Source organism: Carettochelys insculpta, chromosome 2 (genome assembly GCF_033958435.1).
Source record: "Carettochelys insculpta isolate YL-2023 chromosome 2, ASM3395843v1, whole genome shotgun sequence".
Taxonomy (NCBI): Eukaryota; Metazoa; Chordata; order Testudines; family Carettochelyidae; genus Carettochelys; species Carettochelys insculpta.
Window position 1 is genome coordinate 55,527,166 of NC_134138.1, and position 576,716 is coordinate 56,103,881.

Genomic DNA, 576,716 nt, shown 5'->3' on the forward strand with positions numbered 1-576,716 from the left:
TCAAGAAAGAGATTGTGGAGTCATTAGGTATTTCCTCAATCTGTAGCCATATTCAAAAAAAACAAAGTCAACAGAATGTTAGGCACCATTAGGAAGGGAAGAGGTAATATGACATAAACTATCATAATGCCACACCTTGAATACTGTATTTTGTTCTAATAACCCCACCTGAAAACATATAGTTTAAAAAGAATAAAAGTACGGAGATAGGCAACAAAAATTATTAGGGGCACCAACTGCTTCCATGTGAGGAGAACCGAACAAGACTGGGACCATTTGCTCCTAGAAAACAGATGGTTGAGATTGAATAGGATAGAGGTCTATAAAATCATGAATGCCAGAGAGAAGGGGAATAGGTGAACAGAGTACAGAGTACCACAGGGGGTACTTCTCCATGGTGTTGCAGGCACGAGGGCTGTTTCACTGACATCAATATGGGACATTTGGGAAAGGGGCATGAGGTGAATAACTTTAGGAACTCTGGTCTGTTCAGAAAGCTGCAGAATGGAACTTTCTTCCCAGACCATAAAGTCACCATTGGAGACATGGAAATGCCAGTTGTGATCCTGGGAGATCCAACTTGGCCCTTGCTCCTTTGGCTCATGAAGCAATACACAGGCAGGCTGGACTGCAGTCTGGAGCAGTTCAGCTACAGTCTGAGCAAGTGCAAAATAGTAGTAGAATGGGCATTTGGTCATTTAAAAGCCTTGTACAGCACCTTCTGACTCAGTTAGACCTCAGTGAAGGCAATATTCCCCTCATGGTGCCAGCCTGATGTTTGCTCCATAACTTATGTGAGAATAAGAGAGAAATTTTCATGCGAGGCTGGAGGGCTGAGGCAGATCACCTGGCCACTAATTTTGAGGAACCAGACACCAGGGCAATAAGGAGAACACAGAGTTGGGAGGCTAATCAGGGAGGCTTTGAAAAGGCTTTATGAATCACCAAATAATGACACGACAGCTGTGGATGTTGCTCTTAAAGATGTGTTCACTTTATGATGAGTGCTGGTCTTTAAAACCTGTAAAACCTTCCTCCCCACCCTGGGCAACAGAAGTAATGAAGACACTGTTTTAGCAAGTTTATTTGTTTTTTATTTCATAAAGGAGTTCATGGCAGGGGCTTTGGGGGTTGAATAAGGCAGGGCAAGAGGCAGTCTGCCATCGCAGTGGGCCTCTGTGCTCCTGTACCAGGCACATCAGGAGTTCCATTTGCTGCCTTATCAGCTGCAACTTCTCCTCCTGGGGCTAGACTTCGTGCTCTCCAAGAATTTGCCTCCAATCCACTCACCTGTCATCCCAATCCTCTCTCCTCTCCTCCAGCATGGTTCTCAACCATGCATTTAATTGTGCCTTGTCCTGGTGGGTAGCTTGCATGTTCTCTAGGAACACATCTTCCCACTTTTGTTTTCTCCTTCCTATATGTGCCAGTCTAATAGCTGGCGATAGGGAAGGAGAGGGGGAGAGGTGATCAATGAGCCCACTGTTGAGCACACTGCCACAAATCATAAGTGAAGGCCAAACATTAGGGGACATATACTGTAGATGAGTTTTGCAACACACAAACAAATTTCAGGAGAGAGCTGCTGTGGCAAAAAATAGGGATGTATTATGTGCAAGTATATTTTTTTGGCTTTTAAGCATCCCCTGCATAGCAAGTACTACACAGAGATCTTGAAAGGCCTTCTTGACTTGGTTTGCTTCTAGTCATCTTAAGGCACACATTGGGGCATGTTTTCAAGCTTGCTGTTCCAAAAGCAGTTTCTGCAGCTGTGCACACTGCAGCTGGGGGGTGGGGGCAGGAACTGGAGGCTGTGTCAGTGGCAGTCACTGCATGTTTCCCCTTCCCACTTTGCTGTGTCACTGAGCTTTTCCCTTCCCCATAGAGGCCCAAGGAAAGGAAGGGAGGAAAGGACTGCAGGCAAGGTAGTGCAGCTTCCACTAGAGGGTATGTTTAGCTCTCATGGTAGCTGCAAGCTCCCACCCTTTGGCTAGGACAGTAAGTTTCCCTTCCTTCCGGAGACAGGGGAAAGTAGAGGAGGGAGTTGGTCCAGGCATCGCAGACCAGATTGTGCTATCATAGCTTAATGCTCCTTCCCTTCCTTCCTCTATGCTTACAAAGAGAGATATTAGCCTCCTTAGAATAATACACATTGGTAAGGAATGGGTACTGACTGAATGTGGGCAAAAGGCTAGTCAGTTTGCTGAATTGCTTTGTAGTGCAATGACATCAGATTACTTACTGGTGGCTTGGCAAGGAAAGGTGTCCTATAGTGTAGGTTGGCATAGGACAGGCCTCCCCAAAAACCTCAAGGGAAGAATTAAAGACTACTTGTCTGAGAGCTTTACGGAGCTGTGCAGGGAGGATCTGTGTTCCATCCCCAGACACATTAACAAGTTTTTCTGGGGGCCCTGGGAGCGCCTAGGTGCCGCCACAGGTCACCCAATTGCCTTAACCCACTTGTAGAATGCTTAAAAAATGAAAACTTACCAGAGGTGCCCTCACTGCCGTCAGGGTCCATCTGTGAAGCATCGGAGGGGGAGGGGTTGAGATACAAAGTTAAAAAAAAAAGTTCCTGGTTGTCAGTGAGACCAGCGACTCTCTTCACCTGCTGACCTTTGTCATCCTCTTCCTCTTCCGTGACTTCCTTGCAGTTGTCAGAAGCAGCCTGAGGAATCTCCTAGGAGGTATCCATGGACCGTTTGTGGTCAGTGTTAGGTTTCCTATCCCCCCACCCCCCACAGAATCCCATGCAGCTGCTCACAGAAGCAGTAGGTTTGGAGAAATGAACCAAGACATCCACTTGTTTCCTTTGTCCTCTGGTACCCCTGCTTGTGCTCCTTTATTTTCACAGGGCACTGCTGAGTGTCCCTGGTGTACCCTTTTTCTACCATGCCCTGTGAGATCTTGGCATAGACATCTACTTTTCTTTTGATGCTTTGTAGTTCTGCCAGCACTTCATCTCCCCCTTCCGCCCAGCAATGAGGTCCAAGATCTCCTGCACACTCCAGGCTGGACCTCATCTGCTACTCTGGAAATTCATGGCCAGATGTTCTGCTGGGATGTGCTGCCTGCTCTGCTCACCACGCTGGCTGAACAGGCAATGAAACTCAAACTTTCCTTGGATGTTTCCTGCACACCTGGGCTACGTCTATACGTGAAGCCTACATCGAAGTAGTCTATTTCGATGTTGCGACATCAAAATAGGCTATTTCGATGAATAGCGTCTACACGTCCTCCAGGGCCGGCAACTTTGACGTTGCACAGCCCAACATCGAAATAGGCGCTGCGGGGGAACGTCTACACGCCAAAGTAGCACACATCGAAATAGGGCTGCCAGGCACAGCTGCACACAGGGTCACAGGGCGGACTAGCGCTTCCGGGGCAACAGCTAGCCGCTCCCTTAAAGGGCCCCTCCCACATACACTCAGCCTGCACAGCACGCGGTCTGAGGAGCCATAGGCACACAGACCCCGGGCGCTGCAGTCATGGACCCCCAGCAGCAGCAGCAGCAGCAGCAGCAGCAGCTAGAGGTCCACCCAGCCCTCCCGGCAGGAGCAGGTCTTGCCCTGACCCATGCCATGCGGGAGGCAGCTGAGCACCTCCTTGCCCCAGGGGAGGAGATGCCCCCAGGGCAGCAGGGCTCAACCCCTACCCCTGCAGCACCCCGCTCCACCCCCCGCCTCACACGCCGGCGGCTGTGGAGCTACCCCACCAGCACCGACTGGTGGGAGCGGCTGGTGCTTGGGGAGTGGGACGACGACCACTGGCTCAGGAACTTCAGGATGAGCCGGCAGACATTCCTGGAGCTGTGCCAGTGGCTCACCCCCACACTCAGGCACCAGGACACTGCCATGCAGCGTGCCCTCACAGTGCAGAAACGGGTCGGCATCGCTGTCTGGAAGCTGGCCACTCCGGACAGCTACCGATCCGTGGGACAGCAGTTTGGTGTCGGCAAGGCCACCGTCGGGGCTGTCTTCATGGAGGTAAGCGAACCCACGGGGGGAGGGCAGGGCAGGGCAGGGGGGCCAGAGCAGGGCAGGGGGGCCAGGGCAGGGGGCCCAGAGCAGGGCAGGGCAGGGCAGGGGGGCCAGAGCAGGGGGGCCAGAGCAGGGCAGGGAGGCCAGGGCAGGGGGCCAGAGCAGGGCAGGGGGGCCAGGGCAGGGGGGCCAGAGCAGGGCAGGACAGGGCAGGGCAGGGCAGGGCAGGGCAGGGCAGGGCAGGGGGGCCAGAGCAGGGCAGGGGGGCCAGGGCAGGGGGGCCAGAGCAGGGCAGGGCAGGGCAGGGCAGGGCCACGCACACCCTGCTCACCCCTCATTGGGGCTGTCCCATGTGCTTTCTCTGCAGGTTGTGCGTGCCATCAACGCCATGCTCCTGCACAGGCTCGTGAGGCTGGGGGACCCAGATGCCACCATCGCCGCCTTTGCCACCCTGGGCTTCCCCAACTGCTTCGGGGCTCTGGATGGGACTCACATCCCCATCCGTGCCCCGCATCACAGTGGCGGACGATACCTCAATCGCAAGGGCTACTATTCTGTCGTCCTGCAGGCCTTGGTGGACAGCCGGGGACGTTTCCAGGACATTTACGTGGGCTGGCCTGGCAGCACCCACGACGCCTGGGTTTTCCGGAACTTGGGCCTGTGCCGCCGGCTGGAGGCGGGGACCTACATCCCCCAGTGGGAGATCCCTCTGGGGGACACCACCATGCCCTTCTGCGTCATCGCAGATGCGGCCTACCCCCTCCTGCCCTGGCTCATGCACCCCTACACGGGCCATCTCTCCGCTAGCCAGGAGCGCTTCAACGAGCGCCTGAACCACGCGCGCCAGGTGGTGGAGCGCTTATTTGGCCGCCTGAAGGGATGCTGGAGATGTCTCCTGACCCGCCTGGATGCGGGCCCCAACAACATCCCCCAGATTGTGGGTGCCTGCTGCGCCCTGCACAATTTGGTCGAGAGCAAGGGGGAGACCTTTCTGCAGGGCTGGGCTGCGGAGGCTGGCAGGGCACACGTCCAGCCACCTGCTGCCCCCAGTCGGCAGGTGGACCCCGAGGGGACCCAGTTCCGGGAGGCCCTGCGGGCCCACTTCGACCAACAGGCCGCGGGGTGAACTCTGCCCAGGCCCCCTACTGCCCGCCCCTTCCTCCCCCACACTCCTGCCCCAACGCCCACACCATGGAGCACCCCACCGCCCCCCCCGTCCCACTTGTCCTGGACAAATGACAGCACGCACTTGTGGCTGAACGTAAATTTTTTTTTTCTTTCCGAACCTTTTTTTTTTTGGATGTAAATAAATATGTGAACCACAAACAGAAAACTAGGTACAAACGTTCAACAAAAGCAATATGTACAAAAATAAAACAATCCAAAGAAACAACTGTGTGCCATAAATAATAAAAAGAAAACCAGGGAGGAGAAAGGGGAGAACTATTTACATGGGGGGGACGGGGCAAACGAGGGGACCAAAAAAACAGGGTCCAACTATATACAAGGGGGGGGGCCACGTCCCGGGCCCCTCGCCCCTATAGCCCGGCACTGGGCGTGGCCGGCCGGGAGCCCCGCCGCGCTCGCAGCCTGGTCCGTGGCTGGGTGGGAGCGGGCTGGACCGGAAGGTATGGGGGCCAGCGAGTGTCAGGTGGCTCCAGGGGTCCCTCGGCGCTCTGGCCCTCGCGGGTGGGTGGCGGGGCGATGGCGGATGGGCCGGCGATGGGCGGAGCAGCTGGTGGTGGGGCTGCAGGAGCGGGCAGGGCGGGCGATGGGTCGGCCGGCGCGGCATGGGGGGCCAGGTAGTCCACCAGGCGGTTAAATGTCTGCATATAGGCCCCCCATGCCTCCTGGCACCAGGCCAGCGCCCGCTCCTGCAGCTGGAGGTGCTGCTCCGCGACCTCCAGCTGCCGACGGAGGATGGCCAGCAGCTGGGGGTCCGTCGCCGTCGGCGGTTGGAGGCGCGGGGGTCCGCCGTCTAGCCCACCGCTGGGCCGTTCAGTCCTTGGCCGAGGGGCTGCCCTGGAGCGATGGTCCCGGAGGGCTCTCCGGGACAACTGACGCCTCGCCGGCGCTCTCTTCCGGTCCTTCTGATGGTGCAGGTGCAGGACACAGGAGAGGAGCGGGGGAAGAAGAATGGAGACAGGCGTTAGTGTGGGCCCCGAGCCGTGGCCTTTGTCCCCCCAGCCCTGTGCTGCAGGTTCCCCATCCCTGTCCCCGGGAGATGCTGCTGTGATGGATGGGGTTCAGGGGTCCCCCTGCCCTGCACCCCGTTCCCTGGTGGGAGCGACTCTCACTTCACCCCACAGGGTCTGAGAGCAGGAGAGGTTTCTTAGGCCACAGATGGCCAGTTTCTGGCAGGAGTGACAGCACCAGCTGTCGGAAGAGACAGTCCTTCCAACCCGTCGTGGGGAGAAGACCCTAAGGGGGGCCCCTCTGGGATGCAGCTTTCCCCCTCCTCAGGCTGGCTGCCTACAAGCTCTCCCTTCCCCTAGCCTCTACCTGTGGCCCCCGCCCTCGCCCCTCAATTCCAAGCCACCTCGGCTCCTCCCTCCTGTTTGTTCAGGGCAGAGGTGTCACCTGCCAGCTGTAGCGCCAGGATCCTCCTTTGGCCCTGAGAGCTCTTCGGCTCTTGTGGCTCATATGTATCCTGAGTCTCCCTTTGGCACTCCCCCCACTCCATCACATGCTGCTGCTGCGGGGTGTCCCACCCTCTCCTCCCGGGGGCCCCTCGAGGTTCTGCTCCCCTCTGGCCCAGGGATGGGGCATGGCACTGTCATGCGGGGGGGGGTGGGCATGGGCTGATGGCTGCAGTGCTGTGAGGGCCATGGCCCTGGTGTCCTTGGGGCCATGGCCATGTGAGCATGTGGGGGGCCCTGGACACATATCTCTTACCCCCGCCCCTCAAGCCCAGGGGTGTCCACCAGAGAGGGGTAGCTACCTGTCGGTCCACTCCCACGGTCCGGAGATCCCCGGGGGTCGGAGGCCCTGCTGCTGCTCCGGGATGGCAGGAGGAGGATCTGCAAGCTGGATTCTCCGGAGGAGGAGCCCCCCTCCTCCTCCTCCTCCTCCTCCTCCTGCTGTGATGTCCCGGGGATGGCCTCCGGGGGGGGTCCCCGGGGTGCGGGGCTTGCCTCCGGGGCGGACTCCGGCTGCAGGGCCTGCTGGGGCTCGTCAGCCGAGGTGTCAAGGGTGGCCGGAGGGGAGGAGGTGTGCCGGGAGCCCAGGATGTCCCTGAGCTCCCTGTAAAAGGGGCAAGTGACGGGGGCGGCCCCAGATCGGCTGGCCGCATCCCGGGCCCGGGCGTAACCCTGCCGCAGCTCCTTCATCTTACTCCTAATGTGGTCAGGAGTGCGGGCAGGGTGACCCCAGGCAGCCAGGCCATCGGCCAGCCGAGCGAACGCATCCGCGTTCCGCCTCTTGCTCCCCATTTCCTGGAGCACCTCCTCCTCGCTCCAGAGCCCCAGCAGGTCCTGCAGCTCAGCCTCCGTCGAGGAGGGGCCCCGCTGCCGCTTCCCAGCCTGGCTGGCCCTCTGGCTGGGCTGGCTGCCCTGGCTCCCCTTGGGGGGGGTCCCCTGGGGGCGCTGGGGGGGCTGCCGGGCGGCCATCGCAGTTCTCAGGGGCTGAGGGTGGTGCAGGCTGGCCGCGTGTGCAGGCTGCAGCCTGCACGTTCCCTCAGCTTCCTGCAGAGGCAGGGAGGGGGAGGGGACCTTTAAGGGGCCGCTCCACGCGGCCACCAGTGAGCTGAGGGGCTGGAGAGAGCGTCTCTCAACCCCCCAGCTGATGGCCGCCATGGAGGACCCGGCAATTTCGACGTTGCGGCACGCGGATCGTCTACACTGTCCCTACTTCGACGTTGAACGTCGAAGTAGGGCGCTATTCATATTCCCTCATGGGGTTAGCGACTTCGACGTCTCGCCGCCTAACGTCGAAGTTAACTTCGAAATAGCGCCCGACGCGTGTAGCCACGACGGGCGCTATTTCGAAGTTAGTGCCGTTACTTCGAAGTAGCATGCACGTGTAGACACAGCTCTGGAGAGCAGTGGAGCTGCAAGTGGCCATACTGGCCACATTGGGGCACTCTGGGAGACCTCCAGGAGATGAAAAACATTGAATTTCACAATTGCTCAGCTGTATTACCCTAAAATTGACCATGCAAGATTGACTTTAGCATTAGTTCTGTGAAAATCAGTACAAAAGTTGACCTTGGAAGCCCTTAAAGTTAATGGAATGGACCCTGTAGTGTGGACTGACTGTTTAGAAAATGACCTAAGAAACATAAATTCAACCTAATCTCCTAGGCTGTGGCTACACTAGCACTCTCCTTTCAAAAGGAGGATGCTAATGAACCACTTCAGCAGATGCTAATGAGGCACTGCATACGCATGGAAGCACCTCATTAGCATCTGCTGAAGTGGCTCATGAGCATCCCTCTTTTGAAAGGGGTGCTAGTGTAACCATGGCCCTAGTGTAGACCAGGCCTTATACTAAAATTATCCCCAAACTGAGATGCCTCTCAAAGAGCTTAATCTGCTACAGTTTATCTTCTGCAAGTGTTCAGATGGCCAAAAGTTAATGTATTCTTCCATTGGAGTGGCAGCAATTCCAGAGAGATTGTAGAATGGCAAAAGTTGAAGTTGCCATGAGGGAGCAGCCAGGCAGATAAAAACTCTTTGCAAGCACAGCTCCTTTCCCGATTATGTGTTTAGGAATAGAATTACCAATCTCATCCTGCCATGCCAGCTGCAAAACCAATAATCCTAGTGTTTGCCAAGGTCACATATGCAATGCAGAAATGGGTGCAATCCACTTTTGTCTTTACAAGCCTCTTTTCCTGCCCTGAGTACAACTGACCTTTTTCATGGGGCAATATCAAGTGGGGGCTGCCCTTGCTAGGAATCCCACTCTTGTCTTGAAGTGGATGCCCCTCCCAGGGCCCGTGTTTGTACTGCTGGTGTCTCCACTCTTAGGTTCACTTCTTGAGAGACTTCAATATGGGAAGCTGGTGCAGGGTTTCCTGCTAACTCTCCGCCAAGCTGCTGGTTGCCTCGTACCCGTGAGAATTAGTACTTGAGTCCAGATATGTTTTCACAGTGCTACTGAACTGGGGCATCATCCCTGTTCAGCACCAAAAAATAAGTGTAGTTCTCAAGTAGAAGATGAGGGCTTATTTAATAGGTCTTAAGTAAAAATAAATTGTTCACCTTCTAGATGTTCTATGTAAAAGTCTTGCAACTGAAGGGTAGCAAGACAAGGGAAAGGGAGAATGTTGTCTGGAAGGGAGGAGTTTGATGCTAATTAAGAGGTCTACTTTATAATGTGAGACCCATTCATCCATATTAGACTTTTAGGGATGCACACTTTATTTCCAGGCCATTCTCTTACAGTTAGATGGCTACGTGATAACTACCATCTGGACTAACAACAGCTTGGGCCAGAGATTTCTAGAGATGAAAACATACATTTCAACAGCTTGAGCTAAAGATCCATGATCTGGACATGGGGATTGAAGATAATCTCATCCTTTGTGGGTGGAGAATGGGATAGACACCACACAATGGCCACTGGGTTACAAGTACATTAGACATGACTGAAGGGATAGTCCTAACTCTGCTACTGATTAGCAAAGTGTCACTGGGCAATTAATTTAATTTCTTTGTAACTCAATTTACTGTACATGTAAAATAGATACAATGCTTAAAATGCCTTACAGGTAGACTTTATTAGCAGATACTTAAAAGTACTTTGAAATACTTAGATGAGAGGTATTATGGAAAGGCAACGTTTTAAATGATCATTGAACGTTATCACTATAAGCAAACCATCAAAAGGGTCCCAAGTGATCCACTGTATCATGAATACACAACTGTTGAACAATGACTTACATGGCTATCTTTATGCAGAATGATCTTTGAGTGGTTTAGAAACCTCAGAGAGTTGTTTAAACTATACTTATGTGACTCACTTCATCCAAACACGGGAATGTAGTGAAATGGAGTGAAACATGGTAATTGCTTAATGATGCACACTGACAATGCAAGGTGGTTTAGGATGAAAAATGAGTGAACATTACCTAAAGCAATACCTTACACGAATGTGATTTTGGTGTCTAAATTAAGCTGGGTCAGATGATTTTGCAAGGGTGTTTAAAGCTGAGTCAGCTCATTCTGCTAAAGTTAATGGGGCCTTTGAAACTGATTTCAGTGAAACTGAGATCTGGTCTTATCAGGATAACCAGCTATAGGCAAGTGATTTTGGATCAGCATTGGGCTGGTCCCCAGCCAAGCACCACTTTAAAAACATCATATCCATTCTGTCCCTTCCAAATTGTAAGGAAAATGAGAACAACCAAAAAACCAAAACCAGGTCTCTGCTTTTTAACTTCTAGACAGGAGAGTGTCTTGCGAAGTCTGCTTCTTCTGGCTGCCTCCCTTGGATTGTGCTGTTGCTGAAGACCTTTCTGGAAAACATTGTAGGTGTCATTACCCTGAAAGGGAGACGAGGTACAGCAGCTCACTTCACTAGGTCTGTTCCATTGTGAGAGAAAAGCCTCCTCAAGCAAGGAGAATGCCACATTATCATACCCCACAACACTCTGCAGTTGATAGTGGGGTTTTATGCAAGAAGCATAATAGAGGGAAGCAAGAAGAGGCTCCACTGCTGCCCATAGTCATGGTCCCAGAATGCAGACAGAGCTATAGATGACAAGTCTTCACACCCAGTCCTGAAGGAGGGGAGTAACAGCTCTTTGATAGCCACACTGCCACTCCTCCCATACTGAAACCATAATGTAGGATGAAATCAGTAGGAATTGACTTGAACATTCACAGAAAATTTGACTCATGCTACAATCTCTGCAATGTGCAGTAATTCAGCAAATGGGCTTTGCCCAGGGGAGGATGGACTTCCCTCATGCCACACAATGACAGTGGTATTGCTCCTCTGAAGGTTACAGTAGCACCCAGGACTCTCCTGGACAGAGGTTGGAGATGTCTAATCTGAAGAGAGAGGGAAAGAACTAGACTGGCCTAGTTTTAGAGATTACAGTACACAGGAAATTCATGAAGTCCCTTTCCATTATCTCCTCCATAAGACTAAGACCTTTGTGTGAGCCTGAGGTGATTAATCTTAGGAAGGAGTTTCCAGGTCATATACATCTTCAAACCAGTTTTTTTTGGTTGGTTTCTAGGAAAGGACAAAGGTCTTGTTTATTTCCTGTTTATTTTAAACTACACCTGTTAAGTGATTCTGCGAGAGAAGAGTTTTCTGTCAGAAAATGCCTGTTCAGTGAATTAGAAACATTTTGATAACATTATCGATTCCTTCAAAACTTCCAGAGGAAACCTGATTGTTCTGCTGGTTTACCAATCTGCTTGACCAGCTCCTGGATCTCCAACTCTTTATCAGTCTCCCTGGTCTTTTCAGACTGCTGGTTCCCCAGCTAGCTGCCTTCCTGGGCTCCTGGGAAGCCCGTGAAATTGGATAGCAGGGGAGCTGGCCAGTTCAGCATATGGCTAGTTAAGATGTAGCAAAATGAAAAACTTACTTTCTTTTCTCTTAAAATGTGATTTTTTCTAGAAATCCCTTCACACACACAGGTGCACACATGTTAAAAAAAGTGTGACTTTTTAATCTCAATTCTGGAAATTTTTTTTTTCAAAAACACAAGGACAAAATTTGGGGGAAGGGATTTCCATTTTTCAGACAGCACTAGTCTGAACTAGTTCATTCAGGTAATTCATTCAGCTGTCTTTGGGAAAAAATGGCATTCATGAGCACGAGTGTGATAAACTCTTGGAGCATGACATATTAACCTGGAAGTAATTAAGGTACCTGAGCACAAATGATGATATAACAAGGCCCTATGCACTTTTGCATTTTCAGCCATTGAAGGAAATAAAGGCTTTTATGTGTGTCAGTACTAATATGGCCTTCAGGACCTGAGTACTTGAGCACGTCACAAGCATGAATCAATTTATTCTCACTTTGCACATTCCATCAGATTGGAAAGTATAATTATCCCCATTTTACAGTGGAGCAATTAAGGCACAGAAGACTTGACCAAACCTTATTGAAGACTTTCATTGACTTTGCTGGGCTTTTGATCATGTCCAAAGAGATTAAGTAATTTGTCCAAGGTCAGACAAGACTTTTGTGACAGTGCCAGAAACTGGAACCTAGATGTCCTCAGGCCCAGTCCCAGCTTTTCCTTCTAGTACAACAGTTCTTAGAGGGCCTGAAAAAGTAAATCTTACTCAGGATACATTTCTCTTTAAAAGCCAGTGTGAAAGTTTGCCTGAGTAAGAAGTTCATGATTTGGCCCAGTGTGTATTATTTCTCATATACTTGGCTTTTCCTAAAATTGGCTAATAATTCCTGATACACATTACATTACTAAATCTGAGCATACATCAGTTAACGAGTTTTAAAGCATCATTTAGTCAGGTATGCAAGTATATTGATTTTGAAATGGTCAAAGTGTGGAGCAATAAACTAGAAGCAATTTTTCATGGAGTTTGGATTGCATATAAAATAAATATATGCAAATAAAACCCTGTATGTCTGTCACTGTGCTTAAGATCCCAGTAAATGTGAAAGACTAAACAACTATTTTTGTAAAACATCTTTGTCTGTTGAAAATATAATAGCTATGATTCATGACAAGAAACTTGTTGTTTATGACTTGGCTATACAGCTACTTTTTTAATAACGTGTTTACCTCATCAGTTCTTCTGACAGTACAATAACTAATGCGTATATTTCATCATCTCTTAATCATGACAATAAATAAACTACTATTTTGGTTTACTTTGAAAGTGGGCCACAACACAGAGTCTGAGTGACTAATGGCAAAATGTGGATGTGATGGACATTTGTCAAATTTTACTTTTTTGCAACAAACTTCAAATCGTACTCTTTAATTTGCTATTACCCTCAATGTCTGCCTGAAGATTTATTCCAAATCACCATTGACTTCTACAGAACCAATACACTAATGGTGTATTTAGCCTAGTTTTGACATATAATTTACAATGAGGGCAAAAATTCTAAAGTTGCAACTTTATCCATAGATTTTCTTCATGCTTACTTTATTGCAAGTGCATTTTTAGCACATCTTTTGAAGTAGCTGAGAAACAGTTCTATTGTTTCCTGATTTGGGCTATTGACTAGAGTCGGAGATAGGAGAACATCTTCCTTCTCTAATGTGTTCAGCTGAATTTAGATATTAGGATCAGGCAGCTAACTCCCCCATGAAACCTCTGAGGGTTCCATGCCAGTCCCATGCCTGGACAAAGGGGGACGGTTGGTCAGATGAGTGTCAATGTGCTGATCACAAAACAACAATACAAATGATGTCTGATGCCAGTACACAGTTAAAGAAACAAAGAGACGTGGTGAGTCTAGGTGAGAAAGAAATAGGGAAAGTGTACGGAGCAATGCTCAAAGAGAAGATCAGGAATGTGGGCACAGAGAAAGACCTAGATAAGAGAGTCAAGGGCTTACCATGGTGGTAGAAGAGGCAACTGAGCAGATGGCTCCTGAAGAAGAGATCAGTAAGAAGTGGATTACGTAGTAGATGCTGAAGTTGGTCCAAGAAAAGAGAGTGTTGAAGATCAGAAGGGATATTTCCAAGACAGTGGAACAGCAATATAGCTTGAAATGCAACGAGGTAAGCAAAGCAGCAGGAATGGATAAGATGAAATGATTAGAGAAGCAGTGTGAAGCTATAGAGAGGTATTACAGCCAGTGTAAGATCAGAGAGGTATATAAGCTGATCAGAAATATTAATAGGAAGTGGCAGATGACGCAGATGGTGATCAAAGATGAGAATTACGAGGTGCTCATGAACAAAGAGAGGGTTGTGCAACGATGGATGAGATATTGCATTGTTCTGCACAAAGCACAGTTGGACCTGAGTGACTCAGAGAGACTGATCGAAGAACTGAAAGATATATCACCACTGAGCATCAAGACAGGGACTGACGTTTTGAATGAGGAAGTAAAAGAGCAGTGAAATGACTAAAGAACAATAAGAGCCCTGGAAAGGATAAGATAATGGGAGAGATGATCAAATACAGTGGAGAAAGCATGATTCAGGAAATACACTGAGTATGTAATATAGTGTGGAAAGAAGGGAAGGCACCTGGGGAAGGGACAAGATCTGTGCTAGTGACAATATACAAGAAAGAAAGTGTGTTTGGAGTGCAAGAACTACAGAATGATTGCCCTAATGAGTTATCTAGGCAAAGTACTTATGGTGATACTTATGGAGAGACTGAGATCACAGATAGGAGAACATCTTGCAGATGACCAAGAGGGATTCAGGAAAGACAGAAGTACCATACAGCAGATATTAGCACTCAGATTGATAGTGGAGAAAGCTCAATGAAAGAACGAGTGCATCTACAATTGCTTCATTAATTTTCAGAAGGCATTTGACAGTGTAGATCAGAAAGTAACTTGGGCAGTGTTGGAGTCCTATGGAGTGGATAGCAGAGTGATACAGTTGTTGAAGGATATCATCAAAAATGTGGAGGCAGTGGTGAGAATGTGCAGAGGGTTGGGAAGTTGGTTTAGAACAAGTAGAGGTGTAAGACAAGGAGATCCGATATCAACGAGTATCTTCATCATGCACCTAAAGAGAGAGATGGACAAGTTCAAGGAAGAGGTCGGAGGGATATCAGTGCATGGGATGAGCATTAACAACTGGAGGTTTGCGGATGATATAGTTATAATTGAGGAAGATGAAGGGTATCTAGTGAAAAAGGTGCAAATGTTAAATGAGGAAGAGATGTGGTAAGGACTGATTATGAACATTGACAATACAAAGACAATGGTATTTGGCAACAAGGAAATAGAAAGGAAGATCAGTGTAGATGGAATCGAATTAGGGAATGTAGAGATGTTCACTTATTTAGGGAGTAACATGACACATGGTCTAGATTATAAGAAGGATATAGTGACTAGAATAATGAAAGCAAGAGTGAGTTTGAAGGTGATGGATAAGACCTGGAAAAGCAAAGTGATTAGCTTAGGATGAAGCTGAGCATCTTGAAAATGTGTGTATTCCTCATTATGTTGTACAGATGTGAGACATGGGTGATAATGAAAGATTTGAAGAGAAGGATATTGGCATTTGAAAGGAGTTGTTATAGAAAGATCCTGAGAATAGGATGAATGCAGAAGGTCACCAGTGAGGAATTATATATATAAGATATAGCTGAAAGGGAACCTACTGCAGAAAGTTATACAACAGAACTACAGCTATTCGGGCATTTCTGCAGAACGAATGACAAACAAAAAGTCAAGGCCCTGGTCAGAAGGAATTCATTGACAGCTTGCATAGGGAGGCCTTCAAGATTGAGGAAGAAATTCAGTTAGATAGGAGTGTAATATTCCCATTAAAGGTGAAGGAAACAGTTCCTTCACAGACTGCTAGTTACTTATGGCAAATGACTCTGGTTCAATACTGCTCCCTACTCACCATCTATAGAGATAAAGATGGTATGCTGACCTGCCAGTGTTGGATGAAGAACCTCTCCAAATGTGGAAGTAGATAAACCATGTAGCCCCAAGGCTAGAATGATTGCAGATCCTTCTCCTAAGAGGAAACTAAGGGTAGCTCTGCTCAGTGACTTCCTTCGCAAGGAGACAGAAGCACCATCTGGAGGACTGATCCTGGCATGCTGGACTGTGTGTTGCCTTTCAAGGGCTATGTTTGAAACATTATGGAAGTATTGCTGAGGGTCATCTGGCACTCTGACTACTACTCCATACTTTGCATCAACAAGGACACTAATTATACTGCAAAGTATGATCCCGGGAAAGTCAGAATTGACTACAGGGATGCAAATGGGGGCAAAGGAACTGGGGGCACAGGTAGTGTTCTCATTCATCTTTCTGATCAATGGAATCATAAAGAGCAAAGCAAATAATAAGGTAGAAAATATTGCATTGGCTCTATATAAGTCCCTGGCATGCTCACATCTTGAATACTATGTGCAGACGTGGTCACCTCATTTCAAAAAAGATACATTGGAACCGGAAAATGTTCAGAAAACAGCAAGAGATGATTAGGAGTATGGAACAGCTTCTATTTCAGAGGAGATTAATAAAACAAGAACTTTTTCAGCTTGGAAAAGAGATAACTTAAGGGGTATATGATAAAGGTCTACAAAATCATGACCTCAATCATCTGGAGAAAGTAAAAAAAGGAAGTGTTATTTACTCCTTCTCATAACACAAGAACTAGAAGTCACCACATGAAATTAGTAGGCAGCAGGTTTAATACAAACAAAAGGAAGTATTTCTTCAGGTAACACAGTCAACCCTGTGGAACTATTTGCCATAGGCTGTTGTGATGGCCAAGACCATAACAAGGGTAAAAAAGTGAAGGATAGATCCATCAATGGGCAAGGATGGTATACCAGAAGTTGGGAATGGATGACAGGGATGGATCAGTCAGTTGGCTGTTTTGGTTATTCTCTCTGCAGCACTTGGAATTGTCTATTGTCAGAAGACAGGATATTCAGCTAGATGGACCTTTGGTCTTACCCTGTATGACCATTTTTATTTTATTATTTAGGGGTAAGGGCCAGGCAGACGTGGACACATCCTGGGGTGAATGAATAGCTGTGCAGATGGCATCATCAGAAAGGTTTTGGCTTCTATGACCACAGGTTCCTATTCCAAGAAGGGGCCGTCTTTCAAGAAGGCAGTAGAATATCTTCAGATACAGACTGGCTAATGTAGTGATGTGGGCTTTAGATTAGATTTCATGGGCGGTATGATATAAAAGCTCACAGGAAAATCCAAAATGTAGAGACCTGGTTAAGGGATAGAACTGGGGCTGGGGGAGGGTGGGGGACATGGGCAATGACATGATCAGAGGATTGATGCGAGTAACAGAGAAGAAATCTCATAAACATCATAGATCTTTGTGTACTAATGCAAGAAGAAAGTGAAATAGACAGGAATAATTAGAATTACTAATAAATAACCACAATTACAATACAATTCACATCACAGAAACATAGTAGGGTAATATACATGCTGGGAATATTGGTCTAGAAGTCCATGGCTTGTTGAGGAAGAACAAACAGAGACAAAATGGAGGACATATTACCTTGCATGTTAATTTGTTTACATTTTGCACAGAGGTTGAGACAGAAGTGGGAGGCAGAGCTGTTGAAAGTCTCTGGTTACAGACAGAAAGGGTAAAAAACATACATGATGTCATAGTAGGTGTCTATCCTAAACTACCTAATGAGGAATAAGAGATGGATGAGGTTTTTTTTTAAAAATAGCAGAATCATTCAGAATAAAGGACTTGGTGATGATGGGGGACTACAGCTATCCAGACATCCATTGAGGAAATGATTCATCAAAGCACAGATTTGAAGTTTTCAGAAATAGTGGGGACAGCTTTTAATTACAGAAGGTGGAGAAAGTGATCAAGAGATATGCTTTCTGGACTGTATTCTGAAAAACAGGGTAGGAGTTAGTGCCAAATCTGAAGATGCAAGGCAGCTTGGGAGAAGTGATGATGAAATCATAGGGTAAATGATTCTAAGAAATGGAGAGAGGGAAAACATGAGAATAAAAGCAATGGAGATCAAGAAGGCCAAGTTTAGTAAAGTTAGAGATTTAGAAAGTAGGATATTGTGAGAATTAAGTCTAAAGGAAGAAAAAAGAGTTCAAAAGAGTTGGACATTTTTAAAGATACAATATTAACAGCACAAATGCAAACTATTTCAAGCAAGACATAAGTTATTCTTCCCCTCTATTCAGCACTGACAAGGCCATTGCTGAATTAGTTCTCTGGCCAATACATTTTGGCTACCACTACACTAACAAGCTTTTTCAACAAAACCAGAGTTTTGTTGACAAAGCCACCACATGCCCACAAACAAAGTGCATTTTGTTACAGTCTGCAGACAAAACTCGGCACTTCTGCCAACAACCTTCTGCCACGCCCAGACGAGGAAGAATGCCTTTGTTGACAGATTCTGTGAACAAAAAAGCTCCGGGGGAATGCTCTGGGAGGGCCTTCTGGCAACAGGTGGGGCTTCCAGGACACTGGGAAGCCCTGTCTGCTGTTCTTCTGGATGGCTGTTTTGTTGAGAGAGTGTCTGGGCAGTCCAGCAACTCTGTTGACAGCGCGGATCACTCTTTTGATCCTCTGTAGTGCATGGCAGTATTTTGTCAATAGACCTTTTGTTAGACAATCTCTTCTAACAGAAACATCTGTTGACAGACGCTTCTAGTGTAGCCATAACCCATGAGAATTATGAGGACAAACTGCAGAAAGTCTAGAAGAAAGAAATAAAATTGATTAAAGGGCTAGAAATTATGGCCTATTGGGAAGTACTGAAAAATTGGGTTTGTTTAATCTGAAGAATAGAAGACTGAGGAAGGACATGATAAGAAGATGGTGGCCAATTGTTCTTCTTGTCCACTGAGGACAGAACAAGAGTAATGGGCTTAAATTGCAGCAAGGCAGATTTAGATGAGACATTATGTAACTACAGAATAGGTGAATTTGAACCTGGGACCTCTGGAGCTTAGTGTATGAGCTTCTATAGCTCAAGCTAAAAGCCAGCTGCTGCTCAGCTAAGGCTGCAGAGTAGACTCACTCTTGCTCTCTCTAAGTTGTTTAAGTACCACTACATGGGACAGTGAACCACACACAGTGGGTGTATGAGTTACAATTTAATAAAACCGCCTTACTTTCAGTGAAGTTTAAATGAGGGGGTTCTGGAATCAACATCAGTGTAGGGTTTTTAAAGAACAGATTAGACAAACACCTACCAGTGTGAGATAGATAACACTTAGCTTTGCCTAATTCAGAGGACTGGGCTAGATGACATACTGAGGTTCCTCAATGCTATGATTACATGAATTTCATTAACGTAAGTGATGCAGTGCAATCCAAATCTGATGGATAAGCTCTCCTATGTTCTGCTCTTAATGTCTATTAAGGATTTAGTGTCAGGACTGACACTATCACACTGTTAAGTTTGCATCTTGGTCCCTAATCTTCTTGTTCACAACACATTTTATGAGCTATTGATACGTGTTCGCATGTCATAAATTTTAAGTTGGGTTGATCTTGAGGTTGGCAAGCTAAAGAATGCCATTTGAACTACATCCTAGTGAAGATGTTACAGAAGGACAAATGATGCACAACTCAGATTGGACCAGAAGCAAAATTCATCACATTTTATTACCCATTTTAAAACACACTGAAGTATTTATAACATTCCACTTGGCTTGGAGACTAACCAAAAATTAAGGAAAAGGAAAAATAATAATTCTGGCCATTCTTCAAGTCAAACTGCTTTAGTAGAATGCTGTAAATATTTCAGCGTACTTTAAAAGAAATATTTAAAATGTTAAGACATTAGTATATGCACTTTTCTGACCTATGCACCCTTGGCTCTTTTGTAGCATCATGGTTAAGATGTACTGTAACTGCTCACTTTTGGCATGCTAACCTCAAGGTCAGCTCAAGTCATAAGTTCAGATGAGAATAAGGAGTTTCCAGCAAGTGCTAAGAGGTGATAAAATGTGTTATTAAAGGAATAATCTATGAACAATGTAGCTTAACTATATATGTTAGTCCTCTTGTTGGAATCCTCTGTGACATCACTTCTCTACCAGTGGAGTGCAACCTGAAATGGAATGTGAGGGATATTGCTACAGCTTGAAAAATAAAACAAATGCTTTTGATTGCAAAAACCCATCAGGAACTGAGGATGGGAGAGCCAACGTTAATGTATCCTTCCTCGTATTTCTGCTATGTCTGCTACCACTCCAGAAACAACTCAGTCCCTTTTATGTGTAAATAATCAGCCCTCCCATGTGGTCTGCATAGGGTGGAAAGATGGGAAAGAGCTCCAATCAAATGAAGGAGAATTCAGCATGCTCACTTTGAGCCATAAAGCCTTTCAAAAATTGGATTCTTTATATTACAGAGATCATGGGTCTTGTCCGACTCCCCAGAGAAATCTGCGGCAGAAGACCTGTTATTTTAAGTGGGAGAGCATCAGGTTCCCATGCATGGTGTAATTTGTTAGTTGAAAGGAATCAGGATGCTTGCGGTGGAAGTCTCTGAACCATTCCTTGAGAGTGAGACAGGGAAGGCATTCTTAGTGGGGGCTTTCAGCTCTGAAGTTTGATTTCTACATGTCTTTGGCACAGAGAGCTTTGCTGAACTTCAGAAAATGTAAGGCCTATCCATTTATTATACTTAGGACTACTTTCAGTGGGTGGTTTCGGATTGGGAATCATTATTTCTTAGCATTTTATCATTTGATTAACGTATACATGTAGCTTTTCATAGAATCATAGAATCGTAGGGCTGGAAGGGACCTCAGGAGGTCATCTAGTCCAGCCCCCTGCTTCAAGCAGGATCAACCCCCACTAAGTCATCCCAGCCAGAACCTTGTCAAGCCAGGACTTAAAAACCTTGAGGGATGGAGAATCCACCACCTGTCTAGGCAACGCATTCCAGTGCTTCACCACCCTCCTGGTGAAGTAGTTTTTCCTAATATCTAACCTACACTTCTCCCTCTTCAAATTCACATCATTACTCCTTGTTCTGCCGTCTGACACCACTGAGAACAGTTTCTCACCCTCCTTTTTAGAGCTCCCCTTCAGGAAGTTGAATGCTGCTACTAAATCAGCCCCAGGTCTTCTCTTCTGTAAACTAAACAAGCCCAAATCCCTCAGCCTATCCTCATAGGTCTTGTGCTCCAGCCCCTTAATCATTTTTATTGCCTTTCTTAGAACCTGCTCCAGCACATCCACATCCTTTTTATATTGGGGGGCCCAAAACTGGACACAATATTCCAGATGTGGCCTCACCAGTGCCGAATAGAAGGGAACAACTACTTCTCTAGATCTGCTCAAAATGCTCCTCATAATGCACCCTAGTATGCCATTAGCCTTCTTTGCTACAAGGGCACACTGTGTACTCATATCCAGTCTTTCATCCACCAAAACCCATAGGTGCCTTTCCGTCATAGTGCTGCTGAGCCAGTAGATCCCCAGCCTATAACAATGCCTGGGATTCTTCTGCCACAGGTGCAGGACTCTATACTTCTCCTTGTTGAACCGCATCAGATTTCTTTCGGCCCAGTCCTCCAATTTATCCAGGTCCCTCTGGATTCTCTTTCTACCCTCCAATGTATCTACATCTCCCCCTAGTTTTGTGTCATTTGCAAACTTGCTGAGGGTGCAATCCAGTCCCTCATCCAGGTCATTAATAAAGATATTGAACAACACTGGCCTCAGAACCTAGCTTTGCAGCTCTCTGCTTGAAACTGACTGCCATCAAGATACTGAGCCATTGACCACTATCCGCTGGCCCAACTGTCAAGCCAGCTTTCCATCCATCTTATAGTCCAAGGATTCAATCCATATTTCCTTAACTTATGGACAAGAATGTTGTGGGAGACCATATCAAAAGCTTTGCTGAAGTCAAGGTGTATCACATCCACTGGCTTCCCCATGTCCACAGAGCCTGTTACCTTGTCATAGAAGCTAATCAGACTGGTCAGGCAGGACCTGTCCCTGGTGAATCCATGTTGGGTATTTTTGATCACTTTCCCCTCTTCCAAGTGCTCCAAAATGGATTCCTTGAGGATGTCCTCCATTATTTTCCCAGGGATTGAGGTAAGACTGACTGGTCTATCATTTCCTGGATTGTTGTTCTTTCCTTTTTCAAAGATGGGCACTATGTTTGCCTTTTTCCAGTCATCTGGTATCTCCCGTGATCTCCTAGAGTCTTCAAAGATAATGGTTCGGCAATGACATCTGCCAATTCCCTCAGTATCCTTGGATACATTAAATCCAGACCCATGGATTTGTGTACACCTAGTTTTTCTAGATAGCTCAGAACGTGTTCCTTCCTCACACTTGGCTGCCTTCCACCTTCCCCTACTGCATTGTCTAGGAACGTTGTGTGGGAGTTGACTTTGTTCGTGAAGACTGAGGCAAAAAAAGCATTGAGTACTTCAGCTTTTCCTACATAATCTGTCACTAAGTTATCTCTCTCATCCAGTAGCAGGCTCACACCTTCTTTGATAACCTGTTTATTAACATTCCTGTAGAAACCCTTCTTGTTACTCTTCACATCCCTTGCCAGCTGCAGTTCCAATCATGGTTTCGCTTTCCTGATGACTACCTGGCATTCTCCAGCCATATGTTTATACTCCTCCTTAGTCAACTGTCCGTGTTTCCATTTCTTGTATATATCCTTTTTTAATTTAAGCTGACTAAGGATTTCCCTGTTAATCCAAGGTGGTTGCCTACCATGTTTGCATTTCTTACTATGCAGTGGGATGGTTTGTTCCTGTGCCTTCAGTAAGACTTCTTTAAAATACTGCCAGTTCTCTTGAACTCCTTTCCCCTTCATCTTCGTTTCCCAAGGGATCCTGCTCATCAGTTCTCTCAGGGAGTCAAAGTCTGCTCTTTTGAAATCAAGGGTCTGTATGTTACTGCTCACCCTTCTTCCTTTTGTCCAGGTCCTGAAATCTACAATCTCACGGTCGTTGCAGCCCATGTTTCCACCCACTTCTCTTTCTCCTACTATTTCTTCCCTGTTTGTAAACAGCAGGTCAAGTTGCGCATGGCCCCTGGTTTGTTCCTTCAGCACTTGTACCAAGAAGTTATCTCCAAAAACATTCTCCAGAAACTTCCTGGATTGTCTGTGTGCTGCTGTATTGGTATCTCAAAAAATGTCCGAATGATTTATTTCTCCCATGAGAACCAGGGCCTGTGATTTGGAAGTTTCACTTAGCTGCCTGAAGAAAGCCTCATCCACCTCATCTCCCTGATCTGGCGGTCTATAGCAGACATCAACTACAACACCATCTCTGTTACTTCCACCTCTAAGCTTAACCCAGAGACACTTAACTGGATTTACTCCCTCCTTATACTGGAGCTCTGAGTAATCATACTGCTCCCTCATATAGAGTGCAGCTCCTCCTTTTCTCCCCTGTCTGTCATTCCTAAACAGTTATAACCTTCCATGACCATGCTGCAGTTATGCAAATTGTCCTACCAAGTCTCAATTATTCCAATCACCTCATACTTCTTTGACTGTGCCAGGGCCTCTAATTCTTCCTGTTTGTTCCCTTGGCTTCTGGCATTATTGCATAAGCATCTTAGAGAAGTGGCTGATTGGCCACTTTCTCCTCTTCACACAGAAAACCTGCTTAATTGCTCCCTCCTCCTTCCCCACTTACCTCAGGTCTTGTGTCATCTTTCCCCCACAAACTTAGACACACTTCTGTTTTTAAGAGAGATTTATCAATGGTACTCTTGCAATACAGGTATTTCCTCTGACAGATGGTTATGGTCAAAAGCAAATCAGAGATGTTGTTACAGACAGAAAATACAGATCAGATCTGCAGCTGATGTAATTCAATGCAAATCCAGTTATTTCAGTGTCGCTAGGTCAGTTTACTCCAGCTGAAGTTCTGGTCTATCTGTCCGTGTGTGTGTTATGTATGCACACACGCACAAACACACACACACACAAACACACACACATGCAGGGCAGGGGAGCTCACAATTTTCCTCGTTTTCAAAAATCTCTGAAAGAAATTAATTGGAAAGCAAGAGGACTGCATCAGAATGACCTGTAATCTAATACTACCTTAAATCATCTTCCACCCAGAAAATTAGTGTGGTTCAATGAATATTAATAACATATCCTTCTTTTTAGAATGTGACCTAAATATAGCAAGTATTTCCTCTGGGTTTGTACTAAACACAAGAACTAGTTAAAAAGGAACAAAAACAACAACAAAAAAGCGCTCAGACAGTGCAAGCAAGAGCAGTAATAATTAGTTACTTGTTGTCAATGAAAAACTGCATTGTTTTTATGGAACTGTTATACAGAAGGAAGTAGTACAATAATAATAATAATAATAATAATAATAATAATAAAAATAATAATGTATTAATGTAAGACTAATGCATGTACACTCTCTCTCTCTCTCTCTCTCTCTCTCTATATATATATATATACATATATAAAAATCCCAGTGCAGCCTTAGTGTGGTATGATTTTATTTTAAATTTCCATTTTTTGATTAAAAATGTTGATGTTAGTATCTTTTCTTTCTCTCCTAAAAGCGAGTTTACAATCTCTACGCCTCTAAGCGTGCTCCGGGAAGCACTACATACGACATAAACGCGTTTGCAATCTCTACGCCTCTAAGCGTGCTCCGGGAAGCACTACATACGACATAAACGCGTTTGCAATCTCTACGCCTCTAAGCGTGCTCCGGGAAGCACTACATACGACATAAACGCGTTTGCAATCTCTACGCCTCTAAGGGTGCTCCGGGAAGCACTACATACGACATAAACGCGTTTGCAATCTCTACGCCTCTAAGCGTGCTCCGGGAAGCACTACATACGACATAAACAAGTTTGCAATCTCTACGCCTCTAAGCGTGCTCCGGGAAGCACTACATACGACATAAACACGTTTGCAATCTCTACGCCTCTAAGCGTGCTCCGGGAAGCACTACATACGACATAAACGCGTTTGCAATCTCTACGCCTCTAAGGGTGCTCCGGGAAGCACTACATACGACATAAACGCGTTTGCAATCTCTACGCCTCTAAGCGTGCTCCGGGAAGCACTACATACGACATAAACGCGTTTGCAATCTCTACGCCTCTAAGCGTGCTCCGGGAAGCACTACATACGACATAAACAAGTTTGCAATCTCTACGCCTCTAAGCGTGCTCCGGGAAGCACTACATACGACATAAACGAGTTTGCAATCTCTACGCCTCTAAGCGTGCTCCGGGAAGCACTACATACGACATAAACGAGTTTGCAATCTCTACGCCTCTAAGCGTGCTCTGGGAAGCACTACATACGACATAAACGTGTTTGCAATCTCTACACCTCTAAGTGTGCTCTGGGAAGCACTACATACGACATAAACGCGTTTGCAATCTCTACGCCTCTAAGCATGCTCTGGGAAGCACTACATACGACATAAACGATACAGCCTGAAAATTCTGAGTAATTAATGTTCCAAAGTTTCATTGAACAAGAGCCAGTTTCTTGATTTTAAGAACTCTGTTGGCAAATAAAAATGTGGATTCAATAATGCAGTGGAAAAATAATTAAAATGTCTGACCTTTATAGACTGCCTTTCATACAAAGATCACCTTTGCTTTGTTCGTTGTTTCTGCTCTGCTAGAAGAAAGAAGCTCCCAAATGCCAGTTCTGGTAGAGCTGGGTGCAGTCCTTCTGGGTGAGAAGCCCGCTACAGTGCCCATTGCAATGAATGGAAAGATCCCTACTGATTTCATGGGGTGTGGGACCAAGCCCCCATATTGCCTGTTTGGAACTGACATTCTTCTATACAATTGTATATGGACACCCTTCTTAGAGAATAATCCCTTATAGTACTGGAAGGGATCTTCAGAGGTTATCTAGTTCAGTCCCCTGCATTCATGGCAGGGCTAAATATTATTTAGACTGTTCCAGACAGGTGTGTCTAACCTGCTCTTAAAATTGTGAGCTCACAAGGCCAAGGACGGACAGGATTATGGAATTAATTTCAACACAGAGGCCATCAAGGATCACTGTACTTTATTAAGCTTACCTACTCCAAGATACTACAGATTATTCACAAGGTGCACTTTGGCAATCAAAGCAAAACAGGAATGTGTATGACTGGAGAAGAAGCGTTTTGGTATGCCTATGTCCCTTCTTCTGTGGGGAGTTCCAGTCTCAAAGTGCCTCACATCAGGAGTGTGGCGGACATGACTCCGGCTGGGGGCAAAGTCTGAGGCCCCCCCCGGAGGCCAAGAATCCCCAGTGAAACTCATCTAGGGACAGGATCCTAAAGTAATTTTATCCCTTGGCTGTTTACTGCATGTGCTCATACTGGCTATACTCCACTTTTAAAATTCTCATGGGGCCGAAACCAAGGTTTCCCTGGTTACAGGTTTCTCTAGGCTCCCATGTCTAAATGCAGGTGTCAGTGCTTATAAGGCTATCTGATGTTTACGTCTGCAGGGTATAAGGCTGTAACATAGGGATGGGAACATAGTTGTATTATAGGAATGGAAGTTCCCACTCCTGCTCTCTGAGGCCTTCTGGCATGTTACATGACAAAAATCTCCAATGATGGAGGTTCCAAATCTCCCTAGGCAATATATTTCATTGCTTAACCACCTGGATAGGTAGTTTTATCTAATGTCCAATCTATATCTTCCGTGCTTCAATTTTAGCCTATTGCTTCCTGACCTATCGTCAGAGGTAAAGGAGAATCATTTTTCTATCATCTTATCGCAACAACCTTTTATAACCTTTTAAACAGTTATCATGACCCCTCTCAGTCTTCTCTTTTCCAGAATAAACACACCAATTTTTTTTCAGTCTTCCCTTATAGGTCAAGTTTGACAGACATTTTATCATTTTTGTTACTCTTCTCTGGACTTTCTCTCATTTGTCCATATCTTTCCTGAAATGTAGTGCCCAGAACTGGACACAAAACTCTAGCTGAAATAAAATCAGCACAGAGTAGAGAAGGCACATACAGCCATTTTATTAGGTTTGAAATGATTTTTCAAATTGTTCCACCATTTGAAGATATTTTTCCGTGTAAGATTTTTTTCCTGGATAGGCTACGTCTACACGTGCACGCTACATCGAAATAGCTTATTTTGATGTAGCGACATCGAAATAAGCTATTTCGATGAATAGTGTCTACACGTCCTCCAGGGCTGGCAACGTCGATGTTGAACGTTGACGTTGGACAGCACCACATCGAAATAGGTGCTGCGAGGGAACGTCTACATGCCAAAGTAGCACATATCGAAATAAGGGTGCCAGGAACAGCTGCAGACAGGGTCACAGGGCGGACTCAACAGCAAGCCACTCCCTTAAAGGGCCCCTCCCAGACACAGTTGCACTAAACAACACAAGATCCACAGAGCCGACAACTAGTTGCAGACCCTGTGCATGCAGCATGGATCCCCAGCTGCAGCAGCAGCAGCCAGAAGCCCTGGGCTAAGGGCTGCTGCACGCGATTACCATAGAGCCCAGCAGGGGCTGGAGAGAGAGCGTCTCTCAACCCCTCAGCTGATGGCCGCCATGGAGCACCCCGCTATTTCAATGTTGCAGGACATGGATCGTCTACACGTTCCCTACTTCGACGTTGAACGTCGAAGTAGGGCGCTATTCCCATAGGGTTAACCCTCATGGGGTTAGCGACTTCGACGTCTCGCCGCCTAACGTTGATGTTAACATCGAAATAGCGCCCAACTCGTGTAGCCGTGACGGGCGCTATTTCGAAGTTGGCACCGCTACTTCGAAGTAGCGTGCACGTGTAGATGCGGCTATAGTCTCCTATGTTTAAACTTCAAACAAGCCTACTATTGTGTCTGATTTTCACACAGGGAATCAAGGAAAAACTCTTTGGCCACATTTACACCAGCAAGATTTTCTAAAAGAGCCAGGGCTCTTTGGAACAAATCCCACTATGCTTCTGCACATAAAGGCTGTGTCTACACTAGTAAGTTCTTTCAAAAGATTTTGAAAGAAGAGGTTTCATTTGAAAAAGCCCATGGAGCATCTACACACAAAAAACATTTTTTCAAAATTAAATCGAAAGAATGTGACTCTCCTTTCAAAATCAGGCATAGTGAGCTCCAGAAACCCATTGGCAGGAAGCTGAGAGTGTGACTGGAGTGCAGGCAATACATGCACCCTCCACACCCTCATGGCCACACCCAGGCCGTTTCTACATAGGCCACTTTTGAAAGTGGCATGGTAATACATGGCCTGAAATATGCTAATGAGGCATGGATGCAAATTCCCCATGCCTCATTAGCATACGGTCATGTGATTTGGAGTCCGGAAGACCGTTCTTCCAGACTCCAAAATGCTATTTAGAAGCGCAGCCCCTGGGGGAGCTTCCAGAAGGAAGTCTTTCTTCCGGAGGCCCCTTCTTCCCAAAAAAATTCAGGAAGAAGGGGCCTCCAGAAGAAGGACTTCCTTCCAGAAGCTCCCCCGGGGGCCACGCTTGTCAACGGCATTTTGGAGTCTGGAAGAACGGTCTTCTGGACTCCAAATCACATGACATTATACTAATTTGCACAGGGAATTTGCTTCCGTGCCTCATTAGCATATTTCGGGGCATGTATTACTATGCCACTTTCGAAGAAAATGGCCTGTGTAGAAACGACCCCAGTGAGCAGAGAGCCAGCATGGCTGACCACAAGCACTACTGTGATCCTCCAGGGAGCTGCCAGCAGCCCCCTACCAGGTACAAAATGCAGGGCCCCATCTTGGACTGATCCTGAGCTGTGGAACCTCATGAGCTTCTGGGGAGATGAGGTCATCTTGAAGGAGAGCACCTGCAAAAGATTGAATGCTCCCGCCTTTGCTCACCTTGACACTGGCTTGGCAACATGTGGACACCCTGCCCAGACACTGAAGCAGGTCCACTCCAAAGTTAAAGAACTGTAGGAAGCGTACGTCAGTGCCAGGGGTGTGAGCAGGAAGTCAAAGGCAGGACCCTTCACCTGTTCCAATCATTAGGAGCTCCACAGCCTCCTGGAGGGTGAGGACTGATCTCCCCAGCTCCAGCTCTCTCCTGGACAAAGCAGTGGAGGTCCCCCTCATTGATGAGGCCAGATCCCAAGGCAGAGGAAGAGCAGCCAGGCATATCCAGCCAGACCAACCTGGTGGAGCTAGAGCTGGAGCTGGAGCCAGAGCTGCCCTCAGACCCAGAGTCCAGTAATGACCCTTGTAATCATCATGGCCTCAGCTTCCTTCAGCTAGGCCACATCAAGCAGGGCATCCCCACACAGGAAGTACCCCATGTGTTGCTCACCACTGGACATGGGGACGGGCTTGCCTGATTCTGCCATGGCTGGAAGCAGGCCAGCCAAACAGCCACTGGCCCCAGCCCAGCCACACCCCAGAAGGCCATGGCTTCCAGCTTGTGGACATGCCCACTGGTGACAGTCAGCACCCATTTCCACAGATATCTCCACGAACCGTGCACACAGGGAAGGGGTGGGAGGGAAGCCCAGACTGTGCCCCATGAATGCCTCACCTATGAGGGGACCCCTTAGTGCCTGGGATCCCCCAGGACCACTGGACAGGGTGCTGCTGCCCACTTGGGTCAGAGGGTGCAAACCTAGGGGCTATGGTGCAGGACTAATTTACTGTCACTCTCTCCTCTTCCATCCTTACAGATGCACCATCCAAGAGCCAGGAAAACCCCACCACACCACTGCAGCAGGCCAGCCCCATCCAGCTTTTGGCACTGCAAAGTCCAGGAACCGTGGAGGAGAGGGTCAGGGCACCACCACCACCAGTGCTTAGGTGGTCCTGCACCTGGAGGGCCCATTGGCATGTCTAGGACTATACCTCAGACTACATGGCTGCCCTCAGGTGCCAGAATGAGTTGGGGGAGTGGTGGCTGTGGGTGGAGGAGGTGGACCAGATGTGGCAGAAGGAGGTTTGGGCTGAGCTGATATCTCACCTGCAGACAATCACCATTCTCAGAGACCTGTTGGCCCACCCACCTGCTGCTGCTCTCCCTGCTGAACCTTGAGGCCCTTCTTCCACCTGAACTCCCCCAGGGCTTCATGATGGGCTTTATCTGCTGGCTGATGGCCATGGAGGGCCCTGCCATGCCAGCCCCATGCTTTCCAGTCTCCCTCCACCCCCATCCTCCTTCTCTCCCTGCCCCTGAGCCCAAGCCTGCTGCATCTCTTCCAATGCCCATGCCCCACATGCTCCAGGCCTCATCACAGCCTTGACAGGGACCTCAAACCTGGGGCAGAAGGGGATCCTGTAGCCACCTCCTCTGAGAATCGATGCCCCAAACCCTGTCCCAAGCCTTCCCCTTCCAAGTTGAGGTGACCCCCTGTCCAGAGCTCCCCCACCACTGTAAATAGTTGGTCTTGGACACTGTATACTGAGGGTGGTGAATGCAGAGATGGCCGCCCCCAGGTCCCTGATGCAGATGACCATCCAGAGCAGCAGAATGTTGATTGCCCTCACGACCTCACAGGATGGAGAGGGAACACACTCATGAGTGCATGAAGGGGTGTCCCTGTGCCCCATCAGGCTCCCTTGCCACCTCCTGGCACCCTTCTCTGCCTCTGAGCCCTCCAGGCACCTCCCCACTGCAAGGCCACCCCTCCAGCAGCAGGCCTGTGTGGGTGTGGGGTGGCACCTTTCCCTGGGCATAGGCCTCCCTGACCCCTGACCCAACCCCTTGCACCCCGACCCTCATTTCTGAGGGTCTCCCTTGCCTGGGAGCCCCCTCCCCTCTCCCTGTGGCAGGTCTGCAACCCAAGCTTGCCTTACTTCCATGAGGACAGCCCCAATGGTTGACTGGCTCACCCTAAAATGGTGTTCCATGGACCAGTAGCTGTTTAGGGTGGCCATCGTGCACAACTTGACGGTGATCCACTTCTTGAGGGGGAAAACGGGATGCATGCAGGTGTCCTAGTGTCAGAGGGTGAGGGTGAGTCAGGTGCAGAGCTCCAGAAACATCTCCTTACTCATGCAGGCATTCTGGAGCCACTGCACATCATCCCACCCACCCAACACCAGCCAATCCCTCCCCCAGTCTGAACTGGTAGGGTAGCTCCAAACCCATCCGATCACCCGGGGCGGGGGATTCGTGGCTGGAACCATGCGGGGGTTGGGCTCCTCAGCCCCAGTGGGAGGTCTCTCCCACCGGAGGAGATGCAGGGTGGCCAAAGTCACTGTGGCTAGCAGCCCAACCACAGCGTGGATCCAGTGCCAGCCTGGGAACTGCTGTGGGTCAGTAGATATCAGCTGTCAGCTTCTGGTCACTGCACTGGCGTGGCTGTGCTTTGCACAGCAAGGAAGGCTTCAGCATGTGCGGGGCTGTGTGTGTTTGGGAGGGGTCCTTTAAGTGAGAGCCAGGCTGGAGCTCTTGGAAGGGCTTGCCAGCCACGAAACCCCATCTGTTGTGTTTTCTGTCCTGTTCTTTCGAAAAAGCAGCCAGGGTTGTGTGGCCACTCTCTATCGATACAGCAGATTGATTTTTTCAGTCCACTTCGTGTGTGGCAGTAATATTTTGATAGAATTTTTTTTTTTTGGTAAGAGATCTCCCAGAAGAACTTCTTTTGAAGGATCGCTGTAGTATAGACATAACCTTTGCCAATGAAGTCACTCAGAAGATTTCAGTCTAAAGGCCAGATCCTCAGCTAGCATATTTCATAGGAAATTAATAGAGCTATGTTGACTTATATCACCTGAATCCCTACCCTGGGAACAATCCTTATTTCTAGAATACATTTCACGCTTTTCCCTTCCAAGAACCTCTTCCCTCTACATAAATAGATATATATTTGACAGACTACAGCTCTGTGACATATTAAAAAGACGAATTGTTAATTTTGACAGAAAGCTTGCTCTCTATTATTCTGTTATCAGAACTATTTTAGATATTTTCTTATTAAGCATAGCAAAACTAATAAAAATGCAATGTATGTAAATAAAGTGCTATAAATATTAACAATAATTATGTACCACATACAGTGTCAGCTGTTCAGATTAATGGTTTAACATTATCCTTCATATAAATAGAGTGCTTAGCTATACCCTAACTTCCTAACAAGAAGGGTTGGAAGTCAGTAGGTTAGATGCCATATAATATCAACTTTCATCATGATCTCACAGCTGCTGAAAATTTATAGTGTGAGCAGATAATGATTCTAGCTAATCAGAATGACAAAGACAACCTTTGCTGTCAGTCTCAGGAACAAGGATCTCTTGTCTGTGCACTTAAAAGTAACCTCTTCCCCATGCTTTGTAAATAACTTGGTAACACTCCATGACACTTCTGAGCATTTCTTTTAAAATGACAATAGGCGGAAGAAAAAAGTGTCTATCATGATTCAAAGCCGTTACTTAAGTACATTAGAAGATGCCAAGGAATGAGTAATTAAAAAGTTAAAACACAGACCCCTCTGTAATATGCTTACCTTTTAGTTCCACTTTTAGCATATTTGAAATATCTCCATGGTGACTGATCACTTTCAGAAAAGATTCCCTGTTGCTAATAGCTCAGCTATGCTATAGCCATTTCAGAAACCAGAAGTGAAAACCTGCTAATACAACATTTCTGTCTTCTACAAACAAGTACATGATAAAATCCCTGGGAGATTATGGCTTCTTATGTGACCTGTGGCACGTTTTAGTCTATGAAAATTAGGCCTAACAAAAGTGTGTCAAAGATTGGAGCATGCACATATTTTGGTCTTATATAATTTTCAGTAAATATGTGCTACTTAGTCACATACACAAGGATGCATGGGTAGGTCCCAAATGTTACAATAATGTATAAAAAGGAACCAACAATTTATGCAAGTGACTTCTGCATATCCAACAATGGCCAGTTCAAAAATATTCTGGATGATGGATGAATCTATCAGTTTTCCCAATGATCCTCTCATCTTTTACCCCAGTTCTCTTACTAGTAGCAGAGCAAACACATACACTTACTTTTGTTTCTTGTCGCCTCTTCCTAGACCCACTCTTTCACCCTACTCTTATTCCCCAAGACGTGTGTGACACTGTGACAGTGGTGGGCAATCTGCAGCCCATGGGCCACTTGTGGCCCACTCAGTCTCCACTAGCAGCCCAGAGACCTGCTGACTGCTACCCTCCCTCACATACCTGTTGCACCCAGACCACCAGAGCCTGCATTTTGCCTTCACTCCCAGTGGTTTTGGAGGAACTGTGAATCACCTGCTTTTTGCTCTATCCCCCTCCCCGTCCTTCCAGAGCTGGAAGGCTGTGAATCAACTGTTCATGGCATTCCAGCTGCGGGAGGGAGGGGAAGATCTGGGATCAACACTCTGAAAGTACTGGAAGGGAGTCGGGGAGCAGATAAGTGCAGGACTCCAGTACCCCAGTGTGAGAGATGAGTGGGGAAGGGGAGTAGACAGGAGGGACGCAGGGAGAACCACTGTGGGCTGCAGGCTGCTGCAGCCCACCGAGATGAAGGAGGGCCACTCATGTGGCCCATCCACTACTGGTGGTTGCCCATCTCTGCTCTATGACCTAACCAGGGAGGGGCTTAGTCTTCAACGGCTCCAATATTCTGCTCAACCCAGTTCAGAGAAGAAGTGGCAAAGTCTGACATCTTGCCATTTCACCTAAGCCCGAAGCCAAACTGATACAAGTTTGAAGAGACGAAGTGCGTCAGCATTCGGGCTTAATAGCATTTTTTTCCATCCCAGAAGCATAAGGAAACCTTATCAGTGGCATAGACCTAGTCACAAAGCTTGCAGTTTCCCCAGACTATCACAAATGAAGGCTCAGCTGGTGTGAGTTTTGTGTCAGAGTGATTGACTCATGCAGCAGGTAGTGCAGCAGTCAGTGACAACTTTTCTTTCCCTTTGCCTCTGGCTCCCACCTGCCAAAGCTACTCTTAAGTTAAACTGGTCCATGAAGACGCACTTTCCCATTTGCAAGCAGTAATATGGCCCTGCCCTTTGGAACACACATGCTCATGCATCATCTGCTTCTGCCACAGGATATACCTATGAAGGAGTGTGGTCTTATACAGATACAATCAAACCTTACCTTGGAAGTCAAACTGTCCACAGTAATAATGCTATAGCAAGATTTTTTGAAAACAGAAAATTCAAACTGATACCATATTTTAATAAAATTTTATGAAAGGTCAGGTGGGTAGCTATGGGCCTCCTCTCCACCTGCTTTTACCAAAAAACAACAAACAATATCCCTCCCCAAAACACCTGCCCAAAGCTTTACAATATACGAGTGCACTTCCTCTGAAAGGCTCATGTATTGTGCCTGCTAAGTCTGCCTCCTGTTTTGTCTGTATTCCTTCCCTCTCTTTGAATTCATACACTCCTTTTTTCCAGTTAAAAAAATTTGGGAAAAGCTGAATGTCATGGTTCAGAGCAGCATGAGGATTGCAATGAATTCAACTGCAAGAAGTGGTTGGCCAGAAGACGTGTGCTACTGGAACTCCTCCGCGGAGTTTAAGTTAAGTAGGCATAGATTCTATGTTTTCTGGGACCAACACTAGTGGAAGGTCATACAGAAGATTCTATGCCTGAAGAGGTGAAATCCTGTTGAAGTCAATTATAAAATGTCCAGTCACTTCAGTAGGGCAAAGATTTCACCTCAAGACTGCTTTCAGGAACACCATCGGTAGGCAGAGGATGAGTAATGGACAAACTCCATGTTTCAGCAAAGGGAAAGGAAAGACAAATAGGAAGTCCTGTAAAAAGGGGATAGCGTGCGATGAAAGAGAAGGAATAAAATAAATTGGAATGGATAGGAGTTATTTTTTCCCACTTACAGTGAACTCCACAAATATTCCTATGTGGCCACTGATTACCTTTTCTGCCCTGCCAAGTGCTTTTCATGTTTTGAGTCTTCCTAGAATAAGTTTCAGAAAAAGCTTTTTAACTGTTTAAATCTTCATTTGTGTCTTTGATGTTTGCATCTTTATGTTTCAGTTGTTTCATGGTGAGTTGTATGTTGCTGAATTGTTTTTAGGAAATCTCATCTTTTATTTGTGCATATAATATTTGCAACGGTTAGTGGAATTCCTAAAAGTGTCTTAATAGTCATATTGAATACTCCATTGGCCTGATAAAAAGTTAGAGACTTACAAAATTGGCAAGGTTGAACTTAAATGTGATTCCCCCAGGAAAACATATAGTTTGGAGGGTTTTAGCCTTGGGCGCAGTTGTCTGAGTCTTGTGTAGCTTGTGTGAAACAGATGAAGTAGTAATAAATAATTCTGCAGAAGTTGTCTCCATGGAATTTCGAAATACTGCATTCTCCGAAGACATCACAAATATTTAAAGCTTCTTATTTAGCCATTAGGCAACCTGATATGTTTTTCTTTATAAAAGGAAACTTCTATCAGTTTTCAGTGGAATTAATAAACACTTCAGGCACAGGAACAACTGTGGCATACAAATATTGCTATTTTGGATGCTAAAGAGTTCAGGCAGACTAACAAAATGCTAAATCTCTAGTCAAAACATGTTCCTTCAACAAATGGAATTTTGTTGAACACAGCAAGATAACTGAGAGAAATGTAATCACACATTTGATAAAGATTAATCATTTTGATCATCAGCCATAAGAATTTTGTATTTCACACAAATATCTGCTATGTGAATTTGATACCACGTCCACCAAACAGTATAGACGTTGGAATAAACGCTAGACGTCAGACATTGACTGCTAGAGCACTTACATGTGACAAATCCTCAGCTGCTTATGCTTGGTACGGGTAAGGAGATAGCACAGAGGTAAAATGGCTTCACACATTGGCTTTCTTCTTCTCTCCATCCTGAAGTTGACTTGGGACAAGATGAGTGCATCTACACTAGGAACTAACTTTGAAGTAGCCAACAGAGAGTCTACACACATTTTTCATTTACTTTGAAGTTAACTTCGAATTAGGGAGTCCAACTCTGCAGTCCTTACTCCATTCCTGGGAATACAGTACTGCCCTACTTTGAAGTTTAAGTTTGAAGTAGGTTGTGTGTAGATGCTCAACATTGAAGTTGCTTACTTCAAAGTCGTACTTTGAAGTAAGCAACTTTGAAATTATTTTTGTAGTGTAGACACAGCCAGTGTCTCCCAAAACACATGAGAGAAACCTAAATACTGAACTTGCAAACCAAATTGAGAATAGCATTGTGTATGAAATGAGGTTAAAAGAATTTGCCCTACTCCAATCTGAAGTGTAAACTTTGTGATTTTGTAGTCTTATATATTATTCAAAATGTTGTACTCTATTCCTTTTTACAATAGTCTGGAAGAATTCGGTGTGATCCAGTCAGACAACAGCAATACTGGTATGAATGAAAAAGAAAGGAAACATGAATTATCCCTAGGCCTGCTGTCGATGTTACATGTGGTTTTCACAAAAGTGCTGCTGACCAGACTGCACAGGACTTCTGGACTTTGATGAGCCCTTACTACAGGAAGAATTCATAAGAAATTTCTCAAAAGTGGACCACCTGCTGACAGTCAGTAGTGTACCTCCAAGAATAACAAAGAAGAGAAGAACAAAACGGATCAGAGAGAAAATTGTGGTAAATTATCTTGCAGAATGTGAAGAACGTAAGGTGGCAAGTGCCTGCTTATATTCCAAGATAAGCTTCAAAAAACTGTATTGAGCTAGAGGGATCTATTCTTGAAACTCAAGTTTTGAAGGCTGATCAGAAGAAAATTATCTTCTGAAAAGTGATGAGGATCCAGACAAATAAAAAACTGGGGCAAGGTTACACCCAGCACCAGAATTATAAAGATCCTGATGTGAAAGCACCATTTTGAGAATAATTTTAGTTCTACTGGAGTCATCATGATTGTCCAATTGCCTAAGACTTACACTGTCTACATGCTGACATGGCTGTTGTGACTGCTCAGTACCTATCGAGACCTGGGCTGGTGACCATCTGTCCCATTTTCACTGGGACAGTTCTGTGTTTTAGGCAGGCACACCCCACTTTTTTAAATAAAAAAGCTAATTGTCCCATATATTCACTGCCCTGTTTAACTGCCCTGTCTCCAAGTCAGTGCAGCTGCAGGTAAAATCAACCAGAAGCTGTCCGGACAGCATGTACTGACTGGCCAGTCCAGGCAGCAACCAGAGAGGGAGCCAGGACCCTGCCACAGGGGTAAGGCAGGGTGTGTTGAGAGGTAGGGTAGTGTGGTTTGTCACCACTCTAAGATTTTAAGGGGGACTGGGTGACCCAGCAGTGCTGGGCAGCCCCTCTGGGAAGCAGCTGCCCCCTGCAGCTGAGGAGACCACTGCCAGAAGGCAGCCTGTTCCCTGCCACAGGGCAGCCCCACATATAACCGCCCCCCCAGCCCCAGCGAAGCCACCTCTGCATCTAGGAAGCCCCTGCAGCTGGAGAACTCTCCTGCGGGGCAGCAGCCCCATCACCATCACCCAGAGGCATGGGGCACACAGGGAGATCCCCAGCAGGCAGTAGTGCCATTGCTAGTGCCTGGAGGCGTGGGGCAGCTGGGAGTCACAGATGCCCCCTGCAACCAGGGACTGTCCTCTGACACGTGGTTGCAGCCCACTCAGGGCAGCCACTGCTGGAGCTAGGAAGCATCCCTGCAGCATTCCCCAATCCTGGCAGTGTGGAGCAGCCAGTGAACCGCCCACCTTCCACAGGGTAACTGTCCCTGCAACTGGGGAGCTCCCCTGTGGGATGGCAGCCCTGTCTGACACCCTGTGTCATGGGGCAACCAGGGAACTGCACCTGTTTGGAAGCTGCAGCGAGGGAGCCACCCCCGCTCCCCACCCCAGAGTGTCCCATGTTTGGCCTAGGGAAATATGGTCACCCTAGACAGGTATGTCTGCAGTTAATGAAAAGATTACTGATATTCTTAGAAATGAACATTGACTGGCACATGTTGCGCACTACGAAAAGCCTGGGCAGCCTTTTCTCACACAGCTGGTGTAAATGGAAGCACTACATCATCACTGTTGCACCACTGCATCCTCCCCACTGTAGCGCCTCGGGTGAAGATGCTCTGTATTGACATAGCTCTCTCCGTGGCATAACCACCCAACATCTGCAAGAGGCAGAAGATGAGGCATTGGGAAGGTGCCTGCCACTGATAGCACCAGTGTGGGCAGCACTCGGGTCATTATAACTTGTGATACTCAAGGGATGGTGTTTTCACACCCCTGAGTGATGTAAATTATATCATCCTAAGCAGTAGTCCAGACCTGTCCTATGGACACAACACCACTGTAAGAAACTCTTATACAATCAGGCTGTTCATCAGCTCAGGTTCTAGGACCTGGAACACAATGGCAAGATTTTAAAAAATAAGGATCAGACTCTTCTGGTGCAGCCTTTCTTTCTTCTGCGGCACTGCTGCAGTCTACACCACCAGGGACTTTACCTCTACTAATCTCCTGTTAACTCCATAAAATCATAGCTACTCTCCTAAATAAGTGGTCTGATTTTCCAAAGGACCAATGAGGTCAGTGGGAGCTTCAGGGTGCTCCAAGCTTTCAAATGTCAAACGTTATTTAACGACTGAACATACATTTAAGAAACTTATTTTAAGCTCCTATTTTTGAAAATCTTGGCTTTTTTGTTCCTTTCTAAAAATATAGATTTGGGTGGGATTAATAGTTGTTTTCAATATTGATTGAACGGAGAGCACTCACATGAGTAAAGACTCCTCAAGAACAGGAAAGTTAGCAGAATTGTGCTGGAAAGAACAATATGTAAGACTAATGCAATAGCAGGCTTCAGAGTCGACTTAGAGGAAAACATGAAACCAGAGAAGGGAGAAATGATGTACAAACAAAGGCAGGTTTTGAAAATGGGTTATTAATAAGTGATTCAGTTTTAGGGAATACATTTTTGGTGTACTATTAATTTGCTATTTTTGGATGATGTTCTCTATGATTGTATCCGGAGTTAGCCGTGGAGAGCTTTACATTACTGATGTTAAATACTCCAGACTTATGTGAACTAATTCAGATTTTCTGGCCCTATACTCACATGTGACTGGTATAACAGCTTTTTATTGCATGCCTAAAAGACTGTTACTTATTCTCATGTTAGTGGGGTATGTGTTTTGCCCCTTTTTTATACACCTTGGCTGTGGCCACACTTGGCCAAACCTTCAAAATGGCCATGCTAATGACCTAATTGAAGAATACTAATGAGGCCCTGAATTGAATATTCAGCACCTCATTAGCATTCGCACATTTCCAGCCACAGCGCTTCGAAAGCACCACTTTCAACTGCTCACAGCTCGGCACAGCTACACGGGGGTCCTTTTCGAAAGGCCCCCCCACATTTTGAAATCCCCTTATTCCTATCAGCTGAGAGGAATAAGGGGATTTTGAAATGTGCGGGGTCCTTTCGAAAAGGGCCCCCTTGAAGCTGTACTGAGCCACGCTTGTTCAAAAGCAGTGCTTTTGAAGTGCCGCAAATGGAAGCATGTGAATGCTAATGAGACTCTGAATATTCCATTCAGGGCCTCATTAGTGATCTTCGATTTGTCCATTAGCATGGCCATTTCGAAGGTTTGGCCAAGTGTGGCCACAGCCCTTAAGTGCACCCCTCTAGTAAAAAGGCCTGGCTTCCTGCATCTTACCTTGGCTGGAGGGATCTCCATCCCTAGCTAGCAGAAGGAGGCTCTTCTGCTTGCTGTGTGTTTTCATTGAGTATATCTACTCTTCAGGTCAGGTCAGGTAGACAGACTTGCACTAGTGGGGCTTGGGCTTGTGTGCTAAAAATATCTCTGTGGATGTTGTGGCAGTGCCTCGGGCTAGACACCCCATAATCAGACCAAGGGGTATTATGCACTTGAACTCAGGTAACTAGCCTCTACCTGAGCCATAACATCCACGCTACTGTTGTTAGTAAGCTAGCACAAATCCTGTTAGCTCTTGCTTGCGCCTAGGCATAATTGAGACATATCTGTTTCTCTTTGGATGCCTCTCACTTCCTGAGCAGTCCTCCCATCTTCCTGAGAATTTTGTCTTTAAAGCTTAGGACCACCTTTGATATTAGATTGAACCTTGGAAAGCATTAGCAATCCTTACCCAGTATGGAAATAATTAAGGGCTGCTCCGAAATAATCACTTTCTCCGTTGTCTTCTGAAGACTCTGTGGCTGTGCCTACACTGAGCCCTAGTACCAGCAGTTTGATGCAAATAAGCAGCCTCAAAAATGCAAAAGTATGGCTCATTTGCATACTTGCATGGTTAATATGCACATTCATGAGGCTAATTTGCATATTCACAGCTGAAATCAAGCATAAAGGGCTGTTGATAAAGAGTTGTTCTTTTTCCAGCAGAACCATGTATACACTTCTTGATTTCTGCCATGAATATGAAAATTAGCATCATGACTATGCACATTTGTAATGCAAATATGCAAACAAGCCTCCAGTTTGCATTTTTGAGACTTCTTATTTGCATCGAACTGCTGACATTAGGGCTCAGTGTAGACATAGTCTGTCTGTGTCAGCATTTTGTCTTTCATGTGAGTTCTATGAACAAATCCTTTGATTTAACCTGTGAGGCACCTTTTTTAGCAGGGAGTACTGCATGCAAGTTCCTCAACCTGCACACCAATACGTGCTATTTTATTTTGTTTTTAAATTGGCTTTTCTAGGTTCATCCTTGGCTGGAAAGTGTTGAGATTCTTCTTACGAGAGAGGCTAATCCTCTGAGATTTCCAAATCCAGTTTTGCATAGCCAAGAGATTTAGATTTATCAGCTAAAATGTGAATATGTTTTACAGTTGTGGGAGTATTACACGCACCAAATTACTCTTACAAGCATTTCTGAGTTCTGCACATTACCATTTATTTTTAAATTCACTTAGTTAGGAGTACATGCTGCAATCAGTCTTCTCCTGTTAGTAAAAATACCCATAATTAAAAAGCGACAGATATTTGCCAGCTGCCAGATGTGGTATTTGCCTTATGCAATATATAGAGTTCCACTGGGATGAGAAGGACAAAGCTTTTTTTTCTTTTTCTGAGCATCTATTCTTTAGACCTTTGAAAACAGTTGTCTTCATGATGATGATCATCCCAGGGGCTGCAGGAATATACACTATTTTTTTGTCCCTTTATTCACTGAATTCAGCTGAAAGAGCTATTCAAAATCTTTTTTGGTGTTGTTACCAAAGCAGTGGCAGAAAGAACTGGGCCCATGAAGGATTAGCAATAGTGGGCTGTGGCTGTTCCTACACTACAAGATAAATTTGAATTTATTTATATCGATTTTCTAATTTTTGAATTTATAAGTTTGATTTTCACCATCCTCACTTCACACCATGCTCCCAACAGAGTTGAGTCATTGCTGCCACACACACATTGGCTAACATTGACTGTTGCAGTAATGCATTGTGGGAAGCTATCCTACAGTTCCCTCATCCCCGTAGCATTCTGGGTGTGCTCGCTGGTATTGACATCATCTTCCCCCATTGCATTTTCATTATTCCCCTCCCAAACCCTGAAAATATGTCGATCCACTGGAAATAATGCAGAAGACATTCAAAATTAGAAGAAAGAATTTTTGGTTTCCCCACACATTACATTGCCACCATGGGTGCAGCAACTGTATTCTCAACTGGCCATCCAGCCCACCTCCCATCACCATAGAAAAAAGAATGATTGGTTTACCCCCTGTGGCAGCAAACCCAGGTATGGGCCAAGGTTGGGGGTGTCACTGGATGACCAGTTGAAGTATTTGCCCCCCTCAGCAGAAATCTCCTTACCCGCAGTGGGAGACTTTTCCTTGGCAGAAGCAGCAGGCCCAAGTATGGGCCATGTGGAGTGGTAGTGTCACTGGAAGACCAGTTGAGCTCTTCCTTCCCCATGGTGACAGCAAATCAACCTGTACCTTAACCACTGGGGGGAGACTTCCCCCCAGCAGCAGAAAAGCCCCTAGTATCTTAACCGCCGGGGCGAGACTTTTATTGGGTTAGACTGGGGGCTACCCACATACTGTGCCTGAGCACGTGAAAGACTCAGAATGCATGGCACTTGTGGGGGAGGAAAGGGGGTTCGCACACAAATGTAAACCACTGAGAAGAAATTTACCGGTGTGTTATGCAAGCACGACCCCCAGCATAGCCTTGCTAACATGTGGCACAGTGGGAAGGGGCTGGCACCAGACAGCACAGAAAAAAATGGTAAGTGTACAGACAGAGTTGTGAACTCCCTGCAGGAGTTATTTGAATGGGTAGATGTGTGCACCTCACTAACAGCACAGAAAGAAAGAAGCCATTTCTCAATGTCAAAAACTAACATGAGCCCACAGCTAAAGGCTCACTGCTCCCACTTGGAAAATCAGGCTGTTCCTGTGACTGGAGAGCAGCAGCCAGAGCATAGCAGTGAGATGGGCATCATGGGTTACATACGAGACACCTCTGAAGGCTAATAAATTCGATTTTAAGACATGGCACTTCCACACTTGCATTTAATCCAACTTCTGAATTCCAAGTTGATGCTATACCCATCAGGTAACTGCGATTTTGTAATCTTGAGATTAGTGCACCCAAAATCCAGCTAATGGTCTTTACAGTGAAGACAGTCAACTGAAGCTAACTGAATTACATTCAAATTTATCTCATAGTGTAGATGCAGCCTGTGAAAAATTGCATTGCTTTGCATGCCGCCTTGACCAAGGAAAAGCAAGGAATGCAACCGGAAGAGAGACAAAACAGTTGGCCATGTCATCAGCAGCGAAAGCCATACTCCTTTCAACTGTAAAATTGGTTAAAAATGGGAGATATCAATTAGGCACCACATTTTAAAACATTTTCTTCTGAACTGAAATTCAGTGTTTCCCTCTACTACTGACCGGCTTGTTTTGATTATGGATACACCACTTGCAAAGTCAGGATTGTGGGGAGTGAATCTCAGAAAACAAAACTGCTTCTTCCTACATCACTTGAGATCACCTTCAAATCTTCTGCTTTTGCTGTTCCAGCATTGTGCACTCCTTTGCAGAGTCTTCCTTGCGTGCTTTCTGAGGGAACATGATCATGTGTGAAAAATAAAGCTTTGCAATATTTTAAAGAGACATCTCTCTAGCTGTGTGCTTTCTTCAATCTTTACTTAAAAGCCCTCCAGTCTGGCTCTCATGGTCTCTGATTCCTGCAGGCAAAGTCCATGATGGCTCTGCAGCTCAAGCCTCTGTCCAAGGTCCTTCCCCTCTGGCAGTCAGCCCTGCATTAGTTGATCTTCTCCCTTTTATATCTAATCTCCAGTGGAAACATGCCCAGCAGGGCCACGGGAGGCAATGCCTCTTCAGCCCAAACAATGGTGTTAGCTCTCGCTGTACTCATGAGTGGCCGATGCATGCCATCACATATGCCTAATATACTAGATGGGATTTGAATCAGCAGTGTATCACCCTGACTGATGATACAAGCTGTTGATAGGGGTCCAGTTCCCTCCTTCCTTTCAGTTCCCAGACACTGGTCACCAGAAAATAACAGTTCAGAATCCAATCTGCAGGCGGTGTGATGGGTTTATTGGAGCTGAACAAGCAGGCATATTCCAAGGCCTATTGTTTCCCCTAATAGCCCATTACCTCAAATAGACTCTTCATAATCAGCTGTCCAGACTGTAAGCATTTTGCCTAATGAGCATCATCAAGGTGTCATTTGAAACACAGATACATAGTCAATATTTATAACTTCAGGTACAAAAATGATAATTGCATACAAAAAAGACAATGACATTCAACAAATCATAACTTTTCCATAGGTATCTCAACTAACATGCTTTGTACTAGATGTATTATAACTATGTCATAACCATACACTAATAACAGTATGATGAATATGGGATGCAATATCACAACAGGCATCACAGAAACCTGGTGGAATGTTGATAATGAATGAGACTCAGAATTAGGTGCATACAAAATATATAAAAATGACAAAATAGGTCATGCTGGTGGTGGAGTGGCATTATGTGAAAAATTATAGGGTAAAATATAATAAAAATCTTAAGCGAATCAAAGAGTACCGTAGAATCTTTGCAGACAGAAGTTCCATGTGTTTACAAAAAATAGCAGTGGGGATATACTGCCAACACAGGACAAGATTGGTGAGGGTGAAGCTCTCAGTGAAGTTAGAGAGGCTATAAATATAGAAAAGCCAATAATTATGGGGAATTTTAACTATCCCCTTATTGACTGGGAATATGTCATCCAGGTTTGGATGGAGGGCACCGTAAATGACTACTTCCTGGAGCAGCGTGGAACCCGCAAGATAAAAGGAAATTCTTCATTTAGCCTTAAGTGGAATGTAGGAACTGTTCATGCTATTTATCTCAGACTATTTCTCCCCTTTACCAGATAACAGTTTATTAGCATCCAATCTTCCAAAGAATGTGCAACCCCTCCCAGCTTGGAACCATCTGCACACTTATAAGTGAACTCTATGCCATTGTCTAAATCATTGATGAAGATACCGACTAGACCTGGACCCAGAACTGATCCCTGTGTAACACCACTCATGCCCTTTTAGCATGACTGTGAATCACTGATAACCACCCTCTGGATGTGATTATCCAGACAGTTATTCACCCACCTTATAACAGACCCATCTATCTTGTATGTCCCTAGTTTGTTAATGAAATAGTTGTGCAAAACTATATCAAAAGCTATAGTAAAGTCTATGAAAGAAAGTTATCAAGTTATTTTGACATGATTTGTTCTTGACAAGTCCTTGCTGACTATTACTTATCACCTTATTATTTTCTATATGTTTGCAAATGAGTTCCTTAATTATTTTCTCCTTTTTTTTCCTGGCACAGAATTTAACCTGAATGCTCTGTAGTTCTCTGAGTTGTCCTTATTTCCCTTTCAATGGATCAGCACTATATTTGCCCTCTTCCTTTCTTCTGGAATCTACCCCACCTTCTATGACTCTTCAAAGATAATTCCTAATGGCTCAGATACCCCCTTGGTTAACTCTTTGAGTATTCTATAAAGTTCTTCATCAGGCTCTAGCGACTTGAGGATATCTAACATATCTAACCAAATTTTTAATTTATTCTTTCCCTATTTTAGCCTGAGAGCCTACCTCACTTTCACCTGAAATCATTATATTAGACATCCATATGACACCAAACTTCTTGGAGAAAACTAAAACAGAGGCATCATTTAGTATTTCTGCCATTTTCTTATTTTCTCTTATTGTTCCCCTCCCAGCACCATTGAGAGATGGGTCCTCTCTTAGTCTTGATCTTGCTTCTAATGTATTTGTATAATGTTTTCTCATTGCCTTTTTTATCTCTAGCTAGTTTGATCTCATTATGTGCCTTTGCCTGTCTAATTATGTTTCTACTTACTTGGTTCTGTTCATCCTTTGTCAGTTGACCTAGTTTCCACTTTTGTGGGATTCTTATGATGTTTAGATGGTGATTGCTTAAGCCAGGATGGTCTATCATCATATTTCTTATCTTTCTTGTGCTGTGTGACAGTTTGTTCTTGTGCTTTTAATAATGCCTATTTGAAAAGAAAACTGCCAACTGTCTTCATTTGTTCTTCCTTTTAGATTTGCTTCCCATGGACTCTTACTTACAATCTCCCTGAGTTTGCTAATATCTGACGTCTTGAAATTCATTGTCTCTATTTTGCTCATACCATTCCTTAGAATTATGAACTTTACCATTTCACAATCATTTTCATCCATGCTGCCTACTAGTTTCAAATGCCCATAATATGCTGAGATATTTAGCTGAATATGGAAGGATAGACAGCTGAGTCAGCATCTTACCTACTTTCTGGCTTAAAATACCATTTATAAATAATCAGTTTGGAAGGTATAGAACTTTACGCTGTGGATTAGTTAACATTTCAAATAAGGGTGACCTTTAATACAGTTTTAACTGGATATCACTTAGGAAGTTTCTTCCAGAATGGTTTAGCTAGAAATAATTTCAGTACATGTTGATGCTTCAAAGTAAAGGGTTGAAAAATATATGCTTTGGTGACATGATAATAGGATTTTACAGTTGTCTATATTATTTTATCCTGTGGGGGATTAATGCATTAAAGTATTTATATTTAACCCATAACAATAATAGGTTTTATAGTAAAATATGGATAAATAATAATACATAAATATATGGATCTTTTTATAAAGTATTCATTTTTGGTTGCTCCATGTCCATAAGTTATTTTACCTTTTCAATAAATTAAAAGCCTATAATTTTAATTTGTTCATGTGCTTATTCTCAGTAAATCAGGATTTTATCCCAATTCAAAACTTAAAAAAAAAATGCCTTAGGTTCACATTTCTTCCTCATGTATCAGAGTTTAATATACTGTTAAGGACAAATATAACAGGGAACAGGAAAAATAAACAGACTGTGCACAGCTCACAGAACAAACCAGAATCTTCATCCTGTGGAAACTTCTGATGCATATGTTTAATTTTATTCACTGAGAATAGTCCCAGTGAAATCACTGGAACTACTCACAGTATGTAAAATAAAGGACAGTCATAAATCTTTGTAGGATCTGGGCCCCCTATTCTATCAGTTCTGGAATGCCAAATTAACAGGTGCTGTTTCGTGATCATTTTAAAGACATATTTTTGAAGAGAAAACTAGAGCATTGTAGTTAAAATATAATTTCATTTTCTAAGCTATTTTAATATCTTTTTCCCAATAAGTATGGAAAAATCAGTTAAAGAGTATAGCCACCACATGCCCCAGGGCAAATTAGAAGAGGGAACTAGTTCCATGCCCTGAAAAGGCATGGCCAATGATGAAAGGAATGGGGCCAAGGGCTGTCAGCCCTTAGCACCACCCAGACCATTGCACTGGGTCTCCCACAGCTTTGCAGGGAAGCACGGATGCATCACTTCAGAGGGGTCCACAGCTCTGGCTGCCCCCACTGCTGAACTAGCAGAGCCCTCAGACAGAGCTCTGGGACCATTTGAAATGCCAGGTCCTTGTGCACTTGCCACCTTGCCTGCCATTGATGGACCTTACTGTAGCTTCCTTGAAACAAAGATATTCATATCCTTGTTTCAGGGACTGAAGAGGGAAAAGTAAAGGGTGAGGATTCCTCTCTCTTTCTCCTGCTCTTCTTTGCTGATTGCTACTTCATATTCGCCATTACTAGTGGTTTGCTATCAGTTCTGGGGTTAGAGCTGAATTGTGGGAAGCAATTAAGGAAAGAGAAATATCTGGCTGGGGAAAGAATCAGGAAAATGTTCATAATGGCGTGAATCTTCCTAATGTGCTGAGTAATAGTACAGAAAGCAGTGGTAACCTCAGGTTGCAATAAAATGGACTGAATTATTCCCTGGAGAAAATACTCTAGGGAACAGCAACACGTGGATATATTACCTAATAAGTATTTTTCCTCTTTAGCATCTTTGATATCCAGCTACATTATTCTGCTAAAATGATCAACTATTTCAGACAAACAGATTGCTGGTTTCTTCCAATATTCATTTTTGATGTTTTTGGCAAATTTAATTGTCCTAGAACATTTCAAGTTTGCATATCTACTGCAAGCTCCTTTTCTGTCTGTGGTTAACAAAAAAAAACATGTTTCATGGAAAATGGGTTATAAATATAAATATGAATAATTTGGGAATGCTTTGGAGAAAATAAACCTTGCATCCTATCATTTTAATGTCACAAACTGCTGAATCAGTATATCATATGTTTGTGCATGTACCATTCTTCAATGCAAAGCCATTACTGGTGCTCCTGGAACGTCCCCAATGAATGGATTATCATTCCTAATGACTGAGTTATCACCTTAATGACTTGTAAATAACCTTGCATGTCCTGTAATTTTAAGAGGTGGCTTGCGCTAGAAAGCCATGTGACCATGTCATCTGGTACAGGCTGACATCTTGTAATTCAGTCATTTTCCATCAGGGTCATATGTTGAAAAAAAAGATTTCCCACCCAAGGAGGAAGCCCTATTTAATCAAAGGGAATTTTTAAGCTTCTTTGTCTTCAGCCTCATTTAGAACCTGCCTGACATACCCTGAGAAGAAATAGAGAACTTTACAGTGAACTGGACACCCAGGTCAGGATAAGATCATTTCTGATTTGAAGCTTTCTCCTGATTTAAGAGCAGCTGCTTAGGGTAAGGACTCATCTGTAACTGGATTCTTAGTGGAATAGAAGTAGCTAGGCATTTTCTTTATTTTAATTTGCTTTCCCACTTTTATCTCCCTGTTATTACTTATAACCATTTAAATCCTACTATGCTGCTTAATTAAAACTCTTTTGTTTGTAATCAAGCCCAATATAAGCAATTCTTACCTGGGGAGGGCTACCATGGTGCAAATCTTCCTTTCATTGATAAAGAGGCTTACCTGATGAACTCAGTGAAAATCTTTTACACACAGAGAGATGGATTTAGTTGGGGTTTTGACCCTGTTTGGGGGTTGCTTTCCCAGGTTCTGTGCCTTGCCACTGCATACTGTGGTAATCAGTGTCTTCATTACTCTGCAGGAGGGTGCTAACCCCAATTCTGTGCCTTGGCTGCAGGACACCAGAGGATCTGGCCCAGCAGCTCTGGGTGATGGGTAGCCCAAGAGAGGATGGTGTCAGTGGCATAATCAGCACACTGGGAAATCTGAAATGATAATCCTGGTCTACCCTAGCAGAATAAGTCGATTTCGGATTTTCAATTCTCACTATAGCAATTTCATAGGTAGAATTGACATACTGGAAATTGACCTACCTGACTGTCTTCACTGAGGGAGGTCAATGGGAGCATTTCCTCTCTTGACCTCCCTTACCCCTTGCAATAGTGATAGTGATAGTGAGAAACATGGTGTCAGCTGCTGACCCCAGACAGGTCAATTTTGCCTCTCTACTAGAAGTGTGAAATTGAACTCCAGAAGTTTGACCCTGACTAGGTCAATCTTCTGTGTAGTATAGGCAAGCCCTTAGTTAACAACTATGCCTAATATACATGTAGATACATTTTTCATAAAACTTCAGGATCAGAGTAAAGAGATAGCCTTCTCTTACCCACATTAACCAGTTATTACATATTCTTCTCTGTTGTGGAAGTTCGACTGTATTTTCTTGAGGGTTAAATACTACAGATATTCTTAGCTGTAGCATTCTCCACTTTGGGCATGTCTACACAGAGCTGTTCTCCTGGCAGCCCCATGCTAATAAGCAGTCTTGCATTTGCAAATGGTTGCTCATTAGCAAACCCCACTTCTGTTGCCAGCGCCTTATGCCGGAATTTTTTCAGGCAAAAGGGTCTGGCGACGGACGGGGTTTTAGCTGGTAGAGGCACATCCACATGGCCTGTTTAGTGCAGGCAGCAGCTTCTGTCAGCAGTGACATCTTGTGCAGCTATGCTAATTAGATGAATGATTATGCCAATGAGCAGCCATTTGCAATTGTGAGACTGCTCATTACCGTGTACCTGCCAGGAGAAAAGTTCTATGCAGACAAGCCCTTTCAGAGCAGGCAAATAGCTTTAAATATATCAATGGAGACTTACAGATAAGTAGGTCCAACAGTAGTAATAGAATTCATCTGGTAGTTTGGTAGTTGCAAAATAAGCAAAGTGCTCTTTTTGCTGATAGTTGTTATGGCACATTGTTTTGGTGAGAGCACAAAATTTGTTACATACAAATCCATTTTATTTATCCATGCTGACATTAGATTTAAACTTCTATTAAACTATTACATTAACATTTTGTTGATCATATTTATAAAAAATATATAATGCACATAAAAGTGAAATCAAAGGAATTTATTGCAGTGAATCTCAGCAGTCATTTGTAAATTATACAAATAAATAGAATACTATTTGTATAACCGTGATTTCTAAATCAATGTATATGTAACAATACAATCTGTCCATACTAGTGTAATTTCTGCTTTCACGAAGACTTTAAAATTTGGATTAGTGTACTAGAGCAAAACATACTTAGATTATATAATCTCAACAATGGACTCAACATATAGCATATTATGAAACAGACAAAGAGTCCGTGAGTGTAATCTCTGGGATCCAAAAGGACTTGTATTAGGTAGGAAGTTTCTTTTCTCCAGCATAGTTTATTTAAATTACTCTTAATGAAAAGCTATAACAAATAAACTAGCCCATTCTGTCCTTAAAAATTAGGGCCCCTGGCTTCTTCAGAATGTATTTTCAAAGACAGTGAACATTGGATAAAATTTTCATAAGCACCTAACGCCTAGTGAAATTCAGTGGGGTTTAAGTTCTTGAATTGCTTTTTGTACTTTTGAAAATTTTAACAATAACCTCAAAAATCTAAAAGCATGATCCATGAACACACACCACTGTTTTCCCTTCCAGAATCCCACTGCAAGTAATCAAGCATCAATATTAGTGGATTGTATTTTATGATATATTATAACTGAGTTCATAATTCCACTTACTTACAACATCCATTCACTTCATAGCTTTTGTTATAAACAAGTTTAAATGTTTTATCAATTACAGTGATTAATTTTAAAGTTAAATGACTCTACAATGTCATATTAATTAAAACCTAAATAATAATAGCAACTATTTAAGACCCATTGGACAATGACTAGAGCTGGTCAGGGATTTTCCAGAGTATCTGATGGAAAATTAGTTTCAGCAAAACCAAAACTTTACATATTTCCATATTCCATTCTGAAAATTAGAAAAGTATATATTGTGTTAGCTGTACTCATACCAAAATATTTTCATTGTTGAATTAACACAACACAATTGTATTAAGTCAGAGCAATATTAAACCTCAATTTCCTAATGTGACACATTGCCGCAAGGGAGTTGTAGTTTATGCTTCCATTGTCTACTGTAGGTTGGTCAAGATATATATCCCTTGGTGCAATGCAGATTTTTGTCTGACTGAGTAGTGTGGTTGATTGAAGAATGTTGAAAATAACTGTTTTATAATTTCTTAATACAATTTTTCAGAATGTTTCGCTCTGAGAAGTAAATCAGCATCTGCTCCCTAAATTGGGATGAAATCAAATGTGTGTATCTCAGTATTTTCTGCAGAATGGTCATTCAATTGTTGCTGGTCCTACTAACAACATATTTAAGTCACCCACTCTTGCATTAAAGCTATTAATTTAATGTGTATGCATTTATTAACAATATACATGCAAATAGTGATTAGATTGTATGATAGGCATATAGAACATACAGAACTTTGGGAACGTTCCAGAGGGCTTGGAGAAAGCCAATGTTGTGACAGTATTTTAAAAGGATAAATGGCATACCCAGGGTAAGTATAGGTCTGTCAATCTGACGTCCAACTCAGGCAACATAATGAGTGGCTCATACCAGACTGGATTAAGAAAAAAATAAGGAAAGTAATACATTTAATATTAATCTTCATAGGTTTATAAAAACAGATCCTTTCTAACTGGCTGGATATTTTTTCTAACATATTTCAAGTTTGATTGTAATTTTTTCTAACATATTACAATGTTGATGTAATATATTTAACATTCTTCAAGGAATTTGCTGTGGTATTGCATTATATTTTGATTTGAAATTTAAAAGAGATGAAATTAACATAACATACATTAAATGAATTAAAATTTGGCCAATCGCTGGGACACAGAATGTTATAATAAATGGGAAACCGTGATAGGGGTTGTAGGGTGCGAGAAGACATTGTAATGGTCGAGAGTGCACTCCGACCCCTCTGTGAATCCTCAGGAGAATCTAAACAGACCAGTCTGTACAAGGTAAAAAGCTGCAAAATAACTAACCCTGCCATGGGAACTACTGCAAAACAAGGCGAACTTGCCAAGACTTCAAGGCTACGCTGGCAGTAGGCCACAAGAAATAGTGATAAGGAATGCATAGGCAATCTTATGTTAATGAGTTGAGCTTTATCAGCCAGTGTTAGGAGGCCTGTTACAGAGCCTCTCCCTGAGCAAAGCTCCAACGTGTCGGGTTTTCCCCCACTGGTGACTGCGGCGTCTCCGGGGCTCCCATTGTGGGTGTCACGTGCTTTCAATAAACCAAATATAGCACTAGCCTTCTGGGTGCAGCCTCGTTTCTGGGGAACCCGAGCCTGGTTGGCTACAGGGGTATGTTTTGAATGGGGTTCTGCAAGGACTGGTTGTGGACTATATGCTAATTCAAAGTTTGAAGATGACACCAAAATTGGAGGGGTGGTAAATAATCAAGAAGACAGGTCACCAATACAGATTGATCTGGATTATATGGTAAACTAGGTGCAAGAAAATAATATTATGTTTTAACAAAGCTAAGTGCAAGTATATCAATCTACAAACAAAAAAATGAAGGTAATAATTTACAGGATAGCAGACTTTTTCCTTGGAGACAGTGACTCTGAAAAGGATTTGAGGGTCATGGTGGACCTTCAGTGGGCCATGAGCACCCATCATGATGCTGTGTCCAGAAAGGCTAATGCAATAAGCAGGGGATGGGTAAACAGGGGAATCTCTGGTAGAAGTAGAGAAATTGTTTTGTCTTTTTTTCCCTCTGGTATGACTTTTGCTGGAATTCTATGTCTAGTGACAGTGTTCACAATTCAAGAAGGATGTTGCTATATTGGAGAGGTTCAGAGAAGAGCCACAAAAATGGTGAATAGAAAAATGTCTGAAGATGACAGACTCAAGCACCTCAGTCTTTATTTACGTTAACAGAGAGAAGATCAGAGATGACTTGATTGCAGCCTGAAAGAAACCACCTGGGGAAGAAATTTTTAAAAAATAGCTCTTCAGTTTAGCAGAGAAAGGCATAGCCCAGTCTTGTGATTGGGATTCATATGACTGATGGGAAATGAGGAATACATTTTTAACAGGGTGAAGAGTTAATTGTTCAAACAGGTTACGAGTCATGGTGGATTCTCCATCCATGACCATTCTCAGTTGAGATTCAGTGCTGTTTTCCAAAAGATCTGCTGTAGGATTTATTTTGAGGAAGTTCTATGGCTTGCGGTTTACAAGAGATCAGACTATACAATCACAAGGGGCCCTTCTAGCCTCAAAATCTATCAATTAGCATAACTCTTCAAGCTCAGGCTCTTACATCACAGCAATACCTAGAATAATGTGGGTGTACCTGCAGCCCACAGACACCATGTATGCTCCCCAGTGCTTCTTGCACAGCAGGGCACCAGAGCCCAGAACTTCCTACTCCTTCCTACCCCTCTCACCAATTTCAGAGCACCACAATTTGCCTGATTAGCACTTCACCCCTGCTCCTCCCTTCCAGAGCTGGAAAGCTGCAAATCAGCTGCTTTGCTGAGGTGAAATAGGACCATTCATGAGGTCCAATCTCTATTTTTGGTTGCGCAGTTCTGGCCTAGAGTCTTCCAATTAAAATTGGAACCCACTGTGCTCAACATATATATCCATATAAAAATGAAAATCCCTGTCTCAAGAATGGTTAGGATCCAAAAAGGTAAGATAGACAAAGTGAGAAAGGAGGTAACATCACTGCCATTTTTATAGATGGAAAACTAAGTCATGGGGAGTAAAAATTTCAAAAATGCCTTAGTGACAAGAGTCTAAGTCCCATTTTAAGATAGTGCCTAAGACAAAAATCCTCTAAAACTATTTAAGGTCCTAATGCTATGCATCTAAATATGACTGAGGATCTGGATCCACTTTAAAATTTCCTTCACAGGCATCAGAATAAAAAAATCACACTAACGTATAGTTAAAAGTCCCTTAATTTAAAAGCACTTTAAAATAAATTGCTGGCAAAATATCCTAGTATAGCAAGTAGACATTTCTGAACGCTTCAGACTTCTTTGACTCTCTGTAAAACCAATGTTGGATGGGAATGAAATGAATTCACATAAATAGATAAGCTTGTATGGACCTGAAATCATTTGAACAGCTCCTTCAACAATGCAGCATTCAAAGATGGGATTTTCATAGTGCCCTTCAATGCTAACAGAAATACAGTGATCTATGTCCAACTGTGAAAACAAATTGCAAATACTCAAAAAAGCAGGCAGAGCTAAAAGCCAAATTGCTATTCTCTATGTAGCTCTAATTGTACAGGAATAGGCAAGTCACAGCACATAAAGAAAAATAAAAAACAGAATTTCAAAGAATAGATGACTTCTAAGCAGATGTCTTGTATATTGTGAGTGCCTTCACTCCCTTTCCACCAAGAGGCAAATTTCTGTTGAACATAATCACGTCTTTGCATATCTAGTAATCAGCAATATAATGAACACAATTTAGTTCAATATCAGCTAGAGGGGGGTGGGCAAATAGGTCACCACAGACATCATTTGCTTGTGTTAGTTTTATAGATCCAGCATGCTGGTCTCAAAAATATTTAAATTATGGGAAACCTTTGGAATACATTTAGAACAAATTAATAAACTAAGCAGTAATAAGTCTTGCACCCAAGAGTTCTGAAGGGAGTCAAACATGAAATTTCAGAACTACTTATTTCAGTATAGCTGTGTCTACACGTGCACGCTACTTCGAAGTTAACTTCGATGTTAGGCGGCGAGACGTCGAAGTCGCTAACCCCATGAGGGGATAGGAATAGCGCCCTACTTCGACGTTCAACGTCGAAGTAGGGACAGTGTAGACGATCCGCGTCCCGCAACGTCAAAATTGCCGGGTCCTCCATGGCGGCCATCAGCTGGGGGGTTGAGAGACGCTATCTCCAGCACCTCAGCTCACTGGTGGCCGCGTGGAGCGGCCCCTTAAAGGTCCCCTCCCCTGCCCTGACTCTGCAGGAAGCTGAGGCAACGTGCAGGCTGCAGCCTGCACAGCCCTCAGCCCACCACACAGCGGCGATGGCTGCCCAGCAGCCCCCCCAGCACCCCCAGGGGACCCCCCCAAGGGGAGCCAGGGCAGCCAGCCCAGCCAGAGGGCCAGCCAGTCTGGGAAGCGGCAGCGGGGCCCCTCCTGGATGGAGGTCGAGCTGCGGGACCTGCTGGGGCTCTGGAGCGAGGAGGAGGTGCTCCAGATAATGGGGAGCAAGAGGCGGAACGCGGATGCGTTCACTCGGCTGGCCGACGGCCTGGCTGCCCGGGGTCACCCTGCCCGCACTCCGGACCATGTCCGGAGTAAAGTCAAGGAGCTGCGGCAGGGTTACGCCCGGGCCCGGGATGCGGCCAGCCGATCTGGGGCCGCCCCCGTCACTTGCCCCTTTTACAGGGAGCTCAGGGACATCCTGGGCTCCCGGCACACCTCCTCCCCTCCGGCCACCCTTGACACCTCGGCTGACGAGGCCCAGCAGGCCCTGCAGACGGAGTCTGCCCCGGAGGCAAGCCCCGCACCCCGGGGGCCCCCCCCGGAGGCCATCCCCGGGACATCATGGCAGAAGGAGGAGGAGGAGGAGGAGGGGGGCTCCTCCTCCGCAGAATCCAGCCTGCAGATCCTCCTCCTGCCATCCCGGAGCAGCAGCAGGGCCTCCGACCCCCGGGTATCTCCGGACTGGTGGAGCGGACCCACAGGTCCCTCTCTGGTGGACCCACACCCCTCTCTGGTGGACACCCCGGGGCTTGAGGGGCGGGGGTAACAGAGATGTGTCCAGGGCCCCCCACACGCTCACATGGCCATGGCCCCAAGGACACCAGGGCCATGGCCCTCACAGCACTGCAGCCATCAGCCCGTGCCCCCCCGCACCCTGCATGACAGTGCCATGCCCCATCCCTGGGGCAGGGGGGAGCGGAACCTCGAGGGGCCCCCGGCCGGAGGGGGTGGGACGCCCCGCAGCAGCAGCATGTGATGGAGTCGGGGGAGTGCCAAAGGGAGACTCAGGCTACATATGAGCAACAAGAGCCGAAGAGCTCCCTGGGCCAAAGGAGGATCCTGGCGCTACAGCTGGCAGGTGACACCTCTGCCCTGAACCAACAGGAGGGAGGAGCCGAGCTGGCTTGGAATTGGGGGGCGAGGGCGGGGGCCACAGGAAGAGGCTAGGGAAAGGGAGAGCTGGTAGGCAGCCAGCCTGAGGAGGGGGAAAGCTGCATCCCAGAGGGGTCCCCCTTGGGGTTTTCTCCCCACGACGGGTTGGAAGGACTGTCTCTTCCGACAGCTGGTGCTGTCACTCCTGGCAGAAACTGGCCATCTGTGGCCTAAGAAACCTCTCCTGCTCTCAGACCCTGCGGGCTGAAGTGAGAGTCACTCCCACCAGGGGACGGGGTGCAGGGCAGGGGGACCCCTGAACCCCGTCCATCACAGCAGCATCTCCCGGGGACGGGGATGGGGAACCTGCAGCACAGGGCTGGGGGGACAGAGGCCATGGCTCGGGGCCCACACCAACGCCTGTCTCCATTCTTCTTTCCCCCCTCCTCTCCTGTGTCCTGCACCTGCACCTGCACCATCAGAAGGACCGGAAGAGAGCGCCGGCGATGCCTCAGTTGTCCCGGAGAGCCCTCCGGGACCATCGTTCCAGGGCAGCCCCTCGGCCGAGGAACCACCGGCCCCGCGGAGGGCAAGACGGCGGACCCCGCGCCTACTACCGGTGACGGCCACGGACCCCCAGATGCTGGCCATCCTCCGCCGGCAGCTGGAGGTGTCGGAGCAGCACCTCCAGCTGCAGGAGCGGGCCCTGGCCTGGCGCCAGGAGGCATGGGGGGCCTATATCCAGACATTTAACCGCCTGGTTGAATACCTGACCCCCCATGCCGTGCCGGCCCAGCCATCGCCCGCCCCGCCCGCTCCTGCAGCCCCACCACCAGCTGCTCCGGCCGTCGCCGGGCCGTCCGCCGTCACCCCACCACCCACCCGCAAGGGCCACAGCGCCGAGGGACCCCTGGAGCCACCTGAGACTCGCCGGCACCGATACCTTCCGGTCCAGCCCGCTCCCACCCAGCCGCGGACCAGACTGCAGGCACGGCGGGGCTCCCGGCCGGGCATGCCCAGTGCTGTGCTCTAGGGGCGAGGGGCCCGGGACGTGGCCCCCCCCTTGTTGTTGTGTATATAGTTGGACTGTTTTTTTTTGTGCCCCCGTTTGCCCCGTCCCCCCCACGTAAATAGTTCTCCCCGTTCTCCTCCCTGGATTTCTTTTTGGTTGATGGTGCACACTTGTTTGCTTTGTTGTTGTATTGTTTTATTTGTGCACATCTTGCTTTGGTTGAACTTTTGTCCCTACTTTTTGGTTTGTGTTTGACATATTTATTGAAAAAAAAAAAAAGTTTCTGAAAGACAAAAAAAAAGTTTACGTTCAGCCACAAGTTCATGCTGTCATTTGTCCAGGACAAGTGGGGGGGGGCGGTGGGGTGCTCCATGGTGTGGGCGTTGGGGCAGGAGTGTGGGGGAGGAAGGGGCGGGCAGTAGGGGGCCTGGGCAGAGTTCACCCCGCGGCCTGTTGGTCGAAGTGGGCCCGCAGGGCCTCCCGGACCCGGGTCCCCTCGGGGTCCACCTGCCGACTGGGGGCAGCAGGTGGCTGCACGTGTGCCCTGCCGGCCTCGGCGGCCCAGCCCTGCAGAAAGCTCTCCCCCTTGCTCTCGACCAAATTGTGCAGGGCGCAGCAGGCACCCACAATCTGGGGGATGTTGTTGGGGCCCGCATCCAGGCGGGTCAGGAGACATCGCCAGCGTCCCTTGAGACGGCCAAATGAGCGCTCCACCACCTGGCGCGCACGGTTCAGGCGCTCGTTGAAGCGCTCCTGGCTAGCGGAGAGATGGCCCGTGTAGGGGTGCATGAGCCACGGCCGGAGGGGGCAGGCCGCATCTGTGATGACGCAGAAGGGCATAGTGGTGTCCCCCAGAGGGATCTCCCGCTGGGGGATGTAGGTCCCCGCCTCCAGCCGGCGGCACAGGCCCGAGTTCCGAAAAACCCGGGCGTCGTGGGTGCTGCCAGTCCAGCCCACGTAAATGTCCTGGAAACGTCCCCGGCTGTCCACCAAGGCCTGCAGGACGACTGAATGGTAGCCCTTTCGATTGAGGTATCGTCCTCCATTGTGGTGCGGGGCGCGGATGGGGATGTGAGTCCCATCCAGAGCCCCGAAGCAGTTGGGGAAGCCCAGGGTGGCAAAGGCGGCGACAGTGGCATGTGGGTCCCCCAGCCTCATGAGCCTGTGCAGGAGCATGGCGTTGATGGCACGCACAACCTGCAGAGAAAGCACATGGGACAGCCCCAATGAGGGGTGAGCAGGGTGTGCGTGGCCCTGCCCTGCCCTGCCCTGGCCCCCCTGCTCTGCCCTGGCCCCCCTGCCCTGGCCTGGCCTCCCCCTGTGGGTTCTCTTACCTCCATTAAGACAGCCCCGACGGTGGCCTTTCCGACACCAAACTGCTGCCCCATGGATCGGTAGCTGTCCGGGGTGGCCAGCTTCCAGACAGCGATGCCGACCCGTTTCTCCACAGGGAGGGCACGCCGCATGGCGGTGGCCCGGTGCCTGAGTGCAGGGTTGAGCCACTGGCACAGCTCCAGGAATGTCTGCCGGCTCATCCTGAAGTTCCTGAGCCAGTGGTCGTCGTCCCACTCCCCAAGCACCAGCCGCTCCCACCAGTCGATGCTGGTGGGGTAGCTCCACAGCCGCCGGCGTGTGAGGCGGGGGGTGGAGCGGGATGCTGCAGGGGTAGGGGTTGAGCCCTGCTGCCCTGGGGGCATCTCCTCCCCTGGGGCAAGAAGGTACTCAGCTGCCTCCCACATGGCATGGGCCAGGGCAAGCCCTGCTTCTGCCGGGAGGGCTGGGTGGACCTCTAGCTGCTGCTGCTGCTGCTGGGGGTCCATGACTGCGGCGCCCGGGGTCTGTGTGCCTATGGCTCCTCAGACCGCGTGCTGTGCAGGCTGAGTGTATGTGGGAGGGGCCCTTTAAGGGAGCGGCTAGCTGTTGCCCCGGAAGCGCTAGTCCGCCCGTTGACCCTCTCTGCAGCTGTGCCTGGCATCCCTATTTCGATGTGTGCTACTTGGGCGTGTAGACGTTCCCTCGCTGCGCCTATTTCGATGTTGGGCTGAGCAACGTCGAAGTTGAACATCGACATTGCCGGCCCTGGAGGACGTGTAGACGTTATTCATCGAAATAGCCTATTTCGATGTCGCAACATCAAAATAAGCTATTTCGATGTTGGCTTCACATGTAGACGTAGCCTATGTAACCTATCACTGTAGTCAGCCTCTGTGGCAGATCACTGAAAGGTAATAAAACACCCGATTTTAGAAAGGACTCCAGAGCAGATCTTCAGTACCAGGCAAATTGGTAGAAACTATAGTAAGGAAAAGAAAGAAAGAAAACATGGTTAGTTGAGGGAAGTGTCAACATGATTTTTGTAGAGTGAAGTCATGTCTTTCCTATCTATTAGAATTTGCTGAGGGAGTTAAGAGCCACTCAGAAAAGGCTGATTTGTTCACTAATATTGTAATCAGATTTTCAGAATGTTTTTGACAAGGTTCCTCACCAAAAGCTGCTAAAGATACTAAATAGCCCTGGGATAAAAGGAAAGTGCTTCTCATGGATAAGTCGCTGACTGAAAAACAAGAAACAAAAGGTAGGAATAAAAGGTCAGTTTTCACAGTGGAGAGGTGAACAACAAGATCTGCCAAAGGTCAGTAGTGGGACCTGTGCTATTCAACATAGAAACCATGTCTACACGTGCACGCTACTTCGAAGTAGCGGCACTAACTTCGAAATAGCGCCCGTCATGGCTACACGTGTTGGGCGCTAATTCAATGTTAACATCAACGTTAGGCGGCGAGACGTCGAAGTCGCTAACCCCATGAGGGGATGGGAATAGCGCCCTACTTCGACGTTCAACGTCGAAGTAGGGAACGTGTAGTCGTTGCGCGTACCACAACTTCGAAATTGCTGGGTCCGCCATGGCGGCCATCAGCTGAGGGGTTGAGAGACGCTCTCTCTCCAGCCCCTGCAGGGATCTATGGTCACCGTGGGCAGCAGCCCTTAGCCCAGGGCTTCTGGCTGCTGCTGCTGAAGCTGGGGATCCATGCTGCATGCACAGGGTCTGCAACCAGTTGTCGGCTCTGTGGATCTTGTGTTGTTTAGTGCAAGTGTGTCTGGGAGGGGCCCTTTAAGGGAGCGGCTTGCTGTTGAGTCCGCCCTGTGACCCTGTCTGCAGCTGTTCCTGGCACCCTTATTTCGATGTGTGCTACTTGGGCGTGTAGACATTCCCTCGCAGCACCTATTTCGATGTGGTGCTGCCCAACGTCGACGTTGCCAGCCCTGGAGGACGTGTAGACGTTATTCATCGAAATAGCTATTTCGATGTAGCGTTCACATGTAGACGTAGCCAGAGAGAGCTCACTATACTGGATAAATGGGCCACAAAGTAGTAGATGAAATTCAATGTTAATACATTCAAATTAGTGTATACATGTAGCTGAGATTCTTATTTCTAATGGATGGTACTAAATGAGCTATTACCACCAAGAAATAGATCTTGAGGTCACCATGGATATATCTCTAACAACTTCTACTAAAGGCACAGCAGTGGCCAAAAATGCTAGCAGTATGGTAGGGCCTACTAGGAATGGAGGGAAAATATGAAAAAATATCATAATGCTACTCTATAAATTAATAATATATACACACCTTAAATACAGACTAACATGATAGTTCACCTCAGAAAAGAGATGATGACAGGACAGAGGACTATAAAATCATGAATGCTGTGGAAAAACGAATAGAGAAGCCCCATGTACTTTTTCACCAACTACAAAAAATGCCAGGGAATAACCCAATGAAATTAATAAACAGGTGTGCTACAAACAGAGGGAGTACTTTTCACACAATTCACAGCTGATCTGTGCAATTCATTATCATTGGATGTTGTGATGGGCAAAAGTATAACTTGTTCAAAAGGACTGGATAAGTTCATGGAGAAGAGGATCATCAATGGCCAATAACAGTTCCATGCTCTGAATGATCCTATACTTCTGACTACCAGAAGCTGAGAGTGGAAAAGAGAAGCAGATCACCCCAAAATCTCCCAGTTCTGTACTTTCATCTTGCAGTTCTAGTATGGGCCACTGTTGTAAACAGGATATTGGGCAAGCTGGACTATGGTGTGACCCAATATGGCATCTGACATTTTTTCCATCTTCAACCCCTCCACTCAAACAAATGTACAAACAAAAACATTTTGTTCTGTCTTAGTGACAAGTGAAGGGAGAAAAAGCATCACTAGCCCATACTCAGCTGAAAAGTATATAACGTAGCTTAAAAAAAAAAAAGCAAGACAGTGCAAGACATCAAGGGATGAGACAGATCACAGTTTTGATTAGCTAGCCCCAAACCAGTCTGAAGCTCATTGAACAAAGACAAACAGTGACCTCAAGCTTAAAATACATTCTTCAATGTATAATATAGTAGTATTTCTAGTAAGATGTCGCTTTCTGTATAAGTAACTTGAAAATCTATGAATATAAAGATTCTCTTCCAAAACTACAAAACAAAATTACTCATGAATCATCCCTTGGTCATCTTTGCTCACAGGTGATATTTTGAAAGTGGATTTTTCTCTATTCTCTTGGAAGTACCTCATCCTTGTTTCTTAGCATCCTAAAAAAATTGATGTAGTGTGGGACTCACCTACGTGGAAGGTACTTTACAAGTTGAGGAAGTAGTATTAGCAGCAGGGAAGGAAAGGTATTTAGTTGTGAAACACCATAACTTACGAGTTGGCCACCAATTCATTTTTTATATTTAGCACAGTCATTTTTTAATTTGCCAGCTCCCAATACCACGTGCCAGGACAACGACCATTTCAAATGTTATATTAGAGAAACAGTAGCTGTCTCTTTCTTTTTAATAATAATGAACACAGGAATGCTGATAATTTGCTGCTTCTGGGTCATATAATGATTTCAATATTACATTCAGATGCAGATTTTATTGAAACTGAGTAAAGTCTCAGATATCACACAGGTTCCAAAGAAAGATAGGATTCAGTTTCCCATGACCAATTCAATGCCATAAGCTAGATAGGAAATTCTCTGTGTGAAAATCTTGTTGCCTACAACATTCAAGCCTTCTGGAATGCCACAGTTGTTGAGCTGTGAAAATCCTCAACTACTTTGCTCAAGTCTGATGTGTAGTATATCTGTATCTTGGATCAGAAATGGGTCTGATAACTTCTTTATATGCAACTCAAAGGTGTATTAAATCAAAAACAAGAAAACCCCTTACATCAGACATTCCCACTATTGTTATAAAGAATTGTGGCTCATCTCAAGATTTTCATTTAATTAAAAGCAAGAATATATTTACATTTTGAGAGCAATCTTATTAACACTTTGGAGACTGCAGACAGATACTCTGCACCCTAAACAGATTTACTTTTCAGTCATTCTAGTAAAAGGTAGTATGGAAAACGTTAATAAAGCTTGCATATCACAGTATAACTGTTACTGGGTTTAACTGTTCCATTAGATGAGCTGGATAAGACTGACAATGGTAATTGTTCCTTAAGGAGTTTTCCCTAAGATTAGTTAAATTCTGCAAGCAGATAATGACAATTCAGATACACACTACCATGTACCTCTATGGCTAAAAGTATCCAGACATGGATGGATTTCTGTTGCAAGACAAATATAAAATACAATTAAACTGAGAATTAGATTGAATTCATTTGCCTTCAACAGATTTTGAAAGAAAATACAGTTTAATAAATTATCCAAAAACATTCTTGGTCCAAACTGAAACCTTGGACACTGCAAAAGACAAAGTCCTAACTAAGTTTATAACAATTAGGGGTCCATGAAAATCTATAAAAACAATATTTTAGAATTTAGTTTTCTAATTTTAAAATCACATTTTGCTGACAGCTGTTTCAGTTACCAAACCTTTTTTTTTTTATTATTATTATTCTACTGGATTAGGACTCAATGTTCTCATTTCTAAAGCCTAATGTCTTGTTCAAGACATTTTTCACATACTTCCTGAGCCTTGGTAAGAGGAAATTGTCTCATTGGCTTTCATTCAGCTTGGTGCTAACCATTGTTTCAGTGGTCTCCTAAAGTATGGAGGTTCTTTTTAGGAAGATCCAGTGCAAGACTCCCATTAATTTTGATGGGCTGTTCAGTATATTCCTCCTCTTTCCACAGACTATACTCAGTTTAATAGAGAGAACGTACTTTAGACAGTATTGACTGAGCCAGTGTTGACTTCTGTTGGCTGTGTGGCTCCTATTGCAGATTCTGGAAGTCAGATAATGGCCACCAGGCAATAAACCAGCTGTGCTTTTATTGCTGGAGAGGATCCTGAAAAGTTCCTGTGGAAAGAGATAGGGAGCCATAGAACTGGTACTGGTATTTTCTGACATTTCCTCCACCATCTCAGATTTTGCTGACTCATTTCTTGTCGGATCTGCACAGTAGGTTGAAATATTAAGGTGGCCCAATGCTTGCCCCTCCCAACACATAAGGTTAATACAATATTTTGTTCAGTTCTGTTTATGGATGGATAACAGACAACATATCACTTTCATTACTGTTATTACGTTATCTCATAAAATTGTAAATCTTATAAACTTGAACTGAGATTTTGAAACCTAGGGAATTTATATCAATAATTGCCATACATTTTAATGGAAATATTGTGTCTAAATCCCAATATGAGCTTGAAAATATATAAATCTACCATATGCCTATGTTACATTTATCTATGATCACTGTTCTCTATTTTAGAAATCTCATACATAATTCTTCAATTAAATCACCTTCTTCCATTATTATTAGGTAATTAAAAATATAATCCCCAGATCTTTTTCCCCTAAATACATTTCCTGCAAATAAGCAACAATTATTGAGAGTATACACACCTCCTGGCTTGCAAATTATGGATGTCAATATGCATACTAAATATGCTTATCTTTACACAACTCTGGGCACCAGATGGTAAATATCCACTTCATAAAACAAATACAGATTCATTTCAGTGAGAGGGAAACAGACGGATTCCCTGTTAAATTTTAGGAATGTTTTGCTATTCATGAATATAATAAAAACAGGGAAATATTTAAGATATGTATAAAAAATTATGTGACTGGTTACTGTATCCAATGGATGTTGGATTTTTTGTAATTTTCACAATCTGAAGCTTGACATATTTTTTTTTTGTTACCACCTAGACTTAAAACTTAACTTTTAAGACTTTGCAAGGATTGACTTCCATACTGGACAAGTTCTCCTTTTAGTTTCACTGGCTTTAATGAAGAATAGAATCTGGTCCCTTTTTCAGGACAACAAACAAACAAACAAACAAACAAACAAAGAAAAACAAGTGACGATTCTTTGAAACAAAATAATGCTCTTTGGTTCTTCTCTGTGGTCTCTGCAAAATGTATGCATGTGAGTGAGAATATGTGGTACACTGGCTTGTTACAAAGATTTATGGGGATGATTTTTGGATCATCAGTAGTTGTGGATAGTGAATTAAGCAAGTCATTCTACAGAAACGCCAATAAATAGTACTAGCTGCAGAATGACAATTCCATGTAAGAACAACTTTTGAGGGCTTAAAGTTTTGTTTGCTTTTTGTTTTCAAATTGAAAATAAATTATTTTTAATTTGGTGTTCTTTGTGAGTGTGTCTTCAGAATCTACCCTACACCACAGAAAAATTCTTGCTTTTAAAGAGGTTTAGAAACTGATACATCTCCACAAAATATTTTAGCTTTCATGGAATAGAATATTATGACAAAAAAATAGTTAGTCAAAAATGTTCCAACTACCTACATCTATAAATATTCATGCCTTAGCACTCTATCATGTGTTTTGCTGTTGCGGATATTTAGGTAAGTGCCTTATTTTTTAGACTTCTCTCTAAATTCAGGATGAGGTAACCTTGACAAAAAGTGAAAGAAAAGAGAAATGCTAGCATAAATATGAAATAAGTTTAAATTCTGTGTTTGATTCCTGCCTTCATGGAATAATGGGCATTTCACTTTTGACTTCAAAGCAGTCAAGATTTCGCCAAGGTCTAATACATATCTCAGCATCAGAATTACACTGTGCCAAAGTTTCTTTGTTTTAAGAGAGTTTCAGGCTAACTGCTCATAGCCATTAACTATCAGTCAGTAGTTTAAAAAACGACCTGCTTAACATATAAGGTAGCAGTATTACAAAATATTTAAGTTTGCAAGAACATGTAAGAAACTGCTAAAGTTTTGAATGTATACATGTAAGAAATATCAGTCATAGTACCTATACTGGGTGGTACATGCTTAGGCCTTCATGGAAAGCTCTTGCTCCAAATAGCTCATACCTTGGGTGTGTTTTACAGCCTGAACAGAGTCCACCTATATGAATCTTTCATATGCCCTCACACATATCTACTATAAAAAACACTCCCAGTGCACCAAGCTGCCTGAGTAATAACAAGCATTCCTGTGGCGCCTTATGCTATGTATACATGGTAGGCGCTATTTCTGGATATGGCAGGATCCCAAAATAGCTGTTTGCTTGGAAGAAATGTGCCTGTTGTCTCAAAACAGTTTTTGAGATAATGGGCCCGCTACTCCAGCATCCCTGTACCACTCCTTGCAAGGATGAATACAGGGATGCTTTGAAATAGAACTTTAATTTGGCATTTCAGAACTTTATTTCAGCATGTGCCACTAGTTATGTAGTGTAGCCTAATTCAAAATTGACTTGAAAAAAGTTATGCAATTTGCATAGTGCACAATGTGTAGATTATTTTGAGGTTAGGCTGTCATGTAGACAGAGCCTTAGAGACTAACAAATTTATTAGGTCATGAACTTCTGTGGGCAATACCCACTACCCTCATGTAGGAAGTGGATTTTACTTACAAAAGCTCCTGGCCTAATAAATGTGTTAATCTCTAAGGTGCTGCAGAATTTCTTGTTATTTGTGAAGATACAGTCTAACACAGCTACCTCTTGAGATTATTCACTTCAGTGGTAGTCATACATACATCTAAGATGTTAGTTCATGTGATCCCTAACTACATGCAAACATGTCTCAAAAGCTAACCCTTAATGTAAACTTCTGGTGGTTAAATGTAATAAATACAAGTATCAGAGAGGTAGCCATGTTAGTCTGTAGCTTCGAGAACAACAAGAAGTCTTGTGGATCCTTATAGACTAACAGATATTTTGGAGCATAGGCTTTCGTGGGCAAAGACCCGCTTCATCAGATGCATGAATGTGGGGCGGGGTGGTTTCAGAGGGATATTTAAAGAGTGGGGTCCCAGTAAGAGGGAGGCCAGAGCTGACAAGGTCTATTCAGCAAGGTGGAAATGGCCCAGTATCAACAGTACTTAGCAAAAGAGGAAAAAACAAGTCAGATCAGACAGGGGTGTGTGAGCCTTGGTGAGCCCCATTAGACTCTGAAAAATAGACCTTGTCAGCTCTGGCCCTCCCTCTTACTGGGACCCCACTGTTTAAATACCCCTCTGAAACCACCCCCCACTCATGCATCTGATGAAGCAGGTCTTTGCCCACAAAAGCTTATGCTCCAAAATATCTGTTAGTCTATAAGGTACCACAAGACTTCTTGTTGTTCTCAATAATAAATGCAGACCTCTATGGTTCAGTTGTCTTTAGCACAGCAGCACTGTTGTTAGCATATATATGAAACAGTTTTTCTTTTATGTTTCTTATTTGTAGCACTGCAAGCCATACAGCAGCAAACTAAAATTTTAAATGGTCCTTTTGTTTTATGGAGCCACACAATGAAACAGAAGCACCTGGTATGAATGCTCAGGAACAGTGCGCTAGCTCAGATACAAGCATTTCAGAAGTAAGGTTCGCTGGAGCTCAGCTTCCAATCTGCAGTGGATCTGTGAGGCACTGAAAGGTGACAGGTAAAATCATTTGCCTCGTAGATCTTTCACAGAGCTGCAGGAAGAGTAATTGTATGCAAAACAGCAGGCATAAAATAAAAATCAACAATATACGATATACTGAAGAAATGAGAACCCGGCAGAACTTCAAGAGTATGAGAGTCATGGGAAATATAAAAAAGGCAGTTCTGATAAAGATGTACAATAGACATTTACGTGATAAATTAGGCTCAGAGTCCAATTAAATAAGTTAAGCCTATGGTGCTTGGATAGGGGAGAGTTTGCTTATCACTTAGAGCAGAAATAAGAACAGATCAGTAATAGTTAAAGGCATTCCTTTCAAAACATTTGCATGGTGTCATTTACGTGAGACTGTCTGACATACATTAAGCAAAGTTCTCTATCTGCTGAAGATGGACTTAAGGGACAGGAAAATTGTTGCTGAAAACTAAAACACCCACAGCTCTGGCAACAAAGTTCAGAAGAAAATATTAGGCCCTTGTCCAGCAAAGGGCTTAAACATGTGTTTCAATGGGACTTCTCAGATCCCTAAGTTATTATCATTAGTAAATACTCATATAAAGATTCCAGTGTCTTGTCAGGATTGGGCAACCAGTGGGCTGGGCACTGTAAAGCCAGGGTAAAAAGACAATACCTGAATTCAATCAAAAGTTAAGCGTAAGCTTCAGTTTTGCTGTACTGTGACATGAGCCAACTATTTATGGCTAATTAGAAGGGTCGATGGGGACAGTTGACAGTTATATACAGTTTTGATTGTTTATATTCCTGCTGCAGGTTTTATAATTGTTTATTTTGCATGCTCTAAGAGAACGCGTTGGTCATATTTCTATGGATAAGTTGGCCCATATTTTCTGAAGAGATTGGGCTCACAGAAGCCATGCATCATTAGTATGTGTGCAACATATCACGTTTCTAAAGCCTAACTTCCTTTTGAGAAAAATCAAGTGCATACACATTTCAAAATTTGGCCCATGATTTAGGGTTCTATTTTGGGTGACCTCGTTGAAATGTCTGGGTGTAACTGCCGCCCTTCACTCAGAATACATGGAAAAACACACTTTGGCTGTGTCTACGCTACCCAAAAACTTTGAAATGGCCATGCAAATGGCCAATTTGAAATATATTAATGAAGCACTGAAATACATATTCAGCACCTCATTAGCATGCGGGTGGCCACGGCACTTCGAAATTGACGTGGCTCATCCAGACATGGCTCTTTTTCAAAAGGACCCCGGCTACTTAGAAGTCCCCTTATTCCTACGAGCAGATGGGAATAAGGGGACTTCGAAGTAGCCAGGGTCGTTTCGAAAAGGAGCCCCGTCTGGACAAGCTGTGCGGCGGCAAGTCGTGTCAATTTCAAAGTGATGTGGCCGCCCGCATGCTAATGAGGCGCTGAATATGTATTTCAGCGCTTCATTAGTATATTTCAAAATGGCCATTTGCATGGCCATTTCGAAGTTTTTGGCTAGTGTAGACATAGCTTTAAGTTCTTTTATTGTACAGGTAGTTGAAATACTTGGAGCAGCCATCCAAAACAATGGCCGTAAACAAGGCCAGACAGGGAATCTGAACTACATGGGATTAGGGCAGAGGTGGACAATAAGTTGCTTTTGGGCTGGATGCAGTTCACCAAGGTTAGTTCCTGGCAAGCTGCTGGACACTTTATTTACCTGTGCATCGGACACTTCTATCTCCCAATAGCCACAGTTTTACATTCATGGCCAAAAGGAGCTGTGGGAAGTGGTGTCCCAGACTATGCCACTTCATGAAGTACTGATTGGCTGGGAAAGGCAAGCTGCAGCCAGTGGGAGCTGCAAGCTGTTGTACCTGTAGCATGGGTAAATAAAGCATCTAGTGGCCTACCAGGGGCTCTCTGGTGAATTGCATTTGTCCCACAGGCTGCTTATTGTTCACTCCCAGAGTAGGGGTATGAAAAGGGGCTTAGTGCAAACACAAGAAGGTTGGGATAATGTTTAAGGACAGAATGGGCAACAAGGAAGCCCCTGGGACAGATAGAGAAATACCTGTAGTATGACAGTGATGAAAAGATACAAGAAATTTTGGGCAAAGCGATGAACAGAAAGAGGCTTGGAACAGTGAACAACAAAACTGCCTCCTGTTTGATTCCTGCTGTGTTCAGGGAAACAAAACTTTCTGTACTTTCTTTATAAATAAATATACTGTAATGGAAACATCTCATATGATCCCTAACCTTAGCTAATGACTTGCGTCAAAGGGGATAGCAGACTTATGTTTGGAGGTAGTAGAAGGAAGGCACCTTTGTCATAAAATAGAGCAATAATAATTAATACACAATGGTAGTTTTTAACCAAGTAGTAAATTCATTTTGATGATTTCCTACACCAAATCCTCCACTGTGTAGACATACACAGGATATATTGCTTTTTGTCCTGTATCTCCTTTCCAGTCTGTTTCTGTACATCAGGAGTAACTCCATGGAAGGCTAAGATTAGAATTCTGTTTTAGTTCTGAAATCTTTGGACTTATTGTGAAGGAACGAACATCTTTTCCCCTGGATAATTTCAGCTTTGATTAAGCAACCCAAATGAGATGATCCAAATTTTGCTGTAGCACTGTGAGAAGGTTAAAATCTCAATTTTCATTAATAACCTGCAAGTTAGACGCTTAAACTTATTTTTATAAAGAAATCAGTAAAGACAGAGCTTCCAAGATTTTTAGATTAAAGAAAGACTCTGGAAATTTAAACATGGAGATAAAGAGAACACTAAATTGCGGTGCCTCACCTTGAAGGTTGTACAGAACGTCACTCATATTGCTAAAATGGATGGTTGAGGTCATGATGTTCATCCACAAGTCCTCATGAAATCATTATTCTGTATTATATTTAAATTGCTTAAACACATTTCTAAAAGTGAAGTAATTCAGAATGGACAGTTTGAAAGACTTAAAAATAATTCTCTGTCAAGGAGATTTTATGACAGAAATAGACCTGAGCTGTGTCAGTTTTTTGAGTATATCGATAAATTATTCGTATCAGAAGTTTCACTAGGAAATCACTTTCATGAAAAATAATCTAATGATACTTGGCCTCTCAACTATCCCAAGGACATTTAGAGAAGTATATCACTCTGTATCTGCTCATGAAATTTTCACAGAGATCAATGGGATTCACACACAGGTATAAAAGGACATATATTACGTTTTAGATGATCAAAAGCTAGTAGTGGGACTTAAAGTAGGGTAAATGCCTTGCACTTAAATAACAGATAGTATTTACATAAGTCTTCCATGTTACAGGACACACAGTCTTCTTTTGATTCTGAGTTTTGTGATAAAAACTTGTCTGTTGCATTAGTGTCAGTGAAAGTTTGCAGGTCCGAAAAGAATGTCTGAAACTAGTTCATTTCTGTGTCTTCAGATGTTTCTTAGGATATGAACATGATTCTGCTATTACTGCCTCGCATACTGTTTCCTGGAACTAAAACTTCTGCTTGCCTACCTCCCAGAGTAGTTGGAACACCCAAGCCACATCAAGACTCAGTCCATGGGGAAGAGAAACTTGACTATAGCTTATATTAAATATGAGGAGCTCAGTTAAACCTCCCAACATCTTTCTCTCCATCTGGTGGCGAAGTGCAAACTGAATCACAGACTCATCTCTTACTAGTAGGAGTTGAAATCGTCCCCAAACATTCCTGACTCCACACATTTCTGGGGACATGATGAAGTTTCACAGTGATGAGATAGGTGGTACTTGGATAAAGAGTGCATTCCAGAAAGTTACTTTCCTCTTTACATGGCCCTATCTCAGCTCTGCCCTCCTCTGAGCTGCACAGCCTGGGAGTACATTGACCTACATTTTACTGGCAATTCATCCATTGCTCAAAATCCCCAGGGGTATAATATCACAGAGAAAGACTACATAACATATAGGAAGATGAATTAAGTGGATTACCCTGTGCAGTTGAAACTACAGAGAGAAATGAGGTAAGTTGAATCCAGTAGCTAACATCCAATAACTAAAAATTGCTGCCTTTGCAATAAGTTCCATATGACCACCAGTAGTGTAATTGAATAGGTAGATCCATCCTGTCAGACCTGAAGAGTGGAAGCACTATCTCCGCCTAATTTCCCCCATCCACAGGGTCATGTGATATAGAAGTTTGGTAACAGTAGCAGCGTGTCACAAAGGCAGTGGACTGGTGCCATCAGCAAAAGTCATCTTCACATAAGACTATGAGTACAGCTGCATTAGGTCAGGCCACTGGGCCATCTATCCTAATGTGCCATCTTCTGACAATGCCCAGTCCCAGATTCTTGAGAGGGAATCAAGAAAACAAGGTAATTTTGAGTGATCACTCCCCAGTTGCCCAGTCCCAGCTTCTCAATTTGAGAGGTGTAGGACACTTGAATCATAGGGATGTATTCCTGAGCATCTTGGCTAGCAGCCCTTTTAAATCCACAGCCCCAATGTAGCTGCCTCTTTTGCTCCTGCCTGTTGGAAGCACTGCTGATAGGGTCCAGAACTGCTGCCATAGTAGTGCTTTAATTTTGTTGCTGCAGAAGAGCTTCTGGACCATACTGGCAAGGCCACCAACAGGCGGGAGCAAAAAAGTCAGGTGTATTCTGGCTGGCCCAGCAGCACAATCTTACCGGTGTCCTTTACTCCACTTCCTGCAGGACTCAGATTCTCTCTAGCTGCTAGGCTGTAAATTCAGGGAACAGTAAGTAATGTTCCCTCGTCACTCCCTGTTCCTTTCTTTCGACTGTTCTAAAAAAAGGGGTTTCCATTTCTGCTTAATTACATGCAGCCATTAATGGAGAGGAAGTGACTAGAGTCATTACAGATCAGAAATGATGCTCTATACAGAAATGCTAAAAAAATTAATAGGAATGAAACCAAAAGGGTCCTATGGACCTCAAGAGAGGGTTTTACAGAAGTTAATGCAAAATCCTATATATTAATCTCATTTTTTAATTTTTTGGACCAAACAGGATTTTTTAATAATGTCAAATACTATAAAATAGTTCTAAGAGTACTACAGTCTTGGACATTGAATGAAATTCTGAAAAACTTTTCTAGAAGGTATCACCTGGAATTAGCCCATTAGAAGGCATTGGCCATGTCCTAGGATTAGTAGGGATGGAAATGGAATAGAACAGCACAATGGATCTTCTGTGAACAAAGGCCAGGAACAACAGTAGTCCTTATGATTAAGTGAGCAGCAAGAAAGGGTGAGGATATGGTTCTTTCCATGCTGACATACTAGCTAAGGAACAAGCTGTATCAAACAAAGAATATGGACATTTCCTCTATGAGTGACCATATTGTTTCTGCACAGAGGTACACCATCCAAATATTAACCAGGCCACATCCTTACATTGTGAGAGCATCATTACACAATGTTCCTATAGTCAATTTATTAAGAGCTAAAATGTTTCCCAATCACTTGCACTTTGGTTTTGTCTCAACTGTCTTTAAAAAAACAAAACAAACAAACAAACAAAAAAATCCCTCTCCATTGTCTTACCACTGGCATATCTCTACCTGTCCTGGCAATGGTGAGATAGCTAATGTTGACAAGGTGGCAGTAGCTGGTGTTTTAATCATTATGGCTGTGGCCACAATAGCCCCTCCTTTCAGAGGGGCTATTGTAATATGGCACTTCAGGATATGCTAATGAAGGTCTGCCATGAATATTCAGCACCTTATTAGCATAATGGCAGCCACACATACTTCAACACTGCCAGTCTCGAAACGCAGCTGCCCGTGTAATCAGGGAGTCTTTTGAAACAGACTCCTGAGTTTGAAAGCCTCTTATTCCCAAAACCAGAGGGGTGCAAGGGGTTTTCAAAATCAGGGGTCCATGAAAGAAAGAACCCAAATGGGAAATTGCACCACTATTAGCATAGTTTGTAACCTGTGCTTTGGATCAGCTTCTGTACCTAATGACTGGAAGACAGCTAATGTGACATCAATATTAAAAAGGTCTCTAGAGGTGACCATGGCAGTTACAGACTGGTAAGTCTAACGTCGGTTCTGGGCAAATTAGTTGAAACAATAGTAAAGAATAAAATTGTCGGGCACGTGGAAGAACATAATTTGATGGAAAAAAGTCAACATGGTTTCTGCAGAGGGAAATCATCTCTTACTAATCTGTTAGCTTTCTTTGAAGGGGTTAACTAACATTCAGACAGTGGAGATCCAGTGGATATAGTATACTTAGATTTCCAGAAAGCCTTTGACAAGTTACCTCATCAAAGGCTCTTATGTAAATTAAGTTGTCATGGGATAAGAGGGAAGGTCATTTCATGCACTGAGAACTGCTTAAAAGACAGGAAACAGAGGGTGGGCATAAATGGTAAATTTTCCTAAAGGAGAGGGGTAACTAGTGGTGTCCCCCAAGGGTCATTCCTAGGACAAATCCTTTTCAACTTATTCTTGAATGATCTGGAGAAGGGAGTGAGCAGTGAGGTGCCAAAGTTTGCAGATGACACTAAACTGTTCAAGATAGTCAAGACAAAGGCAGACTATGAAGAACTTCAGAAACATCTCGTCAAACTGAGTGATTGGGCAACAAAATGCCAAATGAAATTTAATGTGGATAAGTGTAAGGTAATGCACATTGGAAAAAATAACCCCAACTATACTTACAATACGGTGGAGGCTAAGTTAGCTAAAACTAATCAGGAAAGAGATCTTGGAGTTATTGTGGATAGTTCCTTGAAAACATCCATGCAGTGTGCAGAGGCAGTCAAAAAGGCAAATAGGACGTTAGGTATTATTAAAAAAGGGATAAAAAAATAAGACAAGGAGTATCTTACTGCCCCTATATAAATCTAAGGTACACCCACATTTTGAATACTGTGTACAGATGTGGTCTCCTCACCTAAAAAAAGATATCCTGGCACTGGAAAAGGTTCAGAAAAGGGCAACTAAAATGATTAGGGGCTTGGAACAGGCTCCATATGATCAGAGGCTAAAAAGATTGGGGACTTTTCAGTTTAGATAAGTGGAAACTGAGGGGGGACATGATAGATGTATATAAAATTATGACAGGTGTGGAGAGGGTGACTAAGGAGAAGTTATTTACTTGTGCCCACAATACAAGAACTAGAGGACACCAGATGAAATTAACAGGTAGCAGGTTAAAATTAGTAAAAAAAGTTCTTCTTCACTCAGCGCATAACCTGTGGAACTCCTTGCCAGAGGAGACTGTGAAGGTAGGACTATAAGAGAATTTAAGAAAGAGCTAGATAAATTCGTGGAGGTTAGGTCCATAGAAGGCTATTAGCCAAGGGTAAGAATGGTGTCCCTGGCCTCTGATTGTCAGAAGCTGGAGATGGATGGCAGGAGACAAATCTCTTGATCATTGTCTTCAGTCCACCCCATCTGGGGCACCTGGCATTGGCTACTGTCGGCAGACAGGCTACTGGGCTGGATGGACCTTTGGGCTGACCCAGTATGGCCATTCTTATGTTCTTATTTCAAAAGAACCCCTGGCTACATGCATGGCTGCATTTTGAAACCAGCAGTTTCAAAGCATGCAAGGCCACCATTATGCTAACAAGGTGCTGCATATTCATGGAAGCACCTCATTAGCATATCCTGAAGTGCCACATTACCATAACCCCTCCGAAAGGAAGGGCTAGTGTGGCCACAGCCTATGTGAGGAAGACCCCTTCAGAGTAGAGTTATCTACCATGCTTGTTCTAATGATGGTGCTTGACTCATACCAGACCTCCAACCATTACAACTACTGATAGAACTACACTGGAGCTAGAGCTGCAGTGAGACATATTGAGAAAACAAAGCTAGGTTATATAAAGTCTTTGTGACTGGTTAAGTGCACAAAGTAAAGTGCCTGGACTCATCTCAGGCGAGTGCCTCAATGCACGAGGATTATCTAAATGATGTTAATACAATCTGTTCTCTTTAGGATCCCTTCTTTATCGCATTATTCCAAGTTCCTTGTATATCATACAAGCTTAGCTGTAATTCCAACACTCAGCTTTTGCCAACCAGTCATTAATAGCTAAGAATGCCTAGTGACAGTCATTATTCCTTACTTAAATACAGAGAGATATCTTTAAATAATGTTAACAATGTGACATAAACCAATAAAAAGCAGCAAAATTGAAGTTAAAGTGAATTAAGGGCAAAGTGTCACGGGAAAAAAACCTTTGACCACATGAGTTGAAGTGATAGCTTTAACGTTCTTTCCCTCAGGCTTAAATACTTTCCTCATGCTTTTGTCAAGTCCAGTGTTTTCATGGGAAGAAATAAAATATACATTACCTAATAATAGAAATGGCAGACTTGATCACTTTTAATTTTTAACATTTCAGGTTAGGACATTTTTTTCAGTTAGACTATGGCTAAACTGTAGCCACAACTAGAAAGAACTTAACGCAATTTGCGCAACACAAATGAAGTACATTATTTTGAGTTAACTTATTTTGAACTTGATGCCATCCAAATGGCACTGAAGTTTAAATAAATGGCTATTTTGAAATTTCTGATATCTCTCTCATGACAAAGGGTAGAAAAAATGAAATATCATGCTTGAAAAGTGCTGCTAGTTCCAGAGCAGGGTTCAGTCACATGGTTGCTATTTCGGGATACATTTGTATCACGAAATAGCAACCACAGTCTTGATATGGCCTTAATTATGGCTGAATAGAAGATCCCTGCTGAAATAAGCATTCCAAAATAAGAGATTAATTTTAAATAGAAAATGTGTTTTGCTTAAGAAAAAGAGAAAATAATATTATATATATGATTAAGAATCCTTATACAAATGAATTTTCTCTACTTGCATGAATTCATTCCTTTAGTGAGAGAACAAAGCAAGACAATGAAAAATGATAAATCAATTCACTCTTCCTTGCAAACCCTGTATTAACTCAATATGAATTATATCAAATTCTCTTTTTTAAACACAGTTAGCTAGAATATCGCTGTCTACATACTGCCTCTGGAAATGAGCACAGGTCCTACAGAAAAAGTAACTAGCTCATGGATTTGGTAATGGGATCTGGAGCCACTTCAATTGACTTCAGTGAATTTTGGATTAAGATTGTGGACATTTTTTCACAGCTCTTCAGTTGAAGATGATTCAAATGATCATTGTCTGAGAGCTAAGTATTTATTATTATTACTGTTTGCAATAATACAGGCTGTACCTCTCTAAAGCAGAACTCTTTTATCCAGCAACATCTGTAATCCAGCATGATTTTAGTCAGCTGGACAGCCACTTATCACGGATGTGGCCAACTTTTCTGTGGTCCTGTAAATTGTGTTTACAGCCAACAGACCTGGCTCTCAGTGTTCTGTGCTGTTATTTAGTTATAATTTACCCCTGCGTGTCTTCTAAGAGCCCAGTAAGCAGTGAAAGTGTTGGTAATGTGCTAGATGATATTGACCTTCCATGGTTCAGCAAATTTTCTCATTTGGCACCAGTCAGGTCCCGAGGGTGCCAGACAAGAGAGGTTCAATCTGTATTAAACAGAGTTAGATAAATTCATGAAGGACAGGTCCATCAATGGCTATTAGCCAAGATGTGTAGGAAATGACCCTAGCCTCCACTTGTCAGAGGTTTGGAATATGTGACAGGGGAGAGATCCACTTGATGATCACCTCTTCTGTTCTTTCTGCTGGATACAGGATACTGGACTAGATGGACCTTTTTTCTGACTCAGTATGGCTGGTCTGATGTTAAGTCATGAGGGCTGTTGTTTCCTGAACTCTAAAATTCAGGAAAAAAAATTCTAGAAAACTAAAACTTACTCATCACTAACATTGCTTACCAATTTATTATAAATGGTCCTCTTCACTCTGTCTGTTGCTCACTTGAGGATTAATTGCAGTTGATTCCTTGTTCTTTCATTATATTTACACTATAAGCAAATGTGGGTTGAGTTATATAATTATTTTATGCCTTTTTTTTCTAGGGAACGAGTCTAGGTCAAATATTAATTGAAAAATTGTACAGGATACTGGAGTTAAACTTGACATACATGACTCAGACTTCACAGAACATTACAAATTAATTGTATCTCTATAGCAGGGAAAAAACTTGAAAACCCTCAATAATATTTTTGTTGTTGAAGCAGAATGAAATTATACATAATAATGGTAGTCCATCCATCCAAAGATGACATATCTGTGCAGATCATCTGTTATTGGTCTTATGGTGTGCCCTCTGGTGACTGTATAAGCCAATTCTAGAGGTGCATGTAGTTGTGACTTCATAATCATCGTTTTGATGCTTGTCATCTGGGCTCTCTCGAGGACCTCAAGATTGGGCACTTTGTCTTTCCAGCGGATCTTCATGATGTTACAGAGGCAGCACATGTGGAATACTTCGAGCTGCTTGATGTGACGCCTATATAGTGTCCATGTTTCACACCCGTACAACAGAGATGAGAGAACAACAGCTCTGTACACAAGCAGTTTTGTTGACATTCGGATGTTATAGCGGTTTAGAACTTTGACACGCAGACAACCAAGTTACTGGCTCACTTTGGATATTTGCGCATTGATCTCATTATCCAGTGATCCATCACTGGATATGACACTACCCAGCTATTTAAAGTTCTCCACTACTTTAAGATGAGTGCCATCAATGGAGATACTTGGGACAGGAGCATTTGATACAGGTGCAGGTTGATGGAGAACTTCTGTCTTTCCAAGGCTGATAGATAGTCCAAAAAGTTGTGAGGCCTCAGCAAACTTGTTGACAATGTGCTGAAGATTGTTCTCAGTGTGAGCCATAAGGGCACAGTCATCAGCAAAGAGTGCCTCAGAAAGGAATTTCAGCACTGTCTTAGTCTTTGCGTTAAGGCGACAGAGGTCAAAAGGTGAACCATCATGTCGGTATTTCAAGTATATACCTCAGTCCAGATCTTTCATTGCATGGTTAAGGACGCATGCAAAGAACAGGTTAAATAAGACAGGAGCAAGAACACATCCTTGTTTCACGCCGTTGGTGATGTTGAAGGGGGCTGATGTGGCTCCATCAGACAGTACTTCGCCTGTCATGTCGTCATGGAAAAGGCGTATAATCTGGACAAATTTTCTTGGGCAGCCAAGTCGTATTACAATGGTCCAAAGGGCTTCCCTGTTGACAGTATCAAATACCTTTGTCAGATCTATGAAGACAGCATACAGGTGCATGTTCTGTTCAATGCACTTTTCTTGTATTTGTCTGACAGCAAACACCATATTGGCTGTGCTCCGGCCAGGTCGAAAACCACATTGACTTTCAGGTAGATTTGCCTTGGAAATACTGGCTATTAGGCGGTTCAAGATGATGCAGGCGATGATCTTCCCTCCAACGGAGGGGACGGATATGCCTCTGTAGTTTCCACATTCTGCTTTGCTGCCTTTATTCTTGAAAAGGGAGACAATAATAGTATCGCGGAGGTCCTGTGGTATGTTTTCGTCCTCCCAGATGCTGATGATCACGCTATGGAACGCTGCTAGTGCTGCTGGACTTGCTGCTTTATAAATCTCTGCTGGAATCCCATCTTTTCCAGGAGCTTTTCCTGAACTCATTTGGCTAACAGCTTTCTTAATCTCATCTATAGTGTGCAGAAAGTCAAGATCTGTCAGGATGGGTTGTTGCGGAATTTCATTGAGGATGTTGTTATTCACGGTCGATGGTCTGTTAAGGAAGTTGCTAAAGCGTTCTCACCATCGTTCATTGTCCTTGGTTTAGAAGGTCCATAGACAGTCTTAATAGCACTAAAGAATATCTTTGAGTTTTGGGTCTCAGGATAGTGCTCAATTTCTTTGGCTTTGCTCTCCCACCAGCTGTCTTGTATCTGACGGAGGTCTTTCTGTGTTTTGCAGTTGGCTCCCCCCACCAACTGGGGGCCTTCTGCAGCCTCTTGCAGCCACATTCCGGTCACCTGTCCTGTGTGAAGTGCTCGCTGCCTGCCTCCTGCCTCCTGCCCTCTACCAGCAGAGAGATGGCTTCATTTCTAGTACCCTCTCTGCCCACAGACGCCATCCTTTGCCTCCTGAAAGCTTGTCATGGGTCAGTGGCCTTGTGAAGATCCCTTTCTACTGTCCCTGAGCCAATCAGAATGTGCAGAAACCCTGAGAAAAGTGACAGGATCAGCTGGTGAGTTACTGGCTTGATAAGGTATTCTTCTGAGATCCCTCCTTGGTACACTCCTGGGGTCCTCCCCATAAGCATCCCCAGGGCACCCCTTGGATCTTCACTGCAACCCCTTCCTAATAGTCCCACCCCTTTCCTGAGTGCCCCCACCCCCATAAAAAAGGGATTTTTGTGGTCCTCCCACAGGTGGGAGAGGGCCCAGCTGATTGTAGGGCTGAAAAGGGAGGCCTGGCATAAAACGTTTGCTGACCCCTGCACTAGGTTACAGGAGAACATCCTTATATTATATTTTAGTTAAACCTTATTAATGATAAAAGAAATACCATCTGTAAGTTCCACAATCAGAAGAGGCTCATCTGTCTTCTTCAATGAAATAATGATCTCAGAATGTTATAAATAGTGTGAGAGCCATGCCATTGTCAGTTAATCTGCAGCACTGAAGAGTAACAGAATTGAAGTAGTCTTAAATTCTACATGGAAACATTTTGGACACTTTTTAGCTGTTTAAGCATTTTAAAACTTCTTTTGAAAAATGTCTCTCTTTTTCCTATTGGGAATTGTTCAGAATAGCAACTATGTATTTTCTAGTTACATAGTTTTGTTTTCTTCTTATGTTGGTAAAAACATAAATAAAAACGAGAAAGTCAGGTAGAATTGCTGAAAAAATTCATAAAAAATCATCATAACTATTCCATTAAACATCCACTAGAATTTTACTATGTATGTTATTTCAGTCTTATGCAAGTATTTATATATGGTTTTTTGTATGTTATATTTTCTGTAAAAACAACAACAAAAGCTTTAAAGATGCCCTTTGGTTTCATTATTTTAGTTTTAGCCTTGGCTATTATGGAATAAAACCATTGCTGTGTTATTTTTATCCACATAGACACATACATATTCACTCATACACACACACTGGTCAACTTTCGAGGATCTACATTTAATGTTAGTTACTGCATTGCAGTAAACAAAAATCACCACCCTATTCCTCTTCTAGGTGGTGTGTGGTAATATCTCAGATATCACACTGAGGTAAGTGTTTATATCTACTTACAACACTACTCAGAAGTAAAAGAGAGAAATTAAAAAATGTCAGACAAAAATGAAAGGGGCAGACATATTGCATGATCTAGAATTGGCCCACCACTGGAATTACTGCACCTAGTGTTTCGAAAAGTACTGTGGATTCTAAGACCACGTGCGATCAAGAATTTCCTTTTATATTTCAGACAACAGACAGTGACTGAGATTCTGATTTAAGTTACACTATCTTGAAACTAGAATAACCCCAATTCAGTCAGTGCCATTAAACGGGCTTACACCAATTAGAAGTCAAATTGGAATGTGGACCATAATCTCCAAGAGCAGAAATTATTACGGGTATTTCTGAGATCGGAATTTGGGCTCCGCTGCTATTCCTGCTAGTGGGAGTTTTGCCTTCAAGCACTCAAACACAGGATCAGGCTCCTGTAAGTAAAACTACTCCTAGGCCTCTTGTCCCAAATAGATAGTCAAAAAGCAAGGAATCGGAAGGAAAAATTGCTACATAAAGGTTGCGTCTACACTTGCCCCCTTCTTTGAAGGGGGCATGGTAATTAGGGTGATGGGAGATTACTAATGAAGTTCTGCAATGCATATGCAGTATTTCATTAGGCAAATTCTCCCCCACTGCTACTTCAAAGTGTCAAACTTCAAAGTGCTGTCATGCTGCGTACTGCGGACATTTCGAAGTGCCTGAGGCTACACGGCATGTTGGCATTTCGAAGTTTGACACTTGGAAGCTGCTGTACAGGGGAATTAGCCTAATGAAAAGCTGCATATTTATTCCAGCATTTCATTAGTAATCTCCCATCACCTGATTACCAAGCCCACTTCGAAGACGGGAGCAAGCATAGACGTAGCCAAACTAATTCTAAGAAACCCTCTTATTTTAGGCAGGATCCAATGCCGCAACTGTAGTAACCCCAGTCCGTCCACAAGCTGATAATTATAAGATCATCAACAAAAATGTGCAACTTAAAATGCAGATGAAAATAAAACAATAACAGAATTGTAATGTTAGCTGCATAGGAAATACTTTGCTGCTACTTTTTATATAATTTACAATTTAAAAGTCATCAACTGAAAAGATTCAGAATGTATTATGATGTGAAAGGTATATCAAAATGTATTTTCTCCTCATGGCCATATTAAATACGCATGTGTATTTCACTCATTTATACTCTGCCCAGTCAAGGGAACATTTCTTCTTAATTAGGACTTTGTTTATTTTGAATCAGACATACAATTTTAGGCCCTGAATAATTATTAAAAGTCACAGACTTACAGCATTCAACCGTGGAAAGATTTTGTTTCTCTTCAACCACAGACCTTAAAATTAGAGTTCACTGGTTAATTTTCATGTTTATAAATTATTCATAATTTATTCTTTAAAAACCACATACAGACAACACTGAATCCAGACCACTATTATTGAACTCATTAACTGATTCAGCAGTGCAATACAAATCCAAAGTTAGATGTTCTAAGTAGCAGAATGAGCAGTGTCCTTGTTCTTATCTGGGTTTCTTATTTTGCTGATACATTTGAATCATCCAAACAAACAGAAAGATTATATTGGTTCTTATTTCAATAATGTAAAATACATTTAAAATGTCATGTTTCAAACTTCAGTGGACACAGCTGCCGTGTGCACACATGCCGCTCCCTTTTGGAAGGGGCATGTTAGTGAGGCACTTCGGAACAGGTTAAGGAGGCACTGGCATGCATATTCAGCACCTCATTAGCATAAGGGCAGCCAGTTGTGCTTCGAAATCCTGCTTTCAACACACAAACTGGCTGTATAGACATGGGTGCTTCAAAACAAGTGCTATACTTCAAAATTCCCTTATTCCAAAAGGAATTGGGACAAACTCATGAGCTGCGTCTACACGTGCACGCTACTTTGAAGTAGCGGCACTAACTTCGAAATAGCGCCCGTCACGTCTACACGCGTCGGGCGCTATTTCGAAGTTAACTTCGACGTTAGGCGGCGAGACGTCGAAGTCGCTAACCTCATGAGGAGATAGGAATAGCGCCCTACTTCGACGTTCAACGTCGAAGTAGGGACACTGTAGACGATCCGCGTCCCGCAACGTCGAAATTGACGGGTCCTCCATGGCGGCCATCAGCTGGAGGGTTGAGAGAGGCTCTCTCCAGACCCGCAGCTCACTGGTGGCCGCGTGGAGCGGCCCCTTAAAGGTCCCCTCCCCCGTCCTGACTGCAGGAGGCTGAGGCAACGTGCAGGCTCCTGCCTGCACACGCGGCGGTGAGCCTGCACAGCCCTCAGCCCCTGACAGCAGCCATGGCTGCCCAGCAGCCCCCCCAGCGCCCCCAGGGGACACCCCCCAAGGGGAGCCAGGGCAGCCAGCCCAGCCAGAGGGCCAGGCAGTCTGGGAAGCGGCAGTGGGGCCCCTCCTGGACGGAGGCCAAGCTGCGGGACCTGCTGGGGCTCTGGAGCGAGGAGGAGGTGCTCCAGGTAATGGGGAGCAAGAGGCGGAACGCGGATGCGTTCGCTCGGCTGGCCGACGGCCTGGCTGCCCGGGGTCACCCTGCCCGCACTCCGGACCATGTCCGGAGTAAGGTCAAGGAGCTGCGGCAGGGTTACGCCCGGGCCCGGGATGCGGCCAGCCGATCTGGGGCCGCCCCCGTCACTTGCCCCTTTTACAGGGAGCTCAGGGACATCCTGGGCTCCCGGCACACCTCCTCCCCTCCGGCCACCCTTGACACCTCGGCTGACGAGCCTGAGCAGGCCCTGCAGCCGGGCTCCGCCCCGGAGGTAAGCCCCGCACCCCGGGGGCCCCCCCCGGAGGCCATCCCTGGGACATCGTGGCAGGAGGAGGAGGAGGAGGAGGAGGGGGGCTCCTCCTCCACTGATTCCAGCCTGCAGATCCTCCTCCTGCCATCCCGGAGCAGCAGCAGGGCCTCCGACCCCCAGGGATCTCCGGACCATGGGAGCGGACCCACAGGTAGGTACCCCTCTCTGGTGGACACCCCGGGGCTTGAGGGGCGGGGGTAACAGAGATGTGTCCAGGGCCCCCCACACGCTCACATGGCCATGGCCCCAAGGACACCAGGGCCATGGCCCTCACAGCACTGCAGCCATCAGCCCCTGCCCCCCGCCACCCTGCATGACAGTGCCATGCCCCATCCCCGGGCCAGTGGGGAGTGGAACCTCGAGGGGCCCCCGGGTGGAGGGGGTGGGACACCCCGCAGCAGCAGCATGCGATGGAGTGGGGGGAGTGCCAAAGGGAGACTCAGGCTACACATGAGCCACCCGAGCCGAGGAGCTCCCAGGGCCAAAGGAGGATCCTGGCGCTACAGCTGGCAGGTGACACCTCTGCCCTGAACAAACAGGAGGGAGGAGCCGAGCTGGCTTGGAATTGGGGGGCGAGGGTGGGGGCCACAGGTAGAGGCTAGGGGAAGGGAGAGCTGGTAGGCAGCCAGCCTGAGGAGGGGGAAAGCTGCATCCCAGAGGGGCCCCCCTTGGGGTCTTCTCCCCACGACGGGTTGGAAGGACTATCTCTTCCGACAGCTGGTGCTGTCACTCCTGCCAGAAACTGGCCATCTGTGGCCTAAGAAACCTCTCCTGCTCTCAGACCCTGCGGGGTGAAGTGAGAGTCGCTCCCACCAGGGGACGGGGTGCAGGGCAGGGGGACCCCTGAACCCCATCCATCACAGCAGCATCTCCCGGGGACGGGGATGGGGAACCTGCAGCACAGGGCGGGGGGGACAAAGGCCACGGCTCGGGGCCCAGACTAACGCCTGTCTCCATTCTTCTTTCCCCCCTCCTCTCCTGTGTCCTGCACCTGCACCTGCACCATCCGAAGGACCGGAAGAGAGCGCCGGCGAGGCATCGGTCGTCCCAGAGACCCCTCCGGGACCCTCGCTCCAGGGCAGCCCCTCGGCTGAGGAACGACCAGCCCCGCAGAGGGCCAGACAGCGGACCCCGCGCCTGCTACCGGCGGAGGCCACAGACCCCCAGCTGCTGGCCATCCTCCGCCGGCAGCTGGAGGTCTCGGAGCAGCACCTCCGGCTGCAGGAGCAGGCGCTGGCCTGGTGCAGAGAGGCATGGGGCGCCTTTCTGGATACCATCAATCGAATGATTTATTCCCTGGCCCCCCATGCCGTGCCAGCCGCGCCACCGCCCGCCATACCCGCTCCTGCAGCCCCACAACCGGCTGCTCCAGCCGTCGCCGGGCCGTCCGCCGTCGCCCCACCACCTCCCCGCGAGGGCCACCACGCCGAGGGACCCCTGGAGCCACCTGCGACTCGCCGGCGCCGCTACCTTCCGGTGGAGCCCGCTCCCACCCAGCCGCGCACCAAACTGCAGGCCCGGCGGAGCTCCCAGCCGGGCACGCCCACTGCTGGGCTGTAGGGGCGAGGGGCCCGGGACGTGCCCCCCCCCCTTGTTGGACAGACTTTGGGGACTGGGTGGGTGGTGTGGGTGTTTCCCCTGTTTGCCCCGTCCCCCCCTGTACATAGTTCTCCCCGTTCTCCTCCCTGCTTTTTGTTTTTCTTTTGATGGCGCACAGTGCTTTCATTTTTATTGTTGTACATAGTTTTATTTGTGCCCATCTTGGTTTTGTTGAATGTTTGTCCCTCCTTTTTGGTTTCTGTTTCACATATATATATTTTTTTATTTAAAAAAAAAAAAAATTTGTGAGGACCAAAAAAAACGTTTACGTTCACCCACAAGTTCGTGCTGTCATTTCTCCTGGACAAGTGGGGGGGGGGCGGTGGGGTGCTCCATGGTGGTGTGGGCGTTGGGGCAGGAGTGTGGGGGAGGAAGGGGCGGGCAGTAGGGGGCCTGGGCAGAGTTCACCCCGCGGCCTGTTGGTCGAAGTGGGCCCGCAGGGCCTCCCGGACCCGGGTCCCCTTGGGGTCCACCTGCCGACTGGGGGCAGCAGGTGGCTGGAGGTGTGCCCTGCCGGCCTCGGCGGCCCAGCCCTGAAGAAAGCTCTCCCCCTTGCTCTCCACGAGGTTGTGCAGGGCGCAGCAGGCACCCACAATCTGGGGGATGTTGTTGGGGCTGGCATCCAGGCGGGTGAGGAGACATCGCCATCGTCCCTTGAGGCGGCCAAATGAGCGCTCCACCACCTGGTGCGCACGGTTCAGGGGCTCGTTGAAGCGCTCCTGGCTGGCGGAGAGGTGGCCCGTGTAGGGGCGCATGAGCCACGGCCGGAGGGGGTAGGCCGCATCCGCGATGATGCAGAAGGGCATGGTGGTGTCCCCCAGAGGGATCTCCCGCTGGGGGATGTAGGTCCCCGCCTCCAGCCGGCGGCACAGGCCCAAGTTCCGGAACACTCGGGCGTCGTGGGTGCTGCCAGGCCAGCCCACGTAAATGTCCTGGAACCGTCCCCGGCTGTCCACCAAGGCCTGCAGGACAACTGAATGGTAGCCCTTCTGGTTGAGGTATCGGCCTCCACTGTGGTCCGGGGCGCGGATGGGGATGTGAGTCCCATCCAGAGCCCCGAAGCAGTTGGGGAAGCCCAGGGTGGCAAAGGCGGCGACAGTGGCATGTGGGTCCCCCAGCCTCACGAGCCTGTGCAGGAGCATGGAGTTGATGGCACGCATGACCTGCAGAGAAAGCACATGGGACAGCCCCAATGAGGGGTGAGCAGGGTGTGCGTGGCCCTGCCCTGCCCTGGCCCCCCTGCCCTGCTCTGCCCTGGCCCCCCTGGCCTGCCCTGCCCTGGCCCCCCTGCCCTGGCTCCCCTGCCCTGGCCTCCCTGCCCTGCTCTGCCCTGGCCCCCCTGCCCTGGTCTGCCCTGCCCTGCCCTGCCCTGGCCCCCCTGGCCTGCCCTGCCCTGGCCCCCCTGCTCTGCTCTGCCCTGCCCTGCCCTGCCCTGGCCCCTCTGCCCTGGCTCCCCTGCCCTGGCCCCCCTGCCCTGCCCTGCCCTGCCCTGCCCTGCCCTGCCCTGGCTCCCCTACCCTGCCCTGCCCTGCCCTGGCCCCCCTGCCTTGCTCTGCCCTGGCCCCCCTGGCCTGCCCTGCCCTGGCTCCCCTACCCTGCCCTGCTCTGCCCTGGCCCCCCTGGCCTGCCCTGCCCTGGCCCCCCTGCCCTGGCTCCCCTACCCTGCCCTGCCCTGCCCTGGCCCCCCTGCCCTGCTCTGCCCTGCCCTGCCCTGCCCTGGCCTGCCCTGCCCTGCCCTGCCCTGGCCCCCCTGCTCTGCCCTGGTCCCCCTGGCCTGCCCTGGCCTCCCCCTGTGGGTTCTCTTACCTCCATGAAGACAGCCCCGACGGTGGCCTTTCCGACGCCAAACTGCTGCCCCACGGATCGGTAGCTGTCCGGAGTGGCCAGCTTCCAGACAGCGATGCCGACCCGTTTCTCCACAGGGAGGGCACGCCGCATGGCAGTGTCCCGGTGCCTGAGTGCGGGGCTGAGCCACTGGCACAGCTCCAGGAATGTCTGTCGGGTCATCCTGAAGTGGCGGACCCAGTGGTCGTCGTCCCACTCCCCAAGCACCAGCCGCTCCCACCAGTCGGTGCTGGTGGGGTAGCTCCACAGCCGCCAGCGTGTGAGGCGGCGGGTGGAGCGGGGTGGTGCAGGGGGAGGGGCTGAGCCCTGCTGCCCTGGGGGCATGTCCTCCCCTGGGGCAAGAAGGTGCTCAGCTGCCCCCAACATGACAAGAGCCAGGGCAAGCCCTGTTCCTGCCGGGAGGGCTGGGTGGACCTCTAGCTGCTGCTGCTGCTGCTGCTGCTGGGGGTCCATGACTGCGGCGCTCGGGGTCTGTGTGCCTATATGGCTCGTCAGACCGCGTGCTGTGCAGGCTGAGTGTATGTGGGAGGGGCCCTTTAAGGGAGCGGCTAGCTGTTGCCCCGGAAGCGCTAGTCCGCCCGTTGACCCTGTCTGCAGCTGTGCCTGGCATCCCTATTTCGATGTGTGCTACTTTGACATGTAGACGTTCCCTCGCTGCGCCTGTTTCGATGTCGGGCTGCGCAATGTCGAAGTTGAACATCGACGTTGCCGGCCCTGGAGGACGTGTAGACGTTATTCATCGAAATAGCCTATTTCGATGTCGCAACATCAAAATAAGCTACTTTGATGTAGGGTGCACGTGTAGACGTAGCCATGGATTGTTTACACATAAAATGCATTTTGTCGACAGAAACTGTTGACAAAAAAGCTGTGTAGACACACTGGGGGGCATTTTTGTTGACAAAGTGTATCAAAATACCAATCTGCTTTTATGCACAGAAATGATCTGTCGACAGAAGTTTTGTTGGAACATCTCTTCTGACAGTAACTTCTGTAGACAGATGATTCTCGTGTAGACATAGCCAACATGCTTAGAGTGCTTCTCATAAAACCAAACAGAAAAAGAGACAGAATAGTCAAACCGAGTTCCGTCCTCAAACCTGACATACTTGAGAGAATGTTGAAAGAAACTGAGACAAGATGAGCCAGAAAAACCAGATGAACCTGGAAAAAATTGCTTCTAAATAAGCCTCACACACAAAAAAAAAAGAGCTAAAGCAGGGAAATTTGGAGTGCTCTGTTTTGCACAGCTAAAATAATGCTTAAGTTTTGAAAAGTAAAAGAAAATGTTACTGGAACCAAATTGTTTATCACTGTTCTTGTTAAAATATAGCAAATGATAGAATTTATAGGGATGAAAAACTATAGTTGATGGAATTTCCATTTAAAAAGTAATTTAAAAAATTAAATGGAAAAAAACTTCCTAAAAACATACTATTTTTGAAAAATAAAACCATTTAAAGAAAGCATGTACATTTTCCTTTTATTTAAAAAAAAACAACTTAATTGAGTTAAGGATCCAAGCAACACGTGGTAAATCTGCTAGTTTAAAGAAAATGGAAAAGTTTGGTGAGCATTTTATCCTTAGACACTTTAAAAAAACTGCTGTGAGATACACATGTATCCTATAATAGAAGATTAGGGCTCCCAGATGGCTGCAATCAAAATCTTCCAGCTAAATTATAGAATCTATTTACCATCAAATATACATAGTCTCTCTGTCTCTGATTCCGTCTCCATCTCTCTCTCTCTCTCTCTCTCTGCTTATTATTCAGTATTTCTCTTTAATGGCATAAAGAATAAACAGGGTATGGGTCTGGCCTTAGCTCTCTTTAATAGTCAATAAAAAACAACAATTTATTTATGTCTGTTATGAATACTACTTCCCCACAATTCAGAGAAACTATTTCTTGCAGCACCATCTGAGAACACTAGCCATGGACAAAGCCATTGTTCAAAGCCCTGTTTGAATACAAATCAAAGAGACGTCAACCCCAAAAGTGAATACCATCTTAGTCCACATAAGGAAACAATATTGGTCAACATGATATGCGTTGATTTCAGCGCCTAAGTGTTGTACGGTATTGGGGTAGGTTTAGGTACCATGGCAAAGGAGAGATTTGTTGTAGTCAAAAGTTATCTCAGGTTCGATACTGGGTTCTCTGAGTACAAAACACACTGACAAGATGCCTGTTACCCACAAGCAGTTCATTGCCCTGAATGGCTTTAGCAATAAATCCTTAATTAAAAGGCAAAAGCATGATAGGAAAGAGGCATCTCTTGTCCCTTTGGCAAGCTGAAGACCCTGGTCAGCTGTGGCTGAGTGGGAGTTCTCTAGTCTTCGAGGCACTGGTGCCATGGTCCACCAGTGAGGTCCAAATTGCATTAGTTTCTGTGTTGGTTATATGCAGTTTGTCTGTCCCATTATACAGTTCCATTAGGTCACTCATTACCATTTTTGGTATTTCCTTAGCTGTCAGTTATTGATCTGTTATTAGTTCTGTTATTTCTTGCTCTTTAACCCTGCTTACTTGTTTATCACATCTCATCAAACAAGATTGTTGCATGTCTGTGCCCTTCCTCTTATCTCTATCTACAAACTGTTCTGCTACAATGCCACTACTTGTCTTGTGTGGTAGTTTTCCCCTGCGGCTTGTTCCTGACTCATTAGACTTGGTGCGGGGGGGGTGGTGCCTCATCACCCTTAAGGTTTCACATACAAAGTTCTTCCACAACTGACCACTGCATTCCACCCTTGTGTGATGTGGTGACGTATCTCACCCATTGTACTCTGACTGGGGTGCCAGTCATCCTAAGATGACCTGGCATTGCACCTGTTGAGCCAGGAGTGCCATGCGGTGGGCCAGACAATGTACTTTCCATGTTAGCACAATGTTTACAAAGCAAACTAATACAAAACCTACTAGTACAATAACACTTGGATGAAGGACCAGGTTAAATATGCCCATCCAGGAGGGGTTGTACCCAGACAAATATTGTAGCAGTGGTAGCCTGACACTGATTCTAGTTCTGCTGTGAGTTTAAGGAGTTTTCCATTTTGGTGTATTATATGGAGGCTGGATGCTTTTTTATTTTTGCAAGGGCTCCCTTATAATTCTGTATCATTTTGTTAAGGGTTTGGATTTGGTCCCACACAGTTTCCCACTTTGGCCCCAGAGGCAGAGTACAATTTAGGGGGAACATTTTGGCCAGAGCCTGAGATTGCTGGTATACCGGTCTGGCATAAATGTGACCTCCCAACCTCTTGGGCAGAGACTTTACTTCTGCATTCATGGACAGGGGGTTGACTGGGTGTTGGATCACTCCAGATAACAGTGATAGCAGAGACTATACATAGGCGCCCCACATGGTTAGTGAGCACTACAGTGGTCTGATTAAATACACCAACCATAACACATTCTCCCACAGTGACGGTCTCTAATCTGTGGGGGTCCAAAATTTGGTGTTTAAAAGGACACATTCACTCATTTTGAGCCCAGTGTTCTCAGCCTTGGTGGTCTAATAATTGCCCTTCCTGGGCAATCCAGCAAGCTGGGCTTCAGGGCATCCAAACCAGGTGTTCTAGTATAACAGGGATTGAGGTGTAGTCATACACAGGGAGGACAGCTTAATTACAGGAAACATTTCTAAGATGGACATACCCCCTCAAGGGTCATATGATTCCTGAGGAGATTATTTTAACAAAGTGAGGTTTACACTATGGGCACCATTCATTTTATGCTGTGGAGATTACCTCAGGGCTACCTGACCTTACCCAAAATGACTCATATTCATTTTGGGTTATAACAAATATTTGAATAGTGGTACAAGTGACGTCTGAGGCTGTTTCATGTTAGATTAACTGCTCCCTGTACTAATGCCTCCAAAATCTGTGACACTTGGAGCAGAGGCATTTTAGCTATTTCAAGGGTGCAGACTCAGGCTTCCTGGTAAAGAGGATTACCCTGTACCTGGCCCTGTGTGGCCTGGGTCATAAGTTGTCCCATCATGGCCAGCTTATTGCAAACCACTTCAAGGTCCATGGCATTATGACAAGCCACCTGCAGTCCCTAGTGGGCCTAAAACAGTCCCTACATCCTGCTTCTGCCTAGCACCCTGGGGAACACCTAGCCGGGCAGACAAAATGGGGAGGGCCTGTCATTTACACCATGGGTATAAAAGTGTGATGTTTGTTTCCCTTCTATGTAGGTGTGTCATTCAAAGAAGGTGCTAGGGAAAACAACAAAGATTTTGGTGTTCTAGCCCCTACAACTGAGGGTAAGGGATGCATGGTGGTCTGGCCAATAGATACCCAGAAGGTGAGGCTTTCCCCTGATTTATATACCAGCCTCTGTCCCTGATTAGGCTTGGGGATGTCAGTGTGGTCCTAATAGGAGGTTTCACCCCAAACTTTCCCAGGTGCTAACTGGATGTGGTTGCCTCCGTGAGTCACAATCATTAGTGCTCACCACCCCTATAAGTATTAACACAAATGTTACCCGCAGTCTGTCTGTGGCACTGAGGATGTAGAAACCACCTTGGCTGGTTACCTCATTTCCATGCATCTCATCTCACTGTTGGCTGCTACTACACTACCATTCTTCTGTTGGAGGTGCCGTTGTAAGGAGGCAATTCAAAGCAGGCTAATGAGGTGCTAACATGCATATTCAGCACCTCATTAGCATAATAGCAGCCGCACAAACAGGCTCTGATCCAGTTATGTGGGAGTAAGGGAATTTCAAAGTGAGGCACTTATTTCGAAGCTGCCCCCCAACTTCACTGTCAATCTGCAATGTGAAGTCTGTTCATGTGGCTCTTGTTATGCTAATGAGGTGCTGAATATGCACATTAGTGCCTCATTAGCTTGCTTTGAATTGCTTCATTACCATGGCACTCATACTGGCATTCCAGGACTGGAGAATTAGGTATTCAGGTACAAATCACACTTGAGTGAACAAGGGGCATTACCCACTTGGCCAGGTCTGGGAGGACTTTTCCAGCTGGACTGTTGATTTCCACCATCCTCAGGGGTAGGCTGACAGCAAACTGGGAAGCAGGAGTGCCCACCATGACAACCGCATGCTTGTGGCTTATTCTAGCATGTGCAAACATGCCTGAGGAAGAATTTGTAAAGCAACAGCATTAGCAGGGAGCACCCATCATATAGTCCCTGGGCCTTGGGGCTTGGTTTCTGCAGCCTCCAAAGGAGTGGAGTCTCCAGGTCGGGACAGTATCCAGACCGACTAACAGAACCCCTCTAGCTCCTTAGGTGCATCTCCAGCAGGGAGTGGAGCACTATGGCCACCTTGTCCTTTGGAGCACTTATGAAGGGTACTACCTTGCATTAAATGCGAGTTCAGGTTACAGCAGGCTTGCCCCAGTACTGGCTTCCACCTCTGCATGTCCTGACTGCTGAGGTGCCCAGGTGGCCAGGAGGGATAGTTTAGTTTGATTGGATGCAGCTGTTACTGAAAACACAGCTGCTAGAACATCCACAGCTTCATTTAGCTTTGCTTCCTGTCCTGGTTTTCATGTGTGGGCACGTATATGGGCTGCCTGTGTCTCTATGTGATGGCAGAGGTCCCACAATTCCTGCCAGATGGTGGCACCCCAGACTGGATGTCCATGGATTTTCCAATTGTTCTGAACCCAGTGACCTGACCAAATGGCCAGACCATTAGCTACTGCCCAGGAGTCAGTTAAAGGAGGCACTTTTTGTCCCCTTCTCTATGGCTTGTTTACATGCAAAATGTATGACTACTAGCGCAGCTAGATGACTAGATCCCCCTGTGCCTTCTTTTGTTATCTGTATGCTCCGAGTCTGCTGTAAAGCAGCAGCTCACCACTTCTGGGCACCCTCCACACATCAGGCAGATCCATCAGTGTACTAGGCGGCAAACTGTTTTTGGTCATGGGTCAGAGTAGCGTAAAGGGGGGTCCATATTGCTATCTCTCACAGTGGAAGTAGCTGCTGCTGGCTGTGTTGGTCAACCTTATGTCCCTCTGGGAGCTGTGCTACCAGCTCATGCAAATGAGAAACCCACACGGTCCAGGCTTCACTCTCTCCCGAATACACCATTTCCACTTTAAGAGAATGCTGGGCACAGCTCATCCCAGCTGTAGAGTTGCTGTATCTCACACCCAGCTCATGATAGGGAGCTCAGTGTGCAGCAACACCTGCCATTTCTGAGTGACATGTTCAGTATCCAGCAATGCCACATAACAAGCCAGCACCTGTTTCTCAATGGGAGTAGAGTTAACTCTGCCCCCCTTCAGGTCTTACTCCAGAATCCCAGAGGTTTCCCTGCCTGGAGACCTGCAATTCTACACAACCTGGTTCCCATGGTCCCATGTGTAGAACAGTAGCTACTGCTGCCTTCGCTTGCTGAAACACATTTTTTCCTGCTGACTTCTTAGATCTTTGCTAATCATGCATACTTTTTGAGCTGCACATTTAACCATTTGAGCACATTATTATTCAGATTCAGAGTATGGCTGATGAGTCCAATAAAGTCCGTGTAACATTGGTTCCTGGGCAGTATTAACTTCTAATGCCTTTAATAGTTGTGCACATTCATGCAAGCATGCCAAAACTCATTAAAATCTTACAGGGAGGGGAACCAACATTGCTTAATTTGTTACTTTTAAACATTTTATCCTTGAAGACTCTTGGAGCTCAGGGGAGATACCAGATGACTGGAGGAAGGCAAACGTAGTGCCTGTCTTTAAAAAAGGAAAGAAGGACAATCCAGGGAACTATAGACCCGTCAGCCTTACCTCAGTCCCTGGGAAAATAATGGAGGGAATCCTCAAGGAATCCATTTTGGAGCACTTGGAAGAGGGGAAAGTGATCAAAAGTAGCCAACATGGATTCACCAGGGGCAAGTCCTGCCTCACCAATCTGATTAGCTTCTATGACAAGGTAACAAGCTCTGTGGACATGGGGAAGTCAGTGGATGTGATATACCTTGACTTCAGCAAGGCTTTTGATACGGTCTCCCACAACATTCTTGTGCATAAGTTAAGGAAATATGGATTGGATCCTTGGACTAGAAGATGGATAGAAAGCTGGCTTGATGGTCGGGCCCAACGGGTACTGTTCAATTGCTCAATATCTGGATGGTGGTCTGTTTCAAGTGGAGTGCCACAAGGCTCGGTTCTGGGGCCGGTGTTATTCAACATCTTTATTAATGACCTGGATGAGGGACTGGATTGCACGCTCAGCAAGTTTGCGGATGACACAAAACTAGGCAGAGCGGTAGATACATTGGAGGGTATAGAGAGAATCCAGAGGGACCTGGATAAAGGAGGACTGGGCCAAAAGAAATCTGATGTGGTTCAGTAAGGACAAGTGTAGAGTCCTGCACCTGGGGCAGAAGAATCCCAAACATCGTTACAGGCTGGGGACCGACTGACTCAGCAGCAGTATGATGGAAAGGGACCTAGGGGTTATGGTGGATGAAAGGCTGGATATAAATAAACAGTGCGCCCTTGTAGCCGAGAAGGCTAACGGCATAGTAGGGTGCCTTAGGAGGAGCATTTTGAGCAGATCTAGAGAAGTAGTTATTCCTCTTTATTCGGCACTGGTGAGGCCACATCTGGAATATTGTGTCCAGTTTTGGGCCCCCCAGTATAAAAAGGATGTGGATTTGCTGGAGCAGGTTCAGTGAAGGGCAACAAAAATGATTAAGGGTCTGGAGCACAAGACTTATGAGGATAGGCTGAGGGATTTGGGTTTGTATAGTTTACAGAAGAGTAGACTTAGAGGTGATTTAATAGCAGCCTTCAACTTCCTGAAGGGGAGCTCTAAAAAGGAGGGTGAGAAACTGTTGTCAGTGGTGTCAGATGGCAGAACAAGGAGTAATGGTCAGAAGTTGAAGAGGGAAAGGTGTAGGTTAGATATTAGGAAAAACTACTTCACCAGGCGGGTGGTGAAGCATTGGAATACGTTGCCTAGAGAGGTGGTGGATTCTCCATCTCTTGAGGTTTTTAAGTCCCGGCTGGACAAGGTCCTGGCTCGGATGACTTAATGGGGGTTGAAGCAGGGGGCTGGACTACATGACCTCCTGAGGTCCCTTCCAGCCCTGTGATTCTGTGATTGAGTCTGTCTGTTAGCCCTCTTGCTCGAGGTGCTCTTGACTTATTTTCAAACATTTTGTTACTGTATTCCCTCTTTGAAATCAGTTCTTTGAAGACATCCCGTTTCTCCTGGGCAGTATGCTACATATTTTTCATAGTCAATTTATGTGGGAGCCTTCAGGAGTAAGTTGGGGTGGTAACTGTGAGGAGGCTGACTCTCTCCTTCACCAGACATGCTTCCTATTTTACCAGGAATTGGGCTAGGTTTTGGAAGATATTTTTCCAAATCCTGGTTTTTATCTTAAGGTGACAACTGTCATGCAGCAACGAAGGGTCCTGTGGCACCTTATAGACTAACAGAAAAATTTTGAGCATGAGCTTTCGTGAGCACAGACTCACTTCATCAGATGCTGGTCTTGGAAATGATTTCCAAGACCAGCATCTGATGAAGTGAGTCTGTGCTCACGAAAGCTCATGCTCAAAACTTTTCTGTTAGTCTATAAGGTGCCACAAGACCCTTCGTTGCTGTTACAGATCCAGACTAACACGGCTACCTCTCTGATAATTGTCATGCAGTTACCCGTGGGTCAGTGGAGGAGACTTTACCTGGGTCATTTCATATACCCTCCATGTACCACCCCGCAGCTCTGTTATGGCTACCGTTTCTGTATCTATCTAATTTCTCCCCGCATTATCACAATGGCAGTCTGTTGCTTTGCAACAAGGGATGGCATGCACATTTTTTCTCTTCTTTGCAAGTTTGTAACAGCTGTTTTCAATCAGTTAAAGAAGAAATGTTATCTGTTTAGCTTGTTTGCTGCCCTGCACACAGGATTAGCACTTTCCAGTGAATTATTGACTGTTACCTCCTTAAGCTGTGCCACTTCCTGCTGTAACCCCTCCTTTTCTTCACATACATAACGGAGTGTGCTTAGGAGTATCCATCCAACTGATGCACCCCTTTATCCTTCTTTTGCATTTCCAATGCCTCCAGCCCCTTTTAGGTACCAGTAGGACTGACCCCATCAGTTAGCAAACTGCATGACAGGAGTTACATCATACCAAAACTCAGCAACCAAATCCCAGGCTGATGTTCATGGCCAGCTTGAAATTCATCATTCTACCTTATCTTCTCCCTTGCCATTCTGCTTTCCTTTTTTCCACATGCTGAGCAAGATGTACTAAGAGAACCCTACTCACTGTGCCAATTGTTGCAGTAAAAGGTTATCTCAGGTTCAACACTGGTTTCTCTGAGTACAAAACATGCTGGCAAGATATCTGTTAACCACAAGCAGTTTATTGCCCTGACCGGCTTCAGCAATAAACCCTTAACTAAAAAGCAAAAGCATGACAGGCAAGTGGCATCTCACATCCTTTCAGCAAGCTGGGGACACCAGTCAGCTGCGGACGAGCGGGAGTTCTCTAATCTTCTGAGGCACTGGCACCATGGCCCATTGGTGAGGTCCAAATTGCATTGTTTTCTGTGTTGGTTATATACAATTTTCCTACCTCATTATACAGTTCCATTAGGTCATTCATTACCATTTATGGTTTTTCCTTGGCTGTCAGTTATTGATCTGTTATTGGTTTTGCTTACATGTTTACCACACAAGATTGTTGCATATTTGTGCACTTCCTCTCATCTTTATCTACATATTGTTCTGCTTCAATGCCACTACTTATCTTGTTTGGTAGTTTTTCCCTGACAGTTGTTCCTGGGTTATTAGATATGTGGGGTGGTGTGCATGCCTCATCATCCTAAGGCTTTCATGTACAAAGTTATTTCACAATTGACCACTACAAGATATACGATTGTATTGGAAGTAGGACAAAGAGATGCTTTATGGGTGACTACAGGGAATTTCTTGCATGTGTGCAGGGGGTATGGGCAAAATTAAAAGCCTGTTCATGCTTGGGAATGTGAAAGAGGACAATGAAGGATGGCATCAGATGGTATATAGATGTATGAATAGCATCCAGGAGATAAAAAGCTGGGGATAGTGGCCTTGAAAGTGAAAGTAGCTTGTGGATGGTATAATGAAGAAGAGAGTACTAGTGAAGGGATGCAAAGAGATGGCTAACATGGGCAAAGTGATGAATTAGGAAAATGTCTTGATTACCTTTACATTTCCTATAACATCACTACTTATTATTACAAGGTATATCCTTATTAATATAATTTTTGGAATACTTATTTTCCTGATTTAGAGCTTGTGTATACTTTATATTTATTGCAGGTTGAATTAATTCATGTTAAAGTGCCTTGCATCCACAAAAATGTTGTGAATCATCTGGATTTTAATGCATGTTATTAAGACATCTAGGATTAGGTCCAGTGGCTCACTGCTTAAAGTCTCACAGCTCTGCCTCATTCCACTCCATAAAACAGCAGATAAGTCCTTCAGATGGCCTAAACTGATTGCAAGAGAAGCAGCCAAGCAGAGATGCTCTTGGACCAGGGAATCAGGAGCCAGAAGGACCATATAAAGGGAAACAGCTGAGACAAAGCAGTCAGTTACTGCCTGAAGCTTGGAGATGAAATACTTGGTTCCCAGAGCAGGACCATGGACAGCTCATTTCAAGCATCATATAGTTCAGGAAAATCAGTGTGTCAAGACTTGGGGTAAAAAGTAGTGTTTCTGCCTGGCTGAAAGGGCTAAGGCAAGTTGTTGCTGACAGGGACTGGGGAAACTTGAGGCTAGCTTCTGACTGGCTACCAGGGCTCAGTTTAGATGGACTATGGGGAAATTGTCCCAGGAAATGAAGGTACTTAAAGCAGCATAGAACATGACTACTACTTACAGCATCACAAATCTGGAACTTGGAGTATTGGGTCCAGATCCTCCCCTGTCCCCCTAGTACAACACAAACAGCCACTGGAAAATAGGTTGTGCCCTGGAGAAGGGAGTTTACATTGGCCTATGGAAAAGACTGTACATAGGCCTGTTGCCACCCCACAGATGGGACTGAACTGAGAAAGACAGAGTTTAAGAACTGGAGATTGGGTGACTAAACGTGAAGAGTTTCCAGGGAGGAACCTTTGCACATAAACTGGTCAAATAAGATACTGAAACAGGGCAGGAAGCAGGAGACATTTCCAACAGAGGGGTGCATTGATGAGCACAGTTGTACTGTTTAAAGGACTGAACCTGTGGACAGCTACAGGACATTTTAAACTTATATCCCAGAAGGGGTTTGCTTGCTTGCACAAGGGCTGTGCATGACTTGGATGGAGGGATGAGTCATCAAAGACCCACCTGCAGGTCTGCCAATAAGAGGGAACAAAGGGGACAGTTTCCCAGGAACCAAGAAATTCGAGAGGGCCCAGGGCTTTTGGCTGCTGCCACCACTATCCCAGGAGAATTGGCATCCAGCGACCTGGGCCCTTTAAATCACTGCCAGAGCAGGGTACAGCTTGCTGAGGGCAGCTCTGAGAATATGACTACCCCTAGTGCCCCCAGTCTCCCTGAAGGCCTGCCCCTTTCAGCAACATGGAACCTTTCCACACTGCCAGAGGGCCCAGAAAGTCTGTCCTCCCCCCCTCCACACTTGACAAGTGCAGCTTATGAAAGGAGGTACCATGAGCCGAGAAAAATGAGAAGACTGTGGGCAGGCGTATGCTGAACCATGGGGTGCTTGTAAGATGTCAATCACACCCTCTTTCAAAGCATGCAGAAACTAAATTCTACTGTACACAGCTTTGCCAAAAGTGTTACCTAAATAACTCTGAGGAAAGTATCACCATGATGTGGAAAATGCAAGTTCCTGCTTCTGATCACAAAATGGTTCTTGTTTATTCTAATATTTCCCCACCTTTGTCACCCTGATTTCTGAACACTTGGCCAAAGCCAATAGTATAATGTCTTTCTACCACCGATTGCTGATAATAATAGAAATGACCTGCCAACTTGCATAACTCAAAGCCAGGGTAGAATGAAAGACTATAACACGTATGTATTATTTACTGATTGTTTTAAGTAGGGTGAAATAATGTTGGCCAAAATACTATTTGTAATCATAACTGATTATTTGAATCAACTGACATTTTGTAAAGTCACATCCATTTCACCAAATTCTTCTGTGAAGAGGGTAAATTAAAAATGCTATAAAAATAAAACTCTTTCTTTCTGGTATTTTCAAAATGAAATGACTCTATTTTTCAGTTTGAAGTGACTATTTTGAAATTTCCTTCAACATTTTAACTTATACATGCCTCAAAATGGAAATAAAACAGGGCTACCCAGTGAACTAGAAGCTCTGTTTGTTGAGAGGGCCGGGTTTTCCTGGAAAAACTGGGCTTTTGTAGGGGAAATCTGTGGAGTTTCTACATCCAAAATGCGCTTTGTTGACAGTTTGTCATCAAAACCCGACACCTCCTCCAGCAGTGTTATACCTCTCCCCTATCAGGTATAATGCCTCTCTTGACAGTTTTCTATCAACAAAACAGTCTCGTAGGTGTTCTGGGGCCCTTTCATGAACAGACATAGCTTCCAGTTCACTGGGAAGCCCTGTTTGTAGAACTTCTGGTCAGCCGTTTTGTTGAGAGATGGCCAAGCAGTCTGGCTGCTCTCTGTTGACAGAAAGGATTGCTCTTTTGATCTGCTTTTATGTGTAGATGCCATCTGTTGACAGAAGTTTTGCCAGGAAATCTCTTCCTACAGTGACTTCTGTCAAGAGAGGCTTCTGGTGTAGACGTAGTCCATAAGAAAGGATCCAGTTGTCTTCTCCACACACATATCCTTCCTACTTCTGTATGTTCTTTCTCCCCCAATGTCAATGCAGAAGGCTGCTCCTCTTTTAATTTCTTCAGACAACAAGGATTTTGTAGGGATCAAAGACTTGAATTTAATTTCAGCTTCTATATAACTGTATGTAATATTACTCCTGGACTCATGAGCTCTTTTCCCCAGCCTTACACAAATACTTTGGTAAAGGTATGTTTAGAGCTTCTAAATAGTATACATTGTGATCCATTCATAAATTAAATAAATCAGCTTTCTTTGTCCTTTTTTTCTCATTTAGTAATTTTGCTATATAGCTTGAAAAGAACAATGATTTCTATAACTGTCTGACGTCAGTTTCCAAGAAGGGTGAGGAGCACTGTTTGAAGTAACCAGAGCTATCTGGATTTGTGAAGGAGCAGAGACACTGCTGCCTGGCACAACAGAGTTTAAAGAAAACATGTGGGCTCAACCAGTTCTGCTCAGCCAGGCTGAGAGGGGGCTGAAGAAAAGGGAGCCTGGGCCAGTTGAGGGCTGATTGGTAAGGCAGCAGGAGCTCTTTGTTTGCCTTCCCGAAGGGATGGCCCAGCCATGTGCCAGCCAGGGCAGCTACTAGATGTAAGTGAGCCTTTCACTGACAGGGGAACTTGCAGTTAAACCCCACCAATGTGGTAACGGAACTATTGGAGCCAGCCCCAGATTAAAGAGACTTTAATAGGAAGTAGCCCACAGAAATGGGTCTTGACCCGTCCCCTCCTGCAGAGAGACAGACCCATCAACCCCTGTGTAATAGTCAAAGTACGTGTCGTCAAAGCACGTGCTACACTCTGAAGGATTCAGGATTCTTGGATTGTGACTTACAACTCAGAAATCTATACACTCTTTTTCCTGTGCTCAAATCCAGGAGAGTCATCCCTCACATTCTCTGTCCTGCTACTAAATCTGTTTTTGAGACATTCTTCTGTCTGTGATATGTGGAAGTTCAAGGTGATGGATGGTAGCACAAAGACGTTGGGGCTCTTTCATTCACTTGCTGAAATCATCTCAACAACGAGTCAGGAGAAACTTACTGAAATGGCAACTAAAATATGACTAGAAAGAAGTCTGTGCACTGCAATATAGGACAGAGTGTTATGGATGACATTTCTTTGGAACCCCTAGCAGTGAATGCTTATGAAATACTACTGTGCCCAATGGAAAAATCCTCAAAGAAGATGGATAAGAAACATTCAGAAGCCAGTTTTCATTGAAAGACATATAACACCTCTTTCTTTCCTTAAGTGATGGGGTGGCAGAGGCGGGAGGATGGTACAGTAAAGCAATCTGAGCCCATCTACATGAAAAAGGTTGTAATATTTGTGTTAAAATGATGCAGGTTGAGTTACATCTGAAACTCTGTAAAGCAAACCTGAAGAGATCTGAGTATAGTGAGGGACACGTTTGACTTCCTGATGCTCTGATTATTTCCTTAATTTACTTTAAGTTAATTTACCATGGTATGGTACTTCTAGCTGAAGGGAGGCATAAAACTGCCATTAAACAATCAAAAAAACATCAAGAGGGAAATAAAGGATTGGTGTCACATTAAGTGGCAGAGGTATGGTCAACCTCTTACTACATTGCTCAGACTGGTGGCAAAGATACTTGCTGCAATAAACAAGCCTCATCTTGAGGGCTCAGTGCTATAACTTTTCATCACATAATAATCCTATTGAAACTAAAGGGACAGATCTCACAACTGTGCTATTATGATTGGTTGGAAACTAGGTCTGTCTGCAAACTGCCCATGGGACCTGCGGACAGCTCCCTTTGGTCCAGAATAAGTGAGGTTACTGGTACAGACGTATCTTATTCCAGTTTCCCTGTGGAGAGGAAGGCACAGTCGATCGGTTCCATGTGGGTAACAAAAGGGCAGTCTGTGTACCAATGTAGTTAAAAGGTTTAAACCCCACACTTGCAGAGCAATGATGTCCATTTCTACAAATACCAGGCTTATCTAAACGTATTTTTTGAGGAACACCAATTATGCATGTACTCTGGGTAAGAGATATCTTGAATATATTAACTGCTGATGGATTTGATTCCAAAGTCTCCACCTCAATGTCTAATTTTCATGACTCTTTTTCCACTAATCCTCATGAAACAATACTCTATAACGAGGGTTAAGTAATTCTTGTCTTCTGGAGAATTGTGCCTGACAACCATCCTTCTTTAGGAAGGAGAGTGGTACAGGGACAACAATTCTTCACTTTAAATTACTACAAAAAAGTAAAAATTTTATTAGCCTAAAATATTGCTTGGTAGTTTCCTTTAATGCAACTGACAGCTGACTATTAGAACCAGCTTCTAATCTGTCACCACATCACAGTAGACTTCAGATAACAGGAGATATGGATGATGATGGAATGTGACATACTCTGTCAGGAACTGGTGTTGAGTCTGGGGTTTTCTGTTTGTTTGTAGTGAATTTAGTGCTGGTAAAGGTAGAGAATATTCTTCATTCAGTGCTTCACCTTAATACTATTTTAAATGAACAACAAATCAGTCCAGTATAATTTGTTGGTCTTTGTGGGCATTCACACCAGTGCTAGTCCCTGAAGAGAAACATTTTAGACTCACTTTGTAACAGGCATAAATGACTAGCAAGGCAGTACAAAAATCAGGTCTTTCTTTCTTTCTTTCTTTCTTTCTTTCTTTCTTTTTCTTCCCTTTCAAAATCATGTTCATCTCTTGTTTTGCTATCTCTGTTGATATTTTCTCTGTTATCTTTTTCATTATATTTTGGTTTTTATTCCTCTGCCTTCTCCCGTTAAATGCCACTGTCTGTGAGCTAAGTGTAAACCAACCTGTTTACAACAGCTCAGACTTGGTGTCCTTCAACAAGATTCCCCAGAGAAAATGTTCAAGATAAATAACCAGAAAAAGTGTCAGTGCTGTTTAGCTGTTCCCAGCTTTAAGATCCAATGGTTATTTTGTAAAGTTACAAATGATTCTGAGAGGAAAGTCCTTTATGGAAAATTATTTTTCATTAAAAGAATGAAAATATTATGGAATTTTGTTTATTCTCATTTATTATTTGTATACTCGGTTCACTCTATTGACTTCACCAGAGTTATTGCTGATTTATAGCATTCTACAGAAAACTAAATCAGTTGCACTAGATCTGAAAAAGTTACTGGGAAAGGAAAGAAAAACAATAAGGTTGTTTGTTAGAAGAATGGGTCAGTGGTTAGGACATGAGCCTGAGCCTTCAAACATCCACCTTCAATTCTCAGGTCTGTCACAGATTTCCTTTGTGTGACCATGGTCCAGGACCTTAGGAACATAAGAAAGGCCATACTGGGTCAGACCAAAGGTCCATCTAACCCAGTATCCTTTCTTCTGACAGTGGCCAATACCAGATGACCCAGAAGGAGTGAACAGAACAGTTAATCATCAAGTGATCTTGCTCCTGTCACACATTTCCTGAGTCTGACAAACAGAGACTAGGGACACCATTCCTACCCATCTTGGATAATAGCCATTGATGGACCCAACCTCCATGAACTTGACTATTTCTTTGTTGAACCCTGGTAAAGTCCTGGTCCTCACAACATCCTCTGGCAAGGGATGTTAGTGTTAGGCCTGGTCTCCAGTAGGGAACAAAACTGAGCCCAGATATACAATTCTAGCTACACCATTAGCATAGATGTATCAGGATCACCTTTTTTCCCTGGCATAAATAGGGGGTCTTTGGGCTCACACTAATATCTCTTATGCCACACAGGTACCAGGTTCAACAGCTGAGCCCAGAGAGATCAATTTTGCCATGTCTTCACAGAGTGAAGGGACCCAGGCACCCCTGGCAGCCAAGCAGGGGCCAAAAAGAGGTGGGGCCCCTCCTGGTTGGAGGCCAAGCTTCAAGACCTGCTGGGGCTCTGGGGTGAGGAGGAGGTGCTTCATGTGATGGGGAGCAAGCGGCGGAATGCAGAAGTGTTCGTCTGACTGGCTGAGGGCCTGGCCGCCTGCGATCACCCTGCCCACACTCCGGATCATGTTCAGAGCAAAGTGAAGGAGTTGTGGCAGGGTTATGCCCGGGCCCAGGACTCGGCCAGCCTCTCGCCCCCACTGCTTGCCCCTATTACAGGGAGCTCAGGGCCATCCTGGGTCCCCTGGACACCTCCTCCCCCCTGGCCACCCTTGACACCATGGCCGATGAGCCCCAGCAGGACTCAAAGCTGGATCCCTCAGGACAGCGGAGGAGGGATCCAGCAGAGAGGAGTGGGGGCTGCTCACAGACCTCCCCTCCCGGAGCACCAGCCAGGCCTCCACCCACCGGGGTTACCATGACCGCGGCAATGGATGGTTAGGTATGTACCCCACAAGGCACACACCCCCGGGCCACGGGGGGGCACCATACACTATTGGGAGCCTCACACACCCCCAGTGGACCCCAAACCGCAACTGCCCAGCCGCAGCATGGTTCCAGGACAGTGGCATGGCCATAAGTACCTATCAGCACCCACACCCATGGACAGCACTGTGCCCTAACCCCAGGGATGGGCAGACCATGCAATGGGGATGCCCAACAGGGACATCACACCCACCGATGGGGACGGAGACCCAGAACCCAAGGAGGAGTGGGGGGAACGAGCCATGGGTCAGGGCACAGTACTAACAGCCATCGCCACCCTCTCTCCCTCCTCTGCAGCTGCACCATCCGACACCCCAGGCAGCCAGGCACCCTCCATTGTCCCTGACAGCCCACCAGAGGTCAGCCACCACCAGCACCCGGGGACACCCCCAAGGACAGCGGGACGGTCACGACACTGCCAGACCCGGGGGATGGCCCCCATGGACCTCAGCTCCTGGCGGCTCTCCGGGAGCAGACGGAGGTGGCCAAGGAGAGACTCCAGTTTGACCGGGAGGAGTCCACCCAGCACTGGGTGGCATGGCAGAAATTCATGGGGGTATTCTGGGACATGGCCGAGTCGATCTGGGAGGCTGTCGCCTGGCTCCCGCCCCCCACTGCCCCCCCGCCACACTCCCTGCTGCTCCACCCAATGCTCCCCCGCCACCCAAACTGTCTTGCCCCCTGCCACGCTGCCTACCATGCCCCCTTCCACCCCACCTGCCATGCCGCCTGCCACCCCACCTGCTGTGCCTCCTGCCTCGCTACCTGGCGCCCCACCTGCTGTGCTGCCTCCCATGCTGCCTGCCAGCCCTCCAAGACCAGAGCCCACTGGGGCTGAAGACTGTCCGGTGGAGTCATCTTGGATGTACCTGTCAGTCCTCCCGGCCCCCAGCAAACTGTGCCAGGGACCGCCGACAATGGGGGGGTCGTGACCCGTACCCACCAGGGGTTGCGCCCCTCTATACCCACCACAGACTGATGGGCTGATGGCCAAACCATTCTCTGAGCCCCCATTTGTGTATAGTTGTCCCCCTTGTGTATAGTTGTCCTCCTTTGTATATTGGTTGCAGTTTTGGTTGTGCACATAACACAGTTACCAGTTTTCAATAATTCACAATTGTATTTTCCAAAGAACCTGAAATGTGTGCTTGTTGGGGGGGATGGTGTGTGAGCAGTGCGGAAGGTGTGTGTGGGACCCTCCAGGGAAGGCCAGGGAGGTGCTTAGCAGTCTCCCTGATCAAAATGGGCCTGCAGGGCCTCGCAGACCTGTACCCCCTCGTGATGGGCCTGGCGACTGGGTGCGGCAGTCGGCTGGGGGAAGCCCGTGCCGGCGTCGACTGCCCGCCCCTGGATGAAGGTCTCCCCCATGCTCTCCACAATGTTGTGCAGTGTGAAGCATGCATCCACAAACTGGGGGATGTTCTGGAGGCCGATATCCAGGCAGGCAAGGAGGCACTGCCAGCAGCCCTTCAGGTAGCTGAAGGTTCTCTCCACCACCTGGCGGGCATGTTTCAGGCAGGCGTTGAACTGCTTCTGGCTGGCATTGAGGCAGCTGGTATACGGGCACATGAGCCAGGGCTGGAGGGGGTAGGCCACGTCTGCCATGAGGCAGAGGGGCACAGTGGCGTCCCCCAGAGAGATTTCCCTCTGGGGGATGTAGGTCCCTGCCTCCAGCCAGCGGCACAGGCCTGAGTTCCGGAAGACACGGGCATCATATGTGCAGCTGGGCCAGCCCATGGAGACATCCTGGAAGTGGCCCTGGCTGTCCACCATAGCTTGGAGGACCACGGAGTGGTAGCCCCTGTGGTTGATGTATCTTCCCCCACTGTGGTCCGGGGCAGGGATGGGGATGTGGGACCCGAAGCAGGTCGGGAACCCCATGGCAGCAAATCCGGTGATGGCTGCATCCAGGTCACCGAGTCAGACGACCCTCTGGAGCAGCATGGCATTGAACACATGGACCACCTGTGGGGAGGGAACACAAGTGCCTATGAGGGCGTGCAGGGTGCCCCAGGCCCCTTCCCCCAGGCCCCGCTCCCAGGCACCTCCCCGGGTATCCCTCTGCCCAGCCCCTCTCTCCCCGGCACCCCTACCTCTTCAGCCCCACACCCAGCCCCTCCCTCCTCAGCCCCACACCCAGCTCCTTCCTCCCCAGCACCCCTCCCTCCCCATCCCCACACCCGGGCCCCCAGCCCCCTACCCCCCCCAGTGGGTGCGTGCCCGGGCCTCCTTACATCCATGATGACAGCCCCAACTGTGGCCTTTCCCGTTCCAAACTGGTGTCCCGCAGAGTGATAGCTGTCTGGAGTGGCCAGTTTCCAGATGGCTATTGTGACCCTCTTCTCACTGGAGAGGGTGCACCACATCCGTGTGTCCTGGTGCCTCAGTGTGGGGGTGAGCCACTGGCAGCGCTCCAGGAAGGTCTGCTGGCGCATACAGAAGTTCTGCTGCCACTGGTCTTCATCCCACTCCCCCATGACCAGCTGCTCCCACCACTCAGAGCTGGTGGGGTATGTCCAGAGGCAGTGGAGCAACCAGAGGGGGAGGAAGCGGAGAGCCCGGTGGTCAGGGGCATCCTCGTCTGCCCCATGGGAAGGTTCCTCTGCCAGGAGCTGCTGGGCGGCCTCCCATGCAGCACCTAGCAGGGCACCTGCTCCCTGGGTGACTATGTAGAGGGCTTCCAGCTGCTGCGCCTGCTGCTGCTGCTGCTGCGAGTCCATAGCTGCTGTGCATCGGTCTGCGAGAATGTGGCTAGCACTCTGCAGACCTTGTGCTGTGCAGGCTGGTAGTGTCTGGGAGGGACCCTTTAAGGGAGTGGCTTGCTGTTGTCCTGGAAGGGCTAGTCCAGCCTGTGACCCCGTCCGCGGGCTTTCCTGGCCCCTTATTTCGATGGGGAGCGCTTGTGTGTGTGGATGCTCCACATTTCCTTCCAGGGCAGCTCCTTTCGACATTCCCCATTGCTACTTCGACGTTGAACATCAAAGGCACCAGCCCTGGAGGACGTGTAGATGATATGCATTGAAGTAGCCTATTTCAATGTTCTTACTTCAAAGTAGGCTACTTCGACGTACTGTGCTAGTGTAGACGTAGCCAATATGTTGAATTTGAATACAAAAGAGAGTAACAGATGTTTGGAAAGAGAGGCTGTTGAGAAGTTCATTAACAGAATGGCCCACTCCATTAAAGTGCTGGCTGACAGGTTTGTGAATCAGGAGTGTTTTTATGTCTGTTTGATGCCCATTAATCCTTTGCCTAAGAGAGTTTGAAGTCTGTCCAATATACAAAGCATCTGGGCATTGTTGGCACATGATGGCATGTATGATATTAGTTGAGGAACATGAGAATGTGCCCGTGATTCTGTGAATAACCTAGTGAGGTCCAGTGATGGTATCTCCAGAATAGGTATGTGGACAAAGTTGACAAGAAAAGGAGAAGTGAGTAGAGAGCAAATTCTCCTGTGAAACAGAGCATGCAATTGAGCTAATTCTAGGGATATATCTGATGCACAGTTATGAAGCTCAAAACTTGGTCTTGGCACAAGATAATGGATAAGAAAGGGCATTTAAAAATTAAGACAACATAAATAAAAAGCGGGAACATGATTTTCATGTTTTTAAATTTCAATATAAATGGTTTCTTAAAGGTATGTAATCCTATATTGTAGTTTTTCAATTCCAGTTGCTTGAATACACACAGTATGGAAAAAAATATACACATTTGTCTTCATTGTAATGAATACCAACCTCCAGTTCAGGAAATCCCTGATATAGATGCTTTCTAATACCCTCCCTCCTTTGGACAGCACTTAAGCTTGTTCTTGAGTACTTTCTTCACCAGGGACGCCTTCCTGGACTGGGGTCTCCCAGTACCAAAAATTAAACAAAGTTTTGCTTGGTGCAGGCTTTAGGCTTCAAGACTGAGGCAAGGTCTGCGCAGACATACTCCCCAAAACCCACTTGAAATGACATTGACTTCAGAAAGTCTCTGTGAAGCTATAGAAGTCATCCTGGGAATCAATGGCCAGGGCAGCCCCAGGGAGTAATGTAAAAAGTAAAACAAAATAGCATAAATGGCAAAAAGCAAATTACATATTTTCTACCTTTCAGTTTTCATTCTGTCTATTGTTAGGTACAAAGATAAGTTTGGACACACTATATTTTAATCTTAGCAAGATGACTTTTGAGATCTAGTTTCTTTTAATTGACTAATTTGTGTCTAATCTATATTGATCTCTAGTTTAAGGCCTTAGGAAATTCATTACATAAACTTGGAACCTGCTGTGGCAACTGTGAGTTAATAACAAAGGTTGACGTTTATATTAACAAAAGAAAAACTCAGGTTCAGCTGTAATTTATAGCTTCATTGTGGTTGCAAGCTGTTATCTTGCAAAGTCCTTCTGTCACAGGGTCTAAATAATGTGCAGTGATGCATATTTGGGCAATGAAAACTGTAAAAGAGTATTGACTTTTTAAGAGCATGCATGGTAATATTAAACAAACCACTGCTGTCCCTAGGGATATTGCCCAGAATTACCTCTTCTTTTTCCTTCATTCATATGAATTTCCCTGGCACTGCTTTTGTCCTCCTGGTGAAGAGGTGGGATTACTAGACTTTCCAGGACATTTCCACTAATTGCCATCTACTCCCCCACATCAACTCACCCCATGATGCACAGCCCAGCAGCATGTTGATAGGTTTTATGGTCATGGTCACAGTGTATAATTTCCTATCTACTTTTTTTTCCTGATGTTCCTTTCTCAACGGAATGGTTTATCATCCTGAAGAGTAATTTGCAGACACAAATGAGCCAAAAACCTATAAATATGTGCATATTGTAGCATTCACCAGACTTTATCATGGAGGGTAGCAGTCATCAGAACTCAGTCAGATCATATATAGTCCTAAGGTGGTACTCTTTATGTCACAACATGATGACATTGTCTCCTGACATAACAACCTAGGGGTCTGAGATTTTAGTCCAAGCATTAGAAAGTCAGGGTGGGTGAGTTATTTTGCCATGAAAATGATTAAAAGTAGCCCTTCTAAAACCTAAAAGAGGCAGTATGATGGTTTAGAAAAAACTGTTCCCAACCTTGCTGCAAATCTCAGATGAAAAGCTAAATTAAAACAAAAGGTAATTAGCAGCCGCATCTCCAAAGAGAGTAGTGTACATCACTGATGCTTAAAGTGCATAAATCCAATATTTAGAACCCCAAAACCCCTGCTCAGCAACTCTTTAATTCTGTTGGCACCTTAATTATTATGGCATTTAAGTTTATGCGAACAAAGTCCCCTAGGTATCTACATTTCTGCCAGTGAACCTGCACAAAGCTGCCTCGGTCTTGCTCCTTTCCAAGCTCATTCAAATGGGATTCACATGAAGGCATTTCCCAACTTATCCTGAAGTATGTATGTATGTATGTACGTATATATAATTCAGCATGTCTAAAAACCCTTTGTCACTACCAACCTTACATAAAAATACCAGAAACTGAAGTTACCATACTTTTTCCAATACTATTAATTTTTTTTCAAGTCTTAAGGAGGAGTGCCACTAAGTAGATACTGTTGAACAGTCCTCAAAACTACAACAAAAACTTCATTTCCACATTAACAAAGGATGGGAGCAATAGGGCAAGCATCCCCAGTGGCGTAATAAGAAATATAGTGACATAGGGCATAATTATTTAAATAGATGCTTCTTACTGTGCTTTGCAACACTGTCTACCTACCAGAAGATCTACAGGAAAGGTAGTCAGACTTTGAAAATCCGGTTGTTAACTAATATAGTAGGGTTTTTTTTTTGTAATCTTCTGTTTGTTTTGTGTAATTTTTCCACTGCTGAAGAGGCAAAAAGTTCATCCACCCGAACTAGAAAATCATCCCAGTTCCATGGAGGTCCTAGGTCCCAGGCTAGCTTCCGCTTCCCCACAAGCTATTCCATTGTCCTCTGTTCTCCCTTCAGCAGCTCTCTTCAAGCTTTACAGTTGACTTAAGGGACTAATTGAAAGCCTAGTGAAGTCAAAGGAAAGACACAACTGAGTTGGTATTCAGCCAAGCTTTAAGAACCCAGCGGTGAGACATGGACCACCCACAGCCATCAAGGCCAAGTATTTCTGTGGATTTCACTGTTCCTTACTTTCCAGTGTACAGGGGGAAGGTGTGTTGGGGGGGGGGGGGCGACAGCACAAAATAAAACGGTGACATTCCTCATATTTCCAGTCCACCACTTCCAAAGTTGTAGATCCTGAGCCCTCACCCAGGTTTTCCATCTAACAGTCAAAGGGATCAGTTCATATTTACACTGATGTAGTGGGAAACAGCATTAAGCCCAAGATAACATATAAGTCTTTGGAAAATATGTCTATACTTCTGCAAAATCAATGCCTCCTAAAATGTAATTGATATATCATAAACTAGACTGTAAGGTGGTGGGGGGATCTATTATAATTTATTAAAGTGTTAGTAACAGGTAGAAAAACTTTTTTATTCAAATGCTTTTGGATTAAAAGTGCTTCCTTAACCACAGTGTTTCATATTTGCTGAAAGTTCCCAGTTTTCCAACAAATAAAATCAAAACATTTTCCCCCTCCTATTCCTCCAATGTAAAAAAATATCATTTTTGGTTTTCAAAAAGTGCATTTTTTTAACCCAACAAGAAGTAATTGCTAACATTTTACTGTAAGTTGTTAGTTATAGTCTTTAATTGAAAAAAAAATAGATATTTGAAAAACATTTTGTAAAATGTTCCCTCTGAAAAACTAAGTGGCAAATTGAAATAATCTCAATGTGTATCATAATAGATACTGCAGTTATAAATGCACTTAAGTAACAAAAACAGCAACAATAAGAAAGACAAAACATAAGTTAAATGCAAACTATTTGGCAGCTCAGCATAAAATTTCACATGATAAGAAGCTCTTGAATAAACTAGGAAATGTATTTTTAATAAAGCCATAAATATGACCTGGTCTTTCACAGCCCAGCCTTCTGGTGTAGATAGCCATCTGGCTGAAAATTTACGTCTAGAACTGGTTGAAAAAACCAGGAAAAATATTAAAGTTTGTAAATTTTTTAACAACATTCAAAATTTGATACTTGGATTGAAGTTTTCATCAAAATTTGAATTAATTTTAGACAGCTCTGATTATGCTATTTGGGGCATTGCAGATGGAGAACCATTTGGAAGTAACTGGGTATTTTTGTTGTTGTTATTTTGTTTTGTTTATAATCCCTGATTTGCTTGAATATTAAGAAGACACTTTCAATCTAACAGCTATTCAATTTTAATAAGCAGTTTGAGGTATTCCAGCTGCCTGCCAGTTTTCTTGCTAATTTCACCAGCTTTATAGTCTCATTTTCCTATTATTGCAATAATTGTTTTATATCTGTCACTGCAAGAACAAATATGCACAAAAGAGATTTGGGATCCTGAATATCCAAAAATATTTAAAGGTATTTAGTTACCTAAAGGTGCTTTTGAAAATCCCACTAGTCACCTATCTTCATGTTTAGTGCTTGAGTAGCTATTGTAAGTGGGATTTAGGAGCTTAAATCACTTCAGGTATCTCCACTCTGGAACTAGTGACCTAATGTCTCTAAAGGACCTTGCATAGGTTTGAATAGAGCACTAAAAAGAACTGAATTTTCTGATCTAGGTATACCATTAAGGTTTTAGCTTATGCCAAAATAAGATTAAAAGAATTCACAAACAGCAGGGCTAGAACAGTTTGATTAATGCCAAGAACAAATCCAAGAAGAACACTATAATTAGTCTCACATGTACATGAGTTGGAAGAAAAAAATGAACTTTTATGCAAGTCAAGCAGGGAAAATTCTTCTTTTCTCCTCCCCTTTTACTCTTTTAAGTTTAAAACCGAAAAAGACAAAGCAAAATGGTGCATGTCTGTGCCATTGATGTGTTTTTCTATTAAAGCTTCATAAATATGACAAAACTTAGAGGCTACACACAGACAGATTTATTTGCTTATGCATGTTGCATAGTGATTTTTATCTTACCTATAATTTAAAATACGAGCTGCTGACAACAGGGGCTGGCTGGAATGCGTGAATAAAATTTGTTTACCTTTGAGGCCTAGTATATGTTAAGTGATGATCCTTTTCCTCAAGACTTACACACACGTGGTGCAAAGCAGAGTCTGAAGCACAATTTGGGCTTCAGATGCTAGGTCTACACTAGGAGATAAAATCAATTTTATAACGCTGTATTTTATAAATTCAAATTTTACTATGCTCACCGCCTCATGTGCTCCTCACAAAGTTGATTTATGGCTGCCACGCTCAAATAGTAAACATCAACTGTTGCATCAGTGCATTGTGGGAACCTATCCTGCAGTTCCTTCATCCCTGTAGTATTCTGGGTATGTTTGCTGGTCTTTGACATCATCTTCCCACATTGAATTGCCCTCATCTCCTTCCCATGTTAAGCAGACATCCATTTTTCCAGCTGGAAGGAAGGAAAAGTAGGGGGTCAACAAATATAGCAAATCTCTTTCTTGTGTAAATGAATTATCAAGGATTTAATAAAAATCAGCAAGGATGTGTCTTCTCAACTTGCCATCCACAGAGTGTCCCCCATCCAGTGATTGCATCTGATCCCTGAAAATGACACAAGGACAAGGAAAAGCATGAAGAAAGAGATGAGAGTAGTTATTGAAAGAAACAGGGCTGCCGAGCGGAGGGCATTTGGCTTCTCTGTTAGAAGAAAGAGAATAGTAAAGTCTAGAAAAAAAAGATTTTTGTCTTCCCTCTTCACTACGCAGAAACATGGAGGATGGCAGCAAGCCCCTGAAAATCTTGGAAGTGGAATGTTGTGAATGCAGGGGACTGGACTTGGTGATCTATCAAGGTCCCTTACAGTTCTATGACACAGGTATATTTCTATATAAAATTTCTATATTGTCTTTCCAAAACATGATGGCAGTGAAATCTCATACACTGATCTTATAACAGAAACAGGAATCTCAACTGGTTCTCCACCCACTATTCCTGTGTTTTCTGGGGGGCAAAGCATGTAGAAAGAGGATAGGAAAGGTTAGGAAAAAGATTTTATAAATGAAATGTCAAAGATTTTGCAAAAAGCAGCAGATGTTTGCAATGGGCAGCAAGCCCCAAAAATATTTTTGGCAGAGGGATTCTGTGGTCTGTGGCTGCAGAGCCGGTTGAAATGTTCCCCAGCCCTTGAAAATCTTGGCCACTGGGGGAGAATCTCCCCCGGTGGCAGCAAACCATGGAATATCGTAGCCCCTAGGTGACACTTCCCCGCCAGTGGCAGCAAGCCCCCCACCCGGTCCTTGCTGGGAAGTGGGGCAAAGGGGGATTTCAGTAGGGGGGCAGTTGAAATACTCAGTCCATGCAGCAGAAAGGGTCTGAAAACCTTTGCCGCTGGTGGAGACTTCACCCAGCAGCACCAAGCCTCCACGTGTACATTTAGGGGAGGGGGCCAGTTGAAGCAGTCGCCCTGTGTGGCAGGAAACCCCTAAAAATCTTAGCTGCTGGGGGAGACCTCCCCCCCAGTGGCTGCAAGCCCCCCAAATTCTTTCCAACCCTTGGAGCCCTAACAGTGCCCAAGCCAGGACATGGTGATGCCTGGCAGCATGGTCTGCACTGAATGGCAGGCACGCCTTTTTATTGGGTTGGAGGTACCCATGTGATGTGCCTGAGCACAGGAAAGACCTGGACTGCGTGATGCCTGTGGGGGTGGGAGGGAGGTTCGTGCACAAATGTAAACTGCTGAGAAGAAGTTTTTCATCCTCTTATGCAAGAACGACCCCCACAACAGCCTTGTTGCCACGTGGTGCAGCGGGGCAGTGGCTGGTGCCAGTCAGCAGCGAAAAAAGAATACCAAGTGTAGAGACAGAACCACAAACTCTGTGCTCGGCCTATTTGTAGTGGGTAGGTGCACTCACAGCGCTAATAGCAAAGAAAGAAAGATAGTTCTCAGCCTCTCGCACAAACAGTAGCCCACAGCCACAGGCTTTCTGGTCTAGATTTGAAATTCATGATCTTCTTGTTACCTGACTCCTGCATACCTGGAGAGAAGCAGCCAGAGCCGAGCACTGTGGGGGCCATTGTGGGTTACATATGGGATACCTCTGGAAGCTAATAAATTTAATTTTAACATGTGGTGCTTCCACGCTGGCCTTTAATCAAACTTTTGAATTCAAGCTTGTCACTACATCCAGCAGGTACTGACAATATTATGATATCGTTATTAGTGCTCCTTGAATCGAGCCAAGGGTATTTACAGTGAAGACAGTCACGTGGTAATATCTAGCCAACTGCCTTAAATTTGAATTTATCTCATAGTGTAGAGGCAGCCACAGTGGTAGTTCTCACTTGTGGTATGATGGGCTTTGAAAGATACCCTAAAAGGGTGCATTCTCTATTTCCATTCATTTTATCCAAGATCATTAGATAAGATTGTAATCCGCTCTTCTTCATTATTTAACCATCCACCCTCAGATTATACTAGAGCAGTGTTAGGATTACAAATCAAAATAAATATTTTTAATATATCCACTTTTAAATAAAGGGGCCTGCAGCACTGATCTATGGATTCCTGGAATTCTGTTAGCCCTTTTCCTCTCGCTAATTATTTTATAAGGTAGGTGTTCAGGTAATATTGTGTTGAGTTGCAATATAAACAGTAATCATTGCTGGATTGGGGTTTATATAAGAAAGCTGCACCTCTAATCATTTTTAAGTGGGTTAAAAACTGAATTTACAGTCTTTTAGCCACTGGCACATATCACAAATGGCATTGCTGTTCAAAAAGATAACTGCATATAGCCACAGGTTCAGCAACCCAACAACAAATCAAATATTCATATGAGTTTATTTATACTGAACTTTTCTTTCAGATGAAACATATTTTGACCCTTCAAAAAGTTTAGGTCACTTTTGGTACATCCATTCTTTTCATACCACCATGCGGCTCATGAGCAATTGTTATTACAAGCTGCCCAGTCTGCCAAAATTAACAAAAACAGAAAGTTTGTAAGAAAAAGCTGACATAACCAAATTTCTTGACTAACAATGTCTTCATAGAATCTGACCTTTTGGCAGTCTTTGGAGAGTTTTCAGTCCTTATGCTTCTCATATGCCATATCTTTTGAAATTGATCAGATTAAACACATAAGGGCCGTGTCTACACGTGCCCCAAACTTCGAAATGGCCATGCAAATGGCCATTTCGAAGTTTACTAATGAAGCACTGAAATGCATATTCAGTGCTTCATTAGCATGCGGGCGGCAGCCGCGCTTCGAAATTGACGCTCCTTGCCGCCGCGCGTCGCGTCCAGACGGGGCTCCTTTTCGAAAGGAAGCCTCCTACTTCGAAGTCCCCTTATTCCCATGAGCTCATTGGAATAAGGGGACTTCGAAGTAGGCGGCGTCCTTTCGAAAAGGAGCCCTGTCTGGACGCGCCGTGCGGCGGCAAGGAGCGTCAATTTAGAAGTGCGGCTGCCGCCCGCATGCTAATGAAGCGCTGAATATGCATTTCAGCGCTTCATTAGTAAACTTCGAAATGGCCATTTGCATGGCCATTTTGAAGTTTGGGGCACGTGTAGACGTAGCCAAGGTGTGTCTACCCTAGCATGCAACGTTGAAGTAGCAAGCCCAAATTCAAAATAACTCGATGTAGGAGGCATTCCGCATCCTGTTACTTCGAAATAGTGGGGTCCACCATGGTGGCAATCAGCTGTTAGGCAGAGACGTGATGTCCAGCTCCTGTAGTGCTCTATGATCTCTGCACCCAGCGGTTCTTAAAACCGCATGGACCTGGAAACCCATAGCATGAAGCTGAGACCATGCAGGCAGCAGCCATGCCATGAGGCACCCCTGCACGGCCCAGAGACAGCAATGGGAGCAAGCCAGCCCCCCGAGCTCCCCCAGGGCTCCCCCCCAGGCCATCACAGGGCTCCCAGGCCTCCAGACACTGGGGCAGGAAGCAGGGCCTGCCCTGAACCAACTCTGAGCTCCGTAACCTGCTGGAGCACTGGGGTGAGGAGGAGGTGCTCCACATAATGGGGAGCAAGTGGTAGAACACGGAGGCATTTGTCCAGCTGGCCAAGGGCCTCACCGCTGGGGGTTACCCTGCCCGCACTCCTGACCTTATCAGGAGTAAGGTCAAGGAGTTGCAGTAGGGTTATGCCCGGGCACGGGACTCGGCCAGCCAGTCTGGGGCTGCCCCCTCAACTTGTCCCTATTACCAGGATCTCAGGGTTATCTTGGGCCCCCAGGACACCTCATTCCCCATGGCCACCCTAGACACCATGGTTGAGGAGCCCCAGCAGGCCTTGGAGCCAGAGTTGGGTCCGGAGCCCAACCCTGCACCCCCAGAACCAGAACCAGGACCATCTACCTGGGCCATGGAGTGGTCCAGCGAGGAGGGGGAGCTGGTGCTGGACATCGCCTCCAGCAGCTTCAGCCACGACTCCACCTGACGGGCTTCCCCGACCATGGTGGTGGAGTGCTGGGTACTTACCCCACAGGGCACACAGCCCCAGGGCATGGGGTAGGGGCATCACATGACTGGGAGCTCCCCCGCATCCTGAGCAGATTGCAGCCTGCCAGGGTCTGGGCAGACCATGGCTCAGGGATGGTGCAATGGCCACCAGTGCCCATCAGCACCCTTACCCATGAACAGTCCTGTGCCCCACCCCTCGTGGGAGGAGGTGGACCACTGGAAGGGGCCACCCACAGGGCCACTGCATGCACCAATGGGGGATGGAGGATGGGGACCAGACACCCATAGGGGGATGGGCGTGGGTGGGCCACAGGTCAGGGGTTGGTACTCACGGCCTCCCTCCCTCCTTCCCCCCTGTTTCCGCAGTTGCATCATCAGAGAGCCAGGACAGAATTGCACCATCTGTGGTCCTGGACAGCCCCCCAAGATCCCCAGACTATCATCGCCTGACAGCACTGCTGGCACTGGGCCTGGCCCACCCCTGCCAGGGCCAGAGGTTTACCACCACGACCCTGAGGTGGCCTCTGCCTTCCAGCACCAGGCAGACATCATGGAGCAGAGGCTTCACTTTGAGGAGCGGGAGGCCACCTGGCATCGGGAGGCCTGGGGGGACTTTATGGCAACCTTCAATCGCATGGCCTCTACCTTTGAGGAACTGGTGGCCTGGCTGCCCCTCTTTGCCCTCTGTAATGCCCTTCATGCCACCCTGCCTGAAGTCCCACCTGTTGCCCCACCTGATGTCCCACTTGCTGCCCTGCCTGACATCCCGCCTGTTGCCCCACCTACCAGCTCCACAGGGCAAGAGCCCACTGGGGCCAACGACCGGGCCAAGGACCTGCCCCAGCCTTACCTTCCCATTCTCCTTGCCCCCAGCCAACCTCGCTGGGGACCCCGGCTGAGGTGGGGACCAGCCACCCAGGCATGGTGGGGGTCGCACCCATCCACCTCCACCCTGGAATGATGGGCCGATGGCTGGCCTTCCCACATCTCCCCTGTGGTGTAAAGTGGTCCCCCTCATATATAGTTATTTTTATGATGCTGTTTGTTATTAGTTTTATTTGCTCAGAGGCAAGGTTTTTGGTTATTTAGCAATGAAGCAGTTTTATTTTTCATAAACCCCATGTCCCATGTGCTTTCGGTGGGGGTGGTGTACAGGTGCTAAGAGCAGTGTACAGGGGATCCACCAGGGATGCCCTGGGTGACACTCACTTGGCCCCCTGGCCAAAGTACTTCTGCAGGGCCTTCCAGACCCGAACCCCATCCTGGTTGGCCTGGCGGTTAGGGGCAGCGGCTGGCTGGGGGTAGCTTGTTCCGGCTTCCAGCACCCAGCCCTGCACAAAGTCCTCCCCCTTGCTTTCCGCCAGGTTGTGGAGCATGTAGCAGACACCTACAACGTGGGGGATGTTTGGGAGGCCCACAGCCAGGTGGGCCAGGAGGCAATGCCACCAGCCCCTCAGGCACGCTAAGGCCCACTCAACCACTTGGCGGGTGTGGTTCAGTTGGGTCTTGTAGCGCTCCTGGCTGGCATTGAGGTGGACTGTGTAGGATCGCATAAGACAGGACTGGAGGGAGTAGGCTGCATCCACCATAAGGCAGAGGGGTGTGGTGGTGTTCTACAGAGGGATCTCCCTCTGGGGGATGTAGGTCCCCGCCTCCAGCCGGCGGCATAGTCCCAAATTGTGGAACACACGAGCATCATGGGTACAGCCAGGCCAGCCCACGTATGCATCCTGGAAGCAACTACGGCTGTCCACCATGGACTGCAGGACCATGGAGTGATAGCCCTTCCTGTTGATATAGTGCCTGCCAGTGTGGTCTGGGGTGCAGATGCGGATGTGGGTCTCATCACAGGCCCCCAAGCAGTAAGAGAATTCCATGGCGGCAAATCCTGTGATGGCCACATCCAGGTCCCCAACTCACATGACCCTCTGCAGCAGCAGGGCACTGAGCGCACACACCACCTGCTGGGAGGGGACATGGGAGCCTGTGAGGGTATGCAGAGTGTGCCCTCCCCCAACCCGGCCCCCCACCTGGGCCCCTCACACCCCAGTGGGTGCAGGTCCAGGCCTCCTTCTTACCTCCATCATGACAGCCCCGACTGTGGCCTTGACAACGCCAAACTGATGGCCCATGGGGCGGTAGCTGTCTGAAGTGGCCAGCTTCCAGGCAGCTATTGTGACCCTTTTCTCGAGGGTGAGAACACACCACATCTGGGTGTCCTGGTGCCTCAAGGCAGGGTGAGCCACTGGCAGAGCTCCATGAAGGTCTGCTGGCTCATGCAGAAGTTCCGCAGCCAGCGGTCATCATCCCATTCCCCCATGACTAGGTGCTCCCACCACTCAGTCCTGATGGGGTAGCTCCAGAGCCGGTGGGGCACCTGGTGGGCGATGAGCAGGAGGGCCTGATGGTCTGGGGCATCACCTTGTGCCCCTGGGGAGGGCTCCCCTGCCAGGAGCTGCTGGGCTGCTGCCCATGCAACATCTAGCAGGGCGCCTGCCCCGCATGAGGTGCCTTGGAGGGCTTCCAGCTGCTGCTGGATGTCCATGTCTGTCGGCTTGAGGTCTACGAGGCTTGTATCACCAACACAGGGCTCGTGCAATGCAGGCCAAGTTTGTCTGGGAGGGGCCCTCTCAGGGAGCAGCACACTGTTGCCCTGAAAGGGCTAGTCTGTCCTGTGGCCCTGTTTGTGGGCCCTTTATTTCGAAGGGGGGTGCTTGTGTGTGTGGACGCTCTGCTTTTCCTTCTGGGGCGGCCCCTTTTAACATTCCGCGTCACTACTTTGATGTTGAACATAGACAGCACCAGCCCTGGAGGATGTGTGGATGATACAAGTCAAAGTAGCCTATTTCAATGTCGTTATTTTGAAGTAGCCTACTTCGACGTTGCGTCCTAGTGTAGACGTAGCCATAGAGACTCATCCTTCCCAGTAACAGACTGTATCTAGAGGTGGTCAGAAACATTTTGACAGAGCAGTTTGATAAATTGGAATTTGTAGGTTTTCATAAGAAACTTTCCTGGTTTCACACCAATCCACCTGCTTGTTCTCTAGCAGTCTGCTGTGTCAGAAGCCTTGGAGCTCAGGAGCTGGCAATTCCAGATCTTCCAGGATTCAGATTCTGCCCCCACCCCCGACTTCAGCCTATCAGACAGGCAACAGGGAACCTAGGTACTTCAGGATCCCTGCATTCTTTGCAGCCAGACAGATGGGCTGCCATGGAGCCTGGGACAACAGAAATCATGGCAGCTACAGGCTTAAATAGTCATATTGTTAACAGTTTCGTTGATTCCCCGCTACTGAATCACAGCAGAAAAGTGGTCAAACTTTTGTTAACTGGACAACAGAGGAAGTATTGCAAGAGTTTAGTTCCACAAACATTTTCAAAGTGGCCCTTTCAGTCCCAAATTAGGAAGGGATATTTTATCTCAAAAACATTTCCAGGATGGGAAAAAATTGTTTCATTCCCAGCTCTAGTTACTTCTAGTAAGTGGGAGAGGAAACACCCCAAGCTTCAGCTCATGGAACATTCACGGATTTCATTCATTGGGATATAGGTTTTTCCTTGCAAGAGGGTAAGGATTCAGCACCTTAAATTTGCACAGCTCGGGGGTTTTACCCAAGGGAGAGAAGCCATAATTGCTGAAGTGTTTTGCTAGCAGAGTGTTTCCAGTTCCTCTGAATGCCTCCTGTCCCTGGAACTACCCACAGCAGGAATCCATTTGAAAGCATAGAGCAGGAAGCTGCATATGGTACTGAGGTCTCAGCAGAGGTTTAGCAGACCTCTATGCATTTATCATGTAAACTGAAAGTTGAGCCCTGAATGGATGTCAATATTTAGTAATTGTTTAAGCACATTAATCCACAATAAAAACCTCAGAATATTCTCAAGATGATGTAAATATAAACTTCATTCATGATAGCTGACTTATTCCAGAGCAATGCTAATAAAAGTGAGGCTGTGTCTACACTAGCAAGTTCTTTCAAAAGATTTTTTGAAAGAAGGGGGCCCTTTTGAAAGAGCTCATAGGGCGTCTACCCTTACAAGAGTTCTTTCTAAAGTAAATTGAAAGAATGTGGCTCTCCTTTTGAAATTGCTCTTCCTTTCCAGTTTCAGGAAGAACACCTCCTTTTGAAAGCTTCTTTCAAAAGAAAATGTGTATAGATGCTCCACAGGACCTTTCTTTTGAAAAACCAGTCTTCGTTTTCGATCCCTGGCCCATTCTTTCAAAAGAGTGGGCACTATGTGGCTGTTTCTACACATGCCACTTTCTAAACAGCCCCAACTATGCTAATGAGGCACTTATGTTAATTCCCAACACCTCATTAGCATACAGTCACGTCTTCTTCACGTCCTCATTAGCATACAGACACTCCCCCCAACTCCAGATCACGTGACCTTATGCTAATGAGGTGCCGGGCATTTACATATACATCTTAGCATATTTTGGGCTGTTTATTAGCATGCTTCTTTCGGAGAAAGTGGCATGTGTAGAAAGAGCCTGTGAGTGCTCTTTTGAAAGAGAAGATCACGCTTTTGATCCGCTCTTTTGTGTGTGTGGACACACTCTTTTGAAAGAAGTTCTTTCAGAGCTTCTTACAAAAGATCTCTGTAGTGTAGATGTAGCCTGAGAGTGGAATTTGGCCCTTTATTTTGAATAAAAATGTAAGAAATGGAAATTACTGGATGAGAACTGCAGGCCATTTAGTACAGCATCCTCTTTCCACCATTGGCTAGAGGGAAGGTGAAAGAACCCCCAGAATGTACAATTATGAAATCAACCTGCCCATAAGGGAAGTTTCTTCATCATGTGCTCTAACATTCCAATTTTTATAACCCTATCCATTGTCACTGTGAATATTCTCATTATCCACGTGTGTCCAATTAAAAACAAATCTTAATGAATCTCACAGGATAACTGTAAAAAAGTATTTCCTTTCATAGCGTTCAGTTTGCTACCATTCATTGACTGTGTCCTTTTATTATGGTTAAAGGAAACTAAAAGCACCCTATTTATTTTTCTCTTTATTTTTCATTATTTTCTATACTTTTTTTTTGGCTGCTATTATTCTTATTAATTTGTATGACTGTCACATTTAGATCTCAATCAACATCAAGCTCCACTGTGCAAGATGATGTGTAAATATTTAGTAAGAGACAATCCTTGAAGAAGTTATGACCAACTAGGGAAGAAGAACAGTGGAAAGAAAAATAGTAAAAAGAAGAATATTCCATCCTCCTTCCACATATAAGCAACCAAGATACAGAGAGTGTAAAATAAATTAATCAAGCTCATGCAGAATATCTGTGGCACAGCCAGCAATTGAATCTGGATTTTTTTGAGTCCACAAGATGATTCTTTCTTGTTTATGGATTACCTCTGGAAACTAATAATTTTCTATTTATCATTGCCTGCCTTTGCACCCTCCTTATTTTCTTTCTCATTTGAGCACATTATACTCTGGACTTCTCAGATGCAATAAGTGGAATAATTGCCATTACCTGTTTTGTGAAAACACCTGAATGATTTACACATGCAAATCAGCTGCGTGTTTGTGGGTTGCTCACATTTCTGACACCTTTGCAATGCCTTGGTAGCAGTGGGTAAGCAAATTTATATATAAGCCTCAAATGATCCATAAAAATGAAAGCAAGAGAAAAGTAATGAAAAACATTATTGAATCCATTCATTCATTCTAAATTTTAGTCATGTTTCATCAGCAATGCACACTGAAAACAAATAATTCAGATCTCCTTCAGGGATAATAGTAGCCTTTTTATTGGACAGGCATGTTTATTGAATAATGTAAAATTGACCAATTTGTATTATTATAGTGATGTAGAGAAACTTATGACCTATATCTGAAAAGCATAACCAGAAAGAATAACATCTCAAAACACACATATTTTTAAAAGTCATTCTTTTCTTTCAATATCGCTTTCTTTAACATTGATGCCTATAACATTAGTTATGTATAAACTATTTTATTTGAGACCTGGTCTGTTTTTTTTTTTTATACCTGATGAACATGGTTATGGCATAACTAACTCCACCATGGCTGTGTCTACACTATAAATTAAATTTGAAGTTAATTTCGAAGTAAGGGGCTACTCCAAAGTAGCCTGCAGAGTGTCTACGGCTACGTCTACACGTGCCCCAAACTTCGAGTTCGAAGTTTACTAATGAAGCGCTGAAATGCATATTCAGCGCTTCATTAGCATGCGGGCAGCAGCGGCGCTTCGAAATTGACGCGCCTTGCCGCCACGCGGCGCGTCCAGACGGGGCTCCTTTTCGAAAGGGCCCCGCCTACTTCGAAGTCCCCTTATTCCCATGAGCTCATGGGAATAAGGGGACTTCGAAGAAGGTGGCGTCCTTTCGAAAAGGAGCCCCGTCTGGACGCGCCACGCGGCGGCAAGGCGCGTCAATTTCGAAGTGCCGCTGCCGCTTGCATGCTAATGAAGCGCTGAATATGCATTTCAGCGCTTCATTAGTAAACTTTGAAATGGCCATTTGCATGGTCATTTCGAAGTTTGGGGCACGTGTAGACACGGCCTACATGTGCTTTTCCTTACTTCGAAGTTAACATCGAAGTAAGGGAGGCTAACTTCGAAGTCACTACTCCATTCCTGGGAATGGAGCAGTGGCTTACTTCAACCTGTCACTGTGAAGTTAATGTGTGTAGATGCTCTGCACTCCTTACTTCGAAGTAAGGAGTCCTCCAAGGAGGGGTCCCCTCGGAGGATGGAGACAGTCTGGCCAACCCAGGCAGGATTCTGTGGTCCCTGATGGCTGCCTTAAAGGAAGCAGCTCCCTGGCAACGCCAGGCAGGAAGCTGACAGCGTGCCACAAGCAGGGGCAGAACAAGCTCTGCCCTGGACTGCCCCTGCTAGAAGCACCCACCAGCCTCCGTAGCTCCTACCCACCATGGCTGCAAGACAAGACCCGCCTCCCCCTCGAGGGGCTCCACAGGAGGGGTCCCAGGAATCACAGGGAACAGGCAAGGGTATCACCAGGAGATGACCCCCCTGGACAGAGGCAGAGCTTACGGACTTCCTTGCTCTGTGGGGGCAGGAGGAGGTCCTGCGGCAAGTCGGAACCTGCCAGCACAATGCTGAGGCATTTGACTGGCTGGCCAGTGGTCTCGCCACCTGTGGACACCCCGACCAGCCTGGTAGCAGCATCCGAATTAAAGTAAAGGAGCTGCGCCAGGCATATATCAAGGCCTGTGATGCTGTCAGCCAGTTGGGGACACAGCCCATCCACTGTCCCCACTATCAGGAGCTGCACAGGCTCCTGGGCCCAAGGGAGGTGGCCAGCCCAGAGCACATGGTGGACACCTCTGTTCCGCCCCACCCCCCCACCCCATGGACAGCAGCGAGGAGGCAGGCCCCTCCGGCACCACCAGCCCCCTCATGTGGAGACCAGCCCACTGAGACTGAGGGCCATGATGGGGGCTCTGGTGATAGGACCCTCACCATCACCCTCCCCTCCGGAACACTGAGCTGGGTATCATCGCGCTGGGCCTCGCCTAAGCCCCAGGAGGTCACAGCCGGTATGTTTGGGGTGAGTGGGACATCGCAAGGGATGGGGATGGGGCCCCTCCAAGAATAGCTCCACAGTCCACACACCTGAGGATGGGGGCTGGGGGAAAACAGGCTGATCCTTGCCAAGCAGGAACCCCTGGGCATCTGGGATCCTACGGGCCATCAGGCGGCAGGGAGACAGGGCAGGGGGCAAGGGAACAGGAAATCCAGCCCCCACTGTGGGGAGCCAGCACTCACGGTCCGTCCACTTGTCCCTTCCTGTCGCCAAAGGTCCTTCACCAGCCAGCCATCCCTGCAGTCCTGAGTGGACCACGGTTGTGGAAGGCCAGGAGACCACCCGATCGCCCCAGCCCACATCCTCCCATGGCACTGGATGGGCCCCTCGGAGACAGTGGATGAGGAGGCAGCCGCCCACTGGGCAGTCATGCGAGAGCTGACCGGCATGCTGCGGGAATGGCTGGAGGTGGAGTGGGACGTGGGGGTGGGGCTGGCCAAAATCATGGATGCCATGCTCCAGGCCTTGGCTGGCTGCCTCGCCCAGTCTCCCCTCACCAGCCTGTCCCATGGCCACCCCTCCAACTATGGCCGCCCCTCCAGCCGCAGCCACCCTTCCAGCTGCTGAACAGTGTGTGGCAGACCTGTTGCCAGCTGAGCAGCTTGAGCTGGCCCGGTGGCTGTTGATGGAGGCGGCACTCCTGGCCCAGCCCCAGTGCCCCCTCCTGTCTACCCCATGGGGACAGAGCCCACAGCACCCCCCCACCTCAGTCCTACCTCCCCATGATCCCAGCCCTGTCACAACCCTGCAGGGGAGCCTGGTCCCGGAGCGGTAGGAGTGGCCGTGGCTGACATGGCTCCCAGCCTCCCATGCCTCAAACCAACTGACCCAACACCCGTCTTAGCCCCGCTCTCCAGTCCTGTCCCCCACCCAAGCCCCTGCCTGTCCCTGACAACCAGTTCCCCCATGCGCACAAAAGTTTTCACATTCCTTTCAGTGTTGTATGTTAGTTTATTTCCCCCATTAAAGCTTCCTGTTCCCACGCTAGCCCGTGTCCCTGGTGCTTCCTTGGAGGGGTGGGGGTGGGGTGTATGTGAGGGGTGCAGGATAGTGTCATGTGTGGCTGGGGAAGTCAGGGCTGGCCCTGTGTGAAGGCCCAGCACAGAGCATCCTGGACCCTGACCCCATCCCGCTGTGCCTCATGGCACAGGGCAGCAGGCAGCTGCTCATAGCCAGCCCCCTGGTCCGTGGCCCAGCCCTGCATGAAGGGTGCCCAGCGGCCTTCCATAATGTTGTGGAGGGTACAGCAGGCAGCAATGACTGCGGGGGTGTTCGGGAGGTTGACAGCAAAACCTCCCCTTCAGCCTCCTGAATGCCCGCTCAACTGTGCCCCTGGCATGGTTGAGGCAACCATTAAGATGCCCTGGGCTGGTGTGGTGTGGCTGGTATAGGGTCACATGAGCTGTGGGTGCAACAGGTACATACATACGTGCCCTCCTGCATCCAGCATCCCAGCCATGAATTCCGGAACACCCAGGCATCGTGGGCCCTGCCCAGCCATTGCACACACATGTCTAGAAAATTGCCCCTTGCATTCACCAGGGCCTGGAGTACCACGAGCGGTACCCCTTCCTGTTTATGTAGGTGCCCCCACTGTGGTCCGGAGCCCAGATAGCAATATGTGTCCCGTCCAGGGCTCCAAAACAGATGGGGAAGCCCAGGTCTGCGAACCCAGCAGGAGCACTGTGTTGATGACTTGGACAACATGTGGGGGGAAGGAAGGGATGTCCGTGACCACTGGACTGGGGGCCCCCCACCCTCCACCAGGAGCCCCGACCCCGTGCCCCCCACTGGGAGCCCCCTGCCTGGTCACCCACTCCCTGGGGTGGGTTCATGGTGAGGGCTGGCCATACCTCCTTCAGCATTGCTCTGATGGTGGCCTTGCCTATGCCAAATTGGTGGCTGAGGGATTTGTGTCCGTCGGGAGTGGCCAGCTGCCATAGTGCAATGGCCACCCTCTTCTGCACTGGGAGCGCTGGCCACATACAGGTGTCCCGGTGCTGGAGGACTGGGGCGAGCCAATGGCAGAGGTCCTCGAATGTCTGCTGGGTCATCCTGAAATTCCTGAGCCACCGCTCATCATCGCAGTCCTCCAGCACCAGCTGGTCCCACCATTCAGTGCTGGTGGCATATGCCCCCTGGCTTTGGATGGAGGGGAATGGGGAAGGGGCAGCATGAGGGTGGTAAGGGCCTTAAGGCCGGGTCCCATGAGAGCGAGCCGTTTGTGGTGCTGATGCTGCATGGTGAGCAGCACGGCCAGCAGGCTGAGCAGGACTGTGATGGCATCATCCTTGCCAAGGGGGGCAGCTGGCATGGTCTCTGGCTGTTTCCCTGTGTACTTGATGCTGCTGTCTTCGTCTGTCAACCTTGAGCACATGCGGGCTGTGGGTGCTGCGAGGGGCCATGCGACCCCATGCCTTCATCATTTCCTGTCTCCTTACTTCGAAGTAGGGAGTAGTTGTGTGTGGATGTTTAACTTCGAAGTAGGGGAAAGCCGACTTTGAAGTAAGGGAGTGTGCATTTTGTGTGTGGACGCTCTGCTTCGAAGTTGCTTACTTCAAAGTTGTTCTTCGAAGTAAGCAACTTTGAAGTTATTTTGTAGTGTACACACAGCCCATGAAGCCTCCAGCAGTTCCATGCCAGTCCCAAGCCTGGAGAAAGGAGGAGGGTTGGTCAAATGAGTGACGATGTGCTGACCATGAACCAATGATATTAATGAAATCTGATGCCAGTGCGACTAAATTATAAAAGATGCTGGCTTGGACCTTGCCCGGATAAACAAAGACCGCAACACCAATCGAGTGATCGGGTTTGGGTTGAAAAGTTGGCTACTGAAAGAAAATTATAGCTTACACATATGCTATTTATTGGAACATGGGACGTCCAAACACGGTGGGCAACTGGAAAATTGGAGCTGTTTTGAAAGGAGATGGAGAGATACTGATGCGATATACTTGGACTGGTTGAGATGCACTGGAGAACATTGGGACAGATGTGTGGTTGCAAAATCATTTGGCCAGGGAATGAAATGAAGCATGAGGCAGGAGTCAGATTCCTTCCTAGCAAAAGAACTAGAGGAGCATTATTAGGATACAAACCGGTGAGTGCAAGAATGATGGTAGCGAGATTCGAAGCAAAACCATTCAACATCTTGGTCATTCAGCTGTATGTACCCTCATCTAACTGCATGGAGGAAGCGATTGAGCCACCCTATAAAGACTTGAAAAGCTGCTGGAGGAGATACCAAAGAGATGTGTTGATCATTGAAGGAAATTGAAATGTGAAGGTTGGAACACATAACGAAGGTTGGGAGAGAGTCATGGGAAGGTTTGGATACGGAGAAAGAAACAAATGAGTTGAGAAACTACTAGAGTTTGCTACGGAGCATGAGATGGTGACCTGCAACACAAGATTCCAATAAAAGGACTGTAGGAAGTGGACATGGTGATCGAATGACAGGAAGTCCAAGAACATGATAGATATGATTTTAGTAAGGACATGGGTAACATCAGTACATCAGTGCTGAACTTTCGAAGGAGCACATAAAGACTCGGACCACAGTATCAGAGAGACTGATCAAGAACTAAAAGAAATATCTCCACAGAGCATCCAGAGCAAGACTAATATTTCGAAGGAGAAAGTAGAAAAAGTAGTGAAATGACTAAAGAACAACAAGAGTCTTGGAAATGATAAGATCATGGGAGAGAAGATCAAATATGGTAGAGAGTACAATTCAGGAAATATACCAACTATGTAATACTACATGGAAGGAAGGGAAGGCACCTAACGAATGGACATGACCCATGCTGGTGACAATACCCAAGAAAGGAAGTACATTGGGTACAAGAACTACAGAACAATTGCCCTAACACGTCATCTAGGCAAGGTGCCAGTGATGATACTAACGGAGAGACTAAGATTGCAAATAGAAGATCATCTAGCAGATAAGTAAGCGGGGTTCAGGAAAGATAGAAGTACTGTACAGCAGATTTTGGCCCTAAGATTGACAATGGAGAAAGCTTGTTGAAAGAACAAGAACATCTACACTTGCTTCATCAATTTTCAGAAGGCATTTGACAGTATAGATCAGAAAGTGACCAGGGCCGTGTTGGAGTTGTATGGAGTGGATAGCAGACTGATATGTATGTTGAATGATATCAGTGACAATGTGGATATTATACAGGGTGATAACCTGGTGGTAACATGCAGGGAGTTGAGAAGTTGGTTTAGAATAAGTAGAGGTATGAGATAAGGAGATCCGATATTGCTGAGTATCGTCATCACGCCCCTAGAGAGAGTGATAGACAAGATAAAGGAAGAGGTAGAAGGGTATCTGTGCATTGGAAAAGAAGTAACAACTTGAGATTCACAGATGATACAGTTATCACTGAGGAAGATGAGGAGAAGCTAGAGAAAATGGTGCTGGGGCTAAATGAGTAAGGTAAGCAGTACGGACTGATTACGAACATTGATAAAACAAAAATAATGGTATTTGGAGATAAGGAAATAGGAAGGAAGACCAGTGTAGATGGGATTGAACTAGAGAATGGAGATAAGTCCACATATTTGAGGAGCAACATAACATATGATCTAGACTGTAAGAAGAAAATGGTGACTCAAATAGCAAAAGTAAGAGCAAGTTTGAAGGTGATGGATAAAATCTGGAAAGGCAAAGCAATTAGCTTAGGAATGAAGCTGAACATCTTGAAAACATGTATTCAGCAGCATGTTGTATGGATGTGAGACATGGGTGATAACACAAGATTCGAAGAGAAGAATATTAATGTTGAAGAGCAGCTGTTATAGAAAGATCCTGAGGATAGGATGGATGCAGAATGTCACCAACGAGGAATTATATAGGAAGCTGCAGCCAAAAGAGAATCTACTGAAGAAGGTTATACAACAGAAGTTACAGCTATATGGGCATATCTGCAGAATGAACGATGAATGAAAAATCAAGACCTTGGTATCTGGCATAACGGATGGTTCAAAAAGGAGAGGCACACCCAACAGAGAATAGGTAGATTATACAATAGATTGGTGCAGGGCCAGTCTATGGAAACTATGCCTCTCTGCACTGGACAGGGAAAGATGGAAGGAAATAGTGAGAGACACATCAGACACCAACAGACACTGAGCTAATGACTGTTGAGGATCATGATGATGATGATGATGTGGCATAACACATATCACATTATTCAACAACACAATAAGGCAGCAGCCCACTGAGAAACTGAAAGTATTTCATCAAGTATTAGCGTTTTGCTATTTTGAACTTCACAATGCAAGAAGTTAATAGAAAAAAAATGGACACGCTTCTTGAATATGAATGAAAAAATCCTAACAGCAGACTTCCCATTAAAACTTCAGCAATCAAGTAAACAAGTCCAGTCTTTATTTTGAAAATCCATAGTATGATTCCACAGGGCAGGAAAAGATTTTTTGGAAATCAGTGTGTTCCTTCAGCCTAATTTCATATCGAAAACAGAGGATCAAAAATCAGTCCATGAATTTCTGAAACTCTTGGAAGAGAGGAAAGGGATGAGGAATAGTCAACCTAGATTCATCAGGAGCAAATCATGCCTGACCAACCTGAATGCCTTCTATGATGAGCTAACTGGCTCTGTGCCCATATAGAAGTCAGTGGATGTGATAAACCTTGACTTTAGGAAAGCTTTTGATATGATCTCCCACATAATTCTTGCCTGTAAGTTATGCAAGTATGGACTACATAAATGGATTGTAAGTTGGGTGGAAAGCTAGTTATATTGTCAGACTCCATGAGGAGTGACCCATATCTCAATGACTGGTTGGCAGTCAGTTTTAAGTTGAGTGCCCCAAGGATCAGTTCTAAGGCTCGTTTTCTTCAACAGCTTTATTAATGACTGGGATGAGGGGGTAGACTGCACCCTCAGCACCCTCCGCAACTTTGTGTATAACACTAAGCTGGGGCAGAGGTAGATACATTGGAGGGTAGGGATAGGGTCCAGAAGGACCATGACAAATTGAAAGATCTGGTCAAAGGAAATCTGATGAGGTTCAAAAAGGACAAGTACAGAGTCCTGCACAGGGGGCCAGAAGAATCCCAATCATTGTTACAGGTTAAGCCAAAGTTCTGCAGAAAAGGACCTGGGGATTACAGTGGATAAGAACCCAAGATCAATAAACAGTATGTCCTTTTAGTTAAGAAGGCTAATGGCAGGCATTTGTGAGGCCACATTTGGAGTATTGCTTCCAGTTCTAGGCCCCACACTAAAAAAAGGATATGGATGCATTGGAGAGGCTTGTTTAGTCTGCAGAAGTGGGGATGGCTTGGCCACATGCTGGAAAACTATCATCCAGCATAGTCCTTCAAACTCTCAGATTGAACCCACAAGGAAAATGCATAGAGGAAGACCTCGGAGAACAAGGAGAAGATCTACTGAGATTGAAGGATAACAACTGGGATACTCCTGGAGTCAACTGGAAGTTTTGTCCCAAGACAGAGAGAAGTGGAGACTTGTTGATGACCTATGTGCCACTCGGAGTACAAGGGCTTAAGTAAGTAGGTCTGCAGAAGAGAAGAGTGAGGAAGGACTTCATAGCAGCCAAACCCACCAAATTATGCCTTTTCATGGATTATTTCTTGTTCACTCTGAACTAGTACCAGTTTTACTACAGGTTTTCAATTTTTTATGAAGGTGATCTGAGTTTTGGGCTGTTACAGTTTTTCACCAAACTGATTAATAGCTAATGCTAAGATTTTCAAAAGTGACTAGTAAATGTTTAGTATCGGAGGGGTAGCCGTGTTAGTATGGATCTGTAACAGCAATGAAGGGTCCTGTGGCACCTTATAGACTAACCGAAAAGTTTTGAGCATGAGCTTTCGTGAGCACAGACTCACTTCATCAGATGCATCTGATGAAGTGAGTCTGTGCTCACGAAAGCTCATGCTCAAAACTTTTCGGTTATTCTATAAGGTGCCACAGGACCCTTCGTTGCTGTTAGTAAATGTTTGATACCCCACTTAGTGAGTATACAGATTAAGACTCCCTAGATGGGTCTAATTCTTCTGAAATGCTGAGCACATAGCTGAAAATTGGATTCCTTTAATACAGGGCAGTCAAGTAGCACTTTAAAGACTAGCAAGATAGTTTATTAGGTGAGCTTTCGTGGGACAGACCCACTTCTTCAGACCATAGCCAGACCAGAACAGACTCAATATTTAAGGCACAGAGAACCAAAAACAGTAAGCAAGGAGGACAAATCAGAAAAAGATAATCGAGGTGAGCAAATCAGAGAGTGGAGGGGTGGGGGGGAAGGTCAAGAATTAGATTGAGCCAAGTATGCAGACGAGCCCCTATAGTGACTCAGAAAGTTCCCATCACGATTTAAACCATGTGTTAATGTGTCAAATTTGAATATAAAAGCCAGCTTGGCTGCTTCACTTTCCAGAACGGTGCAATAATTCTTCTTCAGTAACACACATACCTTTAGGTCATTGACAGAATGCCCCATTCCATTAAAATGTTGAACCTGGAACAACGATTCCTCAGTTCTCATCCCCTATTGCCACTCCTCTACTTAAGATACATTGATGACATCTTTATGATTTGGACCCATGGTACCGAGGCTCTAGAAGAATTCCACAGAGACTTTAACAATCTACACCCCACCATCAACTTATGCCTTGATTACAACATGCAAGAGATACATTTCCTGGACACTACAGTACTAATCAAGGATGGCCTGATCAGTACCACACTGTACCGAAAACCTACTGATCACTATATTTATCTACACCCTTCCAGTTTCCATCCTACACAAGTGACTAGATCCATTGTTTACAGTCAAGCTCTTAGGTACAATCACATTTGCTCTGATCCAACTGACAGAGACCAAAAACTACAAGAACTTTACCAAATATTCATAAACCTGAATTACCCACCAGGAGAAGCAAAAAAAAACAAATGGACAGGGCCAGACGAATACCCAGAGACCAGCTACTCCAAGATCGGCCCAAAAAAGCCAAGAACAGAACACCACTGGTCATCACGTACAGCCCCCAACTCAGACCACTGCAACAAATTATTAAAGACCTACAACCTATCCTTAATCAGGATGCTACACTCCAGAAGGCCCTGTGTGACATGCCTGTTCTCTCCTACAGACAACCTCCCAACCTCATGAGGATCCTCACTAACAGCCACAGTCTATACCTCAGGAACACCACTCCCTGGAACCTTTCCCTGTAACAAAGCCTGCTGCCAGCTTTGTCCACATATCGTCTCTGGAAATACCATCACTGAACCTAACCAGGTTACTCACAGAATCACGGGCACTTTCTCATGCTCCTCTACTAACATCATATATGCCATCATGTGCCAACAATGCCCAGATGCTTTGTATATTGGACAGACTTCTAACTCCCTTAGACAAAGGGTCAATGGGCACAAAACAGACATCAAAACACTCCAGATCCACAAACCAGTTAGTCAACATTTTAATGGAATGGGGCATTCTGTCAATGACCTAAAGGTATGTTTGTTACTGAAGAAGAATTATTGCACCGTTCTGGAAAGTGAAGCAGCCAAGCTGGCTTTTATATTCAAATTTGACGCATTAACACATGGTTTAAATCGTGATGGGAACTTTCTGAGTCACTATAGGGGCTCGTCTGCATACTTGGCTCAATCTAATTCTTGACCTTCCCCCCCACCCCTCCACTCTCTGATTTGCTCACCTCGATTATCTTTTTCTGATTTGTCCTCCTTGCTTACTGTTTTTGGTTCTCTGTGCCTTAAATATTGAGTCTGTTCTGGTCTGGCTATGGTCTGAAGAAGTGGGTCTGTCCCACGAAAGCTCACCTAATAAACTATCTTGCTAGTCTTTAAAGTGCTACTTGACTGCTTTTTGTTTTGATAGTGTATAGACTAGCACGGCTTCCTCTCTGTTACTATTTAATACAGGGATGAGGAACCTACAGTCTGTGGAGTGGAGCTGCTCCATGTCTTGCCTTGATCTGGTCCATGAGACTCAGGATTCTCCCTGCCCATCACTGCTCTCCCACCCCAACCCACTCTTGCTCCCTCTCCCCTGCTCAGGCCTCACACCCTCATGCTTAGCGCACTCCTACACCCTTCCTCCCACACCTTGACCACTACCCTGTTCCAGTACCCTACTTCCTGCTCATACCACCCACCCCCAGCCCATTCCTGCACAGTAACTCTTGCATAGAATTCATACCCCAACCTCGATCCAGCTCCTACACATTATACACCTCATTTTTCGGCCCCCTCCAGATCCTAGGTGGTCCCATAAAATCTAGTAGCCCTGGGCCCCCAGAAGAGTTAATTTGGACCTTGTGATAAGCCTGAGCCTCAGAGCCCTTCCTCCCCTACTCTTGGAGCTGTAACTTGAGGGGAATGATGTGTCTTTTATTTTCCTGTCTGTCAGTTGGGGACCTCATCTGTGAGCATTTTTTTCTTTACTTCTCACTTGGGGGCTAGGTCAGTGAGGCTTTTTTTTTTCTCATTTGTGTGTGGCCCCATTTTAATATATCTCAAGATGTGCACCCATAAATGGAAGCACACCATTCTTTTGAGCATTGGTAAGCTAATATGTTTGTGGACTAGCCGTCTAGGCTACGTCCACACTACAGTGTAATTTTGAAATAACAGCCATTATTTAGAAATAAATTTGCTGTCATCTACACTATGCACAAGCTCTTCCAAAATAAATTCAAAATAGTGGATGCATTATATTGAAATTGGTAAACCTCATTGCAGGAGAAATAACACCTATTTTGAAATAGGCTATAAGGTCAAAATAGAATGAAACAGTGCTATTTCAAAATAAGCCATAATGGCATCCAATGGCACTATTTTGAACGATGCACTATAGCTACATCTACACTAGGGTGTGATTTTGAAAGGTGCCTTTTTGAAAACAATGAATCAAAATTTGTCTTTTGAAGTACAATGTCCATGCATAAGCACAAGCTGGCACTTCTGATCCATCTTTTTGAAAGGGTGAGGTGCTCTTTCCAAAGAGAGTATTTACACTGTCTCAAGGGCCCTTTTGAAAGAAAGGGCCAGGAAATGCTGCGGATGGAATTGCATGGCAGATAAGCCCTTCTAGGCCTGCAGTGGTCACCCTCTTAAATGGCCCTTCCCGCACAGCCTCGCCCTTCACAGCATGAGGCCTGCGGAGCTGCCAAGAGCCTAGAAGATGCTAGTGCAGACAAGGCACAAAGGTCTTAAGCTGCTTCCGGCCATTGACAGTGGTGTAACCGCCCTTCTGTCCTCACCAGTGGTGGCTGCCCTCCATCTCCTGCTGGGGGTCATGTCCCCATCACAGCCATGGAACCCCTGGACCTGTGACTCCTCTGGTGACCACCCTCCTGGGTTCTACACTGAGTCTGAAGCTACACCAGTAGCTCTGAGTGGTGGGAGTGGCTGGTCATGGGGGAATGGGATGACAACAGGTGGCTCCAGAATTTTCGGATGAAGCAACAGATGTTCCTGGAGCTTTGTCAGTGGCTAGCCCCTGTGCTGTGGCATCAGGACACAAAGATGCAGCACACCCTTCCTGTCAAAAAGAGGGTCTCAATAGCTGTCTGGAAACTGGTCACTCTGGATAGCTACCACTCCATCAGCCACAAGTTTGGTGTGGGCAAGGCCACAGCTGGGGCCATCATCATGCCGATAAGGCAACTTTAGCCTACACACCCGCCAGGAGGAGGGGGAACCCAGGAAAGGGACTAGGAGGCAGGGACCCTGGGAGTCCCCGCATGCCCTCATGGGGGCATGTGTCCTCCCTCTCATACAGGTGGTCTGTGCACAGAACATGCCATGCCATGCCATGATACTGCAAAGGGTAATCCGTGTGGAGGACCTGGATGTGGCCATCACTGGCTTTGCAGCACTCAGGTTCCTGAACTCTTTCAGCACCCTGGACGGGACCCATATTCCAGAACACAGCAGGAGCAACTACATAAACAGAACAAGGTACCACTCTGTGGTGCTCCAGGCCCTAGTGGATAGCAGGGGTGAGTTCCAGGAATTTATGTAGGCTGGCCTGGCCGCACCCATGATGTGCAGGTGCGTAGAAGCTCTGGGCTGTGCCACCGCATGAAGGCAGGGACTTACAAACCCCAGAGGGAGGTACCACTCAGGGACACAAAGGTGCCCTTGTACATAGTGGCAGATACCACCGATTCCCTCATGGTCTGGCTCATGCGGCCCTATATGCGCCACCCAACCCTAGCTAGGAGCTCTTCAAAGCCCGGCTAAACCATGCCCAAATCTTGGTGGAGCATACATTTGGATGGTTGAAGGGCCAGTGGTACAGTATCCTGGCTTGCCTGGAGGTGGGCCTTCTGAACATTCCCCATGTGGTGGGAGCCTGCTGCACTCTCCACAATATTGTGGAGAGTAAGGGGGAGGCATTCATTCAGGGATGGGCAGCCAGTTCTGGGTCAGGCTACCAATAGGTGGCCACTGCCCCTAGCCACCAGTTCCACCAAAACAGCGTCCACATACAGGAGGCCCTTCATGAGCACTTTGCTCAGGAACCCCACTGATATCACACTGCCTTAGCCACCCCCAGCAGGTAACCTGCACACTCCCCTTCATCACCCCCCACGCTCCCCTCCACCACCCCTCCATCCTCCCAAGCACACAGAACACAGGAGATGTGGAGAAAATAAAGTATATTCTGTTTAACAAAACTCTGCAGTTACTAACAACAACATAAAACAGAATCATATAAGTATATACACATGGGGAAGGGGGACATACTATTTACATTAGGGCAGGGGACATGGGTGCACCTCATGGGGGGCCTTATTGCAGGGAAGGGGTGGAGGGCCTTGAGCCACGCCATCCCTGGGATCTACAGCCTTGCCTGGTTTGGGGTCCCTAGTGGGGCTGGGATGGGATGGGGGAGGTAGGGTCAGGGCTCCACATTGGCAAGGGGCTCAGACTTTAATGGGGACCTCTTCATGTGGGCTAGCAGGAGGAGCTGCAGTGGGAGGAGCAGCAGGAGGGGCAGCGGGGAGAGCAGCTGGGCCAGGAGCTCCCAGAAGGTGCCCACAATGTCCCTGAAGGTCTTCATCAGAGCCCCCAGGCCACCTGCTGTCGGGTCGCCTCGGTCTCCTTCAGGTGGAGAAGCTGCTCCACAACCTTGACCTGGTGCCAGAGGGATACAGCAAGGTGGATGTTGTCCGTGCTCTGCCTCTGGCCTCTCATGGAGTGGGGATGCCCTGGTGCCAGTGGTGGGGCTGCCCAGTCCCTATCCCTTGCCTCCAGGGGGCTGTCCAGGACCATGGAGGGTGCATGTCTCTCTTGGCCCTCTGATAGCACAGAGGCAGGAATGGAAGAGAAGAGAGGGACAGGCCATGAGTCCCAAACCCCAGCCCTGTGGGACACACCCCACTTCTCCCCACAGGCAGCAGGTCCCCAACCCCTGTCTGATGGCAGGGTGGCCCTTGGGGGTCTGGTCTTGGCTACTGTCTGCCCCCAGGAGCCAGCAACAGTGCTATCCATGAGAACAGGTGCTGAAGGCCATGGCAGCCATGACACCATCCCGAGGGCCACATCCAGCTGGACTGTGGCCAGCCAGGGTGTGTAGGTGGTGGTGGTGGGCTCTCTGGTGGGTATTGAGCCCCTGCCACATGATCCACAGCTTGCACCCTGTTGTATATTTACCAGAGGGTCCACCGCCCAGGTCAGGGGATGCCAAACTGGCAGAGGAACAGATGGAGGACTGGGAGGGGAGATCAATGGGTACGTCCCCATCATTACTGAACTGCTCTGGAGCTGACTATGGCTCTGGTGCCAGTGTGGTGGGGCTGGCTGTGGGTCTTGGCTCCTGGTCATCCCTGGGGCAGATTCATCAGCAGTGGTATCCAGGATGGCGGGTGGGGAGTTGATGTTCCTGGAGCTGAGGAGGCTCTGTAGTTCCTTATAAAAAAGGCAGGATGTGGGCCCTGCCCCTGACCAACTGGCCAAGTCCCTGGCCCAGGCATATCCCTGCTGCAGCTCTTTGACCTTATTGAAGACCTGGTCAGGAGTGTGGACAGGGTGGCCCCAGGAGAACAGACCCTTGGCCATCAGGGCAAAAGTGGTCACATTATGCCACTTTTTGTCAATTTTCTGGAGGATCTCTTCCTCCTGCCACAGGCCCAGGAGGTCCCTGAATTCATTCTTAGTCCAGGAGGGGCCTGCTTTTTGCCAGGCTGACTGCATTCCTACAAGCCCTGGGCATGCTTAGAGGGGGGGCCCTAGGCTCCTCATGTGTCTGGCTGCTGGCCATGGTGCTCCAGGAGCTACTGGGGGTCTCACTGGGGTCTGCAGAGGCAGAATGGGCAATGGCTGCTGCCTGCACACTCTCAGCTTCCTGCAACAGGGTTTCTGGGGCCATGTGTCTTTAAGGACTGCTGCATGCAGGGACCATAGAGCCCTGCAGGTGCTGGGCAGCATCTCTCTGCGTCACATCTGGCCAGCACCATGGCAGACCCACTTTTTCGAAAGGGTGGATTGCGGAGCATCTACATGTTTTCTTTTGAAAGAGTGGGGGCTTTTCCTATTTCCATTTAGGAAGAGTGATATCAGAAGCTGGGGCTCATTCCTTAGATTTTCTTTCGAAAGAGAGCGCTGTGTGTGTAGATGCTCCGTGCCGTCTTTTGAAAGCAGCTACGAAATTTCAAAAATACTCTCTAGTGTAGATGCAGCTTGTGTGTCTGGAAAGCTATTTTGAAATAGCTTGGTGCCATTTCAAAATGCATAATTGCCACTTCTACACTAGGAAGTTCTTTTGGAAAGTCAGGCCCTTTTTCAAAGAACACATGGAGCATTCACACACAAAATACTCTTTCAATCGAAAATTGAAAAAAGTGGCTCTTCGTCCAGAAGCCCTCTTCTGCTTCCAGATCAGGAAGAACATCTCCTTTTGAAAGCTTCTTCTTTAAAATAGAAAAACAACCAAAAAAACAACCAAAAAAACCTTATGTAGATGCTCTGCAGCCCCCTTTTTCTAAAGAGCAGTTCTCATGGCAGCAGATTTTTTGATCCCTGGTCCATTCTTTTGAAAGAATGGATTTATCTTTTGATCTGCTTTTACGAGTGTGGATATGCTCTTTTGAAAGGAGATCTTATGGAAGATAGCTTTCAGAAGATCATTTTTTGAAAGATTGCTTTAGTGTAGACATAGCCTTTATGGCTTTGTCTACACCAGCACTCCCTTTTTGAAAGGGGGATACTAACGAGACAGTTTGGGATATGCTAATGAGGCACTGCAATGAATATGCAGTGCCTCATTAGCATAATGGAAACCGCGGCACTTCGAAAGTGCCACTTTTGATCGTGCACGGCTCGTCTTCAAGGGCTCCTTTTGGAAAGTACCCTGCACATTTCGAAATTCCATTATTTCTATAACTGAGTGCCAAGGTCACCATTATACTAATGAAGTGCTGTATAGTCATTGCTGCGCCTCATTAGCATATCCCAAAGTGTCTCATTAGCATCCCCGTTTGAAAGGGGGGTGCTAGTGTAAACACAGCTTATGCGTAGAAGCTTTAATTTGAAATAAGACATTTCAAAATAGCTTCTTTGAAGTATTTTATTTCAAAATAACTTCCTAGTGCAGATGTAGCCCTAGAGAGCATCAAACATCAGTGTTCATAGAACATGGAATACTCCCCTTTTATATGTGTCAATTAGATGTCCGTTGTTTGGTAGCAGTCTTCAAAAAGTCTCCCTCAAGCAATAAAAGCTTGATTATATTTAGAAGATTGGTTGCCTATCTTGCCCTTGCTTCTGTAGACGTTAATGACAAAATTCCCATTGACTCCAGTGGTATAGTGGTAGGCATCTTGAATATAATATCATCATTGCCATTGAACTTTATAATAAATGCCTTTTAATTTAACAGGAATGGAATCTAGTCCACTGTGGGACTAATCATTCAATGAACAAGATGGCTGCCAGAAAGGAGGAGGAAGAACAAGCAATAACTCAAAATTCTCTTTCAACAAAAGTAACTCTACATAGAGCTTTGTAAGTGAAGCGGGGACAAGAAAGGCGGCTAACTCTAGATTTGGACATGAAAGAAACCATGTAAAATACTAAAAAAATTAAACTATATTTTTTTTAAAAAAAGAACCAAATTTGGTATCAGACTAGCTGAGTAAATCAACAAATGTGCACAAAATAGTGTTCAGATTCATTTGCCAAATCTTGCATTAGGGAAAATGCTTAGAAGTTGCAGTGATGAGTACTGTAGAATATCCTATGATAAGCAGAAGAGATCAAAACCACATTCACCAGCTGGGAACAGTTAATAAGAGAACAAAAAGTAATCTGCTGCCTCAACAAAGTGGATGATTTAGAAAACAGGTCACAGAAAAATAATCTCAGCTGGGTGGGACTCCTTAAAGGGTGTGCAAAAATGCAAAATAGAAAATTGTTTTAAACACCTATCATGAGATTTTGTTCAAGAGAAAAATGAAGGGAAATACAGTGAGAAAGCTCTATGCCTACCATATGGCACTTTGCTAAGGACTTTGTTGTTCAGATGCCTGAATTTAAGAGCGAGAGCGAGAGAGAGCATGCATATGAGCATATTTTAACTGGTAAGAAAGCAACTAGATCTGCATTACAATTCATCTATATCGTCCTATTACCCTGCTTACACCTTAGGCATACAAAGGAAAAGAGAATTCATAAAAGTAAAGAAGAAGAAAGCTATGGGCATATAAGATGAAGTAGGCTATGGGGTTTCCATTAAAACCAAACAAAAAAAACCCCTGAGATTGAATTAGGTATCAAATTAGAATCTTTATCAGACCTGAAAAAGAATCATCTTGGTCAAAAATCTCAGGAGCAAAAAACATTTTGATTTTTTGATGGCTTCCTTGTCCCTTAATGTCTATAGAAACAGACAATCTCAAGTGAGAAAAGGCTACCTATAATTACCTGTGAAGTGTCACATATGAGGTTTATACTGTGCAAAACAAATACGATAATTAAGATACCATCCCTGCCACAAGGAGCTTAGTATTCAAGACACAAAGATCAAACAAAAACGCATTGAACAACTCTGAGGACAGAAACAAGAAAACAAAAGAGTCTGGATTCTGTGGTCCAGCTGAACTGGTCTAAGCATGGGAGTAGCAGTCATAGGTAAGGTGACTTTCTGTCCAGGGCCTGGCAAGAAGGTAGATTGGCTTTTAGGAAAATCAGAAGGACCCTGGGATGCTTTACACTGAACCTCAATGTTTATGGCTCTGTGGTGAGGTGTACTCCCATCACTGGGCCTGATACATTAAGGTTGGCCCAATTAATTGTCCAGGCTGCAACTGCAGGAGGAGTGATAGAACAGGATTTGATTGATTAAACATGAGACTCGGCTGAGCAGGGAAAGGTGGGGCCTATATAAGCCAGGATCCTGGCAACAGAAGGCAGGAAAACAGGCTGTACTCAACCCCTGGGAGAAGGCAGGTGTGTTTGGACTACAGAAAATAGTCCATAATTGTTTCCTATGATTAGGTAGTTGGAAGGCTGGTAAGCCCAAAAATTTTGGAAAGTAAGAGAAGACTTAGGGAAGAATAACTCAGAAATAAGGAAGAATAACTTAGAAATATTATAATAAAATGCTGTTGGTTCTCCTTAGGAGAGACAAGACACGGTGTGGAAAGCGATAAAAAAGAGAAGAATATTTTCTTAAAATTAAGTCAAAATAAAACCTCTAATATTTGACTTCAATGCATTTTCATTAAAAAAAGGCAAAAATGTAGAACTGTAGTTGTACATGCTTAAATCCTACTGGACAAGAGTCTAGTTTCAGTGATACTGAACTCAGTAGAGCCACTTGGATTTTACTCCAGTCCAATTGAGATTAGATTCTCCCCATTGTGCATATTGTATACTATCTCAAGTACAATTAAACTGCTCTGAATAACTACGTAACTGATGGCTAGTGCAATGATTAAAAATTGTTTAAACGTTTTTTGAAAACATGACCGTATAACAGAAAAAAAATTAAAAAATTGTATTTTGAAGTGCCTGTTGCTTATCTCTCTCAAGTGAATGGAAATTTTGAATCCAATTGTCAGAATTAGGCCTGATGTATCAAGCAGCAAAGATGTGCCACTCTCTGAATCTTCAAGGCAGAAAATATATTTAGATGAAGCAAAGTTAGAGCTGTTATTTCTTGCAAATATAGTTACGGGAATTTTGAAAAGGGTAAAATAATATGGATCAAGATGGTACTGGAAAGGAAGATGGAAGTGTTTGTGTATTGGCTTGAATGACTATGTTGGAATCATTAGAAAGCAGAGACAGTCAGCCCAGATCTTTGTCCCTACTCTCTTTGTATCAGCTCTCACAGGTCCCTCAGAACAACCATATCAACCAAAAGCTCTTTCTTTGTCACAACAGGATAGAGTGTAGTCATGGGCAGTTTAACTTACTTCTTAACTTCTACTCTCGTGGAACTCAAGAATAAAGAACATTCTACCTTATTATGGAATGCTCTCTTTGTCATCTTGATGTTGGATTGATGCATTTGGCAACTATAGATGCTGCTCTTGTGGAAGACTGGCTACATCACTTATCCAAAATCTAATTCAGTGTTTGTGTCACCAGAATCCATGTGCAAGATAGAGCAAAAAGCATTAAAAAAGCATAAACTGAAACAGAACTCACAAATGACTCACAGATGATAGATTTCTGCAGTCTATTACCTTTATCAGAATAATGTATCCCATGACCTATATAAATTAGTAATTATCTGGTGAAATTGGAAATTTCTAGACTTAATGGAGAAATCAGAGCATGACTAGAAGCAGAGATAATTGGTGAAGCACGGTTGGAGGTAATGTCCTCACTGAAGAATATGAGAGTCACAAGTTGGCCAGATATCCCAATAACATCTTCAACTTATTTGTAAATGATATTCACAGATTGGTGACAAAAAGGGTACTCAATTATGCTCTCATTTCAGTGTCCCTCCTGCCAGGACTTGATCTTTCCCATATATCCTCCTTTTGCGAGCTAGGCAAAGATCCTTCTCACTGCAAATGACAGAGAAACCTAGTTTCTCTGGTTCTTGTTAGAGAGATCAAAATACTAAAATCTCTAACAATTCATTCTGATTGGTTTATAAGAGACTAGTACACCTAATACACAGTAGTATTACACTATTTTGGACAGTTTGGGTGTCACATTCTTGTCAGAGGAAGAAGGGTAGCCATACTCATACATCTAGTAAAAAAAATGGTTGTATTGTATAATCCCATGGCTTTACTTTCATTGAAAAAAAGTAGAAATGAGCTATAAATATCTGGGTTAGTGCAAACTTCTTTTAAAAAGCCCTAAAATATTACCCATGAAATACAGTGAACCACAGAGGAATTTCAAAAGATAAATTATGTCTATCTAGAAGTTTACATTGTTCCCTTTGTATTATTGCCTGAGCATCCACCATAGACTTAATCTTTCATTTCCTTCTGAGCTTAATGACTTGATTTACCCCTTCAAACCAAAAGAAGTTGTATAAAACACTTAGCAAGTCCAGAGCTTCTATGCCTCTGAAGTCAATGGAACTATTCAGATGTAGAGAGTTAAAGTATCTTGAAGGGCTGGGGCCAAAATCATCTTTGAATGTATTTACTCAGTTAAATGAATCAACTTGGAAACGGATGACAGTGAGTTAGGGTGATTTAGGTTTACATATTAGGTATTCTATTGGACCAGTATATACAAGTTCTAAGCTGCGTCTACACGAGCCGGCTACTTCAAAGTAGCCATGCCAACTTCGAAACAGCGTTATTTCAAAGTTGAAATCGACATAAGGTGGCGAGACGTCGAAGTCGCGATCCCCATCAGGAGATGGGAGTAGTGCCCTATTTCAACATTGAAGGTCAAAGTAGGGCACGTGTAGACGATCCGCATCCCGCAACATCGAAATAGCAGGGTCCTCCATGGCGGCCATCAGCTGAGGGGTTAAGAGACGCCCTCTCCATCCCCTGAGCTCTATGGTCGCCACGTGCAGCAGCCCCTTAAAGCTCCCAGCCTCCTTATTTCCTGTGCAGGAAGCTGAGAGCTCGTGCAGGCAGCAGCACAGCCACATGCTCAGCCTGCACATCCCTCGCCAGCCGCAGCCCATCACCCTGCACCCCATGGCATCCATCCAGCCCCCCAAGCGCCCCCAGGGCACCCCCTCCAAGGGGACCCATGGCTCCCAGGCTGGCAGCCAGCCGGGGAAGACGCAGTGGGGCCCCTCCTGGATAAGGCCAAGATCCGGAACCTGCTGGGGCTCTGGAGTGAGGAGAAGGTGCTCCAGGTAATGGGGAGCAAGAGGCAGAACGTGGATGCGTTCGCTCGGCTGGCCGAGGGCCTGGCTGTCCGTGGTCACCCTGCCCGCACTCCTGACCACGTCAGGAGTAAGGTCAAGGAGCTGCAGCAGGGTTAGGCCCGGGCCAGGGATGCGGCCAGCCGATCTGGAGCCGCCCCCGCCACTTGCCCCTTTTACAGGGAGCTCAGGGCCATCCTGGGCCCCCAGTACACCTTCTGCCCCCGGCCACTCTTGACACCTCGGCCGACGAGCCCCAGCAGGCCCCGGAGATGGAGTCTGCCCCGGAGGCAAGCCCTGCACCCCAGGGACCCCCCCAGGAGCCCACACCTGGGACACCAGAGGAGGAGGAGGGGGAGTCCTCCAGTGACAGGGGCTCTGCATTGCCCTCCCGTCCTGCAGCTCCAGCAGGGCGTCCGCCCAATGGGTGTCCCCCGAACGTGGGAGAGGACCATCAGGTATGTACCCCCCTGGTGCACATCCCCGTGGTTAAGGGGTGGGGACAAGAGACATGACCAGGGCCCTCCACACACCCAGATGACCATGGCCCCAAGGACAGCAGCGGCATGTCCCTCAGAAGAGTGCATCAGCCCCTGCCCCCAAGCAGGACAGCGCCATGCCCCATCCCTGGGGATGGGGGGAGCGGAACCTAGGGTCCCCTGGGGGGGGTGGGACACCCATCAGCAGCAGCAGCATCTCTGGGGGACGGGGATGGGGAACCAGCAGCATAGGGGTGGGGGGACAAGGGCCATGGGTCACGGCCCACACTAACAGCTGTCTCCACTCTTCTTCCACCGTGTTCCGCAGCTGCACCATCAGAGTGCCCGGAGAGCGCCAGTGAGGTGTCTGTGGTCCTGGAGAGCCCACCAGGGCCATCCCAGCAGGCCAGCCCCTCGGCGGAGCACCAACCAGCCCCAGGACAAGGCCGACAGAGGAGCCACCTGTGGACTGCCATGGACCCCCAGCTGCTCGCGACCCTCTGCCATCAGCTGGAGGTGTCGGAGCAGCACCTGTGGGTGCAGAAGCGGCAGCTAGAGCTTCAGGAGCGAGTGCTGGCCTGGCACCAGGAGGCTTGGGGGGCCTTCATGCACACTTTCGACCGCATTGCGCAGCACCTGGCCCCCCCTGCTTCACTGCCCGCCGCTCTGCCCGCCGTCCCTCCACCATCTGCCACCCTGGGGCCTGCCACCGCGGGGGACCATGGACCTGCGGACACCGGCCGGCCGTATTTGCTGGTTCTTCCGGCTCCCACCCAGCCTCGACCAGGGCTCCAGCTGAGACGTGGGTCGCGCCCCCCAACACCGGGCGCTGGACATTAGGGTGCGGGGCTGAGGACATGGCCCCCCCTTTGTACATATTTCCCCATTTGTAAATAGTTTTTGTTGGACCCCTGTTTTAGTAGCTGCCCCCCATGTATATAGTTCCCCCCTTTTCTTCTGTTAATAATAAGGTTGCACTGTTTTGTTTGAAACAACATTTCCATTTATTTCAAAGAAAAGTGTGGGGGTGTGTGCTCTTGGGTGCTCTGTAGTGTGGGCGTGGGGGCAGGGAGTGTTGTGGAGGATGGGGGGTGCAGTGGGTGGCTCATCCACAGCTGGCCCTGCCAGCGTTCACCCCGCAGCCTGGTCAAAATGGGCCCACAGGGCCTCCTGGACCCGGATCCCCTCAGGGTCAACCTGGAGACTGGGGGCAGCGGGTGGCTGGACATCGGCCCTGCCAGCCTCCACAGCCCAGCCCAGGAAGAAGGCCTCTCCCTTGCTCTCCACCAGGTTGTGGAGTGCGCTGCGTGTACCTACAACCTGGGGGATGTTGGTGAGGCCTTTATCCAGGCAGGTGAGGAGACATCTCCAGCGCCCTTTGAGGCGGCCAAAAGTGCGCTCGACCACCTGGCGCGCATGGTTCAAGCACGTGTTGAACCGGTCCTGGCTGGCTGTGACATGGCCCGTGTAGGGGTGCGTGAGCCAGGGCCGGAGGGGGTACGCTGCGTCTGCGACGATGCAGAGGGGCATGGTAGTGTCCCCCACAGGGATCTCCTGCTGGGGGATGTAGGTACCCGCCTCCAGCCGGCGGTACAGGCCTGAATTTCTGAACATCCGGGCATTGTGGGTGCTGCCAGGCCAGCCAACATAAATGTCCAGGAAGCGGCCCCGGCTGTCCACCAAGGCCTGGAGGACCATGGAATGGTATCCCTTCCTATTGAGGAAGCGTCCTCCACTGTGCTCTGGGGCATTGTTAGCTGATGGCCAAGGATGTTTGGTGAGGTGCCAGCTATGCCCGTTTCACACCATCCGTGACTTCAGCCGCTAGGACTCACTATCCTTTCACGGCAGGCAGTCAGGATTGACTGACAGGCACCCCAAGAGTTTGCCCCATGGAGGCAGCACAACTCAACGCTAGGCTCTTAGTACTCTCACCTAATGGCCAGGCTTTATAGCCAAAAACGGCTGAGGTTCTTTGATTGTGTTGGCTGCTTTACAGTAACCCAGGGAAACAACAGTCAGGCTTGTGCATAAACGGTCACCAACATTTATTAAACTAGATTCTAATCATGCGGTTACAAAATTGCTAGTGCCTACTTATTTAAATGTATAGATGTTACACACACAATCAAGTTACAAAACTGAAGCCACGATCCCAAAGAAGAGGGGGGAAAAAAAACAAAGTACAGAGCTCTATTTCAAAATATGTGTACACTAAAGATAGGAGATCAGGTGTGGGCGCTTCTTACCCTCCTTGCATCTCTCGATTCCAGCGTTGCTAAGCCAGGATCGGTCACTCAATTCCGCGGAAAGACGAATAAGGGACAAGGCTTAGGGACCCCTTTTGCTGCATAAGCCTTGGGAGGCTGTCACTTATCTGACCAGCAGATAGATAGTGAAAAGCACTCAAAAATTATGGTGCTGTTGGTCCCATACTTATACCTCTGTAGTCCTGTATTCTCTTTCTCCTTTCTTATGCCAAATTGGGGCTGGTCTGTCTGGGTGACGCCAGCTCTTGCAAGAGTAGTGTGAACTTAATTTACCCTTGCAAGGGAGAGGAACAATAAGTTTCGACTACTGGACATTCCTTTTTATTAGGGTAAATATTTCCCACCTGGGATGTTAGTGTGTGTGCATCAAGTTATTAGTAGGGGCTAAGAGCCATGTCTGTCACAGCTCCTCTGTCTGTTGTGAGCCTAATCGTTGTATATGTTCCCAGAGGCACATTGTAGCAGCACCTGTGCTTTCTCACAGCCTCAAAGGCTGTGCTGGAATTTACATTAAGTGCCCTGTTGTCTTGGCTCCCTTGTTTTCCCAGCAATGCTGCTCTGAGAGGGGGCTGGCTGTCTGGCTACAGGCATGGATGGGGATATGGGTCCCATCCAGAGCCCCAAAGCAATTTGGGAAGCCCAGACTGGCAAACCCCGCAATGGCAGCATCCGGGTCCCCAGGCCACACGAGCCTGTGGAGGAACAAGGCATTGATTGCGCGGACGACCTGCAGGGGAAGGACATGACGGAGCACTGGTGAGGGGTGTGCAGGGTGTGTCTGGCCCTCCACCCCTGGGCTCCTCCACCTCCCCCTGAGGGCTCCACCCCACAGGGCTCCCCCCCCCCCGGCTCCCCCCCTCCCAGGTCCTCTTACCTCTATGAGGACAGCCCCGATGGTGGCCTTGCCCACGCCTAACTGCTGCCCTATGGATCGGTAGCTGTCTGGAGTGGCCAGCTTCCAGACAGCGATGCCCACCCGTTTCTTGATGGTGAGGGCTCATCGTATGGAGGTGTCCTGGTGCCGTAAGGCAGGGGTGAGCCACTTGCAGAGCTTCAGGAATGTCTGCCGGCTCATCCAGAAATTCCAGAGCCAGCGGTCGTTGTCCCACTCGCCGAGCACCAGCCGCTCCCACCAGTCCGTGCTCGTGGGGTAGCTCCACAGCTGGCGGTGTGTGTGGCTGGGGGGCAGGGGAGGCTGGGAGGGCAGCAAGGTCTGAGGCTGTTTCCTCATCCCCTGGGGGCAGCTCATCTTCCTCAAATAAAAGATGGTCAGCTGCATCCTGCATGGCACTAAGCAGGGCAAACACTGCTCCTCCAGGGGCGGGTGTGTGGACCTCTGGCTGCTGCTGCTGCTGGAGGTCCATGCTGCTTCCACGGGGTGTGCGTGCTTGTGGCTCTGCAGACCGCATGCTGTGCAGGCTGCATGTGTCTGGAAGGGGCCTTTTAAGGGAGCGGCTTGCTGTTGCCCTGGAAGTGCTAGTCTGCCCTGTGACCCTGTCTGCAGCTGTTCCTGGCACCCTTATTTCAATTTGGGCCACTTAGGTTTGTAGACGCTCCCCTGCAGTGCCTACTTCGATGTAGTGCTGCCCAACGTCGACATTGAACGTTGACAGCACCAGCCCTGGAGGACTTGTAGACGCTATTCATCAAAATAGCTTATTTCGATTTCACTGCATCAAAATAAGCTATTGCAATGTAGCATCCCCGTATAGACGTAGCCCTAAACAATTATATATATATGGTAGGAACCCAGGCTGTTTCTCTAGAAGTGAATGGCATAACTTGTGTTTATTCCATTAGAAATAGGATCAGGTTCAACATTTTACCTGTGGTTGGACTCAGAGAACAACAATGTTAATGAAATCACATGATTGCAAGACAGATACCTCTAAGGGCCATTTGACATATGCAACCTAAAATTGGATGCACACGCACACGTAATTAAAATATTGAATGAGGTTTGTGAGATGGAGGATATAATTCAGGGAAATTCCATCTATCTAACATACCACTGCATTCAGACATAGCCACCAGGTGTTAAACCTGTGATATTTAAACCATGGGGTGGGGGAGAAATTGAACTGTTTAATAAAGATTTATTCATAGAAAAATATAACTTTTCAGCAGTACAAAAATTAACTATTGTATAGCTACAAACCCACAAATGGCTAAAACTAAGGCTAGGATTTTGTCATGCCAAAACTTATAGAAGACTGTAACGTAGCCATGAGTTTTACTAAAAATGTGCAGGGCAAAGTGGGGAGATGCAGGATCCCACCTGGGGCCCAGCTGGTCATTGTGGAGTACCCCCTGTGTCTGTGGCTCTGAGCTGTGGGTCATTGCCATGGCCTGTGGTAGTCAGGGCACCCTTGCCACCCACAGTGGTCAGGAACTCCTGGATCACTCCCTTCTCTGCCTGAAGCAGGTAGTGCTCAGGGTCTCAGACTTTCCAGCCACCACAGGCAGTAGGGGGTCTTTGCAGCTCCCAGCTGCTGTGGGCTCAATCGTGGATTCTTTGACTTGTAAGACCTCCATGACACAATCCTAGCCCTAGTTATAACTAGAGACAAATTCAGGAAGGGGATTTGATTCGCATCAGCATTAACCCAGTTTTACAACAGTGCAACTTCCCTGCAGTCCATGGAATAAACATCAACATAAAGAGTAGCTTAATGCCAAGAGAGTACTCAGCCTATGGCATCCATCACAATACGGATTTGGAGGTCTCCACTGAAAACTCCAAGTAGACATTCAAAGAGAGTGTTTTCTGTCTCCATACATTATAAGTAAAAATAACCTTTGTTTACAGACAAATTACGTGCAACATTGAACACAAAGTAGCGGGGAGTCAAATGGAATACAAATCAAGGGGAAATTCTGGAAAACCCTCAAAGTAATCTCAAATGTAAAACATGGGCTACTATTGGAAACATGGGTCACCTGTTTGCATACAGCATTTTAGAGCACCCAGTGTGTTGAATAGTCCTCTTAAAAATACGGTTACTTGTTTAAGTACATTATCTCCTTGAAGAGCTGCACAGTACTTCTCAGCCCAATAGCTCCCCAACTGACAAATATGCTGTGCAGAGACAGGTGATCCATTCAACTTCTCTAGATATCTGGAAAGTGAACATTTAACTTTTTGAATTATTTTTAAATAAAATTAAAGGAAATTGTGAAAAAAAATCATTGTGAAAAATAATACTAAAAAATGCCATAGGCTGTGTCTACACGTGCCCCTTCGTTTTCAAAGGGGCATGTTAATGAGTGGGTTTGACAGATGCTAATGAGGCGCTGCAATAAATATGCAGCACCTCATTAGCATAACGGCGGCTGTGGTTATTCGAAAATGATAGGAAGAAGGGCTTTCGAAAACTGGGAGGGTCCTTTCGGAAGGTCCTGTCCTCTATGGGCGGTACGCGATTCAAAAAGTCGCACTTTTGAATCACTGTGGCCACCTTTATGCTAATGAGGCGCTGCATATTCACTGCAGTGCCTCATTAGCATCTTTCGAACCCGCTCATTAACATGCCCCTTTCGAAAGGAAGGGTCATGTGTAGACACAACCATAGTGTTTCTTTTCAAAAATGTATCTTGATTTATTTCAAAACCAGGACAACCACCCCCCAACCACCAGCTGAAACAACTTTCTGAAACTAACCATGAATTTACAAAAAGTTTTAATGACCATCAAATGTGCATTTTGGTAAAAAAACTTCATACAGCTCTACTCCTAATGGCTGGTACAGAGAGGAAACAGTCCCTTTCCTTTCCTCAGCCCCTTAACTCTCATGCAAGGGTAGGCCAGTGTGGTCCTATCAGTAGGCTGGGACAAAATTTGAGGTGGTGGATTCTCCATCCCTTGAGGTTTTTAAGTCCCGGCTGGACAAGGTCCTGGCTGGGATGACTTAGTAGGGGTTGATCCTGCTTGAAGCAGGGGGCTGGACTAGATGACCTCCTGAGGTCCCTTCCAGCCCTGTGATTCTGTGATTTGAGGGGCAGCCTTCTCCAAACAGCTGGAGATCAGTGAGGAAAAAATCAGAAGAAGCTGGTTCTGTGTGTGAGTTATTGCCTGACAGTTCCCAGATTATTTAAATTGTGGCCTGATTACATCACACCCCCTGCTTTTTGTCATGCTTCCTGCATACCTGGGACAACTTACTTTGAATGCTTGAAACTTAGGAAGAGCAACTGAAAATACATAACAAAACTCAAAAACCCTTTTACTTGCTAAGCAATTCTTTCATCTAAAATGAAATGAACAATATTATTAAACTGTGGTGTTTCATTATTAAAAATAACCATGGCAATTTGCTTTCCTTGGACTAAAGGATTAATATTTTTGAGACTAAAGCTCAAATCTAAAGAGACAAGATTGTAAGCGAAAGTTAATCAAAGCATTCTTAGCAGGGAGTTTCTCTTCTGCCAATCACAAACATATCGGTATAGTTTATACCATCCATCAACTTGCACTGCAGAGAATGAGAACAATAAATAACATACCTTAAAAAGCAATGAAGAGATAAAGTAAATCATTTTTCATAGAAACACAAGTTATGGATAATCAACATTTTACCTGGCTTGCAGTTAAGGAGATTTGTTGGGTCAGGGGGTTATATAGAGAATGGGATGATATTGTACAGAATTTACCTTGCAAAGCAGCAAATCACATTTATGAATGCTGGAATTTTTAGTCTGCAGGACAGTAGCACGTCACAAAGTATATTGTTATTCATGTGACTATTTTTATAAATAGCTAGAAAAATACAAACTTGGTCCTAATATGTCATAAAAACCAATGCACAGGACAGGAAATGATCCAGGGAGCTAGAATGAGATATGTTTTCTTCTGCGGAACAATTCAAAGGTTTGCTTCCCAAATACAGGAGAACCAGGATCTGTTAGAATCCATGTCTGTCAGCTGAAATCCTGTGCCTCTGCAGTAACTCTAGGTCACCTCTCTTCTCCTTAACTCTCCTGCTGGCTGGTCCTCATGGCACTCCCCTGGATCACTCATGATCATCATCATCAATAATTGTGGGCTCAGCACCCGTTGGTGTCTGATGCCTCTCTCACTATTTCCTTCCATCTTCCCCTATCCAGTGCAGAGTGGCTTAGTTTCTGTAGACTAGCTCTGCACCAATCCACTACATCATCTATCCATTCTCTGTGGAGTCTGCCTCTCCTGTTCAAACCATCCATTATGCTGAATACTAGGGTCTTAATTTTTCATTCATCGTTCATTCTGCAGATATCTCCAAATAGTTGTAGCTTCCATTTTGTAACCTTCTGCAGCAGGTTCTCTTTCAGCTGTATCTTCCTATATAATTCTTCACTGGTGACCTTCTGCATCCATCCTATTCTCAGAATCTTTCTATAACAACTCCTTTCGAACGCCAATATTCTTCTTTTCGAATCTTTCGTTATCACCCATATCTCACATCCGTACAACATGCTGCTGAATACACACATTTTCAAGACACCCAGCTTCGTTCTTAAGCTAATTGCTTTGCTTTTCCAGATCTTATCCATCACCTTCAAACTCGCTCTTGCTTTCGCTATTCTAGTCGCTATTTCCTTCTTACAGCCTAGATCATACGTTATGTTGCTCCCCAGATATGTGAACTTCTCTACATTTTCTAGTCCAATACTATCCACGCTGATCTTCCTTCCTATTTCCTTATCTCCAAATACCATTGTTTTTGTTTTATCCCTAATCAGTCCGTACCGCTTCCCTTCTTCATTTAACACGTGCACCATTTTCGCTAGCTTCTCCTCATCTTCCTCATTGATAACTATATCATCCGCGACCCTCAAGTTGTTAATTCTTTTCCCATGCATAGATATCCCTTCTACCTCTTCCTTGATCTTGTCCATCGCTCTCTCCAGATGTACGACGAAGATGCTTGGCAATATTGGATCTCCTTGTCTCATACCTCTACTTGTTTTAAATCAACTTCCCAACTCCCCGCATGTTCTCACCACTGCCTCTGCATTATCATTGATATCTTTCAACAACCATGTTAGTCTGCTATTCACTCCGTATGACTCCAAAACCACCCAGGTCACTTTCTGATCTATACTGTCAAATGCCTTTTGAAAATCGACGAAGCAAGTGTGTACATTCGTGTTCTTTCATCGAGCTTTCTCCACTAACAGTCTTAGTGCCAATATCTGCTGTATGGTACTTCTGTCTTTTCTGAACCCTGCTTGCTCATCTCCTATATGTTCTTCTATCTCTGATCTTAATCTCTCTGTCAGTATCATCATCAGCACCTTACCTAGATGACTTGTTAGGGCAATCGTTCTGTAGTTCTTGCACTCCAATGTACTTCCTTTCTAGGGTATTGTCACTAGCACAGATCTTGTCCATTCATTAGGTGCCTTCCCTTCTTTCCATGCTCTATTACATAGTCGGTATATTTCCCGAATCACGCTTTCTCCACCATAGTCGATCATCTCTCCCTTGATCTTATCATTTCCAGGGCTCTGGTTGTTCTTTAGTTGTTTCACTACTTTTTCTACTTCCTCCTTTGAAATATCGGTCTCGCTCTCGATGCTCGGGGGAGATATCTCTTTCAATTCTTCAATCAGTCTCTCTGAGACACTCAGGTCCAACTGTGCTTTGTATAGATCAGTGCAATATCTCATCCATCGCTGCACAATCTTCTCCCAGTTCATGAGCACTTCTTCGTTCTCATCTTTGATCGTCATCTTATTCGGTTGACATTTCCTTTTAATATTCCTAACTCTCTTATACACCTCCCTGGCCTTATGTTCACTGTAATACCTCTCAATATCTTCACATTGCTCCTCTAACCATTTCTCCTTATCCTTTCTGGCCGCTTTCTTTACCCCATTGCATTTCATCCTATATTGGTGTTCTGCCATCTCAGAAACATCTCTTCTGATCTTCAACACTCTTTTCTCTTGAACCAACTTCAGTGTCTTCTGGGTAATCCACTTCTTATTGATCTTTTCTTCTTCTGGAACAGTCTGTTCATTTGCCTCTTCTATAGTGATGGCTATCCCTGCCACTCTCTTATATAGGTCTTTCTCTGTGGTGATATTCTTAAACTTCTCTTCGAGCGCTGTTCTGTATGCATTTCCTGTTTCTTCCTCACATAGCCTCACCACATCTCTTCTTTTCTTAAACTCTGTCTTACATTTTCTTTTGAGTTTTATCTTGATGTTTGCGATCACTAGACTGTGGTCTGAGTCTACATCCGCTCCTTGGAAAGTTCGGCACTGCTGTACTGATGTTATCCATCTTGTTCTTATCAAAATCATATCCATCATGTTCTTGGACTTCCTGTCATTCGATCTCCATGTCCACTTCCTACAGTCCTTTTGTTGGAATCTCGTGTTGCAAATCACCATCTCATGCTCTGCAGCCAACTCTAACAGTTTCTCACCTCGTTCATGTCTTTCTCCATATCCAAACCTTCCCATGACTGTCTCCCAACCTTCATTATCTGTTCCAACCTTCGCATTCCAATCTCCTCCGATGATCAACACATCTTTCTTCAGTATCTCCTCCACCGTCTTTGTCAAGTTTTTATAAAATAGCTCAGTCTCTTCCTCCATACCGTCTGACGTGGGTTCATACACCTGAATGACTGAGATGTTGAACAGTTTTGCTTCAAATTGCGAGATCATCATTCTTGCACTCACTGGTTTGTATCCTAATAATGCTCTTCTAGCTGTTTTGCTAAGAAGGAATCCAACTCCTGCTTCATGCTTCATTTCGTTTCCTGACAAATGACTTCGCAACTGCATATCTCTCCTGATCCTATCCAACGCATCTCTTCCAGTCCAAGAATATCACATCGATATCTCTCCATTTCCTTCCGAAGCAGCTCTAATTTTCCAGTTGCCCACAGTGTTCAGACGTTCCATGTTCCAGTGGATAGCATATGTGTTATGTGTAATTTTCTTTTGGTAGCCAACTTATTGACCCAATCCTGATCACTCAATTGGTATCACAGACCTTGTTTATCCAGGTGACGTCCTAGCCAGCATCTTTTAATGTTTGGTTGTACTGGCATCAGATTTCATTCGTATTGTTATTTGACAGTCAGCGCATTGACACACATCTGACCAACCCTCCTCCTTCATCCAGGCTTGGGACTGGCTTGGAGCTTTCAGTGGCTTCATGGTGGAGTTATCACTCATAAGCTGCATGCAAATTCAGTGTTTTTGTTTTTTTGTTTTTTTTTTTAAAGAGGAGCTGGTATTCATCCAGCTCTCTGCCCCGACTCCTCAGCTCGTTATCAGCAAGTACTGGCACAAAAAAAGCACTGTGCAAATGTTATCATTGACCTTTTCTATATTAGTTTTTGTTGGGAATCCATCTGAACCTGGTGGGGGACAATGTGGATCTCCCAGTTCTGTCCCCCATTCTCTGATAAGGTCCCTGGCTCCCAGCCTTCTAATCTGGGATTCACTGGGGTTTCATCCCGTTTGTCTGTGAATCTAGAATGGACAATTTGAGCCATAGAAATTCCAGCAGTTCATTGTCGCTATCTGAAGTTACATTACATAAACCTTGCAAAAGGTTATATTTTCCATCACGACACAGATGTGAGATTATTCACACATTGAGCCAACCCTGTTAATACGTTCCATAAGTAGAATATTATTTTCTTCATTACAGTCAATCCTTTGCTGATTATTTTTGCCTTCTCTCTGCACTTTGCTGTTAGTTTGACCAAGAGTGATAGAAAACACCTTTCTTCAAGTAGGCACAGTCACTATATTTCAATAATGGCTTTTGGTTTTGTTGTTTTGCTTTGGTTTTCTTGGCTAATGAGCACATTTTGTTTTAAAGTCATTTACATTTCTTTCTATGTAAGTGAAAAAAAAGTTTTCTGAAAATAATTTGACATTTAAAACAATTCCTGTTGTATTGGTAACCTTTGAATTCTGTGAGAGAGTTCCCACATTTCAGTGAGTGAGGATGATTTCTTCAGCATACTGGAAATTTGATGGGCATGTGAGATGGGGAGGAAGACGTTAGAACAGTAGGATTTTTATTGAATTGCATATTGCAGCATAAATTCTTACTCATTTTAGTAACACTTCCCTTTTATGATTTTTTCCGCTGCATTTCAGGATGTTATTTTCCAGTTTGATGAAGGATACAGGAAGGGTATGGCAAAAGAAAAAACAAAACCAAAAAAAACCCAGTGACTTAGCTGAAGAATTTAGGGTCATTATGATTTAGAAGATACACCCTTATTTGTCTTATATTTGGGTTTCAAAAGGATTCAGATTCTATTTGGAAATCTAAATGAAGTGACCTAACTTTCAGAAGTGTTCAGCAAACAGCAGCTCTTAATGGGAGCTGCTGGTTGTTGAGCTCTTTTGAAAGCTTGCTCCTATTGTGGGTGTGATGCCATCCTGAAAATTCTATCCTAAGAGGCCACATTGGAACAATGCCCACTGAACTAGTTGCTTGTATGCTCATGGTTTTTCTTTTCTTTATCTTTTTCACAGTGTAATCCCTGACCTAAATAGCTTCCGGTCTTAGCATATGACGAGAAGCAATTGCTACAACAGAGAGACGGGTGAAGAAGACAGGAATAAATTGACAGTGAAATGATCTTATTTAATAGAATAAGCAGGAATCACAGGACTTCTAGTGGACACAAGGGATACGGGTGGAACATGGCAACAGGATGGGTGTGATAAGGCAAGTAGCAGATGGAACTGAAAGAAGAGATTATATTACCAAGGAGCTCCCACTTACCTGGTGATATGCTCACCTGCAACCATCTGCACTGCAGTGCATTTACTTACAGAGAGAAGGCTTCTCCTTCCTCCTTCATTATTTTCACTTATCTAGCACCTAACATTATGCTATGTTTTACATAAGAGAAAATAAGTTCCTTATTCCCCAAAGAATTAAAAGGTTAAGGACCATACTGTGGGCTGGCTGGTGCAGTGGCCTAAGGGCATAAGAAGGCACATCATAGGTAGCTGCATAGCAAATGAATCAGACTCAGTAGAGCTCCCATTTCCTCATTTCATACCATGTGGAGGGATCACATGTGACTGGATCAGAACTGGAGGAACCTTGGTTCTGCACTACCATGTGCCAGTCACATAACTCTATCAGTGCACCCGTGAATGGGCAGTACTCTGTGTATAGAGTGAGTCACCTTCTCCCACCTAGGCTGCTTGTACAGTGCACCATCTAGGCTCCTGAGAAAACATTGGCTGAGCTCAAACAGACATGACAGACACAGGCTTTGGTTGAGAAATACCTGTACAGGATTGCTTTCATTGTACAAACATTTCATCAGTTCAAAAACATGTTGACTTCTCAGAACAGCTTTCTTGGAAAATATTCATGCTTCTCTTACCTAAACAACGCTGTTCCTGTGGACTAGTGGGTACTGAGTTCTTATAAATCATCATTCTGTAAGTGTCATAAACTATAGTTGCCTTCTTGGGTGTAATGTTTACTTTCTCCACACTTCTCCTTCATCTTAGTTTAAATGTTTTGGGTCTGATTCTATCACTCTCAGTCATGTACAGATAGGATGACCAGATGTCCCACTTTTAAAGGGTCATTTCCATATTTAAGCCTTCCTGCAGGTGTCCCTATTTTCGGACCCATGTTCTCTATCTCTCCCGTCCCATCAGTACTGGTGGGTCCTGCATCTAGCTGGATCCTTGCTCACCAGCTGCCCACACACCAGTAATGCCTACTAAGATCCAATGGCTGGTGATGGGGTGCGTGTGCAAGGCCGGTGGTGCATCAGTGTAGTCCCTGGTATGGGGTGATGTGGGTTCGGCTACAGATGGTGGAGAGAGTGTAGCAGAGTAACAGTGGGTGAGACATTGACCAGAAGGCAGCACGCTCCAACAGACAGAACTAATTACAAGTGTGATCAGCTGGAGGCACTACCCGGTGGGTCAACATCACTACACTGAATATGGGCAGAATCAGAAAACGGACTCTGCATCTCCCTCATCCGGCACCCTGGGGACCTGACTGGTCCCGGACGAGGGAATTTGCCATATGAAGGGAGCTTGCCTGCCTACAGCCACCAGTCTGCTGCTCCTCCCTGCTGCCAGTTCCACTTTTGCCCTCTCCCTCCTGTATCCAGCCCCATGGCTCCTTTACCTCCTGCCCACACCTCGGGTTGACACTGACCACCATGCTCAGGCTGTTGGATGTGGAGGCTGGTTCCTGACAAGCTACTGGACATGCCCCTGCAGGTGTTGCTGCTGGCTCTAGCCCTGGACCCACTAGTACAGGTGGTGGCTCTGGCCCTGGACCCATGGGTGCTGGATATGGCTGGCCCTGAATGGACTGCCAGCTGGCTCCAGCCCTGACCAGGGTTCTGGCTCTGGTCTGGGCCCAGTCACCAGGGCTAGCTGTGGCCCTGTGACAGCCACAGCCCAGCAGGTGCCAGGGTAAGCCCTGGCCATGCTGCTGGTTTGGCCCCAGCCCTGTGGAGGCTGGCTCTGGCTGGGGACATAAGCTCTGCTGGGCTTTCTGTCCCCATGAGTGCTGGCTCTGGATCTGGAGGCTTTCTTCTGGAGAGTGCCGGTGTGACCCTGGGCCTGCAGATGGTGGACATGTCCATGGCCATAGCCATGCACTGACGGTGCAGTCCCTGTCCCAGCTCGGTGGAGGCTGGCTCCAGTCCTTGCCAGGGCACCAGCTCCAGCCCCAGCCTTACATCTAGGGCTTCCTGTGACACCAGCTGGACTGCTGATACAGCTGTGGCCCAGCAGGCACAAAGATCAACCCTGGCCACATTGCTGGTGTGCCCCCCCTCCCCTGGTGACAGGCTCCAGATGGCGATACAAACCCTGCTGGATCCTTTGCTCAGGGTGGCCAAGTTCCCTGTATCATCGAGCTCTGGCTTGCCCTCCCTCTAATAGCCTGCCAGTCTGGGTCTTTGGTCCAGTAACATCCGTGGTCATGCTGGATGATGGATGACGCCTGCTGAAAGAATTCTGGTTTTGGGAGGTTGAACCTGTATTACTGCATTTCCCTTTTGTTTAGTTAATTTCCAAAATGTTTTATTTATGGTGTTCTTTTTTTTTCATGGTACATCCAGGCTTGCTTTCATTTACAGTGACAGAGGGCATCTTGCTGCACACAAGATCTGATGGGAAACTGTTTAACCTTGCAAGGCTGAAAGCTAAGTTTAAGGTGAGGGAAGTCCTCATCAGAGACATGCTGTTCGCAGACGATGCTGCTGTCGTGTCTCACACAGAAGACTAGCTTCAAAAACTGCTGGATCAGTTCTCCAAAGAGTGCAAGGACTTTGGGCTTACCATCAGCCTAAAGAAGACAAACGTACTCGGTCAGGATGTTGCTAAATCCCCATCAATCAGCATTAACAACTATACGCTAGAGGTCGTCCACGAGTTCGTTTACCTCGGGTCCACCACCACTGACACCCTGTCATTGGACACTGAGCTAAATAGGAGGATCGGAAAAGCAGCCACAACTCTGTCCAGACTCAGCAAGAGAGTGTGGAATAACAACAAGCTGTACACTCACACCAAAATGCAAGTCTACAGAGCCTGCATCCTCAGCACCCTCCTTTATGGCAGCGAGACTTGGACCCTGCATGCCCACCAGGAAAAGAGGCTGAACATCTTCCACTTGCGCTGCCTCAGGCGCATCCTTGGAATATCGTGGAAGGACAGAGTGACCAACACCGCCATCCTCGAGCAAGCTGGAATCCCAACCATGCACACCCTCCTCAGGCAGCGTCGGCTCCGCTGGCTTGGCCATGTCCACAGGATGAACGACGGAAGGATTCCAAAAGACATCCTGTATGGTGAGCTAGCCTCTGGCAAAAGACCTCCTGGACGCCCCCAGTTGCGCTACAAAGATGTCTGCAAGAAAGACCTCAGAGAGGTAGACATCAAGCTGGACAACTGGGAAGATCTAGCAGACGACCGCAGCAGATGGAGGCAGGGGTTACACAAGAGCCTTCAGAAGGGCGAGATGAAGATCAGACAGCTAGCAGAGGAGAAGCGAGTGCACAGAAAGCACAATAAGGACTTGCCAGGCACCCACCACATCTGCAACAGATGCAGCAAGGACTGTCACTCTCGTGTGGGCCTTCATAGTCACAGTAGACGCTGTAAATGGAGTCCTCAATTGAAACTATAAAGGGCGTGTTCCATAGTCTATGCAGACTGAAGGATGCCTACTGGAAGTAACACAGGAGCTATGGAATGATAGCTAGAAAGTGTATATGTGCAACATTTTGCCATGTAGTTATAACATACCCTAAAGCTACTGAGGTGATGATTTACAGTAAAGCGAAGTACTGGAGAAATACTCTAACTTTTTAAAATTAAAGAAAATTACTTGTCAAGTGAGTCTGTGATGTATCTCACGGCACAGAACTTTAGAGAAAAGAGACATAGTAATCAATGTATTTCAGTTCTTATTGCCTTTTTCCTTCCCTTAGCTGGTTCTTACAACAAAAATTGGCAATATAAGCAGGACAGTGGCAGGGATTAAGTCCAAGGATTTAAATGGAGAACACAGTCCACTATACTACATTTCCATATGGAAGGCATTTAGCATCAAGAAGTACTCTAAATCTGTTCCATCACAAAAAGACAGGAGGATTGCAGTGTTAGTGTTTACTCCATAAATAATGAGAAATTACAAGAATTGATTTTTTAATTTCCTTTTAAAGAATTAGACTGCAGGTTTTCAGCTGACTTTGCTCCTGTGTCTGATATAGCATCACTCTCAAACAAACTTCTGGAGGAAGATTGATGCTTTTAGCTGTGTGCTTTTAGGTGAGTCAGCACAAATAGTGCTGAGCTGGTAATAGCTGCTATAGGTAGAAATACTGAATGTAATGAAGTCTTCCCAATTCTCTTGGCAAGGGGAAGCATAGCCAGTTATTATCATAGGAAATATGCTGCTTTTAAATGGTTGAGTACAGAAGAAATTGTGTTAACTACCTAGAGGGGTTTCCCATGCTCATATTGCTCAGAAAAGACTTAGATGAATTAAAAATTGATGAATAAGTTCAACAAGCATTCAGTTCAGATAGGCTGTGACCATGCTTGGACAAAACTTTGAAATGGCCATGCTAATGACCAAATTGAAGATTACTAATGAGATGCTGAACTGAATATTCAGCACCTCATTAATATTAGCATGTGGGTGGCTGTGGCACTTCGAAAGTGCTGTTTTCCAAGGCATGCAGCTTGGCGTGGCTACAGGGGGTCCTTTTTGAAAGGACCCCGCACATTTCAAATTCCCTTTATTCCTGTCAGCTTATTCTGCTGCTGTTTGTAAAATTTTTATTAATTCAGTTACAATTACAGTTATAAAAAACAATTCAATTATAGAAGCATGAGATTTCAGTTAATTTGGCGATCTTTGTTGATGCCCTACTTTTCCTTCCTTCCTCCAGGAAAAAAACAGCTGTTTGCTTTACTTGGGAGAGGAATGAGAACAATGCAATGTGGGAAGATAACATCACATATCCACAAACACTTGTGAGGCTTTTTTCCCAATGCAGCACCGGTGAAAATACCCATAATGCTATGGGGCTGAAGGAACTGTAGGGTAGGTTCCCACAATGCATTCCTGCAGCAATTAATGCTTGGCGATTGAGTGTGGCATCAACAAGTTGACTTTGTGGGGCACCTGTGGGAAGGTGAGGATACTCAAATTTGAATTTATAAAACACAGTGTTAAATGAAACAATTTTAATACATTCAAATTTTTCTTGTAATGTAGATGTAGCCTAAATCCCAGATTGCGTGTGCACTTTATCAAGGATCTTCACTGTGCTGTTTATTTGTGCAATACTTAGTAATATGGGAACCTGCTTAGACACAACTGCAACAAAAATACTCCAAATTATTAAAATAATAGCACTCAGTTATTTGTAAGTGTTCCTCCTCCCATCAGATATGAACTTTGCAGTGGCATTTACTGTCAGTGCCATCAGCCTCCTATTATTTACATTTGGTATGTAGTGTTTGTCTTCACGTTGGGCCAGGACTCTTCTACAATATAGCTGTCATCTGAGCTCTCAGCTATGACAGAAGAACTTTCAGAGCCAGATGGAGAGTGCCTCAATCCTGCAAGACCTGCTGTCTTCCCAGTCACTGTCTGCCACCTCAGGAACATTAGAAAAGTGAAGTACAGGAGAGAAGAAGGGGACAAAACATTTCCATAGAACTGGTTGAAATTTTGATTCCAAAACGTTTTTCAGCTGAAAGTGCAAGGTATTTAACACTGAAACATTTAGCAAATTTATGTCATTTTTGCTGATTTAGAGTGCTTGTGGGGGTCAGAAGAGATGATGAAAAGTTGATATGCTTTATTTTTACTATTTCAGAATGAAATCTCGTGATTAGGATTTTAAACAGATTTTTGTTCCAAGATTTCCTTCAGTTTTATTTAAAATGTTAAAAAGTGGTTGAAATCACATTAAAACTTCAAATGTCTTGTGGAAAAGGGTGACTTTTTGATTTGTCAAAAAATTCTGTTGTTCTGGTCTCATCCAAAATACATATATGCATATCTCATAGAGCTGGAAGGGACCTCAAGAGGTCATCAAGTCCAGTCCGCTGTCCTCTTGGCCAGACCAAGCACCATCCCTGACAGATGTTTTTTTAACTTATTTGCCCATGACTGCTACATGGCCTCCTCAATAACTGAACTCACAAACCTGGGTTTAGCAGGCCAATGCTCAAACCAAAAATATTCTTCTATTCCCTCTTCTCCAGTCACCAATTTTTAAAAATTGCCAACAACCTCTCCCTGCTCCTGAAAATCCATCATTCCCACTGCTGTACTAAAATCCATTGTTCTGACAGCTCTCCTGGAATGCACTCTGCCTTCTGTGGGAGCTTTTTATTCACAAAATGAATGAGGCCTGAAGATTAAAAATACTGACTTGCTGCCTATGTTAATATTTCTCCTCATCTACCCTGCTTAGTCATGACACTAAGCAGCACTTTCCCCAGGACGTCACCCTTGAACCTCTCGTGGAGAAATCTGAAGGGTTCTTCATCAACTACAGCCACCTCTGTACAGCCTACTAAGTGGTGGGTGGTTGAGACCTCCTCTATGCCTAACCTCATTGGCAAAATGAAAACCATCAGCTTTCTATCTTGAGAGCATAGCATCTCCTTCAAACAGGACTTACTTTGGCAAAGGAAACGCTGATCATTTTTACAGCATTGAAGGTGAAGAATCTTGTGTAATGAAGGGTCCCCTGCCCATTATCTTTGGAAATCAGATTGAATCATAGAATCGTAGTATTGGAAAGAATCTCAAGAGGTCATTAAATCCAGTCCCCTGAACTCATGGCAGGAGCAAACACTATCTAGACCATCCCTGAATGGTGGTTTTTTTTATCCTACTCTCAAAAATCTCCAGTGATAGAGATGCCATAACCTCCCTAGGCAATTTATTTCAGTGGTTAACCATCTTGATAGTTAGAAAGCCTTCCTATTATCCATCCTGACATTCATTGTTGCAGTTTACGCCCATTGCTTCCTGTCTTATCATCATAGGTTAAAAAGAATAAGTTTTCTCCCTCCTTGTAACAACATTTTAGATAGTTGAAAGTTATTATCCTGTTCCCTCTCAGTCTTGTCTTTTTCAGACTAAACAAACCCAGTTATTTCACTCTTCCCTCATAGGTCATATTTTCTAGATCTTTAAGAATTTCTGTTGTTCTTTTCTGGAGTTCTTTTGATACTACTCCTTGCTAAGCAGTTATTTTCCATTTTGTATGTTTGCAACTACTCCTACTTGGAATAGTTTGCATTTGGCTTTCTTCAATTTCATCATATTTACCTGAGACCATTTCTCCAGTTTGTCCAGATAATTCTGAATTATAATCCTGTCCTCCCAAGAACTTGTGACCCTTCCCAGATAGGTATCATCAATCAAATTTTGTAAGGCTATGGCTACACTACAGAGGTATTTTGAAACAAGATATTTTGAAAGAGCTATTTTGAAATAACACAGCTGTACGCTTTGGTTATGTCTACACCAGCATTGCACTTTCAAAAGAGGCATACAAATGAGAAAATCAAAAATGCAACTGAGGTACAGATTTACATATGTGGCACCTCATTTGCATATTCTCATTTCAAAAGAAAAAAAGCAGTGTAGGTGCTGTTCTTTCAAAAGTAAATGCCATTTTCGAAAGAACCTTACTTCTATTTTTTTTAGTAATAAGTTTCTTTTGAAAATGGGTTTTACTTTCAAAAGAGCCATGTTTACACTGCTTATTCCTTTTGAAAGAAGCTCTTTTGAAAGGAGAATATGCAAATAAGGCACCAGAAATGTAAATCTGCACCTCATTTGTATTTTCAATTTCCTTATATGCATGCTTCTTTTGAAAGTGCAGTGCTAGTATAGACAAAGCCAAAATGCATTTCCAAATAGCAAGCAGATATATTGAAATAGTATTTCCAGACTTTTAGCATGATTTAGAAATAGCGTCATTGGCTGCTATTATGGTTTATTTTGAAATGGTGCTATTCTGTGTCTTAATAGCACCTATTCTGAAGTATCTATGTTGACATCGGTTTTTTTCCACTGTCAATGAAGGTTATTAATTTTGCAATAACAGATCTGCTATTTTGAATTTATTTCAAAATACTCCATGTGCGGCTTAGATGCTAGCAAATGTATTTCAAAATAATACCTGTTATCTCAAAATAATTCTGCAGTAGAAATGTAGCCTAAGTGATACTAGAACAACAGGACAAACAACAGGACAAAAAATATGACAGAAAGACCTGCATGTCATTGTGAACACCTCGGTAAAAATTTCTGTTCAATAATCATCAGAAATTAAAAAGTAAATCAATGTTATGGAATAGATAGAAAATAATACTGTAAACATGATCATGCTATTTTTTTCAAAAGGCTTGATAAACTGCAGTTAGCTACCTTCTCAGCTTCTCCTATACATTAACTACAGGTTGAACCTCTCTAATCCAGAATTCTCTCATTCGGCAACATTCACAATCCGGCATGATTTTAGTTAACTGGACAACCACTTATCATGGGTGGGGCCAAGCAAAGGACCCACAGAAAACAGCTCATGGATTTGGTAATGGGATTTGAAGCCACTTCCGCTGACTTCAATGGGTTTCAGATTAAGATTACGGACACTCTTTCACAGCTTTTCAGTTGAAGATGATTCAAATGATCACTCACTGAGACCTGAGTATTATTATTATTACTCTTTGCAATAATACAGGTTGAAGTTCTTTAAACCACAAACTCTCTTTTCTGGCAACATCTGTAATCCAGCATGATTTTAGTCACCTGGACAACCACGTATCATAGGTGTGGCCAACTTTCCCATGGTCCCATAAAGTTTGTTTACAGCCAACAGTCCTGGTTCTCAGTGTTCTGTGCTGTTATTTAGTTATAATTTACCCCTACATGTCTTCTAAGAGCCCAGTAAACAATGGAAGTGTTGGTAATGTGTTAGATGATATTGACCTCCCCATGGCCTGGCAAATTCTCTCATCTGACACAAGTCATTTCCCAAGGGTACTGGACTAGAGAGGTTCGACCTAAATTAGAACTCCAAATTTACAACTGGGTTACTGGGTTAGAAGGCCTAGATGATTTGCCAAGAGTGAGTCAAATCCAGGTAGACCTGATAAAATACTGCAAATCCTAATTCCCTGATTTCCTCTCAGACCCACAACTCAGTTGTCCCTCATACAGCGATTCTTTTTAAAACAATTAAGCATTATGAGCATACAGCTTCTTCTCCCATTGCATTATGCCATGCTATGTCACTGGAGCAGGGTGGTCACTGCACTCCAGGAGGATAAAGGGTTAAACCCAGTCCTGGGAGAGGACTGAGGCTGTGGAGTCAGCAGCTGAGGCAATTAACTGTCAATTAGGGCTCACCAGGAGCTGTATAAATAGGGGCTCTGGGAGAGGAGGTGAGCAGACTGTTTCTCCAGATGTGGAGCAGGAGGGACCTGGCTGTCAGGGAAATTACAGAGGCTTCCTGTGGCAGAGTACTGCTGGAGAAATGTAGGCAGAGTTGGCGAGCTCTGGCCAGGCAAGGGCCTGAGACAAGACTCAAGGAGGCTAGGGCTGCAGAGAAGCAGCCAGGGTAGGGAAGGCAAAAAGTCCAAACCCCTTGCAGTCATTTCAGGCTGCAGTTACCTCCTAAGATAAGAGGCTAGATGATGACTAGCAGTGGGTTATAGAGGCAAGGTGGTATAGGGGGTTGGAGTTCCCTGGGAAAGGAGGACCCCAGAGAGTGTGAGGCGTATCCTGAGGGAAGGACACTGTGGTCTGGGAGGGATGTGGGTCCTGATAATGGGTAGCGGAGAACAAATAGGTAACAGCGAGCGAGATGTTGCCCAGAAGAGAGGACTCTGGAACTTGGATTGAACTAATTCCTGAGGGATCAGAGGCAATGCTGTGGTGGTGAGTCATGCATGGTTACAATCACCATCTTGGCTTTAATTAAACCTGTGTAGATGTTTTTTTTTTAATTCATATGGTGGTTGGGGAGGATTTAATCATTTAGTTAAATGATTTTAAACTTCTTCATTTTAGCCGTTCCATTTCAAATCATTTTTGGAAAATAAAGCATTGTTTAATCCTATTCCCACTGCACGAGCATGTAAAGATGGTAGCAAATACTGTTCTCTACTATACTGTTACTTTTACCTCCTTTGTAAATGAAACTGAGCAGTGTTAATTGCAGAGATGTGGAAGTATTAAAATGCCTGTAGCTTGTATGAGAAATTAGAGTTTAAATATTGTGTGGAATAGCAGAGAGAAGTTAAAAATAATGGTCAAATCCATTTTAAAACTAGGTTCTCCTAACCTTTTTCCTAAATACAAAATCACATGTTTAAATTGTAAAGCATTGATCATACATTCATTTAGTAAATGCTGTTTCTGGAAAATTTACATTCTTAGGACAGTCATATTTATGATAGCACAGAAATTTGTGAACAAGTCCAGGGGGCTGGACTCAGTGATTTCCTGAGGTTCCTTGCAGCCCTATGATTCCATGATTCTATGACATGAAGCTGCTGTGTAATACTTTACCAATCCTGGACGTTGACTAGGCTTTGGGATGTTTACAGCTCAGTGGTTAGAGCATTGGCTTTGTAAATCCTGAGTTAAGAACTCAGTCCTTGAGGGGGCCTTTCAAGGGACCTGGGTAGGTTAGATTTAAAAAAAAATCTGTCAGGGATGGTGATAGGTCCTGCTGTGAAAGCAGGAGACTGAACTTGATGACTTCACAGAATCACAAAATCATAGGGCTGGAAGGGATTGTAGGAGGTCATCTAGTCCAGACCCCTGCTTCAAGCAGGATCAAACCCCACTAAGTCATCCCAGCCAGGACCTTGTCAAGCCAGGACTTAAAAACCTCGAGGGATGGAGAATCCACCACCTCTCTAGGCAATGTGGTCCAATGCCTCACCACCCTCCAGGTGAGGTAGTTTTTCCTAATATCTAACCTACACCTCTCCCTCTTCAATTTCAGGCCATTAATCCTTGTTCTACCATCTGACACCACCAAGAACAGTTTGTCACCCTCCTCTTTAGAGCTCCCCTTTAGTAAGTTGAAGGCTGTTATTAAATCACCTCTACGTCTTCCCTTTTGTAAACTAAATAAGCCCAGATCCCTCAGCCTCTCCTCATAGGTCTTGTGCTCCAGCACATTAACCATTTTTGTTACCCTTTGCTGAACCTGCTCCAGCAAATCCACATCCTTTTTATACTGAGCGGGTGGGCCCCAAAACTGGACACAATGTTCCAGGTGTGGCGTCACCACTGCCAAATAGAGAGAAATAACTACTTCTCTAGATCTGCTCAAAATGCTCCTCCTAATGAGCCCTAGTATGCCATTAACCTTCTTGATTACAAGGGCGCACTGTTTACTCATATCCAGGCTTTCATCCACCATAACTCCTAGGTCCTTTTCCATCGTACTGCTGCTGAGCCAGTTGGTCCACAGCCTATAACAATGCTTGGAATTCTTCTGCCCCAGGTGCAAGACTCTACACTTCTCCTTGTTGAACCGCAACAGATTTCTTTTGGCCCAATCCTCCAATTTATCCAGGTCACTCTGTATTCTCTCTGTGCCCTCCAATGTACCTACCTCTCCCCCTAGTTTTGTGTCATCCACAAGCTTACTGAGGGTGCAATCCCATCCCTCATCCAGGTCATTAATAAAGATGTTGAATAACACCTGCCCCAGAACCGAGCTTTGGGACACTCCGCTTGAAACCGACCACCATCCAGATATTGAGCCATTGACCACTACCCATTGGGCCTGACCATCAAGCCAGCTTTCTATCCATTTTATTGTCCAAGGATCCAATCCAAATTTCCCTAACTTATGGACAAGAATGTTGTGGGAGACGGTATTAAAAGCTTGCTGAAGTCAAGGTATATCACATCCATTGACTTTCCCATGTCCACAGAGCCAGTTAGCTCATCATAGAAGCCAATCAGATTGGTCAGGCAGGACTTGCCCCTCGTGAATCCATGTAAGCTACTTTAGACCACTTTCCCCTCTTCCAAGTTCTCCAAAATGGATTCCTTGAGAATGCCCTCCATTATTTTCCCAGGGATTGAGGTAAGGCTGACCAGTCTATAGCTCTCTGGATTATCCTTCTTTCCCTTTTTAAAGATGGGCACTATGTTTCCCTTTTTCCAGTCATCCAGTATCTCCCCTGATCTCCAAGAATCTTCTAAGATAATGGCCAAAGATTCAACAATGACCTCTGCTAATTCTCTCAGTACCCTTGGGTGCATCAAATCCAGACCCATGGATTTGTGCACATCTAGTTTTTCTAGATAGCTCAGAACTTATTCCTTCCCCAGAGATGGCTGCCCTCCACGTTCCCATACTGCATGGTCTAGGACCATCATGTGGAAGTTCAATTTGTCCGTGAAAACTGAGGCAAAAAAAGCATTCAGTACTTCAGCTTTTCCTACATCATCTGCCAGTAGGTTACCTCCCTCATCCAGTAATGGCCCCCCACCTTCTCTGATAACCTGTTTATTGTTAATATGCCTGTAGCAACCCTTCTCGTTACTCTTCACATACCTTGCCAGCTACAGTTCCAATTGTGCTTTCACTTTCTTGATTACTTACCAGCATTCTCCAGCCGTATGTTTATACTCCTCCTTAGTCAACTGTCTACATTTCCATTTCTTGTATGCATCCTTTTTGAGTTTAAGCTGACTAAAGATGGCCCTGAGCTCCCTGTAATAGGGACAAGCAGTGGGGGTGGCCCTGGACTGGGTGGCTGAGTCTTCCTCTTCCTCCTTTTCCTGCTGCTGCTGCTGGGGGGTCCATAGCTGCTGTGACTTGGTCTGCAAGAGTGTGGAGAGTACTCTGCGGACCTCGTACTGTGCAGGCCAGTGTGTCTTGGAGGGGGCCTTTAAAGGAGAAGCTTGTTTTTGACCCGGAAGGGCTAGTCCAGCCTGTGACCCAGTCCACGGGCTTTCCTAGCCCCATATTTTGACAGGGAGCACTTATGTGTGTGGACGCTCCATGTTTCCTTCCGGGGTGGCTCCTTTCGATGTTCCCCATTGCTACTTCGACATTGAACGTCGACAGCACCAGCCCTGGAGGACGTGTAGGTGATATGCATCGAAGTAGCCTATTACAATGTCCTTTCTTCAAAATCAAAACAAAAAGCAGTCAAGTAGCACTTTAAAGACTAGCAAAATAGTTTATTAGGTGAGCTTTCGTGGGACAGACCCACTTCTTCAGACCATAGCCAGACCAGAACAGACTCAGTCTTTAAAGTGCTACTTGACTGCTTTTTGTTTTGATAGTGTATAGACTAGCACGGCTTACTCTCTGTTACTTCAAAATAGGCTACTTTGACTTAGTGTGCTAGTGTAGAAGCAGCCTGAGTGAGAACAGTGCAGATGCTAAATGAGGAAGGGAAGTGGTACGGGCTGATTATGAACATTGATAAAATAAAAGCAATGGTATTTGAAGGTAAGGAATTGGGAAGGAAGATCAGTGTAGATGGGATTTAACTACAGAACATAGAGAAGTTCATGTATCTGGGGAGCAGCATAATATACGATCCAGACTGTAAGAAGGAAATCGTGACTAGAATAGAGAAAGCAAGAGTGAGTTTGAAGGTGATGGATAAGATCTGGGTAAGCAAAACAATTAGCTTAGGAGCAAAGCTGAGCATCTTGAAAACGTATTCAGCAGCATGTTGTATGGTCATGAGACATGGATGATAACAAAAGATTTGAAGAGAAGGATGTTGGCATTCAAAAGGAATTATTATAGAAAGATCCTGAGAATAGGATGGATGCAAAAGGTCACCAACAAGGAAATGTATAGAAGATACAACTGAAAGAGAACCTCCTGCAGAAGGTTATACAATGGAAGCTACAGCTATTCAGGTATACCTGCAAAGCGAACTATGAGTGAATATTTAAGATCCTGGTATTTGGCATAATGGACAGTTCAAATAGGACAGGCAGACCCCACAGAGAATGAGAAGATGATATTGTAGATTGGTGTGGAACTAGTCTATGGAAACTATGCCACTCTGCACTGGACAGGGAAAGATGGAAGGAAATAGTAAGGGAGGCATTGGACACCAACAGGTGCTAAGCCCATGGTGGTTGATGATGATGATTATGAAGGAAAACAACCAGGGAAATAGCAAGATCCAAGTGAGTACAGTGAGTTAAATGTACTTTTCACACAGATGCATTAACAAGCTAGGCCTGTCTTGGGTACCATCAAGCAGAAATACATGTACAGGGGAATCATTTGCAGGGCTGAAGAGGCTCTAACCCCGCTTTCTACATCCACCCTGAATTCTCTTACTGGTGATCTAATCACGTGAGCCCCAGATAGATTTCTTACTTGCAATACAGCCTAGGTGTGATATATGATGAATTCAGAAACAGGGATCAGCACATCCTTCCAGGCAGGGAGTTTGTTTATAAACAGAGACAGGGTGATAAGATAACAAAAGGCTTGTCATTCAAGTGAACTAAAAATCATTAGATGAGCCTGAAGGCATTGTCAGTTACTCCAGTCAAAAGATAGGAAAGAAAGGATAGGAATAAGTGGTGAAAATGGAGAGAAGCAAATAGTGGTGTGATATTGCATTGCTTATTCTTTATGAAAATATGCTTATGCATAACTGGAAAATGTTTTATGCAATATACAATAATTTAAAATTATAATCTGCTGAATGGTTAATTCTATTTGTGTGCATGTATCATTTTTCTATCTGAAATTAGAAATATGAAGTGTAAACCAGTTTACGAATCTAGACATGCTAAGTGAAGGCCATTAGTAGTACTCAATGAACTTCATGATCCAGTACTCCGGACAGTGATCTTGTAGTACTCTTGTTTTTCTGTAAGCCTGGACTATGGTTGGTCCTCCCAAGACAAATGGCCAGGTCACCTGATGCTGGGATCTATTTTGGATGCTGTACTCCTCCACTGGAAGTGTGAAAAAAATGTAAACTGAATGGTAAGGATTCCTGCCTTTGGTAAATGAGATTTAAAATAGGAAACCAAACAGTAGATCTCACAACACCCCTATTTGCCCCAAGATAGCTACTGAAAATCCATGGTATGAACAGAGACATGAACTACCTCACTCATTACAAGGACTACTTCCCTTCCTTTGATGCTCATATTTGTCTCAGACAGGACAATTAACATCCCCTCACCCCCTTCCTTCAATCCTATTTGATTTGTCAGTTTTTACTGCATTTTTTATTGCTGTTCTTTGTACTTATGAATGTCAGTCTGTATTGGAAATGAAATTGATCTGAAGTGAGTCTGGCCCATGAAAGCTCATCACAGAATAAATTATTTTGCTAGTCTTGAAAGTTCTATATTTCTGCTTCTTTGTTTTACTGAAAATACCTAAGACTGGATTGAGGAAGGGTCAGGCCCAAGCTGGCAGGCTTCCCAGCTTGTGAGAAAAGATTTTTAGAACTACTGATGAGGTAAGAAATTGTGTGTAACAAATTTCTTAGAGCGTTAGGCTTAGCTGGCATGTTTTATTTTGTTTAATACCTTACTTTGTTTTGTCATTGAAAAAGGGATAGATAAGACGGAGAATACCAAGGGAGGATAAAATCATGACTGATGTGGAGAAAATGAATAAAAAAGTGTTATTTACTCTTTTCCATAACACAAGAACCAGGATTCACCAAATTCATATAAAAAGGTAGCAGATTTAAACAAACAAAAGAGAGCACTTTTTTACACAATGCATGGTCAACCTGTGGAACTCCACGCCAGAGGAGTTTGTGAAGGCCAAGACTAGAACAGGTTCAAAAAAGCCAGGATGGGCAGAGATGGTGTTCCTGTCCTCCATTTGTTAGAAGCTGGGAATGGGTGGCAAAGACTGATCACTTAATGATTACCTCTTCTGTTCGTTCCTTCTGGGGCACCAGATGCTGGCTGCTGTCAGAAGACGCTGGCTGCTGCTGGGATAGATGGATCTTTAGTCTGACTCAGTATGGCCATTCTTCTGACTTGCCAAAGGATAGCAGAACATGTTATAATAAATTATTACTATATAGTAAATTATTAGAGCTGAATGGGTCTAATTGTTTTTCTCCTATACAGGAATTAGATACAGGGCTCCTGTCAGCCAACTGCTAAATTATCTGTCAGAAAACCAGAATTTTCAAGTGCCTAAATAGACCCTGGGGAATCATGGTTAGAGGTGCACTGTTACCCAAAATTTGAAATGGTGCTCCTGCAGCTATAATGAATGTTTGCCTTGTTTTGTTTTTTAATACGTTGTTCTCACTATCCGCACATGCACACTGCAGCTAGACAGGTGCTTCTTGGCGCACATAGACACATGCTAATTCTTCTTGAGCTAGCATGCTAAAAATAACAGAGGGATATATTGAGCAGCAGCTTGGGTAGCTGCCCAGCTCCCCTGTCTACATGGTTGGGTGGTTAGCCTGAGCCATCTGGGGCACCTGGCATTGGCTGCTGTTGGAACACAGGATGCTGGGCTAGATGGACCTTTGGTCTGACCATTCTTCTGACTTGCAAAACATGTCAGAACATGTTGTTATTATTATTAGAACTGAGTAGGTCAGCTATGTGCAATGTGCACTGACACTGCTATTTTCAGCATTCTAGACTGAGCAGAGCTAGCGCATATCTGTCTAACTGAGCTGGTGAGTGTGCAATGTAGGCACTATTTTTTATTGTTTCTATTAGAAGCTGCCTAATCACTTCATTTACTACTAGTCACAGGTACTCAGAGCAGGACTGCCACTTTCAAAGCACTAAAAGAAGGGGATGGGGGAGGACAATTAGGACCAACAAGAGGAGCATGACCTTGCACACGGAGAAGCATGAGGAGAGGGTGCCAAGACAAATATAAGGCCCTCATACCAGGCCCAGGCCCCACTTCCCTTCTGCAAAGCCTTTAATCATCCTTGTGTCTCTCTCCGCAACTCTCACCCAAGGAGAATGCCCAGCCTTCTACAGCTCTGGCCTCTACCCCAGGCAATGTCAAACCTAACCCTCCAAGGTGAACCATTCTCCCTGTCATTCTGGGGCAGCGACTCAGCAGGACCAAGAGCAGCCCCGTGTATGGAGAGGAAACCAAGAGGTAAACGCAGGCTGAGGAACAGGTGGTGACAAAAACTGGGATTTTAAATGTCCTAGGAAGACTTACCGACTTTCTGTAACAGCTACCTTGGAAGAGACAACCATGGAAAACCTGGCCACACGGTGACTCTATCCCCTATGTTCCTGAATCCGGCTGGATTTGTTGGGTATGCATGATTGCTACACATACTACTGTAACCCCGAGCCTTGTCTAAGAGTGGGGGAATTATGGAATTCCACTGCACCAGACCTGAAAGGTGCACTCAGAGCTCAGGACGGAGACAGACACATAGCTTGCTGTGACAGCATGATGTAATTAACTTTTCTCATTATGAATAGTCCCAATGGAATTGCAGTGTGTAAGACTAAGCATGTTGCATGCACTTGTGCAAGATGGGACTCAGTTTGTAAAAATAGTGTTAGAAGTTCTTGATTAGTAACTACACATTTTTAATACAAATTACTGTACTCCTCCTCTTCCAAATGTCTTTATTGTTACCTGTCAGAATTTTTGACAGATTTTGACAATATATTAAAAGCAATGTGTGTGTGGGGAGGGGGGGTAGAGAAATGGCTCAACTCATCATCAATGAATTCATCATCAGTTCTCCCCATTCCCAAAACAGCATTAACATATTACAGAAAAATGTAGAACAGTTTATGTAAAATCAGAAGACTTTACAGCCATACATCTGATTTCCATGCACATTACTGTTTGTACAAATAAGCATCCTTGTGCATTTATTCTGAAAACGTAGGTCATAAGTTTGGAATATATATAGACAACATCTGTATATAATACTCTGGTGAAATTTTAGTCCTGTTGAAGTTAATAGCAAAATTTCTGTTGATGTCAATGGAGTAATTGTATCCTTTGGTTCAGAGGACTCTCAATATAGCTATGGTGGAAGGATCTGTAAGTCTGGTGTACTATTCTGGCTAGTTTCTTCCATGAAAGGTTTGATTCACCATCTGAGGTTCTGTTCTTTTGTGGTGTGCAGTTGTAGTCATGTTAAGGTGACCATCCACTCCATTTTGGGTGGGACAGCCCCACATTTCAGGTGCCATTCTGGCATCCCAATTTATTTTGCCAAAGGTGTACTCCACTCTTTTAGGAGTGTAGGTGGCTGCCCCCAGTTCTGGCTTCCACAGCTTGGGGAACTGGGAGCTGAAACTGCACCACGGTGCAGCTGCTCCCTAGATTCCCCCACCTGGGAGGAACCAGACCAATGCAGCTGCCCCCTGGCTTTTCCTGCCTGAGGGAACTGGGAGCCAGACCCAAATGGCTGCTCCCTGACTTCCCCCCTGGCTGTGGGGAGCCAGTAGCCAGACCTGTGTAGCTGCCACCTGGCTGTTACCCATCTTCCCCCTGTCGGGGGAGGTGGGAGCTGGATACGTGAGGCTGCCACCCAGCTTCCCCCAGCTGGTGGGAGCCTGGAGTTGGATCAGTGTGGCTTCCACCCAGCTTTTCGCAGTTGATGGAAGCCAGAAGCTTTTCTGGTAGGACGGCAGCCCTGTTTCCGGTGCCCCAAGTCATGGGGAAGCTGAGAACTGCAGCTCCACCCATCCCCACAGAACCCACAGCAGGATGGCAGCCCCCAGAGGGCAGCCACCCCCTGACTCCCATGTAGGGTAACCATCCATCCCATTTTGGCTGGGATGGCATCATTCCCCCGTATCCCATATTTGGCCCAATGAGATATTGTCATACTAGTTCATGTGTACATGATTTATGGCTTCTAAAGCTAAACAACTTCTTTGAGGTGGCTGAACTGTTATCCAATCAATGTCAAGTTTCTTTTTTACTGAATTTACACTCTTCTGCTATCCATTCCTACCCACCAAGATTCACCACAAGGAGTAGGGTGGTTTTGCCCCACCCCTACAAACTGTCACCGTCCCTGTGCAATTGTGCAGGATGTTGCTTGCTAGCTGAGGACCAAGAATCCATACACAGAGAAACAAGGCTAAGTGCAGCTATCTATCAATTACTGTTAACCTCACTGGGAATGGGAAGTTAAAAGGGAAGTTAGAACTGAACTCAAACCACAACCTGACTCCTTCTTTCTGCAATAGTAATTAACAAAAAAAAATCTTCCAAGGAGAGAGGGAATTGTGGACCACACTTCCTGTCTAGCTGTACCAATCAAACTCTGAAGAGCAAAATGCTGATTGACTGCAAATGAATATTGTGCACATCCTTGGGCCTCTGTACAGCTTTTCTCTTACTCATCTTCACTCCTGTGCTGTGCAGCAGGGTGAGGGACTCTACAGGTCTGCTTCTCAGAAGGAGGCCGGAGGGCATATTTTGCTGAAGTGTCCTGATAGTATCAAACGTACATTGATTTCTAGTAACTATGCAAGGGTTTGTTCTTGACAGCTGGGAGATAATTGAAATCAACTGGAACAACATACGAAATTTTTGGGAGACAGGACTTGCTCACTGCAGCAGAGCTGAAACACAGATGAAGTGTAGGTGTGAATGCTGGCCTCAGAGTACATGAGTTATTTATTCAGTGAGTTTTTACCCATCTGTACATATGATATCATAAACCAAACTCCCAGGCAGCAGAAATTAACCTCTTTATTGACTTCAGCGAAACACCAATTTACATGAGCTAAAATCTTTCTCAGGATCTTTCTTAAGCACATTTCTCATTCAAAATTATTGACAGCTTCATTGAGTACTTGCTTGATACTGTCAGTGTAACCTACACATCTATTTTTGACTAACTGTTCCATGTCATGGTACCTAGACCACAACATGTAAAAAGAATATGTAACCTCTATAGTTTAAGCTGAGCAACAGCTGGTATTTAGCTTAAACTGCAGAGGAGCCTGCATTAAGCTGGTAGGGTCTCAAGTTCAAGTCTGCCTGGGGCAGCTACATCAGTATGAGGGATATATAGTTGCCCTGTTGTGGGAGGAGCCTGAGGAATATATTAGCACAGAGAAAAAGTAAGCAAGGGTTAAAATGACTTTGATATGTGAATGACTTACCAAGAAAGCTCTGTGTGTCCTGAAACAAAAAAGCAGTCCTGTAGCATCTTAAAGGCTAGCAAAGTTATTTATTAGGTGATGAGCTTTCATGGGAAAGACCCACTTCTTCAGATCTGGATGAAAATAGTAATAATAAATTTGTTATTGTGAAAATGTGGGTCTTTCCCAAGAAAGCTCATCACCTAATAAATAATATTATTAGTCTTCAAAGTGCTACAGGACTGGTTTTTATTTGTTTGTTTTTTTGTGAAGATACAGACTAACACGGCTACTTCTCTGAGACTTATATGTCCTGATATTTTAACAGGGAACTGATGAATATCAAGAGGGGAGTAATAAGAGCATTTGCTTCAACCAACCTAAATATGTGAGACAGGCCTTGAAGGTCTGGTACCATATCTTCTAAGATTAAGGTGACCATGGAGTTTCTATTTCATAGAGGGAAGTTACGGGTTAGTCTGGGATTAAAGACTAGAAAAAAATCTGTATGGTCAGTTAAATTTTCCATATCTACCTTAAAAAAGGCATTTTGTTATATCACCACACCATCTTCTCTACAGCTGTTTTCCTCTGTGGTATTACAAAAGAAAAATACCAAGAAAATTAGATCAACTGAGACTTCATGCCAATGATCTCCTTAATGTGAATTTACAAGTTATGAGATGGACCAGCTGTTCTCCTGAATGTGTCGTTACCCCTGCAGACATAAAGGGACACCACTATTATCTATATATTCACTAATTTCGGATGTCATGTTTCTGATAACTCACACTTTAAATTTCGTATGCTGATCATATAAAAAATCATTTTTGAACTTTTTCATGGAGGTATTTCTGCACCCCTCCTTATGTTTATAAGAAACTAGGGAGGGAAAAGTGGGTAAATCCATTAGCAACAACAGCAAACATGTTTGGACCTAACAGTCCTTCTCTCTTTTCAACCTTTCTAAGTGCACATATGTCCGATTATTGCCTGCCGTCTTTCCATTTTCATTTCTGCTGCTTCTGTTACAGATAAACATCAAGTAGGGCTTGGGGATGAGAGTGCATGTGTACTCTTTTCAGAACTGTCTGAGTGCAATATTGTCATAATTGTACATGAGAGGAAAAGTACTACTAGCCATTGCCATTATTTATATTACAGCACAGGACCAGGCTCCATTTTTGGGGTAATACACTAATCCCCAGATCTCTTTGTTCACTGCACCAAAGAACACAGGTTCTATCTGCATCAACAAAACCAGGGGGAATGACTATATGTGAAGTAGTATTAAATGCAGAAAGAAAACAAAAGGAAGAACAGAGTCATTTTTCCCTATGGCTTGCAAATTACAGTAATCAGATATTATATGTAGTGGCAGAATTTATAGATGGAAAAGGTCAATTTATGAGCTGACCTAAACCCTGTGTGGCCTTGCAGACCTCAGTAGAATTGCAATAGGTTTTATGCTTAAAAGAAGCATATAGGATCTTTTTCAGGGGGGTAAGGCACCATGCCACATTTATTAAAAATACAGGCAAAGCAGAATTTACTTTCAGACACATACACACACATCCTTCTGATGTTATACTTACCAGTCTGTTGCCCATCCTGACCTACTGGCCAGATAGATCAGGAATGTGGGCGGTGAGCCGAGTTCTTTCTGTCTTGACTGGTGCTCCACATTGCAGCAGGACAGAAACCAAAGATTAAGACAAAACACCCCATTCTTTATGGGGTTTTCCCTCATACAAGTGCATGTGTTTCACTTTATCAGGACTTACTCAATTGCTCAGCATTTCAAACAGTCCAACGGTTCCCAGCATTTCCAGCAGACCTTCTGGGTGCAACCTCATCTGGGTGTTGCCTTGCATGCTGATGGCAGAAAAGCGTTGCTCTCTTGGGAAAGTCCTCATCTAGTCTTCTCCAACTTTGTTGTCTGGAAAAGTTCTTATCCATTTGCAATACCGACTGACTTGGGTTGCCAGCACCAGGAACAGAACCTACCATCATAAGGTCTAAAGCCCTGCACCCTACTATGTGAACTAACGGCAAACTGGTGCTCAGTTGCAGCTGTAGAGCAGAGACTTTACTCACCCCAGATAAGGTCTCAGTGCCTCTGGGTACTACAAGTTCCTCATCAAAGGTGTGCTTGCCTCCAGTTTTGAGATAGTCAATCTGCCTTGTGTTGGTTTGCCCCGAGCCCTCGGCTCCATCTCTGATCCTCTGGGTGTTGAAGGTCCTTTCGTATCCATTCTTTCTCTCATTCACACACACAGGCACACATTTACACAACTGAAGCATGGCAAGAACAAAGAATGTGTGTTACAATTTAACATATTAGAGAGTGAACAGAGTAATAAGGAATGTATGTTACCCAGCAGAAAGTCTTAACAGAGTCTATAGTAGCATAACAGAAATCTACAAAACTAAAAGTCTATATTATCTACTATAAGTCTGTGGTGTAAAGCAATGTAGACTTTGGCATGTACAGTAAGGTCTCAGAGTACATAAGGATTATGTTCCACACACCCTCATGTAAACCCGGATTTCGGGTGAGTGGGGTCTGGCTTTTTCCCAGGCAGAACACATGTTCTGCAGCCGGGGAAGCAGCAGAAAGGTAAGTCCTGGGCTAGGGGTGGCAGCTGGGGAAGGTTAAGCCTGGTGGTGGGTTGGGCTAGGGGTGGAGTTGAGTTGGATCTGCGCTCAGGTGGTGAGCTGGGGTGCAAGGGGTTGAGCTGGAACCAGAGCCGTGCGTGGGTAGTGAGCTGGCTGGGGGGAGGGGGGTTGAACCGGAGTTGCATGGGGTGGGTGGCTGACTGGGCAGGCGGGCATGGGAGCCGAGGGATTGCACTGGAGCTGTGGGGGTGGGGAGGGAGGCGGGTGGGTGGCTTGTGAACCAGGGGGGCTTCCAGCGGAGCCGCGCGGGGTGGGGGGGGCAAAGTGGGCGGTTTGTGAGCCAAGGGGGTTGTACCAGAGCCGTGGGGGGAGGCGGGTGGCTTGTGAGCCGGTAGCGTGGTTGCATGGGAGCCGCACAGGGCGGTGGCTTGAACTAGAGCCGCTCGAGGGCGGTTTAAACCGGGCCGGGGGCTGCGGGGTGAGCCGGAGCTGCGTGCGAGCGGTGGTAAGCCAGAGCCAGGCATGGGCGAGTGGGGGCTGCGGGCAGGTGGTGAGTGGAGCTGCGGGGGAAGCTGCTGTGGTGCCGTGCGGCGCTGCGGGTGGTTGAGCCAGGACAGGGGGAGCGAGTTAAGCAGAACTGGAAATCACGGTACACGGTTAACAATAGGAATTGGGGTGAGGTGCTTAAGAGTGGGGTCCCGTACTCTGAGACCTTACTGTGCTTCTCAAGTTGACTATTTTTGTAGTAGCAGCTCAGGAAACTTTCAACGTAAAAATACATTGCATTTGTCCAACAAATGTACATTGCTGTGGAACTTTTTGCATCTTGCTGAAGAAGCTGAGTGACCTATCCAATTCCCATTGAAATCGATAGAAAGCATGTTTTACGTCCTGTAATTTTATGGAAATTCAATGCAAGACAATTTAGTTTAGTTGGCATACATTATAAATTATACAAAACTTCAGGTTCAGCCCCTCATCAATGCTGGAAGACCTACGGGGAACGTTTTATCATGCCCTATGGTCCTGCCTACCAATCATTACTGGAAAGAAATACATGCTACAGAAAACAAGAATAATATCCAAGAAAAACTATGTATCGCTGGATGCTGCATAAGACTCCATCTTTGAAACCTTTATGTAAATTAATATTAGCTCTTCTACGATTTGAGCCATATAGGATCCTCTGATTAAAAGATTCCAAGGCCAGAAGAGTCCATTGTGATCATTAAGTCTGACCTCCTCTGCATCACAGGCCATAGAACTTCCCCAAAATAATTTAGATAAGCACCCTATTTTGATTTAAAAATGATTGGTGATGGAGAATTGTCCCCAACCCTTAGTTAGTTGTTCCAATGGTTAATTGGATTGAAATGGGCACCTCACACCTTTCACAGCTATGGCCATTATTAGTTAGGCTGGGGTGGGCAATAAACGGTCCATAGATTGGATGCTGTTTGTCAGGGTTAGGCCCTGGTGGGCCACCACCACTTTATTCACTTGTGCCTCTGCAGGTATAGCTGCTTGCAGGTCCCATTGATCACAGATTGCCATTCTTGTCCAATGGGAAGTGGTGTTCCTTTCTGCGCCCCTTCTCCCAGTTTCCAATGGGAGCTGCAAGTAGCTGTACATGCAGATGTGCAGATAAAGCACCAGTAGCCTCACAGGGGCTAATCCTGACAAATCACATCTGGTTTATTGCCTGCTGCTGAGTTAGTCTCAAAAATATGAGCTGGGTATAAAAGCTAGAGAAGTACTTTTAAATAAGACAGATACAAGTATGGTGCCCTTGTGAATACCATTTGAATCCATGCCTAGCTAAAATATATAACTTATAAAGTATGCAGAATATACAGCGTACATAACGGTATGGAACTGTAATATTGTACTACCAGTATAATTTACAGTTGTATTTGTCAGTCTTGAGTAATCTGGTCCCCTCCAAAATCCAGCAGGTGTTCCTTTATACCACATTATCAGATATTCTACGGAGGATATAATGGCATGATTTAGCAAAAGTAAAGGTAAAATTGGCATATTAGCCCTATGCCAAGTCAGGGCATAAAGTATATGTATTGTAAATATTCCACAGGGATTAACATGGATTAAGTTTAGTAATAAATAACAAATACACAATTGTGGAACTATTTAATTTAAATTACGGGCCTTTGATTTTTAGAAGTGGGTTGTTTTTTAAAGTTATCGCTCATTTAACACTTTAAGATTATAATGGGTAAATATATGCACCTCTTGTGAGGAATAGGTGAGTAAGAGTGCTAATGTGTTTGGGTGAGATCACTCAGCTGAGAAAAGGCAGAGAACCATCTGCTGGCAAAAATGTGTACAGTGGAGGTAAAGGGAGGGAGAGGATCACATGCTGCCATCACAGTAGAACAAGTTGTCAATAAAACACCTGTCAAATGTTTTCTTTTAATGCTAGTCTTTTGATTGTGATATCTTTTGTGATGGCAGCATATGTTCGTTGAAATTAAAGAGTGCTGAGCATTGCTCAAAAATCAGGGCAACCATATCTCCGTGTCCCAAATATGGGAGATGGAGGGGAGGGGCAGCTCCACCCAGCTTTACCAAGCCCCAGGGCAGCAGCGGCAGGCTTGGGTGCTCCCGGCCCCATAGCCCCAGGAAAGCGGCAGCTGTGGGCACTCCCAGCCCCACCTTCAGCTGCCCAGGGCCTAGTGGGACAATTTGTCCCTTTTGAAAAATAAGTTGGGATGCCTTTTTGGTATCCCAACTATGGGACTGTCCTCCCAATATGGGGCAGATGGTCACCCTTTCAAAAATCAATAATAAAATAATACACCCCTTTTGAACAGGATGGTTAACCTGCATTTGAGCTCTTTTTCCCAGGTAGGAGCTGACACTGAGAGAGACATATTTCTTTGGGCACATCCTTTGTAAATATGCAAGATAGCTTCAAAGTCCTATTTTCCTGAACACTGTAAGACTCAGACAGGAAACTGTTTCCTTTCTTAACATCCCAAGTTTCTTTTCCCAGACAAAATCTACTCAAAAGCACTCACTTTAAGCATTCTCTTAGGGTCATGCTGCTAGTGCATCTCCCTTTGTCATGTACCCATACAGCTCAGTCAGTCATTACCCAGGCTTTTATAATTATATTCAGCCCAAAGTGAAACTCTGCTTCTCATAGAGCTCAGGCATCTGAACAGGCTTTCATGTGCCCTGTGCTTTGTGTAATGATTTGCTCTTGTTCCACAGAGGTGCTTATTTGTATATACTTATGGAAGGATGGCTGTTACACCTGCTGGATTCAAATATGTGTAGCTGAGGGAATTTCTTCCAACCCACAGCTTCCAGTGCAATGCAATGACCCAGAGGCCTAATGTAATTTGTGCATGTATAAAGATGGAAATGTCAAGTGGGAATAGGGAGATTATATTACTTTGTATTTGGTTCTGAGGCATTGGCTGCTGGAACACTGTGTCCAGTTTTGGTGCCCACAATTCAAGAAAGATGTTGGGAAATCAGAAGAAGTTCAGAGAAGAGCCACAAGAAAAATTAAAGGATTGAAACTCATGCCTTATAAGCCGTGTCTACACGTGCACGCTACTTCGAAGTAGCAGCACTAACTCGAAATAGCGCCCGTCACGGCTACACGCGCCAGGCGCTATTTCGAAGTTAACTTCAACGTTAGGCGGCGAGATGTCGAAGTCGCTAACCCCATGAGGGGATAGGAATAGCACCCTACTTCGACGTTCAACGTCGAAGTAGGGACCGTGTAGTCGTTGCGTGTCCCGCAACTTCGAAATTGCGGGGTCCGCCATGGCGGCCATCAGCTGAGGGGTTGAGAGATGCTCTCTCTCCAGCCCCTGCGGGGCTCTATGGTCACCGTAGGCAGCAGCCCTTAGCCCAGGGCTTCTGGCTGCTGCTGCGGCAGCTGGGGATCCATGCTGCAGGCACAGGGTCTGCAACCAGTTGTAGGCTCTGTGTATCTTGTGTTGTTTAGTGCAACTGTGTCTGGGAGGGGCCCTTTAAGGGAGCGGCTTGCTGTTGAGTCCGCCCTGTGACCTTGTCTGCAGCTGTGCCTGGCACCCTTATTTCGATGTGTGCTACTTTGGCGTGTAGACATTCCCTCGCAGCGCCTATTTCGATGTGGTGCCGCGCAACGTCAAAGTTGAACATCGACGTTGCCAGCCCTGGAGGACGTGTAGACGTTACTCATCGAAATAAGCTATTTCGATGTTGGCTTCACGTGTAGACGTAGCCATAGTGACAGACTCAGAGGTCAGTCTGTTTTAGGCTCCCAAGGACAAGGTGAAGGGGTGGCTCTTGCCCAGTCTCTAAGCACCCAGAAATAAGAATGAATATAATAAGAGGTCTATATTGACCTTACATTGATCTAGCAGACAACTGCAGCCATTGGACCTTGTTATGTAAATTGAAGCCAGACAAATTCAGATTAGAAGAGGCATGCACGTTTTTAACAGTGAGGGCAATGAATTCAAGGTAAATTGCATGAAGGTTTGTTGTTGATTGTCCACGATAAGGAATTTTTAAAGCAAGATTGGATGTTACTCAAGATGTTATGCTCTAGTTCAAGCAGAACTTAATTCAGAGAAATATTATAGCCTGCCTTACATAGGAGGTCAGACTAGAGCGGGGTGGGGAACCTCTGGTACACAGGCTGCATGCAGTTCATCATGGTTAGCTGCTGGCAAGCTGCCAGGTGCTTTGTTTACCAGAGGGTATGCACCCATGGAGACCCAGGACACCCAGTGGCTGTGTTTCACCATTCCCAGCCAATGGGAGCTGCAAGCAGCAGATCCCCACTCCTGGACTAGAGGATTACCATGTCCCTTCTGGTATTATCTATGAACCGCAATAATTACTAGTTAGTTAAACCCGTGAACCCCAAGTGGGGCATAGGTCATCCACAAGGCTCCTCCACCTGGTTCTATCTTGGGCAATGGCTTCAATCTGGCCCCATGAGTATCCCAGTCCTTGTGCTTCCGTGACTTTAGATCTCCTCCATGTTATTCAGGGTCTTCCTCGGCTGCGTTTCCCCTGAGGATTCCATTTTAGGGCGTGTTGAGCAATGCTGGATGAGCATTTCCTCAAAGTATGTCCCAGCCATCCCCATTTTCTCCTTTGTATTTGGATCCCCACTGACTCTTGGCCTGTTCGTGTCCTCAAATGTTCATTTGTGACTTTGTCTTGCCATCTTATTTGTAATATGTACTTCAGGCATCTAATCAAAAACGTCTGCAGTTTGTGCGCTGAGGACTTTGTGCTGCGCCATGATTCACAGGCATACACCAGGACGGAGTTTACATTTGAATTGAAGATTCTCAGCTTTCTTTCGACAGAGATGTTGCGTGATCTCCATACTGGCCACAGACTTTGAAATGCTGATGTGGCTTTGCCAATCCTGGATTTGATGTCTAGGTCAGTAACAACATTTTTATTCACAACACTACCTAGATAAGTAAATTGTTCAATGTCTTCGAGGGTCTCTCCCTCTAAAGTGATGTTGTCTTGTTTAGTGTGGTTGACCCTCATAGTTCTAGTTTTACATCTACTGATTTTCAGGCCTGCCTTTGAGGCAGCACTATCCAGTGCTGCAACTTTGCTGTCCATATGCTCATGCCGATGTGCCAGGAGAGCAATGTCATCAGCAAAATCAATATCCTCTAATTGACGAGCAAAGGTCCACTGAACACCTCTCAGGTGTCTGCTTGTAGTTTTTAGCATAATCCAATCCATAACTATAAGGAAAACGAATGGTGAGAGTAGACATCCCTGTCTCACACCTGTTCGGATAGTGAAAGATTCTGTCAGAGTGCCATTATGTACAACCTGGCAAGTGGAGGGTTTGTAATTGGCTCGAATGAGATTAGTGATCTTCTGGGGAATGCCATGATACTGCAGCAGTCTCCACAGTGTATTTCTGTCTACACTATCAAAGGCCTGTTCAAGGTTTATGAAAGTTATATACAGTGGGGAGTTCCATTCCAATGACTGTTCTGTGATGATCCTCAAGGTTGTTATCTGGTCTACACATGATGTCTCACTCCGAAAACCAGCTTGTTCATCCCTCAACAGCCTGTCAATCTCTGCTTGCATTCTCTCCAACAGGATCCTGTTAAAGACTTTCCCAGGAATAGACAGCAGAGTGATACCTCTCCAGTTTCTGCATTCATTCAAACTTCCTTTCTTGGGTATTTTAATTATATGTCCATGTTTCCAGTCTTGTGGTATTTCCTCAGTGTCCCATATTCTGCCAAAAGTTCGTACAGCATGTCTGTGGAGGTTTGAAGGTCCACCTTCACTGCTTCTGAGGGGATGCAGTCTGGCCCTGGAGCTTTTCCACTTTTCAGGAGAGAAACGGCCTTCCTTATCTCCTCCTTAGTTGGTCTGTCTGTATTTATTGGTAGTGGTATTGGAGCTGAGGGTAAGTCTGGTGGATCTATTGGTGCTGAGCAGTTTAAGAGATCCTCGAAATGTTCTTTCCATCGAGTAAGTTGTTCGGCTAGATTTGACAAGACTCTCCCATCCTTGTCTTTCACGGGACGATCTACTGTCCGTCTTGCACCTGCTATCTTCCTTGTGATATTATACAGTTCTTTTAGATTCTTCTGGTCTACGGCTTGCTGGGCTTGTTGTGCTAGTGCTTCCATGAAGTTCTTTTTATCCCTCTTTATACTTTTCTTCACTTCCTTGTTAGCTTTTGCATACAATTGCAGCGCTTCTGCCTTTATAGCTGTCTTGCTGCTGTTGACAACTGCCTTCTTGCCTTTTCTATCCTTTATCTTCCTTAGAGTATCTGGTGATATCTGTTCTTTGTGTTGTCTTGTTCTTTTGCCCAGGATTTTCTCACAAGCTTCTTTGCATGCTGATTTAGAGCTTTCCCATACTTGCTCTACCGCTACATCTTCTGATCTTAGATCTCTAAGGACTGTATATCTGTTTAACAGTTCTAACTGGAATTGTGATTTTTGTTTCCTGATCTCTCAGGAGTTCTGTGTTATATCTCGGCCCTGACCTGTTTACTCACATGTGGTGCTTTTTCAGTTGCAGCTTGAACTTTGCTAAGACAAGGTGGTGGTCGGATCCCACATCCGCCCCTCTTCTTGCACGTACATCTTGCATAGAACTTACTAGTAATTACTAGTAGTGCTCTTCTAAATTAATTAAAGTACCGAGGCAGCACAGGTTCTAGAGAGGAGGACAAGAAAGGAAAAATTATCCAATTCTCAAAAATCACATTATGATGCCACATTAACTATTTTAGTACCCTATTGTAATCCTCACTGTCAGCACTGGATTAGCACAGCTTCTTTGTATCCCTGCAGTCAGCTGATTACATTCTCTCTTGCTATCAGACATACTCATTCATTTAATCACAGACTGAATATATTAATCCCAAATGCACTTCCCAACTATATTCTGGTGGGCTTACTTTTGCTTAATTTATCCATCTACACAACAAGCACTGAGGATTTCTCACTAAAGAGAACAGATACCATGTGAAGTGAAGCAGGGATATTGTTATTAGCATAACAACAGTGGGAGAAACAGAAGCAAACTGAACACATGGAGCAGAACATGTCCTGTGTCATACAATCACAGGATATGTCTACATAGGGGTGCCACCAGTTTTGGCAGCCCCCTGAGCAAGGTGTGTATGGATGGGGCTGGCTTCACACCCCAGAAGGGGCAGGGCCTTAGGTTGAAGGGATGGGGATAGGTAGCTAGACTCAGCTCCACCTGAGAGCCAAATGGGGATAGGTAATTCTCAGAGCCATGCAGTGAGGTGCTCTGGTTCTCCCACAGTGATTTAAAGGACTCAGGGTTCTGGCCACCACTGCTGCTGCAACTGCCTCCTATTCTCCCCACCCTTATCTGTCAGTGGTCTGTGCCAGACTTTGACAATTAGAAGTACACACCTCCCATTTTTGTCACTGGCTGAAAATGTTTGGGGTTTTTTTAGGCTGTTTTTTTTGGGTGCTGAATAAATAGCTGTAGAGAGGATCAAAAAATGTGAACTATATAAAATATTAAATACTAGGAGTTAAATGGCAATTCATTCAAGGTTAAAAAAGTGAAAGTGTTCTGAAGCTGAGCTCACATTCAGATTTTTTATTTTACTTTCAGTTTTTGAGAAAGGTTCCACAAAAATGAAGTTCTCCAATGAGCCAGATAGCACTGGCCTGTCCTTCTGCTTCTGTGACTGACTTGCCAAATGTATTCGAACCCTTACCTCCAAAGGCATAGTCCAAGTTTGCAGGTCAGTCAGCTTTTTGTCTCTTTGCTTAGACTACTAATAAATGTGCTAAGGTGACCATATGTCCCAAATTGAAAATCAAACACTGTGTAGGGCTCATCCAAGACACACCCCTGCCACATGGTTGGCCTGAGTCACTTGTCCAAGCTCCACAATCTCTTCATGGGGCACCCTGATTCCTTCCTATGGCTGAGTCCAGCATTGCAGCTTGACTGAGCCTTGCTAGTCCTTCCATCTAAGCCCTGTGTCCCCACTCGGCATGGAGCTGGGATTGACTTTTGTCCAACCCTTCAAAATGAGCATCTAACTAAGTTGTCAAGAGCAAATGGGACAAATGGCAAAGAAAAATACTAGTTATGGAGAAGACTTTAATACAGTTCTAAATTCTATATTTCTCCCTCTATCTCCTCAGCTGAGTATATAATACTCTGGGCAAAACATTTAAGAACCATGGCTGTGTAGTAGGGGAGATCTGAGGAGATTCCCTTGCTTTTCAACTGCTTCATGCAAGGTCTGCTAATATTCACAGAGCTGGGCTGGTTGTCTGAGAACACAGAGTCAGAGCTGATCCTGATTTGGAGTGAGTTCATAGCTCCAGCTGAATTTTTTTACACAACTGTAATTGATACTATTATGAAATGTACTCTCTGATTTGAATACCATGAATACACTGTATATTCATCATTCTAATTCTTTATATATTGACATTAATCCCAACATGACCCAGGCAAGCAAGGTAAATTTAATTGTGTTTAAAACAGCCCTATTTAATGGAAGCATGAAAAAAGACCGATGTGTTAATTTCATATTTTACAGTATGGATTTAAATGTTGTAATCATCCACTGCAACATGTAATTAAGAAATATTTGTCACATATTAAAACTTCCCTTGAATGTTTTATCTCACAGACTCTAGGATTGTCTGAAGCATCGTTGCAGCCATGCTGTTCTCAGGTCAGGTAATATCTTTTTTAGACCAACTTGGGAAGACCTCTGTGTAGCTCAAAAACTCATCTCCCACCAACAGAAGTGAGTCCAATAAAATGTTTTATTACATCCATGCTGTCTTTCTAATTTCTAGAAAGAAATTTTTAAAAGTTTGGACATTCCTATAAGATAAGCACCTGCTCTAGTGAAGGACTGGGTTACCTTACAGAACTGAAAGCTAATGTCACATTCAAAATCGATAGAAATTAACCCCCAATTCACTCCAGAATTTCAAATTTTATGTAAAATTCATTATTCATAGGTAACAGCATGTCAAATGGTGACTTGAAGGGATAATTTTCTGATTATAGACAGATTCAGGCATGCCATAAGAATGTTCATTTTGAAGAGGGGCAATCTTAATAATTTCTCATTAATGTTCCTTTCAGTTCAGATAAACTAGCTCTAGTTGAAGGAAGTTTGCTATCACAGGCCTCATTCTTCTCTGGGAAAGTAATTTAAGAGTTACCATTGTTTTCAAAGGGTGCAATAAAAAACATTGCTTTTGTTACTTTACCTTACTAAATTCAGTTTGGTTAGTTAATGAAATATTCCTTATATCTTCTGGTTTATAAAACATAGATTATATAGCATCTCTTGGGAAAATTAACCAGGCAAATACAATTTAGATTGCTTTTCCATGCCCCTTTATTAATAACAATGAGCAGGAAACATGTTATTCCAGCAATCAGTTACACCTTTACCCCATTTATTTTGTAATTATTATAACTTGAATCTCATAATAATCAGAGGAAATTATACATTGTGGCTACGCCTACACAAGAGGCTTTTTCTGGCATTTACATGCAGAGCATCTACATGCAAAATGTGCTTTGTTGGCAGTTTGTCAACAAATCCCAACACATCCACTGGCAGCATTATACCTCCCCCCTGTTCGGTTATAACACCTCTCTTGACAGTCAAGAAAACAGCTGTGTAGATGCTTCAGGGCTCTTTTGTCGACAGACAGGTCTTCTGGCTCTGCTTGTAGAGCTTCCAGTCGGCAGTTCTGTTGAGAGAAGACCAGGCAGCCTGGCTACTCTCTGTAGACAGAATGGATTGCTCTTTCAATCTGCTTTTGTGTGTGGACTCAGTCTGTCGACAGAAGATTTTTCAGGAAATCCCTTTTGGTAGTCACTTCTGTTGACAGAAGCTTTTTATGTAGATGTTGGCAATGTGTTCTCACATTTGTCTTTTGCTCTATTATATATACACTGTATGCAAATGTCCAACGCTGTGGACTTTAAACTTTACATTTTTGTGACATTTACACCTCTGTCTCCTACCCAATGCCTCCCACCACACTCACACCAAATGCTATACTCCATGTCTCCATCACCTTGCCTTTACTCCAGCACCCACCATTCCCTGTCCTGAGTGCTGAACACCCAAGCCCCTGTCCATCCCTGCCGTCTACCCTCACCACACAAGCCCTCTGTCCTTACCCCCCACCCTGTGCCCTCACTGAAGCACCCTGCACCGTTTCTTTCCATGACTCCCCATCTCTCCCAGCCCCCGTGAAGTCACTCCTACACCACCCACCCCTTACGGTCAGCGCTCCCACTCCAACACTCATCTGCCCCCCCCGTAGTCTTGCAAAAGACTGCAAATGTTGTCTACTGACAAGCTCTGCATAATCTCTGAATGACTCTGATTTTCATTAATACAAACTTTTTTCCTTCATTTTCCAGAAATACAATCACTTGCATAAACCATATACATTTTCCGTTTATTTTAGAATCAGAGAAAACCCTAACTTCATTTAAATACCCAAGAAATGCTGGGTCAATTTGCTAGTTAAAAAATAAGAATCAAAATAATTGTATGAAGCATGCAGGTTGTTTAGCTTACGTAGTAATTGTACTGTATTAGTATGCAGTTAGCTACAGAGTGGAAATAGTGGGTGGATATTTTTAGCTGCATCTGCTGATTGTTATTTATTACAGCTGAAAGATTTGTCAAAGGCTTTTAGGACATGAACATTTTGTGAAAATGACAATATGTAGTTTATAAAGAAATGCTTCTGGGGAAAAAATGCACACAAATAAGGGTGTTTTATAGATGTGAGCTTGTATGACAAGCCCTTCTCCAAGAGTGCTTTGTATTCTTAGCTACTCACTTTTCCTCTTACGTGATATTTGTCCAAACAATTCTGTTTTTATTTTTAGGTCATTTTAAGCTACACACATACGATGACCTCTAACCATATCCAAGGTGACCTTTATTGTCTTCAGCACAATAGTGCCTACTGCAATTCATGACTGTTCAAATAAATTGACATTTACTTTTGTAGTTCCTGGTTGTAAAGGAGAATGCAGCATTGGGAGCTTCATGCCACAAACGCTTAGCTTCACAACAAACCAGGAATACACAAGCCTATAAAGGAAAGGCCTAGCCTACCAATGTGCAAAATATGCAGCCACGTAGGGCACCATGAAATCTGGGACATCAGATTGGCCAAATTTTGTGGTGTCCTGGGCAGACACATATGCAATGGCATGAGCTCCAGCAGCCAGTTGCATCCCCAGCTGTCTCCCCAACACCATGGGCTGTGCCTACAAGATCTGTCTGTAGGCAGGTGCAGGGTGTGGCACAACCCCCTCACCTTGCCATTTCTCACCCCTGCTGTGCCCCCACCCCTTCTCCCCAAGCCTCCCCCTCCCTGAGCAACCTGGCCAGGGGACTAGCAGGGGGTTTGGCGCTGGCAACAGGGTTTGGGCCTGACTCCGCACTCATCAGAGGTGTCAGAAAGTGGAGCAACCTCGTCCCAGTGAGAGCTGAGGGTGGTTCCATCCCTTCTCCTGTGTCCCCTGTGTCATGGCTCCAGGCCTGCCCCCCACAGCTTCTGCATCTGTATCCCTGAGCACAACCCCCCTGCCTTCCCCTGCAGATCAGCTCCCCCTGCCTGCAAGGTGTGTGTGCAGGAGCTCAAGATGCGTAGGGCACCACAACTTCTAGGGACAGCCCTGATCAAGGTATAATTAATTGCAGTTTGCACTATTTTGCTCTCAAGTTTGAAAGGGTCGCTGGTTAATAGTGCCCCTTAGGGTAATACAGAGTGACTTCTGTTGTAATTAGCATGAGCAACTATTGTCGCACCAGAACTGTAGAAAAAATTGGTTATTGGACTGGATTAAAAGAAAGTCTACTGGATCTTGCTGTGATTTCCTACGATGAAACTCTTCCACTTACTCTTTTAAGTTGTAGTGGCATATTTGCCAGTAAGTTTGCTTGTAATGACTTGCTCTTCGTGCACTTTACTGGAGTTTTTTGTGGGGCAGGGAATTTGTTCACTGGAAACAAATATGAAAAAATGTTATTTTAAATCAGTTCTTAACAGGAGAAGGGAGCCAGGTCCCAAAGTACTTAGCTATAGGAAAGATAGCAAAAAGAAGTTTTTAAGAGAACACTGACTATGACATTCCAGAATACATGCACAGGCAAAAATGATGTGTGAAATGATAGCATGTGACTGTTTAGAGATGCAATCTAGCCTTGAACTTTTTAGTTTAAGACCCTTTAGCAAGTTTATTACAGGACTGGCTGCCATTGATACCAGTTTAATATCTTGTTCTGGAAGAACTGCAATCATAATGAACTGTAAGTGCCTTCTTCATTAAGCCACATTTCCTGCCAGGTTTCTGTTTTGATAGCAAGGCTAAATTCTTTTTCCCTGTGTTCTTTGAGACTTAGATTGAACGGGTAATTCAAAGCATTAAGCTGATTTCTCTTCTCTTGTATTCTCTTTCTAACCACAGTTATTAAAGAAAATGAACTTATTGCAAATGAATATTAATGATTTTTTGTTTCAGGGGTTTTTGCTCTTTATGATAATGAAATGAAAAAATAAGCATTATGTTTTTTTTAAAAAAAGGTTATCTACGAGATTGTTGTCAGAATATTTTGTACATAAATTGCGACTGCAAATTAAATTCAGACAGCAAGGCCGTGTCTACACTAGCCCCAAACTTTGAAATGGCCATGCAGGTGGCCATTTCAAAGTTTACTCATGAAACGCTGAAACACATATGCAGCGCTTCATTAGCATGTGGGCGGCCGCGGCACTTCGAAATTGATGCGCCTCGCCGCCGCGTGGCTCGTCCTGATGGGGCTCCTTTTCGAAAGGACCCCGCCTACTTCGAAGTCCCCTTATTCCCATCTGCTCATAGGAATAAGGGGACTTCGAAGTAAGCGGTGTCCTTTCGAAAAGGAGCCCCGTCGGGACAAGCTGCGCGGTGGCGAGGCACGTCAATTTCGAAGTGCCGCGGCCGCCTGCATGCTAATGAAGCACTGCATATGTATTTCAGTGCTTCATTAGTAAACTTCGAAACGGCCATGCAAATGGCCGTTTCGAAGTTTGGGGCTAGTGTAGACACGGCCCAAATGTCAGAACTGGCAAAAGGATTTGAGCCTTAAATATCAAACATACATAATGGAAAACAAACAATGAAACAATTAGGCATGTAGTAATCTCTCTCCCCTCCATCCCTTGTCACTCCTCCTTTCTGTACCTGGAACTGTTCAAATAAACAAAATCCCAGATAAACCACTTATCCTTTTGCAGGCCAAACTTGAAAACTGAAGCCAAATATCCCTATTCATGTGAAGTCCGGTACGAGTCACACCTAAATAACATTCAAGTGTTGTCAACAAATGGCCAAGCACTGCAGGATTTGAACATCAATGCATGGTCTGCATGGCCTGGATATAGTCAATACATAAGCTTACCTCAATGCATGTGAGTTTAATGAAAGTATCCTCACATGAATCAAGATCCACTGAAGTCAATGGAAATGTTCCTATTGATTTCATGACATTTGGGGGGCAAAAAACAACAACTGTTTTTGAAAGAATCCTTATTTCTCATTCATTTCAGGAATAAATGTTCTTTTGAAAGTGGGTTTTTTTCTGAAGGAACCCCATCTACACGGCTGTTTTTTTATTTTCAGAAAAGTCTCTCCTGGAAACACAGTTGCACTAGATTATGTAAATTAAGGGAAAGATTTGTAAATCAGTGCCTCATTTGCATTTTTGATCTCCCTCATCTGCATTCCTCCTCCAAAAATGGAATGCTGTGTAGACACAGCCTGTCTTAACAGCTTCTATTTTGAAATAGGCGCTATTTCAAAATAGGCACTATGTGTGCAGACTATGTATTTTGAAGTAGCTAAGTGCTATTTTGAAAAACATTTTTGTGTGTAGCAGCCCTCTTTTGAAATAGTTATTTCGCAATCACTGTTCCAGAGGATCTTATTTCAGAACAGAGCTACTGTGTAGCCATTCTCTTCGTGGCCAAAAGAGTTATACTGAAAAAATTGATACCTGCAAACTCCTTCGTTATATTCAGATGGAGTTAAAAAGCTCTCTATTTCCAGTAGTGGAGAGAAAAAAAGACTCTAAAAAATATGAGTATGTCTGATCACACATGACACTATTGCATAATATTGGCTTTCAGCTAATATTAGCTATTTCATTTGGGCTGTGGCTATACTGCCCCTCCCTTTTGGAAGGGGTATGCAAATGCAGTCAATCAGAAATGCAAATGAGGTGCAGATTTAAATATGTTGCACCTTATTTGCATACTCACATGGGATCTTGATTCCTGAACAGCTGATTTTGAAAGCCAAAACAATTGTATAGATGGGGATCATTCAAAAGGAAACCCTGCTTTCGAAAGCACCCTTCCTAATTTTATTTTTCAGGAAGAAAGGTGCTTTCAAAAGTGCGGTTTCTTTTCAAATGAACCCCCTCTACATGGCTGTTTTGGCTTTTGAAATTAGCTGTTCTGGGATCAAGATCCTGCACAAGTCTACAAATGAAGTGTGAGATATTTAAGTCTGCACCTTATTTGCATTTCTGATCAGCTGCATTTGCATGCCCCTTCTGAAAGGGAGGGGCAGTGTAGCCATAGCCTGTCTGACCCCTGGATCCTGTGTTATGGGAAGGAGTAAGTAACACTTCTTTATTCACTATTTCCATACCAGTCTGATTGTATAGACTTCTATCATATTTCCCCTTTTCTTGTTTCATTTCCAGGCTGCAAAGTTCCAGTGTTAGACTCATAGGGCTAGAAGAGACCTCAGGAGGTCATCACATCCAACCCTCTGCTAAAAGCATGAGCAATGCCATCTAAATCAACCCAGCCAGATGTTTGTCAAGCCAGGACATAAAAGCTGCGTCTACACGTGCACGCTACTTCGAAGTAGCGGCACCAACTTCGAAATAGCGCCCGTCACGTCTACACGCGTCGGGCGCTATTTCGAAGTTAACTTCGACGTTAGGCGGCGAGACGTCGAAGTCGCTAACCTCATGAGGAGATAGGAATAGCGCCCTACTTCGATGTTCAACGTCAAAGTAGGGACAGTGTAGACGATCCGCGTCCCGCAACGTCGAAATTGCCGGGTCCTCCATGGCAGCCATCAGCTGGGGGGTTGAGAGACGCTGTCTCTCCAGCCCGTGCGGGGCTCTATGGTCACCGTGTGCAGCAGCCCTTAGCCCAGGGCTTCTGGCTGCTGCTGCTGCAGCGGGGGATTCATGCTGCATGCACAGGGTCTGCAACTCGTTGTCGGCTCTGTGTATCTTGTGCTGTTTAGTGCAAGTGTGTCTGGGAGGGGCCCTTTAAGGGAGCGGCTGGCTGTTGAGTCCGCCCTGTGACCCTGTCTGCAGCTGTGCCTGGCACCCTTATTTCGATGTGTGCTACTGTGGCGTGTAGACGTTCCCTCGCTGCGCCTATTTCGATGTGGTGCTGCGCAACGTCGATGTTGAACATCGACGTTGCCAGCCCTGGAGGACGTGTAGACATCATTCATCGAAATAGCCTATTTCGATGTCGCCACATCGAAATAGGCTACTTCGATGTAGGCTTCACGTGTAGACGTAGCCAAAAACCTCTGCAGATGTGATTTCACCACCTATCTAGGTAACCCATTACAGTGCTTCCTCACCCTCCTGGTGAAATAGTTTTTCCTAATATCCAACCTAGACCTCCTGTACTGAAATTTGAAATACATTGCTTCTAATTCTGTCATCTGTCACCACTGAGAATAGCCTCTCTGCATCCTCCTTAGAACCCCCACTTCAGATAGCTGAAGGCTGCTATCAAATTCCTCACTTTTCTGTTCTCTAGACTAAATAAGCCAAATCCTTCAGCCTCTTCTTATAAATCATGTGTTCCAGCCCCTAAATCATATTTGTTGCCCTCCACTGGCTTCTTTCCAATGTGTCCACATCCTTCACCAGTGTTGAATAAAGGGGAATAGTAATTTCCTGAAATCTGTTGGAAATGCCCCTCCTAATCCACCCTAACAGGGCATTAGCCTTCCTGGCTACAGGGGCACACTGTTGACTCATATCCAGCTTTTTATCCACTATAATCCCTAGGTCCTTTGCTCTGCACTGCTACTTAGCCAGTCATTCCTCAGCCTCTAGCAGTGCTTGGATTTCTCCATCCCAATTGCAAGACTCTGCACTTGTCCTTGTTGAACTTCATAATATTTTTTTTGGCCCAGTCCTTCAATTTGACTAGGTCACTCTGGACCCCTATCCCTACCCTCCAATGTATCAACCTCTTCCCCTACCTTGGTATCATTCACCAAGTTGCTGAGGGTAAAATCCCTCCCCTCCTTCAGGTAATTAATGAAGATATTGAACAAAACAGGCCTCATAACTGGCCCTTGAGGCTATCCACTTGAAACTGACCACCAACCAGACATTGAGCTATTGTCCACTACCCGTTGAGCCTTCTGATCTAACCATCTTTCTACCCACTTTACAGTCCATTTATCCTGGTAATATTTCTTTAACTTGCTGGCAAGGATACTGTGGGGGGACTGTATCCAAGGTTTTGCTAAAGCCAAGGTGTCCTGTAGCACCTTAACAACTAACATATTTATTTATTAGATGAAGGTATTTCATGGGTAAAACCCACTTCATCACAAATCTGAAGTGGGTCTTACCCCCTAACAAATAACATTGTTTTTCTTTAAGATGCTACAGAATTGCTTGGGTTTTGCTGTTTTTTTTTTTTTATTTTTTTTCATTGCTGATGTCCAAATGAATTCCCACCCCTCGTCATTGATATTAGATTAAATGAGTATATACAGCAGAAACCCCAAACTGGAATGCCACTGACTGAAGTATTATTATGGTGGGTGGGTCATAAGCTGTCAGCCTCTATCCCCAAATCCCACTTGCTTTCCATATTTATAATAGTGTTAAATATATAAAATGTTTGTCATTTATAAAGTGGGGGTGGGGAGGTCACACTCATAGGCCTACTGTGCAGAAGGGGCAACACTTCAAAAAGTTTGAGACCCACTGGTCTACAGAAGTGTAATGATTGCAGTAACAGAATCTTATTCGTCCCCTAACATTGGTTTACTGTGGTAGGGCCAGAAATTGGACATGCTGATTTCTGAGTTGTTTGTAGGTGAGTACAGCAGTTTAGCTTCCATTGTACTAAGGCTTTATGTTCCTAACGTGTATACTTACCTACGTGGGCAGATGAGTTTTATGAAGCAGAGTTGATGGTACATGAACCAATGTTCCCAAAGATTAATGCTCACCCTATGCATTGCCTGCACTGTGGATGCCATTAATGAAGTCTGAGAGGCTACTTCACTCTAAAAACAAAATTTCTCATTGGCTACGTGTACACTAGCCGGCTACTTCGAAGTAGCCGGTGCAACATCAAAATAGCACGCGTCGCGTCTACACGCACTGTGTGCTATTTTGACGTTTAAATCAAAGTTAAGCGGCGAGATGCCGAAATCGCTATTCCCATCAGAAGATGGGAATAGCGCCCTATTTCGACGTTCAACGTTGAAGTAGGGTGTGTGTAGACGATCCGCGTCCCAATACTTCAAAATAGCGGGGTCCTCCATGGCGGCAATCAGCTGAGGGGTTGAGACGCTCTGTCCAGTCCCTTCAGGGCTCTATGATCTCTGCACTCAGCAGCTTTTAAAGCCGCAGGGGCCCAGAAACCCCGTAGCAGGAAGCTGGCAGCGTGTGCGCAGCAGCCCTTCCAGAAGGTGTCCCTGCACAGCCAGATGGACACCATGGCAGCCAGCCAGCCTCCAGAGCACCCCCAGAGCTCCCCCTCCGGGCCATCCCAGGGCTCCCAGGCCTCCAGCCAGTGGGGTAGGAAGCGGGGCCCCTCCTGGACTGACCTTGAACTCCGAGACCTGCTGGGGCTCTGGGGTGAGGAGGAGGTGCTGCACATCATGGGGAGCAAGCGGCTGAACATGGAGGCGTTCGCCTGGCTGGCCGAGGGCCTGGCTGCCCGGGGTCACCCTGCCTGCATGCCTGACCACGTCAGGAGTAAAGTCAAAGAGTTGTGGCAGGGTTACGCCCAGGCCCAGGACTCGGCCAGCCGGTCTGGGGCTGCCCCCACCGCTTGCCCCTATTACCAGGAGCTCAGGGCTATCCTGGGCTCCCGGGGCACCTCCTCCCCGCCAGCCACCCTTGACATCATGGCCGATGAGCCCCAGCTGGCCTCGGAGACAGTGTCAGGTCCAGAGGTCAGCCCTGCCTCCCCAACGGCTAGAGCCGGGACCCTCCACCCCAGCCACTGAGTGGTCCAGTGAGGAGGGGGAGCTTGTGCTGGACATCCCGTCCCGCAGCTCCAGCCAGGTGTCCACTGCATGGGCATCTCCGGAGCCTGGCAGTGCACCGTCAGGTATGTACCCCACAGGGCACAGACCCCCTGAGCATGGGGCGGGGGCACCACTTGACCGGGGGCCCCCTACATCCCCACAACACCCCAGCCTGACATGGCCCAGGCAATCCACAGCACAGGGATGGTGCCACAGCCACCAGTGCCCAGCAGCACCTCCACCTATGGACAATGCCGTGCCCCTCCCCCACTGGAAGGGGAGAGGGGCGGACCACTGGAGAGGGCCACCCACAGGATCACTGCATGCACCAATGGGAGATGGATGGGGGGGACACAGGCCCTTGGGGGAATGGGGGGTGGGCCACAGGTCAAAGCTGGGTACTCACGACCTCCCTTCCCCCTTTCCCCCTATTTCTGCAGCCGCAGCATCCGTGGTCCCCGACAGCCCTCCCAGACCACCGGGGCACCAACTCCCGGGGTCACCACCTGCCCCAGGACAGCCCCACCCCCACCGAGGACACCGCCGCACCACCATCTATGACCCAGAGGTGGCTGTGGCCCTCCGGTGCCAGGCGGACCTCATGCAGCAGAGGCTCCAATTCAACGAGCAGGAGGCCGCCTGGCGCTGGGAGGCCTGGCGGGAATTCATGGCCACATTCAACTGGGTGGCCAATACGTTTGAGGAGCTGGTGGCTTGTCTACCTCCCCCCGATGTCCTTCGTGCTGTCCTCCCCGCTGTCCCGCCTGATGTCCCTCCTGCTGTCCTGCCTGATGTCCCACCTGCTGCCCCACCCACCAGCTCCTCAGAGCAGGAGCCAGCTGGGGCCGAGGACCTGCTCGGCCATACTTCCCTGTGCTCCCGGCCCCCAGCCAGCCTCGCCGGGACCCAGGTTGAGAGAGGGAATGGCCAGGCGAACGTGGCGGGGCTCGCGCCCTTCCACCCCCGCCCCAGAATGATGGGCCGATGTGTGGCATGCCAACATCTCACCCCTGTACATAGTTGTCCCCACCCCTCCATACAGTTATTTATAGTTGACCCTCCCATAATAGTTTTTAGAGATGTCCCCAATTGTATATAGTTATTATTTTCATTGAATCTGTTTTATGTTTGCTAATATTATTTGCTGAAAAGAGGCGACATTTTTGTTGTTGTAAATAATGATAGTTTTATTTTTCCAAAAACCTGTGTCCGTGTGCTTTTGGTGAGGGTGAGTTGTGGGTGCTGAGACGGGGTGCAGGGATGGCCGGGGGGTCGCTCACTGGCCCCACTGTTCAAAGTACTCCTTTAGGGCCTCCCGGACCAGGACCCTGTCCTGGTGGGCCTGGTGGCTCGGGGCAGTGGCTGGCTGGGGGTAGGCTGTTGCAGCCTCCTGTGCCCACCCCTGCACGAAGGCCTCCCCCTTGCTTTCCACCAGTTTGTGGAGTGTGCATCAGGCCCCCACAACCTGGGGGATGTTTGGGAGGCCCAGGTCTAGGCGTGCCTGGAGGCAACGCCAGCGGCCTTTCAGGCGCCCGAAGGCTCGCTCAACCACTTGTTGGTCATGGTTGAGTCGGGCGTTGTAGTGCTCCTGGCTATCAGAGAGGTGGCCTGTATTGGGCCGCATAAGCCAGGGCTGGAGGGGGTATGCCGTATCCCCCACAAGGCAGAGGGGTACGGTGGTAGTATCCCCCAGAGGGATCTCCCTTTGGGGGATGTAGGTCCCTACCTGCAGTCGGCGGCACAGTCCCAAATTCTGGAAAACATGGGCGTCGTGGGCAGAGCCGGGCCAGCTCACATAGATGTCCTAGAAAAGGCCACGGCTGTCGACAATGGCCTGCAGGACCACAGAGTGGTAGCCCTTCCAGTTGACGTAGCGGCCACCACTGTGATCTGGGGTGCGGATGGGGATGTGGGTCCCATCAAGGGCTCCAAAGCAGTTGGGGAATTCCATGGTGGCGAATCCCTCGATGGCCACGTCCAGGTCCCCAACTCGGACGACCCTCTTCAGCAGCAGGGCATTGAGTGCACGCACCACCTGTGGGGAGGGAACATAGGTGCCTGTGAGGGTTTGCAGAGTGTGACCCCCTCACCTAGGCCCCCCTCCATGGCCCCCCTCACCTAGGCCCCCCTTCCCAGGCCCCACTCCCCAGCAGGGGGTTCAGCCCCAGGCCTCCTTACCCCCATGAGGACAGTCCCCACTGTGGCCTTTCTCACTCCAAACTGCTGTCCTACGGAGCAGTAGCTATCTGGAGTGACCAGCTTCCAGACAGCTATTGCGACCCTCTTCTTGACGGCGAGGGCGCTCCGCATCCGGGTGTCAAGGTGCCCCAGTGCGGGGGCGAGCCACTGGCAGAGCTCCATGAAGGTCTGCCGGCTCATGCAGAAGTTCCACAGCCACTGGTCATCATTCCATTCCCCCATAACCAGGTGCTCCCACCACTCGGTGCTGGAGGAGTAGCTCCAGAGTCGGCGGGGCACCCGGCGGGGGAGGGTGAGGAGGGACCGATGGTCGGGGGCGTCTCCTGGTGCTCCTGGGGAGGGCTCCCATTCCCGAAGCTGCTGGGCGGCTTCCCAGGCAGCATCTAGAAGGGTGCCTGCGCCGCGGGAGGTGTCTTGTAGGGCTTCCAGCTGCTGCTGGACATCCATGTCTGCAGGCTCGAGGTCTGCGAGGCTTGTATCACCAACGCACGGCTGCTCATGCAGTGCAGGCCGAGAGTGTCTGGGAGGGGCCCTTTAAGAGAGCGGCTTGCAGCTGCCCCGGAAGGGCTAGTGTGCTCTGTGACCCAGTCAGTGGGCTTTCCTGGCCCCTTATCTCAAAAGAGGGGGCTTGTGTGTGTGGACGCTCCACGTGTCCTTCCGGGGCAGCTCTTTTCGATGTTCTCCAGGGCTACTTTGACGTTGAACATCGACGTTGCCAGCCCTGGAGGACGTCTAGATGATTATTGTCAAAGTAGCGTATTTCAAAGTTCTTCAAAATAGGCTACTTTGATGTTGTGTCCTAGTGTAGACATAGCCATCATGTGGAAACAAGCTAGTTGTTTCTTAATGCTTATTGTTGGAGCCCCACTTTCCTTCTTCGTCTCACCTTCTCCCCATTTCTTTTCAAATTTATACTCAAAGGGGTAAGGATGCTTAAAAGGGACTGGTGTATAGGCCTGGACAGTAGGTACTGCACACCTGAAGACAGCTGGAGTGAGGCCATATTGGCCCCACTTGTGACTGTGGTGTGTGGGCCAATCCCAGCAATCAGATCATAGATCTCTAGAGTGCTTCTGTTTGAAATTCTGTCATGTCCTTAAGTAGGTGATTTGTTGGGGAAAGACAGTGACTTCCACACCCTTCTTTCTCTTTCAGTGCTTCACCATGTTACAAGGTGGATTTTGTTGGGAGTGAAACCTGAAATACTTAAAGGACTACAAATGCCTCAAAATGGAGGGCAGTCACGTGTCTCAAGTATAGCCCTTATTTTATATGGTGTCTCAAAATGGAGTCGGGATTATGCTGAGTCATTCTGACCCAGCAGATTTTCCCCACCCTTTTTGTTGCCATCAGAGACCCCTAAGGGGTTTCCTTGCAGGGGCATGGTTACATAAGATTTTCCCGTCACACAGGAAATATAAGGCCAGCACTGACCATTCTGCAGTACTGCCCATCCAAGTGGCAGTGTGGCGCAGGCTTAGATCAAGAAAGAACACCAGCAGCCACTGCAGGACTCCTATCAACATCCATTGCTCGACGCCTTGAGATCCATTGCCACTCGTGACATCCGTCAGCTGTGATCATCTTACTATCTGCTCACCATCAAAGGATTGCCCTCATACTCCTCCATGCAGACTTAAAATTAGTCCAAAGGTTGAAGGTCCTAGACAACCAACAGGAACTGGGAAGAAGGTTAATATAAGTGTGCTTAGCATATGCCGGTATTTGTTTTGGGGAAATGATTGTTATGGTTTGTAGGGTTTGTGTTAGTTTATTGTTTCTCTCTCTTTTCTGGTCTGTTCTGTATTTCACTGTAAGATATCTCTTTGTAAATAAAAAGCTCCCTGCTCAGTTTACATACTACTGTTTCCTTTCTTTATTGGTTGAGATAATAGTTGCCAGGTGATAGATACTGGAATGCAGTAACACCTGGGCTAGAGGACTACTTTTGTTACGGGTCCCAGTGCCGCCTTGTCCATCTCAGATTAAATTCTCCACCTAACAATTTAGCCTAGAGTTTTTGCACATACCTATTTAAATCTGTCTTATCTAACAAGAAAAATAAATCCTTGTACTTAATTCTGTGCTACTTGCTGTTCTTTTCTTCCTGCTACCTGGAGATCCTGCCATTCATGATACTCTGATCATTGTGAACACCCGTACTATTCAATATCCTAAATACAGTTGGACTCCTGCCATGTCTCGGAGCTTATACTGGCTTGTTAAAGCCAGCTTAGAATCATGATCTTCACTTAGCCGTTACCTTGAATTTGATCCTGCCTCACAGGCACTAACTATACTTAACATATTGGTGTCTTAGAAATGTAAAAAGATAGTACCACTAAATAGGGTCTGCATTAGATAAAAGCCATAAGTATTGTGAGCTTGAGCCTTTTTTTCTGGAGTTCAGAAAAGGAGTGATGCCAAAAGTGTCACATACATTTCTACATAAGCATGTTAACATATTCAAATCTCATAGGCTGTTTCTATACATTCCACTTTCTCTTTTTCAGAGAAAGTGGCCTGTGTAGAAACAGTCATAATGAGGTCTTCCTAGGAGCTAATTTCTCAATACATTTTGATGCAGAATATGGCCTTCTCTATATTAAGACTCTCAGAAGTAAAATCATCTAAGGGTTTCTTTCCCCCAGGAGTCATCTGCATTTTAGGATTTGACTTTAATTTTTCTACGACATCCTCTAGAAGGTAAAAAGACAACAATATTTACAACACAAACTATAAGCCGAATAATGATTTTAGAGCTAGAACTTAATAGTCCTGTCTAGAACACAGAGAGCTGTAACATATCTAATCACAGAGGTAGCCGTGTTAGTCTGTATCTTTGAGAACAACAAGAAGTCCTGTGGCACCTTGGCTACGTCTACACGTGCACGCTACGTCGAAATAGGCTATTTCAATGAATAACGTCAACACATCCTCCAGGGCTGGTGCCGTCGACGTTCAACGTCGACGTTGGGAAGCACCACATCGAAATAGGCACTGTGAGGGAACGTCTACACGCCAAAGTAGCACACATCGAAATGAGGGTGGCAGGAACAGCTGCAGATAGGGTCACAGGGCAGACTAGCACTTCCGGGGCAACAGCTAGCCGCTCCCTTAAAGGGCCCCTCCCAGACACATGCAGCCTGCACAGCACGCGGTCTGCAGAGCCATGGGCATGCACACCTCGAGCGAAGCAGTCATGGACCCCCAGCAGCAGCAGCAGCCAGAGGTCTACACACCCACCCCTGTAGGAGCAGTGCTCGCCCTGCTCCATGCCATGCAGGAGGAAACTGAGCATATCCTTGCCACAGAGGAGGAGCTGCCCGCAGGGGAGGAGGACGCAACCCCCAACCCTGCAGCACCCCACCTCATACGCCGCCAGCTGTGGAGCTACCCCACCAGCACCGACTGGTGGGAGCGGCTGGTGCTCGGAGAGTGGGACGAAGACCGCTGGCTCCAGAACTTTCGCATGAGCTGGCAGACATTTCTGGAGCTATGCCAGTGGCTCACCCCCGCACTGAGGCACCAGGACACTGCCATGCGGCATGCCCTCACTGTGGAGAAACGGGTCGGCATCGCTGTCTGGAAGCTGGCCACTCCAGACAGCTACCGATCCATGGGCCAGCAGTTTGGCATTGGCAAGGCCACCGTCGGGGCTGTCCTCATGGAGGTAAGAGGACCCATGGGGGGAGGGGGAGGCAGCCCTGGCAGGGGAGGGGAGGGGAGGGGAGCCCTGGCAGGGGAGGGCCACACACACCCTGCACACCCCTCATTGGTGCTTTCCCATGTGCTTCCCCTGCAGGTTGTCCGCGCCATCAACGCCCTGCTCCTCCACAGGCTCATGAGGCTTGGGGACCCAGATGCCGCCATCGCGGGCTTTGCCACCCTGGGCTTCCCCAGTTGCTTCGGGGCTCTGGATGGGACCCACATTCCCATACGCACCCCGGAGCATAGTGGAGGATGGTACCTAAACAGGAAGGGCTACCATTCTGTGGTCCTCCAGGCCTTGGTAGACAGCCGGGGCCGTTTTCTGGACATTTATGTGGGCTGGCCTGGCAGCACCCATGACGCCCAGGTATTCCAGAACTCGGGCCTGTGCCGCCGGCTGGAGGCGGGGACCTACATCCCCCAGCAGGAGATCCCTGTGGGGGACCCCACCATGACCCTCTGCGTCATCGCAGATGCGGCATACCCCCTCAGGCTCTGGCTCATGCACCCGTACATGGGCCACCTGTCAGCCAGCCAGGAGCGCTTCAACATGCACCTGAACCACGCGCGCCAGGTGGTGGAGCACACATTTGGCCGCCTCAAGGGGCGCTGGAGGTGTCTCCTCACCCGCCTTGATGCGGGCCCCACCAACATCCCCCAGATTGTGGGCGCGTGCAGCGCCCTACACAACCTGGTGGAGAGGAAGAGGGGAGCCTTCTTTCAGGGCTGGGCTGTGGAGGCCGGCAGGGCCGATGTGCAGCCACCTGCTGCCCCCAGTCGCCAGGTGGACCCCGAAGGGACCCGGGTCCGGGAGGCCCTGCGGGCCCAGTTCGACAAGGCTGCGGGGTGACCGCTGGCAGACTCCCCACTGCACCCCCCCATCCTCCACAACACTCCCTGCCCCTACGCCCACACCACAGAGCACCCGAGAGCACACCCCCCCGACTTTTCTTGTAAATAAAAGCAGACATTTGTTCGTCAAATCAAATATCTGTTGAACTCTTATTATTATTATCATGACTAACTATTTACAGGCAAAATCAAAATTATATATATGTATTATAAATAAGATAAGATGAAAGGGGAAGACAAGGAAGGGGAGAACTATGAACATGGGGGGCAGGGATCAGCATAACAACAGGGGTCTAATAGCAACTATTTACAAAAGAAGATTAAACTGAAGGGGATATATACAAAGGGGGGGGCACGTCCTGGGCCCCACACCCCCTAATGTCCAGCGCTGGGGGTGGGTGGCCGCGACCCACGCCTCGGCCTCAGCCCTGGTCGGGGCTGGCTGGGGGCCGGTTGGACCGGGAGATAAGGCCAGCGGGTGTCAGCTGGCCCCAGGTCCCCCTTGGCGGAAGGGCCCTCAGTGGCGGGTGGCGGTGCGACAGCAGATGGCGCAGCGGATGGAGCAGCAGGTGGAGCAGGCAGGGCGGGCACAGTGGCAGCTGGTGAGGCATGGGGGGTCAGGTAGTCCGCGATACGGTCGAATGTCCTCATAAAGGTCCCCCATGCCTCCTGGCGCCAGGCCAGCACCTGCTCCTGGAGTTGGAGGTGCCGCTCCTCCACCCAAAGCCACTGCTCGGCGACCTCCAGCTGCTGCTGATGGATGGCCAGCAGCTGGGGGTCTGTCGCCGTCCGGTGGGCACTTAGGGGGCTGGGGGGCAGCCATCGCAGCGCTAGGGGGTTTTTCTGGTTTCAGAAGAGCGTGCAGGCTAGCCGCGTGGCTGGGCTGCCGCCTGCACACTCTTTCAGCTTCCTGCACAGGAAGGCAGGGGGGTGGGGAGCTTTAAGGGGCTGCTGCATGCGGCGACCATCGAGCTCAGGGGCTGGGCAGAGCGTCTCTCAACCCCTCAGCTGATGGCTGCCATGGCGGACCCCACTATTTCGATGTTGCGGGACGCGCAACAACTACACGTTCCCTACTTCAACGTTGAAGTAGGGCGCTATTCCCATCTCCTGATGGGGGTAGCGACTTCGACGTCTTGCTGCCTTACGTTGATGTCAACTTCGAAATAGCACCCAACATGTGTAGCTGTGACGGGCGCTATTTCGAAGTTGGCACCGCTACTTCGAAGTAGCCGTCACGTGTAGACGCGGCCCTTATAGACTAACAGATATTTCGGAGTGTAAGCTTTTGTGGGCAAAGACCCAGACTCATGCATCTGATGAAATGCATGAAAAGTCTTTGCCCACAAAATATGCTCCAAAATATCCGTTAGTCTAGAAGGCGCCACAGGACTTCTTGTTGTTCTTGAACTTATTTAATGTGTGTCAGGGAACAGACTTGCATAGCTATCACAAATGGCTAGGAGTGAACAGGAAGTTTGGAAATAATAGATTTAATATTTAGTGTTCTCAATTTACAAAGTATGTTATTGTTGATAATTATGGACAAATATGAATAGATGCAACTTGTGACCATGAAAGGTCCATCAGATTCCAAGTCACGTATAAGAGGATGGATGGCAACATCTTCTTCTCCTCCAACATAGTCAGAGGCCGTAGTAACAGCCAGGAATTAATCTGAAATTGGGAGCATTGTGATTGTGTCCAATATACTCTTAACCATTTCCAGACTGCATAAGTGGAGGAGACTCGTAAGATGAGCTATGCTCCATGTGGAGTAAAAGGGTTGAAGTATAGTACCATCATGGGAGAATAATTACTTACTTAAACATCTAAAAGTAAAACCTTGCAGAAGAAATAGCACAGTCATATAGGTAACATGAACTGTGTAAGGTTTATTTAAAACTTTAAGACTCCAGCACTTACGTAATGTTAGTTTCAAACTCCCTCCCTGAGACCTGAAAACCAGAAAATCCAGTGGTTACTATCTCAGCAAAAAATGACAATCAGTTTAAGCACTAATACAAAGAAGTTATAATTATAGACTTCATTATCTCCCAGACATAATAGAATATAATAAGACAATATGGGAAACTTACAGATTCTTCAAGATTGCAGACTTGTTAGTACCTAATGCTCAATTATTTTACATCATCTGGATGAAGAGCCTTAGGCTCAGGTCAAGACTCTGACAATGAAGCTGTCACACAGGAACAATTCAAATTACAGAGTATGAGAATCATGCTTTTTCTGGTGCCTTTGGAAAAGAGGATTATTTATAATTCCTTTGACCCTCATCTCTCCAATGTTATCTTCAAAAAGAAGGAAAACTGCTAATGAGCTGAGATGGTTCAGTATTACACCCTATCTGCTCATCAGAGCCAATGGAATGGAAATAAAAGCTTTTGCAGATGTAGGGGGCAAACCATATAATTTCTGAAAGAATAAAACAGCTAGAAATCTTAGATATTCAATACAGAGCCAATTCCAACTGATTCACAACTCCAGCATATTACTGATTCTAGCAAAGATTAAGCAGCCCACAATCTTGAATTCAATCAGTCACTTGGGCAGGATTTTTTAATCAGAATCTTGATTTTTGTGGTGTTTACTAGTTAGACAATTTTGTGTTGGTTAGTGATACAAACTATTTAGAACAAGGGGCTGTGAATCTGGAGTCCGGACTTCTATTTCTGGGTTAGTCACAGATTCTCTCCATACTTTCACACTCTAGTCATCAGCAAATCATTCAGAGTAGTCACCATAAAAATGTTTTCATTTTCTGTTTGAAAGTAATTCCTGTGATACAATTTATTCATTGGTAATACCTCACCATGAAATTGTTTGCAGAACATTGAGATCAATTACATAAAAGGTGCTGGTAAAGGTATCATTATTAGTGAGTTCATCACAGCCTCAGCTTCAGATATTGTCTACCAAGTCTGTCTTAATATTGCTGTAAATTTTCAAAAATAACCCAGAGGACAACAATTTGGAGCATGTAAATGTGCTGCAGAAGATGAACAGAAATCCTTATTTCAGAAATCCCTTTTAAATACAAAACCACCCCCCGCCCCTTATTTCTGTTTGCCTCACAGGCATATATCACTTTGTTTATTATAATCAGCATTACATGAATTTTTATCAGATAAAAAACACCACCAAAAATGCATACACAACTTTGGAATCTCACAGTCCATCCAGAAGTGACTTTTTTTTTCCAGGTGGGGACAAGAACAACCTGTCTACGTGCCATGAGAGGATTCATTCACAAAATATGTTCCTCAAGTCTATAAATAAAAAATTGTGGCAACAATACAACCATTAGCAACCAGAATATTTTTAAAACTAATTTTTAGAGGCGTGCAGTTATTTGTGTTCCACTAGACACACATTTTCATTACCATTCTCTGTACATGATGCAGGGAAAGATGAAACTGTTCATAATTTAAGAGTCTATCTACACTACCATGGAAGATTGACCCAATCTAGTTTGGATGCACAAGACATGAGGAGTAAGGGAGGGTGAAGGGAGAAACTGTCCCATTGACCTTCTCTTGCATAGACAGACAAGTTAGCCAAGTGCTGATGTATTGATTTTTAGCTATCCAATTGGCTGAGCTAGAACGGTGTATCTGTGGTCAGCTTTCTTGGTGTAGTATAGGTATAGCCTAAGATATAGTGATTAAGTAATCAACGTTGGCCGTGTCTACACGTTCCCCATACTTTGAAATGGCCACGCAAACAGCCATTTCGAAGTTTACTAATGAAGCGCTGAAATGTATATTCAGCGCTTCATTAGCATGCGGGTGGCCGCAGCGCTTCGAAATTGACGCAGCTTGCCGCCACGCGTCTCATCCAGACGGGGCGCCTTTTCGAAAGGACTCCGGCTACTTCGAAGTCCGCTTATTTCTATGAGTTCATGGGAATAAGGGGACTTCGAAGTAGGCGGGGTCCTTTCAAAAAGGAGCCCCGTCTAGACGAGATGCGCAGCGGCAAGCCGCATCAATTTTGAAGCACCACGGCCGCCCGCATGCTAATGAAGAGCTGAACATGCATTTCAGTGCTTCATTAGTAAACTTCGAAATGGCCATTTGCGTGGCCATTTCGAAGTTTGGGGCACGTGTAGATGTAGCCTTTGTGTGATATCAAGATGTTAGTGGTGTAATTCTAGAATCTGGTAGTGGAGGCACCCGTGCATGCCACAGTAGTGGAGGGGGCAAGTGAGGGCATGGGGAACAGAGTTAAAATAGAGGCTTCAGCAGTGTTATTGGGCATGCTCAGTAAAAGTCAAAAAGCAAATCAACCTGGGACTGTGGGTGGTGGGAGAGATGAGATGACCCATATGGCCAAATCCTAAGATGCGGATGACTCCTGTGGGGAAGAAACCCCTAGATGATACATCTCCTCCCCCAAAAACACACATACCTCCTCTATCCATGGGCTACTAATGCACCTGAGAATCTAGTCTTTTGACTGGTGACTTAGCAATTAGCAGACAGGAGCAGTGTGTCTTTTTACTGTATAACATAAAGGGTGTGTCTACACTAGCCGTCTACTTCAAAGTAGCTGGCACAACGTTGAGCTATTTCGATGCTGAAATCGACGTTAGGTGGTGAGATGTCAAAATCACTATTCCTATCCGAAGATGGGAATAGCGCCCTACTTCGACATTCAATGTCGAAATAGGGCGTGTGTAGATGATCCACGTCCCGCAACATCGAAATAGCGGGGTCCGCCATGGTGGCCATCAGCTGAGGGGCTGAGAGACGCTCTGTCCAGCCCCTTTGGGGCTTTATGGTCACCCCGTGCAGCAGCCCTTAGCCCAGGGCTTCTGGCTGCTGCTGCTGCTGCTGCAGCTGGGGGTCCATCCTGCATGCACAGGGTCTGCAACTGGTTGTCAGCTCTGTGGATCTCATGCTGTGCAGGGCAAATGTGTCTGGGAGGGGCCCTTTAAGGGAGCAGCTTGGGGCTTTGCTGGCCCCTTATTTCGACGGGGAGCGCTTGTGTGTGTGGACACTCTGTATTTCCTTCCGGGGCGGCTCCTTTCGATGTTCTCCGTTGCTACTTCAACATTGAACGTCGATGGCACCAGCCCTGGAGGATGTGTAGACAATATGCATCAAAGTAGCCTATTTCAATGTTCTTACATTGAAATAAGCTACTTCGACGTAGTGTGCTAATGCAGATGTAGCCAAAGAAAATTAAATGAAAATTAAATCCTCTCAGCACTAACATTAACACGGTCTGACTTTTTAGTGGCAAATCACTTGTCAGGTTTAAATTTTTAATCTGTATTCTTACTTTGTTGCCAACTCTGTGGAAGAAAGAAAGAAAGAAAGAAAGATTTTCAGGACTTTTTGGCTCCATCTCTGCTCTGGGAGGGGAGCAGGATCTAGCAGGTGACAGCAGGGAGCAGGTGCATCTGGGTTCTATATAAAAATGTTGGAATGGCCATACTGGTTCAGAAAAATGGCCATCTAGCTCAGTATCCTGTCTTCCAATCATGGACAATTCCAGGTGCTTCAGAAAGAATGAACAGAACAGGTAATCATCAAGTGATCCATCCCCTGTAGCCCATTCCCAGTTTCTGGGAAACAGAGGCTACAGACATCCTCCCTGCTCATTCTGGCTAGTAGCCATTGATTGATCTGTCCTTGAATTTATTTCATTCTTATTGGAATCCAGTTATAGTTTTAGGCCTTTCCACCATCCACTGGCAAAGAGTTCCATGGGCTGACCATAAATAAATTTCTTTTTTAAATGCTCTTGTCTAAATTTAATTGGTTGACTTTCTTGTGTTATGTCTTTGCAAGATTAGAAAACATTTCTTTTTCAATTTTTCAACACCATTTATAATTTTTTAGGCCTGTAACATACACATCCACCCTTTAGTTATTTTTTGTTATAATCTAAAAATCTGTCTTTTTAACCTTTCCTCATGTGGAAGCTGTTTCTTACTCCTGGTCATTTCTGTTGACCTTCTCTGTACCCTTTCTAAATCAATATTTTTGAAGGGGGTGACCAGATCTGCATGTGGTTTTCAAGATGTGGATGTACCATGACCTTATATAGAGGTAACATATTTTCTGTCTTATCTATTATTTTCCTAATGATTTCATAATTATGGTAGCTTTTTAGCAGATGTTCTCGGAAAATTATCCACGATTCCAAGATCTTTCTTCACTAGTAACAGCTAATTTAGACCCCATCATTTTGTATGTATAGTTGTGAGTATATTTTTCCATGTGTATTATTTTGGATGTGTCAAACTTGAATTCCATCTGATCTTGTGTTGCCCAGTCACCCAGTTTTGTGAGATCCCTTTGTAATGCTCTGCAGTGAGCTTGGACTTAACTCTTTTGGGTAATTTTGTATCATACGCTAATTTTGCTACCTTAATGCTTACTCCTTTTTCAAGATCGTTGATGAATGAAACAGACAAGCAGTCATTTAGCACTTTAAAGACCAACAAAATAATTAATTAGGTGATGAGCTTTTGTGGGGCAGACCCACTTCTTCATATCTGGAGATAGTGCAGCACACTTCTGGTACAGCACTATCTCCAGATCTGAAAAAAGAGGGTCTGCCCCACGAAAGGTCACCACCTAATAAATTATTTTGCTAGTCTTTAAAGTACTACATGACTGCTTGTTTGTTTGTTTGAGACTACGGACTAACAGACTGTTACCTTTAATGACTAAGTTGAACAGCCCTGATCTCAATATAGATCCCTGGAGCACATCATTATTTATTACTACCCTTTGTTTCTAATCATTTAAGTGGAGAACCTGTTAATGTTTCCATGATCATCTAAGGATCCCTCAATTACTTCAGTGAGAAGCCTTTTGTTACCTTAACCCTCCTGCCTCAGTCTGCTTAAAAACAAACCCCTGTACTCCTTCTCCCTTCAACCTCCCTCAGTGAGGACAGACCTTACAGTCAACTGCAGATACATCAATTGTAGCTACACAATTGCCATAGCTAGAATTGCATATCTGCAGTCGACTGTAAGGGCTAATGTAGACCAAGCCTGTGCCAGTAGCTAGGACATGAACTTTAAGTAGACATCAAGTATGAAATTCATGGGCTCAAACTTCAGGGTGGCTACGGACCTAGCAAGCAATTTCCTCGCCCTCCCCCACACCCGTCCTTACCTCAACTGATGCCCCTGAAAGATGGTTAGCAATAGTTATGTGGTAATGGGAAAGAGATGTATGTTCTCTTTTATGCTGGATAACAGAAGGGATTTTATAAGCGTAATATGCAAGAGGGTGGCTGTGGTGGAGGAAAAGAATATTGGAGTGGAGGATCAAGCAGACATGCTACAAAGATTCATAAAAAAAATGGAGGAATTTGTAAACAATTGGATTCAGGAAACTCCAGTTCCTCATGTACAAGGATGAATGAGTGCGGCCATAAAAGAATCAGACAGAGGAACTGAGAGGAGGCCAGTGGTCACAGCAGACTTCTACATGCCTGGAGACAGATGAGAAAAGATGTCTGTGGCCACCAGAGTGAAAAAGACCTTGAGAAATTCAGGCTTTTAATGTAGAAACATATGCAACATATGTTTGCAACATATGTCTCACGACCCTGGAGGTCCCAGGGAACAGAAAGATGTACAGGGCACATGTGGACAGAAGCTTGGTCCAACCTTTAAGAAAATAAAACTTGCTCATAAAAAAGTCCCACAATTACTTAAGAAAGACAGTTGATCCTAGATGGAAATTCAATACTCAGAAGTATCAACAGAATATTCTGCAAGGTACAGGCAGACAACAGGAAAGTGTGCTGCCTTCTGGGAGCCAATACATGAGACAACACTGAAACTGACTTTAGAAGCGTATCCAATGGGGAAAGATCTGTTGATGATAGTCCATATTGCCACTAATGACACAGCATCGGGGATTTCTCGCATATAGATGGCTTCAGGGAAACTGAGAAGTGTGTTGAAAAAGCACATCCAAGTGATTCTCTGAGATCTTCTCTGTTCCAGGAAGAATCAAAAGACCTCCGGAAGTGAACAGCTGGTTGTTATTAGTGTGTTAGCAGAAGATTCTGTGGAACGTTGGTCCCTATTTTATCAGGGTAATTGCCATCCATGCTATAAAGTTCTCTCTTTCCAGGAAAAAAATATGATCAATCTCCTGAGGGACCATCTGACTAGAGTTGTCAGAAGAAAGTTAAACTAAAAGCAAAAGGGAAGGGTAAAAAGAGAGAGATGTGGGCACTCAGCACAAGAGTGAGGTGTTGTGCATAGCAAATCAAAACAAAACCATCAATCAAGGAACGGCAGAAGAAATGTTTTAATTGCATGTACATCAATGCTAGATGCCTGACACTGGAACTGCTCATTCAGTTTATAGCACTGAAACCTGGTGGGAAGAGATGCATGACTGGAATGTCAAGATCAATTGTAATAAGCTATTTAAGAAGGTTCAAGTGGACAAAAGGGCAGGGGGAATGGCTCTCCATCAAAAATGGCAATACCTGTCTGAGTCACTGATAACTTCAAAAACTCTTCAGTACTTATGGATCTGTTTGGATATTAACAGATAAATCACAGGATGGGGCATTAGTTGGTGTCTGTTATAGACCACTAAATCACAGCAGGGAAAAGGATGACTATGTCCTTATTTATCTACTGAATAATGTGAAAGGGGAGAGGGAAAACTGTGTAATGCTCAGTGACTGACAAACCTGGAGGTGTCATGCTGCCAATAAAACGTCATTGGAACTTCTGAACTTTATAGAAGACATTTTCCTAACTCAAAAATAATTGCAATCTGCATGGTGCTATAGTAGCTATATTAACATTTTCCCTAACAGATAAAAGCTGCGTCTACACGTGCACGCTACTTCGAAGTAGCGGCACCGACTTCGAAATAGCGCCCATCGCGTGTAGACGCGTCGGGCGCTATTTCGAAGTTAACTTCGATGTTAGGCGGCAAGACGTCGAAGTCGCTAACCTCATGAGGAGATAGGAATAGCGCCCTACTTCGACGTTCAACGTCGAAGTAGGGACAGTGTAGAGGATCCGCGTCCCGCAATGTCGAAATTGCCGGGTCCTCCATGGCAGCCATCAGCTGGGGGGTTGAGAGATGCTGTCTCTCCAGCCCGTGCGGGGCTCTATGGTCACTGTGTGCAGCAGCCCTTAGCCCAGGGCTTCTGGCTGCTGCTGCTGCAGTGGGGGATTCATGCTGCATGCACAGGGTCTGCAACTCGTTGTCGGCTCTGTGTATCTTGTGCTGTTTAGTGCAAGTGTGTCTGGGAGGGGCCCTTTAAGGGAGCGGCTGGCTGTTGAGTCCGCCCTGTGACCCTGTCTGCAGCTGTGCCTGGCACCCTTATTTCGATGTGTGCTACTGTGGCGTGTAGACGTTCCCTCGCTGCGCCTATTTCGATGTGGTGCTGCGCAACGTCGATGTTGAACATCGACGTTGCCAGCCCTGGAGGACGTGTAGACGTTATTCATCGAAATAGCGTATTTCGATGTCGCCACATCGAAATAGGCTACTTCGATGTAGGCTTCACGTGTAGACGTAGCCAAAGAGGAACTATGACTACAACTAGAAATTAATAATAGCACAATGCAAGTGGTCATGCCTGGAGCATGTAATGTAGAAATAGTCCATCAATCAGTGATAATTTTTTATACATTACACAGAGAGAGAGTGATTTAAAAGTGTCAGTTTCACAAAGCTAAAACCAGGTATGAGTCAGATCAGCTGGGAGGAAGAATTACATTAGAAAATGATAATTGCAATTGCAAATTAATTAAAAACCTCTTACCAGAGTCCCCAAAAAGCCACAAATCAGGCTATATTGTGTGGGTTTTTTGTTTGTTTCTTTTGTTCTTTGTTTTAAAGAAACTCATTTAGAAAAGAATGAAGGCTGATAGAAAAAAATAAAAGTGTACAACAACTTGAATAGAGCCAGGGTAATAGTAATGACTATAAAACAAAAGTTAGGATTTTCAGGAAACTGACAAGGAAAAAGTATGGCAGCAGAGGTGAGTTTTAACATTTAAAAAATATTTTAGGAAAATAAAAGAATTCTGATAATGGTATTAGTACATTACTATAAGGTAACATTATTAATAATGATGCAAAAAAGCAGGAATATTCAGTCATTTTTTCTGTGCTGTATTTGGAGAAAAACAGATGCTACAGTCTTCCAATAATGTGATTCTATTATTTCCATGCCTCTAGTATCTCTAAAGTATGTAGAAAACCTGGTACAGATAGCTTGGAAATTAATGCTTTTAAAAGACAGGGCTGAGGAGTTTTGTGGGCATTAATGTAGATATTCAGTAAGTTCTAGAACATAGGGGAAGTTCCAGAAAAACAGCTAAAGTTATATCAATTTGTAAAAAAGGAAGATGGGATTACCTGAGTAATTATAGGCCCATCAATCTAACATTAATCACAGAAAAAATAATGGTGTCATGGATATCCGACTTCATTAATATAGAACTAAAGAGGTACAATGTAATTAATGCACATCAACATGGATTTATGCAAGATAGATTCTGTTGAACAATCTTGATTTTTATAAGGTTAGAAGTTTGACTGATAAAGTAATACAATGTTGACATAATATATTTTTATTTCTGTAAGACATTGGATTTGGTTCAACATGGCATTTTGATTAAAAAAAAACTAGCATGCTATGTTATAAATATGGCACACATTAAATGGATTAAAATAGTTTAATTGATAAGTTTCAACATATAGTTGTAGATGAAACATCATCTCCAATGTAACAGAGAGATAGCTTTGCTAGTCTATATGCTATCAAAACAAAGTAGTCCAGTAGCACTTTAAAGGCTAACAAAATAATTTATTAGGTGATGAGCTTTCGTGGGACAGACCCACTTCTTCAGATTATAGCCATACCGGAACAGACTCAATATTTAAGGTACAGAGAACCAAAAATAGTAATCAAGGTTGACAAATCAGAAAAATATTATCAAGGTGAGCAAATCGGAGAGTAGAGGGACAGAAGGGGCGGTGGGGAGGAGTCAAGAATTAGATAAAGCCAAGCATTATAGGGGCTCTTTTGCATACTTTGCTTTATCAAATTCTTGACTCTCCCCATCCTCTTCTGCCCCTCTACTCTCCGATTTGCTCACCTTGATAATATTTTTCTGATTTGTCAACCTTGATTGCTATTTTTGGTTCTCTGTGCCTTAAATATTGAGTCTGTTCCGGTATGGCTACGATCTGAAGAAGTGGGTCTGTCCCACCAAAGCTCATCACCTAATACATTATTTTGTTAGTCTTTAAAGTGCTACTGGACTGCTTTTTGTTTTCATCTCCAATGTGTGTTTCCCATGGGATCCTGCAGGTATCAGTTCTTGGCCTTATTCTAATTTATATTTTTAAACATGACCTGGAAAAAATGAAATGGCTGAGAAAGTTTGAAGGTGATGCACAGATTTCAGGGCAGTGATAAACCATGAAGAGAACAAGTCACTGACATACAGTGATCTGGATTGTTTAGTACCATGGGCACAAGCAACCCATAAGCATTTTGTGTGGATAATGTATGCATTTAGGAATAAAGAATGAAAGTCCTACTCATGGGATGGAAGACTCCATCCTGGCAGGCAGTGTCTCTGTAAAAGGTTTGGGTGGCATGGTGAGGAATAAGCTCAACATAAACTCCCAATATAATGTTGTGGTCAAAAGCACTAAAGTGGCTTGCATAAACAGGGGAACCTTCATCAATAGTAGAGAGATTATTTCGCCTCAACATTCCAGCAGCAGTCACACCAGTGTCAAATAAAATAATCTGTTCTGCTGCCCAACTGTTTGGGAGAGGCACCATAAGAATGATTAAAGAATTAGAAAACGTGTCTCAGAGTGATGGAATCATTGATGCGTTAAGTCCATCCATTTAGCTTAACAAAGTTAAAGGGTCACATGATTTACAGTCCATAAGAATCTATATGAGAAAAATATATATAACAATGGGCTATCAATATAACAATCTAGCAGAGAAAGGTATATAAAATGATCCCAAAGCTAGGACAAGAACCTAGACAAATTCAGTTTGGAAATCAAGTGATCATTTTTAATGTTGAGTAATTAACTGTAGGGAAAAATTATCCAGGGTCGTGAATTCTGCATCACTGACAATTTTTAAATAAAATTGGTTACTTTTTTATAAAATATGCTCTAGGAATTATACTGGGGAAGCTCCATAGCCTGTGTTATACAGGAGTTTAGAAAAGATGAGCACAACAGTCCTATCAGGCTTTGGAAGCAGATTATAATTGTCACAAAATTACTAATTAATGAGGCTTTGGAAGGTCAAATGCACATTGTGGTGTGATTTTCATTTCTTTGCTGTACATACAGAGGGTGGTAATACTGACAGAATTAAACTGGGCATGCAAGGGAGTTTATTACTGTGGGTCAGTACCATGAGGACAATAAACTAATGCCACCTACCTGCTTCCACAGGCAGGAAACTTCATGAGAAGTGCAGTGATTGAGCAGGAGGAAAATACATTCTTAGGAGATGCAGGGTGCCCTTCCCCTATAGTCTCTAGACACTGACTGGCTAGTCTGGGGAGGATGGGAGCTCATTGGTCTCTCTTTTCCCAGACTTTAATTCAAAACCTACCCTTGGTCGCATATGGCTTCTTTTTGCTCTGTTGCATTAGCTCCACTCGCCCAACCCAATACTGGCAGATTCAGTAAAGTTCTACTGATGCTGCAAGTCTGAATGAGAGCCTGTTGGAGGGTCAGTGGATTTTTTTTTCTCCAACGAGGACCAAATTGTCAGAAGTTGGGAGAGTTTTTCCACGTTCTTTACAGCTGTGGCACCAAATTCCTGCCCCCTCCCCCACCTTTTACCAGTACTAATGTCTGTGCCTCCCCCTTCCCCGTTATTGCACAGTTGGCTCAGTAGGAGAACTTGGGCTGAAGGCAGAGCTGGAGTCAAACCAGCTGTGGGGAGGAGCTGCAGTTTGGGAGCAGAGAAGAAATGTGGACAGAGATGGTCTGCGGGTAGATCAGTGGGTGGATTGAAGCTGCCGCTGGGGCTAGAGACGGATGGACAGTTGAGTAGTGCTGAATGGGCAGAATAGAGCTGCAGCTGGAGCTGAGCTGGGGGCAGATAAGGGCTGCTGCTGGGACTGGCACTGGACAGGAGCAGAGCAAAGCTTGCTGGTGCTGCCTCCCCATCCTCCCATCCCTGTTGGCTGACCTGCCTCCCCTTCCCCCATGTGCTACTTGAACATTTCTCCACACAGTCCCATAGTTTGGGTACCACTGCCTTAGAGCATCCTAAATAGGAGCTGGATTTAATAATTAGTGATAGTACGTGATAAAGATGTCAAATCATTGCCTTTTGTGGATGGTTTCTATTTCAATTGAAAGGATATAGGATCTATCCCCAGAAATAAAAATTCCCTGCAATTTTACTAATGGACTTTTTGCTCCTGGGACGAGGAAATACCTTGGGAACTTCATGGGCAAAGGTCCTTAATTTGTATACCCCTCACCCCTTTATTCAGAAGGATGAGCTTAGTCATAGGGGCAGTCTGAGGAGAGTATACTCCAAGTTATGGATTATATGGGTCATGGTAGGAGCCCACCAGGAAACCTATCCTGGAACCACCCAAATGGCTGGTAAGTGAAAGTATGGTTGATATGGGAATTCATCCCTCATATCTCCCCTTCCCTGTCTTAACTTTAATAAAGTTACAGACTGACACTTAACATCTATCTCTGTGTTTATCGGTATTCACTGCCATGGCTATATCAATGCTTGGCAGATGGATGTGATTGTTTCTTGGAGTCTTTCTGCTTGAGTGTCCAGTGTGCTGAGAAAATAAATCCAAGCAACTCTTAACTCTAAATTAAAGTGCCATCTCTGGCTGAACACAGCAAAAGTAGGTGTTCCCAATTCCTTTTCATATGCCTCTCTTTCATCTACAGTTCCCTCCCCCCCCCATAAAAGTAGATCTAAATGTCACTGAGACAATACTTGGTCTAAACCAAGCTGTCATTTCTATGTTATAAAAACTGATACCCAACTATCTAACAGCGTATTTTTACAGTTAGAACTGAGTGTATTCCTCCACTGAGTGACAGGGATTATGGTGGCAAGTGAGAGAGATGCAGGAACCTTAAATATTTCTCATATTCTCTTCAGACACACTCCACAAAAAGCAATGCTTCTCTGAAGATTATCTGACTTTAAGCTCCAACTAGTGTTGAGTGGAGAGAAAAAGCTAGAAGGGAATATTTTCCATGAAAAAATATCAAAACTGTGTAGGAGACGAGAGCTGGAGAATTTAAATCAATTCTCATCAATCTCTGATCTAAGAGAGGGCCAGGCTGAGGATCTGTTCATTTTAGTCATTTTCCCCACCAAGAAGTGGTTATGGGAGATGAGGGGACAATGTGATTTAAGGATGTTTTTTTTTTAGCATGGATTTCTACAATAGTAATTATGAAGGGCTTAAAGGTATGAAACAATTGTTCTGACATAGCCAATTGTGCAGAATGGAAAACATTGCACATGCAGTATTATTTTAATGACCACTACTCATTCAGAATATGTTGTCCCATAACGGGTAAACGTCAGAAGATTCAGAAATGGTTTGAATTAAGCTTTCAAAAGTGCAGGGGCCAGATCCTTGGTCGAATTAATGCCCTTTTTGCCATATCGGTGGTAGAAATTGTACTTAAAGGTGCCTTAACTGATCTCCTAAAGGCTTTCCCTGTTTTAGAGATTATTTCCAGATATGGCATCAGAAATACAACAGTAGTTCCCAATGTTCTAGTGTAAGGGGTGTGGCCAGGATAAGAGGTGGGGCCAGAGGAATGATGCATTTTAGTTGATCTTGAGTTCCCTGAATCTATGTTGGACTGGGGCTTATGAGATGCCTCCTGGCTCCAGGACTGGCAAGCAAGAATGATGGCATAAAGTCACTTTTCTCCCACGCTGCCTCCTCATTCTGTCTCTGTTTCTGAACAAAGCAAAGGGTCCTGTATATTCACCTAAGCTATCAAACTATCCAGTCACCCATGACTTGCAAACTTGAGCAGATGTTTCCCAGGAATAGGTGCACCAAACAGATTTCTGGTACTATTCCTCAGTGTTTTCAGCCAAGCAAAAAAAGCTCCATCCATGCAGAGCTGCGGGAGGATGTATCTCCTAGCTTGTGTAGACATGCACACATTAGCCAACCAGCAAGCTAAAAAATAGTAGTCTGACCATGGCAGCACAAGCACCGGTGAGTAGCATCAGGCTAGCTCCCCCAAGTACCTACTTGCACAGATTCCAAGAGTCTGAATTCAGGGCAGCTATTGCATGCCATTGTCCTGCTACCATGATTCCACTGCTGGTTTTTGTGTTTTCCCAAGCCAGGAATTTCACCCTGAGCTCCAGGCACTTAGGCAGCTATGGTACAAATACCCATCTTGGAGGCTCACACACTCCACAAGCCTAAGTAGGAAATCGTACTTTTCCAGTTCCTATGTCCAGGTGTGACCAGAGGAGCCTTGTCCCAGTTCCCCCATTGTAAGTGAGCTGCCAAGTGAAAGTGAAACAAATTTTTATCCCAGCTGTAACCAATATTCACAACATTCCAACACAGAAGTGTGTGCAAAGAAAACTTGCTTCTAACAATTAGACATTCTGGACATCTTTTTAGATGGCAACAGGGTGCAGAGATTATGTGTGAAAGTGAGGATGCTGAGAGTGGGTTACCTGCACCTCTCCAATGAGGACACAGAAACAATATGATGTGATCCATGTGTAAGATAAACTAACAAATACAATGCAAATGGTAAACAGCACAGACAAGAACTGCTCACTGAAAACTTACTAACTCAAGAAATGTTGACAGCAGTGATTTCTGGAATCACTTCCAATCATGCACATAGCTGGGAGACTGTAAATTACTGAACTGGGATTAGAAGAGTTTAATCAAGTAAACAATTCACTATCGTAACAACAAAGACATCACACTTGCTCTCTGTGCATCTGTTTTGTTTGTAAGGCTGACAGACCCAGGTATAGAACCTGTGAGCATAGGGTCTTAAATGCTGCACTCTACCAGGTGAGCTGAAAGCTAATCAGTGCTGAGCCAAGCTTGTAGAGCAGGGACTTTGCTCACCCCCGATGAGGTCTCTGCCTCTGGGTACTATGTAACTTTGGAGTTTGTCTCCCTCCTTCTATGCCACCTGACCCATCAAGTAGATGCATTGGCCTGCCTTAGGCTGCATCTACACTATGAGATAAAATCAATTTTAAGTCAGTTAGCCTGATTTTTCCAAGTGCCTGTCCTCACTGTAAATTCCATTAGCTTGATTTATGGACCATAAAAATTGACGTGATATCGAAATTCTAAAATCGTAGTAACCTGACAGGTGCAGCGTTCAATTCGAATTTAAAATTCCGAATGAAGGTTAGTGAGAATGTGGCATGTCTTTGAATTCATTAGCCTCCACAGATGTTCTGTATGTGCCCCACAATGCACCACAATTCTCCGTTCTGGCTTCTTATATCTACACTGCTCTCAATTGCAGAGGAATTAGGCAACAGGAAGACAGTTACAATTTGGCACCTGCAAGCCCTTGGCTGTAGGGGCATGAGAGGCTCACAAATCTTTGTTCTTTTTCTTTGCTAGGAGCACAACTGTGGGGTCTGTGCTTCTGTGTATACTCCTGTTACCTGCCTGTGCTGGCTGGTGCCAGCTGCTGGTCCCCCGTACCATGTATCAGCTAGTCTGTGGGTGGGGGTCGTGCTTGCCTGGTAGTATGAGAAACTTCTTTCAGCCATTTACATGTTATGCTGACTCCCTCAATCCCTCTATTACCTCCCCCCAGAGGCTCCACACAGTCTGGAACATTCCGGTGCCCAGCCACATCATGTGACTTGACTCCGAACCAGGGAAAGGACGTGCTGCACAAGGTGCCAGGCAGATTGTGTATGGTGAGGGTCACAATTTTAGGGGGCTGGCTATAGCTGGGGGTCTAGTAGCTGCCCGGGGGTCGTCTCCCTTGGCAGTCATGATTTTAAGGGTCTGGCTGAAGCCAGGGCTCTTTTAGCTGCCCGGGGGACATCTCCTTTGGTGGTCATGATTTTCAGGGGCTGGCTTTAACAGGGGTTATTTTAGCCGCCCAGGGACTTCTCTTGTAGCTGAGGGTCTTTTAGCTGCCCCAAACCACATGTTTCAGCGAAGGCAATCTATTAGCTATACAATTACCGCAGCTGTCAAAGCGAGGCTTGCAGTGGGGAATATTCTTCACCTAAGCATCTTCTTTTCTAGGTGCAAACCTGGCTTTAGCCTGGGGTCTTTTAGCCTGATAAAACATTTGTGTTTCACTGCAGCAACCGCATCTACTTAGACATAAGGGTTTTCTTTGGTAGGAGGCCTCAATCCAGATAAAAGTTCCTGAAAGGGCCTCTGTAGGTGCTCACAATTTTCGTGGATGTCAACAGTGTATTGTCTTTAAGCTGCCCTCGGCCGTTACTGATGTTTCATACAGTTTCATTGTAGTACCCATGTCTACTTAGAATCGTCTTTCTCAGGAGGTGTGAATGTTTCAGTGTAGCTCCTATGTCTACTTAAACATACTTAACATGGCAGGGGAAAGAGAGGAATGAAATCTGGGAAGATGGCATCATATACCCACAACTACTTGTGAGACCACAATGCAATGGGGCTCAGGGAACTGTGGGATAGGTTCCCACAATACACTGCAGCAACACTCGAATTAAGCTCGATTTAAGCTACTTGTGTGTGGCCGCAGTAAGTGGATTTTGTGGGGAGCATGTGGGAAGGTGAAGATGCTGAAAATTGAATGGATAAAACCCAGCATTAAGAAATAGATTTTAATAAAATTGATTTTATCTTGTAGTGTAGATGCAGCCTAAGATAGTTATAGGAGTCCCCCAGTTACCATATCTGAGTGTTTCACATTACCCATTTCAGTTAGGGAAGTGCTCCTTTTTTCATTTTCACAGATAGGAAAGAGGGGCATAGATAGGCCCAATGTCACGCAAGACGTCTGTAGCAAAGTATTCTCCCAAGTACTGTGCTATAGCTTAGCCACTGAACCATCTTTCCCCTCGAGTATCTATCCCGATTCCCAGGCAGGAAAACTGAGACACAAAGTTATGAGAACTTGCCCAATGACACACAGCAAGCTAGTGGTAGAGCCAGAAGTAGCACCAAGTTTTTATCTATTGTCCCTGTTGAAGGAAAAGGCCCTGGCGGGGAGTGTTGAGTTTTGGAAGTAAATGTACAGCTATGCAGGTGATGTTGGTGAGAGAGCTTTGGCTTCCTTACAATTATTAGAAGTGCCAGGAAAGAGGATTATTGTGCTGGAATGGGCTCCATCTATCCATTCCGGGGAAGATGCTCTTTGGATATCATCTGGCTAACCCGATAAAAAAGAGCTTTAAACTAGATTCTACGAGTATAGTGAAAAAATTCTGACCAATACACATTTGTACTCCAGTAATGAGAACAAGGAAAAGAGATAAAGATTTGAGAACCACACTCTTAAATGTGATCATCATTGATCATCATACTACCACTCAGAGCCCATCAACAGACTGGTCAGAAAAAAATAATGAGACTTTTGCAAATTTTTGTTTAAAGCTCACAAGACAGAAAAATGTCCTTATTTGTCCACTGGGAAACTGTATGAAAAATTACATTAACTCTCATTTATACTACAGTTTAAAATAGAGCACAATGCTGAAACAAATCTTCCATCTTGACAGGGAGTTACTAGATAACTCTTGTGGTCCCTTCTAACCTTGAAATTCTGTTTCCCAAAGTCCCACGCAGTAGGTAATGTTGCCTCCAACTTCTTATTATCCTCATCTATCTCCAAAGAACGAAAACAGTGACTTTTCAGCTTTCCATTCATAATAAATATTTCATCAAGAAGTCCCAAGCTTTTGAAGATTTTCCAGGACAAAGCTACTTAGATCAAACTGAGGCTGGAATACAGTTTCAATAAACATGCAGAGTTTTTAGATGTGACATATCTACATTCACAGCAAAATTGTATGTGCCTAGTTTATCTACTTCTTTTCTAAAATTGTACAAAAGCACTTATGTGGTTTGGCATATTCATAGCTGGAGACAGAAGTTGGCTGTTCATCCAGGGTATGTCTATACTACAGCATTATTTCAAAATCAGCTAGTCTGGAAGAGATTTTCTGGAATAGCTTATTTTGAAATAACACTGCTATTTCAAAATAGCATTTCAATGCATTTCAAAATAGCCCTCAGCTAGCTACACACAATAGAGCCTATTTTGAAATATTCAATGGATGCACTATGTTTTGGTTCAAAATAGGCTTTATTCTCTGTCTACACATCCCTCATTTTGAAATTGCTATTAGAAAATAGGCACTATTTCTTGTGCAATGAGATTTACCTATTTCAAAATAAGCCAACTGTTATCTTGAAAATATTTCTAAATAGCAGTTGCATAGTGTAGACATTAGCAAGTTATTTCAGAATAACAGCTCTTATTTCTAAATAACTTTGCTATGTAGACACACATCCAGAAAATAAAGCATCATCAGTGTCCCCAACTAGAGTACCAATGTGGCTATCAGTGACCAGAGAAAAGGCAACTATACCCAGTGGATGGAGCATGAGTCAGCCAGGAATAAGGAGCCCAGGGAGAGAACCAGAATTGGAATCCAGAGTTGGAGTCAAGGGTCAGATGAAAAAATCATGAATCAGAGCCCTGGGTCTCAGCCAGGTTACCTGGAGGAAGGCAAGGCAGGAGCAGGGCTGGGAACTATTTGAGAGCTGATCTTAAGACCAATTTTTCTAGACAATCAAATGGGGATGTTCCGTCAGATGGCATAGCTCAGTGTTTCCTCAACTTTTTGATACCTGGGACCAGCTTGTTGCCTGCCTCAGTTGTGTCAGGGACATCCCAGCAACCAGCCCCAGTCCATGGATGACAAACACTGGCTGATTCAGCCCAGTGGCATTAATTAGCCTGCCAGGACACTGACCAAGATATAACTGCAGTGCCTTATGCCTGACAGAGGTTGGGTCTACACTTCCCTTCGAAGATCAAACACTTAGGTTCAATCTTCCAGGGTTCTGTTTCGTGTATGTGCAAATTGTGCATTCTGGGGTCAATGTCAACCCCAGAACTCCTTGTGAGCCGCATAAGACTGCCAATGGGAGGAGCACCCCTGTCAGCATTCTGCCGTGAGGACAGGAATGCATATTGCTGTCTGCTAAATTGTTTTTGGTATGTAACTTGGATACCCAAAATTGCATAGCGGCCATAGATATTCAAGGTGAGTGTAGACCCAGACAGAGTCTCAACAATGACTTGTAAAGGTGGCACCTGAAGATAAGAGCAATCTTTGTTAGCATTAATCCCTCCCATACTGCTGTGTACTAATTAGTACAGTTTCTTTGACATACGCATCTGTCATATGCGACTATTAATAATTGAGTAGTTTATTATTTACATTTGGATTATAATCCTACTAAAGTTCTGTGGATAGCAATATATGGCTGCTGCATTTGAGCATTATCTGATTCATTTGTATTTCTATTTCTGAATAATTTCATTCACTCCACTCTTAAAGTGCTGCCTCTACTAAGATGATCTTGGCACTGGTAAATACCTTGCTCTTCAACCATACAAAATAATAATGAGAGATTGTGGGGAAAAAATCTAGGTAATAATCTAAATGAAACTACATGGGAAATTATAGTTAAGGAGAATATAATTACTTAAATTGGCATTTGGTAAAGACATGGGCTCTATAGTTGTATGTTTTAGAAGTGGTATATTATAAAAGAGTTCAAAAACCTCTGAACTTATACTTCTTGTTAAAGAAAAAATAAAATGGAGATACACATCTTCTAAAACTGGAAGGGACCTTGGGAAGTTATCTAGTCTAGTCCCCTGCCCTCTTGGTAGGACTAAGCACCGTGTCTGGCATCTATTTGCCCCAATCTCTAAACAGCCTCCGCAAGACTTGATCTCACAACTCTGGGATTAACAGGCCAATGCTCAAACTGTTGAGCTGTTCCTCCCCTACTTAACTTTACTGCTCTCTATATAACTTCTTTCACTGATCATGATAGAACAAAAATATTCCTTGATTTTCTACAAGAAAACTTACTCAGAACATAGTTTTTGCATTTTAATGTTTTTTATGCTCAATAGGATGCAACAGTATATAGCATTGGATCAAGTTTAATGTGCACTGGCAAAAATTGGTTGGAATTAAAACAAACAAACAAACCAAACAAACAAACAAAAAACATTTATACAGACTGAATCTTAGCAGCAGCAGGGAGACATTACCCCTGACAATGATGGAATGTATCACAACTAAAGAGACATTTATGGATTACAGAATCAGTTTGGATGGAGTTAAAGTAGTCATCATTGATCTCACTAGAGCTCAGGTACTAGCAATAGACTGGTCAGGAAAATAATGAGACTTTTGAAGAAAAAAAAAATATTTTATCTGAAGTTCACGAGCCAGAAAATATATCCTTGATTGTCCACTGGGAGACTGTGTGGAAAATAATATTAAATCTACTCTCCACTAGAATTTGAAAAACAGCTCCACACACACTAACATTTGTGTAAGTTATATGGCTATGTAAATCTCACTGTGTAAGTAGTTCAGCTCCTAACACTACTGAAGGCCATTATATACATCCATGTTATTATTCACCTCTCTGAAATCTACTAACTCCTTTACTCTCAGCAACAGGAATGGTTGTAGAATATACTACTAGTTAGCATGAAACCACAGGGACAACTGATGCAGTGTTGAAAAATTAGGACCATCTTTCATTTTCTTAGAATTAAGGGTTCATATGTCACTAATTTTTAATAACTTGTGCCATGGAAAAAGGAAAAATCTCTTTTTGTATCACCAAGCATCAATATAGAGAATGCCTCGATATATCTCTCAAATTCTAAAACATGTCCACCATCATCTGTTCCCAATAAGGCAGCAAAGTTACTCTGATGTGGTGCAGTCACACAGAGCCCCCTGCGGTGGTCCCTGGTGTGCTGATCAGGCCACTGATATCCATTTTCTTACTCCCTGGGGCTCCCCACCACTCTGGCCTGCTGAGCCAGACCCTCTAGTCTCCGCAGTCAAGCCACAGAGTTGGAGTTATTGCCCCCCTGCAGAGCAATGCAGACACTGATAAAGCACAGCTTTGGGTAGGTTCAGTTCTAGGGCAAAGGACCCAGGAAATCAACACCCAGAAGGGATTAAAACCCCAAATAAATCCATCTCCCTCTGTGCAAAAGATCTACACAAGGAAGTCTCATTAAGTAAGTACTCTTTATCAGCAAAAGGGAGATATGCACAGTGGTAGCCCTGCTCAGGTAAAATGGGTTAGCTTAGGGTTCCTACCCCTCCGCACGGTAAAAGGGGTCGGCTCAGGGTTAACAACCTTATCCATAAAAAAAAACAAAAAACCAAAAGTTACAGAAACATCTAAAAAGAAAGTTACAACTACAGAAGTCTTGGGAGGAGTTGGCAATCTGCTTGAATTGAATATGAAGCACGGTGGGGAAAGCTGAAAGGAAGCTGCCCTGCAGATGACTCGTCTCTCAACCAGGACAGCCACCCAATTTGGTACATGGAATGTTTGCACCATGTATCAAGTGGGGAAGACAGTACAGATTGCACTGGAGATGAAACAGTACAAGCTTAAAGTACCTGTTAAAAAGGCTGTAAAATAGCTCAAGAAGAACTTTGTGGAAGACCTTACACAACAAGCTGAACAAGCTGCAGGATAGAGGAATTAGAAAGAGATGTATAACATGACACGGAAGGTAGCTGCGTCATGGAGTACAGTGGATCAGCCAGTAAAAGATAAGGAGAGGCGTGTGCTAACAAACCCATGTGAGCAGCTCAGTAGATGGAAGGAACACTTTGAGGAGTTACTGAATCACATTGCCCACATGGAACCTCCTGAGTTACCATCTGGAAATATACCACTTCAAATTAGCAGCAGCAGACCTACAAAAGACGAAATCAGAAAAACAACTGCCCATCTGAAAATTGGAACAGCACCTGGTCCAGACAACATCCCCACAGAAGCAATCAAGGCAGGTAATGAGACATCAATCCACGGCCATGTCTACACTATCCCAAAACTTTGAAATGGCCATGCAAATGGCCATTTTGAAGTTTACTAATGAAGCTCTGAAATACATATTCAGCACCTCATTAGAATGCCAGCGGCCACGGCACTTCAAAATTGCCGTGGCTCGCCACCACGTGGCTCATCCAGATGGGGGTCCTTTTCGAAAGGACCCCGGCAACGTCGAAATCCCCAGATCTGCTGGAAGGAATAAGGCAATTTCGAAGTTGCTGGGGTCCTTTCAAAAAGGACCCCTGTCTGGACAAGCTGGGCAGTGGCGAGCCGCAGCAATTTCGAAGTGCCATGGCCGCCGGCATTCTAATGAGGTGCTGACTATTTCAGCACTTCATTAGTAAACTTCAAAATGGTCATTTGCATCACCATTTTGAAGTTTTGGGATAGTGTAGATGTAGCGAACATGGTGTATAATGTATTTGGGAAAATTAGGAACACTTTAGACATCCCACAAGACTGGAAACATGGCTACCTTATCAAGCTTCCAAAGAAAGGCAACCTGAAGGAATGCAAGAACTAGAGGGGATATCACATTACTGTCTATTCCAGGAAAAGTATTCAGTAGGATTCTCTTGGAGAGAACAAAGACAGTAATAGATAGACAGCTCAGGGAAGAACACGCCAGCTTCCGAAGCAAGAGATTCTGTACTGACCAAACAGCAGCTCTCAGAGTGATCATAAAACAGTCGCTTGAGTGGAACTCCCCCTATATATAACCTGAATAGACTTTGAAAAAGCCTTTGACAGAGTTCATAGATACTGCCTCAACACTATGGCATCCCATCCAGAATTATTAACTTGAGTCATTCAATGTATGAACCCCTTGATATACCAAGCTGTTCACAATGGTGTCTTGACAGAATCCTTCAGCATACTCTCAGGATAGTGACAAGGATTCCTATTGTCACCTTTCCTGTTCTTGATCACGATGGACTGGATTATGAACAGGACAACAGATGTCCATCAACGAGGTATGCAGTGGACACTTTTTAAACAGCTGGAGGACATTGATTTTGCTGATTATAACATTAAAATATTAGGTTACAGACACATTTTGTCCAAGCATCTCTGAGTTATGCGTATTCATATTCATAACCCATTTTCCATAAAACCTGTGGGGGGCTCCATCACAGTTGCAATTTTATGAGAATATCTATTTACAGAGTATTATTTTTTTGGATTCCAGCCTTTTGAAATCTTTCCACAAAAGTGATTTGCACAGATGGAGTGAGCTTCTTCTGGAAAGGGAGGTTCCCCTTAGCTAGAAAAATCGATTAAAAAAAGTTAAGTTACCCCCTGGCTGGGGAAATGAGTTAGAATTTGTAATTTAGCCTTTCATTTCCAGAGTGCCTCTCAGTGTCCAGGAGCAGTGTTGCAAGGATTGTTTCGGTTTCAAATACACTTTACTCATTGAGGTTCTCCAACAGTTTGCTTTATGTGGCCTTTCACTCCATTTAGGATCTGTAGTTCATTCCCTTCTTGGGAATAACAGAAATATAAACCAAGAAATTCTAATGTCCAAATACATCTAAGCCTGGTCTTCAACTCTTCAGGGGCACAAAGATTCAGCCTCCATCATCCCTCCCCTTTAATGTGGGAAAGGACAGGAGAATCCACATCTACCCTCTCTTCAGGTTTCCAACACAGGGTCCCTCTTTTAGTCAGATCAGGAGCGCTTCCTCCACCCTTCTGCTTTGACAGCATTTCCTGCAGCGCAGGTGAATTGCTGCTATCCCCACCTTTTTACAGCTTCTTAGCCAAAGGCATTTTCTATACTTCTTCTAGTCCTCTCTGTATCAACCAGGTTATGGCCTGAGGAATTCATCTGACTCCCCTCTTGAGGATGGGCAATATTTCCCTTTTCCAAATGGCAGCCCTCCTCAGTCTTCCTCCTGTATCTGAGGTTTGTGTCTCTGGCCTCTTGCCTTAGAATAATCATTTGCAAGGCTTTGTCAGGTCATTTCACCTGAACACTGTCTTCCAATGTTATGTGTTTAGCTGGCCAGTTTTCTGTCAGCTAAAACACCCTTGTGAAGGAGTTAGCAGCCTTTATGTTGGTCTTCTCCCCACAACTCCATCCCAATTGGTTAGGTGAGAGGGTACCCTTTCCAAGCACTATTCATTCCCAGGGCCATTTCCTCTTTATTCCTGTTAGTATACAGAAGAGTTTTCAGCATCTCTGTAATTGGTGGAAATACAGAAGCATGGCCCAGCACTACAAGTCCTCACTGTCACAATTAGCTGAAGCGGGGAGAAAATGGGTTCAAGATTTGGGCTTGTTTGACTTAGTGTTAGGCAGTGGGATCAGTGAACCATGTTAAGGTATATAAAAGCGTATAATTTGTTTGATAACTATAAGGATTTAAGTAAATAATAAAGTTAGTTTTGATTGTTATGGCTGGTGATTATAAGATGGTGGTTGCAAGCAGGCACAGAGAAATCCAAAATGGAGGTCTGGGAGAGCTTAGGCCAAAGAAGGAAGGCTGAAGTGAAACAGAGGTCACTCCAAAATCTGAAGGAAAGGCTCGGTTAAGCATAACACAGGTCTTCAATTAGATCCAGAGTCTAAGGCACAGGTCTTCAATCAGGTCCATTTTTGATTGACAGATAGAGGTCTTAAACCTGATTACTGGAAAGGGTTAGTATTGTAAAAATTACCAGAATAGATTAAAATCTCTTTTAGTCCATGTGAGTGGTAGGCAGTGGTGGGAGTGGACATTAGGAGACTCATCAGAAGAGAGCAGAAGTTGAAAGATAAGAGCTGAAATCACAGAGGGAAGAGCCTATGACAAAATAATTGTAGCAATGGTAGACACGGCAGAAAAACTTTGATGTCACAGAGGGGTTAGAAGACTGTAAATAAGTGAGCATGAGGACTGTCACATATGGAATAAGTAAAATGTATGAACATGTATATTTGAGATAATAAAGCTGGATGATTCGATAAGCATGATTTGTTGTTATGGGTATCATCTTTAATGTTTAAGAAGATCCTGTCAGTTTGCTGTCTGTGAATGGCCTTCACATATGGCATATAACCACTTACAACTATTTTCCAGTGGTAGAATATTGCAATTATGGATACTTTAACGTGCATCTATGCTAACCAAATTGAATGCTTTTGTTAAGAAAATGTGGTTTATTCCTTTAATGTAGGATTTAGATCTGCTAGGGTTTCATAAACGTATTAGGTTTTTAGATTTACTGTATTAGAACATCACATATTAAGTAAAGGCTATTTTTATTTTTGAAGAATTACTGCTTGCATCAGTCTTTGAGTGGAAGGCTCTACCCATGTTTCCCCAAGGTTTAACAGAAGTAGTCTGTTCTAGGGAGTTCTCCCTAGCTGGGAGGGATACCCTGGGCAAAACCCTGGCATTTTCTGTAGGTTGGACCATTCTCTATCAAAATGAAACAAATTGAAGATCAAGCTATCCATGTAGGTAGACCATTATTAGGCTGCCTGCAGTATGATTTGGGGGTTAACACCTTTGATTCATCAGGTCACCATGTCTCATTTTATGGATCTCTCAGAAGCTGAAAGGGTCAAACCAGGTAGCTGGGTGGTATGACTACTAAATGCTGCTGCCTGGGATGACAGATGACCCTGACACAGTTACAGAAAAAAATTGTTTCAGAATTTGAATTAGTTTTATAAATCCAAGAAGAAGATCACGAATTCTTGACAATCACTCATCTCCAGCATAGGTGTTGTTTTTCTTTCTGTGTCTATCTAATTAATCCACTCATTTATCAATATCGAAAGGGAACTGAGCCCTAGTGACCCAGTCTTGCACTCAACTTAGTCATAAAATAACCACGATGTTTAATAAGAAGACACTGGATTAGGATCTGAGGGTATGTTTACCCTATGAAATTAGATTGAATTTGTTAAGTTTGATTATATAGCCCCCAATTCTGTAAAATTGAAGATGCATGTCCACATGGCACATGAAGTCAATGGAATGCATCCCCATTAGGATGGGAATCTTGATTTTGTCCGAATTGCACTGTGGCTACCTGTCCCACAGTTCCTTCTTCCCCCTTGCATTATGGGTCAAGCTCACAGTGTCTGATGGGACAAAAATGTGCTGTGGGTATTTCTGGGTGTGTGTTGTCAGCCTCCCATAGTGCATTTCCCTCCTCCCCCTTCCCTTGCAAAGCAACAGCAAAAAAGTGTTTTTGTGCCCTTTTTCATATCCGCACAGATGTCATTGCAAGGCTAGCATGGAACACGTCCAGCTTCAAACTGTTGTGGCAAGTATTATGAGCACCCCACACGTTATACTGCAGTATGTGTAGAACTTAGGCAGCCTTTAGAGCACTGAGGACTCTCGGAAGGACATGGAAATACAGAAATTTGAAACACTGGAGAGGAGGAATGGGGAGATGCTGTCTGTACTCAATGCTTTGTGCACAGTGGGTTGCTGATTCTGGTGCCTTGAAACAAGCTCAGACTGATAGGTCTGCATTGTTCTTCAGGTATGGGATGATCAGCAGTGACTACAAAACTTATGCATGCTGAAGGCCACTTTCATGGAACTGTGAGAATTGCTTTCCCCTGCCCTGAAGCGCTGCCATAGTGAAATGAGACCTGCTATGACAGTTCAGAAGTGAGTGGCAACAGTTCTGTGGGAGCTTGCAATGCCAGACAGCTACCGGTCAGTGGACAATCAATTCAAAGTGGGCAAATCTACAGTGGGGGAGGCTGTGATCCAGACAGCCAAGGAAACAATATCCTTCTGCTGAAAAAGGGCAGTGACTCTGGAAAATGTGCAGGACATAGGAGATGGTTTCGCTGTGATAGGATTCCCTAACTGTGATGGGGAGATAGATGGAATGCACGTCTCTATCTTGGCAGCAGACCACCTTGCCAAAGAGTACATAAATTGGGGTACTTGTCCATGGTGTTGCAAGCGTTGGTGTATCACAAGGGTCCTTTCACCAACATCAGCCTGGGATACTGTGGAAAGGGGCATGACGTGCACGTATTTAGGAAATGTGGTCTATTCAGAAAACTTCGGAATTGAACTTTCTTCCCAGACCAGAAATTCACCACTGGAGATGTGGAGATGCCAGTAGTGATCCTGGGAGATCCAGCTCACCCCTTGCTTGTTTGGCTCATGAAGCCATGCACAGGCAGCCTGGACTGCAGTGAGCACCCGCTTCCCTCCTCCCTGCAACACAGGAATAAGGACACTTATAGTGAGCTTACTCATTTCTATTTAGGGGCCAGTAAATGAATTCATGTCAGGGGCTTTGGAGGTGGGTGAGCAAAGGCAAGAGATGTTTTGCCGTCACAGGTGGGGGAATGTCATCCTTCTGCTCTCAGAAGCATCCCTGGGAATGGAATTCTAGGCTGCTCTTGACTCACCTCCTGGGGTGGTGATGGGGAAGGGGAGGGAACACGGTGAGGAGGACATGTGGTTCATCATGGGCTGCAGTGGACCTTCTGTACCAGGCACCTCAGGAACTCTGTTTGCTGCCTCATCAGATGCAACATCTCCTCTAGGGTCTGGAGTTCATTCTCTTCGAGTGCTCTTCTGTCCTCCTGATCCACCTCCTCTCCTCCAGTATGGCTCTACTCCATGCATTTAACAGTGCCCTGTCCATGCAGGCAGCTTGCAAGTGCTGTAGGAACATATCTTCCCACACCCCTTTCTCCTGTGGATCTGTGTCAGTCTAACATCTGAAGGTGGGGGTGGGGGACAGGCAGGGTGTGTGTGGAGCAGTGGTTAACAAGGCCACTGTTGAGCACACTGCTACAAAACATAAGTGAAGGCCAGACATTAGGGAGATACATTGACAGTAGATGAGATAAGTTTTACAACACAGAAAGTAATTTCATGGAAGAGCATCTCTGGGAAACAAGAAGGACAAAGAGGGAGATGTTCAAACAGAACATACACATCCGGTTCTTTCTTTAAACATCAATGTATATCTGAAAACATAATCTGATATGATGTCAGGTGGGAGCTTGTGCCATGCCCGACCACCCCTCTCCCTTCCCTTCCCTGGGCTCCTGTGAGAATTGTCCTGAAAATCACAAGACATGGAACATTATAAATATCCATGTGTATTTCCTTTTTTGGCAGCCTCTTGACTTCCCTTGTAAGTGCCTGAATGCCCAGACTATACCTACACTACAGTGATCTGTCGACAGAAGTTACTGTCAGAAGAGATCTTCCAGCAAAACTTCTCTCAACAGATCACATCCACACACAAAAGCAGATCGAAAGAGAGATCCACTGTGTGGACAGAGAGCAGCCAGACTATCTGGCTGCTCTCTCGAGAAGAACAGCCAACCAGAAGCTCAGCAGACAGGGCTGCCCAGAGAAACGGAAGCCCCATATGTTGACAGAGGGCCTCCAGGTGCATCTACACAGCATTTTGGACAATAGAAAACAGTCAACAAAGGCATTATTCCTGAACACAGAGAAACAAAACGCTGCTGGTGGATGTGCTGGGTTTTCTCAAGTCTGTCAACAAACTGAATTTTGCATGTAGATGCTCCAGGGACTTTTCTGACAAAAGCCCCGTTTTATCAGGAAAGCCCTCTTGTGTAGACATAACGCCATAGTCCTTGTTCATTTTTGTAAACTGTTGGCACTTCAGAAAATGTGTAAGTTTCATTGGTTTTTAATGAGAGTTAAGCTTTGTCAACACTGGCAAGTGCACAGCAAAGCTTTTGTCATTCATAGGTGCTTAACTATCTCCCCCGGCCTCCCAAATGGCAAAAGTGTTTATACAGCTTGACTTGACAACATGGCGAGGGCAATATTACCATGTTGTTAAGAGCTATGTAGTGCAAACAAAGACTTAGGTTCTAAAGTTACATCAGCCTTTTTAACTCTTTGGGGAGTTTAATAACTTTTATATATCTTGTTTGATATTTTATTCTGTAATTGGGAACTAGCTTGATAATGACTCAAATATTTGTGAATGAGAAGAGCCTAAAGAATTAGAGAAATCAATAGTGCCTCATAGAGAATGAGATAACGGTTCTTTCCCCAGGCTAACTCCACAATGTTATCTGTTTAAAATAGTCTTGTTTCATACTTTTTAGAGACTCATAAGAGTCACAGAGTTAAAATACTTACAGTGTCATGGTCCTGGGCCATTTAAAGACAGAGGGAATGCAAAAGAAAATTACTAGCAGTCCTTATTCAGTGGTAATACAGGCCAGGGTGAGCAAATTTTTATGTCAGGCCCCATTTTCCATCCCTGCAATTAGCAAGGCCCCCAAACCTGTCCAATGTAATCCAAACTGGTGGAAATTTCAGTTATGTTCCTATGGAAAAAAAAGCTTTCTGCATTTATAAGAAAAATATGCAAAATGTAAAAACTTTATTATGTGGTATAAAAATGTGAGTACACACACATCAGAGCAGTCACATATTTCAACATTTTTACTGAGCTGGATGAGCCTGAGACCCAGCAGCTGATCATACTGTGCCCCCTTAAAAAATTTCACGCTTCCCGATAGGACCTGCCTCCCACTTTGCACACCTCTTGTTCAGGGTATGATGGAGACTCAGAACATGAAAACTCTATGAATAAGTTGCAGGGAGTGCCATCACTATGCCTTTGACCATGAGCTGATAGCACATGAGCACACATGGGCCCCATTGGTCAGTCAGTGTATGCTGTTCATTCTACTTACTTCCTTCTAACTACTCCTTTTGAAGGTGATCCCTACTATAACTTCATTTTCTGCCTGGCTATGCAACTCATACCACCTTCAGAATTCAGTCCACCAACTCTGCCACTGGTTCCTCTTGACTTTGATTGTGGTTCATTCTATTGACCTTTTCAACCACACATTTTAAAATATGACATGAGACTCTTATCAGCTGTGTGCCTTCCATGGCGTCCACACCTGTTGGTGCCTCTGCTCCCACTCTGTGCTGTAGAAAGATATTTTGGAGATTGTAGTGTGCTTGAATTTTATTTATAATGTTCTACTTTACTATCTCCTTTTATTTCCCCTTTCAAACATGAGTGGCTTTAAATATTAAACTACCACCTTGTTGCTATTATGTTCTGACAAGATGGCTTTGTAAGTACATCAGATTTGTTAGCTGTAATTTAACAGGGATACTTTTAAGGTTTACCATGCACACAGAGATGTGAAAGCCGTGATGATCATATTTTGAGCTGTGACCAAATCTTCAAAACCGCATAAAACTAGTTCTTCAAGAGAAGAAAACAGTTAGTTTTATTGCTTTTGTAACTGTTACAGAGATTTAGAGAACTCTTCCATTTCAGGGTTCAGTCTCTGAAATCTAATAGATTAATTCAATTCTTCAAAGCATTTTATTCAGTATATATGATCCATTTAAAGTGTGATAGTTTCTACTAACAATGATTAATAGCAGGGCATAAAAATTGGTTTAAACATTATTCTTGTACTTTAATTTCATCTTTTTTCATAGAAAATAGTGCTTAACTGCCTAAAGATTTACACCCACTATCCATCTTTAATAATCATAAATCTGCAAAAAGCATTTAATTTTACACTGTTAAGTAATTTCCATTAAAATAGAAAGTGAAAATTCTTATGTTTACAACTGAAGCTTAGTACCCAGCTCATTTCTCGTCTCACTCCATACCAAGGATAATAGTTCATTTTTTAAAAAGTGTGCGTGTGGGCAGGGGAGGATATAAGCACTTACCTTAAAGGGCCCTACACACTTTCCAGGAGTTGTCCACCAACTTAAACTGTCAAGTGTTAATGAAGGAAAAGAGCTAGCCAAAGAGACAAAGGAATGCTAAGACACATTTCAAACATTCTGGTAATTTAGAAGTATGGAATACTGGGGCGGGATCTTGCAGTTTAGTCACTGGACGCCTAAAAGGAGTTTAGCGATCCTAAATCCCAAAGCTCTATGAATCATCCATTCCAAACCAGCACTTACTATCCTTTGAATACAAAAAAGAAGCAGAAGCCTAGGCCCGAATAGGTTTGAGGTACAGGGACTACCTTTAAAATTCTGATATTTACCACACTGTGACATTTACCTTTGCAAAGATAGTTGTGGTATTCCATGTAATTGCAGCAGAGGAGAACACAAATACCACAGTATACCACCATAGAGGGTGCTAACTATCAAGTCAAATCCAACCAAATAGAATGGGTTGCTGCTATATGAAACAACTAGTCTGTTATCTGTTAAGTTCTACCTGACTCTGCTGCATGTTTTCATCGCAAGCAGCAACTGTCTTCCTTCAAAAAGGTGTTAAATTCAGCATGTCTACTCTAGTAATCTTAAGAAATGGGGCATACCCATGAAAGCTCATTACCTAATATACTTAGGGTGTGTCTACACTAGCCGGCTACTTCGAAGTACTTCGAAGTAGCCAGCACAACATTGCCAGGTGCTATTTCTACGTTGAAATTGACGTTAGGTGGCGAGACGTCGAAGTCACTATTCCCATCCTCGGATGGGAATAGCACCCTACTTCGACGTTCAACATCGAAGTAGGGTGTGTGTAGACAATCTGCATCCCACTACTTCAAAATTGCGGGGTCCTCCATGGCGGCCATCAGCCGAGGGGTTGAGACGCTCTGTCCAGCCCCTGCAGGGCTCTATGGTCCCTGCGCACAGCAGCCTTAAAGGCACCATGGACCCGGATTTCCTGTGGCAGGAAGCTGAGAGTGTGCAGGCAGCAGCACAGGCACATGCTAGCCCTGCACGTTTCTCAGAGGCCCCGATCCCCACTGCCTTCATCTATGGCCTCAAGCCAGCCCCCCGAGAGCCCCCAGGGCTCCCCTCCTGAGGGGACCCAGGCACTCCCAGCAGCCAGGTGGGGGGCCAAAAGGACGCGGGGCCCCTCCTGGTCGGAGGCCGAGCTCTGAGACCTGCTGGGTCTCTGGGGTGAGGAGGAGGTACTCCACGTGATGGGGAGCAAGCGGTGGAATGCAGAAGCATTCGCCCAACTGGCCAAGGGCCTGGCTGCCCAGGGTCACCCTGCCCGCACTCCGGATCACGTCTGGAGTAAGGTGAAGGAGCTGCGGCAGGGGTATGCCAGGGCCCGGGACTCGGCCAGCCAGTCTGGGGCTGCCCCCGCCACTTGCCCCTATTACAGGGAGCTCAGGGCCCTCCTGGGCCACCTCCTACCCCCCGGCCACCCTTGACACCACAGCTGACGAGCCCCAGCAGTCCTCGGAGCCGGAGTCCAGCCCAGAGGCCAGCCCTGCACCCTGGGGCCCACCCGAGGATCCCCCCCTCAGGACAGCGGAGAAGTCCAGCAGTGAGGAGAGGGGGCTCCTCAGCAACCTCCCCTCCCGGAGCACGAGCCGGGCATCCACCCACCGGGCTTCCCCTGACCTCGGCAATGGACGGTCAGGTACGTACCCTACAGTGCACACACCCATGGGCCACAGGGCAGGGGCACCAGCCACGACCGGGAGCCTCACACACCCCCAGCGGACCCCAACCCATGAATGCCCAGCCACAGTACAGTCCCAGGATGGCAGCACAGCCATCAGCACCTGTCAGCACCCGTACCCATGGACAGAACTCAATCTTGACCCCGGGGGTGGGGGGAGAATGCCATGGCCACAGCCAACAGGGACATCAAACCCACCAACGGGGATGGAGACCCAGCACCCAAGAGGGGGCGGGGAGAACGGGCAACAGGCCAGGGCACTGTACTAACAGCTTTCCCCTCCCTCTCTCTCTCTGTCCAGCTGCAGCATCTGATGCCCCAGGCAGCCAGGCACCCTCTGTTGTCCCTGACAGCCTGCCGGAGGCCAGCCACCACCAGTGCCCGGAGACACCCCCAAGGCCAGAGGGACGGTCCTGCCACTGCCGGACTCTGGAGATGGCCCCGGTGGATCCTCAGCTCCTGGCAGCTCTCCAGTGGCAGACGGAGGTGGTGGAGGAAAGACTCCGTTTCGAGCGGGAGGAGTCCACCCGGCGGTGGGCGGCATGGGAGGACTTTATAGCTACGTCTACACGTGAATGCTACATCGAAGTAGCTTATTTCAATGTAGTGACATCGAAATAGGCTATTTCGATGAATAATGTCTACACATCCTCCAGGGCTGGCAACGTCGAAGTTCAACGTCGACGTTGCGCAGCACCACATCGAAATAGTCACTGCGAGGGAACGTCTACACGCCAAAGTAGCACACATCGAAATAAGGGTGCCAGGAACAGCTGCAGACAGGGTCACAGGGTGGACTAGCGCTTCCGGGGCAACAGCTAGCCGATCCCTTAAAGGGCCCCTCCCAGACACACGCAGCCTGCACAGCACGCGATCTGCAGAGCCATAGGCACACAGACCCCGGGCGCCACAGTCATGGACCCCCAGCAGCAGCAGCAGCAGAAGCAGCAGCAGCAGCAGCAGCAGCAGCAGCAGCAGCAGCAGCCAGAGGTCCACACAGCCGCCCCTGCAGGAGCAGTGCTCGCCCTGCTCGATGCCATGCAGGAGGCAGCTGAGCACCTCCTTGCCATAGAGGAGGAGCTGCCCACAGGGGAGGAGGACTCAACCCACAACCCTGCAGCACCCTGCCACCCCCCACGCCGCACACGCCGCCGGCTGTGGAGCTACCCCACCAGCACCGACTGGTGGGAGCGGCTGGTGCTTGGAGAGTGGGACGACGACCGCTGGCTCCAGAACTTTTGCATGAGCCGGCAGACATTTCTGGAGCTACGCCAGTGGCTCACCCCTGCACTGAGGCAGCAGGACACTGCAATGTGGCATGCCCTCAGTGTCGAGAAACGGGTCGGCATCGCTGTCTGGAAGCTGGCCACTCCAGACAGCTACCGATCCGTGGGCCAGCAGTTTGGCGTCGGCAAGGCCACCGTCGGGGCTGTCCTCATGGAGGTAAGAGGACCCACAGGGGGAGGGGGAGGCAGCCCTGGCAGGGGAGGGGAGGGGAGGGGGAGGGCCACACGCAGGGGAGGGCCACACGCACCCTGCACACCCCTCAATGGTGCTCTCCCATGTGCTTCCCCTGCAGGTCATCCACGCCATCAATGCCCTGCTCCTCCACAGGCTCGTGAGGCTTGGGGACCCGGATGCCGCCATCGTGGGCTTTGCCACCCTGGGCTTCCCCAATTGCTTCGGGGCTCTGGATGGGACTCCCATCCCCATCCGCGCCCCAGAACACAGTGGAGGATGCTACATAAACCGGAAGGGCTACCACTCAGTGGTCCTCCAGGCCTTGGTGGACAGCTGGGGCTGTTTCCTGGACATTTATGTGGGCTGGCCTGGCAGCACCCACGACGCCTGGGTGTTCAGGAATTTGGGCCTGTGCTGCCGGCTGGAGGCGGGGACCTACATCCCCCAGCGGGAGATCCCTGTGGGGGACACCACCATGCCCCTCTGCATCATCGCGGATACGGCATACCCCCTCCGGCCCTGGCTCATGCACCTGTACACAGGCCATCTGTCTGCCACCCAGGAGTGCTTCAACCAGCGCCTGAACCATGCGCGCCAGGTGGTGGAACGCACATTTGGGCGCCTCAAAGGGCGCTGGAGGTGTCTCCTCACCCGCCTTGATGCAGGCCCCACCAACATCCCCCAGATTGTGGGTGCGTGCAGCGCCCTACACAACCTGGTGGAGAGCAAGGGGGAGGCCTTCTTTCAGGGCTGGGCTGTGGAGGCCAGCAGGGCTGATGTGCAGCCACCCGCTTCCCCCAGTCGCCAGGTGGACCCCGAAGGGACCCGGGTCTGGGAGGCCCTGTGGACCCAGTTCGATGAGGCCGCAGGGTGAACGCTGGCAGGCCCCCCACTGCAACCCCCTTCCTCCACAGCACTCCCTGCCCCTACGCCCACACCACAGAGCACCCAAGAGCACACCCCTGTAGCCAGACATTGTCTCCCCCTTACAAGCCAGCTTGCTCGCTGCCCCCGCCCCCACTGAGGAGCACACAGGGCACGGAAACGGCTGCTGACAGCACAGTCTTTGATGCCCTCATTGATGCCCAGATGTGCTAGCTTATCGTGACCCTGAGAAGCAGAAAGTACAGATAGAAGGCTAACAGGCCAAATTGTCAACAAGAGAGATGGGGGGACCCTCAGGAAATCACCCCAGCTGGCATTGATGGATATGATGCACACACACAACCACCCCAGAAGGGGAAATCTCCGCCCACACAAAAAGAATGTCCTGTACTCTCAAATTGCTTACCTCCTGTCTTACAAGTGCAAACTAAGTAAGAAATGCCCTTGTAAGAAACTGGCGTCACAAAGACAGACCAGAGTGATCTGGCACCTTAGATAAGAAAGAGAATACGTAACCCAAAAAAGAGGTATAAAAGGTGGGCCCAGCAGAACTCTAACTTTGAGTGCATTCCACCAACTACCTGCTGGTCGGGTCAGGTGATTGCCTCCCGAGGTCCACAACTGGGGACGCCCAACCTCGTATTCGTCTTTCTGCGGAATTGAGTGACCGATCCGGCTTGGCTACGCTGGTATCGAGAGACGCAGAGAGGGTAAGATATACCCATGCTAGGTCTCCGTTTTTTTGTGCGCAGCTAAAGAATTAGAGCTCTGTAACTAGACGTCATTGTATCAAGATATCATTGTGTTAGATGATAACAGATATCTTTGTATTGGATTGTAACATAACCTGTTAACACCTGTACTTTGCTAGCATATAAGAAGTAAACAATAGCCTTTGTAACCACACGCTTATAACTGTAGCTTAATAAACTTGTAACTAGTTAAGATCTAAGCCTGACCCTATTATCCTTTTGTCAGTGCAACACAGCCGGCACAACAAAAAGAACTTTAACCGTTTGGTTACCACAGCCTGGCCGTAGGTGAGAGTGCCAGGAGCTCCCTGCTCTAACAGTAAAAAACTGGGTTGTTTAGGACCCAGGGGAGTACCTCACCGTACATTACCTGGCCACCGGCTAACAACCCCCCCAACTTTTCTTGTAAAAATAAAAGCAGACAGTTGTTTGTCAACTCAAACATCTTTACTGGAACTCTTATTATTATTATTATTATGAACAAGACAAACTATGTTATCTAACTGATAAATATATATACATTATAAAAATCGGGATAACATGAAAGGGGAAGACAAGGAAGGGGAGAACTATTTACATGGGGGGTAAGGATCAGCATAGTAATGGGTCACAAATACAAACTATTTACAACAAAATAACAATAAACTGGGGGGAATATATACAAAGGGGAAGTGGGGGCCACGTCCTGGGCCCCACGCCCCTACAGTCCAGCGCTGGGGGTGGGCGGCTGGGATCCCCGCCTCGGCCGCAGCCCTGGCCGGGGCTGGCTGGGGGCCGGGCGGACTTGGAGACACGGCCGGCGAGTGTGAGCTGGCCCCAGGTCCCCCTCGGCGGAATGGCCCTTGGTGGCGGGTGGCGGTGTAATGGTGGACGGCGCAGCAGCTGGAGCAGCTGGTGGAGCAGCAGGTGGAGCAGGCAGGGCGGGAGCTGCGGCGGCCAGTGCGGCCTGGGGGGCCAGGGAGTCCGCGATACAGTTGAGGGTCCGCATATAGGCCCCCCATGCCTCCTGGCGCCAGGCCAGCTCCTGCTCCTGCAGGTAGAGGCGGCATTCCTCCACCCGCAGCCACTGCTCGGTGACCTCCAGCTGCCGAAGGTGGAGGGCCAGCAGCTGGGGGTCCGTCGCCATCGGCTGGTGGTGCTGTGTCCGCCGTCTTCCCCACCATGGGGCTGCTCGGTGCTCTGCCGAGGGGCTGGCCTGGAGTAATGGCCCCAGAGGGCTTTCTGGGACCACTGACGCCTTGCCAGCGCTCTCCAGTCCTTCCGATGGTGCAGCTGCAGAACACAGGAGGGGGGGAAGAAGAGTGGAGACAGCCGTTAGTGTGGGCCCTGAGCCGTGGCCTTTGTCCCCCCACCCCTCTGCTGCAGGTTCCCCATCCCCGTCACCAGGAGATGCTGCTGTGATGGGGTTCTGGGGTCCCCCTGCACTGCACCCCTGTTGTATTTCTTTTTAGTGACAGGTCCCAGAGGTGCGATACCGCGAAGGATGAAAGACAAAGACAAACATAGACAGCAGGGGGCCAACAGTTCTATAGTCTGAAGGCAATTCAATATAAGAGGAGTAAGAAGATGGGGAATTCCCCATCTTAACCCTGCCCAAATCCCGAAGGTCTGACTCACCCGGTCTAGAAATTCTCTTCGGTCCCTCCAGTATTGATACACCTTCCTCGCCGCATGGACGCTTCTCACCTCCGTGTCCCTGTTCAGGCGCCAGATGTTGGATTTCTTTTTAGTGACAGGTCCCAGAGGTGCGATACCGCGAAGGATGAAAGACAAAGATGAACATAGACAGCAGGGGGCCAACAGTTCTATAGTCTGAAGGCCCTAAGTTTATTATTCTCACAGCTTTCATAACCAAGTGAGAGCACATTATTATGAGAAAAGCAGTCAGCTACAATAACTGGCTCAGCACTCCTATCTCTAAAAAAGCCACATCAATCCTCCCAGTCCTTGAACATGAACTCTCAAAAACACCTACTCAAAACAACACAGCTCCCGGCGGCTTGCCTACACGAGAGCAGGTGTTCCGCCTAGATGCCAAGAGCCCAGCCAGGCCTGGGAAACATGTAGGAGGGAGAAGGCAAAACTCCTTCACACCCCGTCCGCTGGCAGGAGTGACTCTCACTCAGCAGGTACAACAGGAGGTTTATTAGGCAACAGATGCCCAGTTTCTCACAGAAGCGACAGTACAGCAGTCAGAGACGGTCCTTCCAACCCATCCTGGGGAGAAGACCTCGAGGGGTGCCCCTCTGGGGTGTAGCTTTCCCCCTCCTCAGGCTGGCTGCCTTCTAGCTCTCCCTTCCCCTAGCCTCTAACTGCCACCCCTGATTCAAAGCCAGCTCGGCTCCTCCCTCCTCTTTGTTCAGGGCAGAGGTGTAACCTGCCAGTTGTAGCCCCAGGATCATCCTTAGCCACTGGGAGCTATTCAGCTTGTTTCTCATATCTAGCCTGAGTCTCGCATTTGCACTCCCCCCACTCCACCACATGCTGCTGCTGCTGCTGCTGCTGCTGGGTGTCCCACCCCGCTCCCCCGGGGGACCCTAGAGGTTCTGCTCCCCCCAGCCTGGGGATGGGGCATGGCACTGTCATGCTGGCGGGGGGCAGGGGCTGATGCACTCTTCTGAGGGACATGTCACTGCTGTCCTTGGGGCCATGGTCATCTGGGCATGTGGAGGGCCCTGGCCATATCTGTTACCCCCGCCCCTCAACCCCGGGGGTGTGCACCGGGGGGTTACATACCTGACGGTCCACTCCCACGGTCGGGGGACACCCAGGGGGCGGACGCCCGGCTGGAGCTCCTGGATGGGAGGATGATGTGGAGGCCAGCGTCACTGGAAGAGGAGTTCCTCTCCTCCTCCTCCTCCTCCGGTGCCCCGCGGGTGGGCTCCTGGGGGGGCCCCCGGGGTGCGGGACTTGCCTCCGGAGAGGACTCCGCCTCCGGGGCCTGCTGGGGCTCCTCGGCCGAGGTATCAAGAGTGGCCGGAGGGGAGGAGGTGTGCCGGGGGCCCAGGATGGCGCTGAGCTCCCTGTAAAAGAGGCAAGTGACGGGGGGCGGCCCCAGATCAGTTGGCCGCATCCCGGGCCCGGGCGTAACCCTGCCGCAGCTCCTTCACTTTACTCCGGACATGATCCGGAGTGCGGGCAGGGTGACCCCAGGTAGCCAGGCCGTCAGCCAGCCGAGCGAACGCATCCACATTCTGCCTCTTGCTCCCCATTACCTGGTGCACCTCCTTCTCGCTCCAGAGCCCCATCAGGTCCCAAAGCTCGGCCTCCGTCCAGGAGGGGCCCCGCTGCCGCTTCCCCACCTGGCTGCTGGGCTGTGAGCCCTGGCTCCCCTTGGGGGGGGTCCCCTGGGGATGCTGGAGGGGCTGGTGGGCTGCCATCACGGCAGGTGGGGGTGTGTGTGGCTGCAGAGGAGCATGCAGGCTAGCCGCATGTTACTGCTGCTGCCTGCACGCTCTCTCAGCTTCCTGCACAGGAAGGCGGGGGCGGGGACCTTTAAGGGACTGCTCCACACGGCCACCATTGAGCTCAGGGGCTGGAGAGAGTGTCTCTCAACCCCTCAGCTGATGGCTGCCATGGAGGACCCCGCAATTTCGATGTTGAGGGAAATGCAACGACTACACGTTCCCTACTTCGACGTTGAATGTCGAGGTAGGGCACTATTCCCATCCCCTCATGGGGTTAGCGACTTCGACATCTCGCCGCCTAACGTCGATGTTAACTTCGAAATAGCGCCCAACACGTGTAGCCGCGATGGGCGCTATTTTGAAGTTGGTGCCACTACTTAGAAGCAGCGTGCACGTGTAGACGTGGCTTATGGGGGTTTTCAGGGACATATCCAAGTCGATCTGGGAGGCCGTCATCTGGGTCCCACCCCCCACTGCCCCCCGGGCCACCCTCCCCGCCGCCCCACCTCCAGCAAGCTCCACAGAGCCCACTGGAGCTGAAGACTGGCCAGTGCAGGTATCCTGGCCATACCTGCCAGTCCTCCCAGCCCCCAGCCAGACACACCAGGGATCATGGACATGGGGAGGGGGGGTTGGGAGCCATACCCACCGGGGCTCGCTCCCCTCTATCCCCACCCCAGACTGATGGGGGACCGGCAGACGGCTCGGCTGTTGGCCCATGTATATAATTGTCCCCCTTTTTGTATATAGTTGTTCCCCTTTTTGTGGATTAGTTGCAGTTTCTTTGTTGAATCAAAGAAGTCATCTGGTTAAAAAAAAAAGGTTTTATTTTCCAAAAAGCTGGAGGCGTGTGCTTGTTGTGGGGGTGGCGTGCGGGTGTTGGGGGCGGTGTGCCGGCAGTGCGGGCTGTGTGTGTGTGGGGTGGGGTCTTCTGGGGAAGGCCAGGGAGGTGCTCAGGGGGTCTCCCTGATCGAAGTGCGCCCGCAGTGCCTCGTGGACCCGTACCCCTTCATGGTGGCCCTGGTGGCTGAATGCGGTGGCCGGCTGAGGGAAGCCCGTGCCGGCATCAACTGCCCACCCCTGGACAAAAGCCTCCTCCTTGCTCTCAATGATGTTGTGGAGCGTGCAGCATGCGCCCACAACCTGGGGGATGTTCTAGAGGCTGACGTCCAGTCGGGCAAGGAGACACCACCAGCGGCCCTTCAGACAGCCAAATGTTCTCTCCACCACCTGGAGGGCATGGTTCAGGTGGGCATTGAACCTCTCCTGGCTGGCATTGAGGTGGCTGGTGTACGGGCGCGTGAGCCAGGGCTGGGCGGGGTAGGCCGCATCCGCCATGAGGCAGAGGGGCACGGAGGCATCCCTAAGAGGGATCTCCCTCTGGGGGATGTAGGTCCTTGCCTCCAGCTGGCGGCACAGACCCGAGTTTCTAAAAACACAGGCAACATGTGTGCAGCCGGGCCAGCCCGTGTACACGTCCTGGAAGTGGCCCCGACTGTCCACCATGGCCTGCAGGACTACGGAGCAGTAGCCCCTGCAGTTGATGTATCTTCCTCCGCTGTTGTCCGGGGCGCGGATGGGGATGTGGGTCCCATCCAGGGCCCTGAAGAAGTTTGGGAACCCCATGGAGGTGAATTCAGTGACAGCTGCGTCCAGGTCCCTGAGTCGGACGACGCTCTGGAGCAACATGGAGTTAAGCACACAGACCACCTGTTGGGAGGGAACACAGGTGCCCATGAGGCTGTGCAGGGTGCCCCAGGGCCCTTCCCCCAGGCCCCCCTCCCAGGCACCTCCCCGGGCACCTCACTTGCTCAGCCTGTCCCTCCCCGGTACCCCTCCCTTTCCAGCCCCGCACCTGGCTCCTCCCTCCCCAAGCCCACACCTGGCCCCCCCGCCCCCCCAATGGGTGCATGCCCAGGCCTCCTTACCTCCATGATGACGGCCCTGACCATGGCCTTTCCCACTCCAAATTGGTGTCCCATGGAGCGATAGCTGTCTGGAGTGGCCAGCTTCCAGACAGCTAGTGTGACCCTCCTCTCGACGGGAAGGGTGTGCCGCATCCGGGTGTCGTGGTGCCTCAGTGCTGGGGTGAGCCACTGGCAGAGCTCGAGAAAGGTCTGCTGGTGCATGCGGAAGTTCCGGAGCCACATATCATCATCCCAGTCCCGCATGACGAGCTGCTCCCACCACTCAGAGCTGGTGTGGTAGCTCCAGAAGCGGGGGAGCAGCCAGTGAGGGAGAAAGAGGGGAGCCTGGTGGCCAGGGGCATCCCTGTCTGCCTCCGGGGTGGGCTTCTCTGGCAGGAGCCACTGGGCAGCCTCCTAGGCAGCACCTAGCAGGGTGCTTTCCCCCTGGATGACTACCTGGAGGGCCTCCGCTTCCTGCTGCTGCTGCTGCTGCTGCTGCAGCTGCTGCTGGGTGTCCTTATCTGCCGTGACTTGGTCTGCGAGAGAGTGGCTACTGCTCTGCAGACCTCGTGCTGGGCAGGCCGGGTGTGTCTGGGAGGGGCCCTTTAAAGGAGCGGCTTGCAGCTGCCCCAGAAGTGCTAGTGTGCTCTGTGACCCGGTCCACGGTCTTTCCTGGCCCCTTATTTCCAAAGAGGGTGCTTGTGTGTGTGGACGCTCTGCATTTCCTTGCAGGGCAGCTCCTTTCGACGTTCCCCATCGCTACTTCGACATTGAACGTCGACGTTGGCAGCCCTGGAGGATGTGTAGATGATAATTGTCGAAGTAGCCTATTTCAATGTTCTTACTTCAAAATAGGCTACTTTGATGTAATGTGCTAGTGTAGATGTAGCCTTATTATCCTTTAAGTTGCTACAGGACAGCATGTAATTCTAATAGAAGTGAATGTACTAAAAATGATCAGCAGGATCATCTATCCTTGATTTCATTATGCCAAGTTACTATTATTGTAATTCATTTGTGTAGATCTTCCTCATAATGTACTGAATGAACTGCAGTTGCTCTGGAATTCAGTACCTCAACTCAGCATATTTCATAGCCACTTGTGGTCTCAATATTACCATCCAGAGAGAGATTCAAGATTGAATTCAATATTCTTTGTTCAAAGAGGGTTATCTAAAGCCTTGTTTTCTGTTATATCAATTAGTTCATTCACTTGCCTACTCTTTAGTGTGCATTGTCCTTTTTAGCTCAGAGGTTATTAGACATGAATAGGGTATAATTTAAAATAAAGAGGTAGACCTTCTAACTTTGCACCACAAGTATCCCAAGCTCACTGTATCCTATCATTTTCATGCATGGACTATAAAAAGGATGGAGAAGAGAAAATGTAAACATTAATATTTTGAAAACTAGAGATATAGATACATAGGGTGAATCTCTATAAAGCAGCACCGTCATGATTTGGCTGGTACTGAGCAAGCGAATTTGCCCGGTCAAGGGAGCTAAATATTGTCTAGCTTCATTACCAACACTCTCACTGCTTACTGGGCTCTTAGAAGATATTTAGGGGTAAATTGCAGCTACGTAAGAGCACAGAACACTGAAAGCCAAGACTGGTGGCTGTAAACAAATTTTATGGGACCACAGGAATCTTGGCCACACCTAAGGTAAGTGGTCATCCGGCTGACTAAAATAAGGCCAGATTACAGCTGTTGCTGGATGACAGAGTGCCAGACTACAGCAGTTCAGTGAGGAAGGGAAACACGGAGCATATATATATATAGCAACAGCTGTAATTTGGCATTATTTTAGTTAGCTGGATGACCACTTACCATCAGTGTGGCCAAGTTTCCTGTGGTCCTTTACAGCCACAAGTGTTGGCTCTCAGTATCCTGTGCTGTTATTTTGCTTTAATTTACCCCTAACTATCTTCTAAGAGCCCAGTAAGCAGTGAAAGTGTTGGTAATGCAGCTAGACAATACGAAAATGTAAAGATTGACATTTTGAAAACTATAGATATAAGTATGGATATAAAAACAAAACAGCAGTCATGTAGTGCTTTAAAGACTCTGGACAGCATAGCATTCAGCATAGTTGAGATGGTATCTCATTTGGTGGTGTTTGCCTAAAATGTCAGCCTGAGCACAGTGCGAAAGCACTGAATGTAGAAATCCAGACTTTCACTACGGCCATCGGGGCAGTCCGCATAGAGTTCTAACCTTGGTAACAATTTTTTTCTGATTTGTCAACCTTGAAAACAGTTTTTGGACCTCTGTGCTTTACATATTGAGTCTGTTCTGGTAAGAGTATGATCTGAAGACGTGGATCTGTCCCACAAAAGCTAATCACCTAATAAATTATTTTGCTAGTCTTTAAAGTGCTACATGACAGCTTTTTTCTTTTGATAAAATACAGACTAACAGAGCTCTCTCTCTGTCATAGATGATATAGATATAGATATAGATATAGATATAGAAACAGGTTGAACCTTTCTAGTCTGGCACCCTTGGAACCTGACCAGTGCTGAACAAGAGCATAGTCCCACCCCTTGCTTTCATTATTTTGTTTCTCTTTCTCAACCAGGGCTACTGAGGACACAGTATAGTCTAAGACAAGGGTCGGCAACCAAAGAAGCAAGAAGAGTGATTTTTTTCTTTTTTGAAACTCAGTCATTCAAGAGCTGCAATTCATGTGAGTACAAGATGGTTCTTCATAAATGGTGTCAATCCATACTATTTATAGCCCCTATTTTAAGACCAGAGCCTACACAATGGTTCATAATGCAACACATATTTACTGAGGATGTTAATAAACGTTTTACACATTCTATTTCCTCACACTTTACATGTGTGGGTTTGTACCACTGTCTTCCTGACTTTCACTCCTACCTACTTGAATTCTGCCAATTTTACTTCATGTTTAATTTCACTTTTCTTTCTTAAAATGTGTGTTGCCAGACACAACAGGAATGTCACAAGCTTCCTTTTCCTTTTCTAAATCAAGACCTTATTAGTAACATGATCAAAATACAGATATGATGTCATAACCCACAATGCACTACACACATTAAAGGAGGAGTTATCCAGCATTTCAAGATCACATATCATTTGGTATTTAGATAGGAGTTGTTCATTGTTGGGCTTTTAGATGTTCACCATTTATCAAAAATAATCAGGAGGGTGTTTTTTTTCCTTTACTCTTAAAGCATTGGGGCAACAGAGAAGTCCTTAAAGAGCCACATGTGGCTTTAGAGCCACAGGTTGCAGACCACTGGTCTAAGAAAAGCAGCTGTTACTAAGGCCTGGTCTATAGTAGGAGGTTAAGTCAAACTTAGATGAGTTAGGTCAGTTTTCTAAGCTATTAGTCCATGCTACAGAATCTTTTTGCTGACTTTAAGGGCTCCTAAGGTTAACTTTTGCACTTCTGCTTTTCATAAGGAGTAACACCAAAATCAACCTTGCACGGGCGACTTGAACATAGTATGAAATTTGACTTTCTTGTCCTCCATGAGGTGTTCCACACTGCCCCAATGAGATCACTCTGGCCACTACTTTCAGCTCTGTAGCTCTCCAGTTGTGCAGGGAAAGGCCCAGGAAAGTTTGAACTTCATCTGTTTGGCCAGCATGGTGAGTGGAGCATGCAGCATACCTCAGCAGCACATCTGGCCATGAATTCCAAGCATCATAGACAAGCTCCAGCATGGAGCACACAGGAGATCTCATTGTTTTGTGGGGAGGGAGTGAAACTGTGCTGGCAGAACTACAAAGCTACAAAAGAAATGCAGACATCTATGGCAAGATCTCACAGGGCATGGTGGAAAAAGGATACACCAGGGATGCCCAGCAGTGCTGTGTGCAAATAAAGGAGATTAAGCAGGCATATCAGAAAACAAAGGAACCAGACGGCTATTCTGGATCATTGGTTCATTACCACAAACATGCTGCATGAGAAGCTGCATGGGATTCTAATGGGGGACCCAACCACTGTACCCAAACAGTCAGTAGATACTTCCCAAGAGATTCTTCAAGCAGCTTCCGACAATAGCATGGAAGACATAGAGGATGAGGAAGAGGAGGATGACAAAATAGGTCAGTAGCCAAATAGAGCAGCTGATCTCACTGACATCCAGGAGGATTTTTTTTTTAACTGTAGATCTGATCCCCTCCCTGCAGCCAGACCCTGATGTTGGGAAAGGCACCTCTGATGAGTTCTCATTTTTAATTATGCTATATGTGGGTAAAGGGGTAATCTGTGGTGGGAATTGAACCTAGAGAGCACAGGCCCCCTGGAACAAGTTGTTAATGTGTCTTGTGATAGAGCACTGATCCTCCCTGCACATCTCCAAAGAGCTCTCAGCCAGGTACTCTTTAACACTTCGTGCAAGGGTTCTGGGGAGCTTTCTTATTCCAACCCCCATGATAGGGCACCTTTCCACGCCAAGCCAGCAGAAAGTATTTTGGCATTATTGGGCCACAGAGAGTGTGGCATACCAACCAACAATCTGCCTACATTCAGTCAGCATCTGATTGTTATCAGTCTTTGTAATTCTAAGCAGGCTAATATCTCTCTTTGCAATATAGAGGAATCAGGAGAAGGAACATTAAGCTATGACAGCACAAACTGCTATGCCATGCCTGATCTGATGTCCAGATTATCGCAAAAATAGCATCAGATGTTACCATTTGATTTAGGCCAAGTTTTGTCTTTAAGGAACAGGACCCTAGTTTTGGGTGCTGCAAAGCTACACTATCCCCTATGTTCCCTAGCATGCAAAAAACAAATAAACAAACAAAAAAAAAACCCCAACCAAAACAACAATAAACTGGTGGGTACTTCACTGTCTTTTGGGATGGCATAGCCTCTGCTTCCCAGAACATGAAGGAATCTACTCAGCTGGTAGAAATTGCTGTTGCTCTACTTAAGACCTGGAAGTTCTGACAATTTAGAACAGATGAGGCTCTGCTTGACCTGCTACTCCACATATTCTGGCACAGGAACAGCACTGTGACTGAGACTCTCTTGGCCTTGAACAGTGGCTGCTACAGGATAGGTGCAAATCCCCGTAACAATCTGGGTCTTCCAATGGAAAAACAGCAGTGGCTCAGAAATTGCATCATGTCATATTTATTTTCAGTTCCATATGATAAGTGAATTGTAGAACAGGGAGTGGACATAGTCAGAAAATGCTTGCAGTCTTTCACATAAATTATTTCTATCTGAACCTCTTTACTCCAGTGTATGCTCCCACCCCCATGTGTGGCATGTTGACTTACTGTGGCATTCTTCCATTGATTCATCTTAGGTATATGTGCAAGTCCACCCCCATTTCCTTCTCCCCTCCCCACCCCAACATATTTCTCACAGGCCATAGCATTGACCTTTTGTGTACATTTGTAAACTTAGCTTGCATTTTCAATCTTACATTGCTGTGAGTTTAAGAGAGCACTGAACCATGGGATTGAACATTTCCATCCTTCTCCTTCATCTGTCCCTGCTTCAGGACTTATACTCCATTCTAGCACAGTACTTCCACATTGCTGCTTGTGACAGGGTGATCTGCTGCTTAGTGGGGTGACATATATCGGGGGAGATTTTCTCATCCTTACCTTTTAGAAGTTCAACAGTTTATAAAATTCTTATGTTACATGTGGCATGATTAAGTGAGTGAATATGACATAAATGGAGTATGAAGGATCTGGTTTCCCCTCTTACCCTGACCCTATTTTATGTTCCCTGAGTAAGTCTTCACTTTCTATTGGAAATGAAATCAGCGCTCAGAATCTATGTCTACACTAGAGAGTTTTGCTGAGAAAACACCAGTTTGCTCAACAAAACCCATGGAGCATCCACATTACCAAGGTGTTCTGTCAACAGCAAATCGACAGAACAGTGCACTTTTGTCAACAGCGTTCTGCTTCTCCCCCATGAGGCAGAAGCCTCTATCAACAGAGATCTGTTGACAGAAAGCCAGACTGGACATTCAGTAGGGCCTTCTGACAACAGACAGGGCTTTTGGGACACCAGCCAGCTCTGTGTGCTGTGCTTCCAGTTGGCCATTTTGCTGAGAGTGGCTGGGCAGTCTGGTCGCTCTCTGTCAACAGAGCAGATCGCTCTTGCAGTCCACTTTGCAGTCTGGCAGCAATCTGTTGACAGAAGTTTTGTCAGAAGCCATCTTCCAGTAAAGTCTGTCAACAGATTGCTCTAGTGCAGACATAGCCAGAGTGCTGACACTTGGGAATCAGTAGGGTTATCTTGTTAATTGGTCAGAAAAGACATAAATGTATATATCCTAATTTCATCCTGAAAGGCCAAGTGAGGTTTCTTGAGGAAAAGCAGAGTCTGGGGAAAATAAGGAAAGGAGAAAACTGACTAGTTTACCAATTCTTAATGCTGTAAGCAACAGGCATCCTGCACCTGCATGTTGGGATAATTAAACTTTTCTTGTGTGAAGGTTACCCTGTGAAGGACTAAAGGCTGAAAATCCCACGTGGGAAACTAGAATTTTTACTTTGAGTGTTTTGTTTGAAAAGTTTGTTAATGTTCTTTTCCATTTTAGGGAAAGACAAATAAAATATTGATTTAACCATGGAGGGAGAAAGCACCTGTTTTTTTCAAAGGCAGTCCTGCCACATGAGACAATCCTGTAACAGTATTGATGGAACCAGGTCACCAAGGCAGATTTTATTCAACTTATAGTGTCTTTTACTCGTATCAGCAGGATAGCCATGTTGGCCTAAAGCTTCACAAATTACTAGCAGTTGTGTAGCACCTTAAAAGCTAACAAATTTATTAGGTCATGAGTTTTTGTGGTAAGACTCATTTCTTCTGATGACTGGAGTAGACAATTAGAATCCAGGGTTTATATAGAAGGGAGGTGGAGGCAGAGAGAAGAAAAAAAAGGGGGTTACCTGCCACTAGCAGGACCAGTACATGGTGCAAATTAAGTTAAATAGGATGTATATCATTCCTGTGAACATTGCCCTTGTAATGTGTAAGATAATTGAAATCTCTGTGAAGGCCTTATTTAAATGTGTCTCATTTCCAAACGAATTCCAATTCAGATTTCTCCCGCTGTAATCTTGTGGCAAAATTCTTTTGTAGGAGAATGGCTACTTTTAAATCCATTATTGAATATCCAGGGAGGTTGAAGTGTTCTTCTACAGGTTTGTGTGTATTCCAGTTCCTGATGTCAGATTTATGTCCATTCACCCTTTGGTGCAGAGTGTGTCCAGTCTGTCCAATGTAAATGACAGAGGGGTACTGCTTATACATGATGGTATATATCACATTAATGGATGTGCAGGTATATGAGCTCCTAACAGTGGTTATCTTATTGTACCCTTGTATCTGTCTCTTCTTGCAGTTTGGCTTTGTTCTTTTCTTAATGGTTGTTTAATAACATTCAGCTCAAAATTACCATCCGGCCAAGCTGCTCCTACATTTCTCTCTCCTAACTGCCCAAACCACTTCCCAGATCCTCTCTCTAGTCATCACTCTCCATGTCCCTTTATTCCATCTTTATTATGTGCCACTTCCTTTGCTCAGGTGAAAAGAGAACCCACTTAAAAGGGTGAGTTGTCTCAGACAAAATTCCTCTAATCTATTTGTCACTGCCAGTCCAATAGGCAATGTTGGACCACAGGAGGTCAATATTGTCTAGCAGCATTACCAACACTTCTACTGCTTACTGAGCTATTAGAAGACATTTAGGGGTTAATTACAGCTAAATTACACCACGAAACACTGAGAGCCAGAACTAGTGCCTGTAAATAAACTTTATGGGACTACAGGAAACTTGGCCACACCCATGATAAGTGGTTATTTGGTTAACTAAAATCATGCTGGATTACAGATATTGCCCAATGAGAGAGCTCCAAATTAGAGAGGTTCAACCTGTAGTAATTTATCTGGGGACAGGTGAAGCTGAGAGGGCTTCCTTCCTTGTAATTCGAGCTGGAGGATTTCCTTATTCAGCTTGACTGTTGGGTACCTGCAGATTACCCTACGTAAATTGGCCTAATGTGTGAGGAACTAAGGGCCATGGGGTTGGTCTTTGTTTCCACTGCCCTTTCCTCAGCCCCCTTTGTGGGGAGTGAAAGGTGGTTGCTTTTCCCAGTAATTCACTACTGATACCTGCCTACCCGGAGCCAAGCAATCTAGGACTATTACAGAAGGGGCCAGTCTCAGCTAACAGAGGTGGAAAAGTGGGAGAAACTTGGCTGTAGGAGGGCACTCAAGGTGCTGTCAATAGGGGCACCTAAGATGTGGTTAAGTAGCTACTTCAGTCAATTTCTATGTAATCCAACATAAACAATGCATGTCTGTTCACCCTAGTGTACATAGCATGAGCCCAGCCATGAGACTGATATGTTTTAATGTCTGTTGTAGAAAATTAAAATCCTGTTATCAAGGTTGAGTGTTTGCTGGTTTGATTATCTATTAGATTCATTTTACTCTCACCCTTAACATTCTGAGTGACTTCAAAGCTACTGAAAGCTGGTGACATTTTTTAGTTTATTAACCCAGAAACTGTGACCTTTATATAGTTGGGGTGCTGAAGATTTGACAGCGAGTACACTAGAGAGGTTTTCTTTGTGACCTCTCACTAATCACACAAACCTCCTTTGGCAGTTTCTCATAAGGCAGGCTTTCATTATGCAATCTGGCCTTCTTTTTTTTCTTTTAAATAAATAATTTGGAAACGGATGTCTCTCTATCTGTCTTTCTCTCTCTGAATGCGTGAGATAAGTAATTTCATTAAATGAACTTCTTTTGCCAAAGGACACAAATAGCCCAAGGCTATAATTTCTTGTGCTATTTTAAACCTCAGAAATATTGGAAATGCAGTGCCACTGCAAATTCTGACTTGACCTGCTAGAGGCAATTCTCAGACATGAAACCAATTAACTAGTGCCAATTTTCGTTCTTTGCATTGGATAACAAAGCAAAACAATTCAGTGCCATAATCTTTGAAAATATATTAGTTTTCTCAACATATAATTAGCTTAGATTTATTAATAAATGTGGATTGTAGTTTATGTTTTTATTTGAAATACAGGAACCATGAACCTAGGTAGGATGACATCTGTGAATTAAGCTGCCAAGATAAACATCACACTGTGAAGACAGAATAAGGCTGCCAGACCCTATTTGAGGTTGCACATAAAGCAATCTGTTGTTTCATATTCTGGGGGGAAATAAACCAGCAGCTCTCCTTTTTGTATATTTGCTCATGAGTATGTAATGTATAAATATAATACTATATATGGGCATGTCTCTATAATAGCAACCAGCAAATATAATAAAACTGTATGAGAGTCGATTAGGAAAAATCAACTAATAGAGTTCAAACCGTGCTGTAACAGCATGTAGACCAAACCCAATTTACAGTTTGTTAGGTTACTTCAAGAAGATGTAATTCCAGCTGGTTTGTCTGTTTCTCCACCACTAGCAAATCAAATTAAATGATTTTTTCGTATGATTTTAATGGACAGAATAATCTAAGTGCACCTCTGTCACATAGAAATAATTATAGTCCAGCAGGTGACAATGCTAAGGATTTCCCATAAAATTTAGACCTGCTATTATCAGGATATTTTGTATCTTTCAGTTTGTGTAGAAGGAGAGCAGGAATGTCAAGAGAATGATTATACCTTATTGTTTAAACATTGTCAAAGTTAAAAAATGCAGAGCCCCATTCTACCACTGTTTTGATATGGTAAAGATATTTTGTGGCTGACTGAGAACGTTTCCTCAGCTCCCATCTTCTACTTACACTACATTGATGACATCATCATATGGACCCATGGTAGGGGACTGTTGAAGAATTCCACAAGGAGTTCAACAATTTCCACCCCACCATCAGTCTCAGCCTGGATCATTACACACAAGAGATACATTTCTTGGATCCTACAGTGTAAAACACTCGTGGTGACAGAGAGGTATGAAGTAGTGGGATCCTTAACCACATTCTCCACACCCCACTGCCTTGTGGGTTATCCTGGGAAGGAGAAAGGCTAAGGGAGTAAACCCTGACAGAAAATCTGGAGTGGAGTCCAAAGGCGGTTCGGTGTCAACTTCTGGCACTGTCCCAGCAACTCCTGCAGCTGAGCTGATACCAGACGTAGAGGTTATCCTCTCCTTTGGACTATATCAGTAAAGCCGAGAGGGGGACACTGGTGTCTGGGCAGCCCAGTGTCTCCATAATAAGTGCCCAGGCTCGCTCCCGGAGAGGTACTCCGGCATCGCCGAACAGAGTTGCATCAACACGGGAGGCAACAGATACTGGTTATAAGCTCTTGCTCGATTGGCGTAGAGAACGAGCACCAGGGGTTGCCTTCGATGGTGGGAGAGATCCTCGCATCTCACTGGACAGTCACCACCCGCCTCAAGCTGGGCAGCCCCCAGCCAATAGGGTACTGTCCCGCCACAGTTCACCTGCCTCGCTGGGTGAGTGAGGCTTAAGGTTCCTGAACCTGACAAGTGACTGAAATTTGGGCACCAGGCAAACCAATAAGAAAATCAACAAGAAATGAGAAACATCAACAATTTAAGCTTGCTTGCTGGAACGTGTGGACCATGCTGACCGGCTTGACCGAAGACCTTCAGGCCATCAGTGACACCCGAAAGACCGCTGTCATCAACAAGGAACTGAAGAGGCTCCGAGTTGATATCGCTGCACTGCAAGAGACGTGACTTGCAGATTTGGGATCTCTAAAGGAAAAGGACTACACCTTTTTCTGGCAGGGTAAAGCCCAAGAAGAATCCAGAGAGCATGGTATTGGCTTTGCTGTCAGAAACACCCTTCTACAAATGGTGGATTTAGTCATGGGCGGATCAGAAAGACTCCTTCGGATCACGCTTCAAACTTGCGCCGGTCCTGTCCACCTGATCAGTGCTTTGGCTCCAACCCTGTACGCCACACCAGAAGTAAAAGACAAGTTCTATGACGTGCTTAGTGCTGCTGTAGTGCAAATACCTGTTTGTGAAGAACTGTACATCTTGGGTGACTTCAATGCAAGAGTTGGAGCTGATTGGGCCTCATGGTCTTCCTGCTTAGGACACTTCAGTGTGGGAAAAATGAATGACAATGGACAGCATCTCCTTGAACTGTGCATGTACCACAATCTGTGCATCACAAACACATTCTTCCAAACGAAGCCAAAGCACAGAGTGTTGTGGAGACACCCACGCTCGAAGCACTGGCATCAACTAGACGTGGTCATCACTAGGCATAATAACCTCAGAAACGTCCTTCTGACACGCAGCTATCATAGTGCTGACTGTGATACAGATCACTCGCTAGTTTTGCTCCAAGCTCAAGCTGAGACCAAGGAAGCTGTACTGCTCTAAACCTGCTAGAAGGCCCCGCATTGATGCCAGAAAGATGGCAAACTCGGAGAAAACTGAAAAGTTCAGAGAGACCCTCCAGGAAAATCTGCGCAGCGGGCCTGGGGGTGCCGATGTGACATCCAAATGGCAACATCTGAGGGATACAGTTTACAACACGGCCTTGTCAGTGTTTGGAAGAAGAGCTAGAAACATGAACGACTGGTTTGAAGCTAACTCCGATGAGATGATTCCAGTCATTGAAAAGAAGCGCGCTGCACTCCTGGAGTACAAACACTCACCGAGCCAGAGTACCCAGCAAGCACTTAGAGAGGCCAGAAGAACAGTACAGCAGACAGTCAGGCGCTGTGCCAACAACCACTGGCTCCAGCTATGCAGCAGCATCCATACCTGTGCTGACTTTGGTAATCTCAGAGGAATGTACGAGGGTATGAAGAAGGCATTAGGACCCACCCAGAACAAGATGGCACCTCTGAAATCCAAATCTGGTGAAGTCATTGCTGACAAAGCCAAACAGATGGAGCGCTGGGTTGAGCACTACTCCGAGCTGTACTCACGTGAGAACGTTGTGGTTGACGCAGCCCTCGATGCTGTCGAGCTCCTACCAGTAATGGACGAACTGGATCAGGAACCGACTGTGGATGAACTGAAGAGAGCCATCAACAGCATTGCAGCAGGAAAGGCCCCTGGTCAGGATGGTATACCACTAGAGGTAATCAAATATGCCATGGACACACTCCTGGAACCCCTACATGAGCTACTGTGCCTGCGCTGGAAAGAGGGTGAGGTTCCACAGGATATGTGTGACGCTAACATTGTAACATTGTATAAGAACAAAGGAGACAGAAGCGACTGCAACAACTACTGTGGAATCTCCCTCCTAAGCATCACTGGTAAACTGTTCACTCGCGTCATCCTTGGCAGACTCCAGAAGATTGCTGAGAGGGTGTACCCTGAATCACAGTGCGGATTCCATGCAGAGAGGTCTACTGTTGACATGGTCTTCTCTCTAAGGCAGCTGCAGGAGAAGTGCAGGGAGCAGAGGGAAGCCACTCTACATAGCCTTCATCGACCTGACCAAGGCCTTTGACTTGGTGAGCAGGGATGGGCTACGTCTACACGTGCACCCAACTTCGAAATAGCTTATTTCGATGTTGCGATATCGAAATAGTCTATTTCGATGAATAACGTCTACACGTCCTCCAGGGCTGGCAACGTCGATGTTCAACTTCGACGTTGCTCAGCCCAACATCGAAATAGGCACAGCGAGGGAACGTCTACACGGCAAAGTAGCACACATCGAAATAAGGGAGCCAGGCACAGCTGCAGACAGGGTCACGGGGCGGACTCAACAGCAAGTCGCTCCCTTAAAGGGCCCCTCCCAGACACACTTTCATTAAACAGTGCAAGATACACAGAGCCAACAACTAGTTGCAGACCCTGTATATGCAGCACGGACCCCCAGCTGCAGCAGCAGCAGCCAGAAGCCCTGGGCTAAGGGCTGCTGCCCACGGTGACCACAGAGCCCCGCAAGGGCTGGAGAGAGAGTATCTCTCAACCCCCCAGCTGATGGCCGCCATGGAGGACCCCGCTATTTCGATGTTGCGGGACGCGGATCGTCTACACGTCCCTACTTCGATGTTGAACGTCGAAGTAGGGCGCTATTCCCATCCGCTCATGGGGTTAGCGACTTCGACGTCTCGCCGCCTAACGTCGATTTCAACTTCGAAATAGCGCCCAACACGTGTAGACGTGACGGGCGCTATTTCGAAGTTACTGCCGCTACTTCGAAGTAGCGTGCACGTGTAGACGCAGCCATGGTCTGTTCAAACTGCTCCACAAGATAGGCTGTCCTCCACAGTTACTCAAGATGATCCAGTCGTTCCACGAAGACATGAGAGGAACCATCCAATATGATGGCGCATTATCGGAAGCTTTCAGAATCAGGAGCGGCATCAAACAAGGATGCGTGCTTGCTCCAACATTGTTCGGGATTTTCTTCACACTCCTCCTGAAGCATGCCTTTGGATCATCAACAGAGGGCATCTTGCTGCACACAAGATCTGATGGGAAACTGTTTAACCTTGCAAGGCTGAAAGCTAAGTCTAAGGTGCGAGAAGTCCTCATCAGAGACATGCTGTTTGCAGACGATGCTGCTGTAGTGTCTCACACAGAAGACCAGCTTCAAAAACTGCTGGATCAGTTCTCCAAAGCATGCAAGGACTTTGGGCTTACCATCAGCCTAAAGAAGACAAACATACTCGGTCAGGATGTTGCTGAATCCCCATCAATCAGCATTGACAACTATACGTTAGAGGTCATCCACGAGTTCATTTACCTCGGGTCCACCATCACTGACACCCTGTCACTGGACACTGAGCTAAATAGGAGGATCAGAAAAGCGGCCACAACTCTGTCCAGACTCAGCAAGAGAGTGTGGAATAACAACAAGCTGTACACTCACACCAAAATGCAAGCCTGCAGAGCCTGCATCCTCAGCACCCTCCTTTATGGCAGCGAGACTTGGACCCTGTATGCCCATCTGGAAAAGAGGCTGAACATCTTCCACTTGCGCTGCCTCAGGCGCATCCTTGGAATATCATGGAAGGACAGAGTGACCAACACCGCCATCCTCGAGCAAACTGGAATCCCAACCATGCACACCCTCCTCAGGCAGCGTCGACTCCGCTGGCTTGGCCACGTCCACAGGATGAACGATGGAAGGATTCCAGAAGACATCCTGTATGGTGAGCTAGCCTCTGGCAAAAGACCTCCTGGATGTCTCCAGTTGTGCTACAAAGATGTCTGCAAGAGAGACCTCAGAGAGGTAGACATCGAGCTGGACAACTGGGTAGAACTAGCAGACGACTGCAGCAGATGGAGGCAGGGGTTACACAAGGGCCTTCAGAAGGGTGAGATGAAGAGCAGACAGCTAGCAGAGGAGAAGCGAGAGCATAGAAAGCACAATAAGGACTTGCCAGACACCCACTACATCTGCAAGAGATGCAGCAAGGACTGTCACTCTCGTGTGGGTCTTCATAGTCACAATAGATGCTGTAAATGAAGTCCTCAATTGAAACTTTAAAGGGCACGATCCATAGTCTATGCAGACTGAAGGATGCCTACTACTACGGTGTAAAACAACAAAGGTCACATTAATACAATTCTATACCAGAAATCCAGTGATCACTGTTCTTACCTACATGCCTCCAGCTTGTATCCAAGACACATCACAAAATACATTATATACAGCCAAGCCCTAAGATACAACCATATCTGATTCAGTCCTACCGATAGAGACAAACACCTGTAAGATCTTTATCAATCATTCATAAAACTTAATCACCCACCTGGAGAAGTAAAGAAACAGATTGACAGAACCAGAGGAGTATCCAGAACTCACCTACTTTGCAATAGACACAACAACGAAAACAACAGAACTCCACTTTTCATCACCTATAGTCCCCATTTTAAACCCTTCCACTCCATCATTGGCAACCTACAAACTATACTGGAACACGATCCATCACGCTCACAGATCTTGGGTGACAGGCCAATCCTTTCTTACAGACAGCCATCCAACCTCAGGAAAATACTCACCAGCAGCCACACAGCATACCACAGAAACACTGACCCAAGTACACATCTCAGCAACATACCACATTGCCAGCTCTGTCTGCACATCTAAACAGCATCACCTGCTCCTAATGAAACAAGGAGTGTCAATCCAACAACTGATAATAACTTACACTTGAAAAGTATGAAACCATGGTTAGTTATCCAGATAATTTTTTTTTAATTGAAGTGGCGGTGTTACTGTGATTTGTCAATAATGATTCTCATTTCTGTATTGCACCACAAGTGGGGTGAAATGAGTAAATTAAGGATACAATTAAGAGAAGAAAAGATTAAAAATTAATGGAAACACATAATTGGGGAAATTCTATCATCTTCCTGTCACTAGGCAATATCTGAGCCTGGTGGTTTGAGCCGTAAAATGATTATCTGAGTCATGGTCTCATAAATGGAAATGTTCATACAGCAAGGATGAGTATTTATATAATTGCCTGTTTGAAAGAATGTTTTGAAAACTATAGTAATAAAAGCTGGACACACACTGAGTTACTTTGGATTTGCTCCAGGTATGGTGAATTAAGGCTGTATTTCTCACTCGCTGTCACCCATGTCCCTCTTTTTTACTGCTTGATATTTCAAGGCACAAACAGTAAACTCATATTCGGTGAAGCAACATAACATACTGTTGTGTATCAGAAAATTGTTAATGTCTGAAAATGGCCACACTGAAAAAGGCATAGTGGTTAAATAACATTGCAAACATCCCATTTGGTGTAATATCTATCAGACATATACATTTCTATTGCATTTGTGATGGCAGGGATTGTATCATTCATTTTTTTGCCTCCTAAAAGAAGCTAAGATACTGGATTTGATTTCTTTAAAATCACAAACACAAGATGTACACTCAAAATACCAACAGCTTTCTTTCTTTTTTCTCCTTCAACTGGATGCAAAAGAAACAAATGAAAAATACAAAAGAATGGAAGGGATATTCTTGCATCCCTTCAGCAGATGTTGATAGATGATGGTCCATTTCTCTGTGCTGATTACACAAAAACAAATTCGGTGACACAGTCAGTCATGAAACTCTGTGCCTTTGTAGTTCTTCATTCACACATTTTAATCATTTGTTGGAAAATTCCACACTGTTAATTGTGTTTGTATAGATAAATAGATATTACAAATGAACTGTATTCTTAGCTGGTAAGTTCCTTGAGGCATGGAACATTGTTTTGGTCTGTGTTTGTACAATGCACAGCACAGCTGGAGCCATCATCCACTACTTGGGCCCTTCACTATCACCACCATATAAGTAACTGACTGTAAGCAATAGTAATAATAAGTGCATATCAAACCATTAAGTATTTGCCAAGAAAACCCAATGTGTGTGTAGCTCTGATCATATGTTCTGACAGTTCAAAATCTTCCACCATTTTGTATCCTGTGCAACACCGTGGATTTGCAAGGGACTGAACCAGCTGCATATAACCACAGAATTTGGACCTAAAGATTTAGGGTGATTACTTTGCACACTCTGCAGTTACTAAATTTCGAATGTGCCTGAAGGTACCAAAAGTGAAATGCACTGACATTGGTATTGAAGTAATTGACAGATTTACTCATTATAGACCAGATGCTCAGCTCATCCGATTCAGTGCAGCTATGCCCATTTACTCCAGCTGGAGACTGGGTCCTATATCTGCTGCTTCTCAGTGATGCATAGGAGAAATCTTTTTTGCAATCCACTTTATTAGCTAAATTACCTCAAAAGAAGAAATGGTTTCTAGCGATTTATTCTCAGTATTGAATTAATATGGTCTTTGGTCTGGTATGACAAATGAGAACAATCTTCAGCCAATCTCTGATTAGAGGGCGATAAAATTAGCAGTTTAACCTATTAGAGCAGCAATTAGTAATCTGGCACTAGACCTTTTCTCATTTTAGCTTCACTGCCTTTTAACTTAATAAAATGAAATAAAATCTAGACTTTTTATCTGTCATTGGGGCTTTTCAGTTACAATAGCCCATGAATAAAGTACTAATATGCTGCTTAGGTGAAATGGCTGCTTTTCCAAACCACAATTGATAATAATAGAATATCATAACGTATTGTTAAAGCTAATTATTTCAGCCCAAGTTCCTGCAGCAAAGAAATACAAACCTACATGACTACAGCACTAGTTCTAAATAAGTAAGGAATGGTATGAATAGTTCAGTTATTAGATCTATTGGTAAGTGTGGGTCAAATGAATTACCAAATCCTAATTTGCTGTATGAAACCCTCCATCAGAAACTCAGGTTTTCAGATCAAGTACATGTAATAGCCTTTCCATATTAGATTTCTTGTTCAAAGATTTAATTATGATTTTGCCTCCACCCATCATCAAATCAACATTAACTGATCATCATACTGTATATGGGCTGTGAGTGGGGCCAACGTCCATCGCAGGCCCGCTTGCAAGGTATGGGTAGGGAGGCGGCAGCTCTGAGCCCCCAGAAGGAGCAGGTGCTCAGATGGAAGGGTTGGTGCCAGGGTAACCAGCCCTCAGTGCCACCTAGACCACAGCATTGCAGCCCCCACAGCCCTCAGAGACTCTCTGAGCAACTGGCTTTATGCTCCAGCAGCAATTCAATGGGGGCCACAGCTCCAGCTACCTCCGCTGAATTCTTTTGTGAATCTTCCCCATGGTGAATGTCAGTAGCAGCAACAGTGGCCAGGAGCCCCAGACCCCTTAGAATTGCTGGACCACAGGGCAAATGCTCCCTTTCCCCCCTCTCCCTACCTCAATGGGCCTGATGGCTGTATTCGTTGAGACATTACAATCCATTCCATGAAGCTGGGTCCATTCCATGAAGCCATCGTAAAATACTAGTCACTAAAATAGTGAATCTCACCACCACTGTAAGAGACAAAAAACAGCTTTTTTAAAAATGTCACTGCCAGTTTCTTTCTCCCGCCAAGGCCCATCAAGGGAGTTAAGAGCTGTGTAGCCAGCTTCTTGTATGTTAAAGAAGACAAGACACTGGAGATGAGCTTTAATTAGGCTGCAACTTTATTTGCTTAATTCCTCTAGGAAATCTCTGGCAATAACTCATACGGTGCAGGTCACTATTCCTTCCTTAATGGCTTTCACCTGATGGAGGGCAGCTGTCAATTTCTTACCCCTCTGCAGCTGTTCCACAGCTGGTTGCTGGGACTCTGCTGACCTTCCCTCTCGTGAGGGTTAAGAGAGGTTATTTCCTCACTGTAGCAAACATAAGGAGCCTCATACCAATACCTTAGCTTCTTTAGAGGAGGCCTTCTGCTAAGTCCACTCCCAACTCTGGGTTACCAGGAAACCATACTGCCTGTCGAACCAATATGTGCACTCTCACCTACAACAAGGAGATGGCAGCTATTAAATTGGCCGCCCTCATCACCAGCAACCAGTTTCCCAGGTAGCTAACAAGTCCCTCTTGCTAACACAGGCCAAAGACACACGTGCAGCTTTACCTGAGGGTCGCTTTTCATTAACCCAGAGTAATTCATACTTTAGCCAGCAACCCTAATCTCTACCTCTGTTCCCCAGAGAAGGCAGCTGGCTGACTGATACTTACAGGGCCATTCATCACATCATGTATCGGAGGGGTAGCTGTGTTAGTCTGGATCTGTAACAGCAACAAAGGGTCTTGTGGCACCTTATAGACTAACAGAAAAGTTTTGAGCGTGAACTTTCGTGAGCACAGACTCACTTCATCAGATGCCGGTCTTGGAAATCTGCAGGGCCAGATATAAATAAGCCAGAGCAAGGGAGGGAATAACAAGGTTAGCTCAGTCAGCAAGGGTGAGGCTTACTACCAGCAGTTGATCTGGAGGTGTGAACACCAAGGGAGGGGAAGCTGCTTCTGTATTTAGCCAGCCATTCGCAGTCTTTGTTTAAGCCAGAGCTGAGGGCATCGAATTTGCAGATGAATTGTAGCTCAGAAATTTCTCTTTGGAGTCTGGTCCTGAAATTTCTTTGCTGTAAGATAGCTACTTTTAAGTTTGCTACTGTGTGGCCTGGGAGATTGAAGTGCTGTCCTATGGGCTTTTGTATATTGCCATTTCTGATGTTTGATTTGTGCGTGTTTATTCTTTTACGTAGAGACTGTCCAGTTTGTCCGATGTATATAGCAGAGGGGCATTGCTGGCACCTGATGGCATAAATTATATTGGTAGATGTGCAGCTGAATGAACCCACGATGGTGTGGCTGATCTGGTTAGGTCCTGTAATGGTGTTGCCGGTGTAGATATGTGGGCAGAGCTGGCAACGAGGTTTGTTGCATGGGATCGGTCCCTGAGTTAGAGTGACTGTGGTCCGGTGTATAGTTGCTGGTTAGGAGTTGCTTCAGGTTGGCAGGTTGTCTGGGGGCAAGGACTGGTCTGCCTCCCAAGGCCTGTGAAAGTGGGGGTCATTGTCCAGGATGGGTTGTAAATCCCTGATGATGCGCTGTAGAGGTTTTAGCTGAGGACTGTAGGTGATGGCTAGTGGTGTTCTGTCGCTTTCTCTCTTGGGCTTGTCCTGCAGTAAGAGGCTTCGTGGCACACGTCTGGCTCCGTTGATCTGTTTTTTTCACTTCCTCAGGTGGGTATTGCAGTTTCAAGAATGCTTGGTAGAGATCCTCTAGGTGTTTGTCTCTGTCAGAGGGGTTGGAGGAAATGCGGTTATATCTTAGTGCTTGGCTGTAGACAATGGATCGTGTGGTGTGTCTGGGATGGAAGCTGGAGGCATGAAGCTAGGCATAGCGGTTAGTAGGTTTACGGTACAGGGTGGTATTGATATGGCCATCGTGTATTAGTATGTATGATGTATGATGTATCACCACATCATGTAGCCCCTCAATGCCAGAGAAGGTCTCTCAGTGGCCCGGAGCCCCAATCCCTTCAGTCCCTCTTTGAAGTGATCAAGGGAATTTGATCTACTGTACTCTGCCTGCCTGGAGATGCACACTCTGACTGCTTCCTGCACCTCAATCCTAACTCCATGCCTGCTCCACAGGCAGTTGAAGATTACTTGTCTACTCCTTAATACTCAAACACTATGATATGAGAAATGCCTGGCTACTGATTCCAAGTTCTCTTGTATGGATATAGTATTCCCCACGCCACAAGAGGAGTTCAAAAAGGCTGTATCCAGACGTATTCATTTATGTGGAAATGAAGATGCACCATCCAGTCAAGGGACATCAAAGCTATATAGCACTGCACATAACATCCAGCTAGACTTTTTCTTTATGACATTGCTTGGTTTTCCAAAATAACTCCCAGCTAATATTTCTATTTCATTGTGGTGTTAGAACAAAGCAAGTACAAATTGAAGTCAGAAGAATGCCATTTTACAGTATGTGAATTACAGTACACAGAGGTTAGATTTATGTTCACTTGAATAGAGGTATAGATTAGAACTTGGATTTATATAGCACCTTTCATATTCAGGGTATCTTAAAGCATTTTACAATCTAAGAGACTAGCAATGCAATCACTGTGGGAGCAGATATGTATTCAGCAATAGCTCACATTAATCTTCAAAGTTATTTTTACTGAGAGAGAGATATTGGGGTTAGTCTGTACTTTATAAACAACTAGAAGATTTACCCAGCATTGCTTGAGCCCTTAACTCAAGTAAATTTTGTTTTTCTTCATTTAAATCATTGCTCTGCGGTGAGGCTGGGGATGAAGGATTCAGTATGCAGACTGCTCTGGGAAGAGAGGACAACCCCAGCCCTCTCTCCCCACAGCATGTTGGGGCTAGGTGAGAAGTGCCTGTCCATGCTCTTGCATCTGCAGTGGGCACAGCTCTTACTGTTTAGGAGCAGTTCTTGAACAAAGAGACAGATAAACTTTCTCAACTATGGAATAGATGATGTAATAGAATCTTTAACCTCTACCTGAACAATCACAAGAAATGAGCAAAAGATCATTAACCAGATTACATAACAACACATAATTTCTGGTGTGTGTGATCACAAACCTTCCTTTCTGCTCACGCATATCTATATGCATGTATACAAAAGGGGTGTGGGGTGTGTGGTGGGGAGCCTCTTTGAAAGTTCTCAGTGAAAAGATGGCTCCTGTGGAAGCAATTGCTGTTCTTAGTTAGTAAGTTACTTAGTTAGTGAAAGCCTATTATGCCCGCTGGTGTGTAGGGCAGCAATGAAGGTCCTCCATTACTGTCTGTCTATGGCCATTTTCTCCAGTGTGTCACAGCAGTATTTCATTCTCTTCATGTCTGCCTCAACAGTACACTGGCATGTTGTCTTGGGCCTCCCACATTTCTGTTGTTCTTTAGGTGTCCATTAAAGTGCTATCTTTACAATGGCTTTTGCCTCCCTTCTCGCCACGTGCCCTATCCATCTCCAGCGTCTTCTCATGATGATAGTGGTTATATCCTCCCGGTGTCATTGCAGGAGCGGGTCATGGATGGAGACTGCCTTTGGCCAAAAGATGCAAAGTATCTTGCAAAGGCCAGTGGTGTGAAAAGATGAGAACTTGGCAAGGTTGCACTCTGCCATCTGCTAGCACTCTGAGCTGTATAGTAGTGTTGATACGACACAGCTCTGGTACAGCTGAAGCTTGATGTGGACACTGTACTGTGTAGATCTCCATACATTGTTCATACTTCTGAGGCCATTTCTGGCCTTGCTTTTTCTGCTCTGGATGTTGTTCTTGGTACCTCCATTATGGTGGACGATGCTGCTTAAGTACATAAAGCTGTCTATGCTGGGTAAGTCTCCATGATGTATCTTGATTGGTGCTGGTGAATCTATATCAAGACTCACAATCTCTGGGGGTTTTTTTTGATTAACTTTTAGTCCAACCTGGTGTTCAAAGGTGTGTAGGCATTGTGTCTTTTCCTGCATGTGTTGATGGGTGTGGGAAAGCAATGCAAGGTCATCTGCAAAGACAAAGTCTTCCGATGTGGAAAAGGGTGTCCATCTGATACCCCTTGATGCATCTGCTGTTGTTCTCTGCATCACCCAGTCGATCACCAAGTTGAAGAGTAGTGCAGACATGACACATTCCTGTCTGATCCCGGTCTTGACTTCGAAAGACAGATCGCAGTATCCCACTCTGCATGTGAAGTAGGTGTAAAAGCTCTTGATGAACTGGACCACTTGTAGAGGGATTCCATAGGCTCTCGGAATACGCCAAATCCTGACTTTGTGTATGCTGTGTGGTAAACCCAGCGGTAGACCCTTGCCTGGAAGCTTCCAGAGCCTTCTAGAAAGACAGTATACTGGGTTCTATTTGCAGGCTAGGGAGTGGGCAGGCACAGCCCACCCACGACTAGAAGGCCCCTCTTAAAGGGAGAGGGAACCCATTAAAAAAAAAACAGGGCCCCAACAAAGTACGGGGGACAACTAAAGAGAAAACAGGGACGGGAGTGGAGGTCAAAGGTTTAAAACAAGGGAACCAGAAGGGGACACTGAGCAGAGAACCCCGGACAGCGCCCACTGCCCCTCAAAGGTGTCGAGAGAGCCAGTGGATGCTGCCCAAAGGAACTCTGCTCGGATTCGTGAGTGGAGAGCGGAGTGGAAATAGGCCCCACAGTCACAGGCTTCCCCCTGCCAGCCTCCTTTCCTGAGAGTTATAAATGGCTACCTTATCCATAGCCAGGAGGAGGCTGACAAGGAGGTCCCGTGACTTAGTGGGGCCACGGATGGGGTGTGCAAGGATAAAAAGGTGTGGGGAAAAGTGTGCAGCAGGAGGTTCTGGAGGAGCTGGAAGAGGGGCTGCAACCTGGCGCACTCAATGTAAATGTGCGCCAGGATCTCCCTCGCTCCACAGAAAAACAAGTGTCCGGGAGGGGGGTGAACCACACCAAGTACACGCCCGTGCTCACCGCCCAATGAAGGACTCTCCAGCTTATGTCCCCGGCGGGCCATGGGACCAGGGTAGAATAGAGGCTGGCCCACCGGGGCTCCCCACCCTCCAAAGATGGTAGAAGGTCCCGCCACTTGTGATCTGGGCGGGACGTGAGGGTGGGGAAGTGGAGTGTGTGAAGCACAAGCGTGTACAGATGACGTTGGGGCGCGGTTCGAAAGGGGATTGGCTGCAAGGCGTGCAGCCGGCTGGGATGATGCCGGGGAGGGGGCGGGAAGGCTCGCTGAGCTGGGGGCCCACAGAGAGATCGGGAGGGCCAGGAGTGAGAGGGGGGTGGGGTGCACCCTCTCGCAGGACCCGGCATAGGTAGGCGTGAGCAGCAGGTGGCAAGGCGGCCTTCACCTCCTCAAGTACGCGCTGGGGAGAACATAGGGTGGAGAGCCCCATGCACCAGGCTAGCGCCGGGGCCTCCATCCAGTCTCCCCAGTCGTAGTCCAGGAGGTCTCCGACCCTGGTGATTCCACCGAGGACCAGCCTCTGGCACACGGGGGGGACTCCACCACCAGCACATGGAGGTAGGGGTTGTGTAGCAGGGGCTCCGCGAGGAGGTCTTCCCCTGCGGTGGCCCCTAAGGACCTGGAGACTGCGAGCAGCCGCCAGGTGCGGAGGAGGTCCCGGTGGAAGGCTGGCAGCTCTGAGAGGTCTCACAGATGGCCTCTCAGAGGCAAGTAAAGGAGCTGCTGGTCGTATCAGAGCCCTTGGAAGCGACAGAGGAAAGCGTGCATTAGCGTGCTCCACACCGGACTATCTGCACTATTGCTGTTGAGGAGTCTTTGCAGCCTAGAGGGAGGGGACTCAGGACCAACAAGGGCTGGCCCAGAGAGGTGAGGAAAGGCAGAAGGGTGGAACTGGGGAGGAAGGGAGGGATGGAGGAGAAAACCACCCGTACGCCCAGGTCCTCGAGTGGCTCCAGGGGCACATGGATGCCCCCGACCACCAAGCCCCTCTCCAATGCCTCCTGCATGGTGGCCTCTGATGCCAGGAAGAAGACAATCTTCCAGAACATTCGAGAGGCCGCCACCATGGCCGCAGGCCCCACCACCCGTGCCAACACCCGCATGTAGGTCTCAACGTGGGGTGAGGCCGACACCATGAGGCAGCGGACTCCGTGCCTCCTGGTGAGGGCAGGGAAGGGGTCGCGACTGTCGGGGATGGTATTCCGAGAGGAGGCGGAAGGAGCAGGATTCATGGCGGCTGCCTCCGCCTGGGCATACGACCTGGGGGCTGGGGGATCAAAGCTCCCAGGATCGGTGGAGGGAACAGGGGGGTGGTAATGGGGGGAAGCTGCAGCAGGTGTTTCGGCAGCTGGGGTGGAGGTCCCGGCCACGGGAGGTTTGGCCTTCTGGGCAGGGCTCTTGCCCTTTTTGGTCCCCTCGCCCTTCCTGCCCTTTCGGGGGGGTGGATTTGGGGCGGGGTCACTGGAGGAGGGCGCCGCGGCGGAGGCAGCAGGAGCCCCGAAGCCCACGCCCGTGCCCTCAACCAACGAAATGGAAAGATCCCTGGCAGCCCTGGATGAGTGGGCCACCATTTCAAGGGTGGAAGGGGGGGCATCACCAGATGTCCCCCCAGCAGTTGTGAAGGTCGTGATGAGGGGCGCAGGGCAAGGTGTTTTATAGAGGTAGGGCACTTTAAGAAGGAGTGGGGGAGGGGAGGAGGAAGGGAGAAGGGAGGGAGGAAGTGGCTACCCCTCCCCCACTGGCCAGGCTGAGGACCTGGTCAGGTGGGGGTGGGGCAGGAGGAGAGAGGGAGGAAAGGGAATGCAAGAAGGCCACAACTCCCAGCCCAATATGGTAAATGGCTCCTACTACTGCACTGGGATGTGGGGAGGTGAGTGTGAGAGAAGGGGAGGGACTCAGGCACCTAACAAACACAAAAAAGGGGCAGGGCGTGGGCACAAAGGGAAGGGTAAGAAGGAGGGGTGGCAGAGCTAACCAGGAAGGGGAGGGGGTGTTAGGGGAAAGGTGTGCCCATGGGTGCCTGAAGGAGGGCCCACAGCAGCTGCTACTGCAGAGCTACACAGATGCAGGAAGGAGGAAGGGGCAGATGGTTAGGGTGGGGCCCAGTTGGAGAGGGCCCAGGCGGCAGCTGGGTGTTGGGGGGTGGTTAAAGGAGGCAGTGGCTGCAGGGGTGGGGCAGGGACCACACCCTAGCACCCCACCCCTAACTATGCAGCCACCCCTCTGGAGCCCTGGCAGAGAGGGGCCCCACCCAAATTCACCCTTCCCCAAACCACTCCAGAGCAAGCTGTGGAGGGAAGCCCAGCTGCCGCCCAAGAAAGCCCCTTACCTCCTCTGAAGCAGCGGGGATGCAGCAGCCAGTAGATGGTAAAGTGGGCCCCAGTAAGGGGCCAGCAGACTCCCCCCCCCCCAGAAGATGGAAAGGGGGAGTACCCCCTCCCCGCCAAAAGGCAAGGCAGCAGGAGTACCCCCACACACCACACACCCAGCAGTTCCAGAAAAAAACTAGCTGGGAGGGGCAGGGTTAGGGGGAGAAGAAAGCAGCCTTCCCAAGGCGGGGAAGAGAAGCTGGCCCAGAAAGGGGGGCCAAAAGACAGCCCCAGGGGGGCCTGAAGCAGCCAAAGGCTGCCCACCCCCCAGCACCTCACCTTCCAACTGCAGGACTCCCCAAATGGGATCCACGTGGCAGCCCTGCAGCCTAGAGGACAGAGTGTTTCTGTTCCCTGTCTAGGCCCAGACCTTCATTGGTTAGATAGGCCCTGTGCTCCCTATAAAAGGCTCCCTGTCTGGTAGCAGGGGGGAACGTTTTGGGAGGAGCACGAGCACGAGCACGAGCACAGCAAAAAGTTATCATGGGGAAGTGGTGGGCGAAGTGGCCCAGGGTGAGGCTACTACTTTGGGGCAGGGGTAAAGGTCCTGCCAGTTGCCTCTTGTTCTCATAGGGACCCTGGGCCGGAATCCAGGGTAGAGGGTGGGTCTGGACTCCCCCCACCCTTCCCCCGAGGGATCACTTTACTGGAGCAGGCGCGGGCCTGCAAGGGGACTGGTATTATTCTCCCTGTACTGGTCCTGCCTATGATGAGGATGGCTCGCTAAGTGGAGACCCCTGCCTTTGGAAGGGCCTGGCAAAAGGGGGGCCTCCGTGAGTCTCTGAGGCAGCTCAGATCTGCCAGGAATCGTAGGGACCCACAGAGGCTGACAAGGGACTTTGTCCCAGCTGTCAAAAGCCTTCAAGTCAACACAGGTTATGTACAACTGTGTCAGCCACTCTGTCCACTGCTCTGTGATGTTTCTCAGGATGAAAATATGGTCTATACATCCTCTTCCCCTGTGAATTTCAACTTGTTCATTCCTCAGAGACTTTTTGACAGCATCTGAGATCTGCTGGATGATGACCTTGGCTAGGATCTTGCTGGGTATGGATAGAAGGGTGATCAGGTGGCAATTGTTGCAGACTTTGAGTGCTCCTTTCTTGCAAATCTTGACAATGACTCTTTTGGTCCAGTCCTTGGGTATCTGTTGTCCATCCCAATTTGCTGTAAACAATGGTTGGAGAATGGTGGCTGCAAGTTCAGGGTCTGCTTTAAACAATTCCATGTTCAGGTTGTCAGGTCCTGGAGCTTTGCTGGTTTTCTTGGAATTTGATGGCTGCAGTGATTTCTTCTCTCTCTGGCGGATCAATGTTAATATCAAGCTCCTCCTCAGCTTCCTGGATGTCTGTTTCTTCTTCAGGTGGTGGTCTATTCAGAACCTTTCTGAAAGGTTCTGTCCAGTGTGCTTCTTGGTCTTTCTCTGTTGTCAATAACTGTCCTTGTTTGTCTTTGATAGGTGCACTTGTCCTGCCACGATACTTCCCACAAACAAGCGTGGTGATTCTGTGCATGTTTCCTGATTCCCATTGATTAGCTGCATCTTCAGCTTTTGTTGCAAGGTTGTCCATGAAAGCTCGTTTGTCCGCCCTCACTAGCTTCTTCACTTTTCAGTTTGCCTCTCTGTAATTCTGCTTGTATCTTTCTTGAATTCTGGATGATTTAGCATCTACCAGTCTCTTCTTTATGTCCTATCTCTCTTTGATGGCTTTCCATGTATCAGGCTTGAACCACTTCCTCTTCTGCCTATCCTTGAAACCCAGACAAGCCTTGTTGCTCTTTGTGCAGACTGTTCCCATACTACGTTGATTTTATCTGTCATACTGGTAGGTGCGTCATCCCTTAAATCTTGACAAGTTTGGAATCTGTTCCTCAGTTGAATGGTGAAGGCAGTCTTCATGGTGCCATTTCATAGTTTTCAGCATTGAGGCATCTTTGTATGCATGTCTTAATGCCTGCTCTTCGCAGCTTGAGTTTCACAAGTGCCATCACTAGGTGATCACTACCATCTGCTCCTCTTCTCACTTTCACATCTTGCAAGCAGCATCTCCATGTACCATTGATCATCAGATGGTTGATTTGGTTCTTATCTCTGCTGTTTGGTGAACACCAAGTCACCTTGTGAATGTTGTCATGTGGGAAGAGAGTCCCTCCGATGACCAGATTGTTGACAGAACAAAACCCTACAAGTTTCTCACCATTGTCATTCATGGTGATAAACCCATGTCTGCCCATGGCCCTGTCATACTGTGTGTTGTCATTTGCCACTTTGACATTCAGATCACCCATAATGATAATAAGGTCATGGTGCGATGTAGACTCCATTTCCACCTGAAGCTGCTCATAGAAGGTGCCTTTAATTTCTTCACCACTGTCATTAGCTGGGGCCTAAACCTGGATCAGGGTCAGGTTCACTTGTTTTCCTTTCACTCTAACCCTCATCAGTCTGCTGTTGACAGGTTTCCACTCTAGTAAGCATTTCTCAGTCCCCTTCTTAAGGATGATGGCCACTCCCTCATAATGCTGGTCATCATCTCTTCTGGAATAGAGCACTGTTTCTCCTGCAGAAGTCTTCAAGCTCTCTGATCCTGTCCATCTACTCTCGCTAGCACTAAGGACATGTAGATTGTATCATCTCATTTTGGTGACTATTTGTGCTAGCTTGCCAGTGTTGTACATAGTTTGTACATTCCAGAATCCAATTCTGGTCTTTGTTTTGGTGTTCATCATCATGGTAGTAGCTTCCTCATGGCTTTCACTACTGCTAGTCATACAGGTCCCTATAGAAGACTTAGGAAGACCACCACACAAATTTGTAGATTTCTTTGTTGCTGTTTCTGTCTTTTCCTTGTCTAGGCTTTTAGCCCTGAGCCAAACCCCCACTGCGGAGGACAAGTGTATCACACTTATTCTGCTCTCTACCCTTCAACCTGTTTAGCATGGGTGACCCTACCAGGAGCACTAGGCTCTCACTGATGTAGCTGTAGGGGTCACTGAGACACATGCGCCCCCCCCACCACCATGACAAGGTAGTGATCCAGTGGGGTGAATTGCTTTTCTACACATGGGTAAATCAAGAGAATAAGGGTCAACATTTTCAAAGACTAAAACCTCAATTCAAGCATGTGACCCAGGGCCTGATCAAAAGTCTGTTGTCATTAGTGGGTTTTGGATTCCATTCTAAGGTCAAGATTCTCAGTGGTATGCACTGTCTTAATTCTCACGGAAGCAGTAGAAATTAGGCATCTAAATAACTTTGAGATCTGGGCCTAAGTGCCCTAATTTCCAGAAATGTTAAGCACATGAGGATCCCATTTTTGAGAACCTCTAAAAATCTGGGCAGTTATTCAGATGTCTTAGAGATTTAGACATCAAAGTGTATTGACCCAGGTCTACTATTAGGTTAAGTAACTTACCAAAGGTCATATAATCTACTGCAAAATGCCTATGAACTTCGTTAGGGCCAAAATTTCACCCCAACACCAATTTCTATGAAAAATAGCATCAAGAATGCCTAAACAATGCTGTGACCCTGGCAAAAGAGGTGTCAGCTCTTGCCAAGACATTAAGCCTCAGTTGAGTACTGAAAAATTAATTGCTGGAAACCAGTCTGTTTCAGCTGTGTGTTGGTATGGTGAGGATGGGTACTGAACTTATAATAAGGTGTTTAGACTTTATGAAACCCTGGCAAGTTGCTGCATGCTTCAGTTTCACTTATTATATCTTTATAACATACTATATGGTAGTATCAACATTTTTCCTTTACAGGTAACAAAAAATTGACCTGATAATGTCAAGCTGTCAGAAGGCAACATCTCCTGCTTTTCCAAAAGTCTATTAAACCTAAATGGCCATTGTAGGACATCACAATGCACAGACTTTTTTAATTACACCTTTACACCCATGAAGACATTTGATACACAAAGGCTCATCCCGTCAGCTCAAAATCTGGAAGAAGGAAGTAAAAATTAGTAGAGATCCCCCGGGTCAACCTAGGTTAACCCCTAAAAGATATTCAGTGCTGCCAGGCTACTACAACTATGCCACTTTTTAGAATCACACACTCTAACTCCTTTGTGTGCATATGTTTGCCTTCTTGAATCTGTAAATACCTCCCTCATTTATTTTTTCCTAGTTAATAATCCTTAGTTAGTTGCTATAGAATTGGCCACATCAGCTGTCTTTGGTGTAAGCTCTAAGATACTGACTGAGTCACTGGTTTCTTGAAGCTGGAAGTAACCTCAATTTTGGTGTGGTTTTTGATGTAAGTAATCAACTATCGCTAAATCTAGCTTGTTTGGATGGCAAGAGTGGGGTGACCATCCATCCCATTTTTAATGGGACAATCCCTTATTTTGGCTGCCTCACAGGTATCCCAACTTTTTTAAGAAAATGGGTAAATTCTCCTGTACTTTGTAGGTCTTCTGTTCCCTAGCACCCAGTGTCTTGGGGGTGGCAGCTCCTGCACCTCCAAGAGGCAGCTTCTGTGGCAGGCAGGTTCCTGTGTGGGGTGGTTGCCCCATTCTGCAGCTCAGCAGCCACTTGCCAGATTCCCTGCCCTCACAATGGAAAGCTATGGATAAGTCCCCATCCTCCACTCCCCATCCCTGGTGCCTCACAGTGGGGAGCAGCCCCCACCGCTGAGGAACCCTGACATGGGACAGCATCTCTCCCATCCCTGGGGGCTAGTGTCTTGTATTTGCCATAGTGCAATGTGGTCACCCTAGGCAAGACAAACTAGTGGGGTGCCCAAAGGGATTCTCTGTAATGCTGTGGTAAGACTGTATAGTGCTTTAGGAGTTCATATTTGTTATTAGGTTGGTGAAATGTAATTATAGAACATAACAACCAATTTGGGGCCTTTGCCCTGCTTCTTGAAGCCTGCCCTGAGGCTTGAACTCACTTTCAAGAAACACACCAGGCTGCATGGCAAATGAATTCTAAAATCTTTATGAAGGAATGTTAATTGAATATAAAACTATCATGCTATTTTTCATAGACAGATCTTCTTTTAATAGGAAAAAAAAACCACCGACCAGTAATAATTCTGTCTTTTAATGATGTTGTCTTTCTAGAGATTTTCTAATGCAAAAAAAAAAAAAAGTTAAACTTCATTCTTATTAGCATTTGCTTTTATTTATCTAAACAAAGTAGAGTGGAGGCAGGTTGTCACAGCTACAGAAGAAATCTGGAATAATTTTTTTGTTCTTAATTGCTGCATATTTGCATACAAACAGCTTAACCATATCTTTCCATATCAGTCTGAGACTTTGAAGTCACAAAAATAACTTTGAATTTGAATCCCTCGCTGATAGAAGGGGTCTACAAAGGAAGCCATGCAAAATGAAATCTTGTTCTATATATTTCTCAATATGGAAGCAGTGGTTTCTTCTTTAAAATATTCATCTATGTGTACACTACAGTCCCCTTTCACGAGGTGAATGCAAATGAGGCAAATCAAAAATACAAATGAAGCACTGATTTACTAATCTCACACTTCATTTGCATAATCTTGCACAATCTTGCTTCTGAAAGAGACTGCTTTCGAAACAAAAACAAAATCGTAGACAGGGTTCTTTTGAAAAAAATCCCTTTTTTGAAAGCACCTGTATTCCTAATTTTTTTTAGGAAGAAGAGTTCTTTCAAAAACTGGGTTTTTATTCACAATAACTCCGTCTACACTGCTGATATTGTTTCGGAAGCAGTCTCTCACAAGAAAGACCGTGTGAGATTATGCAAATAAAACATAAGATTGTAAATCAGTGCTTCATTTGCATTTTAAATTGTCTCATTTGCATTCTCCTTTCAAAAGGGGACTGAAGGGTAGATGCAGCCTTTCTGTCAAGACTCTTGCAGTGTTTTAGGGCTGCTGTCTTTCTAACCATCCCTGATTAGTGAGCTTATCATGTACATGTAAGATATTGTTTCAAGGGAAACAATGTCAGAATTTTACCAAGAAACTAGAATTTAATTGATTGACCTGAAATAGTGCTAACTGCAAGGATCAACACCACTTCCAAAGCCTTCTGTGTCATTGGGCATTTGATTTTTTTTCTTTTTCATCATTTGCCATTTCTTCACATTTTAATGGCAAACCATCAAGAGAAAGAAAAAGAATCTGTTTTAGATTAGTTAAGATAAATATTTATGGTTATAATTCAATGTTGAAAATTAAATCCACTCTTTATTGAAAGATAGAAAGAACCAGCTGCAGGTCTTTGCTGACAGATCTTCCTGAATTGTGAGGTAGTGGTGTATTGGCCATCTGGCCAAAACAAATATCACTATTCCCCTTTGGATCTGAATATCACAAAGAGAAGATCAGGGATACAAAAGAACCACAATTGAAAATATGGTCACTCAACAACATTTGGTTGGACCCATACCTTCTATTTAGAACTTGTCTAAAAACTATCCACCAATCCCTCAAAATCTGGTTGTCCCTTTTAGGGAGGGGTTAACCAGATTCTGAGTAAACTCAGGCTCTGGATTGCAGTCAGACTTCTCTTCTGTCAGGCTTTCCTACTCAGGCCTAGGCTGAGCTCGGTCTTCCCCTTTTAAATGCCCTCTCCATGTTCGCTGCAAGGATAGCAGGGCAGGGCCAGCTGGTTCCACAGACTATCCTTAATTCTGTTGTTGGCATTTTTGCACCTGCCTCATTAACCCCCTCTTTGCCAGAGTAGGGCCTCTCTAACTCATCACATACCTAAGTCCATGTTTAGATATCTAATTTAAGGAGGACAGATTTCTAGAGGACTTGAAGCATTTGTTAAACTTAGTGCCCATGAAAAAATAAGCCATGGTGCTTACCTTTAATTCTTCAGGTTGGAATATATTTGCTTTAAGGTCCAATAGAGATTTAGTGGCAGATGTGTGAACACAACACAAGAATACTGACTCAGTGTTCTGTTTTAACCAATACTGAATAACAATGCAGTATAACGTACTGAGCTACTCATTTTTAACCTTCATTCCTGTTTATTTAAACTGGACGAGCATAACAAGACATATGCTGTACTTCAGCTTGTTTTGCAGCCCAAAGTCTATTTTCTTTTATTTATTCCCTTTTACAGTAGAAGATCCCTGCCTTGGTAGTTTTGAGCATCATCGAGCACCAGATGACCACAACAGGCTGTCTCTGCTGCTTTTTACAACAGCCAGTGGAGATAATCCTGAAGCTCTGCACTATTCTGTTCTCCTTTTACTCTCCCACCTTCAGTCCATTTCATATATACAGAACTATACTTATCTCATAGCACTGGAAGAGACCTTTAGAGGTCATCAAGTCCAGTCCCCTGCCATCACAGCAGGATCTGTCATCATCCCTGACAGATTTTTTTTTAATCTATTTGCCCCAGATGCCTAAGTGGTCCCCTCAAGGATTGAACTCACAACCCTGGATCCAGCACTCTTATGGCCTAGAGATAAAAAGCAAAGCAACCTACTTGCTTCCTCTTTCCCCAAATATGAGAAAAGCCAGCAGCAGCAGGACTAACTGGCAGGCTCTGCACTTCTTGCAGTAGACTCCTGCCAATATGGTCTTCCTTTGGCTCCTTCCTCAGACTTCTTCTCTGAACTTATGATTTGCACCCCAGGCAGAGGAAATGGGAGATAGCTGAACAAACTATGCCTTGTGATTCCATTTCTCGTAAGTGAGCAACTGAGATTACAACAAATAAACATGCAGATCTTTGATTCTTCAGGCTTCCGTAAGTACTGTATTAGTGTGATAGTTGGAGCTCCCTGTAACACAGAGATAAAAGGGCTGAGAGGAAGGAAACAAAGGCTGAGAAGAAGCTCCTATTATTTTTGCAGGGCAAGTTGGAGGCCATGCTGGGGTTGGGCAGATTTAATAACATCCATTTAGTCACCCTTTCTGCTCAGTCTAGTTGCTCTCAAATTCCCCAGCCTTTGCTTAATTGTTGCTGAATCTCCTCACTCAATTCAGACTATTCTTACTGATTTTTGAGAGGCCAGGATGCTTTTGCCCTGAGTTGCCCTGCCTGGCATGCTAGTTGGTTGATCAGGCAAAAAGTCATAACTAAAGGTGTTCTTGCTATGGGGGAAAAGTTGCTGAGCAACCAGCTAACATGACTTAGTCACCTTCTGAAGCCAGCCTGTTTGGTTTTCTTTCACCTGGGATTCCCTTCTTTCCTTCTGAGAAAATGACTGTTCGCTTTCCAAGGGAGGGGAATGAGGGCAATGCACTGTGGGAAGATGACATCACATACCCACAACCACTTGTAAGGCATTTTTTCCCATACTGCACCAGTGAATAAAAACCCATAATGCTACGGGCTTGAGGGAACTGCGGGATAGGTTCCAACAATGCACTGCTGCAGCAGTTGATGTTTGACGATTCAGTGTGGCAGCACTAACTCGACTTTGTGGGGAGATGAGGATAATCAAAATTGAATTTATAAAACCCAGCATTATAAAATTGAATTTATATCATAGTGTAGGCATAGCCTGAGAGGATAACACACTTTTCTTTGTATAGGTATGTGTAACAAGACATATTCCCCTCTCCTTCTCTGCAGTCTTCTTCTGGCTCTTTGAGGACCTATATTAACACAGGGGAAAGTTTGAATCCCAATTAATGGAGGTTGATGGTAAAAGAGCCTTACATTACAAAATCTGCATGTTTACAACAAACCCTTAAAATTATGTCAAGCCATATTGTCATTCCAAAAGGAGGCCACACCAAATTTAAATGTGATCAAAGCTCACTGGATCCTTAATCAAGCTGTTGTGGATTTTTTCTGGTGTGTTTCCCCTCCTTCTTCTTAAGGCTGGAATATCTACAAATGTCCCGGATGAATCAGTGCTACAGGTTTCCCCTCTTCTCTTTCTAGTCAATATTTTCATTTAAATTACATCCTCTCCTCCCCCTTCATTTGAGAAATATATCCCAAAGTTCTCAATTTATCCTCACAGGTCTGCTAGGACTGGTAGTTTTTACTCTTGAGAAGGATATATACCCACCACACTTATCTTAGGCACAGAAGGCATATTTGCTTACCCAGTAGTAGCTTGAGGCAGTGCATTGTACACCCCAAGCATGGACATGCTACAACCTTCCGCAATTTTCACTGATACCAGTAAATACCTACTTATCTGTCGGTCATTAAAGATCCATTTCAAAGCCCAGCCACTGCAAAGGGTACGTAGAAGAAGCAGGGATACTCAGCAGTAGAGGGAAGCACATGCACTCCTGGAAAGTGGCAGGAGACAACCATCTGCTGCACTCTGGACAATTTGGGGAATACACCTACTGCCTTCAGATGTTCCCACCAGGGTAGGACAGCAATACCCTAAGGTACAAATGAACTCTCATTTTTTGCTGCTTCAGTGAATATATTTCCAGAGTATGGCCTCAAGGATTTGGTCCATGATGAATTATGCAGACAGAAAACTACTAGTGATGAGCAATCACATTTCAGCATTTTCATTTTGCAAATAAATCTCGGCACAAACTGATATCTGGGGTTCTGACTTTGTATGTAGTCACACAAACAGAAGTTTAAGCGAGACCCTATTTTTTAGAATTTCAAATATCCAATTATACCAATAATAATCAAATTGGAGGTTGGCAGGTTTCCAAGGAGTTTGTTGCCATATAAAATAGAGCTATTTTTTTAAAAATCCAAAAGACCTAGATTAACATTAAGGGGGCAAACTACTAACTCACATTCTTCTTTTTGCCTTACAGAAGATCTCAACTCTACCAAAAATAACATATAACTTCCAAAGAAATATTCATGATTTAATTTTGCACAGATACTTGACATCTGCTACAATGTATTAATATATAGGGTTCATTGTAATTGAAATTTTATATCTAAATAGGACCAGAGTCTAAAATTCTATTACAAGGAGTAATATTCTTCATTTCATACTTACTGATTTTGATCTTATTGAGGAAAATTCAGTCATTATTTTATTTGCTCTTGGATCTAATCATTCATTTACTGGCAGTGTGAGTTTAAACAAATTGAAATGAGATATTCAAACACATCTGTCTGAAATGATAATTTGTAACATTTCTGAATCTGAATTTGCTCTTTAATAGTTCCGTTCACTTTATGAATATTACATTTATGACACAAAAGCTGGTAGTCTAAAACTCAAGAACAAGAGGCTTAATAGGTAGCAGTTCTTTAAAAGTAGACTACCTTTTATTCTTTCCTGCTTATTTTGGGCTCATTTGAAAAGTTTATTGTGATTGTAGAAATAAATATCCAAGAAGACTGACCAATTTGAGAAAATGTACACATAAAGACTGCTTTTACACTACATTTCCCTTTTGGAAGACGAGTGCAAATAAGGGAAATAGAAAATGCAAATGAAGCACTGATTTACAAATCGTGAGCTTCATTTGCATAATCTTGCATGATTGTGTTTCCGGAGGCTTTTCTGAAAGCAGAAATAGCTGTGTAGACAGGGTTCCTTCAGGAAAAAAAGAAAGTTTTCAAAAGAACCCTTCCTCCTATTTCTTTTCAGGAAAAAGGGCTTTTTTGAAAACAGATTTCTTTTTCTGAAGGAACCACGTCTACATGGCTATTTCTGCTTCCAGAAAAGTCTCTTCCATAAACATATTGTACAAGATTATGCCAATGAAGCACAAATTTTGTATATCAGGACTTCATTTGCATTCCTCCTCTGAAAGGGGAATTATAGTATAGCCATAGCCACACTGTGCACATGTAATTTCCCACAGGTGGGCTCAAACCTGGGATCTCTAGAACCATAGCACATGAGCTCCTATAGCCTGAGCAAGAGGCCAGTTGCCGCTCAGCTAAGCCTGTAGAGGAGACTAAACTTTCCCTCTGTAAATGGTCTAGTGTTAGCCAGTGGCCGGGTAATGTGCGGTGAGGTACTCCCCTGGGTCCTAAACAGCCCAGTTTTTTTTACTGTTAGAGCAGGCAGCTCCTAGCACTCTCACCCACGGCCAGGCTGTAGTAACCAAATGGTTAAAGTTCTTTTTGTTGTGCCGGCTGTGTTGCAGTGACAAAAGGATAACAGGGTCAGGCTCAGAGCTTAACTAGTTACAAGTTTATTTAAGCTACAGTTATAAGCGTGCAGTTACAAAAGGCTATTGTTTATTTCTTATATGCTAGCAAAGTACAGGTGTTAACAAGTTACGTTACAATCCAATACAAAGATATCTGTTACCATCTAACACAATGATATCTTGACACAACGACATCTAGTTACAGAGCTCTAATTCTTTATCTGTGCACAAAAAGTCGGAGACCTAGCATGGGTGTATCTTACCCTCTCTGCGTCTCTCGATACCAGCGTAGCCAAGCCGGATCGGTCACTCAATTCCGCGGAAAGACGAATACGAGGTTGGGCGTCCCCAGTTGTGGACCTCGGGAGGCAATCACCTGACCCGACCAGCAGGTAGTTGGTGGAATGCACTCAAAGTTAGAGTTCTGCTGGACCCATCTTTTATACCCCTTTTGGGTTACGTATTCTCTTTCTTATCTATGGTGCCAGATCATACTGGTCTGTCTTTGTGACGCCAGTTTGTTACAAGGGTATTTCTTACTTAATTTGCACTTGTAAGACAGGAGATAAGCAATTTAGGAGTACAGGACATTCTTTTTGTGTGGGCGGGGCACTTCCCCTTCTGGGATGGTTGTGTGTGTGCAGCATATCGATCAATGCCAGCTGGGGTGATTTCTTGAGGGTCCCCCCCCTCTCATGTTGACACTTTGGCCTGTTAGCCTTCTATCTGTACTTTCTGCTTCTCGGGGTCACGATGAGCTAGCACATCTGGGCCTCAATGAGGGCATCAAAGACTGTGCTGTCAACAGCCGTTTCCGTGCCCTGTGTGCTTCTCAGTGGGGGGCGGGGCAGCGAGCAAGCTGGCTTGTAAGGGGGAGACTTTGGCTACATCTAGGTATTTCAATCCCACAACGCTAGGAGTGTGGGTTTACATAAGCTCCTGCTCTACCAATGTGCTCCGCTGCAGAGCTGCACCATCATGATAGCTCTGTCCTAGGATATGCATTACACTGGCCAGAAGCATCACAGTCACTGCTCATCGCAGAAATCAAAAATGTTTTTCTTGCAGTTGGCTACTCCTAACCTTCATGCAAAGCCCAATGGAAGATGAGGAGGAACAAGAAGTAAGAGGACAAAGATGACAAACAGCATCAGAGCAGAACTTTGAGGAAACTGGGAAAGGAGAGCTCAAAGGGAGCTCTTTGCAGCATTCCTGATGAGTGACCTTTCCCCTAGTGGAGGAGAAAAGAGAAAATAAAGCCAGTGAAAGGCTCCAAGCATAGATTTCCTTGTGTTTTGAACTGGATCAACTGTTTTAGTCTATGGCTTTGCCTCTAGTACTGGCAGAAAGAATCATTCACAATTAAGTCAGGACTTAAATTTGTAAAGGGCTGAGTATTTCAGCTTTCATTGAAGGCAATAAGCGCCGATGGTGTTCATCAGTACTTGTGCAGTTGAGTTCACAGTGAGGACCATTATAAATACTATGAGTAGCTGGAGATGGATTCCTGTGCTCTTATCAATGTACTCCTATTCTCAGTTAAAACGCTTCTATGCTATATATTTTCTGCTAAATGCCATGGCTTATTGTGTCCTTTGTATATTATCATCATAACTGTTTCATGCTACTGCAGTGTCACAAGCCCCAGTCAAAGGGCAGACTTCTTATATGCCACATTCTGTAGAAACAAAACAAAAGACAATTTCTGGCCCAAGTAAGGTACCATCTAAACAGGAAGGAACAAAAGGTGGCATGTTGGTGTAGAGCACAATGGAAGGTGGTGGGAATACAAAGCGAATTGCAATAAGAATATAATTTTGTGCATAGTAGCTTAGTTTCACAGCTTATTCAAGTAAGTGAACAAAAAATACTAATCAGTCATTAGCCAGCTGCATGCATATCTGTGACATGTAAACAGTCATCTGTAGCCCAGTGCTACCTGGTAGTGTATGCAGTGTTCTGCACTGATTAGGATGGTGGACCATGACTTCCTCGGTTTACTGTCCTCCGCATTTGGACCAGTGAGGAGGAGACCAGATATCTGCTCTTTCCACAACTCCTATTAATATAAATGGAAATGGAGAGAAAGAGCCAGTAGTTTCAGGAGGGATCTGAATAGTCTGATGTTATGCCAGAGGCTTGGGTATCTAACCTGAGGCACTGATGCTAATGGACAAACTCTTGAGCCTTTGCCTGTAACATTGGGATGTTCAACAAATGCCTGCTTGCCCACGTCACTTATTGCTAATAAAGATCAGCCTTTTTGGCCTCCTGCCCCTGAAGGCCATACACTGCTGTTGTGTGCAGTGCATATTGTAACAGGGTCAGGCCAACAGACACCAGTGGAAGGGTGAAAGGCAGCTCATGATGCAGTCTAGGCTAGGGGAAGAAGAGCAAGAGCCAGTTAAGATCCCAGATGGAGGCAATAGGGAGTGGTGGCAATTAATTAATGATGCCCAGCTGGTCTTACTGCCAAAGTTGATTGGCAGAGGTAGATGCAGTTGAAGGGAGAGGTGTGGGACCCTGGGCAGACCTGGGGATACCCTGCCACAATACACAGCTTTGGAGGTTGAAATAAAACATATGGTCTGTGCCTACACTAGCTCCCTATTTTGAAGGGAGCATGGTAAGTAGGGTGTTGGGAGATTATTAATGAAGTGCTGAGGTGTATAGGCAGCACTTCATTAAGCTAATTCTCCCCTGTACATTATACTTTGAAGTGCCGGCTCACGTGTAATAAATTGTGAGGAGTAAAGGGACTTTGAAGGTACCCAGACACTTTGAATTACCGGCGGGTTAGCTGTGGCTACATGCAAGCCAGCATTTCCAAATTGCCACGGGGGAGAATTAGCTTAATGAAGTTTTGCATATGCACCACAGCACTTCATTAATAATCTCCCATCTCCCTACTCACCATGCTTCCTTCGAAGTAGGGAGCTAGTGTAGACACAGCCATGGTGATATACATGTCTCACAGAGCTGTCAGGGACCTAGAGAGGTCATGGAGTCCAGTCTCCTGTATTCACAACAGGACCTATCACCATCCCTGACAGATTATTTTAATATTTCCTTGCTCTAGACAGCTAAATGGCCTCCTCAAGGATTGAGCCCATAACCATGGGTTTAGAAGACTGACAGGCAAACCACTGAGCAATCCTTCCTCGCTGAGCTAGCTCCTTTGAGCCAGAGTTGAACCAGTAACCTAAGGCTAGCCAGGGAAGGAAGCCTACAGTCCTCCACTTTGCCAGCTAAGCTATCAAAGGAACACGGGAATATAAAGCTTCCTGAGTGTCCCTGCATTGCACATCCCAGAAAAGACCACTGTGTTCTGGCCTTATATACAGATTTACAATACTGTGTTATACAGCCTTTAAACTACTTACATACTCTTTGGCTATGACTACACTAGAAGCATCTGTTTACAGAAGTTAGTCAGAAGAGATGTTCCAACAAAACTTCTGTTGACAGATCGTGTTTACAAATAAAAGCAGATAGATAATTTGGTCCACTCTGTCAATAAAAGGGCCCCTGGAGTGTCTACTTGGTTTTTTTGTCAACAGTTCCTGTTGACAAAACACATTTTGGCTGGGTCTACATGGAGCCCTGCTCTGCTCCACTGCCAGCAGAGCTATGCAAAGTGAAGTTCTCGGGTTAGCAAATGGCTGCCTATTTGCACACTCCCAAAGCTCATTACCATAGTCATGTGAGAGTTTGGAGCTGGCAAAAGGGGGTAGACGTGCCTCTTCTGGTTAAACCCCGCCTCTGTCATCAGTCCCTTATGCCCCAAACATTTGAGCTATAATGGGCTGGTGACAGAGGCGGGGTTTAGCTGGCAGAGGCACATCCACATGGCCTCTGCAGTGCCGGCACCTCCTTCTGCCAGCACTGAACTCTTGGGGGGCTATGGTAATGAGCTTTGCAAGCATGCAAATGAGTAGCCATTTGCAATCCCGAGAAGCTCACTTTGCATATCTCTGTCAGCAGTGTCACTGGGCAGAGCTCTATATAGATGTAGCCTTTGTGTGTAGATACTCCAAGAGTTTTGTTAATGTAGCCCTTATGTGTTAATGCCACTTAAATCCTACAGGATTTTTGTATGGAAACTGGATGGGAAAAGAGTGGTTTTCATAGTGCTCAGGCACCTCTGAAACAGAGGGCATTTTAGAACCAGGCTCCCATCAAATCACCCAACACATAAAAATTCTGAAAAGAGGGCTGCTGCCCTGTTGAATTGTCTCATATTTTGAAGCATCATGTTCCTATCAGCTTTACTTCTGGGACAAGGCAGTTACAAAACCCTGTTGATCTCCTATGTATATATCAACTTCAGCTGATGACAAAATGGTTGTCCAGCTTTTACAGATCAAATATCTCTACTTGAGTTTCCATTTTTATCTCACTATTTCCACATAGTGGTAGTTTGGTTTAGCTGTGGGCTTCACCTCACATAATGTAATTCATACTTGGAATCAGTCTGATATAACTCTTCATTGACAATGTAAGTGAGTGGATACTGATCCAGTTCTTGTGTTGAGCTCCCCACACTCATACCTACCCAGGAGGGTGGTGAAGCATTGGAATGTGTTGCCTGGAGAGGTGGTAAATTCTCCATCCCTCAAAGTTTTTAAGTCCTGGCTTGACAAGGTCTTGGCTGGGATGACTTAGTGGGGGTTGATCCTACTTGAAGCAGGGGGCTGGACTAAATGACCTCCTGAGGTCCCTTCCAGCCCTATGATTCTATGATAACTTGGGCTTTCTATGAGAAGGGTGAATGTCATTCAAAGAAACCCTTGACAATGGGCTGAGAGGTCGATTACAATTAAATTGCAAAAATACAGAAAAATCAACCATCTTAAGAAAAAAAACCACCCTCATAAAACAGAAATAAAATAAAAAGAATGTGGAGAGGAAACTTAGCATAGGGACTAGAGGGAACCTTAAAACCAGACATGGTAATCTATTTGTATTGAACTGTAAGGTTGCTATTTATGTTAATTTTTTTAGATTTTAATCATAATTACCATTCATTAGCAATTTATCTTCATATGAAGTAAAAATTCCGCTATGCAGCCTTGGTAATACTGAATTTAGAGTGCTGTACTCTGGCCCTGAATCTTCTTTAAAAAGAACAAAATATAAGAACTGGAGAGGACCCAAAAAAGGGTAACAGAGATGACAAAAGTTTAGATGATATGACTTATGAAGACACATTAACAAAGTGTTTAGCCTAGAGGGGAGAAATTGAAGCAAGATGGGGATGAATGTAAGTACCTATAAATAATGGAGAGATAGGAACATAAAAGATGGGGAAGGAATTATTTCAGATAATTAAGGGTTATAAAATCAGTAGTAGAAGCCTGAAATGAAAACAGAAAAAATAATTTGCATATTAGTACAAAAAGTTCGAATAGTAAGGTGAAATATAAAATTCAATAATTTGCCAAGGAGGTCAGGTGTCACAATACCACAAAGGGCATCAATAAGTCAACTTTTAACCAAAAACACCTTGTCATTTAGTAAAACTGATCATTTTGTAGGGGATGGATAGGTAATGCTTCAATTGTATATTCAGTGCTTTTTTTTGCTGGAAAGCCACAGAATGGCATTCAGACACCTCTTCTCCCTGGCTGAGGCGTGGCGTGGTGCAGCTCCACATGACGAGCTGCTCTGAGCAGCTCGTGTGTGCCTGGGCTGTGCCATGCTGGAAGACATGCTGGGCAGCTTGCGCATGACTGGACCATGCTGGAGCCACTTCAGGCGGGAGAGTGGAGGAGCCACCGGCCGCTGTTATGTGAGGTAGGTGGGGGGGCAGTTTGAGGCTGTGGGGTGGGGGGTTAAGCCTCGTGGAAGGTTGGGGCTATGGCGGGGGCTAAAGGGCTTTAAGCATGGCAGCAGGCTGGGGCCACAGGGGACCAGGGGAGTTATGGCTGCAGTGGTTTGGGACCACAGAGGGGAGTTAAGCTTGGTGTTGGGTTCAAGCTGCGGGGGGCTGGGGGTTGAGGCTATGGCAGGTTGGGACCATGGGGGGGAATGGTAAAGCCTGGTGGTGGGTGAGAGGCACCAGGCACCCCTGGGGCTGCTGGCTGTGGCAGGAGCTGGGGAACAACTTGCCCAAGGGTGGAGGAAAGGGGCCAGCAGTCCTCTGGCCCCACAAGAAGGTGGCTGCCTGGAATCTGCCATCTGTGCCCTGTGCCTGTGGAGTGCTTAGCGGGAGGTGGCTGCACCCCCTTCACACTCTGCTGTGCCCCAACCTGCCACAGCACCTAGCCACAGCTCCCTACCTGGCCCCTGCGCTCCCCATCTCCAGTCCCCTGCCTGGTGCCCTCCTCCATCCTGTTCTCTCAGCCCACAGCCTGCCCTGCCCAGTGCCCTATGTCCACCATTTTTCCTAAAAAAAAATAAACCACTGTATATCCATAGGTATTTTCATAAGAAGAGGCAAATTATGGCTCCTGGCTTTCTTCTTTCCCCGTTATTAATGTCACTTCATTCTGATTTATTACATTATCATGTCATTCTGTATATATATTTGAATAGTATAGAATTCTCAGCATCTTTACCTTGTGGTCTACCTTTGCCATTTTCTCTGCAGATTGGACCATGCCCATTCCACATTATCTTATGTAATTATTGCTGCTAAGCCTTTCATCCTTTGTTTGATGTTTTGATGTAAAATATACTTCTCATGCCCTTTTCTCAGAGAAAATATTCCCTTTGAATTTGACAAATAAGTTCTGGGAGGACTTTTCTCATTGCCTTCAAAACCTCTATTAAATTCAGGCCCAAAGTTTATAAAAATGTGCCACTTAGTGCCACCTGCTTGAGCAGAAGTCCTCATTGACCTCTTCTGGAAAGGATGATTAGGAACTGTTGGTACAGCATAAGAAGATGACAGAGAAGAGCTCATTCAGACCCTGGATTACACCAATGTTAAGATTTCCATGTGACTTTTTCTCAGCTGAATTTCATGACATATATAAAATCCAGCAAGGCACCGATCTGATAATTTGCTCTCAGTTGCAGTAAAGCTAGGTCATTGTCATTTCTGTGTTAGGCAGGCCAGTGGTTGTTATCTCTATCTCCCAAAGTAACGGCATTAGAATTTTTCTTATTGTAATATATATTGGTGATAGCCAGTACAGTCTATTTTATTAACATAAATGTAGAAATAAACATAAGAATGTAAAAGAGCTATATTGGGTCAAACCAATGATCCACCAGCCCAGTATTGTGTCTCCAACAGTCATCAGTATAAGAGCTTTGAGGGGTGTATATAGAACAGGGCAATTTAGAGATATCCATCCCTGTTTATCTTTCTTATCTGCCATTAGTTAGAGATTTAGGGATACCCAGAGATTGCTGTTATAACCCTGACCATCTTGGCTCATAGCTATTGCTGGATCTAACCTAATAGGTTTTCTGAAATGAAATTTTATGTTTTCAATAATGACATTTGACAATTTAGAGTAGTAAGAACAGTAACCTGAATGTTCTTTACTTTTCTGACATCTTTTGAAGCAGTATAATAATTCAATACCTGGCATTTTTAATATTCTCATTAGAATTTAACATTTGATTTGTAAATATTGTGGCTGCTTTTAATTTCTGACTAACGTTTATAACAACATTTATGAAATTAAATTTGGAAACATAATTAACCTTTTAAGGTGTTAAACAGAATGGCTTATTAATCATCTGATTTAATTCTATGTCACTTTCCTCCACTGAATCACAAACGTTTTGTTTTTCGGAAACATCATTCCTTAATTTAAGGTGCTTAGTTCTTCTAAGAAATCTTTACAATATTTTTTCTACAAGATAAACAACCAGTCTTAATGACATATGGCAAACAAGAATTTTCTTTTGGAAAACTACAGTGCAATGGGCAGATGGGGTTTAAATAGGAGAGCTGGGCAGTGAAATATTCATTGCACAGCTGTTATGGCAATATAAGGCACTGCCACTGATATATTGGGTAATGATCTGGTGAGACAGTAGTAACTAAGCTAGCAAACAGGAGTGACAATGAGTTTTGCAAGGGAGGTTAGAGAGGAAGTGGGAGAGGCAGATACACCCAATAAACAACATAAACTTAAGCCATCAAACCTCACCTTCTCCCTCCAGTAAAAATAAATCAAAATCCCCGCATCGGTAAATACGATGAAGGCAAAGTCTAGCAGCAGAGTGAGACCCAATCAGTTTATTTTACTGACTGCACCTGCCTCGTAGGCAGGTGGTGTACATATTCTTATCGTGCAAGTACCTTGTGGTCCCTGAGGACGTAATGCAGGCTTTTGAGGCCAGAAAGGCTGAGCTGAGATACTGAGAGAGAACAATGCAAAAATAAAACTTTCAGGGACATAATAGCATGGTTCCACCTCCAGTCTGACAACTTCTGTGCTGTTCAGGAGCATGAAAGTCTTAGGGAAGGAGAACCTCAAGATGGACTAGAGGGAAACAATAACATAGTTAGGGCACTCTTTCCAGGTGATCTCATGGTATCCTCTTGCATTTAGGATACCCCTCTTAAAGACTGATTCTTAGAATGGCGGATTAATTGTTAATTAATGGGAGATTTGATTATTAGAAGTAGAGATAGCTGGATAGGTGATGACCAGAACCCCACAGTAAATTGCCTGCTTGGTACGATGGCTGTGGATTTCATGAGAAATGTGTAATTATAGAGAGGACCGTAACAAGGGTGAGGTAAGTGACACACTTGTCTCCGGCACATGGCTGAGGGGGCACAGATAAAGCCCCTGATAGGGGTGGGGCATAGCTGGGTGGGGCTACGGCCTAATCACCTATCAGCTGCTCACTCCCTGCGGTCTCTGCTGGGTGATGTCAGTTTGCTGTGAGTACCTGAAAGTGGAGGCAAGAAGAGATGGTAGCAGTGGATGGTGCAGGTCTTCTATGAGGTAAAGCATTCCCCTCCCTTTCCCCTCAGTGGGCATGCACCAGATTTGTTAGGCCTGGTCAGAAGCGGGTGTGTGGGGTGGTGACCCCGCCAGGCGAGTCCTGCTGGGTGGCCTCCTGAGTGGCATAGGTTCACCACGCTGACTCCTCTGCTGCACTGGATGCTGAAATGACTCCACCCTGAGCCAGCTGGAACAATAGCTCTTCCTCCTCCTCTTCTCTGAGCAGGGCAGGGTTTGTCAGGCCAGCAGGTAGCAGGGGGGTGGCTGGTGCTCACAATTCCTCCTCTCATGCCTAGAGGAATTCTGTCCCCGTGGGAGGCTTCATCACATAGTTGTTTACTTCAAGAAAAGAATTTGTGACAGCTGTATACCTCAGTCTTGTGAGAAAACTAATACTTTGGTATCAGCAAAGAAAAGATTGATATCAGCTGGCACAAACAACTTCCAATTGCAGTTTATTGTCAGCAATGCAAACAGTGAAATGACTGAAGAAAGAAATTTACTTCCCGTGTTTGTTGCTAAAAATTCCTGAGATTCCAAAGTCCTGAAAGATAGGGGCAGGTATGGGGAATGGGGGTGGGAAGGCTACGTAAATTAAAATGGGAAATGGTTGTACATTTAATTATTGTAATATTTCACTGGTTTTGCTTTCCGCTGGCATCAAAGTAAACTCTCCCGTCAAGATTAAGTTGAAATTCACACGTCAGATATATTGAATTGTTACAATAGTGTACTCCTTTGAGAAGCTTATTCTTTGGAACCTTTCTAAATAGTCTGAGACTACAGCAACACTTACCAGAGAAGATTGACTGCTCTGGGTCAATCTTCCAGGATGCTGTTTCAAATATGCATGAAACATCGCATTCCAGGATCAACGTCAAGCTTGGAACTCCTCCTGAGCCATATGGTAGTAAGGAAGGTTGATGGGAGGAATATTCCTGTCAACCGTCTGTCGTGAAGACAGGCACAGAAGTTAATGGCTGCAAAGTCTATTTTTTGGTGTACCAAAACTTGCGTAACCGCCATTGACCATGAAGGTAAGTCTAGATGCAGCTTGAGTTAAAAAAAGGTAAAGATTCCAAACAATACACTATGTAATTCCCAAAATTACATAGCAGAAACAGGTATGTAGCCACTTATTGTGCCTTTTATTTATTTATATTCATTCTGGTAAGTTTTAATTTATGAATTTAACTTATAATAATTTCTGCTTTTTTTTGTATTGTTCCCTGACATACTAAATAGAGGTGTAGAACATGCATTGTGTGGATGTCTCTCATTTACAAACCTAGACTGAGGAAACAACCAAAACAGTATTTGCCTCAGTGCAAGAAACTTAACTTCATCCATCACAGAAATTTCATTTTTTTTATTTTATATTCCAAATTGTGATGTTTAGGGTTTTCTGGGTTCTTTTCTCTTATTCTGTTCTTCAGTTCATTTATGGGGGACTTTCTTTCTTTGTTCATGCTGTCTGATCTGCAACTAAAAACTGAATACATTTTCTTGAATGAATTGAATACCCTACTTTCTGGAGTGCAGTGCTGTTTTAATGTAACCAAATTACTGTGCTGGCTGGGTCTCTGTAGGTGTGGGTCATCCACAAACAGCCCCTAAATGGTGTGGCTTCTCCCAGAAGGGAGGGTTACTGGAGCAAGGAAGTAACTCTGAAAAGAAGGTCAGGAGAGTGGGTGCTTATTGCATAGATGAGCAGACAAAAGTTTCAGGAATCAGCAGCACAGCAGTACCAAGATGGACCTTTCTCTTTCTTCTTACAGTAAGAGTAACAGCAAAACACGTATGTGATCTTGTACCTATAACATTCCAGGTACTCTGCCTGCTGATGCCAACTCAAAAGAAGGAAACCATGAGGTCTCACAATAGTAAGAGTATAGTGACTCCTTCTGAATTTATTTACACTATCTTTCATGTTACTCAAATTATCTAATGTTGAAATTATCTGATGCCACCAGTACCTGTCTTCTGGTGATCATAATGGAAAAGGACTTTGGTTGCCACTGGATTGATTTATTGTTTTAGACTAGAATTTGCTCTAATCACAATTGTATAGTACAGTTACCAAATGCTGATGACTCTGGATGGCTGTCTGCTTTAGCATGTCTACTATTATTAGGGCACTATCAAATTCATGGTTCATTTTGATCAACATAGTGGATGCCTTTTTTTATCTCACTGCTTCTTAAGCCATAGTGTCTCTTTTTAAGGTCTCTTACTATGTTTTTTAATTAGGGTATGGTTGCAGTCAATGTTCCCCTGCTAATTTTTCCCACCTCAAGCAGAATTAATTCTCTTTATATGCACCTCCATTGTGGAGCTGATGGGTGACACATCACCTACTTATTGGTGCACATAACACCATGAATGTAGTGGGAATGAGGCCAAGGAGTTCTAAGGAGGGGAGGTAGCTCAGGGTTGTGGCAGAGGGTTAGGATACAAGAGCTCTGGCTGGGAGAGTGCAGGCTTTGATGTGACTCTGGGGATGAGGAGTTTGGGGGCAAGAGAGGGGCTTTGGGTTTGGGAATGAGCTCTGGGCTAGGCATGTGGGCTTTAGGGTAGGGCTAAAAATTAGGGTTTTGAGGAACAGGAAGGTGCTCAGGGCTAGGAAGGGCAAGGGTTGGGGCTCAGGTTTACCTGGGCAGATTTCTGTAGGGGCTGGCAGGAAGGGGTTTTCCTCTTGCCAGCTGTGGATCGTGGGGAAGGGTGCCCCCCTCTTCACCAGCCTTGGCAGTTTCAGGGCTTAAGTAGAGAGATTTCTCTCCAGTGTAGCCCTAAATCCCAAAGCAATGCTTAATGGGAAGCTGCTGAGCTTTCAGGAATCTTAGGTTGTAATAAAGCGACCCTTCTACACTGCTGCCGGTGGCACTACTGCCTTCAGAGCTGAGCCTTGGCAGATCCTGACCTGGAGTCCAGCTCTGAAGGCAGAACCTACACTAGGGCTATGTCTGCACTGACAAAACTCTTGAAAATGGCCTTGAAATGGCCATTTCGAAGATTACTAATGAGGCACTGAAATGCATATTCAGCGCTTCATTAGCATGCTGCTGGCCGCAGCTCTTCGAAATTGCCACGTTTTGCTCCCACGCAACTTGTTCAGATGGGTTCTTTTTGAAAGGACCTCACCAACTTCAAAATCCCCTTATTCCTATGAGCTCATAAGTGGATTTCGAAGTTGGCAGGGTCCTTTCAAAAAGGACCCCTGTCTGAGCGAGCCGCGCAGCAGCGAAACGCAGCAATTTCGAAGAGCTGTGGCTGGCAGCATGCTAGTGAGGCACTGAATATGCATTTCATCACCTCATTAGTAATCTTTGAAATGGCCATTTGCATGGCCATTTCAAAATTTTTTGTCAGTGTAGACACAGCCTCGCTGAAACACAGACTAACGAAGGGCATGATATGATATTTTGTTGTCACCCTTACTTCTGCACTGCTGCTGAAAGGGGGCCGCCTTCAGAGCTGGGTGCCCAGCTAACAGCCACCACTCTCTGGAAGAACATAAGAACGGCCATACTGGGTCAGACCAAAGGTCCATCTAGCCCAGTATCCTGTCTGCCGACAGTAGCCCGTGCCAGGTGCCCCAAAGGAGGTGAACCGACGACAATGATCAAGCAGTTTGACTCCTGCTATCCATCTCCCGCCTTCAACAAAAGGCTAGGCACCAAACCTTACCCCTTGCTAATAGCCGTCTATGGATCTAACCTCCAAATATTTATCGAGCTCTTTTTTAAACTCTGTTAGAGTCCTGGCCTTCACAGCATCCTCTGGTAAGGAGTTCCACAGGTTAACTGTGTGCTGTGTGAAGAAAAACTTTCTTTATTAGTTTTGCACCTGCTACCCATTAATTTCATTTGGTGTCCTCTAGTTCTTATATTATGGGAACAAGTAAATAACTTTTCTGTATTCACTTTCTCCATACCATTCATGATTTTATATACCTCTATCATATCTCCCCTCAGTCTCCTCTTTTCTAGACTGAAAAGTCCCGGTCTCTCCAGCCTCTTCTCATATGGGACCCGTTCCAAACCCTTAATCATTTTAGTTGCCCTTTTCTGAACCTTTTCTAATGCCAATATATCTTTTCTGAGGTGAGGAGACCACATCTGCACGCAGTACTCAAGATGTGGGCGTACCATAGTTTTATATAGGGGAAGTAAGATATTCTTCGTCTTATTTTCTATCCCTTTTTTACTTATTCCTATTTGCTTTACTGACTGCCGATGCACACTGTGTGGATGTTTTCAGAGAACTATCCACTATAATTCCAAGATCCCTTTCCTGATCTGTTGTAGCTAAATTTGACCCCATCATATTGTATGTATAATTAGGGTTATTTTTCCCAATGTGCATTACCTTACACTTACCAGCATTAAATTTAATTTGCCATTTTGATGCCCAATCACTCAGTTTGCTGAGATCTTTTTGAAGTTCTTCACAGTCTGCTTTGGTTTTGACCATCCTGAACAGTTTGGTGTCATCTGCAAACTTTGCCACATCACTGCTTACCCCTTTCTCTAGATCCTTAACAAATAAGTTGAATAAGATTGGTCCCAGGACTGACCCTTGGGGAACGCCACTAGTTACCTCCTTCCTTTGTGAAAATTTACCATTTATTCCTACCCTTTGTTTCCTGTCTTTTAATCAGTTCCCAATCCAGGAAAGGATCTTTCCTCCTATGCCATGACCACCTAATTTACATAAGAGCCTTTGGTGAGGGACCATGTCAAAGACTTTCTGGAAATCTAAGTAGACTATGTCCACTGGATTCCCCCGTCTGCATGCTTGTTTACCCCTTCAAAGAACTCTAATAGATTAGTAAGACACAACTTCCTTTTACAGAAACCACGTTGACTTTTGCTGTACAAATCATATTCCTCTACGTGTCTGACAATTTTATTCTTTACTATTGTTTCTACTGATTTGCCCGGTACTGACATTAGACTTACCGGTCTATAATTGCTAGGGTCTCCTTTAGAGCCCTTTTAAAATATTGGTGTTATATTAGCTGTCTTCCAATCATTGGGTACCAAATCTGATTTAAAGGATATGTTACAAACCACCATTAATAGTTCCGCAATTTCACATTTGAGTTCTTTCAGAACCCTTGGGTGAATACCATCCGGTCCTGGAGACTTGTGACTGCTTAGCTTATCAGTTAGTTCCAAAACCTCCTCTAATGACGCTTCAATCTGGGACAGTTCCTCAGATTTGTCACCTATAAAGGATGGCTCAGATTTGGGAATCTCTCTAACATTCTCAGCCGTGAAGACTGAAGCAAAGAAATCATTTAGTTTTCCCGCAATGGCATTATCTTCCTTGATTGCTCCTTTTATGTCTCTATCGTCCAGTGACCCAACTCTGCCCAACTCTGCATTCAGGGCAGAGGTAAAGGTGGCGATAATGTGACATACACACCCTACAACATGAAGGGGAGCAATTTTATATTCTTGCCTCAGGTGCAAAATTATCTAGTTACAGTATTGGCCATAGGTATCAGTGACCTAGTAAAGATAGTGGGGGAGAGGTCATGGAGGCCGAGTTTGGGCTGCTAGGTATGTGATTTTAGCCCAGGATTTCCATGGTAGCATTCTTGAAATGATTCCTTTTCCATGTCCAAAGGGCCAAGACAGACAGAACTATACAGTTGTAATGAGTGAATAAGACAGTGTTGTTTGGAGGAGAGGTTTAGATTTCCTAGGAACTGAGAAACCTTTTGGGAAAGAAGAATCCTATAGAGGAGAAATGGGCTCTACTGAAACTCAGATGACTGGTGGCATATACAATTAAAAAGAGTAGAGGATTTTTTATTGTTTTTCAAACTAAAGTTTGGGGAAAGCTGACAGGTGCTGAGGTGTACACAATTTAGATGGAGATATCCCTTGGGGAGGATTAATTATTTATTATCCTAGTAATAAGAATAAGAATAAGAAAGAAGTTTGTGAAGGAAGTTAGGAATTACCGAGTAAAAAAGCTTAAATGAATCAAACTGTGCCAGCCTATGCAAGCTGCAGCCCATTCCACTTGGTAACAGTGACGATAATCTAATTCAATAAACGTAATTTCATATCCTAGGGGTGGCAGGAAGGAATGAAATGCCAAAGGAATTTACCGCAAGAGTGTTTAACTTCAAAAAAGGCAACCATACAAAAATGAGGAAGCTAGCTAAACAGAAATAAAATGTAACAGTCATCAGGATGAAATGCCTGCAATCTACATGGAAGCTATTCAAAAACAGCGTGACTGAAGCTCATACTAAATATATAGGCCAGAAAATGAAATACCAGTGAAAGGACCAAAATATTGATGCTGTGGCTACACAGCACAGTAAACAAAGTGGTTGGAAGCAAAAAAAGGCATTTTTTAAAACTAGCAGTCACATCTTACAAGGAAAATAAAAAGGAGCATTAATTCTGGAAAGTCAAGTGTGAAAGAACGAGAAGACAGCCCATGAAAGAATTTCATGAACAACTAGCTAAGAACACAAAAACTAACTCCAATATTTTTAAGTACATTCAAAGCAGGAAGCCTTCCAAAATGTCAGTGGGGTCACTGGATGAATGAGGTGCTAAAAGAACATTCAAGGAACATGGAATAGTGGTGAAGAAGCTAAAGGAATTCTCTGCATTGATGTTCAGTTCAAAGGATATGTGGGAGAACCTCAGCCATACTTTTTAAGTAACAAAGTTGAGTTACTGTTCCTGATGAAGGTGTCAATAGCACAGGTTTTTGAACAAATTCATAAATTAAAGAGTAATAAGTCACCAGGACCATATGATATTCAACCAAGAATTCTGAAGGAACTCCAACAGAAAACTGAACTAGTCCTTATGCTGCTTAAAGTAGCCCCTCTGTCAGATGACTGGTGTATAGTTGACATAATGCTGTTTTAATAATGCTATCAGTGGTGAGCTGCTCTGTGCACCTTGCTCAGAGAGTATTGCTGGAGATGGGGTTCAGACTCTGTGCTATATTGATATTTTATTTCTTTTAATATGTATCTTTAAATTGTTACCTCCAGATTTGGTTTTCCATTCCAGAATTGACTATATATGTCCAAACTAAAAATTTTGACATCTCTTTCCTGTCAACATCTGCTGGTGGATGTCCACCCGTCAGCTTGAGCTCAACAGGGCCAAATGTGAACTCTTAATCTTGCCTTTTTTCAGAAATTATCTGTGGAAAACACAGCCATCCTCATGGTAACACTACAGTGTTACTGTTGATTTCATCCTCTTTCTATACCCAGGTCTAAATAGTGCAGCTCCTTCTCACTTAACATCTCTAAGATCCAACCTCTCCTCTAGCCCAAGTTCTCCCTCTGTACTTTCCTGACTACAATAACCTGCCCCTCATTACCCTTTAATAGCTGCCATGTGTTGCTAGATATTATACGAAGTAGAAAGGTCACAGTGAATGAGGTAGGGTACCAAAAACATGGCACAATAAGCTGTGCTGGTATTTCTCCGCCCAATTCAAGAGATAAATTGCTCATTTTAAACACATATTTTTCAAATATCTTGCAGCAGCTTCCTTTGAGCTTCCTCTCAGCCTTGACTTGAATACTTTGCAGATACATAATGTTATTCTCAATAAGCCTGCCCCAAAATCTAGTCACATCAACTGGAGTCTCTCTGTTTACTTCAGTGAGCTTTGGAAGAGACTGTACATATATTCCCATTGTTCTTTCCCCAAATCAGATTAACTGCAATACACAAAGTATGGGGCATTTAAATAAAAGGGGGAAGCCAGAAGAAGCCTGGATAACATTGGCTATGATCTAATAAATCTGGCAATAAACACTTTATTAACATGAAAGAATAGCTCTCCTTTCCTGCTGACTCCTGGGCTGACTGTGCAAGGATACTAGTAAAAGTCGACAGAGTTCAGCATCTTGTGACAGTTGCTTAGCATCTGAGAGGCACAGTCCCTCAATATGGCAAAACCATTTAAAGTGTAGAAAGCAAGGGGAAAACAAAAAAGGTAATTTGGCTCAGTGACCACTAAATGAATGGTTCTGGAGCCAATGCATTACAGTAACACTGTTGCAGACTGTGGTGTTCTGGAGGAATACAAAATAATGTGTGTTTTAATCTCCAGAACAGCCCTCCTTCCAGTATATTTTATGGCATTTTCACAGTGTCTGAGACATAGCAATGCATGACATCTGGGGATTTGTGTGCATGTAGATTTTGGAGTTGTTGGATTTTTTTTTTAAATCCTCTCTGGAAAATAGATTATCTGACTGCTGGTTTAAAAATAAAAAATCTTCAGCAATCTCAGAATGCAAATCTGACTTCCACACTTGTAAGAATATTGTATGACTGTCTCCTATGAGAAATCTACATCCTGATATCATGGTAATTACTAGCACAAGGACAAAAGAAACAGATGTTTATTTGTATTTACGCTGCACAATAATAATTCTTTGATTCCAATAGAGACCAAAGTGTCATCTGGAAAAGCAATCTTCACTCTCAGTTTTGGAGAGGGGGAAACATCTAATCTGAAAGAACAAGACATTAAAAAGATTTTTGACAATCAGAATCCAGACACCACAGTGGAAGAACAGAGGGTCTGAACTGCAAAAATTGATTGCATACGATACAATACTACAGTGGTGCATCAGATATGGTCCTATATGAAATCTGGTGAAATGCTGCCCAGGCATATCGTTGTCTGATGTATGTGCAAGTGGTACATAAATAATTATGTATGTGGGCTGAAACTATGTTCCTAAATAGTGTTCTGGGAGAAGATAATAAATCAGCTTGCAATAGACAAAGAAATATGGATTTAGCTGCATTCACCAAGCCAGGGGATAATAACGGTAAATTGACATATAAGATAAAAACAATCAAACTGAAAAGCACATCGGGGGACAAAATCTACAACCCAGGATTCCTTCTTTACTCTTGAGGTTCAGAATATGGACTTTGGGTAACATAAGAGGAGCACAAATGCTATTCATCACTTACTTTTCACAATTTATCACTTAGGGGGACATAGTGACCAGCATCTTCTACAGAATTTGGATCCTGTGACCAGGAGAACTAGAGATGCTGTCAACTAGATGCAAGTGATCAAACTGCTTAGGCAAAGATTTTAATCTGTTCAAATTAAATTTGAGACATTAGGAAGTGTGTTTTGTTTTATTTGTAACCCTATTTGCAGTGCTTTTTTTTTTAAAGGAGCCAGGGTGGTTCCCTGTGCCCCCACAACTTGCAAGAGTTCTGTGGCAGGGGCTACTAGCGATGCAGCTGGGACTGCAGTTCCGTGCTGTGCTTCAGCAGGTGGTGGGGGCTCCAGTGATGGCTCGTGCTGCTGCAGGGTGCAGGGGTTCTGGCTCCGGCACTGCCCTGCTGCAGGCTGTGGAGGCTCCAGCTCCCAGCCCTGTGCTGCTGTGGAGCCAGCAGGCGCTTCAGCAGCCACTCATTTGTGAGCTGGCTGAGGCACAGAGACCCGCTAGCAGCCCCAGCGGTGGGGACCTCAACTGGGGGGAACAGTGGAGCGGAGGTGCAGGTACTCTGTACCACCGCAGAAAAAGTCCTGTGTGTTTGAATCTTTTTCTCTTGGTTAGTATCACACATGCCTCTGCTTTTTGTTCATAACTACTTTATTAGTTTTACTATAAACCATGACAGTGCTATTATGCAGATGTATAGTGTGATCCCTCCACTAACCAGTCTGGTGCGAGCTGTCCCTTTAGACAGCTTTTCTAACGGTCCAGGAAAGCGACTGGGTGTCACAGGGAAATGTCTCTTAGAAGCTCCGGAAGTTCACTAATTGTTACCTACAAGGCAAGCTTAAGACTGGCAGGTCTTGAGGAGTATGCTGGCAAGGCAGACAGGCCGGAGTACCAGGAAGCTGACAAACTGCTTAGCAACATCAGAACTGTCACTTGCTGAGGCGTAGAGTAACAAACCAGCTTATGGTTTATGTGTATCCTGAGCAGAATGTCATAAAGATAAAATCAGTTTTGAAAATCGAGCCTGCCTTATTTAATAGCCTTTCCTAACACACATCAGATGATCACATCTTCATTATGCTATTCTAAAGATCTTGTTAAAATCTGTTTAATAAAGGCCTTGTATCTAATTTCTGAAAGTAATGAATTTTCACTTGCCCTGTGTGTACTGCATTATATGATGGGTTGATTGAGCAGCTCTCCTATAAGAGGAAGATTTAACTGTTTAATTCTAAACTGAAAAAAAAAAGGTTCAAGACTATAAAACAGATATTCCTTTAAAAAGCAAATATAAAATGTTACGTTCTCTCTCTCTCACTCCCTCTCTCTCCTACTCTCTTTTCTTTTCTCTGTTCATCTTTTAAGATATCAAAATATGACTGGAGAAAGAACTTTTATTGGAAATTAAAAATCTCATTAATTTGAACATAGGTCTACACTGCACTGGTTAAAGGTAATTTTGCACAATAAATTCTATTTGTACCAAAGAAGAGTGGCGATGATGCTGACATGAGTGACCCCGTGACAAAAGCCTTGCTGTTTTTACTGCTTCTGTCACTAATGTGTTATTTCTATAAGCTTTGTAGCATCACCATGTTCTTTGTGCTGCTTTTGCCTAAAGCATATAACTTGCCTCCTGCTTATTTGAATTGACAGAATGATTTTCTTTTTGTAGTGTATACCCAGTGTCCCTCCAAATGTGCTATAATGTAAAACAGTTATGTAATTTGCTGTTCATAATCACCATATAATCAGATTAATGGTCAATTTATGTAAAGAAGTTAATAAATTAACTATCAATCATACAAACTACAATATGTTAACTTTTTGTTAGGCTTGACTGCATCTTCCAGTGGGGAAACCTATTTGAAGACCATGGTGGAGGAAATTTCCATGACATTCTCCTTGAGGTGATTTTTCACCAGTTGTTTCCTTCCATCCTCATGAAGCACACAGTGAGGCCTGTCTACAAATAAACTGGTTTCCCAAAACTCATGCAATAGAGCTACTGTAGATGCTGGCTGCTGAAGGACCTCCTCATACAGTGGAATCCTCCATGAAAGGTAAAGACAGTGTAAAGTGAATTCAACCTCAGCCTATTATTTTTTCCCACCATAAGAAACATGAGTCTAGTGGAGAGAAGATGAGTCCCTCTTACCCTGTCTTCTCTTCCCTCAACCTGTCACCTCCCTTCTCATGGATCTCCCTCCTTGTGAGGAGAAAAGAGGAAACACTTAAGCAAATATGGCTGAACCACCATTTCCATGAGTGAGGTGGTGACGAGATCTATGAATAGAGGATACTTTGCATATCAGAGGGATGACCACGTGTATCATATTGGATAACTACATCAACTGTCTTAAAAAGAGCTATGTTACACAATTAGTCCTCTTCTCTTTTGTGAAAAAATTTGGACCAGCTTTATTGCAGGAGGTGAGCTTCAACATTTTCATAGGGAAGTATTTGGTGCAGAGTACAGTTTCACCCGAAAAGGTACGGAGTAGCCTTAATTCCTGTGGACACCGGAGTTCAGACCGTTCAGCACTTAATAGGACTCTGTCCAAAGCAAATGACATAAGTGAACAATTCCAGCTAGGCTGAAAAGGATTTTTAGTAATTAAACCCGCTTGTAACCCAAAGGCCTTTGGGAAATTTGTAATGTAGAATAACAAATAATGAAGGCATCCTTGCTTTGTGTGAAATGAAGAAATTATATTTGAAACTTGCATGGTGCTGAGTACCTCCAGAGTGGTACTGAGCCTCCTTAGTGCACATGCCCTTCATAAGGCATTGTGGGCACTTGGCCTCCCCTAAAAGGCACTCAGCTCCCTGCAGAATCATGCCTCATGAGAGACACACTTCAGAGAGGTAAATTCTATTCTTCAGCCTACATTTTGCCAGCTCTCTCTTCTCTCCATCTCGTAACCTTATGTACTAATGACTGCTGAACTGAGTAGATGTCTGCAATTTTGGAACGTAATCATTGCTCTGCTTTAGTGCCTCTCTGTTGCTTTCAACAATTTATGAATAGCCAATGATGGCTAAATAATTAATTCAACAGAGAAAAAAAATCTTTGAATAGATTTCATATTGTTAGGAAAGGAAAAGTGTCACAGCAGGGACAGATGAAAGAAGGGCAGCCTCTCTCTGTTTGCATGCTGGAGCTGCCCCTTTCCACGTTAAAGAAACAATACCAAGCTTTTAGAAGCTCAAAATGTCACCTGTCTCCCTTCAAATTGTTATAATGAGTTTTTCTGAGGCTAATTATGTTAGTTTTATTTTCTAAATTAAATGCTCACAATTCTCATTGATGATGTCACCCTATGACCTTCAGTTCATATGGGGGAAGCTGAAAGTAGGGGAGGGTAAGGAGGGAAATGGAAATATTCAGTGGGGAGGGAGTGATTTATTTTAATTCCATGACAATGTGTCTCATGGAACTGAAGAGGGAAACCAAAGAGGAGAGCTGGAGCAGCCACTTTGAGGCAGAGACTAGGCCACCTCCTGGGGACCAGATGATTTCCCTGTCTTCCTGTCACTGCAGTCCCTGCTGGAGACACTTGGCCTACAGGAAGGGCAGGCATACACATGTTAGCAGCCTGGGAAGGATAGGGAATGTGGCACTGGCACCTTGGTGGGAACAGGTATGGCCTCAGCACAGAGGGTGCAAACCATTAAACTGGGAGTAGAGCAAAGGGCACCAGGCAACTGAAGAACTGTCTTAGGAACAGCAGCAGGGACTCCTGGGATGCCCCTTCACAGCCTGGAGCCACATGACTCTTCCTGTCACTGAGTTTCAGTAGCTCCTCTTGGTCCTCCTCCTATGCCTCCCTTCTGGCCCCCTCCCTCACAGGAAACTTCTTCCCCCACTTCCTTACTGTTTTTCATAGAGAACTGTGCCTCTCTGCCTGAGTGCAGAATATGTGTATTTATATAAGCTCATGAGCCTATCATTAAAAAAAAGATTCAAAACAGCCAGCATAGGTCTGATTTCTCTCACATCTCTCACCTACTAAAGGTTGGCAAGATTAGGTTTATTTTTATGGGGCCTATTACTGCAAGGAATATGCTGTGCTCCCTGGCCTGCCTCTGGCATAGCAGTTAATAAGCAAACACTATTCACATAGCTTTTGGGACATTAATCAGCTGATGCTAGCATGAAAAGAAAAAGCATCATCTTGCAAATCCCTTGGAAAACTACTTCTGATGTCAATAAGTGATCCATGCAAAACCTTTGAGCCTGTATACACTAAGTTGTTTCCCATTTCCTTTTTATTTCAGTATAATTTTGCTTATGTGAATAGTCCCATAAGGCTTGATTCTGATTTACACTAAGGCCATTTTACACCACTCACTCCATGCAAAGGTAAGTGCGAATGTAATTTACTCCCATTTTACGTCCCTCCTGTACTGCCAGAGCTGTGTCAGGCAATGTTATTTGAACTGTGAATCGGGCCCATAGCTGTCAGTGGGATTGCTTGCATTAATGCATTTTGGAATGGGCTGGAGTGTTTGCAGACGCATAGGAACAGTGAATAAAGCCCAAGGATGCTTGCTACAAAATGAAATATCTTAATACACACTTTTTAGTCAAAAACAATCAAGTCAATTTTAGCTATACATATCAACTTGGGGAGAAAATCAGTACAAAAAAAAGACAAAAAAATTATCAGGAAAAACACACATTTCAAACATCTACATGTCAGGTTATTAGAAAAATTATTTAGCACCACTAAAATCTATAAAAACCATGTCCTCAAATGGTTTCTATACCAACAATTTGCTTATAAAGGAACAATTATCAATGTTATTTAAATAACAAAAAAACAATAAAGCAGAAAGGTAGGATCAAAATCAACTAGTGACAAGGTGGTGCAGAAAATATATTGCTTCTACATGAACATAATCAAATATTAAATTATTTTGAAAGAAAATAGATTACATGGAAATCATTCAGGTTTTAAATACATTAAATGGTTTAGAAATGCAGGAAGAGGGAATTAGGCTCAGCACTCTCACCTGTGTTTTGATACTGTTATTGCTTTGAATTTTCGTGCACATAAAAGGCAGTTTCAAAAACAAAAAATGAAGTCAGGTTATATATGGGACCACAGTATCTGTAGGATTTTTTATTAGATTTCTTTTCTCAGCTTTCACTGTCTAATCCTATATTCTCTTCTGATATTGTGAGATGCTTACCCAGTACTCTCCTATTGCTACAACACCAGTTGAGACCTTTCCGTCTTTCCTTTTCCTTCTCCTTCCTAGCTTCCATAAATTTACCTCTTCTCCCCTACTCCCGCCCACCCCTGCTCCCAAAACAAACAAACAACAGAAAATTTCACTCAGAAACGCTACACAGATGCAGATAACATTTCACATTTTCTGTTTCTGGTTGCCCCCAACAATATTTTCAAAAATTCTGAAGTTGTGCTTCTAAATCCGTATTAAGTCACTGAAATAAGTGTCCTGATCCTCAAGATTGCTGGACCGTGCTGAGTGTTCAACCCTTGTGAAAATCAGGCTACCTACTCAGGTAATTAAGAATGGATTTAGGAACCTATTCTGAGACTCTTCCTTTTTTAAAAGTCTTGGCCTCCAGGTGGAACTTTTTTATTTAATTTAGGAATACAAATCCCATTGATTTCACAAGTCCCAGCCACTCTATGTAAGACACTAAGTTTGAAACAAGAATTGTCATAAGGAATCACATGCATAGTCTGAAATCCTAGCTCCAATGGTGACCATCACCAGGTGACAGAAAGGAAGGTACAAGATATCCATAGTAAGCCTCAAAAGGAAATACTATGCCCCTCTGATGGCATCATCCTTATCTCTAACAGTTGGAGACTGTCTTAAGGAATTAAGCTTGAATTTCTTGCACAGCTCTTTATTTTCACTAGGAGGATCTGCCCCTTTGTGGCAGTTATCAAGCTGGGAGCTTGCTGGCAGCTCCAGCCCTGAGGATCTGGCCAGAGCCAGGTGAAGCCCAACAGCCTTGGGGCTGGGACCTGGCAGGAGCGCAGAACTCCACCAGCATCTCCAGTCGTGGAGACTGAGCTGGGGGAAGCCTGGCAGCTCCAGCCCCAGGTATACAGCCAGGACTGGGAGAACCCTGGCAGGCCCAGGGCCAGGAGCCAGCTGGGGGTGCAGAGCTCCACCAAGCATCCCCAGCTCTGGGGACCTGGCCGGGGCCAGGGAACCCTGGCATCCCTGGGGCCAGGAGCTGGCCAGGACATAGAGCGCCACTGGCAGCTCCAGCCTCTGGAATGTGGTTGGGGTAATGGGAACCCCAGCAATCCCAGCCCTGGGGACCCAGCCAGAGTGGGATGGATGGATAGACAGAGGACAGATGGTTGCCTTTCCTTTTATAGCAGTATATAGATTAGATATTATAACTCTTACCCAGTTAAACATGCAATATCCCTTTCAGACATTTTGGGGCCCAAATCCTTCAACAGAACTCTGCTCAGGTACAGAAGTTTGTCAGTACAGCACAACTTGCAACTTACAGCACAACTTGTTTGTTAGGGCTTAACAAACAAGGAATTTAGGGTGAAATTTTCCCAAAGTGCTGAAATGATTAGGAGTACGAGCGCCATTAAAGGTAGGACTGGAGCCCACTGCAAGATTTGGACCTATGAAAGTTATCTGCAGACTCAGTGTCTAACCTAAGGTGTCCTGTGCTGTAGTAGAGCAGCCAAAAACACATAGGTGCCTAAAATGCATATTTGAGTATTTAAATGTTTGTACAAGCAATCAAGTTCAGACATGGCATCTAAACTTCAAATTTAGGCCTAGAGCTTAGATTAGCCCTCAGAATCTTAGGCTACATCTACACTACTCTAGAAGACTGACCTGCTCAGGGTTGAGCTTCCAGGATTCAATTTCATGTGTCTACTATGGATGTGCGAAATCAACCTCTCAGGGGTTGCAGCTGACCCTTGTACTCCTGTGCTTCCCCTTCATAGACTGACAACTTAGCTGAACTCGGCTATGTCAATTTTAGCTGCACAATTGACGCAGATAGAATTGTGTATCTGCAGTCAACTTTCTTAGTCTAGTGTAGATGTAGCCTTAGTGTCACCTGGCAATACCATTGAATTATATCATAACATGTGCCTAAACTTGTATGGGCTACTGATTTACACCATCACCAACTCACAAGGAGGTTCAGTTCCTTGCCTACTACTGCTTCTTTCAGGTGATGTAATACACCATGATGTTGCTTTCAGTTTATTTACCTGTCAGTGGCTCCTCAAATATGCAATGATCACCTGAGAGATTTTAATGCCAATCTAAGAGGTAGGTGGATTCAGCAGAGTACACAGAAAAATATATCTGAAATGTAGCTGAATCATTTCCTTTCCAGTCTTTCCCTTTTAACATTTCTTTAGATTTCTGGGATAAAGCCTTCTCAAATATATTTAAAAGAAATTATCTCTATGTTTAGTAATTTAGTCATCGTTTGAGATGAAGGTTCAAGATACACAGGATGCTATTTTTGAAAGACCTACGAGGAAACTAGACCAGGACAGCTACTCTGAATTAATGTGATTCAACTGTTCCTCTGCAAGATGTCACTTAAAGTATCGACCAATTTACCTGACGCCTGTTTAATGCAGTAGAGTGACTTAGGCCAACATTTTCAAACTTAAAGGCTTAAAGTTGGGGATCTAAATTTATATATAGGCACTTAACTATGCAAACTGTTTTTCTGATATTCTGAGCACCTGCCATTGCTGCTGAAGTCAAAGGGAGCTACCACTGCTCAGCAACCTGAAAAGCAGGCATTCTTTAAAAATGTCTACTCTTTTTTTAGGTCATTACCTTCTGACAAACAAGCTTCTCAATATTACTTTAGCAGGAAGGGTTTTGTTAAGAGAAGTCAGGAAGGTTACCACCTGTAAATTCCCTCATTTCTCAATGCAATGTGAGGTAGTGTTTATACTTCACAGTATTTTTCCCTGTTAATTATTTCTCTATATGCTTGTCTCTCCTGCTACTGCTTGTCATATACCACCAGGTTCAAGAAAATAGGTACAGCTTCTTTTTATACATACCCTTCTATTAATTTAAAGCTTTGAGGTCAAATCTTGCCTTTCTGAAGTCAATAGGAATTTTGCTATAAACTCTAAAAGACCCAGGATTCTATTATTGAAGCCATGCCTTTTATCTTACAGAGATTGCCAGCCCCCACTGTCCTTTTAAGGGAAAATATCTCACATCCTCCAGCATATATCTGAAGAAGCAATTCAATATGACTAATGCTGAGCCTCTTGAATGCAGCTTAATAGAGATGCCCAGGAAATCTTACGGCTTCATCTTCAGAATGTGGGAGATCTGAGAGCTCAGGCTCAGGACCAAGCCCAGAAATCCTAGCAGGAAGGAAACAGCCTCACAACCTGAGTTTCAGTAACCAGAGTCAGATAGTGTAGGCCAGCCTCAGTTTTCTCTTGAGTATGTAAACATATCTTCAGACCAAACAGATTGTTCCTAACTCAAGGTAGCTAATTTAAGGTAAAATGTTCCTGAGGACAAAACAGGTTTGAATTTTCATATGAGTTACAAGATGAAGTTAAAGATTAGGTTTTGCTACAGTCTTTAATTTGACCTGCTAGCTCAACTGAAAATTATAAACTGCTGTGTCTTCGGGAAGATTTTACCTCAATTTAGCTAATTCATAATAAGAAGAAAGCCTTTTTTTTCTTATTTGAAGGCACAGCCAGTGACTTCTAACACTAGATGAAATCTATCCCGTCCTGCAAGGAGCTCAAAGATAGAATGGAAATTTAATCGAGTTCAGAAATTTATGTAATCATGTGAAATATTTTCATGACATAATGAGTTTTTCAGAAACTCTGTGCATTTGGAATGACCTCAGTTTGGTACTGATTGTCACACTATTTTTCAAAACCCGTTTTTGTTAATATTAGATTATGTTTAAAATTTTCCTTTTAAAATGCCTTTAACTCCCATGTTAATATTTGTCTTAGCTGAGATGTTCCTATATCGAGAACTGAATCAAGCTTTAAATTTCAGGGATTAGAATAAATTAACGTCTGCGAAGAGATTGATTTTCTTCTCCATGACTATCAGCAATACTAACAAAAACTGATGGAGCGACCACAGCTTTTAGTTTTTCTCATTATATTTCCTTGTGGAATAAACCTCAATATACTAGTATAATATCTGAGAAAGTTAAGAACAAACCTGAAGCACTTGTGCTCTGATAATTTCAATTGCTTTGTAATATGACACTAAACCCACTTAAAGTCCAAGTGCAATATTATTGACTCTTGGAGCTCTGACGTCACCCATGTCTTGCTATATGTGCGAGATAGGAGCATACATGTTGATGTGGCATAATTCTATCTAAAAGAGCTGGTCAGGGAAAAAAAATCTTGTCCCTTAATAGTTTGAGATTTTGAAAAATTTACTCATCTTGAGTTGGGATGGAGAGTCAAAATATCCAGTTTGCAAGGACCAATAATCTGAAAAAAAAACCCCACACAATTAAAATTAAGCCAATTTAAACATTTTTTAAAAAAAGATTCAAAATCATTTGTTTTGTATTTACTTTTTAAAACTTTTTTAGTATAAACAAATGTGACCCTTCCACCAGGTGAAGCCAGAAGCAGCCAGTGTCAGTTTTAATATCTAGGGTTCCTTTCCAGAGATACGCACAGAACTGGCTCAAGCCCCCATCCAGATACCTTGGGAAATTACCCATGGGTGCCACTGAGAGGCATTAGTTCCTCAACCACAAGCACAGATTCCGAATGTAGGAAGAAAAAAATTAATGAAAGGAGGAAGATTCCCCAACATTCATAGGGAAAATGCCAAAAATGCGATTCCTAATGATAAAACTGAGGGGAATACCCACCACAGAGTGTATGGGGCAGTACCTTCCACCTTATGCTCTTGAGTTCTATATCCAAAAGTTCCTTTTCTGTGTTCCCTCTCTATCCCCTCGTCATTACTCCATTCACACTCGTTGTCCTTGGTCAGAGAAGACCCTGGGTTCAGAGGTGCATCTGTGTGCATCATCTCCTATGTGGGAAAGAAGGCACTTTGCTTACTCTGCCATATGAACACTTGCTTTGGCTGGCTGTCCCATGAGCCACCACTGCTTGCTGCCTGCCCTTCTTGCCAGCCATGATCCCTCTCCACTAGCTGTCCCACCAACTGCTCCTTCTGCTCCCTGCCTCACCAGCTACTTCTGTACCCAGCTGACTATCAGTCACCTTCTGCTGCCACCTGCCTCTCTGCTGTCATTTCTGCATATCAGTCTCTTAGTAAATTTTCAGCTCTTTGCAGTCTGGGAAGAAACCCTCACCCACCTCAGGTGATTTCAGCTCTCAGTGATTTTTAGTGCTTAGAAAGCTCTGACTGAGCCTTTAAAACAACAAAGAGGTTCCTAATGAATCCTATTTTGCTCTTTCTTTGAATGCTGGAGAGGAACAGGTTAAACTGGTTTGGGAGCTCCTCTCCCAACCCCAAGGCCCTGGTATTCCAAGCCCTTTCAGCTCAGGGTGACCTCCATTGTTTGGAACAGGTTAAACACATTTTTGCTCCCTTTCATTCTTGCAATAATTACAACACATTGATAACAGCATTTCACTACCCTACATTCAATTTAATTGTTTTTATTAAAGCATGTTTAAAAGGTACATGGGTTGAAGAAAAGGAGAGTGCATTTCTGGGCATCATCCTAGGGTTAGCTGAAGATCAAAGTTTTGCTTACGTGTTTTGCTTACGTGTCATACAATATATTCTCCTGTTGCATTTCTGCAACAATACTATGGCTCCAAATGCAACAATTGCAGAATATAAGCAGCAGATATATAAAGTACATAATCACCAATAACTGAAATGTAGGTGTGTAAATTTATCAATATCATTTAGATATTTAAATCAAATATTTGTGTGCATAACTCATGGAAGAAAAATTATGGAGAGTTGGCTGGGGGAAGCAATTATATCAATGTGTGGAGATTGTCCCTCTGTAAGTCAGACTTAAGGTCGTCTGTCCATTAGAAAAACCAATCCATCAGGGAAATATTGTCATTACTTTCCTGACTGCAGTTCTCATCAGCAATCCTCTTCAATACTGATGTCTAGTAATATCAGCTATGTAGATGTTCCTTGATCACCTGAGGGTGTCCAACACCATGAGTTGCCAGGTCAGTCAAGCATAGCAATGTCTTAATCCACATGCGCTCAGCACTCACTTGTGATTTGTGTCCCATGCACACAGGGCTCCAGTGATCGACATGTGGTTTGAAGCTCATAGGCTGTAATTCTCAAGGTAACAGCCGAGGGGTACACTTCTCCAGCTTTCAAGATCAAGTATTGTGGAATACTGGGGTTCAGTTCTCAAAGGCACTGTGATATCCACAATGATTTTTAACTCAAAGTAGATTACATTGAGCAACAACACTCTGCTGCTGGATATTTAAACAGAAGGGGGATGCATTCATGTAAATACTATTTGTTCCTGGAGTATATCCCCCTCCTGGATAACTATCAGGAGAGAATTCAGCTGATACAAATAAAGAGATTTCGTTGTTTGCAGGGTGCTTTCGAAAAGGGCCCCGTATAGCCAAGCTGTGCATGATCGAAACGCAGCACTTTTGAAGTGCTGCGGCCGGCAGCATGCTAATGAGGCACTGACTATTCATTTTAGCACCTCATTAGTATTCTCCAGTTTGGCCATTAGCATGGCACTTTCAAAATTTTGGTCAACTGTGGCTGCAGCCTATGTGATAAGGTCAGGCCAGAGGGCTAGCTTACAAGGGGAGAGAAGCATCTCTAAAAAGCAGAAAAGGCCCTGGCTAATGAGGAGTTATCACTGGCAGAGTGGGAGCAGCGTGGAAGAGGCTACGATAAATCAGTTTGTGCCAGCTAATCCCACCTGAGGCTGCCTCAGACTTTTTAAAACGCCTTCCCATCCCCCAGTAGGGAAGGCATGGAGAGAGTGGAAGAGGAGGTTGGAGAGAGATGAGGTGATTAGAACAGATATGGACAGAGTCAGAAAGTAGATAAAAACAAAAAAGTAGTCAAATGGCACTTTAAAGACTCACAAAATAATTTATTAGGTGAGCTTTCATAGGACAGACCCACTTCTTCAGACCATATCTGTATCAGAAAGTAGATAAGAACACCAGCATTATCAGAGACAGCAGGGGAGGTGAGAAGCTCCCACAAGGGGTGCTTGGGCTTCCTTCCCCAGGTAACCTCAGAGGTCAGCCAGTGGCTGGGAAGGACAGTTTACTCAGCCCAGGTAGACCAGGAAGCTCCTAACCAATGCCCTTCTAGCTGAGGGACAGAAGCCCAAACCCCAGCATGGACAAGAGGATCCCATATCACGGGACCCAAATCTTCTGCTGGACTGTGGACAAAACAGAAGTCTGGGGCCCAGGAGTGGAACTAACCTTGCTACAACTAATATTTCAAAACTAAAAGTGGTTTCAAACTGAAAACTGAAACTTTTCTAGACCATTGAAATAGAAAGTTTCAAAATCTTGAAACTTTTTGAAATTTTCTACAAATCAGAAGATTCCTCAGAATAGTCTTTTTCCTATGACCATTTTTGGTATCCAACAAAAATGTTTTGTTTGAAAATTTTCAACCAATATCCTTGTTTATAATTTTGTATAAGTTTAGGCCTCTAGTAGCTGAAACACAACAAGAGAAAAGAAGAAAGGATAATAATTGTCATTTTTAGACATTTTAGTTAAAATTATTGTCAGTTTGATTGGGTTTCAGAGCTGCATCAGTAATACTACACCTAGCTCTTATGTAACACATCTGTAGTTCTTGAAACACTTCACAAAATATTGGTATCTCCCCTTGATATACAGTAAAACCCTGCATTCAGGACTTGTCAGGCCAGCCAGCTAGCCACACAGAAATGAGTTCTTATGTCGTAGGGAAAAAGCGACACCAAAATAAGATATTTGGGATCCTCCAGACACAGTGGTCTTGACAGCCCAAAATCATACACATTTGAATACACATAACAAAGTCTCAGGCTTAGAACTATCTCATCCTCTTCTTCACTTCTGCAGGAACTGGCCTGTATGTTAGGAAATGTAAAGTGAAATATCTCATAGTTCACAGATTTAAATCCTGAAAGTCAAAGAAAATTCTTAGCTACTCAGTTGGGATAGTTGAACAAAATCTCGGCTTAACTGGGATACACTTGCATAGTGCTAAGAAGAAAAGTGCCATCTTTATGGGTTAGGTATATGTTCTGTGTTATTGTTGAAGGGCAGGTGGAGATAGTTGACATAAGTAACTGTATACAAAGATCACATGCATTTGATTCTCTCTCCCCACCTATTTCATAAAGCCTGATCCAAAGCCCACTGAAGTCAATAGGTATCTTTCCCATTCACTTTCTTTCTCAGTGAACTTAGAACAAAGCAAAGTTATTCTGAAATAACAGCCATTGTTTTGAAATAATTTTGCAAGCATCTACACTATGCACATTCTATTTTGAAATAAATTCAAAAGAGAGGGCACGTTATTTTGATTTTCATAAACCTCATTGCAGAAGGAATAATACCTATTTCAAAATAGCTATTTCGAAATAGGCACTGTTAAGTTATACAGACTACACTACGCTTGCATTCCTATTTCGAAAGAGGAATGCAAATGAGGCACTGATTTACATATCCTGTGCTTCATTTGCACAATCTCTTTTTGGAAGGGATTCTTTCAAAAGAAAAACAGCAGTGCAGATGGGCCTCTTTCAAAAATAAATCCCATCTTTGAAAGAACACTTCTTCCTATTTTGTTTCAGAAAGAAGGGTTCTTTTGAATATGGGGTTTATTTTTGAAAGATCTTTGTCTACACTGCTTTTTTTTCTTTCAAAACAATCTCTTCCAAAAATATGCAAATGAAGCACAAGATATGTAAATCAATGCCTGATATACATTTTTGGTTTCCTCATTTGCATTTCTCTTTTGAAAGAGGAATGCACGAGTAGACATAGCTGGAATAGCACTATTTCAAAATAAGGCATAATGGCATCCAACAGCACTGTATTGAAATAGGCACTATGTATCTGGACAACCTATTTCAAAATAGCTGGGTGCTATTACAAAAAGCATTCTTGTATGTAGCTGTGTTATTTTGAAATAAGCTATTTTGGAACACCTATTCTAGAATGGATTATTTCAAAGTAATGCTGCTGTGTATTTGTAGCCTTAGATTGCTCCGAGGACAGTGTTTATGACTATGTTTAGACTGTGAGAGTGATTTCAGGATACAGAGGTATCCTGAAATAGGAATGCTGCTGCTTTTCCACATACTTGAAATAGAATTGCCATTTCAAATGTGGTATTCTGGTTCTGCTACCCCTCAGCATGAAAATAATTTATGCAATTTGCATTTCACAAATTGTGTAAATGATTTCAAAACACACACACAGTCTAAAAGTAGCCTATGTAAGTAGAGTTCCTAGAAAAGTTCATATCTAGTGCCACAGGTTTTGACTAGCATGAAATAAAGAATAATAATAGCATTCAGAATCTTTCTCTAGAAACTATAAAAAAGACTTACAGAAAATAAAACACTAAGCTTTAAGTAAAAATAAGGTAAATATATGTTTTTAAAAAATCTCCCCCTTAATTAGGAAAACTACCTTACCAGAGTAAGGAGCCATTCACTAGGCTATGCCAGATAGAAAGATTGTACCTTGCACATACTTTTAACATTGCAGGCTTTGTTTCCATCAGCATGACATTAAATAGCAGTAGGAGAAATAGAGGGTTTTTTCATATTTTATAAAATTAATGCTTCAAATTTGAATCAAGAGCTCCAATGATCATTTCCAGTTTGACATTTTTTTTTAAATGTGATGCTTCTAAAATATCTATTTGTGGTATTAAGCTTCAAAGTACCATTTTTCTATAAATACCCAAACCTGGAAAGAATCATCGGAAGACTTCAGATGTAAATAAATCTTAATTAAACACAATCATGAATTCAGATTCTAATTTAAATTGAGGTTGCATGTACTACAGTGTAACCACATTATGAGGTTGCAGCTACTGCGATTAAAGATGCATTACAGTACTTCATCTTGAACAAATGCAAGGACTGGAAGCTTTGTTTGTCTAAGCACTGATAATTTAAAGCGATAAATCACCTGTTTTTGTATAGTGCTTTCGTTAGTGAAAATTAACACATTACAGTGATGTGAAAAATCAGCATCTTTTTGCCCAGCAGAGTAAACAAATAAAGCAACAGTAGTATTTTAAAAAATAGGCTTTAATATGTTGTTTTGATTATTACTTTAATAAAGAATTATTATTAGTGTTATTAGGTTAATAAAGAATCACGTCAAACAGAAATGATCCAAGGACAGTTTCACACAAACGCATTTCCTTCCTTTTCAGAGAGCTAAGGGATCTGATGATCTGGTTATAAAAATAGCAGCAGATGGTCAGTAGGATATTCTGGAGAGGAATTCTGTTTTGCATCTTTTTTAAAACCAATCTGCCTGAAAACACGTCTAATCCACAGCAGCCAGAGAGTGGGTCATTTTGCTCAAACTCTGGCTGCAGTCAAATGAGTATTTTTCATAAAGATTATTTCATAACCTCTGTGATAGAAGAGCATCTGTGTGTGATAGAAAGATTTTAAAGCCTTCGTACAACCTGTCTCTTTAAATTACGTGTTTCATTCTCTGTAATTAAGACTAAATTGTGGTTATCCTCCATAAACCAAATTATTGTAAAGTAGAGCATAAACACAAAAAAGGATGAGCCACATTCAGCAGTGAAGCCTGAAACTAAGAGAATACAAACTATTGACCAAAAAAGTTGTAGTACTACAGTATTCCCTTGATTTCTACAGAGGTTGAGTCCTGGGCAACATCCACGTAAATCAAAGTTTGTGTAAATTGGGAGGGAAGTTGGGGGAGCGGGCAGCTGGGGGAATAGAAGGTGTTTACTTGAGGGTTTAGTGTATTGGTGTTTCCATTATTATACAAATTGGCTGGGTCTACACGTGCCCCTTCCTTTTGAAAGGGACATGTTAATGAACGGGTTCAAAAGATGCTAATGAGATGCTGCAATGAATATTCAGCAACTCGTTAGCATAATGGCAGCTGCAGCGATTCGAAAGTGCAGCTTTTTGAATTGCGCACCACCCGTGGAGACAGGACCTTTCAAAAGGACCCCCACCCGGTTTTGAAAGCCCTTCTTCTGATCACCAGAGAGGAAGAAGGGCTTTTGAAAACCTGGGGGGGGGTCCTTTCGGAAGGTCCTGTCTCCATGGGCAGCATGCAATTTGAAAAGCCACACTTTTGAATCGCTGTGGCCGCCATTATGCTGATGAGGTGCTGCATATTCATTGCAGCACCTCATTAGCATCTTTTGAACCCGCTTATTACCTTGCCCCTTTCAAAAGGAAGGAGCACATTTAGGCACAGGTATTAAGAAAGTTTAGAAACATAGAGTTTCTGATCCCAGTCTAGTGCAGGCTGTTTGCATGCATCAAGACAACTGGCATAAATATAGGAAAGGGCTTATTGTGGTTTACAATTTAGAAAATGTTAAACACTTCGGAGTGTTATAGTGACTTCTCTTGGCTTAGCAAACCAACTTCGAAATTGTTTGTGTAGTGTAGACATGGCTAGGCAGACTCCAACCTGGGATCTCTGGAACTTAGTGCAGTTGCCTCTACAGTTTGAGCTAACAGCCAGGTGGCTCTCAGGTTAGGTTGTAGAGGACACTTATTCTTTCTCTGTCAAGAGACCTAGGTACCACTACATGGGACAGTTAATCATACATAGGTGTGTGAGTTTCACAAGTACAAGGTTCAAGAGGAAAGAAAGTCACATTTCATGAGAACATTTAAATGGATTTGAAGGACTGTCTCAATCTGGGGCAAGAACTTGGGTAATTAGAAAACAAAATCAGATATTAATAACTTTGTGACACTTTGCTCACTTGTGAATAGGATGGAGATGCTCTGAACTTTTATATACTTGTAGGCTTTGCTTGTGAAATGCACCATAACTCTGAATGACTGGAAGTGAATATGAACCAGATTTTACATAGGACTACCAGCTTTTGTGGTTGCCTAATTAGTACAGATTTGAAGCTTAAAAGTGCTGTGTTGCCACTAATAAATGTGATGAATATGGAAAATAATCTACTAAATGGCTGTGTCTACATTTGCATTCTTCTTTTGAAAAATGTATGCAAATTAGGGAAATTGAAAATGCAAATGAGGTGCAGATTTCCATATCTGACACCTCATTTGTGTATTCTTATTTCAAAATAGCTTCTTTCTAAAGAATAAAACCAGTGTAGACACTGCTGTTTTGAAAGTAACCTCCTTCTTCCCTTTTTATATGGGAGCGCACCCCCCACATGCCCTGCAGGTTGTCCAGGTGATCAACAAGGTGCTCCTGAGGCAGCTGGTGTGCATGGGGAACCTGGACAATGCCATCCGGGGATTCCAGGCACTGGGCTTCCTCAACTGCTTTGGGGCCCTGGATGGAACCCACATTGCCATCTGGGCCCTGTAGCATAGCTGGGGGGCCTATGTGAATCGCAAGGGCTACCACTCGGTGGTCCTGCAGGCCCTGGTCAATGCCAATGGCCGGTTCCAGGACATCTGCGTGGGCTGGTCCAGGCATGCCCACAACGCGAGGGTGTTCAGGAACTGAGGGCTAGGACGTAGTATGGCCAAGAGGACCTTCGTACCCCGGGGGGAGCTCCCCATCGGGGACACAACGATGCTGCCCTGCATCATGGTGGACGCGGCCTACCCCCTGCAGGCTTGGCTGATGCGGCCATACAGCAGGCACACTCAGCTGAGCCAGGACCTTTTTAAGGAGTGGCTGAACCGTGCCCAGAACACGGGGTTAAGCTTAGAGGTGGAAATAACAGAGATGATGTTGTAGTTGGTGTCTGTTATAGGCCACCATATCAGGGAGAGGAGATAGATGAGGCTTTCTTCAGGCAGCTTAGTGAAGCTTCCAAATCACAGGCCCTGGTTCTCATGGGAGACTTTAATCATCCAGACATTTGTTGGGAGACCAATGCATCAGCACACAGACAATCCAGGAAGTTTTTGGAGACTATTGGGGATAACTTCTTGGTACAAGCGTGGAAGGAACCAACCAGGGGCCATGCGCAACTTGACCTGTTGCTCACAAACAGGGAAGAACTAGTAGAATAAATAGAAGTGGGAGGGAACCTCAGCTGCAGCGACCATGAGATTGTAGATTTCAGGATCCGGACGAAAGGAAGAAGGGTGAGCAGTAACATACAGCCCCTTGATTTCAGAAGATCAGACTTTGACTCCCTAAGAGACCGGATGAGCAGGATCCCTTGGGAAATGAAGATGAAGGGGAAAAGAGCTGAAGAGAACTGGAAGTATTTTCAAGAAGTCTTACTGAAGGCACAGGAACAAACAATCCCACTGCGTAGTAAGAAATGCAAAAATGGTAGGCAACCAGCTTGGCTTAACAGAGAAATCCTTAGTCAGCTTAAATTCAGAAAGGATGCATACAAGAAATGGAAACATGAACAGCTGATTTAGGAGAAGTATAAACATATGGCTGGAGAATGCCGGACAGTAATCAGGAAAGCGAAAGCACAATTGGAACTGCAGCTGGCAAGGGATGTGAAGAGTAACAAGAAGGGTTGCTACAGGCATGTGAACAATAAATGGGTTATCAGAGAAGGTGTGGGACCATTGCTGGATGAGGGAGGTAACCTAGTGACAGATGATGCAGGGAAAGCTGAAGTACTCAATGCTTTTTTTTTGCCTCATTCTTCACAGACAAAGTCAACTTCCCGATGATAGTCCTAGATGATGCAGTATGGGAAGATGGAGGGCAGACACCTGTGGGGAAGGAACAGGTTCTGAGCTATCTAGAAAAACTAGATGTGCACAAGTCCATGGGTCTGGATTTAATGCACTCCAGGGTATGGAGGGAATTGGCAGAGGTCATTGCTGAACCTTTGGCCATTATCCTTGAAGACTCTTGGAGATCAGGGGAGATACCGGATGACTGGAAGAAGGCAAACGTAGTGCCCATCTTTAAAAAAGGAAAGAAGGACAATCCAGGGAACTATAGACCTGTCAGCCTTACCTCAATCCCTGGGAAAATAATGGAGGGAATCCTCAAGGAATCCATTTTGAAGCACTTGGAAGAGGGGAAAGTGATCAAAAGTAGCCAACATGGATTCACCAGGGGCAAGTCCTGCCTGACCAATCTGATTAGCTTCTATGACGAGGTAACAAGCTGTGGACATGAGGAAGTCAGTGGATGTGATATACCTTCACTTCAGCAAGGCTTTTGTTACGGTCTCCCACAACATTCTTGTCCAGAAGTTAAGGAAATATGGATTGGATCCTTGGACTATAAGATGGATAGAAAGCTGGCTTGATGGTCGGGCCCAACGGGTAGTGGTCAATGGCTCAATATCTGGATGGCGGTCTGTTTCAAGCAGAGTGCCACAAGGCTCGGTTGTAGGGCCGGTGTTATTCAACATCTTTATTAATGACCTGGATGAGGGACTGGGTTGCACCCTCAGCAAGTTTGCAGATGACACAAAACTAGGGGGAGAGGTAGATATGTTGGAGGGTAGAGAGAGAATCCAAAGGGACCTGGATAAATTGGAGGATTGGGCCAAAAGAAATCTGATGCGGTTCAATAAGGAGAAGTGTAGAGTCCTGCACCTGGGGCGGAAGAATCCCAAACATTGTTACAGGCTGGGGATTGACTGACTGAGCAGCAGTATGATGGAAAGGGACCTAGGGGCTATGGTGGATGAAAGGCTGGATATGAGTAAACAGTGCACCCTTGTAGCCAAGAAAGCTAACGGCATACTGGGGTGCATTAGGAGGAGCATTTTGAGCAGATCTAGAGAAATAGTTATTCCTCTTTATTCGGCACTGGTGAGGCCACATCTGGAATGTTGTGTCCAGTTTTGGGCCCCCCAATATAAAAAGGCTGTGGATTTGCTAGAGCAGGTTCAGCGAAGGGTGACAAAAATGATTAAGGGTCTGGAGCACAAGACCTATGAGGATAGGCTGAGGGATTTGGGTTTGTTTAGTTTACAGAAGAGAAGACTTAGAGGTGATTTAATAGCAGCCTTCAACTTCCTGAAGGGGAGCTCTAAAAAGGAGGGTGAGAAACTGTTCTCAGTGGTGTCAGATGGCAGAACAAGGAGTAATGGTCAGAAGTTGAAGAGGGAAAGGTGTAGGTTAGATATTAGGGAAAACCTTCTTCACCAGGCGGGTGGTGAAGCATTGGAATGCGTTGCCTATAGAGGTGGTGGATTCTCCATCCCTTGAGTTTTTCAAGTCCCAGCTGGACAGGGTCCTGGCTGGGATGACTTAGTAGGGGTTGATCCTGCTTGAAGCAGGGGCTGGACTAGATGACCTCCTCAGGTCCCTTCCAGCCCTATGATTCTGTGATTCCGTTTTAGATGCCTTTACACCAGGCTGAAGGTGGGCCTCCCCAACGTCCCGGTGGTGGTCAGGGTCTGCTGTACCCTCTATAACCCGGTGGAGGTGAAACACGAGGCCTATATGCAGAAGTGGGCTGTTGAGGTGGGGCGCAGGTACGAACAGCACCCTGCCGCCCTGTGCCACCAGGCCCAGCAGGATGGGGTGTGTGTAAGGGAGGCCCTGTGCCAGGCCTTTGAGTGGGGGCCATGGTAACCCCCCCACACACTGCACAGTACCCCCCCACACCCTGCACACACACTTCCCCCCCCGACCTGCATTCTACCCACACACAAACACCTACCAGCACCAATGCACAGGGGACACAGGTTAAACAATAAAAATAAACTATTTACTTCAAGAACTGTGCCCCTCACTTTCTAGGGGGAAACTATATCCATGTGGGGGGAGGGTAAGTGTGGAGAACTATTTACATGGAAGCGGGGAGGGTGGCTGGGGGGCTGGGGGGGGGTCACCCATCCAGGGGTCTCAATGGCCAGGATCCCCATTGCCCATGCCCACCCCTTCCTCCACGAGTCCAGGGGCCCCGCCGGGGCCGGGCGGGGGCCGGTGACAAAGGGAGGTAGGGGAGTGGTTTGGTCGCGGTCCCTGCGCCTGTGCCAGGCTTGGCATGGGGTCGGGGGAGGCCGGGGGCTCAGCCAACACCTGGCCATCCCTGGCCACCAGGGTGTGGGCCAGGCAGATGAGGCTGGCTGTGGGGAGGTGGGGAGGGATCAGAGCCTCGAAGTCGGCCTCCTCGGGTGGAGCATTGTAGGTGGGGCAGGGGGTTGCGGGATTGGGTTGGGGGGAAACTGCTGGAAGGGGGGATGCACAGCTGAGGGGGGCGTGGGGGATGGTGGGTGGGCGATGGGAAGTTTGGGTGCGGGAGTGACCTGTAGTGGAGCAGTGGCAGGGGCCAGGTGGCCAACCACTGCCTGGGTGAGGGCATCCAAGTTGGACCCCACCCAGTCCCATGCCTGCTGCTCCATGGCAAGCCACTCCCACACAATACCCATCAGCTCCCTGAAGGTGGTCATGTGGGCCATGTCCCCTGCCTCTTCCTCCCCAGCCTTATGGTGCTGAAGGAGAGACCGGCGGCGGCCCTGTGCTGTCCCTGTCCAAGGCCTGTGCCACTCCCCCTCGCCCTCAGTGGTGGGACCCCCCGGGCCTGTCATGGGGCTGGTCCAGCTACTGGCTGCTGGAGCTGTGGAGACAAAAGGGGAGACGAATGGGCCATTAGTCCTGGTGAGGGACCCCCTGAACCCTCCCTGGTCCCTCCCACCCCATCCCGGTAGGTTTCCCATCTGGGTTGCAGGAGTACTGGATCTCTTCTGCCTCCCTCGGTCCCTCCGTGACCTGGAGGCCTGTGGTACAGTCCGGCCTGCATGGTGCTGGGTGCCACACCTCAGCCCTGTGAGGCCAGGGCGTTGGGGCCGTCTGGCCCTCATGTGCCCTGGGGCTGATGTCCCTGTGGGTGGGTTGTGGCCACCCTGGGCAGGACTGTGTGCCCCCTCCACTGGCCCTGCAGCCACCAGCGTGCATGGTACATTCTTGTGGGTCCCTCCAGGATCTTGGGTGAGGCGCAGTCGGAGAGGTTCAGGCTGGATGGGCCTGAGGAGACGTCGATGATGAGGGTGTTTGGGATCCATTGGGGGTGCCTGTGAGTGGCCGGTGTTCTGGGCCACTCCCTGTCCCCACCTCCTCCAGCTCAGTCAGGGGGTTGGCAGTGTCAGGTACATGGCCAGGGGTCCCACCTCCTTCGTCCCAAGGAGGAAGTCAAGTTCTTGGAAGTAGGAGCAACTGGTGGGTGCTGCCCCTGAGCACCTGACCATGTCCTGAGCCCAGCAGTACTCCTGCTGGAGCTCCTTGACCTTGGACCTCACCTGGTCCAGGGTCCGTGTGGGGTAACCGCAGCCGGTGAGGCCCTTGGCCAGGCGCTCGAATGCTGTGGTGTTCCAGTGCCAGACCCCTGTCTGCTGCAGGACCTCCTTGTCTTCCTACCAGGTGAAGAGGTCCTGCAGCTCAGCCTCTGTCCAGGAGGGGCTCCCTGCTGCCTGCATGCTCTCAGCTTCCTTCCTAAGGGCTTTTGGGAACCTGCGTGCTGAAAGGAGGCCAGACACTGGAGCCATTGAGCTATGCTTGTGCTGTGAGCAGCACCGCCACCTACCATCTAATAGCGGCCATGGAGGACCCGCTTTTTTGAAAAAGTGGGCCGCGGAGTCTACACTTCCTCTCTTTCGAAATTGTCTTTCAAAAGAGGGCGCTTTTCCCAGCCCAGGAGCAGAGGACCAACTTCGAAAGAATGGGGGAGTTCTTTCAAAGTTAATTTTGAAAGAGCGCCGTGTCAGTGTACATGTTCCGTGGCTTCTTTCGAAAGAACTCGGTCTTCCGATCGTAATTTCAAATGTACTTGCGAGTGTAAACACACCCTAGCTGTGTCTACATGTGCACGCTACTTCAAAGTAGCGGCACTAACTTCGAAATAGCGCCCGTCACGGCTACACGCGTGGGGCGCTATTTCGAAGTTAACTTCGACGTTAGGTGGCGAGATGTCGAAGTTGCTAACCTCATGAGGGGATCGGAATAGAACCCTACTTTGACGTTCAACGTCGAAGTAGGGACCGTGTAGACGATCCGCGTCCCACAACATCGAAATTGCCGGGTCCTCCATGGCGGCCATCAGCTGGGGGGTTGATAGATGCTCTCTCTCCAGCCCCTGCGGGGCTCTATGGTCACCGTGGGCAGCAGCCCTTAGCCCAGGGCTTCTGGCTGCTGCTGCGGCAGCTGGGGATCCATGCTGCAGGCACAGGGTCTGCAATCAGTTGTCGGCTCTGTGTATCTTGTGTCGTTTAGTGCAACTGTGTCTGGGAGGGGCCCTTTAAGGGAGCGGCTTGCTGTTGAGTCCGCCCTGTGACCCTGTCTGCAGCTGTGCCTGGCACCCTTATTTCGATGTGTGCTACTTTGGTGTGTAGACGTTCCCTCGCAGCACCTATTTCGATGTGGTGCCGCGCAACGTCGAAGTTGAACATCGACGTTGCCAGCCCTGGAGGACGTGTAGACGTTATTCATCGAAATAGCCTATTTCGATGTCGCAACATCGAAATAAGCTATTTCGAAATTGGGTGCACGTGTAGACGTAGCCCTCATGAGGTTAACGACTTCGACGTCTCGCCGCCTAACATCGAAGTTAACTTCGAAATAGCGCCCGACGCGTGTAGACGCGACGGGCGCTATTTCGAAGTTGGTGCCGCTACTTCGAAGTAGCGTGCACGTGTAGACGCAGCTCCTGGCTACGTCTACACGTGCACGCTACATCGAAATAGCTTATTTCGAAGTAGCGACATCGAAATAGCCTATTTCGATGAATAACGTCTACACGTCCTCCAGGGCCGGCAACGTCGATGTTCAACTTCGACGTTGCTCAGCCCAACATCGAAATAGGCACAGCGAGGGAACGTCTACACGCCAAAGTAGCACACATCGAAATAAGGGAGCCAGGCACAGCTGCAGACAGGGTCACGGGGCGGACTCAACAGCAAGTCGCTCCCTTAAAGGGCCCCTCCCAGACACACTTTCATTAAACAGTGCAAGATACACAGAGCCAACAACTAGTTGCAGACCCTGTATATGCAGCACGGACCCCCAGCTGCAGCAGCAGCAGCCAGAAGCCCTGGGCTAAGGGCTGCTGCCCACGGTGACCACAGAGCCCCACAAGGGCTGGAGAGAGAGTATCTCTCAACCCCCCAGCTGATGGCCGCCATGGAGGACCCCGCTATTTCGATGTTGCGGGACGCGGATCGTCTACACGTCCCTACTTCGATGTTGAACGTCGAAGTAGGGCGCTATTCCCATCCCCTCATGGGGTTAGCGACTTCGACGTCTCGCCGCCTAACGTCGATTTCAACTTCGAAATAGCGCCCAACACGTGTAGACGTGACGGGCGCTATTTCGAAGTTACTGCCGCTACTTCGAAGTAGCGTGCACGTGTAGACGCAGCCTCAGTGTTCTGTGCTCTTATTTAGCAGTAATCTACCCTAAATGTCTTTTCAGAACCTAGGAAGCAGAAGCCGCATTGTTAATGTGGTAGACAATATTGACCTCCCATGGTCCAGCAAATTAACTTGTCCAGCACCAGTCCCAAGCATGCTGGATGAGAGAGGTTCAACTGAAATAATGTGTATATGCACAGATGGGTTACCGTTTATTCTGCTGAGTTGATTAAGCACCTCATCACCCCTTCTCAAAAGTCAAGCAGTACCCATGTGGCAGCACCCAGCCCCAGCAGAAGATACTGCTAAGTGGAAACAACAGTGATAGAATTGGTGATATGAGACAGGGGCTCATAACTAAGTGTCTTGTGAACAGGATAAAGATCATATTAAAGGCCTTGCAAGAATTGCAAAACTCCTTGGATTAATGGAATCAGAGATTTTAAAACTGAAACAGCCAACCATTATGATTATCTAGTGTGACCTCACTACTTCCTACAGCCCTACAGTATATGCTACAAATATGGCTGATATTCTTCTTTCCTGGATGTGGGACATCACATCCCGCTATAATAAACATGTTCTTAAAGTCCAGTTTACCATGAGGTCCAGGTCATGCTCTCTATAGCACTTTATTTACTACTCCAGCAATCCTTGTGTCAGCTACACATTTTACCAGCAATGATTTCTACTGTAACCACATTAGCAGAGATACTTCTGAAATACCATACTGAGCTGCTAGGGGACTTGCCCCTGCACTACAGCAGCAATGGGTACATAGGTTCAGGACTCCATTTTCCAGATTGCCTATTTCCAGGGCAAACACAGAACAGACAAGCAACATTACCATAACCAATCACAAGCCAAGACTCAGAGGCAAAGGAAGAGGCTTGCTTACACTAGCAATTTTGACTGTGTCTGTGACTGTATTTCGAAAGGACCATGGCATGGGAGAAGATTTACTGCCAGAGAAGATCCTTCTACCTTCCACATTTCTACCCAAGGAAATATTTTGAGCTCTTGTGGAATTTCTGGACTATTGAGTAGAGTCATTTCCAGGGGTGCTGGAAAAATTTGTAAGGAGGGATGGGAAGTTCTGAGAGCCATTGAGACAATCTGTAAATACTTGATATGATGGAAACTACTTCAAAATAGGTGGTTCAGCAGCACCCCAGCACACCTAGCTCCAATATCTATAGTCATTTTAGAAGAGGCCAGAAATCAAGGAGTCTGAGTAGAGTCAAAATCAGTTTACCAAGAACCACTTACTATACATGGGAATGCTGACCAGACAGCCACAAAGAAGATTTCACCATCTTTAGTGTGGATACTTTGTCAGACAATCCTGTGTGTTTATTGTAATATTGTTGTGATGGTTCCCCACATGCTTTATGAATATAAATATGCCTACCTTACAGAAGTTTTGGACAAAATACCTCATGTAAGCTTTCAATTTTAACAGTACAATCTACTGAATCTGTATCTATTTTGCTGCATATATCATTTTTCTGTGTTGTTAGAAATATGAACTATAAGTCGGTTTAGAGTTGTAAATGTGCTGATGACAGCCATTACTAGTGCTCCAGAACCCTAATGAATCAGTGATCAGTGTAATGAATTATAAATAGCCTTGTTTGTTCTGTAAGTCTAGAAGGTGGTTGGTGCTGCAAAGACACAGAATCATAGAACACTAGAACTGGAATGGTCCATGAGAGGTCATTGAGTGCAGTCCCCCGCCCTCAAGGCAGAGCCAAGTACCATCTAGACCATCCCTGATAAATGTCTGTCTAACTTGCTCTTAAATATTTCCAGTGATGGAGATTTCACAGCCTCCCTAGGCAATTTATTCCAATGGTTAACCACCCTGGCAGTTAGGAACTTTTTCCTAATGTCCAACCTAAACCTTCCTTGCTGCAGTTTAAGCCCATTGCTTTTTGTCCTATCCTTAGATGCTAAGAAGAACAATTTTTCTCCCTCCTCCTTGTGACACTTTTTTGGGTACTTGAAAACCACTCTTATGTCCTTGCTAAATCTTCTGTTTTCTAAACTAAACAAGCCCAGTTCCTTCAGTCTTTCCTCATAGCTCAACTTCCCTAGAACTTTAGTCATTCATGTTGCTTTTCTCTGGACTTTCTCTGATTTTTTCACATCCTTCTAGAAATGTGATGACCAAAACTGGACACAATACTCCAATTGAGGCCTAACCAGTGCAGAGAAGAATGGAAGAATAACTTCTCATGTCTTGGTGACAACATTCTTGTTAATACATCCAAGAATCATGTTTTCCTTTTTTTGATAGAGCATCACACTGTTGACTCATATTTAGCTTGTGGTTCACTATGACCCCCAAATCCCTTTCTGCAGTATTCCTTGCTAGACAGTCGCTTCTCATTCTGTATGTGTGAAACTGATCATTCCTTCCTAAGTGGAGTACTTTGCAATGTCATCCTATTTACCTTAGACCATTTCTCCAGTTTGCCGAGATCATTTTGAATTACGACCCTATCCTCCAAAGCAATTGCAACCCCTTCCGGCTTGGTATCATCTGCAAATATAGTAAGCGTACTTTCTATGCTAATACCTAAATTGTTGCCCACAAAAGCTTATGCTCCAAAATATCATTAGCCTATAATGTGCTACAGGACTTCTTGTTGTATCTAAATTGCTGCTGAAGATGTTGAACGAAATGGTCCCAAAACAGACCCTGTGGAATCCCACTTGTTATGCCCAACCAGCATACTTATGAACCATTAACTACCCTCTGAGAATGGTTATCCAGACAATTATGCACACACCTTATAGTAGCTCCATCTAAGTTTTATTTGCCCAGTTTATTGATAAGAGGATCATGCGAGACCACATCAAATGCCCCACTAAAATCTAGGCATACCACATTTACCACTTCTACCTTAACTGAAAGACTTATTATCCTATCAAAGAAAGCTATCAGATTGGTCTGGCATGATTTGTTCTTTATAAATTCATGCTGGCTGTTACCTATCACTGTTTTTTTACAGATGAATTCCTTAATTACGTGCTCCATTATCTGGTCTGTAATTCCCTGGGTTGCTCTTATTCCCCTTTTTATAGATGGGCACTGTATTTGCCCTCTTCCAGTCTTCTGGAATCATGGACTTCCATGACTTTTCAAAGATATAGCTAAAGGCTCATATATCTCCTCTATCAGCTCCCTGAGTATTCTAGGATGCATTTCATCAAACCCTGGTGACTTGCAGACATCTAACTTTTCTAAGTAATTTTCAACTTGTTCTTTCTTATTTTATGTTCTAAACCTATCCCTTTCCCACTAGCATTCACTATGTTAGGCATTCCTTTATCAGACTTCTTGCTGAGGACTTAAACAAGGAAGTCATTAAGTGCCTCTACAATTTCCAAGTTTTCAGATATTATTTCTCCCTCCTCACTAAACAGTGGACCTACCCTGTCCTGGGTCTTCCTCCTGCTTCTAATATCTTTATAGAATAACTTCTTGTTAACCTTTATGTTCCTAGCTAGTTTGAGCTCATTTTGTGCCTCTGCCTTTCTAATCTTTCCCCTGCATATCTGTATTGCTTGCTTATATTCATCCTTTGTAATTTGTCCTAGTTTCCACACGTGACCATACCACCTGGTACCGAAAATCATTTTGATCCATTGTTTTTCCATGTGGAGAAGGGTTATAGAACAAAGTGTTCCCATCACGTGAGAAAGTCTATTTAAGCAATGGGAAATACCAGCTTTTGTCTTCAATGTGCTTTGGAAGCTTCCTGACACACCCTAAGAGGAAACAAAGACCTCTGAAAGGCAGCTGGTCCAAATCAGAGAAATAGAGCAGCTCTGGTTTGAAGATTATACCTGACATGAGAACAGCTCTTTAGGATAAGAATCTGTATACAATAAGACTCTTAGGAAAGTTAGCATTAGCAATTTTTTTTTGTCTTTTCAATTTAGTGACTTACTTTGATCTGTCTGTGTTTATAAAGGGAGCTTATCTGATGAGACCTCTCTGTGCAAAATTTTGCAGAGAGAGATGGATTTATTGGTGTTTGATCCCTTTTGGGAGCTGGTTTTCTAGGTGCTGTTCCCTCGAACTTAATCCTCCCAGAGCTGAAGTGGGTCAGTGTTTTCGTTACTCTGCAGTGAGAACAGTAACCCCAGCTCTTTGCCTTATCATGGTGAGACCACAGGCTCTGGTCCAGCTGGACAAGATATGGGGGGGGCGGGGGTGTACCAAGAGAGCAAGAAGGCAGGTGTTGGTGGCATGATCAACACACTGGGGAACAATATCAAGGGGTCTTCTGTGATCACATCCTGTCACAAATGTTTTAAGCAAGCCATCAAAGACTAAACCTAGCTCACTATATGCCTAAGCAGGGGCTAAGAGAGAGCACACATTAGTTTGTACTGGCAGTAAATGTGGGAGGGATAGACTTTATGTATTCTGTTATTATCCTGATCCTTTTTTCCATAGTCATCTATCCTGAGTTCTCCATACCTAATAAGCCCCAATACAGATTTATTACTCTGTGAAGTTGTGATGACTATTTTATTTTTGTGTGCTCTACTGACACTCTTATCAGAGGGGTAGCGTGTTAGTCCATGTCTGCAAAAACAATGAGAAGTCCTGTAGAACCTTATAGACTAACAGATTTTTTGGAGCATAAGCTTTCGTGGGCAAAGACCTTCTTTATCAGATGCATATGACAAAGTGGGTCTTTGCCCATGAATGCTTATGCTCTAATAAATCTGTTAGTCTATAAGGTGCCACATGACACTCTTATGTATGAAATCAAATATTGATGAGCACTCTGGGTTTGCTGCACTGGGAGGGGTTTCTGTAGAAGTGGGTAACATGTGTCCTTACAGAATGCAGGAGCAATACCTCTGAGGATAAACAGGAGAAGGCTGCAGACACACCACACAGCTGGGTTGCACTATGTTCACACAAAATGAGTTTTGTGCTTGGATAGCTTTGGTGTGGGTGTGCGAACTTGCCTTCAAGGTCAAGCTTCGAAGTGAAGCCCATAAGTCTGGTTCTACTTTGTTACTTAAAATGCTATCATGAGCAAAATGACAGCATATGCCTGATTTTTGCAGGTTACTCAAAACACAGTTTGTATTTTACTTCAAGAGTTATCACTTCTTCAGCTTGCAGAAATGAATATCACTCCATTGATTTAAAGGGAACGACGCCAAAGTACATCAGTGGAAAAGCTGACCTTTTTTGTTTAAGTATTTGTCAAGCTATTAAAATTATACTCACTGAAGAGTGCTCGCTTCCATTTATTCCAGCAATGCCATGTGGCTAGTAACAAAAAAAAGTCTCACACATTACATAATTTTTTACATTTCCAAAGGACTAATCCGCACAAGCTGCTCTGTAGAGTCAGCGAGACAGCCTTTATTTTCCTCTTTTTTACAGGCAAGAGAAATGAGACATAAAAGAAAGTGACTTGCCTGAGAAACTAAGAGCAATTTCTAGTCTCCAGTCTCAGTCTTGCCTTTGCATCACATTGCCTTTGCATTTATTTCATGTGAAGGAGTAGCACAAATGAGCTCCTGGCAAAATTAAATCAGAAACCTTGGCCACATTGTGCAGCTATGGTAAACAGGCAAGAATGATCCTACTTGTACAGCATATTATGTACTACATACTGAATTTAACTGGTGTGCATTTTATTTAGTGGACATTTCCAGGCCCTGTATTTAAATACATTAAGGAGCTGATCCCACATTGTTTTTACAGCCTTTTTACCATTGAGTGCAAGGGTGATGCAGGCTTGGGCCTTCAGATGGAAATGTAGTTATACCAAATTTTGCTTCCTTTCTTCGCAGTTTTTTCTATATTTATCTCCTTGCCCTCCCCTCATTATCATGCTCTACTACCGTCTCCCACTGCTAAATGGAGGATGCAGTAATTGTGTTTTCTGGGTTCAAATAATGCAAAGCACTTCACTTTTTAAAGATGCAGTTCTATTTAAAATTCCGTTTTTACGAGCTATCTGTGTATATTTAAACTGAACTATGACAACAGAAGTATAAATGGTTTGGGTTAAACACATCCCATGCTGGAGAACAACTGTTTAAAGAGCAGGGCCACATGTATACATCATTCCACATTCTCTCTCGAAAACGTGATCATGCAAGATTATGCAAATGAGGCATGAGATTTGTTAATTAAGTGCTTCATTTGCATGTTGAGTTCCCTCATTTGCATTTCTCTCTTGTGAGAGGAATGCCATGTAGATGTAGCCCAGGTGTCCCCAGTCTGCTGCACCTGCAACACCTGCACCAGCTGGAGGTAGAGTTTAAAAAGGAAAGCAGAATAGCAGGTGGTATGAGACAACAGACTTTGGCTCTGAGGAAGCCCAGCCTCGGAACGCTGGTAGCCTGAGACCTGACAAAGCCTGCAAAGGAGACACTGCCCTTGGTTCTGAAGGTCGAAAACTTCATTTTGTGTTCTTTAGTTTGCCCCATAAGGTAAAAAGGGATCTCAGGGAGGAAGTGATCCATCTTGTTTGTCAGGGCTGGGAATAGGCAAAGGGGGGATCAGTTGATGATTACCTGTTCTGTTCATTCCCCCCGGGGCATCTGACACTGGCTACTGTTGGAAGACAGGATAAGTCCTTTCATAAGTGGGGGATGCAGTTAACACATTTCTTTGATGATTCACAGTGGCTGAGTTTGTTTCAATGGGTCTTCTTGGTGAGCGTAACCTAACATGTTCCAGAGGAAGCTAGCATTTTACATTAAATTAATACTCCTTTCCTGTTTGATTTACACAGTTATGGAGGATTATATGCAAACCCTTAATATAATTTTATAACCTGGAGTACAGGAGGATAAGTGAGAGTAAAAAATGCAACCGCCGACAAATATTTCATAATGTCTAAATGTATTTTTAAAACCTTAATGCTTATTTTAACAACACTAACACACAGGCAAGCCAAACTGGTTTCCAGCTATCTATTTGTCAGCCTTCGTTTGAAATCTATGGGCCTTAATATGATCTGACACCTGGTCAGCTAGTGTCACACTCAAATTCCTTCCACTTTCCTTGCCCCAGTCACCAAGACACTCCTGTTGCACAAATACTTTCCCCAGGCTCCAGCCTTGTGAGTGCTTTGGCTCATATGTAGCCCTTTAGAGATGCATGGCACTGGGGGCAAGTAATCCACAGCCTGTGCAAAGGAATTCCTAACTAGTGATCCCCACATTTTCAGGGTCATGTCCCCTCTTTACTCCGATCTGCTGTCTTCCTGCCCCTGTTCCCTGGGAGCTGGGCCCATGAGCTGGCTCTTGGCTGGATGTTGGGGGGTGAGGACAAGGTTTAAGGCACCCAGGCTGCAGTTTGGGGTAAGACTGGGCAAGCAGAGCTAGGACAGAAACAGAACTTCAGCCAGTGACTAGGGCTGCAGGGAGGGCCAGGACCAGAGCCACAGATCAGGGTGGATGCTGCAGGTGGGGATGAGAGCTGGAGCTGTGTCTGGGGTGAGGCCGGGGTAAAACTGGGAGCAGAGTGGGACTGGGTGGCGGTTCTTAGCCAATCACGTTACTCAAAGACACGCAGGTCTTGGGGGCAAATAAAACACTCGTATACAGTTCCCTCCATCCGGGCCCTCGCCACTCCTGACCTTTTCTGGAGTTTGGTCAGTGCCTTTTGGGGGTTCCATATTCCCTCTCCGGCACCGCGCTACTCCAGCTCAGGTTTCCTGGTCATGGCCTTTCCCCTGACGTCTACTATAAGTGTCCCTTAGATTTTTCAGGTATGGTATTCAAAAATCTTGCCCGCAGCTCAGCAAGTTTGCCCTTTTCCAACATTAGCTTCCAACACCTGTTTTTTCTGCTAATTTTCTGATGGGGATTTTCTATTATTCCCTCTCCCCGCAGACCACCTCGTGGGGATTCAATTTCCCTGGGCTGCATCCATTTCATTGTTCAAGGATGCTTCCACATGAGTAGAAGATTATTCAGGTTTAGGAGTCTTGCTTTTGTCAGGCCTCCCTAGACCTGGTCTGGGAGGTAGATTAGAAAATCCTGTTGTCATACTGCTGAGATTTAGTATACGCTGAGGCATTCCACAGTTCAGCAATTTCGTACAAATCAGTTGTTGTTCATAGACAAATTTCCCAAACTGTCCCAGACATTTTGTATTGGACCATGAGATTTGAGGGAGCTGGTCCCCTGGCAGTCAGTGCCTAGGGTCTCCACAATATCTCCACAGCAATTGCCAGAAATTAGTTTGCTTGGGGAGAAGCAGAAGTGGAATGGCAAGATATTTAATATCTGGCCAGTCTGTGACGAGCAAAGCAAGTAGCTTTTACAGCTGAAGACTGCACTGTACATGTCAATTATTTGCTTGTGATAAGGCTATTGATTCCAATTTTCTTAACCAGTGAAGTCTGTCAAATTAAAAATGGAAAAGGAATCATTAATGAAACTCATCAATGTGTGTTACTAGGATTTATCTTGTATTTTTTTTTGTTTTTTTCTATTTGTTTTGTTTTGCTTTTGTGGACATACTCACTTCATAAGCAGAGCAAACGCCCCGCCTCATATGCTTTCCTATAATGATGCACCTCTGTTTAACTTTCAGCATTTTATTTTTGCAGAATGAACCATAAGTGAAAAGTCAAGACCCTGGTATTCAGCATAATGGACAGCTCAAATAGAAGAAGCAGACCCCACAGAGAATGGGTAGATGACATAATAGATGGGCACACAGCTAGTCTGCAGAAGCTAAGCCACTCTGCACTGGACAGGGAAGGAAATAGTGAGGGAGGCATCAGACACCAACAGGCGCTGAGCCCAGGGTAGTTGATGATGGTGATTTTAGTTTTGTTCTGTGCTTTGTGTGGGGTTTCTCTCCAAGACCTTTCCCATTTAGCTTATGAAGAACATCCTGTCCAGTTCTGGAAGAATGCGTCAGAAGACTCAGTTTCACGCTGGCTTTCGTCACTCAGGTTCCTTTATTTGGCATACAGCAAAGCAACACCGAGTTGATCAGACTCAGGTATAGAGAGTGGGTATAGAGCATATCACACACCAAAAGTTACATGGGCAAGCTCTCTTTAAAGTATCTTATACATTACATTTACTTTAAAAATGTGTCAGGGACGGTGATAGGTCCTGCTGTGAGTGCAGGGGACTGGACTCGATGACTTCTCGAGGTCCCTTCCAGTTCTATGAGATATGTATGAACACATGACACTTACATTTTTTGATTGAATTGCTTACTACAGGAACCAATTCCTGTACTGTAAATGAAACAAAAAAAAAAAAAAAGGATGAGAGGATGAGCTTTTGTGGGAGTGACCGACTTTTTCAGTTTTGGAGAGAAAAAAAAAACTGAGAACAAAACTGAGGAATCAGCTCAATGGGGAGAAGGAGAAAAAAATCACTGCAAAGTGTCTGTTAAGTGGGATGTCTTCCAATACCGTGAACATCAAAGGTGGGGAATTGTCCTTGTAATGTGTAAGATAATTAAGATCTTTGAGTCCACAGAGACTGGTATCAGACTTGAAAATGAATTCCAATTCACATGTCTGCCTTTGTAATCTGGTGTTAAAATCTTTTTGTTGTAATACAGAGACCGTTAAGTCATTAACAGTGTGTCCTACCAAGTTAAAGTGCTCACTTACTGGTTTATACATACTCAGATTCCTAATGTCTAATTTATGTTCCATTCATTCTTTGGCAAAGTGATTGTCCAGTTTGTCCAATGTACATGGCAGATGGGCATTGCTGGCACATGATGGCATCTATCATATTAGTGGAAGTGCAGGAATATGAGGCCCAATTGTGTGACTGATGTGCTTAGCTCCAGTGATGGTGTCTCTAGTATAAATACGTGGACAGAGCTGGCAACAGGGTTTGTTGCAAGAAAAAGTTCTTGGGTTAGTATTTCTGTAGCATGGCACGTGGTTGCTAGTGAGAATTTTCTTGAGGATGGGTCGCTGTCTGTTGGAAATAACAAGCCTGTCACCTAGGGCTTGTGAGAGTAGAAGAACATGTTCCAAGTTAGGTTGTAGATTGTTGATAATGTGCTGGAGTTGTTTGACTTGGGGGCTATAGATGATGACAAGCAGTGTTCTGTTATTAACTAACCCTCTTGGATTTATCTAGAAGTAGCTGGCTTCTGGGTATTCATTTGGCCCTGTCAATCTGCTTCTTTACTTCTTCCAATGGGTAATAAAGTTTTGTGAATGTCTGGTAGAGATCTTGAAGTGTTTTTTCTCTGTCAGTAGGATTGTAGCAGATACGGTTGTATTTTAGGCTTGGCTATAAACAATGGATCATGTGATGTGTCCTGGATGGAAACTGAAGGCGTGTAGGTAAGGGTAGCAGTCAGTGGGTTTCTGGTATAGAGTGGTACTGATTTGACTACCAGTAGTTTCTACTGTGGTGACCAGGATATCAATCTTTCTTGTGGAATGGTCAAATCTGAGATTGATTGTGGGATGAAGGTTGTTGAAACCCCTGTGGAGTTCAAGGGTCTCTTTACCCTCTGTCCAAATGGTGGTGTCATAAATGTAGTATAAGTAAAGGAGGGGTAACAGGGGACAAGTGCTTTTCACATGTAACATGATCTTTACCTCCCAGTCTTAGAGGGGTAGCTGTGTTAATTTGTAACTTTAAAAAACTGCAAGTATTCCCGTGGCTCCTTAGAGATTAACTTTTTAGGTCCTGATCTTTTGTGGGTAAAACCCACTTCAGCAGATGAGTAGAGCTAGAAATTACAGAATGCAGGGTATATATAGCAAAAAAAAAATGCAAAAGAAGATACCTGTCAAGAGCAGGACCAGTTGAATGAAACCAATTAGTCAGTCTGGATATGTGTCATTAACAGTATGTGATGTAGAAATGCAAATATTAAAGGTAGAACACTACTTTTTTATTTGGTAACCAGTTAAATCTATATTCAAGCCTACGTTGATAGTGTTAAATTTGTAAATGAATTTCAGTTCATCTGTCTCCCACTGTAATTAGGTGATAAAATTCTTTCATAAAAGAATGTCTACTTTTAAATCCATTATTGAATGTATAGGGAGGTTAAAATGTTCCCCTATAGGTTTGTGTGTGTTCCCATTCCTGATGTCAGATTTATGTCCATTTATCCTCTAGAACAGAGGCTGTCTGATTTGGTCAATATATATGGCAGAGGAGCAAACTAGACAGCCTCTGTGCCAAAGGATAAATGGACAAAAATCAAGCTCATCTTATGAAGTGGGTTTTATGCATGAAAACTCACAAACTATTTAATTTTTATTCTCAAAGATGCCACAGAACTGTTTATTCCCTCATTCCAGATTTATCTCGTACATAGTCCCTACCACCAAGTCTTATTGCTTATTTTAGCTAGCATTGACCTCCTAACACAAGCGTCTGGTTTGTCAAACCCTTATTAACCTTCAATGAACGTTCCCAATTAAGCTTACCAAAAATCAGGCAAGTTACTTGTATCATGCCAGGCTCACACATCATTTTATTTTTCTTTACGCAGCACTCCAGTTTTCCTGGACTGGAGTAATGGAACGATAATGTTATTACTTTAAAGTTATTAGTTACTACATATTGTCGACTTACCATCCTACCTTCTTAGGAAACAGCCAAAAGCTGCCTTGTCTCCTGCATCATGTTAGCCAGCACAGCTGAGCTGCACACAGGGTGAGCTCTGGACAAGACTGAAACTCTTGACGTATGGATACTCTGTAAATAAAAACCAGTGGCTGGCCCATGACAGCTGATGTGAGCTCAGGTGATTTTTCGTTGTAGTGGAAACTTTTGGCTTAGCTTGGAATCTAAGCACTGGGATCTGGGAAATGGGCAGGTCCCAGACTTCAGGCTGCAGCCCAAGCCAGAATGTCCACATTGAAATTAAATAGCCCTGTAGTCTGAGTCCTGGAAAGCTAAGTCAGCTGATATGGACCATCCTTGGGCTTTTAACTGCCATGTACACATACCCTCAAACTCAGGCTGCATCTACACTACGAGATAAAATGGAATTTATTAATATCGACCTTGTAACTCTAGAATTTATGAATTCAATTTTGACTATCCACATCTCCTCATGCACTCCTCACAAAGTCGACTTATTTTTGCCACACTCAATTGGCAAACATTGACTGTTGAAATAGTGCATTGTGGAACCTATTCCACCGTTCCCTCATCCCCAGAGCGTTCTGGGTATGTTCACTTTTCTTTGACATCATTTTCCCACGTTGCATTTTACTCATTCCCCTCCTGTGTAAATCAAACATCCATTTTTCCCATCAAAAGGAAGAAAAAGTAGGGCGTCCACAGACATGGCAAACAAGTTAATAGGAATTTCTTTCTTCTGTAACTTAATTCTCAACTGGCCATCCATTGAGTGTCCCCCATCCTGTGTTTGCATCCAATCCTGAAAGGGACCTAGGAAAGCTTGAAGAAAGAGAAGATTATGAAAAAAGAGAGTTGCTAAGGGGAGGGTCTTTGGCTTTCAGGTGCACTATAAGGCTTCTGTGCACAGACTGTGTTCTCAACTGGCCATCCACTCAGTGTCCCCCCTCCTGTGATTGGTTCCAATCCCTGAAAAAAAAAAAACAGGGGCAGACTGTATTCTCAAAGTTAGAAGAAAGAGGATAGAAAAGTCTAGGAAAAAATATCTTTGTCTTCCTTCTTCACTGCACAGGCATTGCTAACATGGAGGACGGCAGTGAAAACGCATACACTGAACTTATAAGGGAAACAGGAATTTCAACTGGAGCTCCACCCTATGGTTTTGGGAGGTCAAAACATGAAGACAGAAAGGAAATGTTAGGAAAAAGATTATATATCAGAAATATCAAACCAGCAGATGTCTGCAATGGATAGCAAATCCCTGAAAATATTTTGGCAGGGGTGAGAGGCTGTGGTCTGCGGCTACAGACCCAGTTGAAATCTTAAACTAGCTGAAGTAGATTCCCAGGACTAACTTCGCCAGTGGGTGAGACTTCCCACCACTGGCAGCAAGCCCTACTGGTCTCTTGCTTGGGGTTTGGGGGGATTTCAGTGGGAAGCCAGGTGAATTAGTGCCCCTGAATATTTTAGTCACCAGGGAGAATCCCCCTGGCTGCTACAAGCCCACGAATATCTTAGTCACCAGGGAAGACTCCCCGCTAGCAGCAGTGAGCCTCCGAATATCTTAGCCCTGAGGAGAGACTTCTCCCCTCACCCACTTCATGGCAGAAAGGCCCCAAAATATTTTGGTGGGGGCCAGTTGACATTTCCCCCCCCGAATATCTTAGCCTCCAGGGGAGCCTTCCTCCCAGTGGATGCAAGCTCCCAAATTCTTTCCCTCCCTTGGACCCCTAACTGCAGAAAAGCTAGGACATGGCACTGCCTGGCAGCACGGTCAGCACTGAATGGCGGTCACGTCCATTCATTGGGTTAGGGGCTACCAATGTGATGTAGCTGAGTGTGGGAAAGACCCCAACTGTGTGGCACCTGTGGAAGAGGAAGACAGGTTTGCACACAAATGTAAACCACTGAGAAGAAGTTTCTTGGCCTTTTATGCAAGCACAACCCCAACCATAGCCTTGTTGCCACATAGTGCAATGGGACAGTGGCTGGTGCCAGGCAGCACAGAAAAAAATACCAAGTGTAGACACAGAATCACAAGCTCCCTGCAGGGACTATTTGTAATGGGTAGATGCACTCACAGCACTAACAGCAAAGAAAGAAAGACATTTCTCAAGCTTTCATACAAACATGAGCCCACAGCCACAGGCTTCCTGGTCCTGATTTGAAATTCACAGTCTTCCTGTTACCTAATTCCTGCACACCTGGAAAGCAGCAGCCAGAGCGGATCACTGGGAGGCACTATGGAATACATATGGGACATCTCTGGAGGCTAATAAAATCAATTCTAACATGTGGCACTTCCACACTGGCCTTTAATCGAACTTTGGAATTTGAGCTTGACACTACACCCATCAGATTCTGACAATACTGTAATATCTATATCAGTGCACCTTAAATTGAGCAAATGGTATTTAAAATGAAGACAGTCTCATGGTAATATTGATCTAACAGTCTTCAATTTGAATTATCTCGTAGTGTAGATGCAACCTCAGGCTGGTTGCTAGTTCTGCTTCTTTAACAGTGTAGCCACTCTGGTTGGCTGGATTGCAGGTGGTAGACCGGCCTTTAGGAATGCTGAAGGTTCGAACACTTGTTTGTATCCCTCAGTATATAATCTTACTATCCACCACCTTCAAGGTATTCTGTTGCTTTCCATGGCGTTCACTGACGAACATTTAATAAATATGCATCATCCTTTTGAGATCTTGTCTAGATTTAACAAAGTTAAAATTAACTCAACTTGTACAGTAGAGTGAAATTCAGCTTTTGGGAAAAGATATGGTTGGATACATTGCTGCTATCAGAGGATAAACACTTTGACTTTGAGCTTTCATCACCAATTTAGCTTTCATCACAAGGTAGAAAGTAGTTCACTTTCTTATACATTTAAATCCAGAAGGTAAAAGTTTGCATTTTAGATGTAAGATACACATTCTCTGTAAATTAGGATGTCACAAAACAATTAAAGGGAAAAAAAGATTGACAATGCAAAAACCATTTCCCAATGTTACAGTTATTTGATTATTTTAAGAAACTACAAATGGTGTGCAAAAGAGTATACTGACAAGAGACGTTCACGCAAGATGATAGAAATGCAGCTATTAAGCTTTGTGGAAAAAATTTAGTAATGCATGATGTTTTGTAGAACTTTTATTTCAAATTATAACTAAGCAATGGGCAGAACAGAATGTGTGTTCACTCTTTGTTATTTTCCTTTAGTATTAAAGCTGCCTGACATGCTGTGTGACTAAGGAAAATTGCCATTTATCTAAAAGGACAGTATATGTGTCCTACAGAAGAAAATGAGCCATGCAAAAGGGGAACAATTTGGTTAAATTAGGAAATTGGTAAATATTTTTTCTCTTCAAAACAAGCTTGTTGTGTGAGGCAAAACTGATTGGATGTGGATTCCTTTTAGGTAAGAGACGTATGAAACTCAATGGCTTTGCTTGCTAAAGTCTCATGGAGATATTATCTGCAGTTGCTATCTGTGTAAGTTTCTACCCTTTGTTTCCAGTCTTCACTGGCATCATCAAGCTAAAAACCTCCAAAAAAACTCAAAGGCCACGTCTACACTTACATAAAACTTTGAAAGGCCATTTCAATGGCCAAATCGAAGAATACTAATGAGGTGCTGATATGAATATTCAGCGCCTCATTAGCATGCCACTGGTCGCAGCGCGCTGCATTTTGCTTGCGCCTGGATCATCTACATGGGGGTCCTTTTTGAAAGGATCCTGCAAACATCAAATGCCCTTTATTCCTATCAGTTCAAAAAGGACCCCCGTGTAGACGAGCCATGCGCAAGCGAAATGCAGCATTTTGAAGTGGTGCAGCTGGCGTCATGCTAATGAGCTGCTGAATAGTCATTTCAGCGCCTCAATAGTATTCTTCAATTTGGCCCTAAGCATGGCCATTTCAAAGTTTTTCGTAAGTGTAGACGTAGCCATAGTGAATATCAGTTGAAACAATTCAAGTCTTAACTAGTTTCAAGTCAATTTAATTCAAAGTTGCCTGCACATGTGATTGATACAAAACTGTCCTATGTTTGGTTGAAAGATTTGAGATTTAGGTCCGAAAGGAACATTACATCGTTTAGTCTGGCCTCCTGTATATTGCAGATCATGATATTTCACCCAGTCACCCTTCTATGGGCCCAACGTTTCGGGTCTAAAGGCATCTAGTGTTGATGTAAAGACATCAGTAGGGAGAGTATCCACTACTTTGCATTGTATTTCGTTCCAGTTTATTGCCACCACAGTTTGGGGGGTAGGGGGAGACACTTATGTCTAGTTTGAACTTGTCTGGCTTCATGTTCCAGTGATTTGTTCTTGTTATGCATGTCTCCACTAGATTAAAGACACCATTAGTACTCCCGGTATTTTCTTTCCAACAAGGTTCTAGACACAAATCAAGTCAACTCTCATTCTTTCATTTTGATAAAGAGCTCAATTTGTTTAGTTTAAGTCTCCCTCTGAAAAGCTTTTTCTCCAGCCCTTGAAACTGCGTTGTGGTTCTTTTCTGCACCATCTCCATTTTTTAAAATATTTGTTCATGGAAAGATTTGTCCAACCTAATGTGAGATGTAACATGATGAATACATCTAATTATCCCTTTTACAGAAAAAGATTGTGTGGAGCACTTCACAGCATGTATAATACAAAAGCTTTCTACTCCAAAACTTACAAATGAAATTTTAAATGTGACACAGGAGATTAAGATAACAAGTTGGTGAAGAGTTCAGGGTTTCAACAATAAAATCAGTCAATTTAGGTTTCTGCAGAAATTGATACCTCTAAGTTTTAAAAATGATCTGAGTCTAGAGTGTACAGTGAAATATGATTTCAGGAGAGTTCCATGTTTTTCCTAAACTCTTTTCTTGGCACATTTCTGAGTTGACTTTCAAGTTACAGAGTTGTGTTCTAATGCCTATGTTTTTATACAGGAACATAATTGTCCCTTCTGGCCCCTAATTTATGAATAATCTAAACACTGACCCGGGGACATTTTCAGGCCATACTATAGTCATACCTTGTCATAATTAAGGCTTCAAATGATAGGTAATGTAAGGGTTATCACAAAGTTCAGATACAACCAAAACGCACATCTTGTATTTCCAGGAAGCAGAAATTCCATTGTAAGGAAAATGTAATACACCACAGGGGCACTTCTTTATCCACATGATAAAGAATGATTCCTTCTTCCTAAGTAGTGATCTAGTGTACAGATATTAAGATCATCTTATTCATATACCATATATTACAATTTAATGTTCAGAGGTGGAAGATAACATATCTCAGATGAGCGAACATGAAGAGAAAATTGTGTTCGGCCAAAGGAAGTAACAAAGACCACAGAGTTAGGGTTATTTGACAGTTATTTGATAATAGATATAGACTAAAAAACCTAGCAAGATTTTAGTGTGTATAAACAGAGTGATTAGTTATGATTCCAAGGGCAGAATGGTTTTGTATCATAAACCTACCACATGATCACACTTAGAATATTGTGGAGTAATAGGCACTGAGTTTGAAGAACATTCAAATACCGAAAGGATTCAGAAAAGGACTGAAAGGCTTATCTAGGGATTAGAAAGTCTATTAGAGATTTCAAGTGCTGAATATGTTCTCTCTTCTTTTTTTTGAAGGCTGAGAGAGGACTGGATTATAGTTTATAAGTATTTGAAAGGGTCATACCAAGACTTGGGAGAAGCCTGTTCAGATTCCATGGAATTATTAAAGCATAAAGTCATTGTTCTGAAGCTAGAGAACAGCACAGAACATTTGACTGGCTGGAGAATTGTAGAGCTGCTTGAGAATTTTTGATTAATTGTTTTAAGGGAGAAGGAAGATGTCAAATACTAATTTGTCAAAACCTAATCTGTTTGTGAAAGTGTCAGATTCAACAAGTTTTCCAAACTGGAAAGAAAAATAAAGAAGTTGCAGAACTGTCTAAATATTTTATTTGCACATTTTAAACTGAAAATTTCTATCTGAAATTTTAACTGATGTGGCTGATTTGAAATAATCAAACAAAAACATTTTGCTTTGAAGCAAAATAGAAAATGTGGGGAATTTTTGTTTGTGAATATTTGCAAGCTTTTGACTTTTTTCCATGGTAAGAAACAAGGAAAAATGTCACACTCTTAAAAATATCCAGGAATGCCTGTCCATCTCTGGAAGACTGGACATTTATACAGCTATTAAGAATATATAGAATTATGATAAAAGTTTTGGGAAGGATTTTAAGGGTCAACTTAAGAGTTTAGTAACACAGATAGCCGTATTAGTCTATATACTATCAAAACAAAAAAGCAGTCCAGTAGCACTTTAAAGACTAACAAAATAATTTATTAGGTGATGAAAACAAAAAGCAGTCAAGTAGCACTTTAAAGACTAGCAAAATAGTTTATTAGGTGAGCTTTCGTGGGACAGACCCACTTCTTCAGACCATAGCCAGACCAGAACAGACTCAATATTTAAGACACAGAGAACCAAAAACAGTAAGCAAGGAGGACAAATCAGAAAAAGGTAATCAAGGGGAGCAAATCAGAGAGATTATGTTTTTCTGATTTGTCCTCCTTGCTTACTGTTTTTGGTTCTCTGTGTCTTAAATATTGAGTCTGTTCTGGTCTGGCTATGGTCTGAAGAAGTGGGTCTGTCCCACGAAAGCTCACCTAATAAACTATTTTGCTAGTCTTTAAAGTGCTACTTGACTGCTTTTTGTTTTGATAGTGTATAGACTAGCACGGCTTACTCCCTGTTACTATTAGGTGATGAGTTTTCGTGGGACAGATCCATTTTTTCAGACCATATCCATACCAGAACAGATTCAATATTTAAGGCACAGAGAACCAAAAATAGTAATCAAGGTTGACAAATCAGAAAAAATATTATCAAGGTGAGCAAATCAGAGAGCAGAGGGGCAGAAGTGGAGGGGGAGAGTGAAGAATTAGATAAAGCCAAGTAGGCAAAAGAGCCCCTATAATGAGCTAGAAAATTCCCATCCCTGATTCACAAACCTGTCATACAGAACTTTAATGGAGTGGGCCATTCTGTTAATGACCTGAAAGTCTGTGTTTTACTGAAGAGGAATTTTCACAGCAGTTTGGAAAGAGAGGCTGCTGAACTCTCTTTTATATTCAAATTCGACACATTAACACGTGGTTTGAACCGGGATGGGAATTTTCTTTATTTTTCTGATTTGTCAACCTTGATTACTATTTTTGGTTCTCTGTCCCTTAAATATTGAGTCTGTTCTGGTATGGCTATGGTCTGAAGAAGTGGGTCTGTCCAACAAAAGCTCATCACCTAATAAATTATTTTGTTAGTCTTTAAAGTGCTATTGGGCTGCGTTTTCGTTTTACTTCAGAGTTTGTCATTGTTAGGCCACATCTATATTGCATGACACTTCCAGAAGGGGCATGCTTATAAGCAAGAGTGAAAATTCAAATGAGACACATATTTGCATATCCTATGCCTTATTCGCATACTCTCATACGATCTCACTTCTGGAAGAGCCTGTTCCAGAAGCAAAAACAGCAGTGTAGACAGAGTTCCCTTGGAATGAAACCCAGCTTCTGGAAGAAACCTTATTTTGCAAATTTTTGAGGAATAAGGGTTCTTCTGGAAGGGGGCCTTATTCTGAGGGAATCCCATCTACACAGATGTTTTTGCTTCTGGAAAAGTCTCTTCCAGAAGCGAGATTGCATTAGAGAATGCAAATGTGCCATGGGATATGTAAATATATGCTTCATTTAAATTTTTGATCGTGCTCATTAGCATGCCTCTTCCAGAAGGGCAGTGCAGTGTAGACACGGCTTTAGAGATTAGTGGACAAATAGTAGGAAGGAGAGATTGTCCCACCTCTGGCTATTACAAGATTCTGAATGTGTTATATCTTCCTCTGAAGTATCTGGTACTGACCACTGCTGGAGCTAAACACTGAATTAACAGGACCTCTAGTCTGATCTGGTAGGGCAGTTTCTAAAATAAGTCCATAGTGGTGAATGATCCAAATGTGGGGAAACACTTACCTACCTTTGGTAACTCTTCAGCAACACCTCTTAAAGAACATGCACATGCACCTTCTTGTGATGGAGATCACCTGCACTGTCAGCAGGAGGTTTTCCCCTAGTGGTACCCTTTGGTACAGTATGGAGCCCCCTGGAGTTTTACCTTCATGGAGGTGTATGTAGGTTTTTGCTAACCCAACATTTCTTCAGTTCCTTGTTGCCATAATAGCATTAGCCTGCTAAACCTGGGGTTGAGTTCAGTCCTTGAGGTGGCTATTTAGGGATTGGAGCAAATAAATGTCAGGGATGGTGCTTGGTTCTGCCAAGAGGGCAGGGGACTGCACTAGATGACCTCCCGAGGTCCCTTCCAGTTCTAGGAGATGTGTATCTCTAATTATATTTAACTTCTGTAGCTGTATTTTTTTTCAGATTTTTTTCAGATTGTATTGTGTGGATTCCAAATCGGTGACTTCCAAGCAGCTCACAGGAGGCATGGTCAGAGTTCATTGAGTTGCAGACTCCTGCAGTGCTCTTCCAAATGCGGTATTATCTCTAGTCTGCTGATCAATGTCATAGTGCAACATAAAGGTACATCTGGATGCCCATGTCATTTCTGCGCAGATGTCTCGAGGGGGACCTGCTCCAGGAATGCTGTCCAGAAAATCTGTGCTCACATGGAGTGAGCTGTTAATGCTGGAGTAGGTAGGAAACTATAGACCAGTCCACCTACCTCAATTCCTGGGAAAATAATGGAGGGGATCCTCAAGAAATCCATTTTCGAGCACTTGGAAGAAGGGAAAGTGATCGAGTAGTCAACATGGATTCACCAAGGGCAAGTCCTGCTTGACCAATCTGATTAACTTCTGTGATGAGGTAACTGGCTCTGTGAATCTGGGGAAGTCAGTGGATGTGATATACCTGGATGTCAGCAAAGCTTTTGATATGGTCTCCCACAACATTCTTGCCCATGAGCTGAGGAAGTATGGATTGGCTCCTTGGGCTACAAGATTGATAGAAAGCTGGCTTGAAGATTGGGCCCAAGAGGTAGTGGTCAATGGTTCAATATCTGGATGGCAGTTGGTTTCAAGTGGAGTGGTTTTGGGGCCAGTGTTGTTCAACAGCTTTATTAATGAGCTGGATGAGGGACTGGCTTGCACCCTCGGTAAGTTTGCAGACCAAACTAAGTGACGGGGAGAGGCAGATACATTGGAGGGTAGAGATAGGATCCAGGGTGACTTAGATAAATTGGAGGATTGGGCCAAAAGAAATCTGTTGCAGTTCAGCAAGGAGAAGTATAGAGTCCTACACTTGGGACAGAACAATCCCAAGCATTGTTACAGGCTGGGAACTGACTGGCTCAGCAGCAGTACAGTGGAAAGAGACTTAGGCTTATGGTGGATAAAAAGCTGGATATGAGTAAACAGTCTGCCCTTGTTGCCAAGAAGATTAATGGCATATTGGGGTGCATTAGGAGAAGCATTGTGAGCAGACCTAGCAAAGTGGTTATTCCCCTCTATTCAGCACTGGTGAGGCCACATCTGGAATGTTGTGTCAGTTTTGGGCACCCCAGTATCAAAAGGATGTGGATGTACTCGAGCAGGTTCAGTGGAGGGCAACAAAAAATATTAAGGAGCTTGAGCACATGACCTATGAGGAGAGGCTGAGAGATTGGGGCTTCTTCAGTTTACAGAAGAGAAGACTGAGGGGTGATTTGATAGCAGCCTTCAACTTCCTGAAGGGGAACTCTAAAGAGGATGGAGATAAATTGTTCTCAGTGGTGACAGATAGCAGAACAAGGAGCAATGGTCTGAAGTTACAGAAGGAGAGGAGTAGGCTGGATATTAGAAAAAAACTACTTCATCAGGAGTGTGGTGAAGCACTGGAATGCATTGCTTAGAGAGGTAGTGGATTCTCTATCCCTGGAGATTTTTAAGTCTCAGCTTGACAAGGTCCTGGCTGGGATGACTTAGATGGGGTTGATCCTGCCTGAAGCAGGGGGCTGGCCAGATGACCTCCTGAGGTCTCTTGCAGCCCTATGATCCTAAGCATAGCCTGATACAGACTAAGATCTATGATGAGATTATTTGGTGCAAGCCCCCTCATCGACTCAGCAAATGCAAAAAAGAGCTGTGTTGATTTTTCCACTCAGTGTAAACAGCTAACATTCATCTGACATCCAGGGAGCAGAGCATCCAGTCTTGGTTATTAATAGGCAGCGTAGGGGAAAAAATAGAAAAATGTCCTGATTCATATGAAATTGTGAAGCTACCTTTTGGGAGGAAAGCTAGGTATGGCTGCAATGATGTCTGGTGCTTACTAAAATAGTATAAGGGATTTGGACAGGAAGGCCCTCAGCTCAGACACCCTCCTGGCTGAAGCTATAACCACGAACAATACCACTTTGTCAAAGGACTAGATTATGCGGCAAGTAAGAGCAAATCAGGAATCAATTCCACTTAGCCATAAAGTAGTACTCACCCTTTGTTCATTAGCTGGGAGGATCTCCTTTTCCTCCTCTCAGACTCCCTTGATTGCAAGCTCCGCTAGTCGCTTAACCCTTGGCCTTTAAAGCCTTGTCTGGTAGGTCAGCCCCATCCCCTCATTAACTACGCAAGGGTTGGGTGATCACAAGGCTGACAGAGGCTGATCAAGGGAAGAAAGGCTCATTTAGACTTCAGATAAATGGTCCCACTGACACAGTGGCTACACCTACACTAGCCAAAAACTTCGCAATGGCCATGCAAATAGCCATTTTGAAGTTTACTAATGAAGCGCTGAAATACATATTCAGCACCTCATTAGCATGCAGGCGGCCGTGGAACTTCAAAATTGATGCGGCTCGCCACCGTGCGGCTCATCCAGATGGGGCTCCTTTTCAAATGGACCCCACCAACTTCAAAGTCCCCTTATTCCTATGAGCAGATGGGAATAAGGGGACTTCGAAGTAGCCGGGGGCCTTTTGAAAAGAAGTCCCGTCTGGATGAGCTGCGCGGCGGCGAGCCATGTCAATTTCTAAGTTCTGCGGCTGCCCGCATGCTAATGAGGCGCTGAATATGTATTTCAGCGCTTCATTAGTAAACTTCAAAATGGCCATTTGCAAGGCCATTTTGAAGTTTTTGGCTAGAGTAGACACGGCCAGTAAGTGATATAACTGATCTCGCCTGAAAGAGAAGAAAACACAGTCTCTCAGCCCAAAGTTAGTACTCACACCTTAGTTGTTCAGCCTGGGGATCTCCTTCTCTGCATCTAAAACTTCCCTGTTTGCAGTCCCCTCACCATGAGCTCCTCCTAGTTGCTAGGCTTATGGCTTCTCTCCTTTGTCAGCTCTACCCCCTCAGATTTTTCTGCCATGCTCCTTCACACACTTATTAACTGTCTTCCCTACTTTGTAGACTAATTTGAGAGCCAAATGGTGTCTGGCCCTCACAAAGTCTTCGGTTTTGTCTTTTGTTTTGTTTAAAACGTCCATAGGCTTTATTTGTATACATTACAAAAAAATTAAACTGGTGACAATCAATGCATTTTTTTCTAGGCAAATTTCAGAATTAATATGAGGGGAGGGTGCAGTTAAGGGTTATAGAAACACATAGACAAAAATAAGAGTATTTCTGACCCTTCTTCCCAGTCCAGGTGGGGATCTGGAGCTGGAGAGCTCTGGCACTTCTTTTCTTAGAACCTGAGCACTGATGCACATATGTGTAATCTTACACTGCATTATGTTCCTTTAGTAGTCAAAATATAAATGGAAGGCTAAGTTTTAAATACCAACACATTACCTCATATAGTGGATTTTCTTACCATAATTAATATTTTCATGTGGTCAATAATATGGGTGAAAAAACATAAAAATATAAATAATAGCTTTTTTTCTACATCACAGGAAATTTTCAGTAAAAATTCATAAAAACAAAAATGAAGGGTATTGTCATTAAAGCAACAAGTGCAGCCCAGCTAAGGCAACAGATCTGTGTCATAAATCCAAAACACAATTTAGAATAATTACATATTATTTTGCTTGAAAACATAGCGTCAAGGACATACAGGGAAAAATGCAGCAGTGGAAATCATCACTTACAGGAATACATTTGGTAATTAATTTGTATTGTGTTCTTTAGAATGATCTGACTTGTGACATTTTGCATTTGTAATACATTTTAGTGCCATGTGATATGTTAGGACAATACATCCAGTAATCAAAAAGTGTATCTTCTTCCTTTCATTTTCTGCATGGTTTTTTACAATTATGAAAATTGCTTGCAAAATTGATTTAATATTCAGATAGGAATAAAGCATCTGCTATAGCAGATGGGACAAATGACATCCAGTTCAGCGGGTATAATAACCCTTTAGGATCAATGTGTAGTTTACAAAAATAATTTGTAACTCATTTTGGATAAATTAATTTGAATTTATGGTACTCCATCAAGGCATGGTGCAGCTGCTCACAACACAGTGTGTAAGGGATTAAATAGTGCTAGTTGCAATTTTTAAAACCATGTAGTTAAACAAAAGATTGAGAGACTTCTCTGAGCCCCATTCAGATACTTGAAATTTCCATAAGCTACAGATATCTACTCTGCATGCTTAAATAATTGATTTAGACTGGGCAACACGTAACATTTAAAGGTTTAGGATGAAGTCACAAAAACCTCAAATCCAAAAGATAATTTAAAGCTCACATATATAAATTGGTATCGAGAGTTAAGAGGAAGAGCAGGTGCTGCAAAATCATATTCACTTATTCAGTATTGTTTATCAAAAATTGCTGATTTTTTTCTCCTTCTTTCTTTTGTACTGTGGCCACACTAACCCTTCCTTTCAGAGGGGATATGGTAATATGGCACTTCAGAATATGCTAATAAGGCACTTCCATGAATATGCAGAACCTCATTAACATAATGGCAGCCACATGGGCTTCAAAACTGCCGGTTTAGAAATGCATGCTGCTTGTGTAGCCAGAGAGCTTTTGAAACAACCCCCTCATTTTGAAAGCCCCTTCTTCCCAAAACCAGATGGAAATGAGGTACATGCTACCATAATGTCTTATAGAAAAGTGGAGAATACTTGCATTGTGTCATAAGTTTCTAAGGCATTGGTTTAATGTCATTCAGCTTTTCTGATCTCATCAATTTATTTGATTCCACATGTCAAAACTTCTGTTCAAATGCATTATTCACAATCTTTTACACAATTTATTGAAGGTTGCTATCTCTCCAGTAAACAATGGAGATACTGAACCTAGTTTTCAGGGAAATATGGTGAACCCAGGGGAAACCCTTCATTTCCCTGTTTGGTTGCCAGCAAGTCCCTAAATCAACTTTGGGCATGGATGGGGCTCACACTCCACTGAGACAATAGAAAGAAGTGCTCCACAGCAGAACAAGGTAAACAACTTTGTAGATTCATTAATTGTCATAGCATCCTGATGAGGGTCCTAAGTATTAGGATCCCAATTTTACCGAATGGGGATGTGAGGATACGCGAATTTGAATTTATAAAACCCGGTGTTACAAAATCAGTTTTAATAAAATCAGATTTATCTCATAGTGTAGACATAGCCTCAGGACTGGAGCTGGTAGGAAATGGGTTACTTCCCAGGGAAATTTCAAATGAAGATTAAAAAATGTTCTGTGGAAAATATAGCCAATTTTCCACCAAAACAACAACAAATAAACCTCACGCATGGCTTTGATATTCAGTTTTTGTATAGTAGCAATTAGGACTTTTTCAGCTTCTCCTATTATCATTCCAGTGCTGCTGCCTTTCTAACATTCATTTTCCACTACCCACACAATTTTTTTCTTGCAACTTATTTAACAGGTTTAACTGTCTTGATGCTTCAGTGGCAGAGTTCCTTATAGACTGTGTAATGTTTTCTGATTAAAATGTGGCCATACAGATGATTGTTGCACTCAAAGGGCCCGACCACTACCACAGACCTGAAACCAAGATATAGGCTGGGCTGGTTTCATGCCCCCCAGAAGGAATGGAGTCTTGGGCAGAATGGGCAGGACCATAGGCAGTCAGCCCTTAGCATCACCTCAGCTCTCAGAAGCTACATAAAGTGATGCCCCCACAGTGTTTCACAGGGGCTTGGAGCTCCTTGTCACTACCACTACTACTGTGACAAAAGCTGTGGCTGGGGGCTCTGGGCCCCTTTGAAATGCCAGGCCCCTATGCAGTTGTCCCCCTTTCCCCTTTCACCCCACTCTATTGGCATGCCTGCCTGCAACCACTGTTATATAGCTTCAAGAAAACTTGTGCTGCTAAGGCATGTGGCCAGAACAGGTGAAATAATCCTTAGGCTAGAGATTTGAAATGCAAGCCTGTATCATTAGTTGTTGTTAGGGTTAGTGTATTGTACTGTATTACAAGTAATACTGTTTATGTGTTTATTTATACAGTAACACCCTAGCTATACAACATAATCAGGACTAACTGATGGTCGAATACCTCAATATGTTGGATAAATGGGGAGCGGAGGACACACGCATGGAAAGGAGGCCTGATAATTGCTGGGCCCTTTCTTCAGGACTCATGGGTGGCTGCCCAGGGCAGGATGCTAGCTAACATGGGGAAGCTTCCCGGGGCATGCAGCCCATGCTAGCCCCAGGATGCATAACTCCTGCTGAACCCCAGCTGGGAGGGAAGCTTCCCAGGGAGGGCTGCCAGGTACCTTTTCCTGGTTGCAAGGCTGGGGGGAGATTATTAGACCCCCATTATCCAACATTCTGTTTTATCTGACACCACGTGGGGTGGTGTCCTACAAAACAGAATGTAGGGTAACTGGAGGTCAGATTACCAGGATTTTACTGTATGTTATAGCTGCTAACTATTTAAACAGAGTTCTTGCCTATCACTATAATTGTTGGTTCTGAGATCAAAAGGTAATGCTAACATTTAGATGAATCTTTGTGTGATGTCATTGTCAACAAGTCTATTTAAAGTTTGTGACAAACTGCTTAATGGGTAAATTACCTACATTAATTACCTGATCTTAAATTACCTTGAGGTTACGTCAAAAAAACTATTGCGTTCTCCTAGGATAAGAGGTGGCTGAAAATGTATAAGGACCTTGGGTCCTGATCCTTCTAGTTTTATCTGCTTGGGTGCTTCTGGGGAAAGCTGCAGGCCATCAGAAACAAGATTGCAGGATATCCTGGTGCCCCTTTTATGCACACTGACTTAGGGTCTAAGAACTGCTTGATTTTTCATACTGGGGAAATCAAAGCCACAAGGATTGAAGTCCCAGTCAGTGGCTGGAATCACCCTAGTTATGGATTTTGGATTATGACCATGGATTAAAATCTAAAAGAGCTCTTGGCAACTACAAGATCACCATCTCTGTTATGTAACTGAACATCAAGACTTGAACTCATACCAGTATGTATACTAATCTTTTAACCCATGGTGTCTCTTATTTCATTTAAATAAATCTTAGTTCAGTTAATAAGAATTGGAAAGAAATAAGAAATATGTTTGGGGTAAGATCTGAAAACTCCACCATGAAGCCTCCAGGGGTTCCATTCCAATCCCAAACCTGGGTAAAGGAGGATATTTGGTCAGATAAGTGTTCATATGCTGATCATGAAACACCAATAAGAACGAAATCTGACGGCAGTATGAGTAACTGATAACAGATGCCAGATCAGATGTCACCCAGATAAACAAGGTCTGTGGCACCAATCAAGATATCGGGATTGGATCAATAAGTTGGCTACCAAAAGAAAATTACAACTAGTACAAATATTATCAATTGGAATTTGGACTATCTGAACACTATGGGTGACTGAAAAGTTAGAACTGCCTCAAAAAGAAATGGAAGATACCGATGCAATATATTTGGACTGGCAGAGATTCGTTGGATGGCATTGGGACAGACGTGTCATTGTGAAGTCATGTGGAACAAAGCAAAGCATGAGGAAGGAGTTGGAATCCTTCTTAGCAAAAGAGCTAGAGGAGCATTGTTAGAATACAAACCAGTGAGTGCAAGAATGATGGTAGTGAGATTTGAAGCAAAACCATTCAAAATCTTGGTCATTCAATTGCATGCATCCATGTCTGACAGTATGGAGGAAGAGACTGAGCTATTACATAAAGACTTGACAAAGACTCTGGAGGAGATCTGAAGAGAGGTGTGTTGATCATCAGATGAGATTGGAATGTGAAGGTTGGAACAGATAATGAAGGTTGGGAGAGAATCATGGGAAGCTTTAGATACAGAGAAAGAAATGAACAAGGTAAGAAACTACTAAAGTTTGCTATGGAGTATGAGTTGGGGATCTGCAACATGAGATTCCAGTAAAAGGACTGTAGGAAGTGGACATGGCAATTGAATGACAGGAAGTCCAAGAACATGTTAGATATGATCTTGATAAGAAGAAGACGGGTAAAATCAGTAGAGAAGTGCCGAGCTTTCTAAGGAGTGGCTATAGACTTGCGCCACTGTCTAGTGATCACAAACTTGAAGATGAAACTCAAACGAAAGTATAAAACACAGTTTAAGAAAATAAGAGACATGGCAAAGCTAGGCAAAGAAGAAATGGGGAATGTGCACAGAGCAGCACTCAAAGAGAAGATGAGAAATGGAGCCACAGAGAAAGACCTAAATAAGAGGGTTGAAGGGATAGCCATGGCAATAGAAAAGGCAATTGAGTAGACTTCTGGAGGAAGAAAAGATGAATAAGAAGTGGATTACATGGGAGAAACTGAAATTGGTCCAAGAGAAGAGAGCAGTGAAGATCAGAAGGAATGTTTCTGAGAGGGTGGAACAGCAATATAGAGTGAAATACAATGAGATAAGGAAAGCAGCTGAAAATGGTAAGGCAAAATGGTTAGAGGAACAGTGTGAAGGTAGAGAGGTATTATGGAGAGTGTGAGACCAGAGAGTTGTACAAGATAATTAGGAACATTAATAGGAAGTGACAGCTGAAGCAGATGGCAATCAAAGATGAGAGCAACAAGGTGCTCATGAACAAGGAGAAGGTTGTGCAGCAATGGATGAGATATTGCACCAATCTGTACAAAGCACAGCTGGACCTGAGTGTCTCAGAGGGACTGACTGAAGAATTGAAAAAGATATATTTGCCGAGCATCAACAGCAAGACCCATGTTTCGAAGGAGGAAGTACAAAGAGCAGTGAAACAACAAAAGAATGACAAGAGCCCTGGAAAAGAGAAGATCATGGGACAGATGATCAAATACAGTGGAGAAAGTGTGATGGACTGGTATTCGGCATAATGGACGGTTTGAATAGGAGAGGCAGACCCCACAGAGAATGGGTAGATGGTATAGTAGATTGGTGCTCAGCTAATCTACAGAAACTAAGCCACTCTGCACTGGACAGGGAAAGATGGAAGGAAATAGAGAAGTAGGCATCGGACATCAACAGACACTGAGCGCATGGTTGTTGATGATGATGAAGACGATAAGATCTGAAATATTTATTGGTCTGGAAGGTAATGTGTCCAATCCTTTGAGACTAGTAGCACTTTATTTGACTGAGGTGTCTAGGTGATGGCATAAAACTCCTTATTTTAAGCGAGATGCATGGTTTGAGCTTTTGATTGATCAACAAGGTGATACAGAAGCTGTTTGGTTCTGGCTTGGTGAATACAAATATTAAAATAACTACCAGCTTATGGGACTGGCCGTTCCATTTCTTGTTGTGTACTCTGAGTGACCTCATCCGGCTTCCCTGGGGACCTCCCATGTCACAGACTACCATTTCCATTCCCTGTGGCTCAGTTGGAGTATCAGACTTCATTCGAGCAACCCCCTTTCTAGTCTCAGCCCCAGAATTGCAAATTTTTACTCATCTTAGTTGTCTTTTCAAGATTGGAAGTCTGTGTCCTGACGTTCATCTTCTGCCTTCCGGAAACATTCCCCCCAATATCATTAGAGAGGTGTCAGGTAGGGAGTGCAAAGTCTTTGGAAATAATTCTAGGTGAGGCCCACAATCCATACACACACTTTTTTGGGTAGGTAATGAGTTCCTTCCCCTTACATGGGTGATATTCTGCTGAATGTGTTCGCCTGCTGAAGAATATGATCTGAAATACCTAACTGCTAATTAACAGTGTAGTGGAGAGAGCGATTGAGAGAGAGAGAGCCTGGAGCACAGGGTCTTATGAAATACCAAATACCTGAACCACAATATGCAAAGGTGACCATGCTATAAGCAAAAGTCATGTGCTGTAATAAAGCAGATGCTTACAAGTTCACTATCTGGCACATGAATTTGGCAAAGGTACAGCTAGGAATGTTAAAATATAAGCACAGCTAAGAAGTACTAAGTATCGGGCACCTATATAAACCTATTCCTGGAGAATTGGGGGAACACCTCGAGTTCTCAAGCAGGGGCATAAACACATCCCTGAGACATGGTATGCCTAAACTTAAGTGAGATAAGAACAGGATGACAGACAAATGTACGGGGTTATTTTATTTGAACCAGCAGGTACAAGGTACAGGGTTGGTAAGTAACCACATCCATAGTATAATATGTAACTTGCGTGTACCAATATATAAAAGGATAATGAGGTGGGAGTCAAGACAGGACTATTCAGCACTCCTACAGCTATGAAATCCCTGTATAGAACTGGGCAGCGGCCTTCCATATAGCCTGGTTTGGGTCCAGTGCTTGCAGTATCTCTAAAGACTCCAGGGCATATAACTCTAGGAGGAAGAGTCTGTGCACACCCAGAAAACAACTGAAGCAAAGATAGTGAGTTTTGGATCTTGGAAAAGTTGAGGGCAGTTGTGAAGGGGGGACATTTAGCATATAGCCCAACTGAGAAACATTTATACGCAAAGCCAAATTTTCATAGCTATTTAGGTACCTAATGCTTCAAAGAGACATCTAGATAGCTTTGAAAATCTCTCCCAGAGGCTGATCTTACAGACTGTATTAGTGCTTGAACTGACTGTGATTGTTCGTGGAGGTTTATACTCAAACTTTCCACCCCAACCTGTTAAGACACTAGCTACCTTTACTTTAAACAAAACTAAATGCACTGTTATTGTGCATCCCTTTTGCTTAGATGTCAGTAGTCTGGACAGTCTGCACTTCCACAAGTTTCTCACTCTGAAAAAACAACTCATTTACTCCTTGATTGCAGACTGTTACTGTAACAGAAGGCCCCAAAGCCTCTAAAAAGAAAAATAAAATATGAACGGAAGTGTCTTTCTGTTCTGTATTTGCTCCAAAACCTATTTCAGATTTCAATAATAAATGTTCTCACATGAGGACAGAGGAGGCTATCAATAATTTTGTTTTTTTGGGGTGTTCTTTTTCTATCCTGAGATTTAATTTATGTTGTGCTATGGTGCATCAGCAGTAATATAGCCATGCGTCATCTTGCCTCTCTTCCATATCATTAATATGCTCAAAAGTTAAATGTGAAAGTTCCATATTGCTTATGGCATTAATGCACAACATCAGTATTTCTTAAACTTTTTGAGAACACAGAATACCAAACAATAGATTTTTTATGTGGAACACCTATGAAAGTTTTCATCAAAAATTGTTGCCACACCAAAAAAAAAAAGTAAAATACAGCAAACACAAAATGAAGTAATTTAATCAGACATCGTACCAATGGAGAAGTAACATTACATCTGGTTTTAATAACAGAAAATATATACCAACAGAACAGAATATCAAAAAAGTGTCAGACACTCATGGCACACACCCAAGTTGCTCACAGAACACTGGCATTCGATGGAATATAGTTTAAGAAACACTGAACTACATTATACAGAAGGAACGAGTACAGCTTAATCTGAATAAGGTGTCATATGAGAAATGACTGTTTCTTTAAGAATCTTTACATTGTTCTTCACAAACTGGCCTTTAGTAACTATTTTTAGGCACAACTTTGAGGCATATACATACATATACAGTAATGATGTTTTAAAGTAAGAAATTGTAATTACAAATATGTATCTTATAAGTATTTAACATAACGTTCTTGTTAACACATGCAAAAATCAATGCAATGGAACTGTAACTATGCATAAGCATGTGGACTATAAAACAACAGTAAGCTTGTTATCTTGTTTATAAGCCATTAGATATTCATTTATTAGTAATTATGCCATGGAATGACTTCCCATATGGCTCACAAATTTGAAAACTAAATTATTCCCACTGACTGATTCAGTTTCTGTAATTCAGCTCACTAGAAGGCCACGAATACAAAGAAGAATTTCTCCGTAAGCTTCGTAAGCACCTTGATGACAGACCTGCTAACTTCAGTTTATGTGGCTTCAGTGGGGAATTACACTCCTTCCCAGACAACCAAAATTCAAAGCACAGCACTATGATGGAAAGCTAACAAGCATTATCCCAGCACTTCAATCCTGCAAGACCATCACTTTCCTTAGACCCTAGAAACCTTCGTTTGCCTCATGAAGTATTCTGACAGGGTCTCCTAATACGCTACAGTCCTGCAGTGCTTTGTGTTGGAAGGAATGGATAAGTGAAGACAGAAATTTTCTATTATTTCAAATTTTTAAAAAGTATGGAGACTTTTAATTTTATGAACTCACCTTTATGTCTAATACAGGACATGAGTAGAGGCTTGGGGGTTATAATGCTATTTAAAATATCACATATTAAAACAACAATTATTTGTATATAGCCTGATTTTATTTAAAACAATGATGACAAAACCCAGGCCATACTGATGTAAAAGACAAAGCTATAATTTACTTTAATGGAGTCAGGATATTTGTAAGTGTCTGCACAATTACAAAAACAAATTTGAATAAAATTTTATCATAAAAAAGTAAGGCTTACATTTCAGTCCTGAGATCAGCCTTTTGCTCTCTGTTCTAAATATTATTAAAAGAGTTAAAAATTACACACAATGTTCTCTATGACGTTTGGCACAAGGATGTTATAGTCAGTTATATCCCAGCTCAGTCTTGGAAGCCCTTTGAATTTCAAGGATATTTTCAAAGTCATCTTCTTAAGTTCAGTCCCCACCCTCTTTTTTTTAACTTATCACATTCCTGCAATCCTGTGTCAAGCCATTTACACACTGAAGCCTGAACTGTCTGAATGCCTTTTGATGCATACACTCCTAAGCTAAAATTAAACTTTGAAAAAGTAGTTACTAAAAAATTCAACAAGTTGATAATTGGGTTTGCTGGTAAGTGATTATCTAAAATTAGAAAGAATGAACACCTGGGCACTGACCCCTTATCACCTAACTAAGTTTACACCTTCCATCCTCTTACAATTCCCCTCTGATGCATGACGCTTTTCCTTCTGATTCCTACTACTCCGTTCTGTGATATTTTAAAAACAGCTTTTTCTTTACTGTCATGTTTCATTCTGACTTACAAAGCAGAATCTTGTGCTGTAATTTACTAAAGGATTAGGAGAATCTCTCTCCCTCACTCCCAGTTCTTTCAGATTGGTGACTGTGGTCATCATCTGTTATCTCCCCCAAAATTTTGAGGAGGTTCCCTTTCTGTATTCATTTGGGAGATCTGCTGTTATCTTTTTATTGCACAGGTGTGGGGTTTTTTTTTGTTTTTTTTGTTTGTTTTTTCCCTATTCCTCAGTATACTCTATTAGTTTGCTTACTCTGGGGAAAAGTGCCCTAAAAAACTTCCACTCATGTTTTAACATATGCAAGAAAATGGGGTGAAAGGTGCAAGCTGTGTAAAGGAATCAGAGCTCTTGATGCATGTAGGCCTGGTTACAAATGGTACGGCACTACTTAAAGAGTCAGTGGTGCAGATGAGATATTAGCAAAAGGGAGGAAATTATACTTTAAAGGTAGTAAAATGATCCATAATAACTTATTCAACTTTTAAACAGCATCCTTTAATTATTTGCCAAGTCTCTGCTTTCTGCTTTTGCCTGTCCAGAACAAAGGGAAGGTCAGTGGACCAAGCTCTGAGGCCACTTCCACCCATGAAAAGTCTGAATAATTAAATTGACATATATGAAGCTACTTGGGTTTTAGACCAGTATAACTGAAAACTGAATTTGGAAGTGAAAACATGTATTAATAAAGACATTTGGGGTTTTTTTCCCCCTCACTGCTTCCATCATAAAACACTATCCTTACAGTGAGGCTCTGCTTTGAAAGATAGCTGTGTAAGAGTGACTTGCCCACAGTTCTACAATGTGTTTACAGTCATAGGATGAGAAGCTAAACAGAAAGCTCAACCTTAATTATATTTTCACAGAAGAGACAGGAACATAGTTACAATTACGTTTTTAAAATACGGAAATAAAGGTATGGCCCAAATTCATCTCAGCAGCTGAGTTAAACAGGGAAAATGCATCTGTGAGTCATGTTCATGGCTGGGGGAAAGAAGAGGGGATACAAGGAGGTGGCAGTGATTCCTTGGCCACACCCACTTCTTTGGCCATATACCCTACTTTGGGGATAGAAAGGGCATTGGCATTATATGAGGTCATAGGTCTGGGGAATCTCCAAGTAGCTGGGTAAGACAGCTTTTATTCTGTTTTGTAATGCATTGTCTGAGCAATGCATTTGTCCCAAGATTTAGAATACCTGAACACAAGTAGGCGACGATTGGATGTAGATAATAAATTAAAAAAGCAGGAATTAGTAAGCTTTGTGGCTGTCATCCCAATATCCACTTTGTGTCTGTAGTATTATCCCTTTCACCCTTCTTTAGTCTTTTTCCCCAACTCCTCTTGTATAATATTGGTAAGCCCATAGGGCATGGATCATATGTTTATATATGCTTGTACCAAAATATGATAGTTTATTTTAATGGAAGTTTTTGCATAGTAGAACAATAACACAAATAAAATTACTGTAAGGATTCTTAAAGCATAACTATATAGGAATTGTCCTAATATAGTCATGAGTGTTTAACTCAGCCATTAAAAAAACTCATTCCTGACAAAATTTTGCCATAACATTTCTAGCATATAAGTCATTTTATTTTACATTTGTAATTATTGAAGTAATGTAATTGGACTTAGAAGCACCAGAATGCAAGTAAGCTGCTAATTTTCGGACAGTTTTTGTAAAAAACTATAACAAACAAAATAATAGTCATCATGTTTCTTAAAAATCATAATTGATTGCAATGTTAACTGGCAGATTATATAGTATTCATCCACAGTGCAATGTTTTGCTTCCAAATTATCAAAAAACTAATTCCTATCATCAAAATTATGATCCATCCAGAAGTATGTATTAATAGAGATTTAATAATAGACCATAACAGTATGAAAATGCTATTTCACTGCAAACCAACAAGGTTAAAAAAAACAAAAATAAAAAATATGCAAGGCTTTAACAGTAGGTAAGATCATTTCTAATACCTGCCATAAGCCATTTGCCATAAAGAGAACAATGTAGGCTAGACATAGCTATTATACAAGATAAGAGGTAGCAAGCCAATAATAAATCACCACTGCCACTTCATTTGTGGCTGTTGCTTTTCAACTTCGAAACTTGACGAGACAAATGTGGTTGGTAGTGAAACCTGTCAGTAAACAAGATTTCATACCTTTGAGAGCAGCAAACATATAAAAGATGACTAGTTTAAAGGAAAGTAGCGAGGACAGTGTAAAACTGATTGAAAGCTCTTTAACTTTCCTTTTTTCAGCTCTGCAAGAAAAGTTCAGAAGGAAATACGGCTAATGATTAAAGAGATTCTTTGAGAAAAAAGGTGGGTGAGGCAATATCTTTTATTGGACCATCATCTGCTGCAATAGAGACAGGCCTACAGATGTGGTGGTGGGTGCAGGGAGAGATAATTGCCCCAGAACCAGTAATAAAAAAGTCTCGGCAGCCCTTTCAGTCATTGCTGACGTGCCTCATGGTGTGTTCCAGGTGACATTGAGGGCTGACGGGGAAGCTGCATGGTGTTTTCCAGGCAGCACTGAGGGCTGCCTGGCCACAGTAATTCCTCCCCCTTAGCTTGCTCAGGAGCCCAAGTAGGCTAAGTCAGCTGCTGTATCCAACCCATGCATTATGTTAATAGTGCTAACCATGCCTCCCAATGTACTTAATTTAATGAATGAAAATGTTACACTGGACTCCTGGGCAAGGCAGGAGGGGGAGAAGCATTAGTAAAGGAAGCAGTTTAGAGGCAGGTAATGTATTAAAACATGAGGTTTAGGGCCTGTCAAAAGGCTATTACTTCCCAATAAGGGTGTGTCTACATAGCAAAGTTGTTTCAAAATAACTCTCCTATCATCTACATGATGTAACTGCTATTTTGAAATTGCAGTTGGCTTATTTTGAAATTGGTAAACCTCATTCTACAGGGAATAGAACTTTTGAAATAGGTGTTGTTAAGACAGGGAATAGAGCCTATTTCAAAATAAGCTATAGTATGTTCAATGGCTCTATTTTGAAATTGGGTCTATGTGGGTGGATGCTGTATTTCTGAATAGCTAAGTGATATTTTGAAATGTGCATAGGCTACATTTACCCTACAGAGATATTTCATAAGAAGTCCTTCCAGAAGATCTCTTCTGAAATAACTTCTTTCAAAAGACAGTGTGCACACACAAAAAAGCAGATCAAAAGAGTGATCTGCTCTTTCAAAACAGAGCATCCACACACCCCAACTCTTTCAAAAGAACAAGCCAGGGACTGAAAAGTCTGGCACCACGAGGACTGCTCTTTCAAAAAAAGGGCCCATGCAGCATCTACACTTTTTCTTTCAAAATCTTCAAAAGAAGGCTCTCTTAGGCTGTTTCTACAACAACATGCTAGAAAATGGCATGCAACTAGACAGCCCAAATATGCTAATGAGGCACATATATAAATTCCCAGAGCCTCATTAGCATATGGTCACGTGATTTGGAGTCTAGAAGACACTCTTCCAGACTCCAAACCACCATGTAGTAGCGCAGCCCCCGGGGGGTCTTCTGGAAGGAGGTCCTCCTTCTGGAGGCCCCTTCTTCCCAAAAATTTTCTGGAAGAAGGGGCCTCCGGAAGAAGGATTTCCTTCCAGAAGACCCCCCCCAGGGGACGCACTTCTACATGTTGTTTTGGAGTCTGGAAAAACATCTTCCAGACTCCAAATCCCATAACTTTATGCTAATGAGGCATCGGGAAATTGCACCTGTGCCTCATTAGCATATTTCGGGCTGTTTATTAGCATGCCACTTTTGAAGTGGCATGTGTGGAAACAGCCTTACTGAAAAAGGAGTGGAAGAGTGTTTGCAAAAGGAGTGCCACATTCTTTTGATTTAATTTCTGAAAAACCCCTTATGAGTGTAGACATTCTGTTGGATATTTTGAAAGAGCCCCTTCTTTTGAAAAATATTTTGAAAGAATTTGCTAGTGTAGATGTGGCCTTTGTATGTAGCTGTGTTATTTCAGAATAGCTCCTCTGGAATAATTTATTTTGAAATAAGGCTTCTGATTGCCAGAAATTTGGACGGGCTGACACTGGATTGATCACCTGATAATTTCCCCATTCTTTTCATTATCTCTGAAGCTTCTGGAACTGGCCATTATGCGAAGACCCAAGACTGGGCTAGATGGGCCATTTGTCTGACACAATGAGTGCCTCTACACTAGCCAGCTGCTTCAAAGTGGCTGGCACAACGTTGAAATAGCACGCGTCTCGTCTACATGAGCCGTGTGCTATTTCAATGTTGAAATAGACATTAGGCGGCGAGATGTCAAAATTGCTATTCCTATCTAAGGATGGGAATAGAGGCCTACTTCGACGTTCATCGTTGAAGTAGGGCATGTGTAGACGATCTGCGTCCCACTACATCGAAATAGCAGGGTCCTCCATGGCGGCCATCAGCTGAGGGGTTGAGAGACGCTCTGTCCAGCACCTGCAGGGCTCTATGGTCACCGCGTGCAGCAACCCTTAGCCCAGGACTTCTGGCTGCTGCTGCAGCTGGGGGTCCATGCTGTGTGCACGGGGTCTGCAACTGGTTGTCGGCTCTGTGGACCTCGTGCTGTGCAGGCCAAGTGTGTCTGGGAGGAGCCCTTTAAAGGAGTGGCTTGCTCTTGCCCCAGAAGGTCTAGTCCAGCCTGTGACCCCGTCTGCAGGCTTTGCTGGCTCCTAATTTCAACGGGGAGCACTTGTGTGTGTGGATGCTCCACATTTCCTTCCAGGCAGCTCCTTTCCATGTTCCCCGTTGCTACTTCGACGTTGAATGTCAATGGCACCAGCCCTAGAGGACGTGTAGATGATACGCGTCGAAGTAGCCTATTTCGATGTTCTTACTTCAAAATGTTCTGGCTAAGATCGGCTGAACCCCAACTCTGCTCAGCATTATTAGGGCCTTCCATGAAGGCATGAAGGGGACTGTCGTATACAATGGATCCACATCCGAACCCTTTGAGATTCTCAGCGGAGTGAAGTTGGGGTGTGTGCTGGCTCCAACACTGTTCGGCATCTTCTTTGCAGTTTTGCTCAAATATGCCTTCGGAACTGCTACAGAGGGCATCTCTCTCCGCACGAGAACGGACGGCAACCTCTTCAAACTGTCGAGGCTTAGAGTGAAGACCAGGGTGCTTACGAAGCATCTAAGGGAGTTCCTTTTTGCTGATGATGAAGCTATTGCTGCTCACACTCAGCAGGAACTACAGTCACTCATAACTCGCTTTGCGGATGCATGTACGAAATTTGGCTTCACAATGAGCTTAAAGAAGACCCAGGTGATCGGCCAAAACGTGGGTAATGAGCCATCTATCAACGTGGTAGACTACGAACTGGAAGTTGTCCATGAGTTTGTGTACCTAGGCTCGACGATCTCGGACAACTTGTCACTTGATAGCGAGATCAACAAGCACATTGGAAGAGCCACCACAATGTTCTCCAGGCTGATGAAGAGAGTATGGGCTAACAATAAACTCACTGTACACACCAAGGTGCAGGTCTACACAGTCTGTGTTTTGAGCACGCTGCTGTACGCCAGTGAAACATGGACTTTGCACTCAAAACAAGAGCAGTGGCTCAACACAGTCCACATGCGCTGACTTAGGCGCATACTCGGTATCTCATGGCAGGACCAGGTCCCCAATAGCACAGTGCTTGAGAGGGCAGGCACTGCCTCCGTGTTCACCCTTCTCAAACAGAGGTGTATGCGCTGGCTGGGCCATGTCTCATGCGTGATGGATGGCTGAATACCAAAGGACCTCCTCTTCGGCGAACTGGCGTCTGGAAAGAGGCCGAAAGGGCGACCTAAATTGCGCTACAAGGACACGTGCTAGTGTGATCTCAGCGCTTTCTCTATCAGTGTGAACACCTGGCATTCACTTGCCTCAGACAGGCATGCCTGGAAAAGGGAGCGAAGGAAGCTCTTGCTATGTATGAAACTACCTTGGTGAAAGAAGCAGAAGACAGGAGAGCCCTCAGGAAGATCTGTGCCCGTGATACCAGAGTGACATCTGGTTACTGCTGCTCATAGTGCGAAAAGGACTGCCACTCCAGGATTGGATTGCACAGACACAGAAGACGCTGCTCGAATCAGTCCAACTGGGGTGCAAACCCATGATCCCTCGGTATCGAAGGATTCCGACTACTACTACTACTTCAAAATAGGCTACTTCGATGTAGTGTGCTAGTGTAGATGTCGCCGTAGTGTCTATACACCTTCCAGGGCTGGCACCAGTGATGTGCAATGTCGAAATAGCAAAGTGGCATATCATAAGGATGGCAAATGGGAGTGTCTACACACACAAGCAGCCCCTTTTAAAAAAAGGGGCCACAAAAGCCCGTGGATGGGGTAAAAGGGCAGAGATGCACATCTGAGGCAACTGCAAGCTGCTGCTTTAAAGGGCCCCTGACAAACATACTAAGCCTTCACAGCACGAGGCCTGCAGAGCTGCCACAAGCCCCGCAGACAGAGTGTCTGCAGACAGGACCCACAGCAGCAGCAGCAGCAGCTCGATGACCTACAGGCTGTCACTTGTGGAGCAGGCACCCTGCAAAGAGCTGTACGGGTGGCCACCCAGCAGCTCCTGGAAAGGGAGTCCTCCCCAGGGGCAGAATGGGACACCCCAGACTATCAGACTCTCCTGTTCCCCACTTCCCCACCTGTTGCTCCACTCCACCAGCTCTGAGTGGTGGGAGCACCTAGTTGTGGGGAAGTGGGACAATGACATGTGTCTCTGGAGTTTCAGGATGAGGTGGGAGACATTCCTGGAGCTCTGCCAGTGGCTGACCCCTGCCCTGAGGCACCAGGAGACCTGGATGTGGCGTGCCCTCACCATGGAGAAGAGGGTTGCAATAGCTGTCTGGGAACTGACCACTCCAGACTGCCACTGCTCCGTGGGACACCAATTTGGTGTGGGCAAGGCCACAACTGGGGACGTTGTCATGGAGGTAAGGAGGCCCAGGCATGCACCCACGGGGGGGTGAGGGTGGGGTGGAGAGGGAGGCCAGGGTAGGGGCTGGGGTGAGGGGCAGGTGGGTGCATCCTACTCACCCTCATGGGTGCCTATGTCCCTGCCCTGTAGGTGGTGCGTGCACTCAACACCCTACTGCTCCAAAGTGTCATCTGAGCTGGGGACCCGAACACGGCAGTCATGGGCTTCGTCACAAAAGGGTTCCCAAATTGCTTCAGGGCCCTTGATGGGACCCACATACCTATCTGCACCCTGAAGCACAGTGGCAGATGCTTTATAAACAGGAAGGGCTACCATTTGGTGGTCCTGCAGGCCATGGTGGACAGCTGGGGGCCAGTTCCAGGATGTGTATGTGGGCTGGCCTGGCTGCACCCATGATGCCTGTGTGTTCCAGAACTTGGGCCTGTGCCGGCGGCTGGAGGCAGGGACCTATATCCCCCCTGAGGGAGATGGTACTGGGGGACACCTCTGTGGCCTTCTGCCTCATGGCAGATGCAGCATACCAGCTCCAGCCCTGGCTCATGCATCCCTACAGGGGCCACCTCACTGTCAGTCAGGAGTGCTACAATGCTCAGCTGAACCATGCCCAGCGGGTGGTTGAGTGGACCTTTGGACATCTCATGGGCTGGTGGCACTGCCTCCTGGCCTGCCTGGATGTTGGCCTTCCCAATATCCCCTAGGTTGTGGGCACCTGCTGCATGCTCCACAACCTTGTTGAGGGTAAGGGGGAGGCCTTCATGCAGGGGTGGGTGGTCGAGGCCAGAATGGGCTACCCCCAGCAGCTGCCACCCCTAGCTGCTGGGACCACCGGGGGGGGGGTCTGGGTTTGGGAGGCACTGCAGCAATATTTTGATGAAGGGCCCCAGTGAGCGACACCCTGGCCACCCCCAGTGGGCTTCCTGCACACTGTCCCGAACACCCTCACACTGCCTCCCCAGTGAGCACACATTACACAGGTGTTTGGGAAAAATAAAACTGTAACTATATTGTTAACCATTGAACTGTGTTGAGTACTTATTTTGGGAAAAAAACAAGTATCACAACTATATACATGGAGGGGGAGATAATTATTTACTGGAGAGGGAGCATGTGGAAGGCCCGGCCATTGGCCCATCATTCTGGGGTGAGTGTGGATATGCGCAACGCCCACCGGGTCTGGGTTGCAGGCTCCCCCTTGTCCAAGGTCCACAGCAAGGATGCCTGGAAGCTGGGAGGACCAGAATGTATGGCCGGGGAGGGTCCTCAGCCCAGCAATAGGCCCCAGCAGGCTCCTGTCCTGGGGAACTGGTAGGTGGAGCAGTGGCGGGGGGGGGCAGTGGAGGTGGCAGCCAGGCTGCTAACTCCTCAAAGGAGGCTGCCACCCTGTTAAATGTGGCCGTAAAGGTGTCCCAGGCCTCCTGGCACCAGGTGGCCTCTTGCTCCTCAAATTGCAGGCTCCACTCCACGATGTCTGCCTGGCACCAGAGGGTAGCAGCCACCTCAGGGTTCATGCCAGTTCTCCCCATGGGGACTGTCAGGGATGAGCGATGGTGCCATACTCTTCTGGCCCTTGGATGGTGAGGCTGCAGAAATGGGGGAAGAAAGAGGAAAGCCATGAGTACTAAGCCCTGCCCCATGGCCCATGCCCCCATGGGTGCCAGGTCCCTGTCCTCTGTCCCTGATCAGTGCATGTGGTGTCCCTGTGGGTGGCCCCTTTGTGTTGTCCGCCCCCCCCAGCCCTCCTCCCGGGGGCTGGGTGTGGCACTGTCTGCGGGTGCTGACAGGCAATGGCAGCTGTGCTGCTGTCCTGGGGCCATGGTCTGCCTGGGTCCTGGTGAGCCAGGGTCTGCTGGGGGTGTGAGGGGGCCCAGTCATGTATTGTGCCCTCACCCAGGCCCCAAGGGTGTGTGCCTTGTGGGGTATGTATCTGAGGACCCACCTCTGCGGTCAGGGGAAGCCCGTTGGGTGGATTCCTGGCTGTAGCTGCAGAAGGGGAGGTCCAGCACCAGCTCCCCCTCCTCGCTCAACCACTTCCCTGGTTCAGTGTCCAGCTCTGGTTCTGGCCCTTGGGGCATGGGGCTGGCCTCCAGTCCCAACTCTGACTTCACGTCCTGTTGGGGCTCCTTGGCCACAGTGTCGAGGATGGCTAGGGGTTAGGAGGTGTCCCAGGTACCCAGAATGGCCCTGAGCTCCCAGTAATAGGGGCAAGTGGTGGGAGCAGCCACTGACCAGCTGGTCGAGTCCTGTGCCCAGGCATCACCCTGCTGCAGCTCCTTGACCTTACTCCTGACATGGTCAGGAGTGTGAGCAGGGAGAACCTAGGTGGTCAGGACCTTGGCCAGATGAGTGAAAACATCCACATTCTGCCAATTGCTCCCCATTACATGGAGCACCTCCTCCTTGCCCTGAAGCCCCAACAGGTCATGGAGCTCAGTGTTGGTTCAGGAGGTTCCCCGCTTCCTGCCCCACCAGCTGGAAACTTGAGAGCTCTATGATGGCTCAGAAGGGGAGCCCTGTGGGCACTCGGTTGGCTGCCCGGTCGCCATCCGTCTTTGTCAGGTGCTGGGGGTCTGGCTGGGGCATGCAGGGACAGCACATGTGATGGCTGCTGCCTGCATGATCTCAGCTTCCTGCCATGGGGTTTCCAGGTCTGTGGGGCTTTAAGAGCCACTGCGCACACAGACCATAGAGTCCCTCAGGGGCTGGATGGTACATCTCCACATCCCAGATGATTGCCGCCATGGCGGACCACACTATTTCAAAGTATCAGGACACAGAGCATCTACACATGTCATTTTTTGATGTTAGATGTTGAAGTAGCGCCCTATTTCCATCGTCTCATTGGAATAGCAGCTTTGACGTCACCACTCCTAACATCAATTTCAACTTCGAAGTAGCGTGTGGTATGTGTAGACATGATGTGCACTACTTTGAAGTTGCGCCTGCTACTTTGATGTAGCACTGTAGTGTAGATGTATCCAAAATGAACAATGAACCCTTTCATGATTTCAGCCTACTTTTGACTAAACTGAAGTTTTCAGCCTTTACTTGTTGCTGTATCAACCTATAGTAGTCATGCAAGCTTTCTGCCTCTATCCACGTAAAGTTTCATATTTCAGATACTGGTATTGTAAATTCATTCTTAACCTTTATCTGAAGCAAAGTTGGTCCAGTTTTATATCTTAATGCTTACAATTCTTTCAGATATTCATAATTCATTGGCCTTTGTTGCTACTGGCTTCCGGAAGCATTCATTCCTGTCATTAAAGGATATTCTGGTATACACATTAGGGCTGTTAAAATGCAATGAATAACATCAGCTCCCTTAAAAGAGAGCTCATTAGGGTCATTTTTATAATCAGTCTGGATTATTATGAGATCTTGGCATAAGTATCATACAAGGGTTTTTGGGTTTTTTTGCTACAATCATCTCGTAAGCCTCTGGTGTAGCCAGCTTTACTTTCTTCCCTCCTACTTTAGCTCATCATTAAGTACATTTTGTATTTCTACAATACCTTGCATCCAAGAATTTTATCTGTACAACTTTGAAATCTTTGTCATCTTCATTTTACATATGAGGAATCTGCAGCACAACAGGATTCTAGATGCTCTTCTATGGGTTCACAAGTCCACAAACCTGTTTCGTATGTGTGGTCCTGTGTAGGAGGGTGTGAGTGTGGAAATTAAGAACTCCACATTACACAAGAATAGAGGGGAAGATAAAGGGAAAATTATTACTTTGCAAGCACGCTTCTTCAGCACCAGCTGAAATGGGGACATCATTAGGAGAACATGTGCTTCCTTGTGTTAAATTGTGCGAGTGACTAATCCTAGGTTAAAAGGTATGTGAACTCCCCCAATAGCCTTCTGGCTGCTTCTGCTTTCCATAAACCTCCAAATGCTGTGTAATTAGCGTGATGCCTCTGTACATACCACATAAACGTCTGTGGCTGTAACATCACACATTGGCTGAAAATGTTGTGTTCTAGGTCATTTTGGAAGAATGGTTACAGAGCTGAAAAAATCTCAAGACTCTGGATGCCTAGCCCTGTAGCTTAACTATAAAACCCTATAGTTTCCAGTTCATTGAGTTTGGCTGAGTGATCCCTGCACTCCCAAAGCAGACATGCACAAATATTTACTTCTGACAATGTCTCTGCTCTTAATACCATGAAAAGTAGATTTGTGTGCTTTGCTAAGCCATCCTCAGGAAGGAAAATATTCTTCCTCCCAATGCAATTTCCATCTATACCATAGTTATTCAATCCCCACCAAATTATGGTTTACCGATGCGTGTGACATTAGAGTGAGATTTTTATTATTTGAGTAAAGCAGACATACCTAGAGTCCAGTGTGCTCATACTATATTGACTAGAGGGATTAGCTTGTGGTTCTTTTTCCTTTTTTCCTCCATTGTGTTTTGTTTTTCCCCCCCCACCTTTTAAACTGATGTCACAGACACTCATTCTCACTTTTCCTGTATATTAAAAGAGCTAAATCACATTAATTTATGTTTTATAAATTTAATAGCATCACTGACTTTGAAAATTGAAGGGTCCAATTTGCTTGTGATTAATATTTTCTGTAAAAGTATTCCACTCTTTACTCTGGATACTGCCTTCACATTTGACTAGAGGCATGCACATCAGCACATATGCACAGAGCATGCACAGCATTAATCTAATCTTAGATGATTGTTCTCTCATTAGCATTTCAAATTGTGAGCTCCTAGAGTGAGGTATTTTTCATTTGTAAATGGTTGTAATATATATACTTTTTTTTTTAAGTACGTTTGTGCTATCTCAAGGTTCATTTTGCCTCAGACCACTATAGAAGTTGTCTGCAATTTCTCAGTACCCACAAGTAATTTTCAGGCATGTTATTCTGGGCAAAAAATAATCTTGAGAATTTTCTGTCAAGGTTCAGACAGAGCAACCTTTTTTACTATGAAAACAAACTCTTTAAAATGAACCTTCAAAGAGACATTCATTAATTGTTGTTCCTGGAACACCTTCCTACGTGGCCCATTTAGCTACACCCTTTGGTCAGGGCCGATGTTCTTAGGGTCCCTCTCCTCCTTCTAAACAACCTATGCAAAATGAAGTAAGAAAACAAACCCTCAGGAAGTTGCATACCAGAATATCCTGTACCCCAGGAGAGGTACCAGAGTTTTCTTTACAGCCCTGTTCCCCACAGACAGAGGAAGGGGGTGCTAGAAAGTTCAACACTGTCACACCTAAGGTTCTTTGTGAATGGAGCCCAAAGAGACAGAGTCCTTCATTCCACATACATTACATGACTCAGGGATGATAGGTTATTTCTACCATTGTCACATAGTAGGGATCAATATCCCTAGAGTATAGGGCCTATTACCAAAGTGTGTTTTTCTCTTAAAGAAAAGCCTGCTTTCTGGTGCATACAAGGTAAGCAAAAGCCACATTTAATGAAGTGAGGGCTTTAAAATCATTTGAAGTAGAAGAGTAGCTACACACCAGGTGTTGTAGGTGAAAATCTAAGAGAAATGGATGTTTCTAAAATACTTGTGTTCTTGATGAAAGTGTCTCTGTATCTCTATGCCCTTATCTTATTTGTCTTTCAAACATCTGTTTTATAAACACAAATTTTGCATTTTCAAACTGGGAACAATTCTTAGTTCTTATTTAAACCATAAACTGAATATAAAATGCAAAAATAATAAAACAAGATAATATTTGTGACTAGATAGCAAAGCATTGCCTTACCAGGAAATTTAAATGTACATAAATGTCATTTTTTTGCTAAAATGTATTTCATTGACTGACTGATGTTGGAAATAAATGTGATATTTTCAGTGTTGCATTTGAGCACTCTAATCTCCACTAAATCATTTTCCCCAGGTGTCACCTCCAAGACAATGATTAATGACATACTAATAAAGTTCACTTTGGCAGTCTGAAACTAAAATGTCATTTCTATTGGGCATGAATAATTTTCAGCTAAATAGAGCCTTGAATCAGCACAGCGATGTTCTTATTCAAGGACATTATTTTTAAAATGTTTCCATACAACTGAAAGGAAGAGGAAGGTGGATGTGAATTATCTGCATGATGAAGTGATGTTTTTGTAGGCTGATTCTTCCTTGACTCCTGGCGCTGCACTCTCATGAGAAATAAATTAAGCATTATCTATCACTACCTATAATCAGTTTTACAAATCACCATACACAACTGTTAGCCAATCACAACTGAGGACATGACTTATATCTGCTCATAAGACTCCCCTGCCCCTCCCCCACCTTATCTGGATGTGCTTTGTCTGAGAAAGGAACTCAGCATGTTTCAAACTATGTGTTATTATTCATTAATTTTGAAGTGTTAGGAATCTGCTCAGCACTGTATAAAACACAGAATAAAGGTGCTACCTACCCCAAGAGAGTTTAATCCTAAAAGACAAATGGAGATATCATGGGTACACACCGAGAAGGCCACAAGAGGGATAAATTGAACAATAGTGATTTTAAGATTGACTCTTATCTTGAGGGTAATGTAGAAGAGAGTTTTCAGAGAAAATGTGAAAACAGAAAGAATGAGAGACTGGTGCACAGGATGTTCGATGTGTGCTTGCAAAAAGGCAGAGGTGGGAAAGGAGACACAGAGTCATCCTGGCTGATTTTATCAGCATAGTGGAAAGCATAGAGGTGTGATAACACCAACCTAAATCTCTTGAGTTATGTACAACATGTAGCTACCAGATATGTTGATTGAGGTGTTATATTGCAGGGATTAATGGAGGAGCTGACAAAGTTAAAGCCATAAGAATACTAATTATTAAACTTCAGATCAGATATCCAAAAGCAAGTAAGTGATTTTGTCCTAGAGTTGACCAGGAAATGATCTGTCCATCCAGTGAAAATTTCAATTTTTTTTTTATCATCCTGCTCTGCTTCAGGGGGAAACTGAGATCTTTCAATATTTTTCACACATATGAGAAAAGCCAGAAACCATTCCCACCACAAATCATTGATTTTTCAGGTGAACAGGTGCTCTTAAAGCACCTTAATGTCTTAGGAATTTGTACTCTAAACTGCCATCCTTGTTATGGGTCTTTCTTAATATTGATTTTCTGTTTCCATTGAGTTTTATTCAGTCTGCTCCCTTCCTTTGTATTAGAACCTCTGTACTTCACTTTTCTTTGTTTGTTTTTAAATTAATTAATCACATTTTCCTTTGCATTTACTGCTGTCTTATTGCTCACTTTGCTTCTTCCAAATATTTTCGATTCCTTTCCCATTCCATGTCTATGTCTATTTGTCTTCTCAAATTCCAGTCCCTCGACTGGGATTCCAGGGCTCGCAAAACTTGATGTACACTTGATTTTGCAACTTATAAAAATTATTTCAAGCACTGTACCATACAAACAAAGTGCCAATCTATTAGGCCATTGTACTTGAGTAAAACCTCAGAAAAAAGCGATGTACAACACAACTGTGGCCTGTTCACAATTCTAAGCTTCAGGGATGTAAATAAAACAAACATTGTAAGGGTTGTGGGACAACACTTAACCTTTATTTTACTATGGAAAAAGTACTCATTTGATACAAAGACCACCAAATTATCATAATTAATTGGCTATAAATGCATGAAAAGTTGGTGTGGTGCTTCCAAACCCATTTCAGTATACATGAGTGAGGTGAGGTGCAGTGTACATGAGATGGCAGTAGAGAAAGGGGAGAAATCACAGAAACCATCATGCCCCAATATACTTATTTATATGTATTCACTGTGGCTGCCACTTTGGTTTCAGGACTATACTTCCAGTCCCACCAATCTGGGAAGGGTCAAAAATACTTTGAAGGCAAGGATTAGCGTTCAAAATGACCTCATTCAGTCCGAGAACTGGTATGAATTCAGTAATATGAAATTGAAATATGATAAGTGTGGTACTTTTCTTAACAGAAGGAAAAATCAGACAAGTGACTACAAAATAAGGAATACATGGCAAGATAGTAATACTGTTGAAAAGGACCTGTGGTTTACCATGGCTCATAAATAGAATATAAATCTACAATGTGGGATAATTGTAAAGTAGACTAATATTGTGAGGTCTATTAAAAAGAAGAATGATATGTAAGAAAAAGGAGGTAAATAACCTTCTTAATTCACCACTAATGAACTCTAACTGGAGTACTTCACACAGACCCAGATACTGTGCTTTGGGAAGGATGTGTACAAATTGTAATGAGTCTTGATGAAAGCAAAAAAATTAAAATAGGTTAACAAAACCTGACCTTATAAAAACTGGAGGTAGTTAAGCTTGATAATAAAAGACTGAGGGGGAAACCTGGTAGGTTTTCAAATATGATAAAGAGAGCAGACTGGCATACATTGTTCTTTATGACCATTGAAGGTAGGATAAGAAATAATGGATGTAATCTGCAGCAAGGGAGATTTAATTTAGAGATTCCTCAACACATGGGTCTGGACTTAACGATTTCTTGAGGACCCTTCCTGCCCTATATTTCTACGATTTTATAATTTTCCCTTATTCCCAATGGGATTTCCATGCTTCCCCATTCTGAGTTTACCTTGCTGTTACCAGAATCACTAATCATAGCACCTGTCGGTTGGTAAGGACATTTTGTAGAACTCCTGTAATTGTGAACATGATGGGAGTTTGTCAGCTATTTTCACATGGAACTCTTACTCATTAAAAATGCATTTTTCCCATTAAAAGAGTGTATTTTGAAATAGCATATCTGCTTTTTCATAGAAAACTAGAGCAAGAGTGCCCTTATTTCACTAGTCCTTTTCTCTCGATCAGTGTTTCCCAAATGGTGTTCCATGGAACCCCGGGGTTCTCTGAAGTGAAAATAAGGGCTTCATGAGAAAATTTTCAGGGGTCAGCATCCTGCAGCTCCAGAGCCACATGTGGCTCTAAGGAGTCATTTGTGGCTCCATGCCCTGCCACTGCTGAAACAGTAGAACTAAATTTAGTTGATTTAATGGCCAGCAGAGCAGCGGGAAGGATCTGGCCCGTAAACCAACCAAATTTAGTTCTATTATTTAAGCAGTGGCAGGGCAGGGAGCTGCAGAAAGCACTTCACTTGCAAAGTGGCTGGTGCATGTGCAACAGAGGCAGGACAAGAAGAGCCAACAGCTATCTGGAAGGGGAACCAGACAGATCCTCAAGTTTCTGCATTGTCCTTGCCTTTCAATGGCTGCAACTGGCCTCTCTCGTTGCCATAGGGCAGCCGATGAAATCTGGCCCTCGGGATTAGAGTCGGAGGATCAGATGTGGCTAAGGTAGGTTCATCTGTCATGCTGGGTGAGGTAACGGGAAGAGCTAAGTCAGGCAGAGTTTATTCAAGAAGGGTTGGGCTGGGAGACTCTTTTGGTGGATGAGCTAGTCCCAGGGGCTGGTCAGGGCTGAGGCAGGTGAATCCTTGGGATGGGCGGGTGAGTTTGGGACTGAGAGGGATTAAGCCATGTATAAGTCTGTTACTAGGGAGTCCACAAATTTCTTTCAAGTTTAAACAGGTTCCATGACCAAATAAAAATGGGAAACGCTGCTCTAGATCACTTTTTTGATTAATTTGATTAGTCTTATTTTAGTATTGTTCCCGCATCTCAAGTATATGTGGAATATCTTTTTACTGAACGAATATTCTAGAAAAAAATGAACATGCATAAGCTGCAAGACTTTTTCCACACACATCTAGATAAAGGCTGCCAGTGACTGGCAAAATTGTATGCAATGAAAAATTGCACTGTGAGCAAAATAAGTGTGATGTGCTTAATCCTCATTTTCAGTACTAGGCCATATAACCTACTTTTGTGTGAATCAATGTAATAAATTTTATCTAAAGCAAAAATCATTTTTCCCACTGAAAAATCTGCCTTTTGCTTTCCCAAACTCTAATTGATTATCATGTTATAATGAAGGTGGATCTTAAGGTCAGTGGATAGTGATCAGAATTAAGAAAAGAACAAAGCAAAGTACAAGACATTATAATGTCCTTCAGATGACAATGAAATGACTGAATCCAAATATTCCAAAGTTTAACTGGTTTGGATATCAATTGAACCAAACGTTACATTTTTTGTCCCATTCAATTCAATGCGTACACTGCAAGAAAACAACTCTTTTACAAGTATTACCATCTAGAAAAGTTTGCTCTCCCCTACAACCAGAGTTCATCAGAACATCTCTGATTATTTAAAGGAAAGGGCCCAAGATTGCTTCCAGTCTCATTATCCTATTCCGTTAACCTTTCTATTCCAAGCTGGGGATCCTTAAGCCTTTTCCTCATTATTGTTATTCTAAGTAGCACAGGTTCTGATGCCTATAGTTAAAATTTCCTTACAATTTCTATTAAAACAAGACTCAGTTTGAAGTAGCTTTTTGTTTTGCCAAAATTTATCTGTTTGATTTGATATTTTTCCATGAAGGCTATCTGCCTCAGGCTGAATTTCACTTTGAAAGTTTCAACTGACATGGTTCATCATTTCTGAGAGTAAGATGCAGGAAAATGTTAGATAGATAATGTTAAAAATTCATGCAGCTGTTTTGTTGAGTACCTATATGCTTTGGTCCAGTGACTTGAAATGTGTGAGGAATTGCCTCAATTACAGAATTCTATCGTTTGTTGTCCTTGGGAAAATCTGCATCACATCTGGCCATGTTTAAACTTTTGATAAATCTAGGTTCACAATGGTGAACAGAGTCTTGCTAGAGTTTGGCAGGTAAATTCTCTTGAGATTCTATCAGAATTGTATATGCTTCAGCTTTTCACAGTTCCTATGTACTGTTTCTATGTAATACCTATAGAGGAACAATGGCCAACCTAAGCTAAAAAAGTGTAATTAGAGATACACATCTCCTAGAATTGGAGGGGACCTTGTGAGGTGAGGTAGTCCAGTCCCTAGCCCTCTTGGCAGGACCAAGCACCACCACTGACGTCTATTTGCCCCAAACAGCCTCCTCAAGGACTGAGCTCACAATACTGGGTTTAGCAGGCCAATGCTCAAACCACTGTGCTACCTCTAACCCCCAACTTTATTTGGCCCAGATCCCTAAATGGTCCCCTCAAGGGCTGAACTCAACCCTGGGTTTAGCAGGTCAGGGCTCAAACCACTGGGCTATCCCTCCCTACAAAGCTGCGAGTGGGCCCACCCTTCATCTCAGTGGCCCTCAAGATTGTCATAACCCAGATGGTCTCCCAGGAAAGGGTAATTTTGCTAATTGAGTATGTGTGCATAGAGTCTGCAGGGTGTGCCGTTTGATCCATAGGAGCACTTTGATTGGGCTCAGAGGAAGCATACAGCATACAGATATCAGCATGCACCTCTCTTCACATTCTCTTACACTATATGCATGTCACTTTAATAGTAATTGGGAGGGGGAAAAAAAACTACACAGATGGAAACCAAGCCTGCCAACTGGCATGGGTGGGAGGTGAGGGGAGCAGTTGCACTGGGGCCCCAATTCCAAAGGGGCTTGGAGATGCTTCCAACCACCACATCTACTGTGGCAGAGGTAGCCTGTGGAGCACTGAGCCCCTTCGAATGGCTGCTGGAGCACTGCTCTGTGTGGCTTTGAGGACTGGAGGGGGCAGAAAAGTGGGCCAGATGGCACTGAAGCCTGACTGATGTTAGCCCCACCCCTTCTACTTTCGGTCCTGCCCCTTTTGGGGGGGTATGAAGCCAGGATACTTTCCCTGTGCCAGGGGCTCACGGGGGCTGTCAGCCCCAGTGATGGAAATCAGAAGAATCTGGTGACCCCGCATGGGGGAAGTAGTAAATAAAATGCCTCATGGGCCACACATAGAACTCTGATGGGCCACATGTGGTCCAGGAGCTGCAGGTTGCCCACCACTGCCATAAAGTCACTGTATATATTCCATCTCAAGGTTCAGGGACCAAACAAGACTTTTCTTGAGCAAATGTTTTTCCCGGCTGATGAGAGTCTTCATGGAGCTAGGTAGCAGAACTGAGAAGGGGAGAACTATCTCTCCTGGGCTTTCAGTTCTCCCCCTGCTGTTTCCCAGGCTATATTAAGGACACTCAGCCTAATTTAAATCCATGGTGGTGGAAGAAAGCTAAGTGATACAGAAACAGGGTAAGATAAGAGCCAGAGGTGTAGAGGACAGAGAGGGATTCAAAGCAAAGGCAGAGGAATTGCGGGAGAGGACAGAAGGATGTGTAAGGGGGTTGGAGGGAGCTGAAGAGAGGCTGGAGGAAAGGTAAGGCATTATACCACACTCTTCTTAGAGACGTGGCACTGTCCCACTCTTCAACATTTCCTTGTTTAGCACAGGGGCGAGCAAACATTTTAGGTCTTGTCCCCCTTTTTGGCCTTGCAAATAGCCACTCCATACCCAACCTGTGGGAGGACCTGAGGAAGGGATGTGGGGGTGCTCAGGAAGGGGATGGAATGCTGGGAAGGGGGTGCTGAGAGGCTCCAGGGGGTGCCCCGAAAGGGTAGTGGTGTGCATGGGAGGACCCAAGGAGGGTACCTCATCAAGCCAGGAAGTTGCTGTCTGCCCCCGGTGCTTGTCTCACAGCCCTCTGTGAGCTCTGATTGGCCCAGCGGTGGTGCAGGAGGGTTTTTCCCTTGGTGACACAGCAGCAGAGGCTGCTCAGGAGAAGCTGTGCGGAGCGTGAAAACTGATTGTGTTATGCCCCGCATACAAAATGTTGTGCCCTACTGTGGGGGAGAACCCATCCCTTTGCACACTTCTGATCTAGCAAATAGCTGTGAAACTCACTGGCAATCCATCTCAGAGGGGTAGCCGTGTTAGTCTGTAGCTTCCCAAAAACAAGCAGTCCTCTAGTACCTTAAAGACTTAACAATTTTATTTATTAGGTAATGAGCTTTCATATGTAAGACTTACTTAATCAGATTTGGAGCAAAAATTGGATTCTTTTTTTTGCCCCAAGTCTGATGAAGTCGGACTTATTCACCAGTTCAATACCCAATAAATAAAATGGTTAGTCTTAGAGGTGCTGCAGGCCTGCTTGTTTTCATGGGCAAGTGTTTGTCTCCATCCCCATGCAGTGGTAATTTCAATGCTACTACCTGTCAACTCAAGAGTCAAAATCCTGCTTATGACCAAGTGGGAATCAGTTTGGTTCGACACTATGGATTTTTTTTTCAACATTTGTTTTTTTTTAAAAAAACTTATAAAATTACATAAATGTCATTAAAAGTTCTTGAAGCCTGCAAAGGTCATGTAATCATAATGCATATGCAAATGGCAGATAAATTAAGGTTACCAGAATTAAAGTCTGTACATTTCCTAACTTCTGAACATTTGGCTTTACCATTTAAATTTATTATTAACTATTACACTAGTGAGAAGAGTCCATGGCCTCTTTATCTTAGGCAGCATACAAACATAAGAGATGGTTCCAGCCAAGAAGAGGTCCCAAGTTAAGTACAGTAAAAAGACCAGGGAACATAGGAGACAGATAGGGTACTGCAAAGAAACAATGTGGCAACACTTCTTAGCCTGTTAAGCGATTGTCAAAACAGCTGCCTTGATGTTATTTTGTTTTTGTAGGTATCACAGGAGAAAAGGAGGAGGAATCAAAAGGAGGATAAAAAATGAACTCGCAGCTAGTTACAAAGAAGTCTACACAGTCATATGAAACACAGGAAATAGCATAAAGTGGCTTAGTGGATTTCTTTTTACTCAATAAACAATTAAGACTGACATCATTTTCAAAACCACAGCAATGACATGTCTTGATGCATGCAGGGGAAAAGCTGTAGAGGGCCTTTAAAATGAAGACAGGTAAATTGTGGCTTTTGCTGTGAAGAAGGAGGCATCAGAAGAGGGCATGGAGTCCAAGGTGAGATGATCAAAACAAGAGAAGTGTTATTTGTAGCAACATTTTTGAACGGATATAAGCAAGATAAGCTCGGATTGTATAGAGGCCAGAGAGGACATTATCTACTTTATTGTTTCTTACTTTGTAATTTAACTGTTCTGAGGAATAGTCATTGATGTTATTGCTTGGTGATTCATTTACAGCAAGAAAATGGCACGGAATAGGTAAGTCCATTAAGTACCATTGCAAACAATTGTGATAAAGTGAAACTATGGATAGTTTATGGAAAATTAGAGAGGATTGTTGAATGGGCCACAGTAAGAAAGAAAAACTACAAGAAGGGGTGTTTGTTTTGAAGGAGTTGTTTCTTGTACTTCATAGTTCATAGAAAAAAAGAATTCTCTGAATTGTGCTTTCAGGAATAACCCTTGTGAAATTTGCATAGACAAGTGGGGCCATCGAAGCGTGCTCATAAGACATTTAATTCATTTTTCGGTTGGCAAAAGTGCTATCAATTATATTCAAAAGCAAATCTATATCACATATATCTAAGGAAGATTTATCGAAGACTTAGGAACTGGTAAAGAAGTCAAGTCTCATGAAGCCCATAGAAGGGATAAGGGTGCTGTTTTCTAAGGATGTTTGGTGGGTGACACATTTTTAAGGCCTGATTCTGAGTGATGGACTACATCTTCAAGTGGCACTGAAGGGAACTGTTGCAGGCACTTAGCAAATCTCTGGAGGTGAACAGTACCTTACAAGTCTGACTTTTGGGCCCAGGTGTGTAGAAGTAACCATTTGAAAAGGGAACAGAGGTTCTTATCAGTCTGATTACAAGAAGTCTGATGAGCTGAAATTAGAATCGGTATAATATAATAAAATGATAAAAACCTTATTAATGCCAGATAAATTCTTCAACGTATATTCTATGTAGTTTCAATCAAATGTTTTAAAGTGTCACTTTGTTTATGCCCATAGAATTTTTCACTATCTCCTTGTTATTTTCAAAAACTGAAACAATCTTCTTATTTTCTCTATAGCTGCAATTTAGTCATTTCATTATCTTCATTATGCTTTGCATGCTTTCATATTTTGAGGCACTTAAGTAGAATGGAGGCATGGTATTTGACTTTAACACTGTCTTGAAAAAGTCATATTTATACATTTTTTATACATTCCCAATACCTCATGGTCCAATTTTCAAGTTTCAAATACTACCTGGATCATCAATTCAAACACTGCTTATCCCACTTCAAAGAATATTTACTGGTGGCATATAAGTATATATAGTAACACTTTAGGCTCTACCCACCAGAAACTACAACAAGCCCTCTTCATGACTCACATATTTACCCCAAACACTTGGGAAACTGCATACTTTGTAGCATGCAGAAAATCAGCACAGATCTAGCTCTAACAGTTAAAGGGGTAGATTTCTCCTTTAGGTATATTAAGCTAATTAAAAAGTACCTGTCTGGGGCTATAGGCACCTTTGCAATAAATTGCAAATACAATTTTAGTAATCTTAAAAAAAAATGAACTCACAAACTTCAGTAGGGACTGGGGCATGGGCAATCATTCTTAATGGTTAGAGTCATCAGCCTAGAACCAGAGGCCGAACCAGGAGTCAAGTCGAAGGTCAAAGAAAGAGGCATAAGTCAATCCAGAGGTCAAAACTGCAGTCGGCATCAAAGGTAGGGCATAGTATCAGGGATCTGAAGTGAGGTAGGAAAGCAGGAACTGGGAACAGACTGGGGTCTGGGATAGGAGCACAGGAACCAGTAGTCAGGGTCCAAAGTGTCAGACAGCCAGGGAAAATACTGGTTGACCAGGCAACTTCTTGTGACTCTTTCTGCTTTAAGAAGTGAGTTCCAGCCAGTCAGTGGGATTGGATGGCTCACCAGTCAAGAGCTTAGTAAATGTGGGATTTTGTGAGCTAAAGCTTCACTAATCCACACTCTTCACAGGTGGGCTGCTTGAGGTTTTTAAGTCCCAGCTGGACAAGGTCCTGGCTGGGATGACTTAGTGGGGGTTGATCCTGCTTGAAGCAGGGGGCTGGACTAGATGACCTCCTGAGGTCCCTTCCAGCCCAGGGATTCTGTGATTCTGTGATCATTGTATGAGCACTAGTTATGGATTTGTAGGCCCTAGTTCAAGGTTCATGAGACTTCATGTCCTTCCCCACTGGGCACCATTTGGAGAGTAGTGGGCTGGATTTTTCCAGGGAAATTTAGGTGGAAGACATTTGCCAAATCAAGAGCATGGACACTGTTTAGGACTGTAGTCTTTTCAGATCATGAGATACTAGTTTATACTGATTCTGGCTCTTCTTCTTTTAGGTCACCTTATGTTTAACATAACTGCTGTTTTCATTCCAAGGCTGCTGAGTTCTAGAAGGTTATGGGTGCCTTCACCTTGCATGGATCTATTGTGATACTAGTGGGAGGTAGAATTTCTATGACAGGTTGAACAAAGGCACTGTTTGGTATGGTTGGAAGCCTTTGGCTATGGGCAAAGCAAGAATAAACAGTGATACTTATTCATGAAGCATCAGAATTTGGAGTGATTCCCCTAGAATTGCTCAGACAGAGGAACGGCAAGTCCCAACTGATGTGACAGCACAGCCAAATAAACCCTGTGCATAGTATTTTTTGCATGGAGTTGATGGACTTGCTACCATAATGCCTGATTTTCAATAGCCAGATGCAGGACTTAGTATGCCAATATAAAGCGTAAATATATTTAATAAACAGGGCAGTAAACATTTGCACTAATGCTGTTTTCTTATGCCCATTTGACCTCAATGAGTAGCCTCATGAACAAAATGTTACTTAAAATCTAATCTCCAGGAGACATTAATGTGGATAGGTAGAAATAATGAGCAAGAGAGAGCCAAAAGACAAAACAGTCTGAGAGAAAGTAAGATGGCAGGAGAGAGAACAAAACAATGAAAATTGGAAAGATGGGAACTTCTAAGAAGAGAGGGAGTGCTAAGATTAGTAAAATGTATGTCCTAATTATATAACCACTTTCTTTTTAAATGCATTGTGTGTGGAATACAAATCCACTTAGAAATGATGGTTTGTATAAATATGCATGCAGTTTAAGTGCCTGCTCCCCTTAGGCCCTTGGTAAGGTGCCACTTTGGTAGCAATTGTCACAGTAAGTACCTCTGCTAAGATACTAAGATACTAAGACAAAGGATTTTACAATCTCTGGAAAGCAACAAACAACAGCGTTTAAATGTAAGATCTAATTTCTCTTCATGAGGGAGGGAACCAAGATTAAGCTGACACAAACCAAAATTGTAATTCACATCATGTTGGCCTGTGTCATTGCTCTACTAAATAGTATATATTGCTAATTTGTTGTATAGCATCATAGAAAAGCATGACTCTTTATAAACAAGCAAAATATCAAGGGTACTAGTTCTACTTGTGAAGTTTACCACAAGTGTTTTTGCTTCTTAATTGGAAAGTGTTAGAGAAGTAAAGAGAATAAAATAGAAAATTTATTAAGTTATTTGTAATAAACACGTTCTGAGAAATGGGTGTTTGTGGATGTATATAAAACTCCCTTTCTCTAACTCAATAAAGGCAAGGCTTGGAGAAGTCTCAAGAATGTTTGTGCTTCACTCTTGTTTAGAGATTTCCACTAAGTTGGTTCTTGCAAAAATGAATAATATACACTTAATATTTGTTCAAAACTAAACAATATCATCAAACTTTAGTAGGGCTGTGTGATGGACAGAAGCCCCATTTCCTGAAGGATTTTGATATGTGACTTTTTCCAAGACTGGAGTGAAAACTGATTTTTTTTTTAATTCTCCATGAAAGAAAATTCTGCAGAAAAATTACTTTGGGTGGATCACAATATTTTTTCCATAGTCACATTGAATATGGTCCCACTATTTTTTTCTCACTATTTTTTCTGATTTTTTTCTGACTATAATTTAGCTTCTGTGTACTTCTGAAAAAATGACATGAATAAAGAAATCATGTACATCAGGTGAAACCACAAGACATTAGAACAAGATTCACTGTTCTTAAAAATAGAACGATCAACTCATACTTCAACTGTAGACAAGATGTGCTGTGAAGCAAAAAATCCAATAATGTTGAAGGAACTGTATTGATCTGGTTGAAGAAGTATGAGCTTGTATTAAAATATAACAAATTAGTTGAAAATATATGGTCCAATCCACTGTAGCCTGTTCCAGTTTATGTTGGTATAACTCCTTTGAAATCAACAGAATTACTCCAGCATAAAACCTGTATAAAGCAATGGTGAATCAGACCTGACATCTTTAACTGATGGGATTCACAGTGAAAGCGGAGAACCTTTAGTTCAGATAGTAAAGTGCTGTGATAAATGTGCTAAGCAAGAACTACATGTCCCATCTGTCCCTTTCCCAGGGATCTACTTTACATGTACATCAGCCCCCTCCTCAGGTAATGGAAGGGAAAAGATCCTGAACTGGGAAGTGGCTAAATTGTGTTGGGAAGCAACAACTGCATGGCAAAGCAGAACGGATTATAGAGAAGATCTATGCCAAGAGGTGTGGGTCTGTGACTGGCTGACATTTCAGTTGGGTGCTGGTCTGTGCAGGACGTATCCGAGGAGCAGCAGCAGCTGGGCAGGGATCCAGTGCAGAGGGGTGTACAGTGGGCATCTGCAACCTTTCCTTTCCCACTAGCCCTAGAAAAAACCCCTGTCATTTAGCAATGTGTCTGAGGGTTTATTGGGATGTACCATGGCTAGCTGCCCAATGTGTTGGCCTCCAAGTGATGGTGTATTCCACCCTTGAGGAGCCTCAATAATTGCCGTAGGGAGTAATTAACAGTACTATTTTTAATCAAAACACTTTGCTTCAAAATATACAAACACACAAGCCTGTTTATTTTGTAGCCACTGATTTCGACATGAAATGAGCAGTGTGCAATAGAACTCCACTCCAGAATCTAATTTAAAAGTTGTGAGTTTAGATAAGGGTGACCATCGGCCCCATTCTGGCCAGGCCAGTCCTATATTTTAGGCACCCGGAAGGTGTCCTGACTTATTTTAACAAAGAGGCTAACTGTCCCATATTTATGCCCCCTGCTGAACTGCCCTTCTCCCACGTGCAGCTGCTGGCCAGAGAGCACGTGAAGAGCATATGGAGAACGTACTCAACAGCCACATGGACTGGCAGCACCAGGAGAGGGAACCAGCAGGGGCTGTGCTATAGATTAGTTAGGCAGGGTAGGTTGGGGCAGGGGGTGGGGATAGTATGTGTCCTCCACCTTCTGGGTCCAGTCACCTCCACACAAATAAATGACCCTACTTAGTCAGTCTCAGTCCTAGGAATATTCAGCATCTAGTGAAGCTCACATGATTACAAACATGAGCAATTACTATTTTTCTCTCACTTCGTTGTTCTTTCAGGTTTCAGATGCAATTATTGAACAAGGGATAGTAAGTTTTTCTGTCTCTATGGGCTTGATTCTCCACTCTACTGAGTGAATCCAGAATTGAGGATCAGAATCTTCAACTTCCAGTTTATTCCTTGGTAGTGGAAATGTGGAAGACAATTGTGATTCCAAGGAAACTAGATGGTGTACAGCAGTCATTCCATTTTATGCCTGATTCTTCTTTTCAGGCCCGGGTGCCCTAGGCAGCCATTTGTGCTTTTTGCTTTTCCTTGTTTTTTCATCATTCTCAAATAGTTAGCTGCTTGCTCAAGATGATAGTTTAGAAATACACTGTTTATCTTCAACAAGGTCTGGGACAGGTCCCAAGGCTATCCAGCTCGTATGGGAGTACAGGAGTGTCTGGGATGACCACATAGTTATCTATGATGACTATTTGCTACTCACCCAAGCTAATTATCGGACCTGGGAAAATATGCAATGTATCAACAATCTTGTTGAGTTCTCAAACTAATAGGTTAGTTAATGTAGATCCAATAGTATATAAATGTCACGGACATTCCTAACATCAGAACTTTGGTGTAGACTGGAGCCATGGGCTGTGCTACATACCGGCCACTGGGGTCCGTCTGCTGTCCTTCAGGGGGTTCCTGGCAGCAGAGGGGACGTAAGCATTGTACTTTACTCTGATATTTGCTTAATAAAATCTTTAAACCTGCAACCAATTTGTGTGCTTATTGCCTCCAAATCCTTTAAGAAAAGAACCATTGCCTCTTGGCAAGTCAGCCTGTCATCTAGATTCATTTCTTTAAAACTCAGTTAGTTCATTAATGATACATTTCATATGGTATACTGCATCTCATGATTGCATTTATTTAGATGCATATAATTAGAGTTGGTTTTGGTCGGAAGTTGGGCATTTTTGGTGCTTTGGTGGTTTATGAATATTTGAATTTTAATTAGGACAAGTAAAATACCACAATTTAAACTTTCTTTGAGTATTGAATTTAGGCAATATATTTCATTAATTGTGGTAAGGTTTTATTTAAAAATTTTTTGAGATGCTATGTTAAATAAGATGAACTGAAGGAGGAAGATAGCAGGTTGATGTGAAGAGTTACAAGCATTTCATTTGTAAGCAGATGGTAATTTAGTAGAGAGCAAAGACCCTGTTTCTTCTCCCACCTCTCATGAATAAGGACCTCATATTTCAAACACTTGTGAGGTACTTAATTTTAAACATTTGATTAATTCCATGCAAGTCAATGGGACCATTTGCTTATTTAAAGGCTATAATATGTTTCTGTGTTTACAGGACTGAAATTTTTATTGTAATTTTTAAGCAGATAGGCCAATTAGGAAAAGCAACTAAGTTGTCATTTATCATATCTCAGAGGGATACTAATTTAATGAGGGCATTTGCCTTTTTTAAAAACAATTCAGCATCTTTAAGTATGTACAAGGAACAATATAAAAAGTGAACGCTGCACACATTGGCTACGTCTACACGTGAAGCCAACATCGAAATAGCTTATTTCGATGTAGCAATATCGAAATAGGCTATTTCGATGAATAACGTCTACACGTCCTCCAGGTCTGGCAACGTCGATGTTCAACTTCGACGTTGCGCGGCACCACATTGAAATAGGCGCTGCGAGGGTACGTCTACACGCCAAAGTAGCACACATCGAAATAAGGGTGCCAGGCACAGCTGCAGACAGGATCACAGGGCGGACTCAACAGCAAGCCGCTCCCTTAAAGGGCCCCTCCCAAACACAGTTGCACTAAACAACACAAGATCCACAGAGCCGACAACTGGTTGCAGACCCTGTGCATGCAGCATGGATCCCCAGCTGCGGCAGCAGCAGCCAGAAGCCCTGGGCTAAGGGCTGCTGCCCACGGTGACCATAGAGCCCCGCAGGGGCTGGAGAGAGAGCATCTCTCAACCCCCCAGCTGATGGCCGCCATGGAGGACCCAGCAATTTCGACGTTGCGGGACGCGGATCGTCTACACGGTCCCTACTTCGACGTTCAACGTCGAAGTAGGGCGCTATTCCGATCCCCTCATGAGGTTAGCGACTTCGGCATCTCACCGCCTAACGTCGAAGTTAACTTCGAAATAGCGCCCGACGCATGTAGCTGCAACGGGTGCTATTTCGAAGTTAGTGCCGCTACTTCGAAGTAGTGTGCACGTGTAGACACAGCTATTGTGTTCATAATCCCACTCAATGCCTAAGGCAATAACTGCATCCTAGTAGAAGGTGTAAGAGTGTGAGAGGGAGGCCAGGCAAGGCAGGGATTAAACAAGGCCTGTTGGCCAAATCAGCCCCACCCCGGTTCACCTGTGGCCAGTGTCAGGCCTGAAGGGGTATAAAGGGAAGGAAGCCAGCCCAGTCTGAGGCTGACTAGCCAAGAGGCAGGAGCTGGCTCTGAGGCAGCAGGCCCCAAACCAGAGCTGCCACCTGGTCAGCTGCTGGAGGGCACAGCCCAGGACCTTCCTGTAGGCTTGAGGGGAGTGGGGAGCCCCTGCTTGCAGGGAACCCCTCTCCTGCCAAAGGCGGAACTAGATTCTCAGGGCCATGCCCCAAACTTAACCCATAGACTCTCAGGTGGGGCTGATGACCCACTCAACAGGCCCTGGCTGGGGGTCTTAGCCATTAGGCCACCCAGTCCCAGGTGCGAACAACTCACAGAAGGATAGGGGGTTTTTATGTGTAGTGTCCTATTTGCAGAAAGCTGAGCCTGATGGTTGATTTAATACTTCCATTGAAGTTTGTGATTTGCTCAAATACAGTGGTGATAAATGCTCTAGAAAAGCTTATATGTAGTGCGCACTCTCTCTCTCTCTCTCTCTCACAGACACACACACACACACACACACACACACACAGAGGCAAGACCTATTAGGATGTTGAAATGTCGGGGAAGTGGATGAGAGCAAAATTAATAAAAGTAAACTTGACAAATTATTCACCAATATACTGTTATCCCTTATGGGTTTCAACATTTAGGCTATGGCTGCATCTACACTACAAGATACATTTGAACGTAAGGCAGTTAGTTTGATATTACCATGTGACCGTTTTCACTGTAAATACCATTAGCTCAATTTAGGGAGCCTTAATATTGATATAATATTGATATCATAATATCATCAGAAGTGGGTGGGTGTAGCATCAAGTTTGAATTTAAAATCTTGAGTAAAAGCCAGTATGGAAGAGCTATGTCTTTAAATTGACTTTATTAGCTTCCAGAAGTGCCCTGTATGTATCCCACAAAGCTATGCTGCTACCCGCCAAGTATGGCCACTTTCTTCTCCACTACTGTGCATCCAGGCGCACAGGAAGGTCACAGGAAGCCCATGAACTTTTGATTAAATTTGAATATGAATTCATCAGCACCCAGGTGTGAAAATATGAAGGGCACCCATAATGGAAAAGTTGTTTTACCCATCGCATTGCACTGAACCTTATTGGTAGCAGTCTCATTGGCAGCCATCTCCTGCAATCATGAGCACTTTTGACTAATAGTTCTCAGGCTCACAAGAGAGCTCCAGTGTGGACACATCAGGAGATTCTGGATCTCCTTGTAGTTTGCAGAGACTAATCAGTGGTGAAGAGACTTGGGGCATCCAAGAGAAATGTGGACCTCTGCAATGCCATGTTGTGTGAGATGACCAACAGAGGTTACTCCCAGGACTCTACACAATGTTGGGTGAAGGTGAAAGGATGCCAGCAGATGTATGACAAAGTCCAGGAAGCCACTCAGTGGGTATACGTATAGGTATGGGTACAGCTTTTCTACGGACCTGTGCCCCTCAGAATAACATGTTAATATTTCTGGGGATGGAGGGCTTCTTTTCAGAGATCTCCTTGAAGGCCTCATCCCAGCACTCTTGTATTTTTTTCACAAGGTTTTTGGGCAGGCCTGACTTATTTTGGCTTCCACAGCAGCACACCTTGCCATGCAAGGCAACCATTTAGGAATGTAGTGTCATGGCACCACACAGCACTTTGGCAAATTTTCCAGGCTTCCTGCCCTTTTGCATTTCCTTGGAGTGCATTGCCATACTACATGGCTGGCGGGCACTTGCCCCCCTCCCATGTGGGTTGCAAGCTCTCTGGGCCTTCTTCCCCCACATGTCCCTTCCCCACCAGCATTTCTTTTCACTTTACAGGGATCCCTCCCCACCCAGCTGTCTACACGGCTGGAATCGACCCCTCCCACCTCCCCATACAGGCTTGCCCTTTTTTAAAAGGCCTTTTTTCCCTGATGAAGTCTTCTCCAGTGACTGCTGAAACACTTTATTCCCCTAGCCAGGCAGATGTCATGAAACCACCCCTCGCCCCAGCATTGATTTTTACTTTACAGGGATCCTCTTCACCCAGCTATCCACGTGGCTAGAATCACACCCTTCCCCATCATCCTTTCTCACCACACAGCTGCTGAGGTCTGTGGGCCTTTCTCATTGTGGACGATTGCTCCAAGATTGGGTGAATAAAGTTTCTCCCTGGCCCAGGACACCAGATGGTTTCACTAACTTTGCAGCTCATCCCCTTTCCCCAGAAAGCAGACAATAGTTCACCATATCTACAACGAAATGTTCTGTGCAAATGATGGTAAGTGGTGAACTACGCAATGCACGCTTCAAATCCCATACTTATTAAGCCCTAAGAGGCCTTGCAAAAAGAAACCTTTTCTGATAAGAGAGACAGAGACCCACTCATTCCATGGTAAGGCTCTTTGTCTGAATTGTATCTTAATTTTGAACTTCACTTATGTTACAGCTGCCATTCACGGCATGGGAGCTAGGGTGAGGAAGTGAAAAAAGGTGCAAGCAGGATCTCATTCTGCAGCACATGAAGAAGCCTGAGTCAGAAACTGGTCAGATGACAAGGGACACAGCTCAGTGGTGGCAAAGTACAGGTCAGTGGTATGATACTAGAGCCTGAGCAGCAGCAGAAAATGCAAGAGCAAGTGGTGAATCTTCTAACGGCAGTGAATGACCAAACAGAGGTCCTGAGCTCCATGCTGCAGCTGCAGAAGGACACCCAATGTAGCACTGCAGGCTCCGCTGATGGCTGCCCAGAGTTGCCTAAAGACAGGTCTTACCCCCAAGTACTGTGGTACCTGAGCGTGAGTAGGGACGGCAAGGGCAGCCTACTGCTCTAGCCCCATAAGCCACTGCAAAAGGTTATTCATCACCCCAACAAGGCTTCTTGTCCCTGCCACTTAATTCTCTCCTCCCCACAAAATAAACTCATTCTTTTGAGCTCAGTGTGATTCTTGGCATGCATGAATGGTCGGGTACACAAATCATTGGGGAGAGCCAGGTCTGGGGGGGTGGAGGGCTAAAAGCACAGGTGACCGCCACTATGCCAATGTCCGCAGAGGACTGGCAGCAGACAGAACAGGGTCAGCTGGGTTGGTGGAGGGCTGAAAGCACAGGTGCTCGCTGCTACATCAAAATCTTCAGAGGACTGGAGGCGGATGGAACAGGGTGTTGGTGGGTAGGTGGAGAGTTGAACACAGAGATGTCCTTTTCTAGGAAAATAACCCTCCCTTGACACACATTCTACTTACTGCAAATTAGCTCCTCTGACCAATTAAAAGTATTCTTTGTGTAAGACATGGCCTGATTAATTGGTTCACATTTGGTGGGGAGCAGAAAGCAGTGTGGGGAGTTGGGCTTGGGTGGTATTACAACAGAGAAATACGTCACTGTCGTGTGTGACAGATCATTCATGAAGCTGTGTTTTAAAGCATCTGTTATTGCTGATCCCTTCTCATGGTTATTGATGAAAGGCCATGTAGGCAGCTGCTAGTAAACCCTGCTGATGGCCTCAGCTTCAGAATTCCAGGTGGATGGGAAATTCTCCTGCCTGGATTCACAAATGTTGTGCAAAATAATGCATGTTGTAATCACAATGCAGATGTTAATTTCAGAAAGGTCCAAAAGAGTCAATAAGGATCTGAACCTCACTTTTAAATGGCCAAAGCCGTGTTCCGCCACCATTCTGCACTTTCGGAGTCTGTGATTGAAGTTTTCCTTGTTGTGGTTCAGGGTCCTTGTGTAGGGCTTCAAAAGGCAAGGAAGCCAAGGGTAAGCAAGGTCACCTAATATTACAACAGGCATCTCCATGTCACCTATCTAGATTTTGCTGTCTGGGAAATAAGTCCCATCCGTGAGCTTTCTACACAGCCCAGAATTTCTGAAAATGCATACATTATGAACTCTCCTCAACCATGCTGTTGGTGAAATGACATTTGTGATCTACCAACCCCTGCAATCCCATGGAGAAGTACCCCTTTCAGTTTATATACTCAGAGGCCAGGGGGTCCAGGACCATGATGGAGATGTGCATGCCATCAATTGTCTCACCACAGTTAGGAAAACCCTGGGAAGCAAAGCCATCCACTATGGCCTGTACATCTCCCAGGGTCTCAGTCTTCCTGAGGAGATGCCAACAGATTGTATGGGCCACCTACATCACCACGGACTCCACTGTAGATGTGCCCACCCAAAACTGATTAGCTACTGACCGGTAACTGTTGGGCATTGCAAACTTCCCCAGAGAGATTGCCACTTGCTTCTGAACTGTTAAAGCTGGCTTCATCCTTGTGTTGTTGTGTCTCAGTGTGGGCACCAGCACATCACAAAGTTCCATAATAGTGGACTTGTACATGCAAAAGTTCTGTAGCCACTGCTTGTCACCCAAGGACTCCAAAACAATGTGATCCCACCAGTGTGTCCTGGTCTCACGATTCCAAAACTGCTGCTCTGCTGTCAGCAATGCATGCAGGACAGCCAGAATTTGTGGGTTCTTGGACTGCGGTACAAATATTTGCTCCTCAAAACCATCATCATCATCATCATCATCATACTGATCCATCACTGCACTTTGTAATAGGAAGCAAAATTGCGTGACGGTCTGGGAAGTTGCTGCAAAAGTGTCTGCAATGACTTGAAACAATTGGGGATCCATACTTAAGCTACAGCTGTGCCAGAGATAATGGCACGATTTCCAGTTCGTTGTCACAGTGTAGCCAACCAGGCTCGGGTTCCCCAGAGACGAGGCTGCACCCAGAAGGAGAGTGCTATATTTGGTTTATTGAAAGCGCGTGACACCCGCGACGGGAGCCCCGGAGACGCCGCAGTCACCCATGGGGGGAAACCCGACGTGCCGGAGCTTCGCTCGGGGAGAGGCTCTGTAACAGGCCTCCTAACACTAGCTGATAAAGCTGAGCTCATTAACATAAGATTGCCTAAAATTGCCTATGCATTTCTTATCACTGTCTCTTGTGGCCTACTGCCAGCGTAGCCTTGAAATCTTGGCAAGCGCGGCTTATTCTGCAGCTGTTCCCATGGCAGTTTGCAGCTTTCACCTTGCACAGACTGGTCTGTTTAGATTCTCCTGAGGATTCACAGAGGGGTCGATCTGCTCTCATGAGACCGTTACAAACTCTTCTCGCACCCTACACTCCTCCCCGCGACCCCTTTGTGAACGCCGAGGCTAGCAGGAATCAAGTGAGGTGGTTGATGCTCTTCTGGCAACACAGTGTGCACCTGTGGAACAGACTTGACAACAGCATATGAGAGCAGTGAAAGCAAAGTTAAAAATAATGGTTCCCAGGAGAAGGGTGTGTGGAACAGTAAGTGTGGGGGCTCCCAAGCGCATGCACTGCTGTAAGTAGTGTTTCCACTTGAAGTGGGTAGCTGCTTGGGCCATGCCCATATGTGCACGCTCAGAGGTATCCGTGACCCACCCCATCCCTTGCTGACACTCAGACAGAGAACAATTAGACAGGAAGGCAGATGGGAATTATGGTCTAATCCAGAAAGTTCAAACCAGTTACTTCTACCCCCACCAGCTTGGGTGGGAGGACGGGACAGAAGGGCCCAGCTTAACCTTGGAGCTTCCTCGCACGCGATGGCTTCCACTCCGAGGAATTACAAGCAAGACACCCAGTTCCACGAAAGTTCAAACCGGTTACCTCTACCCACACCAGCTTGGCTAGGAGGACGGGACAGAAGGGCCCAGCCTAACCTTGGAGCTTCCTTGCACGCGATGGCTTCCACTCCAAGGAATTACAAGCAAGACACTCAGTTCCACCCTCCCAGCACCCGGGACGACAAGGTTGTCAAGGACTCAAATTCCAGCAAACCTCATCCTGTTACAGGGTATGATAACAAAACCAGAACCAGAACCAGAACTTCCAGATTCCTTATCCAGGTAGGGGCTTACCCTATCGCAGCATGAACCCCAGGGGCCGCAGCAAAGGTAGGAGTGGATGTTGCTGTCATCAAACCAGACTGGTCCCCACCAGAAGATGTTGCTCTTGTCCCACCAATCATTCAGGTTCAGAGGGACAAACTCAATTCCCAATCTGGTAGAGGAGTTCAGCAGGGTACACATCCAGCAATCCGTGGCACCAGCAGTGGAGACGATAGACTGGATGGCATTCCTGAGGAGATGCTTAGGTGTGGCAGAGGTCAGCGAGGTAGTCAGGAAGATGACAAGGAGTTGAGGTGCCATGCTGTCATCTGGGTTGAAGGTAGCTGTACCGGCGTCATGCCTGCCACCTCCTGCAACTCCGGACAGTCCGCTGGGGCTGCCCAACAGGCCACCATCCGCGCTACCAGCCCCCATCGCTCCGTCGAGGGCTATCCTGTTATGCGCTGCAGGGACAGCGCTGGCTTCCCTGCCTCCCCCGCTTTCAACCAAAAAGGCATCGTACCTGGAGAACCCTGCTCGCTGCGCCAATTGTAGCCAACCAGGCTCGGGTTCCCCAGAGACGAGGCTGCACCCAGAAGGAGAGTGCTATATTTGGTTTATTGAAAGCGCGTGACACCCGCGACGGGAGCCCCGGAGACGCCGCAGTCACCCATGGGGGGAAACCCGACGTGCCGGAGCTTCGCTCGGGGAGAGGCTCTGTAACAGGCCTCCTAACACTAGCTGATAAAGCTGAGCTCATTAACATAAGATTGCCTAAAATTGCCTATGCATTTCTTATCACTGTCTCTTGTGGCCTACTGCCAGCGTAGCCTTGAAATCTTGGCAAGCGCGGCTTATTCTGCAGCTGTTCCCATGGCAGTTTGCAGCTTTCACCTTGCACAGACTGGTCTGTTTAGATTCTCCTGAGGATTCACAGAGGGGTCGATCTGCTCTCATGAGACCGTTACAAACTCTTCTCGCACCCTACACACAGTTACTGGGTGCTCTGAATTCTTGGACAGTGCATTGCATTCTGGGATTCTGGCATAAAATACCCACAAGAAACCAGGGATAAGACACTGTGGGATAGGTGCCCACAGTGCATTGCTCACGCACGTGAACTTGGATAAGGCAATGGGAACATAGAAACTTAATATGGAGAAACAGTGGCTCTAATTTACAGGGGGACTGTAGACACTTAAATTTGAATTCATAAGAACAAAGTTAAAAATTTGAATTTAGTAAATGTTGAATTTATCTCGTAGTGTAGACGCAGCCTATGTCTAACCTGTGGTTGCTATTTCAGGATACAAATGTAGCTGAAAATAGCAACCCTCAGGGCTGCATGCTGAAGTCAAAATAGCGGTGCAGTTTCAAGTTCAGTATCCCATTTCCGCTACCCTTTATCATGAAAGGTGTAGCAGAAAACTTGAAATATCCCCTTAATTCAAAAATCAGTGCCATTTGGAGTTCAAAATAAAGGAGCTTGAAATAAATTATATACATAATTACATACCTTGTGCAAATATCATACATTATTTCAAGCTATGGCTACAGTCTAGTCGTAGCCTTGGTATTGTAGATATGTGGAATGGCTCGTGACCATGAGTGCCTGCCCCAGGGCAGACTCAAAGAATGGAGATAACTGAAACTGGTATTAATTGCTATAAATTAATTTCACCAAGTCAGTATCAGATGTGAAATTCTGGATCTCTAGAACAGTGTTACCATGGCGTCAGACCATCCCCTTAGACTGTCCAGTCTATCCTGCAAGCTGAACTTAGTGAAAATGGTCACTTCACTTCCCCTGACCCACCCCAACAAAAATCACAGAATATTTAGGTCACTTCAAGTTCCAAGAGACCTGTCACTTATTCAAGGTCAATAGATACCCTATATATTACTCCAAAGGTGACGCCTAGAGACAATCAGTTAATTAACTCTTTATGGCTGCAGCTATACTACATTCCCCTTTCAAAAGGGGAATGCAAGTGAGGGAGATTGAAAATGCAAATGAAGTGCTGATTTACAACTCTTGTGCCTCATTTGCATAATCTCACACAATCGCGTTTCCAGATGCGACTTTTCCAAAAGCAAAAACAACCATGTAGGCAGGGTTCCTTTGGGAAAAAAAAGAACAAACCATTTTTGAAAGAATCCTTCTGCCTATTTAGTTTCACGAAGAAGGGTTCATTTGAAAACTGATTTTTTTCTGAAGAAACCCCATCTACTGGTTTGTTTTTGCTTTTGGAAAAGTCTCTTCCAGAAACGTGATTGTGCGAGATTACGCAAATGGGGCATGAGATTTATAAATCAGTGTTTCATTTGCATTTTAGATCTCTCTCAGTTGCATTCCTTCTTTGAAAGGGGAATGTAGTGTAGATGCAGCCTATAGGTTTATTAAGTAGGAAAAAGAAATTAGGGTTATTTACAGGTTAAAGTAATTAGATACAGATACAAAAATAAGTTACCACTAAAAATGTCAGTTATGTTAATTTATCAGTTCAAAATATCTTGCAGGGAGGACCAGACCCCTCTCGGGATATTCTCACAGTTTAATGTTTCTGGCCTAATGAGAGTTAAAACAGAAAATAGGTGGAAAATGTTCATATCAACTATTTTACTTCCCAACTTCAATATTCAAGACACTGGAAGAAAGTGTTCTGCAATTATTAACCATGGGAGAAATTGACAAAACTTGCCTTGGTCCACTTAATTTTTGCTGGTCCTCCCTGTATTATGGGGATGGAAGGGGGATGATTCCTGTGGCTGGGTTCACAAGCTCAGAGCAAAAATGTTCAAAGTTATAAAGCAAAACTTGCATATGTTCTTGTAGCAATAAATACAGATATTATGAGGGAGATTAATGCATGCAGTGAATTACAGGCATTTCATAGAGTGTAACCTCTAAATGCATTCTTATTTTTGTTCAAAATAGGTATTAAACTTAACATTTAGGTGGGTTGGTTTTGTTTCTAGCTATGAGTTTGTCAGTTTTTAGCTAACAGCTACAGCTTGACCAGAACTAGCTCTTGATTTACCAGTATCACAGAATATAAAATTAATAATTCACGAATATATTCTTATACCTTGAGACTCTCATGCTGTCAAAATTCAGTGTCTTACAGATCAGTAGTTTTCAATCTGTTTGCCGCAGCCCACTGGTACACTGTGAGAATTGTCCAAGTGTGCTTTGAAATTTTGTCAATTTCCCCTCACTGTGGCCCTTTGCAAAGCCATCGAGTTGGGGGTGGGAAACTGACAACCTCACACCAGCTGCGGTTCAAGGTTCATCAATTTGCCCCCCTGCAACCCTGTCGTGGCTCTTTGCAGAGCCACTGGGAGGGGAAATGCTGACCCTGGGGGATGCCATTCACACCAGGAGGCAGCAGAAATGCTGCGTCCTGGCCTGAATGAGCTGGCAGGGAGCCCAGCCCCACTTCCTGCTGTGACAAGGTGGGGAGAAGAAGGGAGCGTGGGAGACTGTTGGAGTTGAGATGGTTTATATACTGCATCCTGGCCCGACTGGGCTGGCAGGCAGGGGAGCCTACTTTCAGGAGCCACCTCTCCCAACTGTGAGTAAGTGAGTAGCCAGTGAAAGTTTCAGTGGTTACTCATTTGCTCAACATTACTAACATGGCGTTGAGCAGATTTTGAAAATGCGTCTGTGCTCGCTGTCTAAGACGGTGTGTTCTGTGTTGGATTTGAAACGTTAATGCATTTGATCCTTGTTTAGCTTATTGTACTCACTACTATGTTGAACCTCTCTACGAAGACTGTGTGCCCTGTTACTGAAAAGGGTGAGAACCACTGTTGTGGATTGTCCTAGCTGAGCGTAAAAAAAAAAAAAAAATGAGAGAATTAAGTTGTATTCGTGTCCAATCCAAAATAATACTACAATGGGAATTTTTGAAATGGGAAATGAACTAGATAACCTAGCAGTGTCTTCTGTTTTGCTCATTTGTATAGCTAGATGATATAACGAGAGAAAATGGAGGACATTCCTCACAAACATTTCATACAAAAATGTAAAAGACTATCACATTTAATAGCTGCAAGGCACAGCATATCTCAACAGAACATGGGCACCCAAATTCTCATTCCGTAATTGAGAAGTTTCTTGGAATTAAGGAACATTGACTGGCTGTCAAACATTCTCTACAGATAAATTAATTTGCATGAGTCACAGAGTTCAGCTAAAATTGCTGTTCAGCAGCCTTCTGTGCCAAGTTAATATTACTCAGTACATGCGTGCCCCTGTGCGTGCACACACACACACACACACACACACACAATCCTGATTCCTGCGCACGAAAAGCAAAAAGACTTTTTGTGAAGTGACCCTGGGAGGTGTCATTAGAATCAGATTGTTATATTGCAGGGTCATTAGTGTAGTCAGAAGCAACTATTATTTGATAACATCTTTGTAATATGCTTATCTTAGGACAGAAATATTCCCATTATGCTTTAAATAGGCCTGAAAATCTTATAATGTCCATCATAAATGCACCAACAACAGTATAGTCTACAACTGAAGGCTAGACCTAATTCTCATTTAGATGAAACACAAAGCACATTATACTTTTTATAAATATCCTTGTGTTCATTTTCTAGTATCGTGTTTTATTTTAAAAAATAGAGAGTAGGTCTTGGAGTCAGAAATCAAACTACATGCATACTTTTTTTTTCAATTGCAAACTCAATTTTAAATTTAAATAATGCAGATGACAAACAATGTATTTTTGTTCTTTCAGAAAACTAAACAATACAGTAAACTCTTTCATATCCAGCATTCTATTTTGCAGAACTCTCAAACAGCCAGCATGTTAACCGTAAATAACTTTTAGTTACATTTTACATAAATACAGTATAGTGAAAGTAAATGCAAATAAATACAGCAAATACATTATAAGCTTACAATGTACAACACTACTGTTGTTGGTAAATAAAGTACTCTGCACACATTTTTGTTTGTTTCTTAATATCTCATTTTGGTTTTTTTTCAGTGTTTTGCATTGCTAGGTGTTCTGCTTATTATCCAGAATATTTGACAATCGGGCAACCTCCCAGTCCCGGGGCTGCCAGTGATGAAAGAGTTTAATGTAGATACATTTTAAGAAAAGTGTAGTCATCTTAAATGACCGAATCTTTTCATCTTTGTCAGAACTGTCTGTTTTTCCTTTGGTTGCCATAAAAGACCATTATTATTTTTAGTTAAAGCTATAGAGAGTAGCTGCAATTTCATACGAGAACAAGGGCAAATTTCTCCCGTCATACATGGAGGCGCTTTCATTCATTTATTCTGCTTCATTTCCATGCATGAAACTTTCTTTGACATCAGTGGGAGTTCCATGCACAGAATATGTATTGGCCAGACGCACTGCAAATCAAGAATTTGCAGTACAGATCAGTGAAGAAAAATCTATCCTGAGGATGTAAATGTTTTCTGAGTGACAGGTAAAAAGTTATAGGAGCTCATACAAAAATATTAGATGAGAAACCCTCTGTGCCAAAACAGTTTGAATTATTGGTAATCCGCTAAATAACTTCTAGTATTAGTACGAGCTCCCACCCAATGGAAACAAAACCTTAAGTCACATTTGAAAATACTGAATGTTGTTGCCTCCCCTCCATCTAAGACAACTTGTATCTCAAAATAAAGAACTATATTCTTTGAAAGTGTTCCGTTTCCTTGTGATAAATGTGCTTTTATGAGGTGGAATGGGATATGTCAAAACTTTGGGATCATTCATAGGTAGAAATGTTGCACCTGTCAGTAATCACTGACTGGTGTAATTTACATACTGAAAAGGTAGAAGGGCAGGGGTTTAGAAATTATGGCTAAACAGAGTGCAGCAGGATCTATGCTCTCCTGGTACACTTGGATGGTGGACACCCAAGCCCCTCCTTTTGGAGGGGCTATGGGAATGTGGCACTTTGGGATATGCTAATGAGGCACTTCCATGAATATGCAGTGCCTCATTAGCATAATGGTGGCCGCACGCTCTTTGAAACTGCTGGTTTCAAAACATAGGTGCCTGCGTAGCTGTGGGGCCTTTGCAAATGACCCCCTGATTTCAAAAGCCCCTTATTCCTATCTGGTTTTGGGAAGAAGGGGCTTTCAAAATCAGGGGGCTGTTTTGAAATGCCCCTGGCTACATGGGCAGCTGTGTTTTGAAACCGGTAGTTTCGAAGTGCGTGCGGCTGCCATTATGCTAATGAGGCACTGCATATTCATGACAACACCTCACTAGCATATCCTGAAATGCCACATTACCATAGCACCTCCGAAAGGAGGGGCTAGTGTGGCTGCAGTCTTGTTGTTAGCCCCTCTGGTCCTGTGGTGATCTGGTCCTTCTGTGACTGAGTACTCCAGCCAGGTCACACATTTTATGTCCATGCAGTGGTGCCAACAGGGCCAGGGGAGTAGCTCTCTCAGGCTACGTCTACACGTGAAGCCTATATCGAAGTAGCCTATTTCGATGAATAGCGTCTACACGTCCTCCAGGGCCGGCAACGTCGATGTTCAACTTCGACGTTGCGCAGCCCAACATCGAAATAGGCACAGTGAGGGAATGTCTACACGCCCAAGTAGCACACATCGAAATAGGGATGCCAGGCACAGCTGCAGACAGGGTCACAGGGCGGACTAGCGCTTCCGGGGCAACAGCTAGCCGCTCCCTTAAAGGGCCCCTCCCAGACACACTCAGCCTGCACAGCACGCGGTCTGAGGAGCCATAGGCACACAGACCCCGGGCGCCGCAGTCATGGACCCCCAGCAGCAGCAGCAGCAGCAGCTAGAGGTCCACCCAGCCCTCCCGGCAGGAGCAGGGGGACTGGACCTCCTGATCTACCAAGGTCCCCTCTAGCTCTGTGAGATGTGTATCTCCATAACTTAGCTCACCTCTGCAGGCATGGGCTCCTCCTTTAGCTTTTCAGTTGAGTTGGCTGGGCCCAGAGCTGCTGCTTACCCGCTTCTTTCCTGTCAGGGTTTATTTATGCTGTCACAGAAGGAAAAGCAGGATGCACCTGTTTTATTTTGTAACTTCTTAATCCATTTCTTTCTATAAATTCTAATCTCCTCACTGTGGCATGCAAATTTCACCAGTTTATGCCAATATATAGCCTCTGACGTTATTTACAGTCTCTCTCGTGACTAAGAATGGAGCTTTTGAGGTCTCACCTCTGATTGAAATTCTTTCTCTAAAGGGAACTATTAGATTTTGAAGTTCATGAGCTACTCCAATGGAAAAAAAAATCAGGCAAACCTAGACTAGAAGGAAATGTTTTTGCTACATTATGGATGCGTCTACACTAGCTGGCTACTTTGAAGTAGCCAGCACAACATTGAAATAGCACCCGTTGCGTCTACACGCGCCATGTGCTATTTCAACGTTGAAATCGACCTTAGGCATGAGGCAATCATAAAGCTCCACAGGGGCTTGACAGAGCATCTCTCAACTCCTCAGCTGATGGTTGCCATGGAGGACCCCGCTATTTCAATGTAGCAGGACGTGAATCGTCTACACACACCCTACTTCGACGTTCTTATTCTTCAGATAGGAATAGCGATTTCGACGTATCACCACCTAACGTTGATTTCAACATTGAAATAGCTCATGGCTCATGTAGACGCGACGCATACTATTTCAACATTGTGCCAGCTACTTTGAAGTAGCCAGCTAGTGTAGACACGCCCATAGTGTGCCAACCTCTATTTTGCACTTGCTCCTTTGGTTACCTAAGGTCTTCATTGTTGTGTCAGTTATTTCCAAGAATCAGCATGGGACAAGTCAACCTCTTCTATTTGTCAGGGGTTTTTCAGTTCCTTTTTGTAGACTGGTAACACTTTTTCATCATTAATGGTTGCAGGACATGAGACTCTATCCAGCACTTACTGAATCAGTGGCCATCTTGCCAATGACTTTCAGTGAGATATGAATGGACACATGCATATTAAGTATTCCCAGGGAGACACTATTTTTTTCTTGATACAATAAATTGGTCTCCTCATCCAATGTCTTATCAAGCAAGGCCTGTGGAGGCCTGGAAGTAGATCTTGTGTTGCCCTAATTGCCATAATTTCTATGAGTGACTGCTACTTTTTCTTCATATACTTAACATACTCTTTTCTGGACTATCATTGATTTCATGGGATCTTGTTATATCCATTCCATTATTCCAGACATGTTCCAGAAAAGCATTAAGAGAAAATGGGCATGAAGTGCATTTTACAGGATACCACAATCCAGCAATCCTGATTATTCAACCTCAGTAGCAGATTTTTGGCATTTGACTTTGCATTGTTACTATGTTCTCCATAGAGAGGTTGTGGGGGGATGTGTGTTTGTGGGCATTGTATATTAAATTACAGTATGAAAGTGAGTATTTAATTTGATGTGGGCATCTCATACTTAAACAGCTGCACCTGTTTAAGGGGCAGTTTATAACTTTTTTAGCTTTGCTCTAAATATAGATTGGTGCAGCTCCATATCTTCCTTTCTGATAGGATCAACTGGGCCTCAGGTAGAATTGTGACTAGCCAATTCCTATGTGTCACTGTGAGCATCTTTCACAAACATTCGTAAAAAATGTCATATGTTGACAAAGGTTCTGTCAAAAATTATCTCTGTCCCTTGCACAGGGAATGGAACAATTTGGCCCTTCCTATACTATCATACAAAATATTTGTCTAATGTTTTTACGAAAGCAAGGGAGATCCAGATTCCCTCTTTTCAAGAACTGATAAAATTCTAATCCTAGAGAGTGAATCATATCTTTTTTAACACTTATACTCAGGAGTGTCAACACACTGCTGACATTTTAGAATTAAAGTTAATGATATCATGATTCACTCTCAGCTGGCTGGCATCCCTATCAGAAAATGAACGTTATGATTACATTACACGACAAACGTATGGCTTCCTTTACATGTCACTTTGGCTGTGGGTACACTGCCCCACCCTTTCAGAATACAGCCAATTGGAAATGCAAATGAAGCACAGATTTAAATATCTTGCACCTCATTTGCTAACTCATGAAGAATCTCGGTTCTGGAACAGCTGATTTTGAAAGCCAAAACAGCTGTGTAGATGGGGTTCATTTGAAAGGAAACCCTGCTTTCAAAAGCACCACTCTTCCTAATTTGTTTCAGGAAGAAAGGTGCTTTAGAAAGTGGGATTTCATTTCAAATGAAACCCCGTCTACATGGCTATTTTGCCTTTCAAAATCAGTTCTTGAGGAATCGAGATCCCACGTAAGTATGCAAATGAGGTGTGAGATATTTAAACCTGTACCGCATTTGCATTTCCAATCAGCTGTATTTGCATCCCCCTTCTAAAAGGGAGGGGCAGTGTAGCAGCAGCCCTTAGGTTTAGTGTTGGCGATGATAATAAAGTTCTTATAAATTATTGGTGACCAAATCTGCCCACTGATTTCTTCTTTCCTACTTAATCCAGCATGATTTCCTCTACATTGAAACAGTGCTCTGACCTCTTTCATTCGTATTAATAAGAAACTACTTTACTAACTGGGAAAACAAATTATTTTTATAAAGAGCCCACAAGTTTCATTCAGTTGTTTTCAAAATGTAATTTTTGAACGAAGTTTTCTACTTTCCAATAATTGATCCTTCTTTTTTTGGGACTTTTGCTGAATTTTTCTTAGACAACGTTTGCACTACTGCAATCTTTCAAAAGAAGTTCTTCCAGAAGAGATCTTCTGAAAAAACTTATTTCGAAAGAGTGTGTCCACACACAAAAAGGCAGATCGAAAGATCAGTCTGCGCTTTCAATAGAGAGCATCCATACAGCCCCCACTCTTTCAAAAGAATGGGCCAGGGATCAAAAAATCCATCACATGGGGACTGCTCTTTCGAAAAAAGGGCCTGCAGAGTGTCTAAACATGCTTTTTTCTCAAAAGAAGATTTTGAAAGGAGACGTTTTTCCTGATCCAGGAGTGCAAGAGGGCTTGTGGAAGAAGATCTGTGTTCTTCCTATTTCAGATCAAAAGTGTGCATTTTGCGTGCAGCGCTCTGCGTGTTCTTTAAAAAAGGGCCTGATTTGTTGAAGGAATTTTCTAGCGTAGATGAGGCCTTGGGTTTTAGACTGATTTACGGCAGTGAAACAATGCTGATCATGTTTTATAAGGAATCACTGTTTATTGATTCTGGACCATCTGGCATCTTGATTGTTAGAATTATTCTCTGCCTTTTTAGCTTACTTATCATGAGTGTTACTACTAGCTTATTTAAAACATATGGTATGCTTGACAGGAACAGTATTTCAATGACTCGTCTTACTTTCATTTGTGTGCTTAATTGTTAATTAGTAACAGTGTATTTCTATTCTTAGAGCTTGATTATTGGAACCACTTACTTTATAATCTATTAGACAGGGCAGAGGATGAAAATTCTGTTTTGCAAAGGATTTTGAGATCTCAAAATCTGTTTTAGGTCCAATTAGAATGAAACCTGAACCTTTCAAATTTCTCCAAAAGAAAATTCCAAAAATTGTTTCTCAAAACAGTTTACTTCAATTTTGACTTTAAAAATGTATATTATGACATATAAAACAAACTTGTATAGCTTATATACATTTTATTGCTATGAAACACAAAGTAATTTCAAGCAAAATGATTTTCCCAAGAAGTATTGAAATGAGACTTACATTGTCATTTTTTCTCTTTTTCCTCCAAACCGCATTCAAAGTCAACACAATTCCACAAAAACATTCTGGTTTAAACTGAACAGCATCTTCTATGGAAAAACAGCTTCACCAAAGTTTTTCCAACCAGGTTTACTATCTCTGTGTTACAGGTGGTTAATATTATGTACGATTTTGGTCAGTGCTACAAATGTCATTGTTATACAAGAGGTTACTCAAATGTACGTTTATATTTTAGCTAATATGCACAATGGTTTCAGTCTTTTTATTGTCGAGTCCTGTATGTATATAATCAAACACATTTTTGATATTACTGCAAAACTGCCTCTTGGCTGCACACTAGTTTTTTTAAAATATGCCCCTCACTCTCTTTAATGGGCAGAAAATTGTCTTTCTATTAAACTTTTGAAGGGGCTATGGTAATGTGGCACTTTGGTATATGCAAATGAGACACTGCCAGGAATATGCAGTGCCTCGCTAGCATCATGTTGGCCGCATGAGCTTCGAAACTGCCAGTTTTAAAATGCACGCCGCCCATGTATCCAGGAACCTTTTGAGACAACCCCCACCCCTGATTTCAGAAACCCCTTCTTCCCAAAACCAGATGGGAATTTAAGATAGGGTGTAATAGAAACATTTGTAGAACAAACAGCCTGGAGTTCAGGAAAAGTCCATAAACACATTTGAAAACTAAACAGTGTGGTTTGGATTCAACAAAGCCAACGTGTCATTGAGGGCTGGAATATCATATGATTTGCTTTTTTTACCAGATTTCATCCACATCAAATGTAGAACTAGAAAACTGATCTCTTTTTGAATCCTGCTTAGATCCAAATTTTTAATACAGGTTGCACGTCTCTAATCCTGTACTCTCTTACCCAGTAACATCCATAATCTGGCATGCTTTTAGTTAGCCAGATTACCACTTATGAGGATATGCCCATGTTTCCTGTGGTCCCACAAAGTTTGTTTCCAGCCACCAGTCCTGGATTTCCATGTTCTGTGCTGTTATTTAGCTGTAATTTACCTGTAAATGTCTTCTAAGAGCCCAGTAAGCAGTTGGTAATGCTACCAGACAATATTGATCTCCCATGAGCCGTGTCTACACGTGCACGCTACTTCGAAGTAGCGGCACTAACTTCAAAATAGCGCCCGTCACGGCTACACGTGTTGGGCACTATTTTGATGTTAACATCGACGTTAAGCGGCGAGACGTCGAAGCCGCTAACCCCATGAGGGGATAGGAATAGCGCCCTACTTCGACATTCAACGTCGAAGTAGGGACCGTGTAGTCATTGCGCGTCCCACAACATCGAAATTGCAGGGTCCTCCATGGCGGCCATCAGCTGAGGGGTTGAGAGACGCTCTCTCTCCAGCCCCTGCGGGGCTCTATGGTCACCGTGTGCAGCAGCCCTTAGCCCAGGGCTTCTGGCTGCTGCTGCTGCAGCTGGGGATCCATGCTGCATGCACAGGGTCTGCAACCAGTTGTTGGCTCTGTGGATCTTGTGTTGTTTAGTGCAACTGTGTCTGGGAGGGGCCCTTTAAGGGAGCGGCTTGCTATTGAGTCTGCCCTGTGACCCTGTCTGCAGCTGTGCCTGGCACCCTTATTTCGATGTGTGCTACTGTGGCGTGTAGACATTCCCTCGCAGTGCCTATTTCGATGTGGTGCTGCGCAACGTCGATGTTGAACGTCGACGTTGCCAGCCGTGGAGGACGTGTAGACGTTATTAATCGAAATAGCCTATTTTGATGTCGCTACATCGAAATATTTCGATGTAGCGTTCACGTGTAGACGTAGCCATGGTCTGTCAAATTCTCTCACTTGGCACCAGTCAGGTCCTGACACTGCTGGACTAGAAAGGTTTAACCTTAGCAGTTGCAGTTACCAGATAAGAGAGTTTTGGACTAGACAGATTCAACCTGTAGTGCGTTCTTGCTGGTCTGTTTTATTACCTCCATTTATTTAATTAATTGTGTTCATAATGGACATCTAGAACATCAAGGAAAAAATATGGAAATTTACAAATGTTTGATTTTTAGCTGTGTAAAAACGTGGCACAAAATATAAATTTTAGAAATCTAAATATGCTAGGAATTATTGATTTTTAAGTAATCATTTTAATTTTTTTAATTTTAAATTCCTTTTTACTGAACACAGATTCAGCTATGAACAGCTGCACTGCTCTATATTTTTCCTTTACTAAAGTGTGCATACTCTCTAGAACTGGTCAGAAAGTTTTCATATTAAACTTTTCTCCAAATAAAAAAAACCTTCTATTCCATCAAATGCTCTATGTCAATGAATACTTTTCGATACAGACATTGTCAGGAGAACTTCTTGAGTTCAGCGTGAAAAGTCTGGCCAGAGAAAGAGACACTCCACAGAAACTGAGGCAATTAGGGATCTTCTCATGGCTGTGGGACTTAATTTCAAGTCATTTTGGGACACAATTGGGACTCCTATAGCCTAGCTATGTGCCATTGTCACTAGGTTGCAGAGACTGTATATCCAGCTTACTTAATATTTAATAATTTGTACAAAGCAGAGAAGATCCAACTGGAGCAACTAATTTAGATTCAGAGCAGGAATCTAAATGTGAGTCTCCCACTGCCTCCCAGGCAAGTACTTCAACCAGCAGAATTTCTTATTTCTCGCACACACACACATATCTCAGTTTCTGTCCACATCAGAATGAAAACTAATTTTGAAACCTAGACATTTTCACAGAATTGGAGCTGTTTTCCACTAACCCCTAATGCTATCTATGCTCTCTTAGAGCATTTCCTTTTTGCTGTCATTACTAAACGGCCTTGTTTATAAGCATGTAAATACCTTGTGAACTTCTGAGTGAGGAGCACTCGAACAAACTCAGTTTTAATTTGGTGCGGTAAAATAAGGTTGAATACAATTTAAAACGTTGAACAACTTTTTTAATACGAACAATCTATTAATGGTTCATTTTGTAAGGGGATAGTTTCATAAGGTCTGCTGAGTAAAGTTATACTGAATCAGACATACACAATAATTCTCCATTTCATTTTTGCAAAATAGTGATAAAGTAGTTTCATACTGTATATGCATTTATTTGTCTAAGTATTTGTAGGGCTGAGGCTTATCTGTGTATCCTCCTTAAGACCTAAATAGTAAAGCTTGCAAACTGAAATACCATTTCAGTAAGTATGATGTACTGGACATGTTACTCCCAGGAAGCAATTATCAATTTTTGCAATTTGTTACACAAAAGTAATCAGGAACTGCTTAGTGTTTTGCAAAATTTCACACCTGACTAATTTTATTTGGATTTTCCATGAAAATATGTAAAAAGAGTAAGCTTCCAGATTCAAACATTATTTTTCCCCACAGTTCCTTTGAGAAATATAAATTTTGTTTAAAAATATCCTTATTGAAATTTCTCACAAGAATTAGCCAATTTTTAAATGTTGGATGAAGTTGTGTGTGGGTTTGTGTGTAGATGAATCTCTCATTCATTCACATGCACTCTTCAGGATATGGCAGAATACTTAACTGAAGATAAGGTAACAGAAGAAGATGAAACAAAAACTTGAGCAAAAGCTAGGCTGAAAATAGAGGTTTTCTGTCTACTTTTAAAAATCATTTGAAATTGTAGATGAGAAAAATCTCAACTGGAATTATAACCAGTTTACAGTCAAGCTGTTTATCCTTACTCTTCTTTTATTTTCCTTGTAATGTGTTCAGCTTCATGAAATCTTGTTATGAGCCTACTCTTGAAATTAGTGTAGATCTGAATTTGAGTCCATCTTCAGATTGTCTTTTCATCCTACATACATTAAAATACAATCTTTATCTATGTGTGTATCACAGTACAGCTAGAGAAAGTTAAGAATTCATTATGGCTTTCAAAAGAAATTTGAACATCTAAAAAAAATGAACAAAAAAAGTTTGCAAACAAAGGTCATGTCTACACTACCCCTCCCTTTCAGAAGGTGTATTTAAATGACATGGATTGTAACTGGTTAATGAGATGCTGATATGATATTCAGTGCCTCATTAGCATAACGGCAGCCAATTACGCTTCAAAAGTGCTGCTTTTGAAACTCAAATTTGCCGTGTAGACGCAGGCATTTCAAAATAAACCCAGACTTCAAAATTCCCTTATTCCCAATTCATTTTGTGAATAAGGGAATTTCAAAGTCTGGGGTTTATTACAAAGTGCCCACGTGTATACAACCAATCTGCATTTCAAAAGCAACACTTCTGAAGCGTGACTGGCTGCCATTATGCTAATGAGGCACTGAATATTCATATCAGCACCTCATTAACCAGTTCCTATCTGTGTCATTCAAATACCCCTTCTGAAAGGGAGGGGTAATGTAGACACAGCTAAAGTGCCTTTTTAAAAGCAAAAGCTTATTATAACTTTTATGTTGGGGTGTTGTCTTAAAAATATTGAATTTGATATTGAAATTAAAATTCAACATAAAATTACGGAAAACAAGGGAGGATGCTCAGGAGTGAGGAAGAAATAAATTAAAAAATCTCTAAGAAGGACCATATCAAGGATGAGTAAATCTGGTCTGTGGGCCAGATATGGTCCCCAAGGATTAGCAGTAGCCATTACATTTACCTGCATACAACAAGTATGGGAAATTGCAGCTGCCTTTATCCACGTGTCACTGTTTACGGCCAGTGGGAGCTGCAGAAAGTGGCATGGACCAGGATACCGATCCCCAAAGGTCTCATTGACTGTAAATGGTGATCCACACCCAACGGGAGCTGCAATCGCCCCTAACTGTGGAGACACAAGGGGCTGTGTCTATACTAGCAGTTCTTTTGAAAAAAAAATGAACCTTTTCTGAAAGAACCTGCTGAGTGTCTACACACAAAATATGCTCTTTTGATCTGAAATCTAATGAACACGGCACTTTTTCCAGCAGCCCTCTTCCTCCCCCAGATGAGGAAGAGTGCCTTTTTCCAAAAGATTCTTTCGGAAAAAAACACGTGTATGTAACCCACACACCTAGGTGTGGTTTACTGTGCCATGTAGTGGTAACTAGACAACTCCACAGAGAAAGAATAAGTATCCTCTACAGCCTACACTGAGAACCAGATGGCCTGTTAGCTCAAGCTGTAGAGGCATCTGTGCTGATGTACCAACTTTGAAAGAGTGGGGACTGTGTGGCTGTGCGCTTTCAAAAGACATTTTTATTCAGGAGATCTTCCAGAAGAATTTCTTTTGAATGATTGCTATTGTGTAGATGTTGCCAGGTAAATATAGCAGTGGTGGCCCTCGTGAACCACCATCATTTTATTGTCCACCCTTGGACTATAGGGAAGTGTTAGTCAAGCATTTTGAGAAGTAAAGCTTGGTAGATTTTGAGCATGTCAAGAGGTGACAGATTTTTGTTGATTGTGAGATAGTCAATAAAAAGTCAGTAAAAGAGAGGACTTTTCAACAATTTCAAAGTTATAAAGGAAGAGACTTTGAAACAACAACAAGGTAAATACCATAATTACCATAATTTCCTAAAAATTTTCAGGAAGATGGGGCCTCCAGAAGGAGTAATTGCCTCCAGAAGACCCCCTGGGGGCTGTGCTTCTACACACCGTTTATGGAGTCCGGAAGAGCATCTTCTGGACTCCAAAACATGTGACCTTATGCTAATGAGGTGCCAGGAATTTACATCTCTGCCTCATTAGCATATTTTGTGCTGTTTATTAGCATGCCGCTTTCAGAGAAAGTGGCATGTGTAGAAACAGCCAAAGTGTTTTACAAAGAGTGCAAGCAGCATTATCCCCAAGCTGTCCCAGTTTAGGTACTTGAAAACAGACCTTCTAAAAATAATCACCTTTCAAATTTTTGGCCTCAATGGGAACAACCTTTTACCATGTGCACTTGCTAGAAACAATCTTAGGTATTTGGTTTTGCTCTTAATCCTTACAGGTAATGATAGTCAAATATCTGACAATATTATTTGCCCAAACTATCTATTATTGGTTGAGTAAACCATTTGAGCTACATCTACACGGGGATGCTACATCAAAATAGCTTATTTCAATGTAGCGAAATCAAAATAAGCTATTTTGATGAATAGCGTCTACACATCCTCCAGGGCTGGTGCCGTAGACGTTCAACGTCGACGTTGGGTGGCACTACATTGAAGTAGGCGCTGCAGGGGAGTGTCTACACGCCAAAGTGGCCCACATCGAAATAAGGGTGCCAGGAACAGCTGCAGACAGGGTCACAGGGCGGACTAGCACTTCCGGGGCAACAGCAAGCCGCTCCCTTAAAGGGCCCCTCCCAGACACACTCAGCCTGCACAGCACGCGGTCTGCAAAGCCACAGGCATGCACACCCTGTCGAAGCAGTATGGACCCGCAGCAGCAGCAGCAGCTGCAGCAGCAGCAGCAGCCAGAGGTCCACACACCTCCCCCGCAGGAGCAGTGCTTGTCCTGCTCAGTGCTAAGCAGGAGGCAGCTGACCACCTTTTATTCATGGAAGAGGAGCTGCCCCCATGGGAGGAGGAAGCAACCCCAGACCCTGCTGTCCTCTGACACCCCGCTCCTCCGCCACACACGCCACCGGCTGTGGAGCTACCCCACGAGTACAGACTGGTGGGAGCGGCTGGTGCTCAGCGAGTGGGACAACGAGTGCTGGCTCCAGAACTTCTGGATGAGCCGGCAGACATTCCTGGAGCTCTGCCAGTGGCTCACCCCTGCCTTATGGCACCAGGACACTTCAATGCGATGTGCCCTCACGGTCGAGAAACTGGTCGGCATCTCTTTCTGGAAGCTGGCCACTCCAGACAGCTACCGATCCGTAGGGCAGCAGTTTAGCGTGGGCAAGGCCACCATCGGGGCTGTCCTCATGGAGGTAAGAGGACTTGGGGGGAGGAGCCCTGGTGGGGGGGAGCCCTGGGGTGGAGGGCCAGACACACCCTGCACACCCCTCACTGGTGCTCTGTCATGTCCTTCCCCTGCAGGTTGTCCGCACAGTCAGTGCCCTGCTCCTCCACAGGCTCGTGCGGCTTGGGGACCCGAATGCTGCCATCACGGGGTTTGCCAGCCTGGGCTTCCCAAATTGCTTTGGGGCTCTGGATGGGACCCATATCCCTATCCATGCCCCAGGGCACAGCGGAGGACGCTTGTTTAACAAGAAGGGCTACCATTCAGTGGTCCTCCAGGCCTTGGTGGACAGCCGAGGCTGCTTCCTGGACATTTATGTTGGCTGGCCTGGCAGCACCCACGACGCCTGGGCCTTCAGAAATTTGGGCCTGTGCCGCCGGCTGGAGGTGGGACCTACATCCCCCAGTGAGAGATCTCTGTGGGGGACACCACCATGCCCCTCTGCGTCATCACAGACGCAGCGTACCCCCTCAGCCCTGGCTCATGCACCCTTACACGGGACATCTCACAGCCAGCCAGGAGCGGTTCAACACGCGGTTGAACCATGCGCGCCAGGTGGTCGAGCACACTTTTGGCCACCTCAAAGGGCGCTGGAGGTGTCTCCTCACCCACCTTGAAGGAGGCCCCACCAACATCCCCCAGGTTGTGGGAGCGTGCAGCGCACTCCACAACCTGGTGGAGAGCAAGGGAGAGGCCTTCTTCCAGGGCTGGGCTGCGGAGGCTGGCAGGGACGACATGCAGCCATCCGCTGCCCCCAGTCGCCAGGTGGACCCCGAGGGAATCCGGGTCTGGGAGGCCCTGTGGGCCCATTTCAACCAGGCCATGGGGTGAATGCTGGCAGGCCACCCACTGCACCCCCCCCGATTCTCCACAACACTCCCTGCCCCCACGCGCACACCACAGAGCACCCGAGCACCCCCCCACTTTTCTTGCAAATAAATGGACCTGTTTTTTGAAACCAAAAACAGTGAAATGTCTTATTAATACAATATATATATATATATAGAAAAAAAAGGGGGGGGAAATATTTACATGGGGGTCAGGTACCATAATAGACCAGGGGTCCAACACAAACTATATACAAATAATGGGGGATATGTACAAAGGGGGAGGGGGAGCCACGTCCTCAGCCCCGCACCCCTACTGTCTGGTGCCCGGGGTTGGAGGGCGCAACCCTCGCCTTGGCCGGAGCCCTGGCCGAGGCTGGGTGGGGGCCAGGCAAACCAGCAGATACGGCCGGAAGGTGTCTGCAGGCCCCAGGTCCCCGTTGGTGGCAGGCCCCAGGGTGGCGGACAGCGGTGGGACAGCGGTCAGAGCGGCAGTCAGAGTGGCGGGTGGAGCAGCGGGCAGAGCAGCGGGCGGCGCGGCATGGGGGGCCAGGTGTTCTGCTATGTGCTCAAATGTGCGCATGAAGGCCCCACATGCCTCCTGGTGCCAGGCCAGCGCTCGCTCTTGGAGCTCTAGCCGCCGCTCCTCCACCTGCAGGCGCCACTCCAACACCTCCAGCTGATGCCGGAGGGTCGCGAGCAGCTGGGGGTCTGTGGCCGTCCTCTGGTGGCTGTGCCGTTGGCCCTGTCCTGAGGCTGGTCGGTGCTCTGCTGAGGGACTGGCCTGCTGGGATGGCCCCGGTGGGCTCTCCGGGACCACAGACACCTTGTCGGCGCTCTCCAGGCCTTCCGATGGTGCAGCTGTGGAACACAGCGGGGAAGAAGAGTGGAGACAGCTGTTAGTGTCGGCCCCGAACTGTGGCCCTTGTCCCCCCACCCCTCTGCTGCTGGTTCCCCATCCCCGCCCCCGGGAGATGCTGCTGATGATGATGGGTGTCCCACCCCACCTGGGGGACCCTAGGTTCCGCTCCCCGCCTCCCCAGGGATGGGGCATGGCGCTGTCCTGCTGGGGGGCAGGAGCTGATGCACTCTTCTGATGGACATGCCACTGCTGTCCTTGTGGCTGTGGTCATCTGGGCATGTGGAGGGCCCTGGTCATGTCTCTTGTCCCTGCCCCTTAACCCCGGGGGTGTGCACCAGGGGGGATATATACCTGATGGTCCGCTCCCACGGTCGGGGACCATCCTCTGGGCGGACACCCTGCTGGAGCTCCAGGACGGGATGGTGATCCGGAGCCCCCCATCACTGGAGGAGGAGTCCCCCTCCTCCTCCTCCAGCAGCCGAGGGATGGGCTCCTGGGGGGGACCCTGGGGTGCAGGGCTTGCCTCCGGGGTGGACTCTGTCTCCGGGGCCTGCTGGGGCTCGTCGGCCAAGGTATCAAGAGTGGCCGGGGGGGAGGAGGTGTACCGGGGGCACAGGATGGACCTGAGCTCCCTGTAAAAGGGGCAAGTGGCGGGGGCGGCCCCAGATCGGCTGGCTGCATCCCGGGCCCGGGAGTAACCCTTCTGCAGCTCCTTAACCTTACTCCTGATGTGGTCAGGAGTGTGGGCAGGGTGACCCCGGGCAGCCAGGCCCTCGGCCAGCCGAGCGAACGCATCCACTTTCTGCCTCTTGCTCCCCATTACCTGGAGCACCTCCTCCTCGCCTAAGAGCCCCATCAGGTCCCGGATCTCGGCCTCCATCCAGGAGGGGCCCCGCTGCCTCTTCCCTGGCAGGCTGGCTGGCTGGGAGCCCTGGCTCCCCTTGGGGGGGGTGCCCTGGGGGCACTTGGGGGGCTGGTGAGCGGCCATCACTGCGGGGGTGGTGGAATGAGGCTGCTGCGGGCATGCAGGCTGGCCGTGTGGCAGTGCTGCCGCCTGCACGCGCTCTCAGCTTCCTGCACGGGAATGCAGGGGCGGGGAGCTTTAAGGGGCTGCTGCACGCGGCGACCATAGAGCTCAGGGGCTGGACAGAGCGTCTCTCAACCCCTCAGCTGATGGCTGCCATGGCGGACCTCGCTATTTCAATGTTGCAGGACGCGGATGGTCTACACGTGCCCTACTTCGATGTTGAACGTCGAAGTAGGGCGCTATTCCCATCTCCTGATGGGGATAGCGACTTCGACGTCTCGCCGCCTTACATCGATTTCAACTTCGAAATAGCACTCGCCACGTGTAGACGTGGTGGGCGCTATTTCGAAGTTGGCGCGGCTACTTCGAAGTAGCCAGCACGTGTAGACACGGCTTTACTAACATATAAACAGCTATAAAACAAGAGTCTCTCACTATTAAGCCACAAAATTACTTGACTTAAAAAATGACAAAAATGTCACCAACTAAAGGTATATTTAACAAGCTCTGTAGGTGATCACACATTACTTTCACAATAAACTTTTCATCATAATTGTCTAACCATTGTGATTGAGGGCTTGTGTGTGCTGTACACTGTTCACACTACAGGGGTGTAAATTCCCATTTCAAATAGAATAGTGCTATTACTCTGAGTATTACTGTCTGTATGCTAATATTTTATTTTTTAACAAGGGCCATTTATTACATTTCCCCCAAGAAGTACATTTTACTTGCAAATAATGTAAATAAAAGGTTTTGCAGTCCATGAGCACTGTCATTCTTGAAAAAAAAACATGGTGTTTAAGTCCAGAGTTGACATTAGTAACACATTGTACCTGATTCACAGCTAGCAGGAAATACAAATGTATTTAAAAATTACTTTGTGTCATGTCAGATGTGTAGTTAAACTCAACAGTTACCATTGCATGCAAGTTGCAATGAAATTATTATATCATGCCGTTAGGAAAAATGCATTTTTCCCTTTTGAAACCATTCTTTTGCATTTATTTTTTTTCAAGTTGCTCTTCTAGATGTGAGTAAGCCAAAAGCTAAACTGTAGCACCAAAGAACATACCAGAGAAAACCTTCAGTCATTATACTATAGCCATAGGACATGCTTCAGTCTCACTGTTTGTACCCTAACTGTTTTATGACTTTCAGGAGACAACTCAGGTGCATATAAAGGATTCACAGATTTTGCCTGAGGCTGCCATTATAATCTCTGAAAACTCTTTCTTGCCAGGCTCATTCATCTGTTGGATTCAGATCAAGGACAGAGCGCCAAGCACAGAAAAGCACTTTCAAGTTGTCAGCTTTAACATTTACTGGCTTCCCAATCTCTAGTCGTGGGGTCTTAGAAGCTAGGACTTAAAATTTAAAAAAAGGGACATGTTTTTGTGATTTTTTAAAAGAAGCTGTTATTGCTTTTTACAGAGATGGAATTATGGGGCAGTATCCTATGTCTGACAATAATTGTTTCATTTGCAGAATAAACTAATATTCATCAAACAAGATAGTCGACAAATACTTTTTGGTATGCTGAACCACGTCTTGAACTGTTCATATACAACTTGGTGTACATATAAATTAATTAAGGACAGAGGAAAAAGAAAGCAACATAAAAACCAAGGGGCAGATTTGCAAAAGGTATTTAGGCACCTAAAGATGCAGGTAGGTACCTGAAAGGGTTTATCAAAATGTCCAATTAGAATAGTTACTTATATCTCATTGTCTTTTGTTGGATTTAGGCACCTACGATGCTCAGGTGCTTTTGTTAATTCTAGTAGACATCCATTTGCAACATCAGATGCCAAATGCCCCTCTTTAATGTGATCCAATTTGACCAAGCTGCTGTTTCATGTTTGTCTTGTTAATTCCATGTAATATCCACCTCTTCTCCACTCATTCCTCTTTATTCCTCTCTTTATTCCCAAACTCTGCTCTAACTCATCCTTTATCCCAGGGGTGTAGAACCTCTGGCATGCTGGCTGGTTTGTTTATCTCAGCCTCTGTAAGCATTGACCCTGCAGCTCCCAGTGGCTGCAGTTCACCATTCCTGGTCAATGGGAGCTCCAGGAAACAGTGCTGGCAAAGCTACTAATTCCTGGAAACAGTGAACAAAGGCCACTGGGAGCTGCAAGCATCCATGCCTGTAGATTCTCAGGTAAACAAAGCATCTGGCAGCCCGTGAGTGGCTAACCCTGATGAACCTCATGCATGTATTAGTTCTGTTGGGAATGCTTGGAAATTCCCACTATGGTTGGGAATGCTTGAAGATTATTTAATATGTAATCCACAAAGCATTTGAATATTTTGAAGTTACAGACCTTAAATCTCTAGCAGTTACTTTTCCTGGGGGCGAAGAGGATTTAAGGATTCTTCAATCCTGAACACATTTGCTCCATGCATGATCAGTTTGTATGAAAACTCTCCAGCTCAGGAAAGAGGTGAAATATAGTTATGGAGAAACTGTTCTTTTCTGCAGTTTGAACAAGAAAAAAATATAACCGTTTTTTAAAAAACAAGTTTAAAAATAGCTTTAAAAAGTAACTTCTGAGAGAGAGCTCTCAGTAGTGTAATATTATGATAGGTATCATTAAGCACATTTAAAATGCAGGTAGTGGTTTTGGAGATAATGCAGTGTCACAGCAAGAAATTAGTTTCCCTATCAATCATCAAAAATTCATCAGGTTTATTTCAGTCTTGGGCTTGCTGTGTCTTTTCTCTTCACAGCATCAAATTACTTCAAATCACTCCACACCTAATGCAAGGCAAGTTGACTCAAAGGATATAAATCTTTCATTAGCTTTCTTTATTAAAGCTTCATAAGCTAATGCTAGGTAAAACAAATAATATGCATTGTATTTTCTAATCTGCTTAATATTTTTTTATATTTTGAGCTATTTACAAGCTAATTTATTCAATGAACATACTAAATTACATAAATGTTCAAAATATTCAAAGGACTAAGTTTCCAATGTGTGCAATGAAGCTCCATACTCAAAAGAAAATATATGCATAGTCATTGAAATCAGCATTATCCTAAAGAAAAGGCCTGACTAAATGTCTCTGAATTTAAAGATTTCCATTGACTTCCATAGGAATTGGATCATATCCAAAATAAGTACAAGCTGAACCATTGATATCCATGACTTTCTGGTCCGGCAACTTCTATGGTCTGGCAGGACAATGTATGTGACAGAACCAGTGAGCACCAATAACCAGGTGTGGGGGTCAACTGGGAAGCCTACAGCAGGATCACCAGCTGATGCCAGGCCGCTGAGGCTATGAAACAGTTGGTGGTTGGATAGCTGGCAACTGGGGCCTGGCCACCTCAGCAGGAACTGGGAGGCTGTCAGTGGCTGAGGGCCATGAGCTGCATGTGGGGTTGGGAACCCACTGGCAGTTGCAGGGCAGGGACAATGGCCAAGGACAATAGACAGACATAGATCGATGGCCTGGAAGGGAACCTGGGAGTAGGGCTGGCATCCATTAGGGGAGCATTAACCTGCATTGTTCTGGCAAAATCTCTGGTTCTGGACCACTCCAGTGTCCAGGTGCTGGACCAGGCAGGTGCAACCTGTAGTTTTAAAACTTTTGATTTGAAGAGGAAAAAGTATCAGGATGCATATCCTGGTCACTCGCCCAGTCAAAAATTAGGTTAAATTCACCATGCACACTATAATCCTACTTATTAAACAGTTGTAACTGACAACTGGTTAGCCTTGTCAGATAAGCCATGCACTGCATAGAAATGTAGATTGGACTATCTTCTAGATCCTAGAGGTGGTCCTTCAAGAGTAAGACTAAGGTGTTTTGTTGGCATAATGCGGAGAAGCTTGCACTGTAACTGGCTGTAATGTACCTCTTCTCTGAACAGTACAGAAACAAATTCAGAACTAGATACATGGACTAAGCTACACTGACAGGGCTGGAACAACAGTGCAGTAGTGGAGCCAGATAGATGCAATAAATTGACCACCAATCACTCTCCTGTTGACGCTGGTACCCCATCTCACTGAGAAGGGTAGCTGAGGGGAGAGCATCCATGGTTAACACACCACAGTGAAGCCACTGCGGAAAGTGGATCAAAGTATGTTTGCTTCAGCTACTTTATCCACATAACTGAAGTTGTATAATTTAGATCAAACTCTCACAGTAGTGCTGACCACCCCTTAGCGGAATGTACTATATAGTAACTGTGATGTAGGTCATGTTGGACTTGCAAGCTATCATTTTAAGTATGCATGTATGGGCGGGGGAGTGCGTGTGTATGTGGGAGTATAGGGAGATAACTCCTTGTCCTGTGTCAGGCTTGAGAGTTCTGTAGTGAAATGTTTGGGAGCAGCAATCATTCTGAAAAAATCCACCTGAAGCCAAGGTAGAGTTTCTGCAGTAGGGAGCAGCTTCAGAGGGGTTAAAAGACAATACCCACCTCTGGTTCTGTTGCTTCTGCAGATTTGCAGTGCATGCTTCAACCACAGAGGAAAGTTAAAAAGAAGACTCAGCCCAGAAGGAGGAGGAAGAGGATGGAGGAGAATACAAACCTATCCAGAGGGCTCTTGAACAAGGATGCTAAAGTAGCCTCCCTGTGGGGAAGATGACTACCTGATGAGCGCCACTGGGGTTTAAGGTTTAGTTATCTTTTCCTGTTGTACTTTATATTTAACTTGGATCCATGGTGGAAGAGACATGATGGGAAGTAAGCCAGAGAGACAACTCTGAGCGTGGGACACTGTTAGCTGTCATAGGACTTTGGGTTGGGGCCTAGAACATTGGGAAAGCCTGGGATCTCCTAAAAACTGCCCTTGATGTAGAAGTAGCATAAGCCTCATTTCCACCCACATTCCCCTGGTAGTAAGGAGGAAACAAAGATATTGAAAAACCTAACCTGAAGGTAAGTTCCATGCAAGTGGTAGACACTGGACTGAAAGTCCTTCCCACTGAAAGGTGAGTGTGGAAACTATAATGTTACCCAATAAGCATTCTGAATTCCAGTTGGCGTGAGAGACTTTGGTTCCTGATGTTCCTAGCACCATGTCCTCTGCCACCTTCTACCATTTTCCTTTCCTGACTCTCTCATTTTGCCTTCTCTATTATAATAAGTGCTTGCATTTAACAGCAAAGGCTGTCTTGCTGTGAGTCCATGATCAGAAAGGCGGCTTAAAAACAATGCTTTAAACAGCCCCGCTCTGATACATAGTACAGTCTTAACAACAATTCTGTCTGGAATAATGAGGTTGTAAGTACGAGTTGGCACCAAAAAGAAGCTGTATTATTTATCTTTGCTGTTCTTTTCTATCCTCTTTTGTTTGTGTTTGTTTCATCTTCCAGGAAGCAGTATTGGACCTTAACAATATCAACAATAGGTTTAGAACATTTCAACTAGTCTTTCTTTTCCACCCAAAAGGACAGTTATTACTCTTTGTAATACATCTAAATAATGTTAAACAAAGGATTCTCCTGATAAAAGTCTGTGCACAGCTAAAGGGAAAGTCAATAAGGAATATTGTTAAAATGAAAATTCTATTTAATACTTTGCATTTCAAATATGCTGTTTTCTCTTCTTTTTGGTGTCTTTAATGAAAGGTAAGGAATAAGCAGGCCAGGTTTGTATGGTGAATTGTTTTATTCTTTGGGCCTATTTCTTCCAGCCAAATTCATACATCAGGCTGACAATTGCCTTTCTTAAGAAACATACACATACCATACAACTGGAAGGGACATTGAGAGGTCATCAAGTCCAGTCCCCTACACTCACAGCAGAGCCAATCACCATCCCTGACATTTTTATTTTAAATCTAACCTGCCCTAGGCTATTGGAATGCCCTCTCAATGTTTGAGCTCACAACCTTAGGTTTACAAGGCCAATGCACTAACCACTGAGCTATCCCTGCCCACAGGTAAAAGTATCATAGATCAAACCTGCCCCAGAACCTTGAAAATCCCCCCTCAAGGAGGGAACTCACAATCCTGAGTTTACAAGGCCAACGCTGTAATCACTGAGTTATCCCTCCCTGAAATAAGTGTTCTGCTTCTTTAATTAAAAAAAATAAAGGGACAGAGGAGTATTCATAAGATCTCATCTACTTGTCCCCTAGCATGTGCTTTATAGCTGCAGTTACAGAAAGAGTAGTGAACTGTCCAGAGATTTCAACAGCGCTTAGAAGAGATTATTTTTGTACCTATGTTTTCTGACAACTCTGGGAACTAACCTCTAAGCTATCACACTTTTTAGTATTGTAATCTCTACTTACCTTTTTCTTTGCCCTTCCAGATGTTCATGTCATGGCTCATATGCAGTCAAATTAAAACTTTGCAGGTTGAGGTTGGCACATGTTTCCCATGATGACTAAAGAGTTACAAAATGATATTTTGTCAAATAATATTGACATATACTGGCTATATATTTGGAATCAGCACATTGGTAGCAACCGTGTAAGCAAAGGATGGTCCTGGAGAAATTTAGCTTTCTTGAAAAGGGGGAATGAAGAGTGACTAGTTAGTAGTTTTAAAACAGTGAGTTTTTATAACACCTCTTTTTCTAATTAAAACTGATCTCAAAGTTTATATCCCGTGGGGTTTTTATTTTTTTTTTTTTGGTGTTGTTTCAATGAGATTATTTTTAGTATAAAATAAAGGTTTTGCTAACCCATTAAAACATAACTTTGTAACAAGCATAAATATTGTGTGACAGTATCTGTATGAGTAATAATCCCATAAGACTTAACATCAAATTTCTAATACATTATCACTGTAACCCTTCTGCCAGGTGGAGCTGGCTGCAGCTGGGGCTGGGTTCAATACCCTGAGGCATCTTTCCAACAATGCAACATAAAACTGGTATAAGCCCCACATAATTACCTGAAAATTACGCTATATCCCTGGGTACTTCAGAAGCAGTTCTTCCTCATTCACAAGCACAGCTTCTGAGAATAGAAAGGAAATGTGCTCTTCAGTTCAACAACCAAAAGTTCCTTTTCTTTGTTCTTCTTTGCTCCCTCACCATACCATCACTGTCATACCCCACCACACCTTCTTCACCATAGAACACACGGTTGTCCTTGATCAGTGGGGACCTACGGTTAAAGGTACATCTGTGTGAGTTCACCTCCTGTTCCGAAAAGAAGAGCTTATATCGCCATCTGAGAACTTGTTATGGCTGATCACCTGATGTATCTCTCCATCCCAGATAGCTGTCAGAGGAGAACTCATTCTAATCCTGCTTACATCAGTCCTCCCACAAGGACCACTTACATGTAAGTTGAGGACTAAGTTCTCTTCCACACTTCCTCAAGTGTTGCCACTGATTAATTGCTGACATACCTGAACTGTTTTAAGTTACAACACCACTTCAGACCTAAGAAGTCTTTGATGAAAAGCTCCTCTTTAGTGTTTTCAGCAGCAGCACTGCCAACTGAGGACAACCTTTGCATCTTTCTTGAATGCTTCACATTCATGGCTGCCTCTTTTGTCAACATTATTCCCATCTTTATCTTCCAGCCACCAGCTGCTATTCAAGGTTCTGCATGTTCCCATAGCAATGTAGTCTCAGTATGTTCAGAACTGCACTCTATTTGCTCAAACAGAATAGATTTCATAAAGTAAAATAATAAGTTTGTCTAGTTAATATTTAAATGTCTTCCTATAGAAGCTAATATATGTTTGATTACAGTTTATATGTTGTACCTCAGTGGACACATATAAGGCCTCTTCTTTGTATCAGATCAATAATTAAGTCAAATAGCTTTAGACATGTTTAAACTTTTTACTTTATAACATCATAGCTGTTAATCCAAGCCTGTATTTTTTGAATTCACATGCATGATCAGGTCCAAAACTATAGTTTCTGTTAGTCAAAAGCCTCAGACCCCGGTGGTAACACAACAAGACTGCGAAGTTGTATGAGATCCGCCTGCAAACTCTGAGTCTTACAATGCTAATTTTTAACAAGCAAATGTACTTAGCTACTATGGAGTGGTTTGTCCCACATAAAAAGAATACCTTACTGTACAGAGCGAATTCCTAATAAGAAATGCTTATTTTTAAATATATGAGTTGTTCTGTTGAGTTCCATGGGACAATATAATATAAGAAGTAAAACAGATACCTATGTCTTTCCAGGTGCAGGTCCTATGCTTTTAGATTTGTTACTCTGAGTTACTAGTCCTGGCTTCTGAATCCTGGTTCCTGAAAACAATTGCTTTGACTTTTAGCTCCATTAGTATTATGAGGAAGTCTGTCATAAATAAAATACAATCATAGTTAAATTAACAAAGAAATAAAATATTTGTTAGTTACTGCAATACCCTAAAACTCTAAGGATCTGATTCGATTCCTATTGAAGTCATAGAGTACCTTTCATTAATTGCATTGTGTATTACATCAGGCCTTTCTAATCTTTTCAAGATTAATACCCTTCAGAGATTATGCTACTTATTTTCTTTTTAAGCAATTCTTACATGAAAATGGTTCCACTAGGTCACATCTTTGTCTTTAGGCAACTTATACAGACATCCATATCTGTGTCCTCACTAATTTAGGGTGAAAAAGTCTTCTACCTCAAGCAAAGCCAAGCAGGTGGTACAGTGGGGTCCTGCAGAGGCGAGGAAGGGGGCAGCATTTGCCTGTTGGAGGTTCACTGTAGCAGGTGGGAAAATGAATTAATGAACTTATTCCATAGATTCTGAAGTATTGTTTTGTTTTCTGTCTTCCCGAGTTGCTGTTGGCCTTCCTTTCTACTTAATAAAGTTTTCCTTTTTTCACACTTGGATTCAGTATTTGCAAGTGGAGAGGGTATCACCTAGTGGGACACCAGGGCTGCGTCTACACGTGCACGCTACTTCGAAGTAGCGGCAGTAACTTCGAAATAGCGCCCGTCGCGTCTACACGTGTTGGGCGCTATTTCGAAGTTGAAATCGACGTTAGGCGGCGAGACGTCGAAGTCGCTAACCCCATGAGCGGATGGGAATAGCGCCCTACTTCGACGTTCAACATCGAAGTAGGGACGTGTAGACGATCCGCGTCCCGCAACATCGAAATAGCGGGGTCCTCCATGGCGGCCATCAGCTGGGGGGTTGAGAGATACTCTCTCTCCAGCCCTTGCGGGGCTCTGTGGTCACCGTGGGCAGCAGCCCTTAGCCCAGGGCTTCTGGCTGCTGCTGCTGCAGCTGGGGGTCCGTGCTGCATATACAGGGTCTGCAACTAGTTGTTGGCTCTGTGTATCTTGCACTGTTTAATGAAAGTGTGTCTGGGAGGGGCCCTTTAAGGGAGCGACTTGCTGTTGAGTCCGCCCCGTGACCCTGTCTGCAGCTGTGCCTGGCTCCCTTATTTCGATGTGTGCTACTTTGCCGTGTAGACGTTCCCTCGCTGTGCCTATTTCGATGTTGGGCTGAGCAACGTCGAAGTTGAACATCGACGTTGCCAGCCCTGGAGGACGTGTAGACGTTATTCATCGAAATAGACTATTTCGATGTCGCAACATCTAAATAAGCTATTTCGAAGTTGGGTGCACGTGTAGACGTAGCCCAGGAAAGGTATCTTAAAGATTCTGCAAATGCTAACTGGAGGCTTAAGCTGCTACTGCTTGTTAGTTTTCAGAGGGGATCAACCTCATGATTTGAATCTGATCCTTGCTGATGAAGACAATAGCTGACAAAAGGGTTATATGTGCTAACATCCAGTTGTTTTCATAGGTTCTTTATCCTACGACGATCATACTAGGAGCTGTTATGAGTTCAGTGGAAGTGTATGTAGAAAGAGCTTTCAAAATCATCATACTCAGCTCTGAAGACATATTTAGAAAAGAAAAGACCAACAGTATATTACCCACAGCAAAAAATATAAATCTATGAAACATTCTGGTGGTGGAGTATACAGTGAGCACTTGATACTCCCCATGAAGTTAGTGAGACTAAAAATACAATGTAATCAGAGAAGATTTGAATTAGTTGATTGTGTCTATAGTGTTTGGTACTTACCACTGTAGTTACTTCTTGTTTTCTATATTTTTTATCTAAAAACTGTGCAATAAAATAAACCAAACTGCACTCCAGAATTAATTTGGATCTTTTTAGTCTGTGACCTTGGAAATGTGATTAGTTTTCAATTTGCTGCATACTTGTATATCTGGGTAGGTAGCTAGGCATCTGTCAGTCCCAGAGGACTATGGTGTGTTGTTGCATCCAGGGTTGGATCTACAGCAGTGCCTAGTGTGGCTGTAAAGTCCGATTCCTGAGTGACAGTCTTTTCTGCACAGGGTACAGGAGAACACTGAGCCCTGGTTGATGGCCTGGGGGCGGGACTTCCTCAGGGTTCTTTTCTCTTCTGCTTGTTGCCTGAGGTTGTCTTCATAGTGGGACAGTCCTTTTTTCACCCGTTGCTTCCACAGGCATTGATCGGTGGTGAGTGTCTCCCAGGAGGCAGTGCTGATGTTAACAGCCTTCAAGTCGTGCTTGCACACATCTTTGTAGCGGAGATGAGGTCTTCCAACAGGCCTGGTCCCTGTCGCCAGTTCACCATAGAGCAAATCCTTGGGTATGTGACCGTCCTGCATGCGGGAGATGTGACCTAGCCATCGCAGGCATCTCTGCTTGATCAAAGTGTGCATGGTGGCAGTCCCTGCTCATTCGAGCACCGTGTTGTTGGTCACCTTGTCCTGCCAGGAGATTCCCAGGATGCATCTCAGGGAACACATATGAAATGAGTAGAGCCTGTTTTCATACTTGGAGCTCAGTGTCCAAGTTTCACAGCCGTACAGGAGGGTACTCAGTATGCAGGCTCTATAGACTTGTGCTTTGGTGTGCTCTGTGAGTTTCCTGTCGGACCATACTCTTTTTGTTAGCCTGGATAGTGTGGTGGCAGCCATTCCGATACGTTTGTTAAACTCACTTTCAAGGGAGAGGTTGTTGGATATTGTGGAGCCCAGGTAAATGAACTTGTGGGCAAATTCCAGCTGGTGATCTTTGATGCTTATGGCAAGCGGATGGTTAGTGTCCTGACTCTTCACTTGTGTTTTCTTGATATTGATGATAAGCCCAAACTCTTTTCAGGCATCCACAAAGCGATTCATGAAGTGCTGCAGTTCTTCCTGTGTATGAGTTGTAATAGCTGCATCATCCGCAAAGAGAAAGTCTTGCAAGCACCTTGTTTGCACTTTGGTCCTTGCCTTTAGCCTAGACAGCTGGAAGAGCTTGCCATCAGATCTCATGTGAAGGTAAATGCCTGTTGTGGCTGAACCAAAGGCATATTTGAGCAGGATGGAAAAAACATATTCCAAAAAGTATAGGGGCCAGAACGCAACCCTGCTTCACTCCACTGTGGATACTGAAAGGTTCGGAGGTGGATCCATCACAGACAATGACTCCCTTCCTGTCCTTGTGGAAAGACTTGATAACATTGAGCAAGTGGGAGGACAGCCAATCTCTTCCAGAATTTGAAAAAGACCATTTCTGCTAACGAGGTCAAAAGCCTTGGTTAGGTCGATGAATGCAATGCATAATGGCCTTTGCTGTTCCCTGCGCTTTTCCTGCAGCTGCCTAAGGGAAAATATCATATCAATGGTAGATCTTTTAGCTCTAAACCCGCACTGTGACTCAGGGTAGACTCGTTCTGCAAGGACTTGGAGCCTCTCTAATACTACCTGGGCGAAGAGCTTTCCAACAATACTAAGGAGGGATATACCACAATAGTTGTTACAGTCGCTCCTGTCACCCTTGTTCTTGTAAAGAGTGACTATGTTGGCATCTCTCATGTCTTGTGATACTTTCCGCTCCTTCCAACACTGACACAGCAGCCCATGCAGTTCTGTAATCAGACTGCTCTTAGCACACTTGAGAATTTCTGATGGAATGCCATCTTTACCTGCGGCTTTCCCAACTGCCAGTGCGTCAAGTGCCTGGCTGACCTCCAGCGCTGTTGGTACATTGTAGAGTTCTGACAAAATTGGAAGACACCTAATGGCATTCAGTGCTGCTTCTGTGACAGTGTTCTCCGAAGCATACAACTCTGAGAAATGCTCCACCCACCTTTCCATCTATTTGGAGCAGTCCTTAAGGATATCTCCATTGAGTGCCTTCAGGGGAGCAATCTTATTTTGAATTGGGCCAATAGCTTCCCTGATTCCATCATACATGCCCTTTATGTTGCCATTGTCTGCACAGGTGTGGATTCTGGAGCAGCGCTGAAGCCAGTAGTCATTAGCACAGTGCCTGGCTGTCCTTTGGACTTTACCACAAGTGGCCCTGAGTATCTGCAAGTCCCTCTCACTAGGGGATGTCTTGTATGTTGTCGCCGTGAGCCGCTTCTCCTCAACCATGGGCAGCAGCTCTTCTGAGTGTGCTTCAAACCAGTCAGCTGACTTTGTCTGCTTCTTACCAAAAGTCGACATCGCTGTGTTGTAGATGGTGTCCCTAAGGTATGCCCACCTTCCGCTAGCATCTGCACTGGTTGGGCCAGGAAGGGCCGCATTGAGGGCACAGGTAAACTGCGCAACCCTCTCGGGGTCTTTGGTCATGCAGATGTTGATTCATGGCCTACCTGCATTCTTTGTTCGATACAGCCTCCGAGGTTGAAGCCTGATCTTCTGGCAACGAGTGAATGGTCAGAGTCGCAGTCTGCACTATGATAGCTGCAAGTCAGCTTGATGTTGCCTATGCAGGCGCGCCTTACAAAGATCACATCCAGCTGGTGCCAGTGTTTGGACCTGGGATGATGCCATGACACACTGTGCTGGGGCTTGGTCTTGAAAAAGGTGTTGGTAACACAGAGACTGTGCTGGCAGCAAAGCTCCAGCAGTCGCTGCCCATTCTCATTTAACTTCCCAACTCCGAATTGCCCTAAGCACATGGGCCAGATGGAATGGTCAGCACCAACACTTGCGTTAAAATCCCCAAGAATGATCAGTGGCTCGCGAGTTGGAATTTCTTCGATTGCAATGCTGAGCTCATCATAAAACTTGTCCTTAGCTTCTTGGGAAGAGGTTGGAGCATAGGCACTGATGATGTTGGTCAGGCCTGCAGATGTTTGCACCTGGAGTTGTATAAGCCTTTCCGAGCGCCCTGTGGGTGGTGTGATGGAGCCAATCAGACTATTCTTGATTGCGAAATCCATGCCATGTTCTTTGGTCTCACTAGGGGGTTTTCCCATCCAGAAAAAAGTGAAACTTTCACCTTTAGACTGCCGGAAGATGAGAGTCTTGTCTCCTGAAGGGTGACAATGTCCATTTTTAACCGTCTCAGTTCGTTGTTAATAACAACTGTCTTGCGGATATCATCTATGTCTTCAAGGTTGTCTGAAAGTCCAGTTATCATGGTTCTAACATTCCAGGTGCCCAGTCTAAGAATCGGGCACTTTTGTATTTTTTTCTTTTTGTTTGGTGCACAGATTTCAGACCACCTGTTGGGATTGATCCCTAAGCTTCATGCACCCAGTGAAGCAAATGGACTGTGGCGAGACAGCGCCTTATTGGCTAGGGGCTGCCCAGTTTGAGGTGGGTGGTAGCTGTCCAGTGAGGCTACAATGACCCCTCCCACCATCAGAAGCAACCCCTGGCGTCAAGCTCTTCGCCAACGAGCTATGACTTATAACTGGTATACTGTTGCTTCCTGTGTTATGCCGACGCTGTGAGGCGACGCTGGAGTGTCCTGTCCAGGGCTCATGCCTGGGCAAATTTTGTATGGAGGATGAGCTGTTGCCCATGTAGCAGATCCCCCCTCTCCATGTTGCTGATGAATCCAAAGGAACGGCAAGCCGGTACAGTTTGGCATCAGCAGCATCGCAGGAGTTGCCAGGAAGATGTCAAAAGTAACATCAGGCTGCATTCGGGTCTCCAACTCCAGATCTTTGCTCAGGGTTAACTCCCGAAGGCCTTCCCTAGAATGGGTGTGACCGCAAGGTAGCAGGGGTTTGACTTCAGAGTTTACCTTCTCCTAGGTGAGAGACCGACCAAGGCTAACGAGCCTCACCTGCCCGAAGCAACTGGTTTTAAGGTGCCAGTGTGCCGCCTTTTGCCCCTTCTCCTGTCAGTAGAAACGGTTCCCCCAGGCTTAAAAACTAAGCCACACGAGATGGCCAGGAGCTGGACATGGTTGTCAGAGGCTATTTGAGACGTGTGCCATTGAGGGAATTTTATAGGCTATGGGAGCTTATCCCCACAACCGCCCTTGGCATGACAACCTCGGAACCATACTTGTATATACTAAAGAGTAACTCTAAATTTAGATATTACATAACTGTACTAGACATTCTTCTATATCAGTCTAAAGACAGAGATGCCACATTACTAAGATACATTAAAAATACTCTCTCTCTCTCTCTCTCTCTATATATATATATATACATATATTAAGAATATAAAATACACTAAATTAGCCAACTGCTATATAATCTGAAAAGGAAGATATGTGCAACAGTTTGAGGACAAGTGTTTTCTTTCATCTCCAAGACCTGGTTTTCAGAGATAGAATTTTGTTCACCATTGCAAAGTACAACTATTAATGAGCAGAGTAGCCATGAAAGTGAGATTACATGGTAGGCTGTGCAAAATTAATGGGCTTTTTCTAGAAAAGAGCACCAGGCTTGATCTTTTTCTTCACAATATTCTGCATACAAGGAATGCTTGGGACACCTCAAGATCACAAGAAGCAGAATAAGGAAGGATTTGATTTAGTAACCAACATGGAGACTGACATCCTGGAAATATTCGTGACAGTTCAGTAGCTATCTTCACCATTTCAAATGGTACTACAGAATAGAGTGAGAAGACTTCACATGGATAAGCAGCACAAAAGTTACTACTTATCCACTTACAGGCCATGTCTATACGTCCATTTAGCAAATGCTGCTGCCAGTTCTAGAAATTGCAAAATGGAGCTTGATGTGCAAACTCACGTGGTTAATTAGCATAGCGCACGAAATTTCACTGTCGGCAGAGGGGTGTGCCAGCTGTACAGAGGCTGTGTGGATGTGCCTCTGCTGGCTAAACTCCCCTCTGTCACCAGTCTCTTATGCCTGAAAAGTATGCTTATGCTAGGTAGCTGTGTGAGTTTGCAAATGGACCTCTATTTGCAATTTCTAGAACTGTTATTAGCATAGCGCTGCCAGCAGCAACGCTGTGCTAAAGGGCCAGCCACAGCATGTTATACCTTAAATGATCAGGCAGGATCTTTTTCAGGGGATAAGGCAAAAGATTACATTTATTGACAAGGTAATATTATTCTAGCCTATGTATATAGCGCAGTATACCTACACATTCACATACACACACATATCCAAACCGCCTTGGAGATGTTACAGTTACCAGTCTGTTGCTCGCATCTGGTCACTTGCCAGATGATTCGATGTGAGCAAACGAGAATTGGGACGTCTACCAGTGCTCCAAGCTTGACAAGATGAGACCAAGAGATCCCTGCAAGATACCCATCTTTTATAGAAATTTTCTTCCATTCAGTGCTGTGTACTGCACTTTGTCAACTCTTAAGTCAGTGAGAATCAGTTCATGTAACATTTGTTTACCTGGAAGTTGTTTTTCATTGTCAGCAAGTTGATGCCTCTTCTCGCTGACTGTGTCAAGCTGTGGTGTCTTGTTTAAGTCACGGGTTCTTTGACCAATGCCATCTATCTGTCCTGAACCAGTCTCCCTTTTACCCAGGGCCCTCTGGGTAGTGTCTTATCGCTCTAAAGCCTTTAACTCCCACTTCAGCCATCTGGTAAGGCAACCTTTAAATTTTCTCTCTTTAAACACTCACATTTCTTGCCCATTCGATCTTTCATTCCCTCTCCCCCAGAACTACGTAATTGCCTCACATATGCAGACAGACATAACTGCCTTTGTAAGTAATGCAGTCTAATTCTTATACAAGATTTTGTTAGTACAAACTTTTAATTATTTATTATCTCTCTTTCACACCACAACCTATACTCTCATTATTCCTCAGAGCAAGAGTGTGATCCTAATGAATCACAGGGATCCTTCTGATCACTTTGGGTGCGTCTACACTTTCATTCCTCTTTCAAAAGAGGTATGCAAATGAGGTATACATTTGCGTACTTGATGCCTCATTTGCATATTCTAATTTAAAAAATGCTTCTTTCGAAAGAAGAAAGCCAGTGTAGATGCTGCTCTTTCAAAAGTAAACCCATCTTTGAAAGAATCCTTCTTCCCTTTACTTAATGGGAAGAAGGATTCTTTTGAATATGGGTTTTACTTTCAAAAGAGCAGCATATGTGCTGGCTTTCTTCTTTAGAAAGAAGCACTTTCGAAATTAGAATATGCAAATGAGGTACCAAATATGCAAATTTATACCTCATTTGCATTTTCAATTTACCTCATTTGCATATCTCTTTCAAAAAAGGAATGCAAGTGTCGACGCACTCTTTCAATCTTGACATCAGATACAAATACAAACAGTCTATCTGATGTATTACTACCAATGGCCTAAAAGACTGTTTCTTCCTGCTAATCAGAGAAGGGTGGCCGGCAGAGTTACAGTTGTTTAACTAATCATTCAATTATATTCATGTATTCTCCCATATATATATTACACAATATTATTATAAAAAACTACTGTCTACTAGTATTTCCTGGCAGGATATACAAAGCAAAATGAATCACAGTTGTCAGCAGAGGTCATAATTCACTATTGTCTGGTCTCAAACTAGAGGAGACACTTTAGCTCAGGGGTGAGCAAAACTTTTTTATGTTGGGCCCAACTTTTCTTCCCTGCAATTAGCTGGTCCCCCTCAATTTGTCTAACTTAGGGTTATCATCTTAGCAAAAAAAAAACAAAAACAAAAAACCTTCTGGAACACACAAGTATGTAGAATGTAACAAAATTCTTAATTGGTACATAAATGTGACTACATCTACCTAAAAATAGTCACATATTTCAACTTTTTTAATGAGATGGAGCCTGAGACCCAGCAGATGAGCCCCACTTACAAAATTCCAATCCCCCCGAGGGGGCCTGCCCTTTGCGTACCCCTGTGTAAGCTAAGAGCAATCTCCATTAATTGTAGTGGTATCAGGATCTCTATCATCTATGTGCCAAACATTGGAGGGAGACAGTCCCGTGCACTTTTGTATGGCTGAAACTGTTCCCAGTCTCTGGCTATGCCTGGATTAGAGCGATCTGTCGACGCGCGTTTTTATTTGAAGATATTTGCTGACAAAATTTCTGTTGACAGGTCGCAGTCAGACAGCGAAGCGGGTTGTTCTGTCAGTCCTCTCGGTCCACAGGGGACTGCCTGGCCCAGGGGTCTGCAACCAAAATAGTGAGAAGAGAAATTTTTTTCAAATTCAGTTACAAACTCAGTACTTCAAGAGCTGAAATGTGTGTGAATACAAGACAGTCCTTAATAAGTAACATCAAACCACACTTTTTGTCACCCCTATTTTAAGAACAGCACGCTCACAACGATTTGTACCAGTTAGAAATTTAAGTTATCCCCATCTCCAGGCTATATCCACCTCAGCCTCAAATCCCCAAGCTTTACCCCACACTCCACAAACCGTCTCCTACCCCCCATGTTTAATCCCCTCAGCCCCAACCCCACCTCGCAACCCCAGGTTTAACCCCGTCAGCTCCAAGATTTACTTGCCTCAGCCAATGATCTCCACTGGTTGCCATTGCTCCTCCGCAGCCCCCTACCTCCCCCCCACTGCTCCTTCCTGCTGCCTCCTCCTGGGTGCAGCTGTGCAGATGCGGCAGGGCAGGCTTGGCTGCCTCTCCCCTCAGCCCTCCCTCCCATGTGGAGCCCGGCTGGCTTCCTCTTCTGGGATTTCCTGCCCTGCCGTCTTCCCTGCTGCCGCAATTGACTGTTCCTCAGCTCCAGAGGCCATCACTGCTTAAACAAAAACCATAAATGCAGTTTTAACTGTGGGCTTTGTTTAAGCAGCCACAGCCTCCGGAGCTGCACATGGAGTCAGCGGTGGCAGTGCTCAGAGCTGCCCTAAAGAGCTGCAGGTTGCTAACCCCGGCCTGGACGCTCTCTTGACAAAACAGCTGCTGCTGTGACGAAACAGCACCCCCACATCACTGCCAGACAGGGTCCCATGGCCAGCAATCCCTTCTGAGAGCCCCCATGAGATGCGCCCTTAAAGGGCCCCCCCAGGTGCCTGTTTCCTACTCATGCCGAGGCGTGCCTACCTCCATGCCCCGAGTTTACGCTGTCCCCACACAGAGGTACTTCAGCAACTTCCGCAGCTCCTGCTGGCCATCCTCCTCTTCCTCTTTTAAGGTGTGGCTGCCGGATGGTCACACTCATGCCCACCCCCCTGGGTGCACAGGTGGATCTGGAGACATCCACGTCATTTCTGACTAGTGGGAGCAGCTGGGCATGGGGCAATGGGATGACCGTCAGTGGGTCCAGAACTTCTTTATGTGGAAGGCCATTTTCCTGGAGAGCTGTGCCTGCCTCAGCTCTGCCTTCTGGAGACAAGACACCCAGCCATGGCCCATCGTCCCTGTGGAGAAGTGGGTAACAATCACCTTCTGGATGCTCATCACCCCTGACAGCTACTGCTCAGTGGGAAACCAGTTTGGTGTGGGGAAGCCCATCTTTTCTACCCTCCTCATGGAGGTAAGGCACTCTCAGGCTGCATTCCCTACTCTAGGAGTGTGGGTGTCTTGCCAAAGGGGACCCTTGTGAAGCTGGGCCAGGAGTGCGAGGTGGGGGGAAGCCCCATCTCCAGGGGACTCTGCTGTTACACCCTTGCACAACCTTGCTGCCAGGGGCACAGCCTCACGGGGGAGTCCCAGAAATCTCAGAGGGGAGAGGATAGGAGGAGGCACCATTTCTTTTCTACATGTTTTTATTTGGTTCAGTAAAATAATTAGATGTTCCTCTCACCTGCAAGGGGAGGGGTGAGGTGGTGAAGGGAGAGGTCATCATGGGGCCCGGGTACACATATGGGCCTGAGGTCCCCAATGGGGGAGGGCTGGGGAGGGTTATTGGGCTATGCGAGAAGCTCTCCCTCAGGGTCTCCCAGAGCCTCACCCCATCCTGATGGACTTTGTGGATGGGAGCTGTGCCTGGCTGCTCATACCCGTGCCCTACGTCCACTCCCTGGGCCTGGGGGGAAAGCTTCCCCCTTCCCCTCCACTATGCTGTGCAAGGCACAACGCACAGTCACAGTTTGGGGGATGTTGTGCTCCCACACATCCAGGCAGGTGAGCAGGCACTGAGAGCATGCCTTGAGGTGAACGAAGGTGCACTCAATCTGTATCCGGGCCCGGATGAGGTAGGCATTAGAGTTCCTGGCTTGGGTCCAGCTGGCCAGTGTAAGGCTTCATGAGTCATGGCATGAGGGGGTAGGCCACAACCTTATGATTCACAGTGGCATGTGCACTTATCCAACTGCCAGCTCACAGCAGGGGATGAACGTGCCTGCTTCCATCCTCTGGCACAGGCTGGAGTTGCTGAACACCCAGGCATTTCATACTAAAGCCTGCAAGATATTTTTTAAGGTGTTGTCTGAGATCAGAAGAAATGTTATGGTTTTCATGCACATTCAATCAGAAATACTGCCATTCAGACTAACATGTGGGTATAAATCCACACAGAATTCATGACAAAGGAAAAAAATGCCTGCACAATTTCCTGCTGTGTGAAACCACTGCACAAATTTTCTGATGTGTTCTACAAATCTGTACTTGCCACCGCCAATTGGAACTCGGTGAGTGTTCTCACTGCGGTCTCTTTCTGAAACGTGTAGCCAGGCTCCTGGCAGGCACCATCAGAAGATATCTCCGTTGCTGAATAAAGTAGAGACCTGGGCAGATTTTCATCCAGGGGACATGATAGCAGCATATAATCCATGACAGAAAAAATAATTAAGAGTCCAAAGTGAGTGAGGTTATGGGAAGGCTAATAAATCATCGTTATGAGCCTGATTGATTTATGCTTTAGTACCTTTTACATCCAGAGAGATTTTCTGGAACACATTTAAGTTAATTGTCACAATCAGTAGTTGTGATATGCTGGACAGAATGGTTTTATTAAGAACTGAATCAATGGAGAAAAGAGCCCTGTTAATAAAGCAGCAGCCTATCGGATATTACAGCCAGCATGAATGGTTCAAAGGCACACAAAGACAAAGTAAATATTTTGTGGGGGCAAACAGTGGGTTGTTTAGTTAAAAGGGACATTTTTAAGTAAGTTGAGGCTAGACCCCCACAAATCCACAGATATCTGCTTTATGTCAGTATCCATGAAAAGTACGAAGCTCATTTTTGCAGATAAGGATGGAGTTGCAGATACAAAAATTTGTATCAGAACTCTGAAAATTTGCAGATATCTGTTTTGTATCCATAGGTATCTGTAGCGGTGGATGTGGCTATCTGTGGTCCATTTTTGCAGAAACAGATGCTCATGTGGATATTAATTTAATATATGAACAGGGGTCCAAACATGGGATTTGCCAGGAGCCCAGGGTTTGGGGTATTATGTTTTGCACTGTCTCAGAAACATCCTGAGAAACAGATTACGAATCAGAGTCATAAATAATCTGCCTCATCATTTCCACAACAGAAGGGCTTGAGGAGCTACTGGTTACAGTGTGTGGTTTCCTACTCCCTGCTTCAATGCATGGCTTCAAACCTTGTTGCTGGAGAGAGGGTAGAAGGACCTGTGTTGTCTCTCTTCAATGGATTCTGAGCCAGGACCATTTCAGTCAACACCTGAAAAGGGGCAACCTTCTTCCCTGCACATGGATTCTAAATTCACTGCCCTGGGCTAAAGGTTTGCAAACCTCACAGTTTCACTGAAATTCTCTAAAAATCAGTCTCTGTATTCCAGAGGAGACAGAAGCCGATCTGGGAGATTTTAGACCATTAAAAGGCTACTGCAGAGAGGCTAAAACAAGGTGCCTACCACTACCAGAAGTGGCCAGCTCCTTGGGAGATGGGGTCTCCATGTGCTGCCCCTGGCCCAAGCACCAACTCCACAGGTTCTACTGGCTAGGAATTGCAGCCAATTGGATCCGTAGAAGCAACATGCGCACGCAAAGTCAGAAACAGCATAACTGCTGACAGGAGGAACCAAACCTGGGTCCTCTGGATCTTAATCTATGAGCCTTTACAGTTTGAGCTAAAAGCCAGCCTCCTCTCAGCTAAGACTGTAGCAAAGGTTTGTTTTTCTCTTTGTAAATGGTCTAAATGTCACTACAAGAGAAAGTAAACCACACCCAGTAGGTGTGTGGGTTACACCTGTAGACAAGGGCAACACATGGAGCTCCTCTGCCACAGGGACATGCCAGCATCTTCTGTGAGACAAGTGGGAACGGGGCATGTATGGACCCTGCTGGAGCCCTGCTGCACTGCTGCGTGGGAGCCAGCCAAGGTGTGCATGACCTGACCAGAGCCTGCACCCTTTGCCCTCTCCTGAAGCCCAGACGTCTGACACCACCCTGAGCCTCCTCCTGGAACCAGCATCCCAGACTCCCACACCCTATATCTCTGTCCTAGTCCTGAACCCCTCCCTGGATCTTCCTGAACACCCTTCCATGCCCCCTTCCCTTGCTCCAGCCCTGAGCCCACTCTTGCTCCTCAAACCCCTGTCCCAGGCTCAGCCCAGGGCCTCCACCTTCTGCCCCAGACCAGAGACAGTGAGTGAGGGTGTGGGAGAGGGAGGGCATGTGCCATAAGCTGGGGATGGAATGAAAGGGACCTCAGGAAGTGACAGAACAGGGCCAGGGAGTTTGTTTGTGTGATTAGACAGTTGGCAACCCTACCTGGACTCTTCCTACCAGTGTTTGAGGTGTGGCCCACTTAATTATTTGGCTTGTTTCCCATATGTTCCTTCTGGGGGTCTTGAGTGGCACCTTATCGCAGTTCCAGACTTCTTTGGGCAGGGCAACTCCAAGTTGGTGAAGCTGAGCCTTGCAATATCTGTGGATTTTGCCCACTCAGTTGCCTTCAAAGCTGGAGGTTCCTAGGTCTCCTCCAGAGTCTCTCATGGCTGGGGAAACAATGCTTTGTAGCTGCCTTGGGCTATATCTACACTACAGTGGTCTGCCAACAGAAGTTACTGTTGGAACAGATCTTATGGGAAAATGCCTGTTGACAGATTGCATCCGCACACAAAAATGGATTGAAAGAGCAATCTGCTCTGTTGACTGCCCGGCCACTCTCTCAACAGAATAGCCAACACGAAGCAGAGCAAACAGGACTGCCCAGTGAACCGGAAGCCTTGTCTGTCAACAGAGGGCCACCCAGAACATCTACATGACTTTTTTGTTGACAGAAACTGTTGACAAAGGCATTATTCCTCATCACGGAGGGACGAATGCTGTCACTGGAAGTGCTGAGTTTTGTTGACAGACTGTCAACAAAACACATTTTATGTGTAGAAGCTCCCTGAATTTTGTTGACAAACCCCTGGATTTGTTGACAAAACTCTCTAGTGTAGACATAACCGTGGTGGGTAAGCTAGTGCTCTTTCACCCCTATTTCCCAGGTGAGTCAGACTTTCCTTTTCTCCTCCTTCTAGTTCTGGCATTAGCTGAGGGTATAAGTGGCTGGCGCTATATGGGCCCCAAGCTTTCTTTAGGTCATCATGTGTGCACTGGCAGGTGCTCTGCTTCATCGTGGTCTCCCCCGGCTTAGATGGGGGAAGGTCACATGAATAGTAGCCCAATGGTTCACACTATGTACCTCCCCTGATGTTTTTGGGAAAGGCAGATCAAAGGACTGTCCCATTTCTCAGTTTCATACCCTCTCCTACTTGTGGCAGACTGTCGTTGGCAGGGGAACAACAGCTTTCTAGGTTCTCTGTTCCAGACAGACATAAGGAAGGACAGGATTTGGACCCCTTTTTTGACCATCTTTCATTAGATATTTGTAGAACTTCTCCATTTTCAAAAATTAATTAGCCTGTATCGCTGAGGTCAGAAGGCTGCAGTATAAATCATTTTTTCCACTAAAACAGGTTCAGAAGTCTATTCAAATTGTCTTGGCAGCTTTGCAATTTTCAGCATTTGATTTGGTGGGCACATTTATATTTCTTTCAACTTTAAATAATGTGTGCCATATATATAGTTTTCTGCTTTTTATGATTTAGTAGTATTTTAAATTTTCTGGCTTCTTTTAAAATTTGTACTAGATACCGAGTTTGTTTAAAATTTCTTTAATGCTTGTTTTATTATTCAGTAATTCTCTTTTCTATTAAACTAATTTATGTAGCACATATAATTTTATGTGCAGAGAGAGAGAGATTTTTTAAATTCTTGCTGGCTATAGCTTAGATTTCATTATTGGTATTTACAGTCTAAGGCACTGATCCTGTAGAGATCTATATATGTGTTTGAAGCTTTACTCAGTGTGAGTAATCTCATGGTCAGCTGAAATCACGACCACCAGGACTGGCCACAGTGTGAAAAGTTTCCTATGTGTATTAAAACTTTGGTAGTTTGGCACCTAATGTGCTTGTTGTCATAAATTCTACCTGTTTTAGTCCTGGCATTTCACTTTAGAAGAAACTGATCATATGTAAGTATCTAATGTAACAGACCAATATTTAAACCAAGGGGTGAAAACCCCTATTTTCAGAGCATTGCAGAGTCAGTTTGAATTACATGTATTTCTATAAAATTTCACTGAACGAAACTATATTGGAAGAATATGAAAGTTCTACATTCAAACATTACAAAATCATTGGAATGAACAATTAGCTGCCAACTCTGAATATATGTGTTTAAGTAACTTGGCCAGCATCACCTAGCAAACCTCCCAACATTTCAAATGGCAAAAGCAGAAATGAGTGCCATTCAGGTTTGGCCCATCCACCCCTTCAGGGATGGAAATGGAGGGGCAGTCAGAACATATTTGACTGGGATTGCAACCTTGAACATGAAATCACAACGCCACATGAATATAGCACAGATGCTCTTCCATAGATGGAGATGGAGGGGCAGCTGACCAAATCCAAGTGATGCTCTAACCAGGGGTACCAGTTCTGAAGGCCACTCGGTTTGGAACCCTTGCAAATGGGGGCCTGAGGGCAAACTGCCTCTTTTGCCCTTCTCATCCTAGGTGGCCTGGGATGCAGAAAATTTTCTGCTTCAACTAAGACAGGGGATTCTGGAGTCGAAGCAAGACATTTTCGTGAAATCTGAGACTGTTCAGAAATAGAATCATAGAATATTAGAACTGGAAGGGACATCAAGAGATCATCAAGTCTGTTCTCCTGCCCTTACAGCAGGACAAGGCACCATCTGTATCATCCCTGTTAAATATTTCTCCAACCTGTTCATAAATATCTGCAATGATGGAGATTCTACAGTCATCCTAGACAATCTATTCCAGTACATAATCACCCTGAAAGTTAGGAAATATTTCCTAAAGTCCAACCTAAACCTTCCTTGCTGTAATTTAAGCCCATTGCTTCTTGTCCTCATTTCATTGTCTTGTCCTTGATCTCACACAGAAACTCTTTATCACAGACAGGGACTGAATCAATTTCTCCAGGTGGTATCAACTGCCTTTATTATGTATATCTCCCCACTTCTGCAACAAATAAGTCCAGGGTCTTGCAGATAACAGCTCCATTCATTAGTCCACTCTGATGCATGCCTGGAAACCGGGGTGCTGGAGCAAAAAAGTAGTAAGCTAGTATGTGATCATGTATTTAAGAAATGTTTCACAAAACATACATACAAAGGGATGAAATGTAAACTGTACAGGCAACCTTAATTCTGACATGTAATTTGGAGTGCTTGAGTCTGCAAACTTAACATTCCTTTAATGTAGTTTACCAGATTCTCTTACCTAATATTTTAAAAAAGTAAATTGATAAAACAAACTCCATAATATGAAACTATATTGATTACAAATTTTGATCATGACCAGTGTGAGAATATTTAGAGCCAACGTGTACATGTCTGGCATGTATGTCTGCCCCTCTCTGTTCCTATCCACCTCAGTTCCTTCCCTCCTCTGCTCCTGTACAATTTCTCCTTCTTCCCCTAGATCCTTATTGTCTCTCTATCGGACTTGAATCATAGAATCGTAGAACAATAGAGCTGGAAGAGACCTAAAAAAGTCATCGAGTCCAGCCCCCTGCTCTAAGCAGGACCAAAACCATCAGATCAGCCCAATCAGGGCTTTGTCAAGGCGAGACTTAAACACTTCCAGGGATGCAGACTCCACTACTTCCCTGGGTAGAACATTCCAATGCTTCACCACTCTCCTAGTGAAAAAGTCTTTCCTAATGTTCAACCTGGACCTTCCCAACTGCAACTAGAGACCATTGTTCCATGTTCTGCCATCCATGAACACTGTGAACAGCCTCTTTCCAGCCTCTTTGCAACTTCCCTTCAGTAAGTTGAAGGCAGTTATCAAGTCCCCCCTCAGTCTTCTCTTCTGCAGATAAACAGTCCCAATTCCCTCAACCATTCTTCATAAGTCATATGCTCCAGACCCCTAATTATTTTGATTGACCTCCGCTGGACCCTCTCCAGTGTATCCACATCCTTCCTATAATTGGGGGCCCAGAACTGGACACAGTACTCCAGATGCGGCCTCACCAAAGCCGAATAAAGAGGAACAATCACTTATTTGGATCTACTGGCAATGCTCCTCTTGATGCAAACTAATATGCCATTAGCTTTCTTGGCTACAACGGCACACTGTTGACTCATGTCCAGCTTCTTGTCCACTACAACTCCCAGGTCCTTTTCTGTAGAACTACTACTGAGCCAGTCGGACCCCAGCCTGTAACAATGCTTGAGATTCTTCTGGCCCAAGTGCAGGACTCTTCACTTGTCCTTATTGAACCTCATCAGATTTCTTGCAGCCCAGTCTTCCAATTTGTCTAAGTCACTCTAGACCCTATCCCTACCCTCCAGCGTATCTACCTCTCCCCCTAGCTGAGTGTCATCTGCAAACTTGCTGAGGGTGCAATCCAACCCCTCATCCACGTCATTGATAAATATGTTGAACAGAACTGGACCCAGAACTGAACCTTGGGGCACTCCACTAGAAACCGACCACCATCCCGACATTGAGCCGTTGATCACTAGCCGCTGGGCCCGACCTTCTAGCCAGCTTTCTATCCATCTTACCGTCCATTTATCCAATCCACATTCCTTTAACTTGCTGACAAGAATATTGTGGGAGGCCGTATCAAAAGCTTTGCTAAAGTCAAGATAAATCACATCCATTGATTTTCCCCCATCCACAGAGCCAGTTATCTCATCATAGAAACTAATCAGATTGGTCAGGCATGACTTGCCCTTCATGAATCCATGCTGACTTTTCCTGATCACTCTCCCCTCCTCCAAGTGCCTCAGAATGACTTGCTTCCTTGAGGAGCCCCTCCATGATTTTTCCAGGGACTGATGTAAGACCGATCAGCCTATAGTCCCCTGGACCATCCTTCTTCCCTTTTTTAAAGATGGGCACTACATTTGCCTTTTTCCAATCATCCAGGATCTCTCCCAATCTCCACGACTTTTCAAAGATAACGGCCAAGGGCTCATCAACAACATAGGCCAACTCCCTCAGAACCCTAGGATGAATTAGGTCTGGCCCCTATTTCTCACGCCTCTACATTTGAGTCAGGCTACCGTCTTCTCTATTGCATGTCTTTTTTTCTCTTAGTTCCTGTACCTGTTGTCATAGTAGCACCCTTTGGTCAGAAGGAGCAACTACAGAGAAATCAGACTGAGCCCCTACATACCTAGTCTGGTATAAATTCAGTGAATTTGTAGGGCTGTTTGGTGCAGTCTGGATGACTGTGTGGAACTGGAACATGTACAGTGAATATAACATATATACAATTTAGCTGCTAACTTCTAACAAATCTCTGCTGAGCAAGTGCAAACTGAAGTTTTTTTCAGAAACTTGCTGCTTGGTCAAATATGAGCAAATGCTTATGATGATGACAAAACGGGTGACTCCAACACACAGGCTTCTCCCCAGCCACATTTAAAGTTACTGCTCCAAACCACAAAGGCTGGGTCTTCATGGACCTGTAGTACTGGCAGCTTCCTGGAAATGAGCAGTCTTGCAATTGCAAATGGCTGCTCAATCGCATAATCATGTGGCTAATTAGCATAGCCATGCAAGATCTCCCTGCCGACAGAGGCTGCTGCCAGCACTAAACACGCTGTGTAGACATACCTCTGCTGGCAAAACCACCCCCTCTGTCTTCAGCCCCTTATTCCCGAAAAAATTCTCTTTCAATAGACTAAGTCCATGCAGCCTCTGCTCTTTCAAAAGAATGGACCAGAGATTGGAAAAGAGAACTCCTCTTTTGAAAGAAGGGCCCGTGGTGTGTCTACTCACACTTTCTTTCAAAATAAGCTTTTAAAAGAAGGCATTCTTCCTGAAACAGAAGTGGAAGAATTCTTTCAAAAGGAGCTCTGCATTCTTTCAATTTACTTCCAAAAGAACACATTTTGTGTGTAGATGCTCTGCGTGAACTTTCCAAAGAGTCCCCTTCTTTCTTTTGAAAGACCTTGCTTGTGTAAATGCAGTCCCACTGAATATACTTGACTTGATATATTCTTGCATGAAAACTATGGTTTAAGTGGGTTTCTTTCATTAAGCACGACAGCATATTTCACAGCCCCTTGGAAAGAGCTCTTGGGGTTTTGATGATGATGCCATTGTTAGCACTCAGAAAATATTTATCTTTTACTACTTATCTGTTTGCATTAACCTTTATTACCTGTGATGTTCACATTCTTTTCTTTATGTTCTCGTAAAAGGTTTATTTTAAAACTGATCACATTGATCTCTTGTTCCTGTGTCTCTTTGTATATTATAATGTTTGATAACATGTTCAAAATAAAATTACTTAAATCTCATACCAATGTCAACCTTCAACCTATACCTCACCCAAAGGTTACATTTGCATTTACAATTGTCTCCATTTAAATAAATGGTAGTTTTGCAATGGCCTTCAAAAAAAGCCTAATTGTTCTTCCAGTAAAATTACCACCACACTCCAAAGCAACATCATGTGATTTCAAATACTATGTACTGACAAATTCCTATGCCTTCTGACCAAAACTTTTCAAAATAAAGGATTTTGAAGTACAAAATGTTCTATTTTTCATGAGATTCCATATACTTTTTAAACTCTTAGTCTTTGAGGTAGATTTTAAAGATGCAATACAGTCAAAAGTAAATAGTTGGGCATTTGAGTAGCACATTAATCTGCTGACCCTCAAGTTAATTTCACACATTAAGTAAATCATGCTCTCTTAATCAATAAAAACCCCTATATTATTGCTGAGCCACCTTATTGGTGTATTTCCATTCCCCAGTGATATACTTAATAGTAAAATGAGATTATTAAATTTTGATTTGCATCAGATTATCCTCATTTTGTAATATGACAAATGACATTTCTCCTAATTGAGAATAATGAGTTAGTGTAATACCTCCCCCAAACATGGAAACATATTAAAAGGGTTGGCACAGAGTGAAAACCTAATTAGTATGCAATGTGATCCTGGAAGCTGCTGGTAGCCTAAACCATTGGCCTGCAGATAAAGTAAACACTGCAGCCAATAAAATGTCATTATTTGGCACATTTTGTTTGGGTTATCAAATAGAGTTATATATCAGTGATATATTTAATATTATTAGCAAAATGGTATCATAATGACATTGGCTATTGGAAACCTTTTCACAGTAAACTACAATCATGTATAATCATTGATGAGTGTTGGCCAAATCTTGCATTCCTGCTTGTTTTCTTATTTAGGGAAATTTCCCTTCAAAGGGGAGACTTGAGAGAGGAGCAGAGTTTGTCCCTACTCATAATGATAATAGCAAAGTGAAGCTATGACTTGCATTCCTTTCACCACCTTCTGTCATACCAATATGGCTGCCCTAAGGCAACAGTTGTTCAAAGTAAGCAGATAATATTTTAAGGTTAATTAGCTTCTCCCAGTCCCAGGCTTTCCCCCCACACACATACCAAAATGAATATACAGTTTATTAAAACACGAGACATTCTTCAGAATGGTCCCTTACACATGGATCTGCACCTGAAATATTGACCAAAAGTATTTTATTTGATCAGAGTAGGTGATGGCAAAGGGCACAACATTACACAAGCCTAACCAAGTATACCTGCCACATGTCTCAACTTCACATCCCTTTTTAAATAAATATTGATTTAATTAAAGAAAAATTGGCAGAATGAAGTCTGGACCAAATTAAATACTGGTGTAATGTACCACTGATCATTAATGCAAGTATGTAGCATACATTACTTGTCCAGCTAAGCTTTGGAATATCTTATGCAAGCATTTCTTAGTTTTCATTAACTATTCAGTTAGAACAGAGTCCAGTTAAAATGCAATTAGCAATTCAAGTCAGATTCAATTTTGGGGAATGCAGAGTGATAGAAGATTGGCAGGCATGTTAGGAAATTTAAGGCTTTACATGTTTATAATAGCATTTTTGCTTTCACGTGCTGTGCACACGCAGTTACCCAATATATTCTAATAATAAGACCTACACCAATTAAGCAATCTGACATCAAATGAATTGAAATTAATATAAAGTAGCTTGCAAGAAATTAATTAAATTAATAGTACCAAATTAAAAATAAAAAGTATATGTGCAGTAGGTGGGATTTGCTGTAAAATGTCAATGTGATGGACCTATACATCTTCAGGATATGTGTAAATGCTTTGCAGATTTTAGGCTCAATGTAGTCAATCTCTGCTGAAGTTTGCTGCAAGTTTAATTGCTAAAAGAATTTTACCTATTTTTATTTTTTTCATGAAATTTTGCTTCATTTTCTTCCAGCGCTTTTATTAGTAGCAGCATGAGTGACAAGCCTGCCTGACTGCTTTATACTGAAAACTAATGTAAAAAGGGAATTCTCAGAAAGATGATAAAGTTATCAAGACCGTTCTGGTCAGGGAATGAGTGGAAAATATTAACAAAAAATATGTCAGAGCATGTGGTATGCAAATATTTTCACCAGTAATCTAAGACCTTACCCATCCAACCTGTATGTAATATGTGACACCAGTGTTTCCAATGAAAATTAACCAACACAGCAGTTAATTTATTTCTTAGTAATTTAAAAATATAGAACTGCTTCTAGCAATTATTGAGGGAACAATTTTCAATGACCAGTTTAAGAAAATTGTAACTGTTCTTTGATCATTTGCATAAAGAAATTGTAGCAAAATTCACAAAATAAGTTAAAAAATAATATTCAATTTTTGGTTAATCCATCACATTCTCTATAACAAACTAAATTCCCCCACAATTACCCAACAATAGTAATTTGGAAAGCCCTAGTCATAAAAGGGAGCTATTCTGTATCTTTACATACTCTAGGGCTGTGGCTATCCTAAATCCCCTTTTCAGAAGGGGAATGCAAATGTGCCAATTGGAAATGCAAATGAGGTGCTGATTTACATATCATGCACCTCAGTTGCATAATGGTAGCCACTCGCTCTTCTGGAAGTGCTGTTTTCAGAAAAAAAAAACTAGCAATGTAGATGGGGTTCCTTTGAAAGGAAAACCCGGTTTTGAAATCACCCCCTTCCTCATATTTTTCAGGAAGAAGTGTTCCTTCAAAAATGGGGTTTGTTTCTGGAGGAAGTCCATCTACACTGCTTTTTTTCCCCAAAAACCAGCTCTTTCAGAACAGCAAGTGGCCATCATTGTACAAATGAGACACACTATATGTAAATCATGCTATAATTCGTTTGCATTTCAGGTTGGCCACATCTGCATTCCCCTTCTGAAAGGGGAAGGTAGTGTAGCCACAGCCTAGGTAATTAAATAAAAAACCTGACAAGTATAGAAGTTAACTATAATTACCGAGTATTGAAAATAAAAAAAAAGATGTTATTGTTCTATGTAGAATTGTTTCACAAGGCGTCATGTTGGGGGCCAGCAGAAGTGAAATAAGGACATGCTGAAGGCACACACAATAAAGTGCAGCATCAGTAGGGTGAACATCTGTCCGTATTGGGAGGCACAGTCCTGTATTTGAGACACCAAAAAGGTGTCCCGATTTATATTTTAAAAGGGACTCATTTTCCTCTATTTGGCCTGTCCCCCCACCATTCACTTCCCTGAGCCTCAGGGAAAGAAGGGGGAGTATGGGCAGCTGCTGCCTCCCCAGGTTTCCTGGGGAGTACCAGGGGCTGCTGCTTCCCTGGGGCTCCTGGGGATTTCTGGCAGCTGGCACCTCCTTCCCAGCTCCCTGGTGCTTGGAGGAGCTGCCCCTCAGCCCCCATATCTCCCTTTCCTGTATTTGGGTCGCCCTAAGCATCGGTACCAACACTTGGGAGAAACTTGTCCAGGATTACCCCGATGAACAGAAGTAATTCATGAGGGGATGACTCAATTTGACAGGGCCTGTTGCAATGCACACAAGGGAAGCAGGAAGAGAGTAAAAATACTACCCTGTGCCCCTCCAACAGCTACCAACACCTGCCCCTTCTGTGATAAGATCTGCAGCTCCAGAATTGGGCTGGTCAGCCATCAATGGACCCATGGAAAGGAGGCTCTTGAAGAGTTTCATTGTCATTTCAACAGTTTCCACCCCACCATCAACCTTAGCCTGGACCAGTCTACACAAGAAATTTACTTCCTGGACACTACTGTGTAGACAAGCAACAGTCACATAAATACCACCCTAACTGAAAACCCACGGACCGCTATGCTTATCTACACGCCTCCAGCTTCCACCCAGGGCATACTACACAATCCATTGTTTTCAGCCGGGATTCAATAGCATGTAACAGTGTTTATGGACTAAACACACTTTGCTATTATTATTCATAACTGACTATGCTGTCCGCTGAATTAATCAAGGGAGCCATATTAATTGTCTCACTATTTATACAAGCACGTTATGTAAAATATGCTATTTTGCATGAAGCTCTAATTTAGATTGTATTTACACACCCTGCACACCCCTCACTGGTGCTCTCTCATGTCCTTCCCCTGCAGGTCGTCCGCGCAATCAATGCCCTGCTCCTCCACAGGCTCTTGCGGCTTGGGGACCCAGATGCTGCCATCGTGGGGTTTGCCAGCCTGGGCTTCCCAAATTGCTTGGGGCTCTGGATTGGACCCATATGCCCATCCATGCCCCAGAGCACAGCGGAGGACACTTCCTCAACAGGAAGGGATACCATTCAGTGGTCCTCCAGGCCTTGGTGGACAGCCGGGGCCGCTTCCTGGACATTTATGTTGGCTGGCCTGGCAGCACCCACAACGCCTGGGTGTTCAGGAATTCAGGCCTGTGCTGCCGGCTGGAGGCGGGGACCTACATCCCCCAGCTGGAGATTCCTGTGGGGGACACCACCATGCCCCTCTGCGTTGTCGCAGATGCTGCGTACCCCCTCCGGCCCTGGCTCATGCACCCTTACACAGGCCATCTCACAGCCAGCCAGGAACGGTTCAACACGCAGTTGAACCATGCACGCCAGGTGGTCGAGCGCACTTTCAGCTGCCTCAAAAGGTGCTGGAGGTGTCTCCTCACCCGCCTGGATGCAGGCCCCACCAACATCCCCCAGGTTGTGGGCACGTGCAGCGCACTCCACAACCTGGTGGAGAGCAAGGGAGAGGCCTTCTTCCAGGGCTGGGCTGTGAAGGCTGGCAGGGCCGAAGTGCAGCCACCCGCTGCCCCCAGTTGCCAGGTTGACCCCAAGGGGATCCAGGTCTGGGAGGCCTGGAAGCCCATTTTGACCAGGCTGCGGGGTGAACGCCGGCAGGCCGCCCACTGCACCTCACCATCCTCCACAACACTCCCTGCCCCTACGCCCACACCACAGAGCACCCAAGAGCACACCCCCCCAACTTTTCTTGCAAATAAATGGACCTGTTGTTTGAAACCAAACAGTGCAATCTCGTTCTTATTAATAATATATATATATATATATATATATATATATAGATATAGATAGAAAAAAAGGGGGGAACTATTTACATGGGGGGCAGGTACCATAGCAGAACAGGGGTCCAATACAAACTATATAAAAATAATGGGGGATATGTACAAAGGGGGGGGCACGTCCTCAGCCCCGCACCCCTAAAGTCCGGCACCCGGGATTGGAGGGCGAGACCCTCGCCTTGGCCAGAGCCCTGGCCAAGGCTGGGTGGGGGCCGGGCGAACCGGCAGATACGGCCGGCCAGTGTCTGCAGGCCCCAGGACCCCTCGGTGGCAGGCCCCAGGATGGTGGACAGTGGAGGGACAGCTGTCGGAGCAGCGGTCGGAGGGGTGGGTGTAGCGGCAGGAGGTGCGGCATGGAGGGCCAGGTGTTCCACGATGTGCTCAAATGTCCGCATGAAGGCCCCCCAAGCCTCCTGGCACCAGGCCAGAACTCACTCTTGTAGCTCCAGCCATTGCTCCTCCACCCTCAGGCGCCGCTCCAACACCTCCAGCTGACGCCGGAGGGTCGCAAGCAGCTGGGGGTCCGTGGCCGTCCTCTGCTGGTGGCTCCGCCATTGGCCTCATCCTGGGGCTGGTCAGTGCTCCGCCGAGGGGCTGGCCTGCTGGGATGGCCCCGGTGGGCTCTCTGGGACAACTGACACCTCGCCGGCACTCTCCGGGCCCTCCGATGGTGCAGCTGTGGAACACGGGGGAAGAAGAGTGGAGACAGCCATTAGTGTGGGCCCTGACCCGTGGCCCTTCTCCCCCCACCCCTCTGCTGCTGGTTCCCCATCCCCGTCCCCGGGAGATGCTGATGATGATGATGGGTGTCCAAACCCCCCGCCCCACAGGGGACCCTAGGTTCCGCTCCCCCCATCCCCAGGGATGGGGCAAGGTGCTGTCCTGCTGGGGGGCAGGGGGTGATGCACTCTTCTGAGGGACATGCCACTGATGTCCTTGGGGCCATGGTCATCTGGGCATGTGAAGGGCCCTGGTCATGTCTGTTGTCCCCGCCCCTTAACCCCGGGGGTGTGCACTGGGGGGGGGGTACATACCTGATGGTCTGCTCCCACGGTCAGGGGACACCCACTGGGCAGACGTCCTGCTGGAGCTCCGGGATGGGAGGGCGATGTGGAGCCCCCCGTCTCTGGAAGAGTCCCCCTGCTCCTCCTCTGGCATCCCAGGGGTGGACTCCTGGGGGGGGCCCTGGGGTGCAGGGCTTGCCTCCGGGGCAGATTCCATCTCCTGGGCCTGCTGGGGCTCGTTGGCCGAGGTGTCAAGAGTGGCCGGGGGCGGGAGGAGGTGTACCGGGGCCCAGGATGGCCCTGAGCTCCCTGTAAAAGGGGCAAGTGGTGGGGGCGGCCCCATATCGGCTGGCTGCATCCCAGGCCAGGGCATAACCCTGACGTAGCTCCTTCACCTTACTCCTGACATGGTCAGGAGTGTGGGCAGGGTGACCCCAGGCAGCCAGGCCCTCGGCCAGCTGAGCGAACGCATCTGCGTTCCGCCTCTTGCTCCCCATTACCTGGAGCACCTCCTCCTCACCCCAGAGCCCCAGCAGGTCCCACATCTTGGCCTCCGTCCAGGAGGGGCCCCGCTGCCTCTTCCCCGGCTGGCTGCCAGCCTGGGAGCCCTGGTTCCCCTTGGGAGGGGGTGCCCTGGAGGCACTTGGGGGGCTGCTTAGCGGCCATCAGTGCAGGGTGGTGGGTTGGGGCTGCTGTGAGGCGTGCTGGCTCGCCGCTTGGCAATGCTGCTGCTTGCACACGCTCTCAGTTTCCTGCACAGGAACGCAGGGGCGGGGAGCTTAAAGGGGCTGCTGCACGCAGCGACCATAGAGCTCAGGGGCTGGACAGAGCGTCTCTCAACCCCTCAGCTGATGGCCGCCATGGCGGACACCGCTATTTCGATGTTGCGGGACACAGATTGTCTACACGTGCCCTACTTCGACGTTCAACGTCGAAGTAGGGTGCTATTCCCTTCTCCTGATGGGGATAGTGACTTCGACATTTCGCCGCCTTAAGTCGATTTCAACTTCGAAATAGCGCTCGCCATGTGTAGACGTGACAGGCGCTATTTCGAAGTTGGCGCAGCTACTTCGAAGTAGCCGGCTCGTGTAGACGTGGCTATAGAGTAAGAACACTTTTAAATGATTCCCTGTTCTTAATCCCATGGATTAAAAAATGAATACTTTAATGCCACTAATATTTAATACCTCAGATGTGCCTAGAATCTTCTTATTTGTTCATTTACCAATAGTTCTTTCATGCAGGTTAACTTCCTGCAGATAGAATAACAATATTCCAGTTTTCTACCAATACACAAACATATATCTATTTAAGAAATACAGACATTACTATTTGCATATTTCCTGTATAACTCGTATTTGCACTTGCTTTGGATAAAGCTCTACAATTTGACTAAAAATAACAAACTTCCATGTACATTTTACTTAGTTAAATATACTGTGAAACTCCTTTGCTAAGCATTAGTTCAGCTCACAGGTGCCAAAATTTAGGTGTCCATTCCAAAATAGGATGACTTTTGTCCTTCAAATCAGCGTCATCAAAATGTTAGCCTGAATGTCTTTTCAGAACTTATTTCTGATGGTTTTTTTTTTTTTGTACAAATTGTTGTCCATGTTGATTCTGTGAGTTGTAGATATTTTTTGGATCTGTCGTAAACCAATGCATATTGACAATTGACTAACAGGAATTCAGACCACTCTAACTGCTAAAGTAAGAGGAGCTGGTGTTGCTAGAGATTCCATAATAATTAGACATAGTTATGAATAAAAAGTAATGTTAATGTCAGGTTTCTAAAGTGCAATAAAATAAAAAATAAGAGCAGCAGCAAAATCTAGAAAATACCTTTGGTGTAATCTACCTACAAGCACTCCCCAGTCGTGGCAAGACATGTACACTTCTGAAATACCCTCATAATTATAATCCTACTATATTTGTTGAAGAGTGTTAAATGGATTCCAGGCAATTCATATGGCTATTATTAAAAAATACTCAAGGAAATCAAAACATTTTGGTGGCATCTATACTAGCAAGTACATTCGAAAATGAGGTTGAAAGGCCTTCTTTCGAAATTCCCTAAGGCGCATCTGCACACACACTGTGGTCTTGCAAAATTAACTTCGAAAGAACAAGGCCATTCCATTGAAGTCGATCCTCTGTTCCCGTGGTGGAAAGAGTGCCCCCTTTCAAAAGGCTATTTTGAAAGAGAGCAAGTGTGGACACTCGGTGGATGGCTCTTTCAAAAGAGGGAGTCCTCCATGGAGCCAATCAGCTGGCGGTTGGCGGTGCTGCTCACAGCATAAAAAGAGCTCTATGGTTCTGATGTCCACCCACATTTAAAGATGCAGGCTCCCACCAACCCTCAGGCAGGAAGCTGAGAGTGAGCAGGCAGCAGGGAGCGCATGATGCCACATAGCCTGCTGCCAGGCACAATGCTCCAGCCAGCTAACTGCCCTCCACCCATGGCTACCCCTCTGAGACTATAAACCCAGTGTGTCAACTACCTAGACAGGAGAGGATACCAGCACATCACTCTTGAGTGAGTGTCCACTATTCCCTTACCTCAATAACCCTTCTCCAAAGAGATTAGTCTGAGTCTTTCAGGACATGTAACCCACCATTCTGGTTCTCTGACTATCAGCCTTTCATTAGAATCTGAGCAGTTCTCTTGTTCCTTGACAATTTATCTTTTGTGCATTGTTTAAAGATCTGTCAGATGGGAAATGCAAATGTCCACCTTAACTGTCAGTGTGTTGGAACTTCCTGGGATTATTTATAAATCCTTTCAATTATGTCAAATTGCATCCCCCCCAGTCTACCTGGATCACATAATACCTTGATTGCAGCTGTTCATTAATGATGTACCTGGCCCCCCAGTATTAGAGGTATGATTCTCTAGGCATTTACTATCACTGGGATTAAGAGTACAGATATCACAGGCCTTTTTCTCAAAATAATATTTCTGCTTCTATGTCTGATTGTCTTTCAACGTATGTATGGATTCATTCTTAAAAGATTTCAACAAGTTATCAGTAATTGGTAAATTAGATCTGAGCCTTCTTCCCACCAACAGCTGACCTGGAGAAAAGCCATTCTCCAGAGATGGACTTTGGTAAACCAGTAATGCTTCATACAAATCACCCCTCACAGTCAAAAGTTTTTCAGAGTGTTGTATCCAAAAGTACCTTTCCACAGTTTCATTTGATGGACCATCTGGATCTTACGTTTTGTGATGAAAATCTCAATTTATGACAAATTGCCTAAAATCTATGCTAGAAAATTGCAGCCCATCATTGCTAAAGCCTTGATTTGGAATTCAACGTCTGGAGAAGATTCCCTTCAGCACTGACTTACTGTTAGCATTGTGACATATGCAAATTTCTGAATACAAACATCATAATCTGTGATTGTTAAATAACTCTTTGATTGCCAGATAAATAATCAATGCTGACTTCTCCTAAGGCAAGAGCAGGCAAGATATGGCCCACTGGCCAGAACCAGTTCACCAAGCCATTTAATCTCACCCCTGACTGGGGGAAGATCTTTGCATGCTGTCCCCACCCTCAGCAAAGTCTCTCTACTTCCATTAGCCAGAAACTGGCTAATGGGAGCTGGCAGAGGTTGCTGGGTGGGGCACTGCAGCATAGTTTTTCATCTTCCATTGGCTAGAAACTGATCAATAGGAGGACTGAGCTTTTCCTGGAGGTGGGGCTGCCTGCAAAGCCTGCTCCTCACCACAAAAAGCTAGGTCTGGGTCTGTCGGAAGGCTGGGAAGCCTGCCTTAGAGTGCTGATGGTTGGGAACTGCTTAGTCCTCCTCCTGCATCCCAACTCCTTCGCAGACCCTTCACTTCCTCCTAGATTCTTCTCCCAGGCCAGAATCCTCTCCTGCACCTAAATCCCCTCCTGGATCCTACACCCCAAACCTCTGCCTGAGGTCACAACCCCCCCCCCTTCACCCAAGCTCCCTCTCAGACTCCTCACCCTCTCCTGAATTTCAGTCCCTTACCCTGAGCTCCCTTCTTCACCCTGTCTGTATCCTAGACCCTGACTCCCTGTCCAAAGAAAAGTGCAGCCCTGGACCACTTATCAAAATCTTGGAGTGCTCTCCCATCAAAAATTATTGCCCACCCCTATACTAAACTTTTTGTGGAACTGGGGAAAGTCTCAGTGGTTGTGCCTGTTGGCATGGCTTATATTTTGAGCATGAAAAGCAGTTTCCTATCACATTGGTGATACAGTCATCAATCTGAGGCCAACACAGCACCTTTTGTTCTTGTTGTTTGCACTTTTCCATTCTTAAAGGATGATGGTGGGCCCTCTGTGGTCATGCGTTTTTGTTGCATTTTGCAAAATGATGGTTTTCCTCACATTTATGACAGAGTTTCTCAAAGGCAACACACTGTTTGGGTCATGCTGTAATCCACACCTTTCCCATGACTGTCTGTACCAGTCTTCCCCCAGCAGTGATTTTCACAGGTTTGCCAATGTGCCTCATTATCATGCCCCTTCCGAAAGGAGAGGCTAGTGTGGCCATAGGCAGGGAGCCTTGCCATTAAGTGGTAAACTGCTGAACACAGCCATGCAATGTGCCCAATCTGCTGCCTCCAGGGCACATCTGCAAATTCACACACTCAGCACTGTCTGTTAGGCCAACCTTAGCGTCCTTGAAGTCTCAAATTTGCTCCAAAATCATGCTGTCTCACTCTGTTGACCATCAAAAAGAAAGTGTTATGTTCACCATTTTTACAGTAAAACATTCCAACCTACTAGCTTTCTAGAAGCATATTCTATACTGAACTTACTGCCATAATTATTTATGATGAAAGAAAAACAAGTTTAGAAACAAAAGAACATGGATTGATACCAAGTGAGAGAGAGAGAGGTACAGATAGTTACCTGAAAATGATAAGTGAACACTCATTTGAATTTTACATGACATCATGGTGAACACGGACTATTTTACCCACACTCTCTTTTCCAGCATTTTACAGACTGGTCTGACCAGACATCAGATCAACTGGTTCCTTTGTCGAGCTTCTTTGTCTAGCATAAAGATTCAGTCTCTCTCTTTTCCTTGTATCCCCAAAGAGATGACTTTGTCTTACAGGGCAGGAAGGCCTCTGGGGGATCCAGTCTTTTGTCTCTCATAGGTGCAGGAGCCATGTTAGTTCTCTGTTTCTGGAGCTCAGAAAGAGGATAGCCCCCATCAATTTGTTTACAGCTAGTATGTAAATAGAAGTAAATTCACATGCCTTTGTCTGTCACAGACAACCTTATCTATGCTAGGCTATGTTGTCTTAAACATGTTGAGGTACATACATACATACGGAATTCATAAAACCATGTAGATCATTAAGAAGTGACTTTAACAATGATATTAATAACCAGCGTGTTTCATACGATTGCAGTCATGCACAGGACATGAATACAGGGGTACCTATGATAACATACATTCCTATGGGTATTATTTCACAAGAGTGTCATCATTTCCCATTTTCACTTTGGGTGCTTACATTTTTTCTGCATCTTTATTTACACACTTTATTTCCATTTCTTTTACTGCAGTCCTCAAGGAAGAGAGTAAAAGCTTATCTGCAACCCTCTGGACTAAAAAAAAAATAATTTGCCTGCTTTCTGTCATTACATATAATAAGAAACCACGAATTATTACAAGGCCATTTTTCTACAATCAATCTGAAGAATAAAATATGAGAAGATGTGCTGCAATGAGTCTCGTTAAGGGAAGAGAAGAATAATTCCTATTAAAAACATTGATTATACAGTGAGTGAAAAGTGTTGTGTAACAATTTTAAGGCAACAGAGGGTTGGTGAAAAAGATGTCAGTATTTAATCTACAGGGATATGGGAATCTAATTAAAGTAATTTTAAAAAGAGAAGGCTGGTAAGTGAAAGCCATATAAAAATGAATATCCATGCCATTACCCTAGACAAGACCCCGAGGCCTTGTTGACCCCAAGGAGATTTCAAACTAAATACAGGTTGAACTTCTCTAGTCCAGCATCCCTGGGATCAGAATGGTGCTGAAACAGAATTTGTCAACCCATGGGAGGTCAATACAGAGTGTGAGCACCTCTCCATAGGCATAGGAAGTAGGGGCTCAGAGGGTGCTGCAGCAGCCCCAGGCTTTGTGCCCAAACCCCAGGCTTTGTGCCCAACATGGCCCTGTGCTTCTGGGGTCCCAGCCACTGACCACCCTCCATCCTGCCTGGGAACTCTGATAATGGCTCCAGGGCCTGGCTGCTGTCACATCACCCAGGGTTCCAGCCACCATCCCCTGGCCATAGCTTCCACCCCCACTGCTCTCCCCTGTAGTCCTGGCGGCTGGCCCTAGGGCTCTGCTCTGGTTCGTGATCCAAGCCTCTACAGCTGCACCAGATGTGGTCCCACCCTGAAGCAGTGAGGGTTCAGGCAGGGGTAAGTGGGGGCTCTGCACTCTGGAAATTCTGGGAGGAACAGGGAGGTGTTGGTAGGCATGGAGCCGCCAGTGCATGAGAGGCATGGGGGGAAGGGGAGAAAAGGGACAGAGCTTGGGGCTGATTGGTGCTGTGCACCCACTAATTTTTCCCCATGGGTGCTCCAGGGCTGTAGATTTCACACCTCTGTGTTGGACCACAGATGTTGCCAGGCTAGAGAATGCTGAACTAGAGAAATTCAACTTGTAATTGTATTTTCATTAAATCTCACATTGGTACATGATATAAAGGGGCCATGTTTATCAGAATCACTATATAAGTGTGGAAAGTCCTTGATGAATATACTGAAAACACTTCTTCCATATGGCAGAGGAAAAGTGAGTTGCAGAGACAGGATATGCAGGCAGCATTCTGTCCTGAACCAAAGAAGGCAAATGAAAAAGAGAGAGAGAGAGAGAGAGAGAGAGAGAGATGAAGGAATGCAAATGTGACAAATTACTTACAGCTCTGGGTTTCTAGGCAACACATCAGCTTTCTAGACCTGACAAAGGAGCAAGAGTTCCAAAAATATAGATTTCACAAACAAAAAAATGTCAACATCTCAGTGAAAATCTTGGGGAGGATTTGAGGGTCGGAAGCAGCAATGCCAGTGGTATGCAAGAACGCTACCAAGTTAGAACTTCTAACCATAACCAGTGTTGACAAATCTCATGATATTTGGTGCTTTTTCTTGCAGCCGCAGCTTCTGGGGTTGTGTTATTTTATTAGGCTTTTCTTAAAAAAAAAATCTAGCCCTCAAGTTTGTGGAGAAAAGCTTGAAAGTGTGATTCAACGGCCACAACCCAGAAGGCAAGGAAAAAACTCTCAGTTTTGTAAGCACTTGATTTGTACATCAATGTCATGGTCTTCTGGGGTCTCTGACTCATGACTGTGGAGCAGCTAATGCTAGCAATGCTGCTCCTCCCTTCCAGAGGACAAACAGAGGCAGCACTTGTGTCAGTCACCCTTCCCCCAGTACTTTTCCAATATCACGTATTAATAACTGCCACTCCTCTCTGTTCCATGTGTGTATGTGGGGAATGGGTGTGTAAGGAAGGGACAGGCTCAGCTGTCCCCGGGCCTCTATTCTCCAACTTTGAATAAGATAGAGATCAGGCACGGAGGTGGTGCAGAAAAGGCGGAAGAGTATCTCCACCTATCATTTTAACGGCAAATAAAACAGGACTCTGACAAAGAACTGGCACTTATCAGAATGATGCAGTTTTCCAAAGGATGGTAGGTCAAGGACTGATTGGAAAAACTCCTGTACAGTTATTGCTAGTGCCAATGATGTTCGCTTCTCTAACTCAAATAGTCTTCGTGAGACAATTCCTGTTCAAAGTGTGTGGCACTCGGATTACAGAGTAGACAACACTCTTGCAATGTGACATACGCCGTGAAAAGGGGTGTAAAGATGACATGTCAAAAATACAAACCAAAGAGGGCTACATCTTACAGCAAGCAGTACAAGGACAAAACATGGGAATGCTGATATTGCTGCACATGGGCAACATTCACACAGACAGAGGAAATACCAGTTGAATCTCTTAAACCCAGCACTTTGTTGTCCAACAACATCCATAGACTGGCATGATTTCTGTTAGACCAATATCCACTTAGCATAGATATGGCCAAGTTTCTCATGGCTCCCTTAAAGTTTGTTTGCAGCCACCAGCCCTGGCTGTCAGTGTTCTGTGCTGTTATTTAGCTGGAATTCACCCCTAAATATCTTCTCAGGGTAAGCAGTGGAAGTGTTGGTAATGCTGCTAGCCAATATTGACTTCCTGTGTGTAAGTGCAGGAATGGTCCCGCTATTGTGGGAAACTTTTCTGGCTTCTACACTACTCCAGTGAAGTGGACCAGTGGAAGGATCTCAGTCCTGCTCCCACTCCCTTTACCCAATGGCCTCCCTAACCCTGAGGGCTCCCAATCTACTCTCCTGAGTAGCAGAGTCCTTGAAATCACAACAAGGCTGGGCCCAGGTTTCCTAAGGCTAAACCCCTGCCTTGTAGTCACTTAGGGCAGGGGCTCTGGTTTCCTCACTCCAGGGTGCTCTCTCTTCACAATGGCTGCTTTACCGAGCCACTGATCATTACATACAGTTCAAAGCAAGCACACTTTATTAAACATCAACTGATTAAAAAGAAAAGAATAAGGAAAAATGAGAAAGGTTACAACAGAACATGTAGCCCCATTCTGTGGAATGGGGACATCACAGCCAGCAGTCCGCTGAGTGTAAGCACAGTTCACAATCTGTTCCTCATAAGTCCCAGGGCTCTCTCTCAGGTCCTGGTTGTGCTGCAGTGTTGGGGCTGCAGGTTGACCATGCTTGCTTAGGCAGTGACCACACAAGTTCAGGCTCTAGGTGGCAGGGCCCTTCTCCCACTTGGAGTTACAATCCCTCTCCAAGTCTGGCCTGCAAGGCCTCCTAGCTGGTGGTGTCTCCCTGCCCTGAGCCTCTCGCCTCCTTTTGCTGGTCCCAGCTGCTCACCACACCCAGCTGCAGACTGTGTTGCTTTGCCAGACTCCAGCTCCTTGCATTGCTTCTCTGATCCCTTTGGCTCTCTGGTCACTGCAGGTCTGCTTCTTAGCATAGGATCCTCACTCTTTGGGCTGTAGGGGCCTCTGGCTCTGCTGCTGCAGGTCTGTCTCAACACAGCTTGCACTCCTTGGGCTGTGTGTGTCTCCGACTCTTTCCTCTTCTCAGACAGTCCCAAAAAAATTGCAGTTTACACAGAGGACAGGACCTGGCCTCCTAATTCTCTCACTGGCCTGTCCAATCGGTCAATCTGGCTGGCCCGGAGTGTTGGCCTCTTTTGATTGCCCCGGGGCACTGTCAGTCTCAGGTCCCTGATCTCTCATGGACTCTTCCCCTTTTAATACTGGGAGCTAGCCAACCAAACTCCCTCCAGTGAGTTTCAGTAAGGGGCTAACAGTCCCCTTACATGTGGTTTGGCAAATTCTCTCATTCAGCACCAGTAAGGTCCCAAGAGTGCTGGACTAGAGAGGTTCAGCCTGTTTACAGTTTCTTGAGAATATGAGCCTACGATCAGGCTATATGTCTAGTTTGGAAATCCTAACACATAAGAATATCTTGTCTATGACTGTTTCCTCCATAAGGCAAAGAGGAAAGTTAATATGCAGACAGTGACAAGCAGCATTTGTGAAGAGGGGACTAACATATTTGAAAGCTGTGAAAATGGATGCATCCTAGACCTTTACCAAAAAGTCAGCATTTGAGATTAAAAGTCTTTTAAATGTGTGTTTAAAAAATATATATGGTACAAGGCACATTTGTAGTATCAACAAAAACATATGCCGCTGACAACTAATAAAAGAAATACATCCCCAGGGTTCTGCCAAAATGAATCTGAACAGAATCAATTGTACGATTCTAAGAAGTGTGAATAAATGTTTTTAAATTAACCCTGCTTATCATATAAAATTATTTAACTCCCCCAGGGCATTAAGAGATTGTGATGCTGCTGAAGATATATGCCACTCTTAAAGAAGTTAATAGAATCTTCCTCTCAGACACAGTCACAGCTGCAAAATCAAAACTTGAAATACTTTGATGAAGGCTCAGAGAAGAGCCAAGAGAATGATTAAAGGATTAGAAAAATGCCTTTTAGTGATTGAGCTCCTGGAGTATATTTAATTTAATAAAAAGAAGGGTAAGAGTGACTTAATCACCATTTGTGAGAACTCATATGGGAAAAATATTTAATAATGGGCTGTTCAATATTTCCAGGAAAAGGTAAAAAACAAAGAAACAGTAGTGGGAAGTTGACACTAGACAAATTCTGATTGGAAATAAGATGCCATTTTTTTCACAGCAGGGATAATTTTCCATTCAATTCTCCCTAATTGATAATTTTAAAGTCTAGATTTAGAGTTTTGGTTGAAAATATTCATCCAGCTCACCATGTAACTGACCCAGAATAAAACCTATACCTATAGAACAAACAGCTATTTTTTCAATCTTTGAAAGGCAATCAGAAATATCTGTTAAAGAAATATTTGTCTTCTTCCAACATCATGGATGTATCATTGTCATATATCTGAAAAACAGGATTCCATATCTGAAGAGAAAACAGGTGGATACATAAATTTTGTAATTAAAATAAAATACATTTAAAACCAGACTTTTGAATTTACGTATTACTAGTGCCTTAATTTTTGTTGTTTTATATTCTTAAATCACTGAGTATATATTGCACTTGATTCTTTGCTAGTAGTAGAATTTCAAATTTTATATATATTTTTTTTTTGTTTTGCTGACAAAATTCACTGTTAATCTATGATGAAAAGGAAATCCTGAGTCTCACCAGCATCCCTGCTGTGAGAATATTACTGGCTGAAACACAAAATTTGTAAGCAAATAATAAGGATGGTTGGGAATTTTCTGCCAGAAATTTTTCATAGAAAAATTAGTTTTTCCACAATCAATATTTTCTGCATGAAATTTTCATTTTTGCCACATTTTCGCTTTTCTTTTTTTTTACCTGAATCAAAACATTTCAGCTTGTCAGCTCTAATTGAAATGTGTCAGCTCAGCTCTAACCTTTGTACACCTGACCTTCCCTAGTGTCCATATGGGAACTTCAGGCAAGACCATAAGAGTGGCCATACTGGGTCAGATCAAAGGTTCACCTAGTCCGCTTTCCTCTTTTCTGACAGTAGACAATGCTAGATACTTCAGAAGGAGCTAATGGATCAGGGCAATGTATCAAGTGCTCCATACCCTGTCATCCAGGCCCATTTTCTGCACTGAAAGGTTTAGGGACATTCAGAACATGAGGTTGTGTTCCTGACCATCTTGGCTAATACCCATTGATGCACGTAAGGAATTCAGGTTTCTCATCTCCCCAGTAATTTATATAGCATAGGCTCTCTGATTAGAGACCTCCTTTATGATGCACCAGTTTTCCCTTTACTAAACTGCTATGGTGTGCAGTGGGAGCTTGTGATGGGGTGGACTAAGCTCTGAAGGCCTCTAGAGGAGGACAGAGGCCTTGCCACACGCAGCAAGGAGCAGAGAAGAGGTCCTCCAGGGAGGATAGAGCAGCTGTCTCAGTGGCAACCAATCAGGGGCTGGCAGGCCAATATAAAAGAAGCTTCTAGGCTAGGGTCAGGCAGTTCCTTATAGGAGTTTGACCTAGGCAGATGCCTATGCTGCCTGGGAGCCCAGCAACATTTGGACAGCCTGAGTGAACACTGAGCTTTGACCTGGGCAAGGCTTAGACCCAGTGGCCAGAGTCTGGCCACACATTTGTTAAAGGAACTGACTGCAACTTGGGCAGGGTGTGTTGGACCCCACCCTGAGGACGTAGAATACAGTGATCAGGACTGCATGGGGTGCCCTTGGCCCCAGAGAGGCACCCAAGAGCAGGCCTACTCTGTTACAGAGCAATAACCTGGTTGTTAGGATCAGACCCATACTGCAAAAAGAAGACATGGGGCATCTGAACTATAATTCAGATGGCTCTCCATAGCAACTCAGGGGGAGACAGATTAATGACAAACCTAACCAAAACAAAAATGATATGAGTTAGGAATGTGTGACTGTGTGACTGAAAACAAGTGAAAGAAAAAGTTTGAACATTCCCAAATCAAAATGTTTCAGAACTTTTCATTCTAGTAAAAAAATAGATATTTCAATTTTTTATTCCAATTGAGGATGAAAATAAATATCAAGCTATCAGAATGTTCCACAAGAAAGCCATCTGATTTTCAATGAGTTTTAGTAAGTAGTCTTTTGTATATTTGCACCCAAATCCAATTATCAATATATTGAAATCCAGAGGCGAAGAAAACTGAAATGCTTTTTTCACATTATGCTCCTCCATCCAGCTTTGCTAGTTGAGGTAAATGCAAGTCACCTTTTATACTTTGGTGTTGAACATATTTTTTCCCGCAATAAGGCTGTTAATTTATTGAAAATATAAATACTTTTATTGGTAAGAAATTGTGTTTTGAAGTAACAAAGCTTTTGTGGCTTCTATAAAAAGGTATGTGACTGCTTAACTTGAAGCATGAGCAGTCCCATTGAAATCACTGGACCTATTAAAAGTTTAGTAAAATTATTTACCTGCTCCATAGTTTGCTATACCAAGGCCTTCATTTTGAATTCACCGTATTTTGTTTATAGCAATTGTGTAAAGTTCAAATATGGTATTCCACCAGTAGGAAAAAACAAACACAAAAACAAAAAACACCAACTAAAGGACAACAAAACAGAAAACAAATACCAACCCAATAGCATTTAAAATTTTAATCTGAAATGGCACAGACTTTCAAATTATTTGCAAAACCCCACGGTGATTTAATTCAATAACTTCTTTTTAGAGTCAATTGGTGTAAATCAAGGATTTAAACTGCCCCACTCTGCCAGAGAATACTCTCCTTTAAAAATGTTCTTTCCAAGGTAAGTCTTTAATGGCTGCACAGGCAAAATTCTCCTGGCCAGATCTTTGAATGCATTGGCTGAATATGAGCATTTCCTTCCTTATTAAATGGATATTGTACATGCATAAAAACTGAAGCATCAGGACAATGGTCATTTAAAATTCTGTCACGCAGCACAGTTTTCTAGCTATCAAAATGTAAGGCAAATTTATTTCTGCAGGAAATGTATTTAAATTAAAAATGGATTAAGAGAGATGAAGATAGGTATGGAGACAATATTGCAAAATAACCCATTAGCTTGGTTGTTGCTGTCTGACAAGAAAAAGGCAAGTGTCTGTGTTTTGTCTAATGCTAATGCCTTGTTTTTAATACTACTGACTACCATTAGAAAGACTATCAAATTCCTAGGCTATTTCTACTTTAGAATTGTTTCTATGGTAACTATAAGAGCTGCAATCTGTTGAAGGGGTATTATGAACATTTTTCCATTGGTTACTATAATCTGATTCATGCCACTGTATGAAACATTGAACATGAGGAATATTTGAGAACCTGATTGCATAATTAGTTATGTAAAAATACAGGTGAGAAGAAGTGAACATTTGCCCTGATTAAAAAAATCTATAAATGTCACAAAATGCCACTGAAGGGCTTCACAATGGCCAGTGTGTTATAAGACCTGTCTGAAAGTAATGTTAAAGAACAGAACCTGGCCAATAAAAGAAAGAGTGAAAGAGAAGAATTTGTTTGACTCACTCAAGATTTTGTCATAATGATAAAATGGACAAATGAAGAAATGGTGTTTTATTAAAGTAGGTGAATTATATTAGAAGAGTTTACATCAAAAGTGTATCAACTTCACTTTTAGGTTTCATGCATAATCTAACAAAGTTCTTCCAAAGCATTTATTTCATCTTTTTTTGTTATGCCATTGTAGAAAACATGTTCTGTGACAGAGCATATGTGATTTTTGAAAGGTGTAAAGTCTAGCGTTAACTGATGGTAACTAAACTAGTGTGTAGTAGCATTGATTTAAGTGATCTCTCTTCATGCATAAAAGAACAGTGATTTACCTTCTTTAAAAAGGGTTAGGATTCAGGAATCCTAGGACCATAAAAAGTAGTAACTGATACTGTATAACCTGAGAATCAATATAGCTGTGTCTACACTTGCATTCCTCTTTCAAAAGAGGCATGCAAAAGAAGGAAAACGAAAATGCAAATGAGGCACTGATTTACATGTCTGCCACCTCATTTGCATAATTTTCTTTTGAAAGAGATTCTCTTGAAAGAAAAAAAGCAGTGTAGACAGGGTTCTTTCGAAAGTAAACCCATCTTCAAAAGAACCCTTCTTCATATTTACATATGCAAATGAGGCACCTCATATGTAAAACAGAGCTTCATTTCCATTTTTAATTTCCTTCATTTTCATGCCTCTTTTGAAAGAGGCAAGTGTAGACACAGCTAGGTCATGGCTACACTAGCCCCACCTTTCAGAAGGGGCATGCTAATTAGCCACTTGGGCAGATGCTAATGAGGCACTCCCATGAACATGCAGTGCCTCATTAGCATACTTGTGGCTGTGTGCATTTTGAAAGTGCCACTTTCAAAATGCATGCCATCCACGTAGATGGGGGCCTTTTGAAAGGGCCACCCCTGGACTTCGAAAGCACCTTCTTCACATTTGGTTTTGAAGAAGGAGGACAAAGAGAAAGAGGAGGAAGAGGAGGTCAAAATTTTGCTCAGCTTCATCAACAGAGTCACTACAAATGACAATCCCGTCTCCTCTTCCAAGAATCTTGTTATCCAGTCCTTTTGGAGCTGGTCAGAGGGAGCTGCTGCATATCCTTTCCCCTGGGAACACTGCCACCACATCAGGCCAAGCAAACATCTTCTGGGAGAGACTGTTGAGCCCTCCCTAATCCCTGCCATTCTCTGGCAACTGTGAGCTCCTTGAACATCCCATCCCTTCACTGCATGTCTTTCTAGGAATCTGAATAAGTCTCAGCTGTCCCTCAGTAATAAGGATGTGCCATAGCTCTATCCCAATCTGAACCTCAGTCTTGAGCCCTGAAACGAGATAGCAATCTGGGATTTTTTTCTCAGGATCCCTACTGTCCTCACAAGACCATCTCCTCTTCCTTAGCAATCATATGCCCTGTCCAACAGACACTCTTCAGGAAGTCCCGGGAAGAGAGTGATACTTCCTGGAGGCTTTTCCAATAGTCTAAAATGAGTGGCAAATACATGGTGGTTACAAAAACTGTATACTTGAGTTCAATTTGAATTTTAACACCCTGAGGTTTATGCCAGAACTGAGACAGCACCTAAACTTTCTTTTTCTGAATTAAGACATGCTTCTACTTCAAAACACAAATTCTGACCAATTCAACTTCTAGTTCTAAAAGTTATTATTTTATGAAGACTTTATGCCAATCAACCTAAATTTTTCAGGATGCCACACATTCATACCCGTGGGAAGATTCCTATTCAAAAATGAGAGACATAGCTGTGTTAGTTTACATGTGCAAAAACAACGAGAAGTCCTGTGGCTGTAGACTAACAGATATTTGGGAGCATAAGCTTTCATGGGCAAAGTCCCACTTCATCAGATGCCTACCAGTCCCCATATGCTCACCTAGTACCAATGTCAGTAGTCAAACAGCTTCTCTCATCTCTCTCACCAGAGGTGGATGCATTTCAGCAATGGGTGAAGTACCCCTGTTTGTAGTATAATGTGATGATGTAGGCTGATGCATTTTACCAAGCGGGTCTTTGCCAACCAAAGCTTATGCTCCAAAATATCCGTTAGTCTATAAGGTGCCACAGAACTTCTCGTTGTTTTTGCAGATACAGACTAACATGGCTACCGTCGTATACTTGAGCACAGGTAAGGAGGTCCAGGACCTTCTATTCCACTGAGCCCCAGAGCAAGGCCCTGGTAGTGGTAGGAGTGTTTGCCACTGAGTAAGTGGTGGGGTCCAAGTGAAATAAATTGGCTCAATATTCCAGTTCACTAACTGGGCCACTGTGTGTTTCCCCTGATCTGCTTCCTGCTGTGTTTCTCCATACCTCAGTCCGGGAGTTTCAGCTGTGCTTGTATTCCCCAGACTTTGCTGTCTCTGGCAACATCAGTCTTGGCAGGGCTTTTGTGGGTAGCCTGGTGTCTGCCTGGGCCATGGTGTCTCCAGTTCCTTCAGCCCCTGGCTTCAGCTCATCTTTGGATGGAGCCAGTGGAATGCATCCTTCGTCACCAGCGGTCAGCCCCAGTGGAGCTGAGCTGCTCCATTTTATACTGGTGCATTTAGATTATGCCCAGTAGAGTTGAACGTACCTTAGGCCAAAATGTAGAGTCAATACTTCTGAGTCCAGTGTGGGGCAAGTGTGCCTCTCACGCTCCTCTATTGGCAAGTATATTCTGTATGGCATGGGGAATGGATGAACCTTGTCTTACTGCTGACCAGAATTGGAGCTTATCCTGATTAAAACACTATTAACTGATGTGTGTCACAATTCTGGAAACTTTTCCTTTTTAGGTCACAATTCTGGCTAGTTTATAGACTAAACAATGTATGATCTCTAATGAGTACGATGTAAATGTATAATGAAAATGCTTTCCTTTGATAACAACTCAAATGAAATTAAGTTATCCCTTGGAAAAACCAGTTAGAAAATGAGTCAACCCAATTAGAATAAGAAATTTAAATTACCAGGAGAAATACATATAGAAAGTGCCAACTGAAAATGAGATAAAACCAAGTAAAAAATGACTAGCACCCAAAGAAATTATGGGGCAATAATGATCATAGTTAATGCTGAATGAGAGTGCTTCATAAGTACTTATGGAATTCACAGTAATACCAACTGAGTTCATCATTCCTTTGGGGAGTTACCTTTAAGCCTGTGAATTAAAGCCATTCTGTACAGTATGATGTAGGTCTTTTCCTCATTTCTATCTATCTTGTCATTCATAACCACAGCCCTGAAATCTTGAACTCAGAGAGAATGAAAAAAACTAGATTAAGGATGAGCCTTTGCTCATATAAACCTTGTGGCCTTAATCTTGCCAGATGGAAAAACATACTCTCAGCAGCTGTTGTTCAGAGGTCTTGATGTTAAAATATAAATCTAATGTAGATGTAGTGACCATCTTTAAAAAAGGAAATAAGGACAAACCAGGGAACTACAGACCAGTCAGCCTTCCCTCAGTAGTTGGGAAAATAATGGAAGGGATCCTCAAGGAATCCATTTTGGAGCACTTGGAAGAGGGAAAAGTGATCAAAAGTAGACAACATGGATTCACCATGGGCAAGTCCTACCTGACCAATCTGATTAGCTTCTACGATGAGGTAACTGGCTCTGTGGACATGGGGAAGTCAGTGGATGTGATATACCTTTACTTCCATAAAGCTTTTGACACAGTCTCTCACAACGTTCTTGCCCATAAGTTAAGGAAGCATGAATTGGATCCATGCACTATAAGACAGATAGAAAGCTGGCTTGACAGTCAGGCCCGACAGGCAGAGGTCAATGGCTCAATATCTGGATGGTGGTCTACTTCCAGTGGAGTGCCCCAAGGCTTGGTTCTGGGGCCAGTGTTAATCAACACCTTTATTAATGACCTGAATGAGAGACTGGATTGCATCTTCAGCACAGTTGCAGATGACGCTGAGCTAGGGGGAGAGGTAGATATGTTGAAGGGTACAGGTAGGATCCAGAGTGACCTGGATAAATTGGAGGATTGGGCCAAAGAAATCTGATGAAGTTCAACAAGGAAAACCGCATCAGATTTCTTTGTTTTAGCCGGTTGGTCCCCAGCATTTTTATAGGCTGGGGACCAACTGGCTAAGTAGCTGTACAGCAGTAAGGAACCTAGGGATTACAGTGGATGAAAGGTCAGATATGAGCAAAGAGTGTGCCTTAATAGCCAAGAAGGACAATAGCATATTGGGGTGGATTAAGAGGAGCATTTTGAGCAGATCTAGAGAAGTTGTTGTTCCACTCTATTCTGCACTGGTGAGGCCACATCTGGAGTATTGCATCCAGTTTTGGGCCCCCCAGGACAGAAAGGATGTGGATGTGCTGGAGCAGGTTCAGTGGAGGGCAACAAAAATGATTAAGGGGCTGTAGCACATGACCAATGAGGAGAGACTGAGGTATTTAGGCTAATTTAGTTTACAGAAGAGAAAACAGAGGGGTGATTTAATAGCAGCCTTCAACTTCCTGAAGGGGTGCTCTAAAAGAGATGGAGACAATTTTTTCTCAGTGGTGACAGACAGCAGAACAAGGCATAATGGTCTGAATTAGCAGAAGGAGAGGAGTAGGTTGGATATTAGGAAAAACTACTTCACCAGGAGGGTGGAGAAGCACTGGAATGCGTTGCCTGGGGAGGTGGTGGAATCCCCATCTCTAGAGGTTTTTAAGTCCCAGCTTGACATGATCATGGCTGGGATGACTTAGTTGGGGTTGATCCTGCTTGGGGCAGGGGGCTGGAGTCTATGACCTCTTGAGGTCCCTTCCGGCTCTGTGATTCTATGATTCTCTGATCTGTGGATCCACTCAATTCCACTGATGCTCCAATTAATATTTCACCATTTCAACATACTATATTATGTTCAGTACATCTGTAAGCCATGCGGGGGTAATAGTCTGCCCACTGTCACTCATCCATTGCATACTAATGGTTAATGTAATGCAAGTTTGAACAAAAACATACTACTCTGTTAAGATCTTATGACTCAAACTGCATTTTCCCTTAAAAATCCACATGAACCTATTCAAAGAGACTAATTAGCTGCAAATGTGAAATCGCCAAAGGCAGCAAACATTGTTATTGTTGCAACTTTAACTGCACACTTTGCTTTCCCAGACCAAACTGAATTCATAATGAAACAGTTCAATCTCCAAATATAAACATTAAATACTCACAGTCTTCGGACTTGCTTTTCATGCTAAGCTTAATGGGCAAATGGCAAGGAGTTTGTAAGCTCCTTCCAAGCAAGCCTTAGAGGGACAACACAGACCTTGAATCTTTGTCTAACAGCTTGCTGCAGCTCTGTTTTTCCCACCTCATTCCATTTTGCTTTCTTCTGCTTGTTCTTTTTAGTGAACCAGTGAAGACTATCAGCTAAATGACCGGGATAATTAGGTTCATTCTAGATATAATTTATCATTCAGGACAGACACAAAACAGGAACACATAGATGGGTTTTCCCTTGTTCTTGGTTCACTTTTCTGATCATCATCATCATCATCTCTTTTAGGCAGAAAGTGACAAAACAGCTCCACTGCTGGAAAAGGAAAGATGAATTGTTTTTCTTCCTGCCATTACTCCACATTTATTTGACTTTAATAGGGAGATTACAATGACCTCTTCAATTTTGCCATCACATCAGCTGCTGTTGGCTTCTGAACAGGAAACAGCAAAATTGACGGTTGGGTGGCAAGGTGACAGATTATGCATTTATCTTTCATGAAATAGAAACCTGAGTTCAGATTTGAGTTTTCTGTATAAGGCTCCCATCTAAGCCCAAACCACTTTGGAAGGGAGCATAGTTGAAGACAATATGACTGCTACACTCCTACCTGAAAATATGTGGGTTTCACAAAACATCTTCTGTGAAGACCTTCTATTTACTTGTTGATGTTTATGAAATACATGGCATATTTCTATTGTCAGATCATTCACTGACAGAAGTCTGAGTTTGAATAGCCTTTAATTTGTCTTCTTTCTCTCCAGATTTTGTAAGATACACCTGCAGAATGTAAATTTGTGAGAATTGTGTCTTATTCCTTTCATCAGACAATCCCAATTAATCAAGAGTAAGAAAAAGAGCATGTTTTTTGGGATAATAGTATAGCAAAGTTATTAGGGGCAGTCACGTCAAACATGGGGAAAACTAGATTCAAACTCCTGTTCTGAATCAGGTATAATAACATATTGTTCTGGCTCTTCCTAACCAGTGGCCCTTTTTTTTGTTACACTATAGAATAAAAATAAATGGCAAAACAGTGAATTTCTTCATTGTTTTGTTTTTCAGCAAACTCCAGAGATCAGGCCCATCAGTGAGGGAGGGAAAGGGAGAAGAGGAAGCGGAAAGGCAGCAACTGCCCCAGGGCCTGAGGATACAAAAAGGTTTTGATCTCCCATCTGATACTGTCACTACTGTGCTGAAATTACTCCCCATGTACACATTGACAGCCTTTTTTTCAGCAAATATTCTCCAAACATGTTTTAGGATTTTTTTTTAAATGGATAATGTAATTTTTGCTTGAGAAGATGTTCAGTGTTGGGGGATAAGTAATCCACACCTTTATAACTTTGAGGACCACTACCCATATGATGTCAGAAGGGGCACTGAAGCTGCATTGTAATTGAAGGTGACAGTGGACTTTATTCTCATGGTGCTGCTGTGGTGGTGAGCATTTCGTGGAGTAAGATTTCCACCAGTCATATCTTCCAGGTCCATTTAGTCTTCCTAGGTTGGCAGCTCACTGACAATCTCCCCTTGCTATTGTGGAACCTGCATAGCTTGGGTTATTATGAATTAAACATGAAACATTCATTGGATTCAAACCTGGAAGAACCCTTCTCACCAAATGAGACTTATGATTTTGGACCTTCATACATAATGTTTATTTGCTGTTTCGAATATACTCACTCTGGGAATCATCAGTGCTTCTACAAGCTTGTCACATGAATTGAAACAATACATTTCTGTGGCAAGCTTCTATGAGACAGTGCCAGTGAGAAGGTTGTCAATGGTTATCACACATGGTCAGGACTTAGTGGTGAGGGTGTTGGCCCACAGAAGAGTTTCTTTGGTATTGTTAAGGTTTTGCTTGTAGTTGCTTCATAAATTGGTTTCCCATCCGTAAACATATCTTAGTGGCAAGACTTCCTTATAGATTTAGGCTGCTAAAACGGCAGCCAGATGACATTAATAGATGGATAGTATATTAGAAAGGTGGAAAGTGGCTTTTATTTCCAGCAAATATGGAAAAGGTTCATTTTGCTGTTGTCTGAACTAGTTAACATTTATTAAATTTAATATTTTCAATGTTTAACTTTGAAGCTTGAAAATTAAAAACCAGGAGAAAATTGATATTGTTGTGAATTTTTCAGTGAACTGAAGAGCTTAACAAATTGTTTCTAATTTCCATGAAATTTTTAATTTAAAATTAAAAAATAAAACTTCAATAAAACAATTTCCCCTTTTTTCTCATGTAGACCTTACTACAATAAAACATGGTGTTTTCATTATAAAAATACAGATAGGGCCCATTCTCCATGTTCATGAAGGAAAATATTGATGAAAATAGTGTCCCCTTATTCCCCTGTATCACAGTAGGGAATCAGCATCTGTAAAATGGCTATTCTGTCTCTCATGCAGGAAGTGGGTGGTTGGTGAGATGAATGAGCAAAATGTTAGCTACATAAAGTTCAATATAGTTTGACTGCTCTGGAATTGCAGAGGATGTATACTCTGCCAGATGTAGGTACAAGTTACCTTTGAAGAAATACTTTAAAAAGAAATTGACAGAGACAGGCAAATAACTGGCATTTTGGTTCACTGGCATTTCTGGGACAAAAAGGCAGGCTACCCAAACTAGAACAGAAAATGTAACAATAAACCTATTTTAGAACAGCCTGAAATGTGTAGTTCAGAGAATTTTTAAAGGACTAGATTCACAAAACAGCTGGAGGAGTAGGAGGTACCAATGGTAGTGGAGCCAAGCTTAACTATTCAGTATTATTTGCAGTGGAAATTCATATTCATCCATAATGACAATGAGTCAGAGAGAAAGAGCAAGTGAGAAAGTGATTAAACCCCAAGCCTGGCAGTTAGGTTAGTTACTTACCTAGGCTGTAAGAGACAGTAGTCCCAGAACTGACTATCGAGTTATACGCAGTGAAACAGCTTCAGTGGAAGAGATTGAACAAATCTCATACCACAATATCCCATAGGCCAATGGTCAGAGCACTCTTCTCTCATGCAGAAGAACAAAGTGCAACCCCTCAAGATCAGTGCTGGAGAAAATTCTGCCTTTGTCTCCTACATCTGAGCCCTAAAATCACTATCCCTCAGCATAAAGGATGGCTCGAATAGGAGAGGCAGACCCCACGGAGAATGGATAGATGATGTAGAAGATTGGTGTGGAGCTAGTCTACAGAAACTAAGCTACTCCGCACTGGATAGGGAAAGATGGAAGGAAATAGTGAGAGAGGCATCAGACACTAACAGGCGCTGAACCCACGGTTATTGATGATGATGATGATGATGATGATGATGATGATGAATAAGCTGCGACTTTGCTATTTGGAGGTACCTTTCTATCCCAAAATACCACATAAGGTCCAAACGCAGCCTTAGTGCTTCTCAACACATTTGAGTAAATAATACCAAACGATAACAACACAGTAAACCCTCAGTTTTGCAGGCCTCAATTTAGCCGACTTTGAGAACAATAGACCCTGTTGTTCCCAAAATCCGCTTAACCGGGGCCTGTAGAATCCTAAATCCCTCCCCTCCCATTCCCCAAAAGTACATAAGGGACTTACTGCTTCTGGCCGCTGCTGTCTGGAGGAGCCCCCGCTTCCACTAGTGGAGCCACCACATGCTCCTCCCACAGCAGCAGTGGCTCTTCCTGGCTGCAGCAGGGCACTTGATGATGCATGTGGTGCAGCCCCCAGCAGTGACGGAGTCCTTTCTGTCATGCACAGCAGAGCCCCTAGCTGTGGTAGGGCCCTCGCAGCTGCATACAGCAGACCCCCAACTGCAGCGGGGCCCCCATCTGTGGTGGAACCCCCAGCTACAGTGAAGCCTCCAACTAGGCCCCAGCTGCTTTGGCAGGTCCCAGCAGCTCCTCCAGTGGCCAGACTTCCAGTGGTGAGTAGCAGGAATTTTTTTTGGGGAGGAGAGGTGGGACTGCAGCTGGGGGAGTCTGTCAGCGGGTGGGTGGGCAGTAAGCCCTCTGATTTAATTGACTTTGGGTTTAACGCACACCCCTTCCCCACATTAGACCATTAAATCAAGGGCTCACTATATTTTCTCTCTGCCTGCACAGGGAAGGTACTGCTGTGAAAAGTTAGCTTAGCAACTGAAGGAATTCTGTTTCAAGGTGTCTGGCTCATATTTTCCAACAATTAAGGGGAGTGACTTTGTTCAAAACATTATCAGTAAGCATGTAATGACTTAGGCCATTTCTACACATATACTAATCAGTGGCCCAAAATATACTAATGAGGCGCAGATGCAAATTCCCCATGCCGCATTAGCAAAAGGTCACATGATTTGGAGTCTGGAAGACATTCTTCTGGACTCCAAAACACCGTGTAGAAGCATGGCCCCTGGGGGGGTCTCCCAGAAGGAAGTTCTTCTTCCGGAGGTCCCTTCGTCCCAAAAATTTTCAGGAAGAAGGTGCCTCCGGAAGAAGGACTTCCTTCCGGAAGACCCCCCTCCCAGGGGCCGCACTTCTAAATGGTGTTTTGGAGTCTGGAAGAATGTCTTCTGGACTCCAAATCATGTGACCTTATGCTAATGAGACATGGGGAATTTGCATCCATGCCTCAATAGCATCTTTTGGGCTGTTTATTAGTATGCCACTTTCAAAGAAAGTGGCATGTGTAGAAACAGCCTAAATGTTTTGCTTCAGCCCTGACATTTATTCTGAGGGGCATAAGAACATAAAAAAACATGAGAAAGCCCATACTAGGTCAGACCAAAGGTCCACCTAGCCCAGTATCCTCTATTCTGACAGTGGCCAATGCCAGATGCCCCAGAAGGAGTAAACAGAGTAGGTAGTCATTGAGTGATCCCTCTTCTGCCATTTCCAGTCTCTGAAAAATGGATGTTAGGGACACCATTTGTATCTGTCCTGGGTAATAGCCATGGATGGGCCTAACCTCCATGAATTTATCTAGTTTTTTTTGAATGCTGTTAAAGTCTTGGTCTTCACAATATCCTCTAAAAAGGAGTTCTGCTGGCCTACCATGCACTGCATGAAGAACAATTTCCTTTTGTTAGTTTTAAACCTGCTATCCAGAAATTTCATTTGGTGACCCCTAGTTCTTTTGTTCAGAGAACAAGTAAATAACTTTTCCTTATTCACTTTTTCCATACCTGTCATGATTTTATCGACCTTTATCATATTTACCCCACTTAGTCTCTTCCTTTCTAGGCTGAAAAATCCCAGCCTTTTTAATCTTTCTTCATATGGCACCCATTCCAAGCTCCTAATAATTTTTGTTGCCCTTTTCTGAACCTTTTCCAATGCCAATACATCTTTTTTGAGATGAGGCAACCACATCTGAATGCAGTATTCAATATTTGGGCTTATCATGGATTTACACAGAGGCAATGTGATATTTTCTGTTTTATGCACTATCCTTTTTTAATGCCTCCTAACAATGTGTTTGCTTTTTGACTGCTGCTGCACATTGAGGGGATGTTTTCAGGGAACTATATACAATGACTCCAAGATCTCTTTCTTGAGTGGTTATAGCTAAGCTAGTCCTCTTCATTTTATATTTATAGTTGGGACTATTTTTTCCAAGGCACATTGCTTTACATTTATCAACATCAAGTTTCATTAGCCATTTTGTAGCCCAATCACATAGTTTTGTGAGCTCTTTTTGAAGCTCTTCACAGTCTGCTTTGTTGTAACTATCTCGAGCAGTTTAGTATCATCTGCAAATTTTGCCTCCTCACTGTTTACCCTTTTTTCCAGATCATTTATGAATAGATTGAATAGGATTGGTGTTAGCTGATGGCCGGGTAATGAGTGGTCTGTGAGCCTTATTACATTCGAGTCTTTAACTGCTAGGACCGGCAGTCCCTTTGCAGCGGGCAGCCAGGGTGGCTGATAGATGCCCCAAAGGTTGGTGCAGAGAGCTTATTTCACCCCAGTCTTTAACTGCTAGGACAGAGTGTCCCTTCACAGCAAACAGCTGAGGTGGCTGACAGGTGCCCCAGGAGTCTGTCCTGTGGAGTTGACACTACTGAGTGCTCAGCTCTCACTGCACCTTACTACTGACCATGCTAATATAGCCAAACTGGCTAAGGTTCTTTGTTTGTGTTCGTCTGAGTTACAGTAACTGGAAGGAGTCAGGCTGAAGCTTAAATGGTTACTATTTATTAAAAGGCAGAAATAAGAATCTTAGCGGTTTCAAGGTTATCGATCTATCTACTTATCTACTAGTAGGATGATACATATGGCATACAAATTAGATTACAAGTTACACTTATAAGGACAAAACACCTTAGCTTACAGAGCTCTTACTATTAAAAGTGCACAAAAGTACACGGCAGGTATAATTCTCACCCCTGTGTCCTCCGACTCCTGCGTAGCCAGCGTGGTTCACTCAATGCCTCGGGAAGAAGAGTACGAGGAGTGCGTTCCCTGGGTCCTCGGGAGGCAATGACCTTACCCAACCGGTAGGTTTAGGTGATTGAAGCTCAGTTAGAGTGGGCTGCCGGACCCTTCTTTATACCCCTTGGGTCACGTACACTCTTCCTTATCTGAAGATGCCAATTGTACTGGTTTGCCTTTGTGAAGCCAGTTCTTACAAGGGAGTTGCGAGTTAATTTACACTTGTAAGACAGAGATAACTAAATCATTAAGACAGAACATTCTTTTCGTATGGGTGTGAGATTCCTCTCCTGGGACGATGTGTAGACATCTCAATTATCAGTACCAGCCAAGGGCAGTTTGAGGCCCTTTGGTCATTGGTTGGCCTGTTAGCCCTCTTATCTGTGTTCTTCCGTTATCCAGGGTCGTGATGAGGCAGCACATCTGTGCTCTGAGGCATCAAAGACTGTGCTTGCTATTAGCACATCTGTGCTCCCAGGCATCAAAGACTGTGCAGTTTCCTTTTGTCCTTTGTGCTCTGAGGCACCTAAGAGGGACAAGATGGAGTAGAGCAGGGGGATTCTGTCTGGCTACAATTGGTCTCAGCATGGACCCTTGGGGAACACCAATAGTTACCACTCTTTACTCTGAAAACTTACCATTTATTCCTACTCTTTGTTTTCTGTCTTTTAATCATCTATCAATCCATGATAGGACTTTTCCTCTTAGCCCATGAGAGCTTGCTTTAATTAAGAGACTTTGTTGAGGGACTTTGTCAAAGGCTTTCTGGAAATCTAAGTACACTATATCCACTAGATCCTCCTTGTCCACATTCTTATTGATCCCCTCAAAGAACTCTAGCAAATTAGTAGGGTATGATTTTCCTTTACAGATGCCATCTTGACATTTCCCCCAACAAATTATGCTCATCTATCTCTCTGACAATTTTATTATTTACTTTAATTTCAACTAATTTATCCGGTGCTGATGTTAGACTTGCGGGTCTGTTATTTCCAGGATCACCTGTGGAGCCCTTTTACAATATTGGTATCAGATTAGCTATTTTCCAGTCCTTAGGTACAGAAGTTGATTTGAAGGATGAGTTTCAAACCAAAGTTAATAGTTCGACAATTTCACATTTGAGTTCTTTTGGAACTCTTGGGTGAATGCCGTCTGGTCCTGGTAATTTATTACTGTTAAGATTATCAATTTGTTTCAAAACCTTGAGTGCTCCCTTTAGCATCTCAATCATTCAGTGGCCCCGCTGTTTGCTTAGCAGGGCACATGCTTTTGACATACTTAAATTTTTTTCTGCTATTACTTTTTGAAACTTTTGGATAGCTGTCTTTTCAAACTCCTTCTTGACTTTTCTTATGTTTTTACACTTAACTTGACAGAGTTTATGCTCTTTCCCGTTTTTCTCACTGGAATTTACCTTTTACTTTTTAAATTATGCCTTTTTATCTCTCACTGCTTCTTTTCCCTGGGTATTAAGCCACAGTGGCAGGTCTTTGTTGCTCTTAAGGGCTGTGTCTGCACTGAGCCATGCTGCTGGCAGTGTGATGCAAATGAGGGCTCTTGAAAATGCAAAGAGCTGCTCCTTTGCATATGTGCATGGCTAATTTGAATATTTGTGTGAGATCAGCCTACTGGCAGAAAACAAACAGTATAGACATGGTTCTGCTGGCAAAATTGCCCTTTATTGGCAGCCCCTTATGCCTGGAAAAAGCAGGGATGAGGGGCTGCCAACAACGGGAGTTGTTGCCAGCAGAACTACTTCTACTGCTTGTTTTCTGCCTACAGCAGCCTCTGGTGGCAGGGCAATCTTATGTGAATATGCAAATTAACCACATGAATATTCGAGACCACTCATTCGCATCAAGCTGCCAGAATTATGGCTCAGTGTACACTCAGCCACTGTGCTGTTTTTTAATTTTTTTTTTAATTTGTGGTATACTTTTAAGTTGGGCTTCTAGTTTCTAGTTTCAATTCATTTTGGTGGGATTTTACTTTTGGCATTGTGCCTTTTAATTTTTGTTTAATTTCCTAGTTTTTGTATAACTGACGAGATGCCCCTGCAATAGCAACAGCAGCATCTTCAGAAGTTAGGCATCTTCCTTTATATCTGGCCGTAAGAGTGTCTGCAAGAAAATGAGGTGGAGTTAGAATTCGATCCATTGGCTTCTTTATTGCTTGAAGATTAACATTCTGTTGAAGTACATCTTTCAACAATGTCTCTTGAAGTGTCTTCCAAATTTTGACAGCAGCATCAGCACTGCAGCAGCAATTTCTCTGAACTTGTTTAAGGCTGTGGATAATGGGTTTCAGCATACTGAGCATAGCCTCTACATTCTTCTTTAATCCAGTGTTAGGTACTTTGGATGAGACACTTCCATCTATTTAATCATGGTTTTCTTCACAAAATTTTATGAGAATAGTCCAATTCTTAATAAATTGTTCAAAACAATCAACCACAGAATTCCGTCAACTATCTTGAGGGAGAATTAACTTGGATCCTCCTGCTGTCTTCAGTGAAGCTGAAGCAGAATGGTTATTACACAAATATTTTGTGACTTTAATTACATTTTCTTTTATTCCTGGAAAAGTTATACTTGAGTCTTTGAATAAAATACATTAAATGGGCACTGGAGCCATTGGTTATTAAGGAACATCCTTCTGTTTCTTCTTCTAAGTATCTTCTCGTCTTTGCCATGTTTACCACATTGTGGCTGTGTCTACACTAGCCCCAAACTTTGAAATGGCCATGCAAATGGCCATTTTGAAGTTTACTAATGAAGCGCTGAAATGCATATTCAGCGCTTCGTTAGCATGTGGGCAGCCGCGGCGCTTCGAAATTGGTGTGGCTCGCCACCGTGCAGCTCGTCCCAACAGGGCTCCTTTTCGAAAGGACCCTGCCAACTTCAAAGTCCCCTTATTCCCATGAGCATATGGGAATAAGGGGACTTCGAGGTAGGCAGGGTCCTTTCGAAAAGGAGCCCCGTCGGGATGAGCCGCGTCAATTTCGAAGCGCCACAGCCGCCCGCATGCTAATGAAGCACTGAATATGCATTTCAGCGCTTCATTAGTAAACTTCAAAATGGCCATTTGCATGGCCATTTCGAAGTTTGGGGCTAGTGTAGACATGGTCCATGGGAATAAGAGGACTTCAAAGTAGGTGGGTCCTTTCGAAAAGGAGCCCCGTCAGGACGAGTCATGCGGTGGCGAGCCGCGTCAATTTCGAAGCGCCGCTGCCACCCGCTTGCTAATGAAGCGCTGAATATGCATTTCAGCGCTTCATTAGTAAACTTCAAAATGGCCATTTGCATGGCCATTTTGAAGTTTGGGGCTAGTGTAGACACGGCCTGTCTGTGACAAAACTGTACATCTGGCAGTTGAATTTAGTTCTGTTTATTAGTTTTCACTGTCATTTCTTTCAAATATTCTGTTGTGTGGAGCTTTACCCAATGTATATACTGTTCTCAAAGTTATTTGCGTACCCCATCTTCTGTCATCATAAGGCACATCCTTGTTTTCATTGCTCCATCCATCCAGTTTGCTTAAACTGGCGGATTTCCTTCAGTATATCAGTTCAAGTTGCTTCTCAAGTTGCTACATGATATCTGGCAACCTTCCATCAGTGTCTGCTCTACCAGATCAACTGTAGACTGTCCATAAGGATTCAACTATGTCAATGAGGGCGTTCATTGTTAATAGTGTGAAAAGGAGAATTTATGGCAGATAAATGAATTAAGCAATCTTTTCATCTATGGTGTCTTGTTGGTATTTAATGGTCCTTGCTACAAACCCATCCAAGGTGGCACTTTTACTGGATGATTGAAATCTTTTGCTTGCTACTGACATTTTGTTGTCTGATACATGTTAATCTGCAGCACTGCTACTGAAAGTACTAATGGATAACTCTGAAGTGCGGCAGATAGTTTTAGGTTATGTCTACAAGATACAAGATAATATTGATTTTAAGTCAATTAGCCTGATTTTTCCAAGTGCCTGACCTCACTGTAAATTCCATTTGCTCAATTTATGGAGCATTAACGTTGGCAGAATATTGATATCGTAATATTGTAGTAACCTAACAGGTGTAGCATTCAGTTTGAATTTAAAATTACGAATGAAGGGGAGTGAGGAAGTGCCATGTCTTTAAATCGAATTCATTAGCTTCCAGACATGCTCTGTATGTGCCCCAAAATGCCCCACAGTTCTCTACTCTGGCTTCTTCCATCTCCACTGCTCTCAGGTATGGAGGAATTAGGCAACAGGAAGACTTACAATTCGGTACCTGGAGGCTGGTGGCTGAAAAATCATTTTTCTTTTTCTTTGCTAGTAGCACATCTGTGGCGTGTGTGGTTCTGTGTACACACCAGCTAGCTGCCTTTTTTTTTCTGTACTGCTTGGCATCAACCGCTGCTGCCCCCTCCCCTCCTGTATCATGTGTCAGCTAGGCTGTGGGTGGGGTTCATGCTTGTCTGATAGGATGAAAAACTTCTTTTCATCTGTTTACATATTGCCCCACCCCCCACATCTCCTCCTTTCCCTCTCTGAGAGGCGTCATGCATCCAGAACTTTCACGCACCCAACTGCATCATGTGCTCGACCCCGAACCAATAAAATAATGTTCTGTACAAGGTGCCAGGCAACTTGCACAAGGTGAGAATCACAGTTTTCGGGTACTGGCTGTAACCAGGGGTCTTTTAGTTGCCATGGGGAAGTCTCACTCGAGAGTCACAGTTTTCAGGTGCTGGCTGTAGCCGAGGGGTCTTGTCGCTGTCCCAAGCTGTACATGTTTCAATGAATGCAATGCAGTAGCTGTACAATTACCACAGTTCTCAAAGTAAAACTTGCAGAGAAGAATATTCTTGTTCTGCAGGTCTTTTTTGGCAGTTACAAATCTGTCTGTAGTCTGGGGTCTTTCAGCTGCCTGGGAGATGTCTCCCTGAGTGATCACGATTTTCAGGGCTGGCTGTAGCTGAGGGTCTTTTAGCCACCCTAAGACATAACTGTTTCAATGAATCATTGGAGTTTAAGTGGAGCAGCCACGTCTACTTAGGGTCTTCTTTTCCAGGATGTTCAAACATAATCAAAGCCTAGGCATGCTGTTAATAAGGGCAGGTGGTATGTCTCCCTGGGTGGTGACGATTTTAGGGCTAGCTGTAGCTGGGGGTCTTTTTGCCACCCCAAGACATAACTGTATCAATGATTCATTGCAGTTTCAGTGGAGCACCTGCGTCCACTTAAACATATTCTCCTTTTAAGCGTCTTCTTTGCCAGGAGGTCTAAATTCAGGACCAAGCCTGTAAAGATCCAGTGCTTTTGCATCCTTTTTTCAAAAACCTATCAGTTGGGACATGTTTACTACCCCTCCAATCCCCTTCCCTTAAATATAAAAAGCACATCTCTTATAAAGGCAAGACAGAACCCAATCTGGAAACAGGGACATTTGTTTAACGCGACGGGGGAAAGAGGGGAATGAAATGTGGGAAGATGTTGTCAGATAACCACATCTATTTGCAGGGCATTTTTTCCCATGCTGTACCACTGAAAACAGCCAGAATGCTAAGGGTTTCAGGGAACTGTGGGATAGTTCGCACAATACACTGCTAGAGCAGTCGATTTAAGCTTCCTGTGTGTGGCAGCAATGTGGGGAGCATGTGGGAAGGTGAGGCTGCTCAAAATTAACTGGATAAAATCCGGCTTTAATAAATCGATTTTAATAAATTCAATTGTAGCTTGTAGTGTAGAAGCAGCTTAGGTCTTTACACTTAAATGTGATTCTGAAACAAAATGCAAAAATGATTTTGAATTGTGGTTCTTCTTAGTTGTTCTCACTCTATTATTATTCTGTTCAGGCAGGTTGCAGATCCAATTCTAAGTTACCAAAATAGCTAAGATGACTGCACTTTGAGTGCACTTAATTTTGAAGTAAGCCCCTTGAACTTACTGGCACTTCTGGATTGTTTGCTTGTTAGTTTGGTTTTTAAAATATACAAGTGGGTTCCCTTGGGATAACTGCTATGCTGAAGTAAAATAGACAATAGATTTATGTCATCACCATTATGGTCTGTCGTCATAATGTTCCACCAAAGTAAAGGACATGTATATAATATAAAATGAGAAAATGACACAGTGGCAAGTGGCAACTGGATTTCTCTTAACTGCAGCTTTCTGTATTATGTACTTGAGTAATTTATTCTAATTAATTAATTAAGTAAACCCTAAGGGTTAGCTAAGCTAAATTTTTATAGCAACATCCAACAGAAGAAACAGCTTGAGAATTTACAGGTCAAATCACACTTACACTAAAAGACATAGAGGGAACCCTGAAGAACGATGCATTGCAAAATGAATTATTTAAGTCACTAACCAGTCAAACCACTCACACATACCCCCATCTTCATCCACATCACTTTCTCGCGGTAAGCAGTTTTCCTTATGATCTCTCATTTGTGCCACTAGGTCCTGCATCTTCTTCTTGCACTGCTTACCTTGGACACATTTTCTTTTTTTTAATTCAGGGAATGATTTTTTTTTTTCAAAATATGTGCAGGTAGGGTCCCTCTCACACTCAGAAGTCATGACAGTTTTTCTGAGGCAAAAGTGTGGAGTGAATATAGGAATCTGTGTGTGTGCTGATTGATGTCTTTCCTTTTTCTTTCCAGTTCACTCTACTGTTCTCTTCTGTGCTGTGGCCCTCCTTTGCTACGTATTGTCTTTTTGTCTTTAAGACAGTGTCTTAACTAACTCTTCTGCTGCACTTGGACAAGATCTACCACCATACAAGCACAGAACAAAAACAATCCTACCCACACTGTATTTGTCTTTGTACGTATTGCTTTTTAGTTAGCTCAACAGCATAAAATGAAAGCCTAGAATTTTCAAGCAAAAACTAGTAGTTAGACTGGACAGACTATAGCCATTTATTCATTTTATAAGACTGTAAGTGTATGAGTAGCATGTTTGTGATTAGATGCAATTGTAACTGTTATTTTTAAATGAGAAATTCAGTATCTATTTAGATTTTTTCATTTCATTTTTTAAAAAAAAACATTGATTTTTGGCCACTCTGTCCCTTATTATTACAGGTCATCAATAAAGAAATAAATTTCAGGCTCTTTGAAAGCCCATTTGCCAGTGAGAGGGAGATTCTGAAGCATTCATGCAAAACAATAGTTTACATAGCTGTTTTCTGGATTTACAAAGGTGTAATTTCCCTGTCTGATGGACTAACATTGTGATATTACCATTACCTTTTGTGGTAGTTTGCACTAAGAAATATTAGATTCAGCCAATCCTTTCAATAGGCTCGTACCTGTAAAACTACTAGTCAAAATGCCAAACCCTTTATTTTCCTGAGGCACAAAAAGTTAATTAATTTGCAGTTAAAGAAAGATAGTCTTTTTGTTCAGAGCACATGAGACAGTGCCCTTTTGGATCATTATAAACACCAAAATCAGATCTAAACTGGGCTATAAAAATTAATTGCTGTATCATTTTAATAGGATAATAATAACTAGTGGCAAAAGAACACTGTTCTTACCTATATTGATTGATTTAGGAACCCAGAGTGAACATCTCTAGTGCTATTTATACTTCCTCTAAATACTCAGTTTTTACAGACCGATTGTTGAACTAGCTGAACAACGTTTTTAAATAACTGACTTTTTTTTTCCAGATATTATGAGCCAAAAAAGTCCTGCTTACCTAAACAAGTAAGAATATTTAACCACTAGGCCTATGATATTTCACTCAGGTAAGGAATAGAACAGGTTGCAAAGTGTAAAACAAATAATTATTTCATAAATGGTGTGTCTACACTAGCTGGCTACTTCGAAGTAGCTGGCACAACATTGAAATAACAGGCATCACGTCTCTATGCGCCGTGTACTATTTTGACGTTGAAATCAACGTTAGGTGGAAGACATCGAAATCGCTATTCCCATCCAAAGATGGGAATAGCGCCCTACTTCGACGCTCAATGTCAAAGTAGGGCGTGTGTAGACGATCCGCGTCCCGCTACTTCGAAATAGCGGGGTCCTCCATGGCGGCCATCAGCTGAGGGGTTGAGAGATGCTCTGTCTAGCCCCTGCGGGGCTCTATGGTCACTGCATGCAGCAGTCCTTAGCCCAGGGCTTCTGGCTGCTGCTGCTGCTGCTGCTGGGGGTCCATGCTGCATTCACAGGGTCTGCAACTGGTTGTCAGCTCTGTGGATCTCGTGCTGTGCAGGCCAAGTGTGTCTGGGAGGGACCCTTTAAGGGAGCGGCTTGGGGCTTTGCTGACCCCTTATTTCAATGGGTAGCACTTGTGTGTGTGGACACTCTGCATTTCCTTCCGGGGCGACTCCTTTCAATGTTCTTTGTCGCTACTTCGACGTTTAACATTGATGGCACCCGCCCTGGAGGACGTGTAGATGATATGCGTCGAAGTAGCCTATTTCGATGTTCTTACGTCGAAATAGGCTACTTCAACATAGTGTGCTAGTGTAGAGGTAGCCAAACTGTTTTAATTATTTCATGAAATTTTCAAAATCTCAACATTGTCTTTTTAGTGGTAAGAAAAGGATATCTGCAAAATGATGCTACTGCTGGCTCTTTTTAAATAGAATGGGTTGAATTTACTAAAATCTTTATTAAAATTGTGACTTTTCAGTCTTTCAGAACGTGTTGACTAGCACTACTAAATGTTACGTGTCAGCACCTTAACAGTGATCTCTGTAAGTGGCTCAGGCATCCATTTCTAGGGACATCATTGATGTAGAGATACAAAAAGATTGGAGGAAGGCCAGATAAAACCAATACAAATAATTAGAGTTTTTGATGGATTAAATTAGGGCCAAAGAGAAAACAGTGACTAAGGGGGAAAAGATATTTGTCTATTACAATGTCTGAGTGACTTTCAGTGAGAGAGCTGCCTTTTGTGCTTTTGAAACTCTCCAGCATTAACTTCAAGACTGGAGGATAATTATTTAGGATGGTGATATGAGTTACATTTACAAAAGGAGATTCCTAACACATAAAGCTATTACATTGCTTGAGCTGTTTAAAATAAATTCAGCAGAGCATTAGAAAACACTCTGGGAAATAATCCCGCAATGTCAGGGAGATGGACTGCCAGTATTTAATATGCTTATTATAGTGGTGTTTAGAGTGGACAGCTAAGAATGGAGCCTCTTTAGTCTATGGATTGAAGGAAGAAAGGTCTGGTCAATGAGCCACATTTGCAAGTGAGTAAAGAACAGACAGTTAATCATTGACCACAGGCTGAATATCTCTAATCTGGCACCCTTGGGATGCCACAGGAGGCCAATATTGCCTAGCAACAGTACCAACACTTCCAGTGCTTACTGTGCTCCTAGAAGACATTTAGGGGTAAATGACAGGTAAACAACAGCACATGAGAGCCAGGACTGGTGGCTGTAAACACACTTTATGGGACCACAGGACGCTTGGCCACACCTATAAGTAGTAGTAGCCCAGCTAACTAAAATCATGCAGGAGTGTGGATGTCATCATATGAGACAGTTCTGGATTAAAGAGGTTCAACCTGTACTGCCATGCTATACCAAGGAGCAAATGAGAGGGGGAAAAAGAACCAGCAGGAGCAGAAAACACAGGGACAATTGGGGAAGCAGGAAGATTGAGAAGAGAGACAATGGAATACGTTGATGACAGGTGTGGGAACGACAAAGAACATGGGGATAAAAGGTATTACAGAATTGCCTGGCAGCCTCCTTTTGGTAGACTTTTGGTACAGGAACATATAAGCCTATATATAGACCCTTCTCTGGAACCCCCACTCAAGCATCTGATCAAGGGGGTCTCTGCCCATGAAAGCTTATGCTCCAAAATGTCTGTTAGTGTATAAGGTGCCACAGGACTTCTTGTTGTTTTTGATTACTAATGAGGGTGAAGCACTTGCCCAGGCAAGTGAGCGGGATGCATTTCAGGGTGGGGTAATCAGCCAACATCTGGTCCAAGTAAAGAGGATTATTGTATCTGAGGTTATTTCCACATCTTTCCTGGCTTCATAAGGTTTACAGATTGGTCCAGACCTAAGACCTGTGGTGCAAGTAAACAAAAGTCTTTGCCAGTACAGGAGTGGGAGGGCCACATGACTTCCCCATTTGAGCCTTCATATGACTCTACCCTGCCCCGAGCCTGACACCCCCTGTGATCTTCCCCTCCCCCACCCCATGTTACCTTGGGTAAGTGGGGGTGGGGTGGTATGGCAGATGAAGGGGACAGGAACCAGCAGGGAAAGGAGCAGAACTGTCAGCTCCTGCACAGAGCTGCTGTGACAGTGTACAGGGCTGTGGGCAGAGTTCTGCTCATTTCCCCGCTGCCCATCGCAAGAGGGAAAGTACAGAGCAGAATTGGTGGCTTCTCCCCTGCCCTTCTACACAGCTGCTGCATCTCTGTGGGTGAAGGACAGGGCTCTCAGTAGGAAAAGGAGCCTCACTGCCATCCCTGCACATAGCAGCTCCATAGATGGTCAGGAGATATACAGCCATCCCAGAGAGTGTGAGAGGGGATGTGAGGAAGTGGTGGGTAGGCAGCTGGCTGTACAAAGGTCTAATTCATGATATCAAGGTCTGCTTTGGGGATTTTTATTTTCTTCTGTAAAATCGAGGACTCACAACAGTATATGAACTGCAAATCATTTACAACAATTGTTTTGTAATTTACTAGTTTGGCTTCATGCAACTTTAAAAGGTTGAAAAAGTTAGCCTACTAACAATGAGTTTGCAGTTATCTACAATATTACACCTGCTCTTACATACATTGCTTGCCAGCCATCAGACTCTGGAAAAATAGTTTCACAGGAAATTTTATAGAGTCATAGATTGAAAAACCAGAAGAGACCACTCCAACCTACTGCATTACATAGGCCACTGAAATTTTAACATGATGTGAAAAATGTCAAAGATGGAATATTTTGAGAAAAAATGACATTAAAAATAGTCACTGCTCATCAGGAATTTTTTTGTGATAAACAAGTGACATCAGCTGTAAAAGTGCGAGGTTAGGTTTACAGAGAAAAGGTTTAGTTGATGCATGTTCATGCTCAACTTACTAGATATTATATCAGAATTCAGTGATAAAACTACTTTAAGACTAAAGTTATGATTTTAGCCTCCTCACGAAAGAAAGTACATTCACAGGCAAGCCCACAAATCTTAACTGATAGTCTAGCCATAGTGTGTACAACAGTGAAAGAGAAATAAACTTTGCCAAAAAACTGCATTTTAATGCAGAGCAAATTTTCTACTTCTGAGTTATAAACGAGTAAAAACCAAGGGGTAAAGTATCAGAATTCAGACCGATTCTTAAATGTAGCCACATACCCTGTGCCTTTGTAATGTTGTTTTTGTTTATGGATGCAGAAAGTGCAATGGCAGACATTATCGATTTACACTTGTATGCTCTAGCACACCTTGTTTTGTAGGCAATTGGATGTTTCTTTGCAACTACAGACATCATGATTTTCATCTTTCTTACACTGAAGGCAAAATGGGGGTTAGAATGTCACTTCACCATATGCCTTCTCCTGCTCTTGCTATTAGGGATTTCATTAACTTTTCAAGTAACCTAAATAAGCAGACAAAGAAAGCTGCTGAACTGAAAGAAGTTACTCTATAGTACAGTGTTTTAATTAAAAGCAGGAAAAAGCAAAAGCCTAGTTTAATTCCAGAGGAGTCCACAGAGAATGCAGAGAAGCAGAAGCAATTTCAGGGGAGCCAGAGCATTATTTACTAGGAAGGCAGTAGAGTTGGTACTGGCAGAAACAGCTTCCAAATGTGACCAGTGAGGCAAGTTAGATCTTAAACAACAATTATATCTTGCTGTAGGAAGAGCTTCCAAATGTGACCAGTGAGGCAAGTTAGATCTTAAATAACAACCATGCCTCTGTACTTGGATAATAAATCAGCATTGCAAAAGAAATTCATGAAGCACAGTGTGATGGAATTAACTGTAGTAATTTTAGCTGTAATTGTAGTGGTGATTTTCAGGCAAATGTCATAACTAGCATAACATGGTACAACTGGATCTGGCATCCACAAAACAGTTTTTGTACTACTGACAAGTTCAGGAGACCACAGAACTAATTTACACAGACAAAGGATTCAAGGAGTAGCAGTAAGTTCTTTTTGTAAAATTTTGCTTTTGCTTTTGCTTCAAAATGTTAAAAACTAGTGAATGTCTAAATCTATGTCACCATAGAATATACAAATGATAATGCAAATTTTATTATTAGTTATAGTGCAACAACACGTGGTACACATGATTCCCTTCCCCACAATTTCCCTGGTAATACCATGAGAACCAAAATGTAGTTGGAAGGGATGAATCAATTACCACAGATGTTTCCCATCCCCAACAAATGTTTACTTAGTAGGGGCATGCACTAACCTCATGGAAGTAGCCATGTTTTTGTTATATTACCAACTTCGAGAAAGAACCACTTCCAGACATTATGTCAGGGATTGATGTGATATCACACTAGTTTGCAATATGTGCAACTTCTATTTAGGGTGATAGAAGGCTTGCAAGAAAGAAAATAGCCAATATATCACATCCTGGCTGTGTCTACACTAGCTCCCAACTTCGACGGGAGCGTGGTAAGTAAGGTGTCAGGAAATTATTAATGAAGTGCTGCACTGCATATGCAGCACTTCATTAAGCTAATTCTCCCCCATGGAACTTCAAAGCAGCAAACTTCGAAGCGCTGGCTTGTGTGTAGCCATGACTAACTTGCCGGTACTTCAAAGTGTCCAGGCTATTTTCAAGTCCCTTTACTCCCTTTACTTCTCAAAATTTTGAGGCACTTTGAAGTACCAGCAGGTTAGCTGCAGCTACACGCGAGCCGTCGCTTCAAAGTTTTACACTTTGAAATTGCTGCGGTGGAGAATTAGCTTAATGAAGTCCTGAATATGCACCGCAGCACTTCATTAGTAATTTCTTGACACCCTACTTACCATGCTCCCTTCAAAACTGGCAGCTAGTGTAGACGCAGCCCAAGGGCCTGTATTTAAGAAATGTAGACCATCAACAGATATTCTGACAAATCTTCCACTTGTCTGTTTACGCCACAGAAATGCAGCCTGAATATCATCTCTTTAATCCACCTCCACTGAATGATGCAATATATTTCATTTTGGAAAATTGGATTTCATTATTTAACGTAGGGCTCTCAACTGCTAAACTAATTTCACAGGTGAAGATACAAGCCTTGTGAAGCATCAGAAACTCACTGCATAATTTTGGGTGTGTGCCAGTGTTTTCTTAGAGGCCTAATTTTTATTTATTTATTTATTTATTTATTTTTAAATCCTAGAATTTTCCAGGTTGAGAATGAAGTGCAATTAAGGAGTTCTAACTGACTGATCTTTCAGTTACATGAGCACTCAGGCTGGTGTGAAAGTGAAGAGAAGGGAAGAGGTCTCCCAATTTGCTCTGAATGTCCAAAAATATTGCCTATTATATTTTGAAGATATGACTAATGGAAGATCCAGTTTTCAGGACAATTCTCTGAAGCATGCCTTTTCTTAATACGTGGAGGATTTAAAAAGGTTTAGACAATGGTGAAGGGACTTCAAACAGATTTTTCTTAAAGCTTTTGCAGAACTCTGGTCACAAGAGCTCTGTGAAAGCGCATATAACTTTCACATCCTCAGGTGTGGCAACACAGCAAAGTTATTTCGGATCAATGGCCGCTATTCTGAAATAACAGTGAGTGTCTACACATCACAACTGCTACCGCGAAATAATTTCAAAACAGCAGATGGCTTATTTTGAATTTGGTAAACATCATTCTACAGCTACATCTATACAAGAGAGATTTTTTGAAAAAGCCTGTGGAGCACCTACACACAAAATGATTTGCTTTGATATTAAATCAAAAGAATGTATCACTTTTTCTAGCAGCCCTCTTCTGATCCACGGTGATGAAGAGTACCTTTTTTGAAAGAATCTTTTGAAAAAAAAAAGTGTTTAGATGCTCCAGGGGCCCTTTTTTAAAAACAGGAGTCCTCCATGGCACAGGCATGGCATGAAGCTTGGAAGTGCCCTGGCCAGCATTATTGGAGCCCTATGCTCCCTGTGTACAGCCACCTTAAAGGTGCAGGGAGCCCTGAAGACCCCCTGACAGGAAGCTGAGAGCATGGAAACAGGAAAGGGTGGAGCTGAGCAGCACCACACCCTCACAGCCACCCCCCACAGTGCACATTTGCACCATGTCTGAGAGCCAGCCACCCTCCAATGCTGAGTGCAGCAAGGGGACCCCGGTGGCCACTGTGCCATCAGAATTCTTGAGCTGGCAACACTGAGTTGGGCAACACTGGACCTATTTGAGGGACCCTCTGGTAAGTACCCAGTGTGTATCACACTCCAGGGCATCAGAGGGGCACCTGCCCTTGCCACAGCTGGAAGTGGGCCAGCCACACAGACACTGGCCCAAGCCCATACACTCATGGAAAGCCATGGATCCTGGTCATGGACATGCCCAGAGGTGACAGCACCCACTTCTGAGTCACACATATGGGGAGGTGTACAGGGCAGAGACCCAGACTGTACCTGGTGCGTGCTCCACCCATGTGGGGACCCCTCAGTGCCTGGGATTCCCCAGGGTGGCTGGGCCATCAAATGTGGGGTGTGTGAAATAGGGGCAGTTGCCCATGGAGGGTAGGGGCACACCCCCTGAGGCTGGGGTGTAGGATTGATCTACCATCTCTCTGTCCTCTTCCATCCTTACAGCTGCACCCTCTGAGGGCTGGGTGAGCCCCACCACATCTCTGGGGCCAGCCAGCCCTGGACAGCTAGTTGAGCCAAGAAGCCCTGGAGCAGTGACAGAGAGGACCGGGGCACCCCCACCATCACTTCCCAGGTGGGCCTGATCGCTGAAGGCCTGTGAGTGCTTTACCTACCAACATGATACAGATAAATAAATAGCATCCATAGATTCAGTGCATCATCAGCTTCCATTAGACACCTCACATGGACTCCCAGAACAATGTTTGGGGCTGATAGTTACACTGCACACATAAAATGGCTTCCATATCCAATATAAAAATCCAGTTGCACAACACAAGCATTGCCCCTCCACCCCTTTAGCTGCCCATCCCCCAGTCCTCCTCCCCCACAGGTCCAACCATTCTCCCATCACTGAGCCCAAGTCCACTGCACCCCTCCCACAGCCACACCCCTGTGTGATCCCTCATCCCAGCCCAGACAGTGACCCTAAACGCAGGGTGGGAGAGGACCCCACAGCCACTGTGGCTCATGGTCCCCCCACCCCTGTCCCAAGCTCCACCAATGTATATAGTTACCCTGTTCACCATTGCACATAGTTATTTGCATAGTTTTCATTTTTCAAAAAGTTTCTATGGTGCAGTAAAGTTTCTTTTATTTATTGGGGGAAGTGGGTGGTGAGGGGTGGGAGGGAAGGAGGAGTCATGGTGGGGTGGTGGTACAGGATGGATGGGAGGGAGAGGTCATGGTGGGGAAGAGGTAGGTCTGAAGCCTGGAGGACCCTGCAGTGGGTGCCTGGGTGAGGATCTTTGGGACCTATGGGTGAAGCTCCCCCAGAGGGCCTCTGGGATCCACACTCCATCATAGTGGGCTTGGTGGTGATGGGCTACAGCTGGCTGTTCGTACCTGGGGCCAGACTTGGCTGTCCACCCCAGGAGGAAAGTATCTGAACTGTGTCACTGGGTAGTGTGCCCAGGTGAGGTGTCTGTTGAACAGGTCCTGGGTGGCATCTGAATCACCTATGTAAAGCCACATGAACCAGGGCCACAGGGGATAGGCTGCATCCCCCACCATGCACAATGGCATGATGATGTCCTCAATCACAAGATCCTACTGGTGGATGTAGGTCCCCACCACCCTGCTCCAGCAGAGGCTGGAGTTGTTGAAGACCTACACATTATGGGCCCAAACTGACCAGCCCACCTAACTGTTTAAGTGGTAGTCCATGTCATTGATATAGTGGGACATGCTGTGGTCTGGGGCACAGATGGTGATCTGGGTGCCATCAACTGTACCCATGCAGTGTGGAAAGCCAAGGTCAGTGAACCTGGTGATGGCTGCATTCAGGTCACTTACTTGGATGACCCTCCAGAGCAGGATGACATTGATTGCCCTCATGACATGCCCAGGGCAGAGAGTGGACACACTCATGAATGCTCTCCTGCCCCCTCTTGGCACCCCAACAGTAAGGCCACCCCTTTTGCAGTGGGCCTGTATGGGGGTTGGGTGTCATGTTCCCTGGGTGATAGGCCTCCCTGCTCCCTCTGCCTTGCCACCTTGCACCTCTGACCCAAAGCCTAAGGGTCCCTGTTGTCCAAAAGCCCCCTCCCCATGCTGGGTGTGCAAGCTGAGCAAGCCTTGCTCCTGACAGTCGACTTGTCCACCTGGAATGGATGTTCCACAGAGGAGCAGCTGTCTGGGGTGGCCAGCTTCCACATTGCAATGCCTATTTGCTTCTTGAGGGGCAGGGCGGGCTGCATGTGGGTGTCCTGACATCAGAGAGCAGGGGAGAGACAGCTGTACAGAACCAGGACTGTCTCTTTTGTCATGTGGAAGGAACCACTGCATGTCATCCCACTAGCACATCACCAGCCTTTCCCACCTGTCTCAGCTTGTAGGGTAGCTCCAGAGGTGCCTGCTTGCCCATGGGGGTGGGGGTGGGGGCTTTGCAGGGTTGGGCTTCTCGGCCCCTGTGGGAGGTCTCTCCAACTGGAGAAGCTGGCAGGCAGCTGTGATGATAGCAACCAGCAGCTTGATCAGGGCATGGATGTGCTGCCAGTCTGTAAGGTCCTGTGGGTACATAGCTGTGACCTAACAGATTGTGGTCCGTGCACTGACTCTGCTTTGTTTTGGTCAGCTCAGAAGGCCTGAGTGTGAGCAGGGAGTGGTTGTTTGGGAGGGGCCCTTTAAGGAAGCATGTGGCTGGATCTCCTGGAAGGGCTTGCCGGCCATGTAACCCCATCTGTGACACCTCCTGGTCCATTCTTTTGAAAGAGCAGCTGTGGCTGTATGTCTGTTATCTTCAGAAAGAAGGTTTTTTTGGACGGGATCTTCCAAAGGAACTTCTTTTGAAAGAACCGTGCAGTATAGATGTACCCCGTGAGGAACAGTGCATGTTCCAAAATAGATATTTCAGAATAGGGGCTGTGTAGATAGGGAATAGGGGCTATTGCAGAATAAGTTACAATGGCCATGTCTACACTAGCCCCAAACTTCGAAATGGCCACGCGAATGGCCATTTCGAAGTTTACTAATGAAGCGCTGAAATGCATATTCAGCGCTTCATTAGCATGCGGGCGGCCGCAGCGCTTCAAAATTGAGCAGATGGGAATAAGGGGACTTCGAATTAGGCGGCGCCCTTTCGAAAAGCAGCCCCGTCGGGACGAGCCGCGCGGCGGTGAGCCGCGTCAATTTCAAAACGCGGGGCTAGTGTAGAAGTTTGGGGCTAGAGTAGACGTAGCCAATGTGTCCAAGGGCTCTAATCCAAAACAGGCTCTCCTGGGTGTAGATGCTGTATTTTGAAATAGCCAAGGGCTATTTTAACACACATTTTTGCCATGTCTACACAAGCAAGTCCTTTTGGAAAAATCAGACTCTTTTCTGAAAGAACAAGTGGAGCATCCACACACAAAATGCTGTCTTTCAAATTCCTTTAGAAAGAACATGGCACTTCTTCTGAAGGCCCTCTTCCTCTCCCAAATGAGGAAGATTGACTTTTTTGAAAAGATTATTTTGGGAAAAAAGCATGTGTAGATGCTCCATAGGCCATTTGTTGGAAAGAGTGGGCCTCATGTTGCCAGATTTTTCAATCCCTGGACCATTCTTTTGAAAGAGTGGGGCTGAGTGGGTGCTCTCTATCAGAAGAGCAGGTTGCTGTTTTGATCCACGTTTGTGTGTGTGGATGTGCCCTTTCAAAAGAAGCTCTTCCAGTGGATCATCTTTTGAAAGACACAGTCCTAGGCCATTTCTACACAAACCACTTCCTTTGGAATTGGCATGCTAATACACAGAGCGAAAAATGCTAATGAGGCACAGATGCAAATTCCCTGCACCTCATTAGTATAATGTCATGTGATTTGGAGTCTGGAAGACCATTGTTCCAGATTCCAAAATGCCATGTAGAAGCTTGGCCCCAGCGGGGCTTCCAGAAGGACGTGCTTCTTCTGGAGTCCCCTTCTTCCCAAAAATGTTCAGGAAGAAGGTGCCTTCGGAAGAAGGACTTCCTTCCGGAAGCCCTTCCCCCAGGGCCGCGCTTCTACACGGCGTTTTCGAGTCTGGAAGAATGGTCTTCTGGACTCCAAATCATGTGATGTTATGCTAATAAGGCATGGAGAATTTGCATCTGTGCCTCATTAACATCTTTCACTCTATGTGTTAGCATGCCAATTCCGAAGGAAGTGGCCTGTGTAGAAACAGCCCTAGTGTGTAGATGTGTGATTTCGAAATAAATTATTCTGGAAAAATGTTTTCCACAATAGCTTATTTTGAAATAATGCTGCTGTGTAGACATTGATCCGTGGTAGTGACAATACACAAGAAAGTAAGTACATTGGAGTGCAAGTAATACAGAACAATTGCCCTAATGAGTCATCTAGGCAAGGTTCTGCTGATGATACTGAAGGAGAAACTAAGACTGCAGATAGAAGAACAAATAGCAGACAAGCAAGCAGGGCTCAGAAAAGATAGAAGTACCATACAGCAGATATTGGCACTAAGAAAGATAGCGGAGAAAGCTTTATGAAAGAACAAGAACGTATATACTTGCTTCATCGATTTTCAAAAGGCATTTGACAGTATAGATCAGAAAGTGACTTGATCGGTGTTGGAGTTGTACAGAGTGGATAACAGACTGATAAGGTTGTTGAAGGATATCAGTGTCAATGCAGAAGCAGCAGTGAGAACATGCGAGGAGTTGGGAAGTTGGTTTAAAATAAGTAGAGGTATGAGACAAGGAGATCCAATATCACCAAGTATCTTCATCATGCCTCTAGATAGAGCGATGGACAAGATTAAGGAAGAGGTAGAAGTGATATCTGTGCATAGGAAAAGAATTAACACCTTGAGGTTTGCAGATGATATAGTTATCATTGAGGAATATGAGAAGAAGCTAGCGAAAATTATGCAGGTGCTAAACAAAGAAGGCAAGCTGTACGGACTGATTATGAACATTGATAAAACAAAAACAAGTGTATTTGTAAATAAGGAAATAGGAAGGAAGATCACTGTAGATGGTGTTGAACTAGAAAATGTAGAGAAGTTCTCATATCTGGGAAGCAACATAAAGTATGATCTAGAATGTAAGAAGGAAATAGCAACTAGAATAGCAAAAGCAAGAGCAAGTTTGAAGGCAATGGATAAGACCTGGAAAAGCAAACAATTAGCTTAGGAACAAAGCTGAGCATCTTGAAAATGCGTGTATTCAGCAGCATGTTGTACGGATGTGAGACATGGGTGATAACGAAAGATTTGAAAGGATGAATATTGGCATTTGAAAGGAGTTGTTATAGAAAGATTCTGAGAATAGGATGGATGCAGAAGGTCACCAATGAGGAATTATACAGAAAGATACGGCCAAAAGAGAACCGGCTGCAGAAGGTTATAAAACAGAAGCTACAGCTGTTTGGGCATATTTGCAGAATGAATGATGAATGAAAAATCAAGACCCTGGTGTTCGGCATAATGGACAGTTCGAATAGGAGAGACAGACCTCACAGAGAATGGATAATGATATAGTAGATTGGTGCGGAGCTCGTCTACAGAAACTACTCCACTCCGCACTGGACAGGGAAAGATGGAGAGGAATAATGAGAGAGGCATCAGATACCCACGGGCGCTGAGCCCATGGTTATTGATGATGATGATAATGATGATGATGTAGACATAGCCTTTCCATGCCACTCAAAGAGGAATTTTAGAGACTTATGAATTAAATATATTTCTTTACTATATGCCAATGTACAAGCAAGATGAGAAAAGACACGAGACCTTTTTGTCTTTGAATGCAAACAAGCAAGATACTGTATAAACACAAAGCATTGATGGATAATGGAATGATTCACCTAGCTACATAGGTTCTGATAGTGTAAGCACTTACACATAAATATCTTTGTACAACTGGTAGTTGCACTATTTTTTCCTTTTTTCCTTTTTCTTTTTACATCTATCAGTGATTTTTTTTTATTTGGACTCCATGCCGGTCTCAAAATATTTTGTTAGTCTGAGACACATAAGTATGCTTCTTCCCTTCTGCAATAAATTAGAAGTGGATTACCTATACAGATAACCATCTCCTGTAACTAACTGCCATTGGCACAATTAATTCCAGCTGGAGTTAAGAGAGAGGCTAGGGTGCACAATTAGTAGTTGGCAGAGAAGAAATTGCCTCTAAGAATGACTGAACAAAAGACTGTAGCTAGTTATTTCTGTGGGATCCTGAGGAGACAATCAGGATACGCAACCATTTGGAGGAAGTCTGGCAACTAGAAGTGTTCTCGGGCTTTTGGGTGAACATGAACACTTTTTAAAAGAACATAATATTACTTACGTTTTTCACTGTTAATTAGTGTCTTCTCTATATGCATCTCATGACCAATCTGTATAAATCCAAGTTTAATCAGCTAGATGTAATTGCTTTATGAAAGAATGACTGTTTGACAGATTTGTCCCTTCCCAATGTGAAGTTACCTCTTCATCTTCTGGCCTGGACTGAGGAATAGAACTAATGGACTGGTTGACTATCAGAATATCTTCAATCAGAATGCAATAAAATAATATCCCTCATTGTAAAAATAATATGTAGACATAATTTAAGACATATAATCCCTGTCTGTGCTTGACACAGTGGCTATGTCTACACAAGCAAGATTTTCCAAAAAAAGCCTCTTTCAAAAAATCCTGCAGAGCATCTACACACAAAATGCGTTCTTTCTATATTAAATCATTGATAACCAATAAAATAATAAGAATTCCCTTACCAATATGTTTAATGTCTATTACTTCCTGAGAAGAACTACAGTGAATATTTTATGGAAAACATTCTTTTTTCTGGAGAAAGAAGAATTTATGCGCTAGCTATATATGGCTTTTCTCACAAGGTGTCCCTATCTTCATAGTCTCTTGGCTATATTGTGACCTGACCTCATTCTTGTACATGAACTGTGTTTCCCAACTGGTGTGATTAGTTGATTCAGGAGAAGCTAAAGACAGCTATCTACAACCATCAGGTCAAAACTGAGGTGTGGTTATTGCTTACTAAAATATCCATTGTGTGCAATGCAACTTGGTGGTGGATTTAATATTCCATATTTTATGTTTGGCAGAACTGACCAACAAGAAGGCCTATACTCAATTAAAGGCTAATTATGAGGATTTTACGGAACATGTCATTCTATGAGAATAGCCGGGAGACAGAGTATTATAGATCTCAAAGACACATTGACAGAAAACACTGACAGTTCTGGTGATGGAGATAGCGCATCAAGAGATGAAATGCTGTCTTTTCATCTAACTAAAATAATTTTGCTTAGACACAGATCCTAGAATCACCTGTTTATTTTAGAGGCACAAGAGCATTAATTTTACTCTAAAATATATTTTACCAGAACAAATACATGTAAGTGAGCACTTTTCAAAACAAATATCTCATGCAAAGTTGTCTTGAAGAAAGTACTACAATTATAGCTATATTGACAATTTGCCTTACATGTTAAAATGTGTATTTAATTGGTAGTTATGTGCAGATGGCTTGTCATGTATTTACATCATCATTTTGAATTGGCATATGGTGCATGAGTTCTAAGTGGTAAATGCCCAAGGAACATGCCACAGTTGTTGCAAAGATTATTCAGCTACATGAAACCACACAGAAATGTGACTGTTGTTAAAAATACAACATCCACATAGATTTTAAGGGAGTAATACTAAGTATTGTGTGGGCTGATTTTCAAAGATAGAAAAAGCTTTCAGAAAAGGTCAGAAGAATCTATACCTATTCCCTGTAGACAATGAGGGGAAATGCCCCATATTAATACAAAATATACTTATTTTTATATAACTACAAACCATTAGGGTCTGGAGGACTTTACAGACATATCTACAAAGAAAGTACAACTTATTTAATATAACTAGTAGAATGTTTTCTTAAATACCTCTATATTAATAAGCAGCATCACTTCACATGTGGCAAAACTCACTCACTAAATTTAATTGGATGTGGATGTGGGATCTATGATCCAACAACTTGAGACACCAACATAAAGATGAGACTTAAATAGTATAGGATATACATACCCCTTCCCCCATATAAATATACTATCTTATACTTCTCAAGACCATCTCTTGAACAGAGTAAACTTATTAATTAGTTCACCACTTCATCAAAGGACATTGGACATACAGAGAACTAGATTTGGGCCTTGGTAAGTCTAAGACAACTAGTCTTGGTGATGGCCATGACCCACAGTTTGAGAGATGCTGTTTTTGGAAAATAATGGGGCCAAATACAGCTCCCAATTCTGCACAGAAAGGACCTCCCCTGCAAAGAGAAAGGGCTCACAATAAAATATTAATTGGTGCTCACTATGTTCTTGGGCTTCTCTCACTCTTTTCGAACCCAGCAAATACCACCCTTCAAGCTGGGTGGAACAGAGCTGCAGGAAAAATGCAATATTTTTTTTTAATTTGTGCTTTTAAGTTTACATTAATTGTGGCAGATGGGTTATTCTCTGTTTAGTTCACATCTGGTGGTGTAAAGGAAATGTCACCATTTTTTTAAAAAAAATAATGGGGCTGACTTGAAGTAAAGACATTGGGCTTGACATCAAATCTCATTCATAGTGTTATAGTTTTCCTGCCAGATACTGTATAATGCACTACAGTATCTGCCAATGCAAAGGGTTTGGTAAAATAGTGAAGCTGATACAGGATCCTCTTATGTTCAGCTAAAACCATTCTTCTGTCAATAGTTAAAAAGAAGAAACTGTGGCACAGGGATAACTGATGCTGTGCTTTACAGGCAGAGTATATGCAGGGGCCTAATAGAGTGACTCTCAATGTTTATGCTGCAGGAATTTCAGAATTTAAAAGAGGATGATGATGATCAAACCTCAAAGCACAGTGTAACATTCCTAGCCAATCTACCTCAGACAGAATGCTACAAAGGGGACTGAGATATAATTTATTTTAATGTATTACAGTAGCCGTACTGGAATATCATGCAATTACTCTTTCTTCTGTGCAACAATTAATTCATTGGTTTCTTCTATAGGTTTTTATTTTTGGGTGGAATCATTGTTTGCTTTTTTGGATAGAATGAAAAATGTACTGACCAATATCCGTTGTTCTATGGTAATGTCTCCTCTACATATTCATATTGATATCCATTTTAATTAGCCTCCATAATCCTTTGAGTCCATGAGGTGAACCTGCTATGGTGTCTAGTATCAGCACTGTTTAATAGAAACCAATGAACTGCTTGCTAGAGTGACCTTGTATCAAGGACCCTATGTGTCACTTAAAACACTCATAAAGCAGAGGGAATTTGGATTTTTGTATGCTAGCAGAATTTAGAATTCATGTGACAGATAGATGCAGATTATTTTTGAGATGGGATTCAACAATTTCATCTTGTTACCCAATTTGACAGGAAAGGTCCATGGCTGAGGAATATATTCAGCATTTGTGTTTGCATCATTTTTAATGACCCATATAATTCTGGGACAATAAGCATCATAGGTAGGACATATTTTAGGAAAATGTCTATATTAATAAAGTTTTAAAAAATTCTATTTGACATATTGCCTATATGCAGAAGATACTTATCACATCAAATCAAAAATGTCTCCTGTGTTACTGAACCTACTAGAAGGAAAGTATTCCTTAGCCTACATTTCATTTTAGTAATGGCTTGGTTCCATGTTAATGGCAAGGGTTCCATCATCATCAAATCATAACCATAATCACCTTTTGATTATGAAATAAAATATTATAAAACTTGGAAACTTTAATCCTACTGCACCAAAACTAAACAAGGACAGCATGAATATCACTTTGAATTTAGGAAGCTGATTTATTTTCAGACAGAAGATGAAAAATGAATTACATGATCCTATCTGCCTGTACTCATGAGGGTACATGTCCTTCAGAAGGGCTTTGTAAATAATTTTTAATGCTGAGGTACCATAATTACTTGTGTACTCACCATGGGCCTGATCCAATATTAACAGAAGCCAGTGAGTATACACAGGGTAGGAAAAGGGGACTTTTTTTTCAGTTATTTCAGTGAGGTTTGGATTAGAGGCTGAGTTATAGCAAGGTATCTTTGACTAGTTCTCTGTCCTCATTTTAACACAGCACAGTAACTTGCTTTATCTCCTTCTTTGCTCTCCTCTGTTCTAAGATCGTGACAACCATTTATTGATGTGTTTCAGGTATACTTACAGGACTTGTCTACACTACCACCTTCCTCTGAAGGAAGCTCTTCATTAGTAAACTCCCAATACCCTAATTACCATCCCTCCTTCGAAGGAAGGTGGTAGTGTAGACAAGCCTATAATGAGTAGGATTCAAGACTCATAATGACCTGAATATTGAATATTGACATTTCCTTGGACTGTGTGTATATTTGATGGTATATCTCTACAATTTTCAAGTTCTGCAACCCCTAAATAACCCAAATAGATTTTAGAGAATTATCCTTAATTTTCAGTTGGAAAATTGACCAGAAATTACATTTACTGATCTAAAGATCCGCCCAGACTCTACATTATAATAGCATTTAATATTAAATAAAGAGCATTACTTATGACATGTGTTTTATTTATATTATAATCCTATGAAACTGCAGGAGTAAGAAGTGATGTCCCATAAAACTCTAGAATGCACTGTATTACCGCAGGACTCAGAGACATGATCAGGATTTTGTCACTTTGTACCAAATGTGATTGTTTCTCTATAAACATATAGTTTAAGACAAAGTCTTATGATAGTTTATCAGGAAGACAGATCAAAAGCTTTAAGCTATTCCCCTTAGATGGTAAACCTCAAAGTATTATCTCATGCATTAATATAAGTTTGTTTGTTTTGTTGCACTTGTTGGTGACCCTGGAGAATAAATCTGAGGTCCTTTAACATAAGTGAACTTGAATGAAGATGATAAAAATAATATTTGAGGAACTGCAGATAGTTGTTATTTTGTCTAGTAATGTGAGTCTCTCATGCTTCTCATGGCTGACCTAAGCCAAGGAATCACAGGCCTCATCTACACTATAAAGTTTGTTCAGAAAATTGGGCCTTTTTGGAACGAACACATGGAGCATCCGCAACCACAATGCTCTCTTTGGATCTGAAATTGAAAGAATGTGGCTGTTCTTCTGGAAGCTGTATTCCGTTCCCATTTCAGGAAGAATGCCTCTTTCAAAAGCTTCTTTAAAAAAAAGCATGAGTCACTCCCTGGGCCCCTTTTTCAAAAGAGCAATCCTCTTGGAGCCAGATTTTTCGATACCTGGCTCATTCTTTCAAAAGAGCAGGGGTTGCGTGGATGCTATCTATTGAAAGAGTGGATCGATCTTTCAATCCACTTTTTTGTATGTGGACCTGCTCTTTTGAAAGATTTTCCAAAGGATAATCTTTCAAAAGATCACTATAGTATAAATGCGGCCACAGTGTTTACAGCCAGGCCAAAGGGCAAAATGGAAATGCCCAGATTGAAAAGTTTTATATTCTTAAATGTTACAAAGGGCAGTTACCAGATTTTAGAAATAGAGTTTACAGCAGTGATTCCCCAGGTTTTGAAGGTTGCGCCCCACACTCTGGTTTTGTCTGCTGCCCTGAGCTTGGGCAGGTGCAGGGCCATGACTCCTGAGAGAGGGGAAGAAACACAAACAGAGGTGAAGTAGACTGGACTAGGCCAGGAGCTGAGTCTGGGGATGCAGCCACAGCCAGGGATGGAGCTTCAGCCAGTCTGCAGCTGTAGGCAAAAACTGGGAGCAAAGTTAGGCCAGGAGCTGGAGCTATGGGCCAGGAGCTAGAGCTATGCCTGAGAGCAGGGCCAGAGCAAAGCTGGGAAGGGAGAAGAACAGGGTGGCACTCCCTGGCCTAGGTGCTACCACACTCCCACAAATGTTTCTCCATGTCACCAAGGGCGGCACACTGCACAGGTTTGCTAACCTCTGCTCTACAAGGTCTGTGAAAGTAACACTTGTAAACAAAGTATACTGCGAAAAGTAGTTCTTACACACAGAAGCATTAATAATGAATGTAAGTTCTTTGGGTTTTGTTTTGTTTGTTTTTAGTAATGGAAAATAGATGCAGTCAGCTCAAAAGCAAAATGTGTTAATCGAATCATATAATGTGTTTGTTGCTGTAGTTTGATTAAAAAGGAGAGGTTAACCAGAATATGAAAATGGCTACCTGTGCATAGGTATAGTACATTTTTAGAGTTCTTTGTATTCATGCTGCATCTGTTCTTTAGTTAGATGCTGCAATCTTGGCATGGCATGTGCTCTGTAAACCAAAGGAGAATACAAGAGTTGAGACATACACTCTGGCTACGTCTACACGTGCACCCAACTTCGAAATAGCTTATTTCGATGTTGCGACATCGAAATAGGCTATTTCGATGAATAACGTCTACACGTCCTCCAGGGCTGGCAACGTCGATGTTCAACTTCGACGTTGCTCAGCCCAACATCGAAATAGGCACAGCGAGGGAACGTCTACACGCCAAAGTAGCACACATCGAAATAAGGGAGCCAGGCACAGCTGCAGACAGGGTCACGGGGCGGACTCAACAGCAAGTCGCTCCCTTAAAGGGCCCCTCCCAGACACACTTTCATTAAACAGTGCAAGATACACAGAGCCAACAACTAGTTGCAGACCCTGTATATGCAGCACGGACCCCCAGCTGCAGCAGCAGCAGCCAGAAGCCCTGGGCTAAGGGCTGCTGCCCACGGTGACCACAGAGCCCCGCAAGGGCTGGAGAGAGAGTATCTCTCAACCCCCCAGCTGATGGCCGCCATGGAGGACCCCGCTATTTCGATGTTGCGGGACGCGGATCGTCTACACGTCCCTACTTCGATGTTGAATGTCGAAGTAGGGCGCTATTCCCATCCCCTCATGGGGTTAGCGACTTCGACGTCTCGCCGCCTAACGTCGATTTCAACTTCGAAATAGCGCCCGACGCGTGTAGACGTGACGGGCGCTATTTCGAAGTTAGTGCCGCTACTTCGAAGTAGCGTGCACGTGTAGACGCAGCTTCTATGTGCCAACCATTAGATAGTCTGTTTCGTTTGAAGCCCTGTGTCTTACAAAATATGTACAGATAAAGGCAACAGAAAATCTAAAAGGCTTGTACTGTTAGCTGCTATCATAAATAAAATTATATATAATCATGTGTGATTTTGGATAACTATCATATGTAATCATGTTTAACCATGGGATAAAGTAAAGTATTGAAAACTCAGTGTTAGATATAAAAGCATTCTAAAATAATAACGTAAGACAAACAACTTTTTCAAGTTTAGCGAGCATGCCCTCTCTACCAAGCCATAAACGGTGAAGACCCACAAAAGCTTATGCCCTAATAAACCCATTAGTCTCTAAGCTGCTACAGGACTTCTCATTGCTTTTAGTTTGGTTTTGGTTTTTTTTCAAAGCTTTTGGTGACTTCCAAATGTTATGGTTAAAAGAAGGTAATAAACCGGATACAAACATTGTCCTATTTTCTTCTGGGTCGGTGCTAGTCTAGTAAATGTCATTCAAAAACATGTCAAATATAATAAATAAGAACTAATCCAAAAATGGCAAACCCCTGAGCCTTAGCATTTATAGAGGCAGAATTCAGCACCAAGACAGTCTGACTGCTGCACTGCTGCCTTCCAGATGGGTTAGTATCGTTAATGTGAGTGTTAGTGTCTGGATTACGCTTTGACACTCTTTGACAAATAAAGTTGATTAAGCCAAGCTGTATGACATCTCTTGTTGATTAATTAGATCAAACTGCTAGGCAAAGAGCAATGATGTTTCGAGTCCTGTGCACAGTCCATCTATGTGTCTATTGACTTTCATTCTTAAATTTTTCTCCTGAAGAATTAAACTAAATGAAGAACATCCCCACAGCTGGACTTATGGGAAAGCATGTGCTTAAGACACGTGGAAGTCTGAGGGGTGGGCACACCTTCTAGGTGTTAGGCAGTTGTACTGAGTAGTCACAGATCTCAGGAGAGTGTTAGAAAGAGAGTCTGAACCCCAAGGCTGTGCCTGATGACCCCAGCCAGGGTCAATGTAAGTGCTACGTTCGGACTCATGGAGGTAGAAGAGCATATGGGGTCCAGTGAGGTGGGTCCCAGGAAGACTGGGAAGAATCCAGCCAGAGATGGAGCTTACTCTACCAGGGTGTGTGTGTGTGTGTGTGTGTGTGTGTGCTGGAAGGGACATGGCCCAAACAGCCCATAGCCCCACTCCCGTCTGAGCTATGCAGAGCAGTGGAGCAGCACTGCCACAGCACTGCAAAGTAACAGTGGTAGTGGCCCTTTGAAATGCCAGGCCCCTGAGCAACTGCCCCCTTTTGCTGCCTCCTCCACATTGGCAGGCCCGTGTGCATGAGAAACACGCACAAGCACACAAAAGCAGAGCAGTTCCATAACCTGGGATCTGTTGAACAAGTCCCAACATCCAAATATGGAGCCAAGACTAAGAGATAGGCTCCGTACCTGATGATTGCTTTCTCATTGATTCGCCTTTATGCAGAGCACAAAGCTACGTATAGGTTACTTCACCCCATACAGATGCACAAGAGCACGCTCTCCAAGCCCTGCTGAAAGGACATTGTGCCTGCCACCACCATCAGGAGAAATGGTGATAGGTGGGGACAATGTAAGCAGCTGTGTCAGGAGCAAGAGCTACAGCAGATAGGTGAGCGATAGATGCTGTATACATGCATAGATACTCTTACTTCTGCAACTGTTGCATTTGATCAGCAGCTGCTGCAAAGTTTATTCCATGCTCCACTTCATTATCTGTCAATTCTTTTCTGCCAAACTTGACATTGCTTTCTGAGTGAAAACACTGATCATTTTTCCAAAAAAAGAGCCTTAAACGAATGGTCACAAACATACACTAATAAATTGTATTCACTATAAATGAGTTATGGGATACTGTTTATTTCTTCCCCTTTGTGCCGTGGCTGTGAATCGGAGGTCAGACTTCCTGGTGCTGCTAGTCATGCCAGGAAATGTTCTAAGTTATAAAGAACAGACAGTCAAAGAATGAAATAATATACCATGCACAAGTGGAGCAGCTATTTATTCCAAGAGAAATTGTACACTGCTGCTACCTTTATGTTTTCATTAAAGATATTCATATTAGAATGTGCTTCCATATCGTTAATGAGGTTTGCATTCATTTTTCCACATAGGAGCTGTGAATATGATAGTTAAGCATGTGTCATCAACTTCCTATGCTATTATCTCAGACTAAGAATTTTGCATTATAGTTGTGATTCATTTCTTTATTACCTTAGCTCCTTATATAGCACAGGCCATCAATTATTTATATAGCATTATTTGAACCAAAGTTACTAACACATGAACAGAGGAAAAATAAATGAAAAAGATGTATCTTTTTTATTTGATATTATATAAATTTCCAAAAACCTCTATGGGCCAACAACATTAAATTATAATTTTATAATTACAGTACTTTCAAACTTAAAAAACTATATTTAAAAGTCTTTATTGCCATGAGCAGTTCATTTTCAGTATTTCTCTAATTAGTGTTTGGATTACTAAATTGGGAGTGAATTGTCTTTACTCAGTTTTCTAAGCTTGGTTCTGAGTCCAGTAAACATTACAACTGCCCTCAAGTGTAACAAGCACTGAAGCAGCACAGTCATATCTTCATGTCCACTCAGTTGGTACCAGGCGTAATATACTGGCACTAAATGTTTGTTCAGTGTATACTGACTGTGGGCATCTGACAGGACAGAGAAGCATTCTAGTGGATAACAAACATTTGCAAAGGTATATGCTGCAACAAGTTACTCTACTTGACAAACCTCAGTGTAATAAGAATGAAAGTGCCAGAACTAATCTGAAAATAACTAACGTGTTATGCTCCGAAGACAAATAGATAATTTCTATTATATGCAAATCATCTATAATGGACTCTTGTAGGTCATTCATACGCCACACATTTGTAATGGGTATAATTGTCCTTATCTATGAAAAATACCACATGCATTGACAATAGCTGTTCTTTGTTACATTTCAAATATGTATGTACATCACTGGAGGCTTTTCCTCTGGTTTCACCCTTTTCCTTCCTCACCTTTTTTCGTAAAAGCTAATGTAAGACACAGGAAGAGGAAAAAGTTCTAGTGATTTCTATATCTTGCCATGAACAAGCTTATCATCTCCTGCAAAAAAGAAAATTAAATGTCTGCATGTCAGTTGGAGCTTTTTCTCCTCTATCAAACAAAAGTGCATCCCTGGATCCTTGAGGAATACGTCTGTTTGCTGTTATGCTTCCAGATTAACACATTATTGTAGGTCAGGTTTGTTGTCAGTTGGAAATACAATACACAGACAGCCTGAGGACTTACTCCCTTATGCAATGGACTTAAATGAGTCAATGTCTTTGAAGGCAGCAGTGTGTAAGTCTCCTTCCTGGTTTGTTTTTTCCAGGGCCAACAGAGTATCCAAAGCGGGAGACATTTTTCCTCCATACCTTCACAAACATCTATGCTGCTTCTGAGGACAAATTAAAACAAACAAATAAAAAAACACTATTGGAGTATGATTGTTTCTTTGCTCAAGGGTAGCATAGGCATTTTTGTATGTTTATTTAATTGCTTGCATTTGTTTACATAGAAATAAAACTATCAACGTGTAATGAATTTGCACATCTAAATACAACTGAGGAAGCAGCTCTAGGAATATCCAAAAAGAGTTGAAATATTCACTGTATTTCAAAGCCACAACAAATGATTGGAATTGAAAGGCAATTAATTAATGTGTTGCAATTAAGTGATGTTTTTCTTCTCCTACAGGGAAATGTTGCAGTGAATTGATGGCAGTGCTTTAACTGTTTAGTTTTTTCAAATTACCATACAAATATTTATGTCCATGCTAAACTTTGAATTGGATTTCAGGTTGCTTAATTACATATGTGCCTCAGTTTGCAGGACTGAGGCCAGAGCATCAAACGCTATGTATGGAAAATGGCCTGTCAAATGTCTAATGCAAGTTGAAGGATGAATTTACTTGAATTTACAAATTTGTTTTGCAACATAAAGTTTCAAAGCAGATGCCTTAAGATGAAAATATATCACTTGTGAAAAACCAGTGTGTGTGCGCGTGCGCGCGTGTGTGTGTGAAGAAACAATTACATGTAACCTAATCAACTTTCAGAATGAGATGTCAATGCAAAGATGAAGGAAGAGTGAATTAGAATTGGGAGAGAAGAGCAGTACAGCCGGTAATAAAATGCAGTGAAACTTTACTATCCTCACTTTGCAAAATGGTCCTGAAAAATAATTATTTAATTTTACTTTTTCCACCTGGAAAATATTATTCTTGAGAACTTTGGTTCCCAGTGGGACAGAGAGCTATTAATGTTAATTATACTTATTTCTAGACTGCCAGAAGACAATTTCAAGAGAGTCCAGGCAGGTGAGATAGTATCTTTTTTTGTACCAAATTCAGTTGCGAGAGAAAGAAGTTTTCGTGCTTACACAGAGCTCTCCTTCAGGTCTGGGAAATGTATTCAGAATGTCACAACTATAAAAACATGGAACAGATTACTTAGCGGTAGTTAACACATTCAAGATAATATGGCCAATTAACACCCCTGCAATTACAAGGGGGAAAGAAGGGAAAGTAGGGTAGAAGAGTGGTTACAGATCATTGCAAGGAGACATAAATCCATTGTCTTCATTCCATCCAGGATTTTAGAGTCTAGTAAAATTATGAATTTAATATCCCAGGCTTGTCTTTTGATGGTGCTCTGTGGGTTTCTTTCAACAATGAGAACTTAAAGGTCAGATATACAGCGATCACTTCGCAAAAATTTTTCACCCACTGGTGATAATGTGTTTTGTCTTTTACCATTTTTCTGTGTGAGTTCATTTGAGAACATAGTGATTGCCCCATTTTAACACCACAATTGTTAATTGGGGCATTTAGTGAACTGCATGAGATACACTACATGTTGTGGTAGGCATGAATAGGACCCACAGATCTTGAGCCACAAATGCCCTGATCTTGTGAGTTGCCCCTGGGCCAGAAAGAAGCGTTTGGTCTAGGACTTGGAGGTATATAGGAGAGAAAGTCAAACAGGTGGTTCCTACCTGCGTCCCTTACACCTGACCATAGAGTTAGATTTCCCTCCCTTGAAGGAGCAGCAGTGTGAGGTATTTCTGAAAAAGAGAAAGTGAGTACAAAGGGTAAGCAAAAGCAAGTTGCATTTTTTATGATTCTTTTGGTGCTTGTTTTATTATTCAGCATGTAGCAGAAAGCATGCCTGGAAGGCATAAAAACATTTTTGAGGTAAGTAGTCTAACTGGGAGTTCTAATAGCATGAAAAAGTCAGGGCAATTGTCTTACTCTTCCTCAGTGAATCAAGCTAGTAGAATCAAAGACAATGCTTTGGATAACATTTTCTAAAGCATATTGAGAGAAAAAAAAACAAATGTAATTTACTATATCAGCTGTAACATATGCTCCCTGCATTCAACCTACTGGCAAGCATGAATTACTACTTCCCCGTTTCACTTAACCTGGAATTTATTTGATAGCCTCCATTTTGTCTTACACATAGTAGCTACAGTTACACTAGCAAGTTTTCCCAGCAAAACCCCAGTTTTGTCTACAAAACTTGTGGCCCATGCACACACAAAATGCATTTTGTCAACAGTATCTGGACAAAACACAGCACTTTTGTTGGCATTGGTCTGCCTCAAAGTTTTGAGACATAATGCTGCTGTTGACAGATTTTGTTGACAAAAAAAGCTGTGTGGTCACTCTTAGTGGGCAGGTGGGGGTGCGGAGGGGCCTATTTCAACAGACGGGATCCACAACAATAGGCTGTGCTGTTTGCTGTGCTTTGGGGTGCCTGTTTTATCAAGACAGCAGCTGGGCAGTCCAGTTGCTTTGCTGACTGAGCTAAGTGCTCTCCCTACAGGCTGTTGTGTGTGACCACACTCTGTGAACAGAAGTTTTGTAAGGAAATCTCTCCCAACAGTGACTTCTGTTGACCAAAAGCTGTAGTGTACCTGTAGCCAGCAGGTGGAACTTCAGATTTCCAGAGCTAAAAGCTTGAGCTGCTACAGGTAGGCTACACTTACACTACAGTGATTTGTTTACAGAAGTTATTGTAGGTAAGAGATGTTCCAACAAAACTTCTGTTGACAGATTGCACCTACACATAAAAGCAGATTAATCTTTTGATCTGCTCTGTCAACAAAAGGGGCCCCAGAGTGTCTACACAGCTTTTTTGTTGACATTGTCCCTTGACAAAACTCATTGTGTGTGTGCACGTCACAAGTTTTGTCTTCAAAACCCCAGTTTTCTCTACAAAACTTGCTAGTGTAAGCATAGCCACTGATGAAAAGAACCAAAGCTCTTTAGCTTACCTATGGTTTACCCAAGCAAACAAAAGATTTGCTGGAATTACTCTTTAGTTCCCAGTTCTACAAACATCTATGAAACAGCTTAACTTTGAAGATGTGAGTCATCCCATTAATTCCATTCATGTGTGTAATGCATAAGTATTTGCAGGGCCTTAACTTCTGAGGAGTTAAAACATGCTGTGGCATGTTCCAGAAAAAAAAATGGATCAAGATGACACATTGATTAGGGTACTGGAGCATTCTGTGGGTAAAACTATTGGAAAATTCCAAGTGCCTGATAAAAAGATAAATTAGAAGGTGATGAGAACATATCACCACGTACAAACACCAGAATACTAAGGTGGCTGAAAGGTCACCGTTATACCAAGTTTGTGAACACTATTAGGGTGCTGATAAACATAGCTACATTGAGAAGGAGCTCACCTGTAGTTCATTTATTTCTGACTTCGCAACTGGGTTAGAAAAACAAATCAAAACAAACCCACCACCATCAATTAAACTTCACTCCTACTAGCAGAATATCACTTATAAGTAGAGAACATTGGATGTGGTCTATTGTACCCAACACGTATAATGATCATTTATCAAGCTTTCATGATTCCTCACAGGAAGCCCCAGATGTGTGGTCTTTAAACTTTGTCAGGAAGGAAACCCCAAGATGCAAACCTGGAAAGCAGGAGTCATTTTACTTTACTCCAGTCTATTCAGTAAATATGTGTTCTCACAAGTACTGAATTTTATTTTCTTCACCTTTATATAAAAATAGATATAAAGACCAAGATACTGTCCTTTAATCTCAGTTCTGTATAAACTGTGGGAGGCATGATAAAATTTAATTACAGAAAGAAGATGATGGAACATGGGCAACTTAAGGAGAGAGCACTGTATCAGTCATTGATATAATTTATTTATGAAGTTATAATTAGTTTTGTCACGCCCAGCATTCATTTTTGAAGACATGAAACCCTGACCAAAAACAAAAACAAAAACAAACAAACAAAGCAAAGGAAGTTTGAGGAGACTGATGTGGGTGGTTCATCAGCCACCTTTCAAGACCTGTGAGCCATTAAATGAAACTGCCACAATGTTAGACATTGGATCCAACAAAGCACTTAAGCTTGTGAGTGGGCCCTTTGGTGTCAGTATGATCTCTCATGCTGAAAATTAAGCATGCAATTAAATCCCTTGCTGGATCCAGGCTTTAATTCTTTTTATCACTCACTTACTTGTATCCTGAGTTGGGTGACTAACCGCAGACCTGGACATAGGGGAAGCCATTGCTCTGCCTACCAGTCCCTCTTGACTATTTGCTCTTGACTCCCTACCACACTACCCTTGACTATTTGCTCTGTGGCAGGAGCATCTCGGGTGCAGAACCCACATTACCCTGATGTCTAAAGCTGTGCTTCAAACACCTGAAAAATGGGTATTTTTATATTTTGTCACAGAACCACAATTGCTGCTGTTGGCCAAAGACTGCAGTACCAGCTGGTATGGCTTGAACAGGTGCTCCATTCCATGTGTCCCTCACCCCTAGTGTACATTCTATGAGTAACTCCATTTACCTTTTGGGCATGGTGCTAAGCCATAGCTCCTAGAATTTAAGGTGTCTCAGAACTGTTTCTGACTATTATGCAGCTTGTTTGCTGCTTGATGTGTGAACAGGGCTCACCAACTGTACATTGCCTTTAGTTTGAAACATAAGGCGTCATACTTTCTATTTTACTCTACATGCTCTATGAAACTGCTGGCAAGCAACTTATGGGTAAAAATCTCCCTGTTTTCCCTAGGAAGAGATACTAAAGAATTGTTTCAAAACTAAACTTCAGAACTGTCATTATGCTCATTAATGTTTGCATGAGTGATAAACCTAGACAAGCAGAAGATTGAGAACGAGCCTTATGCTTTTCAGCTTCTCTTGGGAGAAGACTTTTTGTTTACATCAGCTGCCAGTGTTGGTGGCTTTTTTTACTTTGTCGAGAGGCACTTCCCTTTTCAAAGTAGCACAATATGAAACATCATTATAAAATGAAGCATTCACGTTTTGATGATCTGTTTCCTCTTAGCTGAAACTGTGAAAAGCTGTATTTATGCAGCTGCCACATTCCTACTCTGCAGATACCTTCCAGATAGTAGATTCATTTACTTGATGCTTGTTAAGTCATTCACTGAAGACAAGATTGAGAGAAAAGTTTGCAGTCACTTTTTAAGAAACTTTCTTTGATTAACTTTTTTAGAGGAAATAAGGAAAGGATGGCTGACTCATGAAGTTAACAATCTCTAGCTGATGGTTCTTACTTGCTACAGATGGAGCAGTTTTGTTAGAAAGTGTAATTTCTCCTCACAAATAATTATAAAAGTTAATGGGTACTATTTTAATTAAACAATATCAGTTCAGCTAGTAGATATCAACAGCTGAATAAATCCAGAAAACTACTGTATGTCAGTGTTTGCTTGCATGAGTGCTCAGCTTAATTTATATACCCAGCTTTCCTGTATTTAATTATATTTTACAGGCTATGTATTATTCATTCTTCTGGGCCAATTCCTTTCCTCTCAGTTTTTTTCTCCCTTTTTTTAAATTGAGAGCAACTCCCACATCGTTACTTTGCAAATCGTATAATTACCTGATTCTCTTATTGGTTGGGAAGTAATATTGAAGATCAAAGTCTGTCCTTCACTTCCCTGGGGATGCACATGTTGTAAGTCAGAATAGAAGTTATCCTGGAATGTCTATATGAAGCTTTTAGAATTTATAAATACAAATACGTGTCTTGCATTTAAACATAAGGCCTGGGATCTGGATCCAGCCCACATGATATGCTGATTTGTCCTATATGATGCCTTCACTGTGATAGTACATACAAACCCCACATCAGTCACGAAGAGGCACTTTGAACTCAAGCAAGCACCTCACACTATGCCTGCACAGCATGTCTTGGAGGATGAGATGAACAAGGGAGAAACTCAGTTCAAAAGCCCCCACCCTGGAGAAGGAGGGCAGACCTTTCACCTCCAGCTTCCACACAGAGACACACAGCAGAAAACCCAGCTACCTTCAGTTGCCTGAGTATAGAGTGGTAGAACAGAGGGCAGAAAATCTATCTAAGACAGAGTAGCTGGTGCTACTCTTGGTTTAATTTACTTCCTCTCCCTTGCTCCCTTGCAAACTGGAACTAGCGGTTTGACCCCAAGACAGACACACAACCCTCCCCCACTGAGAATATGTACTCCCTGAGGCGAAAGTGAGCTGATATAGAAAGCTGTCTAGGAAAAACTCAAGGGGTATGACCAGATCAACCTCAAACATTTGCTACATGGGTCCTTGGGCTGGAACCTAAATTAGAGGGAGGGCCTGGATTCCTCTACATCTTCTGTGGGAAGAACCCAAATATAAGGGCCCAGAAAGTCTGATCAATTGGGAGAAAAGCACAGACTAAAGCAGATGTGGAAGGAAAAGACACAGGTCAGAAAAAGTGACACCCTAAGTGGAAGACTTCTGTCACTGAGTGATACTCAGTAAAGTACGGAATAAATAAGAATACTGCTACATAAATACTCTATTCACTTCTTAATCTCTGTGGACATTTTGCAATGTCAAGAAAAGCAGAATGAGGAGAATATGACATCCTAAATTTAGATCTTGGACTATAAGTCAACACCACTAGGAGAGCTTTGTTGCAGCAGTAGTAAGAGTTTGTATTTACTAGTCACAGACCATCCCTGAAAGCTTCAGAGACTTGAATGACAAAAATACAAATGTTAGATAGCATGTTTAAAGATTATGCCAATCATTAGAACTTTAGGAGGTGCTTCTATGATTTAACTGTGGAATAAAAATTCTGTTTTCAGTTAAACAGAAGGAATGATTAATGCAGCAGCAATAATACAAAAAAGAAATTTCAAAACATGATTACCAGGAATTTTCTTACAATTTCCGCCACATGTTACATACTTATCTATGGACACGATTGCTATCACTTGTATTTCATGCTTTCTTTCTTTCTTTCTTTTTTTTCTTTTTTTATATGAATGAAAAAAAAAGTTTTGTCAAAGCTAAACAGTTTCCTTCTGCGTTCTCCTTGGAATGCAAACTGCAGAGGGCACTCAACCATCCCTTAAACAGACGCTACCTTCACTCCCACTCATGGCACATGAAAATCTCCGCTGTCTGGAAAAGCAGGTGGGAAGGGGGAAGTCTCACCCAAGACTCCGGTCTATTGCGCTGGTGGCACTGCCTAAAGCAGTGATTCTGTCTCCTAACCGCATTCTGGTTGACTTCAGGATTAAGGGGATAGAGCTAATTTTTGGCATTGTTCCTGCTCTCCTGCATGTGTACTTGAGAAGCCTGAGCCACTATCTGACTCAGTAACAACTAGCTGGTTACAGAAAACCAAATGATGCTCTTCTACACTGCAAAAGAGAAAGATGGCCTTTTTGTATCCTTATATTAGGAGCATAAAGCTTGAGTCAAAGCTCATGGACTCATGGAAAGTTTCCACTAACTTCAATGTGCTTCAGTCAGGACATACACACAGTTCAGCACAGATTACATTTGAGGTGGTAGGATCTTTGCTGAAGAAAAGTTTCCTGTTTTCTTTTCTGTGAAAGAACTCTAATTAGGGAGACAGAGGGGGTGAAATAATATTTTATGGAGCTAAATGTCTTGGTCTGGGACATCAGCTTTCAAGCTTACAAAAGTTTTAAAACCTATCACCCCCACCCAACAGAAGTTAGACAAATAAAAGATAATACCTCTTCTACCCTGTCTCTCTAATATCTTGAGCTACAGCAACAGTGCATTGAATTCTTCATTATGGATTTTTTATGGCTGATTAATGTCCATTTTGACCAGGCATATTATAATTTTCTACTGCTATAATAAATGGTGAAGTGGAAATTTGTGATTTATTTCTAGTGTAGCACTTTTATTTGAAGAGGTTGAAAAATAAAAGCATTATTTGTTGTTTGACTGTTCGATGGGGTAGTATAAATTTATGTACACTCATACTGGTAGCTATGATTTTGGAATCAATTTATGGAGTCCTACGAGGCACTGCATTATGATATTTAGTGAAGTATCCACAGGTCATGGCTGTGTTTGCACTTGCTCCATAGTGGTGCACAATAAGTAGCTACTGAACATCATAAACGTTATTGCAGATGTTCTCAACACTGATACTGACGAACCTTTTTGTTCCTGCTAGTTTCTGGATTATGTTGACTCTCATTGTTATCTTTGCAGATCCTTTCTCAAGATGACCATAGAGGCAGAGAATGTGGTCAAGTTTCATTGTGAGATATGTCGGAGTGTAACCGTATTACACATTTTAACCACAGAAAGCTACTCTCACTGTGTTTTTGGAACACTTATCATAACAAAACTAGCTTATTATTGATTTTCTAATGTTTGGTTTGAGCTTTCACTTCCAGGAATATTGCTCCATCTTTTGGAAGTCCTCTGATAATGCTTTCTCAATGTCATGGAGGTTTGATGCTTAGATTGTTATGGCTAGATCATTTGGTGGTAGCAACCATAATGTAACTAACCTTAGCATGCTTTTGGGAGAAAAGGTAATTTAGAAAACCCGTCACAATAGCAGTTAACTTCAGAATGGGGAACTACAAAAATGATTTGGTTGGTTACACAACAATTTAAAGAAACAGTCACAAAAGTGAAATGCCTGCAAGGTCCATGAAATTGTAAAAACACCATACTAGGAGGCTGAAAGGATAGGTATTGTAATTCATAATAATAATAATAACAATAATAATAATGCAAGAAGTCCAAAATGATGTCACCATGGCTAAGAAGTTAAAAGCAAAAGGACATTTTTAAAAAATTGATAATAAAACCATGCTGAGAAAAATAGAAATAATAAAGAAATCTAGTAAGTATAAAAGTGTAACTGGCATATCAAAAATGTATTTAAAGGGCAACTACCATAAGATATAAACTAGACACAGCAATTTTTTAATCAGAATCAGGAAACCTGCCAAACAGTCAGTGGAGACGAGGGTGATGGAAGTGTTAAAGGAGCACTCAAAGAGGACAAACCCCAATGTGGAGAAGATAAATGAATTCTTTGCTTCAGTTTTCACTGCAGAGTATGTGAGCAAGATTTCCATGACCTACTAATTCTTTTAGATGACAAATCTGAGGAACTGTCCAAGATCGAAATCTCAATAAAGAAACTTTGGAACGAATTCATAAATTGAACAGTAATAAATCTCCAGGACCATAAAGTACTCCATCCCCAAAGTTTTGAAGAAACTAAAATATTACATTTCTAAACTTTAAAGTATGGTATGTGATCTATTGTTTAATTCATCTTCCATACCAGATGACTGGAGAATAACTTATGTCATGCTGATTTAAAAAAATAAATAAATTCTGGAACCCACCCTTACAATTACAGGTCAGTAAGACTAAGTTTGATACCAGATACATTGTTTGAAAGCTCTAGTAAGGAACAGCATTATCAGACAGTTAGATGAACATGATATGGTGAGGCAAAGTACACACTGCTTTGGTAAAAGGAAATCATGCCTCATAAATCTATTACAACTCTTCAAAGAGATCAGTAAGTATGTACAAGGTTGATCCAGTGGTCTTTGACCAGGTTTCTTACCAAGGTTTCTTAAAGAAAGGAGACAGATAAAAGACGAGAAGCAAAAGATAGGAATAAATGGACAGTTTTTACAGTGGAGAGAGGAAAAAAGCAGGTTCTCCTGGGGTCTTTCCAGAGACAAACACTGTTCAACCTATTCATAAATTATCTGAAAAAGGGGGCAAACAGTGAAGTGGCCAGGTTTGCAAACCATCTTAAATTACTGACACTGCAATCAATTTTGGGCTTAAATAAGAGTTACAATAGCATCTCAAAATTGGGACAACAAAATGACAAATGCATTTCAATGTTGATAAATGCAAAGTAATTCACATTGGGAAAACATAATCCAAACTATACATACAAAATGATGGAGTCTAAATTAGCTGTTATCACTCAAAAAAGATCTTGGCATCACTGTGGATAGTTTTCTGCAAGCATCTGCTCAGTGTACAGCAGTAGCCAAAACACCTAGCAGAACGTTAGGAAATGGCATTAGGAAAGGCACAGATAATAATACAGGAAACATCATAATGCTAAAATATAAATCTATGGTATCCCTGTACCTTGAATACTGCATGCAGTCCTGATTTCCCATTTTCAAAAATGATATGAGAATTAGGAAAGGTACAGAGAAAGGCAATCAAAGTGATTAGAGATAAGAGTCAGCTTCCATATGACGAAAGAGAAAAAAAAAACCCAGGGTCTGTTCAGCTTGGAAATGAGACAGCTGGAGTTACGACAGAGGTCTAGGCACTCTTGCATGTGTGGAGAAAGTGTATAAGGAAGTGTTATTGATCCCTTCACATAAAAACTAGAGGTCTTCCAACTAACTTGGTAGGCAGCAGCTTTAAAACAAACATGGAAATATTTCTTCACACAGCACGCAGTCTGTCTGTGGAACTCACTGCTAGGAGGGTTTGTGAAGGCAGTATTATAAGTAGTTTCAAAAGAGAAATAGGTAAGTTTATGAACGATATCCATTGCTGAATTTATTAGAGAAGGTGGTCAGGGTCACAACCTATTCTCAGGGGCTACCTCTACACAAGGAGCTTTTCCTGGCAAATTGGGTTTTTGTTGGGAAAAACCATGGAGCATGTACACGCAAAATGCGCTTTTTTGGCAGTTTGTTGACAAAACTAAGCATACCTGCCGGCAGCATTATATCTTTCCCTGTTCAGGCATAATGCCTTTCTTGATGGTGCTCTGTCAACAAAATAAGCCGTGCAGATTCTCTGAGGTCTTTTTGCTGACAGACAGGGCTTCCAGTTCATACCCTGTTTGCAGGGCTTCTGGTCCGCTGTTCCGTTGTGAGAGACCCAGGCAGTCTGGCTGCTCTCTGTTGACAAAGAGGATTGCTCTTTCAATCTGCTTTTATGTGTAGACACAATCTGTTGACAGAAGTTTTGCCATGAAATGCTTTCCAATAGTCACTTCTGTTGACAGAGGCTTCGCATATAGATGCAGCCTGGGTGTCCCTAAAATTCTGATAGCCAAAAACCTGAGGCTGGATGACACTCAATACATTGCTCTGTTTTGTTCATTCTGTGTGAAACATTTCGTGTTAGTCACTGTCAGAAGACTAGATATTGGACTAATGGTCCATTTGTATAACTCAATATGGCCTTTTTTATGTCTTTAAATTTATGCCCCATGCCAATAAGAGAGGATAGCTAAGCTAGAAATCTGGCCTCTATCTTTTAGCTGTTAGTTGTTTGAAAGCATTGACTTGGAAGCCCTCAAGCCCTTAGTGTTAAAGAGGCCATCTTATTTTAAAAAGCGCATTTTCAGAAATCATGGAAACATGAAGAGGAAACATGGACTCGTTCATTGGCCCTGTGAAAGCCATAGAATTTGTTTTAGCTCCAATGGTCCTTTGGCACCAGAAAAGGTCACTCTACATCAGCAAGAGATCTGCAAAGCTTACAATGAAGACCCTTAGTGTCCTGCCTGCCTCCACGCATGCACGCATGCACGCACGCACACTGTCACTGTGGTACCACTTCAGCTGAGTGTTGGAGCAGTCCTGCCTTTCTGTCAGCACAGCATGGCCCAAGAATAAGCTAGGGATGCCTTACTCTAAATCGCACCGCTCTTGAGCCACACCGCTCTGGGGGAGGGGTGGGGCCAGACCCATACTCACCAGCAGCAACATGGCACTTCTGGGGGAAGAAGCAGGCAGGGGTGGAACAGAGGCAGGGCAGGGGTGGGGCAGAGCTGGAATGCAGCAGAAGCATGGAGGTGGTAGAGAAGGGACAGAGCTTGGACAGAGGAGTGTTCTGGCCCTTCCTGGGGCTGGGAGGGGCACATGTGGCTGGTGCCCTCCCTGGAGCCTCTGCCAACAGTTTTTCAACATAAAACCTTAGTGTAACTCAGTAATACATAAGAATAAAAAAGGCAAAATTCCAAATAAAATGTAAAACAGTGGGGTATATATCTTCAACACTAAACATTTAAAAAAAAAAGCTTAGTTTCAAAAATAATCTTGGCCTAAGCAGAAGTTGGAATGCTGCTGAGAAGCCGAAACCCCTCACTGTATTTTAAATACAAACGTAATTCCAGCCTTTCATGCAGTTCAAACTGAGGGCAATTCAGGCCTGCTTGCTGTGGTTGTGTTCTACCATTCTAAATCTAGAAAAACCTTTAAAAACATTTTTGAACGAGGAAAGAAAAGAAAAGAAAAGAAATCCTCTAAGACATTCACTCTTAGCTGCAAGGTTCCTAGTCAGGAGCAAAATTACCATAGCATTCAGGATTGTGTTTGATAATTTACTGTTCAACCCTGTGAAAAGACTCTTCAATGCAATTTTAATTGAAATAGAAAATATTTCTTAACTGAAAATTAACCCAAACAACCCCATTGTGTAGACACATGTTCACCCTTGTACCGCAACAAGGAATGTTTGGGGAGAGAATGGATGCCTCAATTTCTGATGTATGTATCAATTCAGAGCTGTATTGTTCAAAACAACCTGTCATATATAGATAATGGCATTTGATCTGTAGGAAGGAGGTAGATATGGGATTAAATCTAGAGCTTTTTTAGACTGTCCTTTTACAACAGAAAGCATCTGGGAGAGAATAAGCTGCTGCTGGACAGCAGGAGATAAAATGTTTATTTTATCTATTTTATCTGACTAACTCTTGCTGTATACTTCATTCTCCAATGATGTTCCTTTATTGCAATGTGATCTGGTTAGCATAGTGACAGCGCCCGGTGGTTTCTCCCCGCATGAGATGGCCAATAAGATGCGGGTGAGCCGGGACCAGAGCCTAGGGTCCTCGGAGGGAGAATCCCACCGACCCACCGAGTGGAAGGATAAACGCAGTCACTTCTAGAGGCAATGTAAACACACCTAAGGTCCTACTTATTTCCCTGAGAGATGGAGGTCAGGATGGAGAGAAAGAGAGAGACAGGCACAGAATAAAGGGTACTACTAATAAATAATTTATTAACGAAAAAGACAACAAGCAAACACACAGCAACAACAATAAAACATACACATTAATCTACTCATATTAATTACTATATTGGCTACTATGACTAACTTACAATTATTAAATTAAACTCCATGACGTTTCCTGTATATTTTGTTTTATTTCACTGGAAAGGAAAGAGTTGGTTAATGGATGAAGGGGAAAAAGGGAAGGTAAGGGGGTCTGGGCCGGGGCGCTACACCCGGCCCAAGCGGCTGGTGGTGGGGACAGCCGCGTCTTAGCCAAAGTCAGCCCCCTTTTAACCCCAGCCCTTTCCCAGGGTCTCTGGCCCACTCAGGAGAAAAATAAAGGAGGGGAAAAGGAGACAGGTAAAGGGTATTGATGCCTCTTTGGCACCAAATTAAACTTATATCTTAACTAATTACTTTTTCCTTATAATTATAACTATTCAATAAACTAACTATAATGAACAAATATAATCAAGTGTGTCTAATTTCTTATGGGCTTTTTAGGTCCGGCCCTTGGGGGTCAGACCCCCAGGCTTTGCCCTCCCTCTGCCGGACGATGGCACAATGGAGTTGGCGACCCTCCGCTCCCCTATAAGGGGTCCTGGTGCCCACTGAAATGTCTTTTTGAATGAAATATGTACATGTGTCTAGTCTGGTGTAGGAGGCCCGGGCTTCTGCCACGGGCCTAGTATGGTTTACGTGTCCTGAAGATTGTAGAGGTCCAGTCCGGCTTGGTGTCTTATCCAGGTAAGTAGTCACGATCGGTAGGCACGGTTAGTAAATGATGGTCCCAGCACGCAGCACGCAGGCGATGGTGTGGCCAGAGGAGTGGTGTCGATGCGATGGTGTTGGTGGGCCTCTGGTTTCCTCACCGGGTACGCAGTACCTGTGGCCGAAGCCACAGGCCAGTTGGCCACCCGGTGAGTACGTCTGAAGGCCCACTTGCAGCTCCTGGAAGGAAGCGCGGTGCTGGGGTTCGGAGGGGCACTTGAGCGATGGCGCCGTTTCACAGCTCAGCTGCCCCTGAGGCGAGCTGTGTTGCAATCATTCAGCACAGATTCAGCGCTGCCCAGAGGCAGGCACTGCAGTGATTCCAGCTCTGGGCGCTGCCTAAAGGGCAGACGCCGCTGTGATTTCAGCTCTTCGCTCTCTTCTCGAGCTGGCCTCGGGGTCAGCGGACGCTTTTCAGCCAGCGCTCTCCCATATGAGGTCTGTAGAATCCTTGTCTCAGTACCTCAGGGCCACCGACTGAGCTGCCAGGCCAGAATTTATAGAGAGTTCTCATGTTTATGTATGAGCTTATTATAATATTCATGATTCTGTGCTGCGGTTTTCAACCAGGTCCTCCTTTCGGCCAAAGGTTCTGGAAACCCTCCCCCTTCAGCCAATCGGAGGACTCCACTTGTAACCTGGCTTTATGAATCATTCATGAGTTCAGGTTACCAGGGAAACCAACTGCCTCAGAGTGACAGTTGAAGGGGGCTGCTAAATGGCAGCCTATGAGACTTGAGATTTTCCATGTACCTACATTGATTTTTAACACAGTCAGAGGCTTGTTTCCCCTGACACGGGGGGGCGATAATGTCCTAGGGATAAGAAATCCCTGACACATAGAAAGAAAACTTTCAATCTGTAATTCACCAGAGCTAGGAAAATTTCATTTTAACTATGTATGGCTACGTCTACACGTGAAGCCAACATCGAAATAGGCTATTTCGATGAATAACGTCTACACGTCCTCCAGGGCTGGCAACGTCGATGTTCAACTTCGACGTTGCGCGGCACCACATCGAAATAGGCGCTGCGAGGGAACGTCTACACGCCAAAGTAGCACACATCGAAATAAGGGTGCCAGGCACAGCTGCCGACAGGGTCACAGGGCGGACTCAACAGCAAGCCGCTCCCTTAAAGGGCCCCTCCCAGACACAGTTGCACTAAACAACACAAGATACACAGAGCCGACAACTGGTTGCAGACCCTGTGCATGCAGCATGGATCCCCAGCTGCCGCAGCAGCAACCAGAAGCCCTGGGCTAAGGACTGCTGCCCACGGTGACCATAGAGCCCCGCAGGGGCTGGAGAGAGAGCATCTCTCAACCCCCCAGCTGATGGCCGCCATGGAGGACCCAGCAATTTCGACGTTGCGGGACACGGATCGTCTACACGGTCCCTTCTTCGACGTTGAACGTCGAAGTAGGGAGCTATTCCGATCCCCTCATGAGGTTAGCGACTTAGACGTCTCGCCGCCTAACGCCGAAGTTAACTTCGAAATAGCGCCCGACGCGTGTAGCCGCGACGGGCGCTATTTCGAAGTTAGTGCCGCTACTTCGAAGTAGCGTGCACGTGTAGACACAGCTTATGTGTTTAATATCGCTTTGAGAATTCTAGTTTTAAGCACACTGTATGAGTATTTGTGTAAACAAAGCATTTGCGGAACAGTACAAGGTAAAATTTTGTTTGTTCACTAAACCAAAGACACTTGAGGGAGAACAGAAGAAACATGCCACTGAGGTGAAAGAGAAATTTCTGAAATATTGCTTCTAATCAGTGTGCATGGGTTACATCCTGAACTGGATTTTGTAAAACAACACCTTTTCTATGGTTTTGAACAGCACAAACCTTGTATTTTATTGTTAAATTTGAAAACCTGTTTAATTTATTTTGCAATGATCTTGTTACCCATTAATGAGAGAGTGGCAAAAAGAGGGCCAGGCACCTCAGGGGTTAAAGAAAGTCTGGTGGTCAAGCTAACCCTGTTCTCCTTTATGTGTGACCAGTTCCAGGCCTGGATGGTGAAGAAAAGGAACAAATCTGGCTCCGTCTGGGGGCTGATGCCTAGTGAGGGGGCAGGAATACGGTTTTGAAATTCTGTGGACCTGAACCAGGGAGTTAGGATTTTCTGGATGCGGTAAAACAATGTCCTAAATTGGAACTTCTGTTTCCTAATCAAAGTCGAACAACTCTTCTGATCATGATATGATATCATGATAATTAAGTCATCACTACTGGAATCTCCAAAGAAATGGGAATCTATTCTGAAAACCTGAACGGCATCATAGAGCCAATGAAGAGCTCAACCAGAAAAATCAGGAGGAACATCCAACACTCAGATACGTCAAACCAATGGACAAAACAAGAGAATCTGATTAATCCCTTCCCCCAGCCCTCAAAAGCCAAAATCACAACAAATACTGCCTCAGAGATGTAAAAAGAATGGAAATGCAAAGATTTATGTATCTAAGCATGTGCTGTAGGGATTGTGGGAGAGGGACCTGAAAGATCACACATTACAGCATTATCCCTATGAACTCATTCATGAAATGTGGTCTTTTCAGGATTAGCAACAAATAAAAATCTTTATGAGGATTATGATGCTTTAAGGGGAGACATGGGAGATAGTTTCAGCTTGATTTTTCTGATCTGAAAAACCAAGTTTCTTGTACACTTTTCTCACCACATGTAACAATGAATCATAAGTGGGTTCCTGTATCCGTTACTGTCACAAGGCTGCATGAAAAACACACATTATTATTGTCATTATTTAGGTCTGCAGAAGCCCACCCCTTACAACCTATGACCTGGCTTTAAGGGAATAGATCTTATTATTCTGAAACAGAGGGGTAGCTGTGTTAGTCTGTATCTGCAAAAACGAAAAGTCCTGTTGCACCTTATGGACTAACAGAATTTTTGGACCATAAGCTTTCATGGTCAAAGAGTCACTTCATCAGATGGATTGGAATCTGATTATTCTGTGCATTCCACGCCCTTTTTTTTTCATTGTTGTTTTGTTTTTTGTAGCTGCCATGGTAACCCCCCATTATCTCAGCTTTACTTTGTAAAAGATTACTGATCCAGTCTAAAAATACTCTGCTTCCCACCTCTGACCCCATTTCCTTATTGACTACAGTGGATCATTCATTCACCAAATTCAACAGGGCTATACAAAATCACCCAAATCTATCTGGACATTAGCAGCACCAACCTTTTGTTGCATACCTCTGTGAACAACCTCCAACATCCGCAAGAATGACTCAAGTGTGTCCAGATTAATTAAATGAACTGTCTCTTAATACAAAATGTCTATATTCCATTAAATTCCAGGATTCCTTATTTCTGTTCTTTCCATTATAAACTTGGGGGGATTTTTTTCAGGGACACAGAACTGGGGTTCCACTCTGATCCAGAATCTCTACACTGCAATTAAATAGCTACTTAATCTGACTCATTTGGCACAGGCCAACCATGGGTTTTTAAATGTCACGTAGACATACCCAAAGAGACCAGGTGATCCAGGCTAAAGTTGACCACTAGTCTAAACTGTATGATAGGAATTCTAGATGAACAAAGGACCCAAGTGTAAAGCACAGCATTTATAAGAAGTGTAATGATGATACCCACAGGGATCTAGACAGACACTTATGTTACATGGACAGGGTTAGACCTACCTCCCCTCCCAAAAGTCATAAAAGTATGTTTATTGCTTATGAGTGAGTACATGGAGGGAGATCATCGTGTGCATCCCCAAGTATATTTTATCCAATGACAGAAAGAAGACCACATGGGAGTTTAAGGATGAAGAATGTGTTTTAGATTATGTCAAGACCTTTACAGCTATGTGGTTTTGGGAATGTGAGAGGGAGGCCAGGCAAGGCAGGGGTTAAACAAGGCCTGTTAGCCCAATCAGCCCTGCCCTGGTTCACCTGCAGCCAGCGTCAGGCCTGGAGGGGTATAAAGGGAGGGAAGCCCGCTCAGTTTGGGGCTGACCAGCCAAGAGGCAGGAGCTAGCTCTGAGGCAGGAGGCCCAGGCCAGAGCTGCCGCTCAGTTAGCTGCTGGAGGGCGCAGCCCAGGACCCTCTTCCAGGTACTGAGGGGAGTGGAGAGCCCCACCCAGGGAACCCTTCTCCTGCTAGACATGGGAACTAGATTCTCAGGGCCATGCCCCAAACTCAACCCATAGACTCTCGGGTGGGGGCTGCAGACCCACCCAACAGGCCCTGGCCAAGGTGCCTGGCCACTAGGTCACCCAGGCCCAGGTAGAAACTCCTCACAGGAGTATTTACAGAATAAATACTAAAACTTAAGCCTCCTAGTTTATTGTTACACAATTAATAGTGGAGAAGCTGGATGTAGAACTAATAGCTCAGAGTGGTAAACTAGAAAATGTAAAGATTAAGACTACTACAGGGAGAAAGCTATTCCACATCCATTATTCCATGGGTGGTGGGATGAAAAAGAAAGTAGATCTATATATCTGGCTTGCCTTAAATTTTGGGGAGTTCCTACAGGCCCGCTACTTTCTGGATGTTTATGATACTATTGATGGCAAACACATAGCTTTTGAAATTTTCATAGTTGTTCTATACGCTACTGTGAAAAAGTGCACAAACCTCTAACTGGACAACACTGGGGGAGCTTTAATGCCCTATACAGTTTAGGGCATATTTTCTCAAAAGTTGGGAATATACAGTAGAAATCTTGTGGAAACGTAAATGCAGGATTATTGGCGTAAGAAGCTGCATCATATGTATGAAGGCTGCAAAAGCTCCTATGAACTGCCAGAAAGTCTGATGCTGACAGGTTCTCTTTTCACGGATAGGGCTAACACCATGTGTCTATACTATAAACCTGAGGCCAGTGACTGAATCCATTATTATGATTGTACCAGCCTGTACCCATTTTTAAATGAGACCAAAGAATACCCTATTAGATACCCCAACATTCTTTGACAATTATCAGAATATTTTGGAATTGCCAAAGTCAAAACATTACAAAGACAAGGTGGGCAAAGTAATATCTTTTTATTGGAGCAACAAAGCTTTTGTCATTTACATGTGCCTAACTATCTCCCCTCTCAGAACAACAGCTTTGCCACAGCAAGCATGAGTGTGAATGGTGCTTCTTCAACTAGTGCTTTGTTGGCAGTAATGTTCTCATAGTTGGCTCCTAGCCACCAGTTAGAGCAATTAAGGTCTCCTGTCTAGCTGAGGAACATACCAGAACCACAAAGCTTTATACCCTAGACGCTGAAATGAGGAATATTCTATAGAATACAGGGAAAGCTGATTAGAAACAGCTAAACATTACATCAATGTGTTTCAGAAATACCTAATGAGTAGGGCAATGTTGATAAAGATGAAAATAAATCTGTTTCTACTGGAACAGGAGCAGAACATGACTGCAAAACCCCCAGAAACATCAAAGAATTATGAGACTGTTCGGGAAGTGGTGGATAATGTAAACAGGCCATTATAAGAAAAAGGCATTTGTATTGCTAAATAAATTGGGCTGGGATAAAAGCATTTCTTCTTGGTATGATGTAGGTGCTTTCAGATACAAAGGTTCAGATGTTAATGGTTCTAACGTGTTCAATTTACAGAGGGCTGTCACACAGGCTCATTCTATTCCTAATAAATGCACACCTAAAGGCTAAGATGCTTTCAGGAATGCCACAGCTGAACTAAACACCCCATCTTCTATCAGCAGCAACAGCATTAACAGATCTTTAGGAACATCCTCAGACACACTGCCTGATAAGAAAACACCACTATCAACCCTGTTTTGCTTCCTCGAAGACAAAAACAAGCTAACAGACCAGAATGGTTCAGTGTGTCATGTTCTTCAGGCTTTGAAAATGATGTTTTGCTTGAAATAAAATATTGCTGCACTTTCAGAGAGCTGTACTTGCTACGTGTGATTTCTTGGAACTAGCCAGTGGCACACACACACAAATAAAGGAATTGCCTTGGAACCCCATAGTGGGAATGGGTGTAAGATAGGGGAAGATGGGGAATGCTGAGCCTCCCTAACATCCATGACTGGCCCTGTCCACCCTCCACTCCCAGAACCCTGCCTGTCACCTAGGGCCTTCTGGAGTGTGGAATCCTGATTAAGGATAAGTTGTAGGTCTTTATTAATGCGCTGCAGTGGTTTGAATTGGGGGCTGTAGGTAATGACCAGAGGAGTTCTGTTATAGGCTTTTTTGGGCCTATCTTGGAGTAGCTGGTCTCTGGGTATTCATCTGGCCATGTCAATTTGTTTTTTTTATTTCTCCTGTTGGGTAATTCAAGTTCATGAATATTTGGTAGAGATCTTGTAGTTTTCAGTCTCCATCAGTAGGATCAGAGCAAATGCGATTGTACCTAAGGGCTTGACTGTAAACAATGGACTGCTTATTTGTTTTGATAGTATAGAGACCAGCACAGCTATCTCTCTGTTACTGCTCCAAAAAGAAATCCTTTCTGTGATGGTGCAAGAGAAAACCCACAGTCATATATGCAAGTGGAAGCAGGTCTAGTGTGAAATATAAAGTTATTTTTGTTTATAAAAATCATAACATTTCTAGGAAAGATCTCAGTCGCTGCAGTAGTATGCTAGAGTCAAAAACCAAACAAAATGATTCTGCAGTCATGCTCCATGTCCATGTCCTTTCTCAACGGAAGACAATGTTCACCGAGATAAATAGGCACGTGGAGGTTGTTGATGAGCAAATTTAGGGGTGTGAGGCAGCCTGCCACTTTGGGGCCAGTCACACGTGAACATGTCTAAGAAGATCTCTTTTGGAGGGTCTCTGATAAAAGATATGTGTCTACATATATATATGATGTCCATACTGACATACAGTCACACAGGGTGTTTGTCCTCTGATTTCTCTGGGACAGTGTCCAAAGAACCCACAATCATGGGGATAGTCACTGTTAAATACTTCACATAAATGTCTGCCTGCTCTGAGATTTCCTGTTTTAGTCAGGGAATAGTGACTGGCATATTGCTGGTTGCAAGATAGGACAAAGGTAAATGAGATGTAAAACTGTGAAAGCCATTCTAGGTTGATTAATAAAAGGACTTTTCAGAGGTTAACCAGCTTCAGTACCAGATTCATGTTTTTTTTTCACATGCACTGCTCAGCTTCAATATGTGGCCACAGGACTTTAGCCATATCTCTTCATCATCCACATACAGGGTCACATCATTAATATTATAATGCCCAAAGCTGAATGAGTCAATAGCATAATTTCCACAATCAGGATCATGACCTACTAACCCAATGAGAATCAAACTGGGTGTCTGTCCCAAGGACAGCTTCTCCTGGTGACTGACATGACTTCCTGCAGAAATCCTAACCATATTCTCCCCCCCATACAGTTTGTGGGCTATTCAGCATTGGCCTCTACTTTATCTGGATATGGAGGGGCTACCCATAATTTCTTTGAAAACACGGGTGTGGATACAATCTGCAGATTAAACTGTTTTGTCAGAACATCTCACTAAGCAAAAGGCAACTTTACTAAATGTCAATTTAACATTATCCAGTCCATTCAATGAGTTTTCTAAAAAATCAGGTTGGGTAGGTGCCTCAAACTTTTATTTTCTTACCCCGGGCTGTCAGATTTGACTGCCTGAAACCCTTGATTTTCACCATCCAATTTTATTGCTTCTCATTCTGGGGATGTCTTTATAAAACCGGCTAACAGAATATTGTGTGGTGAAGGTATGCATGAATCTGTAAAAGCCTTACAATGGCAACAGGACAACAGTTGTTCCTCTGGCTTATGAAATGATTTCCCAATGTGATGGACAAGTGCCTCAAAATGGAGGCCATTTGGTAATTCACTGTATCTATCTTGGTCACCAAGGTGGGAATGGATCAGTCCTCTTATACAATATTTGAAAGAAACAGTACAATGTTTGTTTAAATCCATATTATCTGTACCATTTCCAGATATAAAAATGTCATGTTTGTCAGACTAATGGTTGGGAGTGGCACCATCTCAGTTTATAAGCTTTTGTTTATGCTGTTCTGTATGGAAATTCTAGTTTAGCATTTATGCTTTCTACAGAACCATAATGAACAAAAATCATGTTAATTAATACATATTTTACTCTTTGGTTTATGACATTGTGTCACAAAATCCTTTAAAATAAAGAGTATGCCCTGTGTCACAGTCATGGGCTATGTCTACTCTATAGAGATCTTTTGAATGAAATCCTTCCAGAAGATCTCTTCCAAAAGAATTTCTTTCAAAAGAATGCATCCACACACAAAAAAGCAGATCAAAAGAGTGAGCTGTTCTTTCGTAACAGAATGTCCACACAGTCCTTTCAAAAGAACAGGCCAGGGATTGAAAAATCAGGTGTCATGAGGACTACTCTTTTAAAAGAAGGGCCCTGAGGAGCATCTACACACATTTTCTTTCTGCAGAAGCTTTCAAAAGGGGGCGCTTTTTCTTAAACGGGAGTGGAAGAGTGCTTTCAAAAGGAGTGACACATTCTTTGATTTACTTTCAAAAGAATGTTTTTTGTGTGTAAACGCTCCACGGGGAGCTTTCGAGGGAGCCCCTTTATTTTGAAAAATCTTTCAAAAGATCTTGTTAGTGTAGTGCAGCCCTGATGTTCTGAAAAGGGTACAAATGCAAAGAGTAGAAAGCCTCAGATGTCTGCTGAGAAAGATTATTTTTTTTACACTGATTGAAAAAGAAATTATCTAATACTGGTGATACTATTTGCTGGTAGAAAATACATACATGTCAGCTGAGGATTTAAGTATAATTTTTCTACCTAGAGCACCTCAGTTCATGATCTTCTACAGTCGCTCAGGTTATTTGATCTCGTAAGTGTTCAGATGATCATATGATTAATTGGTCTGTGTATGATCCAACAATATGGTCATGGATGAGTAAAAACCCCATCATGGGAAGAAACTCTATTTCTTCGCTCCAAAGATGATTTAAAAGGGAGACTATCATGGTAGTGTTCCAGATATGATGGTATTGTATTTCCAGTAAGCCCAACTCTCCAGTCATGTAACCAGTTTTATTTTAAAGGAAGGGCTGGTATTCTCTTGAGAATGTCCCAGAGCAGTAAGTTCTGAATAAATTAATGCAAAGAGCTGCTACCACTTATTTCCTCTGACCTCCCACTTTTGCAGGAGTAAGTGTTTTCTTTTACATCTGCTATCAGCTCTGAGACGCTTCTACCAACCATGACAGAGAGATAGCCGTGTTAGTCTATATTCTATCAAAACAAAAAAGCAGTCAAGTAGCACTTTAAAGATTAACAAAATAATTTATTTTGTTAATCTTTGAAGTGCTACTTGACTGCTTCTACTCACTGTTGAATTTGTTGGACCACCCCAATCATTTTACCGGAAGCCTTCCCCCAACCTCCGTCCTTTCACAGTTTGGTATTTTTCACCTCTGTACATCCTGTTCTGTCTGGTGTTAACTTGTTATAATTCCTCTGGTTAAGGCACCACCAACTGTCTCACCCTTGACAATTTTTAATGTGTGTAGAAGCTTCTAACCCTGGATTAAGACTACATCCAGTATGAACATTTCATCCATCAACAGTTGTTCCTAATTGCTTTCAAATGCTCTTTTCATTTTAGATAGTCTTAGATGGCCTCCTTTGGCAAAAGGGGCCACAGTCAGCTTTATTTTAAATGTAACTTCACAAATAGTTTGTTGTATCTTCAGATAATTGGGGCTGGGGGTATTTAACAATAAAAGACCACTTATGGATATATTTAGTGAGATTTATGCCACCAGTCAATAAGCCGCAAGTTTAACAATAACATATTTTATATTCTAATAAATCTAGTTTATCCTGTTTATTCTTTAATATTCCTTCAAATCATGGAATCATAGGACAAGATAGACTTTGAGAGGTCATCAAACCCAGTTCTTGCACTCACAGCATGACCAAGCACCATCTAGACCATATCTGACAGATGTTTGTCTAACCTGCTTTTAGAATCCTCCAGTGATGGAGATTCCATAACTTTCCTAGACAATTCATTCTAATGGCTAACTACCCTTACAGGAAGTTTTTTCTAATGTCCAGCCTTACCTCCTGTGCTGCAATTTAATGCTATACAGACATCTAACACATTGACCCAATTTCCCTCTTGTTTCTCCTGTACCTCACTGCAATATTCTATGTCCCCCATCCCCCAAAGCCCCTCAAACATACTGTTGAAGTTGTCTTTCTACATTCCCCTGGGGCTTTTGGTACCTGCTCCCTTTGAACCTATATTAAAGCAAGCTCACAACTGTTAAGTAAGGTCTCAACAGAAGAAAAGTGAAGAGCTGAAGAAGTTCAGCAGAACCAATCATTTCTCAAGGAAATAATAGTAAAAGCACAATTGCAAAATGATCTGGTGAGAAGAAAGATAGGAAGAAGAGCAAGAGGCCAACATAGCTCCATCAAGAGCTCTTTAATGAGCTGCTAATGATGAAAGGGAAGAAGGATTCTTTCAAAGATGGGGTTTTCTTTTGAAAGAGCAGCATCTACACTAGTCTTCTTTCCAAAGGAGCTCTTTCAAAATAAGAATATGCAAATGTGCACCTCAGTTGCATTTTCGATTTCCCTCATTTGCATACCTCTTTCAAAAGAGGAATGCAAGTGTAGATGCCCCCACAGTGTTATAAAGAATAGTCATTATGGATTTGTAATGAACAAATGATTCAAACAATCTATTTCCTTCTTTGGTAGCGTTATTGACCTAAAGAATAAAGAAAAGCAGTCGTGTCTGGGTGATAGGCCTGCAAATATTGGTTATATTAACTCCATTAATCATTGAGCCATTATTCACAAAGCTCCTTTATCTTTAGATGGAGAGAAGCCTGATCCAGTTTATTTAGCAATAGTTATACATTTTTAAAACCTATTCATGTTATCTAACCCCTTCTGATCAAAAGAATCAATGTTCTTTGGTGTTTGGAGCTTTGACAACCATGCTATGTCTAGAAAATGTGTATGGTTGCCTAATTCCATGGGGAAGAGCACCAGCTAGGTATCATGCTCATCAGCTTGCCTCCTGAGTGTTTGGGTATCAGGGCCAGGTTCCAGGATGTGCATCAATAGCTGGGCCAACGGGCTTCTCCTGGCAGCTCCCTCCTCCTGAGAACTGTCACAGATATAGCACTTTCTCCATAGGTGACAAACTACCCTCAGAGTTAAAATGAATTCTATAGTTCTCTTGGGGGTGATGAAAGAAGCTATGTTTCCCCTCAGCATGCCCATGATTTCAGGGGGAAACAAAAAAACCACTTTCTTGAAACAAGATGGACTCTTCCATACAGCAATGGGGACTCTGTATGTGCACCTACCGAGTGGTCTGTGATTGAACTGCAGAGATGGAGTGTTCCACCCAGGCCCTCATACTATTACTCTTTAGATTGTTACACATTTCCCTTCCAGAAGGGTTTACGGGTAAAGCCCTCACCAATTGATCAAGAGTGGTGGGAGGAGTTTAGAGGGGTCACATTACCTTTTTTGCAGACAGATCACCCTGCCTCAGAACTTGAACTTATTGTTCAAACCTCCTCTCACCAGTTTCTATGGGGCTGAAACCCATTCCAATTGATAAAGGGCATTGGGAGAAGTTCTTAGAGTGTTCACATACTTACCTTGCTTCTGATTATGTGACAAAATCAACCCCAGAAGTAATACTCTGGGGGAGTGGCTTATAGTGACATGGGGTCAGAAACTTAAGGGTCAGAGCCAACATTTGACCATAGATCCATAGACTACTGATACAGGGTTTAGAAAACCTGATGCAAAAAGTTTAAAAAGCTGGGTATGTTTTGAGAAAATAAGATGAGGGGGAGGGCAGGGTTCCTGATAATAATCTTTAGGTGTGTTAAAGGTTTTTATAAAGGGAATCATGACTGATTATTCAACTTGTCCACTGAAGGTAGAACAATAGTAATTGGCTAAATCTGCAGCAAAAGGAGATTTAGCCTTAGATATTAGGGGAAAACATTCAAATTAAAAGAGTAGATAAGTTCTCAAATTGGCTTCCAGAGGACATTGTGGAATTGGCTTCATTGAAGGTTTTTAAGAATGGGTTGCATAAGCCTAACCCACCTCTGACAGGTATTTACTTGGCCCTCCCTCAGCGCAGGAAACTGGACTAAAAGATCTTTCAAGATATCTTCCAACCCTACATTTTTGTAGGTCAGTTAGGCAATTTGCAATCATCTGTTCTCAGACTTACTGTTACAGCATATTCATTTATCAGAGAATTGAGGTATTCAGAACTTTTTTCGTTGTAGAGAGCCCATTTCTGGTATCTGTGATGACAGTTCACTGTTGGACTCTTTGTAATGATTAAAGAGTATTGTTTTGCTATGTCTGTTCCCTTAGCCCACAGCACAATTCTTTTTAACTTACTGGATAGAAGTAGTAGCTGGGATTGCGTATAGTTTACAGAGGTTCTCTTGTTTTAAACCTATGGTCTTCAGCCATAGTTGCACTCAAGGAAAATCAGCGGCTAGTGAGTATTGGAGGACTAACTGTTGACATCCCTACCCTGTCTCATTGTTCTGAAGGGCAAAGAGTGGGACCAAAAGAAATATAGCGAATGGAATCCAGCCACTGACCTAGTTGCAGGATCCAGAGCACTGTAAGGGCATCTGTCACACATTTCTAACAGTTGGAACCCGTTGTCCAGTTAGCTATCCTATCCGACCCTTCGGATTCCCCATTACTTAAACATATCACTCTCCCAGAATTCCACCCAAAAGGTATGCAGCTTTTGGTTATAGTTTATACTCAACAATTGTGAAGCAGTTCAGACACATAAAATTTGATCAGTCTAGTATCTGCATGATTTAATCTCCTTTTCCAAGTTAATAAATGAGTTATGTATAAGTTACAGGAAGCAGGCATGCACACAAATAAGTTATCAGCTAAATCCTTAGAGTGGCAGAGTTATAGTAATATGTTAATTCTTTGCGACCGGGTGCTGGCGAACAGGGTGCGTGCTAACAGGAGGGAGTTTGGAGAGGCTCTCCTGGAGGAGGAGAAGGAAGGAGCAAACTAAAGCACCTTGGGGTAAGTGGCTGCTTATATTTGGAGGTTTTGGGCTTGTGTGTTTGTTTGTTTGGAGTTTGTTTGTTTGTTTGTTTGTTTGGAGTGCTGAGCTGAGTGTTTGTTTGTTTGAAAGGCCGTGTGCTCAGGCAGGCAGGCAGGCAGGCAGGCAGTTTGAAGCTGATTAGGTTTGAATTTAAACACCGTGTGCTGATTGGCTGAGCTGTAGGCAGAGGGAGGAGCTATCAGGGAGGCCGAGCACTTAAACCCTGCTAGTAAGCGACCAGGGAGCTTTGCGACCGGGTGCTGGCGAACAGGGTGCGTGCTAACAGGAGGGAGTTTGGAGAGGGGAGTTGAGAGGGGGAGCTTGGAGGGAGCCAGTGACTTCTGTTGCCCTTAAACTAAATCCTTTATAACAACCTCTATCTGAAACATTTAATTAACCCTCATATATAACTAGAGTAGGAAATGGAGGCAGAAGCCCAGCAGCAGAGTGGGGGCTATCCTGTTTATTGTGTCGAGTGCAGTATGTATGACTACCTACCCTGTGGGCGGGTGGCGTATGTGTGCGCTCGATGCAAGGAGCTCCTGGCCCTCAGAGACCGAGTGCGTGCTTTGGAGGCCAGGGTGGCTGAACTGGAGGAGCTAAGGAAGGCAGAGGTGTTTGTGGATGAGACTTTCCGGGACATAGTAGGGCTGTCCCACCTCCAATCTGACAGTCCTGAGGCTGTTACGGAGGATGAAAGGCTCAGGGAAGGAGAGCAGTCAAGGGGAGCAGAGGGAAACCATCCCGTAGTTGGGACCCTCCTTCCAGAGGGTGATGTTGTATCCTCTCATGCCGAGGATACTTCTCCGGGGGAGGGAGCGCCAGCTGTTAGGAAGAAGCAGGTTTTAGTAGTGGGGGATTCGATCATTAGAAATATAGATAGTTGGGTTTGTGATGACCGGGAGAACCGTATGGTGACTTGCCTGCCTGGTGCGAAGGTTGCGGATCTCTCGAGGCATCTAGACAGACTTATGGGCAGTGCTGGGGAGGAGCCGGTCGTCGTGGTACATGTTGGTACCAATGACATAGGGAAGGGTAGAAGAGATGTTCTGGAGGCCAAATTTAGGTTACTAGGAAAGAGACTGAAATCCAGAACATCTTTGGTGGCATTCTCTGAAATGCTTCCAGTTCCACGCGCAGGGCCAGATAGACAGGCAGAACTTCAGAGTCTCAATGCGTGGATGAGACGATGGTGTAGGGAAGAGGGGTTTAGATTTATTAGGAACTGGGGACACTTTTGGGGTAGGGGGAGCCTATACAGGAATGATGGGCTCCACCTAAATCAAGGTGGATCCAGACTGCTGGCATTAAACATTAAAAAGGTCATAGAGCAGTTTTTAAACTAAGAGGTGGGGGAAAGCCGATTGGTGCGGGGGAGCACCTGGATCGGACGGAGACTTCTCTTACACGAGGCTCCATAGACAGGGATTCCCTAGAAGTTGGTCAGATAGGGAACGTGGGAAATAATATATGGGCAAGATCAGATGTGAAACAATCGTGCATAAAAAAATCCAACGCGTCTGTGAAAGGCGGACATATAAATAGTGGTAGTTTTCTAACATGCTTTTACACTAATGCTAGGAGTCTGTCTAATAAGATGGGTGAACTGGAGTACCTCATATCAAAGGAGGAAGTTGACATAATAGGCATCTCAGAAACATGGTGGAATGAGGACAATCAGTGGGACACTATCATACCGGGATATAAATTATATCGGAAAGACAGAACAGGTCGTGCGGGTGGCGGAGTGGTACTATATGTAAAGGATAATATAGAATCAAATGAAGTAAAAATCCTAAAGGAATCAAAATGTTCCATAGAATCATTATGGATAACAATTCATTCCTCTAATATGAATATGGCATTAGGAATATATTACCGAGCACCTAACCAGGACAGTGATAGTGATGCTGAAATGATGAGGGAGATTAGAGAGGCTATCAAAATAAAAAACACAGTAATAATAGGAGATTTCAATTATCCCCATATTGATTGGGTGCATGTCACCTCAGGACGGGATTCAGAGATTAAATTTCTTGATGCCTTAAATGACTGCTTCTTGGAGCAGCTAGTACAGGAACCCACAAGGGGAGAGTCGATTCTCGATCTAGTCTTGACTGGAACGCAGGATCTGGTCCAAGAGGTAACTGTTACTGGACCGCTTGGAAATAGTGACCACAATATAATAACTTTTAATATTCCTGTGTTGGGAAGAACACCGCAGCGGTCAAACACTCTGGCATTTAATTTCAAAAAGGGGAATTACACTAAAATGAGGAAGCTAGTTAAACAGAAACTAAAAGGTAGAGTAATTAAACTAAAATCCCTGGAAGCTGCATGGAAACTGTTTAAAGACACCATACTAGAGGCCCAACTAAAATGTATACCCCAAATAAAAAAACACAGTAAGAGACCTAACAAAGAACCACCATGGCTAAACAGCCATGTTAAAAAGGCAGTGAGAGAGAAAAGGGCAGCTTTTAAAAAGTGGAAGTCAAATCCTAGTGAGGAAAATAGAAAGGAACATAAACACTCCCAAATTAACTGTCATAATGTAGTAAGAAAAGCCAAAAAAGAGTTTGAGGAACAGCTAGCCAAAAATTCAAAAAACAATAGTAAAATATTTTTTAAATACATTAGAAGCAGGAAGCCTGCTAAAAAAGCAGTGGGGCCCTTGGATGATAAAGATATAAAAGGAGTGATCAAGGAAGACAGTGCCATTGCGGAGCGATTAAATGATTTCTTTGCTTCAGTCTTCACGGCTGAAGATGTTACAGAGGTTCCTAAATCTGAGCCAGCCTTTTTAGGCAACAAATCTGAGGAACTCACTCAGATTGAAGTGACATTAGAGGAGGTTTTGGAATTAATTGATAACCTGAATAGTAACAAGTCTCCAGGACCAGATGGCATTCACCCAAGGGTTCTGAAAGAACTCAAATGTGAAATTGCGGAGTTATTAACAGTGGTTTGTAACCTATCCTTTAAATCCACTTTGGTACCAAATGACTGGAAGACGGCCAATATAACACCAATATTTAAAAAAGGCTCTAGAGGAGATCCTGGCAATTATAGACTGATAAGTTTAACATCAGTACCAGGCAAATTAGTAGAAACACTAGTAAAGAGTAAAATTGCAAGGCACATAGAAGAGCACGAATTGTTGGGCAAAAGTCAGCATGGTTTCTGCAGAGGGAAGTCGTGTCTGTCTAATCTATTAGAATTCTTTGAAGGGGTTAATAAACATGCGGACAAGGGGCACCCAGTGGACATAATATACCTAGATTTCCAGAAAGCCTTTGACACGGTCCCACACCAAAGGCTTTTATGTAAATTAGGTGGTCATGGGATAGGAGGAAAGGTCCTTTCATGGATCGGGAATTGGTTAAAAGACAGAAAACAAAGGGTTGGAATAAATGGTAAATTTTCACAATGGAGGGGGGTAACTAGTGGTGTTCCCCAGGGCTCAGTCCTGGGACCGATCCTGTTCAACTTGTTCATCAATGATCTAGAAAATGAGGTAAGCAGTGAGGTGGCAAAGTTTGCAGATGACACCAAGTTGTTCAGGACAGTCAAAAGCAAAAGGGATTGTGAAGAACTACAAAAAGATCTCAGCAAACTGAGTGATTGGGCAGCAAAATGGCAAATGAAATTTAATGTGGGTAAGTGTAAGGTAATGCATGTTGGAAAAAATAACCCAAATTACACGTACTACATGATGGGGTCAAATTTAGCTACGACAGATCAGGAAAGGGATCTTGGAGTTATAGTGGATAGTTCTCTGAAGACATCCACGCAGTGTGCAGCGGCAGTTAGTAAGGCAAATAGGATGTTAGGAATTATTAAAAAAGGGATCGATAATCAGACAAAAGATATCATACTTCCCCTATATAAAACTATGGTACGCCCACATCTCGAGTACTGCGTGCAGATGTGGTCTCCTCACCTCAAAAAAGATATATTGGCATTAGAAAAGGTTCAGAAAAGGGCGACTAAGATGATTAGGGGCTTGGAAAGGGTCCCATATGGGGAGAGGCTAGAGAGACTGGGACTTTTCAGTTTGGAAAAAAGGCGATTGAGGGGCGATATGATAGAGGTATATAAAATCATGAATGGTGTGGAGAAAGTGAATATAGAAAAATTATTTACCTTTTCCCATAATACAAGAACTAGGGGACACCAAATGAAATTGATGGGTAGTAGGTTCAAAACTAATAAAAGGAAATTTTTCTTCACACAGTGCACAGTCAACCTGTGGAACTCCTTGCCCGAGGAGGCTGTGAAGGCCAGGACTCTATTAGGGTTTAAAAAAGAGCTTGATAAATTTTTGCAGGTTAGGTCCATAAATGGCTATTAGCCAGGGATAAAGTATGGTGCCCTAGCCTTCAGAACAAGGGCAGGAGATGGATGGCAGGAGATAAATCACTTGATCATTGTCTTCTGTTCTCCTTCTCTGGGGCACCTGGCATTGGCCACCGTCGGCAGATGGGATGCTGGGCTTGATGGACCTTTGGTCTGACCCAGTATGGCCATTCTTATGTTCTTATGTTCTTATGCAATTCAATGTGTCTTTCAGGCAGACACAAGGGGCAGCCCCAGTGAACCTCTAGCTTAAGATTAGAATCTCAGGCCTTTGGGAGTTCAAACAAACAAGAAGATGGAAAGATTTCCTGTGGGTTTGTTTCCTTCATTCTACCTCCAAGGCCACAGGATGAATAATCCTCTATATTGCAATGATCCTTGATGAGCCATCTGATTTTGATAGTGCTTATGACTGGGCAGCAGAGGGAATGATTTCCATGCCTGATTTCACAGCAAGCATTTTCAAAATTATAAATCAAAACTTACACGTTCCCTTGTAGCATGGAATAGGGACATTACAAATAAAATGAATGCATGCCACAACTTGCAAGAGTCTCAGTGTCTCAACAACACATACATGTTTATAAGTCTGATACCTACAGCAGAATTTCAAGATTATGAACACTGGAGTTACAAACTGATCAATTCACCATACACCTTGGGGTTGTCTACACTTGCCCCCAAATTCGAAAGGGGCATGCTAACCAGGGTGATGGGAGATTACTAATGAAGTGCTGCAGTGCATATGCAGCTCTTCATTAGGTTAATTCTCCCCCACTGCAACTTTGAGGTGCCAAACTTTGAAGTGCTGACATACGTGTAGCTGCGGGCACTTCAAAGTGCCCGTGCTACTTCGAAGTTGCCGCATATTCACTGCAGCGCTTCATTAGTAATCCCCCATTGCCCTGATTAACATGCCCCCTTCGAAACTGGGGGCAAATAGATCCATGTGGAACTGGAAGTACACAATTAGGGAGCAGCAGAGATGAGCTGAAGAAAGCAAATACAGTACAGTAATGTATTCAAATGTAAACCATTATAAATAGAGGGAAAACAGCATTTTTTCTTTATCAAGGTAAAGTCAGAGGGCTGTATGAAGTCAATGTTCTGCTGTAAGCTTTTGAAAGAATAAGCATAAAACATTTTCTTCAGAGTTACAAACTTTTCAGTTGCAAAATACCTCCTCAAGTCATCATAACCCTGAGGCTCTATAGCATTTTGAGGAAAACAAACACAAAAATTACCTGTTCTGTCTCCAGCTACAAGATTGTTAGTTCTTATCTAATGCTGAAGCCTGGTCAAGAAAAGGCCAGAATCACAATGGTTTCTAGCCACCGCTTTAACTGGGATTTTCCTGTTTTAAGCGGAGTAAGAGTAGATGACCTGCTGAGGTCTTTTCCAGCCTGTTCTACGATTCATAGGAAGTGTCTATCATTTGAGCTAACAGGGAAAGACCCAACCCTCCTTTTACTTCTATATCATCTGTGCTTTTACCACGTTTTTACCTGTTCATCCTTCAGCCCACATCCAATGTGCTGCAAGCACCACATCTGGAGCCAGATGAAGCCAGTTTAAGTTAGTGTAAAACACACTATTTTCTGGTTTTTGTCATGTTAATTACACGTCAGACTCCGACTCCCTAACACATTTTGGCTCCCACAGACCCGATATGCACAACATCACTCCTAACTTTCATCCTCTTCCCATATCTCTCTCCACTAAGCGGGGTATGTCATTTTAAACAAATGGTCATAGGAAATGCTGTTGCTTAGAAATGTCAATTTAGAGAATGGGTGGGAAGTCAAAATGGTTATATGCACACAGACTTTTAGCTAATCCTGGAGATGACTTTGGATCTCACTTTCACATAATCTTTTCCAAAGAGCAGACAAAATTTAAGTAAAATAATAAGAATATCTGGGCCAGAATCACCTCTTGGCCAAATTTACTGTGTCACTATACAAATTTTAAACTGACTAAAAGTTATTCCTGTCGAATTCCTCCATAAAAACAGGTAGCAAGAGGGGGAAGGAGGGGGTGTCAGGAGCAGAGAGGGACAGGAGAGTAACAAAGCAAAGCTCAGTTTTACGCTATTCTTCAGGAATGTAGGTCTGTGGCAGACCTTACGGCAGCAACACAAATTGAGTCAAAGATCCAGGCAAGCACTTCTAACCTGCTACAGGCTGGATGGCAGAGAACCAGGGATCTGTGGTCAGTGCCTCATCACCTTCCATTTTCTACAGAGCAGCCTGAACCTAGATGGGCTTGATCCTCTATTGAACTGGAGCTGAGTTCTGGCACAGTGAAGAACTAAGCCCATTCAGGTTCAACAGGTTCAGAAGTCTTCTCTTCTGCTTCATCTTTTGTTGGTCAATAATTAGCCAATCGACAAGTCCATAAATGCAATGCATAGCCATATAATTGGTTATAAACCTGCATACAAATACTGTCAATACACATACTTTTAGTTCCCACTATTTTTCCCCTCCATGTATGGAATAATTTTTGTTTTATGCTCCAAGGCATGTGCAGATGTGCACCAGCAATAGAAATACATGCTGGTGGCTGTGGGTGGCTGTAAGAGCTCCGCTAATTATCTGGGCGGCATTTGAATCTCTCCTGGGTGGCCACCCAAGCACACAGCTTACAGGCAATAATGCGCAGCAGTGGCTTATATTATCAAATCTTCCCTGTTTTACCTTCTGAGAAGATTGTGCACTGCAATGAATAAAGATTGGCCTGTGGAACTGTGTACAGTACTATATACCACGACATCCAGGCACACCAGGAAAACGTGCCTGGGTGCCTTAGGCAGTGAGTACAGCAAAATCTTAACGCTACTTAAGTGCAGTGTTTGTTTTTGTTTGTTTTTTTTTCTTTTGTGATAAAGCACAGAAACAATGATGCATTGTGTGACTCAGTTTTGTAGACAAAATGTCAGTTTTGATTTAATCCCCCCCTTTTTTTTGTGCAGCCACACTTGGCTAAGCAAACAGAATATTTTAGCAAATGACAAAACTAACCTTTCAGCAAAGTAATAAAAGCTGCAGATAAGAACATGTAGTGTTGCAGTTGCCTGGGAGCAATATAAGTGTCACATGCAGCATGACTTTAATATTCCTTTTTCCCTTTTGTCTATGAAATTGAATACCAGTGAATTGCTAATACAGGGGTCTAGTCTGTTCAGAATGCGTACAGATTTATGTGAGTAATTTCCTGTGTATTGAGATGACAGGCCTCATAGTATGTAATGAGAAGTGTATACTGCTGAAAAATGTAATTTACCTTCAGCCTTACAGGTACTTAAAAGATGGAGATTAGCTGAAAAACTAAGGGGAATATCTTCTGCTACTCGAGAAGCACAGCACAGGCAACCCAGAAGGGGTACAGAAACCAGGGGCTACTCTGGTTTATAGAAACTGCTCACAGTTCTCCATTCCAGATCCTGCAATGAGCTATGGCCTTGAGTCCTCCTGTCTTTATTTTCCCTCAGCATGCTCTCTAGATCAGACCCAGTGATGGTAATTCAGTGTAGAGCTGGCATAATCTCAGCTCTGTGCTTCTCCTTCATCATGAGGGCCATGTCTATGCTAGCCCCCTCCTTTCAGAAGGGGCATGGTAATGAGCAAGTTGGGAAGGTGCTAATGAGGTACATCCATGAATATTCAGTGCCTCATTAGCATAATGGCAGCCACGCGTGCCACCCATGTAGACTGGGGCCTTTCTAAAGGACCTCCTGGACTTTGAAAGCCCCTTCTTCCTAAAACCAAATAGGAAGAATGAGCTTTCAAAGTCCAGGGGGTCCTTTCGAAAGGCCCCCCATCTACACAGGCCCCTGTCTGCATATTCATGGAAGCACCTCATCGTCATCTTACCAACTCACGTATTACCATGCCCCTTCCAAAAGGAGGGGGCTAGTGTAGACATAGCCAAGAAGTTTTCACTTTTATATCCTGTTATGGGTCTTCCTCCTTCTATAGCTGCAGCAAATCAGCACCTCTGTGCTCCATCTTGAGAGGTGTTTGAGTCTCTTCTGATCAATCAACTTCCATTGATCCCATTGGCTTAAATCATGCTTGAGGAAGCTCAGCATCTCAAGTCCCGGCCTTGCATAAATAGCCCTTCCAATTGGTACAGGGGGCCGGAGGGGAGGGGAACGTTGTTCCTTTGGAACTGGTAAAAATCCTGGTAGTCTTATACCCAGAAAGCCACTAACCCTGAAATTCTATCTCAGAGGAAGTTAAAACAAACAAACAAACAAACAGGTAGTGGATTTGTTCAAACGTTTTAAAAACTAACAGAGAATCTGAGTTTGAATTCAGTATTCGAGTAAGTAGTTAAAAACATACAAATATAGACCTAACTATGAAAAACCCTCACTTCTTACAACTTGCCCATCATAGCATATTTTCCCTTAAAATGAAAATATTGTAATTCTCTGGTAAACAAACTGGAGTGATGCCCTGTAACTTGCTTCTGCTGAAAACAAAGGGTGTTTTCTTCACTGCCTTCACTAATCAAGTGATTAGGGCACTTAGCCTTGACTTGGGAAACCTAGACTCAGGTCCTTGCTCCACCACAGATTTCATGTGTGACCTTGGGCAAGTCACTGAGGCGCTCTGACTCAGTTTTTCATATTCAAAATGGGAGTAATAACACTGCTCAGCCTTACATGGTCATATACTAGAATACAAGGGGCATAAAAGTACACAATATCGATTGAAGAAGGACTGGATTCTTTGGGCCAAATTCTGCCATCCTTACAAAAAAAAATCTTTTTTCCCATGAGCTCCACCATTGATTTCATTGGCAGGTCAAAATAGAAAGGGTGCATCTACACTAGAAACTAACTTCAAAGGTAGGCACTAATTCAAAGTAGACACAAAGTTAGGCACTACTTCGAAGTAGCCAGCAGGGAGTCTACAGACATTTTACCTTACTTCATAGTTAACTTCAAAGTAGGGAGCCCGGTTCTGAAGTCCTTACTCTGTTCCCAGGAATGAAATAGTGCCCTACTTCAAAATTGAACTTCAAAGTAGGGGGTGTGCAGATGTTCAACTTTTAAGTTATTTTCGTAGTGTAGACACAGTCAAAGGGTCTTGGAATCTAAAACAATCTCTACAGATGCAAATATAAGGCCAGAGAAGATAATTCCTATTTGTGAGATAGAACTTTTGTGAACTATTTGAACATTTAATTATTCAGAATTTTTATCTGAAGTTCTTCAAACTACAAATTTTCTGATATTAAAGTCAGTGCACAAAGCACCTAGAAAATGAGCAAGTTAGCATAATTGTGTTTTCTTACAGCTGAGTCAGATCAATTTCATTTTGTTGCCTCACTTCCAATCTTTTTGGAAACCCAAACTAGCTCCAGGCAAACAGCACCCCCCCCAAAAAACACAAATATGACAGGATCAGCCCAGAAGTTTACAGAAAAGTAATCAAGGGGAGATATATTAGCCCTAGGCTAAATGAGTCCCTGTTCCCAAAATAAACTATCAAGGGCTGATCCAGTACCAGCGGGAATCTGCTAGAAGCAATCAGGACAGTTAGGCTAATTAAAACACCTGGGGCCAATTAGGAGGCTTGTAGACTCAAGGGAGCCAGGTTAAGCAGGACAGCTGGAGCCAATAAAGGACCAGCTGAGACTGTCTATAAAAAGGCTTCTCATCTACTGACTCAGTGCTGGGGAGAAGTGGTACTGGAAGTCTGAGAGTAGTAAGTGCAAGTAGCACCCAAAAGGAAGAGCCCGCAGTAAGGAAGGTGCCTTGGGAATCATTCCTGTGGAGTAGCTGAAATTTGAGATGTTTCCGGCAGCTGATATCATAGAGTCCCTAGGCCGCAGCCAAGATTAAAGGGTGTGCCTGGGCTGTCCATTTGTCCCCGGTACCCCACCTCCACTTCCTCCATTCTGGATACAGCACAGGAGAAAGATAGATTTGGTGGAGGGGTCTGTCCTGTCTGAATCATTTGGAGGGGCAGCAGAGACTAAGGAATTTGGTCTTCTCTTTTTCCTGTGCAGTCTGATGATGAGAGTAGCTCACTAAGGCTACGTCTACACTAGCACATTATGTTGAAGTAGCCTATTTCAAAGTAAGAACATCGAAATAGGCTACTTCAATGCATATCGTCTATGTGTCCTCCAGGGCTGGCATTGTCGACATTCAACGTCGAAGTAGCAATGGGGAACGTCAAAAGGAGCGGCCCTGGAAGGAAATGCAAAGAGTCCACACACACACAAGCTCCATCTTTCGAAATAAGGGGCCAGGACAGACCACGGACCGGGTCACGGAGCACACTAGCACTTACAGGGCAGCTGCAAGCTGCTCCTTTAAAGGGCCCATCCCAGACACACCCGGCCTGCACAGCACGAGGTCTGCAGAGCAGTAGCCACTCTCTCGCAGACCAAGTCACAGCAGATATGGACACCCAGCAGCAGCTGCAGCAGCAGCAGCAGGAAGCAGAGGCCCTCCAGGTAGTCATCCAGGGGGAAAGCACCCTGCTAGGTGCTGCCCAGGAGGCCGCCCAACGGCTCCTGCCAGAGAAGCCCACCCTGGAGGCTTCCCCCAGCCGGCCGCCGCACCCAGCTCCCAAGCCCACCATGAGGGGGTACGGGTCTGCGAGGCCCTGCGGCCCCACTTCGATCAGGGAGACCCCTGAGCACCTCCCTGGCCTTCCCCAGAAGACTCCCCCCCACACACACACAGACCGCAATGCCCACACACCGCCCCCAACACCCGCACGCCACCCTCCCAACAAGCACATGACTCCAGCTTTTTGGAAAATAGAATCATAGAATCATAGAAGAGTAGGACTGGAAGGGACCTCGAGAGGCCATCGCGTCCAGCCCCCTGCTCTCATGGCAGGACCAAGCACTTTCTAGACCATCCCTGAAAGCCATCTATCTAACCTCTTCTTAAATATCTCCAGTGATGGAGATTCTACCACCTCCCTTGGCAATTCTTTCCAGTGTTTCATCATCCTGATGGTTAGGAACTTTTTCCTAATGTCCAACCAAATAAATTTTTTTTTTTAAACTGGATAACTTGTTTGATTCAACAAAGAAACGGCAACTAATCTACAAAAAGGGGGACAACTATATACAAAAAAGGGGACAACTACATACATGGGACAACAGATGAGCCATCCGCCAGGCCCCCATCAGTCCGGCGTGGGGGTAGAGGGGCGTGAGCCCCGGTGGGTACAGCTCGCAACCCCCACTCCCCGTGTCCGTGGTCCCCGGCGTGGCCAGCTGGGTGCTGGGAGGACCGGCAGGTACGGCCGGGATGCCTCCACTGGCTGGCCTTCAGCCCCACTGGGCTCTGTGGAGTTTGCTGGTGGTGAGGCGGGTGGGGCGGCAGGCGGGGCAGCAGACGGCGAGGCGGGTGGGGCAGCAGGTGGCTAGGCGGGTGGAGCGGTAGGTGGGGCAGCAGGCAGGGAGGCTGGTGGAGCGACGGGGAGGGTGGCCCGGGGGGCAGCCGGGGGGCAGGAGTCGGGCAACGGCCTCCCGGATCGACTCAGCTATGTCCCTGAAAACCCCCATAAAGTCCTCCCATGCCTCCCACTGCCAGGTGGACTCCTCCCGCTCAAAGCGGAGTGTTTCCTCCGCCACCTCCATCTGCCGCCGGAGAGCTGCCAGCAGCTGGGGGTCCACCAGGGCCATCCGAAGAGTACAGCGGTGGCGGGACCATCCTGTTGGCCTTGGGGATGTCTCCGGCCGCTGGCAGTGGCTGGCCTCCAGCGGGCTGTCAGGAATAATGGATGGTGCCTGGCTGCCTGGGGTGTCCGATGCTGCAGCTGGAGAGAGGGAGAAAAGGAGGGGAAGGCTGTTAGTCCAGTGCTCTGGCCCATGGCCCATTCTCCCCACCCTCTCTTGGGTGCTGGGTCTCCATCCCCTTCGGTGGGTTTGATGTCCCTGTTGGCTGTCACCATGGCATTGTCCCCCTGACCCCGGGGTCAAGACTGAGTTCTGTCCTTGGGTACGGGTGCTCACGGGCACTGATGGTCATGCCGCCGTCCTGGGACTGTACTGTGGCTGGACATTCACGGGTTGGCGTCCTCTGGGGGGTGTGTGAGGCTCCTGGTCGTGGTTGGTGCCCCCGCCCTGTGGCCCATGGGCGTGTGTTCTGTGGGGTACGTACCTGCCCATCCATTGCCGTGGTCAGGGGAAGCCCAGTGGGTGGATGTGAGTCTGGTGCTCTGGGAAGGGAGGTCAATGAGGAGCCCCTCCTCCTCACTGCTGGACCCCTCCTCCGCGGTCCCAAGCGGGGGGTTCCTCGGGTGGGCCCCAGGGTGCAGGGCTGGCCTCTGGGTCGGACTCCGGATCCGAGGCCTGCTGGGGCTCATCAGCCATGGTGTCAAGGGCGGCCGGGGGAGAGGAGGTGTCCCGGGGGCCCAGGATGGCCCTGAGCTCTCTGTAATAGGGGCAAGTGGCGAGGGCAGCCCCAGACCGGCTGGCCGAGTCCCGGGCCTGGGTGTACTCCTACCGCAGCTCCTTCACTTTACTCTGGACATGATCCAGAGTGTGGGCAGGATGACCCCGGGCAGCCAGGCCCTTGACCAGTTGGGCGAACGCTTCTGCATTCCGCTTCTTCCTCCCCATCACGTGGAGCACCTCCTCCTTGCCCCAGAGACCCAGCAGGTCTCGGAGCTCGGCCTCCGACCAGGAGGGGCCCTGCATCCTTTTGGCCCCCCGCCTGGCTGATGGGGGTGCCTGGGTCCCCTCAGGAGGGGAGCCCTGGGGGCACTCAGGGGGATGGCTGGAGGCCATGGATAAAGGCAGCGGGGATCAGGGCCTGTGAAAAGCGTACAGGGCTAGCATGTGCCTGTGCTGCTGCCTGCACGCTGTCAGCTTCCTGCCACAGGAAATCCGGGTCGGTGGTGCCTTTAAGGCTGCTGCACGTGGCAACCATAGAGTCCCTCAGGGGCTGGAGAGAGTGTCTCTCAACCCCTCAGCTGATAGCTGCCATGAAGGACCCCGCAATTTCGAAGTAGCAGGACGCGGATCGTCTACACACACCCTACTTCAACGTTCAACATCGAAGTAGGGTGCTATTACCATCCTCGGATGGGAATAGCGACTTCGACGTCTCGCTGCCTAACGTCGATTTCAACGTCGAAATAGCACCCAGCGCATGCAGATGCGACGGGTGCTATTGCGACGTTGGGCTGGCTACTTCAAAGTAGCCAGCTAGTGTTGACGCACCCTAAAACAGCTAGCTGGTGTCTAACCCCACAGCTGTTTGTCTCTGAAGAAATAATCCACCAGAAAGCATGGGACCTACCAAGCTAGAGGAGGAGCTTTGTCACACAAGAGTATTTGTTTTCCCATGATATGTACCCACAAACATTCTGGGAGGAAAAATCTGTTTGGAAGAGAGATGGTATTTCTTCTGTCCTCGGTGTGACCACCATAGAGGTATATGTGAGGTATCTAATCAATTTGTAGTGTGATTTCAGACTGTATAAAGCAGGTGGGAAGCCACACTAAAGTATTGTGAAGCCTTATGAGCCTCTCCTCTTTGTATAATCCTATCAAATAGTGGATTAGCTCCAGTGGTTATTATGTGGATCTTTACATCTCTTCGTTAATGTCGAACTTTCACACTCCGAAGCATCAGCAATGGGGAAAAGAAACTAGCTTAAACAAATAAAATTTTCAAGTATGTTATGCTTCTTCCTCTACATTGCTGATCAAGAAGATGTGTAGGTTAAGGAGACCCCTCTTCATATGTCTATGTTTCCCCTAAGTGACTCATGACATAAGATCGTAGGTGTCTCAACCATTTCTGCAGAAGTAAACGGATACATCGGAAAGGTAAGGCTGCATGTTTTTATTAATTTGCAGCTTAAAGAAAGCATCTGTATATGGAAAGTAGACAGCATCCCAGTGAAATTGCTGCTTGCTTTTGAGTTAGTAAAAATAATCAGCTATAAAACTTTCCAGAAGGTGGCTATTCAAGAGTCCTGTAAAACACTCAAGAACGTTCTCTTTCTCCCCCTTTTCCTTCCATCCATTAGTTCATTGATGGTGTGCTGGATGATGTACACACTTTGGGGGAGACAGACTCTCATTCACCTTGTCTAAAGTAACTCCGCTCACATGCTGTAGAGACATGTGACATCTTCACATTGTCATGGCTACAATTCTCCTCTTCCTCACTGGCCACATAGTTAAAGAAGATACTACATAACTGAGTGATCAGAGAAATGGAGAGGACAAAGATTCAGGTAGTGCACTAATTCATACATCCCTCAGGCAGGTCCCTGAGGAGCTGAAACTGCCATTCCTCTAAAGAACCCTGAAGGGGGACCAAAATGAAGAGATGTATCAAGCTAGCTATACACCATATAAAGAGAAATGTGTGACTGTCAGTTTGTAAATTATAAGCTTGTCAGGACAGGTGCCATCTTGATTTCTTTGTACAACACCTGACAAGAGGGGGACAAAATTTTGACTGATGCCACTGGATGTTGTCACAAGTGTTAATAATAGCAAATACAGAACACAACAAGGAATGTAACCTGGTGTTACGTTTTGCTTTCAGTCAGCAATAGAAGTTCAAAACTGCATGAACTGCACCACAGATTACTGTTCAGAAAAGTTGTTCCCTGTGATAATTTCCCCACCCCTTCAATGTCTGCAGCTTCCTAGATTTTCCACTGTGTTTCTCATGCTGTTTTGATTGGTCTCCCCTCTTTCCACCCTACAGATGACTGCAAGGCAGGTTTTTCTTCTCAGATTAATGTATTACAAATATTAACTTACCTCATTATCCATGCTGATGCTGCTTTGCCATCCAGCTCGTTGCAATCAGAGCTGTTCAGCCAGCAAGAGTTGCACAAATAAATTGGCACTGTTTGTGAAACAAATCACATTTTGGCTAGAATCATGAAAATTAAATAAGGTAGTGAATTCAGAGCAAATTGCAAAAAGCAATTTACATTTGTCCTCTTCCATGAGCCTCCTTCCTCTGGCTGAATTGTCAGGAATTGTTCTTCATTTGCCTTTCTGGGTGAAACAATTTCTGAGGCCCTTTTTCAGTTCTTCATTATTTATACTGTGGTAGCCCTGTATTACTGGAAGGAAGGGACAGCCAACCTCAGCCCCAAAGAATTTACAATCTGAGTATATTTTTCTGTTGTCCCTATTCAAACGATTGTCAGAATTCTCTGGGAGTTTGCTTTGATAACAGCTGAGGCCAAACCTTGTGATTGTGTAAGGACCAGAGCATGTGGCCTGTGATTACAACTACCGTGCTTCCAGTTCAACTCAACTAGATGTAGTAGATAGACAGCCTGAGACATAAAGCCTTGAAACAGAAGTAGGTTTGTCAAGTTTCTACTTGCCCAAAACTGACCACCCGTGCCCTACCCCCTTCCCTGCCTTCCTCTGAGGCCCTGCCCCATCCTTCTAAAGTCCCACCTGTCACACATCCATCCCCACATCCCTCTGTTGCTCACTCTACCCTCACTCACTCACTCGTTTGACTTGGCTGGTTCATGGGGCTGGCGTGTGTGAGGGGGTGCCGGTTCTGGTTGTGGGGTGGAATTTCAAAGGTGTGGCCAGAAATGAGGAGTTCAGTGTGTGTGTGTGGGGAGCAGGGGTGCGCTCCAGGCTGAGGCAGTGGTTGGGGATGTGAGAGAGGGTGAGAGCTCCAGTTGGGGTTGTAGGCTCTGGAGTAGGGCCAGGGATGAGGGGCTCAGGGTGCAAGAGGGTGACCTAGGCTGGAGTCAAGGGGTCTGGAGGGCAGCAGTGGGATCAAGGCTGTGGCTGCAGGCTCTGGAATGGGCCTGGTGATGTGTAGTTTGGAGTAGAGGAAGGTACTCCAGGCTGGTATTAAACGCTTTGGAGAGATTTAACGGACACCCCTCTCCCCATTAGTCTGTTAAACCAAGGGTTTATTGTACATGTGAGCCTCTGCTCTGTTTTCCTCACCCTCATGAAGTCCTTTTGATCCTTCTCCCCTGTCCTTCCTGTCCATTAAGTCTCACTCACCCTCCCACTCTTCCTGATCCTGATCCAGCATGGTATGTGAGGAGACAGCCCAGACAGTTCTCATCCACTAGTGAAAGAGACAGACCTAATCAAACCAACCAGATTATGCTCCTGACTGGGGAAGTAAGACTGGAGAAGAAGATTATGCCCCTGACTGGACAGACATACAGATGTTGTAGTCGTCACCTCCACCCAAAATATCCATCCTTGACTGACCAGCCACCCTAGATCTAGAGAACATCAACAAAACTGTATTCCTCTCCTTACCCTCATCAGAGTTCTCCTGTTATCTCTTCCTTCTCTGTCCTCTGTCTGAATCCAGTAAGTGTCTATTATTCCCAACTCAGAATTCAGCAACAGAATTAACCCTTTTCCTCCCCAGCAAGGGACTGTGTGAATGAAGAAGAGACTGTAACCAATATTCAGTGCCTGCAAAAAGGACTTTGAGAGGTTTTCATTAAGTTTATTTTGAACTAATCAATTTCAGTTTCAGAGCTCTTGTCCTCATTTTCTTTTCTCTTTTGTGTGATTCAATCAATACATTTCTAACCTTTGGCATGAATTGTATAGCGTTTGCCTTTATGTTAAGCAGGCTGAAGTATGCCAAGTCCCAAATCTTGTTGAAAACTGTTGAAGTAGCAGGGTCATAGTAACACCTCTGATTCTTTGGGCCATGATTGGGGTGGGAGGGGGCAGCTGGCTCTTGAGTACTTCCTAACAGGTGGGTGTGATACAGCAATACTTCTTCCTGCTTCTGGCACCCCTGAGTTTGTCAGCCTTAGGAAGCAGGTATCCAGTGATTCAGCCCTCCAGCTGAGTCACAGTCAAAAGAGAACCTTTTCCAGGTAGAAGAGGGTCAAATAAACAGTCTGCCCTCACCTGGGGCTTCAGCCCTGATGTGGGCTCTCATAAGCCAGCACTTTTCTTTCTGACTTTTAAAGAAGGCTTACCTCTTCTTAGATCTTAGGCTGTTCTAGCAGCAGGGAGAAAACATGTCTGCCAACTCTTCTAGGTCCCAACTTAGGGGACCTATAAACTGCAGCCAGGTAGTGTCTCATCTAATCAGTAACTGCTGAGTTCCCTGCACTATTTCCACTGGTACCTTTACCTCCATCCAGCCACCCTAAGATTGAAGACTTCAGGGCCTCTTTCACCCAGGTCCAGTAAATGCAACCACACAAGCTCATTTGCCTAGAACACAGCCCCCTTCCACCCTGCATCCGGTCACAGCCAGTAATTGACCTGGTAATGCCCTTTCAGATCCTTTTTTTCAAAGCCTATTCTGCTCTGATAGGCTGCTTCCATGACACTCCTCTAGGCAAGCCTGGAGGACTAACCTCCTCTGTTTCTTCCTTTCTGTAGCATGATTCCAGGCCCCTCAGAAGGGTGTCGGAGGGCCAGGTACACTCCATTACAAGCTCTTTATTCCATCTAAATATGTACGGTGGCGGGGGGGCGGGGGCAGCTCAACGTGTATGAACCAGAGTACGTTACAGGACATTATCCTAATATACATAGTGGGTCTCATTTCATTAAGCATATAAGTCAAAATAATTTCTTTGTTCTATGTGGTAACATTAAAATAAAAAAAATGACCCTGTTCCCTCTGTATTATACAAGCAGCTTGTTTTAAACTGATGCTCATTTTTCACTAACTCCTTCCTTCCCATCTCTTGTTTTACAGAAATGTTCTCCTGTTAATCTATTTTTAATCTTGAGTTTCTTATTCCTTTAGGCATTCCCACTATTTTAGCTCTTTTAAATTGCATTTTATTTTCTTGTTACTCATCCCCAACATACCACTCCCTTTCTCTCTCTGTCACTTTCCAAGCCCAAAGGAAGAGTGTTGAGCATCTCTCTCTTTCTTCTTTCCTCTTTGACTGATTCTTTTCCTCATGGTTGGTCACCAGCTCAGTCTTTCCTCTTTCTTAGACTCCTCTCCATTCAGCTCTGTACATTCCCCACATCTCTTATCCACCCCCATAGAGATATATGAAAGAAAAGACTGATTACAGTAGAGACATCCATTCCACTCATCTGCCAATGTACAGGTCTCCTGCCAGTGCATTCTAAAATGTTTTTTCCACCCTGACATTAAATTTCCCATGTGGTTAAGTCTCTATCATTTCCGTTCATAAAGTGTTCCAAAAAGGGATAAATATCAGTGTCAGAAATCCCCATTCCCAGGATGATAAGCCTAAATTTCTTTCAGTTTTCTGTTGCCTTCCCACATACATGATTTTTAAAAAAAGAAAAAAAAAAACACATATAAAAAGTGCTATGGTACTCTATTAGCTGCTTAGTGTCAAATATTATATTATCATCCAGTGGTTGTAGAACACCTGCTTGCAGCAGAACTTAAGTTTTTGGGACATGGTGAGGGACATGTAATGGGAAAAAATAGTTTAAATGGATATCTTTGTGTAGTGCGGATCCCAGGAGACCAGGCATGGTATGGAAGAGAACAGATTTGCATGTGCTGAAATTTTCCAACTATTCTACCTTGTGTTCTTTGTTAATAGTTCACTTTACAGAGAATGTCTTACTTCCTAAGGAACTAATCCTGCTTGCTGCATATTGAATATAGTGAATTCATGTGGTCCACTGAACTAGAAGCAAGGAGGGGAAGTCATTGAGAAGCCAGACAGAAAGTCTCCATTATGATTCTCATTACATTAGCATGGGCAGGGCAAGTACAAGAGTGAGTCATAGCCAATGGTCCATGGTCATGCACAGTGGCATCGAGGTGCCACAGGCCCCAGGGAAAGGTGGGCTGGGGGCCCGTCTCTGCACCCTAGAAAGGGAGGGGCTAAGGTTGGAAGGCACATTCATCATTCAGTGGCACCTGGACTGCAGAATTGCCCCCCATCTCCATCCCATAGCCAAGCTCAGCAGCGCTGAATGGCAATTCAATGGGGCCTGGAGTTCTGACCGCTGCTACAGTCAGGGCTGCAGGCCTTTTTGAAATGTCAGGTCCAGAAGCAATTGCCCCCTTTGCCCTCGCTTTCCCCCTGCATCAGTGGGCCTGGCCAGGCAGATCCACTGGCAATGTACCATAAAAGGGCAGGTAAACATTGTCTGATGCAAGATTTTTAACTATTTTCAGCCATTCTTATTATCCATCACTTACGTGATCCAGATTATCTTCAGAATTCTTTCTTTCTCCCTTGGCTATATTTTCTAAAATTGCTGTTGGCATCTGTTGTTTCATATACCTTTGTGAACTCTAAGCAGAAAATATTTTTAAACAATACCCTTTCTATCTCCCCCTCAATTAATTATTTTTGCCATATTTTAAGAGTCCCTACTCTTTTTTTCTTTTACTATTTATATGGGACTGGTAGAGTGTGCTTACTTATTTTGACATCTTCTGCCTGCTTATGTTTAATACAAGTGCTTCTCTTATCACTCTGTTCATCCTCTCCTAGCTTTAGACTGTAATCTTTCTTCCTCTTCCCTCTCCATCAGCTGCATTACACATCTCACACTGTAATCTCTAATTAGAGGGTGCACTTCATTTGTTTAACATTGCTTGACCTTCATTTAATCAGTTTACAGTTTTTATTTGATGAAATTCATGGTCTCTTCTAGATATAAAAAAGCTTATCTTTGAATCTTTCCATATCCTTTTCTTCCATGAATTTACCTAATTTGTTTTCCTCTACCATGTCATGCATTCTTCAGGTCATTCTACTAAGATCTAGTAGGGAGTTGGGGGGATATGAAATGCAGTTCTGATAAATGAAATCAGGTCTGATAAATGAGGGAAGAGAGCACAACATTATAATTTGTGAAAAAAAAATCATGTTGAAGTCTTATGGATTGACTAATTCTGTCTTGAATGTATTGTCCAAGGAGCAATGACAATGTATCAACAAAAGTACTGATAAAAAGTACTCCTCTGAATGCATGTGCCCCTCTTTATTTCCAGGTAGCTGAAATCTCTTAATTAGTGATGACTAATTTCTGTAAGATTGGAGACTGGCTGCCCAGACATTTGAAGGGCACCTTCTCTGCCTACCTTCCCTCTTCTATTTATTCCACAAACATGTATTCCGCTTCTGCTCAGTAAATTGAGGAGAGCAGGAAGGAAGCCAACAACCTTATTTGTGCTCACAACATTTCAGGATTGTGAGCTAGCCCATACTAGGAACACTCCATATTTATGCTCCCAGAGTTGCTCCCAACGACTATGTTTGGAAGGGAAGCTGCAAACTGTACTTTCCGTAACATCCCACCAGCTACTAGTATTGTTGAGTAAGATGTCTTTTTACTTTCTTTTATACAATCTCTTTATGAAAAAAGGTACCATACGTTCTGAGGAAACCACCCTTTCCAACCTTATCACAAAGGGTCACAAGATGAGAGTCCCCAGACCATCAATTACTGGTAGATTCATGGTGTACCAAGGAATAATTCAGGTTAGACCTCACTGGGTTTGGTTTTTTTTTTAAGAAATACTAATTTATGTAGCATAATTGCACCCAGACTGCATGGAAATAATGTCCTGTCTTGACCAATAGCTGCTACATTTTATGGGCAGCCACATAAAACATCTAACTTTGTTCTACTGAAAGAAAGTCTATATCTGATAGACAGAACAAGGCATTCACTTGGAGACTTCAGAAAACCAAGAGTGTAACTCTGTGAGACACCTCTGTGTTAGAGTCACGCAGCAACACCATCTACTTTCAAGCATACAATCACTTACACAGAGGACATTGACATTATGGAAAGATACTGTGTTATGTCACCTGCTCTACTGGACTGATGGGAAAAAGGAGTAGTCGCTTAATTAAAAGCCTCACCCCTCCATAGGAATGAGCAAGGGTGAAGGTGGGTTAACCCATGGGACTCAGGCAAGCCATTGGTCCCAGTGCACATACTAGAGTATTTCTTTCACTCCACTTGAGGTGGGGTGACCATTCTCCAAATTTCACAGTATACAAAAGAGGCTGGCATCACATATTAACTGGGATGTTTGTTAAGGTATAGATTGTGCAGAGGGATACCAAAATCCTAGTAGTTGGTTTTAGGTAGGATATTGATGGGGATGATGTTGATCAAGGCTGGTATGGAGTCAGAAAGAAAGGATTCAGAGAGGGATTGGAGTCTGAAGATCTGTAAGAAGGATGGGGGAAAGAGTTCTGGTGTACTGTACCAAGGAGAAAGAGAAAGAAGAACCAAGTAAGGGCTGGCAAGGTGCATAAGAGTACTATAGGAACGTGGGGAGCTTGAGTTTGGCCAGCCAGAGGAATATGACCCTGTCCAGTTTCAAATCTGCTGTGCCAAACCATTCCTTCTGCTAGGGGAGGGTGTTACCTTATAAGGAAAGTTTCATTTTATGGTGAAGTCAAACAGCACATAGTGTTGAGGTTCCCCCTGTTAAGTGGGACTACATTTGTTCAGGATGAGTGTGGTTACATCTACAGCATGGCTTGTAGTAGGATCTTAACAGGTGATGCCTATCAGTGATGACATCCAAAAGCAAACAAAACTATAGAGGCCTCTGTTAGGGAAGGTAATTCGTTCGTATATGTGTGTTTAACCCCTCCTAGTTATCCCTTCTTTTGGGATCAAGTGAATAGATCACATGAGTGATGGCTTCAGCCTGCAGTCACAGTATTATTCATGAGTTTCAAGGGGGTAGCCAGATATACACTGTGTCTCAATAGCAAAGCAGTGCTGGGTTAACATGGCAGAAGGGTTGTGTTCAGAGACGAGCTGATGTCCCTCTAAAGCTTTCAGGGAGCAGCTTCCTGAAGTGATTATCATGCCACTGGGTGAAAGCTATTTAGGATTTTGTAAGAAAGTTGACTTCCTCTTCAGGAAAAAAGATATTCAGGGCAGAACAATGAATATTTCAGGGAATATAAGGTACCACTCTGTAACTGGGGAAGCAGATGAACTTTTGGCCACGATTAGGAAGGCAACTATTGAGTATCTGGGAACCCAGCTGAGGAAAGTGGAAGGCAACCAAGCTAATTGCTGGTGTCACTGAATGTCAGGTGTACAATGGCATTACTCATTCCATAAGGGGTCCAGTTCCCTGAAAAACTATCCTCCCTCCAACTCAGAAAATTGAATTTGCTTTGGAAGGTGCTGATCAGACAGCTGAACAACTCGATCATTCTAATGAAGTTGTTGTTGAATGATAATGGCTTCAATGCTGGTCATGTTTGACGCTTCCAGGACACTAGTATTTGTGCACCTATCCTCCCAAGAGACATTTAGGATTCTCCTGATGCAGCATTATGATATTGTTCAAGTGCCTTCAAATTACATTTGTTTGTTGTCCAGGTTTCACATGAGTACAGTAGCGTTGGAAGAACCACTGCACAATATACAAGGAGTTTTGTCTTGGCATAGATGTTACTGTTCTCAAAGACCCTTTGTCTTAAGTGGGTGAGAGAAATGCACAGCTCAGATGATGCTGGAATTATGCAATGTTAACATTAGAGGAAAGATGACTTCCAAGGTCTTGGAAATGCTCCATATTTTCCAGCATTTCTCTGTTGACTTCAATAGAAGGTACATGAGATTTTCCCATTGTTGAGAGTTTGTGGAGCACCTTAGTCTTTTTGGCATTCATTTTGAGGCTGAAAGTCTCATATGTTTTAGTGAAGGTGCTTAAGATGGTCTGAAGGGGTATGAGAGAAAGATCAGAAATCCTGTTGTCATCTGCATATTGGTGCTCGATGATTGAAGTTGTGGAAATCCTGCTTTTAGCCTTCAGTCTCCTGAGATTGAAAAGCCTCCCATTCGTTCCAAAGACAATCTACACACCTTTTTCTAGAAAATTGCCAACAATGAGGTGAAGGGTCATGGTGATGAAGATGCAGAATACTGCTGGGGCAATGATGTAGCTTTGTTTGACTCCTGTTTTGACCTCAAAGGGGTGTCTTTAGATTGGTTATTCCTCAATACGTAATATTGAATGATACCCCTGCAGTACACAAACCCCAAAGTTTGCTGCACTAAGAAAATTAAACTAAAAAATGACAAAAGTGAAAATGATATATGTGATTTGCATGAGTCTTTCCTTGGAAATTGGCAAAAATAAAGGACATAAATAGTGGAAAATTTAAAATTTCTCTCATTTATTAATAATCTCAGATGCTAGTCACTGAAGGTACAGATATAGTTTGGGTTTTAATAGTAGTTTTTAAACTACTTTTTCATTTTTGCATCCATAAATGTCAAGCGCAGGCACAAACCCCTTCGGAAATCTAAATACTCTGAAGAACCCAGGATGAAAATCACTGGTTTATAAAATATGATGTTTAAGTGAATATTGTCCTTTTAAAAAAGAGGCTTAGAGAAGATAATGGGAACCAAAACCCTGTTAAAGTAGTAAGAACTTGCACTTGTAGCTTGATTTATGTTGGTTGAAAGAAGATAACTAAATCATGCCTCCTTCTATAGCAAGCTGTTGATATATTTTATGATTTTTACTAAAGCTTAAATACCAGCTTTGGACAATGCCACAAGGTTCCTGTTCTATTATTTTCCTGGTAGCCCTACTATATTTAACCAGAATAATAGCCCTTGAGTATCCATCCACCTGAATCATTTCAGTTCTCATCCATTACGCACCTAGAGAAATGAAACAAGCAGCTTTTTTCTCTGAAACATTGTGCAGCCAGGCAGTGTAAAGGATTAACTGAGATCAAGTGATATCTTACTAAAATGATTCATTTTTTCTCAATCAGAACCGTAAAATTGGTATGTCAGATCAAAAGGTGGTACCATCTGCCAGCCCTGTTACTCTAACCCTTGGAAACCCATAACTACCATAGCAAGTTGCAATCCATTTCAAAGTTCTTACATCACAAAACCAAATCAAGAATATTTCTAGACCCGTGATTCCAAACCTTTTCCTAGTGTAGACTCCAAATCACGCCCCCAAACCATCTGCAGACCCCCATCAAAGGCAGTTCTAGTTGCTATGTACACTTCATTAAAGCCGTGTCTACACGTGCACGCTACTTCGAAGTAGCGGCACTAACTTCGAAATAGAGCCCGTCACGGCTATAAGCGTCGGGCGCTATTTCGAAGTTAACTTCGACGTTAGGTGGCGAGACGTCGAAGTCGCTAAACCCATGAGGGGATAGGAATAGCGCCCTACTTCGACGTTCAACGTCGAAGTAGGGACTGTGTAGTCGTTGCACGTCCCGCAACGTCGAAATTGCGGGGTCCTCCATGGCGGCCATCAGCTGAGGGGTTGAGAGACGCTCTCTGCAGCCCCTCAGCTCAATGGTGGCTGCATGGAGCGGCCCCTTAAAGGTCCCCTCCCCCTCCCTTCCTGTGCAGGAAGCTGAGGGAACGTGCAGGGAGCAGCCCAGACACGCGGCCAGCCTGCAAGTCCCTCAGCCACCCAGAACAGGGCCAGCACCTGCCATGGCTGCCTGGCAGCCCCCCCAGTGCCCCCAGGGGACCCCCCCCAAAGGGAGCCAGGGCAGCCAGCCCAGCCAGGCGGGCAGCCAGGCTGGCGAGCGGCAGTGGGGCCCCTCCTGGACGGAGGCCGAGCTGCGGGACCTGCTGGGGCTCTGGAGCGAGGAGGAGGTGCTCCAGGTAATGGGGAGTAAGAGGCGGAACGCAGATGCATTCGCTCGGCTGGTCGACGGCCTGGCTGCCCGGGGTCACCCTGCCCGCACTCCTGATCACGTCAGGAGTAAGGTGAAGGAGCTGCGGCAGGGTTATGCCCGGGCCCGGGATGCGGCCAGCCGATCTGGGGCCGCCCCCGTCACTTGCCCCTTTTACAGGGAGCTCAGGGACATCCTGGGCCCCCGGCACACCTCCTCCCCTCTGGCCACCCTTGATACTTCGGCCGACGAGCCTCAGCAGGCCCTTTAGCCGGAGTCCGCCCCGGAGGTAAGCCCCGCACCCCGGGGGCCCCCCCCAGAGCCCACCCCCGGGACATCGAAGCAGGAGGAAGAGGAGGAGGAGGAGGGGGGCTCCTCCTCCACAGCATCCAGCCTGCAGATCCTCCTCCTGCCATCCCGGAGCAGCAGCTGGGCCTCCGCCCCCCGGGGATCTCCGGACCGTGGGAGTGGACCGACAGGTATGTCCCCCCCTCTGGTGTACACCCCTGGGCTTAAGGGGCAGGCGGTAAAAGATATGTGTCCAGGGCCCCCCACATGCTCACATGGCCATGGCCCCAAGGACAGCAGGGCCATGGCCCTCACAGCAGTGCATCAGCCCCTGCCCCCCCCCACCCCGCAAGACAGTGCCATGCCCCATCCCCGGTGCAGGGGGGAGCAGAACCTGGAGGGGCCCCCGGGAGGAGGGGGTGGGACACCCCGCAGCAGCAGCATGTGATGGAGTGCGGGGAGTGCAAAAGGGAGACAGGCTAGATATGAGCAACAAGAGCCGAATAGCTCCCAGGGGCAAAGGATGATCGTGGGGCTACAGCTGGCAGGTGACACCTCTGCCCTGAACAAAGAGGAGGGAGGAGCCGAGCTGGCTTGGAATTGGGGGGGGAGGGCAGGGGGCCACAGGTAGAGGCTAGGGGAAGGGAGATCTGGAAGGCAGCCAGCCTGAGGAGGGGGAAAGCTGCATCCCAGAGGGGCACCCCTTGGGGTCTTCTCCCCACGATGGGTTGGAAGGACTGTCTCTTCCGACAGCTGGTGCTGTCACTCCTGGCAGAAACTGGGCATCTGTGGCCTAAGAAACCTCTCCTGCTGTCAGACCCTGCGGGGTGAAGTGAGAGTCGCTCCCACCAGGGGACGGGGTGCAGTGCAGGGGGACCTCTGAACCCCATCCATCACAGCAGCATCTCCCGGGGACGGGGATGGGGAACCTGCAGCACAGGGCTGTGGGGACAAAGGCCACGGCTCGGGGCCCACACTAACGCCTGTCTCCATTCTTCTTCCCCCCCCACCTCCTGTGTCCCGCACCTGCACCATCGGAAGGACCGGAAGAAAGCGCTGGCGAGGCATCAGTGGTCCTGGAGACCCCTCCGGGGCCATTGCTCCAGGCAAGCCCCTCGGCCGAGGACCAACCGGCCCCACGGCGGGCTAGACGGCGGACCCCATGCCACCACCAGCCGACAGCGACGGACCCCCAGCTGCTGGCCATCCACCGTCGGCAGCTGGAGGTCGCGGAGCAGCACCTGCACCTGCAGGAGCGGGCGCTGGCCTGGCGCCAAGAGGCATGGGGGGCCTACATGGAGACTTTCAAACACCTGGTGGACTACCTGGCCCCCCATGCCGTGCCAGCCGCCACAGCATTCGCCCCGCCTACTCCACCCGCTGCACCACCGGCTGCTCCGCACGTCACCGTCCCGTCCGCCGTCGCCCCGCCACCCACCGCCGAGGGCTGGAGTGCCGAGGGACCCCCTGGAGCCAGCTAAGACTCGCCGGGAATATCTTCCGGTCCGCCCCACCCCCAGCCAGCCCCGGACAGGGCTGCGGCCGCGGCGGGGCTCCCGGCCGCCCACGCCCAGTGCCAGACTTTAGGGGCGAGGAGCCCAGGACATGGCCCCCACCCTTGTATATAGTTTGAAGTTATTATTTTGTGCCCCCCGTTTGCCCCATCCCCCCCATGTAAATAGTTCTCCCCTTTATCATCCCTGGTTTTCTTTTTATTACTGAACACACTTTTTTATTACTATTGTTTTATTTGTACATATTACTTTGGTTCCACACATGTTGTATATAGTTTGTTCTTGTTTTATTTATAGTTAAAAAAAAAAGTTCTAAAAGAAAAAGCAGTTTAAGTTCAGCCACAAGTGCATGCTGTCATTTGTCCAGGAAAAGTGGGAGGGGGGTGCGTTTGGGTGCTCCATGGTGTGGGCATTGGGGCAGGGAGTGTGGTGGAGGAAGGGGTGGGCAGTGGGGGGCCTGGCAGAGTTCACCCCGCAGCCTCATCATCGAAGTGGGCCCGCAGGGCCTCCCGGACCTGGGTCCCTTCGGGGTCCACCTGCCGACTGGGGGCAGCAGGTGGCTGCACGTTGGCCCTGCCAGCCTCCACAGCCCAGCCCTGGAAAAAGGCCTCCCCCTTGCTCTCCACCAAATTGTGCAGGGCGCAGCAGGCACCCACAATCTGGGGGATGTTGTTGGGGCCCGCATCCAGGCGGGTCAGGAGACATCTGCAGCGTCCTTTCAGGTGGCCAAATGAGCGCTCCACCACCTGGCACATGTGGTTCAGGCGCTGGTTGAAGCACTCCTGGCTAGCAGAGAGATCGCCCGTGTACGGGTGCATGAGCCAGGGCCGGAGGGGGTACGCCGCGTCTGCGACGACGCAGAGGGGCATGGTGGTGTCCCCCACAGGGATCTCCCGCTGGGGGATGTAGGTCCCCGCCTCCAGCCGGCGGCACAGGCCCGAGTTCCGGAAAACCTGGGCGTCGTGGGTGCTGCCAGGCCAGCCCACATAAATGTCCTGGAAATGGCCCCGGCTGTCCACCAAGGCCTGGAGGACCACAGAATGGTAGCCCTTGCGATTGATGTAGCGTCCTCCTCTGTGATGCGGGGCGCGGATGGGGATGTGAGTCCCATCCAGAGCCCCGAAGCAATTGGGGAAGCCCAGGGTGACAAAGGCCGCGATGATGGCATCTGGGTCCCCCAGCCTCATGAGCCTGTGCAGGAGCATGGCATTGATGGCACTCACAACCTGCAGGGAAAGCACATGAGACAGCACCAATGAGGGGTGAGCAGGGTGTGCGTGGCCCTGCCCTGCCCTGCCCTCCTCTGCCCTCCGCTCCCCTCCCCTCCCCTGCCCTACCCTCCTCTGCCCTGCCCTCCCCTCCCCTCCCCTCCCCTGCCCTGCCCTCATCTGCCCTGCCCTGCCCTCCTCTTCCCGGGCCCCCCTCCCCTGCCCTGCCCTGCCCCCGTGGGTTCTCTTACCTCCATGAGGACAGCCCCGACGGTGGCCTTGCCGACACCAAACTGCTGCCCCACGGATCGGTAGCTGTCGGGAGTGGCCAGCTTCCAGACAGCGATGCTGACCCATTTCTCCACAGGGAGGGCACGCCACATGGTGGTGTCCGTGTGCCTGAGTGCGGGGGTGAGCCACTGGCAGAGCTCCAGAAATGTCTGCCGGCTCATCCTGAAGTTCCTGAGCCAGCGGTCGTCGTCCCACTCCTCAAGCACCAGCCGCTCCCACCATTCGGTGCTGGTGGGGTAGCTCCACATCCGCCGACGTGTGAGGCGGGGGTGGGGGCGGGGTGCTGCAGGGTTGGGGGTTGAGCCCTGCTGCCCTGGGGGCAGCTCCTCCTCCGGTGTAGCAAGGAGGTGCTCAGCTGCCTCCCGCATGGCATGGAGCAGGGCAAGCCCTGCTCCTGCCGGGAGGGCTGGGTGGACCTCTGGCTGCTGCTGCTGCTGGGGGTCCATGCCTGCGTCGCCCGGGGTCTGTGTGCCTATGGCTCCTCAGACCGCGTGCTGTGCAGGCTGAGTGTGTCTGGGAGGGGCCCTTTAAGGGAGCGGCTTGCTGTTGCCCCGGAAGCGCTAGTCCGCCTGGTGACCCTGTCTGCACCTGTGCCTGGCATCCCTATTTCGATGTGTGCTACTTTGGCGTGTAGATGTTCCCTCACTGCGCCTATTTTGATGTTGGGCTGCGCAACGTCGAAGTTGAACATCGACGTTGCCAGCCCTGGAGGACGTGTAGATGTTATTCATCGAAATAGCCTATTTCGATATAGGCTTCACGTGTAGACGTAGCCTAAGTGAAAAAGGAAACCACATCACAGATTTTCAGACAGCAATTAGTAATATTGGAAGATATTTAATTTAAAATAATAATTGGTTGTAACCTTGCAATTTCTTGAAAAATTATTTTTCTATAATCATTTTTATTTATCTGTTATTTTTTAGGGACTCCCAGCAATACCCTTGTGGGCCCCAGCAGTCAGCAGACGCCAAGTTGGGAACCATTGTTATAGACCGTTTAGGACACCACCTATGTACACTACCCTAAATATCTGTGTTACAGTAAGAAGCTTTTATAATTAAACTTGGAAACGTTGTCTATATTTGATTTTATTTAAACCAAGGTGTATCAATATCAGAGGTTTTGGTGAGCCTGAGGTGGAAAGCCGGAAAAGTTAAGCAGTTGTGGCTGATTTTCACATTGTACTTCATGGTTTGTTAAAATTTGAGATTCAAAGCAAGATTCTGGATGTATAAATTCATGCCTACTGAACAGAAACAGGCTTACACAACCCCTCAGAAACTAATACTTTTGTGTCTTGTACAGCTGTAGTTTATGTTATGTTGTTATGTTGATACTACATCGGGGCTGGTGACCCCCAGCATGCGTGCCAAGAGTGGCACACAAGTCGATTTTCATCAGCATGCAAGGGAGTTCAGCCCCAGCCCTCCTCTCCCCGTGCAGCTGGGGGCTTGCACAAAGTGTCTAATGGAAGAACAAGAAGTCTTGTGGCACCTTATAGACTAACAGATATTTTGGAGCCTAAGCTTTCATGGGCAAAGACCCGCTTCATCAGATGCATGAGTCTGATAAAGCAGGTCTTTGCCCACGAAAGTATATGTTCCAAAATATCTGTTAGTCTATAAGGCGCACAAGACTTCTTGCTGCTCTGGAAGCTACAGACTAACATGGCTACCTCTCTGATAAAGCGTCTACTGTAGTTCTTCCTGCCCCTTGCACAAGCCCCAGCTTTGTGCAGAAAAATGCAAAGGAGAACACACAAAGTGCTTAGTCAGGTTTGAAGACAAGGCTTAATTGTATTTTCGTGCATGGAGCTGAGGCTTTTGCAGCAGCCCCCACAGCTGGCTTCACGTTCATTCCAGCTGCTGCAGCCAGAGGGAGATTTAAAGAGCAGTCTGAGGAATGCAGTTCCCTGCTGTGCTTTCATGGGTTAGTCGTGGCCGTTATCAGGAAGATGCAGAAATTTCCTCCCCCGCCCCCCTTGGGCTAAAAGGTTCCAAAGGGAGCAAAACAGCTCAGTTCAAAATAAAGTGTCCCCCTCCCCCTAAAAATAATAGCTACTCTTGGGTTTCTGGTAAATTTACCTGGGTGTAATGTTTAGGGGTGATCAAACAAGGCAGGTGAGCAGGGAGGGGTGAGAGTGGACTAAAGAAAAACTTTCACTCAGGCTTAAACCCTGGAATTGTTTAGCATGAAGAGAGCATTGCTTCTCCGAGAGCTGGCAAGCATTTCTCTTTGTTTCAATGGATCTCATCTTGTGAGTTAGGACTGCACTTGAGCAAGGGTAGGCAGGATGAGGCTTTGAACTGTAATGCCTTTTTGCTGTCAATTTCAGAATGCAGAATTTTTTTGGCAATCTAAGACATTTTCTCCCTTGACCTCTACTCTGGCCACCAAGCCAGATAGGGACATTCAAAAGGCCAGGGTTACAGTTTGGTTCCGGGTCTGTCAGCTCCCCCCACTATACAAATTGTTCCAGTGCCCCTGCACAGCTCAGGTAGTTCCCCCTTTTAGCACCAAGCAGGAGAGCTCTCCCTGTTCAAGGGTTGCTCCTCCCTTACCTTTGCTCCCCAACGTTCATCTGCTCTCACCCACGTGGGCCCCAGGCTTTGGCCATGAGCCCAGTGCAGTAGCTTCTTTCCAGTGGCATTTTCCTTGGGAAGGACAGGGCTGACTGCCCAGCTGTCTTTGCAGAGATATGGGCATCTGGTGTTCTCCTGGACCTGGGAACAGAAGCTGTAGGGCTATAAGGTGTCACTTATGACATTTTTGTAAACCCTTGGGATAGACAGGAAAGATGATACCCCTTGGGTTGAGAGACAAATCCACTTACTTTGTAAGAAATGAAAGAGGCAACTCTGCTTCTCAGATGTAGTTTGGTCCCCTTAACAGTTCTCCCGCTCTGCCTTCCAAGTTATAATGATGTCTTTCCATAGTTAGGCCTTTAAACAGGAGAGCTCTGCATCTTAATTTATTTATTACTGAAAATGTTGTAAGTGGAACTATAAATGAGTTTAAAAAGTATCACCAGCACTCAGGCCATACCTAGAAGTCAAAAGGTCAAATTTCGACACGCCACCTCGGAAAGGTTGCTGACCCCGCACTATATGATGCCTTTGTTAGAAATTACGAAATAACCTATCTTGTCTCTATATAAAAAGTTAGATGCTATTGGCACATGCAAATGGCCTATGTTCTACTCAGAGTACTAGGGTTTAAGCCAGTAAGTCATTGGCATAAATATTTTTTAGCCAACAGATCATGGCAGACATATATTATAGATAACTGTCTGTGATTAATATTAAAACTTGCATCATTGTGAAAGTACATCATTGTGGTGACCCTTCCTTGTAGAGCAATCAAACACTTTATTATGCATGTTGTGCTGATCTGTATTATCTACTATGGCAAGGTAACACTGATGCTTATTAGAGATGCTGACTCTGTAGGTGCTGTGGGGCAGGAGCACCCAAGAGTAAAAATTAGTGGGTGGCACCCACTAGCATCAAACACAGTGGCATCAACCTCCCCACATGTGGCCCTTCCTCCACCCCCATGCCTCTCGGACACTCGTGGTCTTGCACTTACCAGTTACTCTCCCTTCTTCCCAAGCACTTCCAGAGTGCTGTGAACTGCTGGTTCATGGTGCTCAAGTTCCAAGAATAATGGGGAGGAGTGGGGATGGGGAACACTTGCAGGAGGATGAAGTGCGGGCAGGGATTTGGGGGAAGGGGAGGAGTGGGAATTGGGCCTGGAGTGGAGTGATGGGTCAGGCACCTTCCAACAAGATGAGAAGTGTGAGCTGATGATGCTTATTATGCTGACTTAACTGCTACTTTCTTCCCTACTCTTTTCTTCACTTGTTACAGATTTTGTCAAACTCGTACCCCACTCTGCAAACCCTTCCAGGTGCCTTTAACTTCATTCACATTAAATAATGCCACTGACATTAAAGGAACTATTCACATGTCTAAATTTGTTCACATGTGTAGCTGATTTCAGGAGGGGGGCCCTGCACTTAAACTCCATGGAGCTGAATGTGTTTTTAGTACACACCCAACACCATGTGGTCCTCATTCTTGACTGAAGTCTTACATTCTACTGAACTTCAAATAATTAAAAGTAAATGTTATTCAAAAGCCTTAATTTTCACAGCCTTTCTTTCCGTTGTTAGTTTGGAATTATGCAGTTCCTTCAATAATTTGCACAAAAAACCCACATGTGCAGCCTTCAGCTATCACTGTTCTTCTCTTTCACGAAGACACAGAGGTGGATGTCACCACGCATACAGTACACATCTGTCGAAGTACTGAGCCAGAACTATTGTAGATGAGAAAGTTTATTTCAAGGTAAGCCTGTGTTTTCTATAATTGAGACTTACTGGATAAAATTCCAAGGCTGAAAACTGGTATGCTGGGGGACACCCTTAGGGGAAAATATCTTTGTTTTAACATAGACATTTCTGAGGATTTCATCATTTTGGAGAGGTTGAATTACTAATAAAAAAAAGGAAGTAAGAATCCCAGGGCTACAATCAACTAAGCAAATGGAACTATTTGCCTTAGTAAGGTTTTCATGAACACAGCCTAATTTTGCAAGTGCTTAGTTCTTTGGTGGAGTTCAGTTCTGGCTACTTGAAGAAAATAATATTAAAATAGCAATGTAGCTTTAGACATGAGCAGTAGATGAGTTTGCCCAAAGGAGTCTGTTTTTTTAAAAGGGCTTGGCAGGGAACCAAGGTCTGCCTTCTATTGCAGTTTCTAGTCCAGCAAGGTATTGTCCAGCGACTGTGGTCTTTCTTCTTCCAGACATTGCTATTTCCATGGGCTCTTTCCTACATTTTTGGCACCCCTTCTCTGGGTCTGCCATCCCAAACCCACTCCTGTCTGACAGTAACTGCAAGCTACTTAACTCTGTAGCCCTAAACACGCCACCTTCTTTTCCAGGGACTTACTAGAGCCTGTTTCCTAAAGCCCCTGAGTGCTGCCAACTTCTTTGTTTCATGCCAGCCCCACCTATTTTTGCTGAGCTGGGTTCCATCGTGAATCAGTCTTTCAATCTGTGTCTGTCCCTCCAGTGCAGCCTATGAGATTAATTCACCTAATTTAACCCACTCTGCCTCATGTGACATAAACAAGCTGTCACACAATTAGGGGTGAACCATTTTTATGATCATTCTTAGAGAAATGAACATGAGTACATGTCATGGCTCACCACGCTACATCTTGCCTATTATCTATTAGATGGATTGACTAGATGATGTTGTGCTATTCACATGTACATATTTATAACATACTTACATTATTTACAAACAATACTGTAATATATATAATTCACTTTTAGTTGTGTACATAAGTGTTCCGCATAGAAGCATATGTTTTCATTCAGATAACCATGGAAAGAAGAAGAACGAAATACCGGGGTCCATTTCATTATTTAAGAATGGCTCAACAAAAGAGTTGTGCCCAAAGAATATAGTTATTTTGAGATTCCTCGTTCCTAGGAGTATCAGCTCATCTATCATCCTAAGCAAACACTCTGCAGCATTTTCACTTAAAATAATTCACTTATTTGGCACTAGCTCTGCTCAGAACCATAGTTTTATGGCCCACAGATAACTAGCAGATCAAATGCAACTGATCTATTTAATGAATAGGGTTTTTGACTATGATATGATTTGAAAGAGCATGAGCAGGAGGAAACTAATTTAATTGGATTGTGCATTGATTGGGGGTTCATTGATGTTTGACACTGAATGAAAATAATTTTAAATCACATTTAATAGAAGGATTTCTTTGACTCTGGGAATATCACTATGGATGCACAGGCTATTCCCTGAGGTGCCAAAGGAAGCCACACTTAATTGACAGCATTTCCCATATGTGTGTCATATTGTCAGTAGGAGAGGCAGCCACTGCAGGGCCCAAATTGTGCTGTACACTAGAAGCTGTTAAATTGGGCATGTCTTTGTGCCAGGCTAGAGCAAATAACTCGTCTTCTGCAAAGAAAAATGCATTCATCATTCGTCTTAACTCATACACCATCCATTTCAGGTACACTGAATGCAACTGTGAACTCACTAGTGGCATCTTTCCTTTTAAACTTCTTACTGCCTGACATTAAGGGAATTCCTTCACAGAAAATATCTAGTCAAAGGTGAGTGGCCTATATCTTATGACATATAAAAACTAATCTGGCTCCATCATGCTGCAATTAATTCCACTTCTAAATTTGGCAGTAGATAAGTCAGTCATAAAAAGACTACCTAAAAATGTAAGTAGATCAGTCTATGTGGATATTTATATTCTTGATCTTGAATCACCTAACTTATTTTTAAAATAAACACATTAATGATCTCTGCATTGTTGCTTTCTTTCCATTCCTAGATCTTGTCATTGCCCTTTTTCTTTAGCTATCTGAACAGTGTTCAGGTTGCTTTCACTCTTCAGCTGATAATAAAAAGATTTAATCTCTCTTTTTTTGTGGTCTCTCCATTCACGATCCTTTGAATCAGCTTTGGAGTATTGATCTTCAGTGACAGTGCATGTCTGGATGATCAGAATCTTGACCAGAAGGTGTTGGTATACGGCTCATTTTGTTCCCAGAGATAGTTGGTGTCCATATCACAAAGGCTTCCTGATTGTTGCCTATTTCATCTATGCTATGAAAGACCCTTAAGCAGCACCATAAAGCAATAGCTACTGGACTCCAGTTTTATACACACACTATGATATTTTTGAATTACCATTCCTATCTTTCAAAGCAGTTCCCATAAGCTATAAAAGGGATTTACTTGTACAGCTGTGGATCTTCAAATGAGCATATAAGTGAGATTATATTTACACTGTCTGTGCACTATTTCCCCAAGTTATTCTATACAAATGCAATAGATATGAACTGGGCCTGTGCTGATGTCTAGCACAATAGTGGAAATGTTTCTAGCCAATCATGGGTGAGCAAGCAAAACAAGTTCTTAAAGTACAGAATCGCTGAAAAACTTTGGTAAGTTCTAGACTTTAATTTTAGCATTATTTTATTACATTTTGATTAAGCTACACCTGCTTTTCTGTCTTGCTGATATAGACATTAATTGAGCACATCTCTGTAGTTTAAGACTATCATTTTTGACAATCCGGCTGCATATGCATTATAAATAACAATAACATTTCAAGCAGAACTTATAAATACGTAATGTTTAACTTACATGAACTGGCTCATATTAGATTTAGGCATATATTGCATTATTGGACAGGTTTTTTTTAATAGGATTTAATGCTGGCCTATCTTTAGTGACAATGAGCTCAACAGGAGTTTTATAATTGGCATTAGTTGGAGAAGAATTAGATCATCACTGAAAATTTTACCTAATGGTTCTATCGGAAAGTGTGAAAGCCTGCATCCTATGTATTCATGTAAAAGTCATTCACAGAGATACCATATCTTTATCTGTGTACACACACTCTGCAGGAACACACTAAAAGATAACTTTCACATGTTAATGTACTCTCAAATGAAACAGTACTCCATTATCATGCACTAAATGTTGCTTGCTATGTTCCAGCAGGGTCCACAGGGATCAGTAAGTACATGATATGCTAGTGCACCTTAGAATTTATACCCCCTTGTGAGGATGTAGACATGCTCACACTGTACATATACGTACACTCCACCAAAAGTTGTGTGAATTTATGTACTGAAGTCACTGGAAACTACTAGGATCTCAGCAATAATGTTAAAAAAGTTAATAAAAAAAGGAGTTCCTTTCAACACTGCCATTGTGAAAAGACTGGCCACAAAGAAGAGGAGACATAATTTCCAGAAAAAACAAAATGGATCCTGAAGACCGTCTGTCCAGTAAACAGGATGACACCCAAATGAAGGGTCAAAGCTTGATGGTACAGGGAATAATCCCCCAGTTTTAATTTAGATCTAGTCATTGAACAATAATGGTGATAATTCTTGAGTATATGTGTAAGGAATGTGCCAACAGGAGCTCAATACTGCTGAAAGATTTGGGGAATATGTCCTTTAGAGATCATTTGCATGAAAATGCAGAAGTGTATGTAAGTAATGCCTCGTAAAAAAAGCCTGATGTGTAGCGAGTGAAGCAATTGCTTTTTCTCTATTGTAAACGACATGCTGTTGTAAAGTCACAATTTATGCTATCACCCACAGTAAGAATTGTAGAGTCTCACCAATGCTTAAAGTTGTTGTGAGGGTACAGGGCAGTCATCACTGCTATATAAGATACAGATCGCACAAGGATCCCTCCATCTAAGCATTGTGAGGTTGAAGTGGGGAGGGATAGTGGTTGAACCAACTGGCTGGGATTCTTTTGGCCATACAGCTGTAAGACTGGTTTGACTAGTTCTCCCCCATACTGTTCAAGGATAGATCTAAATCTGGGTCTGTAGTTATTTTCTGAGAATCCACTTTGTTGGATACTGAGACACTGTGGCTAGCCCCAGAGATGTAGCGACAAAGAGCTGGAATCACAGGGTTTTGCCTACAGCAAAATCCACAAGACAGTGGGCAAATGGCTGGCAGAGCACAGTGGACAGGCGTCTGGCAGAAGTGAGTGGCAGGCAGCTTTTAAGAGAAGCAGCAGGAAGCTGGCAGGAGCGAGCATCAGGCAGCCAGTAGGATAAGTTACTGGGATAACAGCCAGGGATTCACTGGGATAACAGCTAGTAGGATAAAGGTGTAGGGTGCGAGAAGACTTTGTAACGGTCTCATGAGAGCAGTCCGACCCCTCTGTGAACTCTCAGAGGAATCATATACAGAAGCATGCTGCCAACAAACAAGAGATACCAGAACTGGTCTGTGCAAGGTGAAAGCTGCAAAACAACTCACATCACCTGCGAAACAAGCTGCGCCTGCCAAAACTCCAAGGCTACACTGGCAGTAGTCCACTAGAGATAGTGATAAGGAATGCATAGGCAATTTTAGGAAATTTTATGTTAATGGGCTCAGCTTATCAGCTAGTGTTAGGAGGCCTGTTACAGAGCCTCTCCCCGAGCGAAGCTCCGACACGTCGGGTTTTTCCCCACTGGTGACTGCGGCGTCTCCGGGGCTCCTGTCGCGGGTGTCACGCGCTTTCATTAAACCAAATATAGCACTCGCCTTCTGGGTGCAGCCTCGTCTCTGGGGAACCCGAGCCTGGTTGGCTACAAAAGGAAATATGGATTGGATCCTTGGACTATAAGATGGATAGAAAGCTGGCATGGTGGTCGGGCCCAACGGGTAGTGGTCAATGGCTCAATATCTGGATGGCAGTCTGTTTCAAGTGGAGTGCCGCAAGGCTCGGTTCTGGGGCCAGTGTTATTCAACATCTTTATTAATGAAATGGATGAGGGACTGGATTGCACGATCCGCAAGTTTGAGGATAACACAAAACTAGGGGGAGAAGTAGATATGTTGGAGGATACAGAGAGAATCCAGAGGGACCTAGATAAATTGGAGGGCTGGACCAAAAGAAATCTGATGTGGTTCAACAAGGAGAAGTGTAGAGTCCTGCACCTGGGGCAGAAGAATCCCAAACATTGTTACAGGCTGGGGACCGACTGACTCAGCAGCAGTACAATGGAAAGGGACCTAGGGGTTACGGTGGATGAAAGACTGGATATGAGTAAACAGTGTGCCCTTGTAGCCAAGAAAGCTAACGACATACTGGGGTGCATTAGGAGGAGCATTTTGAGCAGATCTAGAGAAGTAGTTATTCCTCTTTATTTAGCACTGGTGAGGCCACATCTGGAATATTGTGTCCAGTTTTGGGCCCCCCAATATAAAAAGGATGTGGATTTGCTGGAGCAGGTTCAGTGAAGGGCAACAAAAATGATTAAGGGTCTGGAGCACAAGACCTATGAGGTTAGGCTGAGGGATTTGGGCTTGTTTAGTTTACAGAAGAGAAGACTTAGAGGTGATTTAATAGCAGCCTTCAGCTTCCTGAAGGGGAGCTCTAAAAAGGAGGGTGAGAAACTGTTCTCGGTGGAGTCAGATGGCAGAACAAGGAGTAGTGGTCAGAAGCTGAAGAGAGAAAGGTGTAGGTTAGATATTAGGAAAAACTTCTTCACCAGGCGGGTGGCGAAGCATTGGAATGCGTTGCCTAGAGAGGTGGTGGATTCTCCATCCCCTGAGGTTTTTAAGTCCCAGCTGGACAAGGTCCTGGCTGGGATGACTTAGTGCGGGTTGATCCTGCTTGAAGCAGGGGGCTGGACTAGATGACCTCCTGAGGTCCCTTCCAGCCCTATGATTCTGTGATTCTGTGATAAGCAGCAGGCAGCCATCTGGGCAGCTGGCAGGAGCAACCGGCAGGTGGCCAGTGGGGCAGCTGGCAGGACCAGGTGGAATACCAGACAGGCACAAAGGTTGCATTGCCTCAGGCTCAATGAGGGAATGCATCAGGGTGACGTGTCAGAGCCTGCACAGACTGGACAGAGTTGTAAGTGGGGCATTTGAAGGGGGTATGGAGAGAGTTTGGGTGTGTAAATTGGATCCGTACAGTATTGGACTGGTGAGCCTGAGAGGCAAAAGACACTGCTCAATACATTTGAGCTGGGACAGTTACTTGAGGGTTGGTTATGAACTCTGGGTGTGGTATTTTCCCAGGCTTATGCCACATGACTTTTCTGCCTATTTAATTAAAAGTTTCTTTTCCACGCTCCGACTCTGTCCTTGCGAGTGGGGAAGCATTGCCTCTCCAAGGTGCCCAGGGGTGTGTGAATTTTCCAAGCTACTGGGTGGCGGCTGAAGCCAGTTCTATGTGAGACGGATGAAAAGGAACCCATGTATATTGACCGTCCCTGGTTGCTGAGACTCTTTCCAGCAGAAGGGTTACATATGATAGACACTGGGAGGTGCCCAGGAACTGTAGACACTAGCTCAAATGCAAACATTATTAGACCAGACATTCTAAAATTAATTCAGAACAGAAGAGACTCATTGGTCAAATGGAGACAGTGGCTGGGGAAGTTTTCTCCATCTGAAAAGGGGAAAAATAACTTAAAAGGATCCCATTGTACAGAGCTTTGGCACAGAAAGTGTGTTGCGGGGGAGGATGCGGATAGCACCTCTTTGATCCCTTGCTGTTTGTCTCAAAACCACTGTGCTGTTGTGCTGTGAGAATAAGAGATCTTAAGATTTCTATGTTAGCATTCCCTAGAATACATAACTAAAGAACTGACAGAATAGTCTATTGTTATTATTTTCTGATCTATAACTAGCTGTTCCCTTATATTGTACTACCCAAAAAATACTAAGAATGCTAATATAAGTTTTATGAAAAGGCATAGATGTTCTGAGCATAAAAGAGCATTGCAACATAAATGTAGAACAGGTTGTGAGTTCAGTACATGTAGACTGATCACTTGGGGTGATTTGAGTTTTATTTAGACTCACAATAAGCAAAGCACATCCACGATGCAATGAAACCCATAGGGGTTCTGCAAAACTCAAAAGATTATTTGAAAGGGAAGCCTTTTTTCCTCCTCATGTTGTACATTAAGACGTTTGGCATGCTTTTCATTTTATAGTCCTCCACTCATTAAACTAGGCCAGCTAAAGATTTTTCAGGTACTGAATAGGGAACAGAGGTACGACAAAGGAATTTTGAAAAAATAGATTGGAAAATCTGTCAAAAATTTGTCATTTGCTATTGGGTTTAAAGGCTGCTGTTCTCAGAGACTTGAACTTATAAAAACATTGAGGGAAACATTCTTTTTAACTCTAAACCAGAAAAACTTGGTGCCAAACAACTTAAAATATATTTTAAGTACAATTATTCTAGCACTTTAAATAATTGTATTTTTCTTCTCCTCCCACCTCCAGAATTACTGATGGAGTATGATGCCTCAGTTCTAGGTTGTCTACTCATTTCATAAATTACATGGGCAAAACTGTTAAACATTTTTGGGGCTAAACAACTTTTATGTCAAAGAGCAGTTAACTCTTTTATCAGAATTTTGTATTCATCTGGGCTCAAAGAAAAGAGGCACATAATGATAACTGCCTGAGAAAACCAAACAGTAGTTCTAGTTTATTCTGTGTCACGTATTTCTGTATTCAAATCTATTTGAAGAATCCAATGTCATAAACATAAACTATAAGCTATGTGCTATGCTGTACCTCTAGTGTGTGGGCCCGCTTACTGCTCTGAGAATGGATAGTCATCCCCATCCAGTTAATGTCCAGAAAGAATTCTCCCTGAATCTTTTACAGCATGGTCCTGTCACCAGTGCCTGAGTATCTACACTGATCAGCACAGAGGAAAGCAGGGAGCACTTCTACTCTAAACTGGACTCCATCTTCTGCATACAACAAGCTCATCCGAGAGACTTCAGTGCTAGACTTGCTATAGACCATAATGATGACGGAGGTGTGATAGGATGAAATGGAGTGGCCAAGATGAATAGCAATGGACTTCTATACAAAATGACATGGATGCACCCACAGTCCAAACAATGGCATCCCATCAACTATATTATTACCCATCAGTGAGCCAGGTGCAATGTCAGAATTACCCGAGCCATGCATAGCACAGAATGCTGGACAGACCGTGTTTTGGTGCTCCAACCTCAACAGAACAGCCTTCCACATAACAAAGCTCAAGCCCATTGCTTTAAGGAGCAGTTTCATCCATCACTTGGTGACAAGATTTTTCATGCCTAAAAGTTAGTGGTAATCCAAGAGAAAAAATGGATGTGATTATTGACATAAGTAAATCAGTCTTGAGGCCAGAGAAAAGTGTAGCTTTGGGCTGGTTCAATGGGAATGAAGACACACGTGGACAATGGCTGGGATCCTCGGTACAGGTACGGCAGCCAGGCCCCGGCACTTGGGGTAGCAGCCGGAGTCCTGAGTACTAGTCCTGGAGTCCAGGAGCACTGCAGCACCCCTAGTTCCCACACAGTAGAACAGTGGGATGAATACAAGTTTTTGGAGGTCACTGCAGAATGGGAGAGTAAGAACGTTCAGTGCTTTTTTTGTGCTGGTACTTGCCGGTACTGAGTACCGGCACCTCAGATTGGCTGTGGTGTCAGGGGTGGGGAGCTGGCTAGGTATTGCTCCTCTTTTTTTACAAAAAAGACACAAAGAAAGCCTATGCCAAAATTTTACTTCACTCCATTACAAGCTATCAAATCAAATAGTGCTGCAATTTACAACCTCTTTCTTATCCCACATTCAGAGTATATCCAAATCTTGCCACTTCTTCCTCTGTACAATGTTTCTAAGATTCACCTTCCCCATTCTGACCAAAAGTCTTGTCCAGTCACTTAGACTCATCTGCTATCTTAATTATGGTAAACTCCTCCTTTCCAACATCTCAAAAGCCCACATTGCCCTATCTTCCTTATCATAGAATCATAGGGCTGGAAGGGACTTCAGAAGGTCATCGAGTCCAGCCCCCTGCTTCAAGCAGGATCAACCCCAACTAAGTCATCCCAGCCAGGACCTTGTCAATCCAGGACTTAAAAACCTCAAGGGATGGAGAATCCACCACCCCTCTAGGCAATGCATTCAAATTCCTTCAGCTTGCAGCTCATGACCCATCACTGTCATAATGTCTGTGAAAGTTATCATTCCTATTAAAAACGTCTTGCAATTCAGATGGGCTTTATTGGTATTTGATTTTTAATTAAATTGTGGATATCTATAGATCTGAGTCTGATCCCTGCCCCCAGGACCACTATTATGTCTTAATAAGGCAAGCCAGAAAGCAAGTATTTTGTTTTATGAAAATAGGTAAGCTTTTAAAATGTTTTCTGACGCAGAACAAAAGTGTCAACTGAATTTTTTCCACACACACCTCTTCCCTTGCAACAAAGGGGGGCTAGGTCCCAGGACATTGATTGCATGGTGGTGGAGGCAATCCACCTCAAATGTAGATGCCACAGCTTCATGTACCACTAAGGTCTTGAATCTGGGTTGTTCATAGCCCAGGTGAGTGGTATTCTGTACTTTTTTTCATGAAAACTTTCAAAAAATATCATTTTTGTTCCATATCAGAACACATTCCAAAATCTCAGCATTTTTATTTCCCAGTTCTGTCCTGGAACAGAGAAAGTTTCAAGAAGAAAGATTAGGTAACTCCTGTTGACTTCACTGGGCTTTCGATCCTGTCCTTAGATGATACAATGTCTAAACAAGGGACTATGTCTCTGCACGCTTTTATGTAGCACCTAGCATAATGTAGCTCTGATACTTCATGGGATCCGGGGCACTCTGCTACAATTTTAATAGTAGATAGCAACTATAATACAGCCAGTTAGCCTGTATGCAGTCAACACAGAATAGGAAGCCACTTAGGTATACAAAAGTGTTTAAATTGGTAGTCCGGATGTAATTTTTACTTCGTAGTTAGGAAACGTTTTACTGCGTCCAACCAGCACAGTACATACAAGCCTTCAGCTAATTCAAAGATTGCCTTCGGGTGGCAATAATAAATAAAATTAATAAAATTATACACACGAAAATGAGACTCTGATTTCCAATGAAAGATAGATAAACTTATCTAGGAAGGACAACTTTCAGTTCCGTAACACTAACCAGGCGCTCTCCAATGAAGCAATTACCATTGTAATCCTAGTAACAAACAGGTACAAATCTAAAGGATCCTAAAGAAAGAAAGGATTACTTGAGCTCCATGAGCTGTAGTATGTATAGAAACCTTGGGAAGTGGTCAGACTTTGAGGTAATCACATACCACACCTTGGCTTGAAGCAATTTTTTTTGCTAAATATGACAGCTGTTATTCAGTATGTGTGATTAAATCATCTGCCTCTCTTTCAATGCAATTCCATTTATACATAATAATGATATATACATATTTCATAGAGCTGGAAGGGCTTTTCAGAGGTCATTGCATGCTATACCCTGCCCTCACTGGGGTATCTATCCCTACCCCTCACAGTTTTTTGTTTTTTTTTTGAAAAAGCTTATTTCCCCTAGCTGGCCCCTTCTAGGATTGAGCTCACAACCCTGAGTTTAGTAAGCCAATGCTCAAACGACCAAGCAATCCCTTCTTATTGTGTTGGTATTCTCACTTTCAAATACTGATTCTCCTTCCAAAGCTGCCCTCACCCTTAATCCAGAATATTAAGTTATGAAACCTTTTTACACAGAAGAGCTAGAAATGCTAGTCATGTTAGTGAAAAGAGGAATTCTTACTGTTTATATCATTTTTCCTCCAACAGTTAGACTCCTGGAAATAGGCAGAAGGCATTCTATGCAAAATTGAAAACACTGGTTCAAAAATATTTTAGCTTTAGTTTTTTTCTGTGACGTATCTGGCATATTGAGAATATAAAATGGAGTCATGCAATTTAAGTTTTTCCTGGCATGTGTTTGGAATGTGTCAAACCTAAGTTACTCGTTAGTCTTTAAAGCGCTACATTTCCGCTGCTTTGTTTTGTTGGAGTACAGACTAACATGGCCACCTCTCTGTTATTAGAAGTTACTTGGGGCTTTGTCACTCATAACTGACAGTTGATAACCTATCTTATTTTATATGCAAGAGTTGTATATCTATATAACAAAAGTGCTATGCTATCGTAAATTCTTTCATATCTGGCAACCCTGGGGCTGGGAGGCTGACAGATATTCAAGAATGCTGCTTGGTAGAGAGGAGGCTAGTGAAATGGCTCTGCGATCCCTGGCAGGGGGCCAGGGGACCCCACCAGTCCCACAGCTGGGAGCCGGCTGGGAGTGGAGCCCTGCCAGCAGCTCCAGCCCTGGGGAGCCAGTAAGACACTGGTTCAGGGGAACTCCAGCAGCACTGGGGATGGAAGAACTCCATGTGTATGCAGGGCTCTGCAGGTACATGGGGCTCTGCCAGTGTATGGGGAAACATGGGTGGCCCCAGACGCTGTGGGACCATGGACCTCTGCTGGCAGCCCTGGGGTGCGGGAGGAATTCCACTGGAGAGTGGAGCTCTGCCAAGGGCAGGGGAACCCCAGAAGCCCGGGTGCTGAGAACCAGTAGCTCCAGCTCTAGCCAGAAGAACCCAGGCATGGAGCTGGCAGCTATCTGAGAGTTCTGATTTAACAAACACTGAGTAACAAGGAGTTTACAAAATATTCAGTCAAAACTTAAGCACAGAAAGGACCTGCAGAGTTGAATATGAACATGAAAATTGTTCTTCGCATCTTCTATGATGGGATTTGAGGGATTTCAACACCTCACATGTAAACATAGCAGGGCCTGGGGCCTGGGACAAAGCCTCAGGCAGAAGAGCAAAGCCAAAGGCTGTCAGCCCTTAGTGCTGCCTGAACTGTGGTGCTTGGCCCTCTGCCTCATATGGAGAGACAGAGTGAAGCTCCCACTGTGTTTCATACTGGCCTGGAGCTCCCAGCCACCACCGCTGCTACTGCGGCAGTGGTGGCAGCCAGGCGCTCTAGATCACTATACAGTTGTCCCTCTTTGTTTCCCCTTCAGCCGGCCTCTGTAAAGGCGACATTGATTTTGAAATAGCACAACAGAAGAGAGCCTGGAGTCTTATTAACCTACTTATGATGCTAAACAATAAGCTGTGAATAGAAGTGCATAAGCATAGTGGAGCTGTATTGTTTGGGAGTAGTGTAAAACACAAAGGCTACATCTACACTAGCACATTACGTTGAAGTAGCCTATTTCGACATAAGAACATCGAAATAGGCTACTTTGACGCGTATCATCTACACATCCTGCAGGGCTGGTGCCATCGACGTTCATCGTTGAAGTAGAGATGGGGAATGTCAAAAGGAGCCTCCCCGGAAGGAAACGCAGAGCGTCCACACACACAAGTGCTCCCTGTCGATATAAGGGGCCAGGAAAGCCTGCGGACCAGGTCACAGGCTGGACTAGCCCTTCTGGGTCAACAGCAATCAGCTCCTTTAAAGGGCCCCTCCCAGACACACCCAGCCTGCACGGCATGAGGTCTGCAGAGTACTCTCCACACTCTTGCAGACCAAGGCACAGCAGATATGGACCCCCAGCAGCATCAGCAGCAGAAGGAATAGGAGCCCCTCCAGGTAGTCATCCAGGGGGCAAGGACCCTGCTAGGTGCTGCCCTGGAGGCCGCCCAGTGGTTCCTGCCAGAGGATCCCTCTGTGGGGGAGATGGGAATGGCTCTGACCACCCGGCTCCCCTCTTCCTCCCCTGCCGGCTGCTCCCCAACCTCTGGAGTGACCCTACCAGCTCCGAGTGGTGGAAGCAGCTCACCATGTGGGAGGGGGATAACAACATGTGGCTGCGGAACTTCTGCATGTGCCGGCAGACCCTCCCGGAGCTCTGCCAGTGGCTCATCCCCGCATTGAGGCACCAAGACACCCGGATGCAGCGTGCACTCTCCGTTGAGAGGAGGGTCACAATAGCTGGGTGGAAGCTGGCCAATCTAGACAGCTACCGCTCCATGGGACACCAATTTGGAGTGGGAAAGGCCACAGTCGGGGCCATTGTCATGGAGTTAAGGAGGCCCAGGCACACACCCACTGGGGAGGGAGGGGCTGTGTGTGGGGCTGGGGAGGAAGGGGCACTGGGGAGTGGGGGGTTACCCGGGGAGGTGCCTGGGAGAAGGGCCTGGGGGGAGGGCCCTGGGGCACCCTGCACTCCCTCATGGGTGCCTGTGTTCCCTCCCCACAGGTGGTCCATGCACTCAATGCCATGCTACTCCAGAGGGTTGTCCAACTCAGCGACCTGGACGCAGCCATCGCTGGATTCACCGCCATGGGGTTCCCAAACTGCTTCGGGACCCTGGACAGGATCCACATCCCCATCCACGCCCCAGACCACAGCGGAAGAAGATACATAAACCTCAGGGGCTAAGGGGCTACCACTCTATGGTCCTGCAGGCCATGGTGGACAGTCGGGGCTGCTTCCAGGATGTGTATATGGGTGGCCCGGCTGCACACATGATGGCCGTGTTTTTAGGAACTCAGGCCTGTGCCACTGGCTGGAGGCAGGGACCTACATCCCCCAGAGGGAGATCTCTCTGGGGTCACCACCATGCCCCTCTGCCTCGTGGCGGATGCAGCCTACCCCCTCCAGCCCTGGCTTATGCGCCTGTACACTGACCACCACAAAGCCAGCCAGGAGCAGTTCAACACCTGCCTGAACCATGCCCACCAGGTGGTGGAGAGGATCTTTGGCCATCTGAAGGGCCGCTGGCGGTCCCTCCTTGCCCAACTGGACATCAGCCTCCAGAACATCCCCCAGGTTGTGGGCGCATGCTGCACGCTCCACAACATTGTCGAGAGCCAGGGGGAGGCTTTCGTCTGGGGTGGGCGGTTGATTTTGGCATGGGCTTTCCCCAGCCAGCAACTGCACCCAGCGTCCAGGCCCACCATGAGGGGTACGGGTCTGCAAGGCCCTGCAGGCCCCCTTCGATCAGGGAGACCCCTGAGCACCTCCCTGGCCTTCTCCAGAGGACTCCCCACACATGGCCTGCACACCGACCCCAACACCCACAAGCCACCCCGCCAACAACCACACACCTCCAGTTATGTGGAAAATAAAACCTCATTTTTTTGAAAACTGCCAACTTTGTTTTGTGCACAACAGAAACTGCAACCAATATACAAAGGAGGACAACTATAAACATGGGAGACAACTATATACATGGGGGCCCAGCGGACGGCTCAGCCATTGGCCCATCAGTCCGGGGTTGGGGTAGAGGGCCGTGTCTGCAGTCCCCGGTGTGGCTGGCTGGGGGCTGGGAGGGCCGGCAAGTATGGCTGGGAATGCAGGTTGACCCCGGGTAGTCAGGCCCTCAGCCAGTCAAGTGAACGCTTCTGCATTCCGCCGCTTGTGCCCCATCATGTGGAGCACCTCCTCTTCACCCCAGAGCCCCAACAGGTCTCAGAGCTCAGCCTCCGACCAGGAGGGGCCCCACCTCTTTTTGGCCCCCCGCTTGGCTGCCGGGGTTCCTGGGTCCCCTCAGGAAGGGAGGCCTTGGGGAGCTCGGGGGGCTGGCTCGATGCCATGGCTGGTGGCAGTGCAGATCAGGGCCTCTGGAATGCGTGCCTAATGTCGATTTCAACGTCGAAATAGCACACGGCGCTTGCAGACACGATGGGTGCTATTTTGATGTTGTGCCGGCTACTTCGAAGTAGCCGGCTAGTGTAGATGCACCCAAAGTGGAAGATTTAAGTGCCTTCTGCCACCCTAAAGTTCACTGGTAGTTCGCTACTTCACATGCCTTACAGTTACTTATTGATAATGTTTGGAGTTAAGTTTAAAATTATACAAATTAAATAAATAAATTTTATAAAAGAGCTGTGGGTGACATTTGTATCCACCCACTAGGAAAAGTAGCTCATAGGAAGAGAGCTCTTTCTGTGACAATCAAGGTCTAAACAGTCTGAAGGGAGAAGGGAGAAGGTTTAACCCTCTGCCCCCAAAATAAGATATGAATACCCTGAATATTGGAAAGCTAAATATATTTTGAGTGAGGTTTTTTAGACTGGAAGGTTTTGAAGTCTGTAGTTATTAAGAGAGAGGTACACTGACTGTAGTTATGAATTTATATATTTCTGTATATAGATAATTGTGCTCCTAGTCTGTACTTCAAGTGCAACTCCATCTCACAGGAGGATAGTTTGCAGTCAGACAGGGAGGAATACTTCCCACTTGTTTAGAAAAAAGAACAACTTGGAGTAATTAGTCATTGTCTCTAACCCAGCAAAAGACAATGATGGATCTTTACTGCTCATGGCAAGACACTGAGACAACTCCAAATTGATTACAACATCCCGGCTTTCAAGTCAAGAAAGAGTTACACTGCAAGGTTGAACCAAGAATCAACATGGACTAAGAGCTTGTCTATGGTACTAAGATAAGTGGACATACAGCCACAGCAGTAATTAAAGCAGTGGTTCATTTCCACACTCACTTGCGGTGTGCATCATCTCCAGGGCTGTGTCTACACTACAAACCCACTTTGAAGTAAGATGTTACTTCAAAGTAGCCTGTAGAGCTTTTACACCCACTCCTCCTTACTTTGGAGTTAACTTTGAAGTAAGGGAGGCTAACTTTCAAGTCACTACTTCATTCCCGGGAATGAAGTAGTGCCCTACTTTGAAGTTTAACTTCGAAGTAGGATGTGTGTAGATGTTCTGCACTCACTACTTCGAAGTAAGGGGTCTGCCAAGGAGGTGCCCCCCCACCCCCGTGCAGTGAAACACTCTGGGAAGCCCAGGCAGGGCTGTATGATTCCTGCTGGCCGCGTGACAGGAACCAGCTTCCAGGCAACCCCAGGCAGGAATCTGAGAGCATGCCACAGGCAGGGGCAGTAGGAACTCCCTGTCGGACTGCCCTACTTGAAGCAGCACCCAGCGTTTGCTCCCCCTGACCACACAAAGACCACCCTGCCCTCCTGGAGGCCCTAGACAACACCTCCAAGGGCTCACAGTGCCCGGGCAAGGGGTGTGCCAGGAGGGGACCCTACTGGACTGAGGTGGAGCTGAAGGACCTCCTCGCTCCGTGGGGGTGGAGGAGGTCCTTTAGCAAACCGGCACCCACAAAAGGAATGTCAAGGCTTTTGACAGGCTGGCCAGTGGGCTCACTGCTCTGGGCCACCCTGACTGCACTGGCAGCCGCATGCAGATAAAGAGGAAGGAGCTGAGGCAGGCATACCTCAAAGCCCTGGAAGCAACCAGCTGGTTGGGGGCCAGGCCTGTGCATTGTCCCACTATAGGGAGCTGCACAGGCTCCTGGGGCTGAGAGGCAGCCACCCCAGATCACCTCATCAACACCACCAGTCCCCACCCCATGGACACCAATGATGAGGCAGGCCCCTCCAGCACA